Below are 548,006 nucleotides of genomic sequence, written 5' to 3'. Positions count from 1 at the left end.
ATGTGCCCTAGAGATCCAAAATGATAATCCTAGTGAATACTGCACAGGGTTTTTCATATGTTTTTTTCTTTGACAATTAGTATACTAATATTAAATAGGTCTTTCCATGTTCATCTGATTTATAAATGTAGAATCGAAGTGAAAGCTGATGTTTTCAGAAAAGTAAATATTTTTTTCCTTAAAAATCTAAAATCTTTGAATGTGTAAAAACTGGTTAGTTTATCTGATAAAAAATATTTATTCTGCTTTGGTTTTTTAAGAACATTTTTCCATTCTAGGTGGCTATATAATATTCTATGTAGAATGAAATACAATGCTTCATAAAATGTTTTTAAAGGCTCTTTTTTCTTTTGATTTCTCAAAGACATTTCTATTTTAAAAGGGAGTTTTTTATTCCTATCAGATAAACAGTAATATAATGTCAAAATATTATTCTGTTTTTGTATTACAGTGCATCCTTTATCAACTTTTCATCTGTTCATGTTAACTGATGGTACAGGTAGATGTATTTCTGCATAAAGTGGTTAATGCATGCATTAAAAATAATCTTATAGATGGAAGATTAGTTGTTTTGCAGTTGATCCTAGTGAATGATCCTGAAAGAAGAAAACTGATCTCATAAACCCAAAGACCTATGGGTTAGCAGCATGTGCTACAAGGGAGATGACCAACTTGTGGTATTGCAGATTTTGTATTTGTTTAAATCTCTACAGTGAGTATAATAGTTCACGGTAAGTAAATTATTGCCTAATGTTCAAAATACTAAATGAAGGAGCATCTCTGCAGAACTAACAAAACTGAGCTTCTGTTTGTCTTTCAGTTCCCAAATTCAATACAGCTTGAAGAACAACTCAGCAATGTTATCAATCCTCACTTTAGTTCTCTCCTGGTTTAAATTATATGTGGGGACTGTCATCACGTATTTATTGGGGTTTTTTTTTTTTCCCCTCCCCTTTCTTACCAGCAGTTGTAGCCTGAAGATGAACATGGTGCATTCGACCGTGGGCCAGCCTGACTCTGTTTTAAAAATCAGTTACTGCCTAAGTGTTTGTTTTAAGGGCTGAAGTGAAATGAGGTAGTACATTTCCAACACACTTTCAAATATTCCTAGGCCCAAAATATGAATGGCATGTGTTTTAGACAGTTTGCTTATAGATTTAGTTCATTTAAACTAGAATTGTCCCAGTTTTCAGGATCCGTCTCGGTCAGGGCTTCCTGGTTTTGATTGTCTGCCTGCAAAGACATTGTAATTTGACATCTGGCTAAGTGCACTTCCAAAAGACTCGTGGGATTAAGTGAGCTATTTAAACCTGTGCAAATCTAGATTAATTCTGAGTTGATACAGCAATTCAGTTGCATCACCAGAAGGCAACTCTCTGTTAACATTCAACTATAGAATTTGAAAGTTCACCACAAACAATGCAGGGTGGGGAGGAGAACAACTTTTGGATGTTATGAGCAGATAATATAGGAGTTTGTTTCTAAGGTAGGTCAGAGAGGACAAGAATAAGAAGATGAAAGGGAAAAGACTGAGTGAAAGTAGAACAAAGAAGATTAGCGGGTGACATGGAGGAAAAGAGGAATTACCTGTAAGCTGTGGAGGGAGAGGGAGGGGGGCATAAACAAAAAAATCCACATGGGTAAAAAAAAAAAGGTGACAGCTGTCAATATTAATCAAACAATATTTTTGTGAGGAATTTCTTAAAAATCATTCTGGAAAAAAAAAATTAAGAGAAATAAGGTCAGACTTTTGAGAGAAAGCAACTGTAGGAAGATGATGAGAAAAACGCAAGGAGTTGATCTGCCCTCAAGCTCCTCTCCCCTAATATCTTTTCCTAATTCTGTTTTAAAAATACATCTGTAAATATAAAAACAGGTGAAATCTTTGTCTCTTTGAAGTTGATGGGAAGTTTAAGACACTGACCATGCTAAAAATGGTAATTGCTTTAGCATTTTGCATTTCCATACTGAGAACTGTTTTAGCATTCTATATTTCCATACCAGAAGTGTCACTGCACAAGAAAAAGTGTTTTCCTAAGCAGTAGTCTCGCCAGTTGGAGATGAAACCTGGAACTCAGTCGGAGTTTCTGTGACTAGTGTGCAAATAGGAATTAAGACTACAGGCTAGATAAACTTTGTGGTTTACAAACCAAAGAGAGCTGTCCCACAGAGAGATATTTACTTTGCAGTATATACTGAAGTTGGTTCCACTGGCAACAAAATGTTAATGCCAGTGTTAACCCTGATGTATTTTATGCCCTTCCCAACTTCAGCTACATTGCCTCTTCTGAAAACTTGGAAAAACAAAACTAAGTTTAACCCCCCTATAATTAAATCTCACCAGTAACAGCTGCTGGGATTCACCTGTGTGCATTTAGGTGTGGTTATAGAAAGGACATGAAGGGACCACCTTAAAGCAACTTGTCTGAGTGATCTGTGGTGTGAGGAGAACTCTTGGAGCCTTTCTTGGGCTCCTTTTGAAAGCACCATATGCAATTGAGAAAAGGATGTGAATTTAGCAGGCTCAAAAGTATTTAACTCTAGTGTTATGCTCTGTAGTCTGTCCATAGCAATCTGCAGGGATCTGATGGCGCTGGGGACTGCCCATTGTAAGGTGGACAATGAGGTGGACTATTTAGGTGTCGTACTTGTTAGGGAATGAACTTAAAAGAATGGTGAAAAAGTTCAGTCAAGGTGGTGTCACTGTTGTTAAAGCAGTGTTCCTGTGAAGGGTACAAGTAAGTGATTCCTGTTGCATATGTGTTCGCTAAGCATGAGGGTTTTGGTAGCAATGGTGTTAAAAGCCCTGTGGCCTGTTTCCTGAGTGTCCTACACTGTCAGGAGAGAGAGCGCTGGTGCGCAATGGGTTCACACAGTTTGTCACCAGGAAAATTCATTTCTCTGTTTAAAAAAATAAAAGCAACTTATATGTGAGAGTGTTAACTTAGTTCAGTGTAAGCATGTCTAGTTATTGCATGGTTTTGCAGCTGAACCACAACTTTGTTGCAATAAACAGAAAATTGGTTATAGGATTTCTAATTTCTCTACCCTGCTACGTGCCTTGTCGTAGTGCATCAGTTGATTGTGCTTTTTGGCTGGAATAGGAAGGGCAGAGTTCCTGCCAGAAACTACAGCTAGACGAGCTTTCTTTTTCTTTTTCTTTTTCTTTTTTTCTTTTTCTTTTTTTCTTTTTCTTTTTCTTTTTTTCTTTTTCTTTTTCTTTTCTTCTTTTTCTTTTTCACAAAGTATTAAGTTTCCTTCTAGGTAGGTCACAGAAAATTAAAAGTATGCTCAGTAGAGCTGACTAACCAGCTAAGTTTATAGCATGCAGAAAATACCTAATATTTTTGTGTACTTAGTTTTCTTTCTAAATTGAAAGGAAAAACAAGGTCCTGAAAAGTTTCCACAGATTCTGAAAAATTCAATTTGAAAAACCTTTTGGAACATAAATGGTGTTTAATCTTGAAATAAATAGTAGGTTTAGGTATTTAGTATTTAATTTATTACCTATATGACTTTTCATCTCTACTGAAATGAGAACATGTCAGAGTCTCGCTTTTCTTATAGTTACATTTGAAGAAGAAAACAAGATTAAATGCTTTATTCCATAATTACATAAGTAGCAGCTGTTTCTAATATTCTTGTCTTACTCTTGAATATTTTTTCTTTTATATTAAAGATTAAAATCCTCTTCTGCCCCTAAATCAATGTTCTGTAACACATTGTACCTTGGTTTTTTGATTATTTAATAATCAAACTTCTGATAGGACAAGTCAGGAATACTAAAAACAATTTAGACAAATCAGAAGAAAAAAAACCAAACCCATACTAATTTTTTAGTACTTGTGTCACGAGACTTTACTGCACAATAGTAATAGAATTAAGGCAGTTGATATGAGATGACTTGCTCTAGATTCCAGATTCTGATATCAAAGAGAGGCAGAGAAAATTCGTATCTTCCATTTTAGGGTATCTTTTCCCTTCCATTCTCCTGTTTCCCCACCTCCTCAGATAATCTTGGGGCAAATGAGCTCAGGATCCTCCGGTCTGGCAGACAGATGCGTCTGACAGGGCCTTTACCCCTGTAGTCACACCAGCCCTCTGTGTGCTTACCCCGCAGCCTGGTACGCAGCTTCCCTTCCCTCACTTCGGTGGCTCCTGAGAAACCCTCAGTCTGCAGCAAAACAAGCCCAGCTTCCTACTGCTCTTTCAGGTGGGGATGCTCTTGGAGTTAATACTGTCACTGAGCTCGGCAGGGAGTTTTTCTGGAGGGCGTGGGAGGCACACAGGAACAGGTCGAGTTTCTTAGTTGCTTGTTTTCATGAAAAGTGCAAGATTGTTGTATTTTCAAGAGCCCTCCCCTTTATATGGTTTGATGGAAATACATTCTTATTTAGCAGCATGGATACAGTCACACGCTGGCCATACACGTGCATTGGAAACCAGGCTGAAAAAGTTATTAAAAATTTGCATTGACAGGCTAAAATTTGTTATCGTAAAGGTATATATGGGAGAGGAGGGAGTGAGAAGACTTATATCCAGAACTTTTTGACTAAATGCCAGGGACTGAATTTCTTCTGGCCTTTGGTTCTGTATGTATCCACATTAGTAATTTAATGCACTTTTGAAATTAATTTTCCTGTTATTTCTGCTTAGCACTTCAGCTCATATTATGGAACACTCTTGTAATATGAACTAGACTTCTTTTAAATAAAAAATAAGCCAGAAGATACATTCCAGCGGCATACCTAATGCGATCCAAATGTTAACAAGACCGGACTGGAGCTAGTCCAGAGTTTCTGTCCTTAAAACACATAGAGGGTGGACATCAGGTCATCAGTACCAAATGTCTTGCTACAGAAATCTATGCATATTAAGCTCACTACTTGTGAAAGTAGTTAGAACCGTAGATAGATTTCAAAAAAAAGTTGTATTGGCTTTTCTTTATTTTTTCTTTAAAAAGTACCAAAATACCTAGTAATCTGTCAAAATTAGCTTTTGTGACTTTATGGGACGTGTTTCTTAAAAATATAAAAAATAATTCTTACATGAGGAAGTCATTAAGAATGCGCCCAGAAAATGCTCCTAGAATTTTGTCAAATAGAAGACGAACGTGCAATTCAGGGATGCGCTTTCAGTAGCATCACATACCTCCATAAGCTACCCACTGACTCTGACAGCCTGTTGTCCAGAAATCTTAGGGTCTCATTACTTGTACATATCACTTTCTACTGAGTTCTATCAATTCGTGAGCCTTAACGTGAATTATTATAAAGAAATGGTTTCTGCTGGTAAGGCTTTGTTTTCATTTATGCAAATCTATTTGGAGAGATTAACGTATGTATTATTTTAACTCTCTATGTTGTTTCTGAATTATGGCAAGTTTTGTTCCTCTCCTATCCACTCAATAGTCAGTTGCTCTGATCTTACATTCTCGACATAATAATTAGCGATCCTGATGCCTGAGGAATGGATTCATGTTTTGACACTGATGGTTGCATTTCGTCTTCCTATGCGTTTCCACTGGCTGTAATGACAATAGCATCCTACAGAATTTTACTAACATATATTTCCAGGGTAATTAAGGAGCACAGCACTGATTAGAATACATACATAAAATGTCTTAAAGATATGCATTTCTCTCACTGCTGTAAGGCAAGAACATCAGATTACATTAGAAACAAGGCATAGTGTGTTGGATTTTATCTAGTCCCATATGAGCAATGTCATGTTCCTACAAACTGATACTTGTCTGTGGTCACCAGTGTTAGTGGGAATGTAAAGCAACGTAAGTTTAAAGAGGTAGCCTCAAAGTCTTTAATTTAGTGTCTTTCCACTGAAATACAGAGCAACAAGTTGTTAATAGCACCAGCACAGTGACAGATGCATTGCATATATGTTATGAGGAAAATAAAAGCGAGGGTGCTGCATGGAGCCCGTTATATGATTCACGATGACTGTGTGCAAACTAAACACGTGTACAGGCCTAAAAATTACAACTTGTTAATACTTTGTCTTACTCTAGATATTAGCTGTTGATCCGGCATGCTATTTTTATTATGCTTGATCATCTGCATTAGAAACATTTGCTTATACTGAGAATTCTGTACTGAAACACACTTGAAGTAATCAGTCTCAAAACATACCGAAATTTCTCTCTTGCCTTTTCTGAAGCTGGCTTCTGCTTGTTTCTTATAGAAAAGAAAAAAAAAAAGAGGAGGCCCTATCTTTGACACCAAAAGCTGTTTTCTCCCTTTCTCCACGCAGAGACCCAACCATACCTGAGACTAATGATTTTTGCTTTCCTGCTCTGTGGTTTGGTAGCCTGCAGGACTTGCGAGCCCACTCCCACACTAACCCGCAGGTTATCCCTTCCCAGCTGCAGTCTTGCATGCTGCTCATCTGCACAGGTTATGCTGACTGAGGATTGGGTCTGAGCGTTGCCCTGAAGTGGACTGGTAAGTATGAGCCAGATACTGGTTCTCACTTGCTGACCTGTTTCCTTCCACAGAATCCATACGGTTTAAAGGATAGTAACACTCAAAAAAAAGAGAAAGACCTTTTCAAATATTTCTCCAGGGCTATAATTAGGCAGTTTTATATAACTAAAATGTTTGAGTACTAACATGCAGTAAAGAACATGCAGTGTAAAATAATTAGTTATTAAGATTAATTTTGCGATTTGCAAGTAATTTAGAAATGTAACCATATGCATGTCTGTGTGCAAAATCAGAATTTTGAGTATGTCTGGTAAGTTTAGATAAGACATGGAATTTCCAACAGAGAAATACAGCTCAGAGGACAAAATCTCTGACACAGTGCAAGCAGCCCCACTTAATTGAAGAATTTGCATTTATTTTGGTTTTACCTTTTCAGGGGTACAAAAGTGGCAAATACTGTGTTGGTGTAACATTATTCTTGACATATGTCAACTTTTGTAATTAAATGAGCCATATTTTCTGAACAAGACAAGAGATTAAAAGAATAGGGTACTATTGAATGTAGAAAGTCTGTTTGATTTTTTTTTTTTTTTTTTTTTTTTTAAAACACAGGTTTCCAACACTCTGTGTCTATTATATTGGATTATGTATAACCCAAATCAGCAATAAAACAAATATCCTGGTTTGATGTCTCACCAAGGTGCTCTGCTGACTTTGCAGAACCGGGTGCTGTCCCAAGACAGTATCATGGTGTAGATCTGAGGTGTTTTTTCTGTCTGTTCTCACAGATTTAGGCAGTGGTTTGCTTCATTATGTTCAATGGTAAATCTTTTTCTAATGGACAATGCAATCAGTCACAGTTCTGCCCCAAACAAGGGGCAGGAAATGTTTTCAGGTTTCTTTTCTGTCACTTGAGTTGGATAAATACTTACCTCTACAAATTCTCCTGCAGTTTCTTCTAGGTGGCAATGACTGATTCTGGATGTTGCTCTGTCCTGATTTGTTTTTCTGATTTGTTTTTCTGATTTTGTTGTGAGGAGGATGTTCTACTAGGAGGTTTCTTCTAAAGGAACTTTTAGCAGTGCTCCTCTCTGATTTCTAGTTGCACCTCTCTGGAGGGGGGGTCAACCATAAACAGCGTTTCAGATGTTCAATTCTTAAGTCAGAAGACTGTGAGATCTGTAGCTTTCCATTAGGCCTCAAATGTCATGTCTTCTGTTTGAGATAGGACTTTATATGGTTGGGGTTTTTCCCTGCTTGTATAGGTCTTTATTGGTTTCCTTAGGTAACATAGGAATTTACAGGTATAACACAGATGCAGTTGTATTTATGATCAAGTGAGCAGATAAATTTTAACTTTTTCTGGTGATGCATGAACTGAAAAAACTTTTCCCTACAGTTGCATAGGTTTCAAAGAATAGGGAAATAACAAGCTTGTATTGGTTTTGTCAATGAATTATGTTTTAAAACCAAACAAAAAGCCATATTCAGTTCACAAGGGAAGAGAGCTGCTCTACATTTTTTTGATTTTGAAGTAGTCCTTTTTTCTGGCCACACTTCCCGTTGTTACTGGCACTTAAATGTCACTTGTCACCGCTACTCTGGTCAGTGTTTGTAATTGCTTCCTAAATTGGAAACATACCAATTCTGAGTCTGAGGTAGGTGATGGAAGGATATATTGCCTCCTCCTCCTCACTTGAAGGCCTTGGGCTATCGGTTTCCTGCCCAAGACTTGTATTGTCTGCGGTTCTCTTGCCACAGCAGCATGACCGTCTCCCACAGCCTTGTGATGCCGCTCCCTGTATCGCTGCAGGGAGTTACTGTGGTCCAGCTGACGGGCTCTGTGTTGGTCCTTGCTGAACTTCAGAGGGATCCTGCCAGTCCTCCAGCCTGCCTCAGGCTCTCTGAATGGCAGCCCTGCCCTCTGCACGTGGACGGAACCCCCACCTCCACCCCACCATACAACAGGTTGTTGTCGTCATTCTCTGGTAGCTTCAAGGTCATTAGGAGGATGCACACCCACATGCACACGCACAAGCTCAGGATGATTGCCTAAGTCTATTTTTCCTTAGAAAACCCTTCTAAACAATCCACACAATTTTGCTTTGTGCTTTGATTTTCTTTACATGCAAGTCCACTATAGCATGGACTTTCAGCCACGTACATCATGTCTGACTTTTTTTTCCCATTCAGAGAAAATATGGCATAGAATAGAGCTTCTTTCAATGTACTTCTGCAGCTCCCCAGCGTTTCTGAGTTTTAGATAAAGTAATTCCTTGAGCTCATTTGAAAGTCTGCTGAAAGCTTCAAGATAGCAAATTACTTTGTGTAAGTGGCTTGGTGGACGACTCAATCTATAAATGATTTAGTACCTGTCTTTCCAGTAGGGTTGAAGCTAGGTTACATCTTCTATAATTCAGAAAATATTTAACACTTGAGTGAACAGGCACATACAAAAAGAAACATGATTCACCCAGTATTAGAGCAAATCTGTTTCTTGTAAATTTTTTTTTCTTTCATCATTGCTCAATGTTCATCATTCTGTGTTCAATAATGTCAGGGATGTAGGATTATGCACCGAGATCTAGAAGGCAGCGGGAACAGTAACAACCTGTTTAATTGCACTGTTACACTGGAGCATTTAAAACTTACTGGATTATAAAAACAAATGTTGTTTGTTGTTCGTTCTTTCAGAATAACTGCTTATTTCACTGCAGTTGGGTTCAGTGATGTGCTAGTTCAATACTATAGCAAATTTAATGGTTCTTTTCCTGTGCAAATAAGCATCTGCAGCAGGTATCTGTGCTGTAAACAAATGTATTGTTTATCAGATCATCTTAAGATGCATGCTCTTCCATTTGTTTTAAGTAGATGTTTATTTACTGAAGTATAATTCATAGCCACTGTCATCTTAAAAAGGGAAAGTTTCCAAGCAATAATTGTGCCCACTTGCAATGATATGGGAAGTTTCTACTGCAGTTTTTGTTAAACCAATTAAAAAACAGTGTGAAGTGGACCTACATGACACTTGTGCATAACTGTAGTCTTTACGTTGTGAAGACCTTGTCCTTGAAATGGGAGTTTCACTGGGAATTAATATATTTATCAATCAAAGAAAAATAATTGCTTTTTTTCAGGATCTGATATAGACAGTTATGTAGAAGATATTTGTACATAATGAAGAATTAAGAGACCACAGAAAACTCACCTCCACGATTCATAATAATTTTTGCAACAGTACAACCTTGTAAAAGGACTGTAATTCCTCCCAGAGCAGCATTCTTTTCTTTCAGAAAATATTGTGTCCTATATTGGCAAGCATTACATCTATAAAAACATGTTTCGACTAAATTGCTATAAATGAAGAATTCATGTTCTGGAGGGGGAAAAAACCCCACCATGAAAAAAACCCACACAAATAGCAAAATTGTTGTGGGGTTGCTAGTATATGGCAGCTATTTAGTGAATACAAAAGAGTTTTGTAATCATTCCTATAAGGAAAAAAAGGGACCCCACTTCCGAGTGATAAGATTTTGTCTGCAGTCAAGGTCTTCGGAAAGTCTTTTCCTACCCACCTGTAACACTGAGAAATTGGCTAAGCGATTGATAGTTTTACCCATTCTATGTAACAGGTTACTGGAAGCTAGCACACATGGTATGATACAAAACCTTGTCATCCAGTGGTTTGATTAAGATTTAGATAAGATTAACAATCAGAAAAAAATCCCTTTTCATGTGACCTCTCTATTGCTGCATCTGCTGAGCTTTGAATCACTGTTACCTCCAGTTAATGTTTTACAAGAACAATTAAGTAAATACGTTTACATCAATGCCAAGTTCAATTCTTAAATTGTAGAATCAGTACTCTGCCATGATGGGCAATAGATGCATGTGTGAGCTAGTGAACAGATTACATTTTGCTATCTTCGCTTGTTTGCTGTTTTAATGCTGCCCTCACTAAATTCTGGAATTTGGAGTTTTTATTTGTCTTTTGTAGTTTCCAAGAGGGTAAGAAGCTTTTGTGTCTTTCAGGAAATTAGCTGGGGTGTTTTCTGCTTGAAGCCTCCCAGTCTCAAAATTGGGGTCATTTGTTCTAATTTAACCCATGTCCTAGGCCCTGGGAACAGAAAGTTTAGCTCTACAGGAAGTGAAATGTATTTTATAAGTGTGGTTTTTTGTTCCCCAGCCCCATTTTCACTGTGAGGAAACTAAATTAGAGGTGTATGGCCCAGTAAACTCATTAAACTGGTATTAGTACTGCAGTAGATTATATTTCACAGAAAGCAAAAGATAATGGGTTGAAAGTGTTAAACCCCAGGTTAAATTCAGGAAATAGTCACTAAGAAGTATTGCTGGAAGGGACCCTGAAAGCATCTAACACATCCTTGTGTCCCAACACATACGAATACCTGTCTCCTATAACACCTGAACAATTTTTGCTTATACTGTGTGTAATGAGGGAGACTTCACAGCCTCCCCAGACTCACACCTTCTGTTGCTTCAGTAGCCTCACCGTTAGGCACATGTTATTAGCGTCTAAATTAAATCTCCCACAAGGTAACACCCTGTGTCGTGGCCATTTGGGGCATGTTGGGCTGACAGCGCTTTTCTCAGCACTGGCAGCTGCATTCTCCTTGGGCTGACACACCGCTGGTTTGCTCTGCTGGGGCTCCAGCTCTCTGGCCATGCTCATTCCCCTTCTCCCAGCTCTCACCAGCCCGGCAGCACCCCATGAGGTGCAAGGCCTGTGGAAAGCCAAATCTGAGACTCTAACTGAGTCCTAAATCCTTTATTGAAGAACTGCTACCCAGCCAACTCTACTTGCCTGACCCATGTTCTTTGCCGTTTCCATGAGACACCTGGGGCTCTTCTGTAAAAAGGGATTAACTGCAGTTTTTTAGGGAGGCTTGTGAGGCTTGATTAATTCTGCTTGGAAGTGTCTTTAATGGAACATCTTACAGAAAATTCAGAACAACTTACTGAATTTGATTTGATTTTGAATTTTTTTTTTCCTAAGCTGCAATAGAAGTGAAGAAAACCTGAACAATTACTTAGATACTACTGTCTTATGAGAAAGCATAGGGAAGATGACGGAAATTTTAAATAACGTGGTTTCAGTGGATGCATTGTGACAGTCTATTTATGCCAGCTTGTCCAAAATTCATAAGACAACTGGCATGAGTCTTTGGAAAGAAATCTTGTCTTCTTCATGCAGTTGTGATAAAGTTTCGGTACAACACAGATCTCCATTCCTTGCTATGAAAAAGCAGCTAGTGTGGAGGACTTCATTTTCCAGACACTCATGAGAATCTGTTGGTGATTATCATCTAATCTTACATTAGGCAAAACTGCACGGTGAGAGAAGCAACGTTATATTGGTACATCTCTGTCAGATACTCTCAGCTAAAGTGCTGTCAAAAAGGCTGCAAAACTGGGTGGATTTTGTTTGTGGTCCTGGTAGTTCCTGTGCTCTGGAAAAATGATACTTCTGTGAGGTATTTGTGTGATGGTCTGACCACCCATTGAGTATCTCATACGGTGTGTACCATGAATGTCATATCTTCATCTCATTCAGAAATGGAGGTCTGTTGGGAGACTGGTGGGGGAGAAGGCAAGAAGGAAGGGAAAGGAGAAAAGGAGGAGCATGTCTTGTATTTCTACAGGGATTAACTAATACCTGTTTTAAGTCTAGGTAAGGAGGTTATTTGTACATGGTTCTGCACTTTAGGATGTGTTGTGCTGAAATCGTTTGGCTATAGGAAGTCTGATTCACTTTTACATGTGAGTTCTGCTTGCTCAGCACACAGAGTAAATGGGTTTACCCTCCACCAGGTGCCTCCTGATAGCTCTGGGGAAAGCACCCTAAGAGCAGCACTTCCCATGCTTTCACCCCAGATAAAACCACAACAATAGCAAATAACTAACCAAATGCAACATAATATGGAATTTCATGCCATCTTCCAGTTATAAAGCATTTGTGGATTTACAGTGTTCAGTTAGTCCCTCGGGCTTCCTTTTCCGTCCTGAGGAACACCAGTGCTCCCCAGTAATGTTCCAGTAAGTGCTGAGTCCACTTGTTCTGATGTGCAATATCCTGGGGCTCAGCTGTCCCAGCAGCAGTCATTCTTCCTTTGAGCATGCAAACTGGTCAGGTCAGGGCTCCTTAGCTCCCTCCCCTCCCATACTGTAAATGCATCCTGTTTCTGTGAGAGAGACTTATTGCTGCATTTATTTATTTACTTATCAGAGAACTTCAATTACACAGTGTTACTCATGTTCTCTGTTTGATGAGAGGCTGTATAGGGCCAGAAGGGTGCTAGTAATCCCTGGCAGGTAGCATGTGCCTTATACTGTTGCAGTGCTGTAAGGGCATTTAAAGGATTTGAAAGGGAGCTTTAAGGAGTGGGTAAAAGGTGTGTAGGCAAGAAACTTCAGGTACGTGTACCTCCTGCCCTAAACAGGCCACTGCATTTCCAACAGTTCAGTCTTTTCCAAAGTAATTTTAAGTATTATTTACAAACGGCTTGATTGGGTAAGAGCAGAGAGTTGCAGAGGAAGAGAGAAGTGTGAAAGACAAGCAGAGCCTAGAGTGCAAGTCAGGCTCTGGTTCAGCTCAGTACTCGGCAGAAAAGTGCTTCTGAGAAGACTGATGCCTCAGCGAGCAGAGGTGAAAGTAAAAGTCCTCAGAAATCCAGTAAAATGTCATTGACCTGGAAAGAAGAGAGCTCTGAACCGGCCACGTGGCTGAAGCTATAGATTAAATGGAGAATTTAAAAAAAAAAAAAAAAAAAAAAAAGTAGGAAACACAAAAGAAAAATTATAATAGCCATTCCTATGGAAATTTGATGCTTCACAAACACTCAAACCTCATAATCTTTTAGGTTGTTTCTTGTTGTAATTGGAAAGAGGTGAAAGCCCTGTTCTGAATACAAGACAGTAGTACTAAGGGGTTTTTATAGATTGGGAACCATTTAAGGCATGTCTGCACAGTAATCATAGGCTAATTAATCTTCGTGTTCAGTCAGTAGAGCCAGTCACCTGGAGTAAGTGTGCCGTGCAGACCTACCCTTAGTGACTAGGTCGTAGGACTCAGTCAGGAAGCTGGATCACTGAACTGCTGTGTGATCTCAAGCAAGTTGTTTCTTTTCATCATATTTACTGTACCAAATGTTCTACAAACTAGTTCAGTTCATTTGGGGAACTAATGCTGTGTTACAATACAAAGATGCAGTTCCCAGGCAGAAAAGCAATTTCATTTAATCTTCTGTTTCCTTATACACAAAATGTGGCTTCTTGCTGCATGACACCCCCACACACACACCCCCTAAGAAGAGTTGTGTTTAGTTAAATTTACTTACTACAATAAAAACACATACCAGTGATTCTGAATTTGAGAATTCTGGGGTTCAGGTCTATCATGTTCTGCAGTCCCCAAGTGCTCCAGGTTGATGGAGTAATATGTGCTGTACTCTGATATGGTTTAAGTATACACTGAATTATAGAATTGCCATGGATCAAGTATTTTTCATGCAGGCATTTACCATATATATGTTTAGTATGTGCATATGTACACACATACCTATACCTACAGACATTGTAGTAACTGTATCTGAGTGTAGATAAACATGTGTTCTGACATTAATAGTCATGGCAGATTACAGGCAACAAAGAGAGGAAAATTGCTGCCCTGAGTATCTGAATTATCGTTAGGCATTAAACTGACACCATTCAGGGATGCTTTATTCTTGTGCTGTCCCATGAGGAGAGAAAATGTGACAATGTTGCACATGAATTGATATTTACTTTATTAATGCAAAGTGTCATTATATTTCTGAAGTAGAATGTGTTTCCTATGGTTTACTGCTGAAAGAAAATTTGTGGTAACTTGGGCCATATGTTAGACGCTATACAGGGATCTAATGATAGCTAAAATACCAACAGAATAAGTTCTAATGGTTTCCAAATTCTATTTCTCAGACCACCTGCAATTTTTGAACTTCATGTTAGTAGTCCATAAAAAAAATGAGCTGTTCTTGTTTGCTGCTGATGTTGCTGTTGCACTGGACTTAAAAGAAGCCAAATTGTTAAAATTTTTTTTTATTATTATTACCTTGGTAAGAAACAAATGTCTGTCATTGTCACAGAGATGGTATCAGTCACTAGCAGAATAGAGAGCAGTCATTTTCATGGTCTAGGAACAGAGCTGAGAACCTCTGGGTCTGCCAGACTTTTCCAAGCAATGTTTTTCCAGTGTCTTTGGTGTAGACAGCTGCCAAGCCACATGATTTTATACTGAGCTGAAACCTCTTCCTGCTCTTCCAGAATCTGTGGGGACAGATTGCAGTCCAGGTTCAGAAGATCTCAGTATAGCTCTGTTGGCTTCATTAAAAATCTGTCCTTCAGATTGCTGAGAGTTGCACAGGGGTTCAAACATGCCAAGATGTTGAAATGCTAAATCACACCTCTTCTCCCCCAGCTGCCCTCTCCAAGGCATCAGTGAAGTACTTTTCTGAGGCATATTGCAGCCACCTTCCAGATCCTGGAACAGTTTTTATGGAGTCCTTATTGCTTATACCACAGTGCAGAAGAGATGGTTCCTACACGATGGTCATAGGCCATAGGGTACAGCTCTGGGGAGAGACTGTACAAAGGTGACTTCAAACTCTGTGCTGCCCCAAGCAGTGATAGCTGCAAGCTTTGCTGCTCTGTGAGTAGCAGGTTGGTGTCCTATAAATTGCTGCAGCCCAGGCTTAGCTGATAGTATCTTCAGGAATCCAGTGCAGCAGAAAAAAGCTGGCAGAGTGCAAGGATGCAGGCTTCCTAATCCAAGAGGAATGCTGTGCAGATGCTACACAGTCATGGTGCCACTGGAGATTTACTCTCCAGTGTGGAGACCTTGCAATGACATTAGTCTTAAAGCCTCCTAGTGCTGCCAGGGTAGTTCAGAGCAGTGACCATGCAAGCTACAATCCAGGCCAGTCCTTTTTTAAGCACATAGGATGGAAGAGAAGAGGAAATATTCTGACTTTTCAGATCAGAGCTGTGGCCTGAATGAGTGTATCTCATTGTTGGCATAGATCAACTGTATTCACTAAAGTCTGGCAGACTTATGTGCTGAGAGAGTTGAGAAGCAGTGATAAAATGGTATTGTCCTAATGCTAGGACTGTCCTTAGCAGATGTGAAATAGGAAAGGGAAGACAAATGTCCTTCCAGCTTCCTTCTCTTGCAGTCTAGATCTAGCCATCCCCAATGTGGACAGCAAGTTTCCAAGTATGCCAATAACTATGACTCCTCCCACAACTTCATGGTTATCCAGAGCTGAACATGTGCCTGTGCTGTAGCTATCCTTGTTATCAGTCTTCTAGATCCTTGTTGTTATCTCCTAAGAGCGTGCAAACCAGTATTTTCTGTGATCTGCATTTCTGCATGGTACATAGGTCTATATCCTTAATAGAGTCTTATTTCAGCACATCATCTTTTGTCCTTTCAACCCACATTTCAAGATGATTTAGATATCTTCATGTTGCCTAAAATTACTACACCTTTGAAGGAAAGACATATGTTATTTTCAGTCCATCATTAAATCGTATTGAAATTTGAGTGACAGTTTCCCAGGTTGTAGCTTTTGTTGTTGTTGTTTTGCTTGGGTTATTTTGATAAGAAAATAGAGTGGGAAGAGAGGAGGGGTTGTGACTTCAGTCAGCCAATGGCAGTGAGATATGCTTGTGACAGACACAGGGGAATGAGGACCAGCTGTATCTGCTTGGCTTGCAACCACTCTCCCAATGCCCATACAAACAAACAAGAAAAGATGCCAACAGCTCAGTGAATTTTATTTCATTCTGAAGCATTTGCTCTATACAAATTAGCTTACTAAAATACATATTAATAACTTCTTTCCTACTGAAAGGGCCAGAAAACCACAAAGAACTTTTCTAAATTAAGATCATCTCAGCAAACTTCAGGAAAAATTAGGTTTTTATCTCTCTTTCACTAGCACTAGTGTAAAAGTAAAAAGCTGTTATGTAGAATGGTTTTCATGAATAGCATAGTTTTCCTTCCTAAAAATCAACTAGGAGATAAAATCTGTTCAAAAGTATCTGAATTTAAATATTTATTTCCTTTGATTTAATTCCCTGAGAGCAGGAGGGGTGGCATCTGTAGTGTCCTAATAAATCATTTAGACTAATTCTATCGGGGCTGGTTTCACATGAAAAGATTCCTGGAACTGGTTAATTTCTTTATTTCCTTATTAATCAGGATACTTTTAATCAGTTTGAGATGTCTATGTAGAATTAATAAAATAGGAAGTCAGAGCAAGTTTCAGAAGTAGAACTATGTGTTACTATAAGTTACAAATTTATACTTTGCCTCTTCTTTAGGCTTAATTACAAATACAACATAGAACTACAGCAATTATCAGGTCATTGATCTGTTTAGTCCAGTCACATTTGTTTGCAGTGGCCAGAAGGAAGATGCACGATATCCTGCCATGAGCAGTGAGGAAATAATCTCTCCCAGAAAGTTCAGGCCAGAGATACGAAGCCTGATAACTTTTAGCCATTTCATAACATCCAGGATGATGGTGTTCTGGTTTTGTTTTGTTGTTGTTGTTGTTGTTGTTGTTTTAAAAGGTGTTTTTGTGTTTCTCTAGAAAATTCCAGTGCTTTTGATTCCTACTAAGATCTTGGCATTTGTGATACATGTGATAATGGGTTTCCCTAATTATTCCATACATGCTGCCTCCCCAAAAATAATTTTTAAAACTTGTTTAGTTCCTTATTTTCGATCTCCATATTAAATATCTTTGGTTGGTTGGTTTGGGTTTGGGTTTTTTTCCCATTGCCTTCTGAGGCAAAACAAATACATGTATTGCTTGTCCAAGGTTGGTTTATGGTACTAGTTCATCACTGAATTTAGGCTTAGTGTAATTTACTTCCTCATAAAGACACATGCAGGTCCAGTTCCTGAGAGCAGCAGTCATTGCAGATCATATACAGGTTCCTCAGCTCTTCCCCTTCAGAAGTAAAGCTCAGGACCCCCTGGGCTGTCTCCAGAAACAGCTTTCTTCAGGACTTGCATCCAGTCAAGTCACTTAAGAAATAAAAGTGTTCAGCATCAATCTCCATTCACGAGATTTGATGGCAAACCCCATCAAAATTCCTTTTAGGCTACCCAGGCTTCAGAGGTGAACCAGGGGTACAAAACCTCCTTTTGTGCAGCTGTCTAGCAGTACAAGTAACTGTGGAGCTTTAACCATCAAAGTGTGCGTTCAGATGTACAAAACCTTCTTCAGCAGAGGCTGAGACAGCATACGTTAAGCTCTCCATAGAGCATCTTTCACCGTAACGTGGACAGATGACTTCTTACGTGACACTTTCACAGTGCCTCCACGGGAAGCTGTAGTGTTAATTGGGATCTACAAACACTGCATGTGGCATTTTGACTTCTGGCCTCCTGATATTTGTGCAGTGGTGGCAGAAGCCAGTATCTGTCACCCAAGCCCTGTGCTCAGCCTTTGATGTTTTATTTGCTCTTAGGGTATGCTTCTGTAAACACACAGGGGTTCCAGCCAATGCAGTTGTATTCCAGAGAGCTTTAATTATGCCCATGCTTTTCCTTTCCTCTCCTCTTGTGACTTCTTTTTGTGAAATGAGACCTTCTGATCAGAAGGGCAGGAAAGGTTGACCACCAGGATTGATCACAGCAGGCTCTGGGAGAAATGCTCAGGCTTTCTTCCCAGGGCAGCGAGAGACTGGGACAAGAAGGGTTTGGCAGCCTTGTGGTTGCTTATGGTGTTGACCTCTCAAAGCAATTCTGAGAAGGTAAAGACAGGTTGTCTGAATGCCAGCATTTTCATAGCTTTTGTGTATGACGCTTGTCCCCTTTTTTGTGTAGCATTTTTAACAAAAAGGAGTGCATTCTGCTGCCTGCTGCACAGATATCCAGCTGGAGTAACTCCATCACTAGTCCAGTAAACCAAATAGTTTTGTTTGAACAAGTAATTTTCTTGGTGAATAAAAGCAGAAATGAATGCTCCCAAGGTGTAGTGTATTCTGAGCAGAAGTTATTGGTTTAGATTGTGTACTGCTCTAACCCCACTGTACAACCCTTTTTGACCAAGTTAGTTAATTCAAGGCTCAATCAAATGTCTGTGAAGAAGGTGGTGTTCCCTAAGCAAAGCACCCTGTGCTCTGAAACAGCTTTACTTTTACCAAGACAGATTTGCGACGTTTTCCTTATCATTTTGCCATGCTTGGTAAGGCATGCCTGGGGTGTCATTCGTCTTTTAGTAATTGTCCCAAATTCCTGCTAGGTTCTTATAAAAGACAGTATAGAAAGCCATGCTTTCTTATCTAACAATGAAAGTCTTTTGGATTTCACCTTATCTAGGTGACAAGCTGTAGATGCTAAAAAGGGTTTGATCATGCTATATATTCTTTCTCAAGGTGCAGTTGGTGTATGTTGTGTCTCCTCTCTTCGGGGTGTTTTTGCAACAGAGAACCTTAAATTAACATGATAGGATCATTAGTATATCCCATTTTTACTTCACCTTTGAGCCTGAAGTTTCAGTTTTCTTCCTGCCACACTTCTTGCTGTCGTCTCCTGCTTCAGCCTGACCATGTGCAATTGCTGCCTTCCCAAATGTTAAACTCTATTAAGTAACTACCACTTCAGAGCCAACCTGAGCCCTAACAGATTGCAAACCCACTGTGAAGCCGAATGTCCTTCCGCATGAGGCTGGACAACATTCATTCCAGATTGCAGGTTTTTTCACGTAATTATCCATGCATTTGAGATGAGTATATAAATTTATGGGGCAGTATATAGTATGATTTGTCATGTAAAATTCATGGGATTTAATGCACATAACCCATTACTGCAGATGCAGTATTAATTAAATCCCTTCAGTGCAGTATAGCCTCTTTGAAGAACAGCTTGCCCAAGCCCTAATTCTGAAACAGTCAGTGAGTTATCTCTCTATGTGACATATTAGTCATGGAAATATCTCTTCATCAGGTTTTTAATCAGCATGCTTTGGCTTTTCTTCTCTAAAATGTGAGAGCTGAAATGTTACCTAAGACCAAATGATTCCTTCTGAAAAAGAGGACTGGGGGAAGTTGAGGGATGAAATCGCTGCCAGCAAACTGCACCACAGTCCCTCCCTGGGGCAGGAACTCATGTACCAGAGTAACCTCCCTGAGGGGTGGCAAAACCTGGGACTTTGCAAGACCTAGTAGAGTACTCGATGCTTCTGTGTAGGAGCTTTCCACCATTTCAACTCCCTGAGCTGCAGCTGCCTTGGGATATTTAGCCGTCGGGGTGGGGATGTTACTTTTGTCTGAGGTGCTGGTATCTGGTACCTATCACTGTCATGTCTGAATGGTTTGCATTTGTTCTTGCATCTAGCCCAGGATACGTGCTGGCAGACTGATTGGTAACAGACTTCAGCTTACCTGTGCTCAGTCTGCCTGCGGCCCCATGCTAGGGTGCTGAGTACGGTTGGGCTCTTCTGTCACCTCCCTTCAAGGCTTGAAGATGGACTGCTTGTGCCTTTGCTTCTCTGCCAGCACAGTCTCACACAGCTAGTTAAAGACCAGCTCTGCAAAGATGGTAGGCACCTTCTACCTGCTTTGGTGATCTTGGTAGGAGTGCAGGCACACAAATAGGTGGCTGGTGCTTCAATTCCTTTACAGGCTTCCCATGAAGCATCTAATGAAGGCCATGTTGGAGCAGGGAGCTGAAGTATGAATTCCAAGGCAATTGGATTGACTAATTTACTGGATTGAGTTTCTTCTTCTGACCTTTGCTTGACCTCTTTTGGGGATGAAAAAAGAATTCAAGTCTTCTGTTCCTGGCCCACCCCAACTGTACTCCCTCCCCAGAGCAAGCTCCCAGCACAGCCTCTTGCCGTGTGGATGGGAGCCTGTCACTGCACCTGCCTACAGATTGTGCCCTGCGAGGGTGGGATGTGTGGGGTGCGCACATCCCCGAGTTCTGATTTCCACCCTTGCTGGGTGCTTCATTGCTGGGTCCCTGCAAGAGCAATAGGAGTTATAAGGCAGCCGGCCAGTCAGTGCCCTGGCAGGTATTCAAGCTCTGCTTAATGTAGCTGTGTTGGCCAGAACTGCGTAGCTCCCTCTTCTACCTTCATCCTGGCTGAAGTGATGTAGAAAGACACCCCTCAGTTAAAAAGCACTTCAGCCTCTTCACTGGTGCTTTGAAATATTTTCCCATCTCTTCTATCTGTTAATATTGGCAAGTTCCTGTGTTGGCAGGTTCTTGTGTTGCCAGCTTTTGTGCTTTTGTCAAAAGACGTGGGGTTGCTCTGCTAAGCTTCACCTTCTGCAGCCAAATGATAAATGACAACTTCTAGCCTTGTTTTTTGTGGCTGAGGAAGAAATGCCACCACATCAGAATTTAAAAACCTAGAAACTAGGAAAAACCCCACAAACCTGAATCTTCATTGTTGTTAATAAAACCATGATGTTATACTGCTAGTTGTCTTATGTGGGGGACACGTGGCAGTGAAGAACCCTTACCAAACGTCACAGAATATAAATTTTACCATGGAATTTTACTAGGAGGAAATTCTCCAGGCCACAACACGCTAACCCAAATCTTCATTCCTTATTGGTTCGGCCATTTGGGCAGCACTACTTCTTGTCTCTCGTGCAGTAGTTTTTGTTGGTTTGGTGGTGGGTACCTCCAAGGTCCCTCGCTGTTAGCAAGGACACTTGGGTATTTTCTGAGGCAGAGCAGTTCTCTTGCTTCAGATGCTTCTCGGTGTCCAAAGTTTGGCCTATTGGTGCTATTTGCAGCCTTTTCTGTGACCTTCTCTTTCCAAGGGGAACGTGGCAACCAGCCACCCCCTCCTAACCAGGGGGCTCACGCCATTGGTAAGCAGAGTTAAGCCATGATTTCCTTCATTACAGCAGGGAGAGAGAGAAGAGTTTGGTGTCTACATTATACCAGCCACAGGGACCTGTGCTACTGGAGCTTGGGCAAATAATTTTCAGAGGTTAAAGAGTAGTAGTGGTGTACTACAGGTCACAGTCTGGCTCTGCCCCGTGTACTTTGCTCTGCCTCTGTTGAGGGCTGGCTGCCCTGGGGAGAGAGCTGCTTCTGCTCTCCAAAACAGCCCCCATTTGTTTCTTGGGGAGAGCTGTCTTGCCCAGTCAAATCCAGCTTCTTTGTCTTTTTTCAGCAAGGGAACTAAAGGCAGAGAGGTTAAATGACCAAGTAAGGCCAAACAATGAATCAATACCAGCAGCCGAACTGAAACTCAGGAGTCCTTGGCTTCTGCTCCCATGTTTTCTCTCCTGCTGGAGGAGACGGGAAGCTGAGAGGCGGGCGCCTGCGAGAGAGACAGTCTGCAGAGGACCAAATAAATACTCGCTTGTGTGCGAGTGAACACAACCTCGTCTGTCTATGCCTGGTGCTCTCAGAAGGAGTTCAGTGTGCACTCCTGCCATAAATCGCGGAGCCAGATCCTCTCCTGCACTGCAGCTGCTTTGTGCTGCATGGAGGAGCATGGCCCCAAGGCTGGCATGGCTGGGCAGAAGAGGACCACCTCAGGCTTGCCGTGCTGTGCCGGGACAGCCTTCCCTGGGATCGCCGGAGGGCTCATACCGTACCCGGGACGAGAGAGCGAGAGGGGATTTGTGTGCACCTGCAGAAGGCTGGCGGGGGAGCACGCTGTGGTGTTCCTCCAAACTCTGTAATTTGGAGAGATCTGAGGGCGGGGGAACTCACAAGGCACCAAGATCTACTTCACTTCTGAGTTTCAAGCACGCTCTTTGGCTACCCCTTGTAACAGGACAAGGAGAGGAATATGTGTTACAGGGTTAACTCGATAGATTAAAATAGCTCCCCTGAAAGCATTGCATACTTTTGATCAGTATTACTAGCATTATGAGTCCAGATCGGTTTATGCCAGCTTTCAGTCCAGATTGGAGCTTGTACAACTGAAATGCATCCTCTCAGTGAGGGAGTTGCTCATGGAAAGAGCAATAGACCTTAAAATGCAGTGAATAGCAATATTGGAAATCATTTTCTTACAGTTTCATTTGATGTGCAGATAAAATTTAAAAAATTCTTTGCTTTATATTTTTAATGTATGACTTATTTAAATCTAGCGAACTTGTCAGAGGATAGTATGATGCTTGAATTAAGTAAAGCTAGGTAGCTTTTATTCTTCGCCCTGACAACATGAGGTGACTGAAAGGTTACTTGCATCTTTGTCCTCCTGCCTTTTTCTTCCAAGATACTTTTGACTGTTTCCTGGCTTTGTTTAGCAGACGCATCCAGTTCTGTCACTGAGCTGACAGTCACGAAGGGTGTCGTGCTATATTTATGCCTTACGCAATATTTGTGTCAAAAAGCCTCTGTCTAAACAGACCCGATGTCAGTAAAAATGACCCTGGAACAAATGGTCTGAAGTCCAAGAAAGCTGATCTTTCCCAAAAGTGACTAATATGAGGCAAATGGAAAATGTTGGTCTGAAACAAGTCAGATCCAACTGTGTGCATCTGATTAAAAACATCAATTGCTGAACATCTAAACCAAATAAAATATGAAACATTTTGATTAAGCAAAACCAGGAAACTATTACCATTTTTAGGATGTGTTTAAAAATGTGTCTGTATCTATTATCTGATACACTGACGCTTTCAGTATCTGTTTAAAGGGACTCCAGTGTTCAGACAATATATGCTGTAACTTCTATCCAAATTACTTTTGTTTCCTTTCCTTGCATCCAAGATGGAAATTCCTGTCCCCCTTGACCATCCATCTCAAGATCAAATACAGCTGGTTTTCCCGTAACTCAGCTGCTTCTTTCCAGCTGGCCTTCTGTGCAACTGATTTTTTTTCAGACCTTGTATAGGTTTATCTGTACTGTTTTCACTGTAATCTGCACTCTGCGTAATCACAGGAAAATAACTCTCCAAAACTTTTTAAGGGCATAACAGAGTGTGAAATCTGAGAACGCAGCTAGAAGATAAAAAGTCAAGACAAGGAAAATTATGTTGTTTCAAACACAAAATGTGATCACCAGTATACCTTAATTCAGAGAAATTCATGTCAGCATCAGCATGGGCATACAGTTTTGGAAAGAGCTGAGAACGCCTCCTAGTATACAGGGTACTATTCTTCTTAGGACTTAGGATACCATTATTCTGGTATCTTAAGTGTTTTTGTGCCTTCTGTCAAACAAAAAACATGCTCAGTTCTTCAGTTGAGAAGAAAATTTAATTCTTAAAGGTGTATCTTTCAATTACGTAACATACCAATAATCATCTTCTAAACATGAATTTAGTAATTACAGCCAAACTCTAGCAGATATAGTGAGTGGTGACAGTCATGGCAAGAATTATTTCAGAAAAGATATGGCACTTCTTTCACAAATAACACAAAGTGCAATCTTAATAGCACATTTTCAGGATGCCAGGCTGCTTAAACTATCTGATACACTGAGATTTGGGCAGGTAGCCTGACAGGGGATTCTGTGTAGTGTGCAAGGGGCTGATACTCCTTCTAGTTATGATGCATTGCGGCAAGATAAAAATTTGGATTTAGGAACTAATTTTCAGGAAATTCAGTCTCCAGTGAGCAGCTTGGGATACAGAGCAGAAGAGTACAGCAATCAGAGCTGTATGAGATGATGTATGTTAATGCCCATGTGTGTGTTTTAATGATTTATGTTAGATAGAAGCATTAGGGGGACAATAAGAGGATTGCTCTCAGATCCAACATGAAGTGGTTTCACAACTCTCCTAAAGAAACAAAAGGTGCTACTTCAGTATAGCAGCCCTTACTTCTGCCCGATTGGTTTTGGGGAAAGGGTGAGCTGGTCCATTTACATACAATCCAAGGGAACATCCTCAGCTCTTCCAGAGGATGGGAAAATAAAAGTTGCCTCAGACTGAATCCATCTGTCTCCACAGTATGTTTTGCCATCTCTGTAACAATGTGGTGATAAGGTAGTTCCTGATCCCTCTGGCATACTGCCCTAAGGCAGACAAGGAGATTAACCTAAATTTAGCGTGATATTGTTCAAAAAATAACCCCATCTCTCAATTCTTCTTCCCCAAATAAGCAATACAGTTCTGACAAGTGGAGAAGGTAGGAAAGGGAAATGCCTTTTTTGTAGAATAGAGGCCTCTTAATTGCAGGATACCATCCATCTTCTCCGGATGTGTCTGACACTGAATTTCCTTCACTGGCTTGTGAGAAAGAAATATTTTATCAAACATACTGAATTTTGCTCCTGTTTGGATCTAATTATGTAATTTGCTAGTCAGGGTGATTCTGAGATACTTAAATATGCAAAAGTAGTTATGAAGCTCTTTGAAGGTCTTTTTGAAAATTAGTTTGTAATTATGCATAAAACCAGTCTGCAACAGATGCATACAGATACCGCAGTGAAGGTTGGTTAAAGGTAGGTAGGTCATTAGGGTGAAATTCATGATTTGATTGTGTTGGTTTATGTTCTCACTGCCTCTATTGGATGCAATCTAGATAATTACTTTATGATTTTAGGGAAAAAAAGATGTTGACTCTTGCCCAAGAAGCTGTGTTAAATCTATTCCTCCTGATGTAAAGCTACTTATAATCTAAATTATATAAATGCCTATTGTGTATAATAATTGCTGCTTCCTCCAAAGTATTTGTGACAGGCATCATAGCAGCTATCTAGGGCTAGCTTTTCTAAGATTTCTGTGCACTGAGTGCAAAATTCTTCTGAAAACTTTTTCATTTAATGCTACATATAAGCTGAGCTTATTTGAAAATATAACTTTGGGTGTATTTGGAGAGTTTATACTATGTTGGAAAAAGTAGTTAGATATTCCACGTAGGCAATTTATGTGAAGTCCGTTCTGGGTTTACTCATGTTTATTGGGTCATTTACTTCAGCAGGTCTCTCTGTAGGGATGAGAGTACAAGGATCTTAGAGAAAAAATAGGGGACAGAAGATATTGTTTTGCAGATGAAGATCAGCACTACAAACTGTAGCAACACCAGACCTGCACATCTGCATTGCTCCAGTACAGATTGCCTCTCAGACACAAGATCTTTTCACTGGTTTTCAAGCTCCTCCTGACTTTCTTATCACACTGTCCTTGCTTGTGGCAGTTGCATCTGAACAGCACAAATAGGCTTTATTGGCTGACAGTGGTGGAGGAATGATTTGGCAGAAGAGTGCAATTCACTCCATGAAGAAATTTGGCCAGCAAGTCATTAAAACACATGTGGGCAGGCGTGCAGACACACACACACAATGCACCCACATCTAGGGAGGATATGTAAATAATGAGTAGCAGAGGGTCAATTAAATGCCTGCTGGCCCATCAGAGTTAAAAAGCTGAGAAGAGGAAGTTGCCTACAATCCAGAGCAAAGCACGTGATAAAGTAGCAACCAACTCATGATTTAGGAATCCCTGAGTAGGTAATTCAGCCTTTCTAGGCTGCAGTGATGACTCACTGAGTGTTTTTCTGGGTGTGAGCCTTCAGGTGATGGGGACAGTGTTGGCCGGAATGGAAGTGACCTAAACAACAAGCTCACTGGCACAGATCTGGGGCCTTTCTAAAGTTGAAAGGCAGCAGGTCAGCAACACAGAGCACACAGCTAGGGTTTAACTGTAAGGTTAGGATTAAATAACAGTTTGTCAAGACTGAAGAGCACAGGTCTATTACATGTCTGAGACCAGATAGGTGCTGTTAGCATCTATCTTGATGAATGATGTTATATATGCTACCTTCAGTAGAAAAGTAATTCAAACTGCAGTGAAACAAAGTTGTAAAGGCAGCAGTGACTGGACAAAAACCATGAGGGATTTTTCCCTTCTTTGCCATGCTAAAGAATTGGCAAGACATTCAGGTTTTGATTTTGACTTGTGATCAAATACAACTTTGTTGTAGCACCATCAAAATCAATGCAGTTACATTAAGGATGGATTCAGTCATCTTTCCGTGATCACAGAATGGTGCATCCCTCTTAAAACTAATATTTGAACAAAAGGCCTCAGAAACCTTAACATGCCCTAGAGTTTTTAAAGTACCTACGAATTTTTGACCAGAGTAAGTGTGGGTAGCTGTGTATGCTTATACAGTGGCTCTCCGTGACATGTTGTAAGATAGATTATCTTATAATACTGTAAATACCTTCAAAAATAAGTTACTGAAAGCAAAGAAATAGAAACAAGCTAGCATAGCAGAGAGGAATGGGTGGAGAGGGCAACGAAGGGAAACTGCATTAAAGCTTGACAAATCACTGCTCCCACTCGCTGTTACAGGAACTGTAAGAACTCAGAAAATACAGGACTTCTCCCTCTATACCTCCCAGAATGCCATGTAGGAGAGTCCGCAGACAATCTAACTTTGCAGCCTTCTGCAAAACTGGTGGTTTTAAAGTGCAGTCAATTTAAACTTTATAAAAAGACAGCTCTGCCTGTTGGCAGCAACGACTGCCTTCTCGTTGTACTGAGTCATGTTCCCGTCAACAAAAAGAGGTTAATCTGTCTGCCCAACAACGGTTCTGACTTGTGGCTCACATAAGGCTTGATGTGAAGCTCGGCCACAGTCAGTAAAGGGAGTGTCAGGAGCCTGGTGATTACTTTTAATAATGAAATATTAGAATTAGGTGGTACATTACCATGCACCTTGTGAAATCCTTCTGAAATTTTCTTCTTGTGCCCAAGAAAATGTACCATTTACATGCATTAGCCTGTTTCTGTTTGTAAAATTACACAGTGCAGTGTAGCCTCTCTATGTGAATCGAGCTTTGTTGAGACTAAATCTATGTAAGGGTTCCCAGTCTTGAGATAAATCTGTGCAAGGTCTCTTTGGCTACAAAAAGGACCACATAATGTCTAGTTTTAAGAATCAACGTGAAGAGTGTAGACTTGAGCAGAGTGTGGTTTAAGAGTATTTGAGTGGTGTCAATGCCAGTAAATTGCTGAATGGAGTTAATTCAAGAACTCCTTCGCTCACCAGGCTCTAGAGTCTACATTAAAAAAATGTAATATTTCAGCTCTATTTATGCTATTATGAAAAGCTAAAAAATGAGACAAGAAAAAAAAAGCCGTTTAAAATTTTGTGAAGTTTGAGAGAATGTAAGAAGTTTTATTTTGTGTTGAACTGCTATTTAACTGCAAAAAGAAATTTCCTGTAGTCAAAAACTCTCTCTGCTTTTATAAATTCAAATATACGTGTTCCATAAGCTCAGGCAAAGCCAAAAGGGATTGGGACTTGGCAGAAAGTTTTTCTAATGAATGATTAGCATTTATCTCACAAATAATATTGCTTTGTTTCAGACTTGCATAGGACAAAAACACATCTGAGTTTTAAAAGCCCCCTCAAGAAATCATTACCATAAACTTGGAAACACCCTCTGCACTTGAGAAAGAGAAAATGGAAACTAGCATGCTGTGCCAACTGTGCCCTCTTATAATTCTCCCTCTTGGAGATGACCCTGGATAAAAAGCTGCTGCCTCCCACACCAGCACCTGCTCTAGCATTTTCTGTGGCAAGAGAGGAGCAGATCCAGTCTGGGAGCTTCATCTTTTGTGGGGACCAGTTATCTGCCACAAGCCAAAAGAAATGGCTGGAAGGGTGGAGCTCGTACAGGGCACTTTGTGAGGTAGCTACAACTCCTTGGCTGAACCACTCTCAATCTGTTAGCACTTTGAATTTAAATATGGTCTCTTTTACAAAGTTTTTCTCCCACTTCTGCAGTCCCTGGGAATATGAAGTCCTGTAGAAACTTTTTGTTTGGGAAATATATCGATCCAATATTATCATAAAATATTACATGATTCATACTGTGCATTCGGCTATGTTTACTTCAGAGACCCGGTTAGTGATCTTTCCTAGGTCAGAACTGAGAACTTTTATTCAGAGGTAGACTCCATCCACCTACATTTTAACTCCTTAAATCCAGGCAGACATCGGGCTTCTCTTCCTCCAGTCCATTGACATCTGCACCCAAAAGTCTTGCTCTGGCTGTTGGATAGCACAGAATGGTTTGTGGGACCAGCTTCTCCACCCAGTAAAACCACTAATGTCACAGAGAGGACTTTGCGGACCGAATTTTGATTCCCTACATGGGGTCTACAGTTTTGGGTGATGTTTGTCCCTGGGTCCCTTTTTCCTGCTCTTTTATTCATGTGTTACCTCTTGCAATTAGATTTTACCAGTAGATGACTTGGTATTTTAATACTGTTGAACTTTTGCCTATTTGATCAGCGGAGGTGTTGGAATCGGGAGACTGCTGCCAGCTCTTCCACATACTTCCCATATAACTTTGTGTACCAGGCATTTGGGCTGGGTAGTATCATCCTTACTCATGTTGATGAGCATTCAAAACACATGAGCAGTCCCACTGACTACTATGGGTAAGACACGTGAGTGAGCAATCACCAGCCTGAGCAAGGGTTACAAAATCTTGTGCATAACTTCTCTGCACCTGGGTTAAATAGTAGGAAACAGTATTATTTCATTTCCTTGCTGAGTGGTGTAAGCTAAAATACCTTAGCAGCTTGAGAAGATACTGCAGAAGTGTAGTGGACTGCCAGTATGAAGTTATTAGGCTCCCCATCCTATGTTGTGATGTTCGGTAGCCCCAATAAAGCTCTCTCCAAAGCTCCAAACAGGACACTTCCTCCCAGGTGTGAAATATTCTGGGTCAAGGTCCAGTTACTGTCTCTGAGCTGTGCTCCCACCTGGCCTTCTGCAGAACTTCTCCCTCAGATCAAGCATTGTGACCATTTTTTTAAAGATTTAATCTCTAATTAGTCTTCTTTGAAATACGTTACCAAAAAGCTTGAAGTGAAATCCATTCAGAATGTATCTGTTTCCCACGTAAGTTACCAGTTTGCCTGATAGGGGTTTGTTTGTTTGTTTCCCTTTGAAAGAAAAAAAAATAATCCATTTTGTTTCTGCCCAGATGAGGAAAACAGGTCATATTTAAAAAGATGTGGGCTAATATGCTCTTAACACCCCCACTCCCAAACAAACCATTGGTAAATGCTACTTAAAACAGGTTTAACAGATCTAAGAGATTAGGATCAGTCTTTGTCTCTACCCTAGCTACCTTGCTTGTAAAAGTGACCTCCTTTCCTTGCCTAGACAGATGTTCTTTGTCTGCTGGGACCACTTGGCTGTAAAGCCATCCTGACAGCTACCTCGCTTCCCAGTCTCTCCCAAAGGGCCGAGACTCTTCCAAGTGGTTTCCTCTTACTGAAAAGACTATAATTAGCTGCTTCCCCCTTTTTACTCTGTTTAAAATTGGTATTATACGGCTTTTCTTCCTACCTTCTGAAACCTCATCTCCCATCCTGTCCTGCTTTCGAACGTATGTAAAAGGAAATGCTATGCTGTGGGAGCATAAGCACATTGTGTAACAAAGACAAAATGCCAAGTTTTATAGTAAAGAATCAACATTTTCTTCCTTTCCCCTTAGGCTGTGACTTACCCTTCTGTTACCCAAAATACATATTACTTGCTTGTTTCTGAACTATGACTTCCTCCCCTTTTTGCTAAACATTATTATTACCCTGTTGATTTCAGTAGCCTGAATATTAAGTTTTCCTCTATTGCTCTAGTATATTATTCTCCTCAAAATCTAAATAATTGCATATTAAGTTTTCCTGTCCATTTCTTTCAGTGGAATAGCTTTTGAAAATGTAAATCCAGCAGCAGTACTCACAGATTCAAAGATTTCAGCTAAGAATGGGTTTTGAAAGAGTGTTAGGAACAATTTCTTCATTTATAAGGGTTTTGAAGCTGAGAATTCTCAAAAATCTTATAAGCAGAAACATTTTCTTACAAAAATACTATGTCAATGTCAGAGATATTGTTTGTTTAGCAGAACTTAGTATTTTTAAGCTTCTCAAACAAACCCCAACAACAAAAAAACCCCAGCATCTTCAAAAATCTGGCTCTGCAAATTTATGAAACTCATCTTAGTTAAATTATGCATCAGCTTTTCAGATTTTCCCTACTCAATTATGCAGGTCTCAAAGCTCAGTTCACCAAAGAAATGACTGAAAAGCTATTTTAAATTATTTCATGTATTAGTTTATCCAAGTCAAGCTTTGTAATCAAAATGTGACAATTAGTATTCCTTTGTAATTTAATACAAATGTATTCCTTTTTAATTTAATAGAAATTTATTCCTTTGTAATTTATTACAAAGGGGATATCTTTACAAAAAAATTTTCTAGCTTTTTGCATAGGCTTTGGCAAGTACACTGTTATCTACCGAACTATATGTGTTTGAAAATGAATGTACAGCAGTTCAAACAGCAATTCTGAATTATTATGGAAGCAGAGCTGCTAGTATGTATTGCTTTATAGCTTTCTAGCCTAGGACATTTTATAGGACACATGTTCACTTTGCCAGTTAAAGTCCTGTGTCAGTCTTGGTCTTGAGAAACCCTAAATCATGTTGTTCATTTCCACACTTTGTTCCTGTCAGTTGTATCCATCAGTTCATAAATCTAAACTCTTTCATTTGCTGAATTGAGCATCTCCACCCAGTCCAAAAGGATTCTGCATGTTTGTACACACTGATTTCCAAGTTAATTGCCCTGTCAGACCCATAGAATAAGCACCATTTAAGTTTTGTCTTTCAAACTACACAGAAGTTTACATACTAGACAAATCTGGCTTATTCCCTCTCTATTGCTTGACATAAGACCTGATTCCAGCTTTTCTGCTAAGGTTTTTGCCTTGATATGGTCCTCAGTCAAGCAAGGACTGGCTTAAATAGCTAGAGATAAAGAAGCTGAATTTAAGGCACGCACTTACAAGATATAGGGGTGCATTAGGAATACAATGGTGAATAATCAATGACTACTGTAACCTTAGATAACTCAGGGAAGGCTTTGTCTGTTGGCCGCATTCACAGTGTTCTAGGCAGGAGACTATAAAGCTGGGAGGAGTAGAGAAAGGCAATAAAGCAATTGAGGGCTTGGGGAGAAACTGTCATATGAAGAGAGTGAAATGGCTAGGAATGTCTTCCTCAGAAAAGGAGGTGGTGGGTAAGTAGGGAGCTGATGGAAGGATATCCATTGGAGAATGTATATGGCAAAATAGAAGCTCCTACTATCATAATCCCAAAATCAAAGTGGATATCTGACAAAATTCAGAGTCAGTAAGTTAAAAATTATGAAAGAATATGTATTCTGAAATTCTACTTTCAAAGGATTTGAAGACAATTCACCTCTGAGAAGAGTTAGTATTGCCCAGCAATAAAGAACAGCCACCTTCCTGGTGAAAGAAAGAGGATGTTGCAGAATAAGCAATATGGATTCCTAAATAAAAGTAATAATGGAGGAAGATAAGGAGTAAATATTTATTAATTAGCATTACCTGGAGGAATTTCTCATAGTCAAAATGCAGTTAGTTGAACAGGAAAACATCAAAGATGTGAGTTGTTTCATTTATACTCTTGCAAAACTCAGAGACTATTCAAGATCTTTATTCTATGCCTTGTCTGAACCAAAGCTGATTGCTGGGTTTTCACAGTCAGGATCTCTGGTACACACAGGCTGTGTACAGTAGTATACACTAGTAAACTAAGTGTATGCCCTAGTAAATCAAGTGTGCATGGGAATGTTCCCGGACACAGAGACTAATTGGCATGGCACAGCTCATGCCCGTGCTGGTAAACTCTCTCCACAGCAGTGTGGCTGCCTCAAACTGCCTATTGGGAATGGTCTCTGTAACATTATTGTTCTCAGACCAGCCCCATGAGTTGTTTAGGAGGGCACTAGTTAGCATGGGTCAAAATGGAGCCAGGGAACAATCTGTGTAAATGATTGCATTTAACCTACCAGTATAGATAGTCACAGAAGACTGGCAGACGTCTGGGATTGCTGGTGATAAAAGGGGTACTGTAGAGGCTTGGTTCTGCTTTGTTGGTATTAGCACAAGTGTATTCTTCATGGACTGAGTTCAGAGCAACAGCAGCGTGCCAGTTCCACAGATTTTGTGACTATGTGGTATCAGAAAGGAGAATTAGTAACTGTCACTGGTAGCACTTACACTGAAGTTATGGAGAACCGCATGAGCTGTTCTGCCATAAGGATTGCATAGTAAAATAAATGGTTCTCTTCTTGTTAGACTAATAAGACACCGATTTGAATTAAACAGGGACACTTACACTGGCATCCTTTAGACAACTTTCTACTTAAAAGAAAGAATGGCCAAATAGTGGTACAAGAATGCAAAGCTGACATCAGCATACAGAAAAGAAATTACACTTTCAAGTTTTATTTTAAAATTACCTTCAGCCCCTAATACAGCCAGGGCACTTCCCCACACGCTTCTGCCACTGGCAGCAGAGAATAAGCCTTAGAGAGCAAAGTGCAGCAGCAGCAGCAGCAGTGGCAGCAGCCTCCCTGCCAGTCCTCAGCTCTCTGCAGATTCAACATTGTCACTGAGCCAACAGGGACTTTCATTGCATAGCAGTTCATCTACTGATACTTTAAAACGAGTCTGTGCCCCCTTTCCTCGCTTGACTAGGGCCTACTGAAAGTCCAGAGCAGAATCTGCTGGTTTAACTTTTCCACAGGATGGTAACATTCAAATTATTTTGACATTGTGAAACCTGGACTCTGCTAAGCAGGTAGGAAAAATAATAAATGCCGTTAGGTTACTCTGAACTGTCTGTTGGTATTCGTGTCCCAGAAGCCAACTGGTAGGAGTAGCAGCTATCGGGGTCAGTTATTCTGGAAAGACACTTGAAGCAAAAACTGCTGGTTTTAATGGGGATACCTGAAGGAGGCATGTTGTCAGAGGAACACAGTTGAAAACAGCCTGAAGTCTCCCTTCTCACATCTCCTGTAATTAAACATAATAGAAGTCAGGATTTCTCTTCAGACCAAACACTCATAAGGAGGATGCTACACCTTACATAAAAAGAAATAAGAGAAACTTACTCCGGAATACAAAATCCAAGGCTGTAACACAGCCAGAAGCATTTGGCCGAGGACGGCGAGCCAGCGGCGATTGCTGCAGGGGAAGCCGCTGCAGACTTGGCCACGGAGGCATTTCCAGGCGGTCAGCTGGTGCGAAGGGAATAGGCATCTACATGGACAGGAGACATCCCTGCTGGATCAGATCAGGGTACTCAGGTGTCTGAGTTAAAGGAGCAGTCCTCTGTGTTTAAAGGAAACACATCTGTCTATCATGTTGGGCCTAGGATACATGTGAATGGATTTGTCTGGGTGAGGGAACAACCCGTAGCTCCAGGTGAACAACTTTTTTGCAGAAGTTCCTCTCTGCCTGTTATTCATCCTCTCTCAGATCACGCAACTGAGAGGCTGGAGAGTTTGTCTATAAATCACCTGTCCTTGAGGAGAAGTCTGCAATTATAACTGCTTTTGTGCAAGGAAGCTTCTAAGCAGCTGTAGCCTGAGAAAAAAAAACAACAGAAGGTTGTTGCCAGCTGAGGTCAAAGCTGAAGCTCAGCAGGGTTTAGTTGGGGACAGCTAGGGAGCGGTGAAGAGATTAGCAGTGGAAGAAGTGGCCTGGAGGATGCCATCAAAAGTGCAGTTTCTGCATGTTGGGGGAAACAGCTCGGCAGGTTAGAAACCCACTGTAGGGACCAGGAAGGCCCTGATTTTTATCTGTGTTGCAACCGCTTCACTGACTCTGGGTGGTCTGTGGTGCCAAGGGCTTGCCTCTCCACAGAGACGCTGCAGGCCTGAAAAAGTGCTAGGAAACTCTTCTCTTCAATTTGACTGTCGTTAAACATTGGAGGGAAAAGAAATCCCTGGGTCTGATGTGGAATTAAACCTTCAAACTTGCCCTGCAAGCCAAAGGAGGAGCTGGTTAGGAAGCATGACAGACGGACCAGCTATCGGAAAGGCAGGAAAAATGTTCAGGGTGGGTACAGTCCTTCACACAGAGAGCCATGATGGTAATTAGGATGGCCAGGGACTGCCACCATACCAGGATAAAGCTATAAATGTATAGCCCGGCTCTCCCTTACAGCCCACCCTCCTTCCCCTTGGCAGCAGAGCACTGCGGCGCGGTCAGGGCGGCTGGGAGAGCCTCACCCATGAGGAGTGCGAAGGCGGCTGCCAGCGCAGGTGTTCAGGGGAACTTGGAAATGTCTCTGGTATATCCAGAGATATCCAGAATTAAATTCACATTCTGGAAAAATCAGTCAGGATTCCTGCAGGGAGAAAAATGATGCACAGTAATGATAGCATTTGCAACCAACCCAATTACTGGAGTAATGTTATGGGGAAAAATTCTCAGGCTACCTGGGAATTAAATTACCAGATAAATTCCTTCAGCTGGAAGCCCCCAAAATGCCTTGATAAAAACACAGACAAAGAAATGTAGTGAAGTGATAAATTGAGAATTGGAAGAAGAGCAGGCCAGTAAAGAGCTCACAGTCACAGTGCTCCAAAACATCTGTTTGAACTATGGGAAAAAAAATCCAGTGGGTGCTGCATGCTTATGGTGGAAAACAAAGCTTGGAAATAGAAGATTCACAAAACAAAATTAGAAATATTAGTATGTTTCATGGCTCACTGAAGTGCTTAAGTGGTTTTGTGTTGATTTTTTTTTAACGTCCTATTACAGTCACATTTCCTCTTCCATTTGTTACCATAACTTTAAAGAATTATCCTTTCAATTTAACTCTTCTGTGACAGCATTGTCTGTAGCAGCAGTATTTTATTCTTTTAATAACCTTGGGCTGATGTAGCAATCAGACAAAAGCCTTCAAGCTCCTGATAAAGAACAGCTTTTGGGTAAACACATTACAGGAGACAAACTGAATGATGTGATATAGCGAAAAAATGCACAGGTGTGGTTCAAGCAAATGAGAAAAGGTACTTTGTGGTACAGCAGGTCCTTTTTTTGTCCTCAGCATTTCTTAGGCAAACTCACTGTGATGGACTCTAAATGTCAGCTGTTAGTTGGATAGCATAAGTGCATTTTTATTTCTTCAGTGACTGTTTTTAATGTCAAGAGCAGCTGTGTTCAGTCTTTTTTCTTAAAAAAAAAAAAGAAAAAAGCGTAGAGCTTAGCATCCAAAAAAATTGGCTTTGTGTGGCTAACCACAAGCAGGGCACATGACTGAGTGCTGCATCTGTTATGTCCCCCTTCAGTTCAAACAGTTTGGACAAGAATATTCTGTAGACTTAAAGGGGAACTCTCAATTTACAGAATGCATTTAGAGCTCGTCTTCAAAGCAAGCTTCAAATTTTACCCCCTACCAAAAAAAATAAGAAAATCTGTATTCTGGAAAAGGGAGAATTCACAGAATTCACTGCTGAATTCAAAAGCTGCAGAATTCACTCCCTTCTGTCTCCTCTTTTTAGCCTCAGTCTAAGGGTCAGATTTCCAGGAAATATTTGTAAATTTTTGGACATCTGCCTTTCCAGGGTGGCTAGAGCTACCTCTAGGGCTGTTTCTGGTAATTTGAAGAAAAGAAGTGTCAGCTAGTTTGAACATCTTAATACTCACATGCAGAAAGATATGAAGCACTTAAATCCCTAAGGTATCATTTCTATTTTAGCAGTGGTAATAAATTAAATGCTTGAGTAGACTTAGTGGTCCTGCTAGTAATAGTGGATTTTTCAAAAAGATTTGAATACCTACTCCTATAAGATATCTTGGAACAGGCAGCTATTTAATAGTCCTACTAATGAATGGTCCTGTGCCCTGCAACCAAAGAAAAATGCTTTTTTGCAAAACCTAATCTGAGGCAGTGATTACAAAAAATTTCATAAATACTTGAAATTTTCTGACCTGCCCACAGTCGCATAATTTCCTCAGCAGCAATGCAAGGTATGCAGCCTACAAAGCCTCTTTTGTAGCCCATCATCTAGCCACAGGCTTTGCTTTTTCTTCTGCTGTACATTATTATCTCTTTATTTAGGATAGCATGGTCTTTATTGGATACAATGTGCAAAAACAAATCACAAAAAGTAGGGTAAAAAGGGACCTCAAGATTCCAAGCTCCTTCCTTGAGACAGGAAAAACTATATAAGAGGACTACATCTACTTTCTGTGTAATGGAATTCATGAAAGCTTTTACTTTCTCCCTTTTCTTTATCCCCTTTTGGGCTTGTCTGGGCTAGAAGACAGTTTATGCACTGGAGACCTAACATGGGTTGACACGAGAGAGAGATGTATGTGCAGTAGAAGGAGGCTTCATAACTCTTCCTCTAGCTGCAGGCACCTTAACCATACTAGAGAAAATGCAGATGAACAATAGCTCCTGGAAATTAATATTGCTTTGCATTTGCTTTGGAACACTTCTTGTCACCTTGACCTGCATTCATTAAAGATGGACTCAGGAAAGCTGTGGGGCTGCTGATCAGCAGCTTCTTTCTATGAAGTAATTTCACTGTCAATTCTTTCTAAAGGAAACAGTGGCTCAAAACAAGATTTAAGGGATAAAGGACACGAAGGCCTAGTTTAGTCTTTTGGTGATCTCACCATACAAATGCCACAGGACTGGATTTCTTGTGTATGGAAACACAGTCAGCTAGAGACCCTGAAATCCCCCAAATTTCCATGATGAAAATACAAAAAAATGCAATGAAGTAGCAAATCTGTTAGAATTGGAAAGACACAAGCAGTCTGAAAACTCAGAATCACATTACTCCAAAACATCTGTGTGTGTCATGGGGAAAAAAGTGTGAGTGAATGCTGCCTTCTGGAACGCTGGAGAGCAAACATTAAACCAGGGATACAACACATTCCAGATCCATGTTGGTCAGGTCAGTAAAACAATAATCCTTATTTTTATAAAGAAGAACACCTAAATTAGTTTGTTTACAATAAAAACCGTACAGTCATGACAAACAGCATTTATCCATAGGGTCTGCAGCTTTGCATGATCACTATCAAAACACAGAACAAAGCATGCCTTATGATGGTTTGATACTGACCGTGCTGTTAATTTGGATGTAAACACGATATATGCCAAGTGCCCATAGATTTGCTCCTACTTTCATTAAACTGTCTTGAAAAGTGCAGCCTGGTGCTATGTTGGCCGACTCATAGAGTGCCACTGCTCCCCTCCATAGAAGCTCAGAGACCGGAGCAAGAGGGCTCCAATCTCTCAGGTTAGTCCTGCAGCCTTCTGTAGCTTTCTCCTCAATGAGCTACTCAGTAAGGATGAATAACTGGGCCATCATCTAGATGTGCCTGCAAAGTATAATTAATTACATCTTTACTACGATTAGCAATCCGTGTGTCCAAAGACAATTTGCATGCAATCCTTGGCTACTTAATGTTGACGGGGTCTCATTGTAGATGTACTGTACTTTTAATTGAAGTACATAGTGGAACATGCTCCTCTTCTGTTACGTTGCTTGTTGAGACTGCAGTCCCCTGAGATGGGAGGGTACAGCAGCTGGAAGAGCCCATCCACCATGACAGGAAAAAAATGGAAATACGCCACAGGCAGTCAGCACTCCGGATGGAAAGGGTCAGTAGCAGTAAGAATCAATAGTGCTAATGGTATCTCACTTTTGCTAACGCTAGCAAAGAGCAAAACAGAAACATTTGTACCTTTTTAAATAGTGTCTTTACTAAACTGTATTCTATTTTTCAGGAAAGCTGAGTTCAAGACCTATTGACCTCAGCAGCCCTTGCATTGAAACCCAAACGGATATAAAGTATGGACAAAAAATCCAAATGCAAACCAACTAAAGTGCATGGTAGATATGCTTGCACAAGTTATCTAGCTCAGATAGAAGTACATATATAATAGTACCAATCAGTGGACAGTTCGGAAGGGAATGCCAAACTAAGCATGATATTAATATTAGGTATTTCAGGAAATCTGTTTTATTCCTTGCACAAGATTTGTTGTATCATTTCTTTCAAAGCTTATACTGCTAAAAAAATACCTCTGTCACTGATTATGCTGCTGTAAAGGCAGAAAAAGAAGACTAGAATTGGTCAAAACATTTGTTACACTTGAAGGAGAAAAGGGAGGAAAAAAGTTGTTTCACACATTGTTATCTAAAGAAAGAACAGATCATCATGACCAAGCAACCTCCTAATTGTTGCAGCCTTGGGGCTCATCCATAAAGGTCTGTACTAGGTGTTTACACATCCCCCTCTCCCTTGAGTGTGATCAAATTTGCACCGAAACATGACCTTTGCAATCAGCTTCACAAAAAAAAGAAAAAAGTGCTCTCAAAAAATTGACAGTGTCCCAAAGCATATTGCAACGACATTTCGTCTCTGGAACACCCACACTTTTTTTTTTTTCTGTGTAGCTTTTTCACATCTTCAGTGGTCAGCAGCTGTTCTTACGGATTTCTAAAGTGAAAATTGAGTCCAGGGAGTCCACTGTGACTTAAAACTGTTGGCTTCACAAAGTTGTCTTAAAAAAACCCCAACACCATCAGAGTACAGAATTCAGCATTGGCATAGCATTGCACTTTTGCCCTAGTGTAAAGAAAACAGCATATTCACACACGGCACAAACCCAGTCTTAGCCAGGTGTTTATTATAAATGTAACTATGTCAAATCAGAGCTTACCTTGAGAAAGGTCCACATGGTATGCCACAGTTCAGATAATAATGGCTTTTGATTACTGGCTCCAATGAGACAAACCCCTTAAGTCAAAAGCAAATGCATGAAGCACAGTTTTTCTCAGAACTGCTTATTCAGAGACAAATTTGGGGACTGAAAAACTCAGAGGAATTTGGGTGCAATTTTGGGTGCATTTTTCTAAAGGAGCTTTTATGAACCTGGGTAGTCTTGACTTAACTTCCTACAGTATTTCAGGATTGGCTGCCTTACTGGTTTGATAGTGATCTTCCAGCACCAGGTGCAGAATAAGATTGAAAAGTGTGTCTGTAGTCTCTTGAGCACCATTTTAAACTGCCACGTAAAGTTCTGGGTATACAAGAAATTACCGTGCTTTGGTGCAAACACCATATGATTCAAGAGTTCATGGCTTTTCTGGCCAAAGACTCCCAACGTACAATAAAGGAAAATAAGCATATTTTTCCCTCAGAAAGTGTTTCATTAAATGTATTTTTCAGATAGGGTGTGCAAATGATGCCATGCTTTACAGAGCGATGCACAAATGGGATTCAGCAGCTGCTCCCCTTTTGCTCTGTGCAGATAACATTAGGTTTCATGGACGTTTCAGCTCCTATCATTTTCTGTCCAATTTTGGGCAGAGGGGAGGAGAGAGAAGATAGGAAGAAGCAATATTTTATCTATATCGCTCTCTGGCCAACTTCTCTGAAACACCAAAGAAATGGTGTTAACCCAACTCTGAAACAGAAATGCTGGTCAGCTGAGAGGAAGCGACACCCAAAGAACCTCTACTACTTCTATTTTTGATTCTTAAACTAAGTCATTGCTTAAACCATTGATTTTAAGGCTTTGGAAATGTGAAATCTCTACCCCTGTTTTCAAGCAAGAGGTGTATCAGGTGATTATGGTAAACATGATAATTAAAAGGAGTAAGAAAGTTTTGAAATGTTTTTGTAATTACTCCCTAGTCATTGTTAGCCTTTCCTGATTAATGTAGTTAGAAATCTTGAGCTAAAAGCATGTAGTGTGAAACTGATTCTATTGTACACACCACATTGATAGCCTCTCAACCAAGAAAAAAAATAATCACTTCTTACTTTATAAAAACACCCTTGAAAATAAAGACCTAGGACAACATACTCTCAGTATGCCTCCTGCAAAGACTTTGGAAATACATGGATTTGACTGGCTGCTCCATTTGCAAAATTGTTGCCACTGAAGATAATTGTTATCTTCACAGCTGTGGTAAATGCCTCAGAGCTGTGGGAGTTACCCCAGTGCATCACCTAGGTAATGCTAAGGGCATGGCCTGCTAGCTAGGAGAAATCCAAGGCGCACCACCTCAAGGAGCTCCTGAGGACAGTAGCTTAGAAACACAAACCACAGTTCTCCGGGTAGTTTTCAGCTTGAAGGTTATCTGAATAGCCTTATTTTTTCTTTATCATTCCCTACCAAGCTTGCATTAAGTCAGAACATACAAGGTCACTGACTTTCCGTGATCTTGAAGCTACAGGCAGACCTTGCCTAGCAGAGAACAGTATTCGGCAAATGTTGTCCATGTCCTTTGTCAGAGTCCATCTTTAATTAAAAAATTTGCATAGCGCTGTTGGCAGGAGCTTTTTGTTTGATGAGGCTCTGCAACAGATCACTTCTCACTGAACTCTGCTGCAGCGGTTGTTCCTGGGAACTACTGCAGACAAGGTAACTGCAAAAATACATGCTTAGTAGAAATCTGTAGAGAGAACACTAAAAAAAAAAGTCACTTGTGTGCCAGGTAAGGGATTTTCTTCTGTATTTGATTTTTTTTCTGAGGTGGAGGTATTTAACTATTATAGCATACATTAGGGTGTTAGCACAAAGTGAATAATGAGCCAACTATGTTTGAAAGCTGATAAGCTCCGTGCAGAGCACTCGACTTCCAACCTACCAAATGCTTAAGTATGTAAACAACCCTGCTGAAGCCACTGAGATTTCTTATATGTCTAGTGCTAAGCAAACATCCAGTCTTAATTGAGTAGGACTCAGCTTAGTAGCAGAAAATTAACTAATTTAGAAAGTTTTGGAAATTTTAGGTGATTTCATCAGCAACTTGTTGGTAATTGGCCCTTTGTGTTAAGCAATAATCAAGCTTGCAGCTAAGAAGAGATATGTTTATTTGCAAGCCAAAGTGATTCCTAAGAATGTCTTTGTTAACACAAGAATTAATGGCAATTAATTGCAAATAGTATTGGAAAGATCCCATCAAAAATAATTTTCCCAGAGCATTCTCTCACCCTGAAATAAATGTTTCCTTCATCCCTCAAACTTGTCAGCCAAGACTTATTTTTAGGAGTACCTCACAGTGGAAAACTGTAAACTGGACATTTTAAGTATATAGAGAAGCTGAAGAAATCATGACTTTGTTTTTCAGTCCCCAGATGGCAAGCAGTGCTCTCCTAAAGCATACTGGTTAGCAGCTGTAGACTAAGCTTTTCTGGCAGTTGTTCTGATCGCAGGTAAAGAACGACACAGATTGGAGCTTATGCAAAAGCCACTAGTTTATTAAAAATCACATAGCAAAACAGCACCTGGTGAATGGACAGAAGGTGCTTCGCATACCTATCAGTTGGGAATCCCTGAACAAGGCAACCAGCCTGGGAGGGACCACATGGCAAAACTGATCCTTAATACAACTTAAAGGTGGTATCGTAAAGGGTCATTTGTGGGCCACACACAAAAGTTTCACTTTAGATACTGCTGTTATAATGAGTAAAAAGTTGGAATTGTTTTATTTAATTGAGTTCTGAAAAAGTTAAAAACTGCAGTAAAGGAATTTGAAAACTTCTCAAGTTAATCAGTTCAATCACTTGAGAAGTGGTGGCGACTGAACAGCCAGCTTCCTCTTAAATCCTCATCCTCACACTCCATACAAACTATTTCACTGGTTCTACCTGGAAAATTTTTTCCAACTTAGAAAAACTGTGAACATATCTTTCTCTTTTAATAAAGCTGTCTCACTGAGAAAGTATACCAATGGCAGCTTCTAATTTCTATGGACATGGGAATGCAGATGTAAGGAGTTACGCAGCTTCCCAACAGCCTACCTGCCTTGTAGGACTCTCCGTGGTCACCCTGACTATTACACCAGGTATTTCTTTCTACAGAAGGGAAACATAGCCTGATTCCAGGCCAACCGCTACACATATATAGATGAGAAGTTGCACTTTTCGGATGGTACAGCACCTTGCAAGATTGCTGCCGCTGGATTTTCCCATCCCCTTTGTTTTAGCTTCCCATCACGTCTCTCCTGCAGGCTGGAAATCAAGTGGGGTCACAGTCCGTTTTTATGAGACGGTTGTAGAGCACCCAACAGGAATGCTACCGACCCTGACCCGGACGGCTCCTTGGTGTTATTTTCTGCTGTTAATAACTGCCATACACCGAGGCCCGGCTGGAAGAGGAGGTCAGGGACGACACACATCCCACGAACAGCTGCAGAGGGAGCCTGGCCGAGGAGAAATTGCTTTCCCTGCCGTACAGTTGCTTCGAAAATTCTGTTCAAAAGCAAGCGAGGGACAGATAATGCCTTTCTGCGGGTCCTCTCCCCCACGCGAGTGGGAATTTGAGGGCAAACGCTGACTACGAAGCGAAGCCGCTGACGGCACCGGGGGGGTGGGGGGGGGGGCCGGTCCCAACCCGGAGGCCACGGGGGCACGTCCGCCCCCCTCTGCACCCCGGGGACCGAGCGGGGCGGCTCCCCCGGGGCTCCCCGCCGCGCCGCGGGTCCCTCCCTCCGGCCCTGACGGAGAGGCTGGAGACAAACAGACCCGCCACCGGCTGCCGTTTCGAGCCGTGCCGTGCCGGGGGAAGGGGGCGTGCAGGGGGTGTGGGGAGGGGGCACCGCCGTGCGGCTACATCAGCCCCCGCCTGCCGAGCGCCGGGGCTTGCTGCTGAGCCGCCCAACGGCCCCCAGGCGGCGGCGGCGGCGGCGACTGGGGGACGCTGAGGAGGAGCCGCCTGCGCGGCCCAGCGGCGGCGGCGGCGGGCGGGCCGGACACACCGACCGAGCAGCCGCGGCCCGCGGCGGGGAGGGGAGACCGGCAGCCCAGCCCGCACCAGCAGCGCCATGGCCACCAAGGTGAGCAGCCCCCGGCGCGGATCGGGGGGTCGTGAGGCGGCGCCGGGGCGCCCCCTACGCCGAGCCCCCGGGCGCCGAGCAGGCCCCGCGGAGGGGCTCGGCGGGCGGGAGGCCCCGCGCGGGACGGGCTGCGTTTCGGGGGTCGGGGGAGCCAGTCCCCTCCCCGGGGCCTGCCCCTCGCCGCCGGCCGCGGCAGGGAGGGAGGGAGGGAGGGAGGGAAGGAGGAGGGGGCCGCCCGCTCCCGCCGCGCTGCGCCCGGGCCTCGCCGCCGCCGCCGCCGCCCGGCCCCTCCGAGCGGCGCGGAGGGCTCGGCGGGGCAGCGCCGGCTCCGGAGCAGGGGAAAGTTGTTTTCTGCTTTTGCTTCTGCCCCGCCGTCTCCCCTCCTCGCCCAGCCGCCCGCCGGCTCGCCCGGAGCGAGCGTAAGGCCGAAAAGCCGGCGGAGGCCGAGGGCTGGCTGCTCCTGCAGCCCGGGCGTCCCTGCCCCGCTTCCACCGCGCCCGGCGAACCGGCGCTGGCCGGCAGACCGCGGCGGTGGCGGGGGAAGGCCTGGGCCGCCGGCGGGCCCTGCCTCCCGGGCCCGGGACGGGGTGTCCCGGCTGCCTCACAGCTCCCCGGCCGCCCCGTCGCGTCAGGGCAGCTGATGGCCGACCCCCCTGGAGCGGGATCCGGGGGATGGGTGTGCTGGGTCTCTCGTGGGAGCCCGCGGTCCGTCCGTAGGGTGCGACCTGTCAAGAGTAGGGTCTGATATGACAAAAAAAAAAAAAGAAGAGGCAGGAAGTGAAATTATCTTCTTCAGTTCTTCAACAGTATCTGCTATTTAATGCAACGGTTACAATTAGCCCATCCTATCTGAAAGCGGTCTCTTTCTAAATTAACAATATTTATTTACTATATTGGTTGATGAAAGCAGCTCTGCTTGCGTAGGTGTGAGTTAACATCCACCAGTAAATGTCATCCGTAAGTTGTCAAAAGAGCGCAGCAGGCTTTTTTGGTATTTGAAGTAATACTTTGAGTCACCTGATTCCATGAACTTGGCCAGCAGTTTAAAAACTTCCTTTTACTGAGGCGGTTCTCATAGAGTGCGCTATTTGTGTTGTGCTTCTCAGCGCTGGAGAAATTCTGCATCTTGAATGTGTCAAATTTAATGTATAAGTAGCTGTCTCTGTAGCCACGTAAGTTGATGGGTACTCGTGTTTTAGTAAACTTTTTCAGAAGCAGGGAGAAGTTGGTTTTAGGCTTCAAAATCAGTTAGGCAGTTAAAGAAGTATTAATGTAGTGAAATTTATGTTCTGTTGAGGTTTTAGAATGTCGTTGATGGACTTGGTTTTAATATTGGTCGTTTCCACTGATTTGTGGGATGTGTGTATGATTAATATGTAATCAACCTAACTATTGCAGGTAGCAAGAAAAAGAAAATTACTTCTGTCTATGCCTATGCTACATAATACACGGTATGCTAAGCAGATACTGTACTAAAACAGTTCACTCTTTCTCTCCTCACGTTGAGGCACAGTATCCTCATGGGATCCTGCGTTCTGTGCCAAACACATGAAGCCATTTTATTCATACATTTGGAAACTTTCGCTTTGCTTTTCTTGAAATAATTTTTTCAAGTCATTATGGCCTCAGACTGTAGGGTGTATAATTTGTAACTTCCTAACCAGGACTGGCTTGAAATCAGGTGGTCCAAGTTTTTTCATTCCACACATTGCAAGTTATGGTAATTTACTTTAACTTGAAGGTTAAAATTGGGAAGTGATAGTCAGTAAGACTTGATATTTTATTGTTATTCCTTTGATATGCTAGTAACTGAAGAGAAGCTTACTTTATTTTCTGCGAGCTTTACCCAGGAGGTAGGTTGCTCTCTGCAAATTGCCCTGGTTTGGATTTTGTTAAACTTGTGCAAATGTCAGCTATAATAAAGGATACGGTTTTTTTTAACAGTGTAAGGGAGGAACTGGCTCAAGAAACAGTTTTTAGGAGCTCAGCCAGCTTTTTTTTTAAAATTGTAAACAAACTTCGTACCTTCTGCTTGCATTCCTTCCCAAATAGCCTATTTTTAAAAGAAATATGCAAAGTGTATTTGTATTGTATATGAAAATGTTAACAAAACTAAACTATAATTAGTCACCGGGAGTATGAATTTCTCAAACTTTCATGGTGTCACATCCTATATAGCTGGTAGGGGCGACTGACAGTCAGGCATAGCCTGCGCTGCGCAGGCTATTAGTGCTTCCTGAATTAATTCCTGTTTAAACTGGAATATACTTTCCAAAGAGGGCTAGGGGAAAATTTGGTATCGATTTAAATGCTTGCAGTGATGGAAAATTCAGTCTGTCTTTTTTTCTTTTTTTTTTTTTTTAAACCATCAACTCTCTCACTGTTGATGCTTCTTTATTTTGAATCTAAATTTGCCCAGCTTCTGTTTCCAGTTTTATACTTTTGTCTAGAAGATTTACTACAAGATTTGCTTGTATCAAAGTGTTAGGTTTCCCGTGGGGTGGAAGAGAAATGGGGATTTCTTCCACAGCTGGCTTGTAAAAAACCTTGGGCAGTTTTCTTGTCTCCCACCACTTTGATAAACCACAGCAATCAAGTTCCTAGAGTTTTCCAGTATGAAGATGTGGTCTACGGTCGTGTAATGTGCTGGCTCTTCTCTGTACCATTCAAACTCAGCAGATTTCTGACTGAAATAATAAAAGCTTTTAGGGGAAAGGACTACTATTTTCATGCAGAAAGGCCTTTACTGATGCCTTCCTGGCATATTTGTTAACTGGCAACTTCCTAGGGAGTCCTCTGTTGAAATGAGTCATGGGTGGCTGTAGGCCCCGTGGAGGCTGTGTCTGATGCTGTGAGCTGAGCTAGCAGTCACCATTGCTCCTTCTCCTTCCTTGTTCCTCATCCTGTGCTGCCTGTACGTCCCAGGATGTGACTCCAACACTTGTCAGGCCTGCCTTTGACAGTGGGGCCATTTTCTTCAGTTCTAGGGAGCTACGGTAGCTGAAAGTTCGCTCAGAGCTGATGCAAAAGGTTGGGTGGGGTGGCAAAGTGGGGAGGGGGAGACTTTCATGGTGAAGGGTGGAACTATAAATGGGAAATGGAGGATCTGAGACTTCTGGTGGCAGTTCTTTGGTTGGCTAGATCCTTACTGTAACTTGACAGTGGATTTTGTGATTCCCTAAAGGCTTGTTCAAGGTCACATGCTCTAAAAACTGAACCAAGTGAAAAAACAATCAAAACAAAACAAAAGGATTGTTTAAGAGATGCTAACTTCCAAAGTTTTACAGTAATTTAACTGAACCTGACTTCAGAAGTAGACAATTTCATATCCATGTTTAAGAACTGATGCATTAAGCTAGATATTTTATTTTGGATGCTTTCTTCAGAAACAAAGTTGAGCTTACTAATTCCTTATTCTTAACTGCATTACAAAAGAAGGCAAAAAGTGCCTAAGCCTAAAAGAATAAAGCTTAAAAAAATTTTCAAAACTCAGTCACAAAGAAAGCAATATTGTAAATGTGTTTCTGTGATAGTTGCTTGCAAAAGCTGCAGATGAGATTCTCATTCTTCTGTTTGTTCCTTCGTGACTTCTTTGGCCTTTCCTCTTCTTTCCCCATTAGAGTTTGCCAAGTCCCAGCTTTACTCCTGCCCTTTCTTTTGTTTTTGAATTTCATTGAATAGGGAGAGCTAGAAATGTCAGGAAGTGATATGCTGGCTTTTAAATAACATGCTGCCTACCTCAGTGTATTTTTAGAGTTATTTATTGTTTTAAAATGTAGGCAAGTCCTTTTTTTAAAAAGGCTAATGTTTTGCCATTTGTGAAATCCTAATTTCAGAAGGAGGTGATGATATTAAGAGACTTTGATAGGTTACATGCACGCTGGTCGTCAAGACAGTTCTTCTGGAGTCTGTGCTGCTAATGTGCAGTGGGGGTTTTAATTTAAAAGTTGAGGTTGGAACTAGAGCTGATTAACTCGTGAGTTACAGGAGTAATGCTGTTGAAGTTGGTGACATTACTTTCACAAGCTAGGTGTTTCACAAGGCAGGTATTGATAAGCTTCATCAGGTTAGGCCCCTTTTAGTGTCAATAGCAACAAACTTTCCTGTGTAACTTTAGGGGCACCTGTATCCCACCATTATTTTCTTGGTTGTTCAATGGTGTGTCTACTTTAAGAACTCATTTACCTGGTTCTGTTTGTAGGACTGGGGCCTTTTTTTTGTGGGAAGAAGTGCCTTGAGATGAAAGCTTAGACTGAATATTCTATTCTTAAAAGAAGTTATAGCTTAGCTTAGCAATACTTCTACAATACGGAGATGTTGTTCAAGGCTTTTTTTTGTCCATCTAATCATGTTGGATTATCTCGTGAATGTCACTAACCAGGTATAGTTGAATTTAGCATGGTTCTTGTGGTGAGGGAAGATCATGATTTATATATGAAAACTTCACGTAGGGAAAAATAACAACACATTAGACTTCAAGTAAAGATTATTTTTCTTAAGTGTGTATCCTTCCTTTCATCTTTCTTTTTGATTCTCTATTGCTCTTAGTAGTGTAAGGCTCCCCCAAAGAAGTCTCACATTTTCCTTTGTACCATCACGAAGCTGTTTGTATGTTTGCATTATGAATCAGGCAGAAACAATTCTTTGTTCTGATTTGCAGCTGGGAAGTGAAGCATCCCTCTGTGCTAAACCCTCCAAAATACCCAAACTTTGCGTTCTGCAAGTCTGCCTTCTGAATTGTCCTAACTTTGAAAGTAGACTTTTCTAGGAAATCAAATCTTAAGAGAACATTCAGTTAATGAATCTTAATATATCTGTGAGTTGGGATGAAATTCTACTATGCAAATCACTTCATAATCCATTCAGTGTGTTCCACTATTTAAATTCAGCAAAGCAAGCTGTATACAAAGAATGAGATCATGGTCGACTTATGTGTGTAGGATGTGATGGAACAAAACAAATTAGGTAAAGTTTTAATTTTGCTTTTATGGTCTTATCGTACGAAAAGTTGTTTGGTTTTTTAAGCTATAATTAAGTGGATGTGAAAATATTTCCTGGGACTTTTTGGATTATTTTGGTTTGGCTTTTTTTTTTTTTTTTTTTAAGGGTCAATGAGATGACTAGAGAAGGTGAAAATGTTTGGTAATGGAAATTTACTACAGATTCCTGACCTATTGATGGAGTGAGATGTTAGGATGAGCACAAGAACTGATACAGTCTTATTAAGATATAGGTTTTCTCTTCTTTTGTCTTTGTCTGACCTGATGATCTTTTAAAATTTCAGTGATAAGTGGGTTACGTTACATTGCAGCAATTACTAGTGCAGGGCTTCTCATTTCTGTGCTGGGAAGCTGGAGAGCTGGTGAGAATCTATATGATGCTATGCTTGGATAATGATTCCTCTGACTCAGTTTTTCAAAGTTATTTTAAGCACCTATGCATTGAGTCATCAGAGACTCATTACCAGAGGTCATAATTTAAAAACATGATTACAGTACCTAACGAGAAGGAAGTCTGGCATCAGATGTCGTAAGCTTCATCTGGTCTATAGATTCAGCAATTCAGGTTTTCACTCTGGTAGAATCTCTCCGTATATTGGTATTATTTCAGCAAAGAAGTCTTTGCAGTTAACTGGACATGGTTTAGTGGACATGGTTTAGTGGGCATGGTTAATGGTTGGACTTGATGATCTTGAATGTCTTTTCCAACCTAAATGATTCTATGATTCTATAACTGTAGCTTTGTAAAAAAGTTTATTTTATTCCATTTTTTCAAGGTTTTCCTCTCTGAATTGTCATCGTCTTCTAGAACCTCTCTGATTTTCAGGTCTTGAAACAGCTCCTGGGATATCGAATATCCACACATTCTTCTGTTTTTTATAAAACTCCTTATTTGATTAGGACATCTGGCAAATTTCAGAGTTTACAGAGATTAAAAAAGAGAAAAATGATAGGAGAACTTTGCTGGTTTGAATATATGGGTTCCCACCTGTATTAAATTTACAAGCAATTGCAACATTGATGGTGTTGGAAATAGTGTTGCAAAATGTTACAAAAGCAGGTAATAGAGACTGTAAAATAGTGGGAGGGACTTGTTTCAACCAGCACTGCAGTAGGACAGATCAACATTTAGATAACTGGAATTAGTTAAAGTAACTAACTGTTTTAGTGTTCATCATTTAAAGCCAAACCTCTTATATTTCAAAGCATGTTTCACAATTACAAGGTCATTCAAATTCACTTTAAACTTCTCTGAGGGGGCAAAAATCAAAGCTTGTGCTTTCACTTTCTTTTGTTGTGTTCCTGCTTTCTCAGGGATTTATGATTGGAAAGGAGCTTCCCAAGTAATATAAAGTTAAAAACCCAAAGCAATCTTGTAGTGGTCCAATAAGCAAAATTTAAGTGCTAATGAAAAGAAAAAATATATGCATATTGCTTACTGGAAAATTTAATTAAAGTTCTGAGCCTTATTGTTTCTTCCAAAGTAGTCTTTCTCCTTGAGCTTCATATGGGTAAGAAATCTCTCTTACAAAAAAAAAAAAAAGGCAGTTAAGACCAGAATCATTTAATTTTGACAGATGGTCTTCTGTGAGACCCACAGTAAGAGGAGAAGGGCACGAGGGACAACTCTTCTTGTAGGGAACTGCCTTTATGCCGGCTGATCTAGCTGTTGTGTTGTTGCGAAGGGACGTTCAGGACGTGGTATGGTATGAAGGGCATGTGAGCCATCCTGGGTGCTGCTAATAAGAGGGTGCATACTCATAGTAAGTGTGCTGGGTAAAGTCAAACCAGCGACTCTGTACGTGTGAACAATTTTTTTTTTGTCTGTACAAACTCTAATTTTCTCCTACGTTTTAGAGCAGCTCTTCCCCTGGGCCCTGCCCCTTAAAGGAAGGAAGGAAGCCACTATACAGGAGGGGTTTCCAATGTGCAAAATAGGTGGCTGGAAGGAGGAGGAGGTGGTAGGAAGGTAGGCTGTGCAGCTTGAGGGAGGTCCCTTGGGAATCCAAGCAAAACAGCTGCTTCTGGGGACGGGCAGCCATGCCTGACCTGGGGTTTCTGCAAGTGGGACTTGCCCAGGTGAAATCATTCAGTCCCATTCTTGTAAAATGTGGGACTGGGGTTCAACTGGTTGACGAGTGTTTTCTTATGACTTATCGTTGTGTTACTGACTTCTGCTCTGAGTTGCCATCTGTTCCTCCTTGGCAAGGGAACTGTTGTGCTTTTATTTTGTGTATTCATATGGTATCTCTGTTTATACACAGTAGGTTTTGGACTTGCTTTGCTTTTCCCAGCCTTCTGAGACTGCAGCTCTCCATGTTCAGAGCAAAAATAAGTTGGCCTCTCGATTCTAGTTGAATTCAAGCAAAGTGTTTTGTTTTACTGGCTGATACAACAAAATGGCTAATTTTCAAGAACAACTATAAAAATTCTCTTAGGATAGCTTTAAACTGGTTCCCTCTTCTGTATGAGGACTTTCCTTTCTTTGTCATGATCATATGCGCAGTTTCCAAAAGAAAGACAATTGATATAAGGCTATTACATCTATTGTTCCTGCTAGTTCTGATTTAAATCCTGGGATTCCCTGGAGAGCCTATACAATTCATCTTTGTGCAGCAGTAAGGCCATGACTGATGAGGTGGTTCATCTTGTCCTACAACTTCATCAGAGTTGAGAATTAAGCTTAAATGTTTTATATCCTCCACTGCATTAATTCTTTTGGGGGGTTAGGATTTAATTCAGTAATTGAATATTGCAATACCATACAATAATATAATGTAATTAGTGCTTACCTAGTTACAGCACAGTTCTTTCAGCAGTACTGTAATTTTCTCCCTTAATAGCCCTGTATTTGTCTTCTGAAAATGGTTGCTTATGGAATACACAATTAAGCATCTTCCTTGTTGCAAATAAGTAGACCATATTCTTTGAAGTTTGTATATGGTTGTTGAATTGTAATTTTTATATCAACAGCTCTGTTGCATTCTGTCAAGCTGCCAAATTTTCTAGTAATTTGTAAGGAAGCAGAAGTTCAAACTTTCTTCTCTGACTTCTTTGATGCTTTCTGTCACTGTAAAGGTTGCTGGTACAAGAAAAGTTTGCGTGGTGTCCAGTTTAAAATATTTCCTAGTTAATGGAAGATGGAGATTTGTAAAGGAGAAACTTTAAATGTTGTATGACTTAATCCGGTTCTGTCATTCATTCTCTCTCTCTCTCTCTCTCTCTCGCTCTTCTCTCTCAAAAATGCTTCTGTCCAGGCAGAACTTTTTTTTTTTAAACTTAAAGTGGGATAGGGCATTACTGCTAGTGTGCACACTGCGTTAAACTGCAGGTGAATAATGTCCAGTTCAAGTGCTGGGTGTTCTCTGACCAGGTTTAATGACTGAGCTGTGCTTATTTGAGCTGCTGTTTAATGTGCCCAGTTTGTAACTTTACAGGGTCTTGTACTTTTCTATGCTGTCAACAGAAAAGCCTAAAATAGCAGTAGGTTTGGGTACATTAGATTCCATAAAACTTTGCCCACCTCTAGAGTAAAGAAGCTTCATATGATATAATAGTAATACATTTATGTTGGTATAATAGTTTCCTCGCTTGTCTTCATAAAATAAAACATAGAAATGGTTCGGTTATTGGGCTTTCATAAAGTGGTGTTTCTAAAAAGGATTAAGAGATCCCAAAACATTTAATGTTGGTTACTCAAGTAACAGAATTTAGCAGAATTCAGTGTTGAGGATCTGTTCCGCTGCATTTTAGATTCCTTCCCAGCTGTCTTCAGTTAGCATGCTATTGAGCACTTGTTTTCCTATTAATATTACCAGTGTTTGGGACTTCAATGTGGTACAACTACTCCATTCTATATTTTACAGGTCAAGTTTTATTTCAAGTAGCATAATTTTAACATGCAGGTAGTTTGCTTCGCTAGTTCTGCATTTGCTTCTCTAGTTCTGCATTTGCTTCTAGACTGGCCTGTACAGCTGGTACGTTGAAATGCACAACCTGTAATAGTGTGGTGAGCCTGAAAAGGCTTGAAGATCATTAGAGAACCTTAGCTGAAACTTTGTGCCTCTCCAATTATTCGGATAATTAGTGCTTTTTCTAATCTCTGCTCTCATAGAGGCAGTACTATTGTGTGACTACAAGCTGTCTTAATGAGTAGGTCACAATGTGGCAATTTTTCTGGTGAATGCTGCAGGCTTTTTCTGAAACCTTTACCCCTTACTGGCTTTGTTCTTTGGGGACAGGACTCCGAGGGTACAGTAGTGATTGCCCTAAAGTTTCAGGCAAACATCAGAGGACTTGGCACAGCAGACTTCTGAAACACACAGTTAAATATTGGTTCAGCAAACAGTTGCAAGCGTTGCAGTTTGATTTCAGAGACACAGTAATGATTAATCTAGGCAGAGTTTTTAATCATGCTTGAGATAAATGCATCCTGCCTAACATCTGTAAATGCAAACTCATGCTGTACTTGCTGCAGTTGTATGTCCTGGTCTAACTGGAATTAATCTTCTCAAATTAGAAATTGTTTAGTCCCCAGTCTATTTGGGGACCTGGAATAGATTGGTATTCAGAAAGGAAAATATGGGGAACTCTGAGCACTTGGAGCAGTGCAGTCAATTGATTCTGAAAAAGGTGTTCCCATATATCACTGGAGCTCCTCGCTCATGGTTAAAAGTTTTGCCGTACATTGTTAATAACTGATAACTGGTTTGTAAGTAATGTTTTAAACAAGAAAAAAATTTCAGGAGCTTAACCCAACTGAAAGCTCAGATGTGATTCACAGGAGTATCTGAGTCAGTATTTGGAAACATCTCTAAATCATGTGGGCGTCTAGCATGTATTTCTGCAGCTGAGTTTCCCTTGCTTCTGTATTGCTTGGGTGCATGGGGATTCTGTTATTTGGTTCGACAGTGCCCCATAAATAAGTCTGTACGAACACCACAAAAGGTAACCAAGCACCTCTTTTAATAGTGCATGATGGTTCTTTTCAAAGTATTAGAATTTGAATGCTGCTTTTTAAAACTACTGAGCTGCTTATAGATAATCCACAGACTTTAAAATTCTTAAGCACTGTTGTAAACCTGGAAAATATCGCAGTTTCCCTTTGCTTTTCTCGTGCTCTGTGGCAGTAGTTATCTACCCACCTGATTTGTACCTGCATGGAAAGAAGCTATAATTTGTTTTAAGACCTTAAGATTTCAAGATCTGTTACGTTCTAACACTTTTAAGAGATCTTGGCCTTCCAACCATTTTAGTCCTCATAGTTCATCACTAACTTTTAGTCTTAGATGCTTGAGCTGAACAAGGGGCCTCCCGATGCGTAGGAATTCACTGGAATGCAAGTTGTCTAGTGTGTGTGCTGCCTGTAATGCTGGCCAGGAGTGCGTTTCAGTGGGTTTTGTGGCGTGCTGCTGTTTGCTTATAGGTAGGCAGCTATAAAGAAGCTCAAGTTCTGTAAATCAAAAAAGGTATGTAACCAAAAATGAGCTGGGCTAGCCTGAACAGAGTTCAGGTCTTCTTGCCTGACCAAAAGCCAATTTTCAGCAGGACAGTGAAGTCCTGTGTGGTAGATCTGAAGAGCTAATCTGTCCTCACTGAGGAAAGCCTGAGTTGCTGAATAGGCTAGTAAGTCATTGTGTTTATTACTAGAGAAAACATTTCCAAGTCTCTTTAACACTTGAAAACTTGCCTAGTCACTTTTCTTAAACAAAATCACACAAAAATGGTTTCAAGGTAAGCTTATTATACCTTTATTGTAATTCTGTAAGTGCCAGTGGTTTAAGCCCACGTGTTGGTAGGAATAGAGTATTTCATACTGTCCCTTTACCCTATGAACACTTCAAACTTTGTTTTGTGCTTTTTGGAAACTCTTCATGCTTTGTTAACCATTTTCTTGCAATATGAGGTAGGCCTTTTAATCCAGTGTGAATACTTAATTAAATACCTGCCTGAAGTATTATAGGCGCATGCAGCTTCTGAGGCTGAAGAGGAACTCCCTGTTCTGTGTCTCCTCTGTCTGGAAGCATGTTTTATTAGCAGGGAGAAATGATGCAAGTCCTCGTTTCTTACCTTTTTATCTGTATTTAATTTGCTTCTAATGTACTTACAGTCAGTGGTGTTGACTTCAAATGACTAGCAGCAGACTACTGAACTTATTTTAGAGTTGAAAAATTGCTCAGAAGAAAGTGAGCCAGCAGGTTCAGAGACATGTTTTTAATGTGAAATTGTAGAGTAATGTGAGGATCTAGAAGTTACAGCTGGTGAGGGAACTTGGAGTAATGATACCTGACTACTGTGACCTCTCTTAGTCCAGAAGTAGAGTTCTTGACTGAATTTAGTTTCACTTTTTGGATGAGTTTGTTTTAATTCTGATGATGCTGAAAGCAAAAAAACAATTGCGTTAGAAAATAAATGTAATTCTAAAAGGATTTTTTTTATTAAACAAGTGAATTTTAATTTTTACTTACTGTTTAATAAAATCATAGTATAAAATTAATTTGAAGGGATGGTTCAGTTTCTTCAGGCTAGTAAGTTTTTATGTAGGCAGATGTTGTTGAGCACATACACAAGAGTGATGCATAGCAGTATACAAGCAATATACATTTTTTCCATTTGCTCTGTATTAGTTAAAAAGATAAGCATTGGGATCTTCTTTGTAATAAATCTTTATCACTGTAACTGGCAGTTTCTAGAATAATGTATAATCTCTCAAATTCCTAAGGTAAAGCTTCTGTAGGAGTCTGAGAAGACAGTGTCCTTAGTGTCCTCTTACGTTTCCCGTCTTCAGTTTTTTGTTTGCTTCTTGTCTCTTAGGAATGCCCATGAGAGGAACATGTGCAGAGATTTCTTTAATGTAGGCAGGACAGAAGGCACCTGCCTTTCCAGGCTGAGAGGCATAGGCGCTTGAAGAGCCGCTTGGTATTTCTGCATACACTATCCAAATGTACACTTTGCCTAGCAGTCTGATACAGTTGTGACAGAGGGACTAAAATGAAGTGGAATTTTTTGTCAAATCGTAGCCCCCGATGTTACACCTGTTGCAGTGAAAATCTTTTCAGTCTTGGAGTACTTACTGGCTTTTGGATGAGCTTGGGTTTCAGCATAAAGGGTGAGGGAAAGGTTAAATTTATCTAAATGATGGCCACTGTTGAAAGAAAGGTAGTGTCCTCAGTGCTCTGAGGTGGGGGGCTCCTGCCTGTGTTTCTGAAACAGTTTTCTTACTGCTTTTCTGAGCTTTTTGGACACCAGTTGTTTTAAACTTATCACAGCACCCTTGGTAATATCCACAGTGGGATTTAGCGTATGTTTTGAGATTTTTTTCAAAGATGTATTGATTAAAACATGGCGACTTAAGTAGTCTGTGAATGGTGAAATGAAACAAGGGTTAAACTGTCATTTAGAGCCTTGCCTACCCTACGTGGTTTCTGTAGCTTCACTGATGCAATAAAGACAGCTAGGGCTTTAATGCTGACTCTTCAGCTGATAACGAAGTCAGATGTCTTGCAGTTGTTCTAAGCAGTAAGCTACCTCAAAAACAATATTAGACAGTAATCACAGGGCAAATTTCTGTGAAAGATCAAACAGTACAGAACAGAAAACGCAATAATAATCTCAGGGTAATTGCCTTTTGTTTGCAGAGTATTGCCACTTTTTTAGATTAAATGCTTCATTTTGACCCATTCTTTTGGATGTAATCAAAAGATACTGCCAATTTCTGAACTGATTTATTTGCAGCTAGTTTTTTGTCTTTATTCTTTTCTTTCTGCTTCCTCAATTTCTCTAATCCTGGGATCCCAACCTGTATTTTAGGTATGCTTTTTCTATTTTGTTCTCTTAGAACTGCACTTCAGAACGAATATTTTATTTCTAAAAACAATACTGGTGGGAAAAGCAATTCTGACCCCCCCACTCCCCACCCCCCAAAAAAACCCCAACCAAAAAACCTCCCCCCAAAAATGTAACCAAACAACAAAAAAACCCCAACCAAACCCACATACTAAAAACTTGTAGTAGAGAATGAATAAAACAAAGTCTAGGAAGACAGAAATGCATTTTACTGTTTTGTGCTCCCAGGTGTGATCAACATATTGCTTATCATTGTTTCACAAGCAGCTGGTTTCAAAGGCTTATGCTTACTAGACATATTAAAGAATATTTGTACTAACTGATGCAGTTTTTGTAGCAAATCTTTCTGAAACTTATTCATAATAGAAATGTTACTGGAGGTATTTGAGGTGACCAAAAGCCCTTTGTTGTTCATTCCAGCTAAAAGCTTAAGCTGCTGTCCTAGAAGAAAAGTTCAAATCTGCTTGCTGTCAAGGCTATTTAAAATTTAAGGACTTGACTTGTGAAGAAGAGTCCTAGCTCAAAAAAACCCCCTATGGTTCCTGTGTCTCTAATGGGATGCAAGTTTCTTTGAAAAAGATTTATCTGCCCCATTTATTTTCCAAAACAGAAATGTGGAATTTGATCCTCTTTCTGTGAATCTGGGAACTGCTGCCATCAACAATAGGATAGGAAATTGGAGGCAAAGCATGAACCTGAAAGGTGTTGCCATCCTTGCTGCTGTGATACATACAGCAGTTGCCTTTCTGAGACAATGGCACCAAGCAAATTAGATCTGTGAATCCCTGTCCCTTGAAAAAAGCACTGCTAGATGGCTGAAGCACTGAACTGCTGAAGTGCTAGCTACTAAAAGGCAGGCGTGCATTTATTATGGGGATTTCATGCTATGAACCTTTTATGGATGTTTCCTTTGTACTATCTGCCACTGCTAGCTGTCCAAGAGAAGCTGAACTTTAACACATGGCTGAAACAGATGAATCTGTGGCATAACACAAGCGGTCTTTCTAATTCAATGAAGTCCTGTCTGTAGGGAAAGCATTTTCAAGGGTGCGTCCAATTTTTGAGTGGCTTCTACAATTTTCATGCTATAAAGCATACTTTCATTGTAACACATAAGTTCTGCATCAGGAAGTCCAGCACTACAAAAACACTTTGCTTCAGAAGTGTGAACTTGAACAAAACCCAGTAATCACTCTATGTGGGTCGTTAATCATTCTTATGAAAGATATTTAGACACAGAAGCTATTATGAAAGCTCCTGTGAGCACAACTGAGGCACATTAGCTGTTAGTCTGTGTGCTCATGGCTAGTGAGGAATGCACAGTGGTTTTCGTTGTCCTCCTTCTCTGTGGAAGAGCTAGCCTGCTGCAGGTGAACTGTAATGTGGGCAAGTGAGTGCCTGTGCACATCAGGATTGTCGGACTTGGGGGTAAGTTTCTTTTTCCACCTAAGCCTGGCATCTCTTGAGTGAAGCATCTTGGAAAAGGCAGAAGGATTCTTCTTCTGAGAAATAGGTGCTTCTCTTGCTTTATCACCTCTTTCAAGATTCTGGGGGAAATACAGAAGAGCAAGTCCATCAGGATGTCTGCAGGGATCTTGGATACTCTTCTAGTAATTTAGTGTAGTGGTAGTGCAGTCCTTCATTGGAATTTTATTTTAATGACTTTTGCTAGCCAACTTCCTTCCCACTTAATTTATGCTAAGAGTCTTGACATGCTGACAGTTACAGTTGCATAGTCTTACGTCTGCTTGCAGAAATAAGTTGGCAAATGATCTTGGTTATTTTTTCTCTTGGTTTTTAATATTTTGAGAAGAGGGGGTAGGTACTCAACTCAGACAGAAGTATAAGTAATGGAGAAAAGCTAAGGGTGCTCTAGGTCTGCAGAGGAGTAATACTTTCACTAATCTAAGTGCTGCTTTTCAATGTGAAGAATCTCATGTGTTTTAATATACTTAGGCACCATTACCATTATCATTCTAAAAAGATAGTAATAACGATTGATTGCAGTGCCTAGAATTTCTAGAAGTTGAGAGGCTTCACACTGTAATAAGTCAGTAAATCTGTAAATGGGGAAACTGCAGTCCAGGTGCGTAACTACAGCAGACAGAACCAGCTCCAAAAAATGCTGATGTAACACTGAGAATTACTGTTTTCCGATTTTCTTCTCCTTATTAGAATCTAATTGTCTATAGCTATACTCCTGAAAAGTTCATTTGCCTTTTATAAGGACAAATTCTTACTGGTTTCCCTCTGTTCTCAACTCGCAAAAAAACCTGCCTTCTCCCTCTCATTCCAGAGGAACTGCCATATATGCCAGAGCTGCAGAGATGCTGGGGATCAGAGAGCCCTTTCCTCCTTGGCATGTGGTTGTGCCAGGGTTCTGCTTAATCAGTGCCGGCCTTTTCTCATGTGAGGGACCATGAGACGAACTGTGTTACAAACTCCCAGTGGAGGTGCGGGAAGCTCCGCTGCCACCTGAGCAAAGGGAGGCAGTAGGTATACACTGCAATGACCAGGTCTGCTTTCTGGTCAATGAAATCTGTTTAAACTTTTGGGTTAGCAGTCCTTTTTCTCAAAGGATCTGACAAAGCAACTTCAGAATCCAGAACCAGTTGTATCTTAGGGGGGGGTGGATGTGGGAGATGGGGGGGGGGGAATAAGTGCAGTCAGTAAAAGAAACTAATTTTCTTATAGCTAATAGATTGATTAGCAATTCTTATTTGGTAGGCAGATTTGCAGTATTCTGTAAATGAAGCAATGGCCATTATTCCACTAATGAAATGTTTGAATCTCTGAAGTTCCTGAAGTTCTTGGATTGTTTGATCCTTTTACATATGATCAGAAGTAAATATGAAGCGCAACAGTTATTGTAACAAGTCTTGTTTTTTTAAAACATGTGCTTTGAAGAAGTTGCCTTTGTGGTGTTCATTCTGTGATCTTTGGAATTTGTCAGAGATTCCAATTTTATAAATATTCAAAATGTCCATAACCTTAGACCTAATATTCGATGCATATATTGCAGTGCCCAGGAGCTAAAATCCTCTTCTGGTGAAGTGCTTTCTTTTTTCCATGCCCACGTACTATTTTACATGAGTGGCAAAGATCTAAATCTAAGCCACAACTGCTACTTGGTTGTAATATTTGTGGCCAGTAAGTAGAAAAAATTTATTGCAAAACTAAACCATTTGCCTTTTTATAGTATTTTGGAACTGATTGTCAAAAATTTAAACAGGGTTGGGGCTGATGCCTCTGCCCAAGGAAAGGCTAGAGGCAGAGTCTTCCATTGTTAAAAATACACTTATTAAATTGAAGGAAAACATTTAGTCACTTAGTTTCACTTACTTTGGAATTGGTTGAGTTTATACTATTTTTCCCATTAAATCTCAACAGTAGGAGGGTAGTGTTAAAGCTTACTTGCCAGGAGTTCTTAGGGACTTAATTCCCAAACTAGGCAAATGAACCCAGAAATGCAAGTGAAATGGAGAGTACCAGCAAAAAAACCTGGGGAATGTATTTGAGACATCAATATATGGATCAGGTTACAGATGTACCTCAAATGCTTAATGCTCTGTAATAATCCATTCCTGCAGCATTGAAAAATCTTTTTTCTTTTCAATCTCTTAAACTGCACTAAGGCAAAAATGAAGGCTGGTAAAATCTGCCCATGTCCTGGTGAGCTCTCATCATTCCTGTGAGTAAAAGCAAGGACTTAATACTACAGTCTACTACTTGAAGAAGGCTAAGAAGGCTCCTTGGTTAAGAAAGCTACTTTCCCCATGGTTCAGATGCCTACCATCTGAGCATTGTTAAATTGACTTGCAGGAACTGGATAAGTATTGGTAACCTGCTGTAAAAAGGACATGTTCAACACCACCTACTACTGTTGAGGGGAAAGGCCTGGAGGGTGGTGCTTTTTACACCCCTACTTAAAATGTTCTTGTATTTCAAAAGGTATGCTGCTTCTCTTCAGTTTACTTTTTAAGGAAAGTAAGGCAGCATATTCTTATATTTGCATGGAGGCCTGATTTTCTGCTGGAAGGAAAGCACTCAGTGTTATTACTGAAAACAATTTTCTCATCTTCATCTTGGTTTTGCATGGCATAATCTGCAAGTGCTGAAAGCCTCAGTTCTAAGGGAAAAGCTTTCATGCAAGGAAGCATTCAGGGTGCTTGGGACTCTTCTGCAATGTGCTGCTTCTCTAGTGGAGAAGACAAAGTGTTTGATTTGTTGTGCACATGGTTCAGGATGAGCTTTGTGGTGTTGTTTAACCCCAGCCAGCAACTAAGCACCAAGCAGCCACTCACTCACTTCCCCCCCACCCAGCAGGATGGGGGAGACAATTGGAAGGAAAAAGGTAAAACTCGTGGGTTGAGATAAGAACAGTTTAATAGAATGGAAAGGAAGAAACTAATAATGATATAATAACAATAACAAAATTATAATAATAATAATAATAATAAAAGGATTGGAATATACAAATGATGCACAGTGCAATTGCTTACCACCTGTTGACTGACACCCAGTTAATCCCCTAGTGGCAATCCCCCTGCCCCCCGTCCCCAGTCCCCCCAGTTCCTATACTAGATGTGACATCCCATGGTATGGAATACGCTGTTTGCCACTTTGGGTCAGGTGCCCTGGCTGTGTCCTGTACCAACTTCTTGTGCCCCTCCAGCTTTCTTGCTGGCTGGGCATGAGAAGCTGAAAAATCCTTGACTTCAGACTAAACATTACTTAGCAACAACTGAAAACATCAGTGTGTTATCAGCATTCTTCTCATACTGAACCCAAGACATAACACTATACTTGCTACTAGGAAGAAAATTAACTCTGTCCCAGCTGAAATCAGGACACTTTGTCAGCTGAATGACAACATATGTGTTTTTTCTTGGCTCTGTTTTTATTTACACTGAAGTATCTCTTAACCAGCCAGAAGTATTTCCACGTGATACTTACTAAATTAAAATGGGGGAGGAAAGTTGTGTTTTTTCTGGTTTTATGTCAGAAGAAGGGATGTCTAGGTGGGGATCATAACCTGCAATTTCAAGACAGGCAAGGCTTGATGGTGAATGTCTGTCTTCTGGTATTTTTTTTTTCCTATCATATAACTTGCTTTCAACAGAAATCATGATTTTTCTGTCATCTTTATGACCGAAACAATTATATGTGTGTGGGTTTTTTTTTGTTTTTTTTTTAATTCCCCCTGACCTCCAAGTACAAGAAGGACACTATTAGTAACACCATTATAAAATTGTTTTTCTTGGATTTAGTTTTTTTAATCTGCAGGAACAAAGCCCACTTCTGTATGAGCTGAGGTAACTAAAGCATATGTCTTACTGGTTAAGATGAGACCATAGCCTTGCCTCTTTCAAGATGAGCTAGGGAAGTTGGTGTGTTTGCTGAAATAAATTTTCTGCTGCTCTCAGTCCTCTTTGAGCTGGAGAAACGAGGGTGATGATGTCATCTGTATTGAGTATTGATTGTTTTGTTCTGTCAGCACTGTCTGTTAAAATCTGTAATCTTTCTTTTTGCCTTTCCTGACATGTAGTCTAGCTTTCCCTTTTGCTGTTCTTTGATGCTTCAGTATTGGCATCAATCAGATAAATTAATGTATTAATTACATCTGGGCCACCTGGCTAATATAAAGTCTTGAGGTGTAAATAATAAGGCTTTTATCTAAGTTCTACTAGTTGATGAATTTTCTTCTGGAGGGAGTGAAGCTTAGATGAAGGGTTTATTGTGGTCAGGTTTTAAAGTTTATCTAATATGCCACTTCAGAATCAAAGTTTTAGCTTTACACTTATATATTCCTTTAAGAGTCAAGGGGAAAATATATGTGGTTTCTGTCTGCATCCATTTCAGCAGTTTGTGAGAAAATAAACATAGTCCCTTTGTAATTCCTGAGAGCTTTCTCTACTTTTAGATCAGAAAGGAATTTAATAGAAGACAATGAAAAGATGTTTGGGAATATATTCTTAGGCCATGTCACAATTCTTTGTATAAAGAAGCAGAACTGTTCTTTAAATGTTAGACAACTTTGTCAGTGTTTCAAACATAACATTTCTTTATGTAGTGTATTAGCAGAGTCTGTACACAGCAAAGCCTTTGTGTGTCTGAACACTTAAAAATTAGGTTGGCTTTGTTTTTCCTTCCCCCTTCGTGCCAATTCATAACAGGCCTACTCTCACTCTTTGTCTGTGCATTTGCATAGTTCCTCCTGTATACAAATAGTCTCAAAATATAATTTTACATATTACTTTTTATGTACAGCAGTGGTTACTTACATCTGCAGTTACTTGTTTTTCTTTTTCTGAATTGCTTGCTCTGTGAAACAGTTCCCTTTACCCAAACTGGAGTTGGAATATGTCTTGTAGAAAAAAAAAAATAAAATAAAAATTAATTGGGTTGTTTGCTAAAGTTAGAAGCCTTTCCTTCTTCTCCTGGAAAAAGTTGTACAGATAGTTCTGGACATGGCAGAGAACAGCCAGTCTTAAACTGTGAATCCTCCTGGAAAATAATGATCATCTCTAACAAGCTCCACAGGAGATTTTAATCTTGTAAACTTTGTGTTAGTGTTCAGTTTGGAGTTCAAATTTAGGAAGTGTTAGCTTCCTACACGCTGAGTTGCTCTTTGTACATCCAGCCTTAACCCACTTACTATTTCTGCTACTTAGGAATAAGTTGTGCTGATACTTCCTTCATTGTATCTTCTAAATAAGCTGGAAGGCTCACTGTATTTTTTTTCACATTCAGGCTCGTGTTATGTATGATTTTGCTGCTGAGCCTGGAAACAACGAGCTGACGGTCAGTGAAGGGGAGATCATCGTAATTACGAACCCGGTAAGAAAACTGAGATGGAATCAAGGCTTCAGTGCATTTTCCTGACCTACTTCTAGCAGATGGAAGAAAAAGGATGCTAGGTGACATCCAAAAGCCCTGGCTACCCTCCCCTGAAGAATTAGCAAATAAACTAAATAAAAAAAAAATTCTAATAGTTTTGTGGAAACAAATGCAATGAGCAGTTTTGGAGGACAGGGGCCTCTCGGATTGTGCCTAAACACTTAGGAATTTGCTCAGCTTTGTTCCCCTCTAGAGCTGAGTGCCAAGGCAAAGGAAGGAGCTAATGATGGTGATATTCTTTACATCTGAACGTGTTGTCTTTTTGTGTGCCTGATGTTCCACATTTTGTGTGTATGTAGTCTTTCAGGTGCTTGCCACTTGCATTTAAATCTGACCTGCTGGTTCCGTTCTCGTTTTTTGAGTTTCTTAATCAACGACTTCAGCATTCCAAGTCTGTTCAAAGAACTTGCAACAAAATCTGTTACTAAATTTGTGTGTCCTTTCGTAATTAAGCAATTTGGACAAGGTACAGGAAAGGAGTGGTGAAAATACTATGGTATTACTATCAGGAAGTTCTTAAATTAATAGTATTTGTGAGGACTAAGATTTGATTAGTATGTACAATTTGAATTTGAGTGCACTTTTATTGTCCTGTATAATTATTACCCTTGGTAACAAGGTGTTAGTTGATTCTGCTTTTGATTTTTGTGTAGTGATATAGGTGATAGGCTCAGTGACTAGACTTTCCTTTTAAAACACATATAAACAAAAAACACCTGATCTTGCTGCCAGGTTTTATTTAGCTGGTTGTATAGGAAACATGGGTTCTGCAGAATAAACTAATTCTTTGAAGAGCCTAGTTATGTATAATCCTGGTAATTTTTAGTTCCACCAACCTTAAATATTTGAAGCAGCTATTTAATAGAACCAGCACCATCCTGGATAGTATGCTGTGCTGTGGCAGAGGTAACATTTTAAATGAGTTCAGGAGTTTAATGCTGTTTCACAAAAGTAGGACTAAATAAATATTTTACCACTTTTAAGCTAGTTCTTGCTGAACAAGACATCTCTGTGTTAAGGCAATATACATAAAACCAAGTAAAACTTTATTTTATACTATCCATGATTAAACTGTGGGATAGATTGCCACAAAGGCTCTTGATCTTTTTTGATACATTAAGTTTAGACAGCAATAGCAGAAGTCACGGAAGTCCACTGATGATTGCTCTTGAGTGCAGCAGTGCAAATGTGACATCTGGCTTGAGATGTCATTGCTCTTGCAGTTTAACCAAGCTAGTTGAATTTATAATCAGAAATGTCTAGTTGTTTCTGTGTTCTTGATTGTAAGCTTTTAGGTATATCAGAAAAAGCAAATGAAAGTTTGTTATTTATTTACTGTTTAAAATCTTGAATACATAAGCAGACTTCTCCTTACTATGTGCAGGATTACATAAAATTTCCAAGTGAGAGAACAAAATTGTGAATAAACAAAGACATCCATTAAAAAGCAAATTAAGAAAACCTGAAATTCAGTACTTGCTGTCTAGCATATGTGGTTCCAATTTTCAGCTGCGAGTTAGCTTGACACGTAACTATGTGTTCAAGGAACAGCTTGATTTAAAACAGAACTGGCTTATTCTAGATAATGTTGTCCTGGAATTGACTTTGCTTAACTGCAATGGTCTGCAAAGGTTTCTTAGTGTATGTAGAATACGTGTTTAAAAAAAAAAAACAGGATGCCCCACTGAGATCAGAGCTGAACTGTGTTAGTTCTTTCCAAACTAATAGCATGAGACATGCCTCTGAAATTAAATGTAAACTATAAAGTATCTCCAGATCTTGCATGGTATGTGCCTCTCAATCTTGAGATTATCCTTAATATTTTTGTGGGTTATAGCTCCCACTCATCACACACCTCTGCACCTCCAAAGATTTTACAGATTCTGCAGAGATTTTACAGATATTACCATTAGCTTAATTTCTTGAGCCTTGTTTCTTTATAATCTGATTAAAATTAATGCTTTGGAATTGGCATTCTAATAGCTGTGTTGTGATGCAGTCTGTGTCCAAACAATTGACTGTGGTTTCATAAATGATCAAAAGTGCTGAAAGTCAACCTTTTTTCCCCTCATGCTAGTTAAATCTAAAGTCCACAACAGTTGTGTGAAACAAGCACAGTCTGTGTTCTGTTTAAATGAGTATCTGCTACTTCAGCAGATTTATGCGAACTTGTTCATGGTCATACAGTCATAACTGTATTTCGAACATTGCATGTGACAGCAAGACAGTGCATCCTCCTGAGCTGTTTAAAGCATGCTGTGGGATCCATCTAACAAAACTCTTTCTGTATTATTACTTTTAGGATGTTGGTGGAGGCTGGTTAGAAGGAAAAAACAGCCAAGGCGAGAGAGGACTTGTTCCAACAGATTACGTTGAAGTAAGTGACTCCACTGCTCTGCACTTAGAAAGCAGAACTACTGAAAAGGCCATCCTCTGGTTCGCTGATCAGACTGTAATGCTCAAACATAAAACTTCCAATGTTAAAGCTTGGAATATATAATCTTACTGTAGCAACTGTAGCTGGCTTTGGAGACCAGTGCAAACATGCCATTCAAAGCTACTGTGCTTCTTAGTGGTTTCCCAAGAAATGCAGCAGGAAGTTGTCTGTAGTAAATAGTGGTGATCTGCAGAACACGATCTGTTTTTAGTTGTTGTCTTGTTTTGGGGGTCTCATGATCCAATAATTGTTTTGTTTTCCTGTCTGAAGATACAGATATGGAAGTGAAATGAGTAATGCAAGCTTACGCTTGTGTTGCTGTGGCTCATTTGCTGCACGCTTATAAATCTCTGGAATGGAACCCCATTTCTGGGATTGAGGATATGGAATCCCAAATCCAGGGACTACTCAGTTTATCTTCTTCCAGAGGGCCTTTGCTGTCTCTTCAGTGTGTGTTGATCTGCTCTTTGTTTAAAGACTGGTGATATGGGGGTGGGAACAGAATGGGGGTCCCAATGCAAAGACTGGAATCCAATTCATTTTTGGAAGGCCCTGTGTCTGTACGTCTGCAGGTTGCTGGTTAGGTGAAGACTCTGGTTGTAATTCCTGCAGCCTCCTCTTAAGGCATGTGCCTCCCTTCCTTCACCAGTGCTTTCTTTATTTTAAAAATAAATAAATAAATTAAGGGCGGGGGGTGTGGTGTGTGAGGAAGATGCTGGCTCACATGGCCTTGTTTTTGTTTTCAGTTGGCTAGCTAATGGTCTAGTAGCTTTTGACTCTCCAGTCTTGCTGTCCCAAACTGATCCTCTGAGTATTGAGTTCCCAGTTTCCAAGCACTAATGTTAACAACTCTGTTAAGGCCTAATGAATTTATAGATAGGTGTCCACTGCTACAACAGTCTTGCATGTTACATTGTTATAATACAAACCAATTCCCTTTGTTGTAGAAGTAAACCTTCCAGATTATCACATCATTTTCTTGTAAAAGGTTCTATTGAATTTGTATTCAAAAAGGGTGTATGCAACCATCTTAGTCTAGTGACACGGATGTTAGGATGATTATATATGATAAACAGCATAATTTGATTAATGGAAGCATGAAAAATCTTTTGCAACTTTTTCTATTTCAGATTATTACTGAAGGTGCAAAAGATGGAATTAGCTGCGGTAACTCATTAGCTGACCAAGCCTTTTTTGATTCCCTTTCTTCAAATACAGCTCAGACCAACTCTGCCGCAAAAAGCGGTAATCAGGTATGTCTCATGGTTTTTCAGGCACAGTGGGCGTGGCAAGTTTTGTTGACATAACTGCTTGCACTCTTCAGTTGTGCTGTATTGTCTTTGTGAACCCTTATAAAAGTACTGATTAAAATAATTGTGTTTTCATTAGGGAACACTTGTTGGATATTGATGATATGTGTGACTGTTCAGATACTGTCACTGCTGGAAAATTTAGTATTCCAACACTTTCAGAAATAGAGCATTTTTATTCTATCCCATCTGCAATCATATAAATCTGTGACTACCTCAACCTCTGTACCTCAGTTCTGTGTAAGTGCACTCTTAGCAAATTTACTTCATTTTCAAGTTACTTGTGTTGGTATGCTAACCTTTTTAAGGAACCAAAGCTTGCTATTTATTTTTTTTTAAATGTCTACTACAATTGAGTGGTTCATGCATCATCAGCCAGAGTGAATGGATATATGTCTCTTTTTCAGAATTTGAGTAAGAGTTGTTTGTTTGATTAAAAAAGATGAAGCAAGTGTCCCCAGTCAGTTGGAGAAGAGGCTGACTTTGGTTTTGCTGAAAGAATATTTTTCTCCCACACCATTCATAGGTTTTTGCCTGGTCTGTCAGTTCATTAAGCAGCAAGTATTTAGTTTCAGGTTAGATATTTGAGGACATAAGTTATTTTAAACACAAGCTCTTTATTATGGTCTACAGACTGCTGCATGTCCCACACATAGGAACAGTTAAACATTTCGAAGTCCACAGGTCAACAGAAGTACAAAATCTGCTTTTTCCAACAGCAGCATGCAAAGGTCTTTTGTCTTGGAAAGTAAATGCTTTACTTATTGTAGCAGCTGGGGAAACACACCTGGTTTGTGGGTCAATTAACTATCAGTTATTTGTTTTCTTAATTGTAACTTGTACCACAGGACTTTGACATGAAGTGAGATCTCTTGAAAACTGTACATGTGGCATTTTTGTATGACAGTGAATGTAACAGTTCATTGACTGTACATTGATTTGTGCTTCCTTGTATTCAGCTGGACAATGCCAGGATTGTAATTCTGTGATCACACGTGTAGTGAGAACTCTAGACGTCACTATGACTGTCTCAATGTTTATAACTAATTTTTTTTTTATTGATGCCCACTTAATATTTAGGCTAAACACAGAACTCTTGAAATGCCTCATGAATTTCTCATGTCAGACTGAGCCAAAAGCATTGATTATAGGTTTGTTTTCCCTCAGTAAAACTTGCAGTAATTTGAAGGTAGAGTGGGAACCTCATTTATTCTGCTCTGTCTGTTGCCCTTGCCCCAGTTTTTTCTCCCATAGAGTTTCTCGCCAAACATTACTTTTGAGGAAGCTTGAAATACTTGCAGCAGCTACTTCTGTCAAATCTGAATACTAATATAACTTAATTTGATCTAGGAAGAATTACTTACTAAGATAATAAACATGGATACCTCTACCACCATTCACAATATTCTGTCAGAGCTTGATCTGTGCTTAACACAGGGTACTTGTGCCTGGAGAAGGGAAGAAAAAAGCCCTTGCCTGTATAGGGGGAAAGGTTGAAATAAAGGTATCTATTATATTCTAAATAATAGAGAATTACTATGGCAACCTAGTTTTGGAAGCTGCATTTCTAGAGGAGGGAAAAGCTTAAAATATGGTCACTTTACAATACACTTTACACAGGATCAGCAGTGTACTGGCCCTGTAATACATACAAATAGCAGTTTCTTCATAACAGGTGTTTGAAAGGGGTAACTTCAGGTGAACAGCTTGGTAGTGCCTTGCTTTTATGTGTCCTATTCCTTTCCATTATCCTTCAAATGCAGTGTGAGATAGTTGGGAGAACCAGTGTACCATAGTACATCATAGTAAAACTATATTGCTAACATTAATAGGGGGGAGAGAGAGAGAGAGGGGAGAGTGTGCACCTGGATGCAGCCAAGGCCACGCAGGATGCAGGGGAAGCAGATTTCCTCAGGCTAGTGTGTTTGTGTCTTTTGTTTTCCTGTTTTTTTCATAGTAGAAACCATCCTGTTGCATGGGTAGGATTTTATGTCATAAGTTATTTCCATTTTCTCAAGTTTTTTTTTAATATAACTGAGTTCTGTAACTGCTGTTTAGTTATATTTGTATTTTCTAAAAAAACAGCAGATCTTGATTTGAAGACTTGTTTCTTCAGCTTCTGACATATCTGGCAAGTTTTTTTCCAGTAGCTTATTGCTAATAGGAATTTAATTTGTATACTAAGCAGTCTGGCTTCCACTTTCAGCTGTTAGGCCTTTCTCCCAGATCAGAGAGCTCTCTAGTGCATGGTGTTTTCTCCCTGCAAAAATTCTATGGCTACTTGTTCTCCTGATTAAGAAATTCTGTTTGTTTTATCTGTCTGGTTTAAGACACTTTTCCTGCTCACAAAAAAAAAAAGCTTTCTTCTGCAGTCTCTTTGGTCTTGTGACCTGTCTGTAAAATGTGTGCATTGCTCCTGTGTACATCGCATGATGTCAAACAGGTTTGACATTGCTGTTCTGGTGTGGAAAGGCCTAATATATGAAAGATTGCATTGATTCCTGTAATACTGCATCAGGAGGTTATACCGAGTTGCTCATCCCTGCATACTGGCTTCTCTTTTAGAGCCACAGCCTATAAGAATACAATCTTCTACTTTGGGTATGACCCTTCTTCCTACATGTATTACTCTGCATTTGGTTATGATAACATTTACATTGTTTGACATGAGTTCATTCAGGCACTTGGGACTGATCTGTGTACAGATGTACAATTGCAAGCAATTGACTCTTTTCAAGTGCCTTAATGAGTGACTAGGTCAATGTACAAAGCACTTCATCTTAAATGAAACTTGTGTGTTCAGGCTATGGAGAGCAAAGAAAAATGACAAATGCTGTAGCAATGTAAAGCAAATTGATGCTAGAGGTGGCACAGTAGTGGGAACTAAAATGTTCATAAACGTAGTCTGGTGGACTGAATAAGAAATAGTAGCATTCCTAAATGCTGACATTTTATGCTATCTATTACATTTTATAGTAATATGGGGGGGTACAAGTTTATTACAAGAAGACCTTATCAAAGCACTTATTTATAAACAGGATGTTTTGGGATTTTTCTTAGTACTACTGTACTGAAGGAATTACCTTCTGTAAACATTAAGTCACTTTAACATACACGTAATTACACAACACCCCCACTCCCCGATTTCATTAAGTCAAAAGATGTTTTAATTATAATTCCTTCTATTCTTCAAACAGTAAGTAAAAAAACCGCAGGTTGTTGCATAGACTTTCAGTACCAAGCCTTATTAAAAATAATAAATCTAGCTGAGTTGAAATGTGTGAATGTGGGATTTTTTTTTTTTGCTTTCTTTAAGAGACGAGTTAAACCACAGTGTTGTGGTTTAGCCCCAGTAGGCAGCTCAGCCCCACCCAGCTGCTTGCTCACTCTCCCCCAAGGGTATGGGGGGGGAGAATCAGAAGGGTAAAAGTGAGAAAAGTCATGGGTTTGGATAAGACAGTTTAATAGGTAAAGCAAAAACTGTGCACGCAAGCAAAGCAAAATAAAGATTTCATTCACTACTTCCCATCGGCAGCCTGGTGTTTAGCCATCCCCAGGAAACCAGGGCTCTCCCAAGCGTAACGGTTCCTTGGGAAGACAAATGCCATAACTCTGAACATCTCCCCTTCCTCCTTCTTCCCTGTAGCACTTACGGCTGAGCATGATGTTGTATGGTATGGAATATCCCTTTGGTCAGCTGGGGTCAGCTGTCCCAGCTGTGTACCCTCCCAGCCTCCTGTGCACCCCCAGCTGACTTGCTGCTGGGGCAGAGTGAGAAACACAGAAGGTCTTGACGCTGTGCAAGCACTGTTCAGCAACAGCTAAAACATCCCTGTGTTATCAACACTGTTTTGGTCATGAATCCAAAACATAGCCCCATACCAGCTACTCTGAAGAAAATTAACTATCCCAGCCCAAACCAGTACAACCAGTTATATTTGAATGCAGACTTCATGTCTGTAACTTTTTTTTCTGTCTTAGTTTTATTTTTAAAGTTCTGAACTGGTTAGCCTATCAGTTTAGAAATATATCTCAAATGGCAATGTGCTTCTGACAGGGCTTTAAAAAATTCCAACAAATTTATTTTTTAGCTTTATACATTATAATTTTGCTAGCATATCTTCATATGCCCTGATAGGTCTGGGGGGACAACTGCTTTTCTTAAGTAGTAATGCTGCATAATACAGAACCATAAATCATTACAATTTTCCCAAATCAGTTTCTATGCATGCATCTGTCTCTCAAAATAAAACTTACTTCCTCCCTGTGTCTATACCCGTCCCTTTTTGCTTTCCAAGTAAACAAGAGGCTTTTGGTTTTCTGCTCTGGAATCCATAACTTTTTGGTGTTAAGAAAACATCATCAGCTCAAACACTGCCCTACTCCCTGTCTGTCCTTTTCTAAGAAGGTTTTTTGTTATTGTTCAGTAAATAATCTCCTGAAAAGCAATTAATAAGCAATTACTAAAAGCAGCTGCTTTTACTTCCTTTTCTTCACTGAGAGAGATACAATGACAACAGCAACACTTTGGTGTTGTACCTGACCTGGGTTTGTCATAGATATAAAGTGACAGTAGAAAAGGGGCACAGAGGTACTTCCTAAGGAGAGGAGAATTCCACATGACCCTTGGGAGTTCACTCTTCCCCAACTCATTCCTTGCATCAGTAGTGTCCCACCAATAGCTGCCTTGGTAAAGCTGGCAGCTGCTCTTTTAAAGACCTACCTGTAGAAGATACTGGGGAGACAAAAGCAATCAGAGAAAGCAATGAAGCTAATTATACACAAACAAGGGAAAAAAATTACTCAAGGTGACTATTTTCACACTCAGAAGAAAAGTAGGTAGGAGAATTTAATGCTACATCTGCCCATAATGTTTGTGCTTTGATATCTGAAAAGCCTTTAAAAAATTATTCAACAAAATACAATTTAAGTAACCTTTAGTTGCCAAAGATGGAGGCTGCATGCTTTTGTATGGGTCTCATGCTGTTTTGACCTTGTAGCCCTTGGACACATGAAGCAAAGGAAATGAGAAATCTTTCTTCTCTGTCAATCCACTGTTCCTCTGAGCAGCAATGCAGGTTGCTAATTTTAGGCTGTCATTTGGAACAACCAGTGAGTAAAGTATGTCAGCACTTATGTTTTTTCCATTTGTTAGAATTGCATGCATATATATATTAAAAGTAAGTTACCTGTAAACTCTTCTGGTGTTGGAATAACACAAGCAATAATGGCACTGAAGTGAATATAAATTTTGGCACGTTAAAACAAATAAACATCTTGAAATACACTGAACACAAAATTTCTCATTTCTGGTTAAAAATGAGTGGTATGTTTTTTCTATCATGATATTTCTTTGATGCTGAGATGCTTCCAGGGGCTGTAGCAACAATGGATATCATTTCACACTTTTAAATAGTGTTTCTCATTGCAGTTGACCAAGAGGTTGTTAGCTTGGTGGCATTTGATACCTTCATAATTAAAGTATGTATGGAAATACAAGCATTAATGTACAATTCATTCTGAGTAGTCTCCTCCAACTGGTTTTGGGTTTGGGTTTTTTTTTTGGTGATAAAGACTAGTGCATCTCAAGTGACAGATGTACTTGCATTTATTTTGCATGTGTTCCAGGCTCCAAAACTGCTGTTTTAACAGCAATGATCTCTCTTTCCATTCTAAACCACAACTTGTGGTGGTTTTTCATTTATCTAACTGAAAATGTTTTAGAAGTTGTGAATAAATATCAGCTTTCCATTTTAACAATAGTGTTTATCTGAGTTATTTAGATTCCATCTAAATTTAAATAAATTGCAACTATATTGGCCCAAACTAGTTCTCTTGTTAACAAGCTAAAACTTTGTAATTTCTACAGTAGTCTCATTAGTGGTCTGTAAACAATCTGTATGTACAATTAGTCCAGCTACTTACAGCCTGTGTAACATGCATGTTTGAACATGAGCTAGAAATGCTATAAATTTTAATATACTATATATTTTAGTCTGTATGGTTTCTCCTCCCTTCCCTCTAGAGCTTGAAGTCTAGCCTTCCCATGCCACCGCTCCCCCCCGCCCCCGCCTTCTGGAGAAGAGAAAACTAGTATTAAAAATGTATAAATGAAAATAAAGTGGAGTACTGCCTGTCTGTTTCAGGGTAGAAGTGGATCACCAGCTGTGTTGACGCTAGAGCTGTAGATGTGCCTTCACAGTATTTAAGATATAAAAATAGTTCTTCTAGCTAACCATAAGTTGTATTTGTAGAGGAGTTTGTTCCCTTTTCTTGACACTGATTCTCTAGTCACTGCCAAGTCTACTTTATCAAGATGACTGTACAGCTCTTCTTAGTTCTGGATACAATAAGTATCCCGAGAGTTTGTATTTTTGTGAATTGCAGATTTTTCAATTCCAGTGTGACCTTAGTGAATCCATGTTTTGTGTCTTCAGTTATTTTATGGGCAGAGCAGCAAGGCTCTGTGAGTGGGTACAGGAAACAACGAACAGAAACTTCTCATGTTTGTAGTATTTTATCTAGTGGTAAGTATGAAGTCACTCGGGATAGTTTCTCTCCCTGTAGAAGAAAGATAAGCCTCTAAACAGTTGTTGAAGGATATGAAAATAAATGGACTGTCATGTGTAGAAAATCCTTTCCCTTCAGAAAACTGTGGAACTTCTGTATAGGCAGGGTGAATAAATAGTGACAACATGTAGTATGGTGAGCAGGAGCTGAGGCAACTCTTAAGTTACCTGGTCTGTAGACGTAAGTTGTTGAATGTGTATAAGGAGGACACTAAAGAAAGTATTCCCAGAGCTTTACTTCATATCTTTTACACTCTTCGGAACTTAGTGCTGGAAAGGCAAATTAACATTGTTAAATGTGCATACCATAAATCCCTCCCCCAAACTGCTATGTGCAGCAATAAATGTGAAGATTGAAGGAAATAAGTATAGTGCTCTTAAGAGTGCACTATTCTACTTAGGTGGAAATTTTGACATGCATATTATTGCATTCCTGTAACAGCATTTCAATTTTGACATTGCTGTGTGTGCAGTAAAGTAGAAGTATTGTCATGGGAAATGTGACTCACTCATGTTTGGTTGAGTCCGGTTTGTCTTGTTAAACCAGTATGCTAAATTACCTTATGAAATATGCAGATAGGTTCACCATGGAAGTCACAGTTGTTTGTGGTTTTTGGAAATGACTTTTACCTTGACTAATAAACCTTAACTCTGCATAAATGTAGATGTTTGTAAGATTAAGTGTAAAGTTGCCTCTATGTGTGCTTAAGTCATGTCTAGAAGGGCATAGTGCAAAAGATATCTGAAAAGAAGTACAAGCAAAACTGGTGGGTTAGAACTGTTCAGAAGTAAAATAAAATAAAATAAATATCCAGACTGTTTTAAGCTAGTTTGGCTTTCATGATTAGTAACTTCTAGTTCCCATTACATATAATGACACTATAACATCCTCCATTGATACAGGTAATTTGAAAGTAACTCTTCCCCCCCACCCCTCCTTCTCAATCGCAATATTGCATTCAGACTGGTAGCAAGAATTTGTGACCAATTCTTGGTTAACTGAAGTACCAGGCAGTAACTTCAGTACTGGAAACAGTGGCTTGCTTGCTTTGAAATGAATTGCATTCACATATTAAAAAATCACTGTCGAATATATGACAGTGATTGTACCAATTCCAATAATGGAGTTGTCTTGAGCTTTTTTTTTTGTGGATATCCCAGTGGAATGCAAAGGCTTGGGCAGCAAGTTGTTAAACAGTAGTACTGTGATCACTCCTCACCTTCATCTGTGCCCATACATTTGGGCAAAATCTGACTATTGAAATAGTTTTCCACAATTGACAGTTTGCATGCTCTTTTTCTTGTAGCTTTGTTTTCATTTGACCTCTTATTTCATGAGGTAGCCTTATGGTCTAGTAGTTTGGCATTGACTGTATAAGGAATATTTTAACTTGATAATGGTGACAGTCTTGTCAGCCGTCCCAGTGTTTCTACTTGCTTGCACACTTACAGTGGCATGTGGCTTGCACGATCCCCTTCCCACAGCAGAGGGCTTACTGCAGTATATAGTTTCCTTCCCAATTCTAATTTTTTTGTCATTCATGGTTCACTAAGCGCTTATTTGAAGGTGGAATCTCGGGCATTTGTAATTGAAAGTGGTAAGCTGAAAAGCCTTAGCCAGTAATGTTGTTCAACTCCTCCTCCAAAAAGCAGGCAACAAGGAAACCCCCTGTCCTCTGTTACCAAACAAAAATAGAGTGCTTTTCCCCAAAAGGAAGGATAAAGCCTTGTTTAATCTTTGTAGCCTGATCCTGGGATGTCTAGAGAACATCAGAGAGGAACAGGGAGTCTTTCTTCCATTTCTGGCATTGCTGTGACTGCTACTTGGAAAACTGTCTGAAATTCTCATCTGCGTTTCAAGAAGAAACCATTAGGGATTAAAATCAGCTCAAAAGAAGACAAGGATATAAAGAGGTGACTTGATTGCCATTTACTTGTGCAGGTGTGAGTAACAAAACCAGAAGCCTGCGAGAGCTCCATTGAATAAATGTATGTAGGATTTTTAGTGGCTGAAAGTTGAAACTAAGGAAACTTTAATTTAAAAGAAACAAGGCATTTCCTTTAAGCAGTCAGGGTGACAATAGATGTGTTTTTTCCCTCCCCTTGTTGCCTCACAGAGTATTCCTTGCTCAAGTCTAAATTATATCTTTTTAAAAAAAACATTCTGTTCTTCAAACATGGCTTTTTTTGAGCTGAATCAGGAGTTAATAGATGGGAATCCTGTGCCTGCACTGTGCAGCAGCAATGCAGCTTCTAGTCTATTTTGGCTGTGAACAAGCTCCCAGGTAAGGAAATGGGATTGGAAGTAGGAAAAGAACAAAAAACTAACTTCTCTGCTCTTCATGGTAGTAACTTGGTTCTTCCACTGGTGGTTTGGTTTGTTTCCCGCTGAAAGCAAGGAGTGTCCAGTGGGTGTGCCTTGGTTTTATGTGGTTTGTGAGCAAGCAAAGCCCAGCTCCTTTGCAGGGACTGCTTTATGAAGGGGGCAGTGGGGCTGGAGTGGAGCTGCTGGATGATGGTTTCCTCTGGAAGGAAGCAAGATGATAGGAGCAACTGAGGAACAAATGGGTTCCTTGGACAGCATTGCTGCTGCCTCCCTGTCAGCTGCTTCTGGAGGTCCTCTCTCCTGTTGCTTTCATGTATTTATGCACAGGAACATTTTAGTATGTGAGTCCCATATGTTGGTTGTCCCTTAAAGTCTAGCCTATCTCCGCTTTTGCTTTTCCTAAAGGCTTTCTTTAAGGAGAACGCATGTTTAAATTGTACAATAGAAGTGGAAGAAGTGCCCAGGACCACAATGCAAAGGTGATGATTTACCAAGAAGAAAGTTTGGGCATAAAATATCATGGGCATGGCAGCTACTTTAGTATCTGCTAATGTGCACACTTGCGCTATGGTAAATACAGCACAGTGAATGCAGTTCCGATTGCTGCAGAGTAGGCTTTTAGCCTTTCACATTTCTTCCTGGAGGAAAAAAGCTTGACTTTTAGGGTGACTGTCTATATTCACATACTTTTCTTATGTATCTATTCAGAGGCTGTTATCTAAAGAACTTGAGTTTAGTGTCGTGTCTGAGTATGCCTGAGGCTTTGTCTCCATGCAGGTAACTAAGGCAGCTATAAAACTGGAGAGGTATGTTCATTCCTGTGAGCTATTCAGCTGAGCCACCATGACTTTTCTTGTATTTTCTGCCATTTGTGCTGCCTTGTCTCTTCTCAACCCCTCTTCAAGAGTGTAACACTTCTCATTGCAGCTTTGGCTGTTCTGGACTTCCCTTGATCTGATAAGACTTACTTTCTCTATTCAATGCTTCAGCATGGCTTCTGTCTCTCATAGTAGATTTCAAGGGGCGTTTCTTATGGTTGGAGGTTGTAATTTTTGGTGGCACAGTTACCTAGATCTTTTTAGGTACTCAGTTTCAGCATCTGAACATGATGTTTGGTTTGGCTTTTGTCCCTCAGGAGTAGAATGGATCTATTTGTCCATCAGGGGCGTGCATTAATATGAGGAAGGATTCTGCCAGGAACAACTTAGTTAGCCAAGAGGTCAAAAAAAGATTTTTAGCCAGGGCAGAGAGATGCCTCAGTGACTTACCTTAGCTTTACTGTCTATAACTTTGGATTCTCTGGAAAATAGCATAGATGTCATTTCTTCCTATTTAATTCATGATTCATTTGGTAAAGATACTGACATTCCACCCCCAAGCTGAGGATTTTCCTGTTGTGGTGGAATTTTTTCTCATTCAGCTATTATTAGATCATCAAAAACATACTAGACTTCTCCTCCCCTCTCCCAGCCCGCCACCAGTAATGGTCTGTTTCTATAGTGAGTTTGAATTTCCACTTAATGGAAGACTCTTAAAATCTTTAGTAATATGTTCCCTCTGTTGCCTCTTCCCAAATAACCTTTTTGTGGTGTTTTTTCTCCTAGAACAGTAGGAGCGAGCAAGTCCGTAATAGTCTACAAAAGGGAAAATCAGCTGCCTTTAAATTTATCCTTGAATTTAATCTCAGTGTACTTGTTTGATGTTACCTTTAGGAGCAAAGAGATGCAACGTTTCATCTGAAGGTTGATTAGTTTCTTAATTATGTGTGGTGTGGCATTTCTTTTTGTGTGTTTGCATTTGAGATTGCTTGCATACTTGGATCATTAGGTGTGCTGTATCAAGTTATATTGACTAAATAATACCTTCTTGCAAGGACTCTTCATCTTTTTTTTGTGCTGAGTAAAGAGAGATCAGAGGATTATCAATTTCAGTTATGGAAAACTAAAGGTGTGAGAATATGTAATGTAATCACTTACAAAATACTTGCTGGCTTAATTAGGGTTTATTCAACCAGAGCTAAGCCACATGAATGGCTTCTTGTACAGAATTTGTCAGCTGCTGAGATCCACAGAACTGCTTACTGGAGCTGAGACTACCCTTTTATTAAAAGCTGTGCTATCACACCTTGAGGATGGCAGGCCTGATTCCTGAACCCTTCTCCACGTTTACTGATTTTTGGCTACCACTTAGAAGCGTCCACAGTGTGTGTGCATACAAACAAACATTTGAAGAAAGATGAAAGGAGATCTGTAAATGCTCTTTGAGAGGTGTTATCTATATCTACATTCATAACCCATCTCTTACCCTCTTTCCCAGCGCCTCTGAAAGAAATGTGGACCCTTTGGCTGAAAGTTGCTGAGTGGGAATAGTATATGCTACCCCTTTTATAGCCTGTGGGCGATACATCAAGGGGCAAGAGCTTACCCCAGAGCTTTCTTGGACACCTCCGAAGTAAAATCTTCTGATTTGGATAGTGCTTCATAGAGATAAGGCATCCAAGAGAGCAATTTAAGCAATCCATTTCCCCTTGCTGTACAGCATTTAGTGTATATCAGCAACTGTCTGCAAGTTATGGTGATGATCGCTCTTGACAGTCATTCTTTAGTAGTGTACCCAGTGTTAATATTATTGCCTTCCCCTTGTTTTGCAGCAGATTTTAAGGTTTCACATCAACTACAGAGAAATATAGTCACATGTACCAGATTTCACATGAACTACAGAGAAGAGGAAAACTTTACTCAGCCTTTTGGCAATCATCCCACTTCTGGGCTTTCATTTGCCAGTAATCAGCACAACTTATATTGCAGAAGTATAGGCAAATGAACATTATGCAAACTATTCTTTTCTAGGTGCTCTAAGTTATATTAGGAGCAGGCACACTTTTCCATGTGGTTGGGCCCCAGCGTATGTGTTTTCATTTAGGAAAGACAATAAACTCTGACTGATGGCATGTATGGTTATTTCTTTTTACATAAACTCTTATCAGGTGAACATCATAGGAACAGCAGGCTGGTATAAGCTACCAGCAACTTCTTTGTAGTTGCTGAGAGTAGCCCTGCATTATCAGCTATCCAAGAATTAAGTAGACCTCAATGATACTGCTCCCATAGGGAGTAGTGTTCTTGCATCAGTTTCATCCTAAAAAAAAAATAATAAATAAATAAATAAATAAATTCCTCCAACCTATTGGTATAGAAGCTGTCCACATAATCTCTTGAACTCATACGTTCCTAGAGGCTCACCGATTCTCATGAGTCTTCTGAATGGTGATTTCCCCACAGCTTGGGGGCTTGGTCTTAATTTCCAGATCCTGGGGATTCTGTACCTAAAGAACAAATGTTACATGATATCAACAGTATTTTCAAGTCTTAAAGGTTTGATAGTGTCTGCAGTGACTGTCAGGTGACTTTATTTTAGGAAAAACTAAAGCGAGAGCTCTTATTCCTAAGTAGTATCTCAAAGTTGAAATAAGAGGAGAGAATTTTTAGCAGAGAAAAATGGAATGTGGAGTAGCTGTACCTTTTTTGTGTGTATTTTGTGTAAGAAACAAGATTAGTCAATGTTTTTGCAGAGAATAATTTGGCTTTTAGTGGGAGTCCTATTAAATTTTCTGTACTGGTAAATGTTCTAAGATTCATGGAAATGTTATAGTCTGATAGCAATTCATTTATATTAGGCATCCCTTCTTTGATATGCTGCTTCATGATAAAAATAATGCACCAGCTTCTGTAGGTTTTGAGACTTCCATTTACAAAACTCAGTTTCTTCCTCTGCTGAACAAGACAAGCTTTGTAGGCTTTGTTTGCTTTCCTGCCACTTCTCCTCCTTCTTTCTCCTACACTTTGGGGGTTAGGGTTTTGATTTGTGTACTTTTTTTTTTTACCTTTCTGCCAGCTAGTCTCTGTACTAAGTGTCTGGAGTAGACTGCACTTGAACTAGTCAATGCTTTTTTCAAAGTGTAGTGTTAAAATCAAGAAGCTGAGCAGGATGCTAAGCTATTAATCCAACTTACTGACAGATGAACTTGACAAACTGATGCAGTAGTTAGAGACATGGCAGTGAAAGAGTGTAGAGCAGACATTTCCACCTCCACAACCGCATCAGCAGAAGGGTATGTGTGATTACCTTCACCAGAAGCTTATGCTGAGAGAGTAGGCCTACAGGGAGATGCCAGACTGTTCCCTGGCAGATGTTTGTTTCCTTCCCTTGTCTTCGCTGTGAATGAGTTAAGCGCTGACAGGGAAGTTGAGCAGGTTGCTGGCCCTAACTCCCTAACTGTCACACCAATAGTGATGGTGTGGGTGGGCAATGTATGATTTGCTTTTAGTAAAGCCACTAATCTGAGCTTGATAAAATAAGCATTTGAAAAAACCTAATTCTTGACTTTTGAGTTTCTGTTTTAAATGTGCTAATTAGTCCATGGCTTTATGTAATTAATAGTTCACATGCACCATGCTTATGGTGTTGGTGTAAAATAATTACCATGGGTAAGAGTGCTTCCTAACACTGTTGGAACAAATAGTTTAATTTCCCCTGAGGAGATGTAACTTTCTTATTAGTATGTATTGGTGTCACATTGCTGGAAAGCTGATCAGTTCTTCCAGGTGCTTAGTGCATTTGAGCTGTGTAGCTGGGAACGTAAGATTTGGCAGCTGCTCCTAAATGGAATTAGTGAAGTACTGAATGCAAATTCATAGCCTATCAGGAAGAGATCAAAGACTTCAAGAAGAAAGTACGTGGTTGTTGCTTATTTCTTCAGCAATTTCTTCTTTACTTTTGTCTTTATACGATGTAGGCGAACAATGCCAGTGATCCTTGGTCCAGCTGGAACGTTGGGAAGTCTGGGAACTGGGATAATGGAAACACTGTTGACAGCTGGGCGACGAAACCTGAAAGTGCAGCTGGCCAGAGAAACAGTGCTTCAAATAACTGGGAGACAGCCACAGCATTTGGTCATCCACAGGCATATCAAGGACCAGGTATGCTAATAATGCTCTTATTTTTGTATACATTAGAGTAGGTGGACAGTAGAGGTAAGAATTGCTTAATCTTTTGTAACTATAGAACATGGCTTACTTAAAAAACAAAACAAAACTAGTTTCCTAGTAGCATGTTGCCACATGTGTAAACTGGACACTAAAATAATAGGGTTTTTTATATAAAATTAAAAAAGAAAAATTGGATCCACTGTAACAGATACCTCAAACTTGCATGGAAATCTGGCAAGGCAAAGTCTTGTGCATACATGATCTATTCTCAGGCATGCTGTTCAGCTTGCGTAACTGGAATTTAAACACCCTTGAATTTGTGCCCTCAGGTCTGTGAAGAAGTAATCTCTTAAATCCTGAATTTTAGGAAATGGCTAGCCTTTCCGAAGGCTTCTCTAACTTTTTGTAGTAAAGGCCTAAATTAAGAGAACTCATAACTGGGGAATGCTAATGTAGAGTCTATGAATATGGAAAAGTATTGAATTAATCTTAACACACCAGCATCTCTTCTTTCTACCCACTGCTCCCCCACCCACCCTCCCCGCAATACATTTCTAGTGTAGTGTTTCGCAGGTTGAATTTGGTGGGGATAGAGGTAATTGAGGAGGAATCATAAAACAGAAGGCTGAACTAGCTCTTAATGTATTTACCTTGTTGATTATTTGTGTATGAGTGCTGAGGTAGCTGCTTCTGCTTTTAAAGAGAAAATATTTAACTTTCTCCTTTCCCTACCTCCTTGCCCCCTCCTGTACTTCAGCCGCTGCTGATGACGATGATTGGGATGATGACTGGGATGACCCAAAATCAACTTCACCGTCTTACCTTGGTTACAAAGAGACTGAGGCATCAGAGGCTGGGGGGGTCCAGCGTGGAAATTCTCGTGCAGCTGCTATGAAGTTACCACTTAACAAGTAATGGAAAATGCGGGGCAAATGTGTATATATTGAAGAGAATTGGAATTTGTCAAGATGTGTAAATGTGTGACCATTCAACCTTCTTGAAATATGCAATGTAAATATTACAGTTTTGGGGTAAAATTGGAGATGGATTTGTAGCTCAGCATTCTCCCTGTGTGATCAGAGAACACAGATACATGAAAGCCTGAAAGTATGTGACAAAGCTGTATAATTTTTGGAGGTGTTATACAGGCTAATGACACTTCTGCAAGGTCTGAACTTCTGAATGTACTGGTCTTTAAAACTGAACTGTCTTTAACACTGTGTGTGCTTAGTGAAAATGAAAGGTGATGGATGGCTTGTCCATACGGTGAGAGTGATTGGACATGCTGCCCCAGAGTTGGGGAGCAATTTGAGTTGCTACGAGTGGGGAAAAGTTCTGCTCTCCTGTGTCTGTGCACCACCCAGGTTCATTTTTGAGCCACAGAAAGCTTGGGTTTTAGATAACAATTTTACAATAGCATGAAGCTTTGTCAGGGTTATACTATATCTTACGTTACAACTTAATGTTTGTTTATTCTAAACTACTGTTACTCTGAGAAGCTACCGTGTGGTAATCTTTAAGTGAATGAAAGCAGAGTGGAAGAGATTTGTAGAATAATGGTCTCCTCGGATAGGTAACTAAAATTAATAACTAGTCATGCAGAGACAGTTGATTTAGTTCATCAGCAGAGGCTTTGTCCAGTTTTGCAACTGTACCTTTGCATCACTGTGGCATCTACTTGTTGCAAACCCATTGAGTATAACCAGCATAAACATACCTTATTTAAGAGCATTATTTGTCTGTGAAGTAAGCCCTACTTTACTCCTTGTGTTTTGGCAAGCAGGCAGGAGGTTGTCCATACTTGAAGGGCTAAGTATCTTCCTAATTAGAAAGAGAGCCACCGTTTGCTTTTTGTAAGGCTTTTTACACAGAGTTTAAGGACACTACAGTGACTTTTGTGTGTGTGTGTGTGGTTTTCTTTCTGATTGGTTGATACGTTATTTAACATAACTCATATTTAGAAGTGCTTGATAAATCTGCAGTTTGGCGTTCTTTCAGCTGATTGACTTCTCATCTGAAAAGGGAGAACGGTGTGCATGTGCCTCTGTGTGTGTGCATTTCCAGAGAGGGTGGACTGCAGGGGAGTGGCAGATGCTACTCTGTGCCATCCTGTTATGTTTGCTCTGATGGGCTGCAGAGCACAAATAGCTACTTTGCCTTGGAAAGAGGGGCCTGTATTACACAAATAAAAGCTGGAGGTCAGTTGCTAAAACTTTTCTGCCTTTTCAGGGCAAATTGTTGGTTGTTTAAGTAACCCACATCAATTCTTTTCTATACTTGAGAAATACTAAGGGTTTTTTTCCTATAGCGGCAGGTAACTTACTACTTTGTTTTATTGTTAGATTTCCTGGATTTGCAAAACCTGGGATGGAACAGTATCTGTTGGCAAAGCAGCTAGCAAAACCCAAAGAGAAAATTCCCATAATTGTAAGCTGGAGATGTGTGTGTAGTTGTGTGTGGGTGGTGTGGTTTTTTTGGGGTTGGGGGGTTTTGTTTTGGTTCTTCTTGTGGGTGTTTGTTTTTATGCTCCCCACCCTTCCCTTTTTCCCCAACTTAACATTTAGCCTCAGGGTTGCTATATGTATTTGGGTCAGAAGAAAGAGAAACTGAACATATAATTACAACTACCGTAATAGAACTGTGGACCTTTTAAGTATTTTAAAGTTGTGGTAGGGTACATTCCAGAGTCATATATCATTGAGGGATTTTTCAGGGTCAAGTCCTAACTCCTCCTTTCTTCTAAGTGTGCTGATTTTTTTTTAATTTTTTTTCTCAGAACTTTTTTTTCTCATGTTGGATCTGCATTACTTGTGATCATGAAAAAAAGCCTTTTTTGGGATTGGGAGGCAGAGCAAATGCATTACAGTGTCTATTAGTTATCTAGATAGTTATCTAGTATATAGGAACTACATGCATAAAGGTTTGGAATATTCAGTCGTGATGGTCAGGTCATCTTCTGATCTAAAAAACCAAACTCTTCTAGATATATGCTGTTCTGGTGAAATGTAGTTGAAGTAGCAATCCCTAGAATCTACCACTCTTTTGCTATTTGGGAAAAACTGTAAAAATCAGAATCAGATAAACACAACTGTGGTTAGTCAACTCTGGTTGTGAGAAACCCCTCTATTTCTTGACTGTCAAGCTCTCTCTGAAATCAATGGAAACTTTCAATTGAAGAGAGAAAGTATTTGTCTCCTTGTTTGCAGCTGGTACAACATGATGTATTTAAAGATAATATTTGCAATTTCTTACAGATTGGTGATTATGGCCCAATGTGGGTTTATCCTACCTCTACATTTGACTGTGTTGTGGCAGATCCCAAAAAAGGTTCTAAAATGTATGGTCTCAAGAGCTACATTGAATATCAGTTGACCTGCACTGTAAGTGTATCTGAAATGGGGTCTTCTCTTTCCAAGTATGGGTCACTTGTATATATAAATAATACAGTTTGCATGACTTGGTAACAGGATTGTAAGAGTAAGTGGCAGTTGTCACGCTTTTTTCCTCAGAGTTACTTTGTTCTAGCATTTCAAGTTCTTCTGTAATTACAGGGTCAAGGGTCTAAATCATAAATTTTATTTACGTTCCACATATTTACTATTCTGGTCACACTTATTTCATGTCACTATCTGTAGATGCCTGTCAAACTTCAGAGTTGTGTTTCTTTTACAGAACACTAATCGGTCTGTCAACCACAGATACAAGCACTTTGACTGGTTGTATGAGCGTCTCCTGGTTAAATTCGGATTAGCCATTCCAATCCCATCCCTCCCAGACAAGCAAGTAACAGGTAATTGTTCCCAGTTTTGAATTCATGAGATGAGAAGTAAGGAGATCACTTTTTTACACGGTTCAGTTATTTCTTACTGTTTGTTTTTCCCACTGTTTTTAAAGAAGGTATCAAAAAAACCCCAACCTTTCACCATTCAGAATCTATGAGTTGTGATGGCCTATTGATAAAAAAAAATCAGCACTAAGAGCATCATTTCAGATCTCAGGTTTACTTATCTAGTGCAGTGACTTTTAAAAACAAACACCCCCCTCCCCCCACCCCCAGTTACCACAGAAAAGAATATTTATATTGGCAAGAAGAGATAACTGCTTATGTTCCATATTTGCTGATTGCCTGGAGAAATGTTTTTTGAGGGGGGGATTGTGCATGTTGTCTTTTCTTTTGTATTTGTTTGTAAATGTTATGTTGTAGGAGCTTTGGAGCAAAGCTCCTGGAGGAAAGGGAGCATCCCCTGACAAACTGATTTAGAAAACATCTTTGATTTGTGTAACATTCTGCCCTGGTTTGATGTCAGTTCAGCTTGACCAAACTCTGAAGCTTATGGAAATGTTTTGTTCTGACTTGAAGAAAAGTGGGACTGGACGCTTGAATGACTGAACTCATGAGCATTTAAAGTGAATATGGCAATGCCTGTGTGTTTTCAGTAGTCTCTGGTTTCCTTTCTACAAGAGTATGCTAGAGTACCTGTGAAGAAGAGAATTGGACACCTGTATAGGAGGAAAATGCATTACTTTTTGCCTATTTCCACTTGTGTGTTTTCTGGTAAGATTTTTGTACAGCTTTAAGACAACCAGCCAATAACAAACATACAAAAGCCGGCATGCCGCCAACCGTGTGGCTGTGGGCATCACTGAAAATGCAGCAGCTCTGATGTGTTTGAAGAAAGCTGAGCATTGATGCGGATACTGGGATAAATGCCGAGGAAACTGAAAAGTGAGGAAGCGACTTCCTCCCCTCCTCTTAGTCTCATGTTTAGAATTCACCAGTATTTTTGCTTAAACATGTGCATGTGTACTGAAAGGAAACCAGAAGACCTGATGGGATCTCTAGATTTTGTTGTAACTGTATTTTTAAAGACTTGAGAGTTTGGAATCACATTTAAACCTTGCCTGTGGATTTCAGTCTTCTGGAGTCTGTGGGAGGGGATAGCTTGTGTCATAAAAAAAAAAAAAAAGCATGCCTCTTTCTCTTTTTCTCTCTTTTTTTGAAACATTATGGGAAACTCTGAAAAGATGGTGCTTATTTTTCATTGTGTTTAGGAGGCTTCTTTCTGAAGACTGTCTAGAAAAGTATTTCTGTCCATTAGTCTTGGCAAAGCAAGACTCTCTCACAAATAGACTGACTTTGCTTGGGATCATGATTTGCTGGTGATGATATGCCTAACTGGCCAGCATAACTTCCAGTTGTTGCTGTTCCTGCTGCCTTGCATTCCTTAGGCTAGCAGGAGTAACTGTGGATGTTTCAGTATAGATTAAGGGTGACAAGGTATTACTGCAGGTTATATAAAGTCTCTTCCTAGTAGTTGATTTTTTATAAGGTTGTTTTTTCCTAGCTAAGTTGCAGGAAATGTATCTATATCCATTTTTTACTAGTTGTGTTCTTTACCTGCTCGTTTCCATATTTGCAATTAAAAAAACCACCCCCACCACCCCCCTCCCCCCAACCAAACTCCCTCCCCCCAAACAAAACCAAAAAACACACCACAAAAAACTCAACCGTGTGGAGCTGCTGCCATAGTAACTATACAGTAGAATTATACTGAAAGAGTACATATGCTCAAGGTTTGTCATCTGTGCTGCTATGGGAAATTAGAAGAGTTGGGTGCTGGAGGAATCTCTCATTCCTTTCAAATACATCCTATTTACTATATGCGTTAGAAGTCTGCTGTCTTGCATTTTTTTGATTGAAAAAATTCTCTCAAGGAGATAGTTTGTGCTAAAACTAAAAGGTTATGTAAATAGAGTGATGATGCACTCCTGCTTTTAAAAAAAATAATCTGTTACTTGTTTGTGTTAAAATTTGTGTTTTGTGTTAAAATCTCTTAACTACCAAAAAAATCAGTCTGACATGTATGTATTCTAACTGGTTTATACATATGATTTATTGAGGTTTTTTGAGTTTTTTTTCCCCAACACATTCATTTACCTATATAGAAATATGTTTATGGGAAATACTGCTTTTTTAAATCTACTATTTGTATATGAGCAGTCCACTTTTAAATGCGTCGTTAGCTAGGACATGACAACTTGGAAATTAGTTCCTTTTTCTCCAACATTTTTGGGCGTTATGTTGACCAAGGATTTACTAGATTGTATTGGAAAAACACCTGCATTCTGAGGCTGTGCCTAGCTTATCTCTTGGGTCATCTGAATACCTAATGTTTCTATCTGAAAGTTTATTAACACCACCACCCCCCTTCCCCCCAATTAATTTGAATTGTGGGTGGGTATTATGGGTTTTTAATATTTCCTGACTATCTTTAAAAGGAGGAGTACTGATCTGTCAGCATAATGTTTCCTTCTTGTAAGTTCTCAGTCATTAAATGGTTAATAACTCACCAGATGAATTACAGATTCTGTTTTAATTAAAAAAAAAGCTGAGAGTACTAGGGTAGAAATTTAATAATTACTGTTCAATGCATAACAGGACGCTTTGAAGAAGAATTTATCAAAATGCGTATGGAGAGACTGCAAGCTTGGATGACGAGGATGTGCCGCCATCCTGTTGTCTCAGAAAGTGAAGTTTTCCAGCAGTTCCTCAATTTCCGAGATGAGAAGGTAGGAAATAAAGTTCACACACAGACTGAAGTTGAGGAATTGCTCACCTCCCCGCCCCCACACCAACATCCCCCTTCGAGTTTAATAAGAGTTCAGCTTTGTAGCCTTCAGGCAGTAGTGACGAGATGAAAACTGCTGGGTTTACTAACTTAGTTCATTGATCATAATGAGGCATGAAGTTGCTTGTGTGACATGCTATTTGCTGTTCCAATAGAGTTTGGGTCCTCTAGCAGAATAGGAATGTATATAAAAACTCTTCTGGCTGTTGCCCTGCTCTGTCTCTGTTGGACTTAGTAATCACTGTGGTCCTCTGACTGGTACTGCTCTGCTAAAGAAGCTACTTTGTAGCTGATCTAGGATGTGTCTGATCCTGGATTATATTTAAAAACAAAATCCCCTCCCTCAGAAACACAGTTTTCATGGGAATGGGTTGTAATAGCATTATGCTGCAGTCTTACCTGATATAACCAGCCTTTTTTTTTTTTATTCCCATGCCCCGCCCCCCCCAGCATTTTCTGATGGTTTTAGTATCTTCACCTTCAGTTAATAATGGTTTCTTCATGACTGAACTCCAGCTCTGTTACTAATTTTGGTATCAACTGATGAGGAAATAAACAGGAAAACTCTGCTGCTTTCTCCTCAAAATAGTCATAGTTCTAAATACACCTAGATTTTGCTGAAACAGTAGATGATCCTTGGAAGTTTTTAAGACCAGACTGCATAAAGCCCAGCTGACCATGTCTGAGTAGGTGGTTGGACTACAAACTTCTTGAGGTTACTTCCAACCAGAATTATTCTCTGATACTATAAGTAGAGGCTTAGTAACATAGTAACTAGCAGTCCCAGTGAAGTGCTATTTGGATGGCCTGTGGAGAGTTGTATAATTGGTCAGCAATTCTTAGTATCTAACTTACGGACTGATACAAACAGAACAGATGTTGCAATACATGTGGAATTTTTAACCTTTTTATCTGTTCGCACTAAGAACTTAGTGTGGCAATTGCATAATAGTCTCATGATCTTCTGGTATCGGCACTACCACGTATGCAGAGACAGCTGAATATAATGGCTTTTACACTGTATTTCAGTAATATGCAAAAACGGTCTGTTGACCCCAGAATCTAGAAAACAAAGTGCGCAAGGAGGAGGGGGGGAAGCTTTAAGAAACCATGGCCCCACTGAAACATTCATTTAAAAGGTTTTAATTTATGGGTGGTCTATTGGTTAACTGTTCTTCTAAACATTTCATTCACTGCCCTTAAAGATGCATGAACACTGGTGGTGAAACTGTCCTTTTTTATTTTATTTTTTTTTTCCTCCCCTCAAGGAGTGGAAAACTGGAAAGAGGAAGGCAGAAAAAGATGAAACAGTAGGAGTCCTGATCTTTTCTACCATGGAACCGGAAGCTCCTGACTTGGACATGGTAGAAATGTAAGGTGGTTTCTTTTTGCATGGACGTTATGCATCTGGATATACAACAGATACTGAGCTAATATAAAACTAGATTAGTAAGCGTGCACATATATTCATGGATTTGAAGAGGCATTTATCAAGGCAGAGCTGAAAAATTGTTTGAATACAAGATTTTCATATCATCCCCTCCAAAACTTGGTGGAACTCTATGTGATGTCTCTGACTTAATTGGCTGAATATTGATCCTAAACAGATTTATGCAAAACTAGTTGATGAGATAGAGTACTAGCAGATCCTATGTAGTTATGTTTTATATTGCTATGAAAGTATATTTAGATCTTTAACCCTTCAGTTATGAACAGTTCCAAAGTGTGTTAGACTTACCAAGTAACTTAGGATAACTGTAAGTGGACCATCAAGGAAAATGTTTCTGTAAAAGACTTGTATATAATGCACACACAGTATGATTCTAATATCTGGAATCCATGGAAAGCTATTAAAAATGTAAAGTGACTTAAATTATCAAATTTAATTCTAAATGGTTTACTATTTTTGGGGGTATCCTTCTGGAAGGGGAAATAGATATATTTATTTTATATATGTATATGTTATATATACATACTTTTTTATATAGAGAGTTCTCTTGGTAGTAGACCTTTGTGTTTCATAGAGTGGAAGACAGGATTTACTCTGCAGCCTTATTTCACTCCTTCAGGCTTAATCATTTTTCTTAGAAGATATGTAGTATGCATGACATGCTTTGCTTGCTGTTGTAGAACATAGAAACTTGGATAATGTTTTGTGTCTGAAATTGTGGATAAACTAGGTAGAAGTGTTTATAGTAGGAAAGCAGTAGTGTACCTACACCTGAAAATATCCCAGCATAGGCTTTATCCAAGTCATGCAGTGCGTATTAAAATGTATATAGTAGCTGTGTGGTAGCAGTTCTGCGCTAGTAAAAAAAATGGACATCTTTAGGTCACTTCCACTTCTAACGTGAAGATTTCAAACTTGACTACTTTTCTTAAGTGATGGGTTTTATATAAATCCCAGTGATATAAAAGGCGAAGGGGTGAACCAGAGAGAGCATTTTGTACATAGGGTGCAGGAGAGATTGAGTCTGTATTATATACAGAACCCTGGCAGGGAACGGCAGCATATTGTCTGCTAAACAGTTTGACCCCAAACAGGGTGAGGGCAGGCAAGCAGTATGTGGGAAACGCTCACCAGAGGGTATTGGCTCCTGGGCTGGGGCTGGCAACCTGGGGTGGTTTTGGGGACCTATCTCCAAGCATTGCAAGGGTGGCTGTCACACCTCAGATGTCCACACCATGTTCCAGTGCCTGGGAGCATCTTGGGGTGCTGTTAAAAGTGTGTATGAACACAGTTTTGAAAGCCATTACTCCTGTAAGTGGACAAACCAGCTTGTTCAGTAGTTCTTAGGTTCTTCAGTGAAAAGACACTCTTTACTGAAACGATTTTGCTAGTACTTTGGCAGTCCTGTGTTGTCCTGGTTTTGATCAAAGGATGATAACCCTGTGCTGGTTCATGAACTTTTTCTGTGATCATGATACCTTAAAGTATGAAGTACAGAAAATTAAAAGATGGTTTGCTACTGGGAAAATGGGAGTAAAACAAGGGCCTCTTGGAAAGCCCAGATTCTGTTTCTGTGCAAGTAACTCTTTGGGTAGCGTTTCCAGCTGGGGAAGGAGGTGCCGGTGGGGAGGTGGGAGCCTCTAGGTGGTTGTGCTGCAGCTGGAGTTGCTGCCCTGGCTCTAAAGAGTTGCTTGCTGTGAGAGCTGTCTCATACAGGCTTTGGCTGAGAGTGTTTGTAAAATCTGATGCAGTTTGAATAATTCTCATTGAAAATCAGAAAATATATGTCTAGTTTTCTTTTGTAGAGTTCACAGAGCATTGCTGCGTATGCAGTCTATGTTAATGGAAAGCTTTAATAGCTGCATGAAAACATGCTTAAAGAGGGGTAAAAAGGCAGATACTAATTCAGAATTATCTTTTGAGCATCACTGATTATTTTTCCCCCCCTTCTCTATAACACTACTGAACAATATAATATAAAAGTTATGCATATATACTTCCCTAGAAGAACTGCTAGATTAATTTTTACTCACCTATTTTAGATTTCTATTAAAATATCTGGAACAATTATTTTCTTTATATTTTTTTCATTGTTGTATGAATTTTGCTACTTCTGTTACTTCAACATCTAATTTCCTGTAAATGTGGGGTCCTTTTGTTTGTGTTAAGTGCTCTAGGGATGTGTTTTCCTCAAATCAGATTTTGCTGTTCTGTTATTATTTGATCTCACTGGGGAGGATATTTAGCTAGTAGCCTTTTTTTTTTTTTTTTTTTTTTTTAAGTAACTAACTCTAGGAAGAATGATGTCCACTACCACATGTTTAACAGAGGGAGGGAAAAATAGAATGAAAAATGCCTGTCTCTAAAGAGGGAAATTCTGACCTCAGTGAAATGGCAGAGAATTCAAGGAATAAATTAATTTCTTAGTTTTTTTTTTTTTAAGACCTAGTTGACACTACTAAACATTTCAATATTGCATTTAAAGTTAGCATAATGCATCTGTTAAACTGCTTTTTCTTCTTGCTTTTTCCAAATGCCACAGAGAACAGAAATGTGATGCAGTGGGTAGGTTCACCAAAGCAATGGATGATGGAGTGAAAGAGCTGCTGACAGTGGGACAAGAGCACTGGAAGAGGTGTACAGGACGTAAGTGTCCCTTTTGAACTCAGCAGTTATTTCTGTGTTGCTTTTCTCTGTGGGTTTTTTTTGTTGTGTTTTTTTTTTTGTTGTTGTTGTTCATAATTCAAGGCACATCTTAAAACTAAAAGAAATCCTAAATTGTCATGAGAATTGTATGGCATTCTAGCTGTTTTCAGGGTCTGAGAATATAAATTGTGCAAGTTTTTTGTCTGTGTTTTTGTGTTGTGGTGGGTTTTTTTCTTTCTCTCATAACAGAAATATCTGGTCCCTGCCCATAGGTTTAATAATATTAAAAGTTAAATAATTCTAGTAATCCAGCTAAAGCTCTTATGGGACCTGTTCTCATATATTTGTCATTTATCTACATTTTAGTGACATGGGCAAAGTAGACTTGTCTATTTGATGAAATCATAAATTATTGCATTTTATTAACCCCTTATTTAGGATTCTTGCATGCCAGCAGGAGTGATTTAAAGATTAAATGAGTTTTTAAAAAAGAAGGAAAGAAAAAACAACTTGATTCTAACTTAATCTTTAGCCCAATTCTTTTTCTCCTATCTTGTCTCTTCCTTCCCACAGATATTTAGGGTTGCAGAACTTCACACCAAGTCCCTATGACTCTGCCTGGGCCCTAATTTCCTAGTCCACAGCAGTGTTCAGTGTTTGTGGCCACCACAAGGCAGCTATTGAAAGGAAGCAGGTACTACAGCTGAGGATCATAATAAGAAACACTTCAGGGCAGGCTGTAGTGTCTTGGTGACCAAAGACTTATCACATAGATCTCCTCAAATCCCCTCCATTTTCATCTTTCCTTTTTTTTTTCTTTTTTTCTCCCTCCCCACCCCCCTCTCTTTTTTAACTCCCACAAAAAACATTGTCCTCAGACTTGGGAATAAGTACATCTCCTGAGTTAGCTCTTCGCTGCTTTCTAATCTAACACTGCAGTTGAGTATCTGGGTCTGACTGGAGGGAATGGGAAGTATAGAAGCCCAGTCTCTTCTGGTAGTGATTACATTAGACCTTAGTATCTGTAGGATGCGAACTTAAAGTCGGGAAACATAAATAATTTAAAATAAGAGGGTTTCCTTCTACATGTCACTGACCCTCCTGCTGGTCAAAAATAGTCATAGCTCTAACATTGTACAGATTTCACTTCACTAGGAAATGATACCGTGGGTGGAGGGCAGGGGAAGGAATAAGGCCCCTCAGATGAGACTAGAAAAGTAATGTTGCTTTGTGGTTACCGAAGCAATGGTCAAAACTACCATAGTTAAGCACAAGTCACAGCCAGCCCTTACGAAAGAAATTCAGTATTTTGTTCACTGCTAAAATCTCCTTAAACTTTGACACTAGTGCTTTATGCATGGAATGACTCTTCTAATACTTACAGCAATTCATTAGTTAGCATAAATGTAGCAAGTCAGATGTGATTGTGTTGAAAATTTGAACTTTTAATTTTCCAGACATTCATACTGAATAGAAAAAAGAGGCTGGTAAATTGGGACATGCAAAACTGAAGCATTTCGGTAGTCTTTCAGGTTTTAAGTTCCCTGTCAGCTCTAGTCCCAGCTCCTAGTCAGAAGTATTTTTGGCACTTCCTGAGCAGTAGTTACGTGCATTACATTCTATGATATTTAAAATGATTGACAGTGGAAACTTCTTCAATGCAAGTGGAAAGAAATCAAACATTCTTCACTGAATCCCCAGTGGGAACTTCAGTAACAAGTTAATGGCTGATAACAGAACTCTAGTACTCTGAATGGTACCTGTTGTATAAGAAATACCAGTTGTCATAAATAATCTAACTTCTGAGCAAGAACTTGATCAAAGATAATCAATAAAATTACGTGATTTGGGGGGGGGGGGGGGGGGAGTGTTTTTTGGGTTTTGGGGTTTTTTTTAACCACACAAAGGGGTTCCTCTGTGAAAATCAGATTGTGTGGGATGCTAGAGCAACTAAAAAACTGCTATTTACCTGGACAGTGAATACAAATATTCAGAGTGAATACTCTGAATACAAATATTTGACAAAAAGCACATCTACTTGGTTTTTTTTTCCTGCTAGCATAAGTAGCTTACAAAAAACTGCTTTCACTTTTCAGATTGCTTTTTAGGCCTCTGGGGTGGTGGTATTTGAAGTGTTAATAATGAACGCACTCATAAATCACAGCTTATTGACTTTATTGTGAAGAAGCAATTTATGCAGACTTTTGCAATAAGTAGATTATAAAAACCAATGTTGTTATTCAGATACTTCCATCAATTTTTATGCCTAGATAATCTTGGTTTCTAGTGCCTTTAATATAAAATCCATGATTTGAGGAGAGTTTAGGTATTACAGGTCTGTATAATAATTTCCTCTCTTAAAATATTAATGAGATCTAGTCTCTGTGTCACTGCAGCACTTCTCCCCTGCCCCCCCCTCGCCCAGGAGGATAAAGTCTGGTCATGAGGGGGACAAAAAAATCTTGCTGTATGCATAGGAGGACTGAGCTAGGAGTGCAGTGAGATTTTTTTATAGCAATCACACACAGTTTCCCCAACTGTTTGTAGCTTTCCGGAATCCAGATTGTAATTGCTTTATCCAGTTTTGGAACGTCTGTAGCAGGGGAGGGGGCAAGAATGTGATTGTAAATGCTTCACTAGAGGAAATGTAAAACCTAGTTGTTTTTGACATCTGCTTCTATCAAGTTTTGGAAATGCTGCAGTTTTAGTCTCACTTACCCTTGTGGGTTTTTGCTTCTGTTTCCCTCTTCTCCCCATCCTTTTCCCACTTCCAGCACTACCTAAGGAATACCAGAAGATAGGAAAAGCATTGCAGAGCCTGGCACTGGTCTTCAGCACAAGTGGATACCAAGGTACTTCTATAGCTTCATTTGTACTTTACTTAACAACAGATATTTTAATTACATGATGCTGCATTTTTTTGCCAAAGAGCTTAATACTTTCCTCTTTGAAATTCACCTGTCAAATATGATTTTGGAAAAAATATTAAAAACTTGTTTCCCTGTGTGTATTATGGGTTTTTATATTCTAGACTGCAATCTTGTTTTCTGTTACTGTATAATCATGTGGTGGCTTGGTGGTGGTGGAGGAGTTTAGCTTGATCTCGTTAATGTATAATCTGGCTACTGACCTCACTGACAAAACACGCTGTAGCATTTTTTGTGATATCAAAGGAAAGGGGAGAAAACGCAGCCTTGAAAATATCTGTCACAGAACTATTGTGTGACTTCATGAAACAGCAACTCCACATGAAGATGGAAAACTTAATACAAGATTTTTGTATACCATTATGTGGGCTGGAGCGTTGGCTACTGTAGCCTTTCCTGTCCTTCACCTTTCCTTCTCCTTCAAGAGCCCTAAAATAGCCTCTCCTGTTCTCCTAAAATGTAGTCTTTAGGCTAAACTTAAAATCCTGCTGATGTTTTCCAGATAACAGGAAAATATTTCCTCATATCCCAGAGGGAGCTTATTGAGTCCATTTTCTCTGGGATTCTCTTGTCAATAGTTTTTTTTGGTTTTTTGTTGTTTGGGTTTTTTTTTTCCTAGACTTAATAGCAAAATTGCTCTGTTCTAAAACCTTAAATGTTATAGTATAGAGGTTTCCTGAAATCTTTCCATCTTAGGACTTTTAGTTGGCCAGTGCTTACTCTGGCTACTCATCTACCGCTTGCTTTGTACTCTTAAAGCTTTTTGCCCCATAAACCAGGTATTAAAATGCAACTGCTTCTGAAACTTGGGTTCTCTGCTGCTGGAAGCATTGGAAATAGGCATAGTCCCTGTAGTTTGTTCTCATCTTTATCCTATACTTCAACAGGATGACTGCTTATTTAGAATTGGAGCATAGCGTATTGCCTAAAATTTTACTTTTACATGTGAGAACCAGGTAGGGGATTTACATAGCTATGTACTCTTAGCATGGGTTAGAGAGCTGTAAATCCTAACCAGATACAATCTAGTAAGAATTCTTGAGAAAGGACTGAAAATTGCTTGAACTATAACACACGTCGTTTTGCCAGGGTAAAGGGAAAACAATATGGCTTAAAGCTAGGATGCAAAATTGCAGATCAACCTTAAGAATCAAAGCTTCAGTTTGATTTCCAGCATCTTTGAATGGTATGAAAAAATAGATCCCATGATGCTTGGGAATAAGGCAAGGATGTTTCTCTTTGCTGCTTGCCCAGTTGTACCTGGTTGCACCCTAGTATCTTGCTGAGGAAAATGCCCTTCCCACTGATGCCTTTGTCCTAATTGCATATAGTTTGCTCTTTTTAATAACTGGTACACCAGTGTATTTTTCTAGAATGAATAATATATGGGATTCTTTGCTTTTTAATTTGAGTTCCCAGGAAGAGAGAATAAGTGCAGTGCACGTGTTGCTTTAAATGTCTTCATCACTGGTGCCCTCACTGTGTCCTGTCTGCTGTTCTGATACAATTTCATTTGATGGTTGCCTCAGGTACTGGTCTGCGGATTAAGCAGACTCTGTGCAAGAGATGTAAGCACCTGGATTTAAACTGATAGGATGTGGCTTTCCAGATCTCAATACTTAAAAGAAGGCACATTCCCTCAAATGAAGAAGTACTAGTTAGGCTTGAGTATGGGATATGGTTTTTGTGGACTATCAGTAAAGAGGAATGGCTCCTTCAGCCATACTTAAAGGCACTCAGTTCAGTTTCTGTTGGGAGCTGAATATCCTCATCCTCTTTTTTTTTTTTTTCCTTTTTTCTTTTTTTAAATACTTGAGTCCTGGAAGTTTAAGCATATAGGCCACTAAAGATTGCAGCAACTGATTTGATGACAGGAACGTTTCCAGCTACTGCTGATTTCCAACATACTGAACACACTGTTAGTTGGTTACTTTGTAGTTAGCATGGGATGTATCTACTGTCCTTACCTCTTTCATCAGTGCTGCCTCCTTGCTCTGTAAACCCTTATTATGTGTGGTGAATGTCTGCTGCCTTCTCTTCTAATTTCCAGCCTAAAATGTTTAAGATTTGCACGAGGCAAGATGCACTCCTTAATCTGACTCAGAATCCAGCTCTCTTTCTTACGCTGCAGAATGAGCCTTAGCAATTAGTTGCCCGCCACAGTGCATACTGGGAATCTGTCCCAAGTATTTGCAGAGGCAAGGGTACCTTTAAAACTATTAAGGACGCATTGAGAGTTTCTCATTTAACTTGGCCATGGGCCTATGTACTGTCTGATCGATTTTAAGAACATGTGTTTTGAAAGTATGATTTTGGTCCAAAAAAAATGCATATTGGACAGCTCTGGAATAAACCTGGAAGTGTCTTGCAGCCTGGCACTACATTGCCTATCTTTCTGCATTGTACGATGCTCTTAGGTTAAAGCAGCCTTAAATAGCATGGCTTCTCTTCTGTGGTGCCAAATCTGGGTGAGTCTTTCTCCTGTATTAAAAAAACATGAATGGCTGTGATATGCCGTTCAACCATAGTAAGATCTCCTAATCCAACATCACCCCTCAGGAATTTTGTTAGGCAGTTACACGCAAGTTTCACTATCCTGCCAGCTAGCAACAGGCACATCTTGCCTTCCAAGCTGCTTGTGTGCTGAACATTCAGTCTGAGGTGTACTTGTCAAGAAAAAAATCTTGTTACGAGTAGTTCCATAGTACATCAAACTATCTTTTTCCTACTCTTGGATTCTGTTAAAACATGCTTTGAAAGAAAAGAAAACAAAAACACTACCTGATAAAAAAACATTCTGCTGCCCCCGTCAAGCCTTACAGAGTATTAGTTCCTCCAATATGCCTGGTGTATTTCCTCAGATATGATAATCACTGGCATTTACGAAGCAGTTGAACTGCTAAGAGATGCTCTGCTAAACATCTCCAAAAGACTCCTCATAGTTTTACATCTTCATTCATCTCCCTAAGACAGCATGCAGGTCTGTAAATCAATGAAAGTATCAGTTTGTCCACGTGGTTAGGTTGAAACATCTGTAGAATATTACTGGCCATTTTAACTGGTCTTTTTGCAACTACCTTTAGTCAATACTTTTAAGCCCTATCTGTTTCTCCTGTGGATACATGTAATGCACATTGCCATAATTTTGTTGTAAACATCAGCAGCATGTGGGGCTTTCTGCTTTTCTGTTGATTAAAGAAGTCAACATCCTGGTATATCCTTGCACTGGGACCCAGCTAAGCTTTTAATGGCTTGAGTTGCAAAGCTGGCAAATGGGCTTCTTATCAGTTCAGAAGCTGAGAACACTAGAAACTCGGCCATATCCAAGTAACAAAACTTTGACCAAAACCCATGCTGACAACAGTGATCGGGAGCAATCTGCTGCTGGAATTCAAGTTACTCCGATGGGTGAGCCTGCGGGTTGCATGTGGTATCTCTGACAAGGTGCCCTGGTGTAGGGAGAGACCAACTGGGCATGGCATGACACTGCTGGTAACGTTTCTTAAAACTTGGAGGGTGCAACAGGTGAGAGATGAAATCTGACCCTCTAAGACTGCCCTGGCACTACCTGAAAAAGGGATTGTAGAAGACGAGGATGCAGCGTGTGGAGCTGTGGATATTCTTCTGCCACTTGTGTGCCTGTCTATTGTCAGGATCTGCTCTCTGGAACAATTTTAAATATACTATCTTTTGGAGGAGTGTGAATGCCTCTGCTAGTTGTAGAAACTCTTAATGTATGCTTCTACAAGCTGGCTTTGTGCCCTGCTGCCCCCAAATGAAAGAGGATCAGTGTTGGGAGGGTTTGTCTAGATGCTTTGAAGCTCCAACATATGAAGGTCCTTTGAGTGAGTTCTGCACAGAAGGGGAGGATTTTCTATTTCCACTCAAATATATGTGCTCTTCCTCTTCTGTTTTGCTCAGATAGGAAAAGTCATCATCTTTTATGGTATTATGAAATGAACAGCAACATCTAGACTAACCTGGCTTCTGTCTCTAAAGCCATACCATGTTTTGTCCCAAAATCTAGGAGTCAGTTGCCAAAGCAGCAGTTACTTCAAGGTTACTTCTGAGTAAACAAGGGGAATTCTGAAATAATTAAATTATTTAAGTCTACCTGAAATAATGAAATGGAGCGCCTCAAAATTTTGTTATTGTTTTACAACAATGTGAAGTTATCTTCTGAATTATGTACCTCTTAGATCCCACAATGGCATTTCATGTTGGTTTTATTTTTATTTTATCCAGACAGGCTCAAATAGGAGAAAAATAACTATTTCTTTAGCAGTGTTTGTGTACCTGGACTTACTAGTTCTTAGGATCAGCAGCTTTCCCTCAAAGCTTTTGGCTTTATGAAACCAGTCTTATGGAAAGTAAGAATCGATTAATAGAACTGAAGCAACATTTAGTCATTACCTTGTTTCCTTTAGGACATGCTAAAATGAAGGAATACGATCTAATAAATCTCTAATGCAGATTAGTCTATACATTGTAGTAAAAGAAGATACTTTAATGTTCAAATTAATCATTAATGAAGTCAATGTTTGGTAATTTACAATCAAGTCGCTGATTAATGTCTATAAAATAAAAACAAAATGTTTGTAAAAGACTAACTGCTGCCTAATATCAAGGCATGTCTGAAAGGGTGAGAAAAATTATTTTTAAAAATAAAATGCAAAATCTGCAAATTATACCTTCCCCTTTCTCTACTTCAATTTGCTTTCCATACTGTTGACTACATGCTTTGGACAAGCTAACAAGGATGGAAAAAACCTGTGGTGTTTTGGGAAGGTGAAGTGGCATGAAAAACCCAAGAATGTAAGGCTTGTTTTCATCTTTGTCCCATGTAGCCATGTCCTGCTAGTAATACAGTGTTATGAGCGCTTGTGGTGTTATCTAGCTTAGGATTTGTGGTGTTGTCTGTATTTTTAAGTGTAGTTTGTGGGGCCCTTTGATCTATTTCATGTGATGATGAAAGTTAGAAACTTACTCTTAAAAGCAGCAATTCTTACAGAGCTTGAAAATATTATCCGAGAGTTCCCTAAAGTGTCAGAAATCTTGTTGGCAAGGAAAAAAATTAGCTGGGCCTCCTTCTGCTTCTCTGACCTTCCAACAGTTATGGTCCAGGACTGTTGGAGAGCTTAGGGATAGCATCACTCCTCCATAGGGCATCGTGGAGAATTTACTGCTTATCAGGTATGAAAATAATTTATTAAAAATCAGAACAGCAGGTGTCTCTTCAACTTTGTTAGTCTATCTTCTAGTGTCACCCTCCTCATTCTCCCTTGTCTCCCATTCTGGTAGGCTTCCTGTTGCCCCGTGTGGGGGAATACCTGTGTATTTAAACTACATGTAATTATGAAATGTGGAAGTGAATAGTGCTAGTACTATGGTAGAACAGTGTTTACGTGGTCCCTTTAAGTATTTATTTTCTACAAGATCTTCAGAGTTTTCCTTCTTTAATGATATAAAAACTACTAATATTTTTCTAACTTCTTTATTACTGTTGGTTATAAAATGATGACTAGGAATTTATTATTGTAAAATAAGCTATTTTAGAAATTTGCCTTGAATCAAGGCAAGTTACTTACTGTAATTTGAACACTGATGTTTACTTTTAGGAGAATCTGATCTCAATGGAGCAATAACAGAAGCAGGAAAAACCTATGAAGAAATCGCCAGTCTTGTAGCAGATCAGGTAGAATTATTATGAATGCATTGGCATAGCATGTACGAACATACCACCTATTTGGATAACTTCTGACTTTTTCTTTTTTTCTTTCCTGTTAAAACAACTGCTAGTGCTGCAGACCAGTTAAATGAAATTACTATTAATACTTTTAAATGCACTTTTGTTTTCTTTTCTACTATATGTCAACTTAGGAGGGATGTGATGGGAGGGTCTAAAATACTAAAGTGATTACTTAGTCTTTAAATGTGTTTTCTGATGTCAGTGAGCTGTCTTCATTACTGATACAAAAGAATGAGATTTAATCAAGGATCGGGTTTTTCCCTTCACCAAATGTCTACAGGATCCAGATCTTACTGTGTTTCATTGTCTTGATGTGCAATTGCCTGCTTTAGTAAAAATTTAGCTTAAATAAGTCCTGACTGGTGTAAGTATTCAAGTCATAAATTGATATGTAGTGTATTAAGCTTAAAGTCTCCAAAACGTAGATCCTCTTGATCTCAGGGTTGAGACTGGAAGTTCTTGAAACAGCTTTCCAAGTTAGTGACTAAGGAGACGCACCAGTGCATGTACATATCTCTATATGTAATGAGATTGTACTGGTAACTCCTCTTCAGTGAAAACTTGAGGCAAAACCCCTCACTTCGTAAGCTAACATTGAGTAAAACAAAGAACAGAGGCATTTGCTCACTGGTGCTTGGTGCCTTACTCCAAAAAGCTTTTATTTTAATAAGGACCTTTTTAAATATGAAAAACTTGCAACAAACAATAATTTGGTCTGGTTTTTTTCTATTCTTTCCTTCCCTTTTTTTCCCTCATCCTTTTCTGGCATCATAGTTTCTTTTCTGTGATGTTTATATGCCACAGATACTTCTACTAATGCTTATACTTTGTTTATTAGCCGAAGAAAGATCTTCACTTTTTGATGGAAACAAATCATGAATATAAGGGATTTCTTGGTTGCTTCCCTGACATCATAGGAGCTCATAAGGTATGTGAGGGGCCTTTCCTTTTAAGGGTTGGGCAGTAGGAAGATCTACAGCAACAAAAGTGTTGGTATGATACACTGCATTTATGCAGCAGCCTGGGCCCTTCTTCCAGAAACACTGAAAGTTTCTGTGGAACTGGCATGTTGATTTTTTAAATAAATAAATAAAAAAAATACTTGCAGGGCAGGAAAGCTAGCACTTGTCTTGAGATTTGAGAATATCATGACTTTCTGCTATAGTAGAGCACTAGGAGCTTCATGACTTTCTTCAGGTTAACTTTATGTCCCAATGTGGTGAATAGCAGTAGTGTAAATTTGTAGTATTTGAGTCTTACATGGTAGTTGATACTAAACCATACCAGTATTGTAGGAAAAATTTGGTACACTTACATGGCTAGCTTACTGATATGTGATAAATAGTCATGCACTGCCTAGAAGATTTTTAATATTTAAAAAAAAAAAAGAGAGAGAGAATAGGACTAACTTTTCTAGGGAAGAAAACCCACAAAACACCAGCAACAAAAACCAACCTCTTTCTACCATGGAAGCCATTAAATAATAAAACAATAAATTTAGCCATTGTGTCTAGTTTGGGATATTCTGCTTTTTTTTTTTTTGGTCCTAGAGAATTCCTTATGTTCACGTGCCTGCTGTAACATATTTCAAGAAATTAAAAATTTTGAAGCACTAAAGTAGTACACAAGTATTTTATTTTTTTTTTACCACCTGACGTGTTCAATGTATAAACCAACATACTTCTGAGAGTAACAAAGATAGGAGCATATCAGATTTGTGTATTCTTTCTTCAGGACACTTGCGGTCCCTCATCCCACAGAATCCTTGGGGAAAAATACCACAAAAGGAGAATAAATGTTTTTAAAACTCAAAACATAAGCCTATTGCCAAGAGACGTGTAAATAGATTGATTCTCTTGAATGTTGTTTGGCACAAATACATTGTGAAGGGGGAGGCATTTCTTCTTATGCTTGTTGTTTGAGACACAAAGATTTTCCCAAATCAGAAGTTATACATTGCAATGAGTTGTAGTCTCCTGGAAAATCACTCATGTTGTCTTACCTTGTATAATGTGCAAATAAGGTCCTACAGGCATTTGATAGTTTGAGGCTTTTGGATGTCTGTTGCGTTGGTCAGCTGTATTTTGAAACTTGGTCCTTTTGTTCTTTCTGTATGTATCCTTGTGTATTACTGCCTTTACCAAACTCAGTTTCCTAGTGACTGTGTTCACACCTGTGTTCGAAGTCACTTTTTGCAAGCTGTTAGGACTCTTGAAAGCAATAGTGAAATAACAAACTTTGGGTGAAAATGTGGGAAGGCAGAATTGGTCGTTGTGCATGTATATATGTTTGTATAGTGTGCAAGCTCAAAATGTGGCCAGTGGTATTTTAGATGATTATAAAGACCTTTGACTACTCTTTTAATGTACTTTTTTAATCTTTCTGCATATGGTTTCTACAGGGAGCAATAGAAAGAGTGAAGGAAAGTGATAAATTAGTTGCAACCAGTAAAATAACACCACAAGACAAACAGAACATGGTGAAACGTGTGAGCACCATGGCTTATGCACTACAAGGTAAACCAAATTTTGGACTAAATGGCAATATTGTAGACCTCTGAAGGACATCTCCTAAGTAACAAACTTTGAAAGAGAATCTTTGTTCTACCAGGAATGATAATAAAAGCTAGGCATGGTTTGGGGTTTTTTCTTATGACCTGCTTAGATTTTTCTAAAATTGCAGTTACCTTGCCCAATGTTTTCTTTCAAATCTCATATTGCTATTGCAAGAAATGCATATTTTGGAAATGCATTCAAACCAAAACAAACCAAATCACCAAACACCAACCACCCCAGGCTGATTCTTTCATTTTGAAGTGATAATGTCTCAAAGAAAAAGTATGGGCAGAGGTGTTTTTCTGACTCATGGTTTAGTCAGACATAATCCAGTTGAGATTCATGTTCTCGTGGATAAGATTTTATTTCCTGGATGTTCTTTGAATGAACTTTTTTCTCTTTAGGTTAGAGATATTGTAAATACGGGACATAACACACCACACTTGACAAACTGGGGGAAGTGGAGTCCGGGCTCAGTCCTGCAGGATATCAAGCCCTTAAGTACATCCTGTTACTGTCTTCAGTAGGACTACTTATTGCTGAGGGAGTTGCATCTTTTTTCACTGACTTAAAGCCAAGAGTACTCAGTATTTTACAGGACAAAGTCAGAGCAGCACACAAAACTGATTTTAAAAACAAACAAGAAAACTCCCCACTACCTCTTTCATGGTTACAATGATGCAAGAGGACTGTGCTGTATAAGTGGCAATCATGGAAGAGACCTCTAGGATGTCTCTTACAACCTAGAATATTCCTTCTCCCTCTGTTTGTATCTCAAAATATACTTAACTTTTTATTTCGGCCATAAGCTGTGATTTGACAAGAGATGCAGAAAGTGGTAAAAGGCTTTACAGATTCAGTAATGCTATTTCTCAGGTTTCTACTGAAACAGCCTCAGTCAAGAATAGGTCAAACACTACTGGTTGTATCTTTTTTTTGAGCTAAATATTTACAGCTGTGGCTTACAACTTGATATCTATACCCTTGGAAATCTGAATGTCCTAGCCAAATTCTGTTGGAAACACTTCAGGAAAGAGCAGTTACCTCAGGAGGAGAAAATCCCACTTCTATTCTTTACGAAATCTTTGTACACCTGAGTATTGTAGCAAGAACCTGGCTTTATCCAGGAAGTGTCCATATTTTAGCAGTGAGTAATTGACACCCTACCAATTTTACAAACAGTTCCATCATAGTCTGAGTGCTGCAGGCAAAACAGGTTGTGGAAGCATGAGAACAGTAACTATGCTGGCAGGGCTGGACACTGAGCTTGTTGCACAGTAACTAACCTGAACTGAGTGAAACTATTCCTGATTACGAATGCTTCTCTTAAATAATTTGCCTCCTGGGTCTAATTGCAGCTGAGATGAATCACTTCCACAGTAACCGGATTTATGACTACAACAGTGTCATTCGTCTGTATCTGGAGCAGCAGGCACAGTTTTATGAAACGGTAAGGTGTAGCATTTCAGTACCATTTTCCTGGCGCATGCTGTGCTACTGCTTTCATAAGAAATACTCACAATACTTATTCATCTTTTTGTATAAGCCTCTCCCAGAGAGCAGATATTTTAAGAATTGTAAATGTAAAAAAAATTAAAAAACCCCAAAGAATGAGTTAAAATAGTATTTTCCTATAGATACTATCCTATGTATATGACTATGTCATTAGACCTATTAGACCTAAAAACCAGTGTTGAGAAACATTATTGTTGACAGCTTGATTTTTTTTTTTTTCAATGCCAGTACTAAAGTTACAAAGAATTTTAGTTCTATGACATGCAGTAAGACCTGCTGCACTGAATGCAACCATAAAACATTTGAATGAAATTTCCTTCCCATAGGATGGGAGGACAAAGGGAAGCTGCTGTGATTTAAAGCCTGATGTATGCAAGTGTGGGGTGGGGGGGACTGGAGTGGTTTAGGTGACTTATATGTTAACTGAGCACTTGACCTACAACCTTAGTTCTCATTTAACATTGTTCTTATGCATGTATTCCTTGTGGTTTTTTAAATGAAACCCGAGGACAAATTTTCTAATTTGATATGCTGGTAAAACATGTGAGTTTGAGTGTGCTGGAACCTGGCTTAAAGGAGGAATATAAGCAACTGGTTGCCCTTCACAGCAGTAAAAGGTGCCAGTGCGGTTTCAGAGGTATCTTTTGTGGATGAGAACTTCAGGTCCCCCGTTAGGTCACTTTGCTCAGTTTCTCTGACACATCTGATGGGGTTTGGCATAGGTTTCCCCTTACCTTCCTTCAGTCTCTTGTCCAGTCTATCCCAATTCTTCTGGTTGCACCCTCACCAGTCTCCTTGTACCAATCCTCTCTTCCCCGTACAGGGACCAGATCCATGGTCACATATGGGGTGCTGGCTACCATGAGAGCTGTGGGGAGAGCACAGGAGCTCTGTTCTGATATGTGGCTTTGTTTCAGCAGGGAAATGGATTTCATGAAAAATCTGGCTTTGTTCCTGTAGCCCTCCTGCATAGTGAAGTGCTAGATAACCTAACAGGCAGAATGACAGCCCTGCCTACAATACTTTTTCCAGTACAACCTGAGCAGTGAAAGCACAAAATGAACAAAGCAGAAAATGTATATATGAGATGAAAAGTCTTTATAATGGAATGCTTTGAGAATCCTATATACACAAAATCTGCAGTAAAATATGCAGTTTTTCAGAAAATGAGGGAACAATTAATTTCTTAGCCTGGTGTTGTATTTCTGCATAGTATAAAGTGACTACATATTAAATATGTTCTGTTTCTTTGTTTCAGATTGCACAGAAGCTGAGGCAGGCACTCAGCCGCTTTCCTGTGATGTAGAGAATAATATTCAACAATAAAGAACAACTCCGAAGTGCTTTTCTGATTTGGGGGCAATGCTAATAAAAACTTGTTAGCCTTTGCCAGCCAAAAAAACCCCACCAAAAAACCCCCAACAACAGAAATCAGTTGTAGAAAAAAAGAATTATTTAAAATTTTCCTTTATCAGCCTAAATCATAAGATAAGGTTCTCTTATCTTGAATGCTCTCTCATTTGTATCATTATTTAAATAAAACAGCTAGATAATGCTGTCAGTTATAGGGATCTAAATTATCAAACTGATACATTGCCATGGACTTCATGCAGACTTGTGTCTATCAGATGTTCTTCCAAAAACTCTTAATCAACATCAGTTACAAATTCTTTTTTTTTTTTTTTTTTTTTAAAGTGGGAAAGCAGACAAGTTTGAGAATTACTTTAATACACATTATATTCAATTCAGCTCTCTAGCGATTCAGTAGCCAGGAGGAATTATATCTGTGTATGTTTCTGGTACGTGTTCATGATAATCTCCCGAATGAACACTGTTCTAAGTTTTGCTTCCCATACACAGCCATGGCAAACTGCTCCCATTATGACTTCTGGTAAGTATCATTCATTCTTCTCTTTCTTTTTTTCCTTCTAACTAAATCTTGTACTTGTGGCACACCACCTCAGAGCTTATGTCAGGCTCTTTCTTTCTGGCTATGCGCTGTGTGAGAAGACAAAGTACAAACTAGGAAAGAGCCATTCAGGAATGTGTGGAAAACAGTTTTCCATACCAGCACTTTGGCACCCCCTGATGTTATGCCATAGGGCACTGGTGTTCCTCAGTGATGTAGAGGGCCAACTTCCCTTTTATCCCTCTGAGAGTTTGAAGTGTTTCAGCAGGGGGTACACTGCCACATCTAACCCAAACTAATATAAGTCCCCAAACTCCAACTAAGCTCAGGTCTTCATGTAGTAGTATGGTATGCTATTGGCTTGGGTTAACTTTTTGTTACCTTCTAATGCAAATTAAAGGTGACAAAAGTACTGAATAACATCATTAGTTATCACACAAACTCTGTGCTTTGATCAACATCTCTTATCAAGTGGCCCAGTGTCCTCTTTCATACTACTGAAATATCATTTGAGGCCTGGGCTTCTCAAAACAAAAAAGCCACCACCAACCTTGTTCACAATGCACACGAACTACAGTAATTCATTTCATGCTATAAGCAAGCAGGGAAGCCAAAATGCTGTTTTTGCTAAAATGTGCCTAGAATATAAACATTTTAGCAAAAAATAAAAACTAAAAAAAAAAAGGCATTTTACCAATAAGCCATTCTGAGTGACGGGTACAGTCTGCTGGTTGAATAGTTGCCTTACTCTATTTTTGCACTGGTGTTACTTTTGTGTGCTAGAAGGAAAATCTGTGTCTGCCTGAATAACCTGAAACCAAACCAAACAAGACTAAGCCTAAGTCAAGTCTAGATGTTTTTCAGTGTCACGGGTTTTGTTCACATTTTATAAACCTTGTCTTTTTCTCCTCCCAATTTTAGTTGTTCGCTTCCAAAATTCCATAGCGCAGTGTTGTTTGATACAGCCATTTAAATATGTACAAATTGTAAAGAATGTGTATAAATGTTTTACACCAAATGTAAGATCTGCTTGCATGTAGAAGCAGCTTATATAATAAATTGTTACAACGTGTACAGTAAATTCTGAAATCACTTCTTCAAGCCAGCATTTTTTTAGTATTTGTATATTCACTTTTTTTGGTAATGAAATCTCTTTGTAACAGACTCTTAATTTGGGAGGGGAAGGGGAGGTCTTTTTACCAATCTTTAAATAGCTCCATATGCACTAAAGTTGAAGGTTCTTTCTCTTGAATAGATTATTTTAGAATCTAAGTGTAAGCTGTGCATTCCCAGTGCAGGGAAGCTATGACGGTAGGAACTGTGTCAGAGATGCAACATTTTGGCAAAAAAAGAAAAACTATGTTTAAAGACTTCTAGTAAAATGAAGTTAAACTGATAATAAATATTTATGTATATCCACGAGACTATTTTATTTTTTTCTTTGAAATCATCATGTTGCTTTTAACAGGGTGATGCAGTATGAGGGAAATCCTCCTTATAGCTTTTCATCAGCTTACACACACTGGCCAGCTGAGGAATGAGAAAGCATCCATGTGTCTTCCATAAAGCAGGCATCACAACTGAATGGTATAATAGTGCTAGTGACTGCAAACCAGCAAAGGCTACGCATATGTTGTAAGCTTTCATTATTCAGGTCAGTCCAGCTCATGGTTGATGGAACCCTCCTGACTGCAAATAAGTAGTAGAGCACAGTGGTACTGTGTATTCCTGGCTTTGTGTCGGCATGGTGTTGACCCAGAATAGAAATTAGATTGTCTTTGGTATTTGTTTTTTTAAATTAGACATGAATAGTGGCATAGTTAGGTTGGGTGAGTTGGGAGCAACAGAAAATCTTCACACTGAAGATGCAGTCATAAAACAGGAATAACAAATTAGAGTAAGACCTGAGCAGTGCTGTCCGGAATTTCATTTGTCATAGCTGAATAATTAATCTCTGGAGCATAAAAAAGCCTTAATACTGTTTACTGGTTTATGCTTTTCTTTGAGGGTGAGCCAAAGACTGGCATTATCCCAGTGACTTTGTAAAAGACATCAAATGCCCTAGCTGTTGGGTTTAACTTTAATTGCTTATTCCATTACTGCTAAAATACTAAATTCATTTTTTAATAATAAAAATGTAGCTATATAAAGGGGAATGCTACCTGTATTTCTTGTCTGCAGTTAATCCCCCATGGGTTTAGACTGCAGCAGCAGACTTTGTTGTTGTTGTTGCAATGTATGGTATGTTTTTGGAAGAGTACTGTCTACTGCGATTGGAAAGAGTATTTTTTTTAATGCTATAATGAGGCCTAACTTTGCATGAGTACTGAAACTTTTATATTACTGAGCAATTTCTGTTTTCTATGACAAAGTAGTTGAGAGAGTATTATCATAACATATACTTTATTCTGAACATTCTGATTAAATGATATACATCAATTTTACTGCTACCAAAATTAATCTTTAGTGCAGCAGAATAATTCAGACTAACAGCCTTGTAAAGAAAGAGATGCATCTCCTGTGTTGTGGCTTAGTTTGACATACACCAGACACTCTGCCAGTCTGGATTGGCCAAAAGTACTCCACAGCCTTGTGGCATGCAGCCATCCACAGCAAGCAAAGTGCTCACTAGGCAGGCATCCTGCTACTGCTGCTTCTGCCTTTCTTAGTGCTTCACACTGAGATGTGTGAGCATGCACCGGGGGAAGGCAAGTTGCGTGTGGGTCTTCAGTCAGTTGCTTTTTCCACTCTACATACTTTCCATATTTTTCTATAATTCTTCTGATAAAATTAACACTAATAACTGATATAATAACAAACAAGTATGGAATAGGAGAGGTAACCACTTAGGCAGAAAAAAACTTTTTTTTTTTTCTGCCTAAAAAAAACAACCTCATAGAATTAGAAACATACAGACTGGCTGGAGACCAATCCACCCATCCTGTAGTGTGGCAATATCAGTTATTACCCATACTATTTTAAAGGACATCTGAGTCACAAATACACATTTCTTGGCATTTTGCGGAATCTCCCAAGATTCCAGCATTACACTTTCCAGTAAAACAGCATGTTATTGCTTAAAAAGCTTTCCCTTACCTACATCATCACATCTGTGAGTTGTATATATATAAAACGCTACCTCTAAGTTTGAGGTTTTGTTAACTAGGACAGTTGACCAACACACCTAGTAATTTTTACATACTGGAAGTCTTTCCTCATGTTAAGGTGTTTTATCACTTCTTCCCTGGGTGCATAAAACTAATCTGTTGTCTTGCTCATACCAGTCCTGTCAATACATGCCAGAATGAGGATTGTAGTTTTCGCCCTTCCAATAGTCACGCCACCGGCTCATCAGTTTATGGTATTAATGCCCATGTTGCCCTGCTATGTTGCTGCCTGGCTGCACAACTTCCATACAGTGGTCAAATATGTTATGTAGAGCTTTGTGCGACTATCACGTGAAATAGAATTCCCAACCACATTTTCAATTTATAATACTCTGTTCTGTCTGTATTTGCAACCTAGACCTAATTGGGGTCATGCAGGTTTTTTTTTTTTGCTTTTAATAAACTTATTTTATATTCCAGTTATTTAATAGACTTTTAGTATAAGTTTTCAACTCCTTTTATGCCTGCCTAGTAGTCACCATATTTAGGATACATTCTCTTGAATTTCTTCTGAGATTTGAATGTGAGAAATTTGTCAATCGTTTCTAAAACCCTTCTGTTTGCATCTCTATATCCTGTTTTTAATTAGGCTAATCTTACAGTCAAAGGAGGATATTTGACTATTCACACAGATTATTCTCAACAAACTTGGATTAGATCGTTTTTGCCTTTTTCCTGCCCCCCCCCAACCCCTGCTCATGGCTCTTTGCACATCAGTTGTGACTTTGGGTTCTTCGCAGTATCTTTGCTGACCCAAGTCAGTATCTTTGGGGTACTGAATTTAAACTGCCATAATTTCCTTGTTTTATAAAAGTAAATAAAATATGCCTATTTCTAATCTTCCGGGCCTTTTTATCTTTCCTAATTTGTCATGCTTGCTTAAACTATCATAATTTTTTGCCTTCCTTCAGATTCCAGCTAGTACACATACTGCCTTCCTGATGAACTTTCTGAACTCTAGGTTCCTGTCATCTACAGAGTTAACAACTATTTGCTTCACAATAGACTTGATTAGTTTCTCTGAACAGATCCTGTCAATCTGAAGGCAGCTTTCTCATGTTTATTAAACACTGTTCTTCCCTTATTCTGGCCTGTAGCTGTGTTCTCCTGTTAAAATACATTTTTGTAAGTCACTTATTTTTTCTGTCAGGTCTGAAGCAAGAAGGTGTATCATATTTATTATTGTCTGTTAACAGCAGACTTTTGCTTCCCTTGGTTTTCGTCTTACACTTAGCATCTTTAAAACTATTCACTTTAAAAATATTTGCAATAAACTTGTGTTGTCTTAACACACGTTTATCAGTTCAAGGTCACTTTTAATTCACACTGTCTTCTGTTGCAATTAAATCTTAGTAGATCCAAATCTAAAATTGTGACTCTTCACTGGTATTTCTCATCTTCTGGCATGTCTTTCCCCAAACAATTAAATGGATGCACAGTTATTCCAAGAGACAGTTTTCCTAAAAATATATAATAGAGTAGAATTTTAAAGATGCAGTTAAGTTGCTGACTCCAAGAGGTTTGTTAGGGGTAATCCCAGCAGAATAATGACAAATGGAAGGAGTATAAAAATAACAGAAAATACAGAAAGATCGTGGAGAGTTAAAAAAAAAAAAAGTATTAACTGGTTTGATTCCTTTTGAATTGTATGTTACTAATTTGACCTTAGTTATTAGCCTGTCCCAAAAGACACTCACCAAGAGTGAGGAATAGGGGAAGTGATATATGTTGTATGCACATATATAGGAATGTGCAGCATTTGTGCTAGTTAAGATTGCTGAGCCAGTCCCTGTGGGCTGACAAGTCTGCAAAGAAAGGTGTCAAACTGAGAAAACTGATCTGCCAAGTGGGTCAGTAATGAGGCGGGTTCTTTGACCATCTAACAATTGATAAAGGGCAAGGGAGTAGCAAGAGGTACAGAAGAGAGCATTTGTCATGAGCCAGCTCAGAAGAGGCTTGGCTGGGGCAGTGGAAGAGCATTGCCTGAAGAGCTTAGAAAGGCAGAGAAAGTCTGACTCTGCGGAGGTAGGGGGGCAGGGGATAGGGGTGGGAAGGTAAAGGTCTCCTTTAGGGTTTTGAATTCCTTTTCAGGGTTTCCTGAAAAGATTTGTCCAATGGTTAGAAGCAATGAGAGAAGGGGCAGTGGTTAAGTTAATTTTGTTTAGCTGTTGGGTCCCTGCCAGAAGTAACTACACTCTCAAACTCTTAGGTGCTTTCAATCATAACATGTCTCTTAGGAAAAATGCCTCTGTGCTGGATCAGTGAAACTTGGCCCTGAAGCTGGTGTTGTGGAGTCAGTGGGCTGTGCAGTCCCATTTACATGAAGGAGTGACCAACAGGAAGGCTGCATCTGTAAACATGGCACTGAGCTTAGGGGAGGAAAAGCACATCTAAACCAAAGCAGGTCATGTGGCCTGGGAGTGAAACACAGCTGCCTGGGGGTGTCTGGCCAAGAGAGCGTGCTGTGGTCTGACGTTTAGAGTGTCTCACTGTTTCTTCAGACTTGTTCCTGCCCGTGAACAATGTCTGTCCTCAACTAGGAAAGACCAGAGCAATATGAAAGCAAGCACCAGGTGAGCTCTCCAGAAACAGAATTTCTACATGTGTGGTTTCAGTAAATTAACCTGCTCTGAATGTACATGATTTTTTCCTATAGGCTTCCTTGCAGGAAATGTTAGTGCAGGGATGAATGGACAGACAAGTATTTTTACCTTTTGCTGTGAAAGACCTGTACCAGGGTGTGTGAGTATTCGCTCTGTATTTTACCGATAGAGAAACTGAGGGACAAATGACTTGTCACGTGCCAAGAAGGTAGGAGGGCTGAGAATGGAACCCAGCTGCTAATTCTGAGGAAGGAATTTGATGCTGAAATTCAGCGATGTTCAAAACTGCAATCCCCAACCCCTACCCAGCTTCCTTTTCCTCCCTTGAGCAGCCCCCTGCCTCCCCAGCCCCTTCAGCTGATGCTTAACTCCAGAGCTCCTGACAGTTTGCAATGGTAAAGTTTCTGGTACACGCAAGAAGAACCTGTTAAATTGCTATGTCATAGCATCCACCCACATCTACCTGCAATTATATGATGCCTCATTGACTAATGAATTTGGTCACCCACAGGAGACTTGAAAATAGTGGGGAAGCAGCCTGGAGTTTACAGAATAGGAACTGTGAAGAGTGCACATTCATGCTTTCTGTACCAAAGGAGAGGATAAAGGGACTGAAAAACAGGAGGACCTTGACAAATTGAAAGGCAAGCTTTTTCTTTGTGACCATTTATAGTAGAATATCAGAAGAAAATCAGTCTGTTTACAAACAAACAAACAAACAAAACCCAACAAAAAACAACCCAAAAATTACAGTTGTAGATGAAACAGGGGGCTAAACATAATAGGGTACTTCTAATGCAGAAGGTAAATACTTATCAGGCTTCTTTCAGATCTGTAATTACATCAAGATGATTAGATCAGTTTAGGTACTAGCTGTTGTACTTTATAGCTCTTTGTATACAAGAGTGGTAGCAGCTTCTAGGACTATGAATTGTCTTTGGACAATAATAATGTTAAAATAGTTAGCAAATACTATTGCCGTATCAAACACAAAACACCAAGTCTTTGTAATATTTGTAAATCTAGATTGACAGAAGTTCATCTCTTTAATCCTATTAAATGCTTTATTATGCTTACTTTTCTGCTTTACAGTTTGGGAGAAGAGTATCTTCCTGCTCCCATATGATCCTCTGGCATTGCCTGCTCATCTAGACCTTTCTGGACCCATCAAAATTTATTGCACACCTAATATAAATTGCACTGTATTCACTTTGTTGGCAACTCTGAGACCCTGTGTCTCCTGCTAGGGTAGGAGAATGTCATTGCTAGTGTGTTGTTGCTATTCTGTAAGACTGTCTGGAGGACTTTGGCTAGGATGTCATTGCCTTATGATACTACCAGGACTCACAACTATACTAGGAATCTGAAATATCTTTTATCAAAGCCCCTTAAAATGTTTATGTGAGAATCCCATCTTTTTTTCTTTTTTAAACCTGCTACTATAATTTCCAATGACATGATGGGAACACAGACCTTCAGAAGCCCAAAACAAGAGGGTTCCACTGTTTATCCAATGTTCATCTATTTATATTTATTTTATTATTTTTAATCAAATTCTTTCCAGGCTATACACAGGATCTTGTCAGATTTGTTGCATGCAATAATATAATGATTCACCAAATGCCAAAGGGGAAGGTGCCTCAAAAATGAAGGCCACACAGGGGTGAGGGACAGTTTTCTAATTGTTGAGTAGTTCCTGACTCGTTGACTACTATTTTTAAGCTCAGTAAAGATTTTGTTTAAAAATGCAACACCTGGAAGAGAATTTAATATTTAAATATAGCATCTGTTGCAATATAGTAGCAAAAAGTAAAATAGGCTGCTTGCTGTTAGGATGGAGCTGCTGAGCTTGACATTGCCCCAGAAAGTTCCCATCTAATAGTACTCACAAGGATGGCACCACTCGGGATTTGTTATGCCTGCAAAGAAAGTTGAGAAGTAAGGAAACTCTTCATTTGTCTTCCCTGTTTAAGTAGTGACACTTTTCTGGCTGGTTCCAAATCGCACCTACCCAACTTACAGCAAGGACTTTTTCTTTTTTTTTTTTTTTCCCCCAAGACAAAACTTCAGGAAGGAGGTAGGTGTAGAACACTTCTTCCCTAGTATAAGCATGTTTATGCTTACTTGGCAATAGATAAACTTTACTGGGGAAGAACTAGTGCCAGTCTTATAAACACAGGCTTAATGCTTGGCAGAAAGAAAACCACAATAAAAAAACCTGCAAACAAACAGAACCACAATGCAAGTGTTTATGAAAGTCTTCCAAAATTTAAACCAAATTTGCAATCAGTAAAAGGAGATTGTTATCCAAAGACTGCTATACTGTAAAATAGATCTGCAGCATGGCTGCAGGAGTTGGAATCTATTTGAATGTGATGTAAAATCAGCATGAGAAGAGGGCAACTTGAAGGGACTGCAGTAGTTTCAAAGGGGATTGAGGGTCTGCTCCTAAAACAAGAGCTAAGTTCAGAAAAGCTGTGTTTGTAGGTGCTCACTGGCACAGCTCCCCTTTGAGTGAGCTGCTAGGTTTATATTGTAATTATCTAGTGTTAGTATCCAATAAAAATGACTAGTGGCCTTAAGTCATTTTTTAATAGTAGAATAAAACAGCCCTTCCTGAAGGGGATTGTGTGTCACAGGAAGAAAAACAAAACCCAACCAACAAGTAAACACAGTATTGGGTGTTTGCAATGGAACTTGTGCCAATAGCTGCAGCTGTGTAGACAGCACTGCAGAACTGTGCATGGTCTCTGGGCTGTTCTCACTGCTGTAGAGCCAGAGAGCAGTAATCAGCTCAGGTCCACTGCTGAACCCTGGCTGCCTCCAGGTGTATGTGCAGCACACAGGTCTGGTGATAAACCCTTCTACAGCATGGAGAAAGACAAGACAGATGTGCACCACCGCTCTCTGCTTCCTCCTCAATCCCAGGATGCAGTGACACTTTGGCTGGTCCTGTGTGAAGCCAGCTAAGATCTTACAAAACATACTGGTTCTGCTCTGTGCCTTGCAAGAGGCTTTGCTAGACAGCTGATGGCCCTGAAGGCACAGAAAGGGTGTGAGCGTAGCTGGCCCTAGAAATCTGCCCCAGGATACCTTACAGTTTTTTACTGTGGGACCAGCACTAAACAACAGTTCAACCGCAGATGATCGTAAAAAAAAAATTAATAACTCTAGTCAGCATGCATAGATCTGTCTCTTAAGGCAGGAGGTTGCCCAACAGTAGTCATTTTATAATGGTTTCTCTGCAATATGTTGTATCCTGGCCCATCCAGGACTTCTGTTCCTTTAGCAGGGCAGCCTTCTGAGCAGCAGCTTCTAGTATTAAACTGATTTTGGTTACTTTGTCTTCAAAGAGGCATTTTTAAGCTCACAGAGCATCTCTGCTTTTATTCAGGCATGCTATGAACTCTGTGCATCAGTGTTTCCATGTGGAAAAGATCTGCACAAGTTCTGGCTCTTCCATGTACTTTGCAATAAATCCCCAGGACCAGACAAAGTCTATTTCAAATTTCTGGAAGGAGTAAAGAGAGAATTCAGCTGAACTCCTACCAAAATATGCAGGGAATATTATTCAAGATAGCTACTCGGTAAGAGCAGCACAGGAAAGCTGTCATTGCACCCATCTTTTTTAAAAGACACAGGAAGTGATTGCCGGGATAACCAAGCAGTAGCTCCCTGTATGCATCAGGATCACTAATAACAGAAACTGTCAGCAGACCAACTGGGCAAAAAGCATCAGAGAATGGAAGGGTAGGAAAAAAGAAGAGGAAGGGTAATGGCAGTGTAAGGAACAGAAAAAAAAAGTCAGTGATGAGGGCAGCAAGGAAGGCAATCCAAAGAGCTAATGAAGTAATGAAAAAAGTAGCAAACAGACATTGCATGAGGTGAACAATAATGGACTGGGGGCCTGACAGAAGCAGGGGTGTTACTTTTGGCATGTGACTCAAACAGAGGGGAAGACATGAACATTGGTGCCACATTCCAGCCACCCCTGCCCCCTCCAAAGTTTGTTTTACATGGCACTGTAATTCTTACACCCCAGGAGCTGGCTTCCCCCCAAATCCACAGCTTTGCTGAGCTTTTCCAACCACACCCACACACAGCCTTTCCACCCACCCCCCACCCCCCGCTTTACTAAACTGCTGAGGTTTATTTTGGCTTGCCCACGCTCTGTACTCACCCCTTCCCGCGCACACCAGCCTGCCTAGGTCACTGGTACTACTGGGGTACCTGTAATGGTAGCTGGTACCAAAAGCAAGGAAATATCCTAGGAATAGAATGCAGACTACAGGAAGAGATGGTTTCTCACCTCCCTTCTACTCTGATAATTTCTAAGCTCCCCTGCCCCCCAGCTTGAAGAAAAAAAATATAATAGGCTGTAAGTAAATTCAGTTCTCATTCCTACAACTTTCAATCAGCAGGGCCAGTGAGCCCTAGGCTAGCCTACTCACTTATACAGACTAATCATTTCTGCTATGCATGCCATGACCAGTCCCCAGACTAGCAGGGATTGCATGATGGCTACAGACACAGTGAAATCTAAACCACCTGCATCCTGTATCATTCTTAATCACCCTCAAACTCCCATAATAGTTTATATGTTAATAGTGGACATGGCACAAGTTAGAAGTACAAGCAATTCTTTTTGTAAAAGCAATGCGAAATCTTGCTTTAGTGAAGCAGAATGGCACACCTAAATAAACAAGTCAAATTGTCAAAAAACAAATACTGATGAGCAAGCAGAATGAAACCTACCTATACTTACTTGTACATACACATTGTCCACGGATTTAATTGGTATATTAAGAATGATGTAACATACCGAAATGGTTGTTCAAATAACCTCAAACCATGGTATTTCCTCAGGCCTTCTCTTTTCTGGTCTGTTCCTCTCATTTGCACACTCTATGCTATTTTGTCAGCTACCCCTTTACAGCAGCACTGACAGAGATAACACCTCATTCTATAGTCCTCCTTTCCTTGCAAGAAAAACATATGTTATTCACTCCGCACTCACCCTGAATTATGGGGCTGTGAAATAGCTTGACTCTTTATTTAGTTTGCTCTATTTTACTGTTTTAGTTTTTCTTTACCCTTCTCCAGTTCATGGCTGGTGATGTACTGAGGAACTCCATTAACTATTCTGATTTGAACTAGTTCATATTCACTGTTTTTTCAAACTATTTGGTCTAAGTCATCTTGTCATAAAGCTGCTGAGAAAGAGAAGAACACCTAAGCTTTATCACCCAATGCCATTTCTACAAGATCTTTCAAAATTTACAAAAAACAGTTTAAAAACCCCTCAAACCATCAGTCTTCCATGTAAATGAATATGTTCTCCCTCCTTCATGGGAATGTGTTATTACACTGTCTCTTGCTCCCCTTGCTGTTTGGTCTGAAACCCCTCTAAATCTGAAAATTCATGGACAGGGCTTTTTAAAGCATGAGGAGACATAATATCACAAAGCATCTGTTTATGAAGTGAAATTAAAGAAACAAGCCTAACTTCAACTTAAAAGCACTACATCTGTTGTACTGGAAACAACTAAAATGGAAAACGTATTGACGTGATAATAGAAGAGCAAATCTATGCATGCAAGGCAATTTGGGTTGCTTTGAGAGGGTGACTGAATACATGGCTTTTTTCTACGTGGGTTAGTATCTGGCATACAACCAGTGGTCCATTATCAAAGGTACTATCTAGAAATTCTGTATCTCAAGAAAGATGCAGCAAATAAATCCTAAACCTTACACCTAGGGAATGTTTCCCATAGAACTTATACATGAGAACCGGGGTTCTGGCTTATATTTAAGATTTGGGAGAAATTAACCTACTCATTACAGAGATAGAAGGCTCCTTTTTTTAGTAGTTGGAGGTTGGTGGTACTGGTTGCTAGATGGCTGTTGTGTTCTACCAGGTTAAAGGCACAAATCACTAATGCTACACACTCTGTTTAAAGCAGTTTTAAAGACCTATGAGATCTTTCTGAAGAAAAGTAGGAAAAAGTAAAATGCTGATAATACATGGAATTACACAAGGACAGACTTGAGTTCAATAAGCTTTAAACAAATTAACATTAATTAGAGTTATGAATTGAGCATGGAAACTCCATTCTCCTTGCCCTCTCTTCCCACCCCTCATTTTTAAGTGCCTCATTATAGGTCTTATCTACTTCATGTGCTCCTTTTTTCTCCTGTGTATTCTGTATTATCCAATAGGACAAAATAACTAAAGATTGTTGTATTAACAGAACTAATTTACAAATTAATCATAGTAAGAGGGATCAGAAGCTAACATTTTCCTCAATAAATAAAGTGTACTGCACCAAAAAAATTATCCATATATATATATATACAAAACCCTGCTGTGATTTGACTGACTGCATTTTCTCCTCAACTTTTCCAATTTTTGTACAACTTGGTTAGTCTAAAAAATACAAGGGTAGTTTTTGTTCTTTTAAACTATTTAGCTTTCAGGTTCATTTTCTGTATTATAATCAGCTTGTTGTTGTATTCTGGCATTTTCTACCCTTATATTCATGTGTTTCTGTCTGGCTATAACTTCTCAACAGACAATGAAACTCACAGATTCTGAACAACCAAAACCTCTATTCTTCCTTCTTACAAATATGGAGCATCAACAGAATAGTTCAATTCTTATTTAAGAATTAAGTTAAGAATTACTTTGGTGCACTGAGCAGTGTCTTCCAGTACACTGTCTGTGACAATGGTAGCCACTATATACTAGAGAAATGCCACAACAGGCAATCTGGGATTGCCTCTTTCTGGGGTTTTCTTCATGGTTGATTCATGGCCAAGAGGAAGGCCTTTTCTGCCACCTCATCAAAACCATATCCCTTGATATGGGGTAATCATGAAACCCTGCTTTCACTGTTGATGTTAAACAGAGGTGTGCACAATTTGTCAGAAGATAAGAAAAGGCATATACTCACTGAGAAAAACTGCCAACATACATGCTGTATCTGTGTCTGTGTAGATATTAAGCAGTCCACTTTAAATTTGAACCTTCTATTTTATTAAGTATATTGGTTTTCCTGTCAGGAGTTCCAGAAAATTAGGCAAGAAGCAGTGGAAAACTCTGTGGCTTCCTAGTCCTTTGAACACAAGAGGAGAATACCTACAACTAATCATAAGCATGTCAGTCTGGAAGAAAGAATAAAAATTTTATCTGGTTGTCTGGTCACTATTACTGCCTAAATACATGCTGTCTGACTAATGCTGCTCATCTCCACATAGTTTTGGGATGAAGAAAGTTAAGCTTTAAAACAGCTGCTGTTACTGAAAATAGTCTCTTAATAAGAAAAGGCTAGTATCTGTGAATGCAGTCAGTCTGCCTCTCTAGATAGATTTCTTTGATTTAGCACACACACAGTTAGAATCTAAGTGGAAGAGGAGGTGAGAAATTCTACTGACCTCCCAACAACACTTCAGAAGCAGTTTTTCATTAGCAGCATTTATAAAATAGCACTCCACCAGAGCATCTCGGCCACTTCTGGTACACATTCAGAGCCTGAATTCACAGCTCAATCTTCTGCCAATCTGGAGCTACAGCCTGCAGCCAGATAGGCCCTGACTAAACCTGAACCTAAAGCCAGTTGGCTTCCAGTCCAACCACCTTTAGCAGCTGAACCTCCACTGTTTATTCACTGGAGAAGTCTCACCCAAGCAAGGTGCTGTGAGATTTAGGCTACTGATAAAGTTAGGCATATATTTTAGTATCCTGCTGAACTGGAAGCACAGGTCTGCTTTGTTAACCCACTGTTGTGGTCTAACCCCAGCTGGCAATTAAGTACCACAGAGCTGCTCCCTCCCTCCCTCCCCCACAGTGGGATGGGGGAGAGAATTGGGGGAAAAAAAAAGTAAAAGTCATGTTTTACAAAACAAGTGATGCACAATACAATTGCTCACCACACCACCCACTGACCAATGCCCAGCCAATCCCCGAGCTGCAGTGTCCCCCAGCCAGCTCCCCCCCAGTTTATATACTGGGCATGACATCACATGGTATGGAATACCCCTTTGGCTCATTTCACAGAATCATTTAGGTTGGAAAAGACCTTCAAGATCATCGAGTCCAACCATCATCCATGCCCACTAAACCATTTGGGACAGTTGTCCTTGCTGTGTCCCCTCCCAGCTTCTTGTGTACTCCCAGCCTCTGCTGGAAGGGCAGTAGGAGAAGCTGAAAAGTCCTTGACTTAGTATACTAACACTGCTTAGCAACAACTAAATCATCAGTGTGTTATCAACATTGTTCTCATCCTAAATCCAAACCACAGCACTATACCAGCTACTAGGAAGAAAATTAACTTTATTCCAGCTGAAACCAGGATACCTACCCCTCTTCCTTCCAAATAATTGGTTAAAGGCTAATACTGACACAGAAATATTAAAAGTTTCTTTTCCCTGTTGTAAGGATCACAGCCCCCAAGGGCAAGGAATAAGCAGAGCTTGTCAGGCAAGGTTGTAAACAGGAGTGGAAAGTTGAAAATACTGTCAGTGGCTTAAGCAAAGAAAATGTCTCTGCACCACTCCTTTTACATTCATGGCGAGGTCAACTATTCTTTGTCAAAATCTAAACACACAAATAAAACATACTAATTTATCGCTTGTGCTTCTTATGCTCCCCAGAGTTATTTTTAAGGGATTGCTGTTGACATTGTTGCGAAACAGTGACCTAGCTTGAAGTATATCAGAACCTCTCTGTAACAAAGTACCAGATGTCTTTTGCACATAAAGTTCTTTATACAGTCAAGACAAGTGTAGTAACCAACTAGAATAGAAAGCTCTTCTCTCAATTTCACTGAGTGTAAGAGGTGATATTAAAAACCCACAGCTACCTTCAGAGCAACATTTTGAGCACTTTAGCCTACAAATGTTGCAAATGCTTCTCTGTGGCAAATTTCAGCCTTAAAGGAAAGTTACTATATTATTAACTAGAAAATGTGAAAACAATAAAAGATTTTGCATATTACCAGCAGTTACTAGTTGTTTTGAATGTCATGTGCAGGAAAAGCTATGCTGAGGTATTTCCCCTATTTCTTCTTTACTTACTGAAGTCAAAAGTTTCTCATAAAAGGCAAAACCCAAACTGTTTTCAATGACCTTGTGGGCACAAACATTTCCTGAGGAATTTGTGACCACTGAGGCTATGTGCAAGTGGCCAGAAATCTCCAGGAAATCCGTCATAAGTAATCTTTTAAATTTAATCTCAGAGCTTTAAAAAAAATTACCACTGCTTCCAGTAGCATAATATTGGACACAGACAGGTATTTTTTGTTTCTACTGTGTATCACCAAAGCATTTTGTACAGGAGTCCCAGACTGCAAAGGTCACTCAATAGCGCATAAACAAGTAATACTACAGGGACATTAACCCATTCTGTGCCCCAAGGTCTAGGATATCGGGTTCACACAGCTCTTCCAGACTAGTAGCAGACAGCTAAGCCCAATATTCTAGCCTTCTCTCCCGAGTTCTGCTAAAGTCTTTTTTGTAACACCCCTGTTGTTCCTTTTCTGATGTGTCTCCAGACAAATATACAATGCCACCTGCTAAGATCAGCATGCAGGACTCTTCTTCATTAAGGCAGTTATCCAGACCCTGTAAAAATCCATTACCATGAAGACCTAGGAGCGTGAGTCATTATAATGCATAGCATGCTTCAGAGGTAAACAAGGGGCTGGGCAGGGGAAGGGATTGGAAATGTGAGCCAAAGTGAATAATGACTTGGAAGAAGACAGAAGAGTTCAGAAATTACACTGAGGTGACTTCTACAGCTGAGGTAACAGCTGGATTTCTAATGATAGCAAAAGAACTGTGCTTAAAAATCTGTATAAACACAGTGTGGACATTATCTCCAACACAATTTATGCCACGGGTGAGTTATCGGGAACTAAACTTTATTTAGTAGCTGAAGGCTGTATCGTCCAACCATGGAGGCTGGCCCTCTAACATATAAGTGCTGTGATTTTGTTTGAACTGCATTTCACATAGTTCTGCAGTCAGCAAACATGAGATCTTAAGGATTCCTCCCCTTCTGACAGGGAGAGAGAAGGATCTCCCTCCCCCTCCTCTAAAGACAGGAGCTGGAAAGAAGTTGGAAAAGAAGTCAGAAGAAGAAAAGGAAAGCAAAGGAACACTACGGCTTACAAGAGCTATTCCACTCTCCAAAATTCTCCCACTATTCTGTGCATGCAGAATAGTAGAGATAGCCCACTGACCTGTTGCTTCTTCTCAGCTGAAGGCAGCAGCAGCGGCAGCAGAAGATCACCTCCCACTATTCAGCTGTGGGAACGTTCAGAAAGCAATGCAAAATATCTGTGACTGCTCAGAGGTAGAGAGAGTGATAAAGAACGGAATATGGGAGCATGAAAAAGGGCAAAGAAACTAATATGATGGAACTATGAAGGCAGAAGATTAAAGGAAAGGAAAAATCCACTGAGAAAGGAAGATGACATGAAAAAATGCTGAGGAGTTAATGAGGGTGTATGGCCTGGGTGAAAACAGATGCTGAGGAAGAAGGAATGATCTCCCCTGAGGGACTCCTCAAATGACTACAGGAATTAATCAGTTTCTGTGATACTCACATACAAATGCTCCAGAGCAAGACAGCTAAAGTCCAAATGTCAGCTAAAATATGATCTGTCAGTCTCAACATTTTCCTGTAAAAATGGACTTTCATGCATTGAATCAGTCAGTTTGGTTAGATGAAAAGAGTGCCATAAAATAAGGCAAGCAAAACCTTTGCATACCCTCTAATATTTTGAGCAAGGTTCCTATCTGAGCCCTCACTTTGGATGTCATTCTGTATGCAGGAGGTCTGTAAACTGTGTGGCTTTATTTACCATTCCTCTTCACCATTTTCTGATAGTTGCTTTCTCAGCCTTACATTTCTAAGGTAACTGACCCGTGACACAAAGTCTAATTAACTGACTTGCTGCTTTTTCAGTAATCATGACATCACACCTTTAAAAATGCATCTTTCCATGCTGTGGATGTTTTGTAGCCAAAACCCTCTGAAAAGATCTGTTTGTAACAGATTAAAAAGGACTCACTCACAGAGTCACCTGTGGAAGCAGTGCTTTGTCATACACACTGCTAAAGGTTTCCAGTTTTCCACCTTCACCTGAGTTTTCCTCTCATATCTTCATCTCCTCATATTGATTTGAGTTGCTGAAAAGAATACTAACCCAGGTGCACCAGTCCTTATTCTAGTATTTTGCCCAACAAATCTGACAGTAAGATTTTTATTAACAATCCTAAATTTTGTGTTCTTGTAATTTGCAGTGAAAAGGACTAATGACAAAAATTACTAATGGTAGATTACTAAAATTACAAGCACAGGCAATAGAGTGACATACCAGCGTCCTCCAAGTGACAGTTTACTCTCATGATGGAGTTTAACGAGGACTATGAAGAATCATTCCTCAAAGGCAAAGATAAACAAAAAAGAGTAGGGTTTTGTTGTTGTTATTTTTAAATACATAAGTCCATGATCCAGGGCAACTTTTTAAAATCATAAGCGATAAAACTGTCTTAGGCAGCTCTGATTGTCTAAATGATACTTGCAGTATTTCATCTCAAGCACTGTTCTCTAGGGAAAGATGTCATGGTGAAAGATGACAAAGATATAAACGGATTCTTGGTCTGCCATTCCCATAGGATAGCTGTAAGAAAGGCATCCCTTTTCTGTTTAAAATTGAGAATGGTTAAATCACACTGTTTCTTACATTCTCTAAACCCCCCCAAATTTTGAGCTGTGTGCTCTCTTACAATTTTTATCCTGGTCACTTAATTTCTACAGTTCCTGGGTCATTTCTTTCATATTACCCAGCACTCTATCTCACTCACCTTACATACTGTATCAAAGATTAGGATCAGGGAAAAGAAAAGAGAGAAAAAAAAAAGCCCTATGCAAACACCAATCTCACTTTCTCTACCAGATCCTTTCAAAACGCTATCTATTTTAAGAAGGGACCATAAACATACCTAAAGTTAATCTCCTTTTCAAATTACTACTAGTTATAAAACAAATAAAACAAAGGTGTGTGACAGGACGGCAGTACCTGCTTTTCAGTTTGTTTCCATCATGTTCAACAGGGGCAGGGACTGTTATATGCCACCTGGCAAAGCACAGCCATGACTGATGTCCTCAATGTTAACGTTAGACAGTAATAACAGATGGTAGTTTGGGTACTTTGAGTTTTGCAGTTTTCTCTTCATATAAATGTAAAGTATAATTCTGCCATATTAACAGATTAGAATTGTGCTTGATTTACGTGTGTTTGAATAGGACTACACTTTCTGCTAGAAATTACAGCAAATTTTCTCTCACCTGAACACATTTGTGTACCTGTGCCTACCTCCTCAATCCGTTATGGCTGAACTCCGGAAAAACTAGCACCTATACAGTCTCAACAGGGAATTGTGATGGAAATCCTGCAATATCAGAGGAAGAAAAAAAAAAAAGCGCACTTTTATATGCAGGAACGCGGCTTTTAAATTACTAGTCAACCTAAACCGTGCGTTGTGCTTTTTACCGAAACGCTTCATACAAGAACACGCGGGACCGCGCTTTCTAGGCACAGCCGAACCACCCCGTGAACCCCGAGGGCAGCACCCTGCGCAAGAAGCTGCGCTACCCCACTGGGCCGGCGGGAATCGCCTCAGGCAGGCCGGGGCGGCGCGGAGAGCCCGGGCGGCCGCTCCCCACAGGAAGCGGGAAGGAGTGCGGCCTCTCCCAAGGCAAAGCCGGGCAGCAGCCTCCGCCTGCCAAGCGGGCGGGGAAACCAATTTCGGCGCTTCAAGGCGTTTCACGTATCGCCGGTCCTCCTCGCCTCACGCTGCGCGGCCGCGCGAAGGGCCGTTGGCGGGCCCGCCGCGCTGCCGGGGGCTTGACGGCGAGCTTCATTCACCTCAGCCACTGCGGCCCGGACGCGCCGCCGAGGGCGTGGGGAGCGGCGCCTTCGGGCGGGGCCGGGCCGGGCCGGGCCGGGCGGGGGCCCACAGCACCCGGCCGGGCGAGGCAACGCGGCGCGGCCGTTGCGGGCGGTCGCCGCGCCTCCCCTACCTCGCGGGCAGGGCGGGTGGTGGCGCCCCGCCGGCGGCTTGTACCTGTCCCGGAGGAGGAGGAGGAGCCGCCGCAGCCAGGGAGCCAGAGGGACAAAGTTAACTCTGGAAAGTTTACACGGGACCGTGCGTGGGAAGAGAAAGGCGGAGAGGAAAGGCGAAGGTCGCTTCCGACCCGCAGCCGGGGACTCCCCGAGGAGGAGGCAGCAGCCGTGCTGCCGGGCCGCAGGGGACGGGGAGAAGCGGCAGCCGCAAACTCTCGGCTGCCTTCACCGCTGGGCGCTCCCTCACAGGCACTGGGAGGCCCGCTGAGGTGACCGGCTCCCGGAAAGGGGACCCGGCCGTCTTCCTTGTCCGCCTCCCTGGGCGTCCTCGCCGCCGGGGAGAAGCGGGCTGCCAGGACCAGGGACCCTGCGCTCGGAGGAGCTCCCGCGGGGGGCGCGGGGCTGCTGGCGGCCCCCCGAGCGCCGCGCTCCGTGCGCTTGAGGAGGAGGAGGCTCGTTCGCCACCCGCGCTGGGGGTCGCATCCCCCCTTCGTCGGCAGCCCCTGCTCTTCCCTCGCTGCGACCAGCGGCTCCCATGGCTCTGAGCAAAGGGCTGCGGCTGCTCTGGAAGCAGGAGCCGGCGCCGAGCGCCCTGCTGGAGGCGCGCACCCGCCAGGACTGCCTGTTGCTGGAGGCCGGCACAGTGGCGGCGCTCAGTAAGTGCCCCGCGGCGGGCCGGGCTGGGCCGGGCCGGGCCGGGCCGGGCGGCTTCCCGCGCGGTACCTGTGGGGGTGGCTGTGGCCTGGGGAGGTGGCGTGTCTGTGGGTACGCGCCTGGTGCCTCTGTGGTGCCTGCGGGGCTCGTGTGGTGCCTGCGAAGGGGGGCCGGGGCGCGGTGGCAGCGGCCGATGCCCAGGAGGTTTGGGGCACTCCCCTGTGGCGTGGAGAGAGGAAGGGGAGAGAGCAGACCTGGGCCCAGTGGGACACTGACCGTCGGGAACGCGCTCACCTCACTTGAAAACCCGGCCTCCGTCCGGCATGGCCCTCCAGGCCTGCCCACTTGCTGCCGTTTTGGGGTGACCCCGGTGCCCTGCCGCGCATGGAGGGTTGGCCAGCATCTTTTCCCTGTGTGATCCCAGGCCCGATCCATGTCTGACCGGCTCTTTCTCTTCTCTGGATGCCTTTAGCCTCCTCACCAGTGGTCGGGGTGGAAGGAGCAGGAGAGGCCACCCACCTGCCTGGTGATTGTGGCGTCTCAGCACAGGGCACCTTTGCTGTGCAAGACTTGTACTCTATAGTCTTGTATGGGCCTTACTGACTGCAAAGGAAGGTCCAGCTAAAGGGATGGGGCCTACTACCTCTTGAAGAAGTTTCTGTTCAGCTACGTCGGGTGCTAACCACCAGTGGAGACATCCAGTTCACAGCAGAGATTGTTTTGGATGACTGACTTGAGATTCATGCCCCATAAAGAAAACCTGGCTTCTTGCTGTGGTGCCATGCCTGCCCTTGTGGTTTGCACTGTATGTAGTTACTTGAGCATCTGGCTCTTGCTGGAGGAGCTCAAGTCTCCCCTGGGGCAGTGGAAGTCAAAAACGTGCTCAAGGTTGTCTCATCTTGTGTTTTCATACTTGCCACCCATGACTTAATGCAATGCTAATATTGAGGCAGCCACAGAAAAATTAGGTGGCTGAGAATGTAAGGAGCAAAAAGTAATGCAGGGGAACTCGTTGTGCTTGTGCTGTGTTCTTAAATTGTTTTGCGTGTAATGTATGTTCCTGCAATCATGCCACTGTTCGCAGTATTGTAGGAGTCCGTATTCAAGCAGCTCAAAGGAAAAGGGGAAGACTTAAGCTGTGAACTCATTGTAGTAAGAACTGTATATTTGTTGTGGTTTGTACCATGTCAGTCACAATGTCAGCTCAGGGTCAGGGCCCACTGAGCTGGATCTTCCCCGATATATGGTGGCAAGACATCCAGACTTAAAATGCTAAATATTCAGGTATTGGGGATTTTGTGAATGAAGAAAGCCAAAAAGGTCTTCAGCTGATTTTCACAAGAATAGTTCTGATTGTGAAAAAATTTTCACCTGTCATGATAAAGGTCTGTTATTGCCACACTGTGGATTATTTTTATTTTATTGGAATTTTATATTGTGTGATACTGTGGGGGTTCAGTTTCTTGTTTGTTAAAATCATAGGTAATAGCGGACATTAATGTGTTATGTTTTTCTAGGGTTTTTTTTGTATCAGTTTTCAATGAACTGACAAAGTGAAAAGTCTGGTAGTACTGAGCAGCATTTTACTTGCTTTCTCTGATTCAAAAACCTGTTGCATTAAAGCTCTTCACTGATATTAGTGGGTTTTGGTTTGTATTCCGTTATTTTGATACAAATCTAAAGCAGCTCCACTGCCTAAAGCCAATGTGCATGAATAAAATTAGGAGACCAGTATTCATATAGTGACCCCAAGCCATTTGTATGCCCAGTAGTTGGAAAGATTATTTACAGTCTCACTAATTAAGGGAATCATCAATTTACAGTAGATTTTTCTCCCTCGGTGATGCTATCCTCCATTTGAATTGTTATAGCTAAAAATGATTACATAATTTATATAGTCTTTTAAAACATGTTAGAAGAATTTTGAAGTAGTGATCTGTATGGTGGCTAGTAAAACTGTTTGCCATGCCTTTTGAAAGTCCAGTGTTACTTCTTGAGATAACTGTAATCGTGCATGTGTTGGCATCCAGCCCATTCCATGTTAATAGCTTTGTCATTTTATTTCATTTGTTTTCTCTTTTCCTCCTGGGTTGGTTCCTGTATCGTAGGAAAAGCTAGTTTATCTAGTTGAGCTAGTTTAGTTAGTTTCTTTTGTTTATGCAGCAAAGTACCAGAAAAGGAGGGAAAACCAGCAGTAGGTATTGTGATGGTAAATTCACAAGAATTGTGAAGAGGAAGCTCCACAGCCAGGGTGGTAACAGAAACAACATTAATTCTGTTTTGTTTGACTGGCCTTTAGATGGTTACTAACCACAGAACACTTTAGTGGAAGGTTAATGCTTTGTATTATGTGTGGTTTCAGGTATATTAGCCCTGGGATTGTGTTAATTTTGGCTTCTCTGTCTAATTTTCCTTTTCTAAAACGAAGTTTTTAAAAAATTGCATGCCTGTGGTGATGAGGAGTTATTCAGCTGTGCCTTATGCAAAATTCCACACTACATGAAAGCAGATATGTATACCTGGAGCACTTAAGTTGTAGAACAGTTTATGCAGTTTTGCTATAGCAGCCTCGTATCAATAGAGCTGTAGTGAGGAATAATCATGGATGGACAACAAAGGCCTGAGAGCAAATTTTAGTCATTGTTCATTATTCTTTTTCCATAACTACCAACTGTCTCTTTACCCTTGAACAGGCATTACATAAAGTTCAATTGCTTCTGTAATACTTTTCTACTAGAAGAAACTTAAATGTTGACAAGTGGCAGAAGGGAGTGAGAATCATCCTAGAAGAAGTGGCACTACAAAAAAGAAGTCTAAAAACCCTCACACTTCTATAAATGCATTGTCTATACAGGCCATAAACCTCTGGCAAACTCGTAATTAAAATACGTTCCAAATATGTAAACCAAAAATTTGATAGTGTCTTATGAATGGATGACATTATACTTTCTTCCTCTCTCAGTATGTTATAAAGAACATGATGACAATTTTAGTTGTAAATTGGTTATATTTCAGAATTTCCTTATTTCCTTATTTAATACTTTTAACTTGAAAATTATTTACACATTTGATATCGGTAGTGAGAAAGTATTGTGGAGATCTCTAATTGTCTGAGACGTTAGTAATTTATAAAATGAGCATAGTTGGGCTGTAATGGAAACCTAACCTAAGAACCTTTTGGAAAAACTGAGGAATCAAAAATCACAGCAGGCAACCTAGCTACATAGCCCCAAACGCCTTAACTTAATCTGTATAGGAACAATTTTCTGTTCTATCATAAATTAAATAGTATTTTTGAAGATGGGAGGTTTTCTTCCTCTTCTCGTGATGTCACTGTAGGGTGGAGGGTAAAACTCACTGTTTTGAATTCAAACAGCACATTTGGCAAAAGGCTTTTATTTGCCACTGGCAACCCTGAAGCTTCAGTCCTCTCCAGAAGGAGGGGTGACAGCTTGAAACAATTCTTCCAGGAATTCTCTGAACTAGAACATCAATAATTAGATCTTATGGAAGAAACTTAGAGTTATCAAGGATGAAGAAAAATTGTCATTGAATTAGAAGTTTCTGTTTATACAAGAGGGAGGTGTAGATACACATGCTGTTCCTACTTTTAATACAATACAGTTTTGATGCTTTATAGATGAAGTGAACTGCACAAGGCAGCTCTGAACTGCTGTCAAGTCAGTCACTGAACTAAACTAAGGCTATAGTGCTGAGAATATAGTTATTTAACTTTATTATAGCAGGTAATCTCAGTGAAATGATGTCAACAGGAATGCTCTGCTATTGAAATTCAGCATAGAAATAGGGTTTTTGCAAGGGCAGAGCCAAAGGGTGGACGTATTTTTTTTTTTTATTTTTTTATTTTGTAAACACTTTGATTCTGCAATTGCTTTTATTAAAGGATGTTACAACACCTGTTACAGTGGATCCTAAATTACCATGGTGTTTTGAAAATACTGAAATTCAAAGCTGATACAGTGCATGTTTTTGCAAATATGGCAGAAGTTTTTCCTCCAGACTTTCATCCACAGATCTGGGAAGTAAGCCTTTACTAGAGACAAACTTATATAGAGTTAAGTAAGGTGTGTGTGCACTCCTCAGAGCAGCTCTGTGCCTCCTCTACGGCTTCAGTTGTAGGTATGTGTCTGGTTCTCTGATGCAGCTGAGTGAAATCAGGATATAGCCTTGCAGAGAGGGATGCAAAACCAGAAGTGGCAATTATTTACCTATGTATCTTTTTTTGTACAGAATGCAGTTTCTGTGCTATATGTACATTCACTTTTTATAATTAGCTTTATTTTTGTATTTAGGTGGATAAATATGCTGCTGAGTAGGGTATGGAAATCAAACACCAATACTTCTGTAAACACATTGTGAATCTATTTCTGAGCACATACACTATCCAAAACAATGAGCCCTACAGCATGACTTTTTTGACTCTTATGCCAGGATGTTTATATAGCTAATCTCCCTATTGCCTCTGTATTCCTAAACTTTATTGTTTAAATTAATAAAAAAATCAAATAAACCAATTAGAAATTTTTATGAAGTTTTCTGTAATTTAGTAGTGTTTGAACTTTTTCCATTTGTGGATTCCTACAAAACTTGTAGTGGAAGTAATCTACATAGCAGAAACCTTGCTTTTCTTGGTTACGTTGGCAATGGGCACTTGCAAACTATGGTTTCTCAGGCTGAAATTCACTGTTATAGGTTATAGGAACAAGTGTGCATTACAGATCCTTTGCTGCTGTTGAAATGGAAATTGAGTACACAGAAGAGGGGAGGTATAGTGGTATAAATGTACAGTGTAGATTACAAGACTTTTTACGTATGCTAGGGAACTGTTAGTGGTTGTGAGGTATAAATTCTGCTTGGTGGTTTATGTCTGTAGTGACTACAAGTTTCTATGTTAATATGTGTAATATATGATGGGAACCACATAAAGATAATGGTCAAGATCCAAAGAAATGACTTGGGGACTTCTCTTTTATCTTTATGTTCTTGACTGCCTGCAGACCACAGTGCTGGCCAGTAGAAACATGGTGGGTTTATGAGTCCATTCTTCTTTGGTTGCAAATGAAAATATGAATATATATACATGGAGCTATGAAAACATAATCCCTCCATAGAAACAGAATGTTCCAAAATGCCAGTATCTTGATTTGTTTGTTGTGTTTTCAACCAGAAATACCACTTTCTAGAAAATTGGTAAATATATTGCTTAATGTTTTGAATTTCCACGCTCTCTTAACTCTAACTCTGACCACAGACTTCTTGCCAACACTGTATTTCTTGACCTATATGGTATTTCAGAATACAGTATGACTTGCATAATGCCTGTATAGCTCGGATTGAATATGAACAGGAAGATTTTAGTGATGAAAGATAATGAAAATAAATGAAAGTGCAACAAAGTACTTTAGACCTGTCTGAGGATGACAGAAATCAGAATTTGGAGGCAAGTTAATTATCTAAACTCATATAGTACCAGACATTAGGCATATTTCTAGGTAAGATGCTAATGGCAGTGTATGTATATACATATTTTTCTCGCCTGTTTTTTGTTCTTTTTTTGTATGAAATGTCGGTTTGATATAGATTTGCTCTTTCTGGGGAAAATTCACACCTCTTTCTCCAAAGTGCTAAATGACAGAAATAAATTAAACAAACTACTGAGACCCCATCACATTAAACCTATGTTTCTATAAGCACTTAGAAATGCTTCAGAATACACATGTATAGTGGTACCTACAGCTAAGCAGGTATCTAAATATTTCCAGAATCAGGCTTAAGGAAGAGGGGAGAGTCAGAATCTGTAACCTGGTCCTAGACTCTTTTCTTCAAGAGCTCTTGAATGTTCAAATTTGAACTGTGGTACCTTTCCGCCCTCTCCCTCCCAGTCACTGACCTTTCTGGACACCATATGTTTGAGGGATATGTTGGTTCCTGCTGAAGTCTGGGGGATCGGCCCTAAGGAAGGGTTGAATAAAGGAAACAGCGTATGTCTGGCCAGTTCCTACTAGCTGTTAAATCGAATTTGCAGCTTTTACAAGCAGGAAATCACGCTTGATTAGGCCATGTGGTATATGTACTTACAGGTCTTTTCATGGTGTTTTCCTTTGCTTCTGAAATATTTTACACATGGAAAAAGATCACTTTTAGTTGAGTCTATTGTAGCTTAGTTTCACTGAATTATTGTGTGCCTTTTGTTTTGAAAGGGTTAAAATTTTGAGCTAACATGCCAACCTTGTATATAATTTGCATCAGGAGCTTTTACATAATTGATATTAAGAAAAGTGCTTGGGGAATGCAGAGAGTGTGCAGGTCTGTAAAGCTGTTATGAACACAACACAGTTGTGGTAATTATTAGAGGGGTGGATACGCAATTATATGCTTAGTGGAAGGAAAGTTTACTAAAAATATTAATGGAAAGCTTTAGTGGAGTTTGGCAATTACTATGTGTACTCTTTAGTACCTGTAGCTATTATTAAGTAGTAAACAAATGCACTATGTATTTGCAAACTTCACTTGTTCCCTAAGTAGAAAACTTTTTTGTGAGTTTCATCAACTTCTGTAGCAGTATTGTGCATTAACTATATATGTATATTTGTATGTATGTCGAGCTGTCTGGCTTGAAAAAGGAAGGATTTTACATGTAAGCAGAGTATAGTTAAACATCCAGTCCTTGTCCTAGCTTTTCAAGCAGACCACTCTTGCTGCCTCTGCATTTCAGAGTTTTTATGAAAGCCATTGCAGAATAAAAAGCCTGACTTTGGAACATTTAACAGGGAAATGTGGAAATCATTTTCACGTTACTTACTAGAAAAGCGCCATGTCTTTGGACACATCTAGCTGTCAACTGCTGTTGCTAAAACAGTGTTTTCCATATTGTTAAAACTTGTCAGATATGGTTTATGTTTTTCCTGTTCGTGAACAATCCTTCAGAGTTTTGTAGTAATTTTTCCCTTTAACTGTCTTCTTCATCCAGCAAAGGCAGTAGCACATCAGTTAGTCTTGTTCTCTGTCTAGTCACTTTCTTTCTGATTCTGGCTCTTGTGTCCTAGCACTGTTTGTGAATACTGTGGGAAATGTTTCAGATCAGGTTTTGACAGTTATTTGAGATTTAAATATGAAATTTTTAAGATTTATAAAGATTTCTTTTTAATAATAAGATATGAACTTGTCTCAAGCCCTCTGCAATAATGTCCTTGTAAAGTCATACGTTAGTCATCCCTTCTATGGATTGCTTTTTATAATGGTTGTTGGAGATTCCTCCTCCTTATCCCTCACCCCCTCTAAAAAAGTTGGCTGGGGTGTGTTAGAAACCACCTAGGACCTCCCAGTGCTGGAGGGGTGACGCCTTTATCCTCACTTGCACACTGGCAAGGCATGGAGTGAGACTGCGCCATGGTGGCTGGAGGCTGTGAGGGATGAAGGAGTCATCCCCACAGTCACGAGGGCCCTTATGGAGGAGGTGCAGTGCGTGGGAGCTGCTGCCTGACCTCCAGTGCCTGAGGCCCCTGCCCTGGCCCTCGCAAAATGGCAGCGGTCACAGTGCATCTCAGGAGTTTCTACAACACCGAGGAGTATAATGAGACAGCCGTCTTCAAATTCCATCAGTATCTGTAACAAATAGATGGTTTGGTTTTGGGTTTTTTTTTGCCACACAGTTTTGGTCTGTATGCACTAAAATATTCTGGCTTCTCCATTTGCATGACCCACAGGCGTAGCTGTGTCTTTGGCATGTTCCTTCCCTCTTGGGCTATCCACAGGTGAGGTCTTAGAGCGTGCTCTATCTTTCGAGAGTTCGTGGAAACGTCAAGGAAAGAGCACTTTGTCACTTTTTTGGTTTCCAAGTCTAAATTGCTTCAGGGAGCAAAATGAACCCTGTGATAAATAATAGAATCTGCCATGTGATAGAAGTTATTGGCAAGTTGTCAGCCAGCCAAAAAGAGTGGCAATGCAGCCCAGAGTCCTCCTGGAGCTTTGTGTTCAGAGCCTGCTTCTCCCTTCCAGGCAGCTCTGCTGGTACTGATGCCCTGACTGATGCTACTGTGCAGGCAAATGTTCTGTCAAATGGCCTACCCAGAGTGACGGGATATTTCTGTACCATTACTGGCAAAACACAGCTATTTGTCTGTGTGTTTGGAAAAGTCCCATGCCAGGAGCTGATGTGCCTGTGATGCCACTGGCTTGACCTGGGAAACTTCAGTGGCTTCTGTATGTGCTAGTGTCAGGTGTTTCTTGCTGTTAGTGGTGTGAGTTCTGTGTTGTTTATTTCCACACTGAAATAAATTCCTTTCTTTTGGATCATACTCTTACCAGACATTTTAACAGCCAGCTTCCCAACCCGTAATTCTGTTTTGAAGAGTACCACCATGCTTTCAAGGTGTCTTTTAAATGCTTTCAGGGAGTGCCTAGCCTGCAAGTTTGTGAGCTCCTGCATCAGTCTGACATCTAAATCTCTTGCTGTTTCTGTCATTCTCTATTTCTTCCTAAAGGTGGAATATTTGGAGCGAGAATTTTGTTTGTGGTTTTTCCTTTTTATTTTAAAGGGGACAAGGATAAGCTTTTAAGGCAGAGAACAGAATTAAGAAAAAAGTCAGTATGTTGTTGCTGTTCTTTTCTACCTGGTGAAGATGCCATGGAAAGTGAAACATCACTTTTTTAACCTCTCTTTTTTAAAATACATAAGGAAGGCTTCACAGGGAGTCTTTTTAAAAAAGCATAACATTTTTATAGTCTATCTAAAATGTTTTTGCTGAAGTTTTTTTGAAGTGCCAGAGAACTGAGCTTCCAGAGTCTCGGCTCTGAAGAGGTGCTGTTACTGCATATTTATATTGTTACTGTCCAGAGGTTTAGTTACCCAATAAAAATCCATCTATCCTCTTTCTGTTTCTTATGTTCTGTTCACTGGTGTGTGTGGCATCAACATTTTTCTAGTTTCTCCTGGTTCGCTCAGTGTTTCTAAGAAAGCAGAATGAATAAGTTGTGAAAGTCTGATAGCAAAAATTAAATCAAGAAAAAATTAACAAGCCTTCCTTATTTGTCATGGGTGCAAAAATTGAGACAAATGTACTTTGATTTCCTTTGGGGGTTGCCTCTGCTAAGGAATTTTGTGAGTGGAATTATCCTTGCTTTCACTGCAAAATGTCAGTGATATGTAGGGTATTTACTTTTTTACTGTGCTTCTCACTGAGCTACTTGCCTCTTGAGGTTTATAAAGAGAAGTCTGTTTCATTCTTTTCTGTTCTATCATACGTTGCAGGCAGCTCTCTTCATCCTTTATATGCCCGGAGGTTTCAGATTTTTTTTAACTGCTGAAGTTTATTAGAAGCATAAGATTGTAAAGTATTAGCTAACCTCTAAAAGTACCACGTTGCTGTTTATTTGTGGTTCAAGAAGTAAATAGATATTTGAGGGTGAAAGCCTGTTTTCCCCATTCATTAGGCCAACCTTACTCCTCATTGGGAAATTTATACAAAACACAGACTTATTCATTCAGGAAGTACTTCGGTTTTACTTTAAAGTAGCCAGTAACAAGTTTGGGCCATGTTCTGGCTTAATATCTAAATGTTCAGTTTATGCCCATTGAAGTCAGTTCTTGAAGAAATATACAAATCTAACATCAGCATCTGACCCTTTATTTTTAATCAGCTAATTCTTACTTCACTAAAATATAAGTTTAATTCCTCTTGAAATAAACATCTGATGTTCTGTCTACATCAAATTATGTTATCTTGCATTAAAAAATTACAATTCTGTCTGAACTGAGACTGTGAGAATCTGGAAGCAGAAACCATCTCTTTTTTGCACATCGAGAAAAGATTTAATATATTTTAGCTTATGGCCAGACAAATTATTATTTTTGTTCTTACTTTAGAAAGGTGTGAAGTTTACATGTGCCTGTATATTCCTTTACTTATTCTGAAACTGATGTGGCATCTGTACTGTAGAATAAGAACATTACTAACAATCATGTTGTTTGGAAAGGTAGTGAGTGCCCTTCTTTTTTCTAGGGTGGTGTGTGGAGAGGCTATGCATTTCTGTCCCGTTACTTTTATCACTGTGTTCTTACAGCATTTCAACCATACCTTTGTACTGTAGTTTTGTTTACTGAGAAAAATCAACTGGGAAGCATTGGTGTAGGCAATAGCAATCTGAAAATTTTATAAAGACTGGAAAACTAAGGTTTGCTGCCTTTTGTTTTGTTTCTCAGCTCCAGAAGAAAAGGATGCAATTAAAGGGCAATATGAAAAACTCATGGATGCTTATGGCTGCTTAGGAGAGCTTCAGCTTAAATGGGGTAAGTGACCATCTGTATCCCTGAGATTATAAAATGCTCAGACAGTGCTAAAAGACAACACGTGACTAAAGTTGTCCAATTCCTTAACTTGTGAAAGCTAATTGCACCTTGTTATGTACAGTCTGGAAAAGATCTATTTCTTTTTCTGTGCTGTGCCAAAAGCATGTAATTAAAGAATAGTCTAAGAATTTCAGATTTTTTATCGCTTTTGTTTTCTCTAACATTCTTAGCTGCCTGAAGATAATTGCCATTTTTTCCCCGTTATGTTTGTCCAAGGCAAGTTATGATTTCTTGCTTTGTTTTGAAGGATCACGTTTAAACACTAATTAATCATGGTCATCTGAGACTGCAGTACTACAGATTGCCAGTCCTTGTTATAATACCCAATTGCCTTTAATTGGGTAATTCACATGGATAAGGATTTGCATAAAGAGGCCTTTAACTTCAACTAGTATAGTAAGGAATATTTATCATCATTGCTGTAAATTTCTGTACAGTTTGGGAATCTTGATTTAGCAAAGGACTTGCTATTACACTGCCTGCAGGAATGTTAATGGAAATAGCATGTTTTAGGAAGAGAACTGCAGTTGTTGATTTGAAGGTAATAGTACCTTACACAGCAGACTTCAAATTCACTGATGAAAAAGATGCATGAAAACAAAAAGCACTATATGCCTTGTTCCCATGGTCTTCTTACAGTAAGCCTTAATTTTGACCTGGAGGAATGACAGAACTGTTTTCCATATAACGTGATGCTTGGTCAAGGAATCTGCTAAAGGCAGTGGTGGTGTGAGCACTGGTGTATTTAGACCAGTAGATATAAGGATATCTTTTCATAGCTTGCTTTCCACTTCATGGCTTGAGTAATATGACTTGAGATTGATCTGAAGAGGCAACTGCAATCTGAAGGATTTCTGTGTTATAATTTAAAACTGTCGGCACATCTAGTCTTTTAAAATTAATGTGGGCTTTTTGTTTGTTTTGTTTCCTGTGGAGTTAATTAGGCACTTCTACGGAGATTAATATCAGTTTGTTAGTGTAATTAAAAAGGGAAGGCTTGTGATTAGTTTTTCTTGGTACTTGGACCTGTTTTTCTTCATAGGAGTCTAATGAATCCTGCTGTAATGGTAAAGGAATGTAGCTATTGAATTCAAGCTCTTCAAGCTACAGATGAGGGTAATTTCTTGTATGTGGTGGGAACTAAATATATCCAGTTTTAGTCTTCATATTAAATGGTGAGTGATTTCAAATGGGGTGTGAAATATTCTCAGCCTTATTTTTTCTCTTTTATCCTTTTAGTTCTGTGTTTCCCATGTTCTTATTTCTTCTTGAACACCACCTACTTAACTTTGGTGCCCTTGAAGTGTGAGGTTTTTCCTCTCTGAGCTTTGTCACTGCGCCTGTGTCTTGTTCTAGCATTAAATTACAAGTCCTGGTACAGGACTTCCTTTGGAAGGAATTGTTAAAAATTTTATTGGTAATTGGATAAAAAAGTTAACTACTGGAGGCAAAATTCTGACTGTGGTTGAGTGAAAAGTCAGGGGGGTCATGCTGTAATGGTAAGCAAAGGTAAACAAAGATTTTCTGCTGCTGAACATCTTTTAAAAAGCAAAGATGATTGCATGTCTGCTATCTCACCATTCAAGATGTAGCCCAGATTTTCACAGCCTCAGGTATCTCTTCCATCCTGCATAGAAGCAATTTCCATCGCTTTAGCTGTTGCTTATGTTAAAGATTAACAATAGAAAGGAATGCAATGTAATTTTTTTCTTTTTTTTTAATAATGTATTTTAGCAGCTGCAAACAAGAGTATAATTGGCCAACTCTTCACTGAGCTTCAATGATCACATCGGCTTTTTTTCAGGAGTATCAGTATTTTTTTGTTACTACTGGAAACCTGCAGACCATAAGTACTAAATTAACTGAAAATATTTGTGAAAGTACATTCCACTGGGATATTTAAAGAGTATATTTGTAGAGCAGAAGGAGAGACCTTTTTTCAAGACATGATAGATGTCTCTGAGCACTTTAATTAATCTGTAAATATCGCTACTTAGCGATCCAAATAAATCACATTGTATGCCTGCCAAAGTAGGTCGTGCTTTTCACAAGATAGTAGATGAAGTATGTGAACCTGACTCACAAAGTTAATGTTTCCCACCAGTAATAACATTCACTGTTATGTACTTATGTCTGTTAACATGACTCGCTAAATTCTGCTGCTTTCTTTTGTGAGATGGATGGCAGCAGAATGAATTGTACAGTGTTCCTGAGCTGTATCTCAGCTAAGATTTTTCTGCCAAAGAAGATGTAGCAGTGGCAAATACGTCTTAAGCAAAGTGTTAAAAGAGCTGGCTTTGCAGTGTTTGGTTTAGACATTGTGATGTCAGGAAGGGGTGCATATATAAGGTAGTATTTCAGCACTATCACCACGTAGGTTGTTTAGTTTAATACAGCTGCTGTATTTGGGGAGGCATTCTGAATTCATTTGACTGTGTATATACTCTTGCTCTTGCACATATACAATGTGTAATTGAAAGGAAGAGGTTTCAAAAGCAAAAAGGACAACTAAGTACCTGTTTTCTATTCCTTTTGAACATTTCATAATAATGTAATTGTATTTAGAAGAGGGAGAAAGAGTAACTTTGATATGAAAACTGTAGTTTGGAAAATCTTGGTTCTTTTCATAATTCTGCTATAGATTTCCTCAGAGATTTTCAGCTAGGTGGTTAGAATCTGCTCCTCTGCTGTGTTCTGTTGCTAATTTTGAAGGCAGACAAGAGGCAAAAAAAACTCACAAATTGTTTTTCAGTGGATTATACAGTGAAGTGGAGGTATGTGTGGAGTGGCTTTGGAACAGGCTGAGGGAACATAAGGCAATGGCATGGCTGGGTTGGAATGGAGAAAGAGCAAAAGCTGGAGCAAACTCATTTTTAAAAGGAAAAGGCAGTCTTGAGTGAAATATTTACAATTAAGAAGGACAAAATAAGAATTGCATATTGCCTCCTTTTCACTGCAGCTCATAATAAGCAACACTGAAGTCATCCCATAAACTGCAGGGGAAACAATTGCCTTGAGTCATGTAGACAGGTTAAATACAGAAACTGCAGCTTATTATTGTAGAGTGTGACGTACCAGAACTGCGTTTCCCATTCAACTTGGATTAAGGCAGTTGGTTTCACAAGAGCTTTTGAAAAAATGGATGGAAGTTATTTTTGTCTTGTTTCTATGCCAAATACTTTCTATCCTCTGCCTCCATTGTGCAACCTGATAAAAGGGCATTCAGCACATATCGCTGTGAGCAAAACATTTCTTACATTTCTTCAGAAGTGTTCTTTACAGGCAGTTGTGATTTATAGCTGTAATGGGGCAAAAAAAAAGATCTTGGTCACAATGCATGAACATTTATACCCATGTATGTGAGACCAAAATTTTGTCCATATGCTTTGAAAGATTTTTTTTCCTCCCTCTTTAGTACTGTAGGTGGGTCTTGCTTTTTCATGTAACAGATGTGTTGCTGTAGAAAGCATGACCAGTAAGGAACACTTCACTTCTTGCTCTAAAATTATTTCAAAGGTTTTTAAAAAACATTCCAGTTTGCATCCCAAGGAAATGAGGGACACTTCTAAAGTTGTGATCTTCAACTGCAGTTCTTATGTTCCTAAATCACTTTCATCTACGTGTAAGGTTTAGAAGGGCTAATATGAAGCAGAATTGTACATTAAACTAATTGTAAAAGTTAAAGAAAAGAAAAAAAAAGAAAAGATTTTGTTTTCCAAGGTGGGGGGCCTGGTAAATAGTCTGCAGCTGATGTGGTTGTTGTTACAGTGTAGTGTAAGATCCAGACCTGGAGCCTTAATCACTTCACAGGAAAAAGTTTTCCATTTTTTGGCTTGCTTTTTGTTGGCCTTAGTGCTGGCCCCATTCATCATGCACTTTGCAGCTGTCAGCTGAATATAACATGCTTTCTGCTACTCTACTGCACATGAAATCAAAGGAAAATTACCTTCCATTAATTACTTTTTTTGGTAAGAATTGTTGGCCTCCTGTTTCAAGAAATAAGACTGGAGTTTGGCCTGTCCCCTACTCCAGATATGCAGGGAACTCCTGAGAGCAGGGAGCCTCCATAGGTAGTACTGGCAGGGCAGCTGACTTTAGGGAATCTTGAGGATACACTGCCAGCATTTTAAAACTCAGTTTCCTGTCTTGTTTGAGCTTACACTTAAGGAGTGACTGGTCATTTCGTGGATTTAGTATTTTTTTTCCATGTTGCTCTTGATGTTCTGGACAGAAGAAACATAAATACCTTGAATACTGTTTAGCTCCTTTCAAAGGTTGTAACCCCATAATGTGCTTCCTGATGATGCTGCCAGGTGGATTTGACTGGACTATCTGATATATTTTTGTTGTGATTGGTGTTAGTCTGGTATGTCAAGTGCTACATGCATAAAAATGGTTTCACTGGAAATGTAAAAGGAGCAGTATTTTTAATATAGTTACAGAATTGGAAATGGTAGTGAGCTGCAGTTTTGTAAAGGTAGGGCTACAGGGATTAATGGATTAGTCTTGATTGTTTTAAGGGGAAATGCCTTCTAGCTTTAAAGAATGTCTGGGTGTTTCAATTTGATCTATTTCATTAAAGTTGTGATATTTTCACAGTTTTCTCAGCAAAACCAATTTAATTTAAAAAAAATCCTCTCTTGTTCCATGGCCTCACAAATCCACCTACCATAGAAAATTCCATGTTGTGTTGACAGCAGGATTTTTTTTCTGTTTGGTTTGATTTAGCTTTTTGTTGTGTTGGGTTTTTTTTTCTTTTTTTTGGGGGGTGGGTGGGTGTAGTAAACCAGGAATGCAACTTCTTGCATTCTTTTGTGAGATTTGCTTGATAATAAAAATGAATTGTTTAGGAACTAAAAGAATTTTTCAGTAAATTCTTGTCAGCTAAAAATGTTATTTTCCTTGCAATGAATGAACAATTACCAAATAAGTTAGTATCTGCAGTTTTTACAAATGGAGAAAGTTGATTTTAATTTTGCTTTTAATACAAATTACTTGTTCCAGTAGCAGCATCCATCCTAACTGAAGAGATTTAAGCAATTTCTACCCTTAAATTTAAGTTCATTTAGGTAGGGTTGTGGTTGATACAGCTGTTTTCATGTTAAGTGTCTATTTTCAACAGGAGCGATTATGGCTTATTGACATTTACATACCAGAAAAGAAACCATATTGACTTTTTAAAGTTTAAATTTAGAAGTAAATGGACTGATTTTTTGCTTTAATATATCCATAATAATAATCAGACTTTCAGTGACTGGCAAATAAGTAGAAGCATTTTTCCTGTGGCTGGCAACATTAGGTTTCTGCCATATGAGGTACTATTTGGATATGTAATGGATATGTTTTGTTCTTTGGAATAGCATTTTCAATCTGACAGAATGTCTAAGTGAAAGCATGAGTGGAGGTAGTGCAGTTATCACTTCCATCACAAACTTTTCCAATGTAGTTATCAATATATTTAAAAACATTGGCAGTCTGGCTTGAGGGGAAACAGTGTGAGAAAAGAGGTTTGGGAACGAAAGAAGAGATTCCCAGACATAAGCTGATGTTGCTGGCAAAGAAGGGGAGATGGGGAAAGCTTTGTTTTACTGTGTTTAGCTGAATAGCTTACTGGTGGGTAATTTCTTAGACCTTAATGGAGGCATGATTAAAAGATGAATAGCAGAGTAGTGTATTGGTAGGGTTAATTTTGCTGTGTGAGGTTCCAAAAGGGTAAAAGGCTGACAGGAGCCTTACCTCTGTTCAGGACCCTGTGGCTACATCTGTGCTGTGAAAAAAAATGGGGCAGGGCACAGGCCTGAGAGCTGTCATTAGGATATTGTGATTAGCTTGCTCCCTGTGCCAAGAGCGGTACGTGCATCGGGCAAGGATCTTCCTTCTGCAGACAGTGTAGTGATAGCCCAGGGCTGATTGCCAGGGACACTGTCCCTGGGATGAAGGTGGTATCAGGGGACAGGACTTGGGACTTTTTTCCAAGGCACAGAGTCGGAGAGATTTGTGTTAAGCTGGGGCTGTGGTGGTGTGGGATTTCTGCATTCTGGCTGTGGCTGTTCTGTAGCTTATCCTGTGATTTAAGCAAATCAGAGAGGTTAGAGTTGATCTGAAGACCAGCTCAGCTCACAGAGCAGTGTAGGAGGACAAAGCAACAAAGCAGGCTAGCTTTATTGTAGCTTAAATCTGTTTGTCTCTTTTCTTAGTTTTCTCCAATTTTGTGGGCTGTAAGTGTGAACTCCTCTGCCAGCCTGCCTTTGTTCAAAGGCATCATGAGAACTGCATGAAGGCTGCTCCGTAATTTGGAGTACTGTAAAGAGACTTATTCTCTGTGTATAAAATCATAGAATGGTTTGGGTCAGAAGGGACCTTTAAAAGATCATCTAGTTCCAACCCCCCTGCCATGGGCAGGGACATCTTTCACTAGATCAGGTTGCTCAAAGTCCCATCCAACCTGGCCTTGAACACTTCCAGGGATGGGGCATCCGCAGCTTCTCTGGGCAACCTCTTCCAGTGTCTCACCACCCTCATTTAAAAAAATTTCTTGTATCCAATCTAAACCTACCTTCTTTCAGTTTAAAACCATTGCACCTTGTCCTGTCACTACAGGGCCTGGTAAAAAGTCTCCCTCCATCTTTCTTATAAGCCCACTTTATATACTGAAAGGTTGCAGTAAGCTCTCCTATCTCTTCTCCAGGTTAAACAACCCCAACTCTCTCCTGTGGGGTTACTGCACAGCGGCAGGAAAGGGTTTTACAGCTTCAGAAAGCCATCAGTCTCCTGATACTTCAGGGACAATGCAGTAGCTTCTTAGCTGTGATTACTATTTTTGAGCTCATTAGCTAGTGATCTGGGGGAGTAGAGATGCTGGACCTCTGCATGTGTAGATGTGTCTCCCACTTTGGGAGTGAGTAGAGGAGGTAGTAAAAAGAGTCTAGAGTCTCTGCTGAGGGATAGCAAGTTTCTAGGTAAGGCAAAACTGTCTAGTTTTGATTGGCTTTTCTGTCATGCTTTATTCCTACTTGTTGCCTTCTTAAACTATAGAATTGCTTTGTTTAGATCCAGTTATTTTCCACCGGTTACAAGGTCCTCAAAGGACAGAACCACAGATAACAAGCCCACTATTATTAAATTTTTGTTCTTTTTGGCTATTTTAATGTTGACTTTCTCATTTCATCTCTTCTGAACCCTTAGGAAATTTTAAGGTCATTGAAGCCAATGAAAGCACTTGTATTCTTTGTCTCAGCATCCCAGCCAGACAGCTCTCCGAGTCTGTCACTACTGGTTTTCTGTCCCTGAAGCTGACTAATAGTAAGGCATATTAATAGTGTTTCTATACATTGCTTCCAAATTCTCATAAGTGAAGTTTACTTTAAGCTGATCAGTTTTGCATGGTTTCACCAAAGTTGCAGAAGCTGTTAGTTATCCTGAGAGACAGCTAACACCTTCTGGAGGGTGCAAGACAGTATTTTGTCAGGTATGAACTGCCATGGTGATAACTGATGTATCTCCTACTCTTAATCCTTTACAATTATGCACACTCATGTGCAAAGGAGGAATAACATGCCAGGTTTTATGTATTTCTAATCCTCCGCTACGGTGTCATCTAGAAAAGTACAGAAGATGTGCTTCTTTAAAACACTCCAGAAGGAGAACACAGCATACCCTTGTTACAGAAAGAAATGTGGTGAACAGGGCTTTTTAGTAAATACCACCTACACTGGCCTTTATGCAGAACTGGAGTTAGCAGAACAGAATGAATAAGATCTAATCCCCTACCTTGTCCTGCCATTCCAGTCCCATGTGCCTACGCAAATATTCTGGCCCTGCTGAAAACTACCCCTAACTCAAGTTTCTGTAGCCAGCCTGTGATCTGGAAGTAAGGACACCCCTGCTGGTGTTTCAGAAAAAAAGTTGTGTGAGAGTTGGTTTGCATTTTCGCACAGTGGGCCACCGTGGCGGGTTGAAGAGCAATTCTACAAAGTGTTTCCTTTTGCTGTCTGAAGCCATGCTGTCTCAGATTGTCACTGTACCCTTAGCTAATTAGATGGTCTTGGCAGGTCAGCTGTTGTTTCTGCTATGCTAGAGCAATAAATGTTGGCTCATTTCCACCTTTTCTTACTAACTGGAGTGAATAGGATGACATTGTCTCCATTAGAGGCCAATTTAAGTGAATCAAACAGTTTCTTCCTAGCAAAAGCAGTGTTTTCAGAACAATTGTTCTACTGTTTCTTGATTAGTTTATCATTTCAGAGAGAATGAGCAGAGGCCGAGATCCTGCTGTGCACGCAAGATCTGATTACAGTGGTGTTCTCAAGCTTCAAAATATATCTTTTAGTTTTGGGGCCCTGAAGTTCAGCTGCTTCATGATTTCACACTTTGCTTCACAGCCATGAGAGCTGGAATTCTTTTAGTGATAATTGAGGTTGTCATCTAATCATGTACACTCTTTTGTGAAATGAAAAGCAAAATCTCAAGAATTGGCAATACCGAAAGTTTCTGAATGGCTGACCACACCCAGCTTCAGCTGAAGCCAGTAAGAAATCTCAATGCTTCATATCTTTAAAATTCAGAAGTCAGCTGAAAAATCCATGGTGAGGAATACACTTTATCTCATAAAAGACTAGTCTTTTACCTTTCACTTCAATCAAATCCAATGAAACCTGTATGCTATTTAGAGTGGTGAAATTTGATTTTTCAGTAGTGTCCCAACACCAAGCTCATTGCACTTGTTAAAGTAAGTGGCAAAACCACACTCAAATGCAGCAAAGGAGGGGAATTTACAAGTATTGTGGAATATTATGCAATTGCACTCACCTGCAGTCAAAAGGAATTCAGAAATGTAAATGAACATAGTCAGTGTGCTTGTCGGTTGTTTTCTTCTGAAGCAAAGATACTGGCCTCTGCTGGAGCCCTGTCAGCATTGCGTATGACAGGACTGCTGTGAAACGGCATAGCCTGTGTCCACCTGTAACCCTTTTGTAACTATCTGTCACCTTCTAGGTAACACTCGGCTGCACTTTCTGGTCCTGGTGACAGGCTGTACGTCAGTGGGAAAAATCTTGGACGCTGAAGTTTACAAAATTACTGCAACAGATTTCTGTCCTCTCCAGGAAGAAACCAAGGAAGAGGAGCGCATTACTGCCTTGAAGAAAATACTGAACTCTGGGATGTTCTATTTCTCCTGGCCTAATGCAGGCTCAAACTTTGACCTGACTGTGCGAGCTCAGAAGCAGGGTGATAACCACTATGAATCTGGTAACTCATTCTTCTGGTTAGTACTGCTCGTTATACCAAAGTCTTCTGTCATCCCCACCTGTATCTTGTTGGTCAAAGATTCTCAGAGGGAAATGAACATATGCATTTCAGGTGCACCTCCTTTCATTTCATTTCATTGTCCTGTAGTTTTACAGGGTATGTGGCCTTAGTGAATTCATGGTAAACCTGGGTCAAACAAGTAACTTCTGTTTAATTAAAATTAATCTGGTAGTGAAATGCAATTCCAATAATGGCATTTTGTGTTTTTAAGAAGGAAACACAAGATGTGTTGTTCACACTATAGAAACACGTCTCTATGTGTCATGAATAGTTTCCCTTGCAGTGCTTTTTAATAATTTGCTTTAAGAGTTATCTAATAGAAAACTGCACTTGAACTGTTCATAAATCCCATCTTCTGTGCTGAAGCATCTTCTATTTCTTAAAAATGTATGTGTTTAAAGTCTGTAGTTTAATGTTTCAATAATATGCCCCAGTTTTTATGATGAAAACATCAATATTAATGTTTACAGCTCAGTGTAAATGTATGTTGCACAGAAGTAAACTCCTGTGATACACTGCTCTTTACTTCTTACTTTCTTGCGCTTATAAAGCAAAGAAAAATTATTTCTTGTTGTGGTAAGTATTAGTTGAATGGAAAGGAAAACGCACAAACCTGGGTTTTGTCTTCCCTAGGTGGTGGGTTCACCACTGATGTAATTCAGTTTGTTTGCTTTACAAGTTCTGGCAGAATGCTTGAATTCCTATAACCTCATTTTTTTCTTTTTAAACAAAAAGGTAGTTACACAGGAAGCATAGCTGTACTGGAAATACACAAGGGTTATATGATGTAGGTGGAGAATAACTGGCAGAGTTAAATGTGGGTGTGCTGCTAGAATGTGTGATAAGTCTTGTGGCCCAAAGGAGGTGAATATTAAATAAGCAAAAAAGTTCATAATGGATGGTAAATAAACATGAGAGAGAAGTTCATTCAGGCTAAATAATCTTTCCAGATATGGTGTGATTTTGACTGTTAAGATCTAGTATTTTAAGTTTAACTCAGAAGACAGATATGTAAAACTTGCTTGCAACTGTGCTAATTATGCATCCCTCTCAAAAAGCTCACCAAGCATGTCAAGTCAGACACATGGCACAAATGAGCTGTGTTCCAGTGATGAAACTCCTAAGGTCGCAGTATCCCTTAATAAAGAAACAACCTTTAAAGCAACTCTTCTTACCTGTACTGTCTTTTGAAACTTTTCTTCTTGGAAGATAAAGATTTGAACTTTCCTTCCTTGCTGCTTCTGGCTAACCTAGAAGTAGCCCTTGAGGAGTTTCCATTCTCCTATATGTTGTAGAACACAGATGAATGGCAACATCATCACATTTAGGGCAAAAAGATGTTCCAAAGAAAATTTATCTTGAGGCAACTGTGTGATATGGGAAATTTCAGACTAAACAATAGATTCTTGAGAAAAGTAAACAATGGGATAGTTACATGATGAAAAGTGTCAGAAAACCTTAGTTATAGGCAACGCAAACTGCCTGTTAAATGAACTGCTACAACACAAAAATTCTACTGGAATTTGTCTTGAGTGCAGACTTCCTCTGTGAGTAGAGCTAGGAGAAGGAGGTGGAAGAGCTACCAAAAATTGTTCTAGAGCTACTTTTTCAGTTACATATTTAGTTTAAAAATGTAAGAATGACTTGCACCTTTTTCAGAGAAATGTACTCTGGAAGAACAATTTTTCAAGGGTTTCGCTAGATATAGTAAAAGTTATATGGATCTGCTGTTGAGCAATAAATGATCATAAAAGGGATTTTCTTGGCCCTCATCTGTGACTAAAGGCACATTTTGAAAAATGAAATGAGGAAAGCCATCATATCAGAAGAGACTAGCATCACTGTTAACCAGGCATGATAGGTTTCTTGGGTTGTTGATCTTAAAATAAATTGAAAGTTAAAACAGACATTCCTCTTAATTTTAGTAGCACTTTTTGCAATATCTCCATTGACTTATGGGTCCAGTTCCTGCTTGGAAAAATTTTCCTGAAAATCCTGGTGGATTTTAAAATGGTTCTTCATCTTGTAGTGTATGCTAAGGGCCAGGTGGTACTGTTCAAAAAGTAATTAGCTTGACAGCACTGTAATTTATGAAAACGACTGCTAAATATAAATGTATTTCTGGAGCTGAAAGAGGTGACATTTGTATCTGAATTTATAAGACAGAGGTACAAAACATAAGGAAAGCACCTTGTTGGTAGCTGTGCTATTAAAATTTGTCATGTTCTGTTCACTGTAGTAGTTCACACGGATTTCTTCCTGATATTTCCTGGGTTTGGATAAAATAAAGGTACATCAGAAAAGGGATCACAAAACATAAATTGCTTAAATTAGTGATTGTTGTGGGGTGCCACCCATGCCTGTCTGTCTTATTTTATTCAGTAATGTATCTGTATGTTGTTGAACATTTCAGGAACCAGCTATTGCATGTGCCCTTCAAACACTACCAGGTGAACTGCTCTGACTGGTTGCTGAAAGTGATCTGTGGTGTAGTGGACATTCGCACTGTTTATGCTTCCCACAAGAAGGCGAAAGCCTGCCTCATCTCTCGCATCAGCTGTGAGCAAGCTGGTGTCCGGTTTCACATTCGAGGGGTCAATGATGATGGACATGTGTCTAACTTCGTTGAGACAGAGCAGGTAAGCAGACGTATCCAATAGCTTTGAATAATTCAGTCCACTCAAGTTTAATTGGGGCAGAATTTCCAACAAGAATTAAAGGACTTGAGCAAGTGTTTTTTCCAAGAATATTTTAACTATTATTGCATAACAGATCTATTTGTTCTTGCCCATTAAGCATTTCTTTGTGATCTGTTCTTTTTCTGTGTTTCTGACTTTTCCATGCACAAAATTTTCACTAATACTTCTGATTTTTTCTCCTCAATGTGAAAGTCTGGCCATATGATATTGTAGTGAAATATAGACATGGGTTTTTAAACCACTTGGAGACCTCTATGTGTTAATTCATGCGAAATCCAACACGTGTAATGGTAAGTTTCTCAACTGCATGGAACTTACTTAGAATCATCAGTCATGAGGCCCGCGTATTAAACAAAAGAATGTTTTGAAATGTTCCAGAATAAATGTCATACATTTATACGTTCTGCAAACATTTTAAAGTACGTTTTTTCTAAAATTCATCATGTTGCCCATGCTATAGAGTGTTGGAGAACTAGTTTGAAAGACTTTTTTATAAAGTTGTGATCTCTGCACTTCAATTCTCTTTAATTCATTTTAAGTATCTCTGTTAGTCCATACCGCCAGGTTTGCTGGGCTAGCCATTGAAAGTGTCTTGCACTACAGTGGCATAACTATTTCTATGCTCATGTAAAAGAATTTTGTTAGGGATGTTGGGGGTGATTTTCAGCAAAGACTAGACCTGAGATTTGCTTTTGGCTCTAAGGAAGTCACTTAGAATCATATAAAATTTTATGATCATAAATATTGGTAATAAATATTAATGTCTCCTGTCTGCCTTGTTGGATTGAAGCCATCACTTCTTTGTACAGTAAGTTTTTCAGCTATAAAATGAGGCTGATTATTAACTTCCTGCCTCACAAGACTTTTGCGGATGAGTGAGGACAGCGTTTATAGAAGGTAGGTAGCGTATGCTGTGCTATGGTGAAGAAATCTCTGCGGTCAAATATATTATTCTAGTTTATAGATATATATATATAAGCTGCCCAGTAAAGGAGCTGTGTTCGCTAGCAGTCAAATCATCTTTGGCTAGTAAAGAAATTGGAGAAAAAACAACATCATCTCAAAGTCAGGCAAATTCCAGTGCAAGTCATTTTGGAGGAGACATTGCTTTATATTCCCCTTTGCATTGTGGGGGACTCTCTCCAGTGAGAGGTGGTATGACACATTTATTATAAATAGATCGTAAAAACCTTATTTCCAGCTGATGCCGAGACAAACTGTATGGGTGAAATGCATTCAGCAGGCTCTCTTGATTGACACAATAACAATAACAGAGTCAGTTGCTTTTATTACACATGGTTTAGCTTACTACCTTGAAAGTGAACAAAGAGCAGTGGACCCTGAAGAATCTGAAATCTTCTGTGCCAGCTGAAATGAGTGCTTTCCTTATTCAAGTCTAATCACCTTTTTCTTTTTGAATAGAAGTAGTAATTACTAGCAGTCAGAACCATCATACAGAAATGTCTCTACAAGCAGAATAGATAAATGGCTGGTAGTAGTTTTCAACGAAGGACAAGGATCTGCTCCTAAAATTTGTTTGTTTTCAGTGTCTTCTGGGCAGATCTACAAAACTGTGTATGTAGCCTTGATTGTTTTTTATATGTGTATGTATGTGTATATATGTAGGTGCACATGCAATGCAAGTAGATTGCTTGTATGATGCTCGTAAGGGGAGGCTGGTGAGACATCTCTATGTGACACAGTGAGTATAGCATAGAGACACTTAAGCTAGCTGTGTCATTACTTGTTCCAGAGGAGTTATAGCTGTGTCACTGTAGGACTGTGCCTGACTGCTGAGGGTGGCATCCCCCCTCAAAAGTGCCCATACTTTAGCACTAATATTTCCTCATGGCATTGCGTGAGTGTTGCAGCTCACACTCGGTGCTGCCCTTTCCGTTATCCCACTGCATGAGGCAGGCATGCCTTCAGGCACCTGTTTGTCCAAAATCCAGCAGTGTTTGGGTACTTTCAAAATTTCCTTAAGATGTTGCCTTGATGGTGCAGCTTTAACCTTTTCACCTGGTTCTGCCTAAGGACACATGTAGAGCTACCTTAGACTCGACAGTGCTGTGTTGCTCAGCAGAACACCTGGAGGAGTTGCAGACTGCTATTCCGCAGTCTGCTGGTGAGGTTTGATCTCCAAGACATGCTTAAAGCATGTGTGATGTTACATATGTGACTTTCTGCCCAGTGGTCAGAGTTCTTATCGGAGATGTGGGTGGCTTTTTGCCTATGTCCTTCCTTTTCCTGGTTTGCTTGCATTTTCAGTAGGCTAGCCTGGCAGCTTTCCACTTAGTGTTCAGGCTTCCACAAATTCTGCTTGTTGGATGCCAAACTTTTCCCCTGCAGTGCTTGGGTCTTTAAAGTCAGCCTCTGAATTCTCTGCTAATAATTCTCTTTTGTGCCTCTGCTCCAAAGCAACTGTAAGTCCTGCAGCATCTATATCTTTCTGGAAAGTCTGTCAGTGCATTGGGAGATGCACATAGGTCTGCTCACCAAAAAGTGGAATTTTCCCCTGGAACTTGGGAACAGAAGAAGGGTCATAGGCTATTTTAAGTAATAACTTGGTACAGTCTACTATTTTAGTTGAGTGCCTTCTCATGAGCATTGGTGTAAACTACATTACTCAGGATTTGAAGAATGTTCTCTTGCTGAAATGCAGAGGAAAGAAGATGTTAGAAAGGATTATCAGCTTGCTTTCAGATCAGTTTCACATTTGCGGCACTGCACTTAGCAGTTGTCTATGGGAAATACTTCTGCTATCTGGCTAGCTAGGTTGGGTCAGAACTAACTCATTCCATTTAATTATATTGCTGGAGTACATTATGTTACAAATGATTAGCATGAAAAATAAGATGGCCTTTGCATCCCAGCAGAAAACCTGAGGATTGGCTCCTGGTGAGTGGCAAAACAGTACTTGGTTGTTCATGCTTCCCTTAGCTGGGGCTGGGTTAGGCTCTTCACCGGAACTGCTGTGCTTTGTTCCCATTCAGCAAGGGGCTGCCGTGAAGTGGGAGGACTGTAGGCTTTTGAGTGTTTTGCAGTTGGGTAAGCAAAAGCGCAAGAGTGAAATGGTTATAGGGTGAAAGGCTTGAATAGGCTGAAAATTATAACAAGGATTTGCAGTTTTAAAGGATCATGTGTTTTTGTTTGGTTTTTGTTTTTAAAGGAGAAAAGAAGGTTGCTGTTGCTAATGGTGATAAACACTAGTTGCACCAAGCTGCGTGTCCTAAGAAAGCAGAGTTGGGCTAACCACTGGGATGCCTGAGATCCAGCTGAAGCTGGCATCCACTTACCATTAGGAAGGAAGAGTCCTAGAATAAACTCTCTCCTACTTTCATAGTAGACTACTGACTAATCGCCTGTGAGGTAATATCTTGGCTGAATAACATTTTGTTTCCATTTGCTCCAGCCTGTACAGTATAATGGCATGCTGGCTGTGTGCTTTCATGGATAAATAGCACCCTAGGATTCTGAAAAGCCATTCTGACTTTTTCCCTCTTTGTAGGAATTACTTCTAACGTTTTTCTGGTTTTAGAAGAGGAAGAAACAATTAGTCTTATCTCCAAGCAGCTCTTTTATGCATAGATGGTATGCTTTTGTCTCCCACTGAGTTAGCTTTGTGGCATTTTAGCTCTGCAATGAGTCATTTTTTGTGGGCTCACTTAACTGCTGTGACTCACAGTGTTTGAGAAGGGGGGGAAAAGTTAAATATCTCGCTTCACTTTTGCTTTTCAAAACAAAAAAGCTACTAGTAGGTATTTCAGATATTTGATCATTTGGCTTGCATCTTTACAAAGAAAAAAAAAGAAGGAAGAAAAAATGGTGGGAAAAACAAAATATGAAGGGCAGAGAAAAGAGGGCTTTTTTGAAATCCCTGTAACATGTACTTCCAGATGTGCTGCCAGTATTTTGTAATGGGATGGTAGCCCTTTCTACTTGCAGTGTTGCAGTTAATCCTCAAGTAGTTCTAAAATCAGTCTCTGTTTCCCCTTGATAGCTTAAATGTTTCCCTTCACCCTTTCTTCCTCCCCTAGTAATTCCTTATAGTTGAGACTGTATTGCATTCTTTCAATTCTTTTCTGCTGATAGCCTTGAGAAACAAGCATGCTCTTCTTCATTTAGTTTGTGTGCCTGTCACTGTTTACATTTCAGCTCCTCCCCCAGTTATCCTCCAAGGAGTCATGCTGAACTCTTAATATCTTAGTATGTGACTTACAGGGGACAACTCTAATTTACCAAAGATAAATGAATGGTTTCAGTTGTTTTCCCCGTCATGGAACTGTTCAATAAAGAAAATGGAAACCCTGACAAGGCATTAAAAGGAAATGCCATGAATTTGGAGTAACTTTCCCATTCTTCCATTTTAAGAAAAAAATGTCGGGCATGGATTAACAAAAATGATCCCTATTTCACAATAACTTCTAGACCATGTTGGATAGCTCTCCAGGAGAGGAATGGATGCAATCATGTGGTTAATTTATTTTCTGGATCAAGTTTTAGTATGTCCCCAGGAGGGGCAAAGAGGATTATTTTGGCAAGTATATCCTTGGATCCTATGGTCTGAGTTAAAGGGACTCACAGAGAGGTATGTTTAGGCCATCTGTTATCCATGCTCTTTGTGGGTTGTGTGGCAGAGCTGGGGATCCCAGAACAAGCCATGTGAGTATCCATTTCATCACGGACTGTGTCTCTGTGTGCCCCTTGAGCCTGTAATGAATTTTGCTGTTTGAAGTTGTGACTGTATAATTATTTCCTTCTAATGAAGCTGAGTGATGGAGATTAATGAATAAATTATTCCAAGCGATGAATGGGCACAGCACACTGGGATTAGAACACCAGCTGGTTGATGTAGATGTTTGCTTCTTGCTCAGAAGCAGTACCAGTTTGCTTCTTGCTCAGAAGCTTACTAGCGGTATCTGTGCATGAAGCTTGTGTTAACCAGGAAAGGTCCTTGGGTCACAGGGGCAAGGTCTGGCCCTATGCAACAGAAGAGAAAGATTGAGAAACATCCTCTTGAACTGTCAGCGCTATCACCCTTGATCCTGGACTTGGAGAAAGAGACCAGAAAAAGAGTCCAAGACAACAGAAGTTGAAAGAAAAACATGGCAAATTCTAACACCAGAGGTCAGAGGACAAGCAATTTATTATCAAGGCAAAGAGGTCCTTCACATGGATTAGGTGTCTAGTTGCTATTATGTTGTCTGATGGGAAACTGCAGGAAACGTCTGAAAATCCATTCAGCTAACTGGATTGGATTGTTCTATGGCCCAGACCCTTTGAAATTAATGAAGTAGTCCTCAAGTGTTTTGAGGATTTGATAGGAATGAACATTCTCCCTGGGACAAGTAGGCAACAACTGGCTGTCATTTTGCATCTAAGACAAAACAGAAGACTCCACAATAGTTTTATGAAGCCCATAGACACAAATTTAGTGGTATGTATCAACCCTAATTACAAAGTGTTGTCCAAAATGTAACTGATCGTTGTTGAACTTCTAGAGGAAAACTGGTTTGATCTTCTTGGATGTTTTTCTTGTCCACAAGTTAAAGAAAACAGAGGACAGGAAAATTCTGGAAATAACGTGCTGTTTATTTTTCTTTAAGATTCTTTTCTTAAAGAAATGTTCATCTTTTGTGTAGTGCCTTAGAATAAGAGAAATGGATTTGCTAGAGGACAGAGTAATACAGTCAAAACTAGAACGACAAAAAAGTAGGACAGATGTGCGCTTATAGAGAACATAACATTGTGAACAAAAAATGATCAAGGCTTGGAAGAATATGAGAAAAGAAGTTCTGTACTTACCCGTGCACAAATGCTGGAATTGCATAAGCAACAAAGTTGGAATCTTTTATTTATGAGTGTAATTTTAACCTGGATATATTATCAGTTCTTGTTTAAGATTTTAACAAATGGAGTTTCTTATAGTGTATATGAGTGTTAAGATTATGTCCATTCCTGAACTGGAAAGTCATCTTAGTCTTCGTCTTTCAACCTGCTTGCTTAACAAGTCTGCTGGTAGGAAGGCTGTTGCCACTATTATTATAAGGTCAAGGGGCATACATAGTAGAAGGCAATGTCAAGATCAGGGGTCATGTTCCTTGGAGTGGTGAATGAAGGATAGTGGGTATTGCTGAAATTCAGGGAAGATTTGCACAGTTGTAATGATTAATGAAGTGGTTACACTCTGTTTAGGAAGGAATGACTGGCAGAAAAGGGTGTTATTCTCCCACTTATTAAAAAATCCTAGGTCTTTTTCCAACTCACTGGCAGCTTGGAAGAAAATAATTTTGGATTCATCTGGGTCACAAGAATGAGGCGAGAGGATTGTGAAAGACCACAGAATTGCTCCAGAAAACAGAATAATGAGCCCTGTAAGTAAAAAGAAAAAAAAAGTGCTAATGTTGAGAACTTTCTTGTGAATTACTATGTTGGAGAGGCCGTGCTCCCAGTTCAAAAACCTGAATTTCTAAAAGCTACATGGCAATGTGCATAAAAATGTCAGTTTCTTTTAAATGCCCTATCATCATAGGGGAGTTCTGTATTAGACCTCATCCTGACAAAGGACCCCCTGAGCCTATCACATCAGGGTGTAGGCATCCTGTTTAGTCACAGGAATGATCCCCAAACAGTTTGAATTTTTGTTGTTGTTGTTCAGTTCTCCCAATGGACAGCTTAATAGAGTAGAAAATAACTAGAAGACGTAGTGGGTGAAAACCAGTGAACAGAAATTTAAGTGATAGTAGTAACAAACATCTGTTAACTCTTACGATGCTGAATCACTAATAAGTGGAAATATGAGCATTTGTTAATGCAGGAAGGCAGAAATGTTTGGTCAGTATTTTTCTTCAGTATTTGGCATAAAGAAGGCAGGTTATATATTCATGGTCTGTAACTGATTAAATGCTTACCATTTAAACTGTAGCTCAGGAAGATGTTAAACTGCAGGTATTAAAATTATTATTATTCTTTAGTCAGTGGGTCTAGAGAATTTGCAGCTGGGACTTCTAAAAGAGCTGGCTAAAGAGATAACTTGACCTATTGATTTTTCCATTAGTTATGGAAACAGGAACGTTCCAGAAGATTGTTAAGAAAACTGATCCTCTGTAGCAAGCTGTTTGAGTGGCCAAACTGTACTTCATATAAAACTTTGTCTGTATTCATCATCATTAGGTGTTTCATTTCAACTCATACATTGCTAAGGTGATGACTGTTGTAAAATTTTGAAGTGAGCTAGTCCTGACTGTCTCTTGTGTAGATTCAGGACCTGATCCTCATTTACTATGAGTCAGGATAATGCTGGGGCTGTCACTGGAGCTATGCAAATCTGCTTTACCTTAGAATTAGCTCCTGTGGGTCCATGACTGTGAGTGAAAAGATGATTCAGTGTTTAGAAGTCACTGACTGATCTTGGTATGACCTGTCTCAGGGAGGATGTGATAAAGAGGAAGAAGGTGGGCCTGCTCACCCCTCCTGTAGTCCAACTGCAGGATGAACTCACCTAAGCACAGAAGCGCAAAGAAAAGGTGCACCGTGTGTTTCCATGGTAATTAGCTCCTGCACTCAGGTACCTGCGATGTTTAGAAAACTTTAGTGGGAGAGTGTGTTTTAGAGCCATGTTACTCAAACTATGAGGCAGGCCTCACAAGAAAGCTTCTCTGAGCAACAACCTCTCTTGCAGGAGGTTGTGCTAGGATGCGATGCAGCAGAGAAGGATTCTTAATTCTTTGGTGTGAAGCTAAAAACATAGAAACATACAGTTTTGCACTACATCTGTGCTAGCCATCATTCTAACACTGACATTGTGTCCCTGACAAAGCCACTTAAATCTTTCATCTTAGTGAAATGAGGATAGTTGTAAGTGCTCTGCAAAAATATTGTAAAGATTAGTTAGATAAAACTGGTGACAGAATATTTAAATACCCACCTCTCTGGTGTAGCTATACTTCTTTTCACACATGTAGCTCTAAAAATTGTACATTAGTGGTGATTATAAAGATGAGAGGTCAAGGTAGCAAATGGAGGCACTTCCCCTGAGCCCCCCAGCCAGCACATCTAGTGGCAAATCCAAAAGCACAAACCACATTAAAGCTGTGGAGTAACCCATTTTCATGTTCTTTTCTATTTTGGGAGCTACTAGCCAGCTGGCAGCAGTTGCGCTAAATTATATGATGTGGTTAGAGAAGCAGTTACCTGGATGACCTCGATACCATTCCTCCACAGGGCTGCAGAAGACTCATTGTCATGCATGAGATAACAGCGATGTGTATCATGTATCCCCCATGGAAAACAGCCAAGATTCCACTGCTAAGTATAGGCCAGGGGAATGAGACGGGCTTTGCACAGTTGCTCTGTGGTCATACCAAATCTGAAGATAGTACCTTTTGTGCTAAGTTAACATATAATATAATGCTTTGTTTGGGGGCTGGTGGACGGGGAAGGCAAAGGGGGAAATCAGCTTTTGTACTTTGCATAGATTTGACTCAAAATCAGATTGTTAGCAGTGATCATAAGAACAAATACTGAGGGAGAGTTTGAGGTCTGATTAGGGAAGGAAATGGGGAGTTTGGAGCCTCTCACTGTAAGCCTGCTGGAAAAGAAGTAGATCACATGCTGTTCACCGTATCTCAGAATGGGAGTGGCAAAGCTGCTGGTTTCACTGAGATTTATTTTGACACCCTGACAAGGCACAACATGCAGTAAAATAAGAAATAGTAAATAAAGCAAGAGATAAGCTTATCCCACACCTGACATTACCCATCATTGGTCGCAAGGAGCAATGACATTTTGCACAGTGAAATTTTGCGCGAGACAGAGGGAGAGTATATGGCTGGTCTTCCTGAGTGTCTCTACCAGTAGATCAAATCCATATTCATTGTGGATGAGATTCCTTCCTTCTTGCCAGTGGTGGTGTTTTAAATTTTCTTTTATTTCTGGTGAGTAGTGAATTGAATCTGCTGTGATGACATGAAAGCAAATACGTTGTGCTTTGTTCCACTGCCTGTGAGACTATGGAAAAGTGACTGAGCAGTAAGTAGATACAGTGAGATACATGGTTTACTTTTTTTACCCTTTGAGTTCAGTGTCTTAAACTGTCACCTGATGAAGGGGTCACAGACTGATAGCTCTAACTGCAGAACTCCCTCCCTTTATTTTATTTTTGCAGACAATTTACTTGGATGATGATGTCTCTTCCTTTGTGCAGATCAGAGGTTCTGTTCCACTGTTTTGGGAGCAACCGGGGCTTCAGGTAAACAAACTATCGAAAAGCCTGCCTTAGTTATCTCTCTTGCTACTTATAGTTTAGAAGTTACATAAAATTTAATTGTTATTTTAAATGAGCTGCAAAGCTCATTCTGTGAAAATGCTGAGCTCTTTCATTTTAGATTTACCTTGTAGGAAATTTTGCATGTTTAGATAAATAGAGCTAAACCAGGCAAATGGCTATAGTTAATTTAAGTTTAACATTTTCATGTGTTTGTGTGCCTCTATAGGGAACTATTTGTAAGGGCTGTATCCTAATGTCCTAAGCTGAATCTTACAGCAATTTATAACATTTTCAATTTGATTCGGAATAACCTTTCCCTATGAAATGCCTGGTTGGCTTGATGATATTGACCTCCACAATAAAATTGGAGTATCTAGGGATACCAGGAGCTCTATAGGAGCACGTTACCTTGAAACAAAGTATAACGCCTGGATGGAGTGTTTGCTGGATTTCAGTCAAAAGGGTGATGATGATCTAATCTGATATTTTGCAAGGCAGAGATGTAGGGTTTCATCAGGAGATTATTGCGTCAAGCCTAGTGGGTTACATATGGTCTGTGACTTAGAGTTTATATACAGTTACAAGCTCAGATAAGAATCATCCTAGCACTCTCTGAAATTGCTTAACAGAGGAATAAGCAACTGGAATGAGATGCACATATATGCATATATGTTAGTAGAGAGAATACATAATATAACTGGTTTTTTAGATACTGTGAAAGTTATTTGATACTTTTTTATCATTAAACCTAGCACCATTCAGAACTACTGCATTTAGTGTGAAAGGAAAATGACTAAAGGATCTGTGTTCCCTCTGTTAACACCATCCAGTGCAATACTTGCTTCTTTTTATAAAGCAGGTCTCCTGTATGGTTGTGCACACGTCCTGCCCATGGTGTAGCTGTATCCAGCACTGTAGTTCTGTATGTTATGAAGCCAGAAAGCTTTTCCCCAAGTATTTTTGGCTAGTGGGTAGCATGTCTAGTTAAACTGAATTTTCAACCTTTTAGTAGGGACACAGTCTGTTTTTTTTGCCTGATCTGGATTAGATTATGCAGCTTTCATTTATGTTGGTGAATACTCATAACTTCTTCCTTGGATGTGAGTGTGCTGGTACCAGTGTTAGAAAGAATTGCATAAAACAACCTCATGAAAAACAAAGGAAGATGGTGAAGTACAGGAAACAATGCATGATCCTATAAATAATTAGCAGTGTCATTTTTGGAGAGGAAAGAAGCCTTCTGCATACTGTAATAACAGTAGCTAGCATTCAAAAAGAGCTTGAGGCTACTGTTGTTAACATCTGTATTAAAAGTCCTATTAGATTGATGGCACAGGATTTCATCTTTCATATTTTCAGAAGGACTATTCTGATGCTTTTTAGTTCTGTAAATAGTGAAAGATGAAAGAACTCAGGACACACAACCCATGGAGCTGGCATAACTGCAGCCTTTTCTGCCAAGTAAAGGGCAGGAAGAATGCTGGGCACACGGCATACTCGTGTGAGGCAGTGTGGGATATTTGCTAGAGGAAGCTGGTGAAGGGTTGTGATTTGTTTGGGCATAAAAAAAGATGTGTAGGTATCCCTTTGCTTAATGATAATTGTGTTTTCACTTGTAAATGTTGTCTAATAAAAGCTGTGGCTTTTGTTTTAAGGATATTATGTGTGGGGGTGTGTGAATTCTGTTAGAGGTGTCTGGTGCTGTTAAAGGGATGTTTTCCTCTGAAGGAAAAAGGGAGACATCTAGTGATTTAGGACTCTAGCAATTTAAGAAGTTATTTCTCTCTTTCTTCTCTTTCCAATATTTTTATTTAGGTGGGTTCTCATCGTCTAAGGCTTAACAGAGGTCTGGAAGCTAATGCTCCTGCATTTGACAGGTAAGCTTCGTTCCACTTCGACAATAACATAGCAGCCTGGCATTTAACCAAGATTCCACAACTTTATGCCTTCCTAGTAAATCCTGAGAGATGTGAAACATCTCTTCGATAATGTAGCCAATCCCATAGGTGTTGCGGATTAAGTGGGTTTACTTTATTTATTCACTTTTTTTCTGCATTTTCCTTTTGTTTTCAATGGTAGTTGAATTAATTTGGTCTCCTAGCTTGTTTCTGTGAAAGCTAAGAAATATTGAGTGCTATGTGTCTGTGTAACCCTTTGTGAGCCAGCAAATGTGAATTTACACTTAAGGTACACAGAATGTGTTCTTTACCACTGTAACCCAGGTAATTAAAAAGTAAACGCTGCTTCCTCTCCGATCTGGATTTGTTTTTCTCCTCATTGTTTTACTGCTATATAGAAATAACGGTGTCTTACTCTATGATCAGTGTTCTATGATTCTGTCATGCTGATGTTTTTCTACTTTACCCAAAGACTGGTTTGTAAACCTTTTTAAACCATTAATACTCTGCTTGTCAGCTGGAAACTGTAAAAAAAGCCATACATTAGCTTGATTCCTCTGAATGGCAAACTTTAAGGGCAAACTCCCACGGACATCAGTGGGAACGTTGCCTGAAAAGGACATGAAGGATTTGGCCTGTGGGAAATTTTCAACTTGTAAGTGCCAGGTCATGTGATTAATTTCTGTTTTGGTTCAGTTTTGGCAAATCAGAGTTTCTGTTGATTTTGGGTAAGGCCTCTAAATTCCTTGATTTCATTTACTGCAACTGTTAGCAAACATGACATTAGTGACTGTTAATAGTTTTGCAGCACTGAAGACCTCAAACAGGCATTAGAATGTAAAGGGACTATGCACCATAGCAGTCACTGCTCTGAAGGGTCTTAGCCTATATTCTCCAAACTTTTTAAAGCTCTTAAATCCTACTGAATTCAAATGCCTTTGAGACTCATAGTCTTGTGGTCACCTGATGCCATGATAAATTGCCCTGCCATTGTCCCTGAAGCTCCATCTTAGAAGTTTGCATTCTACAGCAGAGATAATTTATGTAAGATGATGTCCTGGTTTTGTCTGGGATAGAGTTAATTTTCTTCCTAATAGCTGGTACAGTGTTATGTCTTGGGTTCAGTATGAGAAGAATGCTGATAACACACTGATGTTTTCAGTTGTTGCTAAGTAATGTTTAGTCTGAAGTCAAGGATTTTTCAGCTTCTCATGCCCAGCCAGCAAGAAGGCTGGAGGGGCCCAAGAAGTTGGCACAGGACACAGCCAGGGCAGCTGACCCAAACTGGCCAAAGGGGTATTCCATACCATGTGATGTCATGCCTAGTATATAAACTGGGGGGAGTTGGCTGAGGACGCAAATTGCTGCTCAGGAACTAACTGGGCATCGGTCGGCGAGTGGTGAGCAATTGCATTGTTCATCACTTGTTTTGTATATTCCAATTCTTTTATTATTATTGTAATTTTATTATTATTATAATTATGATTATTTTCTTCCTTTCTGTCCTATTAAACTGTTCTTATCTCAACCCGTGACTTTTACTTTTTTTCCCCCCGATTCTCTCCCCCATTCCACTGAGTGGAGGGGGGAAGTGAGTGCTTGCGTGCTGCTTAGTTGCTGGCTGGGGTTAAACCACAACAGAAGAAAACTACAACTTATTCAGCATCCTCTTGTGCCGCCCAAGAAATTGAGGGTACCTTAGCAAGGAGCAACTTTGTAATACCATTCAGCTCGGAGAATCTTTCTGACCCTGATACAACTGGTGAATAGCTTTCCTGTAAGAAACACGAATATGAGGATCAACTTGCACTATTCCTTCTTTCCCTTGTGCAGAGTAAAGCCTTTAGGTTAGATGAAGTTAAGGATTGCCCTGCTTACAGATCTACAAAAGACGGCCCTTTGAAAATGGGCAAGGAATAAGAGACTGCTTATATGGAAAAAGACACTGAAACTTAACAACCTCCTACAGCTTTTCTGAGAGTGTTAGAGTGGATTTATCGTGTTACATTTTCCCATCTGATAGGTTACTGTGTTGAGAAAGCACTGTGAGAAGCGAATGGTAATCTTGTTAGTGGATCTTTTTCGTCCCCTCTACCTGACAAATCCTCTGGGAGCTCTGCACACAGTACTCAAGCAGGTGACCTGAGCTTCAGCAGTTTTGTTGGAAGGAAGCAACACTGGCGGAGAAGTAGGATCTTGATGCTGGGATTAGAGGGGTGCAAATGTATGGGAAGAGTTGGTGTACAGAGAACTAGTTGCAGAAACAGGAACATAAATAGCACCAGAAAATATATTTAGCCATGTTTCTTGAAGGCCATGCTAATAACTTTTTCTTTCTTTTCCCTCCTTCCACGGTTTTCTGTGTGGCTTATTTCTGGTTATAGGATTTAAAGCTGCATGCCAGAAGATGTGTGCTTGTTCTTTTTCTGACACTTTGCTTTTGCATGTGGCTTTGCAGCATGTAATAGCTTTTCATTTGTGTGTTTATTTTATTTTTCTTGTCAATTTCTGTCCAGCTTCCTCTTAAGTACTGCTACAGTGTTGTTAGTATGTGACAGAAGATGGCTTTAAGACCTAATTGTTTCTTGATGAGCCAGCACAGCTCCTGTAGCACACACATGCCAACTTAAAAAAAAATAATTATTGATGGGAGAATGGGTGCTTGTGCACCTGGCTAAAAGCTTTTGACTTGAGAGTCCCTAAATGTCAGGCTTTGAGAGACTGGGGATATATGGCAAACCCGCCCCCCCCCCCCCCCAACTTTATACTTGTCCTATTTTGTGTTTTTCGTGAAGAATCTGGTCTAGGCCACTTGGCTAAAAGGACCTTTGATCTGATCTAGTGTGGCAGTTCTTATGATTACTAAACTTCCTGCTTAATTTAAGTTGAGAGTGAATGTCTCGATGTTATGGTAGCTCAGAGATGTTTGAACCCTGTCGCCTATGACGTGTTTGTGCACCTCTGGCCTTGGCACTGGAGTCCTAGGCCCTATTGCTGCTGCTGCCTCTTTGTAGGATCAGCCCTGCAAGATGCTGGACAATTCCTGTTCAAGTGTAATATGTTTTCCTCTCTTGTCTTCCCTACGTAGTTCCCAGGCTGACAGCCAACAGGTGGGAGCGTACAAAGGGCAAAATCAAAGCTAACAGTGACATAAAAGATTTGGGGCCTGTTTCCTAAGATGATGCTTTCTTTAAGTTCAGTACAAAATACTTTGTCCATTAATTGCATACATTCACCATTTGTACTTTAATAATTGATTGCAAGGAAACTGAGGAAGATTTCTGTAGCTGCTGTAGCTGAAACTTTCTGCTGAATGGAACAACCAGTGATCTCCACTTCTGTATTTTGAAAAATGTAGTAGGCAGCATAACATGATTTTGTTTAGTACCTATTTTGGTTACTTTTGCTGTAGGCATATGATGCTTCTGAAAGAGCAGTATGGAAAACAAGTGATCGTTAACCTGTTGGGAAGCAGAGGAGGGGAAGAGGTGCTCAACAGAGCTTTTAAGGTAAAAGCAATGATTTTTATTTTTTTTTAACTGCTGATTTCCCTTGAGCCTCCATGTTCTTCTGTTTCCCTTTTGGCCCAGTAGGTGATGAATAGTGTATCTAAAGAAATGATATTATCTCTTTACTAGATGTTACTTACTGAGAGAATGGTGCTTCATAGTCTCATGGCTTGATTTCCACCACTGCCTTCCTGCTTATTTCTTCATGCATTTATGCGCATTCTTTTCAACCAGACTTTAAAAAAAATTGCTCTAATTCTTCTAAGAGAAGTTCACATTTGCAAAAATGAATCATGATCAGCTTTGTCATAGTGTGTAGTCACCTATGCAGTCAGGTGCCTCATAGGATTGCCAGAACTGCTTGGGGGCCAGGCCCTGACCCTGGCTCACTGAGCATAAGCAAGGTGTCTGGCTCTGATTGTAATGAGAAATAGCCATCTTGCACTGATTGTGATGGGAATTGGCTGCCTGAGCACAAGATGACAGTCTGGTGTATGAAGAGAAAGCTTTTCCTGGCCCCTAAATGTCCCTAGGCACAACTAATATCTGAAAGCATCTGGGTTGTGCTTTCAGGATGTCAGGCATTGTAGAATTAAAGCTTTGCCGAGTTCTAGTGCAGTATTCTAATGGCCAGATTTTTAAAACTAATGTGTACTTGAAGCCACAGACTGGCATTGAGTGGGATTTGCAGCAGCGCATAGCTGCCTGAATCTGGCTGAAGGTTGGTGGAATTCTGCCTGCCTCCTAAGTGCCAGTTGCTTTAGAAATCCAACATAGATACTTTGAAGTACATCTTCCTAAAAATAATATGAAGAATGGTTTAAGTATACACCTGTAGTAAGTGTTATGTATTTATCATTGGTAGAGGATGATGCAATAGTTCTGACTTCAAATGTTTACTGTGTGAAACTAAGCAAAATGAAAATTATAGTTAAATAATTGTTACTGATTTGTTTCCCTCTCTGTTGGAATAATGTACTCAAGACAAGGAGTGTCTTGAGTTTTTTGGCAGTTTTTTGGTGTGACTATTTCTTTGTCCTCCAAAAGAGCTGGGGAGGGCTATCAGCTTTCCCTGTGGAAAGTGACAAAGTGAAAGTCTCCCCCTGTAGACAATATGGCCAAAGAAAGTGATTATGACTAAAGCTTGCAAGGCAATGAGGAAGGTACAGAAGTGAAGTCTGGTCCTAGCTTCTGTTTTCAGCTTCTTACTGAATTTCTGCATGACACAGCTAAGCCTCTCTAATCTCTTGATTTCCCAATCTTTAAAATAGTTTTTACGGTTTATTTTGCAAACACATTGAAATTTAGGGGTAAGAGATGATCACTTGCAAATTGCTCAAATAACTTATGAGGATACAAATCTGACTTTTCTTGCATTCATTCATTCATTTTAAATAAAGTTCTGTTTTAATTATTAAACTTATTGATGTTTAAAAATAAATAAATTATGAAAGCAGTCTGTGAGCTGAAAGAATTTAGACTGACAGCACTGGAAACTGAAGTTTTGTACCCTTTCAAAACAACCTCCTCTTGGTCTTTACTTTACCTTTGTGTTTTAATAATGAATGTTTGGAAAGAATATATAGTTAATTTTTACATTGATGATTTTAAAGGACTTGAATTAAAAATAAAGTAATTCATAGGGGAATGATTAGGAATGAAAACTTTCCTCCTTTTCTGTCATTAGTTTATTTCTTTGTTTCTCCATCTTCCTTTGCTTGTATTCCTTTCTCTTCTCCCAACTCTTGCTGCACTCTTAGTAATTCTTGTCAGAGTTGGTTCAAAATATTCTTGTAATTACTGCTGCTGGGTTCCCTTGAGCAGAATGTCACTGCTACCATTCATTTATGCAACAGGAACAAATGAAAACTTGTAAATTACCAACTTGACTTCAGCTGTTACCGAATCAGCTGTTACCAGACCAAAAATCAATACTGTTCCCAGTAATGCTGTTGCTCTCATAAGAATCCCCTATAACCGATGTAATTATGTTTACAGTAAAAGCAATGCTGTAGTGCAGAGTTATGAATACTCTGACAGTGATTTACACCAAGGCAGTGGGTAAATGTCATCCTCAAGTGCATTACTAGTGCCAGCAGCTGTAAAGGCATGTTGAGGTGTCAACAACAGAGAAGCGGATACCAAGTGTTTTGGCTTTTGTAACACTGTAATGAAATATATTTTGCACGTCTCTCTCCAAACACCATGCAATGCCTTTAAATGTGTTTCTGTGGGGACAGCTTAATGGCTTACTTGATACAATTATGCTCGTGTAACCGCTGCATGTACACTTTTAATGTAATATCAGAATTGTTTTGTTCAGTTTGTGTCACAATCTAAGTGGAGAAAAGCATCCATCTCTTGGGATAAGAATGTGCAGGAGGGAAGGGAATAGACAAAGACTTTCATAGAGTTAATGTAACAGTTCTCTCTGTCGTGGAGAGCAGGATGTATTATGTTGTATCTGTTACAGATAACAAAATTTGTGGTGATTACGGAAATGCGTGTGAGGTCATGGAAATTAGAGATGAAATAATGAGGCTATTTGTGCCTCTTCTTTTACTTTTGTGGTTTACCACAAACATTTTATAGTATGTTTCCTGGGACATCATTTCTTTCTTCTTCCCCAAGCAACCTCTACCTAAATTTAGGGCCACGTTTTCCCGTGTCTTGGCACTTCAGGAATGGTTAAAAAATACACCCATGCATTGCTATGCTTTTCTACCTTAATCAGCTCTGGACACCCTTCCCATCAGGGTCTGTGTCCTGAGCCTGCCCAGAGCATCACTGTTGCTGTATACCCTCACTCACAGAGGTAGGAGCCTACTGCTGCAGGGCTGCCACTAGCCAAGGCGCAGACAGAAGCAATTCTGATGTATATTTTGCAGTTACAGTTTGAGTTACCCTGCAGAAAAATTGGGGTCTAACAATCCAGTTTACTTTTGGAAAGAAAACAAATAGGAAAATTCAGTTGCTTTTTCATGTCTGGCCTTTCAAAATTCCCTATGAACTTCTCAGTATTAAAAATGTGATAAACAGTCAAAGTTTAGTAATGATAAAGAATGCTGGTATCAATCCTTACATTGTGACTTGAGCAGAATTTGTTTTCCTTCATTCTCTAAACAGAAACTGCTATGGGCCTCTTCCCATGCAGCAGACACTCCCATGATAAACTTTGACTACCACCAATTTGCAAAAGGTGGGAAAACTGAGAAACTGGAAAATTTGCTGAGGCCTCAGCTGAAATTGCACTGGGAAGACTTTGGAATCTTCACAAAGGGCGAGAATGTAAGTCCATGGTGAGTGTCCCTGCCCCTCTGTCCCAGCATAGCCAGGCACCACCTGTCCTGGCCTTCCCAGGTTTCTTGCTGTGTTTGGACCATGAGCATAAGTTGAAATAAAATTTTGAGACATAGTGTAGTCTTGGTGCTAAATAGATTATTTGGCTTAATTGCATCTCCATTGTTTGAAATCTGCAAAATTACCAGTGCATGGATTTGCTAATACAGTGTTGCAGACGTAGTCAAGTAATTGGACCTGTTAATGGAATACATTGTGCACAACGTGATTGCACCATCAAAATGTGGCTGGGTATGTTCAGGCTGAATATTTGATGATCTTGTTCAATCAACTCATGATTAGATGTTATTTTAAAATATACTTCCCCCCCCCCCCCCCTCTTGTGTTTTGTTACCAAAGTCTGCAGACAGGTACTTTTCGAATGAATTGTTTGGACTGCCTGGATCGTACTAATAGTGTACAGTCCTTCATTGCACTGGAGGTGAGTTTGTCAGAGGACATTTTGTGGGTGCTTGTATTGCATACATTGTCTGTTCCATGGGAAAGATAGGAAAGAGGGAATAAGCCTCAGTTATACAAGTCTGTCTTGCCAGCTCTATGATACAGAATGGTGCTGGCTGGAAAACTTAGGCTGAGGATAAAAAGCAAAAACACATTTAAGAACGATGTTGTTGTTTTTTCTCCTTCTGCACCTAATCCAGATCCTGCTTGCTCAATTAGAGAGCCTTGGGTTGAACTCTAAATCTATAATTGAGCGCTTTGTGGAATCCTACAAAGTGATGTGGACTCTCAACGGTCATAATCTGAGCAGAGTATTTACTGGCAGTCGTGCCCTTGAGGGGAAGCACAAGGTAAAGAAAAATGGCAAAACTATTCACAATTAAAGAAGGATGTCCGATTTACTCTTCAGTGTCACTTGCACTGTTGATTCCTGTCTGATGTAGGTTGGGAAACTCAAGGATGGCGCCCGCTCTGTCTCTCGCACCATTCAGTCAAATTTCTTTGATGCAGTAAAGCAGGAAGCCATCAAGTTGCTGCTCATGGGTGACTTCTACAGTGAGGAATATGCAGACAAAGGCAAGATGCTCATGGACCACACTGCACTGCTGGGTAAGGCCAGTGTAAATCCTTCGCTTTTCTTTTGTGGTGTTTAGTTGTGAGATAGAAGCAATTGCACCCTTTTGAAAACATCAATAAATAAGCTACTTTTGCACAAATATATTGTTTAAAACACTGCTTTCAAGTGACTTTAGCACAACTCTAAACAACAACTTTAGCACTTTAGGGTGTTTTAATTCCACTGTGCTTATTTCTCGTATTTTGTTTTGGACTTCTGAGTATGTTTGTCTGTTCTTTGATGATGATCTCCTCTGACAGTTTAGAGGAGTTGGACCAGAGGGAAAGATTTTAGGACAGTCTGGTCCTGTCTAAGTTTGTCTTGAGGAAGTCTCTTGAGGTCTTGAGGAGACTTTATATCTCCTTAATTTTGGCCTGCAGTTTGTACATGCTTTTAGCCATTTGGATCTTTAAAGGCACATTTATGTTGCTATGTTGGTTCATTCCCCATTGCTTTACTCCAGGGCCCTGATAATGCACAACAAATACACGTTTGTTGCACCTGTGTTGAGTAAACCACCTTAGCTCTCTGTGAGAAGATACTTGTGTACAGAATGTAGGATAATTGCACCCATAAGCAGTATCAGGTGGTCAGTCTTCTCCAGAGAACTACTGGATTTTAATAGGATAGACTTGAACCATTCAGCACCATTTCAATCCTGGGGCTGTTCCCTGATGCAGACCACAAGGAAAATACAGATAGCTTCTCTGTGCCTGAATGCCAATGCAAATCAGGAAGTTAACGATTAAGGTTACCTCAGTTGCTCACACAAATAGAGCACACTGCTGATTTTCTACACTCATCAAAAATAAGTGAATTTAGCAGTTTCCTGTGAGGAGTTCTGATCAGGCTAGAGAGCCGTGACAGTGCTAGATTTGGACTGATGGGAGACTCTGTGCTGCTCTCTGCCTTTCCCTCCACACTCTAAACTTCTTAGGGCTTCAATTTAAGTCATAACTGCTGACATGTTTGATCACTGTAGGCTAAACTGAAAAGATTAATGGAGGAAGAAGAATTTATTTGCTTATTACTTGAAGAAGTGCAGGAAAACATATGCTGAAAGTGAGTGTCCAGTCCTTCACAGGCTTTCAAAGGGTGCCTGGTTTCTGGAAGAGAAATTGCGAACGTCAACCCTAGTTATCTTGTAGTTATTGCCATTGCCATTGGAGTTACTCCTTAGCTTTTGTGTTGTTGCTGCTAGAGTAATGTCATTATTTCACAGTGACTGTGTCACTTCTGTCTGTATGCTTTCTGTCCTTTTACAACACACTCTTCTTTTACACACCCTCTTTCTCTCTCCCCTCTTCCGTCAGTAACTCCAAGTATTTTGAAGGCCATGTCAGAGCGTCAGTTTGAATTCACAAGCTTCAAGCGTGTTCGTGTTGCCACGGGGACCTGGAATGTGAATGGGGGGAAGCAGTTCCGAAGCAACATCCTCGGTACCAGCGAGCTGACAGACTGGCTGCTGGATTCTCCCAAGCTCTCTGGAGTTTCTGAATTTCAGGGTAAGACATGATAAAAATGTGTAAGCAATATTTGCTGGCATCTCTAGAGACAGTGAGTTGGTACACAAGATTTGATCAGCTGTTCCTTTCAAAGGTAGTGCATCTTGGAGTGCATTTTCTGTCAGTTCTTAGGGGTGTATTCAGCTCCATGTAGACTTGTGCTGCCTCCCTGCAGCAGTGGAATGGTGTGTGAAGGGCTCCTGACAGTCGGAGCAACTCTGGAGTCTATACCATGTGACTGTTTTGAACCTCCAGAAGGTCAGAATTCAGAGGTCTCTTGCACGCCATCATGGGGTGTATCTGCCTATTCTGCATCCCATATTTCATTTTCTTTCATATCTCTGTTCTTTGTTCTTCATTGTGAGCAGGAGCTACATGCTTAGGTGCCCTCAGAATGTCTCCTTGGTCTTTATCTGAAGCTAAACATATCTGTACAATCTGGACTCTGACATTAACTGGAAATGTTACTAGCAAAGCCTTCAGACAAAAATATTTATTTTGTTGAAGGCAATTTCCTTTTTTTTTCTACAGTATATAAAGCTCTTGTGCTTGTAGCTTGCTTAAATTGGCTGCTGAATTTCTTATTTACAGAAGAAGGCCAGGTATTGTAATTGACTTACAGATTTTATTAAGGCAAATGAACAGTGAATGTTCTCTCACTTAGAAATTGAGTGGTTGCAAAACTATGGCAAAACCTGGACTTTCGTTGTTACAGTGGAACATTTAGCTTCCTGCAGGCATCATGGGAATAGTCCTATGCCTAACCTTGAAGCTCAGCAATTCGTTCCTCAAATCCTTGGCTACTTACACAACTTGTCTTGTTTGAACCCTTAGTGCTTGAGTGCATGGATATGTGATTAGGTGCAGATCACTGTACTCTGAGCAGCTTAGGTGGGTGATTGGTCCAGTCTGTTTCAGAAAGTTTAGAAGTGTTAGGACATGACTATGACCATGATATTAAAATTTGTTGAGAGCCTGTCGTGTGCTAGCCTAGCCAGGCCTTCCTCTGAGAGAGCTGGAGGAGCAGGACTACATGGTACAGGCAACCATAACATGATAGGTCTAAGCAGCTTCTGGAAGAGAGCTGAGTTATGTGAATGGGCAGAGTTAGGGTATGACCGTGCAGATGTCAGTGTTTATGGTAGTGTCAGTGCAGTGCCTACAGAAATGGATAAGTGTTCAAAGACAAATGTCCAAAATCATTAATGGGAAATACACGTGCGACAGTGCCTGTCATGTTAAGGAGGCTAACTGTTATGTGCTGGTTTCACTATTGTGCCTACAGAGAGTTGCTGCATATTTTACTTTTCTTTCCATTCTTATTTTCTGAGGAAGATCTGATTTAGGTTCGTATGGTTGTCTACTATTTAGGTCTTCATGTTGAATTAAGTTACTGTTACCTTGGCTGTATGACAGTTTAAAAAAAATGAAAATCCCTTAGACAATGGACAGACCTGATGGGTCAACAGATATGCTTCACTCTATTATATGAGAGCATTTGATCTTTGCTGTTCTACCAGGGTGATACCCACAGGCATGGGCCAGGGAAGGGAGAGTCACTGTGCTCTAGAGTGACCTAACCTAACCTTAAGAGCAGGTAATCTAAAAAGGATTCACAAGAAAGAAGATAAGCAGAAACTTCAAAGGCTTCCTTAAACTACTAGATAAATTTACTAAAGGCATTGAGATGGAAGTGACATATTGCTATGTGGACAGTAAGTTCAGTTACATAGGAATCAGTGTTGAAAAGGAAAAGCATCTTGGGTAAAATGACAAGTGGGTGAAAGATGGTGGGTAGTGAGATGTTGTGGCTTTAGTGATGAGTGGGGTGAGGGAGAGAGAACATTGAATATTTTCTCATCTTAACGTTGCTACAATATAATGCTCTGTTCTGAACTGCTTCCTGCAAGAGAGATGGAGACCAACTGGTGGGAGAAAAGCAAGAAAAAATTTCAGAGGAACTGCAGGGGTTGTTTTGTGAGATTAGATTAAAGAAGCTATGAATATGTATAGCTTGGCAGGGGATACACAAGACAAAACTACAGGAATGATCTTGGACAGAAATTAGAAAACGAGTCTTTAGAAGAAATTAAATAGTAACTCTTATATCACTTTTCCCTCTTGCCAACAGATGATAACTACCCTCCTGACATATTCGCAGTGGGATTTGAAGAGATGGTTGAATTAAGTGCAGGGAATATTGTGAATGCGAGGTAGGTAAAAAAAAAGAAAAAAACCCCAACAACACCCCCCACCCCCCTCAACCCACAACTCAAAACAAACAAAACCCCAAGCCCAGAAGAGCACACTCTCCCTCAGAGGAACCAGCCAAACAAAAACCTCCAGAATTGTTCTTTTTTTGTGGTCAGATTTGTAGAATACTTCCTTCCAAGTCTGTTCCTTGTAATCAGAGCTGGAAATATGTTTGCCATTAACAAATGGCACAGGGATGGTGTTAAATTGCTGTTTCTCTGTGAACTTCTGTACAGTAGAATACACTGTGTTTTCCAAGTCTCTTAAGTCTTTATGTTGGCAGAGAAGAATTCTGATGGTTGTCATTGATTTAATGCTTGTCCTTAAACCCCTGTCTGATGTTGGAAAAATGTGCTCAGTGACTACAAACATAATTGGCATTCATGTGGGATTCTAAAATGGACGAAATGTCTCTGTGGCTAATTGTATTTGTGAAAATTATGGCTAGAGAAGGAGCTAAAGCCAAAGCCTGAGCTTGGCATGTCAGCATGTACAGTAGGTTGTGGTGTATACTGGCCCTTTTGAATCTGAATCGGGGTGGAGCCCTGAAGAGAATGTTTTCAGTGCTGATTCATCAGGCTGACCAGTTAGTTGTCTGTTTTGAGAATGACAAGTTACAGTAGTGCTTAGCATGGCTGCTGGGCTGGTGGTATGTCTGCATGTATCAGTTGACTTTGGAGATAAAAAAAAGCTAGGTCTGCAGAAGCAATGTTATACGCACCCATGCACAAACTCTCAGCTAAGAACAGCCAACAGCTGTGGGTAGCCAGTCGTCTCCCAGTCAGAGAAGATCTCCTCTTCACTCTGAGCACAAGAAATCTTACAAGTCATGAGATTGACATGGATTTTTGTTTTTATGGTTATGATAGCTTCCAGTTATCCCCAGTGAATAGGGGTGTCAAATGTCAGTGAGCATGGATCTTTCTAAGCATAGTAGGCAAAATGCCTCTCACATCCAGAAGCAGGATAACTGTATTTGTGCGCTGTGCCTGGACTCACTGACCCTGCTAACTCTGGGCTGGCTCACAAGGAGGTATTATCTGTCTCTGCCATGCATCATACAGCACTTCCAGTTCTACAGCCTAATGGGATGTCTGTAAGCCTAAGGCACAGTTAATCTGCTCATTTTATTGACTGTATGTGGTTTGTTTTGATTCCATTAAATGATTTTATGTTTGTTCCAGTACAACAAATAGGAAAATGTGGGGAGAGCAGCTTCAAAAAGCTATTTCCAGGACTCATCGCTACATTCAGCTGACATCAGCACAGCTTGTTGGTGTTTGTCTTTTCATCTTTGTACGACCATATCATGTCCCCTTCATCAGGTAAAAAAACCCAACAACAACCCAACAACAACAATTAAAAAAAAATCACAAAGAAAAAAAACCCCAACCTGTGTCTTCAGTAACATCTGCTGTTGGAGTGAGGCCAGCGAGGGTGGGAGTGATTTTTCAGCTTGGTGGGAATCATGCAAACCTGGATTCCAGTCAATGCTCAGTGTGGGAGAGACACGTTTCCAGGAGGCAGCAGTCTGGAGTCCATCCTCCTGGGTAGCACAAAGGCCAGGCAGCCCCAATATCTTCCTCCAGTTCAGCTGAGAAGCCAGGTGGCCTGTCAGGGTGTAGCACCTTGTTTGGGTGCTCTCTTTCTGGAAAAGGAATGACCTGAGGTAGTAAGTCCAAGCATGTTTGGAGCACCAAGTGAAGGCAAGTGCCTGCCTCTGTCCAAAGGGCAGGTTTTACTTTCTAACCCTCTCCTTAGTGTTTCCATATGGAAACAGGGCTGGTTCCAGGCCTGAAAAGAATGGTGGAAAAGGTGGAAAGGAGGGTGAGGGAAAGAGAGCTGGTTTTGCCCCCTGACATTTTATAGAATTGAGAGCTATAAGGGCCCATTAAGTGTTTGTCTCCCAGATGTCACAAGAACCAGAACTATGTGCCTAGTCAGGAGGGTGCAGAGCTGTGTGTCCTTAGTTTACTAGCACCAATGTCCCTGGAGACTGACCAAATTCCTCTTGTCCCTAGAAGATTACCAAGCCACAGGCATATCTGCATTAAAATGCTGTGGGCAGAGAATTATTCAGGCTAAGTGTAAATGGTAGGAAATGAATAATTAGCCAAAACTATCTTTGGGCATCTGTCTGAACTTAAAGTCTAGAGTGATCCAAACAGTGCCCTCTGCTCCATGTTAGGGGTGCTGATTGGCCACTGCATTTTGTGATCAAAAGCTGCCTCTTTCTTCCCTCTTACCTCATATCTACTGAGAAGATCCATGCAGAGTTTGTGCAATATCAAGTGCTGTAGGCTAAGCAGAGTAATGCAGTCCAGGTAACCCTGACAGTCTTGCATTGCTGCCTTCCCAGTAATATTTCTTCAACATGATTTAAAAAAATTACGTATGAAGCAGTCCAGAGGAGAAGTGTTTCTGTCAGTTTTTAACTTTTCACCTGGCTTACAAGAAATGTGAGTAATATAGCAGGAAGTACATGGTTTAAATGGAAATCAGGAGGAGAACAGCATAGTGGCTCTGTTGCAGCTGTCAAACTGCTAGGAATTTGATGTAGCCCTTTGAAACTCAAGAGGAAAAGGGAAGGGCTTGATTTTAGTGACCAAGTTTCATCATTTAATGCTAATGTGCTGCTATGTGTTATGTGAGTGTAATCAAACCTAACCTGTATGCTTATGTAGTTTTTCTTATGTATAGAAAAGGAAAACAAAAATTATTAGAAGAGCAAAAAAAAGCTCCCATGCTTACAGAGATTGAAGAGGTTAGGACAGAAGTTAGAGAATAGAGAAATAAAATGAAAGAATAGCTGAAGATTATACAGCAGTGAAAGGATTGATGAAATACAAGCTGTTGAATGTACACTGGGTTATCTCAACATCACCTTTGCCATGAATGCAAATCAGATAAATATCAGTCAGCAGTTGGGTAGGCAGGCAGCAAAAAGTGAGAACTCCTTAGAGTGAAAAGGCTGCTTTTGGAGTGCTTAACACCCACCTTTTCATAGAAAACATTAATTGTCCTCTTTTGCCTCTGTGAGGGTGTTGTCTGGTGGTTTTCTGCAGTCAGGAAAAGAGAGGAAAATAAAGACGGAGAAAAAAGATGCAAAAGGTGGTGGGAGGAAGAGAGAAGAAAATGAAGGGGGGTGGGTGGGGAAGAGAGCCTGTGACATCTTGCGTCATACAGATCATGAATGCTTGACAGTAACTCCAACAAGACTTAGTGGTTTTCCACCTGCCCCTTGCCTAAAGCCAGTAGTATTCTAGTCCAGATCTGCCTGACTTCTATCTGGAAAATAAAATTTTCTCAGTGGGAAGGACGTGCATGGTGCTGGGGTTGGTTACAACAATGATCTTATCATTTACTTATCTGATCAGACAGGCGTGCTTTATTCTCGGAGTAGACTGGCTATCTGGGAGAAATTATCCTGCAAGCAGGTGGTCTGCTTTGCCAAGTCATCTTTCTGTAGTAAAGTGTATACTAATCATGACATTGAAATACTGTGTAATTAACAACATGGAGGCCCTAAGCAATTTGTCATCAGTACAGAACTCATTTTAGGAGTTGGATATAAATAGTTGTATCCAATAGTCACCAGTTTTATTGCATCTGATTTAACAAGTTACGGGTTATGATCTGTTGCTCTTTAATTGACTGAAAAATCTGGCATCAACTGTGAAGTTGGGTTTCACAATGTAGTAACACTAATTAAATTGTTAAATGTCTGAAAAGCAGATTCCCATATGTTCAAAAGTAAAAGGAAATGTAACAGTAAAATTAGTTATTGTCACTATTTTAAAGATCATGGTAGAGGTAAACTTGAAAAGTATATTCTGTAGGAATTCCCAGTGTTTCAGAAATAATGTCCCTTCCAAACAATACAGCAAGAAAAGAAAAGGAGGAAAATACTTGCAAATGTTTTTATTTCTATACTATTATATCATACTTAATTTGAAACATAAGTAAATGAACATCATAAAGAAACTTCCCAGCCTAAAAGATGGTGTTTAAAAGCAGCAAGCTTTCTGGATGGGAGAAGACATGGTGTTGTAAACTGACTTTTCCTTTCATGTTGCAGTTAAAGTTAATTGAATGTTTGTCCCTGCAGCCCTTTACTCTCTTCTCTTTCCATTTTTTTTTTTTTAAATACAGGGATGTAGCAATAGACACCGTGAAGACAGGAATGGGAGGAAAAGCTGGAAATAAAGGGGCAGTGAGCATTCGTTTTCAGTTCTATAGTACCAGTTTCTGCTTTATATGCAGTCACTTAACTGCTGGGCAGACTCAGGTGAAAGAGAGGAATGAAGATTATAAAGAAATCACACAGAAACTCAGCTTCCCAATGGTAAGTGTAGGTGTATGTATGCTAAAAACACTTATGATAAAGGCTGTATATTTACATTATGAAAGCTGGTCTCAGGTCATCAAAGAACTCAGTGCCATGGAGAATGGGCGTAAAAGAAAATGGTAAAGAAAACATTAAAAAAACCCAACCAAAAAAACCCCCATGTTTCACAGGAGACGAGATACCACCTAGTATAGCACATGCTTTACAAAAGTTCTGCACCTTTCAAAAAATACAGTTGCTGCAGCACTCAAAGTCCTCACCTTTGAACAGTTTTCAAGTTGATCTTTCAGAACGCTGCAACTTAACTGACAAATCTGGAAGGCCTCATGGATGAGCTCTAGGTGACTGCTGTTAGAGCTGGAGAGTATGATATTGATAGCTTTTGCTGGCACTAGTTAGTATGAGTTCCTAAAAGACCATTTGTGCCACTCAGTATATCAGTGCTTTAGTACTCCTGCTCAGGTACGATATATCAGTTCTTGGTCCCTAATATGGTACTTTGTTCCCTTCATTTTGTCCTCATGAATGTGTCACTGTCAAGGAACTGCTGGCTTTTCTCAAAGTGTGGCAAGTAGGCACTATTTGTCTGTATGAATAACTTTTCCCCTAAATGGTGTCAAATCAATCACCCTAGTGTTTTATTCCACACAGCAGATAACCCATGGGATTTGGTAGCAGTGCTTCTTTGCTTCCTTTAATGTTGGTTCCTTTAATTTCCACAATGCTTTCTTTCACAGACTTCTCTGGGGAGGTCCTAAACTAGGGAGGGAATGGACCAGTTTGTGTATTCTGGTTAGTCAGCAAAAAATGGTGTTTAGGTTGCAAAGCATAAAATTTTAACTCCCTGTTGTTTGCAAGGTTTAGAGGCTTGGCACATGCAGCATATCAATCAGTTGTTTTATGTAAGGACTAATACTGACAGTCTGAACGTCCTGCATAGAGTTTCTGTTCCAAATGGCCATAAAGTTGTGCTTATGGTAGTTTTTCCTTCTAATACCTCATTAACTATTTTATGTCCTTCACATTTACAATAGCTAAATGTACCTTGTGTGTATAATGCATATAAAGAGTGCCCTCTAGTGCTGTGACAGCCACAGCTCTGGACCATTTCCTTTATGAGTCACTGGTTAGAGGATAGGATGTTAAACTTAGAACTGAAGTGAATTTTCATTGATGTTTTATTTCAATACATTTACAAAACTATGTCGTACACATAAGATCAAATTTGGAGCTTGTTTTCACTCAGGACCTTTGTTGCTCGAATGTGCCTTGGTACCAGAAGCACATTTTGTGTTATATTTAGAATATGTAAATATATGTGTGTGAAATGTGTTAGGGAAACAAACATATATTTTTAATATTCATGATAGTCAAATTGCGAATATAAAGCTGGGGTCCCAGCTTAGACATACCTTCAAGAAACAGAGGTCAGAGCCTGACACTCTTGTTTCCAAAATTCGGCTCAGCAGGCTGTAAAAGAAAGTGAAGGAGCCATTCCATTTTAGCACAAATGCATTTTAACAAATAGAATGTGGCAAGTAGGTCCAGTACTTAGTAATTCAGAGACTGAGTTGTATGTTTCAGTGCATTTAAAAGTGTTTCATGAATGTGATTTAACATTAACAGTATTCTGTACCTCTAAACTAGGGGCGGAGTGTGTTCTCACATGACTATGTCTTCTGGTGTGGTGACTTTAACTATCGCATTGATCTAACATATGAGGAAGTCTTCTATTTTCTCAAACGTCAAGATTGGAAGACACTTTTGGAATTTGATCAACTGCAACAGCAAAAATCCAGTGGAAAAGTAAGGCAGTGTGTCTCATTTTCTTGAATACCTGCATGATGGCTTGGTCTCATTCCTTGAGAGAGTGAAAAAGTTGCATTTTCAGACCCTTGTTCGTAGTACCTGAATGTAGTAATTCATTTAAAAATCAGAATCTTGTTTGTTTGCAAGGAAGTTGGTAAGTCACAGTGGCACCGACCTCATGTTTAACTTAATCAAAGAGATGGTATTTCTTTTCATAGATTTTTAAAGACTTCCATGAAGGGACTATTAATTTTGGACCGACATATAAATATGATGTTGGCTCAGAGGCTTATGATACAAGTGATAAGTGCAGAACTCCAGCTTGGACTGATAGAGTGCTTTGGTGGAGAAAGAAACTGCCTTTTGAAAAAACAGGTGCGTAGGATCTTTCCTCCTTCTTTATCTGAAAGTTGTTTTAGATTTCATCCAGAACCTACATACAGGGATTCACTCTAGTGAATGGTGAGGAGGAAGAGAGTTGTTGAGTTGTGGGCTGAGAGCTGTCTTTAGATGTGTCCCATAGGCTTAGTCAAATTGCAGTGGCTTTGCTCAAGCAGAGGTTCTTTTGGCTTCACTGGAATAACTTGCAGAGAAGAGTGAGCCCTTTCTTCTTGAGCTTGTAAACAAAGGCTTCATGTTACAGCTTAAAAAGGTGCTGGGAGCTCACTGAGGAACTGAAAACAACCCAGCTGTAGCAATCTAGAAATTATTCTGTTGCTTTCCAACAGAATTGATAGTCCACATAAAGTTCCCATATTGTAATGGCTAGATTGTTGTAACTTGTCCTCAGTAGATATATAAGCACTTTTCTGTAATTTTTTCTGCCTTGGTAATTCTTAGGACTATTTCTGCTAGTTTCTGGAATTGGAGGAGATTTCATTAATTGGTGCTTCTAAAGTACTTTGAGATCATGAGTGGCCAACACAACAGAAAGGTTGTTTTCACTTGCTGTTGAAAAGTTACAATAACAAAATAATAAGTATTTCTTTGCTGTCCAGGAATGGTTTTCATAACCATTCTCTCAGTCTGCAGGTACATCCATCTCCCAATGTTTATAAAATCTGAACAAAATCATATTAAAAATGTAATCACTGGAGAAGTAATTTGGTTTGTGCCTGCAGATGTGATTTTTCACATGCCTGGGAACTACTTCTTGGAATCCAAGTCATACCATGAGTACACTAAGTGTAAAAACTACAAAGCAAAACTAGGGCAATCAGAAAGTACATGTCAATGTGATACAGAGTTATTCACTCTTATTTAAGGTATGAAAAATAAAGTAAAATGAGGAGCTTAAACCATTGGTAGAGATGTAATCTGGGAAAGCAAAACTGTATAAGATATAAGACATAATAAGGAAGTGAAAACAGTCCTCTTGGGCTGGCTGTTTTCATTTTAGGAGAAAGAAAACCCTTCAGAATTTTCAATGCATATTCCTTATTTTGCATGGCAAGGCTTGCCCCAGGAGGACTTTAGTTGATAGACCACACACAGAACATAGGACCTATCTAGCTGGTCTGCAAGAGCTGGGGCAGGTTCTTTTCTTTAAAGTTTGTAGGCCTCCCACTGTTAGCTCATGTGGGTATATAACTGACCCCTTGTCTGTTTGCCTAACTTCCCAGCCCTGCAAAGCTTTTCTAATTAGTTTGCTGCCAGAGTTCCTCTCCTTTCCTGGTGGTGGCAAGGCTCTTCTGCCTCTTGGCTCTCTTTTGCCTTGCTTCTTCTTGCTGCTATAGGACTATTTGCCTTTTAAGAAGAAAGTATAGCCCCAGTGTGAGTGATTAGGTGAAATGCCATATTCATATTAACTCATTTTCAACTCCACAGAAAAGAGATAGAGCCCAATTAGCCCAAACAGTGACCTAAAAATGTCCCTGTTATTGACAGCAATATAATATCTCACTCTAGCAATAATGTCTGGAGCACTTTCTGTCACCTTAATGCATTGCAAAAGAAGTATTTGGAAGTCGGATTCGCATGGCTTTGCTTTCTGTCATCTCTTGTGTATTATTTCTCCAATCCCTGTGCATTGTTCAGATTTGCAGTGTATTTTGCAAGTACAGTGTCCTTTTCTGTGCTCAATAATGGGGCAGGAGGAAAAATACTAATATGAATGTCAACCCAGATTATACAGGTAATCGATTGGGTGACATTCAGGTTAACCATTTTTGCAGGTGTCTTATTCTAGTGATCAGCTGTCTCTGTTGCACTCCTTGTCCTTTCTGTATTTTTTTTCCCCTAGTCCCTAACTTGTAAATCTTTTAGGACACAAGCTCTTCTTTGAATGGTATCTACAAGAACAAAAAAACCCTACCTCCCACTACTAGGGTCTGTGAAGAGCATCCTAATAAAATAGCTTTTAACTGTTAGTAAAACTAGCTTTGAGTGAGTTTTAAATCATGTTTTGTGCTTCATAGCTGGAGAGATCAATCTTCTAGACAGTGATCTGAATGCTGAAACTAAAGTCAGGCACACCTGGACCCCTGGAGCTTTAATGTACTATGGGAGAGCGGAGCTGCAAGCATCTGACCACAGGTAAAGTCCTAAGCAAATAATCAGAGAAAGGGCTGCTAGGTTAGAATGTGCCATACTGAATTACACCTTCAGAGTGAGGGACCAAGTCTAACTGTAACAGGAATTAAATGCTTATTCTGTGTTCAGTATCCATTTGTGGTTTTTTTTCCCCCTCATGGTGGGTTTTATACCAGGGTGGCAAGTATCTACGGTCCTGTACAGATTCTGCTACACTGTGATCTCAGCAAGGTTGGACAAGTTGCAGCAACAGTGTCCTGGTTTTGGCTGGGATGGAGTTAATTTCCTTTCTAGTAGCTGGTATAGTGTTACGTTTTGGTTTTAGTATGAGGATAATGCTGATAAGACACTGATGTTTTCAGTTGTTGCTAAGTAGTGTTTAGACTAAGTCAAGGATTTTTCAGCTTCTCATATGCCCAGCCAGCAAGAAGGCTGGAGGGGCACAAGAACTTGGACAGCTGACCCAAGCTGGCCAAAGGGGTATTCCATATCATGTGATGTCATGTCTAGTATATAAACGGGGGGATTGCTGCTTGGGAACTGACTGGGCATTGGTCCGTGAGTGGTGAGCAATTGCATTGTTCATCACTTGTTTTGTATATTCCAGTTCTTTTATGATGATGCTGATGATGATGATCATCATCCTCCTCCTCATTATTATTTTCTTCCTTTTGGTCCTATTAAACTGTCTTTATCTGAGCCCACAGGTTGTGGTTTGGTTTTTTTTTTTTTTTCCCCTCCTGATTCTCTCCCCCATCCCACTGGGTGGGGGGAAAGTGAGCAAGTGGCTGCATGGTGTTTAGTTGCTGGCTGGGATTAAATCACGACAAATGGGTATAAAAAATAAGGGCTTTTCTGTTGCTTGGTTTTGGAAAGCTCTGATACCAAAACAACCTGCTCTGATGGACTCCCACTCAGCTTGCTGTGGGAGAGGAGGAGATTGGAACTGTGTGGCCTGAAGAGGTGTAAGTCATGTACACAGGGCCACGTGTGACCTCTCCAGAGTAGTGAAGTGTTGGGCTTCTGGGCTTCCCTTAGAAATGGAGATGGGAGAAGGAGGGAAAAACAAAGACCAGTGCCTCTGACTAGTCCATATCACTAACTTCTCTTTAGGGAAGAAATGACCTTTCTTTGTTAAACATGTCACTGCTTCACTTCTCTGAAACAAATTCTGTAATAAATACACCTCAAAAGCTCCCTTGCATTCAGAATAATCTTTGTCTCACCCCTTGCATACCCTATGGAAATGCTACAATATTGTTCCTCATGGTTAATGGTTGGACTCTATGATCTTGAAGGTCTTTTCCAACCTAAATGATTCTGTGATTCTATGATAGCAGCACTCAGTGACCCACAGCAGCTGGCTCTGTGCTTCTTATGGCGCTCTTGCATGCAAGGACTGTTCTGTATTCCTCCAGCAATGGAAAAATGTGCCTCTTGCAATCAATTTCTCTGTGTCAAGGCTTTGACATTGCTGTATTCCACAAAGCACAGTGGAACTGCTGCACTCGTTATATAGGACCCTGAGGATGCAATCTGCGAAACATGGCTGTTGTACATTGGTTTTCTATTTCAGCAAACTTGACTGCAAAAACTGCTTTTTAACTACAGTCAGCAGGTTTGCTTTCCCAAGGTTTGTGCTGGAAAAAGGGCTTAACTATATCTTTGTGACATATGGAAATGTGTTATGATTCACTGTGCTTATATAGAAATAGTTAACACTTCCTATATTTTTTTATTTTTCCCTTTACTATTCCTTTCTAGTTCTGCTGTTGTTGCTTTCATATGTTCTGCTAATGCATATTCCAGAGCCTGCTCTATTGCAAGTAGGAGGCAGCCATCCTAGTTACTGCTTTGTATGTATGTGCAGGTGAAAATCTGAGAATGTGGATTGCATCCACTGAGATGAGACAAGCTTTACTCTTTCAGACAGCTTTCTCAATTTTATTTAGTTCTAACACACAGAGGGGTCATTTGTAAGAAATGGCTGAAGAAGCAAGTTTGCAGCATTGACTGCTTATAATGTGATGGATTGACATATGTTTGCTACATAACCACATTATACACTTAGAGTACTTTGTCCTTAGTTTTGGAAGAAGACATCTTTATGTGGCCTTGTCTAACAGAAAATAATGTATTGCCTTCCTGATCTATAGATGTTTTGGGAGATAGCTGTTTGATAATGAGTGAAGTATCCTGGTATTTCTAGACTGCAGGTTTGCCGAAGTGCTGCACGCAATTGTTACTTGAATTCCTTTATGGTGTGTCCTCACTGTTAGATTCAGTTAATGCAGGGCTGGTAAATATAATTAACAGTGCTCAAGGCATGATCTTCCACTGCAGGAAAAATGAAACAATCCACCAGGGTGAACTTCAGGTTTGTATTGCCAGCCACAGTGCTTTTTTGCAGCGAGACCTTAAGTAATTTGTTACACTTCTCTTTCTGTGTAGAACATACATAATAATCACTTCCTTCTAAGGTATAGCAGGCTTAATTAAATATTTGCCATGAGATTTGACATAGTGGAGTTAAAAATGATCATAGAGATACAGAGTTTAAACAGGACACTGTCCTTCACACAACTAATTTCTTACCTGTCCTACTGCTTCACATTGATTTTCATTTTATATAAGCATTTCCCATTGGGTGATGTTGATCTTAATTTTAAATAAGCATTTCTCCTTTGTTTCATATAGGCCAGTGTTAGCTATTGTTGAAGTGGAAGTTCAGGAAGTTAATCAAGCTGCCCGTGAGAGTGTTTTCCAGGAAGTGTCATCTTTCCAGGGACCACTGGATGCCACAGTAGTGGTAAATCTGCTATCACCAATGCCTGAAGAGAAAAATGAATTTCCTGAGGACTTGCGTACAGAGCTTATGCAAATGTTTGAGGACTATGGCACTATTGTTCTGGTCAGGTAAGTTTGGGATCTGAAATGGTGTGTCATCTATTCAAAAACACAGACTAGAAATTCCCTTTTTGTCCTGACAATTAACTTTATATGGTAAAGTAGTATGCTGAATTCCTTTACTGCATGTTAAATTCTTCATTAGACAATGATATCTTTTACCTCTGTCAACGTGTTAAAGAAATAGTCTAACAGCTCCCTTGGCTGAGTGGAGAAGAATTTTATTCAGTACAGCACCATAAAGCAGAGGCTTTGATGTGAATCATCACCTTTAGATTCAGGCCTCATTTCCATGCATTGCTTCTGCTGGTGGGTCCTTGGGGCCCTGCTTCACTTACTCCAAAGAGGTCTGCTCTCTTACAGGACTCTTTCACGCTTACTAGGATTTCCTGGCTGGCTCTCCTTTCTTTTGGGGTCATTTTGCTTATTTTTTAGTAGTATGGCTTCTCGCAGTTTGAGAGGGAGACTGTGATACCTTCTGGCAGAGCAGTTTAATTTCATTCTGGTTGATCCTGTACAGGACTCCAGCATAGCTATGAGACTTCTGTTTTGAGAAATACAGGCAAAACACCTGACAGTTGACCTGGGAAACAAGACCAGAAACTTGTTTACGTTGTATTTGACCCATTTCTTAATGGGGAAAACTGATGACCTGTTGTTGTATGGTTTTATGAAGTACTAAATACAAGTTGAGCGTTCAAAAGCAGCCCTGCAGGAACAGCCACGCCACTTTGCTTGTGAAGGAGCAAGAAAAGAACATGCTTTGGTGGTTTTGTTTTGTCTTGTTTTTAATTGTTTTAGAGCTTGGTGGCATACTAGTGTTTGGGAACATTATGTGTCCTCTGAGCTGAGGGCTATGCAGAGCCATAGAAGTTAGTACAGAGGGAGCATTGATATCAGACTAGGTATCCTGTCAACAGCTGCTCAGAAGTTTGTACTGCTGCTTCAGGAGTGACCCAGTAAAGGGCAGGGTGCTGGGGTCACACAGAGGAGGATGGGGGAGAGCAAGAGCCCAACTGGGATTCATAGATCACTTGCTCCTCCCTCAAAAATAGAGTTGTGAGGAAAATACAGCTAAAACCAAATACATAGCTGTACAAAACTATTGTGCTTGCCTTAAGGCTTTTCATTCAATGGTGAAGTAAAATGCACTGTTTTCTGTCCTCTGCCTTTTTTTACTAGGATCAGTGGAGGTCAAATGCTGGTGACATTTGCAGACAGCAAGTCAGCTCTTCGTGTTATGGATATAGATGGTGTCAAAGTAAGACTCTCTCAAACCTATAGTAATAATTTCATAACAAATTTCTCAAAAGTGGTCACTTAGAATGATATAGTTGCATTTCTAGCTAAATCAAGTAGCGTTATTTTAAAGAAATTTAGTGCTCACAAAGTCCTTAGCTTTCACAGCTGCTGGGGCTTTCAATGCAGTATTTCAGTTTCAGGAGGGCAGGAGGAGACTTTTCTTGGAGCTGCTAAGCAGTGCTTAGTATCTGGCCTCTGATACCACTGCAGAATGCATGAGCTCAGTCATTGTTCTGGCACTTGAAGCAGTTCCCCGAGATGTGTGACTTTATACTGTTGCCAAAGCATTGTCACAATCGTGGCTTGGAGATATTTTGTTTCTTTTAAGTGTATCAAATAAACTCCTTCTACCAAGCTGGAACAACATGATTCATTGGCCTCCATGGCAAACTCAGCATTAGCAGTAGGCGTTTACCTTCCCATCCCCTGCTCTTCCTTCCTACACACATACTCTGCAATTCATCAACCCCCTCATTTATGCTGACAAAACTGTTTGTGGGGCTGCACTATAAACTCAACATTGAAGTAATGGATTTAACCCTCATTCTTCTTTCATATTTGGAGTTTTATCTATTAATTTGGCTCATTTCATTGATGTAATTTATAGCACAGACGCAAACACAATTGTATGTGCACAATGTGTGAAGATACTGCGAGCCTGATTCAGGAACTTTCCAAAGTAATTTTGCTGCCGAAGCTGCTGCCTTGGACACATCTTACCCCAAATGTCATGGAGCAACACATATAAGCAGCTGTGTTCTTAATCTGTTTAATAATATACTTTCTGTATACATCAACCATCATATTTGGGATTTTCTGAGCAGACAGTCTTCTTACAGATGGCATCAGGTAGCAAATTCTTGTGTGTTTTAAAGCTACTGACTCAAAAATGGAACCCTCCCACACCATTATTACTATCACAGTATCGTTTTGACAATATTTGATGTTTCACCTATTTCTCAAGTACTTCCCAATTGCAGCAGCAGTGCTTTTGAGCTGTGAAGCTAATTTTCTTTGAAGACTATTGTTACAGTCTGAAAACTTGGTTATGGGGATAGGAAGAGTGCTTCCTTTTCATTTAGCTTCTAAAATGAAGCTTTAGTTATATCAGTTTCTGAAACAGTTGTACAACAGATTGGCAGCACTTCCTTATTCTCTTCAGGTATTCTCATTTTGTGAAGTTGCTTGGCAGGGGGAAACAATTCTTTCTTTGCATTAGGTCAGAGGCAGAACAGTGAAGATCCGGCCCAAGACTAAGGACTGGCTAAAGGGCCTTCAGGAGGAAATTGCTCGAAAACGGGACAGCATTGCTCCCATGTCCCCCACGGCAAACTCCTGTCTTCTGGAAGAAAATTTTGACTTCTCAAGTTTGGACTACGACTCAGAAGGTGAGCAGCTGGTTTCTAAGCTAAGTTGTGAGAAATTGCTTTGCTGACTTTGGTTGCACAGAGAAGGTACAGTATGAGTTAGTGGTATCTTAATTTGTAATGAAGCCACACTTCTTAAAAAGAGGATTGTAACTAAAGCCATGACCTGTCGCTGTACCTGGGCAGAGAAATGTTGCTTAGATCATCCCATCAATTCAGTGTTGTAACATATGTTAGCAAATCCAATGTATGATACAGTTGTCTGTATAGAAACAAACTGTAATGAAACACATGGGTTACACAAGAAGCTTGCCCAACACATATATTAAATTCATTGATTGGTAGTAGAGAGAGACAGAGAATGCATTTGCTCACTAAGTCTTTATCTAATATTTTAATTCAGGTGATATAGTGGAGGATGAAGATGATTATTTAGATGATGCTTTGTGTCAGCACCTAGTAGCAGACACAGCAGAAGATATGCCTGAGGGCTGCGGACATTTCACATCCATAGGTCATTCAAACAAATCTGGACAAAACACATGGCTGTATAAAGGTAAATTACCTACATTCCTTAAAGTAAGACCTGAAGGTTTGTTGTTTGTTCTCCTTTTGTCTCTATTTCCTTGCTCATTGATATTTTCATTGTAGGTTCTCTAAAGGTAAGGATCATTTTTTTTTGGTACATGTTCATGCTCAACCCCCCTTGAGTTAGTGACTGTACCTGAGGCATAACAGCAATACAAATAATAAAGCTTAGAGCCTCCTTCTCTCTAGCCCAGGGCAAGGCAGGAGTGCTGAGAAATCCTGGTTTCCCTTTATAGTCAGGAGAAATTAAGTCTTTTTATCCATTTCATGTTGTTCAGCACCAGAACATACAAAAAAATTGTCCGTTATTTTCTTATTAGTGAGGGCCAGAGCAAAATCAAACCAAAGGAATCGTGTTGATTCAGTGATAGGCTTGACCCTGGACTTTGAGAAATAGCTGTGGCAGTGCAGTCAGGTGTAAGCTGGACAGTTCAGGAGGTTGTTGTGTTCAGATTACTTCAAAGAAGCCTAAAGTTTCTCCTTTGTTCCTATTTTATTTATTTCTGAAGAATTCGTAGCTCACACAACAGGTATATTCATTCTTTTAGTGCTTTAGTGTTACCTTTTTTCCTGGTCACATGGCTTGTTTGCACATTATTGTGAAATGACTTGGTAAACAGAAGATAAAGAAAAGAATACAGATAAAAACTGCAGCAAGAACTAGCCAAGCCAGTGGTGGTCTTATAATGGGATATGATCACAACATGCTGTGGTGACCAAGCATTGACAGGCTGGGCCACGTATTAAACACTTCATCATGACAGCAAGTGATTCAGTAGCTGTCTTTCTGCACTCTCTCAGAAGTGCTTTGTCTTCTGACATAAAAGTGAAAACTTTAATACCTTCAAAGGTTGAGTCAGAAGTAGAGTTCAAAAAGATTAAATGAAATTCATAAGTTTACACAGACAGATTTTCCAAACAGTCAGAGTGATATACAAGCTTTCTTGCCCACCTTGAGTCATAGGCTGGGTGCAGTGTGGCCAGACCCAGAAACCTAGCCCTGAGCTGAGAAGTAATCTGTTGGTATTAAATACTGTGAAGCCAATCACTTTGTATTATAGGATGTCTTGCCCTCCAAACACCTCTGGCCTACTGTGTGATGATTCATTAAGCTACAGAGAATTGCAGTGATTCTTTTCACCCACGCTAACTCTTCTCCACAAAAAATATCACAAAGTAAAGGGAGATTATAAAGTATAGTTTGAAGGAGGTCAAGGTGGGGTCATGATCTCACACGACTCAAAATATGATATATTCAATCCATCTTGAAAGACTCTGCAATTTCAGATGCCTTCATAAGCTTTCAATTCTGCCTGAGCAACTCCTAATCGAAGGTATGACGATTGTATAGCTGGTGTTAGACACAGATAGAAACCAATGACAGACAGGACAATGTGTACATGTGTTTCTAAGGTCAAAGAAGGGCATAGCCCCACAAAAAGGATGTCTTGGGGAGCCATTGCCTAAAACCAGCAGCCTTTTAGGGGAAGGGATAGACTGGTGGTGGCTGGTTTTTGTCTCGTGTTACTCTCAGAATTTCAAGCCGTGCATTTAGGCACCTGCATGACTCCTTGGATCCTACCAATGAACCTGTATCTGCAGCTCAGAAGTATTGAAAATGCAGAGAGAAGGGGGAGGGCAGGTTGGGCAGATCACAGGCTGTGTCTATGTGGCTGCCATCCGCTGCCAAGTGGAGTAGGAAACTGTGAGGCAGCTCAGTATTCCCTGAAGAGCACAGCTTTCTGAAAAACAGGAACTTGTGTAAAAATGCCTTAAGTATGAGAGACTGCTGCTACACAATTCCTTCCCCATCCTCTCCAAACCACAGGGACGAAACCAAACCCAGTGGATTTTGGAGCCCTAAAGAACAGAGCTGCGTGGCTTGGCAGCCATGGCAGGGTGAGAGAACTGAAGTGAAAGCCCTCAACTTCAGCATAAAGTAATCCCTACTTCTTGCCTCTCCAGCTGTCAGAGAGGTTTAGATGTGATGAAGGACTATGTAATAGCCTAGTCATGCAAGGTGCAGCCCAGGGCTAGCAGATTGAGCTAGGTATATCTGTTAGGAGATGTTGCTGGAAAGCAGAGATGTGATGAGTGAGCCATTCAGACAAATTTGTCTCTGGTATAAAAACAGTTCTCCCAAGCAAGGAAAGCTGTCTAATCCTCAGAGGGAACTCCTGTGTTTAGGAAGGAAGAGTAAGGGATCCACTGTGACTAGCCTCCTCATGGCTGCCATGACACAGTTTGAATGAGAGCAGGTTGCCACCAAGTCTGGCTGTGAAAAGCTCAGAATCTAACAAGGTGACTAGTAACCCTGAAACCACATGCAGGCAGTCTTTGTATCGGCACAAACAGATTATAAATGCTGGGAAGGGGGGGGGGGGGGCGGGTAGAGGGGGAGAGAGAGAGAGAAGCCTTTGACAAAAGGGTAGATGTTTCCAGGAGTGGGAGCAGGAAGACGTTCAGGGAAAGCAAAACAATACGAAAGGAGCTATGTCATGTTGCTGAGATACCTGGTTGAGGCTTGCCATTCTTAATCATCTCTCTCCTGACCACCTGGATTTGATGCATCTCACCCAGCGGGTATCTAATACAGATCCTTTCTAAAATTCCCCTAGATGATACAGACCTGGCTGATTTGAAGCAAGAGCTGGAGGCAGGTGGGGAATGCCACCGCCGGTCTCCAAGCAGGTCTCTGTCCATTCCTACCAGGCCTCGGCCACTTCAGCCGCCACAGAGGCCTCCCCCTCCTGGTGAGTTTAACTTTCTTTAATGTTGCGTTGGCCCCAGCTGAACAGTTTTGCCTGCCATTTCTAGGTGACACAGAAAGTAATACCTTGTTCTGAAACAACAGGCCATTGAGGTACTTGTACTTACTTCCCAGTTGGTTTCAGCCCAACTATGGCTGCAGTTAGCAATGGGAGAAGTTTGTCTTTAGGATGACAGATACTCCACAAAAAAATGCCCTTAGTGATGAGGGAATGGCCCATATGTTTCATACTAACTCATAACTCAGCGAGTTGACCAGCCACTTTGTGGCAATAAAAATAAATATCAGTAATTATGCCTCCTGACTTGCAAAGTCACTGTATGTTTTCTTACAGTTTGGGTTTTTTCTGACTTAATTGTAACCTTCCTTTTAAAAAGCTTTGATGAAATACTTGTTTTGGACAGGTTTTTTTTCTTTTCCTGCTTTGCAAGCAATTCCTGCTTGCTTTTGTGTTTTTGAAAGAAATGCAAAGTGGCTTATGATTTTCAGTGAGGCACAAAGGGAAAGTGATGCTCTTTACCTAAGCTCTACCCACCTGAGATGCTATCAGTGCTATGCTGCTCCTGTTTTTATGGCTACTTCTGGCTGAATGCTGATTGCTACATCAGCATAATAATCTTTGCCTTCTGTAGGACATGAGCTGTACATCACATTTTTCTTGCAGCCCCAAAGTCTCTCTTTGTGCATATTTTCCAGTCTTAAATTAAAGGTTCTGTCAGACTCACTGCTGGAAGATGAGTTCTTTGGGATTATTGCCATTCATTTCTGAGTCTCTTGCAGAGAAGTGACAACACTGATATCTGTATTTCTGTGCTTGGAATCCAATGTTAATGCTCAGCTGAGATTATTAAATTAATTAAATGAAAGCAAGACTAACTAGGAAACCTCTTCCTCATACAGTTCAAAATTTCAGCATTTTATGCAGTGTTGAGATTTTTTTTTTTTTTACCTTAGATTAGACCAGTAACTGTTCAGCCCCTCATTCCTCCTAGATTAAAGGGTTTTGCTCTTGGCACTCGGGCAGAGAGACTCAAGGTCCCCATTGTCCTACAGGAAGATCTTACCTAATATGTCTGCCCCTGGAGCAGCAAGGAGGGTGACAGTATCTCTCTTTTATTTATCACAGTTTCAAAGCATATTGGTTTTGCTCTATTGCAGATAAAATGTTGTACCAGCTCTTGAATGTAAAAAGCCACTTTTATTCCTCTTTCAGCTGGAACATCAGGCAAAAAGTCCCCCTCAGATGGTTCCCTCTCTCCAGGAAGCCACTCCACCTGCTCTATCCTGGCAATGGCAAAGCTGCTACCTGGAGCCCCTCAGCAGCCAGTGAGTCCTGCCACTCAGCATTGTCCACGCCCATCTACATAGATGCTGTAGATAATGAGCATCACATACATGATGCACCCATCATACAAGGAAGTCTGTCACATGCCTGAGCTGGAAATGCTAAGATGAACTTCTTGTACTGTAATACTAGACTGTAGGACCTGCTAGACACCAAAAAAATGTTATTAAATTGCCAGGAATTAGAATGGCTGAAGAGGGGGAGAGAGAATTGTGCAAGACCAGGGCACTGTTGGTTTATTCCACATGCTGCTTTCTGACAGATGCTAACTTGAATTTTCAACGCCATGATAATATGCTTTAATTCTTTTCTCACCTCTTTTTTGATGGGCCATGCTAGTGCCCAGCAGCATACAAGAAAAGTCTTGACCATTGCCAGCAAGGCTGCTAACCCTCTGAGTAGGCCAAGACTGAAATGTGGAAACAACTCCCCACTCCTCTTTCGTTGGATGAGAACCCTAATGTATTGAACAAGGGATGGCTAAGGGTCTAGCTGTGGCAGTAAGCCATTGGCCTATCTCTCAGCTGGTAACAAAGATGTAATATCTGCCAAAAGACTCCCCACCATTTCTGTAGTATTTATAGATTGCTGAAAGGCTGCTGGCAAAATAGATTTTTACAGGTGTGTGAGCTTAGCTGTAAGATTACAGGTGTACAAGAAAAAATAGTTTTCTCAAGATGACTCATTCTCTGATTTTTTTAAAGCCTAAAGTCCGGACTGGAATAAGTAAACCTTACAACGTCAAGCAGATCAAAACCACTACAGCTGAGGAAGCAGAAGAAGCTATTAGATGTCTTATGGAAGCCAAAGGAGGTGAGCACAGCTTTCTAAATGACTTCTAAAAATCTTTAAATAAAGCAAACTGGAGGTGTATTCATCCTTTCCATCATAGCCCAGATGCACGTATTTCTATTCAGCAGCTCACGTGAACACTGACATACACATTCTTGCAAGATTGTACTTTGTGTTCTCTGTCAGTTTTGGTAATATTAACCATTTTTTTTTTCCCAAGATGACTCAAGTTGTATATTTTGTTGTAGAATCTGTTGCTAGGAGCACCTTGGGTTATTTATGTCCAGACTTAGTCTGAGAAGTTAAAATATAAAGATGGAATCTTCCTAAACTGATGGCACCTGTGTTATCTCAGGGTTGCATAAAGGATATTTGCTGCTCTATTTAGCGAATACTCACTATTCCAAGCAGGACTAGACAGCAAATACAGCTATGGGAGAAATAACCTGGATTCTGTTCACATTTGGACAGCAAGTATAGTTGCAACCTAGATGGATAGAAGCTTGCACCACTTTAGCTTGAATAGCTACACTAAAAGGCTACTCTGTGTACAGGTTCTCGGTGTAATCCCTGGAGAAGAGTGCCTCCTGCAAGGGAGGTTAGAGCAGGAAACTAGGTTAGGCATTGAAACTTAGGCAGCATGAATATACCCTCCAGAGTTGCAGGTAGTCTTTTTGCTGATGCTGTATGAATGAAAAAAATGCAGTATGACTGAGATAGCTACCTGAGTTTGCAAGGCTCTCAGTTTAGGAGAAAAACATCCCCTTTCATTTGTAAATAGACCAAATGCAGTTTGGAATAATCCAAAGGCATCGTAATGTTAGTTCCTTAGAGAGTGCTGTATATTTGGTTTTTAGATTGGATTTACTCTCCATTAATTTTGAAATTCACAGTAAGCATTCCATTCAGTCCCACTGAGAGAGCATCACTTTCAGTCCCTTGTGCCGTACCACCACTTGGCATTTACAGTTCTTCCCAAAGTACAAGATGTGCTCGGTATCGTTATCTTGATTATCCAGATAAGGAGACGAGGGCAAAAGGAGACTCAGGACTTGAGTCTAGTCCTCCTGAACTCTCAGGCAGTGTTTTATCCACTTGGCCAAATGGTGGCACAGCACTTCTGTTTTGGCATGAAATTATTTCAGACAGGGGATTTTTTTCCCCTAACTGCCTCTTACAAGTGTCTCAGGATTGCAAAGCCCTGTGTTTATTTCTAAAACCTACCTTCCTTGCCTGAGAACATTCCCTTTAGGCATGCACATTTTGGGAAACACGATTGTGAAAGAAATTATCTTGAAGCTACATTCTGATTAAGCCAAGACGCTAATTGTTTTTGCTTTCAGGACTACAGGATGATGCAGTAAAGCCTGCTCCAACTAGAAACCAAACATTCACCAAACTCGAGCCTCTTCCCAGCATCACAAAGTCAGCATCATTTCAAGGGTCGCAGGCAGGACCAGTGCTTGTGCCCCATCGCCCGCCACCCAAAGTTCCAACTACCAAAAAGCCAGTACCTCTGCAAAGGACCGGAGTCAAGGCGGAAAATGTAAGACAGTTGCAGCAAAACACATATTAAAGTTCTTAGACAGCAGGCACTAAAATGATTTGGTGTATTGTAGTCACCAAGGCATAAAAGTATACTAGGAGATCAGAAATGAGTTCCTTACTCAGCCATATTCAGCTTTTCTATTTGTCAGTCCATTCTCTTAGATTTTGTTACTTTTCTTCTGGTTCATCTGAATCTTGTCAGGATTTAAGACTCATCCCTTCTTTGTCGCAGTGTTTACTTTTGACCACATCACGAGTGGTCTGCTCTGTATTGATTTAAGGCAGCTTCTTCATCAGTATGCTCCTCTGTGTCCTGTTCAGGAACATCTAACTTTTCTCACACACCTTATAATGGGATTCAGCCTTTCACTTTGGATTCTGGATTCTACTCAAGAGTTCAGGTTCTTAAAAATACAAACCTGTAGGTGTTGGGGGTTTAATCTGTCTCTCTGTCAGGTCTCTACAATGAAGATAATAGTTCTTCACCTCTAGAGTTGCTAAAATGAGTAATGGTGAAAGCAATTTAAGTACAAGAGAGAGACAAATATAGCCTTTTGTATTCTTCCTTTGACAGAACCTCTGCTAGGAACCTCTGTTCTAAGTTGTTAGGACTCCTGCCTTATCTTCCTTTGTAAAGGCATTCACCCCTTCTCTATCATGGACTTCGTGCAATCTCTACTTAAGAGATTCACAAAATCAAAAAAAAAACAAACCCCAGACAAGTGTGTGCCCTTTCCTTGAACATTCAGTAAGAAGGAACAGTCTGTTTATGTTGCCGCCATTCCCAAGGCACTCCTGAAAGGTGCTGAGAGGGACTCCTCTGCTGGTGTTAGTTACATGAACTCTCCCACAGGAATATATCTATTTCACTTTTACTCTATCCACTCCTTACTCTGAGTGACTTCAGATGGGAGTCATGTGCTTGAAAACCTTTACCTGATCCACCTCTATTGTTAAAAAAGCATGCAATCTAATGTAGGCAACTTAACAACAGCATATAGACAGAAGTGGCAGGGGATATGTTCATCGTGAAATACTGACTGAATATTTTCATGGCATTAAAAAGCCTGTATATTATCTTTTAATACTGTGGGAGAGTAGCAAAGAATTAAAATGCTTTCATTCAGTCACACTAAGTGTGAGAAATCTGAAGCAGCCACTGCCCTCTTAGTCTGAGCTGCGCCCCACTTTTTTTAAAATGGTGAATATATGCTAGATTGTGCTTCGAGAGTTTACTTTTAGCTTCAGTTCCTAGCATCAGTGAGACACGACAGAGCCATTAATACATTTCTTGGGTTGCTTAAACTAATTGTCCTTCAGCCTTATGTATCAGAATGTACCCAAAGGCATGTGCTAATGGCCCTGTTAATTTAGCCCTCCCTATGCATTCTTGCTTAAATAACGTTAGCCAGCAGAGAGATGTAACAAATAACTCTTCAGAACTGTGTTAATTTGGCCCGGAGCAAAATCCTAACATGAAAGAGAGATGGTCAGAAAGAGATATATTTCTCATACAGGGAGTGAACAGGCTGTAGGATCCTTGTCCTCAAATAGCACTCTGTAAATGAACACGGGTCCAACGCACAATGCAGGAGAACAGAACCAAGCAGGTACAGTGTAAAACTGTGCTGCCAAGCCTCCTCATTGTGCTGCTGGTTTTTTTCTTCCAGTACTCTCAACTTTTCTCAGTAATGCCATCAGTAAGACTTGCACTAGTAATGACTCAGAGTTTAAGGTACCCTTTTTGTTCTCAAATTTCTTGTTACTTTTCCCCCTTAGGCTATGTCTACAGAAGAGCAATTTGACCAACAGACCGTACAGTCTCCTTTTGGCTTGACAGAGCCCTGTCTAGAAGCTGGAGCTATTCTTAGTCCAACAAGGATTACTCCAGTCCCTAAACCCAGAACACCACAACCTGGGAAGTCTCAGGAGAGCAGGGGGAGCAGTGAAAGGCAGGCCCCCTCAGCAAGCATGGCCGAAGCCATTGCACTGTCTCCCTCAAACGCTTCCTTTGCCCCAAAGGTGCCACCACGAAGAAAGAAGTCAGCTCCTGCAGCTCTTCATCTGCAAGTTCTCCAGAGCAGTGACAACCCACTTTTTAGTGGGTTAATGTTCAGCTCCAACAACAATCCTGGGTTCTGCCCCCAGACTCAGGATGCTCATGTCCCCACACAGCCTGATGTCTCAGCTCCTACATCCTCTGCCAGCACAGAAAACAACACAACTAAGCAGTTAGCACCAAATGCCGCAGAATTGATGGCTAACTTTCAGGGCCCTCCTGTACCAGAAGGCCAGCATCCTCAGCTCTCAGATACCAGCTCCCTTCCAGAGAACACCAATCTTTTGGACATGGATGTGGATTCTTCCTGCCCTCCTTCCATACAGGCAGCATCAGATACTTCTCCAGCACGCACTCCAGAAAATGTAAAACGCCCCAGCTTGAAAGATTTCAGTCACTGGGTTACGTTTAGTGATGATGAAGACAGTAGTGCACTGTCAGAAGGGTTCAACAAACTGCTTGTCTTAGAACAAAACAAAAATACCTTGAAGACAACAAATACTGATTTAGAATTGTAAAATTTTGTCTCCTTAATGTTCCTATAGAAATCATAATTATGGTGCAAAAATAAAAATAAATCTTTTGCACAAAGATTTTTATTTAAGGAAATAGATCATCTGTCCATGCTACATTTCATTTTCATCTTTAAAGATAAAGATACTGCCCCTGGAGGGAAGTGTATAGAGTATATACAACCTAACATTATCTACAGCTTGTTTGAAAAGTTCTTATTTCTAAGTTATTTCTTTTTATTAATCCATCTTAAGATGTTCTATTTCATTTCAGGTACAAATCATATGTAAGAACATGTAATGGTGTACGGAAGAAAGATTTTAAGAAAAACATTTCCTGTGAAATTTATATATTAATCAATTTCTGTCACTTGAAATAAATAAAGCACCCTTATCTTGAATCGTTAGACTGCTACAGTTACTCTAGACCAAACATCCAAAAGGAGAATATATACCAGTGTAACTACAGCAGTAACACTGGTATTGTTCTGCTACTTGGTTTCCACTGTGGAAACAAGGCTTAGACAGTATCTTCTTGTGGATCTTAACTAGCTGCAGTGGTGGCAAGCCCTAATACTTACCTTGTTAAACTCATTCCTGTGTTGAAAGTAAAACAAAAGGTGTGTACTAGGAGGCTGTAAAGCAGAACCATGAGAGGTGGTGCCCAGGCATCAGCAAGAAATGCTTGTTCTTATTCCAGACCAGGCAAGTCACCCCCTGTATTACAACAGACCTCTCCTAAGTGCTGTGCTGTTAATGGCACTGTAATAACATGCCTCAGCTACTCTAAAAGGACTGGGTAGCCTCTCAAAATACTGCTCTGACTTATGATGACATCAAAGGCATCCCTAGCTGATTTTCTGCCACAGTTCCAAAACTCACCCTGGTTTTTTTGTTCACACCAAGCCAACTCTAAACAACATACTTTACAATGAAATAGCACGTGGACAATGACAGTCCCTTTTAAAGAAACACTGTAGTCTGCTTGTGTATTATCTATGCAAATACTGTAGAAACATGGTGAATAGCCAAGGCCCGCTGATGACATAGGTCATTGGTATATTAATGTCTATGCTAAAGACAGTTTAATAATTCAGTAGCATCCCTATTATCATTCTGCCGCTTTGTAAGAAAATGCCATGCTAGTCCTTTATTTCCCCAGTGCAGATGAGGAAAGAGCTGGTCTTGGAACCTAAGCTTATGCACGTGTAACACAGGCTCTTGTGTCCTGAAACTAGGCAACAAGCACATGGCTGGGGATGCCAGAACCCCCTGGCAGAGAGGAACTGTCACTTACAGCCGAACACTGAGTTTGCCCACCCACAGTAAAGCTCAACTTGGACACCAAACTAGTAGGGGGTGGAAGTATGTAGAGCTACTGTTCTCGCTGTGCATTTCTGCTGATCAGCAGCTATGCAGTCTGTTTATTTTGTACTAGGGAAGGAGCTGCCCTGTGCTTCCCCATTCTCCTCAGCAGCTGTGGTAAAGCTGTGCTGCAGCCCTGAAAAACAATAGGATCACCAAACATGATCCTGGGAAGGCTAAGAAATGGAACTAGACACGGGCCACTGTAGCTAAGACCAAGGACAAATTTCAGAAGCATGTGCACCGCTCTAAATAAAGCTGTTGCCCAGGTGCACTGCAGGTTCTTGCAAACGAGAGGTTTAAAAGATGATCATGTTCAATGGTTCAGTCCATGACAGCCTAGACTGGGGAAGCACCCCCTGCAAACCACTGCAGGAACTCCAGGTAAGTACTCCTGTGCACCTGCTTTGCTTCTCCCCTACATTTACCCAGTATTCCACCAGAGCCTGTAAGGCAGGTGTTTCAGGTGAGTCTATAGGTCACTTACCACAGTGGCCTGACTCATGAAGTATTGCTGCTCCACTCAAAGCAGACTCGATGTTCATTATGAACAAGCCAGCAATCATGCTTCTCAGAAGCCCAGGATTTTGGCGAGGATAATCCACGGTGCTAAATGCGTCTGTTATCTGCCCTGGCTGCGCAGGCTTTTGCCTTGCCTGTGCAGTAAAATCATACACTATAGATGCCATTTCTTCAAAGCAGGCAGTTAAAAATGACAAAACAGATTGTGACTTGTCATGGTAACTTGTTAAGAGAAGCATCAAGACCTTTTATTATTAAAGGAAGGAGAGCATTTTTAAGCAGTTGGTGAAGCTGAAAAAAAACCCCTCATTTTTTAATACATGTTTTCTGCAAAAAAAATCTGAAAAAGTTCAGAGGTTTGGGTTTTTTTTCATAGGAAAATTAATTGGCTTGTTCTCAGCTTCTTGGAAACTGGGAATTCAGCCATCTTCTTACTTGCAACGCCTACCTGTTTCACTGCCACTGCCAAATTTTGAACACAAGACATCCTGTAAGAGAGGATGCTGCCTTTGTCTGAGCACCTGCCATCCTCCTCTGCTCCTTTGTTTCCCAGACATTTTAAGAAACCCCCCCAAAACCTTCAGAGGCCAAACCAGTGAAACCCAGTGCTAAGCTTCTTATGCAAGTGTCAGTTTAACATGGTAGCAGGCTGGGGAATAATGCCAAAGCAAGATAGTTATTTCCTTACAAGATGACACAGAGCCTAAGCCTCTTCATCCTTCTCTTAAAAAAAAAGTGAACATTTATGGGCACATTTCAGTATGAAACATTAAGAGCAGTAAAAAAGAAAGTGTATGTTATATGACCATATCCAACATTTTCTGCAAAGATAATTAACAGCTCTAGGACAGCTAATTTACATGTTAATGAAAGTGTTAGCAGGAAAGCCAATTAAAGTGGATTTATACAAGTCAAATAAAATCTGCTTCATTACTCTCCTTGAATAAGAGAAGTATCTGGCCTTTAGCATTATATCTTACGTCTATGTATGTGGCAAGCTGCCCACTGAAGTATAAATCCCTGCAGCTAGCTGGTTTATACTATCAGTGACAGCATATACTGTTGAATTGCAGCAAATCAAGGGAAAAGAACAGACAGTCCAGCTGAAAAGGTTACAGCAAAGAATGAGGAATCTCCTGTCTCAATATATTATCTTCCTCACTGGTGCCCAACACCCCAGCCAAGTGTTTTTTCAGAGGGAGGTGCTTGTGACCTGGGTTCTAGTTTTAATGCTCAGGAGAAGGTAAGCAGGGCCAGACTTGCTCTGCGTTTGGGAAACCACTACACAAAACTCAGGCTGCAGGAGGTGGTGGTTCTTTCCTTCTCATACAGAATTAAGTTGGGCCCCAGCACAGTGTGAAAAGAAGCCAAGTAACCTGAACCATCGTTACCTGACATCTGCAACTAGGGAACCTACAGCACGGCTCTGTCCTCAGCTCTGCTGCCCATTCTCACTGGGACGTTATCAATGGAACCCAAGGTTCTCAGTGATAGATATCAGTCTTGAGTGCCATATAACAGGTGGTAGGGAGCGGCCATCCCATCACATTTTTCATGTTGTAAACCCAGCACTTGGAAATCTTAAAGTGTTGAGGCTGGCTGTGAAGCCAGATATGAAAGTATATAAACTGCTGTGTCTTTATTTAATGTGAGAGACTTTGGCAAGAGACTAACACCATGTGAGCACACCCAGGACCCTGTAGTCCAGAAACTTTTAAGTTGCTACAGGCATCCTGGTTGTTCAGCCACATGTGTGTTTGGGTGGGTAAGTGGTTCTCCCTGGTATAGGAACTGCCCAAGTTAACTTTTTTATGTGGGTGATCACTGAAAAAAAACCAAAGAAAAAAAGAACCAAACCCAAAATATTGTTTAGAATTTCTATTCTGACACAACAAAATTTTTGCTTTTTCCTTTTTGTCCAGAATTGACATTTTCACCAGATGGAAAATTCCTCCTTTCTAGGTAGCTGCTCTGCCTGGTACCATGGAGCACAAATCACAGTGAAAGCCAGTTTGCACTACTGTAATCACAGCAATTAACGACTTAATGACTGTTGCTACTAGAAATACCAATACAGTTATACAAGAGTGCTGGACAACAAGTGCATGAGGATTGACAAAGTCCTATTAGTCCTTCCTTCCTGTCTTACTGTTTTAGTCTTGGATGCCACAATGCAGATGAAATACCATCTTCTCAGACAATTCACACATACCTGCTAGCCACATCTGCAGCTGGGTTCCCAGCTAGATGGGATTAAAGGCATAGTTTGAGACCTAAGAATTTACATAAAGGCACTATTCTGAATTAATGTGATACCAGGGAAGCACAAAAGCATAAGCTTCTAATGGGAAACATACATTAATTCTATCCAACAGACCCTCTGGCCTTCAAAGCAATGTCTGTACATGGTTGAGGAGACAGTTTTGCAAAATCTAAAAGCTCAACTGAAAAACTGTTCAATTTGGACAAACTGATGACTGGCTGTGCCCCCCAGTACTATGCCTTTTATTGAAGATGAAGGGTAAACATCACATTCTTCCAGCATGAGACAATCACTAAAAAGTAATGCAGGTCTTTAACAAAAGCGAACATGATCCAGAGCATTCATTTGGTAGATCATTCACCTTTAATACATTTTGTGGTATACCTAGTACATGTTTAAAAACGCATTTCACTACTATATTCCAAACCCCTGCCCCACAACCTTGAAATCAACACCTCAAAATGTTAGTTTTAAAAGTTACACATATATACATACAGCTTCAAAAAGGAGAAAGTTGCCTTGAGTTCCAGTTCCAGTAACAAAACACAGATGTATTTACTGAGATTAATGTGTAATGTCATTGATCTGAATCCCTGTAAGTCAAAGAAGTCTATTAAAATCAATACAAGATTTGTCACACTAAACATGTATTCAGTTATTAGAAGTCTTGTCTATTCACAGTGAACTCCACATACCCTCTACTTGTGAATATGAAGTGTTCTAATATATTTACACTCTGAAGTTTAAACCACAGTGTATAAACCTCTTAGGAAGTTACAACAGTTCTGTTACATTTTCTATTTGAAATACTACTTTGCAGTGTTCTTGCCTACATCTTGGTTAGGGGAAAAAAAATGCTTTTTGCCAGTGTCATGCTGTACATTCTCAGTACTGCTTTAGTGAATTTTACTCCACAACTTCAGCAGGTCAAGGCTCAACTTCCAGAAGTGCATTTTCAGATGTAGTGTCCTCCTGGGCTGGAGTGCTCTTAAGTGGGAACAGCTGAGGTGGCCTCAGGACCTATCAGGACTGCAACGGCCACTGGCGCCTGCACCAAGCCCCTGCAGAAATGCAAAGTGCATCCTACCTCTTTGGTAGCTTTTACAGCCATGATTTTAAGGCCAGTGATAGTAGATCCATCTCACATGAGTGATGCTAAGAGTCATCTTAAGCCTGTCATCAATACAGGCCTTATTTAACAAATGGTCAGCTAGGGCAGTATAGCCTAATCATAGCCTATGTTTGTTTTCAGAGAGGGTTGGGGGTGGAAAGAAAGGAAGGGAAGAGACCACAATTGGACTAGGCTGCTTTTAACTACATTGCAAACCATTTAAGACTTTAAAAAAGTGGCTGAGCACTGATGGTTTTTTTTCTAAAAATACTTATTTCTCACCAGTATTGTTAAGGTACCCTTAACATATGCATAAACTCAAATAAGACAACACTGCTGTTTTTCTCTATACCTACACCAATATACACTTGGCCTTCAAGAACTCAAAACATCTGGGATATTCTGCATTTCCAGTGGGACCTTATGATCACCTGAATTTTTTCCTGCTTTACTTTTCTCTACATGAGCTCCAAACTCTAAGCATCAGCTGTTTTGTCAGGGCCTACATTTGTCTTGCTCCACTTGAGCATTTTCAATGCTCTTTAAATCAGCTAAAGAAAGAGTTTCTAAATAAGTAACATGAGCCACGGATTTGAACATATCCTCTTGGTACATCCCAAGAGTAAAGCAAAAGAGCTAAGCCTCTGTTCTATATCTTCCATGAGAACAAGCACACAACTGCCCCGAGTCTGACCAGATACACACTGTCCTAAAGAAAGCAATCTCACAAGTTGCTAAGATTAAGAGAGAAACGTAGAAGGTGAACAATTCTTTTGTTTTGTTTTCATTTGTACAAACAGATTAAAACAACTACAGTTGTCTATGCAAGACAACCTACCAACCTATGTCTTTCTCATGCAGAAAACAGATGCCATATTTGCTGAAAAATCTGGGTGGTCTCTTAAATGAAAAGGCGAATTACAAAAACTCCTCTAACTGGGAGTTAACTAGACCAAAACGCTACCTTCATTCACTTGGATAAATTTCTTCAAGCTTCAGTCATACTACTTAACATGGGCAGTAAACCAAAGCTTTGAGGCAGCCACACGCTTCTTGTCCCCTTTGACACAACAAATAGCCCACCTCAGTTAATTCTTTCTGATCCTCTCTATAAAGCTTTAGTCCCAGATGCATATTTATCTTAATGAGATCACCTACCTCCAGAGCAAGCTTTCCCCCCGCCAGCTAAAAGAAGATATCCTGGGCACTCTCCATGTTCTAGCTGTATTGCTTCAGAGGGATATCTGTAGTCTAGGTGAAACTTCTCTTCCACTGAATCCCCATCCCCCCCAGACAAATTGCTGGAGCATTTACACACATTTTGTCGACATATCATTGTCACTTTAAGCCAACACACATTTTCTTTTTGTCAAGCTCATAGGACTTCAGTTTGTATTTGTTCTGAATATATTTTAGAAATAAGTTGGAGAGATGTCCAAGTTGGAGATATACTGAAAATTATTTTAGCAGCAGATACTATTGACATAGCATCTTTGTAGTTCTGCAGATCCCCTAACAAATGTTAGGGGAAGAACTTACTGTGTTACACCAAATAGAAGAAAAAACTCAGTCTCCAATTTCTTGGGCTAAAACATCCTGAATGAACTTCAATGTACGTTGGTACAGGAAAGCATCCTTCTTCTTTGGCTTACAAATATTTAGATGATTAACATCCACTGGAATAAGGTCTCCAATTCCTAACTCTGGGAAGGGAAAAAAAAAAAAAAAAAAAAAAAAAAAAAAAGAAAAAAAAGAAAAAAAAACCAAAGCGCGTAAGATCACCTAGACTGAAAAGCACATCTTGCATTAACAATTTATCTCAAAAGCAACTTCTCCTGTCTTCAGTGTAACTGTTCTGTCTTCATTATTTTTTAATGTGCTAAAAGCATCAATACACACTGTTATAGTCAGATAGAGCTATACATTGCTACAAAAATGACACTGGTAAATCACTAGGTCAGAGTTCTACTGTCTTTACTGGGAATACACAAATGTACACTTCTCCATACAGACAACTTTGAAGAATCAAAACTTCATTTACCAGCACCTGACTAACAGCAAAATCCTAACTGAAGTTTAAGCATTGACATGAAAATGGAGAGGGTTTAAATCCAGGGTATCCAGGTTTTCATCACCACTAATTGCCCATAATCCTTATAAAATACTTTGATATGGAGATTAAAAATGGGACTAGAATGAACCTGAAATATGCCAAAAATCACTACACACATTTCCAGGGAAATGAAAATTTTACAGTGCTTTATTGTAGAGTACAAGTAATCCATTTTCAGCTACACATTTTGGTGCACACTACAGCATTTATTCTTTCCTGACAGCTATCACTACCAGTGAAATTTCCAGTTAGGATGCTGTGACTGCCACATTCCAGTTTATTATCTATTCACTCAACCTCCTGAGAAATCCTCCATTTTGCTTGGAACTCTGTATCTTTAACCATGTAAAATAACACTAGAGCAGGATGAAGGTTTGCTTTCGTGTGCCCAAGCATGCATGTAAGAAACAGTGAGCATACTGCTTGTCAGCCTGGGTTTTTAACAAAATGAGTGGCATGCCACTGAACCGTCATGTATCCTCTAAAGGCTTTTGAGAGCTCACGTGCTGCATTGTGTGTCATCTCTAGAAGAGAAGTATGCTACAAAATTATAAGTGCACAGTGCTTATTTGTGCACTCCGTTATCCAGCCCTCTTTCATTTTATTTTGTTAAATCAAAAAAAATGAATGCCCAGTTTTTCAGTCCTCGCCAATAACATTGTGTCAGCAGCATTTTCCACACAATTGCTTCTTGAGAAGACATACTGAAAAAATACCACTAAATATTGACTCAGGAAAACAGGGATATATAGTCCACCTTTTTCAGAGAAACTAACCTTGCATTTAACCTAGTGGATTTAGCTGGTGGAAAGCCTGATCTAAAAACCCAGCAAAGTAACGGCTTCTGTTCAAGGCCTTACAGGTACCTTTGGCAGCACAGAAGAGCATTTTGTTCAGGGAAAACCTGAAAATATCAGACTTAAAACAATTCCCTAAGTTGAACACCCATAAACAAAGCAAGAGAAAGAACTGGCTGGTGCTCCCTTCTCCTACAAAAGGCAAAAAGATGGAGGGAACTTTTCAGGAGGCAAACTCTATTTCTTGAGTACCTGAGATATGGAAGATAAAGGACTCAACATTGAAAAACAGCTTTGTGACTTTTTCCTTCCATTAGCAGTTTTCTAATTTTCTTTCTTATTTTTTAAAGGAGGAAATAGCTGGAATTTGCGCGAGCTTCTGAAACACTATTCAGCCTACCTATACAAGGATAAACAACAGTTACTCATAATTACAAAAGAAAGAACTACAACAATGTAACATTAGACCAGGGACTACCCTCTTTTTTCAATAAGGAAGTGTTACTGGCATTTAGAAAAATCAAAACAAACAATTGCTATTCTAAGATGTAAATGTAGCTGCCTCTGATCTCAGCAGGGAGACTGTAGTTTAAACTCAGCCAAAAGTTTAAACAAAAACCCCACAACATAACAGATGTATTTTTTCTAGGTCTTTCTACCAAAGCATTTATAATCCTTTCTCATCAATGCTTACATGAACATATACAAAACTAAATAAATTAAATGGTTATTTGACTTACTTGCTGATTCCAGAGGTACGACATGCAGTTTTATCATGCTGCCTATATGTGTTGGTAAGGTTTCTGCAAAACTCAGCACTGAAAATTTCTTGTCTTTGGCAAAAGACAGGAAGTCGTCATTCAGCTCTTTAAGGGCAGGAGAATCTGAGAAAAAGCAACATAATTTTTGCAGTGTTATCTTGAACATAAGATTATAGCATTTGTCTCGCAAGACTGCATTCCTAAAGAGATGTTTTGGAAAAATTAATACTGCATTAAAAGAAGTAGCATTTTGTTTGTAATCCCTTTTTCCTGCTATCATATGCAACAGTTGTTTGTTTCTGTGTAGCGTGGAATTGTTTAGAAGATAAGAGCCTGAAGTCCAGCACATGTTGAGTGACTACATTCCTAAATGGCCCAAACTACTCTTCTATAAACTTTTTCTGACTCGCTTTTTTCCCCCCTTGACTCTACAATCAAATGAAACAGTTACTCAGAATTACTTACAGTAATTCAACACACAACCCAAAACATAAAAAGGGAGTTTGTTGTTTTTACATCCAGCTTTTTCTGACAGCACGATAAAAAAAAGCATCGCGAATAGATTAGCATAGATCCCTGCTGTTAAATGGTAGTAAAGTGAGCGTACCCTTGCTGAGTTCTTTAACCTCCACAGACGGAAAGAGAAGATATCTGGCATTTATAGAATATTCAGCCAGCTGGGAACCATGGTGAGGTACGCTATAAAATATGATTCCTCTGGTGTTGTTTACAATTTTATCCATTTCTGGATTCTTGGAAGCATCCACCAGCATCTTTTTGACTAGAAGACCTGGCAACAGAAACTGAATTAATGCAGGGATTTAAAGCACCGTGAAAATAATGATCATGCTATATTATCCATGAAACAACTAACCATATTCTTGCCTCAGTTGATTAGTTCTTAGTTTGTCAAATATGTTAGATTAAGTTGAAAAAAACCACACCAAACCTGAGGAGGCATTAAAATAAAATGTCAATGAATGATGCAAATCCAATTTTGGTTTGCTTTAAGTGTTGCTAATGACATTTACTATATGCCTGATCATGGAGAAAATTCTGCCTCTGGATTCCCATTTACATGAATTTCAACTCATTGGTTTTGTGGTTTTAAATCAACACAGTAAAAACAAACAGCAATAATAATCCTTCCAAAATGTATATGCTATTGAAAATAATGCATTGAGAAAGTAGAAATCTATTTCCCATTTTTAGGTCTTTGCAAATTTTTTAGATAAACTATTCTGAATAATTGCATTTCAGACTGAATTTAGTTAACAGCTTATTCTGAACTATAACAACAAATAAATACTTTATATCAAACAGGCAATGTGCTTACCACCCATGCTATGTGATACCCACACCAGAGGTCTGTCTCCAATCCCAGCAGCTTTGAGCTTGTCGAGAAGCTCATTGCTCCTGTAAGCAATAGACTTCCTGCAAAGAAAAAACAAACACAAGCATGATGGAGCATGATATGTTAAAAGGCTATGTTAAAACAGAATGAATTTTCAGTGCTGCACATTTATGAAAGTGAGTTAGGTACATAAAACATTAATGACTTAATTATTGTTGCTACACTAAAAATGCCAGAAACTTTCGTAAGGTTGGCTTCACAAGGACAACAGGAACTGAGCTAAATTCAGTTTCTTGATCTTGCCAGAAAGTTTTATTTTAATTTCACTCACCACTCATTTCCTTCAGCTTTAGTTCAACAAATCTCTTTATGGAATTTTAAATAGTTTCATTTACACATTGTAATAAAATTATGTTTTCATTTTATGAAAGCATCATCAATGCATAATGAACTTTATCCCCTGAAGCAAGAATATACCTAATGTCTGACAAAAACATACCTGGCTAAACAACAGTCAAAATGTGGAGCAATGTACAGGAATTTAATAGCTAAGTGCATGATCAACCAACACATTAAAAAAAGAAATCACAGATAATGTCTGTTATACTTTCCAGACGATAATCTCCAAATGTTTTGTACTGGAATAGTACAAAAGCACAATAATCTCCACTTTATAAATTAAGAGACTGAGCTCTGGAAAGGATAAGCTACACATTAGAGGTTGAAAACGAATCTGTGGTACAACCAAAACAAAAACAATGCCAACTCCCAATCCAAGCTTGAAAGTGCAACATAGTCACTCCTTGCAGTGTAACAAGAATCATAGAAAGAGGACCCTTGAATAATGAAAACATAAGGATATTGGGGCAACCTCTGTGCAAAGTAATTCACTTCATCTCTATTTGGTTCTCTGCATTCTCACTAGAAATTGCTTTTATAACACATATGAAAAGGATACCCAAATGTGTCTTCTCAGCCAAACAATAGGCTTTAGGATAGCCGAGAGACATAAAAACTCACTTTTGAAACAGTGAATGAGCCTATACACTTAGAGCAATCATAAGGTTGTAATTCTAATGCTACATCTTTGTTCCTGCTAGTTAAAAATACCTTCAGTATCTCTCATTTTTTATTAACTATATCAAATTATAAAATAATCAAATACTATGCTTGTGTGACTATAAATAGCAGATAATGTAATTTTCCATTTTGTAACAAAAAAGACATTATCTGAAAATAAATAAAGAAATATATGTTTATTTCTTTTTCAAATTTTCTTCCATTACACTTACTCCAGATGGACAGAGGAAAAAAGTTCTCTTAGAATCATAGAATTGTTTAGGTTGGAAAAGACCCTTAAGATCATCAAGTCCAACCATTAACCTAACACTGCCAAGTCCACCACTACACCATGTCCCTAAGCGCCACATCTATACGTCTTCTAAATACCTCCAAGGGTGGTGCCCAACCACTTCCCTGGGCAGCTTGTTCCAAAGCTTGACAACCCTTTCGGTGAAGAAATTTTTCCTAATATCTGACGTAAACCTCCCCTGGCACAACTTGAGGCCATTTCCTACTGCTTGTTACTTGGGAGAGGAGACCAACCCCCACCCCGCTACAACCTCTTTTCAGGTAGTTGTAGGGAGCAATAAGGTCTCCCCTCAGCCTCTTTTTCTCCAGACTAAACAACCCCAGTTACCTCAGCTTCTCCTCATAAGACTTGTGCTCCAGAGCCTTCACCAGCTTCGTTGCTCTCCTTTGGGTGCAAAACAAGGTACAAGGTCCCTCTACAAGGTCGAGTCTTCTTTGGACCTTGTAGAGGTAACCACCTACATGTTTTTTACTGTCATTGTTTTGCCTAATTTCAAATAGGCATTTTAACAGCCATGTCTTCCTTATTTTTTCCCTGCTTACATGCTTTCTTTAATGTAGTAATTGCATTGATCCTTCCTGTATCCATAGAGAGGAGGAAATGAAAAAGTACCAAGTTCCCAGTCTGTTATACACATGCTCATTTTTCTTATCCCCTACACAAAACATAATCAATTTTCAGACTCTTAACCTATGAGCAGTCATGCATCTGCCTTCACTGAAGTACACAAGCTGAATCTACAGTACTCATTACATGCTTAAGTATCTGCATAAGTGTTTGAAGGACTCAGATTAGGATCTGATTTAAAGACCATTGAACTCAATTACTAAGCTGTCCTGGTTTCAGCTGGGATGGAGTAAATTTTCTTCCTAGTAGGTGGTATAGTGTTCTGTTTTGGATTTAGTATGAGAATAAGGTTGATAACACACACTGATATTTTTAGTTGTTGCTAAGTATTGTTTAGACTAAGTCAAGGATTTTTCAGCTTCTCATGCCCAGCCAGCAAGTAGGCTGGAGGGGCACAAGAAGTTGGGAGGGGACACAGCCAGGGCAGCTGACCCAAACTGGCCAAGGGAATATTCCATACCATGTGATGTCATGCCCAGTATATAAACTGGGGGAATTGGCCTTGGAGGGGGGGATTGTTGCTCAGGAATTAACTGGGCATTGGTCGGCAGGTGGTGAGCAATTGCATTGCGCATCACTTGTTTTGTATATTCCAATTCTTTTATTATTATTGTATTATTATTATTATTACTATTATCATCATCATTATTATTTTCTTCCTTTCTGTCCTCTTAAACTGTCTTTATCTCAACCCACGAGTTTTACTTTTTTCCCCCCCCGATTGTCTCCCCCATCCCACTGGGTGGGGGGGAGTGAGTGAGCAGCTATGTGCCGCTTAGCTGCTGGCTGGGGTTAAACCATGACACAAGCCTAAAATCCATTCAAGCCAAATAACCTTTACAGGCTCAAAGTATTTTTAATTTTTAGAAGGAATATGTTTGGAGGTAGCACTTTTCTCTGATGTGCCTACTTCATGGTCAGTAAAAACACAATTCCTTTGACAATGGCAATTACACTATCTGACCAAACCAGGTACAGTTGCTGTATTTTATCTATCAGACTTATATGAATCTTTTTTCCAGGAATTAGCACTTGAATAAAACTATCTTTGTATCAGAAATAGTGTGGCCAGCAGGAGCAGGGAGGTGATTGTTCCCCTTTACTCGGCACTGGTGAGGCCGCACCTCGAGTACTGTGTTCAGTTTTGGGCCCCTCACTACAGGAAAGACATGGAGGTGCTGGAGCGTGTCCAGAGAAGGGCAACCAAGTTGGTGAGGGGCCTGGAGCACAAGTCTTATGAGGAGCAGCTGAGGGAACTGGGGCTGTTTAGTCTGGAGAAAAGGAGTCTCAGGGGAGACCTTATTGCTCCCTACAACTACCTGAAAAAAGGTTGTACCGAGGTGGGAGTCAGTCTCCTCTCCCAAGTATCAAGTGATAGGATGAGAGGAAATGGCCTCAAGTTGCGCCAGGGGAGGTTTAGATCAGATATTAGGAAAAATTTCTTCACCGAAAGGGTTGTCAAACTTTGGAACAAGCTGCCCAGGGAAGTGGTTGGGCACCATCCCTGGAGGCATTTAGAAGACGTATAGATGTGGCGCTTAGGGACATGGTGTAGTGGTGGACTTGGCAGTGTTAGGTTAATGGTTGGACTCAATGATCTTAATTCTATGATTCTATGAAAATTAAATCCTTCATTTTATCATGAGTATAAAGTCACAGTCCAGTGATTTTTTTGCTGTGCTTATGAAGAATTATTGGGTAATTAAGTTTAAGACACATTCCCCTTAAGATATAAAATTGATGTTATATTTATGTCAACTAATAGCATAATTTAGTGTCTCCCCTAAACATGAAGCAGAACAGACTGTAAGAATTTAGAAAGTTGCCACAAATAATTACTTATGAGGCTAAAAACCTCAAGCATACCATGACTGTACCTACTGTTTTTCTGAACAATTTTCAAATGCAACAGGAAAAGTTAAATTCTCTGTTTCAAACTAGGTGATCTCAATGATCAGTTTAGAGGTCTCCCTCCTGGCCCCCCTCCTAAGTGCAGACACTGTATTTGTTACCTGTGAGCCTCAACAGGACATTTTGCTTTCCAGTCACTCAAATGGGTGTCATATTCCACAGATATGATTCGAAGGGCAGGACAGTCTGAAGCCAGCCACGTCTAAATTAAAGCAAAGCAAGACCAAAAGGAACTTACAATTGAAGTACTTAAACTCTTGCAAGCAATTTATCAGCAATGGAGCAAAGATGTTACTATGGGGACAATATCAAGCAAGATTTTTGCTCTTCAGTTAATCCCCAGATACATCTTGCACCTAGACTATTATTCTTTTATTACATGCTGGCAAACTCCAGGTTGTTCCCCAGCCACGAAGTAGGCTAAGGATGGAGATGGATTACTAACTCGTGCGTTCCTGGCTCCCTCTCCTGGGTGAAACAAGAATTACCAAGATCACCAACGGAACTGATCAGTTTAAGTTTTACAGAGATACTTTGGTGGTTATACCAGTATGAGTTGCTTGAAGCAGTAATTACTTATTTACCAACAATATTCAAGTAGCAATCTGCAAAAATTTAGGTACTCAGACACCTATGTAAGAAAAGGTACTTAATTTAAAAGGTAGTTTTATGTATCTTTTTCTCAGCAATAACATTCCATTAAAAAAAAAAAAAAAAAAAAAAAAAAAAAAAAAAAAAGCATGAGGAAAAGCAGCAGCCATTGCTGCCTCTTTCACTAGCAGGAGAATAATGTTGCAAGCATTAAATTTAGCAGGGATTTTCCTTTGCAAGAATAATCTGTTCAAAATTTCAGCTTGCTAACAAAAATATATCAAGAACTTGGAAAGTGCTACTTACAGTTTACAAGTCATTTGATTCAAAAAAGACAACTGCCAGGACAGTGTAGTTCTAGATACTCTGAACAGCTCTCATTAATGAGAAAACAGCACCCACAAGTGAAAATGTTATTGTCTTTTTACCTTTGGCCAGCACTGGCTATAGTCCTCTTCCCCTTCTGAAGCCTTTTTATCCAAACGCTGGTCAATGTCTTGCTGTCGCCAGGTTTTAAATGCTGCCCCCAAAAGACCATGAACAAAAAGGATGTCTGCTCTGATGGGCTGACTGATACAAAAAATAGGAATTTTTAAGAGATGCACGGTACATATTCTTTTCGCAAATTGAGTTTACACAGAACTTTTAACCTAAAGGATGCCAAAATGCTATTTTTAATACTTTATGTGATTTCTTATCTTCTGGACAACATTTCATGATGTTTCAAAGAGGCTACTCGGATCAAGACGAAAAACAGGGATCCACCCACGAAAGAGAGATATAAAAAGAGGTATGGAAAGTACCCACCTCACAAGTCATATTTTTCTATAATGAAAAACACCATTCTCTCCAGCTACTGTTAATGCAGTTCAGTAGTTCCAGCTTTATCATCAAATTAGATCTTCATTGTAACCTGACTAACACCAATGAGCCAGGGAATAGTTGCTACTAAGTGACATAACCACATTGGAGACTGCTTCAGTCCCAGATACACGATCACTACTAAAAGAAGCTAAATCTGTATATTTACTGCATCTTAGGCCAACAGGTACTGCTGCCAGCAGAATAATTGCAAGGCACTGTATCCCAAGACAGCCAATGCAAAGGTTAATTGGTTGCAATGCGTGCAAAGCAGTAATTCATCTCATGCCTTGTGTTTGGATTTCTCCATTGTAGTACAATAATACTCCTTTCATGGTTATTGACTGCTCCATCCACTTCTGTTGCTCTCCTATTTGAGAACCTAAATTCAGTCCTCTCAACTCACCAAAGAACAGGAGGAGCAGGTGACATCAGTACAGCAGCACTCTGACATCAACTCTTACAAAGTTTTGTAACTGAACAGTATAACAAGTAACTCAAAGTACAACATGTACAGTATCTCCTTCTGCTTTACCTGCTACGATATTGTGGATGTAAAACATAAACACCGTCTGGATACTTTTCTTTCACTGTGTCCCTGTCTAGATTAGCCAAAGCTCTGGATGCATGAGAAGACTGAATGACATGTGGGGATTTCATTACTTCAGCAAGTACAGAAACCCAACCTACATTGAAAAAATAAAGTAGCAGGTTAACTAATTAGAAACATCATCCAAACAAAAGAATTCAGAAACATCCTTCAAACTATACTTGTGAAAATAGATGTTAAAACTTAAGAATGGTAAATTATTTCAATCCACTCTCTTTACCACAGGAAAGCCAATGGTAGGTAAGTGGAACCTCCAAAATTAAAAAATCCAGAGCACCACAGAGGCAATGTATTTTACTACTGTGCAGCTTATGATCTGAAGGAGATCCCCCTCTCAGAGGAAAAAGAAAGTGTATTAGCAGGTCAGTGCAGTTGTCAGAGAGAGAACAGATCTGAAGTCTCCTTTTGCAGGTAAGAGGCAAGAAAAATGTCCCAGGGAGAAAATGAAGCTTAAAGCATAAGACAGACATAGAAAACAACCCACAGGAGTAATGGCAGGTGGAAAAATTGATGCTTGCTGTGAGAGTACAACCATTTCTAATTTTAAAGTCCAGTGTGTGAAAAACTATTTAAGGAATTAAAATGTCCCTGCTATTCTAAAAACAGTATACTATTTATACGTAAGAAACAAGAGAATTAATGAAGGAAATCTTTGATACAATCCTGAATAAAATTTTAAGTCATAGCTACTTCAAGAAAAAACAGACACTTTATAATACCTTACCTAGGGTGTAATATATAGTTTCTTAGACATGGATGGGGATGTTTATAGACTACTGAGAAATGCAAGGAATATCTTTTATGCACACACATACACACACACACACACACACACACACACACACACTTCTTTAAAATCCTGATAAATCTTGTTGCTGCTAGCAAGAGTGGCCTATAAATCACAATTACATTAAAGTCAAGTTCATAAATAAAACCTGGGAAGACTTTGAAGAGAGATTTTCAAATGGGCGAGGCTGATTTGAAAAAGAAGCAGCAATTTACTGCATGAGCATTATTTCAAAATCATGTACAACATGTTGCTACTAGTATAGCCTGTAAGTTGCTAATTCAAGATAGTTAGTTCACTGTGGACTGAGGAAAAGAATGAATTAACATGTGAGGGTTTTTTTAATACAAGTACCTTTGAGAACTGTAATTTTTTTTTTTTTAAAGAATTATGTATTTAAATTACACTTCCAACCTGAATATATGTTGACCACCATGCAAGTTCCTCTTAAGAGGAACACTATCTAAAATCTATTTTCAGTTCCCCAAATACAATGAAAGACTGCCAAGCCAGTCTGATTAAAACTAGCAAGGACTCTGGTTTTGCATTTCTCTTAAATGAGCCAAGATTAATAGTCAAAATAGTGTTCAGAACACTTCTGTCTCCAGATGTCCCATTACAGCTACTACACAGTGCATCACTGCTTTTCTTCCTCTTCCTGTGCCAGCAGTTTTTGCAAAGCAAAAGAACCTTAGAGGTTCTTCTTATGCGCCATCCAGCAATAAAAGAGAAGTCTTATCAGCTCTTGACCAGCAGTATCCAACTGCTCATCTCTGGAGTCCAATCACTGTCTGAAATTCCATTTGTACTGACAGCTCTGCCCCTGGGAGCTGCTGACTCTTCTGTTACAATCTCTTCCTCTACACATATGGTTTTAGCAGTTATTGTAAGAATGTAAGATGATGCTAGAGCTCAGACCAATGGCCTTTGTACTCTAGCTGTCTTTCTCCAAAAGCGAGCAGTAATGGCAGTTGTGGAACAATAAAAACATAGAGCAATAAAAGGGCAAGTATATAGTGCTGATTCTCCACTACACCCTCTCAGTTTTCTGCAAGCAGCTTGGCTTCTGTGTGTAGAGCTTTATAGATTTTTCTTTCCATGAATTTGTCTAATCACTTTTTGAAGCTTTATAAATCTTCAACAATCACAATGTTTTGTGGCCAGTTTTAGTTTGGTCATGCACTGTGTGGAAGAAAAATATACATTTATTTGTTCTGCCTCTTGATAATTTCATGTACAAGAACCTTTGGTCTTGCATTACAAGAAACAGCAGATGACCATTCCCTCTCTGCCTTCTCTACGCCAGTGAGGTTTTTATAAATCCTTCAGTTGCTTTTTCCATACTAAGTGTCTCAGTCTAGTTATTTGTTCTTTATACAACAGCCATTCCAAATTTTTAATCACCCTTACTCACAGTCTTTTCCTGTGCCTTTGCTAATTCTCCTTTTTGCAACAGGGAGATTAAAAAATGCACACTGTGTTTAAGAGGCAGACAGCAGCTTGGACATATACAACAGCATATGGATATTTTCTATTTTTTCTTTCCTAATAAAACATTGGGAATTATTTACTTGATACATAACTTTCATTGTGATATTTAGGGGTATTAAAAAAGAGGCATCAGACCAAAGCTTAGCAGAAGTTACTAGCATAACATGAAACAAGGGAGGGCAGGAATGCATGTTTCACTTTGTTCCAAAAGGTAAGGACTGCTAGCTGGTCTGTTCTTTTACAAGACTAAAACACAGTAAATAAAAAAAAATATTTAAAAAATTAAATCTGCAAGGTAGATGATCTGTAAGAGTAGGAAAGTAAAAAAATTTTTGCCATTAATGTGAACTGAACATCAACCAAGTCCAAATTTTCACCATCCATCAGACTTAGAACGCCTCTGTAGCACTGACATATATTAGCTAGATGGCATACAGGAGCCTTTAATCAACACCATCTAAACTGTCTGTATTTTTTTTTTATTAAAAAACCCCAACAACACCTCCCCACCCCCCAAATATAAAACTGACACCACTACCATGGTCCTTTGCAATTTACAGAAGCACCAAATCATCTGAAAATTTTAGAATAGAAATCTGACATTCAGACTGCTTGTATTTGCTTTCCTCTTACCTGCACGTACTATGGACGAATGAAGACGTTCATCCAAAGCCATATTTCCAATAATGCGAATTATATTCCTTTGTATTTTTGCTGAATCTTTACGTAGCTGGTATATCCTCTGTAGTAGCTGAAGGCCTCCTTTAGCTTCAATTTTATCACAATGAGAAGAAACCTAGCATTATACAGTAAATACAATAAGTAGATGTTCTGCAAAAGGTTCTTTGAGATGCTGTTAATTCACAAAGCAGGGAATTTTAAGGAGCTGATATAATGCAGAGCCCTTACTATACAGAAATCCTTATTAATCTAGAATTTATTATGCCATAGTTGAAAAGGAAGTAAATATTTTAATATGCTAAATGCATGATTTCTATGGATTGACAACCCCGAAGATGCTGAGTACCATCACTCTACTCTCCTCCGCAACTGAGGGAGATGAGATTGCTCTCCACTTGGCGTGATCAAATTTCAGCTAAAGTTCAAGAGTCTGAACAGGACAACTGTCTGCAATTTTAAAGCACTATCTCAACCAGAGCTACTTGTCATCTTGTTTACCACCTAAAATGCAATCATTATAATCCCTTCTCTTTGAAATGCAAAGGCATTTCTACATTCCAAATAGTACTGCTATCATTACTGATCTTAAGGGCAACAACAGATTCTAGTCCAAGCAGATGAATAAGCACTAATTAGTTGTAGTGTCAACTACTGATATTGGCCAAATGCTTATGACTTGAACGTGTTGTCTACAGTGCTTAAAAATGTGTGGTAGTTAGGGTCCTCAAGTCTGTGGCTTTCAACAGACACACATTTGGAATGAGTACAGTCACAACTTGTTTAAACTGAAAACCTGGAATATAAAAAATTCTAGACTAAGTCAGAATTTCTATGTATATGGAAGACATGAAAGGAATACTGGCAAAGTGCACTTTATCCATCCCTACTACCAATAACAATTTGGCATTCTCAACACTGTTGCTCAGTGTGCTTGGCTTCTGAGCAATTAAGTGCACACAGAAGAGTGCAGCAATAGGAAACAAGACAAATCACTGTTACACAGTCTTCCATACTTTTCATCTGTGTCTGCAAAGAACAGACTGGTCCTGTGAAGATGCACTGTTAGCTGCATGCTGTGCAATATCCTGCCCAAAGGCAGTGACCCTTGAAAGAGGGCCTTTGTGAATAGCCAAGGTTTGCATTCCTTTCCGGCTTCTGATTAGAGTGAATTCATGAAGCTACTTTGCTTTCTGGAAACCTGGCACTAGAGTTACATTAAGAGCTGTAAGAAGAGACTGCTTGTAAGCTTTCTGAGCTGAGGTACACCAGCACAAATACACGCATACTCTGCACTGAGAATTTCGCATCATTAGCATCTCGCTTACTCAGAAGCTGTAGAATGGAAACACTAAGTGTTTCCTCATTATATCAATCTCCAATGACTTTGGGTGTCAGTGGGAGGTAGCCCTATACAGAAAAGGCATCCAGACTTCAGGCATTCTCTCCTGCTTTTCTGTATCAGAGCTGCCCTTTTACTTCCTGAAAAATACATACAGGTATACTACAGGGGAACTTATATGGGCTAATTAGAAACAATAACACAATTTACATACAATTCCCATGAGAAAAAATGAGTTTGTTATGCTGCCTTCCAATTCACACCAGCCTTAGTTGTCAGAACATCCTTACAGAAGGGGTGAGGGGTAGGAGACAAGGAAATAGCAACTCCTTCCCCATATATGAGAGAGCATTAGAAAGGAATGTTTATAAATATAGCTTTTCAGTTATAGTTGAAAGGAAAAATTACCTTAGAATGCTGCACTAAAGCTTGCAAGCAAAAGAGTTCCACTGTCTCTGAAGGGATTTTACTCAACGTCTCACAATATGGAAGTCCATTTCCTCCAAAACACCACAAGCCTCCCTGAAATGAGAATCAGTTAAAAATTATACCACATTCCAAATGGCTACATAAAGTATTTCTAAACTAGAACATTAAGTGTGTAATGATCTACAGAAATTGCTATAAAGAGTGCACAGCATGCATGCACTTTTCAAGATGTACGAATTACACAACAGTACACTGTAAAAATATCTACTATTTTTAACTGAAAATATTAACTAGATCTTCAGTCAGTAGTCTCCATAGTCTATTAACTTCAAACCATACAATAAAGGGGGAAAATGGAGGATTTTTATCTTGTTAATGAATGTTATCTTTTAAGATCATTTGCTTAAGCATAAAAAAGCAAGAATCAGACTGCATCTAGATTTCCACAGCTGCAAAAATAAGAAGAGGAGGAAAAAAGGTCTTAAACACATAGCACAGCATCTGAAGACCAGTCTCTCTCAATTACATAGTAGGAAGACCAGCATAACCTCATAAAAACCAGTTTTCTAGAACAGCATGATTATCAAAATGCCTCCATGTGTGGTATCTTACCAAAGCTCCCTTTGCAGCAAGAGCTCTGGCTGTGAAAGCAATAAAGGAGAGATAGTGTAAAAATATTACACGTAACTGTGTCATAGGAAATAAAGATTTATTGCACTCTGAATCTCTAAACAAAGCCTGACTAGCATCATTATTAAAATATGACAGTCATTTTTATTATAGCATCTTACAAAAAATAATAATCACCCATTAAAAAAGTCATCACTTTTACAGAAAAAAATAAAATGCACAAGAGATAGTGGATGGCACTGGCATTACAATTATTATTTTTAAGCAATTACAGCACTTTAAATGATGTTCCTAAAGCCACTTAGGAAGTTGTTGGACAGAATTGAAGAACTCCTAGTTTCCAAGTCCACAAACAGACCACTTGGCTCTTCCAATTCTGGTTTTGGCAACAGTGACCTGTTATAGGGATGCATTTTCAGGTGACAGAGTTTACTATTTAAGGTGTGCTAACAATTTACCAGTTTGCTAGTAAGACTTAACAGAGGTTTAATCATCTTAGCAGTAAAAGAACACTCAAACAACGGTAAGACAAAATGTGAAAAATCATTTTATGAGCACTGCAAGGGGAAGGAAATGTTCTGGACAAAACATTGAAATATCTGCTTTAAGAGAAGGCTTGTAAGTAAAGATATAATCTTTCACTAGACCAACTAGTACAGCTGGGAAAGATAAACAAGCTTTCAGGCAGACTGACTATATGTAGAAGAGATTTTACTTATGCTGTAAGCTCACAAAGTCTCTGTATTTCTCTTCCTCTTATAATGCTCAAAAATACATAAATAGATTTGTATCTTTGAGCTCTGCAGGAACAAAGAACCCATATAGCTCTATTCTGCAGGTGGCAACTCACCCTTTGTGCAGCCAGAGTCTGACTACTTTCACGTAAAGCAAGAGACGTGAAGTACTGGACACATGGATCAAGACCAGTCTGAGGTAAAGATACTAACAACAAGCGAAGTTCATCTTCTATGGGATAATCCTGTAAGAAATAAGCACAAATAGCTTTTAGTTCTGTTCAAAGCATGAAGCAAAACAGAGAAAAGAAAGATCTGAAATAATGGAATCTGCCATATTAATAAGGCCATAAAATACAAACCCTGCACTTGAGTGCAATGCAACTTCGGTTTAATAGTTACACCTGTAAAGACTTTGGAAACTGATAATTCTAAAACCACTAAGTGATGAAAAGCAAGCTCTAAACTTCATACTTTGGTGGCCTTATTCTAATAGGTCTGAAGGGCAGAAGAAAAAACACAGTTTCTCTCAGCACAGGAAACTTAAAAGTTCACCCCTAACTACACAGTAATTTTGGAGCTGCTCCATTAAAATGAACATAAAAATTAGTAGTAAAAAATACAGACATTTCTTTTAATCTTTTATCTTCAAAATATTCATATAGATGTCAATTTAATAATCCATGGTAGATGACAGGAAAATAGATTCAAAGTAATTTTATTTGCCCACAGTCACGGAACTTGTAGTTATTCTAGTCCTTGCCACAATCAGAGATAGAGACATATCTGATGTGCAGAGCAACACTTGCTGACACAATTATTTGTTTCAACTTCCTAAGCAGCAGATTAGGAACTCTTATCTTCAATCACCTAGCAATCATACTGCTGTAAAAATAAAGCATATACACAACCATATACTAGTATAACCTAGTTCTTCAGGACTGACAGGTACAGATTCAGTGTCATGTAATGTTACAAAGATAAGAAAGCAAAAACTGAGAACCAATCAATGCTGGTTTTCAGAGTTTTGTTGGTTAATATATACAGGTATTCTCTGACAGGGACTTCTGCCAGCATTCATTCTACTAGCATTACAAAAGACCTCTTATATTATCCTTTGTGTGCCAATTCTGTTTATTGAAGAAGCTGACATGATGACATGACTGCTCAAACCATCATATATATATATATACACACACACACTTACAAATTAACATAAAAACAAACCAGGGCCAAACCTATCCAATACAGATTTGTTGGTACACAAAAGCTGGCAATAAAGAGGTGGGCCTACAGCAGAGCACTACACTAGCAGTGAGGATGCAAAGGTCTCCAGGAGTGCTCCCTATGTGTAGGATTCTGTCAGTATCAACAAGGCAATCGAGGATGACTTAATATAAGACTGCTTCGCATTGCCTATTAGGTACGGACATGCAGTGTCTGTATCAGACTGGTAACTGACTCAAACTTCACTGATAAATATGTAATGTGGACATACAGTCCAAGAAAAATAATTGATCAACACTCCCATCCTTATTTCTTTCCGTCATGCCATTCACTAATGCAGATATACCCCAGCGGTATATCACTGTATTACAGTTTTGTATTTTGGTCTTAATTTTACTACCTGTTAGTTACTTTAGAAGAACTCCACTTTAGTAGAGTTACCAACAACAAAAGCACTAAAAACAAACAACCAAGCAAAAATCATTGAATACCTACTTTTCATTTACTTACATTCTTTATTTTTGGCAATGGTGGTGGAGGCAGGAAAAAGCGAAGGTCGATATCTTTGGATCGAGCCAAACCTATAGCAGTCCTTTGATCACAGGTTTGGGCAACTGTACCATACTGATAATCTGTAGTACAAGAACTTCAGTGTTAGGGTTAAAACTAACCTTAAATATTTCATTTGGTTTTAAATGTAGTTTCTTATCTACTTTGTAAATATACTTGAAAAAACAGCCACCTCTGCAATCTACTTAAATAAGCTCTGATTTTGTAACCACAAATTCCAAAAGATAAAAATTGCAGATGTTAGACCAGCATTATACTGAGCTGAAATACGCCTGGGCACTAATTGTTCATTATAGACCAGTTTGATAAAGGTCCTCAGATACAAGTTGAACACAAGCAAAACCAAATGTTCAGTGTTGCCACTGTGAAAGGAATACAAGGACTACAGACCCAAGCTTAATACCGTGGGCTTGAGTTAAAATTTGAAAAGCATCTTGCATACTTTTTTCTGCATACAGCATTAAAAACTGGAGCCTTAAATCCAAATGCTGCAAATACATAGACACCTAATGTTAACTGATACAAAAGGCAATAAAATTGTTAACTTAGAAAAGGCAGGATAGCACCACAGTACAGTTTTAAACAGCCCTTTCTTACTGAAGATACAAGAGAGTTTCAGTTACCTTACTGAAGGGAAACCAGATTTAAACAGTAACTACTATTCCTTTCCAAAACCTACCTACTTTATAGCTGGAGAAATTTAAAATTATGCTCTGAAATTAAGTGGCAAACTGAAGGAAAAAAACCCAACAAACCTTAAAGTGGATCAATACTTTCTTCTACAAAAAATTGTTTCTATCCTTGTTACTGTTACGCAATTCTAGAACAAAACTGACAAGCCATTTAAAATATACTTTTCACAGTCACAGATTGGCCATATTTTTTCTTTAGTGCAGATCACTTACAGCTGCAAATTGAAGTCACTGAAGCTGTGCTTAGGACAAGCGAAATACTGTATTTACAGTAACAGGTATGCTGAACAATTTGGTCCTAGCTGTAAAAAGTCAGCACATACTTTCAGTCTTAACCTTTCTTGGACTCAGTTTTGGAATAGCAGGTTAAAAAAAAAGCCTGCTTCCCTCATGAGGTAGTTGGCAAGAATAATTACTATTTGTGAAACATCCAAGTACTACAGCAATGAGCACTACAGAGAAAAGGAGATAACAAAAAGCAACTAGATTCCCAAGTACTGGCCCTCTTTTGCACTGAGAACCTGAGATCACCTGCTAACAGATAGTATTCTCCTACAAACACAAGACAGTTATATTAAATTAGTACACAAAGCTTCAATTTTGGTACATCCTAGGTTTCAAATATTTTCAAACGCAGCTTTTTGATGTAAATTGCTTGGGGAAATTAATTAGAATTTTAAAGAGGCAATCTGAAACAAGATAAATCCCATGGCACAGAATTGCACTGGAAGAGCGAAAGGTCCTCAACAGACTAGATACCAGAATAATGAGAGTCAAGATCAGGGTGTCACCTAGTTCACATGGACAAGTGATGAATGGGGGAGGAGGACACACATATACACACACACCGCCTTTACTTGGGGTTTCAACGATATTTGCTGCTAGAGCAACAAGGAGAACTTATTACTACCAAATAACAGCTAGGATGGAAAATGGCTCACAAATAATGCTTGCACATACAAGTCCTCTACCTCTAGTTTGTCATTACTACCTTGCTATTACTACCTATCAGCTCCTAATCAATTTTTATTAACTTAACCATGGCCTTAAACTCACTCCTACAGAGCCTTATAAAAATCACTACCAGAACTTGTGACTGTGTTAGTAGTCCCAACACAAAAACCAAGGAACCAATGAACATGAACTGCTCTCCCACACCACAGCAGTGGTTGCAATTCTCTGGTGGGGAAACAGAGACACGCACTGCAGACACAAACCCTGTATCAGGGTATTAAGAAAGCACAATTGCTTGAAATATAAATAACCCCCCCCCACCCATTTTAGACCAAATTACAGAATGTATTTACACTTCTTGCAGCTACTAGCTTTTTTTCAGGTTGGCAGCAGACTTGGAACAGCTAACTGAGACTTTGTTGCATTTCTGGGATGAATTAGGCTACATCAGCATACATTACCATGCCAGTGACTATTGTTTGCCAGGTCTTGTACAGCCTGCAGTCGGACTTCTTTGTCTTCTGACTGACTTCTCTTTAAGAGAAGCCATAAGGCACATTCATGATCTTCTCCATCAAATGTACTGAATTGTTCTTTTACCAGGAAACAAATAAAACCGAAGTTATTATTAATGAGCATTTTAACAGTCACACTTCTATTTGTTGAGTAAAAAGATCTGTTTCTTTTAATATTTGAATATTAGTTGTTAACAATAATTTAGAGTGCAATGTTTTAATATTAAATTAGTGCAATACACAATGCCAGGATGACATCAGTAAAATGCTGTTCCTTAAATTAATAGGATGGGTTTGATTCATTTTAGTGGCAGCAAGTTGATATTTCGTATATACATTACACACACAACCCCCTGGCTGGCACTTACCAGTCAGAATTGCCAGCTTCCAGCAGGAGCTAGAAACAATTAGCAAATCTTGCGGCTCTGACCTTGAACAATTAATTTCATAGCATGGCAGTGGAGGTACATATTGTTATAATCATTTAACAGACAGTTAAATGAGAATAGATAGTATGCCTCAGGAGCACAGTTTCTTATATGAATTGAAATTCTTATTTTAAATTACTCTAAAAAGCAGTGACACACTGTTACAAAAAGAGTGTGCTGCTTTCAGTTAATACTGGCAGTTCTGTGGAGAGCATAACATACTTGCCTAAAATGAAATTTTGAGAGCATCTCATTTCCCAAATGCCTTTTGTACACAAAACTGGTATCAAATATTAACCTGGTATCTTAAGCTTCAAATTTCTTTTGAAACAGGAAAAAAACCCCCACCAAAAACTCAAATCTCTTCTCAACCGTCACTTTCATTTACATTAAGAAAAGGACTGTTTTTAACACATAGAAAATATACTAATATTCTATCTTAATACAGAAAATTATAAGTAACATTACCATTGTTTCAAACACAAAAGAACACATTAAGTTTGTAAGGAAAATTTTTTTACTTTCTCAAAGGCTTATATTTTACTATTCAAAAATAATAATCACAGATAAAGCCATGCCTTCACTACCTACCATTAAAAGGTCTCCGGAAAATTTTAGCTTCTGTTTCTAGAATTTTCCTCACTGCTTTATGGATTTCTTTTCTGGCATGGTATGTGATCCCTACAAGAGTATTTTTAGATTACTAGAAGTCTGAAAGACAGTTCTCTCACATTATTTTTCATATATATATATATAAAAAAATATACACACACATACACATATGGACATATACGTAGAGAATTCTCTCATACATAAAGAACTGTACACATAGAACGATCTTAAAAAAACAGCCACCAGCTTAAAATAAATTTGGTGACATTGTGAAGAATATTGTAACAGATCTCAGGAAACATAACTTTCCTTACATAAGGGTGACTTCTAGAAACATTCTATTTTCATAAAACTCTATTTTTAGAACCCAAACAATTATGCATCTTACCTTGATAGTCACTTGGATTTACAGAAGTTGTACGTATGTATACATAGGATTTAAGTTTTTCTTGATGTATAGCTTGAGTATCAATTTGCAGTAACTTCTTTAAGGACAGGACTTCATACGTAATGAATACAAACCCTCTAGATAAAAGAAAACTGCACATGAATATTAATTTAAAAATATTATAGCAAAAATACAATAACAATCACTTTAGTATAAATAATCCAGATTTTACTGAATATATAATAGTCTGCAGATTATTTTAATTGAGCAAAGTAGAGAAAAGACTTTAAAATACTAGAAGTAACAACTATCAGAAAATATGCTTCAAAACTATATCCTACCATGTCTAAAGGTCTCCTAGTACTGTCACATTTTTTGAAAGATACATGAATTGAAGTTTTAACTGTATACATAAGTTACATATATGCTTGTCAGTTACAACTTACCCTAGTATAAGCGATCCAGTTACTTTTGCAATTTTTCCTTTAAAAGATGAAAAATTCATGTCAAACAAAGTTGTGTGCATCACCTCAATATAAACACAGTTAGCATTTGATTATGAGACAGTAAGAATGTCAGCCATTAAGAGTAAGCTTTTTTAAACATCTTCTATTGCTCTCTGGCTTTCAGGAAATCATTACCTAAATTTACAAATGGAGAAAACATTACCTGATCAGAATTTCCTGCTCTCCTAAGCAAGATGATACAACATGTATCCTGCCAGTGCTATTTACTTTTGAGTATTGCTACCTATTAATTAAATTCATCGCTCAGCTGCAGGAATCAACAGTAAACTTTCTCTGCCTGTACCACTAGCATTCATTTGGAACTCTAGATTACAAGGATTTAACTTTTTCTTACATGGTGTGGATATTTCTTCAATGTATATTAATACATACAGGAGTACGCATGTTCCTTGAAAAGTCCTGCACAGTATCCCTAAGAAAATATATGTTTTTTAAATGATTCCATTGAATCTAATTTATAAAGCAAACAGCTGAATAAACGCATGCCACTTGCAACAATTTCCCTTTAAGTCTAATGACCCTGTCAAATTTGAGCTATTTTGCGTGGACAAAGTTGAGCTGATTATCTGGATGTAAGGATCTCAATACGGAGAAACTCTATTATTACCAGTAGCAGCAAACCCAATGAAACACATCTCACCTATCATGAATAATTTCTTTTCCTCAGCATGAATTGGGAGATTTGCCCCACAACCACTGCCACCAGGTTCTGTCTTTGCGAGACCATAAGAATTTTGCGTGCAGACAACAGGCAGCTACGCCTGTTGAAGAAATAACTGGCAGAGAAGGTTGAAAAGGCCAAAAAATTGCAATGCTTCCTGTAGAGCAGAAATATCCTATCTTTTAATGCTCAAAAATAAACTTCCATATAGAATGACAATTCTTACAATTCTGAAGGCACCAAAGAAAGCAGGGACTATGCAGGAAAGACTGCAGAACTAATATCAGTAAAGGAGGAAGAAACAACAGAAACATACTGTATTCAAACTTTATTCACGGTTTATGGATGTTGTTTCATGGCTCTAGAGGTTACAAAAAAAATCAGATACAAAATGGAGTTCAAGACAGTTTAAGATAGAGATTGCATTGGGGTGGGGGGGGCACCCTCATCTCATGTTCTAATCCCAGATAATCTGCTGGTGTCATTATACATATCACCATGCAAAGCAAGGTCAGAAGCAGACATCCACTTTAGGCAAATAAAAGCTTTTAATCACAAAGTATTCAGGGATTTAGATGTTTAGTATCATTTAATTATACATGGCATCATACCAACACAGATTTTTCCTTTCTATTAACACCTCAGATCAATACATATAGAACTATACTTACTGATATCCTTCCAGGGTAGGTGTGTTTTTGTGGCTGGACCAGAGGTTCCTATTTGTCTATAGCAAAATATACAGTAAGCAGCCACTGACATTCTGCGTATTAAAAGAAAAAAAAAAGAAAAGAAAAAGTAATGATTGATTTGAGAATCACAGCAGAAAACCTATAGCAGTTTTTTCCTGTCTTTTTACAGCAAAGGTCATGATAGCAAAGGTCATGATTTACAGCAAAGGTCACAATAAACCATATTTGTGTCATTGTACTCCATATAAAGTGCTCTAATTAAAGAAGTCTATAAACTCCTCAATTTAATAGGCTGCATTTCAATTACAAGTAAAGTTTAAAGCAGTTTTTCATACAATTGTGTTACTGTTGATTTTAGTGAGTATGTATCTCCAATTAATTTCTCTGCTTGCAAGTCTCCTTTCCTACTTCTTAGTAACTCTGCCTTAAATACCACATATGGTCATATCTCCATCAAGACATTACTCAATATGACACAGGCTTTAATACAACTCAGTAACCAACTGATTTTAAAGTTCACAATTGATTGTGTTAGCAAGTCTTTAATTTTGACTAACAAGGCTCCAAGAACTAACTACTACATTTTTTGCCTTTAAAGGGCAAATCCATCTAATACTTTAAGAACATAAAAACTCTACAGCTAAAAAAATAAGTAATGGTTCTAAAATGCTCTGACTCCATAAGCTCATGAAACTCATCGGCCATGCTTACAGGTAAAACATAGGGGACGCATCTCATTCTAGAAAAATTCTTACACATGTGAAAGAATGAAAACCTAGCCATAGCCATGAAGAAGAGAACCTTTTCTAAAATTAAGACCTTAGCATTCAATGTTATGAAGACACAGAATACTGTCAGACTAATTGCACTGTATTCACTGAATGCTGACATCAAACTAGAATTTTTTTTCCAGTCACAAACACATATAAAGTATCTTAGAATTACTAAAGTTCTGAATGTACAAGCAATCCCGTGCGAGCATGAATCTTCTTGACAGTAATTGTCTCCATGAAAGTAGTATCCAAGTTCTTCAGAAATATGAAACGATTTACTCTTCTGACCTATCTATGATGCAAGGCATGAACTTTCCTGATTTTACAGGTAGGAAGATGAGTTAAGACAAACATGCTGCGACTTCCTTACACATTCTAGATATTACCTTGCCTCTTTGAACAAGTGAGACTATTCAGGAGGGACCATAAAGAAGCCATGCTCTTTAGGCCACTGATCAAGGCCGTATCTTAACCTCTGCACAATGAGGTTCAAAGAAAATACAGTTACATTAGTCAAGCACTGAAAACCAAGGCAATTTAGGCCAGGCAAAAGCACCAATTCCTGTTTCTACCACTCACATATATTTACTGTTTTATGTACTAGAAAAATTTACTGTCTTTACATTTGATTTATATAAGAAAAACTTACCTAAGTTAGGAAAATAAACAAATTGGCTTTGGCAACCCACAACAACAAAGTTCTGCGTGTTACTTCTGCCAAAGACTTGATCTCAAGTCTTAGTAGACAGAACATGAAGTATTTCTAGTACAAGAATTATGCCAAAATCCAGAAAGAGTATCAAACATTTATAGCAACCACAAAACAAACAAATGTTTTTGCAGAAGTAACACGAAATTCATCTTTTATGATCTAGTGTCTGCATTGATACATTCTACACTGACTGAAACACCGAGTTAGTCTGTTTAAACGGATTTTAAACGACACCACTCTTTCTCATATATTTATCAAACTATTATGTTGGAAATATAGACGTCCTTATTAAATGTCAAATTAAGTCTATATCACCACAATGACAATTAACTCAAAATGATAAAATGTCAGGTGTGTAGATCTTTATCAGTAAATCTGATCTTGAAATATGGGAGCCCCTGATATTCTCCTTGAACTGAAGGCAATCTCTACAGATCATAAAAAAAAAAAAAAAAAAAGCTTGTATTGCTTTTTATGTCAGCATCCAATTTCTCAAAACAAGGAGACTTTTTTCTTTCTTTCCTTCCGTTAAGATGCCTTCCTCTTTTCCTGTTTCCCCCAAAGTTTTGATTTTTCCTTCTCTCTTGCTTGTGTTTTGGAGATTTTGGAAAAACATCAGCATTACCCCAGCACTGCCACAATCACAGCAGACAACTTTTTGGCTTCTGTCGTTTCAGTATTGTGTTTATCCATTCACTTCAACAGAGTACACAACACTATGAAACACTTTAAAGACATTAACAATCAGTCCTCTGGAGACACCTCCCCCTCCTCCAAACACTCTGTCTAATTTATGGCAGTACATTTACTATCTTTATTCACAGAACCACGGTAGTCATATTTATTCTTCTACCCAGCCACAGTGTGTAACTGCAATAAACATGTAGTTCAGTGACAGCAGGTGCCACAATTCCCTGAATTCAAAACATGCACCTGCAAACCCAAGAGGCCAAAGCAAGTACCATTTCTTTGTTGCCAGGAACCTCTGTTCAGGTCTGAGAGCAAACATGCTTAGGTATACCTAAATATAATGCAAAAGGACGGGTTTGCACCGTTTCACAGCTGGTTCAGGGAGCTCTGCAGTCTGCAACAAACTCCTGCACCGGCCCACGCCGATGAGGCTACATCGTGCCAACGTTTCTGTCATTGCCCCAGCGTGGGGCAGGAACACTGCTGCCTTGCAGCTAGGGCACATTTGAAAAAAAAATACAATTTCAGGCAATGCAACATCCAAAGGCCAAGGAGCAAAGCGGGGATAACTCTGTGCCTCTTTCCAAAGGGGAAAAAACCATTTGTTACCTTTTCGGCGCTCACACGGAGCGGGTAAAGCCTAAAGCACCACTAATTTCTGGAGGTTTTTCACAAGCGAGGGCTGCCCCGGGGTCTCCCCGCGCCCGGGCGGGGCCATGCCGCTCGGCGGGCCGGGGCCGGGGCGCCGAGAGGCGGCGCAGGAGCCCTCACCGCTGCAGGCTCCCGGAGCCGGGAGGGACTTAGAGGCCGAGATCATTAAAGCGATAATAAATATCAAACCGGGAAAACACACCGCAATTCCTGTGAGGTAAACAAGCACGCCGCCTCGGCAGGCGGTGACGGCGGGGCTGAGATCCCCCGTATCCCGCCCTAGAGCCCGACCCCGCCCGCCGGCCGGCCGCCATTACCGAGCCCCCCCCCCGCCCCCAGGCAAACGCCGCCGCTACCTTCCGCCTCTCCTCCCGGCACCGGCGCCTACGCGCTCCCGTGACGCCAGCACGCTGCAGGTAGCCCGGCCAATCCGGAGGCGATGCCGGAAGCGGAGGCGGGAGAGGGGGAGGTCGCGCATGCGTATGGCACAGCGGCCGGCGGCGGGTGCGGTAACTCCGTCGTCAGGGAAGCGGTCGGCGGTAGCGGCCGAGGTGAAGGGCGGGTGGGACCGGAGCTCCTGGGAGCGGCGGGACCTGCCGGTCGGGAGTCGCCCCGCCCGTTCAACGTCCCTGGCCGTCCCAGCGGCGCGTTGGGGCTCGTCTCCCTCCGCCCAGGCCGCCTTTCGCAAGGCCGCGGCTCGTCTCCGCCGGCAGAAGGGCCGGTAGTCGGCCGCAGCCGCTGGAGGAGCTCGGCGGGGCTGGCGGGGGGCAGAGGTGCCTGGACTGCACTCAGGGGCGAGGGGAGGTAACTTCGGGTTTTACAGCTCAGTGCCACAGCTGAGCGGGCCCTGCTGCCCCGGCCCGGCGTGCCTCTCTCCAAGCCCCCGGCCTCTCGGCCTAATAGCGCTGCTGGTCCGAGGGAGGTGAGCTGTCTTGAAGGGTCGATGAGTTCAACCAAGGCGTTGCTTCTTTTTCTTTCAGATTTCCTCTGTTTACGTGTGTAACCCAAAGCAAGAGTTGTTCTTGTCACCTCTTCCTGTCAGTGTTTGTGAGAGAACTGAGAAGATGGTGAATGTCCTGAAAGGTGTTCTGATTGAATGGTTAGTAACAGCGCTTATTGCTTCTCATTGTGTCAAAGTACTTATTTCTTTAGAGCTGGTAATATTCTAAGTAACTTAAGAGTCTAGACAAAAAAAAAAAATTGTTGCGAGGAGGGATGATGCTGAACAAGCAGACAAGAGGAAAGTATGGCCTTTGGGGAAGAAGGAAAGAGGCAGTCGTAGGTAATCCTAATTCCAAACTAACTTTTCTTTTCAAGATATTGTTTTCCACTTATGCTTAGCCATTAGATGTTCCCTCTTGTTCTTTATATTACTTACAAATAATGGGGTTTGTTGTTGTTTGTGAGCAATGTGTATCTTTACTGATTCTAGAGGGAGGTCAGATAATCCTTCATCTTTTCTTTCCTGTTTTTTTTTATCAGTCCCAGCCTAAATTCTGTTCAAGGTTGACATGTGGCTCTGTTTGTAGATCATACTTGAAAGGAGTATGCTTGTAGTTTGTAAAAGTAAGCTTTTGATGTATGTGCAGTAAACATGTTTTCATACAATCTGAAGTCTCTAGACTAAGAATCAGATAACTGGTTACCTCCAAAGTAAAAAGAAGCATCAGTCAAGATTTGTGGGGTCATTGCATAGCATTATATGACATATAAAATTTCTGTTGTACACTTAGATTGTAAACATATTAACAGATTATAACTACACAAAAGCAGAAGAACCTTCAACCTCTGCGATGTGCCTGCATATAGCTGTGATCTTGCAGCAGCTAACTTCTGAGCTGGCTGGATGCTAGCCAGCTGGATGTCTGGATGTCTAATGGCTATGTGTGAGCAGTTCAGAGCCTAAACTCTGCTATAACAAAAAGCCTGTCTTCTCAGATTTGGCTCCCTGCTAGTACCTGAAGCACAAGAAATTATGTGCCTGCAGCTGACTGTGATAATGCCCAGAGTAGAACTGTTGACTGACAAGACAAGAAGTTCTAAAATCTCAAGCAGTTAGCAAAATATTTTATTTTGCACCTTATGTATTTATTTTACACATACCTAAAGATCCTTGTGTTTTTATTCAGCTCTGTGGCCACATCCCACTTAGTATTAGCATGGAACTTAATCATTCTCCCTGGAAGGGAAGGGAATTTTCTCTCTGATAACAAATCTACAGCATTTGTTATGCCATCAGATGTTTTCAACAGCTCTGTGGGAAACTGACCTTTGAGTTGGTTTTGCTAGCTCTTGGTGATTTGGTTTTGTTTTTCTCCCCACCTTTGCATAAGGGTAGCCTATGATTGGGCACAAAATTCCATCCTAGAAGAAGATGCAGAATTACTATAAACCTGTCCTCTTGTTTACACTTCAGATACAAGTTTTTTACAACCCAGTTTTCTGAGGATGTTTAAGATACCAAATGGATAGGGAGTGGAAAAAAAATACACTTCTGAATGTGTAAATCATGCAAATAAAATAGTGAAATGCCGTGCAGGTCTTTCTTATCTATATTCTTCCAATAAATAGCTAAACTTTTCTGAAGACACAATATCAAGGATTATAATCTTCAAGTACTATAAAGTGATCAATGTTTCTGCTTTGGCATATATCTACTGGCACTGGTTACAGTTCTGTACGTTGATTGTGTGAAAACCAGTCTGTGGGTACTGCCTGACATCATAAAGGCTGGTCATACCAGCTAGGACAAAAGCTATGCCATCTAGTACTACTACTGTGAGTCACTGAAGTACAACTGAATGAAACAAGCAAAAAATGAACCTCCCTGGACCAGTCCAAAGGGGGATGTGGAAGGATGCTGGGAACAACATATTTCTGGTATCTGATTTTTCTCAATTCTTATGTTTCTGTTTTGTTTCTGTTCTTACATACCAGAGTGCATAAATAATGGCTCTTCTAAAGAAGATACAGCTTCCAGACATTCCCATTCTCCTTTCCTCAAAATCACTTTGTACTTTGAAAACTCATCTTACTCTAGTCATGCTTCTGCAGGTTTGAGGCTAATATTAAAGGTTGTTTTTTGAGTTGCTGGTTAAGGGGCAGGGGAAGGGTTTGGTCTCATAGTGCATGTCTTTGCACCATATATATGTTTAGGTAAGGGAAAATTAGTCCTCATACTGCATTTAAAAGAGAGAAGATTAACCAAGGGGTTCTTTTAAGACTTACTATGTTATTAAGAATTCTTTGTAAGACTTACTATGTTGTGAAAACAATTGTGTTCATAATTTTGAAAGTGTCCTGAGCTACCCGATTCCAATTTCCTGTATTTCTTGCACATATTCTTCACCAGTTGTTGCAATCAAATACTAAGTTTTACAAAAAAGCATGTTTTTCCTGTTTTATAAAAACTAGTATCAGAATAATACTGTCTGAATTCTTCAAAATTTCAGTGGATCAAAGAGCTTATATTTTTAAGCCACTTTATCTAGCTGCTTAGTATAATGCAACTGTTTCAGTTACCTGTAATTTCCATACTTCCAAAATGTTTTCTTTTAAACACTTAAATTTAACTTAGAAGGTGACATCATGAAAAAGAAGAGACTGTTCAGTTACCGTGTTATAAATGTACAATTAATACATGACCGCTTTTTCTCCGTGCTATAATACTTTGAGCGAAATCTATGTTCTGGGTTTTGGTTACCCTCAAACAAAAATGTGCTTTAAGAAAACCTGTTTCTATGGTGCTATTGCTGAAGATAGAAATCTAAGCTCAAACTTGCCTTATTTTTTGTTAAAGCTACTTTAACAGCAGCATAGGCGCACTTCTCTGCTAATCAAGCAGCTAGTTCTTCTCATTAGACTTCATTATCAGTTTATTTTTATCTCTAAAGTAATACAAGCAATTACTATTGTGAAAGAAACAACTTTTTCAAAAGCTTCTGTTGTGGTTTAACCCCAGCTGGGAACTAAGCACCACACAGCTGCTTGCACAGATGGTCCTGAACTTACAGCTCCAATTTCCCAAAACCAGCACAGCTACATAAAGTTTGTTTAAATTGTGAGCAGCTCTTGAAATTAATATTAATTTCCCAAAGAACTTTAGGAGTGTCTTCAAACAGTGGGGTTTTTATTTGTTTTTAACTGTATCTCATTACAGTGAGGTGGGATCTGATGTGTGTTTGTCTTTACAGTGACCCAGCAATGAAGCAGTTTCTGCTCTACTTGGATGAGTCAAATGCATTGGGAAAGAAGTTCATCATACAAGACCTGGATGAAACTCATGTCTTTGTATTAGCCGAGTTGGTTAACTTCCTCCAGGAGAGAGTGGGCGAGTTAATGGACCAGAACTCTTTTCCTATTACTCAGAAGTAAAAAGACTAGAGAAATAAGATTACTGCGAGTTTTGGAATAGTGTATTTCAATAGCTTGGGTTGTTACTGTTTTAATAGATACACTGTGGTTAGTAAGTTCTACATGGAAGTGGCTACTCTAGAAAATGGATCATTTTCATAGGCAAAATACTCTTGAATTGGATTTTATTTCTCATTTTGAAAGATTATGGTATCTTTATTAAAATCCTTCAAATGATACACTTGAGGACTTGCCTAGAGAATTTTTGATGCATGCTCTCTGTTTTTTCTTTAGAATTTTTATCTTGTAAGGTGTTATGACTCAAAAATTAGAGTAGTGTTTCTGTTTTGGAATGCTATATGAACTCCTCTGACATGTTACATTCCTGTGGAATTGATTAAATCTGGTTATAGTGTGACTGACAGAATATAAAGAGTGTCTGTTAAAGTATGATCTGTGCTTGATGGAACATCTCCATAAGTTGATGGCATGGTCAGATACTGTTTTAACTTAATAGGTTTTGTACACCAAAATGAAAGTTGGTGTGAGGTTTGGCGGGGGGGGGGGGGGGGGCGTGTGGTGTGTGTGTGTGTTTAGTTGTTCTTGAGTTTTTTTGGTTTTGGTTCTGGTTTTGTGGTTTTTTTCAAACATTTTACAAATGCTCCATACTACTTGCCTACTTTTACCGAGGCTATCCTTTGTTTTGTGTTGTTCTGGGTTTGGGGAGTGGTGGTGGGAATCTAGGTGTTTGGAGGGGAAGTGGGGATGTGAGGGGATGAGGATGACAAAATCCATTATCCCAGATCATTCCATTTTAACTGTAAATTGATTACTTGCATATCAACAATACCAAATTAAAGGGGTAACATAAATGGGAGACCAGTCATTTAGATACAATTGATTGTATTTTTCCACTGAAGGTAATACCTAGTCACAATAACCCATGTGATCAGGAAGGGGAAATAAAGACTTAGTTGCTCTACCTGTGAAGAAGAAAGCTGGTTTTGGGTTTTTTGGGTGTTCGGTTTTTGTTGGGTTTTTTTTGTTTGTTTGTTTTGTTTTTTGTTTTTTTTTTCTTTCTTCCTTCAGCTTAGCCTTCCTCCCTTACTGCACTTTGCTGCAAAGAAAATGCCACATAATTTCATAGTTTGGGGGGGGTGTGTGTGTTTATACTGTATTTGTAACTCACTATCTCAGACACTGGCTTATTTAGTAAGTCAGTTAGTGCATGATGATAAAACCTGTGAAGATTTCTGTCTACAAATATGGCAGATACAGATTACAGAAACAAAAAGAATAACATGTATTACCTTTTCTCTTATCCTACTTTCTACTCAAAATAGTCAAATTTATTGGATCTGTAAGTAATCATTTATAAATGAAAGACTTCTAGGATATTACTTCAAAAGGAAGCTTGGTTTTCAGAGCTGCTCATGTATATCAGATAGATGCCATCTTTTTATCTTTGGGGAAAAAATGAGTGTAAATAGAAAGGGTTATATAAGGAACAGTTTTCTTTACTGAGTCTCCCACCATTGCTTTTTTTTTCTTGTCCAGTAGATACTGATATCGGATTTGTTGGTGGTTTTGGGTTTTTTTGCGTTTGTTTTTGTTGTTTTGGTTTGGTTTTTTTCCCCCAGGAATAGGGAAGCTTCAGGAGCAAGTTTCATTAGGTGTTTTTAATCACAAAGCTGTCCAAAGAAAGTTCTGCAGAATTGCATATTTTCAGGCTCATGTGGATGAACAAATAGCCCTGTGGAATTTAGCTTCATAGAACAATAGAAGAATAGAACAATGGGGTTTGGTCCAAGTTGTTTCATCTCTTTCTTTTACAAATGGATGCTTCCCCAGTCACACAGATCAAGAACCAGCTACGCATCTTCACTTGAAATAAAAAGTTGAAATCTTGTATGAATGGTTTATGGTTCCTTAACTCTTTCTTGAGATTGGTCAAATGTTGACATCATAACTGTTATTTTGTGGAACGTCATTGGATGCTCATTTAATGGAGAGATAATCAGTAGTCTTAACATGGCATTCTGGCTTAATGCAATTTATTAAAAGTGTCTTAGATCCTTTGGAAACTTGGTTTATTTTTCATCCAGATTTTGATGAAACGTAGATGATCCCTCTCTCTTCGAATGACGGCATTTGAAAAGTCATGTTAGAATTACACCTGTTGAACTTACCTGTATTTAGCATGTCTAGTGCTACATTTCTATTGAGATTTAACTTTTAAGTCTATGATAAACTTCTTGCAGTTCTGGGCTTTTTCTTCTGGTAATTGTACAGCTTTACTGTTGCATTACCTGTGTTTTAGCTTACATTTCCAGTGATAAATGGCTTATGTAATACAGAGGGATAAAAGTTCCAAACTATAAACTAAACAGTTAGGCATGCTCTCAATCTATTTTGAGCAATCGTGTTTATGGTTTTTAACTTCTAAACCTGTCAAGACTTAGATCCTTCCTGCAATCTAACCAGGCCTAACTGATTCTGTGCTGGAAGAGTAAACAAAAGATATGAAGAAGCAAATTGGTATCACCAAATAGGGTCTGAGGAGCTGAGTTCTCTGTAATTTCTGGGGCAAAAAGGGTCTTGAATCATGTAGTGTGGTGAAGGAAATCCAATGAAGAAGCTTGTAGAACTTCAGTATGTATATGTATTAAAAAAAACCCACCCCAACCACACAAGGGTTTCTGGGGTTGAATAAAGTGGGACCCCAGGAAGCTTTTTTTTTTTTTTTAAATGCATATAATCCTAAAACTTACATGCTTTTAAGAATACATATATATATTGCCCAGATGGGAGAAAAGTAGATACTAGCTTTAAAAATATCAAGACATGTTGAGATAGTTAACATTTACACTGACAGATTTTAAATGTTTTCACTGGCTTTCATTTAGGTGTGAAATATTATTGGTGAGTAAAGCTTGGAATTAAACATTGTGTTAAGAATATCTTATTATTTTTAAAGGCTGGAAGCATTTGAGAATAAAAGGTAAAGGAGATCCATTTAAATATATACATGTTTTGCTAATAGAGTTGATATGGTAAGAACATCAGCTCTGATTTTATTTGGAACGTTGTATGTTAATTTAGCATTCCTATCCATAGCTACTAAGTTCACTTCTTTTTTTCGTGCTAGTGTCTAGCATAGCGACTATACTCTGCTTGGGTCCTACTTGAGCAGCAAAAATAGAGCTTGAATGGCAGACTTCTTATTGCTTCTTGTTGAAGCAGCAAATTTTATCTTGATGGGCTTTCACTGCTAAGGGTTGAGCTGGTGCTTCACTTTGCTTTCAGTCTGAGTTGAAAGTATCTTGTCTACTGGAGGAAGAACATGGTAGAATAAGTACCTAAAGGACACTTCTTTGAACTTTGTTTCTTATTTGCTACTTATTTATACTTAGCTCTAAAAAAGCTTGGAAGTTCACTTGTTTGTGTTTTGTGATGCAAACAATTGCTCTTGTGTAGTTACTGTAACTTTGAACAGGCTTATAAATACCACTTTCATTAACACAGATGCAGAAGCTAAACAGTAATATTTGACAGAAAGGTGACAGATCTCCCTAAAGCAAGGTAAGAGAATTTGAACAATGCAAACAAAATATTTATATTAAATGGGAAGAGGGGGTGGAAACTGAAAATTTAGCTTCCCATTAAAATAACGCAATAGCACCTCATTTTTATTGAAAATTACACTATTTGGTGTTTTGTTTTTTGTTCAAGACTGAAATTATTTTTTTAAGTTTGTTTATTAATGGTCTTAAAAGAAAGCTGTGTAGTATGACCATAGTGTACCACAAAAGAAAAGAAGCCTAAATGCTGTCACATATTTAGATACTTTTAGAAATTGTGGGATAAGCTAATTCTGGAGGATGGGGTTTTTAACGTGGGGGTTGGCAGCATGATGAAGATGGCCCTGAGTTAGTATAGATAGGGATTATAATGAATTCCTTAGCTTGTTACCAGTGCATAAGTCCCCTTTCCTTCTCTCCAGTACAACAGATAGCCCAGGGAGAATAATTGTCCGGTGCAGTAAAGGAGGAAATAACCAACAATCAGTAGAGAGAATGGATGTGGCCTCAAGAAAGAATTGAAAGAAAATAGAGAATGCTTCAGGGAATTGCACCATTTTATCTGAGAGAAGCCAGATTGAGTGGATTTGACTTTGTAGCTAAACTGACAGTGTCGTTTCATAAAAAGGTAGGCATCTGAATCCATTTGGAATTAAGAATGATAGAGTGGTTTTGTTTATTTGTTTAGAAATTTAATGTGCTTATAATGATAGTTTGTTTTTTGTTCCATGTAGCACAGTGCTGAGAGCTAGATGGCTGGTGTGATGTGCTATACAAAAAATTCTCGAAGTGCTGTTTTACAGTCTTTCCAGGATTGTAGGGTGTATTCAAAAGCGTATCTTCTGATTCTTTTTTTAATGTGGCGTAGCAACCGATTTTACTGTTTTTTCTCACTCAAGTTAGCTCTGCGGGGCCACCTGAAGCATGTGAGAACAAAGTAGAGAACATGTATTTTATGCATTAATAGGATTGTTTACAGTGAGCTGAAGATAATGGTATTTCATGGTGTCGTTAAAATGACTTATTTTAACCTTTCTTAGTTGGCATCATCACCATGAAGTGTCCAATTTCAGTCAGCCTCTAGGCTGAACTTGCAAAAGTAGGGCTCTAAAAACTGTGTCTCTATATATGCGTGTGTGTATATATATTAAAAAAAATCAACAAGTCTTTAATCATATAAACCAACACAGGCTGAGAGGTATATTTTGTACTCCCAACCCAGGCAATAGGCCATTGAAGAAAACAGCAAGCTTTTGTAATCTTTTTGCAGTTCCCAATTCCACAGCAGATTCTGATTCTTTTCCCATACTGACTCGCTAATTATCCCACAAATGATTCCATTAAAGCTGGTGGTGGTTACTGTGAAATGAGGCATTACTCAGTATGTCAGATTTGGGTGTCCATGTTTGTTTTGTAATTCCGACTTTGGCAAGGCTTACATGTGCTATACAAAATTAAGGCTTCAATAAATTGGTGAAGTTCATGATGATGCAGAAAAACATTTTTCCTAAACTAAGTCATTATCTTTATTCTTATGACTTAACAACTAATAAGAAATTTAAAAAATAGGGTCCCTGGTAGAAATATGATATGGCTCTTCTTTTTTTTAATTTTTTTAAATGTTGACTAGAAATAATATTTTACCTATCTTTGTTTCATAGAAAAAGATTCTCAGGACTGAAGACTTAACAATTTGAAGGCAGACCAGTAAGGGGAGCTCTTACCAATATTTTAAACTGCTTTTTAAAAAATTGCTGCAGCATGGGCAATGGTGTGTCAGACTTACCATGCTTTGGAACATTAATATATTTCTGGATATGCTTTCAGCTGGAGATGAACATTCAATTTCAAAGGCTCCTTCTAGAAAGATATTTGCATTAGGAGATTTTGGAATGTACTATCTTTAGCTCTGAAATTTCTTAGATGTTTAGTTATCCAATGTTTTCTTTCTGTGCTTAGGTGCACAGTCCTGTTACATTAAAATTACGTATCTGAAATGTGGTCTTCCCTTCAGATGTTACTGGTGGGTCTTATCTCCACACCACTAGCCTGTTTTAGGAGTTGCTCTCTATTAAGTTACATAATTTTTACTGAGTGTAAATTGCAGGAAGACATTGTTGATACAGTCAGAAGTAACTTCTATGAAGTTTTTTTCTCTTTATTTCTTCATCATACAAAATGCATGTGATTGTAGGGTACTTGTTCCTCAGAGCACATGCACCATAACTGTATGGAAGTCACATACAACAACTAGTCAGTCTTACAGTATTTCAGTCTGCACTGGGGATTTCTGTATCTGTATTCCTACACTGTTGCTAATAGTACATAGAAATGAGACATATGGAAAGTTTTCCCCTCATTACCCCCAAAAGTGAATAGTTTTATTGGTTTACACCTATAGAAAGGTAAAATTCAGTATCTTCCCTAAACAAACAAAACCCCCACACCTACCAGTTACGTTTTAATACAAGGGGAAAAAAACTCTTAATACCTTGGATATTAGTGGTTGTGTTTTTCATATACACAGAAAAAGTAATTTTCTCTCTTCTGTGTAGCAGTAATAAGCAGATTAACTGCGGAGTAGAAATGGACTACGAAATTGCTGTCCAGTGAACAAATTCAAAAAGTGAAAATTTTAGAGTATTTTTGTTAGCTTTTAACTTTTTGTTCGTGAGCAATTCTAGGTGTTAGTAACAGCAACAAGTATAAGGTTCCTGGAAGAAATCTCATTTTCAAATTAATATTCTTCTTTTACCAAAAGAAAAGCAGACTCATAATACCCACGCAGGCATGTGCTCCAACACACCAAAGAAAACCCACCCAACACCAAAACTGACAGGTGATTGATTAGCCATAAAACTAGCCCCTCAGGAAAGAAACAGCAAGCAAAATTTCTGGATGACTATAGACTTGAAGGACTTGGCTGTCAGAGCTATGCAGTCGTTCACTTTTCTATTACAGAAAAGATGGACCCAGGTGTAAATTACAGGACATGCAGAATGATGGGTCCACTTGCAGCTGTGAAGATATCACTTACAGATAAAGTATTGCACATTTCTACAATGTTGGCATAGCTCGTACACTGTCAGTAGCAAGAGGTAAACGTACTAAGCAAACCTCTATAACCTGTCAGTGTTTTGTGTGTTGTTTTCATGATGTTTGGAAGCTAGAGGGGTGAGATGGATGAAAGAGAAAGAAGGTAGGAAAGAGGGGGAAGAGTATTTTAGGCTTGTAACTAGCATTTCCTGTTAATTCTGAAAATGAACAAGATCACAAGGAGCATAGGAAAAAAATTGTGAGAGATTGCACTCAGATCAATTTTAATTTTGTGTCCAAAAATGTACTTGCAATTAACTAGACCTTAATTGGTTTACAGAAGGTCCTGTGTTTATCATCAGAGCCAACATATCATTAGGACTGGGAGAGCAAGTTTTCTTAATGTTATGCCTATTATTCTACCTTGCTTCTGTCCTGGATGGGACCACTTTTCTATGTGGAATGATAGTGTAGTTTTGTTTCTTTTTAATCTCTTGATTCTCCTACACTGGCAACTTTATTGGGTGTAAAATGTGTTTTGCACGTGTGTGGTATGTATATCATTAGATTATATAGGTATTCCAGAAGCTAGTGATGAGTAACCCTGGGATAACGATAGCCTTCTGTATCATCAACCAGCTTGAAATTAAGATATGAAAGAAAAAATCTTTCTTTGGCTGTAACATGAAGCATGTTCCCTGCATTTGATTTTGCTTTTAGTCTAAACTGAGACTAATTATATCTTTTAATTTTGGGAAAGTTATAAAGTCAGTATAAAATTGAAGAAAAGAGAGGCCTGGTTTCTTAAGGAGTATTTGAAATGGATATTGTCAAGCACAGCCATGGCGATGTCACTGTGATGGAGGACTGTGACAGCTTTTTGCTACTGGGCAGGTTGCCCTTTGGGCAAAGGCAGCTGCAAACAGCGTTTGAGAGGAGCAGGAGAGTAGAGATGAGGAGTGGGCAAAGCTAAGAATCTGAACAAATCTGTCAGGAGGACCAGGGAACCTGAAGTCTTGGAACTAGTAAATGTTTCCCCTTTTGGCTTTGAGTAGCTTTTTTTTAAAACCATTTCTGCCTGTTTAGCCTGCTGTGTGACAGCAGGAGCCAGAAGGAGCTGTAGGGAGTGGGAAGGAGGGATTCTGAGGGTGTATGTGTTTCAGAAGGTGGTTCCTAAAGTTGTTTGCTACAAGTTTGAAAAACTAGACCAAGCTGAAACTGCCTATTCAATATGCAGAGTTATTCTAGCTCATTTATTTTTAAACATACTATAAAGCAAAAGGAACTGTGAAGGTGCTGGAAAGAACTTTTATTTTTCAAATTGCTAACCATAAGAAGCAACCTGCTACACCTCTCAGTTTGAAACGGTGAAGGAGGCTTTCATGTAGTGCATTTTTTCATTATCATCATAGTTACATGAAGATCATAACCAAAACAGTCTTCTTTCTTTGTTTCTATGACTTGATATAAATGGCCGAAGTTTAAGACTAGTGGTCAGACGTTGGCAACACTTCATCCTTGCTCAAGCTTGAGATTAATCGCTTGTGCCAATTTTTTTAGTTTCTACTAGTCAGGAGGCTTGCCTTGGGATGTCTGGGGCAGAACTCTAAGTTGGATGTGCTGGAAACTTGTCACTCTTGGGTTGAGGGAATGTCGAAGTCTGGATTTTTCAGTCTCAAAAACTGCTACACTCAAGCATGACGGGTACTTTTCTCCTTTGTCCTAGCACCCAATATGTAATGATGACAGTCATGTGCATTTATAACATCTGTGACGACATATGTAATGCAATAATGAAGTATCAGGTACAACTGAAAGGGTGATGTAGGGATTTAATTTTCTTCTCTTTTAAAAGTACAAGAACACATGTGAGAATAACTTGTGTGTGCACCAGAAAGCATTGAATGCAGTTCATTCTAAGTATGATCTCTGATGCCAAGTGATTGATCTTTCTTAATGAAGCAGCCATTTAAATATATGTAAATTGTGTAACAAGTGTTGAGAAATGCCAAGTCATTAGTTAAAATTTTCCTCCAGATGTTGGTAAGAAAATCATTAAAAAGTAATAAATATACAAAGCAAATATTAGCAAAGCAATTAAGGGTTTGTTCACACAAATGTGAACTTATTACCAAGTGTAGTGTACTTACTATTCAGAGTTGTTCTGCTAGCTTTCCAGACCTGATCATATGTGATACTAAACACTACATTTAACAGTGATGTTTTTACTTCTGCCTTACTACTCTACTAGAGCTGTGAAAATTAGTTCTTTCTGAGAAGGGAAGATGTTAACAACATTATTTTGGTGAGACTCTCTCACCACTGAAAGAATAGTTCACCTTTCAGTTTAGTAGTATGATGTAGTGGAGAAGTGAAAAGTCTGACATTGCTCTATGTTCTCAAGCAGGTAACTTTCTTTGCCCTAATATAGATTTCCCTACCTGTAAAACAGGGATAAGAGTACTTATTTTTCTGCTACGTCTACTGAGCAGGACTGCGGCCTTGCTCTGTATTCTGTCTATACAAAATGCACAATGGAAGTCTGTCGTGCTCTCTGTTCCTATTAAAATATAAGTATTCTCTAGTGAAAGTAAATGTTGGGGTACTTCATAACATACATAGGAAAATATGCATTCAGTTGCAGGAGATCTTACTATGCTAACATGTTGGCTTACATGCATGCATATTAAGTATTGCCAATAATCAAAGATTCTTATGTCTTCATAGCATCAGATCCTGGCCTAACTGCAATTTTGTAGATATATGTAAATACACGCAAAAAAATAACTGTGTGTATGTGTGTGTGTGTGCATATATATTTATATGCACTATGTGTATATAATTGCTGCAGCTATAGTATGCTTACCTTGTGGGAGAAAGATACCCTTCCTGACCCAACAATATTTCTTACAGTTTAGTGAGGAAAAGGATGCTTTTGCAGTCCTTGTACTGAGTAGCATCACTAAGCCTCAAGTGGGGGGGGGTGGTGTGGTGTGTGTGTCTCAAGGGGGAACAAAGGTAGGAAATTGGAGCGCTAATAAGGATAACCAGACCTTTCACATGTGGAATTTATTTTGTGTCCTTCTAAAACTAGGATTAAAATGATCGGTGAAATCCCTAATCAGGCATTCATGTAAGTAAGGGGTTTTTTTCTTTTCTTTGTACATAGAGCTGCCTTTTATCATTGTATTATATTTTGCTAACACCCTAACAAATGGAAAAAACAACCTAATTAGTGTATTCTTCATATTCTTGTAGTGTATTTTCCTAGTGTTAAATCTAGATTGAAAGTATTTTTTCGGTGGAGTAGGAGGACTTTAACTATTTGATCATGTTCCTTTGTAGGACTACCACAGCAAATGCAGGTATGCTGTAAATATGTTAATTTTTTAAGAATTAACATCTGATTTTGCAACAATCTCTGTATTTGTTGTATTTTCTACTATGGAGAGGGATAGTACAGAGGATACTTATTTGGGACTCTGGTGAGCTAACTGCTGTTAGAGTTCTGGTGCTTAGAACCTTGGATATTTTGATGGCTTTTCTCTTATTCTTTCATATTTTTTGAGAACTTTATTTTTGTATTTGAATGTTGTCTCCATTGAATTTTGCAAAAAAAGGATTGCTTAAGCTTTGCTGTGCTGTCCTCTTACTTGAACTGCTCATGAGACCACACTTTGAAATGATAAGCTGTTTTGAAGAATTTATACATATATGGCATGGGTCTCTGTAGATTTAAGCCAAAAAAGATATAAATTTGTATCTCAGCCATTAAAGCACTTGTCTGAAAAGCCCAGGGACCTTGGAAGTATTTCCACCAGCTGCTATTTATTTTAATATTCTAATGTGGGCTTTGCTGAGAAAGTTATATTAATTGCTTTTTTATATTGTAGACATATTCAAAGGTCTCACTTTGAACTAGGGTTTCATAATGCTAAATTTTTTATGAAATGCATAAGAAGGGGGCCTGACTTGATGTAGTAAATGAAATGGGCAAAAATTGACTGTGTTTGTTTAATAGAGTAACATAGAGATACAATCATGTCTGTTTCTCCTGGCCCTTTGCTGTACCCATTTCAAATTTAATTTATCATTCTTCAATGTAAGTGATCACAACTGTATGCAGAATTCTAGGTGAAGTCTTCCCAGTACCAGTGCAATAGCGTTTATATTCCAAATCTCTCTTGGAAATCCTGGGAGTATTAGCCTCTTTCATGCTCTCATCAGATTGATGCCTTATGGATATTATGTTGCTGACCGGCAGATACAGATTTTTCTCCTCCTCTCTTTTCAGTTGATGCTTTCAGTTTAAAATGAATATTTGTAAGTCCTTCAGTTCATGATTTTGAACTCTGTACTATAATGTTTCATCCCTCCTTTTTTTTTTGGTCTGCTTCTGTGGGTCATCCATTTTCTGAACGATATATATATATTCTGGTTTTAGGTTGTATTGTTCTCAAGTTTGTGTCATCAGTGAATTTTATCAGAACACTCATGTTTTTGTTCTAAGGTCAACTAACAAAAGTCTTAAAAAGGTCAGTATCATGACTGATTGTTCAGGGACTCCATTTATATTATCTCCTCAGTCTGTTTTCTTTGGAGCACCATCCACTGCCATCCTTATTAGTTCCCATCCCTTGCTATCTGTACTAATCCTCATCTCTTCAGTTTAATATCTTGTGTGGCACCATTTGCAATACTACATAAAGTTTAAAAAAAAATACACATGAATGTATTTCCCTTGTTTATCACATCAGTTATCTGACAAAGAAAAAATGCAAAAGTTGCATTTCTGTTCAACTTAGTGTATGTTGTCCCATTTTCCCCATTTACCAAAGTGGTTTTGTTCTTATTTACAAAATGTTTTTCAAATCCTTATGTGCCATTCACACCTGATGGGTAACTCTGAGCTTGCCCTTATTGTTCCCTTTCTTGAATACAGGTACAATGTCTTCTCTTATATATGCTAGGATTGGCAGACTTAATTTTAAAAAATTGTTGCTGCTTTTAATGTGTCAGCTCTTTCAGTATCCCAGGAAGATACCTTATTTTTCCTGTTCACGTTTCCCCCCTTCTTCACAGAGTTTAAAAATGTACGTGGAAGGTTGGAACTGCTTCCACAACAAAAATGAGGCAGGAAGAAGCTGAAGTGAACAGCCAGTTGACAGGGGGGTTTGGTTAATCATCAGTCAGCCTGGCTATTCTCCTCAGCTACTGAAGAAATCCTTGCTCTTTTGGGGGATCTGCCCAAGCAAGCTGACTTGTTTCTCTTTCTCTGATGTGTTCCTCTGTGGTGGAGGAAAATTGCAAAGTTAGGTACATCAAAAGGAAAATGCCCTTTGGAATCAGTTGAGTGTGTAAAGCTAACAAAAATGAGTTAAGTTTGTGTGTGGAATGAGTGAATAGATTTGCACGTGAAGAAAGTGAGCAAGTTTGCATGTGAAACTCTACAATGTATTAAAAAATGGGACATTCATTCATGCTGGAAATCTACATAGAAATGAAGGAGGAAGATGGAATAATGGAGGCATCTACAATAACAGTTTTCCCATTGTGACACAAGATGCTTAGGTACCTATTCTAGTTTAGGTCCTGTGAGGTACTGTTCTGCAAGGTGAACTGGTCATGTCTTTTTTTTTTACAACACATCAAGACAATTTGCAATTTTTTCTGTTTCTTTTAATTTAGGGTATTTTGGTATTTCTCAGCTTCCCTTTTTTTTTGCTGAAGGACTAAGAAATTGGAGTGAAATAATGACATACCTTAATTTGAGTTTTAGGCTTCTTGATTGTGTAGCAGATGTAGTTGAGTTGGAAGCCCTTTAAAATCTTTACTTGATTATTTTTGTTATTAATTATATTTAATTTTAACAGCTTGTAATGGAAACAAACTGAACTAAAAGGCTAAATTTCAATGCTTTTATCCTGATGAATAATACCACTGATGGACTCTGGGTTCAAAAGAAATCTGTATTTGTTCAAACATAGCAGAACTCCTTATGGCTGGGAGGAGCAAGGACATTTGAAGAAATCTATCCACTACTGTCAGCCAGAGACATTTCAGGTTGGGCAACAGAAATTGGAGAATTTTGTCATCTTGAAACCTGTAAATATCAGTGGACTTTCTACTATGTTTGGCCTATGTTTCTAAGAAATTCACATCAAAATCTTATCCTGAGCTCAGACATCGTTCTGCATCCATTCTGCTAAACATTGGGAAGTCCAGCTTGGGAGTTGTAGAGCAGTAATTCTGATGCAGTCTTCTGAAAAGTTACTAGCTAGCAAGAAAAACAGCGAGTCATAGTCTGATGGAGGCAGCTTAGGCAGGTGATCAAAGCAATGAGAGGTATGAGCAGGATTTCCCTTTACATCTCTGTTGTAGACTGAAATGGAATAAAATAGTTTTTTCTGTTGGTAGTTTAAATAGAATTTAAATTATGTATTTTTTAGAAAGTCAGGACAAACTTTCAATGCAAAGACCTCAGTCCTGCAAATACTTAGGCATATTAGTTTGTTGAACTCAAAGATATTGATAAGTTTTTATAACAATGAAGCTTGAGCACGGATTTAACCGCATGCCAATGTTGAACTCCTTTTGCTTACCTGCTAATGATTACACCTGAAAGAGGCAAGAACTGGTTTTTGTTGTTGTTGTTGTTTTTTGGTTGGGTTTTTGTTTTTTTTTTTTTTTTTTTAGAAATAGGCCACTTTTCCCTTGGGTAACTCAAGAATTCATTTTTGTTTTTCTTTTTTCCTGCCTTAGTTATCTGGACATAATAGATCTGCATTTTTAAATTAAACTGTCTTTAGAATGAGATTAATTATGAAGAGCTACATCCCCAAAAATACTTAAAAAACAACCAAACAAAAGCTCTGAATTAAACTAAGGGATTCAAAAGGATCTTAACAATAATGGTTACATTTGATCTTTCAGGTGTGCTTTCCGTTTCTCATGGAGCATATGGAACACTTCTAGGAAGTGATTGCATTATTAAAAAAACAGCCACCCTTGACTTTACATATGAAGAGTATCTAGAGAACTATCAGGTCACCAGTTCTGGGAATATAATGTCTGCAGAAATCACAGTTTTGTTCTTTGTAGTGCTAATGTTGCTTGCATTTGGAAGGCAACCAAGTCCTGTGCTTTGTTTTCTGACCTAACGTACCAAGTTGTATAAATGAGCATGAACAGAGTGAGCTTGTGAATGGGGAAGAAATCATTAAACATGAAATGACATGAAAAAAAAAAACCATCTGCCGTGAAAACATTTAATGTGGGAGAGTGTGAATATTCTACCTGGGAAGAAAAAAATGAGATGTTCTGGCTGGGGAGACTAAGGAAGGTGAGTTGAAGAAATTGTTTCCTTGTGTTTTCTTTTTGAAATAAAAAATTTTGACGTTCAAAAAAGTTCACGTAGTTGCTCATAGACAAGTGGGATTTACCATCTGCCTTCATGAATGGTCATAGCTAGTTATTTTAAAGGTGTCTGACTTTAAAAAAAAAAAAACAAACAGGGAGGTATTGTAAGAAAGTCTTCCTGAAAAAGAGGCCAGCCTTTGGTTTCTTAGAGTTTTGTGCATATGGGATTAATGGTTTATGGTAATGGACAGATATTGGAGTAGCTGCTTACTCTCACAGCTGGGTACATGTACAAGCATAGGCCTGGTCACAACTGAAATGAACAGAGCTAAGTTCCTTCTGAAAAGGCACGTGTCTTACTGCCTTTGACCTTAAATTTACAGTATTCCAATAGAAAAAACGAATTTACAAACTTTTCTGTACAGTTTCTTGAGTGATATTTTATTATCCAGTCAAGTTGGCTAGGTAACTAAGCTTTTCTTTAGATCAGTAATACCAGGAAGTGAGTAGAAACAGCTGTAAAAAAAAAAAAAAGGTGGAGGTTTTAGGCTTCATAATAAAACTAACAATGTTGCATGATATGATGATTTTGATAACACAATTTTAGTTTAATGTCTCTATTCATTTGTACTGCTGAAGTTGCATTAAATGTTCCAGTTGGACTATTGAAATGTTTATGCTGTTAGCTCCATAATATGATGAACTGGTGCTTTAGGTGCTTTATTACACTGGAGGAAGGGATGGAGTAGACTAGTCAAGGAAAAGGTTGTCTCTCCCATTTGAGTTTTCTGGTGTACTTATCTTTAAAAAATACTTTGGAGTGTGAATTAAGTGGGTGTTAAAATGCTTGATTATCCTAGAGATGTACCTTTAGTCACAGAAACAGTAGAAAATAGTAGTTGCACAAACCTGATGCAATATAGTAGTGGTATTTTCCTAAGTGTGATCTGCCTTTGCATTTATAGAGCAGCAGTGTCCTGTAGGCAAGTTAAAAGAGCATGTGCTACTGCTATAGAGGTTTTGACTTCTGTTTTCACTTTGGAAGCTGAGGCCTTGTCTTAACTGCAAGGACACTCCTGGGTTCCAGTCACTCAGACTATGGACTTGATTTGAGATTGCTGTTGCTCCCCTTCTGCACATGGGTAAATGCTGTACTCCGTCCCTGATGTAGAATCAGGTCTTGTTGATACACACATGCAGATGAAAAAGATGGGGAATTGCTCCTCTGTTGTTGCAAGGTTTACACATAGCCTGAAGTATCTGATTCTGGTTCCTGGGACTTTTGTGCATCTGTGTGAATTTGTTTCCGGAAAATAAATATGTTGATAGAATGAATGAGCTGCAGCAATGATAGGGTTCACCTTCCTGTGTATTTTCCTTCAGTCCTCAACATGTAATGGCGTGCAGAATGGGTAAGACTCCTGCAAGGTATCACTCAAAGCCATGAGCATAGTTTGCAGTGGGTGGTGAACAACTACCAGACATGGTTTTCTCTTGTGATTATGAACCCAGCTACAACTTCTAATATGGCTAAGAGAAGGGACTAGTAGGCAACACGTTTACACTGTAGTTAATATGCCAGGGGTGGAGAGTACAGGATTGCAAAGGGGGTTAAAGCTGCAGCAGTGTTTTGGAAACCTCTCTGATGTTTTTTGCTTTACTACCTAAACTTAAGTCTTAAGATAGCCTGTAAATTAGGAATTCAGCTAAGGTACTGATGGCTTAAGTTAAACACAAAAATTGAGGGAGGCAGTGGTTTTAGATGTTCTGGCTCCTCAAAATTTTCTGCTGAAGAAGTAATCCCAGTATAATAAATGTAAGACTACCAATAAGGGTGGCGGTTGTTGTCTTTTGCAGATATCCGGGAGGTAATTCAGGGACCCTGGTCTTCACAGCTCTCCAGTTGATAATAACTGCTGTAATGTACCCAGAAATGGAGCCCTAACTCCCTGATAGCTTTTTATTGCCCTTTAACTATAGGACTGTAATTCTACCTTTAACAGACGCCCAAGGGTTTTGCCTGTGTAGTGCAACTGAAAATATTAAAAAAAAAAAAAAAAAAAAGAAAACTTTTTTCTAAACGACAATTACATTAACAGATTAAATCTGTACCTAGCTCTAACACATTATCTCAGGCTTCAATCTTCCAGGTTTTCACAGACCTAGCTGGTCCTCTGGCACAAAGTTTGGCCCCTTCTTGCTATAGGTTGCATGATAAAATCCTTACGGAGCTTTGGGGAACAGTGTGAAAAATATTTACCTTTTTAGTTTCTGAAACGGTCAGTACGTTTTGATTACTAAAGCCAGCAGGGGATTGGGCCTTTTCACTTCCTGCTCCCCACGTACTAATCTTTAGATGGCTTTTTTAGAGCCGATAGTTACAGTTTGTTCTGGTTTCCTTAAACTACTAAGCGCTTCCTACTTTTTGCGTCTAGGCATTTTGTTGCTCTTCTCTGAAGAAAGGGAACGTGCACTGAATGTGATACCAGAATACAGCTTCAGAGCTTGTTTGCAATACAAATCCCGTTTTACTGAGGCTCCCCCAGGTCTTGTAGTGTTGATATCCCTGGATTGTATCCTGAATTGCCAAGTTTGAGGATAAAGGCGTTCTCTCCCATAAGACACCCCCTGGACCCGTTATTGTAAGCATTATTTGCTGGGAGCAAAGGTTTCGCTCAGCATGGGGCACTAATCAACACAGTTGATTTTCACTCTCTGTGGCTTTTGGTTTAAGTCAAAACACAGGAATGTAGTGATGCCAGCGCCTGTGACTTTTGCTGGGAGGAGGAGTGTGAGGTACGTGATGGGACTCGGTGTCCCGGCTATTGGCACCAACTTCTTTTCCTTCCTTCTCCGTTAGCCCCGAAGGTGGGAGGGAGGCGTCAGCTCTGACTGCTTTGTTATCAGATAACCCTCACCCTCATACACAGCCTTGGCTTTCCGTAATGCGTCCTGTGCTTTTCTTTTCCAGAGGAAGGTAAGGGAGTTCAGGGGCTGAGGGGGCACAGGGACGTGCTGGCGGCAGCCTTGCCCCCCCCCGGCTCTCTCTCCTCGTCAAATGAGCTGTTATCACGTCGCGTTACAGTGTCGCGCCGTCATGGCGCTGGCCGGACCCCGCGCTCGGGCTGTGGCCTTGCAGGGGCCGCCGGGGGGTGCCCGCGGCTCCGCGGGAGGGCCGGCTTGGAGCGGCCCGGCCAAGCCTGGCCCGGCCCGGCCCGGCCCGGCCGAGGGGCCCCGGAGGCGCCCGGCGCTGCGGGAGAGACGGCGGGGGCGGAGCCGGCCCGGGGAAGTGTGGTGGTCACGTGGCGGGGTCACGTGGCGGGGGAGTCGGGCCCAGCCGCCGCCGCTCCGGTAGCGGTGAGAGACGGAGCCGGGAGGGCGGGCAGGGAAAGAGGGGGGGGGGGGGGCGGGGGGGGAAGGGGAGGCGCGCCGGGCCGGGGCGGGGGCGGGGAGGGAGCCCGGGGGTGCGAGTGGCCGCCGCTCGCTCCGCCGCCGCGCCCCGCCGAGGTGAGTGCGGGGGGGAGGGGGGCGATGCGCGGGGCAGGGCCGCAGGGCGGGGGCGCCGGCGGGGGCGGGATGGGCCGGGCGCTGCGCGGCTCCGGGGCTGTCTTCCTTTTGTGGCGGGGGGCACCTGCGTGCCGGCGGAGCGGTCCGTTTTTTGGGGTGGGGGGGGGCCGGGACGCGCGCATCCGTTGCGTGGCGCGCGCCGCGTCCTTTCCGTGGCGGTTCCCCGGGCGGCGGGCGGGCACCGGCCGGGCACAGCCTCGGCCGGGCGGCTGGCGCCGTTCCTGCCTCCCCGTCCACCTCAGGAGCGGGGGCGGGGGGGGCGGCGGGAGGCTGGCTGGCGACGCCGGTCCTTCCCTTATACCTGCGGCTCCGACAGCCGGGCGGTGGGGTGGGGGTCCCCGCCTTCCCCCGGAGGCCGCCGCCGGGGTCCGGCAGCAGCCGGCGCTCCGGGAGCCCCCGGCGGCGGCGGCGGAGCGGCGAGCGGTGGCGCTGGCTCCGGCATCACCTGTGACTCTCTGCTCGCTGCCTGTAGCGCGGCGATTTTTTTACGTGTTGTTTTTTTTTGCTTTGGGTTTTTTTTTTTTCCTTTTTCTTCCTTCTCTTTTTCTGTATTGCCCCCGCCTTTCTCGGGGCGGGAGACGGTTCGGAAATGTGCCCTGCGGTGTGGTAAAATTCGCCGAGCGAGTGCAACTCCTTCGCATTCTTTTGTGTTGTGTTTTCACATCATGCTTTTCAATAAACGTCTGCGTGCGAACATGTTCCGAGCGCCTTGGCTTCCTAAAGGTTTCCGAAAAAGTGCAGGAATCCTTTACTGATCCGCTGCTTATATTTGACTTAAACGTTAAAACATACAATTCAGACAGCTGTTTGGGGTCGGATCAAAGGTCCGTCTAGTTCAGATTCCAGTTTCTGCAAGCGGCACATAGCAGATGCTTAGGAAACACCGTAACAACAGGGTGAGTGTGCTGTGAAGCTTCGGGAAGCCAGCCAGGCCGCCAGCAATTTGAGGTTAAGGGACTTCCTGAGTCGAATGTGATGTTTTAGGATTCAAGAGCCTTTTTTTTCCCGTGACTTAGAAATACATGCTTTCAAAAAAAGAACGAGACAAAGGCCTCTTAATAGAAAAGTTTTTTCTTTGCCTTCTTTAAAAAAATATAATTGCACTCGTATTATTGTCATACGTAATTTCATTTTGCCGGGATGAAATTTGCCTGTCCAAGGCTTACTGATTCATGAGCAACTTACTGTGTTTTAAATAGGTAAGGGGTATGTGCAGTGGATGTTTTCTACGCATATGGGAGCTGTAAATAATAAAATTGTTTCTTAATGTCTCTTTTTTACAAATAATTTGCAAAATTTAAGTCTTAAAACCTAAAATAACTGTTTAATAAAATGCAGTATAGTAAGAACTTGGTCAAAATAGCAAGTGTTTTACCGTAATACAGTCTTGACAGCTTTGGAGATTATTATACGAATGTGAACCACTAACGTTTATTTCTATTAAAGCTTAAATAGTTAACTTGTACAAAAAGACGACGTTTAGTAATAGAACAGATTTCTCACTACATCAAGATTTCTGGTACAATTATTTCAATAATACTATCATAGATTTTTCCATAATAGCAAAATCATGGCGATCCCTAGGGATGCTAGCTATCAACTTGATTGTGCAATCCTAATTAAAGAAATAGTTCGTGCCAGGAGCTCCTAACCTGATTGCTCTTATAAGGAACATTTGCACGAGTGGGCCTCATTCTTCACAGGCAACGTGAATGTCAAGAGAAGTAGAGCTATTTCAAAATCTGCTAATCCCCCCACGCCCCTCGTGGAATTTTATAAGAAGGTCATTATCAGTTTCTTGGGGACTGAAAGGAGGTGGTGGGTTGGGGGGTGTGTGTGTGTGTGTATATATATATTTATAAGATTAAAAATAGCGTAGAAAACTGACAACTAAAACTGTTGTGAATGACTTTCATGAAAAGATGATTTTTCTTTTAGTACATCACATCACTGCTTCTAACAACAGACTGGAATTTGTTCTCACCTAGTCAACAGATGTTTATTCTAAACCCCTTTTCGCTATTCTATAAAAACCCTTTGAACTATACTGAGCTCATGATGGATATTTTAAAGTATTCAATATATTTTCTTCAGTAAGTTGATGAATAGGCTTAAATGGTTCTATTGTAAACTTACACCAAGAAAGCTGTTGCAGTGCAACTTTCCTTAGCTCACTGAATAATTTTTATCACAAAAAATGATTGGTTCAGCTGAACTTTCGAATAAAGTTAGTTTTGTTTATAAGTAGTCTTTAGAAAAAGTTGTACTTGTTTTATGTAATTGTGAAGCTTACTTATAATACACAGCTTTTAGCAGTACTTTTCATTAGTAGGTCTCAAAGCACCTTGCAGAAGAATTCAGTGTAATTATTCTCTTCTTATCTAAGGGTAATTATTCTGATCTTATCTAGTGCTCATAAAGAGATCATTGTCTGCCTGCGATTGCTGTAAGAAACTATAAGAAGGTCTAACAATAAAATCAGATTTTTTTTATTTTTTTACAATAAAAACCCCACAAACTCGCCTTTCTGTTTTGAACAATTTTCTGTTGTAGCTTATATATTTAATTTAATGATGCCTGAGGTCATTTCATACTGTACCTTCCGTTCCAAGGTTGGAAGCTAAGCCTGTGCTTGAAGTAGAACAGACTTCGCGGTGTCAGAAGAGACCTTGCTAAAGGCTTAACTAAATTTATTGATGAGTTAGAGAATGATTCAGGACAGTTTCCGTTAAGGTGATTGAAGTAATAATGGTGCGTGTCTCTAGTTTGGTTACCATAGAGCTTGACTGCTAAGAAAGTTTGTACAGATGTCTCTTGATATCTATTGGAGGGAAAGAAAGTGTGCGTGTGTGCGCGCGCGCATGTGTATGAATGCGTTACATGGCCAGCATCCTCATATCTTCTTGGTTTTCTTTCATTTCCACCTTGCAAAGCTGGTACAAATGGTATGGGATCTTGCATTTCCTTTTTTTGGTGGTTCCAGTCACCTTTGGCATCCCATTTTTGTAATGCATCTGGTAGCAGAACAAACTTCTGATGCTAGAGCTGTGAAGTACACACCCTTAAATCGTTGTTTTCCAACTAGCTCTATCAGTTGGGGTGTGCAGATGATTATCACTAATTATATTATTGGTGCATTTCAATAGTTTAGTTTAGGACTTGAGATCTACTGGGTTGGTATTTTCCAAAATAGGGACAGAAAGCCATTTATTTGTTTTTTAATTCAAGACAATACATTAAAGCATTGTCATTTAGGGATAAAATACACGTTAGGAAAGGTATGAAAAATTTGATAATGGAAGGATTTTAATTTGGGAACTATATAGTATATTAAATAGTATGGGAACTGTATTCCCAGATAGTGTAATGCTATCCAGAAACATGAGCTCCTGTAACATAGATCTAAGATGTAAACCTTTTATTAAAGGGGACGAAGGCTTACCTACTGTAATGAAATGTTTGCCAGCAGTCTTACAGGTGTAGTCAGTGATTTCAATTGACATTCTCTGTAGAAACAATGTCTGTTTGTTGGCAGCCTAGCATCTAGACTTCAGTTAGATCTGTGTGAATTCAGATTATTTGGAAAAAGGATCCAAGAGCAAATGTTCTGAGAGGTCCAGTTTCAAGAAGTTTTTCTGCCTGTTTCTGTGTTCATTGTTTTTGTGTGACTCTTGTTTTGATTCATGCTTTTGTATTTGATGCATTATTTCTATGTTGTGTTATTTTTAACTAATGCCTTTGTTTACATAATTTTACAGTATTTAAAACTTCAGTATCTTTTAAATGGTCTATAATAGTTTTCACTTTGTGCTTCTACCCATGAAAGACCTTAATATTATTCTACTGCACATCATATCCTTGATAGCTATAATATATCAAAACTGGGCTGGAGAACCTCCTAGCTGGAAAGCTGAGCTGTTTGTGTAGCATGGAGGTCCTGATTCGTTTGTGATTGTTGCCTTCTGCATAGTTTCAGATCTAGCAGACCCAGCTGGCAGTTGTATGCTGGGTTTGAATAGTCTCTGACATCCTTGCCTAGTGCGAAGTAGCCTTTGCAAAGCATGTACTTGAAGATTAACTCTCCCATTAGAATATAAAGATCTAGCATTTCTCAGTACTAATAGCAATCCATCCTGTTGGTTCTTCCTCTGCTTTGTACGTGTGATGGAATAGGTTCCTCTCCTTTGAAGGCACTCATTAAATATTTGTTGAAGCAAGTATCTTGGAGCTAAACTGATTTCTAAATAATATTTTCATATAGCTCTTGTTTCACTAGTTTGAATAATCATTGCGAAGTAAAAGTTGGAGGAAGGCCATACCCATTCACATAGCCATTTAAAGAAAATCCTTGCAAATACTTTACCAATGGTACCTGGCACCATTTAAGCAGATGAAAAACATGGAAAGGAGCCATAAATATTGGACACAATATGAAAGAAAAGAATCCTTCTGCATGTATATTAAGGATATGATAGAGGAGCAGTGGTTTTGATGTTTTTGAGATAAGTAGCAAATAAAGTTATTGCGAAAAGCAAAGGTTGGCTGCCTGCTGTGATTGTGATGGATCACAGTCCACGGGAGTCTCTTTACTTGGAAAAAGACCATAGCTGACAGAATTCTTCAATTGTGAGAGGGAGAGAGAGCGCTCTTGCTTTTATTCTGTTTTGGGTGCGGTATCTAGTACAGTGGGAACCCTGGTCTGTTAGGCATCCAGGCATTACTAGCAATGTTAATTGCTGCCTGTGCTTGATAAAGAACAGATCTCTCTATTCTAATGGCATGGTGGAATGACTTCTAGGAAATCCTTTCAGTTGTAAATAACTAAAAAATAAAACACAGTACCAAAGATCTGCCTGTCTAAAATTTGAATAAAATACAGAAAAGTAAGATTGACTAATACAAATCCTCTCTTGCAGATAATACAGGCTGTGGATAATAGTTAATGTTGTACAAAAATATAAAAAATGTTACTCATAAAGCTATTTTAAGTGTTAAGTAAAACTTGAAAGGGGGAGTGAATTCAGCTAAGGGAGAAGGAGGAAGAGTTATATATTTGTGATATTTGTGGTGTCTTCCCCAGCCCTCATGAGTGATGTAAGTATATTAAGAACTGTTACTATATAAATATTTTGGCTGCCATACAAGTGCCCTACATAGTGTTTGGAAATGAAGGAATTGAACAGTGTAGGTGTTGAACCAGCTTTAGATATTTTACCTTCCTTTTTCCCAGGCAAAAAATACGGACCTAAGAACAGTATATCAGCTCAGACCAAAGGTGTTTCTACATCAATATCTCGGTTTTTAACAGTGAATGATAGCAGATGCTTGGCGTAGAGTATCATAGGTGTGCAAATAGCTGAGTTTCTGAAGGGAATCATCACTGGCTTCTAGCAGGATGCAGTTTAGGGGTCTCTGGGCAGATGATTTGGTATTTAATAATTTGGTTTTTAATAGTTGTGGTGAATTCATGCAATCTCTTTCTGAGCCCTTGATAGCTTTAGCATCTGCAACATCCTGTGACACAAGAATGACAGAAGTATAAGTGTCCATTGTTAGGCTGTTGCCAGCTTAAGAGTTGCAATCCTCCACTCCTTTCATTTTGCATGGTGTAAAACCCTGTTATTTTTAATTTGTAAAATTTGATATGAAACTTTTCTGGATAAAGTTGAGTGCTTGATGTGTACATATGGAATGTCAGGCCTTGTGTGCAGACTCCTTTTATTTGCTGAGAAATATAAAAAAGAACTCTTCATAAAATCTTCTCACTTTGCATTTCTCTTCAAATGGAACGTGAGAACTGTTTATAGCCACTTTTGCTCTTAGCAATCTATCTTTTTGTAAAGATTATGGCATTCATATCTGTATATGAATTGTATTTGTAGAAGTATTGTGAGCATAAGAAGCTTGCTTTTGAAAAGTAATTGCCAATTTTTTGATTGTTTGTAAGAATGAAGAAAGTTTTGATTGAGATTTTGGTGTGAAGTTTCTGTAGTTGAGTAGCAGAGGACAGGTATTATACCCATATTTATCATATGGTCATCCAAAAAAAAAGTAAGACGTTGCTGAATAATTTGGAAACAGAACAGTATGTAAATGAAATGGCTCTTTCCTGTGGTCAATACTTGAACTTTCACTTCATCTGTAAAGAAATAGTGATATAGATCAAATGGGTTTGATTTGCCTTTCCAGACTTGGATTGCTCTGGAGACTGCTGAGGACTTTTCCAGTTTGATATGGACTTATCCCTGGCTTGGTTGAGTGTTAGGGTTTGTTAGCAGAGTAGATCTTTAAACATGTTTGATGCCTAAGGCAGAGGATCCTTTATGGCAGGGGGTTTTGGGGGGGGCGTTTGTTTGTTTGTTTGGGTTTTTTTTGTTGTTTTTTTTTAATTTGTCAAACCAGAAAATGGGGCTACAGCTCCCATTGTCCAGTAGCTCTTTATGAATTTAATTAGATAAAGCAATTAAAGTGGTTGAATTCTAGAAGACAGGTTTAAATAAATGCTTTTTGCATCTTACAATGACATGGGAAGCTATGCAGTGAAAATCTGCTATTTTGCATGAATGATCAAGGGATAAAATTAAACCAGCTCACATTACAGGTATGCGATTTAGAACCATTTGCAGTTTTTCCAAAGTGGAGATGAAGAAATTAAAAAAAAAATAAAAATAAATAAAAAAATAGAGGGATAGGAGAAGGGACATGGTTCTTCTAAAGATACCTAGACCAAGCCCTATTATGAATTGTAACAGACAACTACGAGCAAGAATTAGTCTGTTTCTCTCAACAACAACTTCAGTGCAGCAACAAGGTTCTATTAAAAGCAAATACAAATCATAGGATTAAGTGATTAAGTCCTCTTCCCCTGCGTTACAGACCTTCCAGGGATGGATTCCTTCCAGATTGTGCCAGTTTACTGAGGAGACGTTCTTTCTTCTGTTATACCAGCAGAATAACCCTGTGGAACATGTATTAAGTCCTATACATGTTATTTCCCAGTGTTGTTCCCAGAGGATTTTTGAATTTGAAAGTCTGTTCACTGGACCTGTAGTAAGATTGAGGAAAGTATACTGTATGAAAAAGTATAATTTGAGCTCAGTAGGAGTGCTAGGAGTATGCCTGTACAGTATTAGTCCCTCCCTTGTATTTCCAGAAGTTTAAGTACTTTAACAAAGGAATTGGAAATTGCTCTTTCTTCCAAGCGTTTCAATGAGAGACGACTGATTAGAGAATGATGATGTAGCTTGGGAGATGAGTAAGAAGATTATATGGAAAATTCTTACAATACAGTTTCATTTTCAGTACTGTGTTGGTGGGTTTTGCAATCAATAATGCAGAGAGCAGATGACATGCGTAGTGGTTGTTCTGGGCTAAAAAGCGACCAGTAATGCTGAAAGATTTCATAAAAGATAGTGTCCTGTTTTCACAAGATGCAACAGTAAAGTCTTTTGTCACTGTCATGGGGAGGTTATATTCCAAAGGTTGGATAGTTCCTTAATTCAGTCTTCCTGCTTTGGAGTTCGGTTTAAGCACTTCTGGTGTGAGAAAGCTTGTAGTTGGTTTGGAGAGAAGGTATTTGCGATTTAATTGTCTACTTCTGTGGTGCCAGAATGAGCTCTTGCCGGTTTTAAAATAGCAGTGCTCATTGAAACTCCAGAAATACTGGGAAAACTTTGTTCCCTGGTTTGGATTTGAATTGTGTCCTTCCTTGTTGTCCAAGGATGAGTGTGAAAACCAAGAAATGACTGGCATTAGCTTTATGTTGGACAGAGAATGAAAACTCTCCTAAAACAATCAAATGACTTTTGCATGGGCAACAATAATATGATTTTCTAGTGTATCCAGGAGTAGATCTGCAACCAGTTGCCCATTTGTGGTTAAGGGAGATAAAATGGGATGGATGTGTCATGAGGATTTGGATCATATTGATTCGCCTCCAGCTGCATTGTTACAGTTTTGACAGATATCACGGCTGATGACTGAGAGTCCATACTGATGTGCAGCTGTCTATTTGTTTTCACTTACGTTTACTTCTGCTTTGTTTTGTTGGTGTGTAGACTAAGATCTCCTTGCTTTCTGAGCCTAACACTTGCTCAAGCTCTTGGAATAACTCTTCTCCCTTGGAGTATCTTAAGAGGTTTGGGTTGTTGCTGCCTTCACTGGTAGGACTAGAATGGAAGCATTGAACATAAGATTTTTAAATGCTGATGGTGCTCAGTTCTGTTCCTATTTTGATTGCCCCAAATGACATTTTTGAGTGCACATCTCCATGTGTGGGTTGATAACACTATTGATAAGAATAGGCCTGAGGTGGTGTAGGTTGAATGGAAAAAGCACCGGAGAACGTACTAAAGAGTACATGACTTCTTTGAGCTTGTGTCCTTGATGAGGCTTGGGGGTTTTTGGGGGTGGTGGTAGTGTATTTTTTGTGTTGTTTTTTTTTTTTTTATTTTATTTTTTTTATTTATTTGGGTTTGTTTGGGTTTTTTTAACAATGATTAGGACAACTTCTTCCAGTCTTTCTGGTTAAGGGTTATGACCCTATTTCCTGGATGCTGATATTGTTATTGTCTTGGCCTTCGTTGAAATTTACAATTTTGCAATTTTGTGGTATGCTAGGAGAGACTGAGTTTTGTTACTGCTTCCTTGTTTCCTTTACAACTTTATAGCAAATGTAGTCAGGAAAGAAATCTTGGGGGGTTTTGTTTGTTTTAAAGCACCTCTTGTGTTAGCTGATGTAAAAATCTATCTGGAAAATTGCCCCAACTTAAAAATAAATAACAATTGCACACAGACATACTTGGCTGCACAGCAAGATCTATTTTTAGAAAAGGGTTCTGTCCTGTTTTCACTTAATTTTAATGATCTGGAGTTTTACCTTCATTTGAGAAATCCTAATGAATTTTGGCATCTTTTCCAGTCCTTCCTAAGAGATAAATGCATGTGTCCTCTGGATCAGATTTCAGAGTCATTTGTGTAAGGGAAACCCTGCTTATCTGTCAGATAACCTCAGGTATTCCCGTAATTCCTAGTGCGTTCGAAGTTCTGCCTCTGCTTGTTTGGCATTTACTCTAAAGGGGTCATGTGGTTGGAAGGGTGAAGTAGTAGGTAGGCTGTACAAGGTTGCTGCCATGTAAATATAAGATGATAAAAAGCAACTGTGATCCCAGGGAGATGAGTGTTCTGATGAAATGTTGTTTTCGTTTTTTAAATGAACCTATGTTAGACTAAGTTAACAGTTACATTTGGATTTTATTTTTGTTGTGTATTAGTTGATGATTACAGCAGCAGACTGGGAGTTGGAACTCCTGTACTTCTCTCTCAGTTCTATCATGAGCTTCTGTATTGCCTTGAGATGCTTAATTGTCTTTTACTCAGCAGTATAATGGGAATAATGCTATTTTCCTATTTCTCCTAGAATCACTGAGGCTAGTAGAGTGCTTCTAGGACACTGGATAAAAGGTTCGAAGTTCAGGGTCCTGTTAAAAGAAATCATCGTGCAGTTGGAAATGAGTCAAATGTTCACTCACCTGAAGATGATTAGGCTAGGTAAAGGTTAAACTAAAAAAGTTGCAGAAAGAGGGGACTGAAATAAGACAGGCTAAGCTATAAATACTGTTACATGACTCCTTGTTTCCTTGTTGATTCTTCAGACTGTGAACTCTGCCTATCACTAAATGTCTGTGAACCTTCAGACACAGCAATGACGCTAAAGTAATGATACAGAAAAAAAAATAAGATTGGCAAAAGTGCATGCCTGGATGAGGTACCTGTGTAGGGCACATATTCGGACACATCCACTAAAGCACTCTTGTAGTTGAAGATTCCTCCACCTGTTTGTAGCAGATTGAATCACAAACAGGGTCCCCAGTGTTGCTAAATTAGAATATGGTGTGTTGGGAGGTTGAGGAGTTAGCAATGCCAAGTCTGTATCACTCATTCATTGCTAAGTGTGTGTTTGTGATGGAAGGGTTGATTGAACAGCTTAGTGCACTTCTTTCTCTGTTGTGTAATAGAAAATACATCTGTAGACTATTCAGTTTTATCCATAGAAATGCTTTTTGGCCGCAGATTTTTGAGTGAGGTTGTGGGAGTTTTCATTTTCGCAGTCCTTTAGCAATGTCTGTGTTTACTGTAGCAGTACGAATAAAGCAGACATGCTCTTTTGTTGAAAAGTCTCATCCTACCTGTTTGGAATTATTTCTGGAGCCCAGACTGCTAATTCCTATAATGATTTTCTTTAATACTTAGCTGTTATGCCTGAGATTTATGTTTGAACAGTGTAGTATCCAATATGCAAAGTACAATTTATCCATGTCACGGATTTGTTAAGAATTAAGCATTAAGGTTGTGTAGCCTAAACTTCTGCACAGCACTGTCTTTGCATTGTATGTGAAGTTGGGTGCTTAGGTGAAACTAAAGCAGTGTTCTTTTCAGAAAAAGTAAGACTTAAAATTCATGATAGAGGTATGAAGCTGGTTCTCTCATGTAGTCAACTGTTAATAGACCTGTCTTTTCTTGCATCTAGGTATAGGTAGAGACCTTGTGAAGAGGAGAATTGTACTTCAAGGCAAAGAGGCAAATGTAAAATTCCTTAGGTCACAGAGAGGGGTAAGAAAAGTCAGGAAGGTCCTTGCTTCTCCTTTTGAGGCTTATCAGTGTTCTGGTGCAGATGTTTATTTGGAAATTTAACTGAACAAAAAAACCATGCCATGAAAAATGCAGTGAATAGAATTGCATTCTTTTGTTAGTTTTCTTCACTAGGTTTCTCAAGTTGTGGCGCAAGGCTTTCTGAGTGTCTCACCTTGAGCTGCTTGCCACCTCTCTTGGTAACATGTCCTGTTTACCTATCTTTTTCTTTTCTATTTTTGGAGACAATTATTCTATGTCTTCAGAGGTTTACTTGCCTTCTTTGAGTAGCTGAGTAAATTCAGGGATCCCTCAGGGATTTAAATTTGTCAAAAGATGATATTGCTGTCATGTTTCTTGCCTTGTCCCTCTGCATTTTTGAGTTTTTCTTTCAGGATAAGCTCCTGTGGCTACGCACTTGATACTGTGTGTAGTTCCTCAAAGTGAGACTGTTAAGGTTTTTGCTCTCTAGCCTCTGATGTTTGTTAGGTGGCCTGTGCCATAGTACTCAAGCCTTTTCTTTCAGCCTTTTCTTGCAGGAGATTACAAAGCTGTCCGTTTTAAAGTATGAATAAGTGATAATAGAGGGGGTAAAGTTGTGGGAGGTGCTCATTTCCATACCAAATAAAACTCACAGAAGTGCCCAGCTTGTTTGGCAGCATTAAGATATCTAATGCACTTTGCAGTGCACTTGCTGTGAACTGAGAGCCAAAGACCTTTTGCTCACTGTTTTGGAAAATTTCAGGCCCAGAACTGGTCAAAACACTATTCAGGCAAAACCCGGTGTATAGCCACTGCTCTGAAAGCCATAATCTCTCTTCTTATATTAAGGTTTTCAGACTTAATACAGAAATGTCCCATACTCTCTACTGTTTGAAGGGTAAAAGGCTTAGGAAACATGATACTTCAAATTGTGAGTTATTTGCCCTAGCACCCATTCACATTGAGTATCTTCTGCAGAATTTTTCTGGTATTTATGAACAAATTGGACAAAAGCTTAGTTTTTCCTAGATTATGTTTGTTTAGTCTGTGTTTGATTCCCCCTCCCCTAAATTCTGAAATCCTCGTTGATGAGTCTAATGATAAACAAGACATTCCCTCACAGTGGTGATAAGTCTACCCACAATCAGCAGGGTATCATAGTGTGTTCATAGCTTGAGCATACAAAGACATATTTTGCTGAACCTAGGCCTTGATCAGCTGGAAAGGTTGTTTCCTGCTTTCCGCTGCTGGTTTTTAGTGCATGTTTGTGTTGTACAGAAACAAAAATGAAGCAAAGGTAGTGGTATTATACACAGGTTTGGGGTGGAGACAAGCATACTGGTTGTCAAAGAGGTATTTTGGTGTGTCCTGTCCTGTTCCCCCAGCCCTAGTCATGGTATATGGTTACAGTAATAGTGAAAAACATGTCTGGAAAGAATCTAGCATGAGGGTAACTCTCTCAGGAGTTTGCAATCTGTATTCATTTTTTAAGGCAAACACCTATTGTATACTTCTATCAGTCAGGTCTTTATGGGAATAATATGAAAGGAACCACTGCCATCCTAATTTTTTCATCAGCATTTTATCTCTGTTTTGCTTAATTGCTGATTGTACATTGTTTCTTTAGTAACACACTTCTATCTCCCTACATGAACTTAGTGTCTAATTTATTGAGACAGGATTGTCTTGCGTAGTGGATTTTATGAACATGTCATTTCTCATGTTAAATAATTTAGCATTTCATTGGCATGCTAATCAAAAAATAAGCTTCAATAACTTTGGCTTTGTTTTAAATTCTTTTTTTTTTTTTTTTTTTTTTTTTAATGTAGTAGTGTCTTACAAATGCTGTTGCTAGACTGAAGGACACAGGTTCTCCCCCATCATCTGCCCTCTGCAGTCCGGTATTCCTACTGAGCTAATTAAACATCCCTTGTACTAGATGGGAAATGATGCTCTGTAGTATGTATGTACAGGCTGTTGGCCTGGTTACTCTGTCCAGGAAATTGATACCATGCCTGAAGTCTGCACGAACTCCACATGTTAATCTAGTGCTCTTTTTACCCTGTGAACCACCTGCCTCTTCTCAATATGACCTTAATTCACCTCATTTTCCCAGAAGGAAACTTGCTTCTTGTGTCTCTGCTTTCCTCTTAGAGGGATCCTCTCCAGCTCTGTCATTAGCCGCATGACCGGGATAATGTTTGTCATGACCTGATGTCTCAGCTGGAAGGGAGCAGATCAGTCACTGGTCAGCTTGGAGCCAGCTTCTAAAGATTGACCTACTGCTGCCATATGACACTGCAGGGTTTGGCAAATAACCATTACAATTTTTCTTCTCATGTGTGCATATGTAGATGGCTTTGAATGCGGGGGAAGTAGAAATGTTAATTTTTGCATAGCTTCTCTATTATGAACCTGACATATGCATTGTTCATGCCGCATTTCATCCATCTGAAATCTTGTGTATGTTGAGATTCGAAGTGTGAAGACTCTATCTTTTCCTGAAGTTTAAAAGAAATAAAACTAGTACGTCTAAATGGCTTTAGCAGACAAAATCAGTTGAAGTCTGGCTGTGACAGTTTGATATGTCTTCTCCTGCCGTACCTGTTAGAGACTATCACCAGTCTGCTGGTGAATGATTAGAGGAGAATGTGTGCCTGTACCGCATGCGATTTACTTTAGAATTTGGCTTTTTACCTTGGTCTTATTTTCATCGTCAGCTTTTAAACTGAGATTCAGGACCATTTTGTGTTGCGATGGAAGTGCAGACATGGGTCTGTAATGGAGGAGGAGCCTTTCTGACAATACCATAGCTAAAAGTCTTTTGTTGCTGTGCTATGTTAGAGAGCATTTACAGAGTAGCTAAAAATACATATAAAAAGATAGTGCTTTTAAGTGGAACTCTTTGTTTAAGTCTATTGTAGTAAATTTAGCCTTTAGCATAATTTGTCAAATTTAAATAAAATAGCTTTGGTAATAAATAATATGAGTATGTATCGTTTAAATATTTTGCAAAATTGCTGGGTAAATAATTGGATTTAGTTTGCTGAAGGGGCAGATCAGCTTGCAACAGATTTTCTTCAGTAGGCATAGATGGAAAATTGTGTGTTTATTTCAGTATAGTTTATGTCAGTTCTTTTTTTTTTTTTTTTCCTAAAGAAGAAACTGAAAAGCATTGTTTTCTTCTTATAAAATGTAATAAAAATGAGATGTGATGTTGAGATCAGCTATTTCTATTTTTGTAGTGATGTAGTATCCAGAAAGTCACCTCAGTTCACTAGCTAAAGATAATGCTTCCTTTTATTTAAAAAAAAAATATTCAATTAAAACCATGATTAATAGAGGCATATGAATCCAAAATACCTAGTGTAGTTTTATTTTATTAGTAACATTCTCTAAATCTTGTAAAACTTGGATTTGTGTAAAAGGTGTTCTAGCTTCCTTTGAAACTAACTTGATACAGTTGTGAGTTTAGAAGATGATCCTGAAATGTAAACCTTTAAAATACTGCAACTTTTTCTTGCTATCCCCAGCAACATTGGTAACATTGGATTTGACTGTTGGCAGGGGTAACTTCTTATTCTAGGCTGGGTCTTATAACACTTCAGAGTACCTTGTGTACTAGCAGCGTTACGTATGCATCTACTCTGTGTCAGTGGTGCATATATGGCTGTTTGGAGAACATCTGGTCCAGAAAATGAGGAGGACCGTTTACCATTCTTTAACATCAAGTGTGAAAATCATCAATCTGAATAAATGTGTGTTTAAATTATGCTATTACTTAAATGTGAATGTATTATAGCATTAAAGTTAGCAAATCAAAATATCTAATACAAGCTATAAGCTATGTTTACTTGCAAATCAACATCAGTTTAAGGTTACTAGATAGTAACAGGATTTCTTTTAGAAAAGGAGTAGAAATGCAAAATTAAAATTGTATATTTAAATCAAGTTTCCTTGCTTGATGATTGAAGTAGTAACTATTCTTGGTTACTGTAAATCATTTTGAATTAACCTGGCCTGAGTATCTATCTGTCTACAGTGAAAGGCAGAAGTGTTTTGACACGCGATGAGTTTCACCAAATGTTGATGGATATTTTTGAATATGAGAACAAAAAGCAGAATGTTGGTTATGGCTTTTCCTGTGGATCTAAAACAGATAAATTTTGAAGCAAGATGGAAATGGACAGGAAAACATCAGAGGAGCCACACTTAGTGCTGATAGGATTGTAGCACAGACTGGAAGCCAGTAATGGTAAATTCTTCCTTCTTATTATGGTGCTATCTTTCCCTTCAGTATTAAGGAGGATGCTCCAGCTCTGTCCCATGGGGAAATTCCATGGTGCAGCTGAGCTGATCTAACATCTTTCTGTTTCTGAAAGATCTCCCTGCATCTAAGTCTTGTGGATCCTGCGTGCTCCTTTGCTTCACCTAAGGCCACAGAATACTCCTCACTTTCTTCATATTTATTTTCTGATGTTTTAAGAAACTGAGTCTGACCAAGGAGATGTCAGACAGGCACCTGGCAGTGAACAGAGAACAAGGGCCAACCAGATCTAGGAAGGCAAATCGGAGTGGGTCATAGGCGTGGTGGGGATTGAGAAGTCTTTCTGTGGCATACGTTGCTTTGAACAGTTTGCTTGTCTTGCAGGCCTGTACCTTTCGTTTCCTCATCTGTTACAACAGGAATCATCTTACCTATCTTACCGGGTTGCTAAAAGAACTTTGTAGTATATGCATTCAAGGCATCGTAAATGATGAGAAAGATCTTATTGAAACAATTCTGCCTTACTATATACTGAATGTACTACTACTTTTGCCATAAAACTTGATTTCGCAAGAGGTGAGAGGTCATAAAGCTGTTGTATTACCATTGATAATGGTAATTCTGCCAGTCAGCTCTTCTGTTGAAGGATGATGAAGCTCTCTTAGTATTAATAATTTTACAGGAAGAGCAGGGCTAGCTGTTTGAATCATTGAATGTTGCTATGAGAAACCCAGTAGTGTTTACACAGGGCATACCAACGTAATTATAGAAGCTTCTTTTGAAAATTGGTAAGGTGTCAGTTATTTGTAGCTCTGCTTCAGAGCAAATAAAACAATAACAAATGTTGAACAGAGCGGATGACTTGTGTGTATCCTGATTTTCTTTGTAACTGTATGTGGCCTTCCAGAAGATAGACTTGGGTTTCCTTTTAGTCTGTTAGAGCTCTGGCTGATCTGAGTACAGTTCTGAAAAGCAGCAATAAAGGGCATTCGCTGTCGACCCATAGCAGTTGCTTTGTACTTTGGCTTTTGGCTCTTATGAGGAGAGCAACAGATCCAAGAATCACAGAACACATTGCGTGGGGGAATGTTATGAAACTGTAAGTGCCTTGCTATGCTCTGCTTAAAAATTTTGATAAATTAAAATGTTGAAGCATTGAGAGGGAATAATCCTGTGACATCTGTAAGGCTCTCTATAAGAAACAAACACTGTTTTACTGTAGAACATCCTGGTGTACATGCTTGCCATCCCAGTGGGAGACTGACTGCCCAGCAGAAGATACTGTCTGTAATCGGATCCCTGCAGCTCTGCATTGTTCTAATATGTCTAGAATCTAGCAGTGTCTTGCTTTATTTTACTGTTCATATTGCTCTCTGTGAAATGGATTTCTTCATCTGAAATGAAAATTTGTAAACATACAAGTGCAAACTAAAGCTTGTGAGTTACATTTGTAAAAAGCCACGTTATTGGTTTCGGTCAACTGAAATACCAATTTAACATTTTTTTGGATACGAGCGTTAGCTTCTCAAGCTTTAATCAATGTAAGGCGTGAGGTAATAGTATTAGCTCTCAAGCAAAAAAGGCTGACATCGGTTACAAGACTTCAGAAAGTACTTTGCTTCAGATGCTAAGCAGCGAAAAAGAAATCTGATGGATTGGATATGGTATTATTTTATTGATATTTTGCCCTCAAAGGGAGGTGTGTCCATGAATCTTGTTAATACTGTCTCCTATCTACTTGATATGCAGTAGAAATAACAAAAAAAATATATGCAAGATAATTAAATGGACTAGATAGGCATTGCAGACAATTCGCAGCTGTCTTGGAATACCAAGGGTAGAATATCTCTCTCTACATGAATGGAAACAGGAAAGAAGTTTAGAGAGCTCCTAAACCTAATTCTATACTTTGATCATTCTTGAGAGCAAGGGGAAGAAAATTTGGTTTTGTTAGCAGGCCCCTTAAATGCCATGTGTGTGTGGCATCTTTTGGGGTTTACTTGCTTAAGGACTTTGTGTCCAGTGGGGAGGGACAGGAAAGAATGGAATATTTGTTTTATGGTTTTTGTGGTTATCCATCAGTAAAATGTTGTTTACTCCCATTGTTAGTGATAGATTTTTGGATGGACTACTGTAGGAGTACACTGTGGGGAATATTTGGAAGATATAACTGACACTAACTGACACTACAAATCTCTCAGGTGCATTAATTTATAAAATTCTTTGTTCCTATATGATAATTGTCTTTGAGGGTTTGCTTTTTTCAGGATTATTGTGGAACATTTATTCATTCACTGTCCATGTTACAGCTATTTAAAGGTATATTTAACATGTTTGGAACAGTGTATGCCACTTCCTTAGGCTCTCTTCTGGCTTTGCAGTTTTATTAATGCACTGAAATGCTCATCCTGGGAACATTATGAGTTGGTTACTCATCCCTCTTCTGCCAGATAATCTTAGCAGCCTTTCCATATTCTACTTTGACCAGTGACACAAGCATTACAGAGCCCCTTGTAAGAGAGAAATACATTAGAAATGGACACAAGGAGAAAGCAGTGGCAGTAATACTATTGTTGCTGTGATCGTCTACGGTTATAAGCAAGACAGGATATTTACGTGTAATGTTTTGTTATATATCTTTTTAGAAAGAAATAGGCTGACTTCAGGCAAACATATACTCTCTGGATTATACGCGAAGTATAACAGATTTTTCTTTTTTTGTTTTTTTTTTCATATCTGACATCATTTTAATCAACCAGCCCAATACAGATTTGGTAGGTTGATGATCAAGTGAAATCAGCATCTGTAGCAGGTATTATATGAGGTTTTAGTGTCACTAAGTAACTAGATTTTCCCATATTTAATTTAGGGTTTTCATTCTTTTAATAGTTAGAAATACAATTTTTGTATTCTGATGTAATTTCTGATTGTTCTTCAGCTGTCTTCGTTTAATGCTGTGATTCAGTAGACCAGTAAGTGAAAAGTAATATATAATTTTAGTTAGTGGGGTAGAATTTTCTTAAAATGTCATTCTTCAGTTACTTAATTTCAGAATCTTTGTATCAGCTTTACGAAATACTGTATGTTTTTCTCTAAACAGTGTTTGTTTTGTGCATCCTAACTACTACAGATCAAACATAATGGCTGTTTCAAGCAGATGCTGAAGTGTTGATTTCATTGCAGTCTAGCTAGTATAGATAACAAGAAAGCATACAGTTTTCTCCTGGTAACCTCTTGTTATTCTGTGGTCTGTGCATAGTACACAGTTAATGGAGAAAGTATTGAGGTGTCATGACAGAATTACATACTGAAGTAGTATACTGTCTTATGTTCCTTGAATCTAAAAAGAAACTGGAATATACTGATCCTCTTAAACTATAGGATTGAAATCCTGGAAAAGATGTTTTCAAGTGATTTGTTTTAATAGATTTTGTAAGCTCAAGGGGACCACTGACACTACAAGATTATGATGTTACCTTGCCAAGCTGCTTACCAGGAAAAGCAGCAGAATTTTCCTTGAGCAGTTTGCAAGCAGACTTTTTCAATACAGAAGAGCAACCTTAAGTACAGGTGTTGAGTTCTATAGAGGGAGCGATCAGAGTGGATTATATGTTACCAATTTAGGTTTTTGTCTCTGATTGTTCTGCTTTTTCACCCCTTCACGTAGATGTACAGAAATAGCACTTAATACAGTAAATATTATGCTTTTATACAGCTCTGGAGGTACTTTGTGAAGTACTTATTAAATAAAAAAAGATTGTACTAAACCAAGTTTGTCTACATATGTAGTAATTCTAGGCATAGAAGGAAAAAAGCAACTGTATGTAAGATAGCTTTAAAATTTTAGGTCAAAATTATATAATTTATGAAATTACCTCAGATTGCTTTTATCTTCTTACTGTTATTTTTGGCTAGAATCTGCAAACATGATGGTATTCTAAGGAATTTACAATCATGTTAACAAAAAAAAAAAAAAGGCAACCTTTGCACGAGCAAAGCATGAGTGCAGGAGTATGACCTACATTTGTGAGATTTAGCAGAAGCAGCCTAAGTAGCACATCATTTACTAAATGCAATCATATTACTTTCCTAAATCCAAGTTTTGAAAATGAAGTAGAAAATGTATGAAGCTGACGTTCTTCAGTCTAATCAGTCTTTTCTCTGGCTGTTTTGAAAAGTTCGCCATTTTAATCTGAAGATCCTTGTGCTCCTTGGGAAAGGCAGTAAGGTGAAACTTGGCAATAGGAAAGAAGAAAATCCAGACAAAGAATGCCAGTGGGTTTTTTTTCTCTTGTTTAGTCATGGATGGCTTTAGCTTTGTGTGTATGTGAATGCATTAGCTCTGTGTGAATATATATCTAAAAGGTATAGATTTAACTGTGATGATGAATTTTCGCTTTTGATTTTCATGCTTTGTAGATTCTGAATTAGAGCTTTACCAAAAAAAAATAATGTCATAAGCGTAGGTTAGGTAAAGATGCCAAAAGGCATTGAGAGTTTTGTGTTGAGGAAGAGAAATAATGGGGTCCAAGAAGTTTGACAGTTACTGCATTTATATAACTTCTTGGGGAAAAAAAACCCAAAATAAATTTAATTACAGGACTAGCTAGGAAGTAGTGAGAATATTACTATAACTTAAAAAAACCACTCAAATTTAGAACATTAGTTTAATTTCTTGGTGCAATCTGAGTGTTTGTTCAATGGAAGAGCATTTTCATAACTTCATAGAGATTATAGTTAGAAGCAAGCACTATCTGGTAGTTGTACAGAGTTAAATGAATTACACAAAGTCTGGCTATCTTGGGATGTTACCATGTTAAGAAATAGACATATCAATACAATATAAAATGAATAAATTTTATATTAAAAATTACACCTTTCAAAGGCTTGCTCTTTGCAGACTGACAAAACTGAAAAGAGGAATTGGCATCTCAGCTAAAAATTTAGTTAATTATAGAAATGAATTTTAGAAACAAAATCTGAGTAGTCTTTTTTATATTGACAGCATTAAAGTGAAATGTTCAGAATTCCTACTTAAAATAACTCATGTTGCTCTTTGAATATACTTTTCCAGAGTTTCTGAAAATCTTTTTCTGTTCACTCATTTTCCGTGATCATTTTAACACATATTTTTGTATCATATTTAAGAAAATAGAAGAGGCAGTCCTTGATAGCTTTCCTTCCACTGAATACCCCTGTAATCAGCAATTTTTATCTATTATGGACTTCTTACTAAAAAGGTTGTAGTGTCACAGTCGTGCAAGAGAGAGCTGTTGGCGACTACAGCATACTGCTGTTTCTTATCCCCACTTCAAACTTTTACAGTTTATCTGCCTAAATCTTTCATATATCTAGCAGGAGCATCTGGCCAGGATGAGGAAAGAATCATAATTGTGAAGACCTCTACAAAGTAAAACTACTTGGACACGACTGCTTTGCTAATTTACCTAGGTGCAGGTCTGCCTTCAACTTAGCCGCCACAACTTGTCTGTGTGTAGAGGACGCCTGCTTCTTTCTTACTGGCCTCCTTGCTTCTGTCAGTACAGGGGTCCAGTCATCACTTGGCATATTAATACAGACAGAACAGTTCAAAACCGTCATTCACCTAACTGGGCACATATGTTTGCCGCTAATCTCATGCCCTCTGAGTCTTGCTAGTGAAACAACTCACTTCTGTACAGGAGTGTTTGCTTTGCTGCAAGCATTCATTTAAAGCTCCTGGCTTTTAAAAAGGCCTCTTCAGTGACTCTCGCTTGTCAAGGCTGCCTCTAAAGCAACCACTCTTAGAGTCCGTCTGCCTTGATGATATTATATGCCTCTTTTAACCCAGAGACCTTGGCACAACCTTCCAGAACCTTGAGGAAAAAACAGAAAAATTGAAGCAAAAGGGGACATGTATGGGGAGGAGATGAAGCTGTTCCTTAGCTTTCCATCTCTTCATTGTGAGGGTAGAAGTACCCCTCTTCTGCATCTATACCTCTAAGCAGTGGTTGCGAGGTGGGTGCAAGTCCTCCAACACAGACTGAAATCTTCAGTGACGGCATATTTGAGTGACGTTAGTGACAGTCAGGACTAGAGTCAAGTTCTTGATCCAAAAGCCAAAGACTGAGAAACCTGAGTTCTTTGAAAACTGCAACTCTTGTCTTTAAGTACTTTTAAAAAAACCAAACAAAAACCCACAAAAACAACCCACTGAAGGTCTCCTGTGTAAGAAGTGCCTTGCTTCACAGCTCTAGCCGAGCAGCCTGTGGTGAGCAAATCCACTTCACACCTGTGATGCAGCTTGCAGGCATCACCAGGAGCTCCGTCCCCGCAGGCTGATGCAGCATCCTTCCCTGCTGCAACACGCCACACTCAAACTGCTCTGCAGAGATTATCAGATTTCTCACTGAAATATGTCTTGCTGTCCAACAGAAATAATTCTTGTTTATGAGGCTCTTCTGAATTTTAAAAACTGGTGGCTTCTGTTATTTTCTCCTTTCATCTCCCCCTCCTTTTTTTATTTTATTTTTTGTTTCCAGTGTTGCAGTGCATGTGTCACATACAAAGGTGTATTGGGATTTTGGGGGAGGATATCAAAACTTCAATGTGTGTTCATAAGAAAGTATTCAAAGAGCCTGTGGGCAGATATTGGAGATAATTAGGAACTAGCTGGAACTGCTGCAGGCTCCAGGGATGATTGCAGGCTGCAGAACGTTCCTACGGGAAAGAAATTGCTCTGTAATTACAGGCAAGGTCAGTGCAGTCAGTTCAATGGGAAAGAGATGGTAAGAGCTGGGGCTCCCTCCCTTGAAGATCTTTGAATGTCATTAAGGAGACACAGTTGTTACCACTTTTTAAGTAAATGTCCCCTGAAGTATACATTCTATAAGTGTTCTCTCTGCTGTGAGGATTGCAGCCCTTTCCTGAGAGGGAAGATTCACACTTGTAAGTGAAGGGAATTTCTTGGTTGCACTTCCCATTTCTTTTAATCTCTAAAGATTCTGAATGCATGTTTCAGCAGTGTAAATCTCCAATTTGTTTAAAGGGCTAGTACATGTTATTTGTACATTTTTCTTTTCTGAAACAGGTCTTTCAACATCTGTCTGAAGTATTTCAGCCCTCTTCAATTTATTTGAAAATGAGGCATCTTTTCACGGCCTTGGCTCCAAGATATTTTGGTAGCCATCTTAAATTCATCCTCAAAAGACAAACTTTGCTTTCCTCCCTTCTGAGGGCAAACCCTTGAGTTCAGAAATACTCTGTGCCCAAAATTTGTCATCAAAAGCGTTCAAGTGACAATACTAGTTGCAAGTACTCCTTTCTGTTTTTCGCTTGTGCTGTACAGCTCCTTCTTCTCCATTTTGCCAGTGCAGCTGAACGTGGGACCACACTGGGACTGTGTCAGGGATCGTTTCAACTTAAAGATAAAGCTTTTGAGCACAGTTCAAACTGGTTGAAATCTAGGCTGCTTGTGGTGCCATACCTCCCACCCCCTTTCTTACATTGGCAGTAGTGCTGCTGCTGCATGTGCATGGTGAGTTCGCTAAGGGGAGCTCCCTTAAAATTGATTGCTGTTTTTGGAGGGTGTGTTTTTGGCAAGATCAGCTTCCTGAACTGCATGATTGGAAGAGTGCTGGTGCTTGTGTTAGGACGTACTGGAGGAGTATGGTTTTCCACAAGGGAAACAGAGTGCGGCTGAATCTAGCGAACCAGATTTATATTGGTTAAGCTGTTGTGAATCTTCATTCCTCAAATTTTTAGTTGGATCATTTCTCTAATGTAGTTCAGAGCGTAGCACCTTGAATGATCATGCTGGCTTAAGTGAGAGCCATGGTGTGCTGTGCTAGGGGTTGAGAAAGAAGTGATCAGAGCTGTGGGAGCAGAAACATTTTCTGTTCGTCTTGCAGCTGAATGCTTTGTATTGTGAAGTCTAGCCTTCAGTTATTTTTCTGGTTTGCTTCCCTGCCATATAAGCTTAACAGATCTAGCATTATTTGACTCAGAAGTTTCCCATGAGTGTGTTTGACCAGTAACTGATTAAAGGGATTTGCAGCAGTTCTTTCACAAGTGGATATAGTATTTATTCATCTAAAGTATGTAGTTGCCAAACCAAAACCAAACAAAAAAACACACTGAAGTTAGGTATTCTCTTTCTTGTATGTTTTGGTAGGTTCTGTTTAGCTCAAATGTCCTTAGTTTTGGGGCTGAGTCTGTTCTGCAGTGCTTTTATCTTTTTCTAACTTCTTTTCCCTGTGAACAGCATAACCGTTTACCTCAGTTCCTCCATAGGCAGAGTTTCTAACAATTTACTGTATTACATGTCTTCAGGCCTCCACCTTTTGGAGAATGTGTATCAATTTGGCAATTCACAATTAATAGCTTCTAACAGTTTGCTTAAGGACCCTTGATGTTTTTCTTGAAAATATTTTTCCTGAAGGCATTTTAAAATTTGTTTCTTGCTTGTTCTTCCTAATTGTATTTTTAAATTTAATTCCAGTTTAATCTGATGGTATAGCATCAAGCATTGAAAGTGGAATATATATAATAGTTCTAGAAATAACACATATAAGACAGCTATACACAAAAAAAGATCTCGCACTTTAGAAAATGTATATAACATACATATATTGCCTTCTCCCCTATTACAAGAACCCAGGAGGGTCATTCAGCACATCAGAAATGCCGATCAGCTGGTACTATTTTTTTTTATTTTCGCTTCTCTGAGAGTGTAATTTGGTGGAGGAGATGGTTGTAAGTTTGTAGTAGTATTGCATTGAAATAAATTTTGGCTATATTCACAATGAACGTCGCTGAACAACCACTAATACAAGCTTCACTTCTCTCAATATGCCAACAAATACATTTTCTGTCAGTTTTATTTGCTTAACGATACATAGGTGCATATAACTAACATTACAGTGTCTGTATTACTTGGCTGGCAGTTATTATCACAGTTCCTGGTGTTACACCTTTGCTACATATCTGCTTCTGTGCAGCTATGCTGTGGTTACAAAATCTCTTTACATCTCTGATTAGCATGACTGACTGTCTTGCCCAGGCCATGCAGCTGTCCCTGAGTAAGGGAAGAGCTTCTAGAATGACCCAAGGACAAACATTTAAGAACAAACAGAACAAAAATCGAGCATCTTCTAACTTTTTTTCCCTCTCTGCTCTTCCTTCGTTTTTTAGGGGTGAAGAACATTTTTACGGCCACTAGTTAGCTTATTGGTATTTGTTTAGAATCATGTCCTCCAAACTAGTTTTGTGTTGTGGTGTAATATGAAAGAAAGGTGTTAACCTCAATGACTTATACCACAATAGAAGGTGAATAAAGCAAAGATAATTAGAAGAGATGAGTGAAAGAGGGGGAAAACCAGTACTTATTCAGGTCAAAATTGCATTTTCTCCCTATGGAATTGGCCCTTTTTTAATGGAAAAAAAAAATCCTTTTACCTACAAACCAGTTACCTTTTCTTTTACATACTTTAGCCTTTTAGGAATTGAGTAGTTAATTTTGTTATATCATTTTCTTTCCCTTTGGATAGGATTATTTAATAATTTGTGTTACCTTATAAGTTGGACTAAATAAACAACAAAATGTATCATCTTGCCAGCTTCTAGCTCTATAGTATTTAGCCTGTAATACAGTGACTGTATTACAGAATGTGCCAATTTTGTAGTATAGTGTTCAGCAGTAACCGTGAAGGTTACTCCCACCGTCACCATTTGATAGCTGGTGGGATCACCTGCCATGAGCTTGTGCAGAACCATTTGTGGTTTGATCCTTCTGAACAAAATGCAAGTTTGTGGTCTCACTTTTTTTTTAAGTATCTTGCTGTCCTCATGGATACTGGTGTATATTTTTTCCTTAGACTGTGAAGGGAGGGAAAACTGCAGTTTCTTTTGATGTCATGCAAGATTGACAGGAAGGAAATCTGGTTAGGCTGAAAAATCCCAAAATCTGTTAGCCTGACTTTTCAAAGACTGTGTAGCTTATGTTTCTTTCCATAAGGTGTTTGGGCAGTCAGAATCTTCAAAGTGCAGCCTGTGTGTCCTTTTTTGTTTTGGTTTGGTTTTTTGAATGTAATAATTTAGAAATGGTGTGTATTCATCTGAATTTTCCTTTTCTGCTTTCCTTTCCCTCTCAGTCTCCTTTTATCGTCACCTTCAGATACTCCACTCTGGAGCCTTGAAGACTAGGGTTTTGAATAAACATAAAATGCTGAAGAGCTTGCTGCAGTATTGGTACACTTGGCTGTGCATGACTTCTTTCTGTCAACAAAAGAGAGACACCTCAATGAAAGATGCATGAGAACAAACAAATGTTTTTCTGGTTGTCCAACTGTGGCTTAACACTTACACTTTATATGAAGTTAATGGAAACAGGAGATAAAAATGATGAGTTAAATATTGACACTAAAATATGAGAGCCACTGTTAATAAGTTCATTTTTAAAAATTAATACCTAAATTCATTTCTATAATGTGGAAACATAACTTGTTGCTGGTTTTGCATTTGAGAAGAGCTATGCTTTCAAAGCAAAATCAAATTAAATACTTGTGGATCCTTTCCTGGGTCACAGGTCTAATACATTTTTGTCTCATTAGGTGACTGTACTTAAGAAACATTACATCACTGGGCTTAGACTCAAAGCAGTATTAGAGGATGATTTCAAGTAGCAGCTCCCTTTGTTAAAGGGAAAGTCCAGAGCAGAGATAGTTTCAGCTACCCTTTAAGTGAGAGTAAAAGTAGGTAACTGCAATTTGTTGATATGTAGTGTCCTAGTAGTGCTAGAAATAATTTGCCAGCAAAAATAAGTATTTTCTCAGAATCCAGTGTACTTCTATGATTAGCCCTTGTCCTGCTCTGAAAGAAAAGATACATAAAGTTTGATTATAAATCTGCAGTCAAAACTTTAGTTTGGATGAATTTCATCTGGAAGGCCAAGTTCTCTTTATATGGGGAGCTCAAACTGTATTCAGACTAGTGGTAAGATCGTGCAAGTAACATGTAGCTCTTCTATAATGCTTTTTATCCTTGGCTCTTACACATGCTTTAGAATAGATATAGCCATTACCCTAGTGTTTCATGGTGGGGAAGAAGAAGGCAAAAAGCTTGCTTTAAACATGTGAAATGGAGCAGAACTGTGGGACTGCTGTAATGGCAGAAGAAAGGGGGGAGTGTCTAAATTAGTTACAGATTTTCTTGAGGGAAGACTGGCATCTGAATCTTTTAATTAGGTTATTTCTTAGGAAATACTGAGTGGGTGGAAATGAAGGAGAGGGGAATGGAAAGAATTAAATCTTAATATATAATATATGTAATCTTAATTCAGCCTATCTTTTGAGTGTTTGACACTACAGTCTTAAAAGTACTTTTTATCTTGTCTCCTGAATGTAAGTACAACATAAAGGAAGTGTTGACCCTCAGTGATTTAAAGGTAAAATAGTCTCGTGGGGTGTATTGTACTGAGAGAGATGTATTTGAATAATGATTGACTTTATTCCTTTTGTAGTTATTTTAGATTTTCAACTCTACCTGTCCAGCATTCCTAATGCAGTTAGGATATTTTTAAGAGGAGAAGCCTTTAGTTTGTCTAATCTTGAAAGTGATGGTAAATGGGACTCAGGTGAGAGAAGGTTATTGGCCAAGACACAAAAGAGTTCTTTTCTCAAACTTGTTGATTTTATATGCAGTGAATAAGGACAGAAACTGCATACAGATTTTGTGCAAAGCCACAGCCTCTGTAGTTGTCTGTATTTTAAAATCCACTTGTAAAGTCATGGTACTTGCACAGTTCAAACAATTCTGTTTAATGCTTACCTCATGCTGCTCTAACTGATGTTTCAGAGACTTTCTGTTTGCTCAGTAAACCATTTTTTGTTTTTGTTTCTCTGTGAGGTTAGTAAAGGCTTGCATCATAATACACAAGTCGCTAATACAAAATGTCAACTCTTGAATGCAGGCGTTTGTTAGGAAGACCCTGGTGGGTATGGAAGTAACAGCGCTGATCCTTGACAAGATTATTTGCTTATGGGATGAGCACAGAAATTCTTCAGACCATCATTGTGTTCTGAAAGTTTTTCTGAATTTTCCTTTATATGAACTTTCTTTGGACTGTAATTGGGAAGGACCATAAATCTGGAAAGACTAGGTGACATTTCTCGTATCTTCGTCATGCTATGATGAAAAAAATGGGTAGCAGCCATTATTTTTAAATCTTTGGTTAGTTGTAATGCTGAAAAGTTCTGGTAGTGACTCACCAAACCTCATGGATGGTGTTCCTGATAAGTGTGCTAGCTGAATAGTGTTGTAAACCACTTTATGGCCTTACCTTTATATCTATAAATTTTTTCTTATCTTTTTTTTCAAAAAAATTTTATTGATACATCTATGCTAGACTGAAAAAAGTGGTTAATTACTCAAAATGTGAGGTTAGTACAGTGCTGTATGTAATATAGGCAAGACCATTTTTACAGCCCTGTTGAATGTCATAAATGCAATTCTCAATTTAAATGAGCTCTGTTTAGCAGTAGGTGTATAGATGCATAACTGTGCCTATGTGTGCACTTCAGATACAACTTCTGGAATATCCTGGACAGTCTTTTCCTTGGTCTCTTCTACTCTAAACTCTTCTGTATATAACTGACTTTGGGGAATTTTTTCCCCCTTTTTCAAATGGAGACTTCTGCAGAATTTGAGTAGTCAGTTCATCTGTATTGATTCAAACTTCTAAGTTTTAATTTTGAAGTACTTTAGATCTCTTTAAAGGAGTAATTTAAGCCCTGGAGGAATCTTCTCAGTCTCCTTTGGCAAGTTTAGCACTGTACTTTCATGGTTTGAAGCATCTTTCATATGAGGAAAGTCTGAAAGAGCTGGGAATGTTCAGTCTGGAGAAAAAAAGGCTCAGGGATATCTTTTTAATATGTATAAAAGATCATCTGCACTGTGAGGGTGGTGAAACATGGGAACAGGTTGCCCAGAGAGGCTGTGGATGCCCCATCCCTGGCAGTGTTCAAGGCCAGGCTGGATGGGGCTTTGAGCAACCTGGTCTAGTGGAAGGTATCCCTGCCCATGGCAGGGGGCTTTGAACTAGATGATCTTTAAGGTCCCTTCCGACCCAAACCATTTTATGATTCTATGATAAACACTTGATGGGAGGGAATGAAGATGACAGAGACAGACTCTTTACAGTGGTGCCTGGTGATAGGACCAGTGGCAGTGGGCACAAACTGAAACACAGGAGGTTCCCTCTGAACCTCAGGAAACACTTCTTTACTGTGACGACGACGGAGTACTGGCACAGGTTGCACAGAGAGGTTGTGGAGTCTCCATCCTTGGAGATACTCAAAAGCTGCCTGGGTGCAGTCCTGGGCAGCCGGCTCTAGGTGTCCCTGCTTGAGCAGGGGGGTTGGACCAGATAATGTCCAGAGGTGCCTTCCAACCTCAGCCACTCTGTGATTCTGTTTGTGTGCCTTGGGGTCTAACTTTGTGCCTGCTCCGCCACTTCCCTACCCTCACTCCAAAGTTATGGAATCTTTGTCTAAGAGTTTGCCCCAGTGACTATGGCCAAAAGAAAGTTCCCTTTTTTCCCCCTAATGTATCCTTCCTGGATACATTTCATTAGTTATGTGTCAATTGTGAAATGTTTTAGAAACTTTGGAAGTGAAAAAGAAAATTTTGTAGTTTGTATTTGTGTATCAAATACATATGTGTGTGTGTCTGAATATTCCATGTATCTATATATAATATAGATATTTTATAGGAGTCCATTATAAAATCCTTAATCATAATACTTTGATTACTGTAACAGTAGTCCTTGTATCTTTAAGTTGTCTTGTGGCTTATTTTATTCACTTTTTTTTTCTTTTTTTTTGTATGTGTGTGTGCTTTGTCTTGCAGGGTTGGAAGAATCCAGGGATTTCAAGCTTTGGATGACGGGGGTCTTACAAGATTACCACAGCTAGACTGAAAAGGCAGATGCAGCTCTGAGTACCAGATTGAGTGAGCTGGTGTGTGCGCTGCATGTACATGAAAATGCACATGTTTTTGTCATCACATAGACTTACTCTTGCATATTCCTGAGAGCTTTGCAATTGATGAAAATTAATCTGAGAACCAGATGGAGCACCCTTACATCACAGGAATCAGTAACCCATGGAAAGACATGTGCCAGTAATGTTCAACTTTCCACATGGTCTTCACAGGTGAAAAAAGTTTGCAAGAAGAGGAAGAAAAAACACCCTCTGCACAGAAAAAGCCTAATAAATACCTCCACAATCTCAATCAATAGCTGCGAGGGAAACAGAAGAATACAGAGGGTAGAGGAAACTGATTTTGTTATTGCAGAGGGATAATGTATGGTCTTTGGCACGTTTTGCTTTGGGCTCAGTAGATTGTGAATGGACTAATAAATCGTGACCATATGTTGAGTAATGATGACTGGAAGTAAATAAGTTCAGGAACTATGGGACAAGTCTGGGCATTGAACTGAGCAAACCTCGTCATCCTTCTTGAGTTAACCAGGTCATCAAACTTGCGTATTCTTTCTCCCTCTCCTTTTTCCTCTTTTCACTTAGTGTGGTATAAATACTAATTAATTGAGCTCATAAATGTTATTCAAATAAAACAGTTGGAATACTTCATATGTTTCCTTCTTGTACAGCTGCAAATGTTGTGTCTGGAACTATGAATCTATGCTGTAGACAAGCATCAAGAAGGAAAGATCCGATCAAACAAGAAAGGAAAATACCTAGAGAAATAGCGAACCCAGGAAGTCAGATTTTTAATGCTGCTTCTCTTTCTTTTTTAGATGATTATATTTCTTCCTTCCTTGAATTTTAGAAGATTTTGAAAGAGTGCTTACTTGATGTGCTTTAATTCTGGCATTTGTTTTTTACGGTAGGATGAAAAGTCTGTGATTCCTTGTAGCAGAAAAAAGGGAAAAGTAAAGGAAAAACAGCTTGACATTTTAGCCTGTTTCAGAGGAGAGAGAACTTCATGGTTCACCTGAGGCAAAATTATCTGCTTTGAAAGCTAAAAGCTTTAGAGCATTTTTGATTCTGCTATAAATGAAGAGGGGGTTTCTTTTTCATTCGTGTGTGGCAGCAAAAAGTGGGAAAGCAGGCAAGATAGCGTGATAAACAGTTCAGGCTGTGTTGGGTCTCTGGTGGAAAAAAAGTGCTGCAATGAAAATTGGATTGGCTTTGGATTGCAAAAACTTTTGAGTCCAACGAGCGGTTCAGTACCAAGAGGGATTTTCCAACTGGCCTGGCACACCAGTGCCTGCACAAGTTCGGGTCTGTTGTTTCGCACGGTTTGTGTGCCTTTTTTTCCCTTTATGCAATCTCTTTCAGCTTTAGCAGCAGAAATACATCAGATGGAAAAGATATGCCAGAGGGCAGCTTGGAAAAGATGAATGTCATATATATACATATATATGTATGTGCGTGTGTTTAAATTTCTGCAACTGAACTTTTGAAGAAAATCTGACTGGAGGAAATCTTAAAAGCCTTAAGTTACTTGAAACCTACACATTTGCAACTCTTTGTCTCTGGAATTGCATTACGCTAAACTGGAATCTCAGGCTGTATAAAGATTATATCAAGTTGAGCAAAAAGATGACTTAACCATTTCTTGAGCGCCTCTTATGAAGTAGCTGTCTCTCCAAAGGATAAGTGCACCCTCACTCTACAGACTCAAAACAAAAATGAACCTGAATTTTTTTTTTAAGTGTTACTTTTTCTTAGCCAACTGCCATCATCTTTTATAGAGGAATTTTTCACTATGCATTTGGTGGATATTTATAAACACTGACCCCATCCTCCTCCCTTTCAATGATCTATCCCAGGTCAGTCTTATCAATAAAAAAAAAAAAAAAAAATTGATTTAAATTTTGTGCACTAGACATATTACTTTCTTATGTCAAAAAATAAAATATTTAAAAAGCATGTATGCAGCAGTGGAACATGGGCCTGTTCTTTGCAGCGATTCCAACATCCTCTGCCTCTCCTGGAAAGGCAGAGTCCCCAAAAGTGAGAAGGAGAAACCGGTGTGCAGGAGGCGGTACTATGAGGAAGGCTGGTTGGCAACAGGCAATGGCAGAGGAGTTGTAGGCGTCACTTTTACTTCCAGCCATTGCAGGAGGGACCGGAACACCCCTCAGAGAATCAACTTCAATTTGAGGGGCCACAACAGTGAGGTAAGCAAAATGTGTGTTACACTTTAAAGGAAACAATAGTAACCTTTTTTTTTTTTTTTTTTTTGGTAGTATTTCTGCTTGAAATTTGACAGGGCGGTGTGAAGGAGGCTCAAGACTAATCCAAATGTGATTGGGATCTATTGGAGTTCTTTCTAGTAAATTCAAGCGCATGAAGCTGATGGGGGGGGAGGTTTTCTGGAAAGGTCTGGTTTTGTTTGGCCTATTTTCTCCCTCATTCCCCAGTGCCTCCCAGTTTACAGGCAAATTCAATAAGTGTGTGTTAAGGGAGTTAAAAGTTGTGATCGTTGACTGCTTTTACACAGTATTAAAGTCTGGCTTGGAAGACTAATGGAAAGGCAGGGGAGTGGGAGAGGAGCTCAGTTGAAGTCTGCCAGTTTTTCGGAAGCTGCAAACTGGAATGGTGGGATAGCTGTCATCTTTAGAAAAACTCTCAGTTTTGTTAGAAAGAGGGGCAAGTGGGACTTCTCAGGAAAAGTGTTAAGATGCCCTGCAGTAAAATGCTGTAATTTCAGAGTGCAAGGCATTGTCCTGACTACAGTGATATAAAACCTTTTCCATTTGTTTTTCTGAAAGGGATACATCTGTTGGTAAAAGCTGATATTTCAGCTGTGCTTTATCATCTTCCTGGGTCTTATCTCTCTTGGTGTAATTCTTCATGGGAAGTGCAGACAATGCCTAGCAGCATACAGAGTTGGACAGGTGTAAGGACTTAGTTTGTTTCTGCTTTTAGTTAGGCTGTGTTTGGATGTGCTCTTTGAAAAGAATCTGTCCAAATAAAAGCTTTGCTTTTAGGTTAGTGGGTGGAATGACTTGTATGTACTGAAATTAAAACCAAAGATACAATGTGGTTTTTCTTGTCTTTTGTGCTACTTACTCATTGGACTCCAATGTATGTTGCCCTTTTGACATAAGCTGCGCCAAAGATTTAGAGGTGGGTGGTTTTGGTTCTTGTGTTAACACTGAAAACAATCCTCTTTTCAAGGAAAAAAGGGAGCAGAGGATAAATATTCAGTCTTAAATAATTGCATCCACATGCTTTGTCTATATGAAGGTGCATGGGTGTATTGTAAATTATGTAGACTTTTATATTTATAGACAAGAGACAGATTCATGTTTATATTTGTATTGGGTTCATTCAAAAAAATTGTAGCCACCTTTTCTCAAAGGGAGGAATGATGTTTAAATCCAGCATTTTGTTTTGAATCCTCTCTAGTTGTCAGTATAATTTTCAGTTGCCAATTGCATTTTATTTTTGAAATGTGTGATACAATGATCACTTTTAATTTCTCCATATTTTCTTCTCTAACTTTTCTGTGAACCCGGGCACCTATTTTTCTCCTTTTGCATCATATGTGTCTTGGAAACAATGGAGGAAGTGCTCTATATGGGAACGTGAAGTCTTGTTGCAGAACGTGGAAATACAAGACTAGGTTTAAGTATGTGTCAGTTAAGTGGAGAAGATGCTGATGTGCATGCTGCCCTTTGGTTTTGGCTAGTTTTGTTTACTCAGTTGGCCATTAGATTCTCTTTCTGGGTCACTGCATCGTTGCCATGTGGATTGAGCTGTGGTGTTTGCACATCCTTTCACCAAACAGTGATTGGCATGAGAGAGACTTTCAAACAAAAGGAAAATGTTCTGTTTGAATTTTTATTTTTTATTTTTTTAATTTGGGAGCTCAAAATGTGCTGGGTCAAGCTTGTCATTAATAGAGTTGTGTTTCTGTAAATAGTCTTCCTGATAGCAGAAAATGTGTGAATGACCAGAATAGAGACTGCCAATTAATTTTTCTGTATGGCACTACGAAACCGGTGTGGTGTGGTTGTAATGAAGGAAGAAGAAAAGTGGCTTTAGTGCAGCTAGCTTTCTGTGATAAGTCTGTGGCGGCTGTCAGATTTTCCTGCTGGCATATTTTTTTGAGCATCAGTGTAGATGAAAGTTCATACTTGCAAGATGATGTGTAATACAACACTCTTCACCAGGCTTACTGAATGTAATCCTTTTATAGGAGAATCCTACTGATTTTGGTAGGAATGAAACTAATACAGGATTTGTTAGTTGTTAAAGGTATATAGTTGAACAGACAAGATTTTTTTCTTTAGAAAACACCTTTCCTTCTAAATCTGTCTGTTGAAAGATTCTTTAAAACAAAGAAAATTTTGAACAGCACTGCTTATTGCTAATATTTGCACAAGAAGTAGTGAATGCTTTGTTTTCCTATTCTCATTTGAAAAAGCAAGCAGCCAACGACAACCTTGTCTCTTCTGTGTACCACATTACACAATGGAAAATGCTAATTTTGCAAGCATATTCTGGTATATGTGTCTGATTAAAGCTATGTTTGTTGTTGAGAATGTGCCCAAAGGGCTGCGATTGACTTAAAACTTCTAAGAGCCTGTGTGTTTTACTGACCAGTTCTAGGAGTGTGTTGTATTGCCTTTTTCCCAGAAATGGTGATTTATACCTCTACATATTTTTCTCTGGGATAAAGCTAGGGTGACAAGTTGACTTTTTCTGACAGATGTTGCTGCTTTAATATTACTATGCATTCAATTTTAAAGTTTGCTGTAACAATTATACAGTATGCTGTAATGAACAGAGCGGAATAGTGAAAATACAGAAGCTAGATCCTTTCCATTTGGGTTATAATTAGCAATATGCTGCAGGCAGAGCCGTACTTTGTATTTCAGTTTTAGGGTGAAAATCTGGAAAAGGTAATACAGCAGCACTGTGCTTTTGACAAGAACGTGAGACTATTTTTAATAGGGTCATCAAGGTGGATGCTAGTGATGTATTTTTGCAATCTTTTTATGATTGCTGAAGAGATTCACTGAAACCTTCTTTTGGTACACAGGTTCTTTTTTGACTGTAATAGCATGCCTGTAGCATATCTGAACAAATAAGAATGAAGAATCCCCAGGACTGAATTACTTACTGACATGCATATCGCAGTGGTGGAGTTGCATGACTCATCACATTGAACAATAATTGAGAATTAAATGCTTTGTAGTGTAAGCCATGCTTGTGTTTTTACAGTTGCTTCAAAGTTGGTTTTTAGAGTTTGCAACTAGGAAGTGGCTGCCATATTATTTTAGTTAACCACCTCATTTTTTTGTAGTTTCTAAGGAGAACTACAGGGATTAAAATAAGCATATTCTTTTTATTCTGTGGCAAGAGGTAAAAATACTACATTTTGTGATAGATCTTTTTTTTAACATTGGCATTGCATTTACAGTTCTGAATCTCATTTACGTAAGGCTCAGCATTCTAAAAATGAAAATTTAAATGGGCACATATCAAAGGCAGAAGCAATTTTGATGCAGAAGGAAGGGGAAATGTGCATTGTGCAGCAGTTGTGCAGCAGTTGCGCAGCTATGACGTATTTCATGTCGTAGGAACACGTTGCATCTCTGACCATGGGATGGCAGGTGTCTCTGAGGGTACGTAGTGGATGGAGGAGATGTGAATGACTGCAGAGGCGTGTGATTCAGTTTGGCTTTGGATCATTTCCCTTGGTCTGGGAGAACAAACTGATGGAAGCTGGCATTCGGTGGGTTTCTTTCTTAAGTCTGGCAGAAAGGTTAGAAGGCAGGAAGATGTGCCATTGTACCGCAGCGTGTGAATTAGCAGCCAGGGAACAGAGATGTGGTGGCCTAGAATACCTTCCCCTCCCCTGCATTTGTAAATGCAGTGCTGTGCAGAAATTAGAGAGTGAAATTTAGAAGTCTTTGATTTTGACCTAACTTGACTTTCCTTAGCTGCACTGGGAAACAGTGTTAGAAAAGTAATTGAGTACATTCCTTTTATGACTCTTATTATTTCTGTGATAAGTTAAGGATTAAATGAAAAATATCTGGTCACTTCAGCAAGGTCAGGGGTTTACCCAGTGTGACTAGTAGGCTCTGAAGCATGCCAGGCTGAATATTTTTTTTATAATACCATGGAGACACTGACTTTCAGCTTCTGGTCCATCCCGAGGTTTCTGGGGAGAGATTTTCAAGGGGATCTGTGAAAGATAATTAGAAAAAAAGCCCAAACTTAACCCCAGTGGGCTTTGATTAGCCTTTCAGGGATCTTCCCTTCCAGTGAAAGATTATAGGATGTCTGCAAATCAAATTGGTTGGATGGTGCTGCTGTAGGTATTTCTTTTAATGGGTTCTGTTGTGTCTAGTGTATTAAGATAATAACACTTTCTGTGGCACTTACTGTTTCTTACATTATTAGTGTTTAAAAAAATGTTTTGCAGGTGTGTATTTTCTCTTCACTGAGCTAACTAAAAAGACATCTTTGATATATTTATTAAGATGCAGTATGCTAATTGCTGGACTGAAGCATTAAAAAAGTAGTGCAAGAATATGCAAATTCAGATGCAGGGAACAAAGTAACATGCTGAATATGTTATTGAGTATGTATAACGCTTTTAACTGTAAACATAAAGTAAATTGCTCATTTATTTACATTTGACATTATTTTAGTGTCTTAAGTGCATGACTACAGCTGCAAAAACCACCCTGTTTTGTTTAGCACAGGATTTAGAAGTAGATAGGGTTGTAAACATATCTCAGTTGGACTGTCAAATTAATTATTTTTAGTGAGAGCTTTTCAAAGGAATGCTGTCCTTTAAAAACATTCAATAAATGTTGCTTTTCATACTACATTTGTTATGGAAGTCTCTGCACAGTTCTTGGTTTTGCTTTGGAGTGGAAGGAGGCTACAAATTGTTTTTCCTATTTTAAAAGGAAAGCTTTTCTTTATTCTGTCCACCTTTTTGGGCTTGTATGTGAAAGTTCTGAGCAATTCTGGCAGAGCAGATTCTTTCCAGAAGTCTGTTGCTTGTATAGGAAATAAATTTAAAAAACCAAACAAATAAACCTTTTAAGTAGTGTTTCTTGGTTTGTAGTGTCACTGGCAAGGATATAGAAAAAAATACAGGAAAACTGTTGATTTGTTTTGTTTTGTTTTAAAAAGCTTTGTCTTCTTTAATTGTAAGTGGCATTTGTACCTTAAATGATTCCTGGACAGAATTCCTGGACAGAAAAAACAAGTCAGCATGTGAGTCTTGACAGCATGGGTACCTCATATCAATTGTTGCCTTCAGACACGACTGAAACTGTTGTTACTGGTGAATACTTTAAGAAATTTTGAGGTAGAGCGATACCATAATAATGTCTTTTGGCTGTAGAAGCCTCAGTGGTACAAGACATACACTGATGTAAACTGCAGTGGTACTGCAGATCTTCTCTCTTGATTTTCTGTCATTGCACGCAGAAGACAGGACAAGGTTTGTCGGCAGAAATCTTTTTGTTAAAGGAAGCCAGTATAATTGGATAAGACAGGCAAGCTTTTGGGCATACAAGGTTCTGAAGAAGGACTTGTATTTCTGAAAGCTCACCTAGTTTTTATAGCCCTGCTAGCTGATACAGTGCTAAATCTGTCTACAAACTATGCCCTTACTCTGTCCTTAAGCTATTACGGCTACAGAAAAATAGTGCTGCAGAGAGAGGCAGAATTAGTGCTTCTGTGGGCAGTGACTTGTAGGAGAATAGGTCCTGTGCCTGACTGGGCTGGTGCAGTTAAATTTGTATTGTGACTGGTATTGCCAGGCTTTTCTGACTACTTACTTTCAGAAGGGACAAACACATTGGGATTTCATGCAGGCACTTTATATCTTCTGGAATTGTCTGCTCTGCACTTGCTCTGGGTGCTGGAGTGCTTTAATTTCTTAAAACAGTATTAAAAGAGCCAAAATACATTTTAAACCTCTTTGGTAAGAAAAAGACTAACAGTCTTTCAAACTTTGAGGAAGCTTAAATATGCTCTGTGACATGCAAGAAGTGTCTTTCATAGCCCTCTCTTAAGAGAATTAGCAAAGAAAATAAATGGTTCCTTAAGTGACAAATAGCAGTCCTGCTGCTTCGCATTTCTGTGCCCTATATCAGTTTGCAAACCCCAAGGTATGGCCTAAACTGTGCTGGTACACATTCTGTAAAGTTTGTTCACTCCCAAGAAGTGTGACCACTTTCAGTGTGTCTTTTATCTTTTCTTTGTGATATTGGTTTTTTCCAGCCACACTTAGCTTCTCGTTCCACAAATATTTGGCCCTTTCTGTCTGACTGTCCGTCTTTCTCAGTTGCCTCAGAATCCCAGCCTCTCTGCGAGCTCTCCAGGTTCGAGGGGGTTGGCTGCTCAGTGCACTCTCCTCTTACTAAGGTACAGGATTATATTTGTCTTACACAGTCACGTGGCTTTGAAGCAAACCATCCAGTATTGCTACAAGTGTTGTTGAATAATCAGAGTTGGTAATGCTGCATTGATGTGCTTCTGGGAAGTTGCTTTTGTAGGTTGTGTGTACACAGTGTGTTTCCTGCTAAGGATAGGTCATCTGCTCAAGAAAACTTTAAATTACAGTTTTTCTGTTTTGTTTCAATAAGCATCTAGAAAGTCATCCCTCAAGGCTGGGTAAAAAAGGAATATATGACATGAGAACAGTATTGTCAGCTTTTAAACAGAACTAATTATATTTGTAAGCGGGTCATCAGTGCGGTTTTATGTTTTACTGTGCTATAACACATAGCTACAGTTTTGTTGTTAGATAATTCTACTCGAAAAATTTTGAAGTGGAATCAAGCTCACTTCTATCAGAAATGAACCCTAAGCTTTTATTCATGTTAAATTGTTGAAAGATAACAACATGCATATTTCAAGATAATGATATGCCCAAGGAACCTTTCTTGCCTTTTGAATTAGGGCGAAGATACCCTATTGTTTTGGATAGGAGCAATTGTTCAGCATGATAACTTGGGTGTTCAAGGGAAATAAATGCATTTTCTTTAACAAAAGTTTAATAATAAGGAACTATAGATGCAGTGAATAGGTGAGATTACTACTAACAGACGATAGCTAAGCTTGGAATGTGAGCACCTTCTGAATAAGGAGGGTCACAACTCAATATGTAATTCTGAAGGCCTTGTATATGCACACATACATACTGAGCATCTGAATTGTCAAGAAATCAGGTTTTATGATAGCATTTCTGAGCCATAATAATCATTAAGGATACTGCCTTGGTTTAAACAGTTCCCAGAGGAATTCATCAAATTACAGATAGTCTGAACAGATAAGATATCCATTACAAACCATAAACATTTCACAATATAATTGAACATAGAACACCAAGTAATTGCTTGTCAAGTATAGCTAGAATGTAGTAGGGCAGACAAAAGAAATTTTATAGGCACTTGTCCTTGGGCAACCAGCATTTCTGCTCTGATAACAATCTTTTATGAACATGTGTGAACTTCTGAGGGAGTTCTCAGTATTCTCCTTGCATTAGGAGCTTCTTTAAAGAGAAATAAGAAAAATGTTACAGGAAGAAATGAACATGAAGTTGAATTGGGGAGTTTTTTGTGAATTTTCAAAAAGAAGTGCTGGTTTTAAGTTTTCAAAATAGGATTGTGATGTTCTGGTTCTGGAATTATTTAACAAATTAGTACATTGGAAAATAGTATCCTTACATACTCATCAATTTTTTGCATTTTAAGAAAATGAAATGTACATAGCTGACTTTACTAATGAAGAAAATACATCTTTGTTTAGCCTGATCAGAATGTAATGAAACTGCCAAGTACAGTGGATTTATTCTGCTATTCAAAAGGGACACTCTGGCAGGAAGGAGTTCACACTCCTTGCCGTGATTAACAGCAGGGTTCTCGTGTTGGTGGAAGATGTGCGTTGGAGGAGCCTGCTTTGGTAATTTTGGTTGTTCTCTGCAGACAACAGACAACACTATCTCGTAAGATTCTCATAGACAAGCTGTTGATGTACAGGCTGCATAAGCAGACGGTGAGGTGGATTGGAAAGTGCCTGAACGGCTGGGCGCGGAGGGTGGTGATCAGTGGCACAAAGTCTAGTTGGAGGCCGGTGACTAGTGGTGTACCCCAGGGATCAATACTGGGTCCAGTCCTGTTTGACATCTTCATTAATGACCTGGATGATGGGGCAGAGTTTACCCTCAGCAGGTTTGCTGATGACACCAAACTGACAGGAGTGGCTGATAAGCCAGAGGGTCGTGCTGCCATCCAGAGGGACCTTGACAGGCTGGAGAAATGGGCTGACAGCAACCTCATGAAGTTCAACAAGAAGTGCAAAGTCCTGCACCTGGGGAGGAAGAACCCCATGCACCAATATACGCTGGGGGGCCACCCAGCTGGAAAGCATCTTTGCAAAAAAGGACCTGGGGGTCCTGTTGGACGCCAGGTTGAACGTGAGCAAGCAATGGGCCCTTGCGGCAAAGAATGCAAATGGTGTCCTCAGCTGCATTAGGAGAAGTATTGCCAGCAGGTTGAGCGAGGTGATGCTTCTCTGCACAGCACTGCTGAGGCCACACTGGGAGGACTGGGTCCTGTTCTGGGGGGGCTCCCCGGTACAAGAGAGACATGGGCATATTGGAGGGAGTTAATCAAAGGGCCACAAGGATGATGAAGGGACTGGAGCACCTCACATGAGGAAGGGCTGAGAGAGCTGGGGTTGTTCAGCCTGAAGAGAAGGCTCAGGAGGATCTTATTAATTTATATAAATACCTGAAGGGAGGGTGCAAAGAAGATGGGGCCAGGCTCTTCAGTAGTGCCCAGTGACAGAGGCAATGGGCACAAACTAAACTGCAGGAGGCTCCCTGTGAATATCAGAAAACACTTTTTCACTGTGAGGGCAACGGGCTCATTTTGCCCAGAGTCATTGTGGAGCCTCTATCCTTAGAAATATTCAAAAGTCATCTGAACACAGTCCGGGGCAACCAACTCTGTGTCCCTGCTTGAGCAGGGAGCTTGGACCTTCCAGAGGTTCCTTCCAACCCCAACTGTTCTGTGATTCTGTGAAATCTGTTTGTAACTCTAGGTGAAATCCTTTGCATCTGAACTGGTGGAGCAACATCAAAAAACACAACTCATGAAGGCAGGCAGGAAGCGCTAAATATGCAGAAGTGTGGAGAGAAGCCATTCAAGTTTGGCTAAAATGAGATAACAGCTGATGTGCTAGAAGAGGCAGAGAGCATTTTTCCTGAGGATGAATCCAGATGATATTCCAAGTAGTCAAGCAGTTGGAGAGCATAGTCAAAATCCTCATGAGGAATTATAAGCAGAGATAATTAAAATGCATAAGAAAGTCAAAGCTGTTGGATGTGAGGGTAACCACAAGAGAAGCAGAATTTGGGAATGAAAATTGTCACTAAGCTGAAGAGGAGCAGAAACTGTTTAGATGGAACAAGCCATGCCCTTGGAAAGAAGTTTTAGAAGAAGCTGCAGAGCATAAGTCTGTTCTAAGCTGTAGAAATCTGCAGCTCTACTTAAAGCAAAGTAATAAAAAAAATGCTAAATGTAGACGGTGAAAGATCTGACTTCTGGAGGAAGTTGTATCACAAGGTAGCAGTGCCCTAATTACTGAGCTGGCTCGTTTGAATGTAAAATGAGAAAATGGTAACTGTTTCATCAAGGAAAGGCAAGGCAGAACTGTGAAGAAACCTGCAGCAACAGATCATCACTACCTAGGATAGGTGTGTAAGTAGACCTGCATATGTGCAGGAGAGACAGGTGTAGCTGGAGTAGAGCCAGTCTCAGAAATGTTGTCCAAGCTGAGAGTGACACTGGCTTTTGTGAAGCTGAGCAAGCGTGTGAGGGATCTAGCGTTCACTGACAGTCAGCAGAAGGCAGCAGTCAGTTCCACAGATGTAGTTTCCAGAGAGGATAACGGTCAGCAGCAGAAGACACAACTGAAGGCCGATTATCGGCAGTATGGTTACTTCCCAAAGTTAATGTTCTGAGTAGTGTCCTGGAGAGGGGGCCAAGCACAAGGACCTGAAAGAGGTGTTGGAGGAGTTGAGAAAGACTGAGTGTTTTAACCTGTTGAAGGAGAAATCCATCATTCTGAGTAAGATGGAAAAAAGACAGACAGAGGGCTCTTCAACCCAAGGAAGAGATAGCTCTAAAGCCTTTAACCTGAAAAGAGCTAGAGGATGTTGAGTTTCACAGAAAATCTGATTCCACCAAAAGGAATGAATTGGTGTCATTCTTCAGGTAGAGATACAACAGTGAATTGTGTTAGTGGGAAGAAAAAAAAAGGTAGGAAGGAGACTCAAATAGGCTTGATTATTCAGTTACAAAATACTAAAAGTAATGTTTGTAATTTCTAGCTACCCTAATGAGGACCTTTCTTGAGGAATGACCTTATTTATCTTTAAAGGGTGCACAGGTGAAGATATCCCAAAAAGCTGTTTGGATGATACAATGAGACCGCTTTCTGATGCTCTGCTGTTGGTAAAAGGAGTGTTGATTGCATACTAGAGAGCTTAGTTTAAAAGGGATACACCCAGGCCTTTACATCAGAGTTATCTTAAGGAAAAGGGATTCTATTCCATATTCTTTCCCTTCCCTGAATTCTAATTCAGTCCTGTGAGGTATTTCTTGAGCCTGGTAATACTCAAATACTTTGCTCCTCAGTTCAGAAGTATTGTGGGAGCATATGATGAAGCTGTGTTTGCTGCTGCTACGCAGAAGTGATAATGTTAAATGCCTGGTTAATTAATAGAGTTGCTGTGGAGGGAGTTGTATTTATTGTAAGGAATGGGTGCTCAAAATGGGGTTCCTTGAAATAAGGTGTCTTAAAAGTACACGGAGGACTAAATGGCTTAGAAAGGCTGCAGTTTGAGAGTACCTGTCACTTCTTGTTCTGGTAATAGCTTGAGTTAGGCATATATTCATGACCTAAATGGGACCAATATTGAATAAAGTGCATGACATGGAAGAATATTTGATGTTACAGTTAGAGGCACAGATTGTTTCAGTGTACAAAATGAGCCATTAGCTTAAGTTATGTTTATCGGTGCAGAAGATAAATGCTTTCTCGCTTATGTCATTTTAGCAATTCTACTATTGCCCACAAGATACTGCATTGATTACAGATGTTAGAGTAGGAATTGCTGTTTTCCCATGGAATGCCATCAGTCATCTACTTGTTTTATTTATATTTCATTGCATTTCCAGCATTCTTACCGTTTCCTGAATAATACCCTTAATGGCTTCTTCAGATTTAGTAGTCCTTTTACTAATTAGGGAACCAAGACACTGAACTCCACTTGTGAGAGAAGTCTGTGTGTCATAAGCTCTCTTGAATATTAGTGATACCTATGGAAGTTACAAAAATGTAAGCCAACACTTGTTTATTGAGAAATATATATTGGAATATATATATATGTTGTTCTTGTTTGAAGGAAATCAGAAGTCTTTTGAAGCAGTGTTTCAAATCAAGAATAGTTGTTAAGGATAAAATTTGTCCTGCTTTAAGTACTTTCTCCAGAAGAAATAAATCCAGCAGGGAGGTTAACAAATTAGATTAGAACATTGCCGTTTTAATATGTACTACTTATGCAGCCAATTATACCTTGTTATTATGTCTTATGGCTGCCATAAAGTCATTCTGTTGATTAAACAGATTCAAATTAGGCTTTGACACAATGTTATTATGTATTATCAAAGGCCCTACCTGGATCTGGAGTTTCATTGGGTTAATTGTGGTAATGGTTCTAGTCTTTGTGGTCACTGGGTATATGTTAAAATTTCCTTGCTCAGCCAGCTTCCTGTACGGTTCCCTCAGAGTGAAGAAGTGAGATGTGGTTGTGATTACACTAGCCAGGGAGATGATTGTGTTTAATGACTGGCAACAGGTGTCAGTAATTATAGGTGTAGGTTGCTTCTCCATCCGGAAGGTCCTGAGTTGCTGCTGGCGACTAAAATGAGCCACCTTACGCCTGAGATGGGAGAGGGAGATGCCTTCTCTGAAAACAGATGAGCCTAAATTACCATTTGAGGCAATTGCATGTAATTTTGTTTCTGTACATATATAATATTTTCATACATGCCTCATTTTTATTTTATTTGCTCTTTCTGCAGCTTTGATGCATAATTGTGACAATAATCAAAACTTGCTTGTAAAACTTGAAGGACTTCTGCTTGTTCATATTACTAGAAAACATCATATAAAGAACTTGTATTTTACGTGAATATATATATGTCTTAGGAAAGACATGGACCTGTTGGAGTGGGTCCAGAGGAGGGCCACAAAGATGATCAGAGGTCTGGAGCACCTCTCCAGTGAGGACAGGCTGAGAGAGTTGGGGTTGTTCAGCCTGGAGAAGAGAAGGCTCTGAGGAGACCTTGTTGCATCCTTGCAGTACTTAATGTGGGCTTGTAAGAAAGATGGGGACAACATTTTTAGCAGGTCCTGTAGCAGTAGGACAAGGAGTAATGGTTTTAAACTAGAAGAGGGTAGATCTAGATTAGATGTAAGGAAGTTCTCCACTGTGAGGGTAGTGAAACATGGGAACGGGTTGCCCAGAGAGGCTGTGGATGCCCCATGCCTGGCAGTGGTTAAGGCCAGGTTGGATGGGGCTTTGAGCAACCTGGTCTAGTGGAAGATGTCCCTGCTCATTGCAGGAGGGATTGGACCTTTAAAGGTCCCTTCCAACCTGAACTATTCTATGATTCTATGATAAATATGTAAAATAGAGTATTTGTAATATATATTGTCAGGTAAAATAAATTCATGTAAGTAAAGCTGTTGAAAAAATAACAGCTGTAGAAAAGTTCTGTTCCACAGAAAAGTAAGCTATTGAGGAACTAAACCATTTGATCTGCGGGCCTCATACAGTCTCCTAATGTTCCGTGCTTTACTTTCAGCTAACTTCATAAAACAAATATTCTATATTGAGCTAAAAATGTGTATGGAGTTCAATAAATGTGCAAATAGATGAGACATACCGTAACATATGATACTGTTTTGAATAAAAGCATAGCATTTTTTTATTGTGATTTTTGAATATTCTTATTTTCTAATGATTCTTCAAATCGGTTGTGAATAGGCATGAATTGCATACTAGCCGAAGGAGTAAGCGTTCTGTCCTTGTGTTTTGCCTATTCAACTGTTTTGTTTTGCAGGAAATGTCTGCTTTTACTATGGCTGTTCAAGTGCTTTTAAATGTTTCTTTCCTACAAGTTCCCCATTTTTAGTGCCGTGAAGACTCAATAAAAATAGCTGAAACTAAACTAGAAACACCTTTTTGATATATGTACCCAAGATGAAAATTCTTGCTGTGCACTAGGCATTTTATTACTTCACTTAAGATGTTTTTTCAAGGTATTTTCCGAGCGTGAGACTTCTGTCTCTGAAATACACAGAGGTTTAGTCACAAGTGTATCTCCTGTCTGAAAGTAGTAAGACATAGACTTAAAAGATTTTAAACTTAATGCCTTTGGGCAGCTGTTATTTTTAAGTTTCTTGTGGCCTTTATGTTGGTAATCTTCAGGACAGAAATTTGAAAGCTTTTTAATACTGAAGGCACTCTTGTTTCTTAGATTTTTTTATTTTTTATTTTTCCTAATACTACTAGTTGTATTAGAAATACCTTGCTATTAAAATTTTATTTTTAATTGCTGCTGCAAATAATAGTAGCACCTAGATTATTAGCATTATTTCTACTAACTCTGTAGAAATGGTAAGCTTTCCAATATTATTACTGTACTGTTGAAAACCAGATGATTTTATGTGATGAGCATCCATTATTATTTTTACTGGCATTTATTCAAGCAGAGCATTTTACTCATTTGATGTAGGGATCTAATACATAATTAATTACATGTTAAGTGGTAGCAGTGTCCATGAGAGCAGGGAAAGAGCTCAGAATTTAGGTAGAAGTGGGAAGGAGCAGGCCCTGGGGAACAGGGCAGCCTGAAGGGTAGGGTGGGAGTTTGGGACTGTTAGGATGTGAGACGCAGGAGTACCTGGAGGAGGATAGGAGGCAGAGAGAGGGCACGCCTGCCTGCTGCTTTTCTGATGAGGCTGTCTGCCAGGCCATGGGGTTGGACCTATGGTTCTGAGATCCTGAATCCCGCTGGATTTGTAAACAGCTATCAGGTGTGGTCAAAATATGTTCATTCTCTGTAGTGAATGATCCAAACCAGAGATGACAACTTTAATAGCTGTTACTTAAATGAAGATAGTAGATATCAGTCCTGCTCATTGTTTTGTGGATTGATGGTGGATGTCAGGAGCAACATGTAGGTTTTTCCTATTTCTTTTGTAAAGCTTGAGCAATTTGTCAGACAGCCATTGTGTATCAGAGAGAAAGATTAAGCTATCAGAAGTTACGAAATGTCAGCATTACCTGCAGTTGATTTACCGTGTTGGCTCATTTCTTTGAATGTGTTGGTATGTACATATTATGATTCAGTTTTCAATTAGCTGAATACATCCTTTTTTTTTCTTTTTTTTTTTTTTTTTTTTTTTTTTTGATGCCTTGCAATTCTTTTCCGTTCAGTACCGTGTGGTGCCTGTGGATGAGGGAAAGTTGCCTGAACAAGCTCTATACTGGTTTTGAAAATCAGTAAGTAGTCACTGAAGGGCATGAAGAAAAGTGAAGTCCCATGGTTGGGCAGCTGAATGTTGCTGGGGGGGATTGCTTTTTTTTACTGAGCTTTTCACCATAACCAGTATGTATTTCTCATTATCTGAGTGATAGTAGTAATCATTTTACTATCTTTGGAACTGTGAAGATGAATTAGTTAATTTTCATTAAATGTCCAGATACTATAATTCTACTCAGGTACCCAGCATTTCTTGGTCTTAAAGCATTTGCTTTTGTCAGTGTCATCTTGATACTCTTCTGGGGATCTGATTTCACAAGCCAATTTTAAAATAAATTTTCATGACTCATCTTCAGAGTTTGATCATGAGTAATATTTGGCCCCATGGCATGTGGGCACCAATGCAGTGGAGGTTTTTGGTATATATCTATCTAATCTTAAGGGGTTCCTTGATGGACAGCATAGCTAACTTCAAAACTCAAGACTTCAGGTGTATAGCAGTCAGAGTAAGGGGATTTTTAGTTGTGTTTTACATCTAGCTCATTGTGATTCAGTTGGTTTGTCAGCTTAGAAATCTCCTGTTCGGAGCTTCAGAACAATTGTAATGACGCGGATTGTACCCAGAGGATGTATAACACAATTCCTGTTAATGGGAGGTTTTAATAATTGAGTTATCACTGTTGTTGATGATAACATGAGAGATGTTAGGTCTATCTTGTCCTGTTGAGCTTGAGTTTTAAAGTGTTCTAAAAAAATTCTGTGAGGTGCTTATATGCCGCAGTGATTATTAAGACTGAGAATCACAGGCATTTAATTGAATCTGAAACATGGTAGTGTGACTCCCTTGGGTAGGCGTGAAAGCTAGAAGTAAGTCAGATAGTACATGGAGTGAAGTTTCTTATTGTCAGAATCACTTGAGAAGTGCAGACAGTTTATCAGCAAACTTACTGTATCCTCACCAGTACTGCAAATACCACCATAGTCTGAAAAATCAAGTTGAGCTTTTAGTCCTCACCAGTAATCAAGGTTTTGTAGGTTAATGTAGGTTAGCTCTCCTACATCATCTATCCAACATGGTATCTCTAGCAGGTTTAAGCAGGTATAATGGAATGAACGGTTGTATTTATGAGTAAAGATAATCCTTTGGTTGTGAAAGCAACAAAAATATGTTTTCTCTTTACTATGCTAACTCTGCAGTGTTAACTTTTTATCTTGCATGTCAGCAGAGGTGAGTTTTGAATATACATGGGGAGCAAATTTATTGAGTAAACAGTTGCTACTGTTAAATAAATCACTCTTAAGGCTGCATTGTAAAGCCCTTCTATTGTCATCAGGCAGAGGCCCATAAAATGCCTTACGGAAGGTGTGTGAACTGTAGAAGAGGCTTTAAAATGGGGGTAAAATGTCTTTTTAAATGCCCTTTATACTTTGAAGTGGTTGTGGAGGGTGCTTTTTGGGTTTTGCTGTCCAATGTGATGATGGTTAATTTTCCCCTTTATTTTTACAAGTGTTCTTTAGCCATGAAAATTCCATTGTATTGTGCTGTAGCACTCGTGGGTAACTTCTTTCGGCCTAGATTTAGCTACCATTCTTGTGAAATTGAAATTTTCCTTCATAGTTTTCCTTAATAGTGAAAGATGGGTTATTATTTTTTAAATATTCGTGTGGATGGCACTGGTTTTAGTGGAACATGTTAGATTATGTAAAATACTAATCTAGTCTCGTGATAATGACAACTTTTTATTTGGGTTTTTTTACTAATTGAAAGTATTTGAATTTTTTTACTTAAAATACAGTTTTCAAAAGCCATTTCGCTCACTCCTCTTAATATTTGTAATTCTGCTTAAAGAAAGTAGTCTGCTGCTTTCTTCATTCACTACTTGGGATAAGTAGGGAGGGGAAGCCTTGAAAATACTTAAAATTGAAGACACAGATTTTCCATTTCAGTGAGCCAGTAGTAGTCCATGTTAAAAATAAGAGGCTTGGTTTTGAGGATTTTTGATGAGCTGAAAATTTTTGGAACTGTAATCACGACAATCACATAATTGTTTGATGGAAGGCTGCTCACCGATTTGTATTCATTTTTGGGTGGTTATTAGCAAGCTAATAACTCTAGATGCTGTTTTGAAATTTCCTGTCATTTCTTGTCATTGTCACTGGAAGCACTGGGCATCATTCCAAGGGATCAGCCTGACATTTGATACCACATTTCTCACAGGCAGTGATGAGAAGTGCAGTGTATGTAGACCAGTGATGCCCAATCTTTCTACCCAGATGAACCGACGCCTTATTCAAGTGTTAAGAGAAAATTGTGTGCTTTGGCTTCTCCTCTGCCACATGACTGGACTGCGTGGGGGGCACTACAGTCATGTACTTTCCAGAAGCAATAAAAATAAATAGGTAACTTGTACCAGCGAGTTGTATTTGGCCCTCAGGTGGAAGTTACCTGAGCAGCAGCTGTAAAATATGCTCATTATCATGCTTTGCTGAAGGTGGTACAAATGTGGAGCCCAGCTGCTTCGTCATGGCTGTGCTAAGGAATGAGATTTGGCTGCCCTTCTTCTTTGTGTTGTTACCACCAGCGCTGATAAATTGTTATGCCTTACACAGCTGCAAGAGCCACGGCACTTCTGTAGTGGTAGCACTGTGTTGCAGGTAGCTGGAGTTGATCTGTCACTGGAGACAGGCTATTCCGGAAGCTGGTTTGTAGCAGAAACTCTTTGTTTGCTTCCCCCATTTTGCAGCGTTTTTGTCAGTGAAGGATCCCAGCAGTAAGAGACCAAGTCAAGCTACAGCGCAGAAAGGACCGAGGCAGGATCTCTCAGTGACAAGGATGCCAAACCATCTGACATCAAAAAGCTGTTAAAACTTACAAGTATATGACAAACTAGTATAAATAGCATGCTGGGTCTTTTAGAATATTAATCTATTTTATGATCTCCCTTTTATAAATAAAGCTATATAATAAAGTGCTCCAGGGTCTTTTCAGATGAAGGGCATTAGATAATGGCGCCTTTGGATGTTTACCTTTTGTCTGGGCCTGTTAATATGTTTATCACTGAAATGCTTTATTGCAACAACTCTGTTCTTGCCCACGTGTGGTGTAAAACCATTTGAATGTCATCTTTATTTATTTTAGCTCATTTATTAAGTTGCCTATTGTGAGGCATCTATGGCCTGAATTAAAACAGCTACGAAATACTAAAACCAAATCTCTACATAAAACTGCCAAATAAAATACATAGCCAGGCAAGATTAGAAATAAAGAAATAAATAAAAAATCAGGCACAAGGACAAGCCCAACAAACCTCTTGCAAACCACCCACAAAGGGATTAGTTACCAGCTACTCAAAGGAATGGGATAAACATGGGTAGCAGATAAAGAGCAAAGGGAGGGGACCCACAACAGATAAAAATAGCTCAGTTGAAATAAACAAGTCCTGCAGTAAAGCCTGCCAGAAAAGGGCAAGAAAAGAAGTGCCTGCTGAAACGTTACACAGAACTGTGAGTTGTTATACAGGGGTGGAAGTCACGGTGCAATGTGGCATCCTGAGCCTGGATCTGATCCGGAGCAGGCAGAGTGCCTCGCTGGCGTGCGGCCTGCAGGCTTCAGTTTGGTGTTGTCTGGCTGTTTCAGCCTGCCCTTGAAGGACCAGCTGCAAGGAAGGAGACAGCAATGCTGATACAAGTCAGAAAGCTGCTCTTCCAAAACATAGGTTTGCTTTCTTTGGTTGGGATTACAGTATCAGGGCCCTTATCCACCCGTTAAGCACAGAAGACCCAAGTACTAAAATGTTTTGCAGGATGAAGTCTAGAAGTTGTAAAAAGATGCATCCTTTTGAGGTTTTGAGTTTTACTGGCCTGGGTGGTTTCTTCTCATCTTTCCCAAGAAAAGTCCTTTGTAGCCATCAGAATGCTACAGGCAAGTGGAGACCAACTACAAGGGCTTATCTGAAACATCCCCTTTTTAACAGATTATTTCTCCACAAATGGACCTTACTTGTTATAAGATAATTTAAATGAAATCTGTGTGGCTGCCATGTTTGTAAATCTGAACTGTAATCCTTCACCTGTGCCAAATTGTTGTCCCCAAACAGGTTAAATTATTGAGGGCGGGAGAAAAGTCTAACATGTGATTTGGCATTTTTGGTAGGGTCCACCCATGGTCCCAGCTCTAAATTTCAAAACAAACACACCCTGAACATTATGCTGCTCTTTTATTATAACTTCTGGCAACCTGTGGTTGGTTTCTGCTTTGCATAGCTGCCACTTCATGGGATTCTTATTGACATTTTGTTTTTCTACTTGGCCCATTTAGGTATTTGTTTCAATGGTACAAATAAATAATAATAACAACAATAACAGTAATAATAATAATAATATTTTTAGTTCCACTGCTGCTTTTCCTCAAGTAACATTCTTGTAGTTTTCTCTCCCTCCCTCCCCCCTTGCAGTCGTACCCTTTTGCACTAAAATATTTGAATAATAATGTTACCATATTTTGCCCTTTCTTCATTCGTTCCTTTTGAATCTCTTCATGTGAAATCTGTGCTTGTGACAGCTGGAAGTTGACTGTTCTGAAGGCTGATCGGAGAGATACTAGTCAGAGTGGAGTTGCAAAAAGGCGGCAGTTGTAAGAACTCTTTAAACCTTTAAGGTTTATGCTCACCTGTTGCCAGAGATCCCGGTGCAATCCCCAGTGCTGATGCTGGGGTGGCTCCTGTGTGGAATCCCCTACGCATCAGGATCAGGAGCACATGTATAATCGTCATGTAACTGGAACACATTTCAGTCATTACTGTCCTGTCTTAGAGGTGTAACCGAAAGCAGTCTGCAGGTGACTAGGAAGATGCTACAAATTCTTACCTATAGGGTCTTGTATAAGTTGGAGAGTCATAACCCTGCTGGTTTGTGACCGATATCCAAGGGATGTTATAAACAGCGTGGACGGAGGTTTACAAAGTAGTGGGCCATTGCAAATTTCAGTTCCTCTTTGCTAATGTGTGTTTGGTATTTGTAAGTTAAAAATGGAATGGCTGTTTGAATTTAAAACATACATTAAATGAAATAGCTAGGAGAATGTAAAGTAGTAATTCCTGTCTTGTCAAGCATAGCTCTGACTCTATTGAAGCTCTCTTGGACACTGCAGTTGTCTTCATAAATCCAAACTCCTCATACCCATGCGAAGCTGCATCCCCTTCATTGTAGCTTTGATTGGACCCATAGATGGGTGCTATGCCCACATATGCAGGAGTGTGGATAAAAGGAGTGTGATGAAAGGAGTAGTCTTGTTTAAACCCTCATACATAATCTGCTATTTAGCATTTCTCAATTCCTGGTCTTCCCTGTAGTATACTGTGGGACTTCTGGAAGCTATTACTGTGGTAGTGGGTTTATGGTTGTGACAAAACACTCCAGTCTTCAGAGCTTTCTGAGAAGCTGCTGTTTGAAAATGGAGTATTTTCTTCTTTCTTTTTTTTTTCTTTTTCATTTTATCTGTCATTACAACCACATTACCATGCTTTTCCTTTATTCCTAGTAGTTTCCGTTTTCATTTTGAAATGAAACTCTTCAGCCTTAGCTGGTGCTTAGTGTTCCTTTGTCTTGCTCATCTGACTCCTTGTCTTAATTACATCAGCTCCAAACCCCACCTATATTTCTGAAATGGCTCAGTCCCACTTTCTGTTGTGCCTACTTGGTTCCCGTTGCTTAATGATAGATTTCTTTGGGCCAGAGATTTCTGCCTGTACTTTCTGGTGGTAAAAGAATTTAAGGAGTCCTGCAAGGTCTTCAGATGCAACTGTGATTTAAGGCATTTGGTCTAGTAAGGCTCTGTGCTGAGATGTATTGTGGAAACAGATGTATGTGAAGCTGCCTGTGTCATTATATTAACTTACTTATATACTGCTCAGTGTTCTTAAAATGTCCCTTGTCAGGTTTTTAACTTAATTGTACAATTGAACTTTTTGATGTGAAGAGGAAAAAAATAAAAGAGATAGTTGAAACTTCAGATATTGACCTTTTTTGAGAAAGGGAGTGAAAAAGAAATACAGAGCAGACTTTACCAGAGGTAGAGAGAGGAAAGGTTAATGCTGGCACTGGCAATTTTTAGAATTAATTTGTAGCTGTATGTCACCAGTTTGAGACAGGACAGCAAAAAGTTTTACATCCAGCACTGTTCAACATCTTTGTCGGCAACACGGACAGTGGAATTGAGTGCACCCTCAGCAAGTTTGCTGACGACACCAAGCTGTGTGGTGCAGTCAACATGCTGGAGGGAAGGGATGCCATCCGGAGGGACCTGGACAGGCTTGAGAGGTGGGCCCATGCAAATATCATGCAGTTCAACAAGGCCAAGTGCAAGGTCCTGCCCATGGGTCAGGGCAGTCCCAAGCACAAATACAGGCTGGGTGATAAGTGGATTGAGAGCAGCCCTGAGGAGAAGGACTTGGGGGTGTTAGTGGATGAAAGACTGAGTATGAGCCAGCAATGTGTGCTTGCAGCCCAGAAAGCCAATCACATCCTGGGCCGCATCAAAAGAAGCGTGACCAGCAGGTCAAGGGAGGTGATTCTCCCCCTCTACTCTACTCTCGTGAGACCCCACCTGGAGTGCTGTGTTCAGCTCTGGGGCCCCCAACATAAGAAGGTCATGGACCTGTTGGAGCGGGTCCAGAGGAGGGCCACGAAGATGATCAGAGGGCTGGAGCACCTCTCCTATGAAGACAGGCTGAGAAAGTTGGGGTTGTTCAGCCTGGAGAAGAGAAGACTTCAAGGGAGACCTTACAGCAGCCTTCTAGTACCTAAAGGCGGCCTACAAGAAAGCTGGAGAGGGACTTTTTACAAGGGCATGTAGTGATAGGACAAGGGGTGATGGCTTTAAACTGAAAGAGGGTAGATTTAGATTAGATGTGAGGAAGGAGTTCTCCACTGTGAGGGTGGTGAGGCACTGGGACGGGTTGCCCAGGGAGGCTGTGGATGCCCCATCCCTGGCAGTGTTCAAGCCCAGGTTGGATGGGGCTTTGAGCAACCTGGTCTAGTGGAAGGTGTCCCTGCCCATGGCAGGGGGGTTGGAACCAGGTGATCTTTAAGGTCCCTTCCAACCCAAACCATTCTATGATTCTGTGTTAAAGGCTTTGTCCACAGTGGTTAAGAGCATCCATAGAGTATCAGATCAAATGTCCAAATGGCATGGTGTCCTGTTTGTGGCAGTGACCAGTAGCTGACATGCAGGGAAGAGTTTAAGCACCAGTATGCTCATAGTTGTGCTTTCCTGATACAGACCCTCACTCTCCAGGACTCTGCAGCTCAGGAGCTCCCTGGGACAGGTACACAGACTTTGTGTCCGTACAACTTTATTCTGTGAATTTGCCTAACTGCTTTTTGCATCTGTGTAAAATTTTGACCTATCCTGTATAGTGAATTGTACCACTTACCTATGAGTTGTGTGGAAAAAGTACATTCTTTTGTTCGAATAGCCATCTTTCTGATTTCCATTTATGGCCTTTATTTTCTGCACTGGAAAAGGCAGTAACAGTTGTTAACCTATTTACTTCATGCCACTCCTATGTAATAGACCTGTATGATATGCCTTTACAGTCATTTATTTTCCTGATTTGAATAGTGTTAGTTAGTGTGTTGCTCATATTAATCTGTCCATACGTTCAAGTCATCTTTTTTTCCCTATTCTCAGTGTGTTTTCAGGTTGCCTTATATGCATTTTGAGACTAGAGGAAGAAGAACTGCACATAATAGAAATGAAAATCCATACAGTGGTGTAATGCTGGTTCCTGTTTTCCCCATCTCCCCCACCCCCTTACAGTTGCAAACGGTGGCCAACATAATAATGACAATTACTGCTTGTTATAGTTAGGGCTGACGTGTTTCTTTGAAAGAAGGCCTAGTGGGGGACATTTTAACTGGTGATGGATACAGGACCTGACGTGGACTCCCAATACAATTTCTGCTTCTTTGTTCCATGTAATATTTGTCAAAACAGTGGCGATGAATTATGATATGTATTTATATTTTTTCAGTGTGAAGGATGGCTGCATTCAACATGCACACACACAGATAAAAGAAGTTGAACAGCTTCAAAAGCTGTGTCAGTCAGTCTGTCAAAATCGCATTGGCAGACCTGGAGCACTGTACATACAGATGGGACCTGAAAGTGAGATCTGTTTGCTCACGGGAGAAAAGGGAGCTTGGTTTGACAAGATTACCGCAGAGAGCTGCTGCCTTGCTTGGCTGTGACTGCATCTTCACACGCCTTGTAAGAAGCTTTTGCTAAATCTCTTTTTTTTTTTTTTTTTTTTTTCTTTTTTTTTTTTTTTTTCCTGCAAGCCGTGTTTCCCTCTTGGAGGTGCGCAGCCTTCGTGTGCTGTGACCTCTCTGTCCACCTTTGTGGCCCTGGCCCTGCTCCTGGGGTCTCCCCGAGTGGCTCACTGCGCAGGGGGGTTCATGAGCAGGCAGGAGAGCTGTCCCAGCTATACTTTTGCTCATGCTCTGAAGGGTCTGCAGGGAAGCTAATAAAGGAATAGAGGCTACTTTTCTGTGTCGGGGAGTTAGGGAAGAAGAGCACAAAGCGAGTAAGGCACAGGCTGCGAGTCCTGCTCGTTCCTTCAGAGTAAGGCCTCCCTGGCACCTGAATTTGGGCTGGATTTTGTGGTGAAGAGGTGTGTGCCTGTGGTCTGGAAGCCTGTCTTACACACTTCGGAGAGATCTTTTTAAACTGCATCAAGCCTTGAAACTAAACAAGTAACTTACCTGTTGGCTAGAAGGTTGGGTTTTTTTTGTTACAGGGTTGGCAATTCAGAGCAGCTGTTTACCTACCGAGTTAATGGAAATAAACGTTTAAAATGTTGGGAGATTCTTCTTTCTGGCATCTATAGCCTTTATGTATTTAAAGTTGTCATATAAGCATTATCCATGTCTTACACTTTTGTCATGAGAAATAAGATAATCTTCATTTGTTTTAAAATGTGAGCATTTAAAAATATGATTATATAGGCAGTTTACTTAATTCATCTCTCTTGACCAGGTAATAGGTATGCATTATTTTGCTAGGCTTGCTCCATAGTAATACTGACATACTGAAGTACTGATCTGTTTTCTGGCAACTAGTTTTTGTGACTGCCTTTCTCAGAAAGATCTCATGCGTTGAGGGGAAGACCTGTGGGTCTTATTAGAGGCATCCACCTTCGTGGCTTTGATCATGCTGCATATGGCAGCATAAGAACAACACACTTGTGTTTCATGGTAAGGCTACTTTGCTCTGATTTCAGCTAGCAGATCACTTAATTCAGTAATATTTGTCCACCTTGAAAATGGTGAACATTTTTTAAAGTTTTTGTAAGGAAGATACTAAATGTCTAATATCTGTATTGTTGAATGGATTAAAATAAATATATGGAAATGATGCAACTTAATGAGCACATTCCCTTGAGAATATACTCAAATGCAAAGAGTACGTTAAGAACATGGGCACCTACAAACTACAGCAAACGTATGAAGGAGTAAAATTCCCGTAAAACAAAGATTTGGAAAGAACAGAAAAAAAGCTAGTAAACAATAGTAGTTAAAGGTCTAAAATCTATAAATCAGTCATTGTATTGGGAAATAGAAAAAGAAACTTAGCGAGGGAATGCAGACATTAACATAAATGAGGTTCTTGCAGCCTCAATTGTTACTTAAATTTTATTTAAAATGTCAAAGGCATGTGTTTTCATTGTCCCTTAAGTCCTTGTAAAGTCTCATTTTTCTTTGTTTTTCTGAATAGAGAGCTGAGTGGTGCCCCGTGGCAGGACCAGAGGCAATGGGCTCAAACTGAAACACAGGAGATTCCTTCTGAGCACAATGAAACACTTTTTCACTGTGAGGGTGACCGAGCACTGGTACAGGTTGCACAGAGAGGTTGTGGAGTCTCCATCCTTGGAGATACTCAAAAGCTGCCTGGGTGCAATCCTGGGCAGCTGGCTCTAGGTGTCCCTGCTTTAGCAGGGGGGTTAGACCAGATAATGTCCAGAGGTGCCTTCCAACCTCAGCCACTCTGTGATTCTGCAAAAAAAGGCTTTTAATTATAAAAAGGAATGTTTTATTCCCATTTGCATAATGTAAACAGCTCAGCCAACATAGTCGACACTTGTAAAAGGAAACATTCACTTTCAGATATTAAAATGAGCTTTCCAACCAAATAAATGTCTAAAACTGTTATGTTTCAGTGATAAGAGGGGACAGAAGGGAAGCTTCAGACCACAGTGTGAATTTGGGGCTCTGATCTCCTCTAGCTGTAAATTGGAGGTTTTGCATAACACTGTTGATTAAATGTATCTTGTTATGAGGATAATATTCAGAAACAACCTTTGTGGGGTCTTGTTAGAAGTACTGAGTAGGTATTTGGTGTTTATAGCTCACTAGGATGCTTGCTAATGTATTCTTGGGTGAGATCTACAGACTTCTGTCTAAGAAATTATTTTTTTAAAGTAGAAGTGCAAAATTAGTGAGAGATTAATTGCCATCCAAATTGGATTATTTGGCAGGGCTTCTTGTGTAAATCCATTGGCATCAGTGCTTGATCTAAAATGATGATGGCATTGATACCAAAATGTAAAGGACTGGCATTTTAAGATGACTCACTTTAGGAAGAAATACTATTTTAAAATCAATCCTTCAGTCTGAGCTGCAGGCTGGGGAGAACAGTATTTGCTTTTGATAAGGGATATGAAAAAAATCGATTGAAGGTTTACTGAGGGACAGAATCGTTGCAGGCATGCAAAGTTAGAGAAGGTAAAACACTTTGGTGAGGACTGTAGAGGAAAAGTCTACTTTGAAAGAAGCAGAATAGGCTGTATGATCCAAGACACATACAAACTAATAGGCTGACCTTACCACATTTTCTATGAGGTTTGGCTTGAAAAGGAGAGAAGTAACTTCCAGTCGAAGGAAGTTTTGTGTCTACTTCTTTGAACTTCATTCTATGACTTGCATTTGTAATTATCGATGTAGCTTGAGCTGAATTACATTTTTTTTTTCTAATGGCACAGTAATTTTTATTTTAGTTAGTTCATGTTTCACAGTGTTTTGAACATGAAAAATGCTACATAAGTGTAAAGTGTTGTTTTATCTTTGGACTGGTAGTCTTAATTTATTTACTTGCATGAATTTGTGCTCCAATTCCAGTCTCCCTGTGATTTCCCTTTATCTTCTACAGCTTGTGTTGCTTGGGATAGATGGCTTAGCTGAGAATAAAGCTGAATTTTTCATAATTTTTCTCAGAATCACTTAATGACTCTTTGTGGTACTGGTTTCCTTAACTGATGCTTTCATTTTTTTATTTTTTTCCTTTTTCTGAGAGTGTTCAAGCTTTCAAATTGTTTCCCAGTGTCTAAATCTAAATGTTAATAATTCTTTACTTTTTTTCTGAATTGCCATAGGTATCTTTTTATTACTTAAAAAAAAAAAGAAAAAAGCATGCCTATTATGAATTGCTATCTTAGTTCCTTGATATGTGATGCAGCAGTAATCAAATATATTGTATCTCATTCTCTCTGTCAGAGGTTTACATAACACTTGAGTCTTCTGTGACTGTGAAGCTTAATAAAATTCAGACTGCATCTTTGCTTTGATACAGAAGTTATTGTTTTTCAAGATACTGGATTTTCCTTCTTATACTACCTCTCCATATCACTGTAACTGATGGATGCAAATCCATCTGTACTTCAGCTGACTGACTGTCTTGCTGCATGCTACAAGATAAATTTCTATGGAACAACTTGAAATAATACTTTAATAAGAAGGAAGGTTTAAGTTTATGAAAAGGAGATCGCTTTTGCTGTCCGAGAAACTGGATTTTTACCTTTGTAGGTCTCTTTGAAAGAAAGAAAATACCATGGAAGCTGAAGTTCTTAATATTTGAACAAATCAAGGGAAGAAAATTTAGCTTTCCATTGGATTAAGCAACAACTTGCTTACTATTTAGTTGGCCTGTTTGGATTTCAGCATTTATGGAAAAAGATATTATCTACAGTTTTTAAAAGTGAAACCATCCAGTAGTCGATTCTGTAGTGGTTCATAAATGGAAAAGATTCAAAAAGTTAACTGCAAGTGAAACTAGGCAGTTGGGATTAGATTGCTTCAGTCCGTGGAAAAATAAATGTTTCTGGGGTCTCTAACATATATTTACTTGGAAAAAAAAATTGGCGATAATAATAATGTCCATTAGCAGAAGCCATTAACAGCAGGAACTTCACTTAGGAAGTCTGGTAGCAAGCACCATGTAGTTAAATGCTGTGACTTGATGGGAGAGCATACAAGACACTGTTTCTGGCTGCCCTGCAATGGCAGTAGTGTTTGAGTCTGGTGAAAGAAATGAGATGGAAGAACAGAGCAGAGGAAGAAAGGAGATCAAAGTAGAAGCTCTCACTGTAATAATGAGAAAGAAAATATCCAGCAAAACCCCCTTTCTCTGTGTCCTTCCTGCTCATTTGATGGTGTTGAGAAGTAGTGTTCGCACCAGAGCAGGGAATGGCCTTTCTTTTCAGCAGATGTCTTCCAGGAATTTTCAGTAGTGAGTAAATAGATCTGCTCATGGCTACGACTGGATGTGTCTTTTTATAGGCAGAATCTATTTTTGTTATGACCTATTTATAATGCTTTACTTTCTTTAGCTCACTGGAGAAAAGTAGCTCATTTTTCATCTGAGTTGTCTTTCGGTAGTCACATTTTCCATGGCTTTGGAAGCCTCTGCTCAGTTGTTTCAAAAATTAATTATTTTTTTAAAATTTTTTTTTTATTGGTTGATGACTTGAAGCTGCAGTAACTTCTAGTTAGGAGACCTAGCTGTCTGTTGGTGAATAGGCTTATTTTATTTTAACATTAGGTGATTTTAATTTTCTTGGCAGATCTGTGATGGCCAGTGTTGTTCAATTCTGTCGCTATTTGTAGAGCTTTGCTTTTAAATGTTCTCTTCTAGGAGTCCAGTAGGAAACAAACAAATTATCAACTCTGGGGGTTTTTTTTGCAAAGATTAGAGCTACAGAAGTCAACGGACTTATGTGATCTCCTAGAGAAAATATGTAGACATACTCTGCAGATTATTTCATTTACATCAAAACAAAATTAATCTGGTGCTAGTATTTATTTCCAGCTATTTGCATGTCAGTACGAACAACGATGAGAAGTTCTTTTAATCCTCATGTCAGTGCCTACATTGTGACTTAGAAGAATGAAATTCTCCAAATCTATAAGAGCCCAAGGAAACAGAGGACCCCAGCGCATCATCTAGTCTGGCCACCAGTAGGTCACAAACTGTAATACCAAGCTCAGTGCAGAATTCAGTACCTTGAAAATTGGTCACACAACTTGTATCAGATAAAAATCATCTCTTGCAGTTGCAAAAAGTATGTTCCTTTTGTCTCAGGTGTTGCAAGTTTCTGTTCCATTGAAAAAATGAAAATTATAAGCCCTTGCAATATTTTTTCTTACCTCTAAGTAAATATCCAGTGGCAACATCATGAACTATCTGTAAATTGCTTCAAAGTACTACTGAAATACTAACCATCTCACACATAGCTGTCAAGAGAAATGCAGAGGGCTACTTGAGACAGATTAATTGGTAGGAGTTAATGGGACCCGAAGGCAGTCTGCTGGTAGCTGTGTGCTAAGATAACCAGATGTTCCTCTCCCAGTACTGTCTCTCTCATACTGTCAGAAGTCTTTTTAAGTGTCTGTCTTTGTTCTAATGAAAGACTGCAGAAATTTTAAAAAATCAATTATTTCAGTCTTTTCCTTTGCAGAGAGGGAAATTGAAGTACTGTTTAATGCAATTGCTGAATTGCTACCAAAAGTGCCCCAAATCAGTCCTTTACGTGAGAAGACATCTCAACACATGCTGTCGTTTTTCAGCTTGTATGTGGACTGTGGAGAGATGAAAATACAGGTGCAATGCAGCTGAGTTATACCTTTTAAACATACAGTGTGAAAATCACTTAGGTTTTCTTATGTTCCTAGCAAATTAACACATTCAGGTTGGATTATGAAAAAGAAAAAACTTGTCTGCATAATGGCTGTTCTTGAAAGTATACTCTTGGGTGAATTGGTAGGTTGCGTTGTTTTGTACGTTGCCTATTTTTTAGAGCTCAGAACAGGTACAGAGATTGTCACCTACGATTTTTTTAGGTTTTAGGGCACTTTCTAAAGGAAGAAAATAAATAATTAAATCTAAGCAATTCACTCATTTGTGAGGAGCTCAGTGAAAATCTATTGAGTTTTTGTTCATCCTACTTAAACTTGATATGTATTCTGCCTGTAGGGGAACAGTAGTACTGTGCATTTTAATAGTGTAAAATAAGTTATTAATTTTGGAGTGTTAACTTGACAGCATTTCTATGCAATTACCGTCTCTTATGGATTGGTTGCGGTTCTTTTTTCTTTCTCACTCTAGCATTAGGATGGGACTTATTTCAGAGCCTGTCACCACTGGTTCATATTCAGGCAGAAGAGTGGCAACTGAGTTGCGTACTGGGCTGAGAGCGTGGCCGCCTTGCAGCTCCAGCTCCTGCAGTCCTGGGCAGGCAGACTCTGAGAGAGAGCGAGCCACATTTTGCTCTCATAAAAACTGGAGCAACATCAGTGAAGCCACTTGGATTGAAGGCTGCTTAATACTTCTGTAAATCAGGTTTAACTGTCCATTTGTCCCCTTTTGGGCCATGCTAAACTGGCCACTTCCACAGAGTTTGTGCGGTGACAGTTGCCATGGATAAGAGAAGGAATTGCATTATTTTTTCCACCTTTCTTGACATACATTGCCCAAGCAAGGTATGAAAATTGGCTTCAGAAGCACATGAAGTTTGTCAGCTCTCCAGGAGCTTTGAGGGTGAACCACAGATTTTTGGGTCAAATATTGAGCCCACTGAAAACAATGAAAATTCTGTTCTGATTACAATAGAATCAGTCATGGTTTAGCTTTAAAATAAATAATGTATTTGTGAAAAGATGCATATCCTTAAAACTCATGTGTAATAATTGTTGACTTTTTGGTTTTTTTCTTCAGGAAGATGACCTAGTAATAAAAGAAATATTGCTCTATTATTATATGATCTTTTATTACACACAGCATATTAATGACAGATTGCAATTGTCACTAATTTTATTACTACTGAAGAAGCAGCTCTAGAATGAGCACTTTTTTTTGTGTCTTGCTACCTTTTATTCTAACTGAGAGGTAAGTCCAATGCCCAAATGGTTGGGTGTATTGAAGTTGAAAGCATCTGTGCTGGTAAGCCATCTTCTCACTTATGAAATGCTTTCATTTTGTCTAAAATGGGATTGTACTAGGCTGTTGCTTGGCATGTTGCACCTGTTCTAGTGTTGAAATGAGTGGGTACAATATATTTTAAAAATTGTGAAAGAACACTGGCAGATGAAATACGGAGTGCACGAATGTCACAAAATTCCTGAATTAAATTTGGCTGTGTGACATGAGTTCTCTACCTTATGCGCAGGCATCAGGAACAAGTCTTTAATTACATAACCACATAGTGGGGTTTCCTCTCTTTCATACTACAGGATACCTGGGCTGCTTGCATTTACTCTGGGAGCATCCAAAACCAGCTTGGCATTATCACTTGTGGTAATAGTTGGTGCTCAAAAGTAAAAAGACCTCAAAAAGTCTAGACAGGAGAAATGCCAACCCACATTAAGTGCTAAAGTCACTATGAGTTGCCTATGGTAGTGTAGGATTCCTGGCAAATTGCTTAAAAATTAATGTTTAAATCCCTGATTGGCATGCAGTAAGGGGTTTGTTAACAAGGCTTAAAAGCTGTTTAGTGGAGTTGTAGCACATAAGCACAGAAATATGGGTCAGGAGATTTGCAGCTATAACAAACCATGCCCATTTCACATATCAAACTGAAAGGTGCTGAAAAATAAGAAAATAATTGTGTTTTCTACTCTGTATTATATTTAGAGAAACTGAAATAAAAATGTCAATACAGGCTAATGATGAAGAATCAACCTGAGTAAGTGTTAAAGGGTTAGAATTGCACTGGTAAACAGACAATAATAGGCTTTAATCCCACAGTTGACCTCATTTTGAAGATACTTGCGATGATCTCTTTCCTGGAGCCAGTTACTGGGCTGGGGCTGTATTCCCTAAATGCTGCAACGTGGCGAGTGTTTGCACAGGCTTCAACACAAGAGCAGATTAGGGAAGATAAAGAGTTGCTGTGCATCGCTCCAACTGACGGTCATTTTCTGTGTGCGTGCTCTTAGCCTGCAGCAAACATTAGATAATTTGTGTTAGCTCATTGAACTTGCTCTTAGTGACTGAAGTTGTTTGCTAATGCTCATCTTGGACATTAAAGCTAAGATGATCTTAAGGGGCAAGGAGGCATTGGTGCCTCACCAGTTCCTCTGCATCAGATCTAGAGCTTAGCAGCTCCAGGGAGGGTCAGCTGAGCTGGTTGAGGCCCCCCCCCCCCCAACTAATTCTCTAGACAAATTAGTGCCATTTCTTCCCTTTCTGAGGTTGCTGACAGTTTTACTTATTAGGATTATTGTGTATATGAGCTATTCATTGTTTCTTTCTCTCTTTCGGTTGTGCTTAGCAGTTTGTGGGCACTTCAGTCTTGCACACTGTAAAGATTAATCTGCTAAACTCATCATGCGGGTTTTATGTGGCAATGGTTGGGGTTTAACATAGCCTGTGCTTAGTTCTGAATGCCATTTGAAGAGGAAAGGAGAAACACAAAACCATCATATATTTTGGAGAGAAGTAGGAAAGGGACTGGAGGAAGGCAGTGTGTGGAAAGAAGTTTTACAGAAGTTGGGGTCTTCCTTGCTCTGGCTGTTCAGGGTAAAAGAAGTAATGAACCTATCTTGCTGCAGCCCAGAAAAATGAGCTGTAAGGGTGTGTGGATTAAAAATACAAGAGCAGTTAGCCAATAAACTAAATTGCTAAGGGAGATAGTAAAAGTGTTAATTTAAGCCCATGTAAGCATAGGATAGATCAGACTCCCATCCATTAGGGCTGTCTTAGGGCCAGTGCCATAGTGCATGGTTTCTGAGATGTGGCAGCAAAATAGCTGGCTGAACAGCTGCAGAGTTCTTCTAAAACCAGAAAAATAAATGTGTTGGGTATTGGTTATTTAATGGCTGTGGTAAATAGAAGGTTCAGAGTAAACTCCTGCTGATTTAGATGCTGTCATCTGAGCTGCGTCTTTGGTGTCAGCTCAGCCAAGCAGGTTTGGCCTATAAAGGCAATGGAGCAGCTTTGCTTTCTCCAGTCTCAATCTTAATCTTTCTTTTTTTGTGATGAGACATTTTCTCAGTCATTTCCTTGCAGTGAATTGTTTCCACTCTTCTCATTTGCGGATAGGTTTATGTGTGGATAAAAGGTTTGGGTTCTTTTAGTCACTTGGGGGGGGGGGGGGGTTTAGTCACTTTCAAAGCTTGCTCTTTTATGGCCAAGAAAGCTTCTCCCCATGTGGTGGGCAACCACAAGCTCTGAGGGCCTCTGGTGTTCCTCAGTGTTATCTATAAAAGCTCACAGAGGAGGAGGACAGTCTTTCAGTAAGCAATAGATGGTGATTCAGTGCCAGCTCCAACTGTTCAGTCTTTTGTAAGTGACTGTTTTGGCCACTCATTTAATTGTTTTCTTTTTCGGTTTTCCCTTTGTAGAATGTGAGTAATATTAATTCCCTTTTAGCACCCTTTTGTTCATATGTAGATTTTAAACTTTTGGGACTCTTTATTATAGTGTATTTGCACAAAATCTAGCACTGTGGGATCTTCATCTTAGCTGAAGCCTTAGAGCACTATCATAAGTAGTGGAAGAAATAATAAGCTCCGTTCCCTATTTATCCCAAACCTTAAGACAACTTGAGAGCTCATGAGGTTGGTACTTAGCATAAGACCCTGCAGACTGCTGAAGGCTTTAATCAGGAAATTGTTATCATATGAACTCACCAGAACAAAAGTTAAATTCATGAGGGAGTTAATTTCTCAACCATATATTCCCAGTGTAAGCCCTCATTAAGGTGGAGCTCATGTTCAGAAAGTATGCAATTCATTTAGGCAAATTCACAAAAACGTTGTAAAGACCGGGAACAATACAGCCTGCCATTAAAGAGAGAAACCCCCAAACACTGTAAGTTCTGGACTTAATGTTAAATTTCATGTGTTTGGCTTTCTTCTAAGCTCAGAAATACTTAGTTAAAATGCAGGTACTACTAGTTTTCTGTGATGCTCTTTAGTGATCAGAAAGTTGTGACTGTGAATAGTATCGTGTTCCAGTTCAGATCAGGCTGATTAATTAAAACACATAGAAATCTGTATTTTCTTTCAGTCATGTCATGTGTCCCCACCCCCCCTCAGGTTTATAGCCAGAGAACAAGAAGAAAGCCTTACAGGTTGATTAGCAAAGCCTTTCCATGTGGCATATTTTTTCCCTTATGGAGGATGGTGGTTGTTTTGAAAGAAAGGGGCCATCATCTTTCTTAAGGCCAGATTGCTTCAGTAATCCTTCAGGTGCACTGGGATGTGGCCGTCCCTTTGCGGTACAGTTCTTAATGGAATTTTCTGCTACAGAGCAAAAGTCATCAGTCCCCGTTAATTTAGAAAGAGTGGGGAAAGATGACATGGCCATTAATCCTTAAACAGATAAATAGGCAGAATTTTTGAATGATGCATGAGATTTCAGGGAGCTTTTACAGTATGTGACAGCGTCTTGCACTAAGATCCCTGGGGACACAGGAATGATTTAAAGCAAGATTTTCAGCATTTTAGTAACCTGTTTTTAATTGAATTTATATCTAGCTTTCCTCCGAGTTCTGCATTTTGTGCAAGTATTGCACCTGCTGATGTTGGTACATACGGTATTATTCATATGTAACTGTGGTTGAAATCTTTGGTTTACTTGGAGAGCTTTACAACGTATAAAAACGGTAGTTGGTATTTCTGCAGTACCAGGAAGACCAGAACTTGAAATTTGTACTTGAAGATAGATACAGGTACTCTCCCCCTACCCTGTAATTGTGCTGTTATAGGCAAAGCTTGAAATACTAACTATGGTTAGTGCCTGCCGAAACAAAACATGGTAGTAAATATTGCATTTTCTGATTATTAGTCCTTTCTTATAATCTACAATTCAGAAATTTGCAATTCAGATTTTTGTCTCACTTCATTACCAGCCTCATTTCTTACTTTTAAAGACACAGTCTCCAGCTGAGGTAAATTAGCAATTGTCCAGTGGATAGAATCAGTTAGGCAAGCACCTTGGCAGACCTTCAGTATATCTACACATTTGAAAGACAGAGATAATCTGCTGCAGAAATAAAAATAGCATCTGAATTATCCAGAGGAGACAGAGAATGAAGCTACTGGATTAGAATACTGCTCATTTGTATGCAAATGTACTATCTTTTTTCCTGAACTTGATCCTTCAGATCTTTTAATATGGAAGAGTAAGGGATGAAAAACATTCTTGGAATTGATCCAGACAGATACACACAGGTTAATGCTGTGTGGCTAAATCATGATGTACATGTTGGGGATTATCTGAAAAAAACCTACATTTGAAAAAGCCAAGCTGACTGCCTTGGGAGAGCAAAGCACTGCATCTAATATTACTGAGGCTAATGGTCCTATATGACTTTAATCATATAAAGATTTTGATTTGGTAGAAAATTTCAGTGCCTAGAAAATCAAGTGGTAAATGCCTGCATTTTTGCTACTAAACGTCGCTGATTACCTGTGAATAAACATTACCCAAATGAATGGAAATATTTTGGTAGAAGGATTTTTTTTTATTTTCCTGATTTTGATACTGTTGGGTTTTTTCTGTAGAAAATTGAGGGAAGGGGGGGGGGGGGGGGGGGGGGAGAGACCCTGCCTTAGAGGCTACAATTTCAGCCAAACCTGCAAATACTTATTTGCATATTTGAATCTTGTGGGGACTTTATTCAGTTACCTGAAGTGTAGGCTATCAACTGAGTTCCAATGCCATGTGCTTTCAGTCTACAATGGAGTTTGTCATTTTGATGGCATGGAAATGTACCTAAGTAAACTTACGCACCTGGTTGTGCGGGCTTTACGTCGCATTCTGTCCGTACCTAAAATTATATAGACTCAGGGTTTTTAATTTCCCATGGTTTCTCTGCTGTTGTGGTTACCCATCGTGTCATGAAAGAACAGCTCTGTATTTTTCTATAGCAAGAAAAAATAAGGAAACAAAAATGAAGGAAAACAAAACTGCTCATTTAAAAAGAAAGCAAGGATATGAAATAAAGAAATTGAGAACTAATGTTAGAATTAAGGCTATTAGCCTTCCTCAGATTTTCTTCTTCTTATGTGTTAGGGCTATCTGATTACAGAGATACTGCATTACATAGGTTTTGTTCTTTGGGTCCTTTGCCTTCAACAAGTGGTACAAGATTTTGCACGGTAAGAGAGAAAAGTTGATACATTTATGGTTCTAGACTGACATTGACGGGTCCAGCAGCATGGCCCCAGATGCTTTGTGCCGTGTTGGGCAGGAACGCTTTAGTGCTTGTGCGCCGAGCAGCCAGGACAAGGTGGCACACACGCTCAGTCCTGCCATTCCAAAGGCACCTTTTCCACAGCCAGGAAAAGTTACATTATTTCAGTTTGGGGTTTTTTTTTTTCTGAATTGGTGTAACTGTTATAAATTGAACCTGATGTGCTGAAATGAAATTTTGAGAGATTCTTTGCAATATTTTCTGGGTGCATTGGACAACACTATTATGTCTTATGGCACAAAATACTAAAAAATGATAAGGTAAGAACTTTTAAGGGGTTGGCATTTCCTAATTCTTGCATTATTATACATTAGCTTAAAGTTTTAGTCGACCTTTTTTGCTTTTAAACATGCTTAATCTGTTTAATGAATAGAATTTTTTATAACTTCCCTTGCAGTACTTGCAATAGTTAACCTCTAGACACTATGCTTTTTGCATAGCCCCCATGTTTTGCAGATCTCTCTGTGTTAAAAGTGGTTATTGATCTGTAGAACCCAGTATAAAATTGAGAAAGGTCATCTGCAAAAAATTGTCTCAGAGGAAGAAAGCATGTTATGTATGTAGGGTTTTTTGGCTAGTGCACTTCACAGTCTGTTATCTCTTCCATTTGTGTGACTTATCTCCCACTTAATTTCATCCTTCCTTTTACCTCCTGGCAAACAGCAATATGCCTCAGCGTAATGATGAGCAGCAGCAAAGGTAAAAACATATATTTATATTCTTTCCTGCCTTCCAAATTTAGAACTGAAAATAGAAACTAGTTGATATCTACTGTTCAGAAGGATAACAAAAAAACATGGTTTGGGTAAAAAGGCTGGATATACTTCAACATTTTTCTGTTATGCTTTTCTGTAGTAGGTGAAGATTTTTGTAAAATAATTTAGGAATGATGCTGACAAGAAAAAGATAAGCAGGAAGATAATTAGCTCCTGGAAACACTCTATGTATAGCTTTTATTTCAGTGAGACTTCAGAGGCTTAAAGCTAAAATATGCTGAACTATTTGCAGGATGAAATGCGTGACACATAAAAAGCAACACAGTGCATGGCAGAGTATTTGGAGTCCGTCAAGGCTTGGAATAACACTTTTAATGAACATACCCACTTACTGCTGTTTAGTAACTCTGCCATCAGTGCATACTGTTCCTCCTCACTAAGAAGTTAGCCGTCTGGATATTGCAGCACAATTTTGTGTTTCCATTGTCACTTGGGTAGTCAAATGCTGGAAGATGCTGCCCAGAGAGGCTGTGGAGTCTCCATCCCTGCAGAGACTCAAAACCCGACTGGGCATGGCCCTGAGCTCCCTGCTCCAGCTGACCCTGCTCTGAGCGGGGAGGTTGAACCGGTGATCTCCAGAGGTCCCTTCCCACCCCGGCCGGTCTGTGGTGTGATAGCACAGAGGGATAGCTTTTGATAAGAAGTGCTGAAGATGTTGGGACATGCGCCGACTGCGACTGAAAGGGGAGCTAGGCTTACCTGAGGGCAGCTTAGAAAATGTTGGCAGATCATGGCCATAGATGTTTTTGTAGAATATCTCCAGAGCAACTGTAGAAATAGTACTGCTAGTATGTAATCATAAGGGGGAATGAGGAGCCCAAAGCTAACTAGGGGATGGGCGTGACAAGGATGTCTATCCATCATAAAAATGATCAGCTTAGGTGCAGTACAAACCAAATGTAATCGAGGAGTTAAGTAAGTTAGCAGCTGCTTAAAGGTTTTGAAAATGAAGAATTGGTGCCAGATGGTCCATGGCTGGAATTTTCCACATACCAATCAGTGGTTTCACCCAAGTGAAAGGTGAGCAAAATATTTGTTTTAGCATTGCCTTCGTGACCAAAGGTTGAGGGGTTTTTTTGTCATTATTTTTCACTTTTCTCTTCTGGAAAGCCTGACGGTCAGGGTGGCAGCAGAAACAATACCTTTCAGCTGGTACCTTATGTCCCCCTGACAGCTACCTCTAGGCAGCCGCGTCACCGGGGAAGCCAGCTCTGCAGGGCAGCCGATGGTAGAGCGTTGCCTGCGGCGAGGATGGTTGCAGTGGTGGGCTGGGAACATGAGCTGTGACAGTTCTGGATTCAACACAACTCCCCTCCTCCCTCTAGGGTCATGAAGTCACAGGGCAGGAGCTGTGAATTTGAGGTGGTGTTTTCTCTCAGGCTGTTTCTTGGCCAGAGGTGCACAGGCATTTGAGGTTAGAAAGGAGCGTTGTAAACGTTCAGTCATATCTTCCCTATCCTAGGCCTTGGGGCATCTTTCAGTTAGTGTATTAATGAGCTCAGACATGGATTATCAGTTATTAGGAGCTTGATAGATCAGCTGTAGTTTAACCAATAATTATCATCACTATTACACATCTCCTCCCACTGATTTTCTTGCCTGAATTTAACCTGTGGTGGATCTTCGCTGGTGTATGTGGATGTTGAAATAAAAAGTCTGAGGACAAAGTATGACAAAATAAAACATACATCCAGGATTAAGTAATTGGTTAGGAAATGCTTTCAGGAAAATTCATTTTAAGAGGTAGATACATAGCTCTATAATCCTTCAGTATTTACATTCTTACCATGTAGTTCCAAGGCCGGATTGAAGAGACGTAGGCAAGAGTGGTGATGACATCATGACTATAAGACAAGATACGGCTAACTACACAGTGATGCCAATCTAGTGACTCGTTACTGCCAAAAAAGCAGGCTCCTCTCCCTCTCCAAGTTGTTTTCTGTCTTCTCTTTTATTTCTCATAGTTTCCTGCCAGCATAGCCCCTGAAGTAGGGGTTATGTGAGTGCTAGGAGAAGAGGTTAGACAGAAACCGTTCCTTTCGGGAGTAGCCCATAGTTAGATTGGCTCAGCAGTGTCATTCAGATCTAAGGGACATAATGGACCCTGGGAACTAAGGGTCTGACTAGGAACAATATTGTTAAAAATTCCATCTTGCAGCAGAGGTTTAAAAAAATCCATATTTTCTGAGATTTCTGTTAAGATTTAGATGTTTGGGCTCTTTAATGTTAAATTTAGAATGTAGAATATGACCACGTTAGGACATTGCTGTAGGAATAGTTGCTAGTGTGGACCATGCACAACCACGGAAGTTACAGGCTTGACATCGGCATGCACATGAGTTGACAACACCCCCTGAATAATACATATGATGGGTATAGGTGGTTGATGCACTGGTGTGTGACTGACATGTACATGATGAGAGGAGAGGAAGTGAGGGCAGCATGAGGTCAGAAACGCCCTTCTGCTTCTTTGGCTTCCCGATCTTACACATCAGGAATTGGAAGAAAGAGAAGTGCTCTGGTGCCCTTTGGGTCATGTTAACACCTTAATGTTGTATATGTCTGAAGTGAGCTTTGTCATCTTGTCTCACAAAGTGTTCAGTTAAAACTATGATATGCTTCTAGAGAGGCATCTACTTTGGGCAGTTTGGTAACACAGTCATGTTAAAGGCCATTCTGTAAACTAGGCTTTTTCTGAGCAAGCTATTGACCTGAGCTGGACCTTGCTTCTGAAGACAATGTAGGTGAGAAGAGAGCAAAGTATCTTTTTTGTGTGTGTGTATATATTTTGAAGCACCCCATTGTAAAAGCTGTTTAATGCTTCTCTCCTTCCAATGTATTTAAGAATGTTTTTAGAGGTACATAATCCCATTTGTCCTCCCTTTACTTACTGATTGCATTAGAGAACTATGTAATTGGCGCTCTTTCAAACTTTCACAAAAAATAGAAACTCTGAAATATTTACAAAGAAGGATTTTGTCTGGAATATTGTCTAGCTTGTATTTGATTGCAGCTTATCAGAAATAAAAAATGAAGAGTTTTGTACATTGAAAAAAAAAAGATCCTGTCTTTTCAGATCTTTTCAGTGTCTGATGCTCATATATAGGTATATCTTTTATAGTGGTATAAAAGGCTTCACAGTTCTGATATAAAAACGCATGGGATATTTTAACAATGAAAAAAACCCATCCCACCAAGTAATGTTAACCATGCCAAAATCAAACCACTTCATATTTGTGTGCATGAACATGAAATGTGTAATTATGTATATGGTTATAATGGGGCAGAGTGGCCATAGTGGTTTTCTTTGTGTCTGTTTATATTTCTGAAAAAAAAAAAACCCTCCACTCTAACACCAATATTTGAATGGGATAAAGCCCCATTCTCCTAAGTTTACCCAAATCTGTAACTATACAGAATCACAGAATAATCGAGGTTTAAAGGGACCCCTGGAGATTGTCTAGTCCAACTCCTGTGCCCAAAGCAGTGTCAGCTGGAGCTGACCAGGACTGTGTCCAGTTGGGTTTTGAGCATCTCCAAGAATTGTGACTCCACAACTTCTCTGAGTCCAAATAGCACAGTATGTGGTATAAAATATTGAATATGGGACAGGAAGTGAGATGAAGAACCAAGTTTTATGGTCCACACTCCATGGAAGCATTTAAGCTCATACTTCAGTCTTACTATAGTAAACACAATTTATGTTTGGGTATAAGTGCAGTACTGAGCTAGAGTCTTTAGTAATGTTTATTTTCAGGTAATGGTGCCTTTGGTGTTCCTTACAGATATTAAACCTAGTATTCAGTCACAGAATCAGATGGACAATTGTCAACTCTGCTGTCTTCTGTTGTACCCAAGTACAACCATGTATCCCTATGGGCTTTGGTCAATTTTATTACTAGTGACTAGGAATATGTTGAGGGTTTTTTTTTTTTTTTATTACTATAGTACTACATAGAACTGTAGGCATTTATAATGTTTGTATATGAAGAGGTGCCATTTATTTATAATGTGTGCAGTAACTTTTTTTTATGCCATGAACTCTTTACATAAAGCCTTTGAAAGAGTGATAAGGCTGCAGCAGGCCTGTGCAATAATCTTGTCATCCTTAAATTATTTTTCTGAAGCCCTGCTTCTCAAGCTGTCATATGGGATATTTTCATCTCTTTTGCTGATGGCATTCTCTATGTCTGCTTCCAGGGCAGCCACGGGCAGACCTCTTTAGAAAAACAGATGAAGCGGTTTATATATAGCATTCCATTTATTCCCAGTGAAATCAAATGGCCTTGTGGCCAGGACTTCAGTTAAAAAAGGCAGTTTATTGAGAACCTCTAAATAGGATAAAAAATAGGATAAAAAGGGTGACAAATGGTGCTGTATTCACCCACTGGTTACCTTTTCAATATCATATAGGAAGATTCCCTCTGAAATGGAAAGAATTCACTGCACCCTGTTTATATAGAGGTGATTCACTTCTTGAAGATTTGACAAATAGTGAAAAAAAAATAGGTACACCTCCTGCGGCATTGAACATCAGAACTGGGACACCAGAATAACTAACATGTAATATTTATCAGGTTTCCCAGTGTTCCTTCCTAAGCAGAAAAACCATGTGATTGCATGTTATTTTTAATTAAGATGAAAGGACAATTCTTTTTTTTTTTTTTTTTTTTTTTTTTTTTTCTCCTCCAATATATATTGAAATTCCATCACAGTTAGTGAATTTGGAGGGTCAACCTGAGACTTGTTTCTGACTCTGCAGCTAACTTCAGCATGTGATGTGCTGGAAGGGGCACAAAGACCTACTGATCATGATTCCTCATGGACAAAGCTCTAAACTGAAAGTACACTTTACCTGTCATGTCTGCATAATGCCCACTTGTGTAAGGTTAGACATGTTTACACAAATACTGGTGTAGGTGTGCTGTACTTAATGACTATATACAGTGCTTTGCCATGGAAAGACTTTTAGGATTAAGATTGCCCTTAAGTCATTAGCTGGAAGAGGTGCTGAAGGTACATCAGTGTTTCTTGACAGAGCAAGTCAGATGATGCATGAAGTTCAAACCTATGTAAATAGTGTGTGAAAAGTAATCGTCTATTCACCTCATTAACTGTACTTTTATCTTGAGATGGAAGAGTCTAAATATGTCTCTTGTAACTGTAATACTGGTAACCCGATTGAATTGTCTGCTTGAAAAGTTTGTTCTTCTAATTGTCTTCTATTACAATTTAATTCTTTAGAGTTCAGTTAGTTCTGTAATATGGTTGCGTGGTTTAATAATAATAAAAAAACCTTTCAAACTGAGTAGTTTTACAGCTCTCTCAATGTTACGTTCTATCTTGTTTGTTTATTGTCTGTCACTCTTCCACTTTACACCTGTCTGTATGTCTTTAGCTAATTTCCCATTCAGGAAGACTTTTTCCCAGGATGCATTTCATGATGCATTTTCTCAAGGTCACCAATGGCTTTCCACCTGTTCCTTTGCTCTTTTCATCTCTCTGATTTTTTTAGTACTTGGCCAATCAGATAATGTTAATCTTAAAGGGCCAGTTGATCAAGACAGTTGACTCAGACTTGCAACCAAACTTGGAAGAGCACCTTCCATGAATATGTGCCCGATTGTAATGCGCCTGTCAAAGAAAATGACTGAACTTCAGCATCTTTACTACTAAAGTGGCAGTTATTATTTGAAATTCGCCTTTTTCAACTGTTAAGAAAAATATAATTTTTTAAAGGTGCTTGAATTTGCAAAATCTGGATGCTGAAGGTAGCATTTTGTTGACCCAATTGAGTGTTTTGGCAGTTGTTGGAAGGAAGGACTATGTAGCAAACTAATCTTTATTAGTTGCCATGGGCAATCAACTTTTTTTAGTGACATCACATCAGAATTTACAGAAAGAAGATTTTTTTGAGATGCAGAGATTTTATTTGCTTTTAATGCCAATAAGATTTACCTTTTAAATTTGATACAGTTTTGTACTAACTTAGGTTTGAACACAAGCTTCTTAGCCTTTAACAACCAAAGGCAGAAGTGGCCTCTGTTTCAAGAAGGAAACAAAAACAAGAATGGAGAGTGAAGAATGGAGAATGGTAGAGCCCTTCCTTCAACCGCGGGACACTGCTCTTTCACTTGCCCTCAGCCCTCAAACCCCACTTACTTTTCCAGTGGTATTACAAGTAGTATGTCCAGGATCTCATGTTCAGGATTTCATTTAAAAACTGAAGGAGACCAACTGTGGAGAGCAAAGCCTGGCCTGTGTAGCTAGATGCAAGCTCACTTTGTTCATCCCTTTCCTAGTCTGTTAGACCTTTAGTTCTCTCTCGTGTATTGTTGTTCTTCGCTTACTAACCCAGAAAGCCAGATATCAATATGAATAGTACGCCATGTCATGTATGTAGAAGGTATGGAAAAGTACACCCACTGGCAACCTGTAGAGGTGGGTCTGGAGCCTAAGCGTGATTACTTCTGAGTACCAGAATAAAATATTGTAGTGAAAACAAAAGGACTGCGGTTTGAATTTTTCTTTTAAACTTTCTAAAAGTGTGTTTGTAAGCAGCTAATTCCAGCTTGCTTTATGGCTCTGAAGTTGTGCTCCTGGGCTGTGCTCAGCAGAGACGCCAGTGTCTGCATCCTGATGTGTGGTTCCCACCCCATCGGTCACTCGGCCGGAGCCTGGCGGAGGGGACTGCCATCCGTCTGGTCTATTGTCAGCTCTAACTGCGGTTGTCATTTTGGAGCTTTCAAATAGGCACAGATATCAAAAAGAAATTGTTTTCTAGTTAATCGTACGGTGCTGAAAAGCAAGTAAACCACTGAAATCGTTGCAAGAAACAAAATATACAAGGAGGAGAGGCAGGAGTACAGAAGTGGGAAGGACATAGACTGATAAAAGAGATGAAGTGTCATGGACATTAAGTAGATGAACGAAAGTGAGGAAAATACACATGCTGTAGAAAGTCACATTTTAAATTAGTATCCATTTATATTGTAATGTCAGGGTTGTGCTTTATAGCTGGAGCAAGATCTCTTATCATAAATCCAGACTAATCTGTTTGGTCTGTAAGTAATGGACTGAGGAATGACTCACTCTTCTGAATTTATATGCCGTTATTGTTAATATAATAATGTGTTGCCTGTTAGACTCTTTGGAAATGCAGGTGTTTTCCCAGGTATTTTGAATACCATGGGACTCCCCTAACCATGGTTGCCACTCAGGATGTTTGCACTGGCTCGTGCTATGAACCACCTTCCTGGAATACTCTGGAAAACATGTTCAGATGCTGCCTGCTACCTCCCTTCCCAGGTGTTCCTTCAGATTGGTTTGAAATTCTCCTTAAGTCAGGTTAAGGTAAAAGCAAATGGTTTTTTAATTATAAAATTCACGTTATACAATACAGCTCAAAAACCGTAAGTGATGTTAAGGAAAGAAAACCACAGAGTTATCTGTCTGTTAGGTTAAATCAGGATATTAATCCTAGCCTGTACGGAGTAGCTCACAGGTTGCCAGAAATTAACGTCCCTGTGGCTGAGGAGCCATTTCACAAGTCTCTAGTCTTAGACTGTAGCAGTGGAAGAGGGTTAAGGGAAAATAAGCTGTTACACCCCAGCCATTTTTTGCACTTTGCTTGGGTTTCATTTGTAGTTAAATCTCCTTTTCCTTCTCCCTCATTCATACGCTTGTGTAAGAGTTACTGATCCATAGGTTATTCAGTTCTAGATGCCTTCTGATCTGTTAAGTAGTCTCACTTTTTGGAAATACCGGGATTCCTTTGGCTAGATTTCCTGTAATGCAGTAGGCTGCCTTTTTAGTAGATGATTTCCTGTACTTGATTAAACTGTTACTAGAATGTTAACTTATTGAAGAGGAAGGCTGTGCTTCTTGGCTGGTAAGGAAACACAAAAATCTCAGGTTAAAGCCTTTTCATGCTCTGGATCTTCCAAGCATTCAGTTCAGCAGCTTCATACAGACCCATAAACCAAGATTAATATATGCATTACTGGCTCCTGAATGACTCTAGATGTGATTCTCTGTAGATCACTTCAGCGTGAAAAAGGGGTTGAGGTCATTGTCCACAACTTTTTTTTTTTTATTTAGAGAAACTTTTAACCCTTTTTTCCTTGGTTGTTTTCCTGAAAGTCATAGATCTGAGCCCATTGCTTCTCATTTGATGGCAATGAAAAGCTGGGGTCCCAGTTGTAGGCTTAGTTTCTGAGTCTGTGATGTTAAAGTGTTTCTGATATAATGGTGAGTCATTTCTGACTGTATTAATATATGGCCAGAGCAGCGGGTGATGCACCCTTATATACTAAGCTTTTGTAGTTAAGGATCCTCCATTTTATCTTATGGACTGAAGACTGTTAGAACTCCAGAGTTGGTTTCCAGGGGCCTCGTAGGAGATGTTACCTGAAAAATCTGGTGTCTTTGCATAGCTACATGGTTGAATTCGTTAGGTTTGCCCTTTGCACTTTGAAGGGAATAATTCTCGTATTACTATTTTTAATCTCGTACAAATCTTTTGATTTGCTGTTGCCTTAACTTTTGTGAAGTAGAGCTAATTATAATTCCTTCTTTGCAAGGAACCATTATAATAATTGGAAGGAAAAAAAAGGAGACTGCGAAGTGTATTGCCACCCTGAGCTATAAATACACTATGGAAATGTGAAGTGTGTCATGCATAGATCAGTAATCCTTCAGGGGTACGATTAGCCTTTGATGGGACCATTCAGTGAAACTGCAGTGTGAACAGGTCTTTAAATTTAAGATGATGAGATTTTAAAATAGATTTTAAAGTAGAATAATGTTTGTAGTAACCATTCTGACTGAAATGCTAAATTCATAATATCAGATTTATTTTTAACACCTATTTGCTATCTGTAGCAAACTTTTAGAAAAGTCCCGCGTCCTGATGTTTCTTACGTGTTTGGATGACTGTGTTAATATGGTTGTGTTTTGATATGCTCCCCATCTTTATCTTGTCATTTGGTGCTAGCTTGAAAGAAAATACCTGCGTACCTCATAGTTACGCACCTTTGCCAAATAAGTCTTTTGCTCAAAACCAGCGTGGTGACGGAGTGGGTGTTGGTGAAGGAAAGCAGCTGCTGTTCTTGCTGTTCCCTTGGGAGGTATTATGTGTTTCTAATGTTAATGCTGGACATCAAGCAGTACTTCTTCAGATGAGCAAGTTTTCCCCTCTGTGAACTTGATTGTGGGCTGTCCTATAGTAAACCCCAGTGCGCTGTCTTATTAAACAGGGTAGTATTGCTGAGTGTGTATTTTTGGTATCTGGAAAAAACATCTCCTTACTTGAATGATTGCTCGATTTGTTTCTTTATTTTTTAGGCATGCTGTTGAATGAATGACTGCCAATGCCTCAATAAATAGCTCATCAAAAAAGCACCCATGTGGTTATTTGCTTAGTTTTGGAAAGAAAGAATCCAGCATTGTTTTATTTACATGGTGTAAATCCCAAGCCCCTTTACTAACTTCCTTGGTGTGTCTTTGTACATACTTGTTCTTTCTGAGAGTTCTGAGGGCAAAACACAGCCTGTAATTTAACAGCAGAAAGACCCTTCTGAAATAATGTTTTTAAAAGTAATTCACTTGCACTGAACTGGTAAATTGAGAACTCTTTACATTATTTGGCATAGCTTTTATTTTTGATCTACAACCAGTGAATGCTGGAAGTTACTTAATACTTATGCTAGCAAAAGGCAAAGAATAAATCAACAGCTAATAATGTCATTCTTTAATTACTTTTTGTTCTTTTTTTTTATATTTAATTTTATACTGAATGAAGTGTTCCTTAGAGTAATTCAGATGTTCATTAGTTAAATGGATTATTCATGATGGAAAAAAGTTTAATCGAAGTGAAAGCAAACATCTTTGCCTATGTCTGTACAAATCCAAGCAATATTTTTTTAATTTTTTTTTAAAGCTTGTATATTTTTAGCTGATTTACAGCAGGAGTATGACAGAGTTCACCAGTTAAGGAGACGTCTCTGGATATGCTTCTGTTACTGAAGCTATACTTGCTGATTGGAGGTTTCAGCTGGACTAATAGACATTATAATTAAACAGTACATCTTCCTGAAAATCTGTGATTTCACTGTTTTCCAATTACTTAAAAGAATTGGTCAAGTGGGCTTTGCCCACACAGGTCATGCTATGGATTTAGTGTAGGTAATCACAGAAATACTGTTTACTAAAGGCTTTCTCTACATTTCAAATGGTTGTCATCAGCTGAAATGCTTTTGTCTGCAAATAAAGCATGTAGAGTAAATGGACCAGGTACTTACATGTCTGTGACAGTCCGTAAGTGAAAGCTAGGACTGCTCACAAGGTAGTTTTTGTCATGTGTGTAGTTACTTAGTTCTCACCTGGGAACAAAATTTTCTTTAAGTATTTTGGTATACAGTATTTTTACATTGGCTGCTTACTACATAGGAACTGCTGGGGAAGAATGTGAGCAGGATTCAAAACCTCTGGTTTCCTAGCACTCAGCAGGAACACAGTCTAGAAAAAGAACTTGTCAGGTACAGTAGATGATGTAACTGCATCAAATACTTAACCTGCATTGGGATCATTATACTGATTTTTCAAAAGCATTTCTTTCTCTCCACTGAACTTTTGTCAGCGAAGAGGGGTCCTTGCCTCTTCTTTTTCCTCCTCTTCTTCTCAAGATCTGGTTGTTAACCTATCTGGAAGGCAATGCTAAGTAATTTTAATTTCAGAAGGTTTTACTGTTAGACAGTATTCCTCAAGTCTGCTTTTAGACTGATTTATAACTCCCTGAAATCTGAGGGAGGCAATTTAAATTTTAGCAGTTAGATCTCTGAAGATTTCTTCCTTGTCGAGTATCTTCCCACCTTTCCTTGTGCTGGTCAAATTGCACATGGATCCATCCCACAAAGTGGCTCAGTGCAGTGGTGCCTGATGCTGCGGGGATGAGGTTGGACTGTTTCTGCTTTGGCCGCTTCTGCTTTGAGACAACTGAGCTGAGGGTCGGAATAGGGAAAACAGGGAGCACAGGCGAGATGAAAGTGATGTGGACAAAGGGAAGGCAGGAATGGGTGGGAGGGGAGAGCAGAGTTCGTGAGGAAGAGCTGTGGTGGGGGAAGAGAAGTGGATTTGTCTGGGAAAAGAGATTGGAAGGTGAGGCAAGGCATAGCTGAAGGGGAGTCCGAAATGGAAAGCCCACTGGGGAGGCTGGGAATGGGAAATGGCAAGGGGGAAATCGAGGAAATGGCCGAGGGGTGGTTCTTCACAAGGACTTGAGGAAGCAGAGGAAGAGAGACTAGAATGAGGTCGGACGAGGATTTGGTGGTGGGGAAGAAATAGGATGGGGCCCAAGGACAGTTTGGGTAAAAGGGGCTAAGGAATTTTAAGCATGGTATGAAAAGGCAGAAGATAACAGTATTAAACACCACAGCCTGTAATAGCTATGATAAGCCCTGCATTCAAGAGTCTCTGTTATCAGCAAATATCTGTGAAGCCCACTGGTACAATCTCCCAGTACTGTGTAGAGGTGGGGGTCTAGGGGGACAGCAGGCTGCTAGTGTTATGGGTTGCTTGGTTAGTTCATGTGCCACAGATACGGGAGATCAATATGCAAGTGCCATTAAGGTAGGAAAATCAGGTGTTCAGGGTTATCAAAATGGGAGAATTTAGGTGGTTCTTTTGACCCAGTGTGACATACAGGAACCTGAAAGTATCCAAGCAGAATTACCACCACTTTATCCACTCGCTGCCATTTAAAGGTCAGTGTTTGCCCTCCGTTGCTCTTCTGCAGTGTCAGATCCTCCTTTTACTATAGTTAATGTAGCAACCTGCCGCCCTGTTGGAGTTACTAGTGGTTTAGGACTCCTGATGCACAGGTTTAATCTGGCTGGCCACTCACAGGCTGTATGGTCTTGGACTACTTGATTCACCTTAACGTGCTTTATTTTCCCCATCAATAATTTGGGGATAATGATTTCTAACCACCCTCTGTAGGGGCCATTGAGCTCCCCAAATGCCACAGCAAGAGCTGAGAGACGCTGGTTGTGTTATTAATGAAAGTTTCTTTGTCTGGCTGGTGGCTGTTTCTTTTTTCTCTTTGGATCATTGTGTGACGGTGGTAGGACAGAAATTGAGAAGAAAGAAAGGAACTGCTGGGGATGATAGATACAGTGTAACAGGGATAGCTTTCTGTCTGTTATCCAGGACCACTGCTCAGACAACACTGGATGCATTTGTGTCTGCAGCCGGACTGACTCAAACTTTGTAGAGAGTCATTTCAAAGACCCACAGGCCTTCCTAATGGCACTCAGTCTATATGAAATCATTTTGAAGAATCTGGCTTTATTAAGTAATTTTGAGTGACTTGGACCCCGGCGCTGAGTACTCGTTTTGTAGCTGGTGTGATAATGCCGCTTGTGATGTGATGTCATGGGCTGCAGGATCGGGCAGCGCCACGGGAATGTGGCAGGGTGAGAGACGGGGCTAGGGAGGGAGAAACTGCAGAATAGCGTGTTTATTTTCATACATTGTTATGTGAATGTTTTACAGACTTTATACATCTGCCCTTCATTTGAATGAGGTAGCTTTTTTATTTCATGTTTATTCTTGTTCTTCTTACTATTTGCAGCTCTCTTGGAGCAGAGAGAGTGCCTCAGTGCTGTGCTGGAGATGGCTCATGCTGGTTTATGGTGCATATCTGTGTCTATGAATTTGGACTTGAACTCAAATGAGAATCTGTTTCAGTGTCATAGGTATCTAGCATTGAGAAGCAACTGCATCTCAGAGGTTTGTGTGTTATATTTAGTACAATTGTTATGAATATCTCAGACCCTTGCCATTCTGTCAAAATTGTCATTGAGGAACACACTCAGGTCAGAAAGTTTTTGGTATGTCTTATTGTTAGAGGAGAAGATGCTATCATATGTGGCATGGAGATGAAATGAAGTAGAAATCAGTGCATTGCCTCATCCACAGAGTCTGTGAAAATAGTCAGGCTTGAAAGGCAGTTGGCTGAGGAAAGTGCAGAGTTAATTCTTTCAAGCTCTTGCTGTAACACCACATCTCCTATTAGATTAAGATCTTTCCTTCTTTCCTGCTTTTTTTATTGTTGTTTTTATTCTTGAGGTTTAATGTTCGTGAGAGTGAGCCCGGCTGGAAGCCAGGAGGCTGTAGGCTGGCTCTGCAGCCCAGTATCTACACTGCTGCTTTGCTCTCAGAAGCTATTGCAAATTTGGTCCTCAACCAAACCTCCAAACTCTGCTGGGAAGTCGACATGAGAGCAGATTAAAGCGCTTAGATGTTCTTTTCGGGAACAAGCCCAATTCAGCAGGTTTTGAAGAGCCAGATGCTTGTGAACTTTAGAGGCTGATATCTTTCTCAACTGCAGTATTCCTTTCATCCTCTTTCTTTGGTTGTTTCTGTCCTAGTTCCTCTTCTGTAACCTGTCCTTGTAAGGTAACACAAGCTAAGAGTTGGGTAAAAGTGTTTCGACATTCTTTTGTCTGAAATCTGGTTGAAAAGGTACAGATGCTGAATTTTTTTCATGGAAAATAAAGTTCCACAAAACATTATATTGGAAACATACTAAGCAAATCACATTTCATGTTATATTTCCATGTAGTGTTGCATTACTGTTGTCTATGTGCTGTATGATACAGTTCTTTACAAGCCTGGCTCTGTGGCTGACCACATTTCTTATGATGTGTCTGCAGTTATGCTTAGGAGTCTTTAAAATTTCCCTGGCAAGTTGATGTGCTTGCTTTTATCTATTGTCATAATACTTGCCTTGATGCATTGCAGGTTGAAAATAGTCCCTAAGCCACTCCAAATTGTTGAGTCTATACTGTAGAAGAGTCTTTGTGCACTGACCTCTCATTACAAAAACATTTTCTTTGGATTACCTCCTCTCATCTATTTTGAGAAAAGAGAGGGTGGTTGTAATTCCTGAATGCTATTCCTGACTCCCAAGTTGAGAAATTCTGTCCTAGGATAAATACTTCCAGTGACGTTCCAGTGCACTTGTTGCAGGAGCCCTGCATTGCCCGTAACTCTGCCATTTTCAGTCGTGAGGTACCTTGACTAGTGAACAAAATACAGTGTTGTAAATTGTAGATAATATTACACAGTGGTCATATAAAGTGGATACAAAAGCATAGATAGTGTATGCTTCAGGAGTAGAGAATGTAATTAGAAAAGATAATGTAACTGTGATGGATTTGTTTTAGCAAGAGGAGGGGAAAAAAACAATGTTAATGAAGTAATCTTGGTCTGTGATCTATGGAAGCCTTTTAATCTTCCTTTCTCTTCTTAGGAATAGCATTGCTGTCCCCTTAGCGTAGTGACTATACATTAAATAGCAGCTCTTTAAGACTAAAAAAAAAAGATTTTTTTTGTCAATTTTACCCTTATTTCTGGAGCTCTGTTCTCATTTTGCTGGATAGTGGTAACTCCCTGTGAAAAAATGAGAATTACTTATATCACACATCCAGAGAGTTAGGTTCTGGATTCTGAGATTCACCAATAGTGAAACGGTCAAAAGTATTATGTAGACTTAAAATGCTTGGGCTGTATAAGAAGGGATGAGTCTCAAGTGAGAGCCTTGTTGAATAGTGAGAGTATGCACAGCTTGAGTCTTAGAGCAGCATGGATTTAGCTCACAGAAAACTAATTTGGAAGAAAATCTCTTTACTGTGGATGAATTATCATATCCTCTAGATTTGGGTACATGCTGAGTGGGTGGGTAAGTTAGCCTGGAACACTTAGCTGCCCAAAAAGAAAGGGTTTTTTTAGGACCTGCTTATGGAGTATATATTTCTGGCCTTCAACCTTTTTAAATTCACTTCACGTGACAGTTGTGCATTATTTATAGTGAGTGTGGGAGAAGGAAAGAGTACTGTGGAAGAAAGAAAAATAAACCTTTCAATCATGAATTCTGTTTTTGACTGTGATGCCAGTTTGGGGCAAGATGCCAATAATTTCGCACCCAAAATAGAAGTGCTAAAATCCCCCAAAATTCACCAGTCTCACTCATGATCTGAATATTTTCTCAAATTACAGCTAGGAAGCAAAGCACAGAGTCTTGAGGCATGTGTCAGCCTCATGATGAGAAGAGCAGATCCTTCTCTTTTAACTCATAAATGTCTTCCTGCTGCTTTGAATAGGCTTTAATGGCCAGAGATGACCTGTGTTTAGATGTTGTCAAGGTTACCAGGCTGTAAAAACAAACCAGCAGACCTCTTGGGTTTTGTGTTCCCCAGTCCTTGGTGCCCCGTGCCATGGGCCATACATCAGAGCAGGCTTCCTCTTGGCTGGGGGCAAGGGATGCTGAAAGCTCCCCCAGAAGGCACACAAGTTTTGGAGCTGTGCAGGACTGTAGCCTTTCTTCAGTTCTGAAATTTTAACAAGCCAGGTGAAACCTGTGTAGGAGCTGAGCTGTGTTGGGCATAAGAGGCCATCGCCATCGGATGAACATGCTCTACTGTGCCGCCAGCCTGTTTCTGTCACTGCGCTGGTACCAAAGGGACATGAATGCAGTTTCATGGACAGCCTTTGGTATCAGAATTTACTCAAGAGGTTTATTTTCCTGCACCATAGTTCAGCAACACTTAATCATTGCGAGAGATTATTTCTGTGATCTGATTTACTGTGAGTACACAATTGCATTGGCACAAATGAAGGAACAGTAAGATGGGAACCAGGCGTGGGAACAAGCAGCTGAATTGGGAGCTTTTCCCACTGAAGAAAATTTATACAGCAGCTCTTCCCGAGTCTCCTACAAAGCATGGCACTTGGCAGATCTGAGTCGACTGACCTGGAAGTTCGTGTAGATCCTAAACACTGCACTGGCACTACTCAACAGTCCTAACTTTTTGATGGAAGCATGCATCAATTCCTACCATTTTACGCATGCCTCATTTTGCTTACAGCTGAGCCACGTTCATTCTGTTCAGTGCTACAGTAAGAATTACTTTGAAAAGTCATGGCCTTGTTGTTTAGAAAACTGGAGTATTGCACGGTGCAACTGTCAGGTCTGGTTACTTTTAAGGGAAGTAAGGCCCTGTGTTGTTAAAGCAAGTCAAATGTCATTTATTTTGAGCCTGGTTACAGAGTAGCCAAATAAATACTTGTTCAGCCTAGGTAACATGGAACCTAAAGGCATATTATGCTTATGAATAATGAAAAGATCAAACAACTTGGGCTTTTTTTTTTTCTTCTTTTTTTCATGTTGTACTTTTAACTTACTCTATTTGTTCTTCACCTGTGGCTGCTAGAGGCCATGAGGGGACAGATTTCATTTTTGGAGTGTCATACGTATAGACACTATATAAGCGTGATGAATAGGGTAAAGAGTAAGAGACAGTGATTCAGCAGTGAATCTGATGTGGAGCTATCAACTCTCCTTATCATGTAGGAAAAGTCAAGAGACCAATGGTCCGTAGGGGATCATCTCATTAATTGTCTTGCATTTCTTAGTTAAGTTCTATAGTGTTTGTTTACACAAGCATTCGAAAGTCATGTCTCAGACCCCAAATTTATTAATTTAACTTAAAAATATTAAAGCTTTTCAGCTTTTTGTCTTTTGAACTGTTAATATTTGTGATTCTAGTCTTGATGACCACAGAAAAATACTTGAACTTTTTTTTGTGTTAAACTATAAAGGAGATTACTTTGTCACCCTCTGGTGTGCTTTGAGATCTCACAAACAGGAAGAAATTTACAGTAAAAGTGATCCCTTACACAAGCCCATGCACCAAGAGCATCTTTTCCCTGTAGTCCTACAAGTGAGAGAAGCAGGGAAGGGAGAGGCTTGGCAGTCCCCCCATCCACAGCAGATCACAGGCAGTGCCTCTGCCCTGAGATCCTGCAGCCAGGATCCAGTAACTGGATGGCCTTTTTATGTGCACCTTACCTGGAGAGAAGAAAACCACTGTCTTCAGAAGGTGCTTGGCTGTAGGACTCTTAAAGGAAAGTAAGCCCCTAGGGTAGTCCTACAACAGGTGAAAATGGACCCCAAAAGACTGAAATGCTGGCAGCATAGCACACAGCTGAAGGAATAGGAACAAATAACAGAGAGTGCTTTCAGTGAATGAGAAGTTGGAAGTTGGTGAAACAACTGGTGGACCTGCTGGATGGATTGCCATGTGCAAAGGGAGCAATTCAGGAAAGTATAATATTGCAGAGATGTTAAATTTTTTATTAGTACCAGTACTCACTGTGGATGTGCATCCAGATTTGTTGAGAGAGCTCAAGTGTGAGGTGGCTGAGGTGTTAGACAAAATACATACAGTTTTATTAGAAATAACGTAATAAGAATGTGGAACTAAACGCATTAGAAGGCTGTAGGAAGCATCTGGAGAATTACAGCCCAGTAAGCTTATACTGGTAGTCAGTAAATTAGCTGAAATAATAGTTACTGACAGGTCACAATTCATAGATTGCAGCCATCAAGATTGCACAGAAGAAAATGGTGTCATGCCAAACTGAAGGGGAGGAGGGTATTTTGGCAGATAGAAGATCATTTGATTTAACTGATGAAAGCTTTTAGAAAGTTTCATTGTCTTCACAGATGGTTATTAAGAAACATGGTACTACTAAGATGAGAGTCAGTTTGCTGGCACAACTCAAAACCTGTATTGGAGGCAGAAGCAAAAAGCACATTAACCAGTTAGACCTTCTAACAGTGGTACATTGATAAATCCCCACTTTAAACTGGTGGGGACTGTTCCATTCTTAGAGGCATGAAGCAGCACTGGTGTGGGGTTGTGCCTGCCCTACCAGCCCTGCCGAAAGGCAGAACTGGGAAGTGTCTAAATGGTCTCTGTCTAATCCCTGAGCATGGAGAGCTATGAGGCTGTTGGTCCTACACCCCTCCATGGAGACCTCCATTTAGGAAAGACCTGGACCTGAGAATAGCATAGCAAGTTCTTTCTTGGTATGCAGCTGACTTGAAAAATACAGTAGTAAATGAAAAAATCCTGCTAATTTTGAAAACTTAGCATTAAGAATACAAAAACTAATGAAGACTAGCTTGAAGAATGTTACCAAAAGTAAAAGCCAGTATATCAAGAACGCCCTCGTCTCACCTCAAAATAGCATTCGAGAGTTAGTGGGAGTTCTGGGAACATGAGATGAAGCTGAAAAAGGAGCGGGGAAATCTCAGTTGTGGAGAGTGGCTGAAGAAAATTGTGACTGTTTACCTTAGAAAGCAGATGAGTCAGCGAAGAGATGTGCTAGAACTGTATAAACCAGTAAATGGTAATAGAGAAGGTAGATTGAGGTAGTTTCTGTTTTCCTTGTCTTAAAGCACTAAAGTAAGTAGATACTTAAAGGAATCAGAAGGTTACAAATTCCAAAACTGATAAAAGGAAATTCTTGTTCAGAACTGTGATTAAGTTATGAAAGTCACTATGGCAGTAAGTTCTTAGGCTGAAGAATTGAACAAGGTTTTAAAAAGGTTATTTTAAGGGATATCAGAAATATTTACAGCTGCCGTACTCCATGCTGACAAATTCTGAAGGCGATATTAAGCATCACACTTGAGATTTTAAGACAATCTCTAGCTACTAGGGGTATCTTTCTGTTCTTTTGCTTGTTGTTCTTCCTTCCTGACAAAGTGTTAGGTAGGACTTTAGTGGTGTAATTCATAGAATACTTGTATAAAAGGTGTGAAATTAGTTTTGATTCTCAGTAACATCCTAAAGAGCATTCTGTGTGGGTGATGCCTGAATTCAGGGTGGTACGGTCTGTTTTCTGGCACTGCCTGAGCAGAGTAGCCCAGGGGATGGTAGGGGTGGTTCCCAGCATCTCATGAAGTCACCAAAGTCTGTCGCTAAACAGAAGCGTGCAGGTATGGGATTCCAGAAATGGAATAAGGTCAGGAACTGATGCGATTGTAAGTTCAGGTAGAAGGTGTTGAGGTGCCTTTTTTTTGGTCGTATGTGCATTACGTGTATAGAGTAAAAGATCGTCATCTCTTAGAAATGCCCTGAAAGCAAGAGCACTTTCTGCACTTGTGTTCTGGAGTTCATTTCACTTACAGTGACTGGGAGGCATGACGTAAACAACTGTTGTCTTTACCTGATGTCTTCAGTTAAACTGTTGAAGTGAATAGGCAGACCTAAACTAAGGAATTTTTTTGTTTGTCTGTCTACAAAAGCACATCTCCTTGGTGCAGTTCCAGTATGCACGGTTTTCATGGGTATGCATGTGAGTACATGATATGTATGTGAGTACATGGTGATGAGCAGGTCATCATTTTTATTAAGGTTTCAGTTGTATTAAATTACGTTTGTCCCTAAGTGAATTTGATTCTGACACTTGCCAGACATCAGACAGTCAGTTCATGTAGTCCTGCCATCTTACCTGATAGTAACCTTCTCAGGAATTGTATTTGCGGTCTTACAAGTGTGTTCATCTCAGCGCCAGTGTACAGGTATTTTCTGAGTTGTGCCTCGTTTTAGGTGACATGATATTTTAGGATAATACAAAAAAACCCAAACAATAATTAATTACGTTGTCTGCAGATCTTAAAGGTATGAGATAGATATTTGAAAGGACTTTTGAAATCAAAACCTCTTGAGAAAGGAAAGCTGTATATGCAAAAAAAGAAACTAATTTCTGCTTAATTGCCAGAAGGTAAGGTAATTCCAAAATGTTAATGGAAAATGTTGATATTGGCCTTCAAATGGCAAGCATAACACAAACATGCTGATTAGAATCAGTAAAATGATATGGAAAAAACCCACCCTACTTGAGAGTTTTAGGAAATCCATGGGTAATAAATCATGCATATGCCTATGCAGTAATAATAACAGAATTTTAGAAAAAATAAAAAGGCTAGCGTGATTTCTGTTAAAATAGTGTTAACTGAATCATAAATGCAAATAAAACTATTAACTCTAGAGGACTGGCTCATAGTTACAGTATCTCAGCTATCGTGGTTTCACTGCATAACAACAGACTCTCCAGTGCGTGAGTCTGCATCACATGGTTTTATTTTTAGTTCTGATAAATCTAACAGTTCAAGATCATGTGAGACTGGGAGTCAGGCTGGGCACTGGGGGTTGCTCAGTAGCTGCCTCTTCTGCACTCCCTCACTCTCTGCCGAGACGCACTGTCCAGGACTCCCCGACTCGTGCTCATTCCCTTCGACAAAGGTGTCAGCTTTGGCAAACGGTGCGTTACGAGCAAAATCGTTCTTCTGAGACTGAGTTTGGGATTCGGTGATGCACACAGCACCAGGAGGGTTGGGAGCACAGCTGCAGGCCAGGCAGGGTGCCGCTGCCGCAGCTCATACAAAGCAGTGGGCAGGCGTTGGCATCACGGATGCTGCGGACATAATAGAGTACGACAACGTTTTTGTCGGTATTTTCTACAGAAGCATGCTTTGAAGGAATTACCGTGTAGTAATGGTAGCAAAGCAGGATATAACTGCCGGGATGTGGTTGGCACCGACAGGGAGGTAGGCTGAAAAACTTCTGACTGGTGGGCTGTACAGATGGGCCGCAGAGCGGGAGGAGGCAGTGGTTGCCATGGGCCGCATCTCCACCTTCCAGCTGAGGCTCTGGGACAGAGGATGGTGGAGGAAGCTGGTGGCAGAGAGCTGCAGCTGTGGGATCCCTGTGCTCCACCGTTTGGGGGTGCTTAGCTGGAGCCTTCCCAGCTCAGCTTCATCTCCTGCCCTGTACTAAGCTGAGCTTGGTCACGAGTCGGCTTACTGCGGTGCCTTCACTCCTGCTTCTGAACATTGTGGTACTTGATGGGCCACGTAGTATCCCTGAGTCCTCCAGAGAGTCCTCTTTGGTACTGCATAGAGGACTTTGCTTGGTGAAAATCACTCTTTGATGGATCTTGGGTCCCATTTCTGACTCCATGCTTTCGATCTGCTGCCCTAATCCTCCATCTCCCCCCCTTTATTTTTTTTCTTTTTTTTTTTTGGAGAGAGGGAGACACTCTGATTTCTCTGTTATGGTATAATCCACTCAGAACCACCTCATACAATTAGCTCCCCGCCAACGTCCCTAGCTGCTTAATAATACAAACAATTTCCAAATGGAGCTGTCTGATCATCATGCTAGTGATGTCACTGCTTTGTTACTGAAGGTTTCTGACAAAGTGAATGACTCCCAGACTGTTTCACTCTGTCTGTTGTTCTTTAGAAAGACATTCTACTCTGAAAATGCTAGCAGACTAATGTTTCAAAGTGTAACAAGAGCATACATAGAGCAAAACTTACTGAAATGACTGATTGCTTGCAGATCTGCATCGCAGGGGTTATTTTTAGTGGCAGCCATCACCTATATCCCCAGCCTATAGACAGACACAAAAATTGTGATTTAATCATAACTATATATAGACACAGATCATTCCCCTTCACCCTCATGCATAGAATAGGACTGTATCTTTCTTTTTATCACATACTTATCATACTGAAATAATATGTCTTTATTCCATATATGTGCAACACTTCAGCACTCAAGTGAGCTTAAAAGTGACACTGTTGTGTAAAAAAAAGTTAGAAAATTAAAATAATTTATTGTTGTATTTACTAATAAAACAATTCTTTTTCTTAAATCTCAGTTAATGACTAAGAAAATGTTTGAATAACAGAATCACTGAACTGCAATAACCGGGAGTAGTCAGTTAACACAAAATAACCCCCAGTAAGTCCCTGCAATATACTTTCTAATGCGATGTGAAAATTTGTGTGAAGTGTTTCCAAAGGTTGGCTGCATTCCACCTTTACTTTAGAAGACTGTTTAACCATTTCTTTCATTGATGGATGTTTTAATTGATGTTTAACCTAAAATACAGTTTCCTGAATATTGTCCTATTACTTACAGTAACATTTAATAATTTCTTACCTTCCTTGTTTTTTCACATCATTCCAGTACTTGCTGACTCTTTGCATGACTCCACTTTGCCAGTATGCATTTTTTTGTTTTATTATTTGCCTTTAATCTCTCAAAACTTCAATTACTTTTATTGCTTTTTAAACGCTTAAGGATGTTAAAAACACATTAGTTTAAAAATCTGTAAAGTATCATAAAGAAAGAAAACCAAAATTGTGCACAGAATGAAGGCAAGTATTTTCTTCAGCCCCGTCTGAAGTAATGCCGTTGCTGCTCGATAAGGGGACATCCAGTGGCAGTGTTTTCTGCTTTTGAAATTGAACTTCATAGAACCGTGGCAGTCGGGAGACCGTGGCCTGCAGTGCTTGTGGGCAACCTCTTCCATTATGGCGGTGTTTATTTAACAATACCTATGTTAAACCTGTCTTGTATATTTACAGTTTTAAATACTTTAGTGATGTTTGTTCCACAATTTCTTGCAGAATCTTGTCTTATTGCCTAAGTCTTCTGGTTAATACAAAGCTGTGGGGCTTTTTTTTCCCCCTCAAGCAAAGGCATCAGAAATTATGCAGGTGAATAAATAGTAAAAAAACCCCAAAGAGTGTTTGCAAGGAAAATGCAGGATTGAGGGCAGGGAGAATCAATTTACTCTGCTACTTGTGTACGCAGTCTAGAGTCCTTCTCTGGAAATACCTAAGCATAGAGGTAGAAGATTTAAACATGGAGAGTGTGCCAGCCTGCAGAGGAGGAGGAAGGCTGTGTGGTGGGAGGAAAGCTGCAATGGCTCGGTGTAGAAGGCTCGGTAGCACAGACATGGACACGATCTTAGCACCTGGGGTAGCACCTGGTCACGTGTAAGCTTTCTGTGCTTCAGGGGTGTTTGACAGAGATGTAGAAATTGTCAAGTCAAAACCATCATTTAAATACTAACACCTTTGCTTTGAAAATAAAGTTTCCTTTTTAATTTAGGAGGTTTTTCACTTTTGGAAAAAATTTGGTAGCCAACTGCCTCTACTTCTTTGCTGTCCCTAGCCAGATTAGTTCTCATTTTATTGAAAACCTGAAAGGAGAGCCATTTACATTGAGACTTTCATATGACAGGGAGGTGGGAAATGGTTTCTGGATAACATAGAGGCAGCACACAGACAAACTTGCTTGCCTAAAGGCAGTTCATTCCTTCAGTAGGTTTTTGTCCCGGTCATATTCCAGATGGTCGTCGACACACAAGTCACTTGGGATAGAAAACGGGTGAAAGGTGATTCTTAGGGATTTTACCGGGGGAAAAAAAACCCCAGAAATATGTGTGCTTCTTACTGCTTTTCCTCTCTCTTTTTTGAGTGAACTGAAGGGTAAACTATCTAAACTATAAAAATTACTTTCCAGTGATGCAGTTCTTATAAGCTAGCTGGCTTGGGCTCTTGGATATGGATCAGACAACTTTTCTCTCTAGTCTGTGGTTCTTATACTGCCTGCGTTGTTAAAGGTTGAATATTGTTGCTCTTTGGTCTCTGAGTAGCAAGTCAGTTTTAGCTCAGTTCCTTGCAAACTGCTTTCTGCACCACAGGTAATCAATATCTTTGTTAAGATTTTCATTAGATGAGGTCAGGTATTGTCCTAGACAGTCAGATGTGTGTCCTATCATCTGTATGGCCAACAATTTGGTAGTCTCACAGTGACCCTTACATCCCATTAGGGTGCCCAGGGATTGTGTTCCCAACCTACAGTTCAGCCCTCTCAAGTGCGTTGAGAAATACAGTCATTTTAGAGCTCTGTAGAGCTAGCCTTCCCTGCAGTGCTTCCCTAGCCTGCCTTTTTCTTTGTCTTCAAGGCTAAAGCTTCAAGGACTGTCCTTGTTCATAAACTGTGCAGTTCCAACAACATGAGGGTCTCTTCTTTATGCCACAGCAGTAAAAAGGAATAGCACTGATTGGTGCTTTCTGGGGTTGTCCACTTTGCCTGTTGTGATCGTTCTATCCGAGTAACTGATTGAACCCCTTATTTATAGCTCCCTTGTGTTCTCTGGAAGATCAAACAAGTGAAATTATTGGTCATTTGGCCAACTGCATTATGGTGCATTTTTTATTTTATGAAGAAATAAGAAACAAAGATAAAACCACTTACAGGGGTTTGATCTGAATATAGTCGGTGCAGAATTGCAGGCCAGCCAAAGCAAGGATGGCATTTTCAAATCTGCTATTTGGCATTTCTTAGAGTATGGCATTTCTGTAGCTAGTATTCACATTGTCAGAAGTTTGTATCGTATCATTTGCAAATTAGGTGGGCCACTGTGTCTCAAGCCTGAATCGGAGCCTCTGTGGGGGTAATATGTATATAAATTAACGAATATATAGCAAATAATTCTTGGTAGGTATCTGTTGTCTTATTTATTGTAATATGCTAAACTGAATGCTTTGCATGTAAATATTGTGCTTTTTAGTTATTTGTATTGTTAATTTCAAGTCTCCTTTTTGTACCTTTCTGTCCTGAGAGGTGCAGGTGCTGAGTGGCAGTTCAGCCCTTTCTGCATTCCCTGTTTTACTGCCCGCTCCCTCCCTTGCATTGTTCACCTTGGAAATAGACACTGTTTCATTTTGTTCACTTTGTTTTCTATGTCCATCTCAGCAATTACACAGTTGCCTCAGTAGCTGCCCCAAATGCCACGAGCTGAACATCGTATAAATGAACCCACTCGGGGGCAGCCAGCAGGTGGGGGGCTCAGGTGGCGGCCTCATGGGTGAAGTTAAAGCAGGTATTCTACCTTTGCAAAGTAATGTGGTGGAATTTCGTCGTTCTCACAAAAGGATTAGGGATGCGCAGTCTCTGTGGGTCATGCAAAGACAGTCCAAGCAACCCAATAAAAATTACACAACTGCTTTCTTTTCTCAGTTTCTGTGACTAATTTACGGTCACCGATATTCCTCAGATGGCCAGAAATTGTGTGTAACTCGCACAGAGGTCTTATGGTTGGACTTGATGATCAGAATAATGATAGTTGAGTATTTCTCTGGGAATTTGGGATAGTAAAGTAGTCCCACTTCAGCAGTGAAATGCCCAGCTATACCGTTTGTCTCCAGTCTACCTTATAACTCATCTTAATTAAATTAGTGCACAGCTATTATCACCTAGGAAATGTTAATAGATTTGAAGTGCTGATCTGTGCTCTTCCTGAAGTTTGGATTACTTTTACTTCCTTGTGTTTGAAAAAAAATAATTAAGGTTGAAGTACTGTACCTGTACCTGTCAGAGAAATAATCAGTCTTGGACAGCACTTTTTGACACTTGCCTCTGAATTTTAAGGTCTTTCCTGTTTACATCACTGACAAAAGTCGAGTTTTTACTGCAGTTCTTAAAGGATTAAGTTCATCTCTGTGGAGAGACCTTGCACAAAGCTTGTGCTGCAGTCAGGTCCCATCCAAGACTGTTTTGGAGGACTGTTCAGGGATTTCACCTAAGGAGGTGCAAGCTAAGTTATAGCCTACCCTGTGAAATCAATAAGAGAGTCATTGGCCGGTTTCTGATTAAAAATCTTTACCACAAATGCTAATGATGATGTTCAGAAACCTGGAATTATGTTACCTAATTGCCATGCTGTATGAGTTTGAATATCTCATAAGTGAAAAATCATCTTTTTACCTTAGTACATTTGATATAGACAACTTACTATATTTGATACGGGCAGATCCTCAGTATGTGGTCATGAGACACTGTTATTTTTCTGACACTTCTCAGAATACTCTCCAGAAAGTGAAGAAGTTGTGTTGCCTCCTTTCTCTGTGTTAACTAGCACAGTTTTATTAAAAAAAAAAATTACAGTTTTTATGAATTTCCTTTAAAGTTTCCTAGTACTGCAAGTGGGTTTTTTTCTTGAATAATGTTCTCGTGCACACATATATACATGTAAAGTTATAAAATTATATTTCATTATTCTGTGACCACTTGCTTAGGAATTTTTAACCACCAAACTGGGAAGATCGAGTATATGGGAGAATGCCTCTGCCATAGTCACTTCACTGACTTTTTCCAGCAATTCATTGACCTGGGGGCATTCCCAAACAAGGTAGCATTTACAAGGTAGAAAGATACTACAGGAATTCCTAAGTAGCTGCTGTTGAGAAAGCAGAGCAGAGCTAGTTCATTTTGAGTAGGAATGGTTTTCAATAATGTTTATTGTTATCCTGTCTCCTCTGTTTTGGTTTTTTTTTTTAATTATTTGGATATAATACATGGTTCCAAACAGTGTTTTGTCCTTGATTGCATGTTTTTAAAAAGAAGAGACAGAATAAAAGCCATAGGCTCTGCTACAGGGTGTCTGTGTCTCTGCATCCAATATTTTTCTGTATTTTTAGCCAGGAAAAAAGACAGAAAGACTTCTAAATCTGTCTTATGTGGGGTGTTTTGGTTGGTTTCTTCCCCCCTCTCCTTGGAACTGCTAACAAAGATGTGCATGATCCCTGAATTCCTATATGGTCCTGATGCATAGGTAGATGTCAGCGAGTGTTATACTTGTTTTTAAAGCTTGAGGTTCATTTACACTGAGCTTTTACACAGCCCAAAAGTGATTGTAAATGTGGAGGTTGTAAAATGGTCCTGTTTTATACCATCTGTAATGTAATTTTGTCAGACCTTAGTGAAATGAGCATTAGGGTCATGTACTTTTAATTTAATGTAGGCTAAATACCAAAGAATTTTAACTCTGGTGCTTTTTTTCTTGTGGGAAAATATTGGACCATAGATACTTGAACCCAAGGAACTGCCAGCTCTGCACAGTTATTGTATGTGTCTTATTTTTAACAGCAATGGACCTTTCCCAATGGTGCTCATCAGTGATTTGCTACAGAGAAGGGGAACTATTTTGCTCTGGGTATTTTGATCTTAAGGCAAAACAGTTGTTCATCTTTAGCTAGAATAGTCATCTCTCCTTTCTTTATTATGGTGTTTTTATCTATATGGAAACTAGAGCAAAGCAAAATCTTTCTTCTTATAAAGGAAGGCGATGAAAATGGTATTTTATCCTTTGCTCATCCTTATCAACATTCAGTTTTGTTTTATTTTTAGTGAACTGGGGCTTGCCTCTGCACTTCTAGGGAGTATGTATGGGCAATTAAACAGAAGTATCTTGCAGGAATGCTTAAGGACAGGAACACCATTGATAGGAGACAATGATAGTAATGTACGTGCTATAAAAGAGTTTCCCTCACTGGAAATGAGCATGGCATAACTCTTAAAAAGGATTTTTCTGTGAAAGAGCTTTTGGGACTTGAGCATTCTTCTGAAGGTAAGGGAGTCAAAAGCAGAGCATATACCTTATCACTGTCACTCCATTGTCTGTGAGATGGGAGATGAGGAGACCTCTACCAATTTCCCTTCTACAAACATCATGTGCAGTTATCTCGTGCCTATGGGTGATTGACTTCAGGCCTTCACTCTTTGCATGCCTTAATTCTTTCCCTTCAGATTATACCCAACTATTTTCCTTAATAGCCCTTGAAGGAATAGTTAAGAAACTTATTCAAATGAGACCTGCTAGCCAGATACCAACATCTTGTCATCCACGTTAGGTTTGTATCGCTTGTCACTTCTGTTTGTCACATGCAACTTCCAGTTCTGACAAGTGACCCGTCAAAAGATCCTCAGCTGCCCAAACACATTTATTGGGTATACCTTGGATACAGCTAATTTCTGTTGTGTTTTTTTAAACGTCTGCTACAACTGTAGTTCTTTGAAGACACAATTAAATGTGGTGATTCCAAAGTGAAAAGAGTAATTCCTTTGGAACTGGCCCTATGAACCACTTCATTTGTAGGAGCATAACGCTTCTTGTTTGGTACCTGTGAGGGGTACTGGGGATGCTTTCCTCTAAGGTAGGTGATCAGATGGCATATTTTGTGTCCTGTGAAAATACAAAATGGTTACGTGGCAAATCCTTGGGATCAATAGACTTTGGGGGTGTATTTCTTAAAGTGAAGTATATGACTTAAGGAACGTAAGAGATTTGTAAAGCTTTAGAGCCTTTCTGAGTCTTCGTCTTGGCAGTTTACTATCAAGGCTCCTAAATGTATTCAGTGAGATGTTGACAGTCTAGGTATTTTTAAGACGACATCTTATTCACACTAAGTACACTCCCTCCTCAAAGTAGCTATCAAAACAAGTATTTCTTGCAGTTGCCTATTTGCCAAAATCATCCCCTAGAGCTTTTAAAGGTCAGACTGCCTTCCATTGGGGATTGGATGCCAACCGTATGATACCTTTCAAAAATAGGTATATGTGGTGGGTTAGATGCCAACCCCAAGATGCCTTTTAAAAATAGGCATGTGTGGCATTTGTCTGCACAGCAAATAGACAAAACTTGCTGGGGAGCATCAACAGTCTTCCCAGGGGGTGAGCAGCCACACTATTACTTGCAGAGGGTAGCAGCCGCTCACATGGAGGGCGAGTGAGTGCTGGGTGAATGATTACCTCCCCTGTGCCTACTCCGAAGGATACTGCTGGTAAACTGCACTGCTCGTACCTGGCCTTGTCTCTTTCTACAACTAGGCAGATGACCCGAGTCTTTGTCAGCCCCGTGCGTGCTCTGAGCATTATGAAAATGAACACCAAGGAGAAAGGGGAAGAAAATTAGAGCAAGCGTATTGAGGAAAATGGCACAGACCTTCTAATGTATCACTACATTGTACTTACCTTTAGACTCTTACCTGAGGTGTTTGAGTTAGGGTTGTAGTTGCTTTGGAGTAGGTTTTCATGAGAAGACCACAGAGAAGTCTGTGGTCAGAAGGAGGTACAGAGTTGGACCTGCACCTTTCAGGTCTGTTAAGGTCAGCACTTTATTGCTGGTCCAGCCTTATTTCAGTTAGCGCAAGCTTAGGTTCCCAACTGACGTGGACATCGCGCTTAGCTTATTGATAATGTTATACCATGAAATCAGATTTCCAGTTTAAAAAAAAAAGGGCTATTCGAATTTGATCCTTGCATGGATTTTTTTCTATTTTTAAACCCCCGTAGTTACTAGCTTTTGTATCGTCTCTCACAAGAATGTTGTTATATTTGTTTAAATAGTATATATATAGAAACTGAAGTTCCTTTTCAAAGAGCAGAAAAAGCAAGATGACAGGTGCTGGCAGAGTAATACACTTTTTTCAAGGAAAAAGTAGGATCCTGGGATAAAGCAGCAGACCTCTAATGGATGAGTGGCAGTGGAAAGCACTGCCTGCGGCAGCTGCCAGCCCCCCCAGGGGCTGCGAGCAGCTGCCGGGCCACCGGTGCACATCACCAGTGACTGCAGCTTCTCCCACAGCAGGGGTAAGGGGTATGAAAGGACATCCATCCCTGAGGTATCTGGAGGCTACTCCAGTCCTTTCAGGAAAAAGTTCATTTTCTTATTATTTAGACTAAAGAAACACGAAGAATTTGGGTTGTGTTTTCTGTCTCCAAGATCTCATTCACCGTCTGTTTACCCACTATGTAACATGCCACCCCTATTGTGAGATGGCAGTTTTTCTCACTAACTATTATAAAATTGCTGTGCTTTAGCTGCAGCACCATGTTTGTTATTAATAGTAGCAGTTTCTTCTTAATAATTCCTTGATGGGTATCGTACCTTGGAAACTGGCAGCTCCATATGCAAATGAAGCACATCCACCCGGGTGTAATGTCACTAGAAACAAAAAGTCAAAGCTTTGCGGGTCTGGGAGAGACAAGGAGTGTACCATTAGAGTATGCAATATAAGACAAGTAGGATAGTAAGATGAGTGTGCCACCCTGGGAGAGGCAAACTAGCTGTCTACCATGTCTGCTGATTTTTTGTCTAGTGTTATTAGTAGGAAAAATACTTACGTGATGCTCTTTGTCTGCATAATTGAATTAGTTTGAATGGAGAGAGTTATCCTGACATTATTGTCATGGCAAGAAATGAAGGTCATAAGTGAAGATGAAGGTAAGAACAATTGCAAACAATCTGTTTGCAGCATGAGAAATTAGGAGAGAGAAGCTTGAATAACCTTTATTTTAAAAATACTAGTATTAAAAAAATAGTTAAATTTTATGTTTCATTGAACTGAAGATATGCAGAACCATTTAGAACCAAGCAGTGGTTATAGGTATAGTGAGAAGCAGCAGTTTGTTAACTGCAACCCTACTGCTTATTCTGGGCACCTGTTGTCACTTTCAAATTACGTTTTAGTTACAAAAATCACTTTAGTTAACTAACTTCAAGTCCACAAATATACAAAGTTGGCACAGTCAAGGATTTAATAGGGATGTGTGTTCATGCACACACCCATGTTATGTGTATGTAATGTGTATATGCATTATATGTGTGTATATATATCTATATATTATGTAGAGAGAGACAGTGAACTGTAGTAGCTAGTAAAGGTGGTTACTGGTTTCTCTGGTCCCTTTACTTTTACGTTTCATTCCTGTTCCCCACTGTACACTCGTCTTTTTTCTTTGATAGATATACTTAGACATCTCTTCATCTTTGTTGCCATTAATAAAACATGTGTGCCAGTGTGTTGTGCGTACTGTATGCATGTATTTCTCTAGACTTGTAACTGTGAGTGAAGGTCTATCTACTTATTAGAGGATTGCAGGATTAATAGGATTGCTCAATACAACAAATAGGTGATGCTCAGTAATCCTAGGCAGATTGTCTAGTCTCCTTTTCCAATGCTTTGTTTCAACCCTTATATGTTCCTTTAAAAACTTAAGTACTTTCCTAAAATACAGGATTGGAAGAAGCCTTCGCATAGACTGAGTCCTGTACTCTGCTACTGTAGGCAAAAGCCTAATCTCCTTTATTGGTTTTTCTATACCTATCCTAGCAACACTTAGGTCTTTTGCCATCACTGCTTGGAAGGTGGATTCATATCAGCACTTTCAATAACATTAGAAATGTAGTATGATTTCTTAGGGGGAAGAAAAGGCCAGCAATTCCCTAGAATGTTTAGTATTGTATGTGCTCAATGGAGTTATAATGCATCACATCCTGTGCACCCTGCAATGATGCCTGGTTCACTTGTAGTTTCAGAAATGGTCATGCCAGATAAAGGAATATGGCTCTCCAGGCATAGCAAATTGTGCTGTAATCAAATATTTGCCATCAAGTATTGTCTACTTTCTATTGCTGTGATAGTCCATCTGCAAGCACATCTCCATAGCGTATGTGAAGATGAATGCTGGAGAAGACCTCTATATTTAGAGCATATGCCTGCTCCTCAGTAAAATGGATGGAGGATCAGACATTAAAAAAAAATGACTCACTGTGACTCACTACAGTGTATCAGTAATAAAATCTATCTAAATTTGGTAAGGAACTCTAGGAACTAATTCCCCTAGTTATTTACCCTTCCCCCCCCCCCCCCCCCCCCCCAGATGTTTGTCCCTTGCCTCTATAGTAATTATGTACTGTATGTTTTAGGGACTACAGAGATAAGATTTCAGTAATGACTGTTGTATGGTATTCTAGACAAAGGACTTCTGCTCTTGGAAGATTGATTGGTATCATATTTTCAGTCATCTCCTTCAAAAACTGTAATGAAATTAGGAATAACAGAAGCTCTCAGAATGCTTTGGATTTTAGTGGTCTTGTGTGAGAAAATGTGAAAAAAATAATAAAAGTGTCAATAGCATGTACTGAATTTAAATCACCAAACCTGGCTTCAGTTGGGAAGGGGTCACATTTACTGTAAATCACATATTTGCTTCTCCAAAAATTGCAGTTACTCAAAATTTCTTGTCTAAGACTTTAATAAATAACATTGTTAGCCGCATGATGGTCTTTCTGTGGCAGTATCTTTCTAAGAACTTTGATGATCTTCTGGGCCAGATTCTGATTGGCCTTTGTTTTGTTATTTGCAGTAGTGAACCAAAAACATTAGAGTGAAGGAAAATGGAAATTTTAAAGCGTAATTAAGTGATCTTAAAAAAAAATAATTATTGGATGTTGTTTTTTCAGTTAGAATAATACAGATGTTTCCTTTGGCACCAGACAAGACCTTTTCCAAATGGAGCATCTGTGAAGATAAGAAGTCAAGGGAAGTAACTGAGGTTCATAAACTATAATTTATGTTTGCACAACATTTTTAATTGAGAAATGTCATCCATTATTTCATTTTTTATTAGTCCGTAGTACTGGAAGTGTATGCACAGATTTATCTCCCAGGTGCAAGTTAACAAAATTTTCTCTTTTACTTTTCTACGTAAACAAGTTTTTTAACATTGAGGATAACAAATACTCACATATCCTTAATTTGTGATGAAAATAATTTTTAAGGGTTTTCTTTTTTGCTGGTTGTGCTCTATTTGCAGCATTATAGTATGCAGTCAGTTCTTGGGGAGAGTTTCTAGCACCTTTAGGATTAATTAAATTTAATTCCTGAAAATCCTGACAACCCTGGTTCAAAAGCTCATTGAACTTCATGGACAGCATCCTGTTTGGGGGTGATATAATGGCCTTTACATTGTACTTAATGTACTAGGCCAGGAGTTCCTTGAAGTTTTATTCATGGGAGATCATTGCATATAAGAGATAGCAGTTTAGAACCTGATTAATATCCGTGATACAAATTTTTTCTAGAGTTGAACAAACACATTTGCCATTTTTATAGTGTTTAAAAAACCACAAACAAACAACAAACCAACCAAATAATTAGGCAATATACAAAGGCTGTGTGGAACACAAATAGTCCACAGATAACTTCCTTTGTCATACCAACATTTTCATTCTTTCAGTACAAGATAAAACAGTTTAGTCCTTCAGTACCTGTGTGAAGATGCTAAGTAGGAAGCGGAGAACCATAAAGGCAGAAGTAAAAATGGGTCCCCTGTGAGTCGAAGCTGTTAGTGAAAGTAATGATATCTTTGCGTTTATGGGTTAGCAATAAAATTCCTCTTTGCAGAGGGGTAATTCAAGCTTACGTGTTATTTAAGTGTACTATCAATGGGGCATGTTTTCATATGCTTTACATTTTAGCCAATATAAAAGCCAAAAGCAATTTTAATTCTTAGGGTAATACTTCTTCCTTTCTTTATCTCTGCTTCAGTATGTTATGAAAAATGAAATAAAATTTAAATGGTAATATTCAAAGCAGCTGTGGACTCAGCACCTGTAGTTGGATGTTAAATGTAAGTGGTGGAAGCATCTTTAAAATGACCTCATAAATGATAACATTTACTCTGTGTTTAAAGAAGCTGGATTTTCAAATCACAAATTTGCTTCCTTATAAGCATGTTACCAGAAGACATATAAAATCATTGTCTCACTTTCATTTGTGACTATAAATCAGTAAGTTTATTTTGGAATTTACTAATTTGTATCTAATTGGGATGGAGGGAGGGATGCTCTGGTTAATCTTGTTTGCATTCAAAGGTACCCTTGGATTTTTTATCAAATACAAACAAAAGACAGTTTGTACAGAATTTGAATCAAAAGGTATCTTCAAGTTTTAACAAGATTCCTATTTAAAATAGAAAAGAGAAAAAACACAGCAAGGTAACTATTGTCACTTTGCCCATAATTCGTATCATTAAGTCAGCCAGGTTGTCTAATCTATAAAATCATATGCTCGTCTCAAATCTTTGCCAGGCAGAACAGGACAATTTTAAGACAGATAGTAGCACCTTTGATGGTGTTAGTTAAAAAACATGTTATTTGAACTATTAGTTTTATCTTTTGTTCCTAAATTTTCTCTAGCAATTTATTCTGTATGATCTGTGAAATGTCCAACATGGGCACTGTCTAAGCATTAACGGTCTGATTTTCAGTGGTGATAAGTACCTTTCACTCTATTAAAGGTTGGGATGAAGATTTTTCAGTGTTATCCGTGTGTTACTTAGAGGGTTTTCTTCACTTCTTCTGTAATACTATTAGACATTACTGGCAAGTACAGTTACGACATTGCATTTTGCCTTAGGGTGGATGAAATGATTGTTCTGTGCATGGGAGTTACACCAAATAGAAAACAAAATTTTGACAAATCTGTGTTATTCCTGCTTAGGTGGAAGGGACAGAGTCAAACTTCTACCACAGTACAGCTGCTTGTATTAATATGTTGGGATATTTTATTTACTGCTCTTCAAAAAAAAAAAAAAAAAAGTAGTGTATGATATAATCCATCTAGTGGTATGATATAATCCACCCCACTGGAGACAGGACTTGTGACTTGGAGTGCAGCTGCAAGGTCATAATCAAGCAGAAGCAAGTGTATTTCTGCAGAATTTCAATGGGATTCTTCTTAGCTGCTTAACAACAGAGAGGTGGTTTGTCATACTCATTTCTCCCCATAATCTTCATGTATGCACAAAGAAACAGTTTTCTTTTTAATCATTCAAGGATTGATGCTCCAGGCTGGCAAGCGCCACTGATGTACACGTTCTGAAGTTCTGACCCTTGACACTCTGTGAATAAATGTAGCACTCACTAAATAAGTGTAAGATCATCTTTTTTTTCAGCTGTCAAGTTTAGGTTTTGGGTATGCGTATTTATACCCTAATTCTGAAAATGAGTGCTGATTTTGTTGTGAAGTATGGTGGGTCTGTCTGCTCAGAGCATGTAGGAGTGGGATCTTCAGGAACATCAGTCCATCTGTAAACAGCAAAATATATTTTGGGAGAATCTTCTCTTGCTTTCTCTTTTAAATGATTAATTATCTATTTAGATTTATGAGGAAGCATCATTAAAGCTGGATGTCCATTTAGTTAAAATAACACCCTACTGATTGACTATTTAATATATGTTTTCTTTGTATATGCCGTGTCTCTGTAAAGTAACTGAGGGGGGAAATCTCCTTGTGTATGAATGTAAGTGTCCTATATATATCTGCATGTTTTTGAAATAAAACTAATTTGGAAAAAAGTTTTTAAGAAAAAGTCACTAACAGAATGTAAATGGTTTTACAGCTAATTTCTGCTTCAAGCACTAGGATGACATGTCTTTTTCAGTTCTATACTGAGGTCTCAAGGGATATTGTATTTGTTAAATTTTATATTAATTAGAAATGAGAGAGCAGTTTGGTAGCTTTAGACTTGATTAGATTCTCCAGAAAAGCCCAGATAGCTCTAATGCGGAGAGAAGAGCCTAAAAGTGCTTTGTATTCCTTCTGCACTCATTAGCAAGGCAACTTTTCTGTGAAATTTCAAATTTTTAATGATTTGGGACTCTAACTTTTTTTTTCATGTTACTATTGATATGAGTATTCAAATTCAACCTGATAGCAGTGCATGCAACTTCATCTGAAGGCAGCAAGAGGTGATGATTTGACATAGAGTCTGACAGTCTCTGAGATTACAGTGGGGGAAATCATTGGAAGGAGTGTTGGATGGTCTGTACGGGGCCTCCTGTTTGCTGCTTCTGTAATGAAGTCCTGCGTTCCAGTGTACAGTATGATTTTATTGAAAGCATGCAATGCCTTCCAAAAAGGCCTGACGGTGAGAGATTGTGCATTTCCTGACAGCCGTGACAAAACGATTCCAGCTGTTCTTGAGAGGCGCCTAATGCTGTGCTGAAAATTGCTGTTTTGTACATCTTCTTTAGGATTTAAATGTGATGATGTTTATTTTGCAGTATCGTTTAACTGGTTATTGTTAAATACTTGTTAGCGCAACACACTGTTTTGGTAATGCTGGTTTTGTTTGTAATCTTTTAAGGTTGTGCTGGTGAGATGGAACGAACCATTCCAGAAATTAGCAACCTGCGATGCAGATGGAGGAATATTTGTTTGGATACAATACGAAGGCAGATGGTCTGTGGAGCTTGTGAATGATCGTGGGGCACAGGTTGGTATGCATGTTTTCTCTGCAGTCGAGAGTGATCAAGTCCTTAGAAGCAAAATTAAGACGACAATGAATGGTGCTTTATACCTTTCAAAAAGCACAGGAGAAAATGAAACATTTCTTTATTGAAAGGAATATGCAAGAATTGTCACAAAGACACTTTGCAAGGACAGTTGCTTTAGCCGATAGCTGTGACATCAGAGCTACAACTGGGCTAATAGGTGCCCTGTCTAGTTCCGTGCAGTGGTACCTTTTATTAAAACAACAACAAAAAATCCTTCCTGGCCCATACATCTATTTTCTTGTCTTTGATATGTTAAGGTAAGCGACTTTACATGGAGCCATGATGGGACTCAAGCACTTATCTCCTATAGAGATGGATTTGTGCTGGTCGGTTCAGTCAGCGGACAAAGACACTGGTCTTCAGAAATAAACTTGGAGAGTCAGATCACCTGTGGCATATGGACTCCAGATGACCAACAGGTAATGGGGCTTTTAGAGGTATTAATTGTGTTGCATCGATGTGCTATAGAATACAACTCTTAAAAAGTTGTTAAGTAAAACGGTCTTTTTGTAAGAGCAGTTTCCGTCAAAACTGGTGCTCCCACAGATAACGAAAATTTAATTCATCCTGTTGTTCTCATTAGGCAAATACAATAATGTACCAAGTTACCTATCATCACTTTTCACCTCGATTCACATGCAGTCTTATTCAAAGTTAGTTGTTTGAGACGAGAGTCTGTAATCATACCCCTAATTTGTTGATACAGCTATCTTGAAAATGCATTGGAGCAGAGGTACAGCCTGGACTAGTAAACATCGGACTGGTCATTTTTGTGTACAGCTGTCCAGTCTGCACTTGCAGCAAAAGCAGTTCCAGTGACACTTACGGTTATGTTTGCCTTCACTTGAGCAAATGCATCCAATTGACTGAGTGTCAGAGAGACACCTCAACCTTATGCAAACAATTTAAAAGAAGGCCATTTTTCCAACCATTGAGTCAAAGTTTGCTGAGCTTTGAAAAAAACTGTTGAATAATTCTTCTTTATTGTTTTACTAAAGAAGCATATGATATTGGTCATATCACCATTTATAGAGGGGCTTGAGCTCGCCCATTTGCAGAATTTACAATGGCCCTTTGCCATATACTGTTGAGCTTACTGGAACAGTCTTTCCTTCCCCATGCTTGCTGTCATTATGGTTAATGTGTGTGTAATATAGTGCTGAAAGAAATTGTGGGGGTAGAATAGTGCAAAGAGAAACTGTGTTATGATCACAACTGGATTATCTTCCTTCATTTTACACCACTATAAAAAGGTGCTGGTTCAAGACTCAAGGTACCACTGACTTTAATTTAGAATACTATAAATCCATTCAAGGTAGAGTTATTTTGGGAGTTGCTAATGGAATATAATAGCACTAATAATATTCATTTCTGCAGCAGCATCTAATAGGTTCAGAGCACTCTGCAAAGAAATAATGAATTAATTATTGCAACACTGCTCTTTAAAGCCAGGGAGTCTAACTTCCCTCTTTATGAATCTGGCAAAATGTAAATCTTAAAAATAAATAATTTACTCGAGATCAAGAGGAAAAGACAAGCAGCAGAAATAGGATGGGAAACTAAGATCTGATAGCTCTCAATCCTATGTTTTAAACATGAGGCTACCCCATTTGTGTGATACTCAGTTGTTGCTGCTGTATTTGGAAATATCTTCACTTGAGTGTTTAATTTGGGGTGACTGACTGCCTCCAATTCAGTTTAGCCAATATGTTTGTACTTTCTGATCTGGATGCTCTATAAGCGGTTATTCTGGGAAACAAACACTTGTTCAGTGTCCAGATAAGCACATTCGAACATAATGGCCAATTCCAGCTGCGTGAAAATCACTTGCTTGAGTTACAGGCTCTGCTGCTGACAAACTCACTGAAATAGAGACCAAAACCAGCCACGAGCTTGATGCTGCTCTGCACAGTTCTCCTAACTGTGGGGTTTTTGCATGTTAAGTGATGATGGATCTTTGTACTGTTCTCTGGAGTTCGTGGAAAGAAGCGATCTTCTAAAATGTATTTAGATGTATTTGCCTCTGGAGGCACAAGGAAGTATGATTCACTGAGGTACTAGGCGAGAGACTATGCTCAGTTCAAACTAAAAATAGCAAATTGGGGGCGAAGGACATTGCATATATTAGACAAAAAAGCACATATGGAAATGGATACCCTTACTAGCTTATCCCCTTATCTCATTTCTCTCCTGATTTGTATCTGTGCAAATGAGAACAGAATATTATTCTAGTCTATTCAGCATCTTCCCTATTGACTAATATAATCTGCTTGTCAGTACAGTGAATGAAAGATAAATGCCAACATGTAAATTTTATATTTTCATACTATTCTTTTTGTCACCCCTCTGGCACCCTGAAGATTGCTAGTGAAAGTATTCCTGGAAAACGTTACAGTCTATGGTCCCATGACCTTTAACACAATTAACTTGGAAAGTTAAATATCTAAGGGGAATGTATTGTTCAGTATCAGTTTTCTATTGTCCTGATAAAAATTTGCTCAATATAGCCTGTCTGTTTGCCTTACTCTTCAGTTCTCTTAACTTTCCCCCTCAGCCTTCTGCTGCATGCATCCTCCTCTTTTCTTCAAGTCTCATTTTCCATTTTTTCTCCTGTCTGTCTATTTAACACCAGTAGGCTCTCACCTCTGGCACTCCTCACCACGGCTCTGTAGCAGCTCTGCAAGAGGAGGGTAATTTCCTACCACCGTTTTTCTGTTGGGGGCAAGAAATGGTTGGAGCTACAGTATTGCCAACCATCTTCTTGTCTGACAGAGCGTGTGGCATCTGAGTTTGTGTCCTTGCTGTGAGTTGAGACAGGCTTGTAAGTGAAGCACCTGAAGTAGTGGCTGATGCCACCTGTGGTTGAAACTCCATAGTTATTGCTTCCCAAATACTTTGGGGACCCTACAGATGGGATGAAAGCTAGAGATGGCCAGGGTGGGGTACAGTCCCGCTGAAACTGAGCATATAGTTGTGTCTTAACTGATTTGGTGCATACTTTGCCCTGATGAAGTTATTGGCTGATGTTATTAATACTAGATGCAACTGTTCTGCATTTTCTTTTAGGAAGAGAGCAGTGTCATTCTTCCTATGGCTGTTGTTTTTCAGGTTTTCTTGAGCTCTCCTTGTCTGTTGGGGACAAACTTACTGTGAGTTGAAGGACAGTTGATACAATCTGGTTGACTGCAATGCTTTCTTTCTCAGCATCGTATGTTGTCAGATGATCTTCTTGTGAAGGTCATCAGCAGATTTTTACTGGGACTGGCACCCAGGTCTTGAGTGTGGACTTTGAGCTGTGGGCTTCTTCAGCTAATTCAATACATAGGCCTTCTGACTGTGATTCTGCATGTTTATTGTAGAGGACCAGAAGTTAATTTTCTCACTTCATTGTGCGTCTGTGGTCCTGCTCATTTAGGTGTTTGCTGCTTATGTGCACTATAACCAGAGCACCCATCTGGCCAAGGCAGAGTGCCCTGTTATACCAATGGCCTCTTGAGGATAATAAGCAAATACACACAGTAGGAACACTTCACAGGACTGGGTCCTCTGTATCTCAAGCAGAGTGCCACACTTGGGTTAAACTCAGATGGGTGGGATTGCTCAGGAGTGTGACCTTCCTTTCACTGTTTTGAAATGGTTTTTTTCAGGGCTACAAAAGGCTGTAGTAGAGCCTACTTCCTCAGGGTCGTGTGGAGTATTTTTCTGGTGCAAAAGCTCACCTAGGATCATGTAAGGATGAAAAGTATATTTGAAATGAAAGTAAATTTGAAGTATCAGAGAATGCTGTACCCTGTCTTGAGACAGTTCTGTGGTGTCATACCACGTTTGTTTGCAAAGAGGGAGTGTACATACTGAGTAGATTGAATGACTTCCCGAGTGAGAAAAACTTGAGTTTTGTCTAGCCAAACAGTTTATTTATAATTATAGAAGCAAAGTCAATAAGTAATTAAGGATTTTTCCTAAGTCCACAAGTCATATAAAATATCTTTGCAGTGCTTCATCCCCCCTCCTCTGTGCTTGCTCCCCTCCTGCTTGCTCAGTAACATTTTTCTGTCAACAACTGCTGCCCTTGGGCCATCCTCTCCCTCTCCTTCTCCCAGATTTTACCTGTTAAAGAGGCTTATCTCTGTTCACGATGGAGAAAGGCACAGTGTCAGAGAGCTGGGTGAGAACTGTAGAGGGGTCTGATTATCCTCTTGTTTATAGCAATATAGTGTAACGCCCTGGACTTCACTGAGGTTGTTTCTGTTGCTGTTTCTGTGTGTGAGAAGGAAATCAGAAGGAAATCGCTCTCCAACAGAGGGAAGCCTTGCTCAAAATGAATGAATATATTAATTCTTGGATATCCCAAGAGGTGCTATTAATCTATATCTGTTCCCTGCGTCTCAGCTAGTGTAAATTATCAGACTTTTCTGACAGCTGTAAGAGCCCATTTCTATTTTTCCACCCCCTTCTTTCCTGTTGTAAGCTTTTATTTGTTGAAATTCAGGGACTGGCCAGGATTCTCTTTGGCCAGGACATGACGGACTACAGGTACGTGTGAACTGTGCCAGCGTGCTTCCTTCTGTTTGCTTTGAAAATAGGTATATGAGCAGTTAGCTAATTTGATTTGCATCCTGCCGGGTACAGCATTAACTATTGTATGTGGTCCCCTCGCAACGCAACATGCATTAGTACTGAGGCCCCAAGTTTCAGCCTGTTCTGTGTCTAATCATACAAAATTCTGCTCTCGGTGGAAGAGAAAAGCAGCAGCACGCTAGGAACAGATACCGTGCACACTGCAGGGTCTTAAAAGACACTGGAAGAGAACGATGAGACTAGCAGCAGATGAAACTGCTGCTTTGTCTCAAAACGCAGAGTGCGGGAGGTGTGTGCGTTGGGGTTTTTTTAAATCTTTTGTAGCTTGCAGTAGCTGCGCAGGAAGGCTGTTTCTATGCTGGTAGTCACTCCTGCTCCCAGTGCTCGCCATCCTGACTCCCATGGCAACCACAGATGCTTCAGCATCTTCTTCCCTGACGGGCACGAGGCAGGGGCAGGCTTCAGCTCCTTCACCCTGCCTGCAGCACCCTGTCTGCAGCGCTGCAGCGTGGAGCCCGGGACCCAGAAAGGGGCTTCACGTGAAGGAGGGAATACTTTCTGGGTCCAGCAGTGTAGTCAGGAGGGACCTGTGTGCTAGTGCAGCGTTGGTGCCTTGGGTCGCCCTGGTGGGATCAGTGCCGTGCTGTGCCAAGGGGCTGCTGTGAGGTAGGAGCTATGGCACAATTCTCACCGGGAGGTAGGAGCTAATTAAGAAGAAGCGCTCTCAAATGTTTTACCGGTGGCACCAGGCATTTCGTGAGATTGCCTCTCAGGCTCCTCGGTTTTGGTGTGGCTTTAGTCCCTGGCAGGAATTGTAACTACTAAATCCATGATAGTAGAGTCTGCTTTTGGATCCCCTCACATTTTCATCTGTGGACTATGATTTGCAGTTGCTGCCACCTTTTCATGGAAATAGGTGTTCTGAACACCTCCTAAGCTGAAAGTAGGAATAGTAGCCTTACCTAGCTTCCAGAATATGGCTTAAAAATAAGGAATTTATAAATGTTTGAAAATGTTGCATCTGTTTGGGCCATGATGTCATCTTCTCACCTACGTCTTCTTTTGCCTGCTGCTCTGGAACGAGGAGTTTGTGCTTCCCTTCACCCTACCGTTTTGTTTTTAATCAGGTGCTGTAGTGCACATCTGATTAAGGCAGTCCTTGCTATTGTGGTAATCACACTGATCAAGTTTAATTATGCTCAGACATCTAGCTGTGTGGAAAAAAAATCCTGAAGACAGCCTTCTAATGAGTTGACAGAATGATGAAAGGGAGCTACAAACAGGCAACTGGGGCAGCATAGGGAAGGCAAATATTTACCTTAATTATTATGAATGAAGAGAAGGAAGGACAAAATGAAAAAAAATTACAGCCTGTAAAATTTGAAAGTGTAAGCAATGATTTTGGACTTTATTAGAATACTTCCTGTCCCTATTAAGGATCTTTACAGGTTCACGAAAAGGAGCCTTTAAAATGCCAGGGAATATCAATATTTTTGTGTCTTAACATATAAAAATGCACCTTTTCCCCATCAATTCTGGGTGCAGAGACTATCAAATGACCTTACATATATGTTTACAATGACTAGGGCCACTCAGAATTGCACTGTAAGATACAGTCTTTGAGGAAGACTTATTTTCATTGATGGATGAATTACTTGGATTACTGGGAAAAATGGCTAGAGGCTTTTTATAGCATTGAAGAAGTGTCATTAATTAACTAGGCAGTTTATTCAAGCCACAAGGAGCGCAGACAATGGTTAAATCGCATATAAGGATTTTAACATTGCATGCTGCATAATTGAGCAGTACCATTAAAATGCAAAAAGAGGACAGGGGAAGGAGACTTCAGCTGTCTTTCAAGATAAATCCACTTGTTATATAAAACAAACAGATAAACAAAACCCACCACAGCTTAACTGTCTTTAATATTTTGGACTATTTTTACAAGCATTTCAAACCTTTGTGTCAGACTTGCTATTAAAACTAGTGATTTCTGTTTGCTTGTGTTAAGGGTTCTGTGAATGTTTATGATCCTATTGCACCCTTTTATAGACAAAATATGTGGGGGGTTTTATATATACCTAAAATGTTTAAATGTTTTTGTGGAGACTTTGCATTCTTGTTTTATATGTTTATACGTGCTGGAAGCTGTTTTTGTTCTTTGCTTGGTGACTTGAATTTTACGGTGCCACATAATAGTGACAGGCAGATTTTATGCGGAAAAGTAATGTGAATTTTAAGTGCTAGTTAACCTTTCTTTCTCCCGTCTCTTTTTATTATGTTGTTTTAAAGCTGCATTATTACGCAGCTATTTCTGAAATAATAGATTTCTCTCTCTTTTTTTTTTTTGCCCCTGGTATCTATACATAGTTTTATTAGCACTGTCTTTCCTTTGCCTTTTTGTCTCGAGCAGGTTTTCGTGCATCATTCTGCTGAGAGTGCAGCTTCCAAAAAGAAGGAAGGAGAAGGGTTAAAGAGCTGGGTGCACTGTGCCTTTTTTTTAGTTGTGCTCTCCTTTTCTCACTAACAATGAGCAGCTACGCTGCAGATTTCAGTACTCAGATGAGGACTTTATAGGCTTTGCCTTGAGTCTTGGGGAAGGTAGACAACAAGGATGTTCTCCTTGGAGCCTCTAGGGTTCATCTGTGGCTTCAAGAGCCGTGGCATCCCTCTGTGGGTTTATTCCAGACAAGGTTTTTCCTGCCAGAAACCCTAGCCGATACTGCACAGTTATTGAGTGGGTAACTGAAGGAGCGGAGCAACAAGGTGATGCTTCAATGTGCTTGCTTCTTCCCACTCGCTTCATCTGTGCCTTGCCTAATCTTTCCCTTGATGCTCTTCATCCAGCCTGTAGTGGCAAGACACTGAGAGAGCTGACGAGATGGTGCCATTTGTTCTAGTCATGAGGGCTGTAACATGGGGGATGTTTATGGGCTGACAGCATCGTGGCTCATGTTTTCTCAGTAGCTCCTGCAGCGTTTCATGTCAACACTGTTTCAGATGAGTCTTGCAAAGAAATTTTTCCTTTAGTGACTCTGAAAGGAGTAATTCAACTGTTCTAATGTTTTGCTCATCCTTGTAGACAGGGTGTTTGATGTTTGTTACTGCAAAAAGCGAATGGCTGAATGGATTTCTGCATCCCCTTCGATGCACAGTGTACTAGGATGTACAGATCGCCCTCAACAGTGTATCTTGCAACTCTTTACCTTGATCTGACATGACACTCAGATAGGTCACAATATTCTTATTTTAGTTGACCAGAATCTGGGGTTTGTTAAGCTCTGCACACTCTACCATGTCTTCCGCTCCCTCAGAAAAGGAAGGATGTCAATGGCAGTGACAAACCAGAGATGGAGGGAGAGCTGAAGACTCATTGTGCTATTCAGTTAATGTGTCCACTTAGCATTTTTATACCCATTGCTGTTTTACATTTTTGGAGCATCAGTGTTTGAGTCAGCAAAGTAAAGATAAGCGCAAATAGAAACATGACCAGTCTCTGTGTGGGAAGTATCAGGAAGAAAGAAGTCGTTTGCCTCTTCTCTCTTTCACCTTGCTGGCACTTGTTCAGAAAGATTTGCTCATATAGCCTGAAGTCTTTATTTCTTTGGGATAGGGAGTACTTACTTGAAACTGTGTTTCTGAAAAGCTCTGTGTTTTGCTTCAGCTGTGGGGCAGATATTAAGAAAGAGGATTTGCAGTGCACCTGTGCAAAGTGGCAGCACATACTTACGCTGCTTTTTAGGCAGTGCACAGAGAAAATGGAACCTCCTGCAGGAAGCTGCTCTCTTTCTAAGGAGAAGTCGTATGTAAGGTAGGAAAATTGCTTTAATTTGTTCGTTCAGATTTTGAGTTGGTCAGGACAGGGCGTGTGAGTGGAAGTGTAATTCTTACAGAGGAAAAACTCTCCAAACTGTGAAGGTTTTACAGCATTTTTCAGAAACAGTCTGTTATTTCATTGCCAGAGCCACTTGGCTGAGAATGCTTCAGCCCCAGGACCCCTTTGGTTCATCCAGAGCTTTCTGGTCTTTTCAGTTCAAAAGGAATGTAGCTGCCAGAGTGGTCAATTTAAACTTTATTATCACTGGGACCTGATCCGTTGATTTTTTGGAAGTTACTAAGAAGACCAGGAGCCAAATGGGGTCTTGAACTTGGATCAGACATGTTCAAGCCTGTGAATAGTCTGAAACCTTGGTGCAGGGAAGGAGGATTAGAATGACTGACTCTGGAGGAGGAGATTTGTGGATTTCTGCACTAGGTCTTGTCTGGGAAAGCAAAGCCAAGTTTCTTAGTAAATTGGAGACAAAAGGTGATATTTTTGGAAAGTGATATCTTATGATCTTTCTGTTGATTTGACAAAAAGAGATAGTATGCCAATGGAAAGTGGAAACAGTATCTTTTCATTCTCCAAAACCTTTCCCATCAGTGTTTCAATCCTGCGTGGATTTAACTTCAGCTCTCTGCTCTTTGTCCAGGAGCCAGTTTCTTGTTGATGTTCAGACGTTGAGGGATTGTTGGCAACTGCATCAGCTGAAGAGGGATTAATCCTTCCCTGCTTTCCTTGCTTTTGGAAGGATAGTCATTCTTCTTCAGTGCCTCATTTCGGTAACAGTTTATTACTCAGCCTATCTCCATGTTGACTCAGTTATACTTGACCTCACCCATTCTACATATTTCCTGACCGTGCTGAGTTACCCCTCTCTGCCAGCACCGAAGACCTAGAAGGAGGATGCAGAAGTTGAAGGGCTGGCTTCCATTAGCATATAGCTTAACCCAGGGGCTTCTTGATTTTGTATTATGAAATTCAAACCAGCAAGGACATTGCTTCTAAACTGCTTTGTATTACAATTTCACTGGTCGAGAGTGCAATCCTTGTTGCTAAGTAATGCTATTTTCAATTAGGAGAAAAAACAAACCATAAAACCTGAGCAGAAACTCTCAGGCTTCTAAAACTCTGAGAAATTTTAGCTTCAGCAGTCAACGTATCTTTCAGGAAATAACCAAAACCTGGCTCGGGAACAATGCAGGAGACTGCCAAGTGTATCAGTTGACTTCTTTGCCTGATTGAGTGGTTGTTGGTAAAACTGATTGCATTTTCCCACCTAATAGCACCAAATAGTTGTTTTTGTTGCTATATATAATTGGATTTATGTGAAGAATATGTGTTTTCATAGACATGTGTGCACTTGCCTGGCAGAGTTTAGTGACAAAAACAGAAAATGGCACTGCTTGAAGAGCATTCCAGAGTACTTCTACTGTGGGAGCTCAGTGGTCCAGGCTCAGAGTCCTGTCCATGTTAAAAGCTACAGAAGATGTTCTGTAGAAGGTGTTCCAGCTGCTGGCTTTTTGTTCATTTTGCATACCACTTCAAACGTGATTTGAAACCTGGCACAAGTTTAAAAAAAACACACAACTCTTTTCTACGTCTAAAGTAAACTGAGGCATATTGTTAATTCAGTGAACATTATATAGAAGGGCAACTATTTTGTCTTGAAAATCTGATTGTTACAGGATGCTTTCTTGAAAAATGACTCAAGAGTCAGGAAGGAATATAGAAATGTGTGTGCCTGGAAACACACAAGTCAGAATTAGTCCAGGTATAATTTCAGGGACATAGAATAATCAGTCTTTCTGTGATCTGCCAGAATGCTTTCAAGTAACATTATCTTCTCCTGGACAATTGCTTCCATCCCCACATGTCCAGAGTAGTTGTATAGCTTGAGAACCTGGTTTTGAGACTACTTACATTTTTGACTCCTGAAACGGCGTGCAAGACTGTATCTCATTTACAGTCATTCAGCTATGTTATACTATTTTAGAAAGAGATAAAGCCAGTGTAGTTTGGATCCCCAGGTTTTAGTATTTAAATATTTGTTAAATGGATTTGTCACCAAGATCTCCAGTGTATTTACTTTGTCTGCTCATTTGAGGGCTTTGTAACAGTTATCTAGACCCTATGGACTTTGTGAGAGAGAGAAGGAACAAGCCTGAAAGTAGGTAACTAAACCAGTGCTGCTTTTGAAAGCATTAATGGTCTTGAATGAGAATTTCACTGCTGTGTATATATGCAGTTAGCTGGATGATCTTGTGGTATATCAACCATGTGTGGGACCAGTAACTCCTCATGTCCAAAGGAAACAAAAACTTTTCTCAGTTTTTTTCAGACATAAAGGCAGTCAAAGAAAACCTAGTACTTTCCCCCTGAACTTGTGTGTGAATTGTAGTGATGTCTCTTTTTGTGTCAGTTCAAGAAATCACTTTACAGCAGTTGAATTTTTAATGGAAATAAAAAGTATTCAGCAGGAGAGCAGCTGTCTCCCTCTCTCTGGTTGTCTCTCTTCCACTCTACATTTTGAGGTAAAAAGAAGGAAAGCCAGAAATATCACACTGAGAAAAAACAAACTTTCACTTTTTAATGTATCCTAAGAGGCAGCTGCTGCAGTGTCTCCTGCATTGTGATGGAGAAACAGTAAACAAGAAGAGCACAAGGAATGCAAAATGCACCACAACTAAATGGACTGAAAAATGTTGTAAGTCAGCCTTTGCAAGACTGGCATTTTTTTGTTAGGCTAATGAATGAATTTATTTAAAGGAATAATTTTCCAAGTATTTCCTATGTTGCGAAGCCTAGCTGCATAAATAGAAGGTGGATCCATCATTTTGTATATTAATCAGTTTATAGTTCAGCTAATTTTGGATCAGCAAAATAACTTTATCTCTATTAGTATGATGACATTATGGTGATGACTGTGAAGGCTGTTCCTATCATGAATATTAACGTTTGTCCAGATGGCTAAATCAGGGCAAACAGAACTAATTCAGCTTCCTAGAACTGCTTAGCATCTTCTGGCAATGCAAACGCAGTTGGCCTTATTAGCATTTTTGCAGAACGTAATTTCTGAGGTACAGTGCTGACTTTTTTCTTTGCGGGGGAGATGGGGGAGGAGGCTGAGGGAGAAAGCATAGAGAGAGGTCTAAACTTTGAAAAGGGGAATGTCAGTGAAACCGAATGTCAGACAAGGCGCCTGCAAATGCAGAGGTAAGCAGGGTAAGTTGTTAGTGGCAGCATTCATACTACCTGGTACAATGGCAGCAAGGTTTCGGCAGATGTGTGTGCCAAACACAAAAGGTACCACGAAGGCAAAGAGTAAAACGGAATGCTAAAAGAGCAAGGTTTGCAAAGTGGGTAGGTGAAAGAGGAATCCTTCAAACTTTGGAAGTACAACCCTGGAGAATGTTAAAAACCAAAAACATAAGTTTTCATGAGATATTCATGGTTTACCTGGTCACATGATGCTGATGAGATTTCTGCCCTGGGCTACTACTTCACAGTTAAGAGATTCCTCACTGAGTCTGAGGAAATTAAAAGGAGGTCCTGGTTAGTTTGAAATGCAGCAAGTCCTTCTGTCTGACTGGTACACCCAAAGATTATGAAGGATCTTGAATATGAGCTAGCTTAGCTGCTAGCAGAAATACTCACTTCTCTGTCCTAAGTCTTGAAGGGCAGCACTATTTTCCTGCAATACATTTGGAAAAGGGGTTAGGAACATTCAAGAAATGTGCAAATAAGCTTTACATCTGCACCTTGCAACTGGTTAAAGCAAAAACGGAACATGGAATCACAAAACACCTGTAAACTGGTCTGAAAAGACCTAGGTAGGACATTTCTTCCAGAGGGAGATCATGACTCACTAGTCTCTCAGAAGTCTTTGCGTGTGTCATTAAAAGTGACAGGTAGAAAAAAATAGGCAAAATGGTGTATTTGGTTCTGAAAAAGTCAACACATTCCAACGCGAATAGGCCCTCCCTTAGGATTTCCTGACAGAAATACCTGCATGTGTACTTTGGCATAGTGGGGATATATCCTCTGCATGAATGATTTGGCAAGTGTAGAAACCCCAGCATATTATAACAATATGTATTTTACTTAGTGTATTTGGATGGATTAGCAGTGCAGGAAGAAGAACTGGCCAGGAATCAGTCCACAAAGGGGAAGACCAAGTAGTCAGTTTGCATTATAAAAATGGGGACAGTGGGTTTGCCTTTGTGTCACGCTATATTTTAAATTACTTTTAATTCTAAAATACTTCTGTTTAAAATATTTACTGTTGTGAGATAGCAACATTTACAGGTTACATACTGTTATTTGTATTACTTAGGGCTGTAGAAGACTTGAATATTTCATGTCCAGTAGAGCTCAGTTTGCCAGACAGGTCCAGTAAGCATCTTCTAGGACACATCTAACCCTTTGCCTTTCTAATGTGATCAGTCACTTTCTGGAAAAACTTTGTGTGGTCACTTTGTCCTTCCAGCTGCCACCTATCCTATGGGAGAAGGAAGAGATATAACTTGAGAAATTGCTTAGTAGAGTTACTGTCAGCTTAGTCACAGCTTAGGGAAGATTAGAGCACCTGAGATTTCATGACAGATGACATTAATTTTCAGAACATTTCAGTGTATTCAGGAATTTAATTGCAATCTGTTAATGCACCTTGCATAGTCCTACAAGGCAAGCTCTGTCTTTCTGTGAAAATTTTGGGGTTTAAATAATCAAATTATACTAGGATGGAGTTTACTAGATTAATTTTCAGTGCTGTTTTTATTAGCAGAATGTGTGAGTTGTTTTGCTTCCCTCAGTTGTCAGATGCATGTTATTTGTAAAAAGTCAGAGAGGTTCTTTTAAAAATCCTGGGCCAACAGCAGTAAAGTAGGTAGATGTTCCTTTTCCAACCTTCTAGCATCACAATACTGGACTCTCTCACTTTAAAAGTGCGATCTTCAAGTAGCCTCCAATGGCTTTATATTTCTTCCAGTAGCTATAGCAAGTCCAGCTTCTAATACTGCAACTTGAGCTTCAGTCAAAGGCTCAGTCGTTGCCCTGGTACAGAATGACAACCCATGTTCTGAAAATGTATTGATCAGATTTCCTGGGAGTTTTGTTTAACCAGCAGCATGAGAAACCTTCAGTGTTAGTACTAAATGTCATGAAGGGAGCATCTTATTTTATCAATATCTTTCTGTAACAGTATTGACTGTTCAGTTTGTACAATCAAGACATGAGACTGGAAGTAATTCCATCTTTTACCCCTTCTATATACATCAAGTCCTTGAATACATTACTGCTGGGATTGGTTTATCCTCAGTTATGATAAAAGTCAAAGTGACTGTAGTTCTGGAAAACTTTGGCAATGAGGACAGGCAAAGATGCAGGAATGGACAGTGGCTAGGTTCCCTGCAGATGTAAGTCACCACAGCCTCATTGACTTAAGTCTATACATCATAACAATTTAATTTTCTCAGCTACTGCATATAATCAGTTGTGGTGAGATGGCAGGATCTCCCCCTTTTCCTACTGGGCTAGTATATTCAAATTAACATAAAGCTTGAGTATTCTTACTGTTGATGAGTTCAATTTTCTTACATTAAACCAAATTAAATAGCAACAAAATGTGTTTTGTGTTAAAACGACATCACTGTTAGTAAATTACAGTTCTCTTACAAAGTAGTGGGCCTCCTGAGCTGGACCTTCAGTGCACCAGGTCTTTGGTCGTTCCATTGTAGCTCTGTTGATCTCGGTGCTGCCAAACCATTTTCTGCTAGTACTGTATCTGGTCCAGACGCATTACAGCATCACAACAGATCTTACAGGAATAGTGACAGTTGAGCCCAACAGATCCACACATAGCAAAGTCACTGAACAGGTTCAAGTTGTTCCTCGGACTGAATTTTTTAGCTTCTTGGCTGTTCTAATATTCATCTCCTCAGGAGATGAATACTTCAGAGCAGAATACCCCATCTTTTGATTACCACACGTCTTTTAGGAATTGGTATATTTCAGACTGCTAATTGAAGAGTCTTTGAAATCTTGGGCATTTAAGGGGACTGCAGTCTTAAATGATAGTTGCATGGATAATGGTTTAACAACTGTTTTTAGCTGAAAAATCTTTAGACAAAAAACCTTTTTATTTACCAAAACTAGCTTGTGAAATTCATCACAAGTTACCACAGAAGCTAAGAGGTCAGCACATTTCAGGGGAGGGTGTTTTTCAGGTATTTGGATTTGCTAGCATAAATAGGAATCACCACAAACTTGGGTTTTATGGAGAATGCAGACAGTTGTGTTTCAGGACTGAACCCAACTTTCAGCTCTTGATATGGTTAGAAAACCGTGTGTGAATTATCCCAGTGCTGTTTATCACAGTTTTCCCTTCAAAGAAGACAGCATCAAGGCACTATTGGAGACTGCTCGGCATTTATATGACCTTTCATCAGCTCCAGCTTCACTGTAGTGCAGGATTCATTATTTTCAATATGTTTTGAAAAGAAATACTGTATTTATGTTGTGTAACTGACTCACACTTTGAATGTATTGGGTGATTTTAGGTATTTTGTTATCAGATTATGTGTAGTTCTACAAATGCAATTCTACAAGTGGTAATGCATGTAAAAACAGTTGAAATAACGAACAGTATGAAAGAAGAGGAGATGAGACAAGAGTAGAGGAAAAGAACAAGGGGCCAAAGAACAACTTCAAAATAAGGACTTGGGATCTATTTTTTTTTTACATTGCTATTATTATCATTTAGCTTTTGTGTTCAGGGGTTAACAAACCACTGTAACTTGTTCATTACCTCTTTCCAACATTCCCTCAGACCTCCTAGATCTGCAAATACCTGAAAAATATGAATTTAGGCAGCTAAAATACAACCTTTTCATTTCTCTGCTGGATCCTTCGGGCATACCCTGTGGCTAAACCTTTTTTCTGAAGGTCAAGAGAGTTTTATTCATCTGACATAAGTAGCTTGAGTGTGGCATTTATAACTTGAGTAATGTTATGGATGAAAACACCATTAGACACTTTTACAGCTTCAGCAGGAGTTCAGCCAGCGGGACTATCAGCCTGATAAATGCTTTCATCTTAAAGCTTGTATTGCTACAATAACCCCAAAACTTAAAGCTGCTCCTTGAAGCCTGTGGCCGGGCTAAAGAGATGAAGAGTGCCCTCTGACATTTCTAGGTTGCTAAAGAGCTCTCTCAGCTTCCAGTGCAAGAATTAAGATGCCCACATGCAGCTGTTCTGAACTGAATTGGAAATTACTTTAGAACTTTGTAATTTTAAATGAATTGGGGGCAGTGCTACTTGAAAGAATTAGCTTCAGATTGAGATGAGACTGAACTCTGGGTGACGAGTCCCAACATTTTGTTCCTGCCCAATTGTAAAGTGTTTCTACAGGATTTTAGGAGGCAGAACTCTTATACTATTTTCAGAAACAATAGAGTTTCACTTCCTCTGTCTGGGTATTTTGCAGTTACAAAACTCCTAGGAGACTGGTAAAAAACTAATCGATAGAGTAGACTGCAAGTGGTGTGAGAAGCTAGCAATGACAACCAGTAGGATTTTGGCTTTGTAGAAGACGTTTGTTCTGTAGAGATCTGAAAGAGAGTGGTTATGTTCTGAAAGTAGACCATTGTTGTGGTTTAACCCCAGCCAGCAACTAAGCACCATGCAGCCGCTCACTCCCTCTCCCCCCCCCCCCCCCCCCCCCGCCCCAGTGGGATGGGGGAGAAAATCGGGAAAAGAAGCAACACCTGTGGGTTGAGATAAGAACGGTTTAATAGAACAGAAAAGAAGAAAGTAATAATGATAATGATAACACTAATAAAATGAAAACAGCAATAATGAAAGGATTGGAATGTACAAATGATGCGCAGGGCAATAGCTCACCACCCACCGATCGACACCCAGCCAGTCCCCGAGCGGCGATTCCCTGCCCCCTCTCCCCCCAGTTCCTATACTAGATGGGACATCCCATGGTATGGAATACCCCTTTGGCCAGTTTGGGTCAGCTGCCCTGGCTGTGTCCTGTGCCAACTTCTTGTGCCCCTCCAGCTTTCTCGCTGGCTGGGCATGAGAAGCTGAAAATCCTTGACTTTAGGCTAAACACTACTTAGAAACGACTGAAAACATCGGTGTTATCAACATTCTTCGCGTACTGACCTCAAAACATAGCACTGTACGAGCTACTAGGAAGACAATTAACTCTATCCCAGCTAAAACCAGGACAACCGTGAAAGTGGCTGTACACTGATTATGCATGCAGAAACAGTTGAAATAATGAACAGTGAGAAAGGAGATGGGATGATACAAGTGGAAGAAGAGTAGAATAAAGGGCCACAAAGGAAGGGAGTGCGAGATGAACAAAGGTCAAGTTCTTGCTTTTATGTCTAAAAATAGCAATCTGAGGCTTGTAGCAAGCTTTAGCCACTGTTTTAACCTAGCAGCTATTTAACACAAAAATATTTGTAACTTGTAATGATGACAGTTAATGCAGCCAGATAGTTTTTTCATTGCTTCTGATAATGTGAAACAACTCCATTGATTTTCTTAAGATTTTAATGACTTCACTGGAGTTCCTCTGCTAAACTGCTATTCTGGTTTACAACCTTCTGTGTTTCCTGAGCATCACCTTGATCACACAAAAAATTCTAGTACTTCTTATTTTTGACTGAGACCTTTGAAGCCATGCTTCCTTTCTGAAACTTTTAAAAGTGCATCCATGACAATTACTTCCTAGGTGAGTACTATTGTGTAAGTCTGATACAATACACAGTTCGAATGCTGCAAGTCTGGCATGACATCTCAGAAGGAAGATAGAAAGGAAGACCTCTGACAGCAGAGGTCAACAAGGGTGATTGGAGGCTTTGAACAACAACTGCACAGGGAGATCCTAAGTAGCCTATGATTCTTCAGCTTGGAAAAAAGGTGGTTAAGGGATTAGATAATAGAGGTCTATAAAATTGTGACCGATGTTGAGAATGTAAGTAGGGAACAATTATTCTATATTTCTTTTAGTGTTAAGCGGTAAAGGTTACCAAGTGGAATTATCAGTTGTCAAAGAAGAGGGAGTATTTTTTGCTGGAAGCTACATGAGTGTGCAGGGGAGGTGCCTGCTCAGTGCATCCTGTTATTTTACTCTTCCCCAAATACTTGACCACTGTTAGTGGTAAGATACAAGGCTAGAAGAATTTTTGATCTGAGCATATAATTGTTAGAATCTTAAATTTACAAGCACTGGAAATAGGTGGTAGACTGAAAGGTGAGTATAAGATTTGACCTTCCTTTTAGCTTCATTTTTAATGCTGGATAGTTTTCAGGTTGATGAGTGCCTTTAAACTTGCTTTAAAACATATTTGCCTCATATGGAATTACGTGATAGCAGCAGCAGCCTTGGCTAATGCATTTATTGTTTTGTGGATTTATTAATCCCTATTTCCTGATGTTTTTCTAAAATTCATCAAATATGCAGTATCTTAACTTGCTAAAAGCCTCAAGACAGAAAATGCTTATAAAAAAGAAATTTTAGGTTCCAGTCAGTCTGACTTCAGTCAGTGTGCATCGGCTATGGAGTTGTATAGGGGCAAGAAAAAAACTTGCGTTATCCATTTTGTATTTGAAATGGTGGGTAGAAGCTCTTCTTCATCTCTTCCTGAATGTGTAACGTATTGCCTTCCTCTTGGGCTATAATAATCTACTTCCAGTTGACTGATCATATTGCTTTTTGCCTCTGTTTTTGGAAGACATTCTACCACTTCTTTCAGCTCATCAACTGAATAACCTGTCCTCCTCTGTTCAGCTTTCTAGTCCTCACAAGCTGTTCGAAATCTCTGCGAAGACCTCGCTTTTGTCAGCTGTGCCTTTTGATGTTGTTACGACTGATGCATACCTCGGTTTCTGCCACCAATTTTAGAAGTTTCCGTATAACCCAAGAATACTGCAGAATCTGTGGTAGCCCTTCTGGCAGCTCGCTTTAGTTGCAGTAATGGCCAAGTTCAAATAAAGTGTAATGGTTCATATTAAAGTGAACAAAACGCACCCCGCCGTGAAACATTACTTGCTCACAGATTTTAGGCACTTACCTCTAGATCCTGCTGCTTTAACTTCATTCTTCATATACATCTTTGGTTGCGGTGCCCTATTGTGGCACCATTTCACATCCCTGACTGCTTTGCTTTCAATTAATTTCCAGCGTAGCTAGTTAATTACAAGATGCGTTTGAAGGAGGGTCCAGTGGCTGACGTTTGGTGGGCCTGAGGGCTGTTGTGTTATTTCCAGGTACTGTTTGGCACTGCTGATGGACAGGTTATCGTCATGGACTGCCATGGCCGAATGCTGGCCCATGTGCTCCTTCATGAGTCAGATGGCATCCTCAGCATGTCCTGGAACTACCCCAGCTTCCTGGTGGAGGACAGCAGCGAGAGCGACACGGACTCCGACGACTATTCCCCGCCACAAGGTAGTGTTGTGCGCACGTCCTTCTGTTTCAGCTTTGCAAGTGTTCACGAAGACATTTCAAACACCAGGGAGTTGTCGTGCTCTACTAAAACAGCAGGATGGCTGCAGTTCCAAGCTGGTAGAGGCCGAGAGATGGTGCCTTCCTGTGGAGGTGGCATGGGGGTTGGAGCAGAGAGCTGGTACGGGGGAGTGGATTTGTCCCCAGCTCTGCCACCAGCCTCGCTGTGTGGCTTGCTGCAGGTCGTACCTCATCTGTGCTGCTCTGCCCCCGTTTGCACAAATGAGGTAACAGCACAAAGCTCAAAGTTTTTAGTGAGGGTGAGTGAAAAACACTTAGAAAGGGGCGTATCAGGTTTCTCTGATAAGCAGATGTGAGGTGTTGCAATGGTCCGTATGTACGGAGGTAGTCAGAGTGCACAGAAGTTAATGTGTTATTACATAGATTCGTGTGAAAAGACACCAGTACTAGACATAGTGGAAAGTACTACATCTTTAATTTTATCTCTGTTTCGTAGGATTTCTGTAATGTTCATCATCATAGTCCCATCCTTGATAAAGAGCCCAATAAATTCCTTAGAAGGGTTGGAAATGAAAATATTTCCTGCAGTTACACAGGGTAGAAGAAGAGTGACTGGAGCTGTCTGGAGTTACTAATTCCCATGCTTCAGAGCACTTTGCCAGTTTGAGTGTCAGGAAGAAATCCTTCCCTCCCATTAAGTATAAATATAACTCATTGGGTGAAATGTTTTGGTTTTAAACTCTTTAGAAATCATCAGTAGCAAAGACCTAGAAGGCCTAGGTATCCATGCACAGTCAGCCCCATCCTTCTTATTCAAGTAATGCTAATATTTGTTGTTAATGCTGTTGATTAGTCTATAAGATCTAGGTAAGCTGTTCCTGTTTTCCAGTGCATAAAATCTGAACTAAAGAACTAAATTAATATAACAGTGATTGTACAATGAAAAATTTAAATACATATTAGCTAGAAATAATTCTGAATTTGCATCTCAGATCTGAACCAGTGAATTGAGGACTCTCGCAGTTTTAACTCTAATTGGGATTCCGTCAAAAAAATGTACATTTTCCAGAATCATGTGTATATATGTCAATATAATGAGCATATGTATTTAACAAATAATGATAGAAGATAAAGTGACCATCTGGTAAAATGTTAGCATCTTTTGAAACTGAGTTTTGTTTTGGCTTTCATGCCTTGCTTTTGGTACCGGGTGAGATTTCTTACCTTAGTAGAAAAGAAACAAACTTCAAATCTCCTAGCAAGCTTCTAAAACAAGACAGAGAACAGCATTAAATTGTTTTTTTCATTGCTTTTTTAAAATACTGAGGTTCCAGCTGGAGGATGGTAAAGTTGCAGAGTACACACATGAGAACTTAAATGATCCTAATGAGCTAGCTTTTTCTGAGTCAGTCAGGGCAGGGGGGTGGACTTGTAACAAGCCTGCAAGCCTATTTTGATGATTACCCAAACATGATGTGTTTTCTTTAGAGCAGATGCAGCATACACCTCTCAAAGGTGACAAGCCTTTGACTCACACAGACGTGTAGGAAGGACTGAAAGTTTGATGGGTTTTTCTTATTAAATTATATACACACAGAGATGCTAATTACTAGACATCTCTCTCCAAAATGCTTTCTGATCAGCTTTTTTACAAGTTGAGGAAGCAATACCACTCTTAACTCGCTCTGCCATTTTGGTTGACTTAAAAGTTGCTGGCTGGACCTTGAGAGGCACTTTAGCAGGGGCCAGCAGCATCTCCTGTCAGAAATTGTAAACAAAAAGAGTTAAACAGTGAATGGTACAGATGGTGATATTGGTCATGAAGTATTTGAACAAGGGAATTTCAGTGAATGCTGAAAAACAAGCCCAGAGGAGCAGAGACTTTTCAGAAATGGTTTTTAAAGCCAAGTGTTCCATTTGGGCTCCTCTCTACCTTTGAGTGCATTGGATCCTGTTATGCAGGATGGCAAGTAACTTTTCATGCTGCTGCCTAGCTCTTAACTTTTAGAATACAGTAATTTGTGAAAGGTCAGTGTGTTCTCTTAGAAGTTCTTAGAATGTCTTTATGTGATTTCAGGAGGAGTCCCCAACACTTGCCCAAGCAGAAAGTGTATCTAACAAATAGCTTTTAATGTGATTATGTTGTTGTTTACACTGGTTTTCAACTTGGGTCCCAAGGAAGCCTTCCAAAGCACTGGTTTTCAGCTTGTAGACACTTCAGGGAGTTGACAGTGGAGAATGATTGAAAACCACCACTGTATAACATAATAGCATATGCATAAATCACATTGGATATACTGCAGTAAAAATTCACAAAGTAAAAACGTTGGGGTTTCACAAAAGGAGTCAAGTGAACTAGCTAAACCTGCTTTGCTTTTGCCCATAGACGTTGCAGAAATAAGCAGGTAGAGTTTGAGGCTTGGAACCACTCCTGATGCTGGTAGGCTGAAGTACAGTGTATTTCAGCCTGGATGTAATTACTTCTGGTTGTTTGCCTTTTGCTTACTCTTGTAAGCCTTGTTTTTGCAGATGGACCAGCTGCGTATCCAGTCCCGGTGCAGAACACCAAACCACTACTTACTGTCAGCTTCACGTCGGGAGACATCAGTTTAATGAACAATTATGACGACTTGTCTCCTACTATCATCCGCTCAGGGTTGAAAGGTACAAAAGGAAACCATTTCACCCCCTCCCTATGCTCTGTTTTTCTTGTCTTTTTAATGATGCGTGTATAGGTTATGGTTTTGCGATTGTCTCTCCTAACCCAGCAAGCACTTGGCCGCTGTTATTGCCATTTCCAGCAGTGACACCTGCTGGTGGAAGAGCAGCAGTTGGCTGATAGAGTTTTTGTGTTTTGAGAAAACGTTTCCATTTCTGAGATCATGTTTTCGTGGCAGTTTTGTAGAGCAATTGATCTGTTTTCTGGTTTTCAGCTGAATGTGCTAATACGTTTATGCTTCTTTGTGTGAATGCCTCTGCAATGTAACACTTCCTTTCCATCTTTAATTCACAAGGTCTCCTCCTATGCTTTTGGTAATCGGGTATGAATCACAATGCTGCTCTGACTCCCACAAATTTTGAAAATGTGCTAGAATTATTAATTATCAAGAGGCAAGTTATTCTGAGAGAAGGAAAATTCCACTGATTAATTACTATACATCTTGCTAAGTGATGTGCATGAATGTTTGTACGATCAGTATTCCATGTAAAATCTTTAATTCACATGGAAATTTTTACTGTTCTTACCTATCAAAAAGTCCTTTACTTTGCCAGTACTCTCAGTACAATTTACAGTGCTTTGCCTGGAGAGAAGTTTGAATTCACTGTGGCAAATAAGCACATACTTAAATATAGGTTCCATTGATTCTTTTTCATCTCCACAGGTAAGTTAGTTTTATATTAGATGAAAAAAAAATAAAGCAAGCTGTTACAGCAGACTCTTAGCTGTTCTGTAACACTGGGATATTTTTTGTGAAAAGTTGCCCTAACACCAGCCTAGTAGTTTTAGGGTGATCCACTATGTAGGGTAGTCTTAGGAGATTAAAAAAATCACCTTTGAGGTTTCTTTTCCTGCTTCCATCTGTGTCAACACAAGAAGCACATGGCTGTCAAAATGTAGCGTCCTGAGGTAACCCTATGATCCAGAAAATTTCTTCAGCTGAAAGGACGCCTAAAGTCTGGGAAACTGGCACCAATTTAGAGAAGCTCTTGTGATATCCACCGAGGGGTGTGCCTAGCATCTCCACAGAATTATAGTAGATAGGATAAGAGGTAGTCTTGAGTTGTCATCTAGTCTAGCTTTCAGCTAGAAACAGTAGGAGAAACAAACTCCATCTTATTCTCTGTTTAGAGTTGCATGGCTCTGTCTTGCTGAGGATGTTTGTCCTGTTTCTCTTTCCCCATTAACTTTCACTAATGGGAAAAAGATCCCTTAATTACATCACCCTCCTCTGGCAAAATACTAATGTGCAAGCTACAGTAGAAATATCTTTTATGAATTGTAAACTGGACTACGTCACAGACATCAGTAGAAGAAGAATGTGCAACATCATACTGGATTGGGAGTATGTATGAGACAGAGAGAGAAAGGTGATTGGGACATCACTGTTGTTTTGAAGCTACCCATTGTACAGTGGAAAGTGTTTTAGATATAACTGTCATATAGATGTAAACATTTTCTGTACCTTCTTATCAAAATTTTTTTTCAAGTGACTAATTTTACTGGTTGTTATCACATGCAAGAATGTGCAAAAGCACCCAGCTCAAGGTCTCCATCCTCTCCAGCCACTTGGTATTCCGCTGAGAGTGGATGGTCTTTGGTATTGTGTGTAAGTCTTAATTAATGTGTTTCTGTTTGAAATCTGTAAGCATTGCTTTGTGGTCTCTGCAGCAGATGCCCTTGTCTTTATGGGCTGCTGGATGAGCAGCATACTGAAGGTGTTTTTAAAGCAGGCAACTATAAAACTATTTCAAGCAATACCAATATATTTTTGCTGTTCTACTAGCCTTGCATAGCTGTCATTTTACAAGGAATATTCATATTAAATTGATGCAGAAGAACATTTGCTGTTGAATGAGATACCCAAATACCAGTTCTTTTCATCCAGCTTTGAACACTCCTAGAAGTTTTATCAGTTCTAGTGGAGGTCCTGAACTGTTCATTTGTATCCTTCCTTTCTTTGTGCTTTTTATCTCTGTGATTCTCAGTGCACTGCTACCTGCAGAACTGCTGAAGTGCATCTACTTACTGGTGGTACTAGTTAGCTACAACTGCTACCTGTAGAGCTATGGCACATTTAGAGTGCTTTCTCTTCAAAGTTTGCTGATACACATGCCTGTAGTGGCTGGCAAGTAGTTTTCAGGGATGGCTCTGATCCCCTGATTCATTTGCAGACCGTTACCCTAGATGAAACCTCCTCTGATTTCTAATCTCTGTGCTTGTGCTGAGATCTAGTTATCAGCTGAGCTATTGTACATCAAGGTTCGATAGTCATTGAAGACTCCGTGTGCAGAGCGGCACGCTGTAGAGCCGTGCTGTCCCAGGGGGATGCTGCAGCCCACGTCCAGCCCTTCGCTGCCTTTGCAGCAGCCTAATTCTACGAGTTTTGAGAGAAAGAAAACTCCTGGATGCAGTAATCGCTCCTCTTCCTCTCGGTATGGGGATTGACTGAAGGTTTTATCTGAAGACATGTATCCAAAGGAGATTGTTTTTTCACTTTGGTAACTGTTTAGTTAAGCCAGCTACCAAAAGTGGAGTTGATCAGCGTGCCTCATTGATTTCTAACCTGCCTATTGTTATATTATCTGAGAAAGATTAATTAAATCTCACTGTAGATTACTTAGAGGGCTGAGGACTAGGAGAAAAAAAGAGGCATACAGTGCCTAGCTGTGAAAAAATTATCTTGAGGAATATGCGTCTTGCCTCTGATATGTACAGAAGCATAATTCCCATGAGAAATATCAGAAAGTTGAAATAATACAAAACCATTTTAAATTGCACATAAAAGTCTCTGAAAATGACAAGTTGACAACTTGAAACAATTTTGAGATCCTTCCTGCCAACTCTCATTTCTCTCCTGCTTCTTCATTTGAAGATAGTTTCTCGCCCACAAATTTCTTCAAAAAGGTTCTTGGCAGATTGAGCATCCCAGAGCACAGAAGTTTTGTCTTTACCTTCACTTTGTCTCAGCACAAAATAGCTGCCTTTCACCTCTGGTTTAAGAATAAAAAGGTTTAAAGACTAGCTCGGTATTCCTTGCACATACAAATCTGCCTCTGAAACACAAGCAGAAACACAAAATACTGTTTTAGTGCTCTTCTTGAAGTGTGACAAAGAGCTGGAGGATATAAGGGTTTGAAATTAGTATCCCCCAATTAAGCTGTGGGCGTTCCTCATCATGAGGTGCCTGTAGGAGAAGTAACCGATACGTATATTCATATTCATGTACATGAGAGACTAAGTAATCCCTGTGTGCTTCTGGCAAACTCATGCTAGACAAATGAGTAGATTTTCACAAGTCAAGTGTCAAAAGAAAACCTATGACATGCAGGCCATACGTATATATGGAGAAAAATCCAAAAGTGTTTTTATTTTGATGTTATATAAACTATAACTCTAGCTTGAGTTATGCTAAAAGTTATTTCACAGCCAGCAAGAATATGAGCCATTGCCAGATATGCTGCTTTTTTGCACTGTAGGTCTTTCCAGACAAATACTCTTTGTTGCTCTCTTTGTGAGATTATTTATCTGCATATTAACGTGATTCCACTTACTTACCCCAAGGATGTGCATAGGATCTTCCACATCAGTTTTAACATCTCTGATAAATTCTTGTCCTTAGGTACTTAGGAGCAACCACTGATTACATTATAGGCTCACCATAGAGAGAAAAATGAATGGTTTTAACACATTTTTTGCAATTTACAAAGTAAAAAGAGTCATTCTCGGACGTGTGTATGCGGCATATTTGCTACTATTTCAATGATAAGTACTTAAGTAACTTTTGAGAGCATGATTTAGCTGTTCAAGTCACTTTACAGCATCTGGAAATGCTGTTCCTACTGATTCTAATCAGTGATTATTGCAAACCGTCTTTGTGATTTCAGATGTGGTGGTGCAGTGGTGTACACAAGGAGACCTACTTGCAGTAGCAGGCATGGAGAAGCAAAGCCAGCTGGTTGACCTCAGCAATGGTTCCCTGTTGAAAAGCGCACTTGTCAAGTTCTACAATGTGCGCGGGGAACATATCTACACTCTGGAGACACCTGTGCAGGTAGGAGGTATTTTTTAAGTCAGTTCTCAATGCTTTGCTGACATGTTTTTCCCACATTAGCTCATTGGTATAGACCTGCAATGTGAAAACGCTTGTAAAATGTCCTGAACACATTCTAAAATATAATATAGATTAAAATGCACTGTAAATATTGTTTGCATTAAGACAGACATCCAAAAGTGCATCTGATTCTAAGGCCCACTGTGCTAGGTATTGTGAAAATATATACTGAGAAACAGTCAGTTTCCGAAAATCATTGGGCAAGATAGAAAAAGGAAATTCTGTTGGTTTATGGGTAAGTGACTGGGGAGAAAACACTAGATAACTTGCTTGATGTTGTAGCAGAGCCAGGAGCTGGACAACAATATTCCAAGTCCAGTATCATAACTGCAAGATTATTCTCTCTTTGTTATTGCTGTAATTTTCTAATGTACAATCAGTTGATCTGATGCAATATTTTACTTTTTATGGCATCAGATGGAGAAGGATGAATCAGAAAGTCTTGTTTCTGTTCCTACCTTCTATACAGACTTCCACTGTAACCTCAGTCACGTTACTTGACAAGTAAATGTCAACACACGTTCTGTGTGCTGCTTAGGAGCACAACATACTTCATAGGTCTTCGCTGGTATTTCAGAACCCAGCTGAATGTCTCTCTACAGTTTATTTCATTTTCTGCAGAATAGGGATGATTCCATTCTGATTTCTGACTGTTATTAGTGAAACTTAATTTATAATAGCTTTGAAATCTGAAAGTGGAGGAAAATGCTATAGATGTATTTACTTAATTATGTTTAATCATGATACCATTTATTATCATTTTTTTTTCAGTACCCTGATCTGGGATGGATACAAAAGGATGACAGCTGCTAAGCTTTTGTGTTTGCTTATATTTAGCATTAACCTGTGCTTATTAACGTTAGCACTCTAATTTAGATAGAATTTTTTAGTTTTGTAATGTATAAAGTAATGGTCTCTAAAGCCAACATAAATACGTACAGCGACATCTAATGCTGATTTAGGTACCTAAAGGACTTACTCAGATACACAGCTCTGTTGTCTTAAACACAGCCCTTTCAGCAAAGTAGCACAGCCCTTTCCTCTCTGGATCAATTTGGGAGAAAACGTATTTATACCAGTGTTGCTTATTCCCAGACCAGGTGAAAAGCAAATATTCTGTTACTACAGTATGTCTGTATTAGCTGTTGCACCAGTGTAACAGTCCAGTGCCAAGCTGTGAAATCAAATTGTGGTTTGAGCATCAGAACCGATGGGATCAGGTTGCCTCAAGGTGTGTGTGTGTGTGCGCGCGCGCGCGCAGGCTCTTCTCTTACTGCTTTGTTCCCAGTAACCTCAAATTCTCCTTCGTTTAAATACCTTCATCTCCTCTCATTCTCCCTATATGGTTTCAACTTCTTTTCCTATTTTCAGCTCTTCTCCTTTCTTTCTGCCTAATCAGCTGGGAGAAAGCACATACTGTGGCTGGTGTGAGGGCTAATTATTCTGCCATTATATACTTATAGGGCCACTGACAAGTCATACAGAACAAGTAACTGCCAAGTTCATGCTACAGTATTTCTCGTAGTGAAAATACTAACATGAGCCTCTCTGCTCTTTCCAACTGCTAATTTTCACTGAAGTTGCAGCATTTTGATATCATGGAGATTTCTTCCCCCATTGTCAACTTCAGATGAAAAGCCAACAGCTTCAGAAGTTGTAAGCCAGGTTGGACGTGAGGGATGGGGGAGTCAGGGGGTGGCAACCACCACTTAATAGCACAATCATAGGGTCTCATTTCCTTGGGAAATAACATTCAAACTGACATATTTATGTTTATTTAAAAACTGTGTCCATAAACCTGCCTAAAATTAGAGATACTCTTCTTATTAGTCAGTGTTTACTCTCTTTATTTAGTGCATTTAAATTCATATTTACTCAGCTGCAGGAGGAAGTGAGGGTTCTTTCAGAAGGACATCTGTATCTGCTCATGTGGACTCTATGCTTCCATGTATTTGAATGCTGGTCTAGCGGTATTACGAGCTAAGTGACAGGTATGCTAGAACATTGCTAAATATGTGGTTTACTAACAAAACCAGATAAAAACTGCTGTTCAAAAAAAGTTGCTAGTAACTTTTGTTATGCTGTGCCTCTGCTCCAAATATGTATATGCAAAGATGACACAGTGAGTTAGTGGTCCCAGTAATTTGTCCGATGACAAATTCATCAGAGTAAATTAATAGTTTTCTGTACCATAAGAATCAGCCTTGTAATGGGATTTTATAAAATTAGTCACTGGTTACTGAAGAAAAGAGTTGAAGAAAAGAAAATAATTTCGTCATCTCAAACTCTTCTGCTAAAACTGCTTCTTCTGAAGCAAGCAAATGTGTGACTGGAAAAGCACGTTTATTCTAAATAAACATTTTTCTGGATATAAAGGTCAAAAAAAGTAGAGCAACAAGGAACATATACAGGTGCAAAACTGATTTTCCATGTGGTCCTCTGTCCCAATTCTTTGATGAAGCAGACGTCTGAAAATTTTATCACTATAATATCCTGAACTGGTTTTGTTTCTGCTGTTTGTCTGTCCTGTCTTTGGTAGGATATTCAGGAAACAAGAGATTTTATTGTTTATAACAAAACTCAGTCTAAAACTTATGTAGGATTTATATGCAACTTGGCTGGAACGTTACCTAACAAAGTCACTGCAAACCCCAAGGCAGAATAGACTTGGGTACTGCAGGTTACTCATCTTGATGGAACAGTCATGGATCCCTTCAAGGTGTTTTATGTGCCACCTTCTCCAGCTTTAGTATGGTTTTGGCATCCTCTGTCTCATTTGATTAACTCTCTTAAGCTCTTACCTTCAGTGTAGGATTATGTAGTTCTTAAACCTAGTTTGCAGACTATAAAACCTTAGATAGGGACACCACACTTGTTGAGAAGTATCCAAATGAATGCAGTAGCTTTGCATGAAAAACAACATTCATAAACAGGGTGGTGGGGTTGGCATAGTGTAACAGTCTCTCTTGTTCCCTGCTCTGGAGCTTCAGCCTGCCACCCTGACATGCTGCAAGAATATATTTGCAGAATATAGTGGAAAGAGCTGAAAAAGCATTGGTAAGGGTAGGGCAAATATTGAACTTCTGCTGCGCAGAATCAAACTGGTTTGAACCTTGAAAGAATGATGAAAATATTTCAGAAGGGACTTCAGAAAGTCACACCAGACTTTTATCTTATTGGAAGCAGTTCTGTGAAAACTGGGTCCATACCATGACTCCACAGAGTCGATGCTGGTTATTTATTTTATACAAAGAGTGTATCTTAAAGGCTGTTGATTAGCTGATAACTATTCAAAAATATACTATTAATTTCTGTAAACTTTAGCTCTTACTACACTCGTGCTTATGTACACAAACACCAACCTGATGTACCAAAAATGTTCCCAGTTCTTTTAGCTGGCAGTTTTTTCATGGTCCTGCTTTTTCAACACTTAAAAATGTGATTACAATAGCAAGCTGCCCTGCTGGTCATAATTTTTTTATTGAAAGAATGTTACTTTCTTACGTTATTTGTTAAATACTCACAACGTTTCCCTGGCATCAAGCAGGGATGAGAATAATCAACTCATTCAAGACTGTTTTTCAGTCTTGCTAAAATTGTTTACCGGAAATGCTGCAACCCAGTTCTGTCACTTCAGAATTTCTCATCTGATGTGCAGACAGGTCTTTATTAAATCAACTAACTGTACCTGCTGTCGCTTCTGAGTCGATACAGCTGCTCTGCATCTTCCCATTTGAACTTTAAACAGACGAGTCTCCGACAGGATCGCTTCAAAATTACCTAACTGCCAACTTTAACAAACCTGTGAAATTTTTCTCTCTAATGGTTCAGAGTTGTGGCTTATGTTTTGGCTCCTTCTTCACTTTTCAAAATTTTCTTTTTTATATGTCCCAGAGAGGACCAGGGGAACAAGAATGTGGATTTAGAAACCCTGATGCTGATCTCATCTATGCACCTATAAGTCTACAGTAAATTTACATTAGCTTATGATTTTATACCACAGTGTAACTGATGTAAGAACAGATTAAACCTCAAGCGCAATGAAGAATAAGGGTAAGAGTGAACTAAGCCTCGCATGTTCCAGAATCAGTTGTATAGGCAACAAGATTAGATGCAGAAAAACTGTAATCACATTTTTATCAGTGTAATATTTTTAAACTCTAATTCAAACTGGAGTACCAAAGGCTAAATCTTTATGGGAGAGGCTTCCAGGTGTCTTTGAGAAGAAGACCCACTTGCTCTAAACCTGCAGCTGTCAGCAGCAGCCTTCACAGCATTTCATGGGCTGCTTCTCTGCTGGAAATGTCCCGGCATCTGAATGGATAGATTTAAGATTATGTGATCCTGCAGAAACCTGGTAGTTGTGTAAAAGCTATTTTACTAAGGCCTGAGAAGGAGGTTGCAATTTTAGGTTAAATTCAGATCAAAAGGCTTTGAGAGTAGAGGCTGCCTTTTATGTGTTACTCAGCTGAGCTGACCTTGCTTACTTTGTCTTCATTTATTTTGCATAGAACGTTCAGGTTTGTTGCTTCTGAATTATTGTTGCCTTTCATTTATATTGCCTGAAATTAATCCTATTTAGTTGTTATTGGATGACAACAAAGCTTCAAGAAGAGTTTATTTTCTTACAGAAAGAGAAACAAGAGCAACAGTTTAGAACTAGCTGGTGAAACATTCTTCAGGTTATCAGTAAGGACCTTGATATTTTCCATATAGGCCATAAGCTCCTCTCTGCCTGCTGCAGGAATGGATCATAATCAGGACTGGAAAATGGAGACACTTGTCTAAGCAAAGACTCATTCTGCTAAAATGGAATCTCATTGCTGTATTGAAATCTTAAAAAAAAATAGACTGTAGAAGCAGAGAGGATATAAGAAACATCTGCAAACAGAATAAGACTTCACTGCATGAAAAATCATATAAGGCCACAGCAGTGTAATTTCTGACCACATCAATAGTCTTTATTGCTTTTATCACCATCAATTCTTACTAGTTAATATTATTCCCACTGCAAATATGGGGAACAGAAGAATGAAGAAGTTATGTTACTTTCCAGCAGCCATCCATGAATGCTGTGGCAGTACAGAGGTGTGCACAAGCAGTTCACAAGAGCCGGGTGGGCATTGCAGCCATTTCACCTTCCAGCTTCTCTCTGAGAAAAGCAGAGGGAAAAATGTGTGTCTCCAGGCCAGCAGTCTAAAGTGAGAGCAAATAGGCAATGTGCATCAGATTTTTACTTACCATTCACTAGGTACTGTTTTGCAGTTGGGTTCTTTCTGCTGAGAAAAATCCTGCTTGTTGCTGGGCTTTCTGCCCTGGAATACCATTTTTATTTCATTACCAGTGGGACTCCCAGTGCCAGCAGACAAGGGATTAGTGCAAGCAGCAGGCAAGCCCCATGGCTCAGGATTTCTGAGCTCAAGGCAGGCAGCAAGAATCAGCTTGAACAGTGTTTTCGTTGACTGAACTGCATACAAGTCATGAAAGGTATATAAATTATGTTCTCCCCTGTAAGAGAGACAGATGAGTGAATTATAAGAAGCAACCACAGAGCTTGAGCAGGAATATCCATTCCTGTGTGCTTTTTTTAAGGGGAGTTGACAGCCCAGCTGGGAGGTACAAATTTAATTAGATGTAGCTGATTTTCAAGCCCACTCTGAAAAAAATGGCAAAAGAGCTCCTTGTTGGCCACTTTTTGAGATATGTTTTCAGTCAATATTTCTCCTGATAAAAGGTCTCATTTTTTTGCTGTTTAGCCAATTATTTCTAATATGTAATTGTCACAGAGCTGAATCCTATCTATGTATAGAAGTTCAAGGGTTTTTTGAGGATTTTTTTTTCCTACATGTTTGTATTTAAACCCAGGGATTCATTTGAGTATTTACAGTTTGTGCTGAAATTTTTCAAAACCTGATGGGATTTTTATATGCAAAGTGAGATTAGAAATTATCATTAGACATTCTATTTGCAGCTCCATTTCCTTGGTCATAGGAGAAAAAAACAAGTGTGCAAACATGGAAAATAAAATTCTACTGTGCTAGAATCTGCTTGTTCATTTTCTAACAGGTGTAATACGGGTATTAACAACTTTTTTCCTTCCTTTTTTTGCTAAACAATGCAAATAAGTGGATGCTTTATGAGGAGCAATACTTTTGCTTTGGGCATTGGAGTTCAATTGTTTTTTCTCAGCAGAGTTTGGAAGGAAAGCTGTGGCCAGCTCATAACTGACTTGCTGCAGTAATTGATTCATATCCCTTGTCCTTCAAGGGAAAGGATGGGAAGCGTAGCTATTGAAAAATATTATTGGAGCAGTACATTCAAAGGTCAGGTCAGATCTGGCATTTGGGTGATCTTTTATTTCTCCAAGCCTGTAATGACAGGCTGATTTTCCCTGAACCTTATCTTAAACCTTAGCCCTTCACTGTAAATGAATTGTTGCTGGATATTAGACTTGAGGAGTACTGGGGGACTGACCATTCCATAGAAGGCGGCGGCAAGGTGTGTCTGGTGAATCAGTAAGCAAAAACAAACCAGTATGGTAAAAGCGTTCTTTGATAAGATTGAAAATATTAAGATTAAAATGTGAGATGTGTGGGGAGATTAAATGTACACATGCAGGAGTAGAAATGTTGTGATTTACAAACACTTGTAGGTAGTATGTGTGCGCATGTGTATTTAAACATGCACCCACTCACATGTTTACATAATACGTAAATAGAATGTAAAGGAAACAGACATTCAGAAGTTTAGAAGATGGCTGAACTATGGTTGGCTGTTGGGAAACTGTGGTGAAATCATGCAGTGAGGCCATGTCTTTTGACTTCTGACTTTCTTCTCTTCCCCAGCTCCACAGTGCTGTGTTGCCAGAGGTCCCACCCAGTGTTTCAAAGCTTCTGAAAAATGTGTTTCTTGGGAATATGTTTAAGATTGCGAAGTTTCTTGCACTGGTGCTGTCTGCATCTCTGCTGTTCTCTGCCTGCAGCGGTAACCTGAGGAGAGAATTAGTTTCATTTGACTCTCTTTGGATGAACAGAGACCCATCTGGGTGTGATATATTGGGTTATAGTAGCTGCAATAGTAGACTTCATGGTAGGGCTACCTGGATGTGCTGTGTTGGATTATCATAGCTGAGATATTAGATTTCTCTTTGGTGTTTAACTCTATGCAATAAATAAACATTTGTGTGCCAAGTCACATACTTGTTTGTTTTCACTGTATTTATAGGTAAGCTTTAGTTGATGCAAGGTGAACAGAAGGATGCATTTTGTATCCCACAGTAATGCCCAGGTAGATAGTTCTGCCCATGCTGGGTTTCAGCCTTTGGGGAAATCAGGGTCACTTCTACTGGTGCCTTTCTCAGACTGCCATATAGTAGATGTGGCAGATACCTAACTTGTGTCAGTGCCTTTTCAATTGCATTTATTTTGCGAGCAGCTTGAACTGTCTCATTACTGCCAGGCAGTATGAGGGCTGAGCCACACTCTCAAATCATGAAAATACCAATCAGTAAGGGATACTTTAAGTGATCACTCATCAAATTTAAGGCTCTGTCCCACAGATCATGCTAATGACAAGCCATGTAATAATTATTGATGGTACACAGAGGATTTCTTGTTTCTTTTGAAATTCTTCACTACAAAATGCCTTTAGCAATGACTGTGAAAATCACAAGGTTCACATGTTGCTGCTTTCTGTTTGCATATCAGGCAGCCTGAAGGTTTGTGCCTCCGTGGAAGAGTGTGTGTGTGTGTGTGTGTGTGTGGTGGTGCCTAGATGTAATGAAAATGAAGCTTCTTCATTCCTCCCACTTTAAAACTAATATTTTCCTTGAGATTTAAATATAGCATAAGATGACATAGGAAGAAAGATCTTTTCTCTGAAAAAGTTGTTTCATCCAGCCCTTTATCTTGATGATAGACATTGATATAGTTCTGTGCCAGCTGCATTTTGCTTCATATCATTCACATAAAAACATCTTGTCCCAGTTTCTCACTTTAAGCATCTTGAACTTGTAACCGAAGGGAAAGCTTTTTTCCCCAGACTAGATTAGTAACTTCTGGGCTGATCTAACCCTGGGTACTGTATTACTAGAGAGGAGTGGATAAAAGTTACTACTGATGGTGCCTTGACCCTTATCTTCTGTATAGTTAATTCTTGTTTGGTGCATCTTGTGAAGAGCAAAGATATTCCAAAGAGACCCTGACCTTTCAGTAAATACAGTTCATACTTTAGATGAAAAACATGTTTGCTTGAACTTTTGAGTGTCATGGATTGTGAAAAGAAGGGAGCCCTTCACAGGAAGGAATAAACCTTTTTGTAGTTCACTGATTACAGCCTGCTGCATGGTATTCTTCACGGAGTAAGAGTTTCTTCTTTACTCTGTGTTGTTTATTTGTATAGAGGTAGCAGCTACGGGATTGAAATTCCATACAGTATGTGTATGTATGCAAATAGAGATGCTTTGTAACACAGAAAGCAAGAAATGACAGGTGGATGCAGCTAACACTCATGAAGGGCAAAAGTAATAGTGGTAGGGCTCTAAGAGGTCACAACAGACTGGTGCTTTACATGAAAAAGATGGGGTTTAGGAATAGAGATTAGAGAGCTCCTTGCAAGCACTACTCGGTATTCTCACATGAACTCTTAACGTTCATGCAGCAGGGAATAATGTCCAAAGCAGCGTTTGAGTTGTTTATTGTTATTCTGCTCCACATTCTGACACTTAGTACCAGTTGCGTCTGACTCTGGTTTTACTGTCATGAATTTTAGACATTTCAGAGTGTAGACAAGCAAAAGACAAAAGGCCATTCTCTCTTTTGTTCCTGGTGCTCTTTCACAGTTCACTTCCTCTGCAAATAGTTCAAAAGAGACACTGTGCAACAGAAGACTCAGTGCAAGACAACAAAGCCGACTGGGTTTTGTCCACTAGTTTACTAAATGTCTCTGGGCATATAACTTCTCAGTTGTAAAATGTCAGCCATTACCAGTGGATGAGGATTGATTAGATGACTGAAAAAATCATCTAGATAGGGCATCAAAAGATCCTGCTTTTTAAGTGCGACTTCAGGGTCACGTATCCTATCCAGGTAGTGAATTTGATAGACAATTCCTTGTGTGAAGAGCTTTAAGCCTTGTGAGTAAAAAGCACTGTATAAACATCAACTGCTGTTATTGATAATTTCAGATGTTCACATTTTGCTCCCTTTTTGTGGGCACTAGTATGCACTTTTAAGTTTCTGGAAGATTTAGGGTAACATGATCAGTGCTAAATTCATGTGATCACTTGCTGTGCAACCATTTTGGAGAAAGTACGGGCTCTTTTAAAGTTGTATCCTTTTCCTCTCCATGCAGCGTCCCATCATCTCGATCTGTTGGGGTCACAGGGATTCGCGCCTGCTGATGGCTTCCGGACCTGCATTATACGTTGTCAGAGTCGAGCACAGGGTCTCCAGTCTGCAACTGCTGTGCCAGCAGACCATCGCTAGCTGTCTGCGGGATGACAAGGATATCAGCAAACTGACCCTGCCCCCTCGGCTCTGCTCGTACCTCACCACAGCCTTTATACCAACAATCAAGGTAAAAGGAAAGAAACGTGTGGCGGGGGTGGGCAGAGGAAAGGGTTGCTTGACTTCTTCCCCATGGTGCTCCTAAGTGACAATGGATAAATCATAAGATGTTATAATTATCAAAATTATAATTTTAAAAGCTTGATTAAGGGTCATTCCTGTCCTCTTCAAGAGCCCACTGATCCATTTGGTGCCTATTAAAATCTGAAAAGAAGGCTCACGCATGCTGATCTGCATTAGTCTATGGGGGTGGCCATTTCAAGGACATCCCAAGGGTAAAATATGCTGGTGACTCACAAAGACTTCTGAAGAAGCTCATGCTGATGGTAATACTGTGTCAGGGTTATAGGAGAGATTCACAGTGGTAAAACTGTTGCCTCCCTACTTGTTACATGAGTCCTTGTATCACCAGGAAGGTTACACTTAAGACCTGTGGCTGCCCAAATATTTCTACTGACAGTTTTGCTAACCTTACTGCTTCAACAGTGCTATGGAAAAATAAACCAGATATTATGCCTTTTCCTGTAGCACTAGCGGAGCCATCTGCTCAGCCCCTTTGTTTCATGGCGTTGTCCTCAGTCACATCTCAAGATTCCCAAACTCTTTATCACAGCCTATAAACCAGAGCATTAGCTGGTAAATGCCCTAGATGCAAACATATATTTTTGTGTTACATATTTTTTGTGTATGTTACAGCATTCTCTTGAGACAGTTTCAGGTCCTTGTTAAAACAATGCAGAGCTAGAATAAATAATTTGAAATCAATTATTTTCAGTGGAGTTGGCCCAGCTTAAATGAGAACAAATTATGCCTATAAAATAATGATTCGGCGCAGTTCCATTTGGGTACTGCTGATCAGGGCAATTTGTGTGACTGTGAAACATTTCATTTGCCAGAGAAAAATAAGTGCCTTGCTGTAACCATAACTCCTCGATCTCCAAAGATGCAGGGCATTTAACAGACCAGTGGTTCTCAGTTCTTTCTAGCATGCCTACTTCTCCCCAGGATGCTTTCCATGTTGTCCCAGAGCCAGCTCTGCAGCTCTCTAGAGCATCAGTGACCGTTGCTTGGCTGTTAGGGGTGGGGTGGGGTGGGCTGAAGGCAGCAGTTGGCTGTAGCAAGGCTGGGAGCCATGAAGGGGATCAGAGGGGCAGAGGGAGTACAGGGGCACACCGTTGCCGACAACCCTTCTGTCACCTCCTCAAGGGGATGCCGGGGTGAGGAGTGGCCGCAGGGCTGCGTAGCTGAGAGGCTGAAGCAGGTTCCCAGAAGCCGTGTGCCGCTGCTCGTTCATGGGTGTTTCTGGAGCCTCTTCAACACTGCTTTATACTTCACTCTGGCTCTCCCCCAGCCACATGCTCCCACCTCCATTGTCAGCCGTGCCTGCAGTGCTTGGCAAGGCATCCTCTTCCCTGCATACATTCCTCTTCCCCCTCCAGCTTGAGGACTGCATTAGAGATCACTCCTCGGCCCATATTCATCTCGCCAGGTTAAGGAGGCTCCTTTTTTCCCCCTACTTTTTTTTTCTTGTACTTTCATTTTGAAAGAAACTGTGTTGACTTATACACATTAGTAGCATTTGTGTCATACAGGCTATATCGTCCTAGACAAAAGCAGTCCAACTGCTCTAGGACTGAGCTTTTCATGGATTAATACAGCGTGCCAGCAAGCAGGGCAAAGTAACCCACCCTGAGCTTTGTGCTCGTGTATCTTCACACTGCATGCAAACAGGCCCTCAGCAAAGATGGGTCATGTGCTTGGAAGTGATAGAAGAAGTACAAGCTTCTTCCAGAACTGACAGCACTGTAGCATAGTGGGATAGTATGTACCAATACTAACCAGGAGTGGGAACCTGAGGCCAAGTTCACTTGGAGGGCCAGCAGGAGACCAGATACTCTTGAGACTTATACTTGACCACATTACCCAAGTTAAAAGAGAAGTTTGTGATAGAGCCGGGACTTGAAGACAGGTTTATTTTCTAATTCAGTGCTCTAATCACAGGTCCAACCTTCCTTTTTGATGTAACTAGTTTTAGTTTTCTCTATACAGCTGCTTTTGACCTAACTAAATAATACACAGCCACTCTGTCTTGCATGTGAGTCCTGCATAACTCACACAGTAACCTGTACTAATCTTGACCTGCCAAGTTAGACTTGGGTTCAAATTCAGTTAGTTGTGTTGGGATTGAGTCACCACAGAAAAAAAAACCAAAACAGTAACCTATAGGAAACTTTCTCTTTCCTTCCTTCATTTAATTAAGCCTCCTATCCCAGACCCAAACAATATGAGAGATTTTGTCAGCTACCCAACAGCTGGTAATGAACGGCTTCACTGCACGATGAAGCGGACAGAAGATGACCCAGAAGTTGGTGGTCCATGTTATACTCTGTACCTGGAATACCTTGGGGGACTGGTGCCTATCCTGAAAGGACGTCGTATCAGCAAGTTGCGGCCAGAGTTTGTCATCATGGATCCTAAAACAGATGGAAAAGCAGGTAGAATTTAATTGTTGCTCTCTATAAAAAATGGTTTAGAAATACTTCAGATATTACATCCTCAAGAGTTAAAGAAAATCTATATATGCAACATGGAAGGTGGCATCTGATTTTTTTTTTCTGATGTGAAAAAAATCTGTAGTGTGACCTAGGCTCAAGCCTCTGAATTTATATCATGCTGTCTTCTGTTTTACAGAAGAGAACTTCTTGTATTTTGAATAGCGGGGCATAGCTTGCTCATTAGCAGAAAATATTCTTTAGTCTCAATTTTGAAGTTGATTGAATGCTATTCACCCTTCTGAATCGTGTTCACTTGAGTTCAAACCAGTGGAAATTTGGAGTTTATTCTAGGCAGGATGAAGAACGGTTAATTTTCTCTGCATAGTTTTATCTCAACTGCTGCCTGTGGATTGGATTTATGCTTCTGATGACTGATAGTTGTAATTGATATCAGTTTTCTGAAGCAGCACTTACATTTTCTGGGGCCTGTCTTGATAGATGAAATCTATGGAAACAGCTTGATTTCCACTGTGATTGACAGCTGCAACTGCTCGGACTCCAGTGATATCGAACTGAGTGATGACTGGGCAGCAAAGAAGTCTCCCAAAATCAGTCGAGCTAGCAAATCACCCAAACTCCCCAGGTAATCATTTCTTGGTTATTTCTTCTTCTTTTTCCTCAGGTTTTCCTTTTCCTTTTCCTTTTCCTTTTCCTTTTCCTTTTCCTTTCTTAACACTGTCTTGACACCTCATAAAATTAAAAGCAAACTCCTCTGGGCCCAGAAGAGTCTTCTGGAGGAGTAGGGTCCTCTACAGTGTGCAGTTCTGGGGTGATCTCAGAGATTGGTGTTGAGGTGGACTTTGGGGAAGGTTCTGGGGCAAAAGGTAATGGGAAGCAATAGGGCACCACTTCTCCCCAAGCACTTTCAAAGAAAGATTTTATAAACTCTCCAATCACTGCCTCTGCCACATGTAAACTCTTGCCACCATAGGATATATTTTGTCCTTCAGACAATCCGTGGTTTTCCCTCCTCTGTGCTTAGGGTCCCTGGTCTAGTTAAAACCTTTGTTTCCTCAGGGATATGTTCAAATTTGTAAGTCAATGCATAGATGGCATAGATCCTGGCACAGGTGGCACTGCTGCTGTGGTGACCTTGCAAGGGAGCCTCAACAAACAGATCCTTCTACACACTGGGTTGACAAGCTTCTGTAATGATATGTAAAATAAGCTTATTATTTGTCTGGTTGCTTTCCTGCGAGCTCTTTGTTATATTCATTATGTATATAGACAGAACCCTCCACCTGCACAGAGCCTCACTGATGTCTGTGATGCTCCTCATAGGCACCGACATCTATCTGCCAGCATCATGTTATGGGATTGAGGTCCTGATGCCTTCTAGCTGCAGCTGACACTTTTCCAAAGACCTTATATTATGAGCTTGTCCTAGTATGAGGCAAAGAAAATGCATCCCTTTATCTGTGAACATAATGTGTGAAATACCGAAGTTTTAGTTTAGTAGTACTGGACAAAAGGACCATCGGTTCCTGAGCCTAAAACCGAAATGGTGCAGGAAAACCAACTGTCCTGCGTCCTCAGTTTTCTAAGACCGTATGTTTGAAATGTAACTCTTGTTCATTATTTTTTTCTACCAGCGAGCTTTTTCAGGTGCTTGATCTCTTATTCATGACACCCTTTGTATAGTGGGAGGTAGGAATAACTTTTAGCTTAGAGTAAGAACACTGTCAAAGTTTGTGGAGCCTTGGTTTGCTGTACTAACATGGAGATCTGCCAGCTGAGGTGTCATGTTTCCATTTCTTGAGGCTTTGCTCAAAGTCTGCATAGCTGAAATAGCTCAGCCCTACACTTTTTTATGGATTAGTGGAGGATATATTGTATCTGGGAGAGCTGCTGTAAGCTTTGTTAAATGAATCGGAAAGCATCTGGTTTGAGTTACTGCAAGTGCGTCAGCCCTTATATATCTTTAAATTTGACCTGTAACTCTCCATCCTGTAGACTCTACAGTCTTCATTAGTCATTTAGAGGACACCATTCCAGTTGTCTTCATTACATCTTTACGTTCAAAGACATGAATGTTGTACATTTTTGCATGCTCGTTGATGATTCTAATTATTGCTTTATATGCAGAATCAATATAGAAGCTCGCAAATCTCCAAAGATGTCACGATCTGCACAGGAGATATCAAGATCACCAAGGTTACCAATAAGGAAACCTTCTATTGGTTCACCAAGCCTAACCCGAAGAGAGTTTCCTTTAGAAGATATTACTCAGGTATTGTGCACATTGTTACCAGACCTGAGTCCAAATGCATCTCCTTCCAGATGCAGCAGGTTGTGATATAGATCCAATGATCACCAATAAAAAATTTTCATTTAATTACAGTAACTAGATGGAACAACTAGAGAATTGCATATTCCAGTTCAGTGTTAATGTTCAAAAATGTCAGTGGAGTATCAGGTGTTGTTTGATAAATCCTGGCACCACTAACTTCTGTCAGTGTGAATCCATGCGAGAGGTTTTATTCTAGGTGATGTTGTTGGCTATTTGAAAGTGTATGTGAAAATGCTTCATCAGTTTCTTAGAGCTGTCTTAATGCCACCATAGTTCTCTGCTTTGCTAGGGATTGCAGAGATAAGGAACTGTTTGCTTCAGAGGGCCACATGTTCTCTGTTTCATAATTAACATGGAACAGCCTTAATTGGAAGAAAGGCAAGGAATTAGCACTTTGTGCTCTTTGTGGCATTCATGTGCTGTGGATAAATGAAACTTAGCAGGCTGTAGAACTGTCTGGGTTACATATTTATTACTACCAGCCTGCACTCGTTTTGTTTTGTTTTGTTTCGTTTCAGCTGTTTTCTTCTGCTCTGTCGATTCACTTTTTTCTTTATATTGAAACATTCTAAATCAGTTACACAGCAGTGGTAGATAGGACCAAAAGTCCTTTGAATAGGGCAGGAGACCAGAGGCTTAGATCCTGCTCCTGATGCTGACAGCATAACTCTTGGCCTTTGAGAAAATCTCTTGGTCTTTCAGACCCATAATTTGATCACCATGGAAGCAGTGGTTTGGGAAGCTGTTTTGGAAGCTCCAGGAAAAATATGTTTCCCGTTAATGAGTAATTGATTTCTGTCTTATTTATTTTTCTATAAAGTGATTCATAAGCATAGAACCAAAAGGCATGGTGTATTACTTTCTGAAACACAGAATAGCCGCGCTTTTGGTGTGCAGGAGAAGGAAATATCCGAAAACAGACCTATTCTCACTAAGCAGCCGTCATGTCGTTCAGTTCTTCAACAGCTTTAATCAGCCTATGTGGCTGTTGTATACATCACTTCTGATGGTGTTCAGATATCAAAAAGAGACATCTTAATGACTGGGTAAAACAGTTGCTACATAGGCACATTAGGCTGTTTCAATAAAATAAGAGAAGCTGAAATTGTATTATCATTTGCAATAGCTTGATTGCTTTGCAGTTTTTTAGTAGAGCTTGATACAGATTTTATCAGGTGAAAATGATCTTGTTTTTGCTTTGCAGCACAACTACCTAGCTCAGGTCACATCTAATATCTGGGGAACCAAATTTAAAATTGTGGGTTTGGCTGCTTTCCTACCAACTAACCTTGGTGCAGGTAAAAGTAAACTCTATTGATTTTTTGCATGTCACACTCTTTCTAACAAATAACAAACTTATGCCATGTGATTCTTTTTAAGTGATCAAAAGGCTTCTTTAACAAAGCACTTATTTTCTGTGGACAGTAGGAATTAGATTTCACAAAATTCACTGTAACTAAAAGAGATGAAAATCTATAAATACAATAACGAGATGATCAATAAAATGTTAAAAGTCTCAGTTGTAATAAAAAGATTAATTAACAGTCAAGCCCAGACCTTTATTTTTACAGTTTATTTGAACAAAACCCAAACAAATGAAGAAAATTATTGCAAGGCTATAAAAATTATAGGGTTTAAGTTACTGTAATAGAAATATTTTTAAAAGTCAGATTTTTATAGTAATTTAGATACTAATTATACCAAAGTAATGTTAAAAAAGCTCTTATAGCATCATGCTGAAGATTCTTCAAGTCAGTGCATAGTCTTATCATACAATTCTCTTGCTGGAGCATCAGTAAATTGGTAGCCTTCATTAAAAGTAGCAGTTGTCTAATCTCTTGACCTTCTTCTGTGTACGCCATTTCTCCCTGGTGAGTCTTCTTGGAAGGAAGAAGGCTAAGTAAAGAACAGGTTACCACCTAGCGGAACTGTGCTCTGAATTGAAATATTAACACAAGTATAGGAGTTTTACGAGCTCTTTGGAAAACTTAATTTTTTTCCTGCGTTGCATTATATAGTTAGATCAGGACTACATAATGATGCCCTGGATGCAGAATTGGTTAAATAGGTATCTTTTGTGGCTATATTGACTACTATCAGACAAGAGATGGATTCCCAGCTACCGGGGAGAGGACTTTCTCTGGCCCAGCCTCCAGGCAAAAGTTGACCTCCCAGGATGTTGTCACCCTGGGGACAACTGGTGTTACTACTATAGGGCAGTGGCCTTCTATTTAATAAAGTGTTACGGAAACCCTTGGGTTTGTTCCAGCCACTTTTTTTTCAAGTAATTTACAATTTTCTGACATCTGCATTTGCAATGATTGTCAAAAGATAGTGTAAGAATGGCCCTACTGGGTCAGACCAGGGGTCGTTTTCATTCCGTCATTGTCAGTGATGGATAGGTAGGGAGGATATGAGCATAGAGTAAGTGTATAGTGATAATTCCTTCAAATGTTCTACCAGTCTCCAGTGGTTTGGGTCCCAGGGACTTCCTGAGCCAGGAGGGGTTTCTTTGTATGTAGTAACCCTCAACAGATTTCCTTCCTGAGAGCTTTCCAGTTTTCCCCTAAACTCACATAAGACTGTAGCAACCTGTGGTGAGGAGCTCCAAAAGTAGAATGGAAAAATTATTTTCCTTGTGTAAAAATAGGTCTGAATACAAGATTAAGTAATTAATTATTTCTGCAGATTATTTAACTACAGAGATGCTGCTTCTATTTAAAGAGAAATAGCTGAAAGTAACAATCTCTTTTATCCTCTTTATGCAAAGTGTTGCATAGTGATTTGGCTAAGAATGGCCCATACATGCATTTGTTCATTAATACATTCAATAAAAATAGTCATAGCCCTTCTGTCTGCTTTAAATTGATTCTTTCTTAGCTGTAGATACTCTTTGTGTAACAGATTTAATTTTTTTATTTCTTGTTATACTTTTTCTCCAGTAATATATAAAACCAGTTTGCTGCATCTGCAGCCTAGGCAGATGACAATATATCTCCCAGAAGTGCGGAAGATTTCAATGGACTACATTAACCTGCCTGTCTTTAATCCAAATGTTTTCAGTGAAGATGAAGATGATTTACCAGGTAAGGAGGAGCTGGAGGTCTGCCATGTTATGAGTTAAGCTAGATGGAGGACAGATCACTTGTGTCACTAGCCCCCTCTGGTAAACACACAAATCAAAATCCCTTAGTCTGATGGGGTCCTGTAGAACGGAATTAGAATAAGGCTAATATGTATTACAGACATTGTTTTCTAAAATATGTGGAAAATATAATCTGTATAGAGCTGCTAAGTTTCCAGTTCATTGGAAAATTAATCATCTTCTATTTAGTTCACTAAGAAGTCTCTGTAGACTGATGCCTTGCATTCTGCATCTTTGTAGGACAGATTTGTAATGTGTTGGAAGCCCAAAAGGGTCATTCTTGTGACCTGATGGCAACAAAGCACAGCCTGCTGATAGGAGCTTGGGTTGGAGGGCAGGTTCCCATAAAGCTCAGCCACCCTGAGAAGTGATAAATGCCCATTGGATTTTTTATCAATACCAAGTGTTACAGAGAGGCTAAAATAGTAAAGTAGTCTATAAACAAGGGAGATCAGGAAGAATTTCTCATTTCATTGAGATGTAAGGTAGAACATTCAAGCAGTGCAGGGAAGGCTTGGATGCAGGTGATATGAATGTAAAAGGCAGGTGAAAGGACTGGAAGTACTCAGGACCGCCTCCAATCAAAAAAAAAAAAAATCATCTTGCCAATAAAATTAACAAATAATAGATAAGAAGATAAATTAATACATTTTCAAAATTTTCACATCAGTAAGGGATTCCTGTTGGCCAGGTCAAAGGTTTCTGGAACTACAGGAGTGGCCGTCATGCCAATACTCGTTAAGAAGGAAGGAGTGTGAGCACTGCAAAGGAATTAAAGGCTTGTGCTAGAGTCTGTTGAAATAAATGGAAATACTCCCATTATTTCAGACCAAGGTTTTGACTGCTGAAAGCACCAAAGCTTGTGTCTGACCCAAGCATCAGAGTAGTCCTCTGGACTTCTAAGGAAATACTTGTGTGCTTAAAATGAAGCCCATTCTTTCACAATTTGGGGCTTGGCTTGCCTAATTTACGTCTACATGATATTCATCTGTAGGATCCAAAGAAAATAATAGAGACATTGATGATCGTATATATATTATGCATAGGAAGCACTCAACATTTTCTATTATGAAACGTGGTCCAAGCTGACAGAAAGTAATACAAAAATTAAATAGAAAAAAAAAGTTAATATAAAGTCCTTTCATTCTTTCTTGAAAATTGGATTAGATCTGCAATATCAATTCCTTTTAGAATTAGATTCGCAATATCAGTCTCCTTTAAAAGAGCTGAGTTGCAGGTTGGTGAACACTACATAAATGTAGGGAAAATTGTTAGAGAGTTTTGTTACAACTCTTTGAGAAGGCTAGTAAAAGAATCATACTACCCTGTCCTCCATAACAGCCTTCCTCTTCTTGTCCACTTTTTTCTTTCTAGTTTCTTCTGAAAATTCATTTCTGCCTTAGCAAATGGAGGCTACTTAAATCTTAAAAAAAATTTTGGGGGATATCCTTTTTTAAAGCCTGCATTTAAAGGAAAAAAGTGCCATGTACTAATGGGAAAAAATATTGCAGTGTAAATAATGATTACGTGATAGATTAAAAAAAAATAGTAGAAAGCTGCTCTTGGGCTGTGCAGTGTTAATAGTGAGGTACTCCTGGGACAGGTGTTTTTTAATGTAGTCAGTAAAGATTTGGCAAGGTAAATGGACAGTGAATTGATTTAACTTGCAAATTATGCAAACAGATCAATTAAAAACCATTGGAGAACTGAAAAAAACATTGGATTTAAGCACTTTGGGATATTAAGCAACACTGAGAAGAATGAGATTTTCTTTGATAAGGCACTCAATACCAATGACAGCAACATTCTGAGTTTCTCAAGCCAAGCTAACAATTAAACCTCAAGCTTTGGCAGATAAATTGCGAACCTGCAGGGTTCAGCATGAAAGCACAGCCTGCCAGCCAGCCAGCCACAGAACCACACTGCCTTAGGGTCAGTTAAGTTTAGCTGTCAGTCTTCTAAACGAACGAATAGAACTACCATAAAAATTTGCCAGCATAGCCACAGACCTGTCTGTATACCTACCATATTCATGACTGGTGCTGATAAAAGCCTAATGATATCAAAAATGTAATTATAGGGCATAGGTAGATGACTAGAATTTTAATTAGAAATTAATTAGGAACTGGGCAGTGGCTGGAGGAGTCCTGACTAATGGATCTCTTGCCTGATCTGGTCTTGCAAATCAGAGGTCTCCACAGAATCTGGCACGCTTAAATGATTCTGGATATGACTCCAGGATCCTGGATATTACACTAGTCTCTTTTCCTCCTATAAAGCTGCTGATGTAACTCTCTTGTTATTTTCTGTGAGTTTTATACAGGAAAACTAATAAAGAATCTGCAAGATTCTTGGGGGTTTTAATATAGTATTTACTGTTCCCCCTCAGTATTATATTTTTTTCCTTCTTATCTTGACTTCTGCACCTGTATGTACTTGGTTCCAGTGTCCTCGTTTCCCTGCCGCGCTCCAGCTTTTTCAGTGGTAGTTCCTGTTGGAATCACTCTCACTGCTTTTTGCAAAAGGATTTGCAAGCAATTGAGTAAGCTCCATGCTTCTGCTTAAAATAACCAGAATTGCTTCTTGCCTTACTGTCACTTGTTCACCACCACCACATGTGGGAAACTTCCTATATACATTTGCTTCTTCTCACATTTCTGATTGCAGTCTGTCCAAACATTGATGCTGAAGTTGCCTTGACTACAGTACCCACTTCTTGAATCTTTTTGGCTTCCCATCTATTTCCTCACATATTTTCCATACAAATCTTCTTTCAAGAACTTTTATAAGTTTTGTCTGTATTTCATTCCATCATATTCCTCTCTTCATATTTCATCTTCCTTCTTCTTGCGTTACTGATTACTTTGTCACCCACAATACTCAAGAGATAATACTACTTCCTTTTTCCCAACTGTTGTCTGTAGTCTCCAGCTTTCCTAAGGTCATTGACTCTGGGGACATTGTACTAGATACTACACAGTGCCTTCAGTGCACATCTTTGACTTTCTTTTTATTTTCCTCCACTTCTTCTTTCTTTTCTTGATGACAACAAACATCCTAGTCAAAACTCACAACTGCTGTCAGATCAGGGCAGGCTTGAGGAGCATCGTTTCATCTTCCTCCTGAAGCTGGGTCTAGCATGGCACGGTGATAAGCCTGGCACCTCTCAAGCCTGACTGGCTCTAGAGGGAGTCAGCCTGGTCCAGCGGGGACTTTTTTGTGCCTCACCATCAGGTGGCAGCAGCTCTAGAGGAAGCCAGGAAGCCACGTTAGTGGCCCTAGATCTAGGGGCAAAGAAGCGGTGGCAGCAGCCACAGGTCTGTGAGTGGGTTTTCCTTTCTGTTGTTTGTTGATGTATTTATTATAAAAAAACCTCCCTGAAAACTATTGAGTTCTGATTCAGCAAAACTTTTATTGATTTGAGTAGCAGTGGTTAAAATTGGCTGATAAGCGAATGGTAATTCAGACCCATCAGGCAAACTCCTTGCTCTGTGAAAGTCCATGGCAATCATACTGTAGACTGAAAGTGAGCTCTGAACTTTACCTCTGAAGCATCACTCCCAAGAAGTTACTTTCAAGTTGACTACCAGCTGTTACAATGGGAATCAGTGGAGACAGGCTAGCTTACTTGTTCAAGCTAAGGTCTCATCCGTTGATTTTAAGATCTGATAGCAGTCCATCCAAATGCAGCAGAGCACTTAAGCAAGCGCGTAAAGATAGCAGGTATTTTAAAAGTCGAGGGGAAAGTGGAATGACAAATCGCAAAACACAGGCAGTGGTTTTTTCTTCCAACTAGCTTTAAAAAACAATTTCCCCCCAGTTTCCGAGTTTTATGTCAACATTGCCATGAAGTTTTCCCATTAAATGTTTTTTAGCAACCTGCAGGTCTTCCCTAGGTGCTGAAGAAAACCCCAAAATACGTGCAACACTGCTTCAGGAAAATTCCCTATTTCGGTGCCTGTTACCCAACCGCTTGCCTAACCGCTGCAGTCAGCGAAGGCTCGCGGCCCCTCACCCCTCTGGGCCCGGGGCTGGGGTGGCCCCACAGCACAGGCCTCGCTGCCGCCGCCGTCGCGTGCGAAGGGCCCTGGGGCAGAGGAGGCCGGGACGGCGGGTGACGCGCTGTGTTGTTCGTTGCAGTGCCCGGCGCCCCCGGTGCCCCCGCCAGCAGCCCGCCGTGCACCGTCAACATCCCCATCGCCCCCATCCACAGCTCGGCCCAGGCCATGTCACCCACGCAGAGCATCGGCCTGGTCCAGTCGCTGCTGGCCAATCAGAACGTGCAGCTGGATGTGCTGGCCAATCCGCCGGCGGAAGCAGGGGGTGAGGGGGCGGGGCCTTTCCCGGGCCCGCCAGGCCGCTTTCCTGGGGCGGGGGCGCTGGCCGGGGGGGAGCTGGGCCGCGCCGCCCCCGTGCCCCCCGCCCTGGCCCCGCCGCCCCCCGTGCCCCCCACCATCGCCCTGGCCGACCTGCGGGACCACGGCGACCGCGAGCACGAGCCCCCGGCCAAGGCCAAGGCCCCGCGGCCGGCACCGCAGCTTCTGGAAGGGGAGGCCGTCGTCTTCGGGGCCGCCCAGGAGCTGCAGCTGAACAAGATGAACCCCCCGCCGCCCTACCCCGGCACCATCCCCGCCGCGCCACCCGCCGCTCTGCCGCCCCCGCCCGGCCCCCCGCAGCCGCCCCTTGACCTCTGCCTGAAAAAGGGGGAGTTCTCCCTCTACCCTGCGGGGCACTACCAGACGCCCCTGGGGTACGAGCGGATAACGACGTTCGACAGCAGCGGGAACGTGGAGGAGGTGTGCCGGCCTCGCACCAGGATGCTCTGCGCCCAGAGCACCTACACCTTGCCGGGGCCCGGCAGCTCCGCCACCTTGCGCATCACCGCCGCCGAGAAGAAGATGCAGCAGCCGTGCGCCAGTGCCACCCTAAACCGGCTCACGGTCCCCCGGTACTCCATCCCAACCGGGGACCCGCCGCCCTACCCTGACATCGCCAGCCAGCTGTCCCAGGGCAGAAGCATCGCGCAGAGGCTGGACAGCAGTATCATTCATGCGACTCTGCGGAGGAACAGCCGAGAGGCAGCCCTGAAAATGGCTCAGCTGGTGGAGGGTCAGAGAGCCACCTTGCAACTTCCCCCAAAAGCCAAGAGCAATGTTGTGACGGCGCAGTACCAGCAGAGAGTACCCACCGCCTTGTACACCTGCAGCCAATGCAGCAGCGGTGGCGGTGGTGGCGGCGGCAGCGGCAGCAACGCGAGTGCTGGTGGTGTGGGCAACATCACTAGTGCCAATGCTAGTAGCAGCACTTCCAGTATTGGTGGCATGAGGCCTGATATGAGCACAGGGGGCACCTCCCAGCACAGCTCTGTCATCGCTCACTCTGTCAGTACTTCGCCTCTGGCCTCCCAGTCCTCTTACAGCTTGCTGAGCCCACCTGACAATTCCCGTGACCGAGCAGATTACATCAACTCTGCCTTCACGGAGGATGAGGCCCTTTCTCAGCACTGCCCAGTGGAGAAAACAATACGTCACGTACCCGTGTCCTTGACGGAGGCTGCCCTTGGTGTAAAACGGCCACCGCCGTACCAGTGGGACCCTATGGTGAGTGAAGAGATATGGGTTCCTCAGGAAAGGACATCTCAAAGCTCAGTGCCCAACCCTCTAAAACCTACTCCTCTCATCATCGGTCAAGCTCAACATCTGGATATGTCTCGAGTGCCGTTTGTTTCCCCCAAGTCACCAACCAGTCCCACTGCCACTTTCCAGACAAGTTACGGGGTCGGAGTACCTTACCCAGGAAGCTACAGTGCCCCTCCCCTTCAGGGAATGCAGCCCCCCTGCTCCCCCAAAGAAGCTCTGGCCCCAACGCAGTTTGCACAGCAGGAGCCCACAGTTGTGCTTCAGCCAGGTTATCCATCCAACCTCTCCTATTGCCCTTTGCCACCCATGTATCCAGGAAGTAGCGCCTGCTCTAGTTTACAGCTGCCACCGATCGCCTTGCACCCATGGAGCTCCTACAGCGCCTGTCCACCCGTACAGAACCCCCAGGGCACCTTGCCCCCCAAGCCGCTCCTCGTGGTGGAGAAGCCAGTGATGTCTCCCCCGCCAGCAGAGCTGCAGGGCCACGTGGGCACAGAAGTAATGGTGGAGACGGCAGACACCTTCCAGGAGGTGCTCTCCTTGACGGAAAGCCCCATCCCTCAAAGGACGGACAAATTTGGCAAGAAGAGCCGGAAGCGCCTGGATAGTCGAGCTGAGGAAGGAAACGTGCAGGCTATCACCGAGGGCAAGGTCAAAAAGGAGGCAAGGACGCTGACCGACTTCAATTCGCTAATATCCAGCCCTCGACTGGGGAGGGAGAAGAAGAAGGTCAAGAGCCAGAAAGACCAGCTGAAGTCCAAGAAGCTAAACAAGACCAATGAGTTTCAGGACAGTTCGGAGAGCGAGCCAGAGCTTTTTATCAGCGGGGATGAACTGATGAACCAGAGCCAGGGCAGCAAAAAGGGCTGGAAAACCAAAAGGAGTTTGAGGACAGCCAGTGAGCTGGACGAATTCAAGTGCCGGAAGGCCAGTGAGAAGGAGGATGGGAGGCTGGGGAGCCAGGGCTTTGTGTACGTGATGGCCAACAAGCAGCCACTGTGGAACGAGGCAACGCAAGTCTACCAGCTGGACTTCGGAGGGCGGGTGACCCAGGAGTCGGCAAAAAACTTCCAGATTGAGCTGGAAGGACGACAGGTAGGAGGGGGTGGCACACGCGGGCCAGGGTGTGGGAAAGCCATGCCAGAAATAAGCTCTGCCTCTCACATGGCCGACTGCCTCGCACTCATGTTAGCTGCTCTGTGAAAAAAGCCTTTGCCACGTGATTGATAAAAACCAGCAATCAAAGGTCTAAATTCAGAATGGAGGGTGAAGTTCAGTTGTAAAGTAAACGTACAAAATACGCTTGGTCTTACTGCAGTCGGACATGGGAATAAGGGCCTCCTTTAGTCTCACTGGCTCACTGCTGAAGGTAGGTGGGTTTTGTAATAAACACAACAGATCTCCCCAACGGTAGCTGCATTTGCCGTCGGTGGTTGTGGATAGCAGCTAGCTGAGTGAACACTGCTCCCTTCTTGCGACAGTCACAAAGGTTAGCCAGTCAGCAGATAGCTAAGGCAGAGACAATGGACAGGCAGTTAGGTTCCCTCCATGGTGAAATTTCCCCTTGTGGGTTACCAGGCCTCTGGGGCTGGTTCTTAATGCTAGAGAAGGAAGGCACTGACCCTCCCCAGAAAAAAAGTGCTCCTGGGCCGCTTCTGAACCGCCTGTGGGTAGACAAATCTATAGATAGTTCAAAACATCAAAACATTCAATTTTAGGCTCTCTCACCTTGGCCCGAGTGGGATGTTAGTTACTACACCAAACACAGGCTATTAAGTGGTACTAATCAGCAGGACACTGGACTGAGACTCAGGAGACACATATTTATTTCCTTGTCCAGCTGTCCCATCTCTGTAAGTCACTTTTGATTTATTAAAGGCATCAAGGCTCTCAACTCCCTCTGATTCAACTTGGGCATTTGATGTCTTAAATATCCAAAATGCATGACCAGTGGTAGTCTCTTGGTTTTGTTTGTCTGTAACAGCAGCTCATTAAAAAGGCAGTGATCAGAGCCATTTATACCCTTTTCTTCTTCAGTTAAATGGCTGTGGATACATGCCTGTGGGGGGGCGGGTCTGCAAAATGACCCGGCCAGAGGTTTTGTTCTTGGGGAAACAAAGCCTGACATGGCTTGCACAGGCAGCCTCCATTCTAGCTCAAGGATCTTCACTGTAGAGCAAATACAATCTGGGCTTCTGGTGAAGTGAATGAAAAAAGCAGTAATAATAGGCCAAACTTCAGATATTCCCTGCGGAAGAAGAACAACCAACCTGACTAGCCTTGCTTTACATTTCAAACAGCTCCCACTGCCCCTTTGCTAATTCATTCTCGGTGTAATTATGTGCTAGTGAAGTTTATGTAAAGGAAAACATAACTGCCAAGAACATACAGCTTAACGGCTATGAAGTGCTGGAGTCAGGAGATTGGTTATTCCCCTTCCCTGAAAGCTCTTTTCTTTGGAAACAAAATCTGTTTTCCTGGTGGGCTGATGATAGGATGTCTCCAAGGGAGAGAATAGTATTTTCCTGCAGGAAGCATGATGCTGGTGTAACCAACATCTGCTCAAGTACTTGGTGACAATCTACTTACACCAATGCTGTATACAGTCTAGCATGTTTTAAAGCTCCATTTAGTCTATAGAGTCAAATATTGCAGTCAGATACTCTGTACAGACCAATAGCACAGTGCTCTTGCTCTTCTTTGGCATCATACCCCATTCTGTGAATAGCCCCATTCATATTAGCTCAGGAGGTAAGGTGTTTGTACAAAGGAGCAAAAACATTTTGCTTTTATTCTTCTCCAGTTCCTTTTCTGTGGTTCACTTTTTTTGACCTTGTTCTCTCTTTGCTTCCTTCCTCCTCTTCCCCTGCTTCCCAGGTGATGCAGTTTGGAAGGATTGATGGCAATGCTTACATTTTGGACTTTCAGTATCCATTTTCTGCAGTGCAAGCCTTTGCTGTTGCTCTGGCTAATGTGACTCAACGCCTCAAATGAACAAGCAGAGACTGGAGAGAGGAAAATGTTAACCTTCTCATGAAGTCCAAACCAGAAAATGTCAGGGCAGCCTGCTTTAGGTGTGCAGAGGTGCCTGGGAGTGAAGAAGGCAGTAAAACTGGAAAAGTCTCTTGGTGCCCAACAGAAGGGCATTAACTCTAATCAGTCATGGGATGGAGGGTGGGGGGCTGTTTTCTGTTTTGTTTGTTTATTCGTTTGTTTGTTTTCAGGTGTTTTTTTTTCTTTTTAAGCATTGTGCTGGGTCTCAGAAAGAGCGAAGGGTTGAGAGCCATTCAGTGTTACGTGGAGAAGTGTGGCTTTTGGCTTGTTGTGGTGGTTCTGCCGTGTTTGCTACAGTAGCTGATGTAAGCTCATAGGGGGATTAAAAAAGACTGCTCTTTTTGATAGACTGCCTTATATCATGCTGTTCTTTTTAAAACAGGGAACATAACTTTTTTTCTGGTCCAGTTTGTACTACTACTCCTACTACTACTCCTCTACTACTACTACATCAGTGATAGCAGCAAAAAAAGAAAAAAAAGAAGCTATAATACTTGAAGACACGTGTTTCTTCTCTGATCTCTGATAATAACTGAGCACTACAAGTTCCAAGGAGGCTTATGTAGGTCAATGTTTAATTTATAAATAATGATGTATTATTCAGAAGAGAAACAATTGTTACCAATGGCTGGTTTAAAAACCCAGTGTATTGAAGAAGTTGATGTCTGCTTGTTTTGTGTGCTGTTATTGGGGATAAACATCTTTCAGTAGGTGACAGAAGATAGAGGAGGAAATAAGTACGAGCATTGCTTCTTTTGTTATTGGGGATAAACATCTTTCAGCAGGTGACAGAAAATAGGGGAGGAAATAATCATGAGCGTTGCTTCTTTGTTCATATTGATCAGCAGTATTCTCCAATTTGGCCTGTAGTTGGCAGAGGTACAGTGTGACCAGATGTACCTCTAAGGCCATGCCTGTACGTGCTCCTCATTTAAATGTGTTTACACTTTATAAACAGTCTTTCAAGTGAATGAGAAGGCCTGGTGTATTCAGTCTTCTTAGCAATCAGTATAAATCAAGTTCTACAACAGTGTATCAGTGCTTGAATTAGGAAGGAGACAGAAGTGTAGCAAGTCATTACAAGAAGCAATTTCATCAGAAAAGCAATTTCATTACAGAAAACAACATCATGGCTGGCTGGAGAACAAATGAGTTGAAAGAGGAAGGAAAAATTGGACAGAATCATCCCTTTTATCACCTAGCTACTCGGGTAGTCTTTGTGACTGTGCTTTAAGAATATAATGCTCCAGCTAAGATCACGAAGCCAAAGTTCACATGGAATGTTACAGAGGAAGGCTTAATAACCATAGCATGACTCTGCAGTTCCTTCTGGTGGACATGCAGACCTGTTGAGCATTTCAGAAGGGTAGCTTGCACAGAAGAGTTTCTGTGTTGTCCATGTGTTGTGCACATATTTATTTGCTTTGTCTCTTTCCTCCTTACCTGCATTTTGCTATGGAATATGTTTTTGTATGGAAGTAGTTTCCCCAGTAATACACAAAACCTGAAACTATTCATGTAATGATTTGGACATTGGATTACAAAACATAACTGCGGATATCCTTCAGAAATTGCTCTTTTGAAGTGAAAGGCACACTGAGAAAGATACGTTGGTTGAGGTGTTGATGGCTGCTTTGTCTTTGTCTTTCATCCACACTTCTTACTTGAAAAACTTGGTATAACTTAAGATGAATAGGCGCGATTTTCTCTCTTTGCTTTTTTTAAATCCTAATGGTAGGGGCAGATGTGTGTTGCATTTGATTCATTCTAGAGGAACATATTGCATAAGATAAGACCCTGCTGTAGTAGAAGTTACCAACATGCACTGAGCTTGTAACTTCTGTTCTGCTGAGGCTTCTAGAGCTGTACAGCACAGAGGGAGTAATGCCAGTCAGAGAGGAGTTTCAGAGAGTTGCCAAGGGAGATGACAAGGCAGAGCATCCACAGGTAATGTGCCGCAGGGTAAGTCCAGGAAAAACCACCTGCAAGATGTTTTCCTTGGAGGGAGGAAGCAGAGGTAGCACGGAAGGAGGGGGGAAGTAGACGGTACCATGCCTGTATTATCCCAAAGCTCAGCAGCTTCTGCTTGTGTGTGGGAGTGGTCAGGCACAACATTCCCCTTGGCATCTAGCAGATTGTTGTTTGCTTTATTGAATTCATTTTGTTTCCATCAGTTGTCTTGGGCCCATTTGTATTCTTCCTCACATGCATGATTTATTCAGCAGTTTGAATGCCTGTATGTATAATGAGTGTGGAACAGAGGAACCGAAATGGATTTGGTTCTGGTCCCTTTAAATCAGTGGAAGTGTTTCCCTTGGATTTTTGTGGAGGAAGCACTATTAAGCCCTTTGTCTATATTGAGTTACACACTGTACAAACAGTAGGTTGAATTCTCAGTTCACTGATTCCAATGCGCAAGGAGGAATTGGCTGGTAGGAGTCCTCACCTGCCTTAACATCTGTGCTAAGCAGTCATACCCTAATTAGAGTATAACAGGCACACACTGAACACCATAAGAGAAGAAACATAGCATGGCTTGCTTGCTGAGGGAAGAGCCACTCAGTCACATTTTAGAAATCTTCAGCTGGAAGAAACATCAGTTGTAGTTTAAAGCCAAAATTGTTAGTACATGGAAACAACGTTAATGTTTTTTCTGAACAAAATCTAATCTAAATAGAAGGACTTCTGCATGCAGTTTCTTTAACCTTCCAAGGAATAGTATTCCTCTTCACTTGGTTCATTGCCAAATTTTTCCAATTATCAACAGTTTTATGCTAATGGAAAACCAAGAAATGAAACCTGATACAACAAGTACCAGAGTTAGTAATTTGGTTTCATTGGCCTAGGTCGGGATTGTGTTCTTCTGATGGCACTTACAAAGAGCTTTGGCATAGAAAGAGGCCTGGTTTCTGCCCCAGCAAAGCACGAGGAATAATTATAAAAAATTGGGAAAATAAATGTAATTTCCACCATCCTTCCCATTTACTTGTCAGAAAATCCTATAGGATAAGGTAATCTTCTATCTTTTTGAAAATAATGTAACAGAGTCCCTTTAACTGAGGATTTTAATCGTGTAGAGAATACCCAGTATTAGAGAGAGAAAATACTCTCAAATATATAGAATTTTAGTGAAAGGAATGGGAATTATGTAAATGTCTGAGTGTGTGACTGGATCCTAAATTATACAAAGAACAAGTGAAAGTGACAGTTGGTTTATTTTTCATTGAGATACAATATAGAAAACTAATTTAAAAGCTCCCTCCCACCCCCAATAATCACTTAAATCCTGAAGATCGCTATTGCATTCAACCAAAAGACAGATGTTACATTTTATATTCTGTTAGTAAAACCCAGGTTTTCTGTAGATAGCTAAGTTCTTCTAGGAAGAATGTAGCAAAGTGTTCAGAAATATCTCATTCTTTTACACATACAGTAATTTCAAGTAGTTAAGTATGTTTTTTCCAAAGTTTTTTTTAGTTGTGCAATAATTGTGACAGTCTAGGGGGTTTATGAGGTTTTTGTTGGGTTTTTATGTTGGGTTGTGGGTTTTTTTAGGGAGTTTAGAGTGGTTTTTTAAAGATAATTTAATGCAGATTTCCTGTTGATGTCCAAAAGACAAATTATTTATCTTCCCTAATGTAATAAGTGATTTAGGGATTATTTTATTAGTATGTATCAGTGAGTTATACACACTTTCTTATTTATATTTAAAGACCATCTTTGTAAGTAATTGTTGCTAGCAGTAAGTTTTGCTGCAAGAAGTTAAAAATGCATATAGGAAGACCTGTTTTTGCTGGATAGTATGCAAAATTTCATAATGCAGGCAGGCAAAAATATTTTTTTGGCAGCTGAACACAGTGAGTTTGCTGTGCAGGACCGTGTAGACTACAGAGTGTAGATGACTTCTTTGGGACCTGCAGAAATCTGTCCTTCTCTACTGTTTTCCTCCTTTGTTTCTAACTGTATAGTGGTTTTAAAAATACAAGGCCTGATTTGCTTTCCCTCTTCTTAGTACAGTGCTTTTTCTTGAGATGTAAAATAAGGTAGGTTATGTGATAAAAGAGGATATAACGATATAGGCTCAGTTTGTAAGAAGTTCATTGCATCGTTTAGTAGGGTTTGGCAATGGCATAATTCAGTGCTATGCAGAGATACAAGCAAACTGGCTTCGAATAAGGTAGCTGAGGCACAAGAAGTAGCATAGCAGTAGATGCATTTTCCTCTGCTCAGACTAATAACACTCCTTCAGCTGGGCTCAGCTGATTCCAACACAGCCATAGTGCTTCTGATATCTGCGCTAGCATTGCACAGAGCTGATGGAGCTGAGCCCTGACACTGCCTGCAGCAGCTTTGCCTCTTCAGGAGGCTCCATCGGAGACCTGGTGGAACAGGCGTTCCTCCACTCCTCCTCCTAGGTCTGCTCCAAGAGCAGCGTGAAGCTGCCATGGGGTTTGGCTGCAGCAGCTTTGGGCAGAGAAAGCCCTGATGTCAGCCAGTGGCCATGGTGGCCATCTGAAGTCAGAACCTGCTCCACTGGAGCTGCAAATGTCTGCAACAGAAAACCTGATTCCTTTGAAAAAGTATGGCTGATGTCCTCGAAATATAGCTCCTAACAGAGTCTAAAAATTGATACTTAAAAGTCTGATGTGAAGTGCACCATGTATGGAGAGGCAAATTTTAGCTGGAAACAGTAAGAATATCATGTTGCTGCAATATCATGTTTCTGCAACACCCTAAGAAACTATGAGAAGGAGGGGGGTGAAAGAGGGGAAAAAGGAATTTTCACGTTAATAATTTTGCACTCAGTTCCAGAGGTAGCAGTAACATGTGCCACAGGCTGCCTGAATATCGGTGAATCTGCACACAGGTTCATCTCAGTTAGATAAACTTTCTGTGATGCAACCCACAAGTAAAACAGTTTCTCATTTCTCTCTCCAGTTTTGTTCCATTGTTTTTATGAAGATGCATGAAGGTCTACAGGTATCAGACAAAGATTTCTGACTTTGCTAAACCTTAAGCTTAGACTTTCCATAGGTCCAGGCTTTCTTTGTTGTGTCTTTTTAGTGTCCTCTCAGAAATTCCAAACAGATTTCGGAGCTTGCCTGATTGTTGCTTCAGACAATTTCTGTGCATTTGCTTTTTGCAGCCTGATGTGTGTGATCCTATGTTATCTTGGTGCCCTGTTACCTGTCAGAAACAGTTTAAATCCTCATACGAAGAGAGCGGCATGTGCAAAAACTGATTTGATTGAGAGAAAGGAGAGAGAAGACAAAGTAAGTTTTCACTAGCTTTAAAGAATGTGTTTCCCAGAGCAACAGTTTGGAAATCACACATTTCTGCAGAGCCCAAACCACTCCAAACCAGTATATCTGACTGGGAGATTAGCAGCAGATAAGTCACTCACGTGACATTCTGACAGAGGGCCAACTTCTAGCCTCACCACATGGTTACACCAAGATACGTAAGAGAGTAGAATCCAACCCAAAATGTACTTTCCCTTTACTGTGTGATTATAAAGAATTACATATATGACCCATATATCCACTTAAGAAAATTATAAAGCATTAGCCAACAAGTATATCAACAGTTCTGTATAACTCCCTTGAAGAATGCTAGAAGTAAAATCCTGGCCACAGAGTAGTCATTCGGATTTTTGCCTTTGATTCCCATTTCTAGGATTCCATCACAGGTGAGCAAGCTGTTTATGTTATCTAGAGATTGGCATAATGGTTTTCCCAGTATAAGAAAGCAAGTATTACCATACCGCTGACAAAAATGGAAAACTTCTGGTAGATGAATTTTTTCATTTTCAAGTCCCTTCACCTTCAAGGCAAGCACAATCCTCCATCAGCAAATACCAATTTAGAGTCCTGCTACCCCCAGGAATAGTTGCAGGTAGGTGCCACAGGTTCTCTTTGCAGGATTGGAATTTACATGCACCGTTCTCGAAGGAATAAGATTAATTACTACTTGTGAACAATGGGCTATGTGTATTATTTTATCTTTGTATTTATTTAATTTTCTTCTAAAAAAAATCCTGCAGAGTAGTTTTAAGATTAAAAGACTCAGCTTTGTGTGTTGCCTGGTATCTCTGAAGATATATCAGGAGATAATTTCTTTGGGTAGTTTGATTCTGTTGCTGCATCTAGAAAATTAGATTTTTAAGACAAAAGCAGTTAACCAAATAAAAGAATGAAATAGGATTCAGTGAAGCAATTCTTGCCAAGAAAATTAAAAACTTCACCCTTCAACTTCTGATATTGCAAATGGATCTATAATTAGGAATTTGTGCTTCAAGGCAAATTGATTGTTTTGGAGTACTATGCAAGTGCACAGATTTGCTGACCCAGAGCTGTCTGCAGGATCAAAACAACATGATTTTGTGAGACTTAAATAAATGAAAATACTGAATACTTACCTATCTGGAGTGTTCAGTGAAAAAATTAGATGGTATGGTGTTAAAGCCTGCCAGCTTATTCTTAATCCTTGCCCTCCAGTTTACATTATTATAAATTTAAAAATATGATCTGACTCAGCAATTCTGAATCCTGACAAATGTTGTCTATTTGCAGAATGTTTGTCTTACTGGCCAAGTAGATGGTTTAAGACATGGATTAAGATTAAAGTAATGATAAAAGAGAAACATTTTTTAACAGTGTGCAGACACCTGAGTTTCAGGTATTTCATTGGAATAGTGCTCGGTATGTAATTCCTACCTATGTTGTTTCAAGCTATTTGTTCGGAACTTTTCTAATTTTCCCTTTGTTTCTTTTTTTTGCTTGATACATGTTTTGCCTTTGATTGCCTTTTGTTTCACTATTTCTGCATTCACTGCTTCTTTTTCTGTGTTGTGCATTTGGGGAAGGGTATGTTTGTTCAAGATCTCGTTGTTTATTGTAGATAAAATATATGGTGTTGTGGAATAGCATGGGGATGCATTTGATTGAAAAGGCACTGTAGTGTTTCCTGAAAAAGAAGGGGAGTTGCATTTGTTTATAAATGCATTATTTTGGTACTATAACTTTGAACATGATTTGGGGTTTTTTTTTCCTTTTTTCTTTTTTCTTTTTTTTCTTTTTTTTTTTTTAATTTAATGAGCATATAGTCATGCAGGTGCATGCATTCTGAAGCTAGCAAGCCCAGCATGTTTTTCTTAACGCTTTTGAAAATTTGGTACACAGTGTGTGTACTTTTACATACCTATACTATTTTTTAAATATATTTTTTTGACTCTCAAGTTTTCTTTTTTTTCTTCTCCTCAGTATACCATGGTATAGCTGGTTTCCATTGTACTTAAAAACTACCCTGATCTGCCTCTCCTTTTATGTATCTTGTGTAATAGATTTTGCAGGAGGTGCCTAGAAAGCATTGTTGGTTTCCCTATAAAAAATGTGGTTTGTCCAAATTCTTTACTGTCTACATGATTGAGAGATGGACTGATTGCCCTATTTTTCCTTGATGATTTGGAGTTGTAAGAGTTGTCCAGCTGTTGCTTAATAAAATTTTGCAGACTAGAAAATTCCTGACTTGTTTTTGTTGCATTCTGCATCTTGTCAAGCACCTGAAATACTTTTAAAGCAGATGACAAATCTGCACTGGAATGACCTGAATAATAAATAGCCAGATGCCATTGTGCTTTCTCTTTTCAATAACTGTATCTGCCAAGTTCCACTGAACCTGATGCGTGTACCAGGCCATCCTACTTTGTGTCATTCATATGGGAGGATGGATGGAAAAGATTTTGTGGTAATAATGTTTCTGTCTGCCTGGATATCAGCTGATTCTTGTGCTAGTTCTCCTCTGCTTGCTTTCCTTTTCAAGGAAATTACTTCGGGGGTTTGTGGTACTTCTCATTTTGTCATGGATATACTGGAAACTTATCACAAGGGATTCCTCTGTCCTGTCATCTTTAACAACAGAATAAAATGCTGTGATGGCCAGTTGTGGTGGGTTGACCCTGGCTGGACACCAGGTGCCCCCCAAAGCCACTCTTATCACTGCCCCCCTCAGCTGGACAAGGGAGAGAAAATACAATGAAAGGCTCCTGGGTCGAGATAAGGACAGGGAGAGATCACTCACCAATTACCGTCATGGGCAAAACAGACTCAACTTGGGGAAAATTAATTTAATTTATTACCAATCAAATCAAAGTAGGATAAGGAGAAATAAAACCAAATCTTAAAACATCTTCCCCCACCTCTCCCTTCTTCCTGGGCTCAACTTCACTCCCGATTTTCTCTCCCTTCTCCCTGCCAGCGGCACAGGGGGACAGGGAATGGAGGTTGCAGTCAGTTCATCACACGTTGTCTCTGCCGCTCCTTCCTCCTCAGGGGGAGGACTCCTCACACTCTTCCCCTGCTCCAGCATGGGTCCCTCCCATGGAAGACAGTGCTCCATGAACTTCATGAGTATGAATTTGCTCAGTTGTCACTCTTCCCAAGGAATCTGCAAATGGCTATTGTAGGAGACAAAACACTGGGCTTAAATGGATTCTCACTCTGAACCAGTGCCACCATTCATATGCCAGCATTTGTAAAACAAGCTTAAACCTGGAGTGTCAGCCTCTGGGAATGAGGAAAAGGGGGAGGATTCCCAGCCTGGTGTCTGAATGCTTTGCACTGCAACCATGAAAAGTCCTCTTCTAGCATTAGCACTGCTCAGGGGATGAGTGCTGGGGGTCTGCCAACATTCATGAAATCTCCCTTAGCTCTAGATGAGTTTTCCAGTAAAATTAAACTTCTACTAAAATGCAGAAATTAGGAAATTAGTTGTTAAGTTTAGAGACAGAAATGGAACAGCAATATAGCTTCTGGTCATGGCACTCTGCTTTGGCCTTGTGGTTTTTCCCTTGTTGCTTTGGCTAGTTTTGGTGTTTCCCTGAGCTAGTAACTGGCCAGGTGAACTAAGCTGATTCATGCAGTTTCTGTTTAGATCGAGGTTCCAGCAGTTTTCAGGTTTTTCCTTCTTTGTGTAGGATATTGACTTAAAATATAGTCATCTTCTGCTTCCCTGCCCTTTTTTAGTGTTAATTTGGGGGATTCTGCCAGCTACAGCACTGGTAATTGATTCAATCAGGATAACAACCTATATCTCCTTTGCTCATGGAACCGAGCTAATGCAGTTTGGTTTGTGGTTCTGGAAGATCATTTTTGGAAGGCCCCTCTCTGCTGGGTGCAACCAGCTAAATTTAACACACGTAGTCACTTGTAGTTTGTATATAAACTTCAAGTATGCTGCATCACCTTCTCTGCATGTTGGTACAGAAATGGGACTAAATGAGAATGCTGGACCTGTAACTAGCTCTTGAGAGAGAGGAGGCATGAAAGGAAGCAAACAGATCTGGAGAGGTGGCTTGTTTGGGGGAGATGACTACTGGAACATGCCTGCCTGGAAATGGCTGGGGACACAAATGCAAAATCTATCAATTAACAGGAGCTGCAGTAAACAAATAAAAATGTGATCCTTTAGGAAAATATCCTAGAAAGATTCTTGAGATCATTTTCTTGCCTTGTAGAGGGATTAATAGCATTTACTTGTTCTTTTTTATATATGATTGTGGTTGTTGTTGATAATAGTGTTACCTTATTTTTATGATTTAGGTGAACACAAGGGCTATTTGTGCCCAGTGCCCTCTATTTATGCTGCCTGGTTTAGAGGTCAGGACATGTGCAGACAACAAAGGAACAATATTTAAGCAGGGGCTTTTAAAAAAGAAGCTGGGAATACAGCAGCTGTACATACAGTTAAGCTTGTATATATGATTTAATAACTACTGGCTAGATCATGAGCTTTTTCACCAAACAGGATATTATTGTTGATGTACTCTGGTCAACGGCACATTTCCAATAAAAGTCGGCATTACTACCAAAATAACTACCAATAATAAAATAGAAATCTTTACTTACTGCTAATTTTTTCAACAGCAGCCCAGCTTTCATTATGCAGTCTTAATGGGATAGACTCGGGAGCTAAGTAATTACCTAGCTGTGAGGGAGTTGTACAAGATTAGAAAAAAAACTGGAGCACTTCATACCAATCGAGATTCGTCTCAGACCTTTCATCTCACTCCTTATCCATTATAACTGTCTATTGCACATTCTCGTTTTCTGTTCTGTTTAAAACAGACACATTCCAAATTTTTTTTTGTTTGATCAAAGGGAAACCTATTCATCTGGGGGACTGTTTTGCTTTGTTGCATCTCCTGATATTTTTATCCTTTCCAGCTGTTCCATGTTTTCTTCCATTTCTCACTTCCCTGTGGATAAGGAAGAAAGTTAGGTTTGAACTGCAGTAAGTAACATTTCTTTGTTCTCCTCCTTTCTCATTGCACTCTGTGGTGATAGCCCTCTCTTAAAACGAGTATCTTTGTTCCCTTTGTTGCACAGTTTTTGTGAGATTAATTTCTTCCTTTTCCTTTCAAAGCTATTTAGGACTTTCTTACTTTTTTGTATTCTGAAAGGATGTTTAGTTTAGAGAAGAGTCTATATGAGGCAGTTATAGCAAAGGGAAGATACTAAAGATGATTTAAACATCATGGAGTCTTCCATTTGCCTCACACGGAGGCAGCCAAATCCAGAGTCTCATCTTTAGAAGTCACATAACTGTGATATGACTTCTAAGGGACTTCTCTATCTCATTTTATGATGCTTTCTAATGAGGGAAGTATCCTTGTTTTATCAGATCTATGAACATACCTTAAGATTTTTCTCCTTGAGCTGCTATGGTAGCTAGTATAATCTGAAGTGGCAAACATTCATTTTGACATTTGGCTTGAAGAGTCACTAAAACCAAGATTCCAGTTTTGTTCATAAATCCACTGCTAGTATTCCTATTTATATGATGCTAATAATTTTATCTGCAGCTTAAAAAATACACAGGTTTTAGCAGATATGAATAGTGTCTGATCAACAGAACATTAGTGAGTGTGAAAAAAAGAGTGGACATCTTTCCAAAAACTGTGGCCTATGTATAATTCACACTGTAAGTTCTGCTATGAACATCAGAAGTTCCAGATCACAGTGAAGTGTCCCCTCAGGCCATAAATTGAGGGAGCGTCATTTGGAGAGCTGCCAGAATCCACAATTAGATTCCACTTCTGGAGATCATGGAAGGCTCGAGTGAGAGTAAAGTGCCACAGACTGAGTATCATCAGAAGTACTGCAGGATGCGCATGATGAAGCAGCTCTCCAAAGAGCAAGGCAGTAGCAACTGAGAAAGGAGAGGCTTCTGGGAAGTCAGTGAAGCTGTTGTGGGGGGTGGATCAGCAGCATATGAGACACAATGTACCTTACTTCAGAAGAAGTAAGGACAAAAAAACTCATGAGCTGATGCATAAGTATAAATCACTTGTATTCAGATATATCAATGCAAAAACTACAATGATGGTCATCCTTGCCATCATCGCTAGAAAGACAGTGACCATGGAAGCTTTTTTTTTTTTGGTCTGTGGAAATTTTTACTGTGTGAATATTAAATATGAAGAGAATCAAAATAAAGTGGTAGATGGTGAGAATGATGACGTAAAATCTAAATATTCTGAAATGGAAAATGTTGCATACTAAGAGCAATTCACATCCATTAGGAAAATATTTATCCAGCGATGAACAACTTCATAGCAAGATTGCTTGCATCTGTGAAGTTATAAGCAAGCCAATGAAGAAAAGATCCAAGATGTGCAGCTGTCCTAAGCTGGAGGCCAGGTCTGAAAGACCAAAACATGGAATTCATGAAGATAAAGCAATATTTATCATGTTCCCAAAGTTGTTGCATTAATCTACCGTGTGTAGATTACTGAGTGGAAGAGACAGAGTTGAAAACAATTTAATCAAAAGAACAGATGTTTAAAATGGTTTTGAGTAGAGTTTTACAGACAACTGATGACGTCAAGTGTCTTTAAATTGAATCTCTACATTCTTATGGAAGAATCCTAGTGTAGCAGGCAATTGAGAAGTAATCAGCTGAAGAGATTCAAAGAACAGGATGTACAACAAAATTTGCTCTCAAAATAGTTAAGCGGTAATTACATGAATGAGTTAGTAATCATATGAAACAACTGACAGCCATGATTCAACTGATTAATTTCAAGATAACTCATGAAGACCTGTAAGTACGTATGACTTTAAAACATCAGGTGGGTATTGAAGCTTTGTTTGAAAAGTTTGAGGGCACAAGATAAACGCAGTCAGTGCTAATAAGGCAGATGCGGACTGACAGTCCGTTAACTGCTTGTCAACTTTCCCCTCTGATGTTGTTGATAACATATTGAAGTATGTAAAGTTAGGGAAGAAGCACATTGTGATATCAGGAGAAATTGTTTTAGATGTGATTCACCTTCATAGAAACATTATGACTAGATGTCCAAGTAGAAGTACAAGATGTTTTCAAGTACCAACAGAAAGAATGGAGTTGGAAAGTGCTTAGGAAAAGATGTTGGAGGAGTTTCTTAGGAAAAATATTAATTGTGCAACACAGAGAGCCAAAGGAGTCCCTGTGTATTCCCTGGACATTGGCAATATTGAATGGGTTACAAGCGTGACTCCTGCTGAGATCATCATTGACTCTGTTACTACAGAATGAATTTAATCCAAAGAATGAACAGTGTTAACTAGGCGTTGACATCACTGGGTCATTAGCACTAACGAAATGATACAGAAGCTGCAAATGTATGTAATGTTTGATATTTCCAAAGGATGCCAAAAAAAGGTGCAGAGAGATGCAACAGAGGATGCAAAGCGTGTATTCATTTCAAGAACAGAACTGTGTAGCAATGAAGAAAGGTTTTTAATCCCATCAGCAACTCAGGCCTCATCAAATTTGTGGCAGAAGAGAGTAAGTTTATATGATAAATTCTCCATGTTGTAAATGAGTCCCTGAACTAATCAGTAACTTGAAAAAAACTCAGACTTACCTAAATTCTCTTATGAAAAGCTGATAGACTTTTTTGCATGCAGTCAGTGCCTCAAGTGATGGGCACAAATCAGCCACAATTACCCCTGAAGACATAACGATTCTTGAACTTAGTCTTGGGTGCAACGATTTTATATCTTGGCCAGAATATCAGATGATTGGAACGCAAGCCTGGACAAGATTCACAGGCATCCATGAAGTTAAATGCTCCCCTGACACTGATGTTTGTGCACCTGAAACAAGTTTATGTGTCTTGTTTGGGATGTTAACACTGCTAGGTAAGGGAAGGTTGGGAGATAGAAAACTCATGCAGGTGTAGCTCCAAGCACTGGCGATTTCATCAGTTGTCTTTGAAACATAGGTGACGTGAAATCCTGTGATGGGCAATACTTGGTAACAATAAGGGGTTTTTATTAGCCTTTCTTCCAAAATGAATGAAGTAGGTCTCGGCTGTCTTTGGGCATGCACTGTGTCAGTCTGCACTGTCTACAATTACACTGGAATTTGGAGGCAGTTGCTGCAGTGCAAACTTCTTTTGCTCAGTCCTGCAAGCTGTGGCTAAACAACTGGCACCCAGAAGAATCTGGACAGGGAGTGGATGTTTGGATCATCACCACTACAGCTGCCTTTCACGTTTATTATCAGGTGTGTCTTCCACGGTCAATGCACATGTCCTAATCAGTAATGCCTTTGCTTGAACAAAGAGGTGCAAACTGCAACCCTCTGCCTGCTAGACGATTAAAGATGAAGAGAGATACTGAGTAAAATCATTTCACTGAAGATTTGTAAGACATGGAGGTGAATTATTTTGTTTGAAATAGAATCTTACAAGTGTTTTACAGTATAAGAACATGTTAAGGCAAAATACTATGTTGTCTGTTTATGGTGCTTTTAAACAATGAATGTATACAATTTTTATTGTATTAATAATCAAATTTTGGCTGATTATTACAGTGCAAAAATATGTCGCCAACAGGCAGTGCACCATTTTTAAAGGCTTAATTATCACTTTGAAGCTACCAAAGGCTGTAGGATCTGAACAAAGTCTGGCAACACTGATGTCTTCAAAAAGCATTATTAAACTTTGCTTCTTCAAATGACACCAGCAGCTGAATTTTCTGACCTTGGTTCATTGACTCCATGAGCTGAATGCTGCTCCCAGGAGCTTTACACACAGCAAGCTCACCAAATTAACTGGATTTTCCTCCCAGGTGGTTCCTGACAATGACTTTTCTAACACAGTGACACAGAGAAGCCCTGTAACAACAGTTAATCTGTGCCTGACTCAGGGTGATTGAATAAGCCATTCTAATAACTTCCCTTTTATTGCCCTGTTCTTTGTTCCCCCTGATGTATTCATCAAGCCAATTAAAAAGAAAGAAAATAAAAATAAAACCAACTTCAATACAACACCCTGGCTTTCTAGCATGTGATACACACAGCATGCCAGCAAGCCTCAAAGGAACCTGATCTATCAGTGATAGTAATGGGGAGGGGGCAGGGGCTTTTCATAGCAGCGCATCAAGAGTGAGAAGGGGGAGCATCTACAAAGCAAACACCAATTCCTGAGGTGCACCTGTGGTGGGAATAGGAAGGCAGAACAGCTCACCCTATTTCATCATGCCTGCGTGAATTCACTGAGAGGGGCACTTTCCTATGGAGCTGGTGATGAAAACACATACAGACTGCAGCTGTAGGGACCACATACCATCTTTGGAAAGTCAGAGGACATCAGGGAACTGTAGGCTGCAGCAGTGTCTTACGGTATGTCACAAAAATAAAGTAAATGTGAAACAGAGATTCATTCTGCAACAGAAATCACCTGGGACTGCAAAGGAGTAGATATGAGCAAACTAGCAGGAGGAATATTCATTGTAATTCCCTGAGGGACCAGACAGTACACCCACAGGCAGTCAGGAAAGACAGCTTGAATCATCAAAGAATTTGAGTCTTGAGAGCAATGCAGAGATGAGAAAAAGCAAGCTATGTTGTGTCCAATGGCTCCTAGTACCAATGCAATGAGCAGTACCCGGGAGGTGGACTTGGTTTAAACTGTGACTGATCCCTAGAGCTGTAATTTTAATAATTCTCAGCTCTCTCTTGTGAACAGCAATAACTGGATGGAATCCTACTATAGCTTGAAACTTACTGTACAGCCCTGAAATAAAATGCTTCTAAAGAAATTCCTTTCTCACACGAGGAGGGAAAGGGTCCATGGAGGCATTAGGCAGTGTGTCAAGAGATGCCAGGCTCCAGAGCCAGTTCTGCAATTTTAGTTCTAAAGAAAAAGCTTTCTCTCCAAAGTACATGAGCTACAAAGTACATGAGCTAACTTTAAAAAATGTGGGAGTCTACTAGCTATACTTTGTCACCCTGAGCGATGCAAGATGGTGTCACATACTACTTACTGTTGGAAAACATATTGCTAGACTTGAGCACACTTAACACCTTCCTTCCTTTTCTGCTAAAATAGATGGGTAAATTAAGTACAAAAATAAAGTACAGAATTAAACATCCTACCAAACTCTTTCCTCAGACAGTATAGTTAATGACTTGCAGTAATAATTAGAATTGACCTGTATCAGTTTATGCTGTTTCGCTCTTTTTTTTTTCAAAAGGTTGAGGCTTGGCTAGTTCATTGTCAAGAGTGGCATAGAGCAGGCTGAAGAGAACTCCAGCCAACTGGTGTGCATTTTTAATGGATTTTATACAGTCTGAGAAATTTCAGGAGCCTGAGAAAATGCTTAGCTAACAATATTTGAAAAAAGGAAGTAGGTAGCAGGCCACCTATGCTGACCCCAGCAGTGGGCAGAATAATAAAAAGGATGATATAGGAGTCAGTTAAAGACTGGGATATAAGGGTGTAAACCATGAGAAAGTAATTTTAGGTGATATGTTATGGAGAAAAAAAGAGATCTTATCCCACTGTGTCCTTTGACACCATTATTTGAGGCTATTACCTTAATTTGTAGATAAAATTTTATTCACAGGGCATTTGATGAAATGCTGCCTGGGGTTCCAATAAAGAAATTAGCAATAACTAGTGTGAACAAGGTGCGCTTTAAATGGATTACGAATGAACTGAGAGATCTCACAAAGTAGCCTGCAACATGGAATCACCACTGAGTGGAGTGTTTCTGATGGGATTTTGCAGAGATGGGTACTAGATTTGACAGTAAACAGGACTTGAAAGCAAATACAGGACTGTGGTTCATCAAATCTGGACATAGCACAAAATTGCCAGAAAGCCAACTAGCACTAAGGACAAGGCAGTGAAGCATGATGGACAAAATGCATTTTTAATATAGGCAAATGTAAAGTTATGCATTTAGGAGCAAGGAATGTGGACTTATCTTCAAAATCAGTAATTTAGCTCCAAAAGCTGCAGGTCTGATTTGGAGGCATGGGTCAGAGCAGACATGAATCTCAATATGATATGTTAGCAATCCTGAGATCTCCTTGCAAAAAGAGCTAGTACAATTCTCAGATTGGTACATAGGGCAGTGGAAGGAGGGAAGTGATTTCACCTGATAAAATACTGGATCTGCTTCTTCTGTCCAGGCTTTTAAACTATCTTGGAAGAAGGGAGAGTATTGAAAAACTCTGAAGTTCAAAAACTGAAGAAAATGCCTCACAGCAAGAGATGTGTCTAGCTTATTTCAGGGAAGAGCATAATTAAATAATTCTCACTATCTTAAAAAACCTAACTGAACTAAAATAATGGTATCAAAAAGCACTTTAATTTAGGAGGGAAAGGTACAACAAGCACTAATGACTGGAGGCTGAAGCCAAGCACAAAAAGAAGCAAAACACACCTAATGATGAAAATGATTAACACTGGAACAAGCTCAAAGAAGTCATGGATTCTCCATCCTGTGAAGCGTTCCAATCAAGACTGCTTTAGCTGAATGCATTTGGATAGATGTAGAGGTAAATGTGTGAAACACGCAATGACCAAAGGCAAATTGGCTGCCAGAGGCATAGCTCAGTATTTGCCAAGGTCTCAGTGCCCCCATCAGCCAGATGATGACCTGGCTGGAGGACACTCCTGCTCCTTCACCATCTGCACACCCAGGTTTCTTTCTTTCCTACAAGGGGAGGAGAAGTGAGGGCCTGAGGATGAGGAGTCCCTGTCTTTTGTGGGCTCATGATTTAGCTACACGCGTGCCCAGTCCAGGAACTTAGAAGTATGCCCAAGTCCTACGAATTAGCTGTAGTCCTAAATGGCTGAGTAGGAGACACGTTGGTTTGTGCAAGCAAGAGCTAATTCACTCTTGTGGGCTGCAAACCTATATTATATATGTTTTTCTATTACTTTGAAAAAAAATGTCATGTGCTATCTATAACTGGGTATTCAACTTTGTGGTTCAGACCACAAGCTCCAGACTGGCTGGAGAAAGGAGATGCCCAAGCACAGAATAAGACCCTGGTGATACTGCCTGTTTCTAGTTAGATCTAGCAGTACCTAAAGGTTCTTATAATTAATTTATGTGTGACTGTGTATGTAGGTAATAAGCTGCTTCTAAAGGAAGAGAAGTTTTCCAAAATGTCTGGCACTTTTCACTATTTCCATGTTAGTTTTAATTGCTTCCCTTGAGATGTACAAAAAACAGTTCAGAAAAAGGAGTATTATAAATGATGAAAAAGTATTATGAAGTCTTCTATCTGAATAATGACATACTGTGTGGGGTGCAGGTGCCCAGGTGCTGGCGGGGGGGCGGGGGGGTGGGCTGCAGGGGTGGCCTCTGTGGGAAGAGGCCGGGGCTGTCCTGTGTTGGACACAGATGGTTTCAGCCAGCTCCAAAATGGACCCAGCGCAGGACACAGCTAAGCCCATCAGCAAAGCTGGTGGTGCCTCTGTGGAAACATATTTAAGAAAGAGCAGAGACAGGAGGAGGGGAGAAAAAAGAGTGAGAAACAGCAGGGGAACACCAAGGTCGGAGGAGGTGCTCCATGGTGGGGCAGGCACCCCACCACTGCCAAGAAGCTGTGGAGGACACACATGGACATGCACGCACACACACACACCCTGGAGCATGTACAAACCCCAAGAGGAACTGCGGCCTATGGATAAGTCCATGCTGGAGGAGGTACAACCCAAAAGAGACAGTGGCCTGTAGAGGACCCCCACCAGAGCTAGGAAAAGAGTGAGAAGGAGGCAGCAGCAGAGAGAAACTTCTGTGTCCTGATTGCATCCCCACCACTCCGCCGTTGCCTCACTGAAGGGACTGGGTGTAATGTGCAGTGATAATCGGGGTCGGGGCCTGGGGAGGAGAGGTGCTTGGATGAAGATGAGCCTGGGAAATGTGGAGAAAAGCTGGTTTCCTTAAGTGTATAAAGGTTTGGTTTGGGGTTTTTGGTTTTGTTTCCCAGTATCCAAATCAGTACTCAAATATTTATCTCAACTGACAATACATTAAGTTAAATTCCCCACATAAAGTCTGGTTTGCCCCCAGGAGTAACTGGCAAGTGATCTCCCCATCTTTATCTCAACCCACGAGCTTTTTTGCTCCTGTTCTTTTTATTTTCTCCCCTGTCCAGCTCATTGCAGGGCAGGGTGGGGGAGTGAGCAAGCAGTTGGGTGGGAATTTGGCTGCCCATCCAGGGTCAACCCACCACCCATTTTTAGTCTGAGGTTATATATTTTGCATGGTTATTAGTCAGTTAATTCTAAATATTCTCGAGAGATGAGATTATATCTCACAAGAGACTTGACTTTCAAAGGAAGGGTAATAGGCATCCTAAAATTGAAACAAATATGTTTTGCTTCAAATAGATACAATAAAACTGGCAGGATATGACATTACACGTATTTTCTCAAACATTGTGGAACTTTTTAGAAAAATACAGCTCTGTGGTTTGAACATCGTGATTAAAATTTTCTCTGAAGTATACTTGCAGCAATATGCTTTGTGAGAACTGAAAAGTAAAGATGGTGATCTATTTCATTGACTAAGGTAACCAAAATACAAAAAGTAAGTAGCAATTAAAAATATGCAGTTACTCTTAAGTCTTCAGTAGTTGTTATCTAGATATCACAAGTTGTTGAGTTTTTATTTCCCTTACAAGTATTCCTTTTAATACAAGTGGGATATTTAAGCTAATATATGCCACTGGTAATTATTATTCCAAGTATAGTTGACATTTGAAAGCCAGTGGAACACCGTATTAAAATGTTAATTTATATATAGGAGGGACAACCTAGTCATGCTCCCAATTAGGCCATTTCAGTCTTCCCATTGCTTTCGACGTGACAGTGGAGAGAAAAGCAACTTAGCCGTAGTAAGAGATACACAAGAGTGTGAATCAGGTGTGATTAGGGTTTCCTCTTTGTCATCCTTGAAATCGCCTCACTGGAGATTCTTCTTAAATTTTGATCAAAAGAGATTAGAAATCTTATTTTATTTTCTTGTCCTCACATCTCTTCAAAGGAGGATAGATTCAGGGAAGATTCATCTCCAAACAATCAAAAAGAGAGCGATGAGTCTTTCTTGCTGCTGCTGCAAGGGTTGGGACTGCCAGCTGCAGCCAGCTGTGTAGAGCTTTATTTCTCCCAGCGATGACAAGAGCAGCTGTGGCTCCAAAGCCTCTGTCAGCTCAGAGATCTTTTGTTACAGATGATCTGTCAGGGGCTGTCCCACTGATGTCTCTGTGCCACCACTTCAAATGAATGAGAAGCCTCACTTCATGGTGAGCACCGCGCTCCTGCCGAGCTCCCCCAACCCTTCTGTCCCCAGCATGCTGCTGCGAGCCTCTGCGTGTGCAGCAAGGGCTATGTGCTAACAGTTGTCATCACATAACTGGTTAGCTGTGACAAAGTAGTCTTCTGACAGGAGGAGACAGTCAAGCCATGATGGCCTGGGGTGAGGCAGGGGTTATTCTCTTCCAGCATCAAGGCAACAGTGAAGAAGAGGGCAGGGTGGACCGAAGTCCTGAGGTTTCTGTGGGGCTCAGCACAGTTTCTGCTCATGCAATTTGGGGATACTCGGTGACAACTCCTGTATGTGCCAAGACTCAGAGACATACTTGCAGCTGTGTAACAGCAGCACAGACTCTCTTACCTTGGGAGAGTCAGTATGGATATGCGCTTGTTTCTGTGCCATCTGACGTACCAGTCCTTAACTCCGCTCAGAAGGAAAAAGACAGTTGCCCTTTTCAGCCAGCAGCTGCCACTACTGCCTTTCTCTGGCCCAAAACAGTTTTGAAGGAGAAAGTATTTGCTAAGAAGCTGGACTTCTGCTTGTTTGTGGGTTTTGTTCCTTTGCTGAAAAAAGAGGGACTTGAGTTGGCAGTGTTCATGCTGTTAATTTCTCAGCACCAGCTGCTATTTCTTCGGAAAGATCCCAGAGTAATAATTCTGGTGCTTTTATGTGGATTGCCAAGCTTTGTATTTAGCTACTATCACAATTTAATACATGTGGCTGATGCTGTAAAAGGCTAACTATACAAAGGGGGAGAATCAGGAAGAAAAATTATGTGGGCGACTTCTCTTAAGCTCCAACCTCAAAATAAACTCTGTCCACGTGACGTGGTACGATGAGTGCATTGAACAGATGTTGAGTTTGATCACGTCTTAGTCTCAGACTCTTGGGGCTTTTCTCTCCCTCATAAAGTACAGAAGCACTCGGGGGATCAACTGAGTTCCAAAAGCTTAAATTCTAACTGAGGTGTATAGGAGTCTCAGTATTATTTTAGCAGGGCTATGGGTAAGCGAACAGATAACTGAAATGTTCCATTCATTAGGTTTTGACAAAAGAAAATAGATTGGCAGTTTTAATAGAAGTGCCTGTTTAATAGTAAATGTCTGTTTTAATATTTGTCTCATTTAATAAAAAAAAAAAAAGAAAACCTGAAATTTCTTTGAAGAAAAGGTTTGTATGGGAGCTAATTTCTTTTTTTTCCTTAAAAATGTTACCTAGGTATTGCTACTGTGTAGCAAGGGCAGCACTTAAAAAAAAAAAAAAAAAAAAAAAAAAAAAAAAGAAAAAGAAAAAAGCAGGCCAGACTTGTAACTACAGTGTCTTTTTCCCAAAGTCACGTTCAGGTGGCTGAGCTTCACAGACCACCAACATCCTTAGTGCTTGGGTGCTTTCTCGGCTGCACAAGGCATGGCCGGTGCCGCTCTGCATGCTCTCAGTGTCTGGTCATTTCCCAGGCAGAGGAGGCCATGCACTGAAAACATTTGATTTGCACACTAGTGCACACATACAACTCCGTGTGTTTCTTGTTTTATCGATGTATTGAAGTGTTTTCGAGACTCGAAATGAATTCTTGACCTTCTTAGCATCTTTGAGTGTTTAATACACACCGTGATGGGAATATGGAATTGGCTTGTGTCTTCACGCCAACTTCACTATTCACAAGCCTAGTAATTTTAATCCTGTAATGTCTGGTAATTGTTAGTTGAAACACCATCTGTTTCTTTTGATAGCGGAAGTTAGTGAGTTAATACATGGTCAGTGCTAACACCTCCTCTGTGTAACCTGACTGTCACCCTTCCATAGTGGGTGTGATTTCCTCACCTTCCTCAAGGTGTAGGGGACAGACACGTGGTCTGGATAATGTTCAGCACAATAGGGAGGAAACTAGATTGCATCTCTGGAACAGTGCTGCTTTGGACCCTCAAGCAAACCCTGGTTTTTGGGGTGGGTTTTTTTGAGAAATAAATGCAATAGAGGTCACTTGGTTGTAAGCAATTAAATGGTAATCAGTTTACTTTGCTACACTGATTACATAACTCCCAGCAGTGAATGTTTTTTTACTCAGCTGAAGCCTTAAATGTTTTATTTCCTCCTTTCCGTAGGTATTTAAAGATTCCATTGATAATTCCTACCTCTGAGCCTGAGAGCTGGAAGCAGCACATTTATCACACATAACAAAGAATTTTAATTCTTGCTTTGAGGGAAAACATGGCTAAATCTTAATCACAAATGAAACATTTACTCTGAAACAAACACTTCCAGGAAAAAACTACATGGCTACATCAGCTACATGTGCTGTAACGAGCAGGGTGCTGGCAAGTTATAACACACAGGCAGTCACAGAAGTACGAGGGACCTGCTGAGCCTGTCCCGAGGTTTCAAAGCAACTGTTTGAAAGCTGGTCAAGCTCTACCGCTGGTTGGGCTCTTTGCTCCTCTTCGGAGACTGCTCCAGAGCAGCAATCCTGTGATTGTTAGGATCCTTCTAGTTTCCAGCCTAAAGGCGCCTGTGGCTTTTTTCCTGCTGCTGTGTCTTCTCAGGCTTAGAAATATTCAGAGTTGGGAAACAGCAATTCTCAGTCAAAGGTGATCCTCTCTCTCTTCCCTACCTGTCAGAGGAGATGCATTGTCCCTCTCCCACTGCACCACAGGGAATAAATAACCTGTTGTCACCACATGTTGGTGAGACATCAAAGTGGGCTTTTAAGTAAAAACGCGTGTTCTAGTCTTAGTACGCGATAAAATACAGACTAAGGGCAAGGCTGTGAAATAACCGAGCCCAACTTCCTGAAAGTGAGTGTGGAAGATATTTACATGGGAGGGGCAGCATAGCAGGCTCCTATCTTTATACTCTTTAGAAACAGTTATGACACATCAATAGCAACACATTTTGGTATTTAATATGGATACCATAATTGCCATTAATTCATGGGAATTATTAAGGTTTGAATTGATAGAATAATTTAAAACAGAGTTTAAACGTGAATTTGTTTACGGAGAAAAGTTTAATACAAATGAAGCTAACGTGGCGCTCTGCAAATTGACCGGAGCTCAAGCAGAAGCCACTCTGAAAATCTGAACAGCTCCATCCTCGATGTTGGACCATTGACAGCATTATCACCATGAAAAGTGGATTTAGCACAGGACTTCTTTCACGCATATGTTAGGCCTTCTTCGGTGGTGCAAACTGGCCTGCTTTAGGTTGGGTAAAAGAGAGAGTAAAAAGCAGGACGTTAATTTTGAATCGAGCTGGTGTGCTTTTAAGAACAAAGCAGTTTTATTTCAAAACAACCGACCAGACAAAAAACCGGGATGTTTTGAGCGGAGGTAACGCGAGGTCTTTGCTTACTTCCCCGGGGAGCTGCGGGCCGGAGGGGAGGGGGCGGGCGGGAGACCGGGCCGGGGGACACCCGGCTGCCCGGCGTCAGCCGCCGGGGCGGGGGGCGCCGAGAGGCTTTCGGCACGGCAGCCAGAGCCGCCGGCGCTCCCGCCTGCTCCCGCGGCCCGGACCCTTTCCGGCGGGAGCGAGCGCCGGCGGGGCGGGGGCGGCGGCCTCCCCCCGGTCCCCGGGGCCGCGGCGGCGGGCACCGGCCGCCCCTCTCCGTGGTGCTGAAGCGGCTCCCGCCGCCCCCGCGGGCGCGGGCCGTGCGCCCGGGGCCCGCCCCTGCCGCCGCCGCCGCCGCCGCCGCCGCCGCCGCCGCCGCCGCGGCTCCTGCGCCGCCCCCGCCCCGCGGCCGCGCAGCGCCGGGCGGGCTCTGGCGGGGAGCCATGGCGGAGCGCGGGGCCTGAGGCGGCGCGGGGCGGCATGGAGGCGGATTTCGCCGCCTTCGGGAGCCCGCTGTGCGGCGAGGTCAAGCGCTTCTGCAGGCGGGTGCGGGAGACCTACCGGGAGATCAAGGAGGACCTCACCCCCTACAAGGATGACCGTTACTACCGGTACTGGCGCGGGCGCGGCTCTTCCCGGGGCCCGGGGCCCGGGGCCCGGGGCCCGGGGCCCTGCCCGCCCGCCGGGGCTGCGCCCGGCCTCCTCCGGGGCGGCCCCCGCGGCGCTCGCCCGCCGGGGCTGCGGAGGGGAGGGGGCCGGCCTCACGGGGCCGGGGGCCGGGGCGGGGGGTGGCGGGGAGCCGCACAAGGAGATCTGGGGCCGGGCTTCACGCCACGACCCCCGGCCGCGCAGCCGGCCGCAGCCGCCCCAGCGTCGGGGCCGTCCCCAGGCGGGCCCCGCAGCCCCGGGCCGGCAGCAGCGGGGGGCGGCGGACGGGGCTGTCTGCTCTGCCCGGGGGGGGGGGGACGTGGTCCTCACGTATTAATGTCCGGACGCGGGCGACGAAAGCAATTGCCATTTGCGTTCCTCTACGCTACGCCTCTGCCGCTGCCGTAGCAAGCTGGGGGAACGCGAAACAACCCCGAAATAGCTACCAAACTGGCTAGGAATTCGGAGCGGTTGGCAAAGGCTGAGATCAAAAGGGGCAGAGGCACGGAGTCGGCTACACCCATGTTTCTTCCGCGCCTGGCCCCGTCAGAATCCTGTTTCCATGAACGACCAGTGGCGGCTGGAGAGTAGTAACGTTCTGAGATCGCACAAGGCTAGGAAGGACTCCAAAGGTGTTGGAGGGCTGGGTTACACACTGAAAGGACTTGGGAGTCGGAGGAAGGGTCTGTAAAAATAGAACGAAAGTCAGAAGAAACAAATGCCGGGAACTACACAGAGAATGAATGCTATTGAGCCACACAAATACAGTTTGGGGAACAAACGGGTATATAATATTTATGGTAAAGAAGGGCATGGGAATTATAATGCTTTATAAAATAACCTCTTTCAACAATGACATTGTCTTTTACATGTGAAAAAAGGTAAAGTAATTTGGGGTGTACAGCAGAAGTATGGTTCGTAAGATGTGAGAATTACACCTTCTACTTTTTGTCACCACTCCAGACCTTAGCTGGAGCTGTTCTGGGCACCACAGAAGGGCCTACCGGTGGAAGAGAGCATAAAGACAGAGATATGGATAATCAAAGGCTTAGAAAACATAACTGTGAGGAAAATTTGGGCTTGCTCCCCCAAAAGAAGAAACATCCAAGTTGGAGGAATAGGAATTTCTGTAAAGAAAAACTTCGTGTTCACCTTGGACAAAAGATTACAGACTAATACTCATTGAAGGAATAAAAGTTCATATTGGGCATTAAGAAAAAACTTCTGAGCAGGGAGGATGGTGAAACACTATAGAAAGAATTATCCAGGGAGACTGTAGCATCTCCATCATTGCAGGTCTTTAAAAACTTCTGACAATTGCATGCCAAGAAAGACATACATCTGGCAGATGCTCTCTTGAGACAGAAGGAAAGATTAGGTACCTTGTGAGGTCTCTTCCAGCTCTATTTTACTATGAGTTTGAGCATAAATACTTCTGTCTGTGCACAGTGCCCCAGTTCTTCTGCTGAGATCATTTGACTTCAGTACGCTGTGTCTGGTTTTTCCCAGTGAAGAGACAAGAGGTCCATTAGTTTGAATTTGTCTCATTGTTCATGACAGTGAAGACTACAGAGAGTCACAGACTGGAAACACTGCCTGGCAGCTTGGCAGCGTTTAACATAACCACGGTCCTTCCTGTCAAAACAGTGGCTCCTTATACCTGAGCATGGTGTGAGAAGCCATGGGAGGTGATAAGGAGTGATGGAAATGCACCTGTGTGCATCTGGCAGTGCAATAATGAATATTGGCAAGAAAAAGGGGAGACATAAGCTTTGAATTAACAAATAAGAGGTCCCGGGAGATGCATATGTTCAGCTTTGTCTCCAGAAGAAACTGAGCTCTCCAAGGTAAATTGATATTAACTCACTTTTATGCCTTAAAGTATGTATGGAGGGACTTTCTGCATTGAAGAGAGAAGATGCTACTCCACCGAATCAAATGAGCTTGTAAAGTTAGTGCCAGATTGCCTTTTCTTCAATGAGAGTATCCCCAAGAGGTATCAGCTGCAGGTCGTCTAGAATGAAATGGAGTAATATTGGGCTCTTAGCAAGGAAATAACATTTCATGACTTAGAAGTCATGCTAGTACTTCTCTGCATTCCCAAGAACTTAACCGAAGTGACCTGGCGCAAAATAAGTTTACTGTTACTGCATATCTGCTGTTCTGGTGAGTGGTTCCCTTCAGCATTATGGATAGATGTAGTAATGGCACCTGCTTTTAAGATTCCTGGTAGGGAGGAATGTTTCTTGATGGTACCGTGCATTCTTCTTACAGCCAACTCTCACTTATGGGAAGCAGAGTTTGACATTTCATCCTCTTCTCTCTCTCCATTTTATTCAGTATGTTTGGTCAGGTTATAAATGAGCGTGCTCAGGGATGTACTGGAGATATTTACCGCTCTGATGGCAGAAGGAATTTTGGAAATTTGACCAAGGAAATGCTGTGTGACTTTACTTCAAGCCAAGGAGGTTCCCTAAGCTAATCAGGTTACTAAAAGCAAATAATATACTAGACTAACAAAATTAAGAGATGGTAAAACCATATAAAAGCACGGGTTTCTTCCCCTCTCATACACTGTATTCACAAATGTGAGGCTATCAACCACTGCCAGCCTTAACTCTCCCCTCCTGCTGGTTGAGCAAACCCATTGGGCCATCAGCTGGTGGTTTCCATTGCCTCTTCAGAAAGGGAGCGGTTTAGTCCATTAAGTGGTAGGGAAGGAGATGGTGGGGGTGGGGGCATGAGTTTACAAGTAATCAAGATTTTCTAGGAAAAAAAAAAAAAAATTGGCTGCTGCAGCCTCACTCCTGATTTCTGTAAGGACATCCTTCTCTGAGTGCCAACAGGAAAACTCAAAACTGGAAAGCTTTGGAGCAGAGCTGATACAGAAACGGAAAAACACCGAGCAGTCCCCTTTGTGACTGGCAGGGAAATAGCTTTTCTTGACTCAGGAGTGCTCGCTGTACGCTGTGCTGGTATGTGCTCATTCTCAGTGACAGGGCATTCAGTGTGAGGGGATGACCTAGCTCAGAGATGGCTGATGAAGCTGTAATCCCAAGTAACTGTGCTCTCGCTGCACAGATGGCTGAGTCATTTCTGATTCAGCTCTGAGGCTGTCCCAGTTTAGTGACATCTTTTGGTGATGGTTTCCTTTAAAGCACTGTGCTCTTGAACATGTGGTGCAGCAGCTGCCTGTGAGCAGCCTGTTCTTTGGGCAAGGGTGACAACTAAGAGTGGCAGGCTCCTCAGCCATCTCAAGCTACACCATCCTCACTCCGCAGAGCCCCAGGACACTCATCCGCACTACAGAGATGAAGGGGTGTCCATGTTAGTGAGTTTGTTCTGCCCAACAGCCCAGAATAATCTCTACATTGTGCCTCCTGATGTATTTCCCCATGAGCAAGTGCTAGTGCATCTGAGATGGAGAGATCAGGGTTAACCATGGCTCAGCATACTGATTAATGCCATCTGTCCTAGGCTAATAGTTCCCTTAGGAAGACATGGGACTTTGTAGTATGCCTGTAAAAGAAACTGTGTATTTACAGTCTAATGGGTGTGATATTAAATAACCTCATTGGTAACTCCAATACAAGGTTGGTCTGGACTTAGTACACCTAAGGTTAGTCTGTGGTACACCAGGAGATGCTTGGTGCAGTAGACAAGCTTGGAGAAGGTAGAAGAAGGGAAAAGTGTTACGCTCTCCCATCAGTCCTGGGGACTGCCACAAAGTGGATCAGGTTTATTATGGCAACTTCAGGATTGGTCTAATTTATACGCCTGAAAAATTGCTCCAAACAAGCCACTTGAATGAACAGTTTGTTGCGTGGTGTCTCTCCCTCCCACTCCAATATGTTCCTTCCTCCCCTAGCGTGTCTCCTGGACAGGATGGCAGGGCAGGGAGACCTGACAGAGGGCTGACAGCTGATGGCTCCCTGCACTGCACTAGGCAATTTTAAGCAAACTATTGATACAGAAAGAGCTTAGAACCTTGTTACTAAAACATCTACATTTTTATCTCTTGGACATGTTGCCAGTGAGATATACAAAGCTCACCAGAAGACACCAGGCCTCCCAATCAGCTGACAGTTATTTCAGTGGGAGTTTCATAACTCTATCTAACTCTGCCCTAGCTAACATCGAAGAGTTTAGCATGCTGAAAACATTTTGATAGGAAGGCAAGCAATTAAAGTGCCTGCCCGACAGAGAGGACAGAGCAGGAGGGTGCCCAGATTGTGGTCTGACATCAGAGTTGCATAACTATAAGTAACAACTTGGTATTTTTGAAAAATCAATTTCTTGGTTAATGAACATACCCCACTGGCCAATCAGCTTATACAAGGAAGCACAGTGTTGATGCTGAATTTAGTAATAATACCCAGAGATTAAGATAAATGACCTACAATTGGCCCTGCTTTAAATAAGGGATAAATTTTAAACTCCTATCATACAATAATATGACATTTTGTACATCAAAAAGAAAAGACTATGTATAGGACATCATGAAACTTATTATTTAACTTGCAGCTTTAACTGTTTGATGTTGCTTATACAGGTAACAGAAGAGGTAATTATAGATGATACCAATATTCTTAGTTCCTCAGCATCTCCTATTAGTGTTTCTAGTTCATTAAAACATAGCTAATCTCTGAACTGTGTGGGAGAAGTTCATTCACAGTGGTTCTGTTCCTTTGGCAAAAAGACCAGAGAATAGCACATCATTTGACTCACCAATAAATAGAGGCTCTTTGTTTTTCCTTGGAGAAACTAATGCCTGCATGCTTCAGAGAAGAAACTTGAGGTTTGCCAGAGAGGGCTGTTGTGATAAAGATACACTTCTTCCCACCTTCTTAAAATCCTTCCTAATTGCTCAAAGTGCAAGTCTGTGAGAAGCCACGGGGTCAGCAAGACCTTGCTGGAGGACTGCAGTCAAATTGACTGAAGGTTCATGCTGCTTCCAGCCTAGACCCAGGCAGGATCTTCAGTGGTCCCAGCAACTGGGAGAACAACCCAAATGACCCCAGTGTGATCTTCAGTGGTCCCAGCAACTGGGAGAACAACCCAAATGACCCCAGTGTGAAGTACACAGCTAGGGCTAGAAGGCTTGAAACAGCAGGAGGAGGAGGAGAGTTAAGGCTGTAGCTTAATGATTGCTTTAAGCTGCCATAAACTGGCTCTGTGGCTGGAAGAAGCCATCCTAGCTTTCCTTTCCCTGCTCACACATTTCTGCTCTCTTCCTCATCTGACCACAAATATTCCTATAACTGCACAGTGACCAAGCAACCGATCCAGCAGAACACCATTTTTTTTTTCCTGAGTGACTTTTAACTCAGATAATTTCCATTATTTGTTTCATCACTCTACTGCACAAACATTTGTGCTGGCAAAAATCAAAGAGCTACAGAGAGGCTGGATTTCACCTTTTGTCACTAAAGCTGTTAGGTATGAGCCATGAAGGTATAAACTGGTTGTGAAAGTATAGCATTAGTGTTAAGGTGGTTAGTGTAAGTAGAATCCCAGCTGAGCTAGCATTCAGCCTGCTTATTCATAGATCAGCCTGCCTCTTCTTGCAAGCCTCGTTCACCATACAACATCCAGTTTCTGCAATAGATGTGGCAGACAGTAGCTTCTTGCGCTATTTCATCCCAGAGCAGGTCAGACAAGACACTGAGTGAGGGACCTTCTCGCAAGGAGCAAAGTAGGGTGAGACTCTGACTGACTCTGTGTTTGTGGAGGGAAAGGGGTTTCGCAGTGCCTTCCCTCCAAGTGCTTAGTTTGTAAACTCAGTGCCATTATTTTCACAAAACTTACAGGGTGCAATGTATGTGTTTACAATGTATTCACAACCCTTTGAAAGTTGGTAGATGGCAAAGAGAAGTGTGGTCCCATGGCCAATTGAAGTGAGCTGGATTTCAAGCTCTGCCACACCTGCTGTTCTCCACGTGACTTTTGGCAAGGCTCAGTCTCTCTGTGCTTCAGTTTCCTACTTGTTCAATGAGAAGAATGTATTTTTGTTTTGAGGACAATAAATTAATACACGTTAGTGAGACACCTGAGTGCCAGAAGGATTGGAGCAGTCACCCAAACAGCTCACATGTGCGCACAAAAATGGCAGCAGTCGTAACTCTGCAACTGCGCTTCCCAGAACACTGGAAATGGTCACAGATGCTATAAGCACCATTCCATCATTTTCTGGCCAGGGAGAACTTGTTAGAGAAGCCTGAAGTGTGCTGAAAGCTACACTACACATGCCACAGTCACCCATGACCTAGTGACTTGAAACTGTGGCTCAGTACTACTATCTTGTTCTGAGCAGATACAGTTTGTTAGGTTGTCCTGATTACTCAAAACTTTATTTTCTGCCCTAAAGTAGCAATTCTCATTGATTTAAAATTTATAAATGCCTTTCCTTCATCACTTGGTATTATGTATTGCTCAAGACAGCCTTTTTATGAGATTACTAAATAATCATCAGTGCTGTAAACCACAGTTCTGATGGGATAAATACTGGTATCGATGACTGAATTAATTCCCAGCATGTTTCTTTTGGGTTTAGCGGTGTTACACAAGAGGCATACTGAGTCCCACAGGTCACCAGTAATGACATGAATTACCTGTAGGGCAAATGAATGAGATGAATAATATTATTAATGTTAAGTACCTTTAAAAAGTAATTGCAATAAAACCATCTTACCATCTAAGTAAGCTTTTAATGGAAGTATTTGATTGTTGAAGAGATAATTTTAAAATTATTTTTAAATTATATGTTGACTGGATCTACCTAAACATTTCTGGGGTCATCCCAAGATGGCTCTACTTTATGTATATGCCAGACACCAAAGCCAGGAAGTTACTCTCAATTTTATCCTAGACACCAGTCTATCCTAGACTATCCCCACATGTTTACCACAGTAACTGCAGTGCTGGCTTTCTATAACCAAACATTAGAGCTATCAATCAAAAATGAATACAGAATGTAACTCAGCAAAATCCCTAAAACCGCCTAGTTTTCATCATTGCTACCCAATGGATTGGTTGACAATCATCTTTGTTACCCAGTCTCGGGACATTTAATAGGAAAGCAGAACAAAACCCAACTTTATCTCAACCTTTGTGCAAGAATAAAACACTTAGGTGCGATGCGGAGATTTTTATCAAGCAGTGTGTTTAAAGTAGTAGCTTACTCCTAGGATTTAATTTCCGGCGCTTGTGAGCTGACTGAATTCTCTGTGAACACGATACGTTAACCACATCTCTTGACCACCACAAAGCTGCCTGCAGGTGACTGCAGCGATGGCGTTTTCTTTCCACTGAAAAAGCCACCGCCGTTCGATCAGGCTGGGAAAAAAATCGTTTGCAAACCAGGAGGCCGTCTCTAACGGGCACTAGACAAGGGACTTCTCCATGGCGAACGTGCACGTCAGTCCTCACGCCTGAAATGGATCGGTTTAAACCGGATTCAGAACCGCCTCTCTGGCCTATGTGTCTTCTGTTTATAAGGTCGACTTTTCCTCTGATGAATGTGGCTGCTACTAGTGCCATACGAGCCGAAAAGGGGCACTGGAAATGTGGAAAACACCGCTGTCACCCCAACGGCAGGATGTATTTTGGACACCACCCCCACCACCCCCCCCCGCTCCGCGCTGGGCAGGGCGGGTCAAGCCGTACCCTCGCGCTCAAGGCGGGCTCACCACAGCCGAGGTGGCGGTTCAACGCGCCGAAGCTCAGCGCCCGAACTGGACGGCCCCCGCAGGCTCTCTCTCCCTCCCGCGGCCCCGGGCGGCCGTCGGGGGCGGCCTGGGCGGGCGGCGCCCGTTGCCCGCCCCGGCGGCTCCCGCTGTGGAAAAGCGGCGGTTGCGGCTTGCGGCGCGGCGCGGGAGACGGCGGCCCGCCCCTCGGGCGGCAGGCCGGGCCTCGACGGCCGAGACTTGCTCAAAGCCAGGGACGCCAGCCGCTGCCCGCGCCCCCAGCACGGCCGCTGCGGCCGGGAGCGACGCGCAGAGCGCAGGCCCGTGTCCCCTCCGGCTCGCCGTAGCGCCGCCGCCCCCTGCCAGCAGGGTCGCCCTTCGGCCCCGTGGCTGAGGAGCGGCGGGGGCCGCCGTGACGTCTCCCGAGTCGCGTGGCGGCCGGGTGACGCACGCGGAAGCCGCCGCGAGGCACCGCTCGCGATTGTGCCACGGCAGCGGTGGCAGATCCCGGGCGAGGGCGGGCGGGGGGGGGGGGGGGAGGGGGGAGGAGGTTCCTCCACCGCGCATGCGGCGCCGGGATGGAGCCGTGAGTGGTGGGCGGGGGAGGAGCGGGGTGGTCGCCGCTCGCTGGCGCGCGCCGGGGGCGAGCGAGCGGGGCGCGAGGCCGCGGCGGGGACCCTCGCGCGTGGCGGGCGGGGCGCGGGGAGGGCGGCGGGGAGCGGGTCTGCCCTCGGGCTCGGGCGCCGGCGGCGGGAACGGCCGTTCAACGGCCGGCGGGGAGCCTGGCGGCGGGGAGCGGTCCGCTCGGTCTCGGGGGGCACGCACCCACCCACCCGAGGCTGCCGGGAGCGGGAGCGGGAGCGGGGAGAAGAAATGCCTTCCTCTGGCCGGGTGCGGTGATTGGAGCTTTTCCCCTGTAGAGAGCTGAACCCTGTCATTCAGTTTGTACACGTTAATGAATCTCATTAACGAAATAAGATCACCGAGGGGTAAATTACTGTTCCTGAGGCCACGGCTCGCCAGTCAGAAACCTGAGAGTGACCACCCACCTACTCCTTTAGAGGAACGCTGCCCGTTTTGCTCCTCTGTGGTGAATGAACCCCCCTGTGTTCTGTAACCCATACTCTCAGATGGTGCCTGTTAAGGAAAAAGAAAAACTTGTTTTCCCGGATCTGTCTTCACATCGACAGAGCCGTAGTCGTGACTAATTATTCAGGCTTCAATGAATACAACGAACGAAGCCAAACCCACCCCACACGGGTGATCTGTTTAGCATAGTAATGGTTAGCTGTCAGTCGTCATATAACAGTACTACGTAGTTCTGTTAATATTAGTTGTATGCATCTTTTTATGTAGTCATGTGCTGCCTCTTTAGCTATTAACCATTGTGGCATACGTCTGAAGGAAGTTGTTCAAGGTCTTCTGAGGGACACCAGTGCAAGCAATGTCTTTAAACTGTGAGAAAGCGCCGTGTGTACAGATAGACCCAGTACTATGAATATAGGTAGCATGTATAATAATTTAAATCAAAGTGGTTTTGATGGTTTTGTTTGAGGGTGAGCCCAAAATAGAAAAGAGCAGTTGGAGGCAGAGACATTGAGGCCAGTATGTCAGAAAAACTGCTATGCATAAAAGTGAGTTATTTCTGATTTTAATATCAACTCTGTGCTACCTGCTGCTTAATCCCAATTTTGTGACAGCCCTCCCATCTGTGAAATGAGATTCTTAAGTGAAAATTATTGTGTAAAAGGCTCTTTATTTTTTCATGATGGTCTTTAGCAAAGACTGTGTTGTACAGGCATGAGAAGTGATTTGAAGATGAGGAATAGCCTGAGAAACATTGTGGTTAACCATTTCAGCCAAAACTGTACTCAAAGAGCAAGAGTTAACCTACCTTTAGATCTCATATACAAATGGCTACTGAAAGATTGCAGTTGTTATGGGTGTGCGTTTCCATAGTTCACTCTATCACAGATTGCGTTAGTGCAGTTTAGTTTTTACTGACTACTATTTGAGACGTCCAAGTATAATATTTCTCTGTTTGTATCTCAGTGCTTTCTGCTCCTTTGCAATTAGTTTCAGAGATATCCAATTTAATTATAAAATCTTTAGTTTCTGTCTGAGTTGGGATGAAACTCAGTACAGGTGGTAAAAGCTGCCTGAAAAATCTGCAGACACTTGGATGGCTAGTCTTGAGCTTTGGACTGCCTTGGCTAGGCCGATTAAAGCATCTTCCATTGGTAAAGCAAAGCACAGTTCTTTATGCATTTGAACAGGTGCTTCCAGAGTGACCGTCCTTTTTTGCTTTTCCCAAAAATGCCTTTCAAACATTTTATTCTTTATTAGGCCTTTCAGATGTGAGAAAGAAGCTGTTAGTGGGGGATCATCAACTTGCATCAACTTGTATATTCCTAAATTTTATATAATCTCTTTCCAAAAGGCAGATGTTGAACAACGAACATACAGGAAGATTATTTTATCTGCTTTGTATGTGAGCTGGTGATAGGCTGAAATGAGACTCTTAAAGCATACAAGGAAATTCTGTTATTGCAGCGAGGGGCAATGAAGAATACATCATCCGACGGGAATGCTATAAATTGCTGTTTGCTGTCATGATAAATGTAGTTAAGATTTGGCCAGCTTCTTACATTTGCTCTTACAAAAAGTGTCCACTTTGCCTTACTGACCTGTAAAGTAGCACATACAGTCAGTGGCTTAAATGAGACTTCAGGAGTACCAGTATAAAAGAAGAAGGGAAAACACAGAGTGTGTCCCTACTCTCTCTGGTCTTGTCTCTTTAAGTGCCAGCGTGACTGTGCTTAGGTAGGTGTACACCTACCCATTTTGACTACTGGGTGTTGCACCACCTGGAGAGGAGTTGGAATAAAAAATGAGCCAATGTCTGGAACATGTTTCTTCAAAAGCTTGCAAGCGCATCTGTACTCTGGCACGTGAGTGAATCAGGGTGGTTAAACTGCCAATAGCTGTAACCCTGTCAGTGTTGGCTGGGTGGTGAACTCTGGTGACTTTCCTGTAAGGACTGTGGAGGTGAAGCTGCTGTTGGTGTTCACGTTATGCATTTTGAAAGTCTGCAAAAACTTGGAAATCAGGAGGCTTATCAAAAGAACGAAGGATATGCATAGCATGTCAGAAGTATCCTGCATCAGACTGCAGCTGTTAAGTGGATGCCCAGATGTAAGCTGTTAAGAACAGCATGAGCATGTCATACTTTCCTGCATGTATATGATACTCTTCCAGCCGTCAGCTATTCTTGACCCATGAACTTTCCCATCCAGACCTAGTTTCTGTGTACTGAGTGATCCTCAGTGTGTGCTCGGTATCCACTTGAACCCTTATAGTTAATTTAGGCATATCAACAATTTATGTACGATTTTTATATAATCAAGGATTTTCTTCTTAAGATTAGTATTTTGGTATCTCAAGATACTATCCCATACTTAGGCAGACAAGGAATACCAGGTCATCTGTGGAACTGAAGGAGCCCTTGGAACGGACAGGAAAATGTACCTTAGTTAGTTGTTTTAGTACCGGTACAGATGTAACAGCTTTAAAGTGGTTTAAGTGCATGAAGGCTGAGGTGTTAAGACATTGATTTAAGGAAAATACTGTCATTATATCCCTGCAAAAGTTGTGCACACAAGTTCTGGTTTGAAATGCCTCTATTAATTGGCATTTTTCAAAGTCAACTTAAAATCATATTTGTCTGTGAGACAATCTCTGTGACAGAGGTCTGATCTGTTCCTGTTTATGATTGTGATAATTTCATGTACAATTTACCTTTTTTGGCTGTACAATCTGCTTGCTATTATGACTTCTTTGACTGGTGCGGGGTTTTTGCTCCACATAATGGTGTGTTTGCAGGTACTGTGCCGGGAGTCCTGGACAGCCAGTTTGTGCAAACTTGTAACATTTACAGTTACTTGCTTGCAGTTCTCACTACTTCTGTGGGGTTTTCCTCCCTTCCTCACCTCCTTTGTGAGTTAAATTAAGATTTGGATGTTTCAAACTCTACAGTAAAGGAATAATGTAATTATTTTTGTAGTGTCTCATTTGGAGAGAATGCAGTGATTCTTAAAGAAAATAGAGGTTATTCTTAAATCCTTTTACTGGTTTAAAGTGAATTGTTTGCCTTGCTTTTAAGGGCTGCCAGGCATGCAGGCATGGGGTACCTGGTCCCAGAATTCAGGCTGGGCTTATGGAAAGGATTCCACCGCTTTTTTTGGCATTTCTTCATTAGTGTAGTGAACCAGTAAGAGCACCATTCAGCTGGTGAAAAGAAGTTTCATTCCAAGCTGAAAGGGAGCACTGTCATTAAAGTCTTATGCTTTCATTTCTTTCCGTGATGGTGCTCATGCAACTTTGTTGGAAAATAATACCACCCCACCACCCCCCTCCCAATTCTACAGCTTTCCCATATAAACTATACACCTTTCTATGTTCATACCTACTGGAACAGCAGTAGAAAATGAGCTATACAGTGGCTCAGTTCTGGCATAACTCAAAACAACATGTTGGCTGTATTTTGAGACATGGTGGATTGGTCCTTTTGTTGAACTATGCATTTACCAGAAAGGAAGATAGAGAAGGGGTACATTATGTAGGATTAATTCTTTGATGGTATTTCCCTTAAGCTAACTGAACTGGAAGTTACCTGTTCCAAGAGAATACAATTTGTCCTTTCAATACTTTTTCCCCCCCTCTATTTTGTCTTTAACCTAATGATAACCACCAAACAGTTGTGGAAGAGATGTCGTTGCTTTTATGTGTATTTGTATTTAAGTGTCTAATAATAAACTTAAGTTCAGGTTTCTTTTTCCTAAGCTTTGGTGGAGCTCAGACAAGAATGCAGAGCCTGAGCATGCACATCTAGCAGATCGGGAGTTCTGCCTTACTCCTTGTTAGGGGTGATCCTGCAGGGATGAAGTCTATGTATAGGGTGTAGAAAACTCATCAAGATCCTGTGCAGGTAACTGAGTTGTTAGTGATGTCAGTCCCTTTGGGTTAAGCTGTCATTGCAGCAAACATGCTATCTTGGATGTTTAAATTATTAATGTATGAACAAAAAAAATGTAACTTTTTCTCCCTCTAAAAAAGGCTTTCTCTTGCTCAAGTCTTAGGACAATAGAAAACCCTAGCATGGAAAGAATGAGCAAAATTCAGACATTTTGGGGCACCGATGTGCGTGCACATACACATGTCTAATAATTCCTAGTAGTTATCCTTGCTCTATAAAGCAGCATTAATTTTTTTTCTTCGTGTTACATGTTACCTCAGCATTTGGTTTAATTTTCTTTGTGGAGGAATGAATGGCACCTATTCCCCCCCCCCCCCCCCCCCCCCTATAGAAATAATGACTGACAGCTAAATCTGTGCTTTCTTTTGCTTCCTGTAGGCTGGCACCGATGCGATTATATACACTGTCCAAACGACATTTTGTTCTGGTCTTTGTAGTATTCTTTGTTTGTTTTGGTCTGACAGTCTTCATAGGAATAGCAGGTAAGGATGTTGTCTTTTTAAAAGATTACAATTCTTGTGTGCTTTGTCTAAAACTGTTGGTATTTACAGATTTATTTAAATGCTAATGAGCTTACTTGCCCCTGAGATATCTGAGGAAGCATTACTTTTGACAGGGAGGGGGAAGTGTTTCTTCCATCTCATTTTTTCATAGGAGTACTACCTACGCAGATTTGATATTTGCAACTGCTTTGCAGGGGAGAGTCAGTAAAGTAAAACAAAACTATCTTTGCTGTAACATAATTTTTCAGCAGACTGCTACATTAATTTTCTTCTTTGTATTTCAATCTGTAAAATGGTGGTGCTAATACTTGGTTTCCTGCGACGAAATTGATAACTGTTTGTAAAGCCTTCTAAATGCTTGGGTGATAAATGCCACAGAAATATAAAATATTTTAGTAATGTAAAAATATGAACTTACACATTGTCGAACATATGTAAGCTTAGGTCTCTGGTTTCAAAGACCTTTGTGTGAGTCATGATGTGGGAGGCTGTGAGGCTAAGCACTTATCCTGGAGATCAGAGAGATTTGTGGAAATCTGGTCAACAAAGATGCAGAGTGTCATTAGGCAGATGGAAAGCGTGGGAGCCCTCTGTATTTCATGCCAGAGAGCTTTTCCAGGTCTAAACCGTACTTGATAAAGAAGTCATCATGCTGTCGCTGCAGTGCTAATAAGCTAATACTCTGCTGTCAGGGTAGCTTTGTCAACACAGAAGTTAAGCGACAGACAGGGAGGGGGGAAGGGAGGGACTTGTACTCATTAAGCAACCTGCCCCCCATGTAAGAATTATTTAAAGACGTTATCACCTCCCCCTACTTTACTGCTTTCTCTTGTGCCACTCTTGACACCTCTTGACCTGTCTGTAGGGTTGTCTCTATCTCTGCTCTATCCTTCACTTCTTTAAAATGAGATGGACTGCCCAGGCCTGGAACTCCTCTGCTCCTGCCTGCCTTGGAAAGAAGTGGGGATTAATGGGAGGCAGCTGTTTGGGCTTTTTGTGTCCATCGGTGCCTTGTAGGCAGTACATTCTTCATAATAGCATTAAATAATAAAATTTGTCTGTGAAATAAAACCTCTTTTCCTGCTGTTTGATTTATTGCAGCAGCCTAAGGTCCAAACAGACTTTCAGTTCTTAAAGGTTAACTGCCGATATTCCTGTGACTTGCCTAAGGATGCTGAAGGGCATTATTTGGCCACTAAAATACTGTATAAATACATTTGCAAAAATGCATTTTATAGTAATGATAAAGGAAAAAAACATGGAATTACTCAGTTGCGTGTCATTTGGCTTAAAAAGCGAACCATATTTGTAGCTGTGTGTTTATACTGCCCAGTTGCAAGAAATGCAAGAAAGTTGCTTTACAGAAGACCAAAAAGCAGTGCTCCTGGAAGAGAAAACTGAGCATTTCATTCTTAATCGGTAGCAGAACCTGAAAGAGAGCTGTGTTGGTGTGTCACATTGTGTCTGCGTGCAGAGTCATCTGATGATGTGGTTGCCTTTGGTCTGGGGGACTTGTCTGCTGTAAGCAACACTTGGTCATCTGTACCCTGCTGGGGTCCCAGGACTTGGCTGAGATCCCCTTCAGGAACTGGCACGGCTGGGGGACTCTTGTCCTCCTGAGATTGGTTTGCTGGATAGTTTTGTTGACCGAGTGTGAACACAGTTCATTATTATAACTTAATTATTTTTAAAAGAATGCTGTTTACCTTGGGAGGAGACCCACTGAACATTTACTGTGATGTTTTTCGATGGCTTTTGTTGACAGCTCCTTGCTTCCTGTGAATAGAGGGAGGGGCACTAACAATAGAGTGCTCCCTCATTAATGGGTGCAGTCTGAGCAAAACTCACCAAACCTACTAAGTAAATGAAAAAGTGGAAGATACGTCCATATTTTCTGTGCTACTTGAATATCCCATTGCCCATAATCAACAGCTCTATCTGCAGTTTGGGAAGCCTAGCAGAAGTCTTGCTTCTCATCTGAGAAAACAAGATAGTTTAATCTGAGGTGGCTGTTGCTCTTCAGTTCTTGTAACCCAAGACAGACACAGACTTATTATGCTTTTTTTCCCAAGTTACACTTACTTTCTTTCCCTTTTCCCAATGGGTCTGTGTTACCTTTGGGGTGAAACAAGTGTAAGGAAAATCCAAGGTGCAGAGCTCGTTTTCTGTACCTGCACAGTTTTCCTGTTCACCACCTCAGGGTGGTTCTTCGCTTTCAGATGTGATTCTGTGAACTGAACAAGACTAAAAGAAAAACAATAACAAAGTAATTTAATCACCATTTTTTAATAATATGACCACAGCATTGTTTTGGTTAGTTGCTTTAAAAAGCTTTAATCTATTGCTTGCTAGAGGAGCAGCAGTTATAGCAGTAGAACCTCATTATTTTTTTGATTGCTGCTCTTGAAAACAGGGACTATGATCTTTCTGCCCCAATATTGGTTCATATCTTCTGGTAACAAGAACCTTTTTAAAAAGGCTCATTTTATTATTTTTTTTTTTTAAGACTTAGTTACTGAAATATGATGACTTATCAACTGTGAGCACTTACTGAAATTGAATTATGCTTTTCAAAACAAAAATGCCTTCCAAAACTCTACCCTATTTATACGTACTTCAGAACCGGAAAGTTCAATGATGCAGAACAGACTTTATAGTGGATGGGTCTTAGTGAAGTTGAACTGTAATTCTAATATGAAACTTTGAGTGTGATGGGTGAAATTCTTCATGTTTCCATTTAGAGTCTGTGAGATGGTTAGTATTATAATTAGAGTGGTTATAGAAGCCCAAGTAATGCTGCATGTTTAGAGCTGTTGTGGCAGCTAATCTAAAGTACTTGCGCAGAATGATCCCATGTTGGTCATTTATAAAGTTCCTTCTTTTCCATTGTTTCTCTGTAGTAACTTTGAAGTCCACGGTCTTTGTGAAAAACTGCTTTTCTTGCATATTTTTTTTAATGCTGTTTGTGGCTGAAACAGCATGTTTTGAGGATTAATAAATTACATTAAATTGCCAGGCTGAATACATAAGGGAGAGACCATTTGGACAGAGAAATCTTACCATGACTGGGAAGCCTCTAGAGTGACCCAAATATACACAAATACACATCCTGCCTATGTACCTACCTGCTATACATCTCTGTGTTTGTTAACACCCCAGTATATAGATACAGACCTTTCCCTACTCTTCCCTTTCATTTTTTTGGTTTAGTCCTTTTGCTTATGTACATATGCACGCATGAGTACATACTTTTGACTATGTACATACATGCATGCATTCCTCTTCTCCCCAGTACCATGTGTTCTTGCATACCTAAGAAGGCTAAGGGGAAACTGTACCACTGTCTACAGCAACCTTATCAGAGGATACACAGAAGATGGGGCTAGGCTCTTCTCAGAGGTGCATGATAGGGTGAGAGGCAACAGACACAAGCTGGAACACAAGAAATTCCAGTTAGATATTAGGAAATTTTTCTTACCATAAGGGTGATTAAATACTGGAACAGGTTGCCCAGGGAGGTTGTTGGAGTCTCTGTCCTTAGAGATGTTCAAGACTTGACTGGACATGGCCCTGAGCAACCTGATCTAATTAAACAAGAACGTGGACTAGATGGCCCCTGGAGGTCTCTTCTAACATAAATTATGATTTTATTGCTTCCCATTTACTGCATACAGAATTAGAGGTAGGGTGTGAGTAGATGGAGGCAGTTGATCGTACATATTAAGTGTGTTTGTCTGTATCCAGAATGATTGGAGGAATGGTTGCATAAAAAGTCTGGTAGCGAGCTGAACATCTCCCACTACAATTGGACATGAAACTCCATTGATTAATTGGATTGTCTGTTTTAGGAGAAATTGTTTATAGAACTTTTATACAATTATGTTTATTTATGTGATGACGTACACAATATATTATAGCCCCAGATTTCTGTAGAGAAGGAGGGGCCCAATCTGAGTGGATTGAGAAGTGTTCCTAAACAAACATGTGGGTATCTTGGCCTGAACAGACTGATACAATGATAATCCAGCACTAGCCAGAAGGTACTGTTATTTTGATTGTACAAGCAAGTACACTACATGTACATAAAAAGGCATTAGCATCATGCACTCAAATACGATGGGATGTGTTTGCCCTGGTACCCAAGCCTTGAGTGCAGTGCATTATGGATGCTATGTGAATCAGGTGATGGTAGCAGTTTGGCTATAGAAACTTTATAGTGCAATTAGATATCCTGGTTTTTCAGGTAGTTTTTGCAGCCCTTGTTGAGCTTCAGGTTGCTGCAACAACAGTGCCACTGGTGCTTAGCTAGCTTTTTCTGTAGCTGAGTACTTTCATGACTGCAGTGTACAGCTTAGCTTGGGGAAAATAGTGTGGTTTGCTGTAGTTAGAGTACACATGCTGGGTTTGCATACATGCTGACATGGAGTTCTTGATTTATAATTTACTTCCTATTTAATCATGCCTAGAAATACTATGGCAGAGAGGCTTAAAGGAACATTCAGGCCAAGTTTATTAGTGATATTGAAATGTCTAAGCGATTTACTCTTCAGCTTAAACACTGAAAAGTGGGATAATATTTACCTGCTTTGCAGGGAGGCATTTTGTACAGTCTTTTGAAATCCTATATTTACATCATTACTTATCAGTAATACGCATACTTCAATATTGTTTTCTTTCTTCCTTCTTATATATTGTGTAGGTCCTAATGTAATTGAAACTTCTGTGGCAAGAACTGACTTAAATAACACCCTAAAGGTAAGAGTTAATAAGTATTGTTGGATTACATGAATGGCTTTATTTGATGTCAGTAATATTAAACATACCCCTCCTTCCCCCCCACTTATTTTAAGTATTTTAATTTTTCCTGGAAAACTTCTTGGTCACATGGTGCTTTCCCATTTCAAATTGAATGTGCAATATTGTAGTACCACTGTGTTATTTCATGAGTGGCCCAGCAGCAATTTCTAGTCTCTTACTTTTGTCCAAGACATGGGATCTGGCTTCCTAACATGAACCTTCACCTTCATTTTCTTGAAAGCTTTCATATTTTGGTTCTCAGTTCTTGCATTTTTATTTCTGTCTAGCTCTTCACTGTCAAACTAATATCTAAAGTAATTTTTGTCAAAGTGCTAAAAAGGTTTTGTTCTTCTGTTTTGATTTTTTTTAAAGTAAGTTTTCATTAAATACACTGGAACATTTCTTTTTTTGGTCTATTAGTCACCTATATATGTTTGGATTGGTACTGTATTATGGGTGGATTTTATCTTTTTATAAAAGCATATTTTTATATCAAATAAGAGGTCTTCCCTGCATGTAGGTTTTATCTGTTAATACATGCTTTTGAAATGAATGTGGGATTTTTAGAAAACCTAGTGGAAAATAGTTGTTTTTGTAATCAGAGTTGAGCAGGTTTAAAAATGTGTAGCAGATGAGGGGTCACAAATCTGACTTTTGATGTAAAGTGCTAGAAATGACTTTTTAATTTCAGGCTAGGTTTCAGGATTTTGTTTTTCATATGTGAACTTTTTTCTTTTATTGTTGCTGCTTTTATGTACTTTAAGTAGTTGTACCTGTCCTTACTTCAGTGCTGTGCAAAATATGTGTGCTGTTCAAGCTACTTCTCCAGAAGACTTATATTTGAGCTGCTTATCATACTGTCCACAGAGTAGCACATATTAAATCTATTCCAAAAAATACTGTCACAAACATAATTAACATGCCTTTCATCATTGTAACTACAGATATATCATGTAACAGAATAATGGCTAGTGCTAACCTTGTTTTTTTACAGCTGAAGCCATTTAATTTAAGTTCGCCACCACTGTCTACTTACAATCAGCAGCTGTGGCTGACCTGCGTAGTTGAGTTGGATCAGCACGATGGTGAGAATCTTACCTAATTCTCAGAAAACTGCTATCTGTATGTTGTATCTTTAAGTTCATCTGTCACATACATGATCCTGTTGCTTTCTGGCTGTGGTTGGTAGGTTTTTCCTCTGATATATTTTCTCCCCCTACACCCCCTGCCCCTAGTAAAGACATGGACAGCATTGATCTTGAGAACTGGAAGCAACAGGTATATGGGATAAGTTGTTTGTTATTCCTGTGAAAGCAGTAGTATCTAGAGAATCTGTGTCTCTCTTCCTTCATTCTGGGAGGAATTAGAGGTGTAGGTTGTAATGATATTAATTTTTCAATAAGACTTCCCTGTAAATATGTAAGAAATACTGTATTAGTAGTTGTTAATCTGTCAAGATTCAATACAGGGCATTTGTGACTTACTGCCTAAGTTTTAAAGTTTTGTGGTTTTTTTATTAATAGACTGGATCCCTACTCCAGTAAAGTATAACTGAATAACTTTGAGTAATCTTGGGTATCATATGTGTTTTAAAGTATATTTGGAACTCTGAGATTTCATTTCTGCATGTAGCAATAGCTTAATGTTTTCTCTTTTAATTACAGTATCCCTCAAAAAGAATGTTACTATGACAGTCAAAGTACTTGGGGTGGTGAAGGATGGAAGCACACCGTATGTTAATAATCAAGTTCACAATCGGACAAGATTACTCAGTTGTGCACAAGTACGTGCCTGCTTAAACAAAACTCTGATGCAGTACATTTTCTTTAAATCTATTTGTGTGCATGTTACATTACATTGCAAATGAGAAGAATATATCTGTTAAGCATGTCTCAGGAAAGACTCTAGAGTATAGTTTTATTTATAATTGCAACCTAGCTAGTAGTGCTGACCCAGATACCTACCTGTCTGTCTTTTTCTGTTTACTTCTATGACTTGTGTCTATTATCCCTTAAAGACACCTCTTTCTTGCTAGAGTAGCTCTATGCCAGCAAAGCAGTGAGTCCTGCTTAGTTACCTCAATCGATTTAGCAGTACTGAAGAAAGGGATATTGTAGTAGAAGATTAGATATAGGGCTCCAGAGGAGAGAAAAATTCTAAATTTTTAAACTTAGAGACATCCAAAACAGCTTGTCCAGATGCAAGTCCTTTAGGAAAGGCATAGCTGAAGTTTTTTTGTGATAAGGATATAGGGTAAATCAAATGTTTTCTTTTTACATATATATATATACACACACAACTATATATGAAATCTTCAGAAATTAATGAACAGTGTGCCATTAGATTTAACTACACACAGCCAAGAGAGCGATGTGCTTGGGTTTTCTCTTTCCTCCTGTTAACTTTTAGAAATGAGTTAGTACAAGATAGCCCCATCTCAGAATCTGATGACCTAGAGCTTGACTGATAGAGTTATTCAGATCCTTCCTGGTGCTGCAAGCAGTTGCTTTCACCAGCTTAAGTGAAAAGCTAGCCTTGTTTATTGGTTCAACCTTTGATCCTGCTGACTGACTTTATCAGTTTCTTCTACTTTGCCTGGTATCTTTCAAGAAATTATTTATCTGCAGGTCTTGTTTGAGTCTTATAACTGATTAAGATTGGTAAGGCATATAAAAAATATCATCAATATCTGACCATCTAGAAACAAATTCTCCAACCTATACTAACAGTGTGTATTCTGGAATAAATTGAAGGCTTTTACATACTATTGTTCACTGTATGTGTTCACAGAAATGCAATGAAATCATTGTTGCTCACCTTGGCTACCTGAACTACACTCAGTACAACATATTTGTTAGCTTTGAAGATCTAAATAAGTTAACCTACACCATTCAGAATATTACTTTCACAGTAAGTATAAAGTTTTATACTAGCAAAAGAAATCTCTTTAATTACTAATGCTGTAGAAGTCTGTTTTAACTGTAATAAAAAAGAAGTATCTCATTTTTGAAGATAAACATAGAGATCCATCATAATTTATTTTTCTGTCACTACTAATGTCAGAACTATTATAGCATTTGCTGTTAATAAGAGTCTACACCGATTTTTTTAAGTCTATAAGGAAAGATTTTTCTTTCAGAACTGTTAATGCTGTTTTGTGGAACAGATAAATTTAGTCAAATTCTTGGGAGATATTTTTAACAGTAGGCAAGACTAGAACATCTAGTTTTCTGCATTTGCTTATAGATATGTTGCCTCTCTAAAGCATGGCATCTTTTTCAACCTTTCCAGTAGGTGTGTCTGAATTAGCAAGATTTTTCCAGACTTTACAAAACCCTGAGCTAGAAAGATTTATCAAACTCAAAGAAAAATGAAGATTTTTTTTTTTATAGTGCTTATGAGGAAGAAAAAAATGTTTATTCAGCTAAAATAAGCAGGCTAATAAAATAATTCTCTAAAGTAATCCCTAGTGAAATAACTAGCTCCATTCATAATGCTGAAGATGGCTTATAAAACAGTTACATCATCAGTGGGTGCTGATTGGCTCCAGAAAGAAATTTAGAAACATTTGCATGGGAGAAAATGGAACTAAACTGAATTTATAATACAGGTTACTATGCTATATTCTACATGTACGCAACACTTGGTATGTCAGAGCAGGTAGAAAGCAAAAATCTTACTGTAAAGCAAAATTTTATTTTGTATACTAAATTAACTTCCTGAATATTAATATTTGTAATATTCTAGTGCATAAAGCACATTATTAAAAATAAGCTGTAAAAGAAAAAAAACCACCAAACTTACAAACCCTTTGCTTAGTTCCAGATTTCAAACAGGACAAAGTGTTGGAACTATTATAGTTGTATGGTTTATTATCTTGCTTTGCAGGCTGCCTTCAGGGCAGACTTGCGCGCGAAACCAAAAAACCCAAACTCAGAGCCCTGTTCTCCTGCAGCAATTAGAATTGTCAATTTATTTCATTAATATGGTGATCTCAGTTGAAATCATGGATTGCCTTTTGTATAACGGGATTCTCTACGTATAATTTTCATTCTACATTTGTGGTTTAAAAAGACAAGGCAGAGGTTGATAGATTTAATACATTGAAAGGGAAAGCTTCTTGTTCAGATGGGCAGAGCACATGTTGTACCTGGGAGTTTACATTTCAAAAGTGGCTTCAAAAGAGAAGCATGCCACGTATGAGATAAATTGTCAATAGAGCCGAGTTTATGCCAACTGACACGTTATAGTTAATATTTGTGCCCTTCTAATAATTAGAGGAGGAGAAGGACCTTTTCCTTCTTAACCCATGAAAAAAGTTCTTTATTTCTGGTTATCTCATTTATTCTTCCCTTACTTGATTTTTTTTTTTTCCCCACTTCTGAAACAAGAGAATAAGCTTTAAGAAAACAAGCCCATGACAGGAAGCATGTCTGTACCTTATCAACCTCTTCATAATCAATTTGTGCATCTGACCTTGGTAATAAAGAAGAATATACTGGATTTACGCAATTATTGGCATTCACACTTTGAATGAAAGTGCAACTGAAATCATTAAAGAATATACTTTTTGTCCTGAGAAGTGCTTTAACATATGACAGCACACTGAGTGTGTTACAAAGTGGCAGGCTAAAAAACAAACAAGGATATTAGGCTGCTTTGGTTATCTTTTCATCAGATAGTCATATGGGTATGAATTTATCTTTGTCTCTCTGTGGTGACATGGTGGAATTTGGTTATACCTTTCAATTTTGAAAAGCCAGAGAACTTTTCATTATCTGCAGAAAGTGCTAATTATTGATGCTGTATGTACCCTGTCAAAACATTTTCGACTGGGCTATTTTTCTTCTGTTTTCTTGTAGTGGAAGACCTACAATCCAACTTTTTCACAAGTGGAAATATGGTTCCGATTTGTCTTTGTAGTTCTTACTTTTGTCATCACGGTAAGATTTTTTTTCAGTTTTTCTGGAGTATATTATCTAGGCAGCTGATAACACTGCTCTGTATTGCTGTGTTTAGTAACTTAACCCCAGGCAGCAGAGTTGAGATATCACTGAATGGGTGTAAAAAATGTTTCTAAAATAGTTGTTGCTTTTATGTTTTTACAAGTGGTATTGAAGGGACATTAAGAAAATAGGATAAATGGGAAAACTTGTTTTTCTAAACTCTGATTTTTAATTGAACAGAAAGAACTTTGCTTAAACAAAGGAAATTGTGATTAGATGCTAGAAAAAATTTTTTTTTTTTGCAGTGCAGGTAGGCTCAGACATTGGAATAGGATGCCCAGAGCGTGAGCTCTCAGTCTCTGAAAATGAAAAATACTCAGTTGAATACAACCTTGATCTAACTTTAAAGTCATCACTGCCTTGAGTATGAGGATGGGCCACATGACCTCCAGACGTCCCTTACAACCTAAATTATGCTATGATTTAGATTATCTCTCCCCTCCAACCTGGTTTGGCCCCTGGAAAAGAAATGTTTGGGGAAAAAAAACCACAAAAAACCCCAAACATAAAATCTAAAATGCAGAATTTTCAGAGTAAGGACACTAAAGCACTGAACATTTGCATAGCATTTCTCTCACATAGATGATGTCACTCAGCAGGTAACCGAATGTGATATGGAATCTGTTGTTTTAAAAAGCTTTAGGTGGAAGTTAGTATGTAACCTGTAATTAGGCAACATTTTTTCATCCATTGTTGATTTGTGTAGTACTAGCTGGTTTCTTTCTCAGTTTGCTTGAGAGATTAAGTAATTTGTATTGGGGTAAGTCAACAAGCTTGAAGCAGAAGTAGAAGCTAGGAGATGTGGCTTCTGTTTTACAATGTTTTCAGTGGCAAAGACCTCGTGAAGTAGCCTTTGCAATGTGCTGTGTTATCTCTTTACTCTGGTAAACCAATAAGGCTCTATTCCTTGCTTACAAATTTTTGTTGTTGTTGTTTTATAGTGTCTGTTTGCACATTCCCTGCGGAAATTCTCCATGAGAGACTGGGGTATTGAACAGAAATGGATGTCCATCCTCCTTCCCCTCCTGCTACTTTACAATGGTACTTGTATCCTGGAATTTTTAGAAGAGCTCCTTTTTTTAAAAAAACAAAAAAAAAAAGAAAGAAAGAAAAAAGAACAAGAGAGTGCGTGAGAGAGAGAAGGCAAAATGGAATTTGGCCTTGAACTTATAAGCAGCTGTTTATAAGACTTCAGAAAACTAATTAAAAAATCCCCTACCCTTTTTAAATGTATCAAATTCAAGGGCATAATGAGTAGGTGGATTTCATTCTTTGCAGTCACGTGAATGTCAGCTTTATTTGTTTAAAGCTCTGATTGGAATAGGTGGCTGCAACCATACTGAATCTTTCATATAGTGACATGTAAATGCAATTTCTGTGTTTGTCTGCTAAGTCTTACTTCTTCATTTTTCAGATACTTGCACTTTAGTTAAAAATGGAGGCTATTTTTAGTCCAGTAAACCACATCAAATTCTAGCACTCTTTAGCAGTACCAGAATATTTACCTTTCAGTCATTCTATGATAAATTTTTAGGTCATCACCAAGAACAGCGGTTCAGTAGAAAGTCTGATAAAGCCTGAAATCTTCTAGAAATGTTGGCAACCAGTTCAGATTATTTCTACAGCACAGAGGATTGCTGCTGGAGGCACCATTTTCTTTGTAAATTAATTTAAGATACAGCAAACTTCAATTTCGTTTACTGGTGTAATTTGAAAAATCTAGGGGGTTTTGTTCCTCTGAAGATACATTCTGCTTTACTTTCCATAATGGAAAAGACTGTGCTTTTTCCCCTCTGTTTAACTTTTTTTTCTTATTTTGTTACAGATCCATTTTTCCCCCTTTCTTTTCTGGTGAACAGCTGGTTTCCTGGAATGCTGGATGATCTATTCCAGTCACTGTTTCTGTGTGCATTGTTGTTGTTCTGGCTTTGTGTCTACCATGGTATAAGAGTACAGGTAAGGGTGCAACATTATCTACTACTTACTGAGAAGACACTACTTGTTTTTTCAACATTTATTTTATTCTTAAAGTACAATATGACACATGAAGCTTTGGAGTTAAAATGATTTGTGGAGAAGTACATTGTCTTGAAGCTACCATGCCTAGAGATAGATGGGACAGTCTAAACTATTGCAAGACAGTCTTCAGAATTACGATGCCCTTCTGCTTTGTTCTTGTTTGAAGGGTTTTGTTGTTGTATATGGTGGTTGATTGTCTTTAAACCACTTTAAAATAATGCATAAGATAAATGTGAATTCTGGAGCATATTCCTATATTTGCAGTATCAGTGAAATATGTGGGACCTTACAAATAGGATGCTCCAAATCTACTGCATCTTATTAACACAAATGATGAAACAATTTTATGTCTTCTGTAATCACCTGTGCAGGTTAAAAATACAGGAGGCAAGTCTCTTAATCTAGTTCATGTTAAACAAAACAAAGATGCTATTTATTTTATTCTGTCAAGAATCTCAAACATGGCTTCAATCCTTCAAGACACTATTGTTTCCTCAACAGGGGGACAGGAAGTGCTTAACTTTCTATCTGCCCAAATTCTTTATTGTTGGACTGTTGTGGCTGGCCTCTGTTACATTGGGAATATGGCAAACGTAAGTAATTTAAAATTTAGTGCAAAAGTAATATGCTGAGAGTATTCAAGAATGACAAAATTGTTTATAATTAATGGTATCTATTTCTTAATGTTCTGATTGTGATATAGGATTGAAGTTGTTAGGTGTTACGGCTCCCTACAATACTCCCTCTAGCACTATGTCCCAATTAGCTTTTAGTATTTGAAGCAAAAAGTTTCTCTGTAGTTAACTATTGGACAGTTTAACCAAACTCTCTCAAATATTAAACCTGCACAACTGATATTGACAATGCTCAGTCAAGCTATGCTGTCTCTCCTCAAAACTCAGTTCTTTTGCTTAGTTCAGTGTTTCTCTTTTTTCCACCCAGAAAACTTTCTCAGTTTTGGTACATTTGTAGTTTCTAAACCGTTTTAGTCTCAAGTGTTTGCCTCTTATTTTATTTCTCAGAAGGAAGATGCCTTCTAACTATCTTCATGCTGTTGTACATTGTTGAAAGCAGCGCAGTTGCAGGAAATGCTCGTGCTTATGCGCTATTAGCAGAATCGCTATGAGGGAAGGGCTTATACCACAGTTATTTCTTAAGTATAATTCTTATCACCAAGGACAAAATTTAAACACTAAATCCCGAAGGCTTGTAGGAATTTACAAGATTACACATTTTCTAAAAAACAAGTGGGGAGATTAGACCTGCTCACAACTGAAATTCTCCATATTCCTTGAAAATTGGGTTTGGGAAGAAGGAGGATGTTATGTACTGTAAATTGTCATGACTCCATTGGAATCAATGGCGTTGCACCAGTTCATACAGCCAAAACCTTTAGTTATAAACCCTGTATAGTAACTTTAAACTTTTTCTTTGTTAGTGGGCTTCTTGGTCAGTATGGCTTTTTGACCTTGTCTTTTGTAATGGAGTAAGTACCACTTTTCATTTTGAATCTTTTCTAGTGTTAATGAAGTACATGATCCTACATATCAGTACAGGGTTGACACAGGTAATTTCCAGGTAAGTCAGAAATGTTTTCTTTCTATTAAGTTGTCAGGTGGAGTTAGGCAATGCAAGGAGATGGGGTTTGTTCTTCTATTAAAATCTATAACACAATTTAGAAAATAGCAAATGCGGGTCAGATGGTCTTATTCTGATGAGGTACTTTTAATTTTGCTTTAGATCATGCGTAGGTTATATTGAGCTCCGTCCCAGTAAGAAGAGTAAATTGTGTTGCAAATCTGGAGACTAAACACCACAAGTTTAGTCACAGACTTGTGACTGTTGGGATTGAAAGAAAAATTTTTAAGCTTCTTATTAAGTCAGTTTTGTACATCTTTACTCCTGCCAAGATCCTCTGTCCTAGTAAATTTCAGACTTTTTTGTTTTAAAGGAAGATCTGATTTAAGTGGGTCCTTGTATTGTTCTCAGGAGCTGTGTTTTTAGAAAATCATTGAGATTCAGCACACTGTGAACTCGGTGAACAAAATGATGACTTCTGTTAAACATCCTTTCTTTACAGTCCCCCAAACATACCTTGGTGTATAGCCATCCTTGTTTTGTACTTCATTACATAAGCCTACCTTCCCTGAATAAATGGACCATTCTATGTTGTGCTTTGGGAAATAATGACTTCTATCAAGGGAAGAAGGAATAGACCAAATCTCGTTAAATAATAAAAATTTTTCTTATAGGGAATGAAAATCTTCTTCCTTGTGGTGGCAACCGCATACATTCTCTACCTTTTGTTCCTGATAGTGAGGGCATGCTCAGAACTTCGTAACATGCCTTATGTTGGTAAGGAATATTTCTTTTGATTCTTCCCCAAACAGGCTTCCTTTTCCTAGATCTAGGTGTAAATTCGCTAATAACAACTTTTCTCAATCTTTTTCAGATCTCAGGTTAAAATTCTTGACTGCATTAACCTTTGTAGTGCTTGTCATTAGGTAAGGCTTTTCAAAGTACATTTCTCAGTACTGTAACTTTTATAACCTTTTTTTCAGGGCTTTGAATACATTTTGTTGATAATAAAATTGTCAATGTAACTGAGGAATGTCTTTTGATATGATTGTTATGGCAAGCATTTCTTAATTTTTTAACCCTTCTTGGGGCTTTTAGAGCTAACTTTATATTATATCCATTACCACAGCAAATACACTGCAAGATTTAGAGGTTCATTTAGCAGAGATGTTTTCTATACTGCTGAGTGGCCTGCAGTGCACTGTTTACCTCCTTTGGAGCTTTGTAAGCTTCACTTAGTCAAAGCAGAAGTTGAGAATTAGTTTCTTAGTTTATTGTTAATATCTGTCTCCCCCACTCCAAGCAGTTATTTCAAATTATTGTTGACTCTTGGATTGTCTGTAGCAGATGAAATCTGAGGGAAATAGACCGTGGGGGGGAGGGGGTCTGCTTTACTCAGTTGACTGTTGACTTTTAATCACAAAAGAGTCATTCTTAATATAGAACTATGAAAGCAAATGTGTCTTAAAATAAATGCTCAGCATGTTAATGTAATTATTTTCTCACATACTGTTCTATTAAGCTAGCATTTCAATTTTGTGGTTTAAAGGCACAATACACCTATATGCTTTAACTTTTTTCCACAGCATTGTTATACTCTACCTACGCTTTGGAGCACAAGTTCTACAGGACAACTTCGTTGCTGAGCTGTCAACTCATTATCAGAATTATATCCTTGTGTTGTGATACTGCTCAAGTAGGAATGTTAATCTGTTTTCATGCAGAAGGTATTTAAAAATGATGTACCAAAGGACTGAGACCTTTGACTTCTAGGTGGGCTTTTGAAGTTCAGTCCATTTTGATCGAGGTTTCATGTCAGCATTTTGTAATGGCTCTTTGTAAAGATTATGAGCTGAGACAGTTTCAGTCTAATATGTTTACATTACATAAATCACAACTGCATTTGATACTCTTCAAAAGGAATGAAAGCCTAGATATGCATGCATTCAAGTAATTTTAACAAGTTATTGTGACAGATTTGGCTGTATTTGCTGCATGAATTCAGTTTGCTGTATACCTATCAGTTGGCATGGCGTGTACCAAAATATTTGAGAAATTAATGGTTTAGAAGTCACTGAAAATGAGTTTGTATATTCGTCCAAGTCTACATGTGGAAAAGGTCATAGCAGAGAATTTAAGTGACTTGAGAGAGACTATTTCTGACTTCTGTTGGCAATGGGATTACAAACTATTTCTGGACCTGAACCATGAGATCCTAGTTCATTCTACTTTCTGAAAGTGTCTGTGTGACTGCAACTGCTCCGGTTACTGATAAGCTTAGATATGTGTTGGGAACTAGCAGAAAACAATATGTAAATTGTTTAGTATTTTCCCAAAATGATGACACAAAGTCATCTTCAGAGTCTGTCTACAGATAGTCCTTTCTCCTTCCTTCTCAGTTGCTGTGCCAAGGAAGAACTTTTTTTAAAAATAAATAAAGCAAACCAAAAAAACCCCACCTGAACACCCACCTTACTCAGCTTTCTTTTAGCATTGAAGGCAGAACTATTCAATTTACCATGCACTCCACCACTCAAGAACAGACCTTATCTCAGCAAATGTTACTTGTGTTAAAGCTTTGTCTTCAGTGGGAGCTTTACCTTGAAATATCTTGAGTACGTTAGTTGTCACTGAATTTAAAACATGCTGTTTTGTTTAGCCATTCATGCTCTCAAACTTTAGTAAGGTAAACATTCTTTCCATTTAAACAGCTTATGTATGGTTTGGGTCTTGTTCCCAAAGTTAATATGTATGGAGCTATATTGAGCAATATCCTTGACACTTACCACCAGCAGAATTCTTATCATTTTATGGTTTATTGAACTTTTATCTCTACACGTTAGCCTTCGTGTATTCCCCCTCAAAGAATGCACTATATGGTAAGTGTAAGCAATTATCTGCACTGCTCCTGAGCAAATTAGTATTGGATATATGAAGGAACACATAAAATGTATACAACTGATTAGCTAGACTTGAATTCTTACACACTTAGATCAAGCTTATAGTTAATATGATGTTTGCATACGATGCACTAACGTTTGCACTGACAGACAGTCTTTAAGGAGCAACAATACTTCATTTGTCCTTTGTTCTAACAAAGGTTAATATATTGGCATGCTGGCAAACTGGACTCTGAAATAGGTAACATGCTGTTGGAAAAGTAGGAGTGAAGCCGATTGCTAACATGGGAGGAATTTGGGGAGACTGGCTATGGGGAGAGGGCTGCACAGGGTCCATGTAAAGGGAAATAAAAGGATTGAATCGGTGGCACTTCTGGTTTTGCATTCCTATATAAAGGATGTAATCTGATTCACATGATGATTATGAAGCATTATCCCTCTCTAACAGATAAAGATCTGTAAAATAAATATTTGTACCGAGTGCATTCTCTGCTTTAAGCATTGAGTTCAAAATATAGAACCACAGAACAGCCCAGGTTGAAAGGGACCTGGAAAGATCAGCTGGTCCCAGCCTCTCATGGGAAAAGGAGCCTAGATGAGATAACCTAGCACCCTGTCCAATCACATTGCGCATGCTGAGAGGTATGCACAGGGAAGGCTCTAAATAGTGGAGCTGGTCCTTTCTCTAAACTTTTTAGAGTTGAGGTGGATGGAACTGTTACAGAAAAATGCTATTTTTCCACTAAGAAAGAGAAATGGCTGGGTAAGGATAAAGTTAAAAACTTGTTGTTGGGTTGCAAGAAGTATTAGTTTCTAGAAGGCAGAAAGTAAAAGGCTGCCAGGCAATGTTTATGGCAAATTTCTGGATTTAATTTTACTTGCACTAGTTTATGAACTGCAGCTAAGCAGCACAGATTATGCAAGAAATTAAGGCCTTAAAACAAGGTAAAGGGAATTGTCATAAATAGCCAATGGAAAATATCTGTTTCCTTTCACCTCACGATAAAGGTACAAGTCCTTCCTTCATCTATTACAAGGATGAAAAATAACTGGCTAATCATTGACTTGCATACAAAGGATTACAACTTTGGTCTACTATATTTGTAGCTTAGAAATTACCAAGAAGTTAAAGAAGTCTATGCTTTTTAAATACATATGAACTTTTGAATAATAATTAAGAATAATGAGGTCTGACTTAATGACTCTTATGTGGAGGTTGAAATAATATGACATAGGAAACTGCACAAGGGAGGAAATCCACTTAAACAACACGGACAATATCTATCTAAAAATAAGATGACATATTTATATCATCTCCTTAACTCTTAAGAATACCATGATGTTGTGGCTGAAGAGTGAAAAATTTAAAGGAGAGAATTCCTGTTTGGATATTGTTTTGTTTAGTTTGTAGTCGCGACTGCCTTGGAAGTTGTAGAGTCTGTTGCTACAGTGTTGAGTTAGAAGTACAGCCACATTTCTATAATAGGCTAAATTAACCCTTATTTGTATTTTCCAGAATCACAGTTGAAAGACAATCCTGCTTTTTCTATGCTGAATGATTCAGATGATGATGTGATTTATGGGTAAGATTATAAAATACCTATGGAGAGTTACTTTTGTTGTGTTATTTTTGTAGTGTTCTTTTCCATATTCATAAAATAAGTGAAGGATTTGTAGGTTGCTAGTGAAAGTATTCTGCCTAAAGAACAGAAACATAGCCTTATTCTTTAAACAGAAATGCAGTGAGAATGCACATTATTTTTTCTTTTTTTGGTTTCTAAAAGGGATTGCCATGGCACTGATACAAACAGGTAAGAAAGTATTAGGATGCTGGTAGGTCATGGAATAAAGGCAGCAAGAGCTGTGAAAGGAAAGGACTTCCTTTAAAACTGGGCAGGATTGCAGGAGTCAGGTGGAGTTAGCAAAGAGTCAGCTCATATGTAAATGCTTCAGGGAAGGAGAATGGCTCTTCTTAAGTGCACATCACTTACTAAAATAAGAATGCTCAAATCTAGCAAAACTTACTGGACTTGTTTGAGGTTATGTAATATGAGAATTGTAGTAGCACTTAAGAGCCATACTGGTCAGGTGTGTCTGTGCTAGACATTGAACGAACTCATGATCTGCCCTTGATGTTTTCACCTCTTACAAAAGACACAGAAGTGGCCAGAACAGTGAGGATGGGGTTAATACTGCAGTCACCTGAAGAAGTTTGTGCTAAACTAGCTGTATGCATTGTCTGAGATAGCTTGCCTTTGTTTAGTTAGATGAGTAGTGGTAGTACCAGCTTGCTTCTATACTCTATAGAATCCTTGTGAAAAGTGGCTTGTAGTTACTGGAATAACTTTTATTATGCATCACCCTCTGGAGAGAAGTCATATATGTTGTCCATATCCCCAACAAGGAAGGAAAACAGGATACCAGCTTCTTACCCAAATAATAATTTGAAGCCTCAGTGTAGTTTAGAACTTTCCTGTTTATGTTGGGCTTTCTATCTGAACATCACGTTCAGAAGTTTTAACAAGATCTGTTTCACAGGAGTGACTATGAAGAAATGCCACTTCAGAATGGCCAAGCTATTAGAGCCAAGTATAAAGAGGAATCGGACAGTGATTGATTGATTTTGATGTAGACAAACTTGTTCAGCTGGAATTAAACCAGTTTTGAAGTTTTCCTAGATGGACAACTTCCTTGGCTTCCTTACAGTCTGCTGTCATCTGAACACCGACTCCCAGGAACGACATCCTGCTTCTGCTTCTGTTTACAAAGTTAAAACTGAAAAAAAAGAATGCTTGAAAAGGTTGTGGTGAAAACTTAAGAAACCAAAATTTTTACACATCTTACAAAATGCTTGATAGCAGGATGCCTGTGGACTAAATCTATTTAAATCTATTTCCATTTAAAAGTGTCACTGATTATATACTGATTTTAAAATTGCTTCCTGGCTGCTTGGTTTTGGGGTTGTTTTTTTTTTTTGAGGATCATGTACAGCATACTGTCATTCATCTGTTGCATTTGTGTTAGCTCCTTTGTATATTGTCCACTGCTGTACGAAGTGCCTCATTTCCCTTTCAATTTACTACCTTAGTCTTTCCTTTTAATTTCCTACCTTAGTCTTTCAAGCTGGAGGCAGGGAATGAAGTGTTTTAGGGCTTTCTCTTCCTTTTTTTTTTTTTTTTTTATAATGAAAGAAAACACAAGCTTTCCATTCTTCCTTCAAAGAAGCGATATAGACTTAAGATCATTTTTTAAATTCATTAAAATGAGTTTTTGAGATTTGTAAGTGTCAGATACATGCAAATAGTCAAGTTCTAGTCAGCCAAAATAGCCTCAGCGGTGCAAAATTATATTGTATAATATATGTTTCATAACATGCTTTACTGCTGCAACAGAAGTGTTTGTTTTGGTTTTGGTTTTTTTCAAACAGCCCTTTCAAATGGAAATATTTAAGCAGCAACAAATCTCAGAAGGAAGCCAGTACTTCTCTTTCTGTGTTTTTTGTACGCTGGAGGAGATTGTTACACATACAGAGAATACTGTATGAAAGTTTCATAGAGAATTACAATTTCAAATTTCCAGACATTTCATTTTTAGAGGCTTTTTCTACATCAGAATTTTTCCTTAAGTTGTATTAATAGATAGTTAATCTATGTCCTAGGACCAGTCGTGGTTGCTTATGTATTGAACTGTCATGAGAGTTAGCTTTTGAGCATGTTCTGTGCATAGTTCAACTACTTTGTCATACCGCAGTCACCACCTGTACTGATCAGAACTTTTACTAGCATATTTTGTGATTATCTGTATTCCAGTCTATGCTGGAACAGTTATATGGGAATTAAGTATTCCTAGTACAATGCTGCTGCTTCTCTGTTTAAAAGTTGGCTTCCTCCTACACCATTGTTCAGTTCTTTATTTAAGTGGTGGATGCTGTTTGTTTCTAACTAGTTTTGTTTTGAGGTATTTGACCTGTCTGAAAGTATCTTTTTTTTCATGGATTCATACCTGTGATTTACTCTTGTAAAATTTCTCTGCCCTGCTGCTGTAGAAGACTCTCAAAAGCACTGTTAATGTATTATGCAGAAGATGGTGCTGGCTTACACTAGGGAACTGTGCTCATCATTGAAGTAGTTTAAGCAGAAGAGTGAAATGAAGTCCTGCTAGACTTGCTGAATCATATTGGGCAAAAAGTAGGTTTGTTCTGCTTTGATGCAACAACTGTTCTAGACCATTCCCATTGCAATAACCTCCTGGTAGCTGTTTGAGATCATGAAGGGGAGACTTCACAGGATAGCAATTTGCTTAGAGAGGACCAAAGGAACTGCTTCATGTGGTTGCATCCTTGCTATCATAGAATAGTTCAGATTAAATCTGTGCTCTGCTAAACACAAGTGTGGTAAGATACTCTGTGTGTGTGAGAGAGAAAACTTTCTGAAATGATGTACAGCTGTGAATTTTTTGAGGGTATTTGAAATCTAAAACTTTCTGTACCAGGGATCATTTAATTGTTAGAAGCCAAAGCACTATTGTATAGCTAAAGCAAGGAAACTGCTGGGGAGGAGGAGAAGGTTTTTCCCTTTAATTTCTTAATGAATTGGCATCAGTTTAGAAGAAAATACAGGAAAACATTAAAGAAGTATTTCAAGTTATTGGTGGTGGTTTTTTCCAGTGAGCTGTAGCAAGCTGTACCTTCAGCACTTCCTTTTAGACTTTTTTTTTAACAAGCATGGGAGATCTTTTGTATCCTAAAGTGGAGAGCCCATTCTCATTACTGTTCCCCAGATAACTCTTTTGAGGCTTACAGCTGTTTGAATTTGCAGAGTCAGACTGGGGAACCAACTAGGCGTCCTTTGCATACCCCAAATCCTTTACACTTCCACTGGAGTAATAGTGGGTACAGGAATTAGGTCTTTAAAAATTGATATTTACATGATCCTTATATATTCAGATCTTTTTGGCTCCGATATTGTTTAATTCTGTTCTAAATTGTTCTGAAGAGATAAAATGTTTGATTTGACCAATGTGCAAAGTATACTGATGTTTCTTATCACAGTCTAAACTCGTTGTTAAAATTAATCCTGAAATACAGTGTCATGCTTTGGGATTTCATTAACTAAAGAAAATATTTTTAATCTAACTTTGAGATGATGATTTTTTCCTAAGCTGTTCTTAGCCTATTTCACTTGCTGTTTTGTTTGCATTAACTTTTCTACATCACTACATTCAAAGTGGAAATAGGAAAGCTGAGAACAGTAAATGTGTACGTTAAGTATCTCACTATGAAAATAGTGAGAAAATAGTTTCCTTGTTAATTTTTAGAGATTATTTTTAAGCAATGTTTGCAATGCAAAATAGTTTTGTATTTCGGAAGTGTTAAGAGTGTAATGGTAAGCTTGGTTGAAGCACTGTGGTATCAAATTCAATATACAGTAAAAAGGCAAAAGCAGTGAAGCAGATGAAGAAATGGGTTTGCTAGCAAGAAACCTGTTTCACTCCTCTTATTTCCACAGTTGGAAAGCAGAGACAGTATCTGAGGAATATTACAATATGGATTGTAAACAGCCTGGAAGTAGGTGGCATAAATTTACCTCTGAGTAAAGTATTGTAACCTAAGGGTGAAACAGAAGATATCTGGACAAGAAACTAGCCTGGCTTTCCTTTCATTACCATCACTAGTGGGACTGTATAAAATGAGAAAACTATACAAAAAGGTCCCACAGCGTACAGTGTTCCTGCTCTAAAGGAGATGCCATCTATTAAATAACTGCAAGACTTCCATGTACACAATGATCAAGAGGGAATTTTAAGAAATCAATAATCATTGAGTGTGAGCCATTCATGGCAACCATTTTCTGTAGTATTTGCTTTAGAGATACAGTTGGTATTGGAATTGGTTGGAAACTTTCCTAGGACTGGCAAAGAAGAGGAAGTGTAAGGCTTAACACCAGTAAGGAACAGCTAGTGTAACAGATCCGTGGCACTAATACTGGGGAAAATGGGAGCGTGGTTCCAGCTAGGAAAGGCTTTGATCGGTTGTTTTTCTCTGAGCCAAAAGACAACTTTGTATCCATAGTCACCTAATTTTTCCCCCATTTCCTTTTGCTTATGCCAGTAATAACCTCTGCATTACTGTAAAACTTTTTTTAGAAGTTTGTAAATATGTAAAATGAAAATACGGAAAAATTGTGTACCAAAATGGTATAAAAATGTGTAAGATAAATGCTCTGTTTAATGAGAAGCTGTAATTAAATGCTGCTTTGAGAAAGTGTGCATGAGGACATGTGGTAAATATTCTATGTATGTAGTTGTGTTAATGACAGCAATTATCCATTTTTATGTCAGAAATCTTCACGCTAATACGGAATATGAAGGAAAAACTAGTAATTTACTTCAAGCAAAAGTTAGGTATTGAGTTTCCTGGAAGATATCATGTGCATAATCATTGTTAAATATGTTCATAATAAAGTTTTATATCTTTATATTGTATCTTGGTTTTATTTTCCTTCTAGTGAATGGCTAACTGTACCATTTTTGTAACTTGCATGTATTTTCAGTTTCCATGTATTTTGTCATGCATATTTAAACTTGGTTAATTGCATAAGGATGGGATCCAGGAGGCTCTGTCAGCACAGATTAACTAGGGAATTATGTTTTGGGTTAGTGGTTTTTTGGTTGGTTTTTTTTGATTACTCTGCCTGGGCTTGAAGGTGGAAGGACAGGTTGCTAATTTTCCTAAGAAATATGCTAGTCACTTTACAAAGGGGAACTGGCATTCACAGTGGCTTTGCAAAGCCTGCTGTGGTCATGCTGCCAGTAAAATTTCCCCCAGTGAATGTTAGTGCCAGCTGCCTTTCTGCCAAACATGCATGCTTCACCTGAGCTGCTGTCAGATGCTTCTGCCACCAGGACTTTAAGTTCTTCTACTTACCCTGCAGTGGTGCATCCTCTCAGCACACCCAGGAAGGGCTGTCCTACCTTCAACCCACTGGGCAGTAGTAAAAAAAAGGTTGAGAAATGGTGAAGATGCTGATGTCATTCGTCTTGTTCTTATAGCTCTGTGTCTTTCAAGAGTCTGCTCATAGCTGGTAGACTGCAAAACTGATCAGTGTGTCGCCCTCTATTTGGGGTGATGCCATTCCTCATATAAATTCGAGAAGAGACTGAAATCTCATTATGTGCTGAATGAAATGGCTGTAAACATCTCTGCACAAATGGATATGAAACTTACTTCTGCTTTAATATCAGAGACGGTAGTGCTAATTTACCAGCATCAGTTAATTCTGAAGCCATTTCCTTTAGTTAAAATAGTTAATGGTGGAAGACAGGTCATACTCATTTGTGGCAGTTACAGTAAATGACACCCCACACACACACCTCCCCCTTCCTCCAGATCAGGGCTGACATGCCTCTGATTTTTATAGCTGTAGTCGTATGAAAAGCCATGGCAGTAAGCTAGAGATAGGAAACAAGAGACTGACCTTACAATTACCTTCCTGAATACTCCAGCCCACAGTTTGTGCTAATTTTTTTTTACAGCCAATTAATTACCTAGAGCAAAGACTCTGCAAGCTCCTCACCCTAATGCTTTACTTTGGCACTGAGATGAGCTGGCCAGCAGTCTTTGAAAAAGGTGATTAAAACTATGGTATTTGAAGATAATTAAAATTTAAAAATCAGTAGCTGTACAACATCAAGACTATAATATACAATGGCTATAGCATTTTACAGAAAAGCTCTATCTTAATTCGTGGGAGTGGAGGGAACAACACTCAAAAACCCACAGCCCCTAAACCCCTTTCTGTAGTCCTGAAACAGTTACACTGGAAGCATTCATTACTGCTCACATGTAAAATTATCTATAAAACTGTACCTTTCTGTAGCACAACTCCTGTTTTAATTACAACAGGGGTTTTTTCCTCCCATACAGCTTTTACACTGACAAGTGGCTCAAACCTTTTTTTTTCTGCAGTTCAGCATATGCATGAACCAACAAACGGCAAAAAAAAATAATAAAAAAATCAAGGGATTTGCTATTATTAACATGAACAAAGGACAAGGAATGTTTGAATGTCTTGACCAAAAAGCTAAGTGTTTCTAGAAGTAAATACTGATACAAAGTGCACAAAACTATTTCTTTTAAATGTAAATAAATAGCTAAGTACTACACCACCAGCATCATAATGGCATACTAATGGAAAGGGGATAAATTACCCAACCATCCAGATGTAAAATTTCCTTAGCAATTCAGAGATCAAAGATATATTCTCTTCATGACAGGTTTCTCTCACCCTGATGACTACTTGTGAGAGACTGGAAGAGTCAATGCCTCAAACATTCTGCTGGGGCAAGTTCTGCTTAACAATGAACTCTGCACAACAAGGAGCCCTGCCGAGCAAGGGACCCCAGGTGAGAAGCAGCCCATCAGCACAGACATCAGCCACCGAAGGGGGGGGAGGCCGTGCCAGAGGGTGCGCAGCTCCCTGTTCTGATATGCTGAGCAGGACAGCTCACCATGCAGGGAAGGGGACGTTACTCCCCAAACGACCCCCCAAGCCCAAAGGCTCACATACCGCTCATGACACCTAATTAGCCTAATGAGTTTGAGTGCCCACCCAAAGAAGGGGCAAGGTTGATAAAAGGACACAAACTTAAGGTCCGGGTATGCAAGCCCACTGGAACTGGACCCCTCGGCTGGTGGGAGCAACGCTGGAGCCAGGACAGGTGACATCCTTCCCTTTTCCATTTTCTCTCTCTTGCTTCCTCTTTCCTTTTCCGTAACCCCCACACCTCATCTCTTTAGATGTAAACCTCTGAGCCTGGGACCAGGAGCAGATCCAGCCCCCCCCGGGCTCCTCTCTGAGAAGGAGCCTAGAAAGCAAGGGGGTCTGCTCAGAACCTCCAGACCCAGCAGAAGGGCTCTCCTTATTGTCTTCCCTGAACTAATTCCCATATAAGCAAGGCCTGTAGTATGTGTTTGGTGATGCATGGTTAGCACACACTACATTGTTTACTGACATAGTTTCACGCCAATTTTTGTTGTAAGCATACCAATTTTGGTGATGAGCATGCCAGTTCTTGTTGTGAACAAATAAAAATTGAGTTTTGTGAGTTAAAGGATCCCTGGTGTCATTTCACCTTAATCCTGACCTGGGAATCGGCAAACCTAAGTCATTGTTCTGTGAAATTGGGATGTGACACTAGTTCAGGCACTTTATTCAATCTATCTTAATATTTTCTTTTTACACACTGAATACTCAGCATTCTGTTTCTAGTCAAACCCAAGCTAAAACTCTCTCTGCTACAGAAATAGAAGGCGTATACTCCTCAGTGTAGCCCTGTAGCACTCACTAGGGCATATCCTAGAATAAAGAAGCGGCTTGTCATGAAGGAGGTGTGTGTACAGAGATGTTTTGAAACTGGTATGCTAGCAGTATATAAGCCTTACAGGTATATTAGGAGTCTCAAAAGTACCAAGCCCAAACCTGCTGATAAAGACAATTTTTTTGCCCTACTGACAGCAGAAATGGATAGGAAGGAAGAGGGTTGAAGCCCTCCCTAGCACAGGGTTTTCTACAGTCTGCTTGGATACACTGAGTAGAGTTATCACAGAGAGCACGTCTCTGCACCTAGCACTACGAAAAACCAAATCCTCTACTGTCATTTGATTTTTCAGTATTACGCCTTTCCATATCATGGAAACATACTCTTGTATCAGCAGTCATCTCACTGTGAACAGCTTTAGTTGAGAGCCAGATTCTGAAGACATTTGATAGGGCTTCCTAAATATAAGCAAATGCAGGCCACTCAGACTGACTCTAGCCTAGGTACTCTCCTGTACTTGCTTTGTAAATAATTCTTTCAATTTCAACAGCAGTGAGCTACTGCATACAGAAGCAGCATAGCAGTTCACAGAGGTAATCTGAAATTCATAGCATGCTCCCATTTCTTTAATTAGCTGACAAAGAAAACCTTACCCAAGCCTATGCTGAAAACTTGTTTTCCTTGTTATTCCTCTGCAACTTCACTATAGAAGGCAGGAGACTTATTCACAAGTTATTTAGTCATGTCACCTTGAGACAGTTTTCCCCCCCTTTTAGAAAGGATCATGTTTCACCAACTATCAGAACTCATCACACTCACTTCCAAAAAAATCTATGTAGAAGGTAGCAGGTAAGTTGAAGACCTACTTAACACATGTAATTGGCTGCAGTAGTGAATGATTACTTCTGCTTAGCCTGCTGAGCACTTCTAGAATGTGAAAAACTTCTTACCTGTCTGTTCAATGAACACAGTTACTTCCACGCCCTAAATACCATACAAGCAGATTAAACAAGTCCCAAAAATGCAGCCAAGTTACTTTCTGATAAACATCGTCTCATTTTCTTGCAATTTTGTAGTGACTTTGGCAAAATTATGGAAGTGCTTTATATTCTGGTATGCACCTCAACTACCTTGAAGAGAATTAAAATAATTGGAACTTTTCTTTTTCCTTAAATAACAAGAGAGTTAAGTTTAAATGAGTCACACCAATGGTTATGAATTTGAATAATTTAATGCTAACCAAGAGTACAAAGTGTGAAAGTTGGTGTCTCATTTATATTGGTCTTAAAAAAGAAATCTAGAGGAAGTGTTTACACTGCAGCAGATTTCAGTATTAGCACCTTGAAGAGAAGTTCTTGAAGTCTTAAGACAGTATGGCAACACTGGTACGGTACTAAGTACAAACATAAAACATGTAACAGCATGTTTTCACATTTCTACATTTGAAAAAAGTTACTTAAAAAGTACATTAAAAACAGAAGTTGTTCAGTGTATTCACAGTTTGAGTAGAGATGGAATCAAGTGCTGGAGTAGAAAAGAGAAGGATGAATGATTTCAAGGCAATTATATCGCAAGTCCAAAGGCACTGACAATACAGTACATAGTCTTATTCTCCCATCTCACAGTGCAGGTTCCTACAAATACAAAAAAGGGTTTCAGAGAGAGAAGAAAGTTACAGTGCTTAAATGCATGTCCTTATATGCATGTTTGTAATCATTTACATTAAGAATCTTAAGAATGAAGCTTTCACAACAGCTAAGCATTTCATATATAGCAGAGTTAGCATCACAGCCAAATGGAAAAAAATACCAAACTGTATGCTATTACTCCAAAACCATAGCACTTCGCAAAAAGAAAAGTATGCTGCCTAGTCTCAAGGAGACTTGCATTAAAGTTGCAAGCTGAAAAATCCAACAGTTCTGTTCCTTACCATCACTGGAGTTGTCCCAGAAGCAAGAGCTTGCTGTATGTAGCCCAGCACCATTCTTTTGCATAATCACACAGGTCACTGTTAGTCAGTAGAGAAGCTTTTATTAATTTATCACTAATGTTAATTAACATTTAGCTACATTTTTGCTTAGCATAGTACATACATACACACATATGCATATATACATGCTAATGAGTATTCTACAGACATGGTTCTTGCTAAGATCTTCGCCCACCCCCTACCCATCAGTGCACTTGGCTGTACCAGCTTTAACAGAAAAGAGAAAGTTGAGCTCACCAATATACTTGAAAGGCTTCCCCAGCTTTGTGAGTTGGCTTAGTGTTTGTTCCACCACACTTGTTGTCCACTGGTTCACTTTGCTGTGCTGGTAGGCATTTCCACCTATTGCGCTTTCTATGGCCTATTGGTGACAAACGTAAAATAAGCTGCACTGTTATCAATCTACAAGGCACCCATTCCAACATGGAGCACTAAAGATCAGAACCCATACCCACAGAAAAAATCCTAAATACTGCTTGTCCGTACAGATTGTCGGAAGTGTTTTCAACTACTAGAAAACTTACAGGTCAGAGTTTGAGCTAGGCATAGGGGAAATTATCATAGATTCCATCCTCTCTTCATTTTGTGGTATTTTGATTATTTGTAATTCCTGTCCCAATGTCCTGAAGCCAGAGTTATGAAAAGCATCTTGCATTTAAACAGTCCCAAAGAGACTGAAAAAATGCACACAATGGCTCATTCACACATATTCTTCTATGGAAATGATCATCAGATTTTTCAGCAGAATCATTTTTGGGAAACAAAACCCCAAATCAAAACAAAAGACCCATGTAGTTGGTGATTGGTAACAGAGCAGAAGCCTTCAGCCAAATAATCCATTTTACTTATGAGGATAGTTTCTGCTTTAAGATACAAATAAAAGTACACTAAAGCTGCATGTTTTTCACTGATACATTTTTTCCTCACAGAAATTGTTTAAAACATAACCACAAAATTATTTCAGATTCAGAAGAGACAGGAGCATGTATTAGAGCATGTGTATTTAATTTACAGAGTCTGACCAAAACAGTTGTTTTGCAACAAGAAAGATTTGGCTTGTTTACAAGAGGAATTCTGGACACAGAACCCAAACCCCTTGGGAAATTTTCTAGACAGGAAATTCATGTTTCTTAGCAACTAGAATAGTGCAATCATTTCAAACAAACAAGAACTCGTTTTGGAGGAAAAGCATCTCAAAAGAACACAGTAACATGCATATGCAGACAGCCTATAAAAACCCCCTATATTACTGAAACAAAATCTATCTCTATAAGGTTTAACATAAAACATCCCCCTAGAAATTCTGATAGGGATACACTGCAACCAAAGAGGAGCATATGAAATTATTTTAATTATCTTTTGGATTTGTAATACATATCACAACTAAAGCTAGGTGTCATTTCCACTTAAAGTATGCACATTGGTTAAATCAACAATTATCTACAGTTTGATAGCAACCTGTCTAGAAATCCATTACATATCAGTTATCAGATTTTCTTGAATGCCTTTTAGCACACAGCATACAACATACTATACTTCTACACCAACAAAATTAAAATGTTAGTTTACCTCTTTAATGATGCTACTGACTTCATCAACAACAAAGGAAGTCTACAAAAAAGGCAGAATGTTCAATAATCAGTGGACACATTCTTCTGTTTACAGTTCAAGCTTTGTTAAGAACATGCACTAGAAGCTTAATTTATGTTTCTCATATTTCTTGCAAGGCAGAAGATACCGAGTCTTTCTTTCTTTATTCATATGTACTCTGACTCCCCAAACCCAGTCAAGTTAACATTCTTAGCAAAGTAATGAATACTAATAGATAAACTAATATTGGCTGGCCTTTTGAGTCAAAGTTTTAAATGCTTTCAAGTTAAAATTTGAAGAAAAGTAATACGTATAGCACTTCTGTACATATATATTCTCATTTTACAATAAGCATTAATGTCCACAATTCACAGTGGGGTTGCAGAGATAACATCAGTGTGCAGACACTGCTTATGGTTAAAAGAAACCAACATCTCCAAGGCACTGATGTGGACAAAACATCAATTCACAGCTGTCATGACAATCTCAGCTGAGGATAAAAAGAAAACTGCCCCTTGGAAAACAAAAGGAAAATCTAGCTGGCTGGACTTCCCACCACCTTCAGTCTTCTCTCAGGCTCTGGGGAGTAGAGATTAAGCATGTGAAATGCAGACAGAGAAAGCCCCAGTATTTTACTAATCTTAAAACTACTACTCATTTACTCGTATGGTTAGTATGTTGTCCTGTTTTAGTCCCTCAGCTATTGCTGTCTCCCATATAAGGTGGTTAAAACAAGCTGCCACCGCTGCAGGGGCATTCCGCCACCGCCCCCAGCCGTTTGAGCAGCCTGGGAATGCTTACTGGTGGGATCCCGCACAGCACGGCAGCAAGCCAGGCACCGCATTTTTACTACTGGCATCTCACAGCCTCGCCCCACAAACCAGAAGAAAGGAACCAGACAAAAGAAATGCACACAGCAGCAAACTAATTAATTTCAGAAGACTGAATAAGGATTTAAAAATTAACCTAATCAAGCATATGTTGACTGAGTTTTCACTGGGAGATCTGCCAGCTTCTCCAGCTGGCAAACAAGAAAACCCACACAATTCAGGTGTTCAAGCAGGACATAGTTACACCTGCTCAGGAGAATTTGAACATTATATTCATAAACATTTGGTCAGAAGGTGAACAGTCTAGCCAGCTTCAATTACATGTGACATTGAGAGACATGTGAGCAGCTGACTGTTCGCTGTGACAGAAGAAACAGCACACCCCAGGAGACAGACAGGCAGTGCCTTTGCCATAACTATTCAGAGGCACCAACTTGCTCACACACTTCAACATTTTTGAAAGCTTTTATGTGCTGTGGCAAACTGGCTTTTATTTTCAGCTTCTTGACTTTGATTTAATTTTAATATCCCCCACTTGTTTTCATGGTACTAAATTTTACAGTGCTTACATTTTAAGGTGCACCAGTGTATTTAACCAAATAAGAGCTACAATTATCAAAATACTCTTTCCCACAGAGCACAAGTTAAGAATACGCATGCCAGACATGCTGGCAGACATCAAGCATGCTGTCAGGCAAAATGATAAACCATATACAGTTTTTTCTTCACAAAGTCTAGATCTCTGCTCAGAAATGCCTTTGAATGAGCACAAACAGTTCACCAAAGTAAACTGAATTCAATTCAACCCCTGTTCTCAAAAGTATTTAGATACCTGATTTGTACTGAAACAAGTGGAAAAGAGCCATAGATAGATTTGAGAATTTGGTCCTGGAGTTGCTGTTACTTCTTGACCTTCTTCATTTTTTGGGATGACTGTATATGGGTTTAGCTGCACAACAAAATAGAACATAAAATTCTGATATCCAGCTTTGTGGTTTATGGGGTATAACTGAGCTGCCAAATAATCCAACACTACTAGTTCATCTTTTAATAGGATGATATAAACCCTTTTTGTATTAAAAAGGGAAGAAAAATTCAGGAGCTTTATGATGTCCCTGTACTACCCCTCTAGCACAAGGAAAGCAGATGCAATGTTTCCAATACCGTTTTTAAAACAGGTGCTTCCAGGCAACAAATGGAAACAGCAAAACAGTATTATTTTCTAGTAATTCTGAAGATGCTTTTGAAAACAGCTATAAGAATGATGTTCGAGTATGTTAATTATTTATTATTTTTTTTACTTCCTGTAACTGTATAACATAGGCCAGGCCCAGCAATCAGGACAAGGCTTTAAGGATAGCACAAGCCAGACACACCTTCACTCCTCACACTGCTTTGCTACTGTCTAACCAAGTCACCATACAGCTGTTTAAGAACAATGAAGCAAATTCTCGCAGCTCAGAAAAACCGTCCCTCTGCAGGAGCAACACTTGCTGGGGAGTCATTTAGCACGATAAAGACCAAGACCCTTTATCTATCCGACTTCGTATCTCCGTTAACGGGGTGTAATGTCTCATTAGTGCGCCTGTAACACGCACACTATCTGCTTGAACCCTTCTTTCCGCATAAAAATAGCTTAGTCGAGCCTTCCGCTGATCTAAACCGTACCAGCAAACCTTCTACCACAGCACACTGCTTCATCCTGCCGGTGAAGCCAGAAGCCACGATACCCCTCGAGCATTTTCTCCAAGTGATGTGCAGCGGCAGTTTTCGGGAGAGGAGCAGCCATGGGTTGACGCCAGGCAAGAGGAGCCCAGCGGACACCCCAAATGCAGACAGGGGACTGGCCCGCCGGCCCAGCCGGTAACCAGAGCTGCTCACACCGCCAGAGAGACGGAGAGCTCCCGGGACGGCTCCGGCCGGCCCGGGGAGAGGCGGGGGGCGGGAGCGGCAGGAACAAAGGCTAGGCCTGTCTCCCGCCGTTGCCCAGGACGCGCGGCTCGGAGACACGGCCGATCCCCGGCGTCACCCCGGGGGAGAGCGGCAGGGGGTCGGGGGGCTGCCAACGGCCCCGGGATCGCCCGCGGGAGACCGAGGGGGGAGAGGTCCGGGGCGGACAGCTATCACCCAAGACGCCGGCCCTGAAAGGAGAAACTGGGCGCAGCCCCGCAGCTGCCTTCCCCCTGACCCCCGCGCCGCCCGGGTCCGCTCCGGTCCGTTACCTCCTCCCCCGACTGGAAGTCGTCCATCTTCCCGGTGGAGCCCCTCACGCCGCAACCGACACCCCGGCACCGCCCCCTCACCACTGCGCCCCACGCGCCGGCCGCTGCTCGCAGTGCGCCTGCGCCTCCGCCTCCCCGCCCGCGCCGGGCCACGGAGCCCGACGCGCTTGCGCAGTGCTGCCCGCGGGGCCCGACCCCCGACGTCAGTCGGCGCTCTACGCCTGCGCGCCTCACGCCCGTCTCCGCTTGCGTTCCGTGCGCCTGCGCGCTCCTGCACCGTCCAGTCCCACTCCCTGCTTCCCGCCGCTCTCTTTACGCCTGCGCAATGCGTTCTCCGCGCCTCGGATGTGTAGCAACGGGGAGGGACTCGGCCTGCCCAGCGCCCTCCAAGATGGCGCCGTTTCCATAACGACAGCGCGGAGGCGCCTGGCCGGGACCTCGGCGAGGTGGGGAGGCAGCCATGGCGTTGCCAAACGCCCCAAAGCCAGGGGCTGAGAGGGAGAAGGCTGCTTGCACCAGTTGTGTTTTTCATACAGATAGCTTCCCGTTTGTGTTCAGTGGGCGCGCCTGCAGAGAGCTGGAGCCGAGCGGTCCCTCCCTGGGCAGGAGGATCAGCATCTTGTTTCTGAAAACAGAGCTTGGAAAGTTGACCTGAGTGTGTCATGTATGCCCAGAAACTGAAGAAAACATGGAAAGACATGAAGAATATGTGCATTCTCACAGCATCTACATAATTGGATGCTATTGTTTTTAGCAGCCAGAATCGGAATCTAGACAAAGGGCACACATTTCACAGTTTATGGGTTTTGTGTGTGTGTGTGTGTGTGTGTGCATGTAGTGTTTACAGATTGCCTCAATTACTGTTGATACCAACCTCTGAGAGCTACTCTAGACAGTGGAAGATGCTGTTCAGGTTCAGAGTGGCCTGGATGAACTGGAGAAATAGTCTGAAGGAAGGAGAAAATAACTTACTGGGGGCAAGTGCAAAGGCCTGTACTGAGGCAGGAATAACCAGTTCTATAAATGCAGACAGAGCAGGTCCAGCTCACTCGGTAGCCATTCCAGACAAGAGAGTAGGGGGTTGTATTAGGTACTATTTACCTCACTATTTACCTTACCTTGCTGTTAAAAAAAAGGAGATGCCATACTGGGACGTGTAAACAGACATATAGCTTGCGGGACATGAGAAGCAGCTTTCCTGTTGCACTCTGCAACAAGACCTCACAAGGAAAATTGTATCCACTTTTAGGTGTTGTATTTCAAGAAGTTTGAAGGAGTTACAGCCTCAGGGCCCGAGTGTGTCAACAAACTTCAGCTGCACTGATCAGCCTCAGCTGTGGCCTCTACTCCCGTGTCCTCTGCTCCAGGCCTGTCTCTGGTGGACCTCAGCCCTACATTTTGACCTTTGTCTCCAGTCCCATATAAGGCCCTACCTCCTGTTTCTCCTGAAGAAGACGACCTTGGCCAGTCACCTTGCTTTGGGACGGTGTGGGCATCCTGCGTGCAGCACCCGCTCTGCCTGTGCCCTCCTGGCAGGACTGCGGCTGGCTGCTGAGCTTGCCCTCGTCCCCTCTGAGGCCTGCACTCACTGCAGGTTATTTCTTGTCTTTCATTTAAAGTTTTGCCTGAAATGAAGGCCCGAATCATCCAAATATTCTTTGCTGAGCATAACTCTGTGCCTCGCTAACAGTTGCTTTGTCTTTGGTGATACAGTTGAAGATGATTAAACTTGACATACACAGGTGGATATGTTTGAACCTATTTAACTTAATGAGGTTATAAAATTGCAGGCTGTTTAATTTTGCCATGTGAATAGAGTTGCAGGGCTTTGTTTAACTGAAAATAATATTTCTTAAAACACCGAAAACACTAAGAAGGGCTTCTGCGTTGTACGTACGGTTTATCTGGTAGAGCCAGGAACAAGAAAGGAGATCAACCTCCAAGAACAGCCTATCTTCTTTTCCAGAGTTTGAAATAATTTGGATGTAATTTTGAATTTCATTACTCACACTTGGTTCTGTAATAGTCTGAATTGGTATAGCCAATCCAAATAATATTTTAACTTTTAATAGTTATCTGAGATCAGATTTCCAGTTGTGAGGTAAAATAATATTATTCTTTTTGCAGGTGCATAAAAAATGAATTCTTTTGAACTTCTACCTATACCAATTGCTTTGTCATTCAGACCTGAATAGAACTATTTTGTTTCCAGGAAAGAGCTGTTTATGATACAAGCAGAGTTTTCTGTGTGAGTCTTGGGGACATTGAGGTTAGTAGTAGTTTCACATCTATAGTATCAGAAAAAGAAATGATGTAGAACTCAAAGCCACTTCTCTTCCTGTGTGTGGCTTGAAGACTGAGCATATTTTGATGATATCAGTCAGCTTTTATAGTGTCTTGTGCCAAGTCTCTTTTTAATGTTAGAAAAATGAGTAACTTCTCTTTGATTGCTAGTTGCTGTTGCTGGTAACAAAACCAGAGACTTGGTAAAAGCTGTTGTAATCGTAGAGCTCTTTGTTGAATGCATTTGCTTTTAGCTGTTTTGGGGATGCTCCTCTGTCAGTCTAATTTCGGTGCCCAGAGGAAGGAAAGGGGGTGGAGAACAGCCACCAGTTTTCTTTAAGGAAAGATAAATAATAAGAGTGCTACTCATCTCTTAAAAGCCGTTTACTTCCATACATCTTTCTTTGATGGCTGCTGAAAAGGTAAGGACATCGTTTTAATCTATTCTATATGACATTGCACAGGGGGATGCATTTTTACTTACTGGGATGGTGTTTTTTCAACTGCAAAGATTTCATGGAAAGACCATGATGGGAACTTAAGTGTTTGTGTTGTTTTGGTTTGGTTTTTTTACTTGAAGTGCTGGGATGGGATGTTATTAAAATCCCAAGACATAACTTTAGTAAAACATTATCAAAGAACTTGTAAGTAATTTGCATGTGTGTGTGTGAGGATGTGAAAATTGAACTGTTGCAGCCAGGTAGTATGAAATAACACTTGTAATTTTCTTAACTAAGAATAAATTTATGTGATTGGCCTTTGCAGAATAGAAAATAGCCACAAATTACAGTGGCTTTTGTGGTCGTTTTTACTCTGAACCTTCTTAATCTGCGTCCTAGCTACTGATGTATTACATCCAACTTCTGGGTTAATGCATGAAGTAATCCAATTATCTCAAGTCAATGAAGGCTGTGACTTTAGAAGATCAATTTATTTATACTTATGTAATAGTCATTATTTTGTTAATGCTTAAGGGTCTGAAGAGATCACCAATACATTACATGCAAAATTGCTTTGAGAAAAAGCTTGCCGAGTCAGGCATTTCTAAGTTCAAAAACTTAAAAAATTAAGCTACCTTTTTGCAAACTTAATCTTGTCTTAGGTAGGCCTTTTGATTGACCTTCAGTGACATAACTACATACTATTTTAGCCTGATAAAAAAAAAAAAGGCATGGTCTTCTCAGATGGCACTGTGTGCATGCATGTCTCCCTCTCCTAAGGCGTGACCATGTTGGTTGTCCCATCTCCTTTACGATGGCTTTGAGACTTCACATGATATTTTCAAAAAGCTGCTGATCCATCTGCAAGCTGCCTGACACAGGATTATTTAAAATGATTCTTGAACAAAATATTTTATGTCGGCTTTGTGCTGAAGAGGGAGAAGTGTCATGGTATTTACTAAAAAGGTTGCTGTTGCTTTTGGTTTTACATAGAAGATGCTTGGCTTTGAGGTTAGCTGGCTGTGTAAAACAGCTAGCTAGCTGGTTTCAGTGGGTAAACATGAAAGGAGGGCATCTGTAAAGGTTTTTAAGATTGTTTTTTCCTGTCAAGGAGGGTCATTACTGAAAACACAACTTCTTTATTACTGCCAAAAAACTAATCTAATGCAGATGGCTTCGGTGTTAGAAAAGCTCTTCTTTTACAATGGTAGAGAGATTTTTCAGTCCAATTTGAACACCTCTGTGAAATGATTATTAGTTCAAGTCTGTTGTGGGGCACAAGGATTATCTCCCACTTGGGGGGATAGAATTATTTATTCTTCAAGCTACCTCATCATTAAGCTAGATTGAGTTATCTTTGAATGTGCAAGAAAAATTAACGGAACATGATGATTGTCAGAGCTTAAATCTTCATGAAGATTTAAAAAAAAACCCAAACAACTGACTGTAGGAATGTCCAGATGCAATATTGATAGAGCTGCTGTCTACATGCTGTGTTTTAAGTTTTATTCTCTGCAGTGTGTGATGGTCTTGGCCAGCGGTGAGAATGCCACAGTGGCTTTTTCTCTCATAGGGCTCCTGGCACTTGGCTCTGCAGTAAGTTTGTTGTGTTGTTTGGTGCCAGAAGATGATCCTAGTCTCTCCGTCCTGGTCCTTGTTGGCAGTCCACTGCTGGAGTTAAATTCCGTGCTTGTGATTTATCACTGTGAATAGGGTATGAAGTGCAGCAGTAGACCAAGTGGTTTTGATGATGGTGTTTGTAGTATCACTGATGGGCTGAGGTTGGAATGCTTTTCTGAAGAATCCTGCCCTGCCTAGGGGGAATAGTTGTGAGCAAGACAAAATGGAAACAGGGTAGGCTCCAAGCTGTTCCTTCTCTCACATCATTTAAATTTGTGCAAGCTTGAATAGCTGAAAATATATTTTTTAAAAAAATTCCTATGCATCTCTAAATAAGAATCTGTATGCCCTCAATATTTTTCATACACTAAGATGTCATCTGAAACCCATTTCCCAAACCAGGTTTGAAATATGGAAAACTTTGTGCTCTTTCTGTGAAAAAGAAAGGTAGCCCTTTTTTTTAAAGAATTTGAAGGAGATATCAAATAGCAGCTATTTCTGTGCTTGCTTAACTGCAGATGTTGTTCTTGGTAACTGTTTTACCAAGATCACTAGGGTGGTTTTATTAGAGCCACCTAATAATGACTATCATGAATTTGCTAGCTTTTACTGATGCTTCAGCAGGATTTTCTGATGACGTTGTAGATACGCTAGCCATTGGAAATCCTAGGAGCTTATAGAAAATGTAACTTAAGCTGTAATAGGTGTTTTGGTATCCTGTATAGTGCAGAGGTCCCCGAGTTTGTACTGACTGCTTTTCAGATTGTATTGACTTAAATGGAGTTAAGAGCTCTAAATGTGCTCATCAGTCCTGGGAGGTATTCTTAAGGTAAAAGATGAAAGCAAGTGAAAGATGCAGGGGCCTTTGAAAGTTACATATATTGTGTTAAAAAATTGTTCAGGCTTTTTATGTTTCAACTGAGTAATTTCCTGTGAAATTGCAGTTGGTAAGGAAATAAAATATGATTATGCCTATCTCTGTTTCTTTTGTTTGCACAGGAAACCAATCTTTTTTTTTTTTTTTTTCCTTTGTTAACACTGCTTCTGTGAAATGCTTTGTCCTTTTGGTGTCTGTTGAAGGGTTTCATGAAAAATTATGAAAGAATGGAATGCATACTGTTTATAAATACAAATCATCACCTCCTGCTTTTTTTTTTGTGGGAAACTAAGTAACTTAATTGGGGCAAACTGTATGTAAAGTAATTTCCTGCACTGACAAAAATACATTGTGACTATATATCTGAAGTTTTGGTGTTTTTTTTCTTTTTTTAAACTTAAAACTCACAGTATTTTAAAATAAGGATGCAGCAATGCAGGTAGTTGGTCAGATTGTCAGCTGACGTCCATCAGTGAAACATCAGTAACTGCTTTGGGAAAGCATGACCCTTCTGTCCTAGTGTCTAGAATTTCTGCCTAGAGCCTGACTGTATTTATTTAGCTTAGATTAAGTTTGAAACATTAAACCAGTTTTCATATACACATCTTTAATATTTGGTGTACCATAAGTGGAACTGCCTTACATTTCTTGTAATACACACTAGACAATAGACAGTAGTATTAAAACTGAATATTTGAAGTTGAATTAGATTGAATAATCAGTTTCTTTCTCTACTTTGCTGCAAAGTATATTAAAATTATTTTCTATTTTAGTGGGAGTTTTACAAAAATGAGCTCACAGAATATATCCAAAATACAGTTGTGATTCTTTTTTAATTTTATACTTCTCATATATTTGTACATTAATAGCATCAGTTTGGGGCCAAAATCATTAGTGCACTGAGGTGGAAATAATATATATCTTAACTCTTTAGGGGTATTAAACTGTTTATCTAGACTTAACAGATATAGGTAATTGATAGAAGTGACTCTTAGAGGGTGTCTTTCCCTCTTTCCTCTTAGGCTTGTGATGTTTTGTCTTTTCAGTAAGATGAGATTAGAAGGGGACATCTTTGTCTCAACCAGTATGACTTTTCCAGTCATGGGGCCTGTAGGCCTGTGTTCAAAACTAACTTAAGCTTCTTTATTGGTTGTTTTATGTTGACTGTATAAAAAATGTGAAGGTACATGACTGAGTGTTAATGGACAATATGGTGAGATTATCTGAAAAATGAGACTGCCTTAAAACCTATCCTGTATCCGCATTAGTGCATGAAAGGTCTGCATATAGCAAAATGTGGTCTTCACATACTATTTGAAATGTCTTGCAGAGGTGAGGAGAAGAGATAATAACATGTATTCTTTTTTTTCCCTAGGTCCAGAAATCTCAAATCTACAAGACCAAATAAAAAACCCCAGCATTCCCCCCACTCCTTTACTCCATCTCTTGGTGAATTCTCCCTCCATCTGGTGACAGTTAAAGCCCTATCTAGGACCTTGCTGCAAGCTTTCATCTCTTTTGGAACCACTCTCAGCAAAAAAAAAAAAAAAGAAAAAAGAAAAGAACAAGGAGTTTTTTCATGTGAGAAAGACAAGACTGTTGTGACCTTGCTAACTGTTCATATTCCCTGGGTAGCAGAGACACTTAAATGATGATGTGTGTGAAGACACACACAGTTATTTTTCTTTTCGGGGTATGACACAGTAAACGTATCACCAATCAAGTAAGAGCGCAGGCACTTAGTAAACACTCAGACTGCATTATACTCTATAATGTAGTATCCATCGTTCTGGATGTAGTAGAACCATAGGACAGTAGTCTACAAAATAAGTGAAGTTTGGGGAAAATGGCCTGTGAATTTAATCTAAACTTCCTTAAGGAATTGGAACGAGAGGCTGTTCTAGAAGTCCTGTACCGTGACCAGATGGTGAGAAAAACAGAGGAGGAAAGAATAAGGTATCTGCCGTTCCCCTATTCCTGTATTTCTGTTCCTTTTTTCTCAGAAGTACTCTTCTTCTTCTTTGCTGTCCTTCCAAATGTCTTCCTTTTTTAACTTCTTGTTAGCTAATTGCTTTTTATTCTTTGGGAAAACTAAGGGTTATCCAGAGCCTCTTGGATTTGCCATACTATTGACTACCATAAAGATGAGCAAATACTGTTCAGTGAATAATCTATTGAATGAATTTTGCTTCTAGCCTTCATGGAAAGCTCAGTTGCTGCCTGTATTTTTTCTATGGCATTCTCATCATGTTCCTATGTGTGTCTATATAGTCCTGGTAACACAAAACATGTTCACATCTTTGGCTGGCTTATTTAACTTATGTTGTGGCAAGACTGGAGTTGAGAATCATTGGATACCTGCTCATTGTGCTGAATCCATTGTTGCCCCTTCTCGCATACAACGGGTAGCAAGTGCACCACACTGTTTCAGAGGTTGTTACAAGTGTCAATAGGTATCATTGATTAGGAGAAGGATTCTGTTTAATTATTTCACACTATGCAAGCATCTCAGTTGTGAAAGATAAGGGGTAATCTTCCAACATTTTATTTGCTTTATATCAGGGCTAGGGCAAGGATTTCCCTGCAGTTTGTACCCTGCTTTGTCACATTGCATCCCCATGTAAAACAGGGTATTCATGTTGCCAAGTTAGAAATTTTTAGTCTCTTACATGTAGAAACTCAAACTTTGTTTACAGCAAACTTTTATGTAAGTATTACTGGACATATTAAATGATTGTGGAAAGTAAGTAAAGGCTTAGAAAGAAAGTCTGAACTGGTTAGAAAATCCCTGGCAACCATTGATGATGTAGCTAATAAAAACATAGATCTTGATTATTGGTACATGCAAAGGAAGCAAAGTTAATGAAAGGGAGAGATTTCAATATTTTGGTCTGATGTATTTTTTATTTAACTTTTAGATGATGCATTTGTTATGATTATTTTTACTTGATGGAAGATTTGATTCTTGGATAAATATGATAAAAAACCACCATCAAATGAAAGGGAGCACCATTTAGTCTCAGTTTTTGTATGTGAATACACAGTCACTTGCACACACGCTTTCAGTGCCCTGCCCTGAGCCTGCATAACTGACATGAACAGAACCCTGTTTATACTAGACTACTCTGTCTGTATGCGCAGCTGTGGCATATACGGTCATAGTGCAAAAATGCTGTGTGTGGACACCTTCAGACAGTGTTCAGTTGAGGTCAGACTTGAGGGTATGTCTCCCACTAGTAATGCTATTGCACAATCAGGATATTAGGGGTATTAGCTTGTGACTTACATGGGGGTTTTCGTCCATTTAAATTTTTTTTATTTTTATTTTTTTTTAACCTGGGGCATTAGGAAACTGAAACTGCAGCTGCAGCAGCTTCGATGGAAAGGGGCAAGAAATGTAAACCATGAATACCAGGAGAGATCTTGTGCTCGCTGTCAGAAATCGCTTGGGTTATTGATGAACAGAGGTGCAGTATGCAATGGGTGCAGTCATCGAGTGTGCTCTGAATGCCGTGTCTGCCTGAATCCCTGCCTTTGGAAATGCACCGTTTGTTATGCTCATGGGTAAGAAGTTTTACTGGCTTGGATAAGTGCTGGTTTACACTGGTTATCCAGTGGATGCACACTGGTTTTGTGTGTATCTGTTGCTTTAAACAATTAATGAAACAAAGCCTCTGGTGGAATGAAAATGTTGGATGAAGTCCTGATAGCAATGAAATTGATGGGAATTTTGTGTTATACTTCATGTAGTCAGGATTTCCCTTCCTGTAGTTAGCAGAATGGATCTTCAGGGTAGGCTGAAGTAGTATGAAAAAGATGGTAACGGCAAAGCATAGGAACAGTTGTTAGTTTCTGAACTGCAGATACAACTCCTTCCCCTGACTCAATACTGAACCAGGGCATCATAAAAAGTTGCTGAAGTTGCTGTGTTTTGGTATAGTATTTTGCTGTAGTATAGCCAATTTCTCAATGATTTCCTAATCTTGATTTTTTTTGCCTCATACTACAGGAGTGAGGAACCTGGATTGATGAATAATTTGAAGTCATGTTCTATATACATTTAAAACCAAGAAAGCATTAATAACATTATAAGGAATTGTTTAAATGTGGTCAGAAATCTAAATCTGTTTACCTTGAATTAGTGTTTTTTTTCTTTTACTATGTCACCTTGGTGTTTTTTTTCCAGGAACAATCTTTTATTGTATTGGTACAATTTTTATATCAAAATACTTCATCATAGTCTATTCTATTCATCAGAATCTTTCTAAACCAAATGGTTTAGCTATGTTTCCACCTTTGATGAAAAGTAATATTATGTAGGCAAAGAAAGATACTTTTGGAAATGAATCAACAGCTGTGCTGGATGATATATATCCCTGTACGAAGGGTGAGGATTTGGATGAAATTTTACTTGATGCCAACACAAGATTAATGCATTACTTTACTCCCTCTTAAGATGCCGAAATGAGATTTAAATAATGCCTGGGAAATGTAAGGCAAGGTATTGGTCTTAAGCTAAGTGAATTTCTACTACTAGTTTGAAGTAATTTTCTAGTAATCTTCTAGTTTGGAAGAGACTATAAACTGTCACTAAAAAGATGTTCTCTGAATCCTCAGTTTATTTTGCAGCTTATACATAAATAGGCAGATTAGTTTCATCTATATTTGATACAAAGCAGTTACTAGCTTTTGGTGCACATATTTCACTATATGTGTGTCACGCTATATGCACTAAAAGGAAAGGTTAAAAAGATAACTTTCCATATCCTCCTCTAGATACCTTCCTCTACATCTTCTTTTAAATTGATTTCCAGTTATTTGGTGGCCACAGTGGAAATCCCCTATAGAGAGCAGCTGGTTGTTAAGCTGCTTTGTTTAGTGCTGCACAACCGTAATTATTTCATAAGCTTGTCCAGATATTTAATGGTAAAACCAGGAAAGCGTTATTTAAATGAATTAAAAGGCATTTTTACTTTTCCTTGAGGAAATTACTTTTTTTTTGTCTTGCTACTATAGAGGAATTATTTAGCTGTCATAGAAATTCTCTTTATAGCAAAGAGACAGCACATTTGATCTTGTTTAGTCACAATGCAAAGTCCATTAAAATCAGTCAGACTTCCGTTGCCTTCAGTGAGCTTTACATCAAGACTACAAATCTCGAGAAGGGTAGGGAGTGCAGTAGTGTGGTAAATACTACCCAGTGTTTTTTGTTTACCCTGGTGAGAGGAAAATAGGATGACTAAGAAGCATGAGAGCTGATTTTCAAGTCCTGAGCAACTGTAATTTTGAGTCTTGGTTACCACTAGAGTATTTTTTCCTGAACAAAATGTTAGCAGCAGCACTACTGATACTCTCTCCTAGACACTAGGGTCATGTTTGTAATGAACATGTTTAAATGCCTCAGTGAAAGTGCATGCAGGGATAGGTGAATGTTTTTTGTTTACAAAATAAGAAATTTAAAAGGCCTTGTGGACTGACAAAGTTTGTATCTTTCACCTGGAAGAGGCATCACTTATGTGAACGGAGTTGGTATAGTGTGTTTTATTGTGTTTTTTTTAAGGAATCCTGTCTTCTAGAAGTCTAGAAAGACATTACTTTGAAGGAGTGTAGTCTGGTTTACCTGACAAGGATAGTTTTTTATCAGCTTAATTGTCACACTTTTAGTCATAGCTTAGCTTAATACACTCTTTAGCCTAAAAAAAAAATAAAATAAAAGGGTATTTCTAGATCTGTTTTCATCCTGTAAGTGGCCTAATTATCACATAAACCTGTGCAGAACTGGAGATTAAACTCTGGGAAGATAACCATGGGTAGTGGGAAGAACATAAAAGGAAGGCTGGAGATGAGAATGGAGGCACTACCAATGCAGAGCCCTTGAAGATCTAGTGCAGCTAGAGATTTCAGACATTTATTAGTTAATAGATCTCCATCCAAAGTAAATAAGTATCCTGTCTCAAAGTTATTTTAACCTCATTTTCAAACTAATCTGTATTCAGTTACGCACAAGGATCCAGGGTTAGGCATGAAAATAAATAGTACAATCTACACAGGTAGTGAATTTTTTGAATATTCTGCATAGCTACTTACAAAGGTGTATTTTAAATGCCTGAAATGCTTTAAAATCAAGCCGCAGAAAGAACAAACAGCACCCTACCTGTAGTTTGTTTATTTTAACACAGAGTAAGGTGAGGTGTGAAATGGCAGACCCAGGGATTTTGTTGCCTGGCCTTTGGTGGATATCACTATAGCTCTCGTGTTTAGAGATTTTGCTTTCTTAAGGAGGCAAGCTCTACAAGAATTTACTGTCTGTATGTTGTTGCCAATTTCAAGCAAATTTGGCAGAGGGTATGGGTAATAGAGATTATTTCCTAGAAGGAAAATGAACTGCTGGGTAGAGAAGAAAGTTTAGCGGTGCCTGCACTGAGGAAATTTTTGCAGTGGGACTTCATCCTATAATAAGCATCAGAAAATCCACAAGGAACAGAGATATTTTATATGCCCTAAAAATTAGTAAGGCTTTAAATGAGATTTTGGAACCTGAAGACTCCAGAGAATCCTCTCCTCAGTTAAAAATTCTTTTTGTCTCTTTAACAATGGATGAGTTCAGATTGAAGACTTCATCTAAGTGAGTTGGATACAACAAAATGCAAGAGTCAAATCTGCTGAAAATCTGCTCTTGACAGAGCCATTTAATCTGATACTATTTGTACTTGTTAATCTTTACTTTTCTGTTCCTGTGATCCTGATGCCTGTGTATGACTGACATCATTGATGTTAGTCTCCACAAAATGGAGAGAGATGGGCCATGAAGTCATCACACCATCAGGGTTGTGGAGCTGAGTGCTCCCTGGTAGCCATCCCAAGTTCTGCTTGGGAGCGTGTCTGCTATCATGACTTTCCTCACTACTCAGACTAGGCTGCAGCTGTAAGCAGTCAACACATCACTCAGTGGAAGTGCCTGGGCTGTATTGCAAGTTGGTTGCATAGACTGGAGTGGACCCAGGACTCCTGGCTTCAGAGCAATGCCTAGAACAGTACGTATTGCTTTCCATGGGCAGTCCTATGTAGTGAAAAGGAAAAAAAAAAAAATGGAAAGGAGGAATCCTTTGTTTGCAGACCCACAGCAAAATCAGTCAATGGAGCGAGCAGTCACGAAATCTTAGTTTTATGGTAGTATTAAAGATTGTTGGATTGTTAAATAGTTATCAAACATTTGAAGGAATGCACTTTGGAAAATGTTGATTCAAATGTCTTTTTCTTGTTTTTCAGAGATGTGAAAGTAAAGGCTGGTGAATGGTTCTTTGAGGAACGAGCAAAGAAATATCCAGGTGAAGGTAATCATTGGAACAGACCATAAACTGCTGTGTAATGTGTAGTCCTTACCTAAGTGAAACACAGAATGTAGTCTGCCACTGTATTTAATGTTTTTTCCATTTGGTGAGAGATTTTTGAGATATTATCATGCAGTGCATCTGTCTATGCACTAAATAAAACATGAGCACAAACTAGCAGAATGCATTTTAAAGTATTTATTTTGTGTGATTAATAAGAATAAGAAAATTGCTGGCCATATCAATTTGAATTAATGAGTGTGTAAGGCTTCTAAGAAATATAGTGACATGAAATAAATATAGAAATGTTAAAATATATGCGCAGGAAGGAAATGATCTTGCATCCATTGTTTGTCAAAGTTAAAACTCAATTGTTTTCCCTGAGAAAGTTCTAAAGCTTAAAGAAATGACAGGATGGAATAAAGAAAAACATACATAGCTATAAATCAACAGAGAGCTGAAGACACTGTTTCTTTACTTTCAGCTAGCTGTGCCATTACTTTGTGTTCAGTCTTTTCAGTGCACTTAGAAATACAAAGCCCTAAAAGAAATTACAGAGGATGTGGATGGATTGCTCTATAGGGAATGTGTTTTGCCAGCCAAGGGGCTGTTAGTCTTCATTTTCACCTACAATGACTAATGAGGTGGAGAGGATTTCCTTCCTCTTTCCCTTGAAGCACCACTTTAGATAGGCAACTATTTCACTTTGTGCCTGGCTGTAGCTAAACGTTACAGTTTCACTTCCAGTATCTGTATCGCATCTAGATTTAAGAGTAGCTGGTAAAAAAGAAGGCAGTGGGACTTAAATATTATCTCTCGGGAAACTTGAATAGGAAAAAGTTTATAAATGGAAGAACATAACTGGCCAAATTTTCAGTAGTAGGTATTCACGAAAGACAGCAGGTAGCATATTAGGAAACTGAACTACAGTTCCTGCTAAAACAATTAATTTAAAATCTGAAAGATTTAACTGAATTCCATTCTAGCTAACACAGTTTCTGATTTTAACCATCAGCCAGTAATTTTAACAATCTCTCTCGGTTATTGGAAAATGCTATGTTGTTCTTAGAGACTAAATCTGGTATTGCAAGGTACTGACTGTCCATCTTTCCAGTAAAATAAATGAGTTCTCACCTTATATTATCAAAACTTTGTGGGTACTTGAAGCTTTTTGCTTAGTTAGTCTATAGTAATACTGTTGAAGTCACAAAGACTAAGGATATACAGAAGATAAGCCTGCAGGGAGAAATATGTTTTGTTTAGTTCCTTTGATTAGACCAATTGATATAATTAAAGGGGTTAAAAAGTGGCAAACTTTGAAACACAGCAGCTGTAGTAGTTAGTAGTTATATATCCTTCAAGCCTGGAGAGGCAGTGCCCTCTTTTGGTTTGAAAATACAACACAAGCAAAGTATTCACTGGAAAATAACTGAAAAAATACATGTTACAGTGAAGTTTTCTCATGTTGCAGAATAAAAAAAAAAAGCAGTTACATCAGTATGCTTTTTATTAATTTTGTGCAGCTTCTACCTAAAGAATAAAAATCATATTTTCATAAAAGTGGTAGATTGCCTTTACTGACTAATAAATTAAAAATTGAAGAAATCATTTAATGCTGCAATAAATCAAGATACCAAATATTACTTATTAATGACAGAGCATTAAGTCTGGAGTTCTGATTGAAATTTGTAATATCAATAAATTGATTATTATTTCTACCACCACCGAGGTCTACTACTTTGATGTAAATAATACGTTGTAATTAATGACATCTTCAGTAAAGCATGGATCACATGCTGCTTTCTGTATTAGGAATGATTAGTGATTAAATCAACTCCAGATATTTTCAGTTGGCCATTTGTTACGTGCATTTAGCCCTTCTTTCTGTTTGCGATTACTCAGGAGCAAACTACGTTTTTGAGTCTTCATTGTTCGTGCCCGATGGAGCGCTTGCTCCTTGGTGTTTTTTACATCATGTGGTTGCTCACATGAGGAACATGACATGGTTGCTATTTCCCCACAGAGATGGCCTTAGCAAAGGGGTTTGCTCATGTTTGTGAGCTAGTCATTCATTTTCATGATTGTTCAGGTCTCTAGTAGAAATGAAAAGAATTTTTTGTAAGATGCAAGAGATGTCCATATGCCTACTCTTGTACACATTTTCAAGCTTTCCATAGTGTTTGAGTTTTATGGTTGAAGTGTGCTTTAGTGCAGTGGGCCTGTGCACTACCTGCCTCCTGGACCTCAGGAGGCTGAGAGCACTTAGCTGTCTGTAGGAATGGGCCTGTTAGCATCTGTACGCAACTGTCCTCAGCATTTGTGAAGAGCTGGTCTGATCGTGTCACCTGCAAGAGGTGAAGGTGAAATCTTGATACAGTTTGTGATACAGGAGAAACTTGCATGTTGCTTGGCATGTATGCTGGTGCATCAGGTGGGGGTTGATGTCACTCCTGACTTGCATGTCCATGAGTTTCTGTAAATACAGGCCAGTTCCTGAAAGGCACTGATTTTAAAAAGTATTATACAGGCATTAGTAACTGCGGTTGATGCTAAATAATCTTTAGGTGGGTTTTTTGTTGGTTGTTTTTTTTTTTTCTCCTTCACAGGCAGACATGAAACAGTTGGTGCAAAGCTCTTGAAATCTTATCAGGAACTGAGGTAAGAGTCATAAAAGGACAAATGGTTCTAGAACACTGAGAATTTGTATAGACAATATATTGTATGTTATAATCCAGCCAGCAGTTTGTGTTTTTTTTATTATGAAAACCAAATTTCATTACTTGGACTACAAATGATAAAAGCATAGAAAAATTGCCACTTTTATCTGTCAGCAATCCATAGAAAGGGTCTCAAGTACAAAAGAGAGTACTATGTTTAGCATAATAGTGTCTTACTTGAAATGAAGGGATGTGCATTATTTTTGTTCTGCTTAATTTTTTGCATAGCTCTTTACACCATTATCTTTCAAATTTACAGACTACTTTTAAATGATCAGAGATGAAAATTATTTACTAGGTATAATAGCAATAGCATCATTATTTGTTCAATGGGAGATATCGCTGATTTGGTAGCTTTTGAATAAATAGTAGACAAGAAGTTCTGTATTCAGTAAGACGCGTCCACTTACCAAAATTAAAACAAGTAAAAAATCCAGTTTACACTGAATAAATACTTTGGCTAGAGGCCTAAGCATGACCATACTTAAATTATGACTAGTGATATATAATGAAATAACAGTCTACTTAAACTGTATTATATAAAAGAAACCCTCTTCCTTAAAAAAAAAAAAGAAAAAAAAAAAGAAAAAAGTAAAATAAGATACAAAGAGATGGCCTCAATTTTGTGATAATAGATATTATGGTGAGATGGTGAGGCATAGCTGTGTAAGACAGAAACTTATAGTCAGCTAGATATGATCCTAACCAGGGCTGCATAAGGACTTGCTTTTACCTAGATGTGGTAAAAGAGAATAAAAAAGGAAGTTCACCTGCAGCCTTTAGGGTCCGTGATTGTGCTATGATAACAGAATCAGTCAGGTAACAGTCAGATATTTTTTTTTCACAGATGGGGGCTATTTACAACAGATAAAATGGCTGGAATGCTGTAAAAGGGCTCTAACAGCTTTGGGCCCAGGCAAGGAAGGATCCTTTTAGTATTGTAAATAAAGATAACATCTCTGAAACAGAGATGGTGTGGGTTACGCAGGAATTGTGTTTTAACTGGGGACATAGATTGTAATACTGCCAACCATACAGAAGGCTAGGATGCCTGTCCTAAATTAGGTCTTCCTGATTGTTTTAAATTAATAATTCTACCTACAGCAGCCCAAGATTGAGAAGATAGAAGAGTAGTCCTAATTCTTACAAACAGGCAATAAGCCTGTGCTGCAACTCTTAAAGGCACAGGATCTCAAGCCAGATCTTTAGATTGCAGGAAAGGCAGATAATAAAGATACTGTTCAAGAACATGGTTTATTTATCCATCTATTAGCATAATATATTAATTGTTGCACTGTTTATTGTGTCTTAAATTTCCAGTAAAATTTCCGTCGTACCTCCTACTCCACCTCCTTTCACAGAATCCACATCAGGAAGCAACCTGACGGTAAATGTACATATCTGCAAAATACACATATACATGGATCTCTTAGTGTGTCAATCATGTGAAAATGCCAGCCACAGAAATGCAGTAAATAGCAACTTCTGTAGCATCATATTGCAATAAAAATGCTGCCTTATGTTCCTTTGCAATTTTTTTTATGCTGCATTGGTAGTAGGAGAGAAAGGTCAGAGGCTATTATGAGGGATGTGTTCAATTAGTTTTCACTTTTTCAGGGAAGTGATTAACCACTACTTGGCACTAAAATACTGCACCTGGTTTTTGATGCCTCACTACAGAAAGGCTGGACTGAGATCTCCTGAGCTCCCCTCCAGCCTGAAGGATCCCATGATCCTATGATATTCAGTAGTCATTTATAAAGTGATCATTCCATCTGTTACTTTTGTTACTGAGTGAAAAACAGTGAATTTGATGGTTGCCTTGTATTACAGTTTCTGGTGGACAGAATAGTAGGATATGAATCAGAACTCATCAAAATGGCACTAAATTACTATTTCAGTTAATTTTGCACGGGGTTCTCAGGCCTTGGTTTTGAAGCCCATTGCAATCCTGTAAACATTGTAATATGTGCTCACCTGGAGTTTGGTGAAAACTCCTTGATTCAGAGGCACAGGAGCATCTGTAATAGATAGGACTTTCCTACTTGAAGTATTTACAACAAATCAGTGATGTAATTAGTTGTATTTATGAAATTGCTGTGTGATCTTCCTACAAGGAGTTCCGCTTATATATATCAAAGAGTATGGAACTGAAAAGATTATCTCCCATCTTCATACATTAGTGTGACAGTTTTCAACCATGTCAATATATGTCCTCAGATGTATTTGTCTACAGAAGTGAGCAAAGGGCTGCAGGCTGACCATCTGATTGTTATGTGGTCTGTAGATATGTGATCATGAAAACTTTAAAACAGCAAATATTTTGTGTTTTCTTACTCTTGACGTCTCCCATTTGCAGGAACTTGGACAGTCTAAAAGTTTTAATAAGTCTGTAGAAAACTTGGTTTTGTCTCTCACAACACATATAAAAAGTAAGTAGCTTTCACTGGTTTGTCATTTTAGAGTAACATAGTCAAATGTTTCAATTTTTTGGCCAAACTGTTGGCCAAAAAATAGTTATAAAAAGGGTATTGAGTAATGGCTGAAATGCCTAATGCCAAGACTGAGCCAACCTGAAAAATAATCCAGTGAGTCTAATTCTCCTTCAGTATTCTGCTAGTCATTTAACAAGCTGATGATACCAACCCAGAATGCCTTTCTTGTAAAGATATGAAAAGACTGTATAATGTTATTTTTAAGTTTATTGGGTGTTCAGGTGCAATATATTTAACTCATGTTAACACAGAGTAATAACCACTTTCTACTGTAGTGATCTTCATGTTATCTGTCTGACTGAACCCCAACTGGCCCTGTCAAAGAATCTATCATGTAATGGAAGTAGAGTTTAATATTTTCATTCACTAGCACTTTTCAAGAGGACTTTCTTCCTCTTTATTGGTCTGTCTAGTTGTGTGGGTTTTTTCAGTACATACTTCTAAGTGCCAGCCAGTCCTAACAGCTCTTCTTTCATTCTGATACTTTTGGTTCCTTCCGTTCACTTATGCTGCCTGCTGTTCTTTAGGGTGCAGATCGTTTGTATGCACCTCTAAGGCTATCTACACTGAGGACAGACAGCCTTTGTGAAGAACAAATTAAAGGCATTAGTGACCAGAGGAATACAACTTCTGAGCCTTATGAAGATTACAGGGGCTTGCACATTTGCATGTATTTGAACAAACCTTAGTGTTTTCAAACTAGCTTCATCTTGGACAACTCCAAATGTGAGATTAGACCTGAATAAATTTGGCTTTAGTGCCTTTCTGCCTTTCTCCCTAACTCTTCTCTTAGCTCTTGTTTGGTCTTTCCTCTAACTTCTTCCACCCATCCTAAAGGCTTGTTCTCCTTCAACCACACAAATTAAATGTTGTGTCTGTGTGAACACATATTAAAGCTATGCAGAAACACAACAGCTGTCTCTTCTAAACAGAAATGTAGTGTAGGGTGGCTGGCATAGGGCACTTTGTTACTGGAAGCAGATAGCTGAGACAGCACAGCATTGATGCAAAGTAATTTATTCTGCTTTCTGTTAGTTTGAAGCCTGGTCATATCCCACAGTTTTACTGGTAAAGACTGTCAGAACTGCACCAAGCTAATTTAATAATTCACTGCTACCAAAAGGAAGGTCCTACTCTCCCCACATCTTTCTTCTTTCTCTGTTTCTGGCTTTATGCTGCCATCACTTAACTTGAATTAGCACCAGTGTTTCTGGACCCCTCTGGAAACTGATTTACCTAATTAAAGGGGCAGAACATTAACCCAGACAAAACACATAGGTACTTTTCTGCTGGCTTAGTGAGTTAAATAGGCTTATGGTAGGGTATATATGTTGGAGCCTGCACAACAGAGGGTGCTGGGCCATGTGGCCAGGAGCCAGGGATTGAGGAGGGAAGAGCAGTGGTTGCAGAGGGGGATGGCAGCAAGTTGTTAGCTCAGTTCAGCTGTATGTGAAACCCCACTCGGGTGCTGTCATCCTGAGTTAGGGTAGAACCTTTTAATTTGTGAGAAAATAACAAGCCGTTGCAATCACTGAAGTTAATAATTTTAAAGTATAGGAAGTGTTACAGACAGAAAGACTTCATTTTCTTGACTTAAGAAAACAGCTCTTTCAGACCATATGGCCTCTTAATGAAATCTGGTGCTGTTCTGATAAATGTTTTTGCTCACGAGTGTCTAAAGTTAATAGTCTATCTTATCTACATAAAAATGTCCTGGTTTGCAGAGGAATTTAATACACCCAGCTCTTGTGTATTGCAGTAAATAAACCTGGAGAACCTTGTTATGCCTCTGATTCTATCACTGGAGCCAGTGTGTGTGCACGTGTATGAGAGCAGCAGGAACAAAGGATTAGTGCATGCTGCACAATGCTGCTGTTGTACAGTCTGCTCTTTATGCTGTTACCTCCTGTTCCAGCATGGTTTGGCAGCAACAGGAGATTATAATCCAGTGGTTGCCATTTGGTGAATGTAAAATGGGTTGCTGTTTATAGTTCTATTTGCAGTGCAAAACTGCCCTTGGCACTAGAGATAGTGTCCATCTTACTGACTGTTTGGGTAGAGAAGCCAAAGGAGGAATAGATGGGAAAACCAAACAATCATTTTTTTCTCACAGTAATCTGTTCTGTAACCTGTTCATTTTAAGAGAGTGTGAGGCAAGCTTATGTTTCTGCTTCTACTGCTGGTCAAGCTACCCAGATTGTATCTACCCCATTAGAACTTTCACTGCAGTCTCTTTTATGATCTCCAGTTTCACTGTGTATTTTAAAAACCTGGTTTCATTTACAGTCAGAGATGACTTAATTGAGCCTGCCTATGAATATGTCACATGATGCCCTAATGGTGTACACAGAGTACAGTAAACATCTGAGGACTGATTGCTGCTAAGAACAAAACCCAAAGTGGCTTTAAAAATCACACTTAAGAGTGCCATTGTTTTTGAATACCATAATGACATATTGTCTGCTGTCTGAGGTTCCTCCACAGAGGCTCATGTTGTGAGAGAAATATTTATTTCTTCTGTATGAATTAAACATAGGATAGCTATTTCATGTACCACTTAAGTTATACATTTTTCATGATAGACTATCAGGGATTTACAACAAAGTGACGGCTGCTAAGCCTGCTAGTTTTCTACTTCAGAAATCACAGATGAGTGCTGCCCTTCCCTTTAAGTGAAGTTCTGACTGTACCCTGAGAAATAAGAAGCAAACAGTGGTGCACTAAATGCCCAGTTGTCTTGCAGGTTTATTTGGCAATAAACTAGATGTTACCGAAGTGCTAATTCAATAAGGTACTTAAGTATGGACATAAGCTTATCCATATAAGTAATGTTATTGAAGTCAATGAGGGCTACTCATGTTCTTAAAATTAAATGTGGTTTGGGGCAAGAGTATTTAATATCTCTCCTTTCATCCATATTTTGGATAAATTTCTAAATATTTTCCAATATGCTCTGCTGTCTAATTTCCATTGTTGTGTCATCGCTTTATGTTGTTATAATGATCTTGCTTTTATCCTGAACCAAACCAAACTGCTTTATAAACCAAGCTATATATAGGGACTGTAGTAGCTACTTCTGCAAGGAAACTATATTTGATAGCATACAATTCCTTGCAGCAGCTGTAGTGATAGCAAGCAAAGAGTATAATTTCCAGTTGAAACAGCAGGAAAGATTTAGGTAGGCAAAATATAATTATACAAAATGGGACAAGCACTTGCCTTCCCATCTGTTTCTTACTCATAGGAGATCAATACTAAAATTGCAGGCTGAAAGTTTGAAAGCTACAGAATTAGCCTATAAATCTACAGGATTGCTTGCAGTGTTTGTTATAGTGACTTTTCTCTTTATTTTCACTTCAGAAATCTCTAAATCCCAGAATGACATGGCTGACAGACGTCTCCTAACCACAGATTATGGGCAGAACATGGAAAGAAGGAAGCAAAGAAGGAGCCAGTCTGACACTGCCATCAACATTACAAGCAGGGTATCCATATTATTATACAGTCTCTAACTGTAAGGGCAGTTTCAGGAATGGAATATATTTGTAAGAATAATGACTTACACAGTGGAATTTTACTTTTATTATACGAGCAGGGCTTAGCTGATATAACAGGAATTGACCACTGCCAGAACTCTGACTCTTCACAAGGTTTTTGACTGACTCTGCACACTTGATCTGAGCCCAGAGCTGAAATGTTAGACTGAGATTTTACATAGACCCTCATATAGAGAGGGACAGGATGGGTCATTTTGCTCTCAGGTGCTCACAGGCTCTCTTGAGGCTGATTGATCTCTGCTTGGTGTGATTGTTGGGCTGCAGGGAGGTGCTCTGTCTCTTGTCCTGTTCCTGCCCTTCTTGCTGCTGAACAGGACCAAGCTGTGACCATCCAAAACCCATTCTGACCCTTCCTGAGCACTTTTTAATTTGGCAAGGAGAAAAAGTTGACTGCTGTTAGTTGTTGGGCAACTTCCCTTTTCCTTTTGCTTTGGTTACAGTCTCTAGCTTTCAGTGTTTTCTTGAGAAGTTTGAGAAAAATCCAGTCATCTGTTTTTCCACAAATTGTGCAGGGCTGAAGATGATGTCACATATCTGCTTTAAAGTTACACTGAAGATTTTGTTTTGTAAGCTTTCACCTCTCAAGTGACTGAACTTTGTCCATACTCAATTTTCCACTTAGTGGGTACTTACTGAAATGCCAGTGTTCATCTGAGTGAGGTAAATGTATTCTGCTAAGCACCTGAATTAGATGCTGAGAAAAGCTTTTGCTTTGGGCCAGACCTCATGGCAAATATTACTCACAGCTCCCTTGGTGCACACTTTACACTTTCCTCTGAAGTCTTAGGTGCTGATAAATGGAAGAGGCAGCATGTTGGACCACATGGACTAATGGTTTGAATTGGCCCAGCAAGGTCTGTGAACTCTGCAAAATTAGCTCTGGTATTTTTGTATACAGTTATATTATAAACAAAATTGCCAGCAGTTACTAACTACCTGAGTGCTGCTTTCATTGTGGTAAACCACACTTCAGTGTTACTTTATTCCACTGGCAGAGCACTGTTCTTTTAATGCGTTGAGAGACAACAGAGTTGGAGATAATATGAACTTAAACTATGCTTCATTGCATGCTGATTACACACAGCCTGTCCTGTTTAAAAGATGGATATGGGTTCTTTGGTTTGAGAAATGTATTAGTAGGAGACTCCAGATTATTTGTGTGGGTTTTTAATTGCCCATTTAAAGATTTAGGACTTAAATTTAAGTCCACCCTTTGCATTACAGATTTTGAAAGATAGATTTCAATGTTGTTTGTGTGTCAGAGCACTATTTCTCTGAGTCAGGGAGCTTTTGTTTCATTCAAACCAATTAGTCTACATTTAAGCTAGAATTTTAGTTTTGCTAGAATTACTTTTGATCTTTTTTTCTTGTGAATGTCATCTTTGCCATTTAGGTTTTTTTTAATATAAAAGGAAATTTTACTCATCTGTTCCTGCACTTACATGATGGGTTTTTTCGTGTCCTTACTGTGATTTTAAAAACTATTTTTAATCTCTGTCAATGACACTATTGCATTATTATTCCATTTATTTTTTCTTCTTTTCCATTTTTCTTTTCCTTTAATAAGGGTAGCTGTTTACATTACACTTGCAAAACAACTAATTACTCAAATTTATAACAAAATATGATGTAGAAATCTTACTTGTTGTAATTTCCACCCCAGAAGGAACTTGAGGTTTTTGAGAATGAATCAAAACAGTATCCTCCCCCCCCTCCCCCCCAAGTGTGCCTTTTTCTCCTAGGAATAGCCTGGGAAGTGATAGTTGTGACTCTGCCATTTTGAATGTGCAGGGTATAAGACTGGGGCACCACTTCAGACTCAAGAGCACTATCTGTTTTTTAAGTAAGTTTTCCAAATTTGTGATATGTTCGGAGCTTCATTCCTTCAGATTAAAGTTGAAAGAGATTATATTTAACTTCAATAATAGTGAAAAAACAATCCAATGGCAAGAACTACCAGCCAGTGTAAGGCATGTATTTAGGAAGTTAACTGAATAGTGTTTTCTAGGGCCTCTCACTGTCACAGTCTCTAAGTTAATGAAAGGAACTGCAATTATACCTGCCTTACTGGGGGAACAAGCAGACATGTGCAAGCTTTGGAAGCTGTTTGTGGTGTGTCAGTAGCTGTGGATTACCTCTGCTGTGATAGCAAATGCATGCTGCTGCAGATGTTAGAACTGGGCTAGGTGGGAGTCTTGCTTATGTGACCTGATGCTAAGTTTAGCACTAGTAGTTTTGCTGCCTCATCAGTCACTTATGTTCTGTTTACACAATAGAGAAGTCTTTCTGATCCAAGTAGAAGCTAAAATTCAGTGTGTAATAGGTTGTTTTGGTTAGCAAGTTTTATTTTCAGTTTTTTATGAAGCAGAAGACAATTTCTCTGCTGAGAAATATGATGTTTTGCGTTTGTTTGGGTTTTTTTTTGAGACTATATTCTGAATGCATTTTCTGTCTGCTTCCTTCTCACAATGGAACTTAATGAATTCTTACATCTATTCTTAAGGTAGGGCAGTTATTACACATAACAATTTCTGTGTGTTATAACAACAGCATACTGGTTTGGATTTTGCACATCCTGTTTTTTCAGAAGTAATCTCAATATATTATCTCCTCTGTTGTCCTCATTATTTAGTGCTTTCTGCTGATTGTGCAGGAGGGGTTCCCAGGTTTGTTAATGTATATTATCTGTTTCTTTTATGCAAATATGTCCTGATCCTTTTTGTTGATTCAGTCACAGTATATTTTTTCTAGCATATTTTTTAGGTAATCCCTGTTGTACAATTTCTTTTAAGAAATTATTTTCTTAGATCCTAACCATGTAAAATTTCTTACCTCACTCTTTTCCTACCCATTGAACTGTGAACATACTTTTCATACATTGTATTATCCAGGGGTAGTGGTATGCCATGAGATAAAATCTGTTTTCAGCATATTTCTAGCCATATGTATTAGTCTTTTGGCACTTCATTCTATTAACTGTTGTTATTGGTAACAGGGGTGGCTGAAGGTAAATCTTGAGTTTTGCTACTATATATCTTAATTTTTCACAAATTATCAAGGGTTTCATGGGAAAATTGGAAAGGTGAAGGGACTTAGTCAAAGCAAAGTCAAGAATATCTCAGAAATTTAAATTTTTTCTTTAGTCAAAGCTAAATAAGAACTTGTGAGCGTTTCTGTTTTCAAGTCTCTTTCAACTTACATTCATTCTTGCATAGGTAGACATGGGCATGTGTCATGCATATTGCAAAATACTATTTTTAATTTCCTGGAGGCAAGATTATTTTTTTTCCAAAACTACTGTTTTGTTAAAGGCTAATAATGCCTTTTATTAGTATATTGCTACTTTGGGTGTGTTATTAGTATTAGTAATTGCTGTGGTAGTGATCCTTAGAGTACGTGGTGGTATGTTGATTCTAGAAAATTGAGAACATAATGAATGTACTACTAGCTGGGATGAGAGAGTTGCAAATCAACATTTAAATTAAGTTACTATGTTGCCTTTGAAAGTGTGCCACCTGCATTGATCAGAGTGAACTGTAGCTATTTACTGAGTTTTCTTCTAATAGCATTCCTGAAGGAATCAGGGCATTTTTCTTAAATTAAAAAGAAATTACATGCTGAATTTCTTACAGATTAAAAGTACACCCAGTCTTCAACAGCTCATCACTGGGGCCCAAAATGACAGTGAAATTCTGACCAGAAGGAATTGCAAGGAGGAGGAATACATAACAAGCAGTCCCACAAGTGATGCAGTTTTCTGTGATGGCAGAAAACGTGTAAGTTAAAGAGTGAAACACAACAGAACAGGTGCTTAGTGGAAACATACAAAAGCTAAGATTTTGTGCAAAATGTTGGTGTATTTTGGATTATATTACAAAATGAAGGAAGAATTTTACTTGAGTTTGTATCTGATGAAAGACTGACTGCCTTTGGCACGGTCCTCATAGTAACACTGTGAACTTTTTACAGCATAAGCCCAGTCAAATTAATAATGGATAGTTGACAGATGGTTATATCCATTAATAATGACTAATTGACAGATCAGCTTCCTCTGAATTTTGCAAATGCAACTAACATTCTTCCCATTTTATATTAGGGTTGGGATTGTGAACATGGTTCTTTCTAACCTAGCAGCTAGCTTTTTCCTCTTAAAACTTCATTTAACAGAAGGGTTTTCTTATTCTGCAAGAACTGTGGTAATGGAAATGTCAGTGGAAATTCAAATGTCAGAATGTCAGTGAATGAAGAGGAAGCTGACAGTGACAGAAGCCAGGGGAGCAGTTCATAGGTTTAGGGGATGGCATTGAATCATCCTCTGATGGATGACATTTTGAATACTGCAAATGAGAGAGAAGGAAGCCAGTTATAAATGAATCAGGCATATGCTTTAAAGCCTCTGTGATTAACTGTGAAAGCTAATTTCTACGTATTAGTGATGGGTTTAAGCAGGGTGAAGTATCCAAAGAATCCATGACTGGTGTTGTAAAGAAGGGAACTAAAATGACACTTAGCAATCAAAATTAAACTAGCCTGTTCACTTTGCAGAGGAGTATAAACACACACAAGGACCTTGGCACGCTTTCATAGTTTATTGCACTGTGGAGTCTGAGGTGTTAAACTGACAAATGGATAACAGTTTTGGATGACGTTTGTGATTCTAATGGCAACCATTTGAATTGGGCTATAGACCACCCAGGCTTAAAACTGAAATATTTTCTACTATCTTATAAAAGGGAAGGTCAAGTTCCATCTAAGTTCCCTTTATGGGTAAGTGTTGGATGTTGATGACCACTCCATGAAAATATATCTTTCAAAATATCAGATGGCATTGCTTCCAGTCATGCCAGCAGGAGTGCAATACATGAAGTCATTGCTAAATCCCTGTTCACTGAACCAAAAGGATGAGTGATTTCTACATTGAATGTATGTGACTCCTGATCAGGTGGGAGACACATGTAGTGGTATTCAGTCCAAACATCATTAATCAGAACACCTATCCAGCCTCTCTAAATAAATGAGAAGTTCCGTGGAATAAATATTAGGGACTTTTGCAGAACTGTTTTTAGGACATATGAGTTAAGACAAAAATCTGTTTGCATTTCTTTGTAATGAAGGATTTTGGTGGAAAATAAGCATTTTCTGATCAAATGAATAAAAATATGTCAGTGAGTGAAAGAGCAGAGCTGAACAAAGCTACAAGGGAGATTGATTTACACTGATACACGTCTTGTGGAAGGAGCAAGATTACATGCAACAAGCATCAGGTCAAAACAGTTCTAACACTTCTTGTGACTTCCTCAGTAAGCACGCTGACCCTTCTTTTGTCAAGTTTGTATGTTACTTACAACTTAGAAGATAGAGTAGATATGTTCTTTAATCTAATTAAGCTGTTGGTTTGAATTTTAAAAGGAATATTTGCCAAGCTGCACAAATGAAGAGCAGCATCTGCATGGAAGAGAGATATGATCTTATAAACACTACCGTGCACTCTTAGCTGCTGGGTTGTGCAATGCAGAACTCCTTGGTTAACCAGTCCTGTGTGGGTTGGTGTTTATTGTCAGAGGGAGGAGTGATTTAACACAGGTATCTTGGCAATCTAGAGCAACGTTGCCGTGAGATTAATCACAACAACAATTGTGTCTTCATGACATGCTATCTAAAAAGTTTATAGGGCTCACCTTGAAGAATATAATTACAAATGAACGGAGACCAAACTATTTTGACTGAGTTGATAATTTGTTGCAGTGAAGGCTAGATAGCGCCACAAAGTTACATGTGTGCTGTGACACGGAAAGGATTATAGTCTCTTCCTTCATTGCAGTTTCATGACCTCTCTAAATGCTAGACACAAATGCTCTTTATTTGTGTGGATGGAAAGCATCCAAACCTTTGCCCCATAGGCAAAAATAGATGAAAGGAGAACAAAGTGGCTGAGGCAAGCTAGGAAGCACCTTCTTTATGCACCAACATATGACAACTGGATGTCTTTGTATTTTTAATCTTTCCTGAACTGTCTGCTGCAGTATGGAGTATATAATTTTTATGTGGAATTGGAGCATCTTGTAGAATGTTTACTGGATGTGCAAGGCCACTTTTGTTTCCTTTAATATTTGATAGAACCTAAAGTGTCAGTAGTGTACCCTACTATGAGCTATGTATGAAAAGCAGTCTAGTTCAATGTTTTGTATGTTCTTATATTTCAGAGGTTTTTTCACTCTTTTCCATTCAGACACTTATCCCATTTTTTCTCATGGGAAGCTACATAGCAGTTTTATTCAGAGAAAATTTCTGGATCTAGATGTTACCAAGGAAGCATTTTCTTAGCCTAAAGAGCTTACTGAAGAGAAAAAGGCAAAGCAGTAAAATTGCAATTACAGTCATAATTTTCAAGGCTGTTATGGAAGCAACAGAATGTTTTATACAGGTTACCTTAAATCTTCGTGATTTGCAATAGTTCTACAGTTGTGTCTGTAAAGATACTGATCTTTGAGGGAAAGAAATTCTTTGTCCTGTTTGATCTGAAGCTACTTTTCCCATACATTTGTCTTTTCTTAGGGGAGTTTGTATAGTCTTAACAGCACTTGCACAGAGTCTGGCAATTTTGGCAAGGCTAACATCACAGGAGAAATAGAGTTTGCCATAAGATACATCTTCAAAGCTTGCATCTTAGAAATTTGCATCAAGGGATGCAAGAACCTGGCTTATGGAGAGGAGAAGAAGAAAAAGTGTAATCCGTGAGTATTTTGTAGAGGAGAAAAAAAGAAAAAAAAAAAAAGGAAAATACTCTGGTTTTAAGATACATATGTATGTTGTAATTGAAACCAATTGGTATACGACGGTATGCCATATGAGTACTTTCAGAACATCCAACGTATATACCAGCCCTTTTTACGTATACACACTGCAAGACAAATGGGTTTCATACCAGCGCTTATTCCATTCTAACCATTTTCTGCTAGTAATTGTCTCTTTCCCTGCCTGTGAGCAAGCAGTTGGGCATCTGTGTTACTGATGAGCACCTCTGGATCTCGAGAATAGCTGTTCAGATTTTAGCTCTTAAGTTGTGCCCGCAAAATTAGTACATAAGTGGCTGAAACACGAGATGTCGAGTTCATAATTCATCTGCTGACTCACTGTGGGTCATTGGGTGATTGCTATACTACTTCTGTGCTTCCATCTTCTGTAATAAGAGTAGAAATTTCAGACACTGCAGCACATTTTAAAATCTAAAGCTGTTTAATAATTATGTATTATTGTAAGAGGAAGAAATACCTACTTCTGTGGATAAAATATGCCATAGAAATTTTTGGTTGGATAGTTAAGCCTTGGTGATTTGTCCGTTTATTACTAAACGATCCCCTCTGACCATACAGCAACCATTCACAGAAAATCACCAGGCAGAATACCTAACTACCTGTTCTTGCACCTGCTGTCACACCATGTTTGAGCGCTTGAGTGACCACATTGAAATTGTGGGGTTGCAGTCACCTTCACCCAGAAGGAACGTGGCTTTTGTGCATCTTGGAGAGGACGTTCATAAAGACAAGCTTGGTGATGAAAGGAGCCTTGTTGGAACAGCAACTCATGAAGCAGAGCAGTTTGGGAGCACTTCAGAAGTGGGTCAAGGTTCTTTAAGTCCCCTGGTAATTAAGCCAGGCAAACAGTTGCAGGAAGCCTGAAAGGCAATGTGGGAGGTCTGTGTAGTGAGCACTATGTTCTCTATTGGTATATATTCATACATTTCTGATGGTTTCCAAGCCAACAGAAAAAGTACAGTCAGTGTACTCACTTAACACACTTGCTGAAAAGCAGACTTTTAACTGATGTTTAAAACCTGTTGAACTATTTAGCTCATTGACTGGTTTGAAGTCTGTCTGCTTTTTAATTAAATTGATCTGGGGTGATAGAGCAAGAGGCTAAAACTTCTAATGCCTGAGTATTTTTAAAAGTAGTTTTACCTATGGATAAGTTTGGAAAGAATAGGGAATATGTGTAAGTTCTGCACTGATGATATGAAATACAGTTTATTTTATTTACCCAGCACGTTACTCAAGAGGCTGTCTAAAAATTTGTTTAAATCATATCTGAAATATATACAAGTACAGTTTAAAAATATTTGGTATTATGTTAACCATCAGTCCTTTCCCTGCCAAACTGTGAGAAAGCACTCTTTATTGCTAACAATCTTTAGTTTTGAATTCATAACACAAATACAGCCCACTGAACTCATATTAAGGGGAATATTTAAGTATTAATGTTCACGTGACCTATACATGAGAAACTTTGGTTAGGAATCATTGGTGCTTGACATTGGTCCAACTTAGCTTCCAGAAATTTTTTTTACTGCTTTTTCTTGAATCAATGTTAGGGCAATTTTGAGCACTTTAGACAATCTCCCACTTTCACTCTAGTGGCTATTGTAACAATTAGCATTTGTAAGAGTTACAAATAATTCACAATAATTCATATGATTATATCTTTTTTTGCTATATGGTACTTGGTGTTGTAAAGATGAGATTTTCTTCATGAACAAGCAGCAATGATCCTAAAGTTGATTGAGTTGATACTTTTTTTCTTTGAGCACATAATACAGTTTGTTTTCCTTATAAAAGTGTCACTACAACTGACAAGGTGACTTCCTTAGTGGTTATTGTATCAGACACCAAGACTATGAAAGCAAAAGGTTCCTATTCAGATCCTAATCCTTTCCCAATTAGAATAAAATTGAAACACATTAGCTGAATGATGTACAGGGGTCCTTATAGTCTGTCTGCTTTTATTGAGAAGGGATATAACTCACAGTTTGCTATTCTATTGCTTGGAAAATTACAAAGTCAATAAAATTGTTGAAGAATTAAGAAAAAATTCCTCTCATCTAACTAATTTTTATTCTTGGTTTGTCCATGTCTCCCGCCCCCCCGGTCACTTTCCATATATCCTTCTCTCTATCTACAAGGTATGTTAAGGTTTATTTACTTCCTGATAAATCTCCTCGGAGTAAGCGGAAGACAGCTGTCAAAAAGAGCACAGTGGATCCAGAATTCGATGAGACTTTAAAGGTACCGTTTGCAATTGTTTGCCACTAAGTGCGCTTTTCCATAGTAATGTCTCCTTTTGTAATGTACAATTCTGCAAGTTCAGAATTATCCTGATGGGGCAAGTCTAGGAGTCACTGACAACAATAATTTAAAAAAAAATGTGGTTTTCAGTCCAAATAAGAGAAAATGCTACTGGAGTTACGATAGTAAATTGCAAACCATTAGAAGAGTCTGCCTTTGTCCATGAAAACACTTTTAATGAATTCCAGTGTTGTTCTGAGTTACCTTGTGGCAAAAGCAGTGTCTTCCATAGACACTTTTTTTTTGTATATTCAGGAACTGGGTGTATTGCAGAACAGTTAGTATTTTATACAAGTATCCCTTTCAACTGATACCCCTTTTGTCAGTGCCATTGGGAGCGTGTCTGCTGTTAGCTGAATGCTGACTGAATTCTACCACCTCTAAAATGTTGTCTGCTTCCTTTTCCCTGTGCAACTGATGCCAGGCCATCTCTTTGTAGTGTCTAATTTCAAATGTTAATAATCCCACCAGAGAACAGCAGTTATTTAAATTCCTTAATGCCTTGCAATATTACTTCTTGCATCCTTGTAAAAACTATGTGTAGAAAATAGGAGGCATTATTCTCACTTCACAGACACTTAATCAAAAGTGAAGTGGAAGCTGAGTACTGTCAGCTGGGAGAGGTTGGATTAGTTTAGTTGTTCCCAGCTCCAGTTTTGTACTCGGATCACTACAAACCTGTTTTTTGTGTGCACGAACAAGCTCCAGTAGCACATAAGGTGAAGAGTTCTTCAGTAACATGTTGTCTTGGAAAAGATATGAAACAAAGTTAATGGAGACACAAACTTGTATTGCTTCTCCTTGAGCTACACAAAAGTTTCAGTGTTAGCCCCATCATCTCTTAGTGTGTATGTACATAAAGAATTTGGAGTGAGTGAAACAGGCAAAATGTTTGAAAAGGCCAGTGTTAAAATTTGACAACAATAACAAAAGATTTATGTAACGTATATAATTTTCATATAGCACAAAGTCTGTATATAGGGTTTAAGCTGGGAGAAAAAAGACCCTGAAGTTAGAATAATTGATCCTAATTTTATAGTCCCTTTTCAATGCCAGAGTCATAAAGAACTGACAAAGGGAGAGTGAGAGCTGTGCCTGAGCTGGCTGCATGAACACTAAAGGTAGTTTAGTTAGAAATCTTTTAAGTTAGTTTAATTATTAGTTTATCCAGATTAGCAGAAAATGGTCAAAAGACCATAGCACTAGTGCAGGTAAACTACATCATGACGCTGAGATCCAACTTAGTGGGATTCAGCTGCAAATTAAGGCACCTGCATTTAGGTAGCTGTATGTGTGAGAAGTATCTAAGTGCTCTTGGGAATCACTGGAGCTCAGGGTGATTCAGGGTGATTAGCCCTGCAGCCTACATCCAGTTTATGATTCAGCAGCCTAAGTATGGGTAGCCATGTCCTCGTCCATGCCATCACTTCCAGCTTTCAGCCCAGGTGGTCACCTATAGGCTGGGTATCGTGTTTGCCAGTCTCATGTGGGTATAGTAGATATGCAACAATGTCTCAAAGGGCTCTAATTATGTTTTGGGAGCAGATCAGGGCTTTAATTAGTGAGCAGCTGAATTACTTCCTTGTCCCTACTGAATGCATTGAGTAGATGTCCACTGACTAGAGTGGAAGTTTCAGCACCATCGTTAGGTGTCTTAATCTTGAACTGGCCTCCAGAGCAGTCAAATTCTGTTGGGAGTGTAAAACAGAAATATAAAAAAAAACAGCAAAAATGGTCAAGAATTATTTAAAGTTCTAAATTAATAATCAAAATCTTTAGCAAGGCAGGTCAAGGTATTCCTGGAATGTTGTTTCATATTTGGATGAGCTTTATTTAGCATTTAAGTAGTGGGGTAATATGCAGATTGCAAAGCACATTCAGACAACATGGTTCTGTCTGCATCCAGATGCCTTCAGCCATGCTGCGGCTAGACTTCCTTTGAGCAGGTTATGAGCATGGGCCTGCATTCATCCTGTGTATTGCTTTGTAAAAGCTGTTTATCTTTCTAGTACAAGATTGAATACTCCCAGCTGGGAAGTCGGCAGCTTCAGATCTCTGTGTGGCATGCAGGAGCACTCAAATACAGGGTGTTTTTGGGGGAAGTGGTGATTCCACTGGCAGCATGGAATTTTGAAGAGAACTCGATGCAGTTGTTCAACTGGTACCAGCTCAAACCCAAGGTGATTCTTAGTTTTTGTTCTTAGTTGTATCTTAGAGCAAGATGTAGTGAAAGCTATGAAAAGATCACCCTTCTGAGATTGAGGGGAAAAATGCTGTCAATCCAACCCATTAGTAAGACATGTTGCAAATGTAAATAAGCTGTGAAAAAGATGTGCAATAGAATGATTGCAGTAATGCAGATTTCTGTATGTCTGTCTCTTCAGCTTGAAAAGCCTGAAGATTATTTTAACCAGTACAGCGGCGAACTCCTTGTGTCTGCAAGACTGTCATTACCAGCCCAGCATAAAAATTTCCTGTTTGAAGGTATAAAATGTTTCAGCATACATGAATCCTTTGGCTAGAAAACAACTGAGATCAATGAAGGACTGACAATGTGTCCATATAATATTCCTGTATGGGGTTTATAACAGCTACTGCAAATGGTGGTTTATGGTGTATTATATTTTAAAATAATTAAAATTCGAACGTTTGCCAACTTCATCGTTCTGTTCTTTTTGATGCCCACAAAAGTTGCACATTATAATGGCAGCACTATGATGCACCCAGCTGTTTGGCAAGCTTGTGCCTGTCGTGGTGTTGCCAGTAGATCTTATTCTGGAGATGATGCAACAGTTTTACTTCCCAAGGTAGAGACTGCCAATTTAGGAAAAAGGTGGCAGGGAAATGGCTGCAAGGGTACCAGACCAGCACTCTTGGCTTCCTCCAGTAGTCTCATTTTAGAAAGATTGTTTCACTTGGAAGATGTCAGGTTCAAAACGTAGTCAGGATTCAGGTTTTGGTAATGAAAGACTTGTAAGGTACATTAAGTATTGCTGTAGTATGTCAGAGCAAGCACCTGCTGGTGGAGTAAAATAAATGCTTGTGGGGGGGAGGGATAGGTCAACCTCTTTTTCCTTAACTCCCTAGATCATAGTGAGGTATACAGAGGTTCAGAGCTCTAGTAAGGTTGTCTGTGTCGGGACCATAGCAACAGGTAAAGACCAACAGGAAGATCTAATTAGCTATTAGGTTAATTTTGTTCCCTTTTCCAAATGACCCTGAAGTGACCAGCTTGCTTGCTTCCATTTTTCCTCCCTGTGCATGCCTGTGTATTGGGTCTCTGCTTTATAACTAGAGCTGTAACAGAGGAGCAGTATCACACTGTGGGTTTGATTGATTGTTTCTCCTGCTTCTGGAGAAACGCTCCTGTGGGTACTGCCCTGTGTTTACTTTTCACAAATACAACAGAAAGCTCTGTCTTTGGAACAGGAATCTCAAAGCAACCTGCTACTCATTGCTTACTTTTTTGTGTGTGTGAATCATATATTGTACAAGCAGGTTAAAATCTTTCAAATGATCCTAATACAGCGCTATGAATCCTAATCTCAGTAGTACTGCTTAGGCATTTTCCTGCTTACTTATAGCAGCATCTTAAGCCATCAGCTGAACTAACTGGTTATTTCATATGATAAATGCTCCTGTTTCAGGAAAAAAAGACCCAGGAGTTCCCAACTGCCAGCTTCAGGTTATGATATTTGGGGCCAAGAACTTGCCCATGCTGAGATCTGCTGGAATGCCGAACTCATTTGTTAAAGGGTATGTATGAGACCTAACACTTCAAATAGAAAATGTCACATGCATTCTGTGCAAATGTATGTATTAACATGTTTTCATCAGGAGAGGGGCATATGAAAGTGGCATTGTTCACACTCTTAGTCAGACTTTCTTGTAATGGTGATGTTTGGGTGTCAGCACAACAGCAGCACTCAGCAGGATGGTGATGGGTCCCACCTGCTCTTTGGGTCCTGAATAGAACTTCAGAATTTACTGATGTCATTAAAATTTAGAGTTCACTAGTATAAGTATCTGCCTTTAGATATTAGGAGAGGAAAAAACAAAGTGCAAATCAAAAAGGTGTTTTTATTTCTATTTTCAGCTGTGCCTTTGCAGAATTAAATATAGCTTTGGATACATTGAAAAGGAGACTTTTATCCTCTTCATTCTAGACATTTTAAAAGAGGAGGGACTGAATTTTTCTTCAATGCAATAAGTAGTTTGTATGTGGGATTATTTTCCCTTCTTGCTGTCAGGCATCAGATGCCATTGGAAGTATGATACTGGGGTACACTTACAACATCTCATATAGCTATTTCACCTGCTGTGGCACCTATCTTCAGTGAAATGGGTGAGCATTTTATCTACTGAAAGGCAGGTTTCAGGCAGTACTGGATAACAGAACGGGGAGTAAAAACTCTTTCAGCAGTCAGTGACAGCAAAGCAAAAGCAGACCTAAAGAGCCTATGTGCACCCACACTGAAGGCAAACAGGAAAAGGAGTGAGTCCCAAAATAAACACACTAGCAGTATGTTCTACCTTGCACTTAAGCTGAATTTTTTTGGTATTTAAGGCAAACCAAAGGGCCCTAGTTCATTATTGCGAATGTTCTGTTTTCTGGTTGAGAATCAGTAACCTTCTGAACAATCATTGTTTGGGGGAAGTTGTCTTATCCTTCCAGACCAAGAAGAGGTAAAGCAAAAGTCTCCTATCCTGAAGAAAGAAGCCTTTCCCCAGTGGAAACACTTGTTTGTCTTTGATGGTGTTACGCCACCTCAGCTACAGCAATCATGTCTACACTTGACTGTCTGGGACAAGTCAAGTTTCAGCTCAAGTGATCAATTCCTAGGAGGAGCCAAGCTTGGTGCAGGTAAGTTCTTTATCACTAAAAATTGAAGGTAATTGGGGAAAAAGTTCATTTAGTTTACATTCTAAATAATAATATTTACAGTGTGCTATTTATTACCTGCTGTCATGGGCCTACACATACAGGCCCAGCCCCTGTCCTAAGCAACGTGTGATCTTGGGCTTTGATCCTGCAAGAACAGAGGCATGTGTGTTAGTTCAGGTCTGTGCAGAAGCTCAAGGTTGTCAGTGGGAATTTTCAGGAAGGCCATTTGTTAGCATGGTAACTTTTAGGGTCAAAGCCTGGCCATGCTAAAACAGGCACAGAAAAGTTGGGTGGAGTTAACTCATCTAGAGCTCCATATATATTTTTTAAGACTTGTTCCTTGAGCTGTTTTCTATGAATTGGCTAATGTTAAATACTATTGCATCAAAAAGAAGCACAAGAACTAATGATCTAGTAGGCTCCAACCTTGCTTGTATTTGTGCTTATTATTTTACATCCACAAATCAACCCAATCAATGGGAGACACAGACAGTGAAACTTGCTCAAAGGGGCTATTGCATGTCTGAGTTTTGGGCTCTATTCTAACATGAGAGTGAGCTCTCTTTCTCAAGGCTGAGAAATTTCTGAGAAACCCTCTGCTCACTGGATAGGCCCTGTTTAACTGGTAGTTGAGCAGGGAAGCATTGTCACTTGAAGACTGCCCAATGGAGTCTCTCACCCCTGTCTTCCCAGAGAGTAAGTGCATGCTTTGGTTTCAGTATTTGAGATGAAAGACTCCAAAAGAGTGAGGATTTGTCACTTTGTTATGATATCAGCATGCGCTTCAGAGTAATAGTATCACTAGTAATAATGCAGTGCTGTGCAGGCTTCCTTGTAAGCTTCTTTTGATTGTCCTACCCAGCATTTTCTTTCTGCTAGAGCAGGGACTACCTGCTTCTCAGTGAAGAAGACTAAGCCCTAAGACTAGTAATGCATTAAAGTCACTGAAGGTGAACTGACGCAGCAGACTTAGTGCCATTCTGCTATTATTAGTATGCACACTTGCTCCTCTGCTTTTAGTCATACAGCTAAAACCTCTTCCTTTTCTGCAGGCTGAGTTCTTCAGCGTCTGATCCTAGTTTAACAGGATGTAAATAATGCCTCACAAGTATAACTATAATTTATTGCAATTAATGCCTTAGGAGCTACAGAACAGCTGAAATTGCTATAGAAGTGGGAGAAGCAGGTTCTTTGTTACCTAAATCAATTGGGCCAGAAGTTGGGTAAGGCCAAGTGATAAGTAACTCTGTGACCTTTCCTTTTGCTTTCTTGCAGAGGCATGGTTGGGCTCTGCAGATCCTGTTTCTCAGTCAGTGCTCCAATGGCAAGAAGTGCTCCGCAGCCCAAACACGTGGACGGACTTTACACTTGTACTGCATTCAAATAAGGAAAACTTTAAATCATGAGAGATTACCACACAACTTTTCCTTCCCCATGTGTGATGTTTCAACTTCAAGTGGCACATACCTTTCAGGTCTGCAGAAGGGTACACTGCAACAGTACCTACTCCAGCTTTTGAGGAATAGAGTTATATATTTGAAAGTGTGTGATGTTCTGAAGGTTTTATTCCTCCAGAAGTTAAGGCTTTGTTATCTGTGTCTCTAGCTGGAGTATAAGGTTAGTATTGTTTCTTCAGGAGTGACATACTCAGTTTGAAATGCATTTTGTTGACAAGGCAACAGTTGCCAGATGGTATGCAGTTTTCCATTTCTGGGCATAGCAGAACAGTTATTTAATTTAATCACAGATAGGAATACTTCTTAAGAGAAAATAACTGTTACCTTAAAGTTACATGCTTTCACTCTGATCTTGATGTTTTATACATGTTCAGAGAGAATTGAAAACTAGCTTATCTTTAACTGCTTGCTGCAGCTGGGTGATGCCAACACCTCTGTGCTTCAGATTTCACTACAGTGCCACCATTATTTCACATGAGTCTAAAAAGCTTTGGCCTGTGGCCACATGCCTCTCAAAATATGTGCTGTATCATGGTGCTTGAAACCAGTGGAATGTATAAATTTTCCCACAGTGGGAGTGTGGGACAATAGCTTATAGAGTAAGTGTGGTTGTAGGAAGTTCCTTGTTCTTATCAGCTGCTGCTGTAAGACAGTACTAAGAAGTCTGATCCACATGGTATACAGCACAGGACAAGAGTTTAGCTAAGGTTATAATTTATTCATGTGAACTGGTGGAAATGCAAGCTTAAGGCTCAAGTACTGTGTCAGTTCACTTTGCCTCAGATGGAGTGTTACAGTCAGCAGAAAGTTCCTGTCTACCACTGTAACTAGTGCTGCTGTTACATACCTCCAGTCATTACAACAAGTATTCTTCTTTCTTCCTTTCCAGGTCAATATGATTCTTAAGTCTTTAAGAGTTAAAGACACAGGGATTCATATGCTAAGCTCAGGAACTAAAAGAGCAGTAGGACAGGTTACACAAAATACACCCCACACAAGAAACACCTGATGCCAAGTCCTTTGTTACTTTGCAGATCTTTTATTTAGATGTTTGCTGCTGCAGATAAAAAAACCACACAAGATTCAACTCAAGTATAAAGCAGCATAGATGTTGTAAATGGAAGAGCTGACAACATACTGTATCTCACTTTCTAACAGATTTTCAAGGAAAGGGGAAGATTGTGGGGAAGGAATGGTCACAGAAATGCTCTCTACTAGAGAGAATACAACTGTGATATAAACAAGCAGTCCCTTCATCTTTGGAGTCTGAAACTTTAAATCAAACATTTAAAAAATTAGAAAATTTGTTAGAAAAATAGGTGCAGTAAAATTGTATATATTGGATCATGTGTATACATAACAGTTTTCATTAAGTAAAAAAATGATCTTTACAAATAATGCTTTATATAGCAAATAATCAGTTGCACTGTATCAGACTACAGTGTTGTTTAGGCATTTTTACAGATACAAGTCTTATTAAATCTGAAAAGTAACAAAATATACAGAGCAAAACTATTTCCCTTCAAACTAGTATTGCAATCCATGTATTGCATGTTTTTTATATATATAAATACTACACTATAACTGATCAGTAATGAAGCTGGAATGCAAACACAGTAGTGTATTGGATTCCAACAGAGTATTTGCCTTGTTGTTACATCAGGAGAGTATCAGTGTCCCTATGCCACACTTCTGAACCATCATTACAGAATTTTTCCACTTGAGAACAGCAACCAGAAGAAGCCTAATTTCTACACAAAGTAGTTCTAAGGTGTTGTCAGTTCTAGGGGGTGGGGGTGGGGGCAGCAGGGAAACGTAGGCATCAAGACCAAGGAAAAAAACCAGAGCGTACAAACACATGTGCACACATACACACACGTGCTTGCAAATCCCGAGTTCTACAGCCTGTCTTCTCATCTGTTGGACTTTACGCTGTAACTAATAATACAAAGACATATGGCACAAAATTCACCCACAGTTGCTTGGTTTTAGACCAAGCTGAATCCAGCACCTGCACAGGACACATATCTTAACTAGAAGCATGGTGTATTACAATTTGTCTTGCTTAAGAGAGATGTGACATAAGGCCTTTTGGCACTAAGCAAAGGCATGAGCAAGTTATCAGGATCAGTGGTACAATGAGTTTTTAACTATACCAAATTTGATAGAAGGTATGGAATAAAAGGGAGATTCAAACACCTCTGGGTTTAGAGAATATTTGTTAAGTGTCATACAGGGGAAAAAACCCCACAACAAAAACAACCCCAAAAGAAAACAAGAACACAGCATTACGATCTGCCTTTCCCACAGTCCTGCCTTCTTGTTACAAGCATCATTACATTGCCTCAAACTCATCAATTCTCTGCTTGGTGTTGCCTTGCCGGATCTGCCGGAGCGTCTTGTACTTGTCACGTCCTTGTCGCATGTTCTCCGAGTGGATAATATCATTGTGGGTCCTCTTATTTTCATCTCTAGCCTGGGCCAGCTCATCTGTCAGCGCCTGCAATATAAAGAATATTAAATACAGATTATACACAAGAAGCTTTCAGCTCATGACAGTAGTGGTTTTTTTGGTGAAAGTTGACAGTTCTTAGGTGACTGGACAGATCAGTGAAATGAATACAACATATGCTTTCCATAAACACTATGGATGATGTAAGTAATCTCAAAGCCTGAGCAATGAGAATAATCTTTATATATCTTGTCTTTAATTCAAACTGCCTATACGAACTGCAAGCAAAGAGAAACTATCATGCTTTGTGTACTTAACCAAGTGGTTAAATGATGTGTTTTCCAGGAATGATTGTTTCAATTACTCTACCTCCTCCAAGCATTGTCTTACCCTCAGTTGCCTCTGTACACGTTCATTCTTCTCTGCTTCAGTAATGCGTTTCTCCTCATTGCGGTCATTCCTGATCCCCTCGCTGGAGAACTCTGCGCTGTAGGCAGAGTACTCAGATCCTTCATCTTGCAAGTTATCATGGACATGGTAGTTCACTGGCTCATAGACAGGCGGTGGCGGTGGAGGCGGAGCAGTCATTACCAGGTGTAGCTCCTCTTTTGTCTTTACCAGATCCTCCTGGGCTTCCTTGGCCTTTGGGAAAAGAGTGAAAAATATTTCAAATGCATTTCTTGCTTTAAACCAGCTTAATGAAGACTTCAATGCTTATCTTCCCAGTTTTTTCAATCTACTATGAAAAGCAAGAAAGAGGGAATTAAATCTCCACAGCTGACAGTATTCTGTTATAGTCTTATGCAGAACATCTTTTTTTTTTTTTTTGCTAGTGATGCTATCATCATCCACTGTGTAATGTGCAGGGGATCTGAACAAAGAATCTTCCAATAAAACAGTCTAGCAAAAACAATTCTGTGGGAAGCTACAGTTACCTTCATCCTGTTCACCATTTTAAGAGCTGTAGGCTGTAAATATGCGTTCTACAGAGCAAGAACTTAGATGCCCAGGTTAGCATTTTTAATGCAATTACACACTAGGCAGTCAGTTTCCTTGCTGCTTCAGTGGTTCTGCCCTCCTACGTGGTCGGCAGCACTAGTTAGAGGGCACTGGGAGTACCAGGCACTCTGAGCCTTGCATGGTTTATTTTTGGTGTTAGTGCATCAAATTATTAAACTCTTCCAGCCCAGGTACCAGGAAGCCACTGACAACAGCACACACTACTCAAGACTGGTACCTGCAGTGTGGCTGCATTTGCAGCATCTTCTCTTGATTGATGTAATGTTTTCAGACATTACATCATGGATTAAATGCATCATTTATACATGTGCCCCTTCCCCTCCATGGCTCCAAAATGATGATCACAACATTTTTAGGTTTATAGAAGCTTCCATTTTGAATTGTGACTGAAGGCTTGTTGGAAAAAGACTGTTTTGCAGGCATATTGCACATTCATCACAAGTCTGCCCTTCTCTGCTAGTGTACAGATGTTTATCTCCACATATTTAAAGAAGTCCTACCAGGCTAAGCACTGCAGTATGGTCTGCTCAAGTGTAGAACTTCAGAGCAACTTGGTAAAGCAGATACTCACTCTGATTTGCCACTCTTCAACCTCACTCTCTTTACGCCTCCTTGCCTCTTCAAGAAGTGCAATCTTGGCTGTATACTCGGCAAGCTCTGTAGCCTGTTAAATAATAAAACTGGAATTATAAGGACTCTTAAAAAACAAAACAAAAAAAGCAAATGCAAAGAAACACTATTGACTGAGAAAAGACCCCAGTGTTACGCTCCACTGTAATCAAGACTGAGTAGGAAATTAGGAGCAAAAAAGTAGATTGCTCATGATAGAAACCAGTGCCACAATGATGCTATCACATAGTCTAGTACTTCACTGCACTATATGCTTTTCCCCAGAGAACAAGGCTTTGCCTTACTCAAAGGGCACAGTAACATGCCTGTGTATCTTATCCTCAAAATCACTGGGTCTTACCAGCTGTTCCTGGCTCTTTATCTGGTCCATAGTTTGTCTCTCCAGCTCTTCCTTGGCTTGCAGAGCAGCCAAACGATCAGCTTCCAAGCGTTCTGCTTCCTCCTGGGCTCGCCTCCTTTCCTCCTCCAGCTGAATGGCTCTTTGGATCTGATCTGAGAGCTCTGGAAACAGATGGATCAACATGGTTAGTCCACAAGCCTGGTCAAAGCGAAAGGACTACAGACAGTCTCAGGTAACTGCAGAAGTCATGACAAGCACTTTACTCCAGCTTGTAATACCCTTTCACTGTGCACCTCCAAGTAATAATTTGCATAATGCATCAAGTAACTGAATTCAGTAGTCAGCTGCACATTATAATTAAATCTTCTGCAAGGTATTTGCACTGAAGTCTATAACACTGACATGATTCTGTTGCCTTTAATTGACAGTTTACTGCAAGGACCAGATGTTGCTGTCTGCAATCTGTTCATCTGTGCATTGAAACACAAGCTTCTGTTTCACTGGAAAGACTTGTTCCCAAAGTACTTCTTCTGTTAGAAGTTAAGCAAAAACTACTTGAGAGCTGAACTCTTGCTCACTGCTGGAAGAGGCTCTCTTGGCAACAGGGGAAAACAGAGCATGCTTTTCAGTTCCTAAATACAATCTGCAGATTTTATGCTACTTTCATACTTTGGATGATCTCAGCAGCATGTGTGCGCACGCACATGTGTATTTATCTGTATAGGTAGATATTAGTAAACCTTGCCAAGAGATCCCAGTGTCACCAGATTTAGGCTAGGTGTAGGTGGCAGCGACCCATACAACCCTTCTGTGGAGGGAGCACAATACACATGGTCTGGTCAGCCAGTACAAGTACTTTACCTTTCTCTGCTTTCTGAGTCTTCACCTCATACTCTTGTAGCCTCACCAGCAGCTCCTCCTTCTCCCTCAACATTTGCTCTTTCTCCCTCTCAATTGTCTCCCTCCTCTTCTTCTCATTTTCAAGTTGTTGCCTGTTAGAAACAGATTTCATGCTTGAAGCTCACTTTCACACCTAAGCTAGAGCCAGGCAAGAAAGTTGGCTGGGCATCTCTCCAGGCAACTGAATGGGAAGCGACCACCACAAAATAAGAGCCAGAAGACAGAAACACATATAGGCTGTTCCTTCATCACTTCAGAATTTTTGCTCAGTTTTGGATACCCCATTTCATAAAAACATTTGTATTTTTGTTGCCCACCAGAGAAACTTAGAACACCAAATAGCTGCTAGATGCAGACAGAGAAAACCACAACTCCACTGCACAACAAAGGAGATTTAACTTTGTTACTTCTGTCATAAGACAAGTCAAGGAGGTGTAAAAACAAGAGCACTGAGGGAATGAAGACAAACAAGGCACAAATACGAGAGAAAAGCAACACAACTTCTTGCATCATAAGCAACCTGCAGCCAGTGGCAGAAGTCCAACAGAATTGCTAATCCTTTTTCCTTGCCTGTAAGAGGTCTCCCAGTCCCCTCTTCTCTCTTCACAGTGTACACACATGCTCCCTTGTGAAGGTTTCTCCCTCACTCCCAACCATCCCATGGTCCAACACATGAATCAGGTCCTAGCACTCAAGAGCCAGGAGAACCCCTCTCCAGGTGTGCACCACCACACATGAGCCCACTGTGCCTTTACTTGCACATTTCCTTGCAATTCTCAAGACTGCAGACAGGACAGCAGACTACATGGACACAGGTCCAAGCCAGAAGAGTAACACTTAACAGTCCTGCTGCAGGATATCCTGAGTTTACCCCTGTAAGCCAGAGCCATAGGGCCACACGTACACCTTATGAACCTGGGACAGCTCGTGGCCTTGCCTAAGCGAAACCCATGTTACCAACTGCTGCCCTGCAGGTACAGCTGCCTGCTCACCCTGGGCAGTTTGGTGTCACTTCTCTCTGCCACCCCATCCCTGCTGTCTGTGTTCAAGCTCACCTTTCCATTTGTTTCTGTTGCTTCTCTTCCCGGGCCTGGGCTTTCATCTGTTGCACCTCAATGGTGTCAGGCTTCCTGCGCCGCATATACAGTTCATGATTGCCCATGCAGAGCTGCAGGATCCTCTTGTTAATTCTCAGACGAGGGGCGTAAAACACAAAGTCCTAAAAGAGAGACACCGCACAGTTCTTCAAGCATGCCTTTTCTCCTCCCAGCTAACTGCAGACAGATCATCTTGCCACTCATTTCACTGTAATCGAGACACATACACAGGCCATCTGAACCCAAAACGATTGTTATTTATATTATCCATTTAAAGTCTACATAGAATTGAAAAGTTACTCTTCTAGAAAAGGTATATTTTAGAGAAAATTAAAAATCTCCATTTAGAGGAGACTTTGTGGAGTTTGGATGTGTTGCAGAAGATTCTGGGTTGGCAGGTAACCATCTGGGCAACTCGTAGACCTCTAGTATTGAGTAATTAGTTTTTAACTTTGCATGGGTTTGTGACTGAAAGATAAAGCGTGAAATTAAAATTATAATGCAGACTATCAAAGTAACTTTGTAGAATATCCTGATCTATTTGAATCAATATTCAGGGCACCATCAGTGTTTTTTCAGAGAAATACCTTCCAATATCATTCTCTCCTCTCCATGGCACTTTCTAGTTAAGTTAACCTAGGCTGTTAGAAGAGTGTCAAATAAAAGCTTTTTTTTTTAAACCGCCAAACATATGGGTTATTTGGAATATTGGGTTGCAGGCAGTAACAAAACACAAGTTATTCTAAAATTTCTGATTCAGCAAAAAGAACAGCCGTTTGTGTTTACAATGCAGTCTGAACTTACACAGTGAACAAACTCTGCATCTTTGTGCCTTTTTTTGTGTATTTTGTGGACGGTGATATGGGCAGTGGGCAAGCTACCACATTACCACCATAAATCAGTACCCATTCCTTAGAATCACTGTCTATGGGTTGCCTCACTGTTAGCAAGAGGTGGAGCTGAGAAGGAGCACACAGGCTCTACACTTTTGCATGGCAGCAGTGATCATGCTTTTTAATTACCTGAGCTTGGAAGCACAAGTTGTGGCTATCATTGGGAAAACTAGAAGTCACGAAAAGCTGTCCAGGTACTATTAAGAAGAACATGAATATGCTGACAAAGACCCATTTTCTTCAATGCATTTTCCTAATTCACATACTGACTACAAAAGAGGCAGTCAGCATGGTGTGTTGTGCTCCCCTGCTAAATCCTGCCCAGAACCATTCTGAGCTGTACAGGTCTGATACTGCCAGCTGTACCTGTAAGCTATTCATCTGACCTCCTACTTCTGACAAGTAATTTTAAAAACATACAGTTTGTGTACTGTGATAAACAGGTCCTATCCTGAGGCAAGGGTCACTTACATGGAAGTAAGCACCAAGGGCATGGATGGTGGTTGCATTGGTCATTTAAGGCCATAACCAAGGGACAAAACATTCACCTAAGAACATAAAAGAATCCCCTTCTTTCCTTATCCCCAGCCTCCCTGGTCTTGCACAACTGGGAGCATCACAGCTTGATATTTTAAAGATAATATGCTGAATATGTTGGGAGTATGTAGGCAGACAGGCCTAAAAATTAAAAAGCTTATTCTGGGCAAGGTACCACAGGAGTGTACCCATTATGTTGGTGTCCATTTAAACACTGACATGTAGAATCCTCCAAATTAAAGGGGAGCTTCCAACCCACATCTTGGGTGGACTGAGTATTTTGCTGTAGTTATAATAGTTGCCTTTTAAAAAGGAGACACGAGCATATGAAAAGACCCACACAACTTCCTGAATGCTCAGAATTATGTCCAGATAAATTCTTCTTTCAGGCATAGCTTTCAAAATAACACCACCCAGAGGGAAAAGGACATTTGACACAGAGAGAGGAAACATAACTGAGGTTTTCAATGTTAACACCCTTCTGTATCAGCCTCTTGCAAGCCTCCCACTTCAAACTCAGTCAGATTTACTGTTGGGGAGTGGATGGAAAGCCATGATCCGTAAAGAGGAGATAAATACTTAGTAACATGTACAACATGTCCAAGAGGCTCTTCTATTGAGAAAAGCATGCCTGACAGAACAGCTTTCTATCTCTGCAGAGTTTTGTTGGCTTTCACTAACAGCATCACAGAAAGAAGCTCCTCTCCCCCCAAACCCCAGGTTGTTATCTGGAGGAAAGCCCTGCAGCACGCTGTGCATTAGTATCCTTTAAATTACTGGGAGGATCTTTTTCTCTTAAAGAGATTTATAAACCATAACCCTTTGCCAAAGCCAAACCGCTTATTATTTCTCAGGTCTGTACTTACCCACCAAGGCTAAGTACTGGGGTGGGGGAAGAGAATAAGAAGAGACCTTTCTCAACTATTCCAATAGTTTCACAAGACTGACAGAACGAGGTCCACCTGTACCAGTTATTCCACTTTATGTTCTCAACAGGTCAAAGTAAGTTGCTAATTCTTCAATAAAATAACTGAAAACATGTTTGTAAGTATTGCAAAGCAACATGCACAGGTAGCTACATTTCAGCTACAAGGCCATGTTGGATGGGGCTTTGAGCAACCTGGTTTAATGGAAGGTGTCCCTGCCCACAGCCGGGGGGCTGGAACTAGATGGTCTTTAAGGTCCCTTCCAACCCAAACCATTCTATGGTTCAGTGCTGCACAGAATCATATCTCTGCCATTTACCCTAGCATTCAAGAAGGTCAATGAACACCATGGTCCCTAACTGGCTTTTACTCTTTCAGTAGTGTGGAAGTGAGCAGTGAGCATTAAAATGGAAAGCCATATGTATCCATGTGATTTTGCAGTAGCATTTGAATTATTTTTGTGGGTGTTTGGGGTTTTTTTTTTGTTCCTTTAAAAAAAAAAACCAGTTACCCACCAGCTTGCAGGCACTGAAAGAAATGGAGAGAGGACTAGACTCTGTAATCTGGCTACACAGAAAACACACGGAACTAGCAAAGAAACTCAGATTTAAGCATAAGGCTACCTAGTTTGCTCGAAAAAAGGAGGACTCCACAGTTGTAAAATCCTTGTCTTTCTCCATGTTAGATACCACCATAAGCCCTTTATGGTGCACAGAAAAACAGACAGCTCTAAATACACCGTAAATACGAAGGCTCATTTTGCATCTAGCATATCTGCAGCTTTCTCCTCTCCAAAGACTACTTTATTTTGAGATAAAACAGTATTAGATGTTCATATGCAGTATCCAGGAATACATTCTAGATATACTTACTGGTGCCTTCTTGTCAATAGGCTTTATAACAAACTTCTTGTCATTGAAAGAGATGTTTCTGATTTCGCTCCAGGGGAACCCAATCTTCGGAGTCAGTCTGGAAAGCAGAGAATTGGTTTTAAGAGATGCTGCAATGAACGTTTTTTTCCCCCCACATTGCTTCTAACGCACAGACTCAGTGGGACGCAACACTTCACATGGCTTTCCCAACAGAAAGAAGACTAGTTAAACCAAAAACCCACAGGGAGTAGGAAAAGAAGCCCAGTCATCTCCCTTCCAGAGTCTCTTCTCATTATGGTCAGCTGCCCTACTGACCTTTGGCCATGCAGTAGGGATGGTCTCTACTGAAGCCACACACTCAGCTTTACCAAACACCTGCTTTAAGTTCATTTCCTTGAAATCAGGGCCTAAAATCTGCAGCGCGCAGACTCTAGGTATATGTGCTATGCTTCCCGGAGGCTTCTCGTACATCATGGGAGGCATAAGCTAAAGTAACTCAGCTGCTCCTCACACCTTCTAGCAGCCACAGAGGAGTCTACCCTGCTGTGTTACAGCTAGCGCAGTTACCTCCACTCTGCCTTTACTTCTGAAGTGCTGGGCAGGCACAAACACAACTGGTAGAAGCAGAATTCTTCTGGTTTCTCCCCTAGATTATAGACAAGGCTAGTAACAAAGAGCCCTGTTCTTTCCTTCCATGCAAACTGCTCTTTCAGCCCATTCCACTAGTCACCAAGCAGAACTTTACACGTTGGTCGTGCAACAGGCTGCACCATGTGGGTCTCTCCTTTTGGAAAGCATCCCTAGGAAGCAAAGGGCAAAATTCAGACTCCCAGCTCTTCCTCACTGCTTAGGAGTTCAGGTCTGTTGGTTGTTTAAAATTACTTCTTTAAGCTTCACTAATCATTTGAGATTTTCCTCTGTTTTAATTTCTCCAGACTCTTGCATACAAAAAGAATCATGTTATTCATGAGATCAAATGTTTCTGAGCCATTCCAGTACTTCACCCTTACATACCTGCCCAGCTCTGCAGTAAATTCTAATATTACAAGGACTTGTGTATTTGATTGTAACTAATTCCTTTAATTCCCCCCAACCAAATATTTCCATTTTTATGTTTAATATCATGTTATTATTCTTTTATTCTCTTATCAAGGGAGGGTATATTCTCTAGACATAGGAGTTAATGATTAAGAATTGTCTTACATAAATGATAATACCAACAAGCAATCTTCTTGTTACTATCTAACCCCTCCAATACATGTGTCTCTCACACACACTGAAGTGCTAACAATTATTTCTAGCAAATGGTTTCAAGACAAGAGTATTTAATGTTTAGCACTTAGAGAAACATCTATCATCATGGTGAACCATTCGAACTCTGTAAGAACCTTTCTATGGAGCTCATTGGTTAAGGAAAAAAGCTGGCCATTTTGGAGGAATTTGACTCATTGTCACAGAGATGGAAAGCTACTTACACAGCACAATTTCGTTGGGCCCAAGCATAATAAAAACTTGCTTTGTTTAAAATCAGACATCAAGAAAAAAAATACATCCTCTTCAGAATTTACCATTCCCTAACCTTTAACTCAACTGCAAGATTATGCAAGTGTGTGTCTAAGATTAAGTGAGAACTGTAAAGAAAACAATTTGATTAGACTAAGATTAACTAATTATTCCAGCCTCCATCATATTAGCTTAAGTGTTTCAACCCTAGACAATACAGTATGATTGACAACTAAAATAATTCCCTTTATTAATAAAGTTCTATTGCAGACTCCCCTCTTTAATTCAGAAAAAAAAAAAAAAGCTTGAAAATACACTGCAGTATAGAGGCCCGCACACCTATAGCACGGTCTCATTTTCCTCAGGTTGAGCTTCAACAATGAAATCTTTGATTTTTCACCTTTGCCCCAGTCCCCAAATTTTGCACGTACAAACTAGAGGGGCGAGGTTCACATGGCTATTTTTCTAGTCCCCATATCTGCTCAAAAGACTTAATTACATAGTAGCAAGAGTTAGAGCAGAAACAAGCAGTTTATTCCAGCACTGTATTTGTTTTGCAAATGTTCTTGATAGCTCTTTACAGTCAATGGCTATATCCTGTCTGCTTCTGCAGCTTGAAAAACCTGTTTGTGTGACCATGGTTACATAGCAAGACTAGTCATTCAAGACTGAAGTATTACATGAGCGAAACTACTTTTCTTTCAAGTGACACTCCTTGTTTTCTGGGTGACAGCACATATTAGCATTGCAGAAAAGACTGCATTTCTCTTTGCCATCTTAACAGAGGCTCCAGAGACTTCCAATTAATATTTGGGTTGCAGTCAAAGCTTTTTGGAGGCAAAGATGTAGAACAGGTGAAATCCCTTCTGTATTGCAATGACAGTTTGTTATAGGTTAGTGACATGAAACCAAGACTTGGAACATAGGGAGAAAAAAAAAGAAAGAAGGAAGCAGTCTAGACCGCATCCCTTCATCTAGAAAATGTCTATTTTAACTCCCCTTCAATCCTTCAGTTGTGGAGTATTAGAAGAGACTAGCAGGCTTAAGACACAGCTGTTCTCACCTTCCTTTTATGTTTCTTTATAGATGTAGTCTATCATTTCCCACCTACTATCCAATTAATAATGGCTCTGCCTTTACCAGAAGGGCTGATTAAAACTATGTGTACCTCAGCAAGACCTCATTTAATTCCTCATTCACAGTAACTATATAGGTTAACTCCTCCCTGGGTTCTACGTGTTATCCAGCTTTGGTTTTGTGTCCACCCCATAATCTGTCTTTTTCAAAACCAGGCAGTTGTACACACAGCTATCATTAACTTCAGTATAGGAATGGCCTTAGATGTCCAAACACTCTGCAGATATGTTAGCCTATCTAGGTTCTCGTATTGTATCCCCTGCTGGCATACCTGGCAACCTGACTCAAGAAAAAGGTTGGCAGACTCCTTAGTTCAGGGTTCAGCTCTACAACTGTGCACAATTTACCAGATGGCATTGTACTACTGACATCTCTTTTTATATGGTAGGTAGCATTAGCAGGTCAGGCTACAAAGGTCAGGAAAGTCACGAAAGCATAAATGATGTGAAAGCTCATTTCCTAGCACAGCTTCAGCTACTAATCCAAAATTGGAACACGATTGGGTTCTAAACTTTGCCCTGATCCTGTAAATGAGAAATGTCCCTTGGCTCCCACACCAGCCCTCACTCTGGGGTTTCAGAGGTGAAAACAAAAGCCTTACTTATCATCCTTTTCATAGATGTTGAGCCCCAAGGCATCAACCCCCAGCCAAAGGTCAGTTCCTTTCTTATTCTTGATTTCAAAGTAGTTGATTCCATACATCTCCAGGTCTTGAGCAATCTTCAGGTATTCCAGCATGGCATTCTCTCTGGTTGAGACAGGAAGGAGAGCAGATGTTAGCTTCTCATTTATCTATCTCAGAAAGCACAAAGCCCTCGGAAGAAACAGGTAACTTTTCCTAAACTGACACATCAAACAGAGGAGTTAAAACTGAATATTCACCATCTGGGATTCACTTTGGAAGTTACAGTATTACACCTATGAGCACACACACACAGAGTACTCCCATTTACCAAGCCCCAGTATTTCCAGATGGAAAATTAGCAACATTCATCTCTCTCAGCATTCATCTGTGTCTCAAGGTAGTCAGTAGGAAAGGTATAGTATCTGAACTTTTCACATCTGCCAATGCAAATGCTTCAATGAGCATAAGGTTAGACATACACCTTTACTTTTTTTCCACTCAAAGCCATCACTGATGGCTGGACCTAGGTCCGGGATCTTCAAGAAGACGACACTATTCTCAGCACCAGTGCAAATATCCTACTGAGTTTTACCATGTGATTCAATGCTGGACTAGAAAATATACACCAAGAGTTCCCCCACACAGGTGACCCTTGGAGTCTATTTCAAAAGCACGTTGTAGAACTGCAAGGGTAAGGTCATCAACCAGCAACAAAGCGTCCAGCCTAAGGACCAATATCAGACACTTACTTGAGCATGCCACTGTGTTCAGCATGCCACACCTGGATCCGTTCTTCCCATTGCTCTCTGGAGAGTTTATGCTGGTCCATCACCCTACACAAGGAAAGAGGTATTAGCAAGATTAGACTTCATGTTCTACAGTATCCACTGATGCTGATCTTTGCTATAGCCTTACTGAAAAATTAGTCCCACCTATGAAGCCTTACTGAAACCAAGAGGAAGATCCTACCCAGCCCAAAGATGTACTCTGTGAAGCAGAGCTGAATTGCTGTGAATGAACAAAAACCCTCCGCAAAGCCTTTCTGGTCACCAGTCAGGGACATGAGAGGCCTAAGCAGAGCACTGCAAAAGAATCACATACATGCTGTAGACATCAGAGGGTTAAAGCAAAGCAAAAGTTGGTGTCATTCCTGGAATTAGACACTGCTGCAGAGTGTCATCAGGACTTCAGGAAGTGTAAACAGAAGCATTTGTCTGATAACATACACTTATCCTGTGTGGGGATGGCCTATGTAGCCTCAAGACATGCTTTGCAGATACAAGATTTTTAGGACTGTACATTAGGATTAAGGACACACAACCCAACCTTCTCCAAGGATGACACATTCTTGACTGAATGCTGCTCTTTTCTTCTTAAAGAGAAGACATGCATACTGCCAGTTACCAGCATGGCAGCAATGTTTAGGAAAGAAAAGCTGAATTCAAATTATACTTCCTCTCCCTAACTAACCCAAGGAGAGAGCACAAAAACATACACTAATATGACAGATAGAACTAAAAGAAGGAAAAAATCTGAATGCATACAGTTCAATTAAAAAATAAATAAATCATGCTTTCAGTGAAACTCTTTGTATTTAACTACAATGCAAATTCTTGACTTAAAAAAAAACCAACAAACTATAACAAAAAAACACCAAAAAAATGGGAGACTGCATCAACCAACTCCTTCACCTTTGGGGGATCAGACGTTCTGAATTGAGGTATCCAGGCTTGTGCACATCTTTGTTGTAATCTCCAAATTTGGCCTGCACAGCATAGGAGCCAAGAAGTACTGCTGTTTCAGGAGGACAGTAGATCTCATCGCTGAGGATCCCTTCCTTCACCTGCAGGAAGAACAGCTTCTGCGTGATGTCCTGGATCAGCTCTTCAGACACATCTTCTGGGAAGAACTTGGCACGGAATTTGAACTGGAGGGGATTCTCCTTTCTGATTTCTTGAGCAGAAACCTGAGGACATAGGTAACACCACAACTGAGCAAGGTTGCAAACAACAGAATAAATTGCTTTCACACAGAAGAAAAAGATTTGAGGGATTTGCCTTAAGAGGTGACTGGCAACTCATTACTAGAATTCTTTAATTCTGGCTGCTTACTGGTATGTGAACACAGGGAAGATGCATTATGTTTCCCAACTAAGCTAGTAAATTCTGTTTGCAAAGCCATGGTCACTGGAGAATGCTGTATCAGATGGCAAACCCATCCAGTACGGTATGTGTTTGACGGAGAACAGCCCCCTGACATTAAAAAGGTATGTCTGACTGCCCCATCAAGAAAAACAGTTCATACCTTCAGAAGAAGTGCAAGTCCACAAACAAGAGCACATCAGAGGCATCACTGTTCTGTTACAGCTGCCAAGCCTTGAAGTGACCTATCTTTCTGATTAGTGCAACAACTGATCCTGCACAAGCAGAGACTAAAACCATCACTAGCCAAGATGTTCCTCCAGTCACAGCAAGAAGAGCTGCTTCTACCCACCAAAGTACAATATCAAGTTGCTGCTGTATATCTGACCAATGCTAGAAAGCTTTCTACAATTCACACAGAAAGGGAAAACTTCCACCATGCCACACCTCACCCAAACCATTCCCATAGAGGTTACAAAGTTCCCTCTAAAAATAATCGTGGAGTTATGAGAATTAGGGAACAATCAACAACAGGTACAAGGTTTATAAAGTTGCAGCCAATAACACATCAGGAATCACATAAGCTTTAACCTTTGTTCAGCAATTAGCCCGAAGTCTGTTACCTTTTTATCAAGCTTCAGCCAAGTCTGGAATCCTTTATTGTCCACATACTGAAGACCAAAGTACCACACTTCTCGCAAACCTATGGTTTTAACCACCTGCAACAGAAAGGTCAAAAAAAGAGAGTTATTGTAGGTAACAGTTCACTTGACGTCCAGGTATCCTCACAAGTCCCACATCACCTGCAGGTGCAGGCAACAGCCTATACCTACTAATCTGGCATCTCTTAATTTCATCCTGTAGACAAAGATATACAGCTGCCATAGTAGACGACAGCAATGGCACAGGCTAAGCTACTTGTCCCACCCAGTTCCTAGGACAAGATGATTCCGGGGAAACTGGGAGAGACAAACAGGGTAAGTGACAGGCCATCAACTGCTAGACTGGTACACTGGCAGCAGGTGGGGCTTCTGCTTGCTTCTATCTACTGGCCCCTCTTAAAACTGTACTTGGTGAAGCAGATGAGTTACTTCTTGTAGCTATTCCGAAGCTTATGGTGAGATGGTCTGTAATGGTGTTAGTACTAACTACAACTAGTTAGCAGTACTAATGGGTCAAGTGATCTTGTCTGCCAGCCACCAAAGATTATTTGGCTGGAGGAAGCAACTGAGGGATGCTTCACACAGCTGCTGCAGTAAGCTCCCTGTGCGGTTTTGAGAATTAAAACATGTTGCATGTATTCTCAGTCAAGGGCATTCTTTTTTTAAACTCACAGAAAGGCTGGTTTTGAAGGACAAAATATATTGATGGCCCAACATTAGGATAAATTTAATTTCAGATATTGTAAATACTAACCAGACAAAAGATCCAGAAACACCATCCATTGACAGGATGGCACACTTACTAGTAAAAATAGTCCTGTTTGGACATGTCCCTTTTCCTCAGTGGAGGAGATAGCCTAACAAGTTCCTGACCACCTCCTACTCTTGACCGCTTGTTCTTAGAGCCCAGTAGTTTGCTGCCAGCTCATCTACCTGTAAAGCTGTGCTCTAGACAGAGACGAGATCTGGAAAGATTCACTACATAACATCAATGAAGTAATCCAGATACGTATTTGCAGAGTAGACCCTCAAAAAGCGATGTAGGCATCACCACAGGGAGCCAAACTGAGTTGGAAGGCAAGAGCTTTTTAAAACCACTTTGCAAGTCAGGACAGTGTGACAAGACTTGAGAGGGTGTAGTTACATGTGTTACAAGAAGTCTAAGATCTCAACCAAGGATCTGTTTCACCCTTCCCATTTGTAGTATTGCTGAAGACACTCTAGCTGGAAAGCAGACTTGAGAGAGACAATGATTTTAGGATACTTAATTAGTTTTTGCTGTAGTTTCCCTTAAACTTTCTTACGGATGAGCTAGAAGCCAGCAGTCTGTACCTGGAAGCCAGAGCTTCCTGGGGTTGTAAGGAAAAATGCACCATTCTGATTAGCACTCTGAGAATTACTGTTTGTGTGACATTGTTGAATAACAGGTAAATCTATAAAGTTTAGTGATATAAGCAGACCAAGCAAATTGCTTAGTAGTATGAAAAATGTCACAAAGCAAATATAATTTTTAAGGATAAAGAGGTCAGTGCCTACTAGTTGAGAAAATGAAATAGCTTCATAGATAGACACTGTGGGCTGTATTCAGACTATGGTTTATATATACTACTTCAGCAGGGCCATAAGGAACTACTTATAACTAACTAGAGTTTATGTTAAAAAAACCCAACCCAAACAAAAAACCCCAAACCCCACAACTTTTTTTAAAAGATCTGGGGTCTGAAAATGCTTCAGCCTTTACTTGACTAAAATCCTTTTCCCTCCACCCCCAAAGTGGCTTGTTTCACCACAGAGCAGACAAATTTTCTGACAGCTAGATAGATGTATTTTTAGAAGGGTCAGAACTGCGCTTTACTCAATCTAGCAGAAAAGCAGGGGTATGTTGAGCATGGTACTTCCTATTGCACAAAAGTGTGTTGCAACTTTGTTAAAATAAGAGAGTTGCATAAATCAAGCAGTTATCAGGTCATCATCTCTGAATGACTCTTACAACAGAAAAAGTACACATTTTCTATAAATCAAGTTAGAAATATTGCAGAAGTTATGACCCCTCAAGTTCTTCCCAAAACCTAAAGGCAAGGAAGGAGAAAGTATTAAGCTAAACTTCACAATTTGACCATTTGAGTTCCAATACAAAGAACAAAGACATGAATATTTTAGACTGTATGCTGGGAAATTGTTTATAAGCTTCCTCCATAGCAAAACAAGGAAGAACTAAGAACCAAGGCATTACATTCAAGATGGGAGACACTTCCATGCCCTCCTCAAATGCATGAAGCAGCAAATCTTAAGTCTGCCCATTCCACCCAGAAATGCATTGACTCCCAGAAACTGCCAGTGGCACACTCTCCTCCATTTGAATCTGAAATCCTCCATTTCCTTGTGACCAGGATGGCACACAACTGCCTGGGAGGTACTCCAGCCAGCTGCAGAGCCCACTGCATTGGTTCTCAGACTAATTGTGGAACAAACTCTGCACAGGTCTCACTTGAGCAGAGCTGAATTCAATATTCACAGGTTTCCACTATTTTCCCCTTTCTATAAAAGGGAGCTATAATCCACCTTATGTGCAGGATACACTTATGCTAGAAAAGCCTAAAGCACAAGGGCATTGCCAGAGTAGTTTTGCTAGCTGACAGCCAGGCCAAGAAATCATTTTGTGGTTTTTAAAAATAGCCTGCTTCTTCAACGCCCTTTTCCGCCCACAGTTTGCAGTTCAAGTTGAGCCACTCCCCATACCTGCGAAAACCTGTTGCCTCCACAGGCTTTATCTGAGTGTAAACTCCATCTGAGATAAGGGTCTAGTAAAAAGCTTGCACAGCAGAAGTGAAAAGATGTCAGAATAGTTGCAGCTAAACATATGGTCTTCACCTTCCCCAGTTTTGTGCTGCACAATTCTACCTTGCTAGAAGCCACACTACTCTTGATATGCAGAAGTGCACCCTAACGAGGTATGGACTATGGGTAAGAATTTCCAATCACAGGTTTTAAACCTGAGCCATAGAATATAAGAAGCAAATCTTCATGAGGTGATAGTCTATCCCAGTAGTGCAGTAAGAGCTGCAAGTGCAAGCAGTCTTCAGAAATCCAGAACTACCTAGACAGCAAGCTAGAAGTATCTTGGATCTGAAGCATCCTGCCTTCTTCCATGTTCTCAGGATTTTGTGCTTCTGTGCTGCAGGTCAAGAAAGTAGCTCCTCTTCTGCCAGAGATGACTCTGGCTCTTAACAGATGTAAACATTAGTGAATAAAAGGGGGAAAAAAAGTCCTTATTGAAACCTTGTCCTAAGGAACACAGGACATACTTACACTGTCTGATCTAAGGCATTGCTTTTAAAAACCTGGCTTTTAGTCATTTGGATTTTTGTACCCTCAAAGATGAAGCCAGAGTTCTCTGTTTTGGGTTAACATGGAAAGGGCTGAGGGAGGAAGGTACCCCAATGCAAGGGTGATCAGCAGTGAATGGAAGGTCAAACACCAGTTGCTGGTTCCATAAAAATTCAGGTTTCATATGCACTTCACCAAATTTCCAGTCAATGAATACTTGATGTTTATTCCACATTAGTAATAATCAAAAGGAATTAAAGTTAGATTTAATGATAAACACAATCTGTAGTACTCTATTTGGTCCTGTGAAGTTCTGCAGTGATTATAATTTGGTTTCCTCCTTTCACTCCCTCCAAGAACCCACTAAATGTTTTCTTTGTCTTTTTTGTGGTGTTTGGGGTTTTGGGGGCCTTTTTTTGTTATTTTGGAAAAGTACTTCTCATTGCACAGTTGCCATAAGGCCTAGCAAGTTCTAGCTAACTCACCGAAATGAGAAATTGTACCAAAAAAAAACTTAGAAGGAATGGAAATTGTTCAGCCAGTTCTGCCTCCTTAAGTTAAAGCTCAACCACGCTTTGCCATCAAGGCTAGGAGGGGACGAGGGGAAAAGTGCAGAGGAATTGCTGTAACACTTCATAAACAGCTTAGTATGTGTAACTGAAGTCTACAGAGAACAATTCTTAGTTTTCAGGGTTCCAGCAGGACTAGCTAAAGCAAATTTATTTTTTTTTTAAATTCCAGAACAGCAAGTTACATTTTTCTGCTGAAATCTAGGCCTTGCTTGATTTTTATAAGAGCAAGCTACTTAAGAATGTTTTACAAAGTGTTCTTTGTTTATTTTAGTTGTCTTTATCTGACTTTTGTAGGTCCATCTCCAAACAGATGTGTATATTTTTAACGCAGTAGCAGGAAGAATAACAGTAAGGGAGGAGAATCTTGACTACTCATGCCCTTCACTTCCCTGGGAACCCCCAGAAGAAGGCTAGACAAGTTTCTGCTCCACCCTGCTGCACAGGGGCTTCTTACAAGGCATGCTGCTATAGTTGCTGCATGGAGATCAAAACTCTTCTGTTTTTCCAGTAGTTTCACAAACTTGAACACTTGTGGCAAGTGGCTACCTCCAACCCAGCTTCTGAATGAACGCAGCTATGCCTATGCCTCTGTCAGCCACCTGAAGACCTGATTCTGAAGAGTTTTATGCACAGGGACAACATTTCAACTTCAGAATTTAAGAAATAAAGAAGAGCTAAGCTCTATTTCAAAGTAAGAGGTGCATTTTTACACACTACCTATGCTGTCTAGACATTTTAGATCCCTTCTGACACTTCATCACCCAACACTGTTAGGAAGACAGGTTTCACTGGAACATAGCATACCTGCAAGGATTTTTGCTTTTTTCTTTTATTGTGATGGAATTTAGAGATCTCAGTTCAGACCAGATTAGGAGGTGGAGAGACGAAAGAAAGAAAGGCAGGTTTGGAATCCAGTCTTAAGATAACACTACAATCTGAAATGTATTGCAAGCTTAAACAACAAGAGCCCATACCAACCCTTCACTGACCTGGTCAAACAGCTGTTTGCCTGTAGTGTTTGGCTGGATGGCAAACTCCAGCTCTGCATCCATAGTAACAACTCGAACATTGATCTAAGGAGAAAAACAAAAAGCATTACGTAAGATGTAGTGAAAGCTATTTCTCAGTGTTAACACAGAACTTTGTGTACAATACATTCTCCACGCTTTAATGCACTACTGTAACCTCTATAATAGACACACTTAGGCCCCAATTAGATTTGTGTTATCACACAAGCAAACTTAATTGGGGCACTGACTTTGCTGTCTTATCCAGATTGCTCTGCAGGTTTTCCTACTCAGCACAGGATTGGACTGAGCTTCTGGCTAAATGAGAGGGCGTTTCAGAGTTGACCATTTCCAGGCCTAAACCCCCGTGGAATAAGAGCTCCTGCGAGTGCACAGCATAGCTGCCTGCAGGCCATCCCTTGGATTACGAAAGGCCCTAATGACTAAATTAAATTTAAGACTTATAATTTAACTTCCATTTATATTAGAGCTGGAATTAATCTGAGGTTTTAAAGGCAAAAGGCTGCAGATTATTCTTACTAAGCAATCGGCATTAACCTGATAAATGTTCATTCCTTCCCTCATAAAAATCTACTCGGCACATAAAAACAACTGTTATGGGTACTGAATGATACCACAGGGCAAGAGTTCACAAAGCTATTGCTGTTAGTGAAGAAACAACATAACCAGATTTACTGCAATGGTAGAAGTAGACTGCAAGACAGAGGTTACTATTGTATGCAGAAGGCAAGAGTGTTTAATGACTAGATAAAGTCTATTAGCTTTTAATCAAGAGGCAAAAGCAGCAACTAAGCTTGCAGGGAATAGCATAAGGACCTGCAAAATGGCAAATCAGGAAAGGATTATCTCCAACTGTTCTGACTACAGGAGACTATATTGCTTACAATATTATACTATGTCTCAAAAAACCCAACAACCCCAAAACAAATATAAAAACCCCAAACTGGGATGATCATGTAGTATAGTTCTACTAACAAGTTAGATTTGTAGCTTGATATCTTAAAGAAAAGAGAAGAGAAAGTGGACACAAGGCAAGGCCAGACAACAGGTAAGCTACAGGCAGATAAGATTTCATGACAATTTCCCCATATTTTATAGATGTCATGTTACTGAAATCCAGAGCTAACAGACCAGTAGAGCCTGCTACAGCTGGTGCCTAGCACAGAGGCACACATTTGAAAAAACAAGAGGAAGGAGCAGTAGAGGAATAGAATCATTCACTACAAAGCCTTGACACTGCAGCAGTTTCCAGCCACTTAATTATGTATATTTAAGCTCTAGGATAAATGTCAGGTAAAACAATGTTACGTTTAACACAGAACTGTGAATAAAACAAGTTGCCTCAGCTAGTTTCAGACAAATATAATAGACAATTTTGCATTCATTTTTTAGTGAGACATGAAGGCCTCAAGTGTCTTTTAGCCTTTATATTGTTTCTTTCTCCTGCTCTCTCCCAGATGACAGAGGACCCTCCTATAGAAAGATGACTGAAGACAGTTCCCAACTCATGAAACACCAGAATTGAACCAGAGAAGATGACTGCTTAGGTGTCCTGTCATTTTCAAGCTGTATTTTTAAAGGAGTGTCCTTTAAATTAGGATTTAAAATAAATAAATAAAAAAATTCCTCTAAAGGAACAGGAAAGAACAAGTAACAAAGGTTTTCTAAGAGTTCCTTTTCCCAACTGTAGCATTAGGGATCCATAATGGAGCATGGAAGTGTGCTTAAGGCTTTCTTCCTGTGCCTTAAGAACCAAAGGTTTCCCAAACAGCGTTTCCAGTGTAGGAAGGGAGGGGAAGTTCAGATACCAAATTCTCAGCAACAGCAAGGCTGCAGTTGGAAGATGTGACCTTAAAAAGCTCTTGTTGCTTAATCCCTCTCAACAATAAATCCCTAATCATATTCTAATCCTTTTCTACCCCCTTCAAGAAAACATATGCTTGTAATCCGCGGTTTTGTATTGTGCGAGTTATTTGTACTTCCGGCTAAAACACCTCAGTGGGTATAAAGTAAGTATCACTTTACAAACTAAAGAACTTGAAAGGCTGTGCTTCCCACTCCTTAACAGAAAACTTGCAGGATGTTGGCTGAGCACAGAATTCCAGCTGGTACCAGTACATTCGTCTTTTACTCTGTCTCCTTAGTGGTTATTTGCTAGTAAAAAAAAATGTAAACTCCCTAGTCTAGGAAAATACCCTGTATTACTCCAACCCTAAAAGACCCTTCCAGATACAGTCCCCTTCCTAAAGGATCAGCTACATAGTGAGCTATTCAGCACTAAAGCCATCTACCTGATACATCTTTTAAGAATTATTTTACTATTAAGACCAAAAATTTAAGTCATCTGCTTCCCACTTCAATCATTTAAAGCCATAAGCATGTAGGAACATGACTACTTGGTTATCCAACAAGCTTTCAAGGACACTTGGGAGATGTGGTAAAGGTTAATTTCTGTGTTCTTAAAGGGCTAAACAACCAGCAGGCTAAAGAGGAATTCCCTGGTGTCCCTGCTGTGCCCTCAGACAAGCTGCTAGCCACATGACAGGCAGAGCAAGAAGAGACAGGGCCTCAAGCAGTTGTCACTTCAATGAGTTGATGACTGCCTAGGAAAATCCTTTGGGTCTCCTTCCTGCTATACTAAGTCCTCTTGCTTCTCATCTCCATACCTTAGCCTTGATTTCAAGAAGAACATAATGGTTTTAACAGTGTTCTAAACAGATGTCCTACAACCACTCTACGCAAGCTCTTAACCACAGAGAAGCTGGTAGTGAAGCAGGCAAGTGGAGCTTAAGCCACTTGAAACCCTGATTTAGACCATCTGAAGAAACCTTGACATCTGTTAGGCTGAGAGGCGATCAATTTGGCATTCAGCTAAGACCACATGAAACTCTCCATGGTGCCAAGACGATCAGATCAAAACCCAAGGTGCTAACCAATTCAAGATATTGTTGGGGAGGAAAACAGAGTAACTCAGACTAAGTTCTATCAGCAACAAAAAGAGCAAGACACAGTTAAGACAACTTTCACAAGTCCTGCTTATCCTGTGTAGGCGAGCAAGTCATTTGTAAGATCCTTATCAAATCCTGGCAGTACCCCAGGACAAAACTGAAGGCATAACCAAAAGGAAAGCAGGTCTTAATTGTTTCAGAACACAGATGAGTAGAGAGTGGAGAAGAGCACATGGCTGTTATACATGAAATAAGGGTGCTTAAATGCACATAGCATGCTAAAAACCCTAGAGTATGTTTTAACTTCCTTCTCAATAGGCCAATGCCATAACACTTCATGGTTATATTTTTATGTTGAAGAGTAACATAAATAAAATGAACGACAAATAGCACCTTAGGTTTGCTCATGTGTATGAAAACACTACAAGGTTTTCTTCTTCCCCATCTTAGGATGCATACAATTCCTAACCAATTTGATCCAGAGGGGAAAAAACATGCTTTTGAAAAGGCAATGCCATTTCCATTAAATGGGAAAAGAACAACAATGAATCGTAAAAGACAACAGAAACAGAAGAAACTACTATGACTGAACCAAATGACTGAACGCAAATTCCATGACCTGATTGTTCAGGGTGGACTGTAACACGTTATCTACATTTCCAGCTGGGACAAGAGAGTGGAAGTAAGATGAAAGATCAAACTGGAGAGAACTTCAGAATATAGTTTAAATAATCATAACGCCGTGGAAAGTTCTTGTACTAGAAGTTACAGTACTTAGAATGGGATCTTCCCTCCTTTAGCAATGCCCTCAAGTCATGCACTTGCTCTTACTTGCTTTTGGTTTTTTGTTAAGACAACATCTCTTCTAATACTAAGTCAGTAGATCAATCTATGGGACACTACAGCCTTTCAGAGACTGTGCACCATACAATATCTAACTTGGAAAATTAAAGTGCCATTTGAAAAACATTCAGAAAACATTGTCTCTTAAGGAGGCAACACATTGCCAACCAGCTGAGTGGCAACATCTTCTCTGTGTAAGATCCAAGACCTAGATGGGAATCCAAGATGACATTGCCTCTTCAATCTCTTCCTAGCATAAATGCCCAGTTTCCAGGTGTATTGGACACTATGCACGCACAGGTAAGTTTTTTTCTGAAGTCTGACTCTTGATCTACAGTCTGTTGGTGCAGAATCCGTCTCTGGTTGCAGGCAGCATGGTATCTTTGAAGTTAACCACCCCCCTCCTGGTACTGCAGCTCCACCACAAAACATCCTACACTGAAGGGGAAAAAGAAGGCAGAACAGGAGAAAAACCCACAGCACTCACACAGAGTAAGCCATCATGGATATTTTGCATCCTGATGCATGAGATCTAATACCCCTTAAGTTCACTTGCATAATAAAATAGTTCAGTGACACCATGAAGTTGTGCAAGTAATTTAAAATACTATACAATTTATTTCCAGTAAATACCCAAGATAAAGGGCAGTAAATACCAACTCTTACCCATACACAAGACAAACCAGTACTTAACATGTTGCATATCATTATCATTATGCAGCTCTAAATGCCTCAGACAATGCTCAGGAATGTTTTCTTCCACTTTCCAAGGAGGGATAAAGACCAGAGTCTCTTAAATAGCAGGTTTATGAGTACAAATGCTAGTGAAGTATCTTTCCAAGTGGTGGCAATTACCAGTATCATAGTGGAGAAACCTAGACAGGCATGCCTTCTTTCTTCAGTCACTGGATGTCTGGAAATCCCAGGGAAGTAGCTATTACATGTAAGCAGATGAACTGCATAGCACAGAGGAGATAAGGGGTTTTGAAGTGCTGTACCTGCACAGCACATAGTGTGAAAAACAGCACGAAGGCCTGTTAACGTTTCTTGCACATATGCAAACTGACAGTATAGCACATGGACATGCTTGTGCTGAAGGAATATGGCAGTCTTAATACCACTGCTTTTGCTTATTTGTTAAGAATACTATTAAGAAAGCAGTAGTATTAAACTTGCGTCCTCTCTTCTGCATGTCTACTCTTCCACCACACAAGCAATAACTACTATTGTACTTGTAATAAATAACAGACAAGCTTTTTGCCCTGAGTTGCAATGCATCTGCATGGACAAAGTAATTTCATTTCAACCTTAGCACCCAGACCTGTTTGTAGAGATGTGTAGTGATTAGGTATTTGGTAATAGGAAAAGCAATTTCATGTAGCAGCAGCAGAAGGGCACTGAAACTGCTCTCTATTCTTCCACCTGCCATGCACTAGTGTTTGTTAGTTCCAGGCCCAACAATAAAGAAAAATATTGTGCTAACTGGAGTAACTGTAGTCCCAGCTCCTGGAAACTATTTTGGGAAAATTTTTAACTTTGATTAGGGAAAAAAAATCCTAGAAGCTCCAGAGCTCAGAGCTGACCTGCTAACACTTCAGTGTCTGCATTTCTGTCCTCCACAAGTTAAGTCAACAGCTAATGGTTCAGATACTGTGGAAAGGAGAGGAGAAGTCTGGGAAGGTAAGTAGCACGAATAACCCAAGCAACTGGAGAGATATTAGTTCTATTTATTATATTATTCTTTAGTACTTATGAACACCAATGTGTCAAGAACACAGCACTTGGAGCCTGTTCTGTTTCTTCTCTGACAGAATACCCTGCCTGAGGGATCAAACCTCATGTAGTAACATATTTGATGTGGTCCCATATGACATAGACTAGGCATACAACAAACCTGAGCCATGTGAAATTACAGCCAAAGGACAAGTTGTGCACCGAAATTCTCCATAGCTTCTGTCAAAAGCAGGAGACAATGTCATGAATATCAAAGCAAATGATCAATTCTATTTGTTGCTGCAGGACTGCCAAAACACAACTTCCCTCCTAGTTGGGCTCAGCACTTTCATCTTGCTGGAACTACTGTAGGGACACATTCTGACCTCTTCATGGCAGGCCAGGGTCTTGAAAGTGGGATGACAGTGTGGTGGGGTGGAAGGAGTAAGAAAACACAGCTAAGTATTCCCACGGTTCCTGGAAGACAAAGTGCACTTACAAGTTCAGAGACAGCACCCAATCAAGAACGAAAAAGAAACTCTTTAGGAGGACAGGGCTGGAATTCAAAGATCTTGGCAGGTCTGAGAAATAGTTACAGGTGTTACACTTGGAGAGGTGAGAACGGACGTGAGGCAGATGAAGAGATGAACAAATTACAGGCTTGCAAACAATGGGCTACAACAGTACTGTAGACAAGGATATAGTCTATTATAATCCCCAGAAAAACACCACATTTCCTGGTGTGATGCTGTTGCATAGAAGGAAAAATTACATTCTTGAGAGTCACTGGAAGCATTACAGAAGGTGACTATTCTGCTCTGCTTGCCTGATGACTTGCCAGTTGGAATGCTGTCACCTAAATTTGAACGCTTCTTTTGGAAGGGAGCAAGTTAATCAAGGAAAGTCTGCACTAATCTGCAGGTCAGGTGTTTTGGGGTTGATTGCAGGGTTTGGGGGGTGGGGGGATGGGGAGGGTGTTTCAAACTGGACTTGACTTGTTACCATGGCACTGATCTCTTCCAAATGTGAGTTGCCTGAAACACTGTGTTTATAGAGCAGACAGCAACTTTTAAACCCACAAGGAGAAAAACACCAAAAAGCCCTCTTATTTTTTGCAGGCTGGGCAACAGGAAAAGAAACAATAATTGCCAGAGTGGTAAGATACTGGGATACTATATAAGCACTTCCATGCAGCCTTCAGACAACATAGGTTCAAGTCTTCCCCAGTGCTACATTTTTATGATGTAAAGGATCTCCAAGAAGTTAAATGCAAAGGCAAATAACAAACCTGCAATTTCTCTTCTATGGGAAAGAGAATCTGATTCCTATGAGAGTGGGAAAGAGATGTACAGCACAAAACTGAAGAAAACCTTTCAGTAGGATCCACATGCTCCTCCCCTGCCAGAATCCTTTCTGCACTACCTGCCCAACACCTAGCATTTCAGAGAGGGCAGTGGCAGCACAGCAAAACAGTCCTGAGTGTTCCCTTCCACACTGCTGAGCACACAATCTGCTGACAAGGGAGAACACAGCCTCATCAGTTAACAAGCCACGAATGGGGACAGCCTTATTGGCATCCACTTGACTGACAAGGCAAGCTCACTGCACCCATTTAACCGACCCAGTTTCTCAGCATACCATGTTAAATCAAAAAGACCCGACAGGGAACCGAAGGACATGTTCCATTTCAAATTTCATTGTGTTAAACGTTGCTTCCTCATTGCAAAGAAATGGGAACATTAAGTCACATTCCACTGGAATTCCTCCAAGTCTGTGAAGCAGAGTTGGGTACTGCTGCATTTGCAACAGGTAAAACTAGAGTTGAGCAGGGTGGTCTTTGTTCCTTAAAACCTTGCTGACCTTTCCCAGAAGAGGAGTAAATACCACGGAGGGTAAATACAGTTGTATATATATAATCCAGAAGCTAGCATTTACCTTAAAATTGTCCAACATGGTTGTTAGCCTTAAATACTAATCAACTTTAATGCAACAGCTTGTACAACTGTATTTTTTTTTGGTAGTAATCCTCAGCATTTAAGGACCAATAACTATATCAGCTATACTTAACTGAAATTTCTTAAGTTTACTCAAGGCAACAGGAGCCCAGGTATTTGCTGCTGTCATGTAAGGTGAAAAAGCCTTATAACAACTTACATGGAAGTTTTTGTGAAGAGAGAAAAAGTGCTTTGAGGTAAAGCCAAGAATAATTTTGAAGTGAAATCTTAAAGCCAGACTCTTTTGGACGAAGCAGAGCGGGGGGGGAAACTTATGTGGGCAGGAAAACCTTGAATACTTAGATCTGGGGAGTCATCCAGAAATTCCAGTTTTAGCAAAGCAGGTTGAATTTTCAGAATAAACTTCCCCCTCCCTGCCAGCATACACAAACAGATCACAAGAAAGCCAACCCATTGAGCTTGGTTTTGCAGCCACATCACTTGACTCTTCTTTGTGAGATACCACGAAACCTTTTGTATAATTAAACATGAAGATAATCCTAGAATGTAAATTCAAACTTTTTTAGTTTAGATATGCAGAAGAAGATGCCATAGAAAATTACACACCTATCTCAGTTTCCTTAACCAAAGCCTGATATATGTTCTGTCAGCATATAACAACTCCATAGCAGGCATCTGTGTGAAAAGCTGAGAAGCAGTCATGGCTGTAATTCAGTTCCTTATCTTAGGTCAAGCAATAACACTCTGCGCGCCATATGATCATGAAGATTTCATGCAGGTATGGCAAGCACACGTGACGCTGGTTCTCTGACAGCCCTGATTCCCAAATGCCTAGGCCTCAGCCAGACTTCCAGCATTCTCCACCTCTGGTCAGCTCTGTACAGTTAACATTAGATGCTCAGTGAAACAGTAAAACCAAGTACTCTTCCCAGAGAAAAATCTTTCTCCACCCACCAAAGTTTCCCCCAACTCTTTCCTAACAAGCAAACTACATCGCTCTGTCTCACCTTAGAAAGAAGTTGAAAAATTGAGGCTGTCTTAGAATTTTAAAATTCAATTTTTAAAAAATGTAAAATTACCCAGGGACAGCTCTATGATCTAGCAAGACATAAAGCAATGCCATTTAAGACTGAAAGGCCCCAGGATATTGCCGTTAAACTAAGCCCCATACACTTGGGGAGCCCAGATGTTTTTCATGCAAAATACTTGCTCTCACTTTCTGTGAGGGATGTAGGAATGGTTTACTTGAACACAGACAACATTAGCAAGCAGCAGGAGAGTTTATGGTGTTCTGTTGAAATACATTAACATTCACTTTAAAGACTTTCTGACACTGTATAACGCTCTATTAGCATTGTCGGAATATCTGTGCACAAGCAGCAGTCTGTTCGTTAAAGAAGGAACACAGAGCCAGTGACAGCAGGCTTAGCACAGCACCACTGCTTGGATGAGCCATTTGCCCTCAACAGATGTTAGGATGGATTTAGGAGCACAGACTGCAGCAACAATAGGTCCTTTGTACCTAGAGGATAAATACAGAGGGAAGCTACAGGCCACTGATTCAAACTTCTTCGTACACAGACTGTTTTATCGTGACAGCTGTTGCATCTAATTAAACATAATGAAGTTGCGAGACTAAGATTTTACACATGAAGTTTAAAGAAAGCCCCACCACCAATCCTCAAATAAGGTTTATCTGAAGAAGTCACTCAGAGTCCAGAATGAATCACATCATCTTTTGTGGTCTTTCATCAGCAACGTCAGCATAGGGCCAAGTGCAGATAATCTAGAGGTTTAAGATCTGAAGTTTTATTATCATTTCAGAGTCTTTTAAACAATTTAACATCACCAGTATTTATGAGAGTCAGCTACATAAAGTGATATGATCCTTCTGCAATCCCTGCAAGGGAAAATAAAAAATAACTGAGTGTCTTCTAGGCTTGATCCAGAACACAAACACCATTTCATATTTCTGCTTGGCTTTTTCATTTGGAAACAACAGGCACACAGCAATCTATGCAAAAGCTGAACTCCACAGTACCAAGTCACAACAAACAGTAGCACGGTCTGAAGGCATGAATAATCTAAATAAAAGCTATAACAGCCTCAGAGCTTCCCCTAAATCTGAGCACCAATACTGGTGCCTTTTATTCCAATGCTTATGCAGAGGCATAAATTCCAGAGAGCAATGTGCATGGAAAACCCAGAGCCATTCCAAAGAGTTCAAAGTCTGACAGATACTCACCTGAAGACCAGGCAACAACACAGCCTGTCAGCACACAGCTCTCAACACTTTCAGTAGACCCTGTATGAACAGTACTAGCACAAGGTACAATCATTGTTCTTCTAAGGTGGAAGAGAAGCACATTATATTGGAGCAAGGCGGGCTGTGCGAACACAAAGAGAGCCTGTGACTTACTCTCTCACAGGATTATGCCTGGCAGGTTTAAGGGGACCAAGAACCAACTATTGGAGAAACGATCTTAACGACTGTACTCTTTCCAGATGGAGACATTATAGGATGCAAAGCAGTATTTTCATCAGATCTGAACTGGAAGAAGCTCAAGCATGTTCAAAGGCATGGAGTAATTTCCACGCAAGGATCAACTAAACTAGTTAAGGCTTCTCAGTTTGGAAGAAAATTAACTGAGGCTAGGACGTAAGAGCATGTAAATTCATGAGTTACATGAACAGGGTGGACAAGGATCACATGTTCATTGTTCTACCAATAGAATAACTACCTGGCATCAACACACTAAACAAGAAAAAAATTTCTCAAGTAGTGCTGTAGCAAGGAGTTTTGTAGATAACTTTCCAAACAATGTGAAGGTTATCTAGGACAGCCTTTGTTAAAGCACACTGTGGATGCTGGAGTTCACATGGTTTGAAGGGGAGACTGGACAAGTTCACAGAAATCCATTTAGTAACTCATTATATAGGAACTTTCAGCCTCCAATACCTCAGTAGCTCAGAGGAAAGCAATGGTGCATATCTTTGAAATACTCTTCCTCAGGCATCAGCTTTTGACCAATATCAGAGGTATACTATTAGGCTACAGGGGCTTTCTGCCTGACATAGCAAGGCCAGCCACGTTCTTACAGAAGTCAAAGTGCAGAATGAACATGAATTCCATTTGCTTAAGGAGAAATAGCAGTGTAACAAGTCACGCAAGGCCCAGTAATGATGTATGGTCATTCTGCATTCTAGACATGAATCCATTTGTCGAAGAGGGATTTACTGATTCGATACCCCACCCTTCTGTTTTGCTTGTTCTATAATCAGCCTCTTTCATTTTACCTCATGGACTTTGGTGGAACGTACCACATGGCATTTGTGAAATTTATGAGTGGGATTAGGTGATGTGATCACCTCTGATAGCTTGATAACCTGATCTATATCCAATACACTACAATGCTTCCACTTCCCAACAAGGTACTTCAAACAGTATGCAACAGGTACTATTTGCTCCCAGATAAAGGCAGGTCATCGCAAGTCCTGGAACGTCACCTAAGCACAAAGAGATTGGTCTTGAGAAGTTATAGATTGTACAGGAAAAGTGACTGGAAGGATTGGCAAAATACCTCTTCCTGATCCCTAAAACAGCTTGAGGGCTTCCAAGATGAAACTCTTCACAGGCCCTTCACTACAGAAGTGTGATGGCAAGCAAACATGCACCAGCGATTCCCAAAGTGTACACAGAACACTGCGGAGGCAGAAAGGGTAACTTTCAAAAGTTTGCCTGCACAGCTGTATCAGTTTTTAAACCATGACCTCTCCCTGGTCTGTCCAGCCCAGGTCATGACAACCGAGTATCAGAGTATCAATTATGCAAATCCACCCCACATACTTTGTGTACCAGGAACTTTCTATAATCACTTATCTCTACAAAAACAAAAAGTTAAGCAAACTAAGCTTTCACAATTAAAGTGTATTCAGCTAGATGTTAAAGAATAACTTTAGCTCCCACAAAGAACTCTGAAGCCCAGATCCTACAGTACAGACTTTGAAGTCCTCTGCTGGGCTACACAGGCTAAATTCAGGCACCCCAGTACAAATGTGAGATTCTTTAATCTCTACTTCTTCAGGTAGCAGGCAGCTCACAGATCTCCTCTATGCATCTGCAGAATGGTGATCTCTTAGCAGAACTGAGCAGCTCTAGACCCATTTCATAAGCCTGCTCAAGACTCATCAACTAGATGTCCACCCACTCGCCTCCCCAGAGGAGCCTTTCTCCCACGTTCCACACTGAGGTTAAAACAACCACAGCAAACATGGACATTTGCATGCAAAATCAAGAGAGGAAGAGATGGTGATAGTGATGCCTCTAAGTTTTACAAAATAGCTATTGCACTTGCTCGTGAAAGTGGGAGGGAGAAGCAAGTGCACAATAACCCTCTCTCAAACAGGGCAATTCCATACTCCCTTCTCAAAGCTAGCAGAAGGTTACAGACCTTGTGTAGGGGTGCCAGCAACTCTTCCTTTGAGTCTACACAATAGCTAGCCAAATACAAGTCCTTGGTCATCAAGCAACAGTTTCTCTTGCTGACTCAATTAGAAGATGAGAGTTCTGCATTTTAATTCTTAGACTCAGGATTTTTATTTTAATTGACAGCTGATAATATCAGATGCTTATCAGTCCCAGCTGAGCACATGGTTGCTACTCATGCTCTCTCAAAGATGACAGAAGATGCAGAGAAGGCAGGTCATTTTTCCCTACTACAAAGTAGGAATTAGAAAGAGAAACAAAACCCGGATCTGAACAGAGAAGCAACACGGAGGCAATATGGTTAGCTGTTACGCTGAGCTACGCCTTGTTTCCAGCCTCAAATAGCAACACTTTTCTCCCTTTCCTAGGGGAAAGGATCCCATACACTGCTCAGGAAAAGCCAGAGACTTCAGTTGCTTCTGCAAACAGCTGTACTTCTCAGCTCACAGGCTAAATGTTATCTAATGCTGAAACCAGGCTTCAAAGCAAGCACACAACACAGCTAAAATACATTACTTAACACAGCATGCAGCGTGGTTCAGTGATCTTGGGCAGCACTGCCGTCCTTCAAGGTCAATTGAGTGATTATGGGATTTACAGTGCGCATAAAGCTCTTTGGACACAGAGCGCCAAACAAGAATGACAGTGATGCGGGAATCTTCAGTGGCCATCAGTAAGTCTTATTCTCTAAAAGTCCTGACACACTGCAGCTTTTTTTCATGGACAGAGGAAGACATTCATGTGGGCGGAGGGGGAGAGAAGAACAGGAAGGCTTATGTCTCCACCTCTACCCTTTAACTAGGCTAAGAAATTCTAAGTAGTGACTAACACAACCGTTGTTAACACCCTTGATTTCTCTGCAGCAGCTAACATCCCAGAACAAACTGCCCTCAGAAACGCTTACTCAGCTCATGGAGTAATTCAGGTTTTTGGCACAATTGCGAGCTCATTCTCTTAAAACTTTAGTCATCTGTGAACTACTCCCTAAACTTACTATTAATAGAAACCTCCACCTTCCTTTTGCAGCTATGAGTGGGAGTTCTCATGTTTGGCAAATGGAAGCTTCCTTACGTTTCCATTTTGCACCAGAGTATACACCTCCTGGTATCAAGTACACCGTACACCATATCATCTGATGTACTGCAATTGGTGTTCATAAGGAAAGGGTAAGATTTTATTCCCAACTAAATCTATAGCTATCCATAAGCTAAGAGTATTTTAATTAATCATAAGCACTTAAGGATATGAAAAAATATTTTTATTTCAGTCCAGTTATAGCAATCTGCTGTGAAGGACTCAGAGATGAAACTGCTATGTGTAGTTAGAAGATACACAGTCAAAAAATAAATTGGGAAGATCTGGGAACACTTTATTATTATTAATTATTTGCATTTAGAATAAATTCCTGTCACCATGCTTACAACTCTTTGGGCTGGCTTATCATGAACTTGTTGAATTTTTAATGCCACGATCTGTTCACAGGCAGCTAAAGGTTTGGCAGAAGACTTGCATGCTGTATTCAAGTTCGTTTTTCAGAATTCACGTATATTCAACATCAAACAGGTATGGAGGACTTGTCTAACCACTTAATGCCTAGCATACACTAGCACATTATTAACAACACAGGGCTGGGAAAACCCTTTTGAGTCATCAGTTCCAGTTCCCCACTCCTACAGGCAGCAGCATTAAATTGTGTCCTTGTCAAACATTATCTTAAGGGATGTTAGGTCTTGGAACAGTCTCCTAATAAGACCAACATTGGGGGGGGGGACGGGGACGGGGGGACGGACGGACGGACAGACGGACAGGACACACACCAACCACCCACCCACAAACCCCCCCCCACACACTTAACTGCTCTAATCTTAACAGCTCTAGTATTTAAAAGTCTCTTAAACCACAAGTTCTGCTTAAAGCAGTTCTTCCTCCTCTTTATAATTTAAACCCCTTACATTTTATACAGGTTAAGGAAGAAATAACTTGTTTAATTCTACCAGGCTAAACTAGCCAAGCACTCTTATCGTGAGGTGGCTTTCTGCCTCTAGTCATCCCAAAACCCTTCTCTAGGTTCTGCTTTGAATTTGTCTCCCCTGGACACAGGTAAGTGCAACATATATTCAAGGAAAGATCTCACTAGCACCCTCTATTAATGCTTTCCATTAGAGAAACCCTATGCACTGCAGATGACATGGACAAGACAGTCATACTACCACTGATTAACCCATATCCTTCTATCCTATATAGTGAGGGACCTTCTTTCCCCACCCCTGCAAGTTTAACTATTGCAATGGGACATTATTACCCAGTCCTTCAATCCCTTTTATATGATGGCCCTCTGCATCAATAATACCTCCCCCTCAACAGCAAGACATTAGCAGATTTCATTAGTATGCTCAGCTTTCTGACCACAGGCCATTAGTGAAGGTATTAAAAAACAGTGCCTCTGGATATTATTCGCTTCTATTTTCTCTTTAGCACCAGAAGCTGTTAGATTGCATTTACTGCTGTCGTCTCTTTACAGTTTTATATACATGCACACAAGTATTAAAAGCTCGTGTGACACTATATCAAATGCTCCACTGCAAAGCTGACTTCACTTCTTGTGAAGCTTTAAGTTTTTTCCCCAAGAGGCAACAAAAAAACCCCACCTTCGATAAAGTAACAGGCCAGATCAAATTAACAGGTCTGTAGACCAGAGATCACGTTTCCTTCTCCGTCGGTAAGTAATGTTCATTAGCCTGCATCCATGCTGTTCTAGCCACAATTTATTAGATTGGTTTGTTTTGCAAAAGGATATAATTCAGCTAAAACACCATCTATTCAATGAGTCAAACAGAAATAAACCAGTAACACGCACTTAGGAAAAACACAGAGAGTACACAGACACTGCAGTAATGAAAAGATGCAAGGCTGAACAAATAAGTTTATTTAGCATTTCACTTGTTTCCAGATAACACAGCAAGATTTGGACAAGATGACATGTCTTGCATTTCCTTACAGAATAATTCACCACCTGTGAAGCCCAATGAACCTCTGTACAGAGTAGGTAGAAATTGTGTATCTGAACTGTTGATGAACTCCCAGCCATAAACCCTTATGAACTGGGTACAAGTTATATATTTATAGCTTACCACACAGCGATCTCGTTACTTTGTAACTGTTACACATGGCAGAATGTCTGTGCTGAATTATAAATTAACACTGCCTATATTAACAAATATATCAGAATTATTTTCTGGACTGTTACTAAAATTTATTTTGACCACTGTAAAAGTGCATCAGATCCAACTAATTGTGATTAAATGGTACCACAGAATGTGGAAAACAGTTGGCTTCCTAGCACTTCACTTTGGTACTCAAAATACAAAATCACTAACATTCTAGTGTTAATGGACTGTTTGTTTACTGTGAATGAATAAATTACAAACATGATCTGTAAGCTTTGTGCATGCATGCATGCATAATTCTTGTTAAAACATAAGTTTCATATAAAGGTTTAACTTAGTGGTTTGGGGGGTGGGTGGGTGTTGCCAAAATTTTGCTTTCTGTCATCTTAACCTTTACTTGTAAACAACTGATGACTAGTGTGTCAAACTTCACCCAAAGCGGCATGAAATCTGCCAAGCAACATCATATTTACTTATGCCATGCAGACAAGACACATGTAAACAAGCGCAGGTAATAAATATTTAGTACCCATGTCAAATACACATCAGAAACTAAAACTGCTTCCCTGTGCGTCCCAAGGGTTCATGCCATCATTCCTCACATGCCAAAGGCTGTTGTCACGTTCATCCCGAGCACCATTCTGCCTCTGGAGCAAGGGCTTTACATCCTCTCTCCCTGCTCCCTGCAAACTGAGAGGAATCCTATTTATCTGTATTAAGACCAAATGAGCTGGTTTGGGAAGGATCCAAATCCAGTCGCAGTCTGAGGCAGTCAGGCCAAACAGTGTGTTTTATTAAAATAACCTCTGCAAAATTCCTCTTTTCGGTTTACAGTAAGGTGGCAGTTAGCCCTACTGATCAGCAGATTAAAAAAAAGTGCTTATATTGTACAAACTATTGACACAGGATCTTGTCCACAAATCCCAGCCAGTAGGTCATGTCTCATAAATCATTAGAGTACAACTGTCCTTCCCCAGTGGAAGGTGGTCTACACCATTCACCTTTGTTATTCACTGGCTAGTCAGCCAAGAAACAAAAATCACCATCTATGAGGCAATATGAGCACAGATGTGCCAGGTAAAAGGATGAACACAGCTAGTTTTTGTTGGGTTTTGTTTTGGGTTTGTTTTTTTTTTTTTTAAGAGATTAAGGAGTTTTTCCACAGCTATCCATGGCTTCCAGTACGACTTAGTCCTAAAGCAGGATTTCAAATTATTCTGACCAGGAAATTTCAAGAAAGCAGTCTGTAATTAGCAAATGGGTAGTAAGGCAATGAGAGATTATTCACACACAACCTTTTATATCCATGCTTTGTAAATTATGTATTTGTTCCCCCCAGTTGCGGAAAGGTCCTTTCAGTATACAGTTTCATACGCAGTAATATATCACCTCCTACTGATAAAAGACACCCAAGGAGATGGAAGATTTCGCAGTTCTTAAAAGGATTGAGCACTTTTTTTTGGGGGGGGTAGGTTTACAGCAACTGCAATGTAAGTTAACCTAAGCACTCCTTTTTTTAAAAAAAAAAAAAGTAAACCAACTTTAATGTTACGGTGGTAAAACATCAATTGCTTATTACCATAAAGATAAGCTTGTTTACTCCCATTTCACAGGGTGTAGCTAACACGTAAGTCCTTCACTGCACCGTATTTTAAGAACTATTGCCTCCGTTGAAAATAGATAGCAACAACAATCTGTTCCGATTATGCTCTTCAGAGTTCAAAAGTGCGTCTGCTCCGATGACTGCTCAAAGCTTTGCATTAGGCAGTTGGTTCCTCAAGGGAATTACCGTTTCTAACTGGCACGGCAGTACCAGACTTTAAAAAAAAACAAGCGAAAAACCCACTCGAATACCGGCGGGGGGCAGCGGTGGGGAGGTGGTGGTGTCAAGAACAAGCCGACAGAGAAATCCACCGTTTGGCCTCTCAAGCACGGCTCCCGAGGCTCCTTCCCCCGCACCTCCGGCCCACCCGAGGGGCCGCCGGCCGGCCCGCCACGGCTCCGGCGCCGCTCCGGAGGGCCCACGCCACGTCTGAAGCGAGCCGCTCCCGTTCTTCCTCCTGCTTGAAGTAGCCGCTTATTTGGTTCTGGGGCGCCTGCGTGAAGCGGGGGGTGCCCGCCGCTCCCTCCTCGGACAACTTCTGCGGCAAAGCCCCGTCCCGCCGCGGTGCGCTCGGCCCGCGGGCGCGGCGGGGACCTGGACGCGGCCCCTCCAGCGCGGGGGCGGCAGGACCCCCGGCAAAAGCCCACGGCGCAGCACCGGGCGCCGACCGCCCCGTCAGGCGCCCGGGCTCGGGCGGCGCCGGTACGGCCCCGCAGGGCGCCTGTCTCCCTCCCCCCGTGCACCACTTACCGGCTTCGGCATTTTGAGGGCTGCGGGTGCTTTCTCCGACTCCCAAGAGAAACGTTCATGCAGCGGCTGCCTCGCCTCGGCCGAGCGCCCTGTGAGGAGGAGGAGGAGGAGGAGGAGGAGGAGGAAAGAGCCGCTCCCGGCCACGGCGGCAGCACGCCTCACGAGTGCCGCGCCGGCCGCCCGGCGGCCGTTAAGTACGCAGGTGGGGCCGCCGCGGTGATTCAACGCCGCCGGCCATTACCCGCCGCTCCCCGCCCCCCCCCCCCCTCCGAGCAGTGGGGCCGGTCTCGCCCAGCCGCCGGGCACCCCCACCGGCCTCGCTTCGACGCCACCTGCACCCCCCCCCCCCCGGGCACAGGGGGGACTCGGGTCCGTAGCCCGCAGCCGCCCCCAGCCCCCGCGGGGTGAGAGGCGGGCGGCGGCGCCCGCGAACCGTCGGGCAACAGGTGCCGGTGGGCGGGAGCGGCGTCGCCCCGGTAACCCCGCCGGGCACAGCCGAGCCGCCGCCGGGCTTCCTTGCGTCGCCTCCGCTCCGGGACCCCACCCAAAACCCCCGGCGGGGAGACCCGCACCCCCCGCCGCCCTGCCCACCGCAACATGGCCGCCGGGGCGAGCCCCGCCGCCGCGCCCGCACCTGCCCCTGCCTCCGGCCGCGCCGAGGGCCCGGCGGCGCCCAGCGGGCGACGGCGTTTCCCGAGCCGGCCGGTGGCTTCGGGGAAGGAGGGGAGTCTGAGGGAGGGCT

At 40.0% G+C, this 548,006-nt stretch overlaps 9 protein-coding genes and 2 long non-coding RNA genes across 40 annotated transcripts; 8 read left to right on the top strand and 3 right to left on the bottom strand.

Moving 5' to 3' along the window:
• The first annotated feature begins 42,851 nt into the window (after positions 1 to 42,851).
• SNX9 (sorting nexin 9) lies at positions 42,852 to 107,270 on the top strand. The gene is made up of 18 exons (XM_049800082.1): positions 42,852 to 43,100; positions 62,699 to 62,785; positions 65,148 to 65,222; positions 66,413 to 66,535; positions 80,283 to 80,466; positions 81,233 to 81,386; positions 82,818 to 82,902; positions 83,730 to 83,855; positions 84,148 to 84,265; positions 86,915 to 87,045; positions 88,373 to 88,476; positions 91,097 to 91,200; positions 93,975 to 94,052; positions 99,746 to 99,822; positions 100,715 to 100,804; positions 102,278 to 102,392; positions 103,790 to 103,881; positions 105,205 to 107,270. The coding sequence occupies exons 1-18, from the start codon at positions 43,089 to 43,091 to the stop codon at positions 105,250 to 105,252; spliced, it is 1,803 nt and encodes a 600-aa protein (XP_049656039.1). The 5' UTR covers positions 42,852 to 43,088; the 3' UTR covers positions 105,253 to 107,270.
• Positions 107,271 to 124,730: 17,460 nt separating this feature from the next.
• SYNJ2 (synaptojanin 2) lies at positions 124,731 to 195,558 on the top strand. Of its 3 annotated transcripts, XM_049800400.1 has the most exons (27): positions 124,731 to 125,414; positions 135,635 to 135,721; positions 144,776 to 145,046; positions 147,504 to 147,729; positions 156,956 to 157,039; positions 158,873 to 158,934; positions 162,368 to 162,464; positions 165,591 to 165,763; positions 166,164 to 166,245; positions 166,466 to 166,615; positions 166,709 to 166,874; positions 168,195 to 168,386; positions 170,518 to 170,599; positions 171,824 to 171,964; positions 174,792 to 174,984; positions 176,635 to 176,793; positions 177,015 to 177,171; positions 179,214 to 179,331; positions 182,026 to 182,244; positions 183,418 to 183,496; positions 184,757 to 184,925; positions 185,308 to 185,460; positions 188,111 to 188,245; positions 189,476 to 189,588; positions 190,312 to 190,420; positions 191,743 to 191,945; positions 193,727 to 195,558. In XM_049800400.1, the coding sequence occupies exons 1-27, from the start codon at positions 125,294 to 125,296 to the stop codon at positions 194,522 to 194,524; spliced, it is 4,539 nt and encodes a 1,512-aa protein (XP_049656357.1). In that variant the 5' UTR covers positions 124,731 to 125,293; the 3' UTR covers positions 194,525 to 195,558. The 3 variants fall into 3 exon arrangements, with proteins under 3 accessions (XP_049656357.1, XP_049656358.1, XP_049656359.1); XM_049800401.1 differs by lacking the exon at positions 166,164 to 166,245 and having other exon boundaries at positions 165,591 to 165,752; XM_049800402.1 differs by lacking the exons at positions 124,731 to 125,414; positions 135,635 to 135,721; positions 144,776 to 145,046; positions 147,504 to 147,729 and adding an exon at positions 156,437 to 156,819.
• A 3,450-nt stretch (positions 195,559 to 199,008) lies between these two features.
• Positions 199,009 to 227,410, bottom strand: SERAC1 (serine active site containing 1). Of its 14 annotated transcripts, none has more exons than XM_049800404.1 (18): positions 227,316 to 227,410; positions 224,113 to 224,204; positions 222,700 to 222,736; positions 222,254 to 222,405; positions 221,845 to 221,934; positions 220,772 to 220,903; positions 218,605 to 218,726; positions 216,984 to 217,112; positions 215,483 to 215,596; positions 213,688 to 213,850; positions 210,702 to 210,852; positions 209,734 to 209,875; positions 208,816 to 208,916; positions 204,787 to 204,884; positions 204,058 to 204,240; positions 203,430 to 203,573; positions 201,319 to 201,482; positions 199,009 to 199,261 (listed from the first exon to the last, which is right to left on the bottom strand). In XM_049800404.1, exons 2-17 carry the CDS (start codon positions 224,201 to 224,203, stop codon positions 201,346 to 201,348), a joined length of 1,986 nt encoding a protein of 661 aa, XP_049656361.1. In that variant the 5' UTR covers position 224,204; positions 227,316 to 227,410; the 3' UTR covers positions 199,009 to 199,261; positions 201,319 to 201,345. The 14 variants fall into 14 exon arrangements, 11 of the variants coding, with proteins under 11 accessions (XP_049656361.1, XP_049656360.1, XP_049656362.1 ...); XR_007506031.1 differs by lacking the exon at positions 199,009 to 199,261 and adding an exon at positions 202,942 to 203,089 and having other exon boundaries at positions 201,378 to 201,482; XR_007506034.1 differs by lacking the exon at positions 199,009 to 199,261 and adding an exon at positions 202,942 to 203,085 and having other exon boundaries at positions 201,378 to 201,482.
• Positions 227,411 to 227,427: 17 nt separating this feature from the next.
• On the top strand, positions 227,428 to 231,558 carry GTF2H5 (general transcription factor IIH subunit 5). 2 transcript variants are annotated; one of them, XM_049800433.1, is made up of 3 exons: positions 227,428 to 227,510; positions 227,940 to 228,058; positions 231,153 to 231,558. In XM_049800433.1, exons 1-3 carry the CDS (start codon positions 227,436 to 227,438, stop codon positions 231,331 to 231,333), a joined length of 375 nt encoding a protein of 124 aa, XP_049656390.1. In that variant the 5' UTR covers positions 227,428 to 227,435; the 3' UTR covers positions 231,334 to 231,558. The 2 variants fall into 2 exon arrangements, with proteins under 2 accessions (XP_049656390.1, XP_049656391.1); XM_049800434.1 differs by lacking the exon at positions 227,428 to 227,510 and adding an exon at positions 227,563 to 227,763.
• Positions 231,559 to 234,289: 2,731 nt separating this feature from the next.
• On the top strand, positions 234,290 to 245,316 carry LOC126038563 (uncharacterized). Its single transcript, XR_007506041.1, has 4 exons — positions 234,290 to 234,313; positions 234,838 to 234,894; positions 235,316 to 235,521; positions 244,863 to 245,316. It is a non-coding gene; the product is annotated as an uncharacterized LOC126038563 (long non-coding RNA).
• Positions 245,317 to 248,593: 3,277 nt separating this feature from the next.
• LOC126038562 (uncharacterized) lies at positions 248,594 to 278,360 on the top strand. Its single transcript, XR_007506040.1, has 2 exons — positions 248,594 to 248,645; positions 277,618 to 278,360. It is a non-coding gene; the product is annotated as an uncharacterized LOC126038562 (long non-coding RNA).
• Positions 278,361 to 279,647: 1,287 nt separating this feature from the next.
• On the top strand, positions 279,648 to 410,806 carry TULP4 (TUB like protein 4). The gene is made up of 14 exons (XM_049800399.1): positions 279,648 to 279,916; positions 351,146 to 351,274; positions 351,593 to 351,754; positions 370,024 to 370,204; positions 372,752 to 372,886; positions 376,829 to 376,995; positions 386,407 to 386,631; positions 388,882 to 389,116; positions 389,615 to 389,759; positions 391,262 to 391,406; positions 392,671 to 392,764; positions 394,409 to 394,552; positions 398,752 to 401,345; positions 403,128 to 410,806. The coding sequence occupies exons 1-14, from the start codon at positions 279,665 to 279,667 to the stop codon at positions 403,242 to 403,244; spliced, it is 4,725 nt and encodes a 1,574-aa protein (XP_049656356.1). The 5' UTR covers positions 279,648 to 279,664; the 3' UTR covers positions 403,245 to 410,806.
• A 15,852-nt stretch (positions 410,807 to 426,658) lies between these two features.
• On the top strand, positions 426,659 to 464,800 carry TMEM181 (transmembrane protein 181). Of its 8 annotated transcripts, none has more exons than XM_049800431.1 (19): positions 435,114 to 435,154; positions 438,451 to 439,555; positions 439,982 to 440,085; positions 444,806 to 444,861; positions 445,898 to 445,988; positions 446,568 to 446,686; positions 447,694 to 447,813; positions 449,766 to 449,846; positions 450,851 to 450,950; positions 451,735 to 451,865; positions 452,430 to 452,521; positions 453,449 to 453,506; positions 454,181 to 454,283; positions 454,381 to 454,432; positions 455,093 to 455,175; positions 456,296 to 456,385; positions 457,923 to 457,989; positions 458,191 to 458,217; positions 458,945 to 462,882. In XM_049800431.1, the coding sequence occupies exons 3-19, from the start codon at positions 439,992 to 439,994 to the stop codon at positions 459,021 to 459,023; spliced, it is 1,443 nt and encodes a 480-aa protein (XP_049656388.1). In that variant the 5' UTR covers positions 435,114 to 435,154; positions 438,451 to 439,555; positions 439,982 to 439,991; the 3' UTR covers positions 459,024 to 462,882. The 8 variants fall into 8 exon arrangements, with proteins under 8 accessions (XP_049656381.1, XP_049656384.1, XP_049656383.1 ...); XM_049800430.1 differs by lacking the exon at positions 435,114 to 435,154 and having other exon boundaries at positions 435,665 to 438,564; positions 439,411 to 439,555; XM_049800424.1 differs by lacking the exons at positions 435,114 to 435,154; positions 438,451 to 439,555 and adding an exon at positions 426,659 to 426,846.
• A 2,136-nt stretch (positions 464,801 to 466,936) lies between these two features.
• On the bottom strand, positions 466,937 to 472,492 carry DYNLT1 (dynein light chain Tctex-type 1). Its single transcript, XM_049800435.1, has 5 exons — positions 472,357 to 472,492; positions 469,284 to 469,325; positions 467,952 to 468,075; positions 467,655 to 467,732; positions 466,937 to 467,358 (listed from the first exon to the last, which is right to left on the bottom strand). The coding sequence occupies exons 1-5, from the start codon at positions 472,381 to 472,383 to the stop codon at positions 467,288 to 467,290; spliced, it is 342 nt and encodes a 113-aa protein (XP_049656392.1). The 5' UTR covers positions 472,384 to 472,492; the 3' UTR covers positions 466,937 to 467,287.
• A 2,183-nt stretch (positions 472,493 to 474,675) lies between these two features.
• SYTL3 (synaptotagmin like 3) lies at positions 474,676 to 513,700 on the top strand. Of its 6 annotated transcripts, none has more exons than XR_007506037.1 (17): positions 474,676 to 475,061; positions 478,952 to 479,532; positions 480,925 to 481,140; positions 484,846 to 484,910; positions 487,472 to 487,565; positions 488,945 to 489,017; positions 489,984 to 490,056; positions 493,480 to 493,604; positions 497,309 to 497,452; positions 500,232 to 500,410; positions 502,633 to 502,735; positions 504,805 to 504,975; positions 505,180 to 505,279; positions 506,443 to 506,551; positions 507,454 to 507,659; positions 508,956 to 509,297; positions 513,612 to 513,700. XR_007506037.1 is itself a non-coding variant. In XM_049800418.1 (16 exons), exons 2-16 carry the CDS (start codon positions 479,423 to 479,425, stop codon positions 509,084 to 509,086), a joined length of 1,899 nt encoding a protein of 632 aa, XP_049656375.1. In that variant the 5' UTR covers positions 474,676 to 475,061; positions 478,952 to 479,422; the 3' UTR covers positions 509,087 to 510,032. The 6 variants fall into 6 exon arrangements, 4 of the variants coding, with proteins under 4 accessions (XP_049656375.1, XP_049656376.1, XP_049656377.1 ...); XR_007506038.1 differs by lacking the exon at positions 513,612 to 513,700 and adding an exon at positions 510,027 to 510,115; XM_049800418.1 differs by lacking the exon at positions 513,612 to 513,700 and having other exon boundaries at positions 508,956 to 510,032.
• On the bottom strand, positions 510,154 to 547,735 carry EZR (ezrin). Of its 2 annotated transcripts, XM_049800422.1 has the most exons (13): positions 547,265 to 547,735; positions 529,761 to 529,844; positions 524,834 to 524,929; positions 523,761 to 524,035; positions 522,819 to 522,902; positions 522,046 to 522,192; positions 518,805 to 518,901; positions 515,535 to 515,698; positions 514,441 to 514,571; positions 513,580 to 513,740; positions 513,181 to 513,273; positions 511,980 to 512,231; positions 510,154 to 511,637 (listed from the first exon to the last, which is right to left on the bottom strand). In XM_049800422.1, the coding sequence occupies exons 1-13, from the start codon at positions 547,274 to 547,276 to the stop codon at positions 511,473 to 511,475; spliced, it is 1,761 nt and encodes a 586-aa protein (XP_049656379.1). In that variant the 5' UTR covers positions 547,277 to 547,735; the 3' UTR covers positions 510,154 to 511,472. The 2 variants fall into 2 exon arrangements, with proteins under 2 accessions (XP_049656379.1, XP_049656380.1); XM_049800423.1 differs by lacking the exons at positions 523,761 to 524,035; positions 524,834 to 524,929; positions 547,265 to 547,735 and having other exon boundaries at positions 529,761 to 529,819.
• Positions 547,736 to 548,006: the final 271 nt, after the last annotated feature.

The sequence above is a fragment of the Accipiter gentilis genome, chromosome 5, assembly GCF_929443795.1.
Source record: "Accipiter gentilis chromosome 5, bAccGen1.1, whole genome shotgun sequence".
NCBI lineage: Eukaryota > Metazoa > Chordata > Aves > Accipitriformes > Accipitridae > Astur > Astur gentilis.
This window is presented reverse-complemented; position numbering and strand designations above follow the sequence as displayed.

Bases quoted from the DNA above. Each gene is read 5' to 3' on its own strand.
- SNX9 (XM_049800082.1), top strand. The intron at 83,856-84,147 runs GTAAGTGTATCT...TTTCTTTTACAG, and splicing joins AATATCAGTTGACCTGCACT to AACACTAATCGGTCTGTCAA. The intron at 100,805-102,277 runs GTATGTGAGGGG...TGGTTTCTACAG, and splicing joins ACATCATAGGAGCTCATAAG to GGAGCAATAGAAAGAGTGAA.
- SYNJ2 (XM_049800400.1), top strand. From the start codon at position 125,294: ATGGCTCTGAGCAAAGGGCTGCGGCTGCTCTGGAAGCAGGAGCCGGCG. The intron at 165,764-166,163 runs GTGAGTGTCCCT...TTGTTACCAAAG, and splicing joins GGCGAGAATGTAAGTCCATG to TCTGCAGACAGGTACTTTTC. The intron at 168,387-170,517 runs GTAAGACATGAT...TCTTGCCAACAG, and splicing joins TGGAGTTTCTGAATTTCAGG to ATGATAACTACCCTCCTGAC.
- SERAC1 (XM_049800403.1), bottom strand. From the start codon at position 224,203: ATGTCAGTGGCTGCTTACTGTATATTTTGCTATAGACAAATAGGAACC. The intron at 209,876-210,701 runs GTAAAGCAGAAG...TTTTTGTATCAG, and splicing joins CATCCACAATATCGTAGCAG to TCAGCCCATCAGAGCAGACA. The intron at 208,917-209,733 runs GTAAAAAGACAA...GCTTTAATTTAG, and splicing joins ATAGCCAGTGCTGGCCAAAG to ACGTGGCTGGCTTCAGACTG.
- GTF2H5 (XM_049800433.1), top strand. From the start codon at position 227,436: ATGCGTATGGCACAGCGGCCGGCGGCGGGTGCGGTAACTCCGTCGTCA. The intron at 227,511-227,939 runs GTGAAGGGCGGG...TTTTTCTTTCAG, and splicing joins GGTCGGCGGTAGCGGCCGAG to ATTTCCTCTGTTTACGTGTG. The intron at 228,059-231,152 runs GTTAGTAACAGC...TTGTCTTTACAG, and splicing joins AAAGGTGTTCTGATTGAATG to TGACCCAGCAATGAAGCAGT.
- TULP4 (XM_049800399.1), top strand. From the start codon at position 279,665: ATGTATGCAGCAGTGGAACATGGGCCTGTTCTTTGCAGCGATTCCAAC. The intron at 370,205-372,751 runs GTAGTGTTGTGC...TTGTTTTTGCAG, and splicing joins CGACTATTCCCCGCCACAAG to ATGGACCAGCTGCGTATCCA. The intron at 394,553-398,751 runs GTAAGGAGGAGC...TGTTCGTTGCAG, and splicing joins AGATGAAGATGATTTACCAG to TGCCCGGCGCCCCCGGTGCC.
- TMEM181 (XM_049800424.1), top strand. From the start codon at position 426,716: ATGGAGGCGGATTTCGCCGCCTTCGGGAGCCCGCTGTGCGGCGAGGTC. The intron at 451,866-452,429 runs GTAAGGGTGCAA...TTTCCTCAACAG, and splicing joins ACCATGGTATAAGAGTACAG to GGGGACAGGAAGTGCTTAAC. The intron at 454,284-454,380 runs GTAAGGAATATT...AATCTTTTTCAG, and splicing joins TCGTAACATGCCTTATGTTG to ATCTCAGGTTAAAATTCTTG.
- DYNLT1 (XM_049800435.1), bottom strand. From the start codon at position 472,383: ATGGACGACTTCCAGTCGGGGGAGGAG. The intron at 468,076-469,283 runs GTAAACTAACAT...TGTCACCAATAG, and splicing joins TCAGTAGCATCATTAAAGAG to GCCATAGAAAGCGCAATAGG. The intron at 467,359-467,654 runs GTAAGGAACAGA...TTGTATTTGTAG, and splicing joins CTGGGACAACTCCAGTGATG to GAACCTGCACTGTGAGATGG.
- SYTL3 (XM_049800418.1), top strand. From the start codon at position 479,423: ATGGCCTGTGAATTTAATCTAAACTTCCTTAAGGAATTGGAACGAGAG. The intron at 497,453-500,231 runs GTAAGTTAAAGA...GTCTTTTCTTAG, and splicing joins TCTGTGATGGCAGAAAACGT to GGGAGTTTGTATAGTCTTAA. The intron at 504,976-505,179 runs GTGATTCTTAGT...CTGTCTCTTCAG, and splicing joins GGTACCAGCTCAAACCCAAG to CTTGAAAAGCCTGAAGATTA.
- EZR (XM_049800422.1), bottom strand. The intron at 513,274-513,579 runs GTAAGACCCAGT...ATTATTTAACAG, and splicing joins TAAAGAGCCAGGAACAGCTG to GCTACAGAGCTTGCCGAGTA. The intron at 512,232-513,180 runs GTGAGTATCTGC...CTTTTCCCAAAG, and splicing joins TTGAAGAGTGGCAAATCAGA to GCCAAGGAAGCCCAGGAGGA.